This window comes from Dermochelys coriacea, chromosome 10 (genome assembly GCF_009764565.3).
Source record: "Dermochelys coriacea isolate rDerCor1 chromosome 10, rDerCor1.pri.v4, whole genome shotgun sequence".
Lineage (NCBI taxonomy): Eukaryota > Metazoa > Chordata > Testudines > Dermochelyidae > Dermochelys > Dermochelys coriacea.
Window position 1 is genome coordinate 52,534,491 of NC_050077.1, and position 508,197 is coordinate 53,042,687.

At 41.8% G+C, this 508,197-nt stretch overlaps 2 protein-coding genes and 1 long non-coding RNA gene across 8 annotated transcripts; 2 read left to right on the forward strand and 1 right to left on the reverse strand.

Moving 5' to 3' along the window:
• Nucleotides 1-55,756: 55,756 nt before the first annotated feature.
• Nucleotides 55,757-407,883, reverse strand: TLN2 (talin 2). Of its 4 annotated transcripts, none has more exons than XM_038419194.2 (59): nucleotides 407,685-407,883; nucleotides 337,198-337,296; nucleotides 272,893-272,978; nucleotides 228,726-228,897; nucleotides 223,475-223,572; nucleotides 222,374-222,503; nucleotides 220,687-220,839; nucleotides 218,907-219,049; nucleotides 216,484-216,611; nucleotides 211,627-211,690; nucleotides 209,043-209,147; nucleotides 206,057-206,212; nucleotides 204,577-204,678; nucleotides 198,927-199,003; nucleotides 190,460-190,640; nucleotides 188,022-188,135; nucleotides 186,989-187,097; nucleotides 185,884-186,092; nucleotides 184,333-184,431; nucleotides 182,162-182,329; nucleotides 179,811-180,105; nucleotides 174,599-174,765; nucleotides 173,367-173,495; nucleotides 170,816-170,929; nucleotides 167,845-167,958; nucleotides 161,273-161,407; nucleotides 160,785-160,913; nucleotides 159,683-159,785; nucleotides 156,637-156,845; nucleotides 155,332-155,451; nucleotides 153,633-153,830; nucleotides 151,411-151,550; nucleotides 146,946-147,039; nucleotides 142,039-142,128; nucleotides 140,788-140,910; nucleotides 139,060-139,203; nucleotides 138,689-138,850; nucleotides 136,299-136,439; nucleotides 134,247-134,428; nucleotides 132,153-132,285; nucleotides 130,302-130,403; nucleotides 122,933-123,103; nucleotides 115,010-115,156; nucleotides 111,247-111,348; nucleotides 108,950-109,069; nucleotides 105,816-105,962; nucleotides 103,908-104,074; nucleotides 100,934-101,117; nucleotides 98,537-98,662; nucleotides 96,017-96,133; nucleotides 90,886-91,071; nucleotides 84,204-84,311; nucleotides 80,199-80,304; nucleotides 78,345-78,469; nucleotides 69,367-69,492; nucleotides 65,716-65,778; nucleotides 65,452-65,634; nucleotides 61,089-61,214; nucleotides 55,757-58,617 (listed from the first exon to the last, which is right to left on the reverse strand). In XM_038419194.2, the coding sequence occupies exons 4-59, from the start codon at nucleotides 228,859-228,861 to the stop codon at nucleotides 58,489-58,491; spliced, it is 7,629 nt and encodes a 2,542-aa protein (XP_038275122.1). In that variant the 5' UTR covers nucleotides 228,862-228,897; nucleotides 272,893-272,978; nucleotides 337,198-337,296; nucleotides 407,685-407,883; the 3' UTR covers nucleotides 55,757-58,488. The 4 variants fall into 4 exon arrangements, with proteins under 4 accessions (XP_038275122.1, XP_038275123.1, XP_038275126.1 ...); XM_038419195.2 differs by lacking the exon at nucleotides 407,685-407,883 and adding an exon at nucleotides 406,211-406,341; XM_038419198.2 differs by lacking the exon at nucleotides 272,893-272,978.
• Nucleotides 407,884-461,921: 54,038 nt separating this feature from the next.
• On the forward strand, nucleotides 461,922-466,668 carry LOC119862592 (C2 calcium-dependent domain-containing protein 4C-like). 3 transcript variants are annotated; one of them, XM_038419561.2, is made up of 2 exons: nucleotides 461,922-462,024; nucleotides 465,246-466,668. In XM_038419561.2, exon 2 carries the CDS (start codon nucleotides 465,300-465,302, stop codon nucleotides 466,599-466,601), a length of 1,302 nt encoding a protein of 433 aa, XP_038275489.1. In that variant the 5' UTR covers nucleotides 461,922-462,024; nucleotides 465,246-465,299; the 3' UTR covers nucleotides 466,602-466,668. The 3 variants fall into 3 exon arrangements, with proteins under 3 accessions (XP_038275489.1, XP_038275491.1, XP_038275490.1); XM_038419563.2 differs by having other exon boundaries at nucleotides 461,981-462,009; XM_038419562.2 differs by lacking the exon at nucleotides 461,922-462,024 and adding an exon at nucleotides 464,704-464,915.
• A 24,276-nt stretch (nucleotides 466,669-490,944) lies between these two features.
• Nucleotides 490,945-502,460, forward strand: LOC122456094. Its single transcript, XR_006274756.1, has 4 exons — nucleotides 490,945-491,083; nucleotides 491,759-491,947; nucleotides 500,716-501,306; nucleotides 501,547-502,460. It is a non-coding gene; the product is annotated as an uncharacterized LOC122456094 (long non-coding RNA).
• Nucleotides 502,461-508,197: the final 5,737 nt, after the last annotated feature.

Sequence of the window (508,197 nt, forward strand, 5' to 3'; positions counted from 1 at the left end):
CCTACACCATGCTCCAATTTACTGATTATTCAACCCAGATCAAATTGGGTTGTTTAACCCCCAAAAAATTGAATAACCAAAGCCTAAAAAGGTACTGAAAGGAAATGAATGAATCTTCTCAGGAAATAAAATGTCAGGGTAATTACTTTTAATCTGTAAAAGGCTGAGCTATCTGAAAGGCAAGTGGGGAGATCATAGCTTCATAAGAGAACATTTTCTTCTGAGAGAGATATAAAGTTTACGGATACTAGTGCTTTTGTTTGAGAGAAGCGCTGCAAATCAACTAAGGTTTGGCATAGCGGGGCAAGTGCTCTCTCTCATTTTGTCCCCCATTTAGAAGCAGACTCAAGCATCCGAGAAACACTCTCGGCAACACTTGGCGAGGCAGAACAAATCAAAATGGATAGATGTTATGGTGGCAGGAATGGGCAGCGGGTATCATAGGCTGGGGGAGGCTGTGCTTCCCCAGACAGTCAGGAATGGCCCCACTCTCACTCTACTCACAGGCCCTGTCCTGCCAGGTCCCCTGTCCCTGTGTCATGGCCCCGGCTAGGGCTGGCACTGGGACCGCGATGCCCACCTGGTGTTCTGGGGCTGTGGCCGAGCTGCCTGCCCTCCTGGCGCTCTGCGGCTGGGGCTGTGCCGCCCACCTTTCCAGCGCTCTGGGGCCGTGGCTGCACTGCCCACCCTCCCGGTGCTGCACTGCCCGCCCTCCCGGTGCTGGGGGTGCTAGCCTGTGGTGGGGGCTGGCAGCTGGGGCATGGGGAGGCTCTGGGCTCAAGTGGGGGGCAGCATGGAGGAGGTGGGGCTGGGAGCTTGCCTCCCCCAGCCGGCAGTTCACATGCTGCCCATGGTGGCCGGAATACCTCTGTGTGTGCCCAGCCCAGCCCAGCCCTTCCTTCAGGGGTATTTTGCCTGCCTCTTCCCCAAATGAGAAATAGCTAGCTGTGATTTCAGCAGCTGCAAGAGCTGGGAGCAGATTCTTTCAAAGCTGCTAATCTGGAAATGGAAAGCATAGCAAATTGAAAAGAGACTCAGGGGAGAGACTGGTTGCCTCCATATTGGAGGAACTGTGCCATACAAAAGGATATCTTGTTGCTGGTGTGTTAGACTTCATGATTCAGATGTGATTATACGACAAGATACATGTAACGCTTTAACTGTAAAATGGTCACCTCTGTACCATGTTACCCCATCCAGCATTACACTAGCACATGGTCCTCAAAAGAAGCAGAACCAACACCCTTCCAGGGACTTTTAATTCCATTGTAAATTACACAATCTCCTGTTGCACATCCTCTATCATGTACAATATCACACTGCAGCTTCCCTTCCCAGCCCTATCCCACTGGCTAATGGTATATGCTCTTGGGCATGATGAACAAAGTAAAATTGTTAAAGTAATAGTGCCTCATTGTGTCCTTGTGCTTCCCCAGCTGTCTGTCTCTTTCCTGTTGTTGTTTCTTGTCTCATACTTTGATTGTAAGCTCTTTGGGGCAGGGGCTGTCTTTTCTGTTCTGTTTATACAGCATCTAAGGCAGTGGTCCCCAAACTTTTTACGTCATGGCCCCCTCCTCATGTAACAGTCTGTACCCTCGGGGCCAGGAGCAGGGGGCCAGAGCTCTGACTGGAGCTGCAACAGAGGCCAGAGCCACAGCCAGAGGCTGCACTGGGTTTGGAGCTGGGAGTCAAAGCTGAGGCCCTGGCTGGGGGTGGAGCTGGGGATGGAGTGGGACTGGATAGTACTCTCCCACTACCCTCCCTGCCTGGGGACTGGCCTGGGCCCTGCTGCGCCCCTCAAACTTTCCTCCATACCCCGTGCCCCACAGTTTGGGGATCACTGATCTAAGGTAATGAGGTCCTAGTCCATGGCCCCAATATAAATAATCAATACTCTCAAACAAACAAAAAGAAAAAAAGAACTGCCAAAGTTAATGGCTTTAGCAACAACTCAGGGCCCTACTAAACAAAGAGAATAGACTTGCCTCTGCAACTTCAGGTTTAATTTGCCAGACTCTTATCATAATATGAATAATTGCGTATTTCCTCACCAAAAGAAGATATACGTGTTATCCACTTGGTGATAGGCTTAGAATGAGGCTACGTCATAGAGGGTTAAAGGTTATGCTAATAGATATACGTTATGGGCTACCTGCATGCAGAAACAAGTAAGTTAATAGTGGCACACCTTAAGAAAAGCCTGCTCTTGCTGGGAATCATTGATTTACTATGATGCAACTAGGATTTCCAACTGTTTTAGTCCTAGTTTTATGGTCCCCATGAGAATTCATAACATGATTATACAAAAAAATAAATAAAGCCAGGATTCATATCAACTTGTTCCTTTTACTTTTGCAAGTCAAGATGGCTACAAATGACTCTTGCAACATTCTCAGGATCCAGGAAGAAATGGTCCTTCACAGCAGATGATCTCTCAATGGGAGGCTTTCCAGGAGTATGGAAGTTAGGGCTTGTCTGCAATAATTCTCCATGTGGACATGCTAATTCCAGAATAAGATTTTTTTCTGTTTTAGTTTAGTCCACTTTGGAAGTGGTTTAAGGAAACGTGGTATTTGGGTCCTGTGGAATGTAGTTATATTCTGCTTTATGGGATTTCACCCCAACACTTGGCAGTTGAAATTCATTTCACATCCCACTGGACCAGAACACACAGACCGTATCATCTGTAACCATGTCAGCATTTGGAGTTGTTTGGCACAGTTTGGGTTTTTCATTTGTCCTCAATGAGCTTTGCAATGCAGCATTGACATGGTTTGGGTTTAGGCTGTAGCCTTTTAGATTGTATTTTAAAGTTCTCTTTGATGTGGAGCATATTTTGCTTATTATATTTTAACAGCATCTTGTAATTTTAAGCAGAGTACTCTTTTGATTTGTCCAACTGTTTCCTTTGTATTTTGAGCTGTACTTGGTCTAACTGAGCTCGTTGTGGTATGGACAGAGAAAACACAAGCCTATGCTTGTTAGAAATTAAAGGCACTATTGTGATAAGGGATGTATGCTTCTTTTCCTCCCTCGTACTCTTTTTGCAAATTACTTATAACTTGTATTTGGCCTATAAATTGGCTCAGTCCCTGACTCAACCTGGAGCCAGTCCAAACGCAGTGATTACAAGCAGGGTAATTTTGGAAAGTTTGAATGCAGATGCATCTAACTTTGTCTCACTTTTTGGACATATTAGGTAGTTGCAGGGGAATTCTAAGTTTCCCACTTTGGCATTAAATAAGACTAGTCTTGAGTTTAGAGCCCTCGAGACACCTGTAAAGATGATCACGCTAAGGAAACAGGACATCTGTCATTCCCCATCCAGAGGAGAGCCTGTTCCCTATTATTACTCCTCTTTTCTTGCCCCTGCGTTAGTGCCGTTGCTGGCTGGGTGGTTCCTCTCTGATACTAAGGCCTTCCTCAGGCTGGCTCCATGATGCTACCCACAGGGCGAGAGCGATGTGGCCCCTTGGCACTGTCCCCAGCCACTGTGTCATAGTGTTGCTGCTCTACCCAGGGGTTTGAGAGAATTGCTTCTCAGGGCCTGCAGCAATAACCCCTGCTGTGGGTTACTGAAAGGAGCCATCAAAAGTAAAACAAGGGTCTCATCTGTAGCTCCAAATTCCCACAACCACCCGTTGAAAAAAATGGGACTTTGGTCACTTTACAGAAACATAGTACACACCAAGGCTCCTCATTTAAAGAAAATAGGGACATCCCTAGAAGTAAATTGGCTATGGTGCTGGCACCATATTGCTCTTCCTCTGAAAAAGAGTCCCACCCTAACAGTGATATTGAATACAACAGTGCATGCAACATATTTCACAATGAAGTTGTTGTAACTGTTTAGTGACAGAATGCCTCCAGTGTTCCCAATGCATCACACCATGTGCTGTGGCACTGTCATACATTAAAGAGAATAGGGACTTAGTTGTCAACTGATTTTTCCTCTTTCATCATGTGTGTAGGTAGAGAGTTGTTGCACAAGTGAATGAAAATGACCAAAGAGCAGTGGTATGAAGTGTACAGTCACAGACTGGGCGAGTTACATAACACAACTCTATGCAGTTTTTAAAGAGGAAAAAAATAAAACAGGTCTAGATCCTCTGAACATAGTAAAAGTATCAATAGATGTCAATTAGTGGGAGGTAGGAGTGAAGTAGGGGGATGGCTGTTCATTCAGGCCACAGGACCCTTGTTCTTTTAATTTGGTAATTTGTAAAATCAGATATGTCCCCCACACACCCTCTCTCTCTGCAAACCCTCAAACAGTATCAAATCCCCAGCTTGTCTTCAGTAAACTGACCTCAAACCGTTATGCTGCCTGCTATGGTATTTTACCCCTTAATGCTGTGGCTTCTGAAGCCATACATGGGGCAACTTGATAGCAACAAGGAGCAGTTCAACAACAGGTTGAGCAAGTGCAGAATGACTATTGAGTGTGCATTTGGCTGTTTAAAAGCCCACTGGTGATGCCTGTATGGGAAGCTGGACATGGCCGAAGACAATATTCCTATGCTTATAGCTGCATGCTGTACGCTCCATAATATTTGTGAAGGGAGGGGTGAACGCTTCACACAGGGCTGGACTGCAGAGGCTCAGTGCCTGGAGGCTTTGAGTTTGAACAGCCAGAGACCAGAGTTATTAGAGGGGCACAGCAAGGGGCCAAAGGATCAGGGATGCCTTGAGTCAGCAATTTGAAGCTGAAAGCCACTAATATTTGTTGTTATGCTCGGGATTGCAGTGCTTGTAATGCTAGGAGGTGATTGGTACACATGATGCAAGAAGGGGGCTTAACATAATTGTATGTTGCTTTGCAGTGCTCTTTTTGATTTCACTTAATAGAATAAAGAGTGCTTTCAGACCAACACAATTCTTTTATTAAAAAGCAACAACCAGAGGAAAGAGTCAAAGGAAAAAATTCATCAGCAGGGAGGGGGATGGGAGGGTCTCAAGAGGAGGAAGGGTCCCGGAATAGCTACAGATTTGTGTCTGTCCAGGGATCATCCCCAATTTCTCCTTTGGAGTTCAGTGCAGCGGGTGCTGTATTTCAGCAGGGCCAAACTGCAGAGGGATGGGGGTTGAGTGCAGTGGGTAGTGGGAGTCCTGGACTGTGAGGAGGGAGGAGAGGAATGCTGCGGGTAGAGAGTGGAGCCAGGAGGTTGATAAGAATGTGTTGGCAGTGTGTGTGTGGGGGGGCACGTGGGAAAGAGCTTTGTGACAGCGACTGCAGGGGAGGGTGGGCGCGGAGCTACTTGGTTTGAAGAATTAGTATCACCTGGAGCATCTCCACTTGGTGCGCCATAATGTTTAAGAGCTGCTCCATGATGTCATTCTGGTGTGCCACATTCTCCTTTTGGTTCCTCTTCTCGCTGTCCCGCCACTCCTTCAATTCCTGTTTCTCAGCGGAGGAGTGCATCGTAACCTCACGGAGAAAGTCCTCCTTAGTTCTTCTTGGCCACTTTCTAATTCTGTGCAGCCGTTCTGCCGCCGATAACGAAGAGGGAGGCTGTGCTCTCAAGGTCATCTCTGTGAAGTTTAAATGCAATATTTTACAGAAGCAGTATTATTTGCAACACAGTCAACACTGATTAAGTGCTTTAAAACACAGCCAGTACTCACACACCTGTCACTAACTGGCTGACCCAGGCAAGCACATGAGCCATAAGACCCCCAAAATGTTGAGTAGCCACAGGGGCAGGGTAAATCACTCTTCACGGACCCTGCTGTACACTGGGCACGTGGCTCTTGGGGAGAGCCAGAACTGGAGGGGAAGAGGGGGACTGATAATCATTCTTGTCCCCACACTTTCCACAGGTGATGATCATTGTGGAAGATATCTCGCTGCTGAGGATGAGCAGGGAATCAAGGGAGGGTCTTCTCCAAGCCTGCAGCTTTTGCCCTGGCCCCTATGCGGCTTGCCTATGTGCAGCAATGGTCCCCCCCCCCTCACATGACAGCACAGTGGCATGGGAAAGTTAACAATAATGGGGAAACAAACAAAGCAGCTCTGCCGAGGAACCTGCGGCAGCGGATTGCACAGCATCTCCACAAGAGTTTCCTGGAGATCTCTGAGGGAGATTCCCATGAAGTGAGGGAGTCAATCAACAGCCTGTTCCGCCGCTCAGACTAGGCATGCGGGGGATGACAAGCCTGCTCTCTGCAACCCTCCTTCCCCCAACAACTCACTTCAGCAATTCCCAAAATCAGATCCACTTACTAGGGGCCTCCTCTCCTCTTTGCGCTTCACCAAGATCCAACTGCTGTGACTGGTGACGCTCTTTACCTCAGGGAAACACCCTACACCCCCAGGTTCATCTTTATAAAATGGTTGTGTGGTATCTAATGCAAAGTTTGTCATGTTGGGGGTCTTCGGAAGGCTCATGATGCACTGAGCGTGGTTGTTACAGTGACATTACAGAGAGAACAGAGAGGCAGTTTACACGTCATCAGGGCAGGAATGGGACAAATGCAGCCCAGCCTCACAGGAACAATGGACACTGGCTCATGCAGCAACAAAAGAATTTGTTAGACTCCCTTCCTTTGGTTAGTTTGAAACTGTGATGAGGTAATGCTCACCTGACTCTGGAGGTAAAGTAAAGAGGAAAGAAAGGACATGATAAAAGGGAGAGACATTTTGCCATGCTCTCTCTCTTCCTCCTACAGCTGCAGACACCACCACCACCAACGCCACGCGACTGAAGAGCTGATCAAAGGGGAGAGCCTGGCTGAAGAGCAGCCAGCCTGTGGTGAGAAGCGTCTAAGTTTATAAGCAGGGCGGTCTTTATCCATATGCAAAGTACGCAGCTGCATAGGGCACCAGGAAATTTGGGGCACCAAATTTCCTGGTGCCCTGCGCAGCTGCATGCTGTTCCAGCCCCTGCTTGGCCTCTTCCCACCCCGCTCTGCTCCAGTCCTACCTCTTCCCATCCCTGCTCCATCCCTTCCCCAAAGCCCCCGCCCCTGCTCTGCCCCTTCCTGCTCCACCCAGCCCCTTCCCTGCCTCTTCCTGGCCCTGCTCTGCCTTAGCCCCACCCTGCCCCCACTCTCCTGAGGAGTGGAGCAGGGCCAGGCCTGCATTCACTGGTGGCAGGAAGTGCAGCGGCCCGGCCCCAGCTGTGCCGCCGGTGAGTGCTGTGGGGTGGTTCCCCCTGTTCTGCAAGCCAGCCCCCCCCATGGGAGGGCTGCGTAGGGCCCCAGAGTAGCTAGGGTCAGCTCTTTTTGTAAGGACATTGAAAGTGTTAAGATCAGCTTAGAATGCGTTTTGCTATTATTTCATTTGACCAAATCTGACTTGTTATGCTTTGACTTATAATCACTTAAATCTACCTTTATAGTTAATAAATCTGTTTGTTTATTCTACCTGAAGCAGTGCATTTGGTTTGCAGCATGTCAGAAACTCCCCTTGGGAGAACAAGGCTGGTACATATTGTGACGGGGCAAGGCCAGATGGCTATGGAAGAGTAGTCCTTTTGGGATCCGGGAAGTGGGCGGGCAAAGCCCGTCCACTGCTAAAGGATCCCCCCCAGCCAGAAGGGGGATTCACAGGACCTAGATTCCAAATAATTCCGGGGGACAACTAATGAAATAACAGGGACAGGAGTGTGGTCAAAGGGTCAAACGAAAGGAACCAGACGGGGACACTGAGCAGAGAACCCCGGACAACGTCCACTGCTCCTCAAAGGCGTCAAGGGAGTCAGAGGATGCCACCCAGAGGAACTCTGCCCAGATACGTGAACAGACCGAGGTTCGGAAATAGGCCCCACAGTCACAGGAGACTCCATCGGCCAACCTCCTCACTCTGGTTTTATAGATGGCCATTTTAGCTAGGGCTAGGAGGAGGTTGACCAGGAGATCCTGTGACTTTGTGGGGCCACGGATAGGGAGTGCATAGATAAGAAGGTGAGGGGAAAAGTGCAACCAAAAGCGTAATAAAATATTGATGAGGAGCCAGAATAGGAGCTGCAGCCTGGCACACTCCAGGTATGTGTGTGCCAGGGTTTCTCTCATGCCGCAAAAGGGGCAGGTGTCTGGGATTGAGGTGAACCGCGCCAAGTACATGCCCATGCTCACGGCTCCGTGAAGGAGCCGCCAACTGACATCCCTGGCGGGCCTCGGGACTAAGGTGGAATATAGGCTGGCCCACCGGGGCTCCTCACCCTTCAAAGGTGGCAGGAGGTCCTGCCATTTTGTATCGGGGCGGAACACGAGGGTGAAGGTTTGAAGGGTGTGGAGCACGAGCGTGTATAGATGTTTTCTTGGCGCAGTTTGAAAGCAGACCGGCTGCATCTCGTGCATTACAGTGAAAGGGTGAGGGGGTCAGTTGGGTCCACGGGGCAGGGGTCCAATTAAAAGGTCCAGCGGGCCTGGGGTAGGGGGTGGGCGGGGCGTGCCCTCGTGCAGGACCCGGTCGAGATAAACCCGAGCAGCGGGTGGCAAAGCGGCCTTCACCTGCTGAAGTATGTGCCGGGGAGTACAAGGTCTGGAGAGCCCCATGCACTGAGCGAGCATCAGGGGATCCAGCCAGTCTCCCCGGTCATAGTCCAGGAGGTCTCCGACTCTTGTGACTTCTGCCAGGACCAACCTCTGGCGCACCAAGCGGGACTCTGCCACCTGCACACGGAACTGGGAGTTGTGTAGCAGGGGCTCCATGAGGAGATCTGCCCCCTCGGTGGCCGCCACAGACCTGGTCGTTGAAAAGAGTTTCCAGGTCCGGAGGAGGTCCTGGTAGAGGACCGGCAGCCCGGAGAGGTCTCGCGGAAGACCTCTCGGATGGAGATAAAGGAGCTGCTGGTCGTATGAGAGCCCTCGGAAACAGCACAGGAAGGCGTGCGCCAGTATGCTCCATGCCGGACTACCTGCACCATAAAGGAGCCTCTGCAGGGCCTGGAGGTGGAAGACATGGACCTGAGTAAGCGGACATTTCAGGCTCTGCCCTCCCTCCTCCAGGGGTAGATGGAGAACCCCAGCAGGAACCCAGTGCAGTCCTGACCAAAAGAACTTCAGAATCAATGTTCGGAGGTTGGCCAGGAAACCCGAGGCTGGGACCAGGCTGTTGAGCCGGTACCAGAGCATGGACAGGACTAGTTGATTAAGTACCAGCGCTCTCCCTTGAAGGGAGAGGCACCAGGCACAAACTGGGGTCCAAAACCAAATGCTTGCAGAGTGTTCAGGAGATATCCGTGATCCACCCTGTTGAATGCTTTCTCCTGATCCAAGGACAGGAGAGCGAACGACAGACCATCCCTACACCTGAGTTCCAAAAGGTCCCGGACCAGATATAGGTTGTCGAAGATGCTGCAGCCTGGGACGGTGTAGGTCTGGTCTGGGTGGACCACGTCCAAGCCGCAGCGAGATTGCTTTTACCACGACTTTGTAGTCCGTGCTGAGGAGCGAGACGGGACGCCAATTTCGTAAATCGCGGCGGTCCCCCTTCTTCGGCAAAAAGGCGAGCATGGCTCGCATGCACGAAAGAGGGAGGAACCTGCTCTGCAAAGACTTGGCCCAGACGGTGACTAGGTCTGGGCCGAGGACGTCCCAGAACACATGGTAGAACTCCACGGTCAGCCCGTCCATGCCCGGAGATATATTGGTGGGCATGCGAAGGAGGGCTTCCGAGAACTCGGCCAGAGTGAGAGGCAGCTCTAGCCGGTCTCAGTCGCCCGCACTGACCATCGGGAGCTCCTCCCAGAGCACTCTGCAAGCGTTAGGATCGGTCGGATCCGGGGAGAAAAGGCTTGCGTAGAAGGCTCTTGCCCTCCCACACATCTCCACTGGATCCGTGAGGGGGGTGCCATCTTCTGCCAGTAGGCAGATGACATGTTTTTTAGCCCCCCCCCCTTTTTCTCCAGGGCGTAGAAGAAGCGGGAGCTGCGATCCATCTCCCGAAGGAGACGGATGCGGGATCGAACAAAGGCACCCCGGGCCCGATGGTCCTCCCGCTTCTCCCGGCACGCTCCACAGAGGGGTGGATTCTCAGGGCTGGCGGCCAGACACCTCTCCAGCTCTAAGACCTCCCGTTCCAACTGCTCTATCGCCACATCCCTCTGTCGGCTGGCGCCCCTGGTGTAGTCACAGCAGAAGAGCCGGGCGCGCACCTTCCCTAGGTCCCACCACTGCCGTGCCGAGGGAAAGGCACGCCGCTGCCCTCGCCAGGCCAGCCAGAACTCCCAGAAGGACACCACGAAGCACGCATCCTCCAGCAAGCTGTTGTTAAAATGCCAATAGGCCGGCCCTGGCCTCTCCGCGCAGAGGGAGGCTGTCACGGTGGCTAAATGATGGTCAGAAAATGGGGCCGGCCAGATGCTGGAGGAGTGGGCTCGTGAAAGCTGAAAGCGTGATAAATAAATGCGGTCCAACCGGGAGTGGCGCAACCGATGGGCCTCCACCCGGACAAAGGTGAACATGGAAGTGTCATCTGGGTGGTGGTCACATCAGACCTCCACCAGGGAGTGTTGTTCGACTATCTCCTGGAGGACGGTGGCGGCCGGGCTCTGCTCGGTCCCCGAGCGGTCCCGCTCCTCAAGGGTGATGTTAAAGTCCCCTCCCAGGACCAGGCACTCATGAGGATCCAAGGTGCCAAGGAAGGCGGACGCCTGCTGATAGAATTGCAGCCGCTCCGGACTCGCTGCTGGGGCATAGATGTTGACGAGGTTGACTACAAGCCCCTCCATGAAGACCCGGATGTGTAGCAGGCGGCCTGGCACAGCCTCGGCGACCCCCAGCACCTCGGGCCGTAGGTCGGAGGAGAACAGGGTCGCCACTCCAGCCGTACGAACTGTGAGATGGCTAAAGTAGACCCTGTCCCCCCAATCCAGCCGCCAGCTGTCTTCGGCGGTCGGATCCATATGGAATATTCAGGAAAACCACAGAGTACCCCCCCCCCGAAGGAAGGAGAGCACCTGGGACCTGTGGAGACCCATCCTACAGCCTACAGTGTTCAATGTTGCGATGGTAAGAGGTGCCATGAGGAGGGCTGGGGGGGATCTGAGGGCAGCTGCTCCAGGTCAATTAAGACACCTGGGGCCAATTAAGAACTTTCCAGAAGGCAGGGAGAAGGCTAGGTTGATGGGACACCTGAAGCCAATCAGGGGCTGGCTGAAACTAGTTAAAAGTCTCCCAGTTAGTTAGGCAGGTGTGCATGTCTGGAGCTGTGGGAGGAAGTTGTGCTGTGTACTACTCAGCCTCTCCAACACCATATGAGACACAAGGAAGGCGGCCCTGAGGTAAGGGTGAAGTAGATCTTGAGGAAGTGAGGGCTGCTGTGGGAGAAGTAGCCCAGGGAATTGTACATGTCATGTTTCTAAAAGGTCAGCTACCATAGCTGATACTATTAGGGTCCCTGGGCTGGAGCCCGGAGTAGAGGGTGGGCCTGGGCTCCCCCCCGACCTTTGCCCCCTGATTAATCACTGAGACTGAAAGACAACAGATACTGTGCAAGGAAGGGTAACTTCTCCTCACCTCCCTTTCTGGCTTATGATGAAAATGGCTCAGTAGACTGTGACCCTTGTCTCTAGAGAAAGAAGGGTTATGTGGAGGGTTACAGTGAACCTCTGAGGCTAGCGAAATCCGCCAGGAAATGAGGGACCCAGGGAGGCAAGGACAGAGCTTTGTCACAATGTCAATTTCTTTGTTAAACTGAGAATTTATACAAGCTTGAGTGTCCAGTGGGCATAACTGGACACTGCAGGATGGAGGTTCCCAGGATTGTTTCTGGGACCAGACATATTGGCTAGAGTCATTCGCTTGCAAGTAGCTGGGAGCAGCTTGCATGCCGGAGGCTGTGCATGAACCGCTCAGGAGCCAGGGGTTCTCACAGCAGAGCAGGGTAAGGCTGGCTCCCAGAGTCAAGGATTGGAGTGGCCTAGCAGATCACTGGTCCAGACAACACCAGAGGGGAATGTCACACTGGCTAGGCTCCTCTGGGGTAGAAAAGAGCTCCTGGCTGCATATATCTCTGCCTCTGAGTCCGCCCCCCATCCCTGTCCAAGATTTCCTCCTCCTGGCTTGGTGCACTCTCGACTGGCAATGAAACCAACGAAATATCCACAGGGGACTTCGCAGTGGAGGTGGGGTCACCACCGAGTATCACGTCCAGCTCTTCGTAGAGCCGGCAGCTTGTGGGAGCTGCACCGGAGCAGCGGTTTGCCTCCTGCGCCTTGTGGTAGACGTTCCGCAGCTCCTTTGCTTTGACCCTGCGCTGCAGTGTGTCCCGATCATGGCCCCTTTCTGTCATGCATCATGAAATCTGTCCGTAGGTATCATAACTCCTACATCTGGAGCACAGCTAAGACAGGACAGCCTCCTCTCCCCCAGTGCCGATGAGGTCCAACAGCTCAGCATTGCTCCACGCGGGGAATCGCCTGGTGCGTGGAGCAGGCCTGGCCACCTGGAAACATGCGCTGAGACCACTGCACGCATCACTGGGCAAACAAGAAGGGGACTTTCAAATTTGCAAAGGCATGTACGGGGTGGGGCTGATGGTTGGTCACATGAGGGCAGGGCAGTAGAGGTCAAACCGATGACTAGAGAGGCGAGAACAGGCATTTTGGGACACCTCCCGGAGGCCAATCGTAGTGCTGTAATTGCCATGGTGTCTACACTGGCACAGTGGCACTGTAGCTCCAATACAGAAAGCTGTATGCCTCGTCAGGGTAGTTTTTTTTAAGCACTGCATCTGCATAGTTTCTGACCACTAAGTGGCTTGGCAGTGTGTACATCTCAGGAGTTACAGCACAGAAAGCTGCTTTACTGCACGGAAACTTGGCAGTGTAGACAGGGCCTAAGTTTCCCAACATTTGAGATCCAGGGTTTTTGCTCAGGTCCATCTCTAGTTGCAGGGTTTTAGGACTATGGTTCATATTTAGTTGGAGGCCTCTAGCCATTCATACTGGCAAAATCCTGCAGCTGAAGAAATCAAATCCTATCGAGCTTCAAGGCTCTCCCAAAATAAATCCTGGGTAAGGAGCTGAGACCCAGTTTAGAAAGGCACTTAGTGCTGACTCAGAAATAGTTCTTCCTCTCTGTTACATTTCAAAGATAAGCGCAGACACACTAAGCAAGAAGGTACTGCATCATACAGTGCAAAACTGAAAGGGCCTGAGCATAGCTCAAGTTATATCAGTAGATAAAGAATAAATTTAAGAGCCAGATCTAGCAACATACTCTGTGCTTAATGATCACCACATGCTGTCTGTACAACACGCTCATTTATCTGCATCATAACAGGTTTCAGAGTAGCAGTCGTGTTAGTCTGTATTCTCAAAAAGAAAAGGAGTACTTGTGGCACCTTAGAGACTAACAAATTTATTTGAGCATAAGCTTTCGTGAGCTACAGCTCACTTCATCGGATCACAAGTACTCCTTTTCATTTATCTGCATCATGACCATCATCCCAAAGCACCGGGGAAACTGATATACTAATAGGCATTCTATAACACTGCATAACAATCAGAAGAAACAGGGATGTAAAGAATAATACTGTATCTAGCTGAAATTGTGGAGGAGATTTTGTAGGGAGAATATAAATTATTTAAGTTGAAATTTGGCCACAGAGCTAAATTAATCCCCCTATATATTAATTCATACTGTATGCTTATAGGGACCGATCCAATGCCCAACTGAAGTCAATAGCAGTGTTTCCAGTGATTTAAATTGGCTTTGGATTAGGTCCATCGGGAATGTAACCCACGTGGATACATTTCTCTCCAATATTCTGAAACTTCCCAATGCACCTTGTATTATAAATTCCTGTATTATAACAGGAGCAGAGATTGAGCTGCAAAATTCAGATACAGCCCTTGAACCCTCAACGTTTGGAAGGTGTTTTGGATTTCAGGTTTTTTGATTGGGTCATGAGAGAGGTAAGGAAGCTGCAAAATATGGCTCCAGAAGAACATCTCCATTGCCAACTGGAATTCCGAGGGAATGAGGGATGGTATTTGGACCTGGGCTTAATTTAGATGAAGCTCTTGTTTCAGCGCTGTTCTGTTGCAAGAAATGTACCTTGAAGAATCAAACTGAGGGTAACACTTTTGATAAAATTACAGTGAAGTGAAACATAAGATGACTCAGTATAGTTCAGCTGCGATATTTAGATAGTCAGAATGGGGACTCCCATCTGACTAATCTGCCAAGAGCAAGCAGTTGCTCAGAATCCAAATCAGATCCATTCATTGGCTTGGCATGATGTCCCTGCTGAGGTTGGTTTCTCTCTCTCTCACACATACTCAGCTTTGTTTTATCTGATGTATGAGATTTGGTAAGTTGTCTCATATTTTAATTACCTGATTTCCTTATTGGAGAGAAGCATTAGATGAGCACAGATCCAAATTTAGCTCTTTCCATTGCAGAAGGGAAAGAACACGTGTTTCACATGCAGCACACAATGGATACCTACAGTTTGTAATGTGTGTGAGCAACCACTTTCCCCAACCCGCTCTGTAAACATAAGTCTGCAAAGTCTATGCAAAGTCCAAACTTACCCTCCTCCCAGGAATTTGGCTTTAGTAACAAAGGAAAACAATAAGAAGAGAACAAAAGTTAGCTCAGATGTTCTCCCAGGCTCCGTTGCTCCTAGGTCTCCTCCTTTAGGACTACTCAGCCCACACCCTAGATCATCTACTTCTGGAGAGCCACTCCCATCTCCCTTATACATGACTAATGAACCATCTAGCCTCAGTGAGTCAATAGAATACACTTAACCCTTCCTCAGCAAGATCATCACCTGTTAACAGGGTGGAATATCTCAGGTAGACACTGTTGCCCTGTTACAACATAATATATTTGCATCGGGGAATGCCATAAAGGAATAGCATGTGAGAAGCTCTGCATATAGGACAAGTCCTACTCTGTCTCCTCAGTTGAAGAGCGCCTTGCTTGAAGTGAAACCAAGGGAGGTTTTATTGCATAAGGAGTGGGGAAGATCTGGGGCATCCATACAGTGGTCATGCATCTCCAAGCAGCTCCTGGGATGCCATGATGCATTGGGAGTTTGTACTGGAAGTAGGCCAAGGTATCTGCTACAATGCAATCTACCAGCCAGATGTACATGCGTGGGGTGCAACTAACACAAAAATGACTCCAATCCCAAGGCAGCCTGTGGGTGGTGGGGAAGGATCCCCGACAGCAATCCCAAGGACACAGTTTAGCTGCTCAGGCTGTGCACTGGGGATGGCATGTGGGGTAAGATGGTTTCATAAAAACCCATCCCATGTCGTCACCCTTGCATTGTTAACAGAGCAGAGGAGAACAGCTGTGAAATCTGAGAAGGGAGGAGCTGCATTCAGACTTTGCTCCCTTTCCCAACTCCCTACATTCTCTCACCAATTGGCTCCCAGCCTGCTTACTAATAAGGGCCACACACTTCATCTCAATAACAGGCCTGGCACCCACTGTTGTATTTAAACATCAGAGTACAGGATGGGCATCAGCTTTCAGCTCAGCTGGATCACAACTGCAGCATTCTGTGTGGTGTCCCAGAGCCATGCACTGTGGGACTAATTGTTTCTCCACACTTTTCTCCTGACAAGTTACATCAAGTTACAAATATAAATTATTACATTTGTTTAGAGGACAATTTTATGGAACCTCAAATTCACTCTGTACCAGGAGGCCTGGTAGCGAAGGCTTTCCAGAGCAGGACTTGGCTTCCTCAGGAGAAATAAAAGCGTACAAGGAGCTCTGTTAGGAGATTTCGAAGCAATGCAGACTAGTTTGGGGAGAATCTTTAAACATTTTGAAAGCTGCTGTTGCTACATAGAAAAACCTGGAGCAATAATTTACTGATCACCAACTTATGTGAGGTCTGGGTGGCTCAGGGGGTTAGGGCCTTGTAATGGACCATCCCATATTTCTCTCTTAGGTCACTGGTTCCAATCCACCTCAGGATGGTATTGACCATTTGATATCCATTCAGGGGCTAACCGAAATGAATTGGCATCTCTCTCACTGTTTCTTAATGAACAGCCACCCAGATAACAAAACATCAGGAGTGAAGGAGCAGGAAAACTGAAATATCTGCTCAACCACAAAGGAACTGACTCCAGAGAAGGGTTAGCTGCATTAGTGGGGTAGCATGGGGGAAGTCTGCACTGTCACCTTTTTTGCTAATGGAAATATAGAAGATCTTTTACGGCTGTCAACCCAGCTTCTCTCCAAAAGGCTATACATATACTTAACTACTTAAAAGAGACAAAAACAATGGAATAGAAGTGAGGTGCCAGCCTCAGCTAGACATCCAGGGGAGAGCCAGGCTTAGCAGTCTCACAGCTGGTTATCAGGATCCCGCTGGCTTTCTCTCTAATGTAAATTTCTGACTCATCTACAAAGCACACATATGGATTACTGTACAGAACAGCACCCTCTGGTGGGACAAAGCAAGTTAGCACCACCTCTCTCTCGACTTTCTTTTTTTGATTAGGGAAAACACACTTGACTAAACCAAGCCCTAATTAAAAAGCGACTGGGAATGTGAGGTACCATAGAAAAACCTAGGCAGCACGGGTCACAAAAAGCAGGGGAAAGAGAGGAGTCAGACACACCTGATTACAGATATAAATGAGAAAAGAAATGCAATGCTGCCACCAAAGCTCACTCCCAGCACCAACAGTGAGACAATGTGGATGAGGCAATATCTATTATTGGCCCAACTTCTGTTGGTGAGAGAGACATGCTTTTGTGCTTACACAGAGCTTGTCTTCATGCACGCGCATACAAACTCTCCCTGTCCCTCGCAGCTGCAAAGACCATACAATCTTAGCACATAATGGAGGCTACTAAGAGGATCAATTCATTAAGATATTTGAGGTGCTAAAATGCCAGGGTGATGGGAACCATCAAATATCTGGAGAGAAAGGTGCCTAAACACCAGGTGCAGCTCAAGACTGTCTTGGCTACAACACTTTCCAATTTAAGTAGCCAGGACACAGAATTATCCCCAGGGTACAGCTAGGAGAACCAAGGCAGAGAGATTGTGCCCTATACTTAGAAAACACATTATTTAAATTCTTTGTTCCCTGTGAGATCATGGCGAATGTATTAGCATTGTGCGGTGCTGTTATAGGATATTAGGTATGGCCAGGCTAGCTCATACTGAACAGGTTTGTTGCTATCATAGATTTCATATGGTTTCCCTGACCAGAGTGGACTACTGAGAACCATGCTGCAGGGCTTGGGTATACAATAAAATCAATTAGACAAGTGAGTTGTTATAACCTTTCTGGATGAGACTTGAGCAACAATTATGAGATACCCAGAGAGGTAAGCCAGGTTATAATGTAATTAGGTCAGACCCAGACATGTTACATAACATGGCCAAAGGTACCTTGCTGGGTTGCCGCAATGGCCCCATGACAGAGTATATTTTGCAGACCATAGACAGGTCCATAAATTACCTGGGGAGGGTAAACGAATACTCTAGTCCAGAGCACAATTGTAATAATTGTATGCTTTTTAACTACAAAAAACAACTATTATCCATAATAGCTCTAGGTGTGCCCATGTTAATCTGTCTAGAAGCGCTCTTAGGGAGGAACTCCTCCCTTATGCACATTAGTTTGTTTAAACAGATGCATCAACTTTGGTATTAAGCTAGTGTGCGAGCCCAAAAAGCCCTGCACTGTATAGGTTTGTATAATGGAACTACCATGGAAACAGAGGGCAAAGTTCTCCTTCTTTACCCACAGCACACATTGGAGCAGAGTTTTTCCTTGGGTCTGGGCAAACAAAGAAAAAAGTTTAACCCTTGTCCCCACAACCTGTGCAGAAGAAAATCTCTCTATTGCAGCTATGTAATTACACAACAGATATTCTCCTGCAAACGTAGGTTAAACATAAAGTTTCAGCACCTGCATATAGTATTTTTCCTTTGTATATGATGTTTTATGAACAATTTGATGAAACCAGAGTGACCTCCTCTCCCCCCACCCCCTTTGTTAAGGTTGCAGGCCCATATCAGTAATGTGAGTGTATATAAAACCTTTAAAAAATGTTAGAGTAACAAATTCAGACACTAGAAACTCAGATAATGAAGTGTTAATGGTATATTTCTCAAGAAAGGTGTACAAATTATCTTAATTTTCCCCCTAGAAATGTCAGCCTACCTTTTTCTCTATTTTATCAGCAGAATACTGAAAGAACAGCAGTTTAATAATCTGCTCCATGAAGACATGACTCCAGTTCTACAACATAAGGCTTTGGCATCACACAACCTTTTACTGTCAGAACTCCAACAGCATGAATTAAGATATAGCATAGGAGCCATGTGCAGATACAAAATTTGTATCCACGTCCATCCACAATCTGCAAACATGGTCTGTGGATATAAAACAGGTATCTGCAGATTTGCAGGGCTCTATATATCAGGTATGCTTATGGAGGCATACTAGCTCTGTTTCTAATGGTATTTGGACAACTGGATGCCATACAGAACCACGGGGTCCAATTTTGAGAGATGTTGAATATCCCTGTTCCGAGAGCGCTCTATAGAAATATCTGCTTACACCTGAAAAGTTAATAGATAAAGTGACAGCAGATGACTCTTAAGACTATGCAGGATTGGTCCTGGGCTTTGTAGACCCAGTACCATTTTTTGTCGTGCTTTGCCAAGTGTTTCTTATGTGCCACAATTAACACAGTGTGTGTGTCATGAGATCAGGCCCACAGTGAAGGTCAGTGAAGAATTTTTCAGAGGTGAGGTCTGAGGCTTTGTTTGAAAGGTGCAACTTTAACTCTGCAATGCCTGACTGACTGATCTTTGGTTTTTTACTTAAATGGACGTTCTTAGAAGACACTCAGACCCCAATCTGAGCCTGTGACCTTAAGGAAGGTTTTTTTGTGAGGCAGTTTCCTCAGTTAAATTGTACCACTCCTATCCTTAGGAGAGGAGCCAGTTTCCTGTGGACCTTATGGGGTGTACAGGAGTAGGGCTCCACATGGGTAAATACATCAGACTCCTGGTGAGTCTTGTGAGGCTTGTCAGGGACCCCACAATCCCTACAAGATTTAGGAAGCTTATTGGTGCCCCCAATCTCTGTCCCCTGCCTCATGCTTGTGGGTCCTCTGCAAATCCTAGGAACTTGGGTGATTATTTAGGGGAATGCAGTTATAGGGGACACTGGTTGGGGGAAGGGGTTGCAAAGAGCAGAGAAGGCTGGCAGGGAGCTTAAGCAGTGCAAAGCTACAGGAGATGACTGGGGGGAAACCAGTCCTTCCCTGCCTTCTGCTGCAGCTGAACCTCTTGCAATTCACACCAGTGGAATTCCCCTCTGACAGGTGGCTTGCTGGTGCAGCAATGAGAGAAATGTTAGGGTTCCACCCCCCACCGTGTCCTCCTGTGCCCGAGCAGCTCGTGTGTGACCCCCAAACAATCACATCCTGTTTGGAGGGTATGGGCAGAGAAGCTCTGTGAAGGGAAATAGCAGAAAGAGGCTGGGGGAGGGAGGGAGGGTGAGAACACAGGGGTGGGCATCGAGCTGGAAACATACAGGCTGCCTGGATCAGAGATGCCCTGGTGAATGCTGATGCTTCCTTGCCTTCTCCACCTGGCACATCTTCCTTGGTTCAGCAAAGTCCTGCTGTTGCAAGCCAGGGGCCCTGAAGTATGAGGAGGAGGGCAATGAGTGACCAATAGGCTTGGTGGAGATGACGGGAGTGGAGGAAAAGGAAATCCACCCTTCCCATCTACAGAAGAGCAGAGTCACCAGAGCAGGCCCAGAGACAACCCCCAGACCCAAGCTTTGTGATGGAGAAATTATTTTCTTGCCTTTGATGAGCCCTGTCCCCAGCAGTCAGCTTGTGGAGACAGGGCTCAGAGAATAAAGAAAAGGGCTGGAGACTTGAAAATTGAGGTCTCCAGTCAATCAAAAATAGGTGCTGTACTCTAGAACCCAAGTAGAGGAGTTTGGGAAATCAAGTTGTCTCTCTTCCCTGCACTTTCTGCTCTTTGCTACAAATAGATTAATAAAGTTGGAAAACTATTTATCTTAGGTTTCAAAGTAGGAGCTGTGTTAGTCTGTATTCGCAAAAAGAAAAAGAGTGCGTGTGGCACCTTAGAGACTAACAAATTTATTTGAGCATAAGCTTTCGTGAGCTACAGATCACTTCATGAATGCATCCTTTGAAGTGAGCTGTAGCTCACGAAAGCTTATGCTCATATAAATTTGTTAGCCTCTAAGGTGCCACAAGTACTCCTTTTATATAACTTAGGTGAACAAATCTCCATTTGGGAGGGAAAATCAAGGGTAGCATGTTCAATTCTCTTTAAGTTTACTGAAAAAATTCTCCTTCAGCTCCAGATCTGAAATGCCACCTTTGAGGAGGATACATCATCAGTGGATTTTAGAGGAAGTCCTAAATTCAGGCTTCCAAAGGAAACTCAGCTGCAACTTTACCTATGGAGCGAGTCCTATCATTCCCAAATTACTGGAGTTAGCCTCTCAATTTGCTCACAGAAACTTCTTTATAGTGATTAAAATCTAGATTCTATGGAACTACCATTTTCCTTTTGCACCATGACTGAGTTGCACAGATCCAATATTTCTTACACACTGGAGTCTGTAGCATGCTTGAGTTATGCTTCTTGCTTGGGTTTCTTTGGTCTAATATGGGTAGGTAAGAAAGGAGTCTGTGAATGCTGAAAACATTTTCCAGAGCTCTCCTTGTAAGACTTCAAATTTAATTCTCAGGGCTGGGCAGAAGTCCAGGGTATTGAATCCACAGAGGTTGAGTAAGTTACAGAGAGAAATTAAACAGCACTTCTGTAGCTTCCACTGGCTCTGTGAGTGCCTTCACACTGAGTGTGCCTTGTTCCTGAAGCTGTTTAGAAGGGTCAGATGCAATTTCCACTATAAATCTAATTATGCAGAGAATGAATAACTCAAATATTTTCAATGGTGTCTATTACAAACTTAGCATACAAGCAACACGACAGATTGATTTTTTTTGTCCTGAGAAGTGGGTGAAATTGTGTTAAACACACTACGCCCTTTCAAAGAATTTTTTTTAAACCTTCAAAAATAAGACTTAATTATAAAGCTGACAGTTTTCTACTGTTCTATTCCTCACTAAGAAAACAAGAGAGCTAAGTTCTCTGTGTACCGAGCAGCTTTGCCTTTAAGCTCATTGTGATGTCAGCCTACAACAACAGTTCATTGCTTATTTCCACAAATTTCATGTGCAAATGGTGAACGTCTTAATTATTTCAGTTTACTTGCATGACAGCAGTTGGGACACCCTAGGCTTCTCATCCTAATTAATCAGCTGTCCTGATTAAGGAAAGAGACATTGAAGACAATTAAAATGAATAAAACAGTGCACTGAGAATAAAGTCTAAAATTAAATCTGGTCTAGCAGATCAGGCACTGGCCTGGGAGTCAGCAGATCTAGCTTCTATTCCTGGCACTACCACATGTGGACATGCTGTGTGACTGGGCAGCCTCCATTCCCCCTCCCACCCTTTGTCTGTCTTGTCTTTTTCGACTAAGGTCTTCAGGGTAGACCAGTCTCTCACTATGTGTTTGTATAGCACCTAGAACAATAAGGCCCCAATTCCTACTGGGTCCCTTAGGAGCTATTGCAGTTCTAATAGGAATTTTATTTGGCAACTTCTGTATTGGAAGACTGGAATGGAGACCCCCCACCCTGATTTAACACCTGGTTTGGCAGTGGCTGCTTCTATCCCCATGAGCTCTCCACTCTTCACTAAATTTCCATCTCGTTTCACTTTGGAGTGAGACAGGTAGTTGGTGTATGAGGAGGCGCTAGCTGAGGAGAGGTAAAGCAAAAGTCAGAAAAGGGGGTGGGGGTCTGCACAAACAGCCTGGAAATGGTGAGGATCACTGGGGCTCAAGGATGGAGTCCTGAGCAGGAAGCATGAGCTGAGGAGAGTCAAGTGGAGAATGCGTCTTGGGGAGTCAGGCTGGAGAGATAGGTAGCTTATGAGGAGTGGTTGGAAGGAGAATGCTATGGGACCATAGGGAAGGGCCAGGTGAAGCCAAAAGTGTGTGCTGTGGGATCTAGACCAATGGGATGGGCGTACAGACAGACAGATTAGAAGGCAATGGAGGGTGGAAGTGGACAGGCCAGTAGGAAGCAGAGTGAAGTGGAGACTGAGGTGGACAGCATTGCGGTGTTATAATGGCAACCAGGTGTTATAATGCAGTGGAAATGGGGTGGGGCAGAGGAGACAAGATGGGCTCAGAGTGAACCAGGCAGGCAACCTCCAACAGCAGAGTCTGCTCCAAAGAGGGCTGCAGGCCAGTAGGAGCAGCCCAGACCACACAAATAGATGGCAGGCCCCACATTTTTAGCTGATCCATGTAATCTTAGGATTTATGTATTTTAGCACAGGATTTAGGCCACCCGTAGTCAATTTTTCCTCATAGGATCTAGGTGGGGAAGTGCTAACAAGACAGACTGTGCACTCTACCTCCTACCCCAATCTTAGTAATTTCTCACACAATAACGTCAGCGTGAGCTACCATCAGAGGGCATTTGGAAGGGAATTAAACCGAGTTACGCTCTTCCCCCCACCTCTCCCTTATATTATTAAAAGGATTAAGCTCTAATTGTCACAGTTTTATAGTAAATATTTCTGCTGGGATGCCAAAGCAACCATCCTGCACAGTGCAGCCGGCTGCACCATTACCATACAGCACTGCTTTAAAGTGAGTTTGCTAGTCACTGCTGAGGAACTACGTTTCAGTTCCAGGAAAGTGGCATCTAAGGTCACAGGAGAGTCACTGCAATACAGCAAAAAACCCTCTGAGGTTCAAATTCCGGCACGTGTAGGGAGCGTGACACACATTTGCAAGAATAGGGACAGTATGTCTTTATATGCTAACTAAATGCAGTTTCCTACAGCTGTAGGTGGGGGCCATTATCTAGTCAGAGGGAGCACAAACATGCAGACGATGGCCCATGATCTTTAGAATCCATTCGAAAATACCCACTACAGGGTTCACTTAATGGAAGATACACTTATCAAGAGGCAGAATAGGGTAAAGATCTTCAGGCCACACATTTTCTAGAGGGATCTTACATCCCATGCCTGCCAGAATTTGTGTCTCTGGCTGCAATGAACAGATGGAGTCACCAGAATGTGTAGTAGAGACTAGTTGTCTAGCTAGCCATTTGGAATCTGAAACACATAGGTTGCCCTATATTTGCATTATACCTCTCCTCCCACCCAAGACAGATGTGCTATTGCACACTTTATGATCACTAACACAGAGATTAGATGGATCTAACAGCGCGTTAAGGAAAGCAGCATTTTTTGACGGAATTCACTCTTAATGAAACAGCCAAGAGTCACACAACCCCCTGGCTAACTTTTAGAAGTAGTGATAGGAATTGGCAGGCAGCTTCTAAAGAGAAGCCACGGCATTATAAATTTCACTGCCATACTTGGGATTTCTCATTTGACTGAGGTCCTCACTTCCCCTTATGGAGAATAGGAAAATGGTTGTCTCGCACTGCCCTTCTCACATCGGGAGCATTTGAAATATCATCCCGTACTCAGGTGGGTCAAACCAAAACGGTGGAGAAAAACTCTGGAGTGTGCTTGGGAATAGTGGGGGGATGGGAAGGCAATGAAGATCTAGATCCTATATTTGTTTCTTGAACTCAAATCTACTTGAAATTTAAATTAAAAGTCCTATTTTCTTCCTGGCCTAAAAGAGGTGACTATAAAATATCTCAGTTGTTTCCGATTAACAATTTTTTTTTTAAGTGCTGTAACTAGTTATAAAAGTTTGTTGAACAGGTTACATTTGATGTTAAGCCGTCACCATTACGGGTGCTGTTTTGGGAAACCTCTGAGCACATATTCTGTAGTCTCTTGATTTAAAAAAATAAAATATAAATATTGCAAGTTAAAATGTGCCCACATTTCCTTTTCATGTTAACTTCCCTTTTAAAGGATACAAAACATTCTCAATGTAACCAGACACTGCAGAAAAATTTTAAGTTGCCTATTTCTGGTACCACAATCCCTGAGTATCTTTGAAACATAGTCCTTAGCTTACAATTCGTTTATTCTGGTTGAAGATTCATTTCCTTTATCAGATATTCTTTTAATAGAGTTTAACCTTGGCATGAATTTCCACTGAAGTGATTAATCCATTTAACAGGCACACAATGCTCAGAGAAGCATTATGTTCACTTCTATTTGGCCACTGAGTTTATTCCAACATTGTATAGGCTTTCAAGACATGGTAAAAGGTGATGTTCACTTAAAGGTGGAGAGCAAACAAAAGAGTTTGAGCACACATTTCTAGACTGAAAGCCCCCTTTGAATTTCTCGTTTCTGGGCCTGGTATTTCTTTGATGGCCAAACGGGACATTACACTTGAACAGATCCAAGCGACCAGTGGAATAGCAGCGTTTCTGAGCCCTGATGGACTGTGTTATTTCAGATAGGTTCCACAGGGTGAATGCCACACAAATAATGATGTACAGATGAGTCACAAAATGAGAGAGACTCCAGGTCAGAATGAAATTGGTTAGAGAAAGAAGGAAGTCTCAATTCAAGCTCAAAGAAAAAACATTTAGCTACAAGATGCAAAGTCTAAGCCACCAACAGAGATTGGCTTTAAGAAGAGCTGGCAGTTAAAAAACAGCAAATCCATGTGGGGCATTAGAGATGATCAAAGTAGGCCTCTAACTAAATAGGATCTGGGTAGAATGTTATTGGGACTGCTTCACAACAACAGAAGCTAAGACAGTTTGGCTGCAAGCCCAGAGGCACGCCCCTACACTGTAGCATGGGCTGAATGGGCATGTCTGACTACTCAGTATTGACTATTCAGCGGATGCTACGCAGGTCTAACTGAGGCCTCCTTGAAATAATTGCTCCATTCAAAGACTCTCACCCCTACAGCCTCCCCACAAAAAAACTTCACATCTGGTTGCCATGAAACTCTGCTGGAAAGCTTTGAAGCATCAGGCATTCTCCCAGCCATTGGCTTGGCCTCTAGTTTGTAAAGCCCACAAGCCTTTTTTCTAATTTGTCTTTCTCCTGTAATTTTGTTTTGAAATACTAGCTTCCCCCCAAGAAAGCCATCCAGCTCTTTGCATCCAGCAACACCATGGAAACTCTTCCCTGACTCCTCCAACTATCACAAAGTGTCATTTTCAGCTTTGTTTGTTATTTAAACTGGTGTCATTCAAGATGAAAATTATTTCTATGTCAGGGTTTATACTGGAAAAAGCTAATCTTACTACAGTTTGAGATCTAGAACTACAAAATAACCAGCCATGTCTTCCCTAACTGCTGTACAAAGACATGATTTTCAATTAATCTAATGAGAAACAGATCAGAACTTCACCAGCACATTTCTAAGCCTGCAGATTCTTGATCTTATTAACATGGAGGAGGAGAGTCAATGACTCAGAGTCAAAGAACTCATTCATTTTCCTTGGCATGTGGGATACTAAACACTTGTGGCTATTTAACATCTTTGATAGCTAGTATAACCATAGACTCAGAGAACTGGAAGGGACCTCAAGAGGTCATCTAGTCCAGTCCCCTACACTTAAGGCAGGATTAAGTATTATCTAGACCATCCCTGACAGGTGTTTGTCCAACCTGCTCTTAAAAATCCCCAATGATGGAGATTTCACAACCTCCCTAAGCAATTTATTCCAGCATTTAACCACTCTGACAGCTAGAAAGTTTTTCCTAATGTCCAACCTAAACCGCCCTTGCTGCAATTTAAGCCCATTGCTTCTTGTCCTATCCTCAGAAGTTAAGAACAACACATTTTCTCCCTCCCCCTTGTAACAACCTTTTATGTACTTGAAAATGTATGTCCCCTCTCAGTCTTCTCTTCTCCAGACTAAACAAACCCATTTTTTTCAATCTTCCCTCATAGGTCATGTTTACTAAACCTTTAATCATTTTTGTTGCTCTTCTCTGGACTTTCTCCAGTTTGTCCACATCTTTCCTGAAACATGGTGCCCAGAACTGGACACAATACTCCTGTTGAGGCCTAATCAGCACAGAGTAGAGCAGAAGAATTACTTCTCGGGTCTTACAATACTCCTGCTAATACATCCCAGAATGATGTTTGCTTTTTTTGCAACAGTGTTACACTGTTGACTCATATTTAGCTTGTGATCTCTATGACCCCTAGATTCCTTTCCACAGTACTCCTTCCTAGGCAGTCATTTCCCATTTTGTGTGTTTGAAACTGATTGTTCCTTCCTAAGTGGAATACTTTGCATTTGTCCTTATTGAGTTTCATCCTATTTACTTCAGACCATGTCTCCAGTTTGTCCAGATCATTTTGAATTTTAATCCTATCCTCCAAAGCACTTGATGGTACATACGCAGAGCCCGTATACTTCCCTCCAGGGCTGAAGGCTCTCAGGGCACCATACATTCAGAGCATGCAAACCATGGGATCAGCAGGGGTGCAGAATGGACAGGTGGCAGGGCATGATATGAAGAATCCCAGAGATCCTAGCCAGTAGAATGGAAAACTCTCCTTCCAGGCTGTTTGCATCACTTCATCTGCCATTATGACAGGCCCAATATCCAGGGTTCTATTGCGTGCCAGCACCTAACCATACTCTAGGGCTACTGAAGGAAGTTGTAGAAAACACACTGGAGTTAATGCTGACCTTGGCATCTTTAACTTCTGCAGGCATTTCCTGTGGGATTGGTTGCAGTTGTGGGTTTGGGAAGCAGGCTACCTGTGGTAGCTCCTCGCATCCACCCTGGCCTCTGCCAACTTTTGCTGCACAGCTTTTATTTTGCAGAAGGGGATAGGGGAAGATGGCTAAACAGGGATTGAAGCATCCCACCATCATCTCCCTCTATGTGGCCCTATAGCTCTCTCCCCACTCTGTGCCACAGACAATGGGAGATGGGGATAGTGGATAGATGATGGAGCACACAAGCAGTGGGATTTTCCCTAGAAGCCGAGAGGGCACTGTTTGTTTCCTTGGATGTGGAGCCATCCGATATTGCCACCTCCTGGAGCAAACGCCACGCTTCTTGGTATTATTTACAGGAACATTTCCACACAACATTTGACATTTTTATTAACCCTTGCAGTACTGAGCCATGCTTGTCCTGAATGAAAGGCACTATGAACTCTTCCTCTAATCTTTAGATCCGTGTCTCCTACCCTAATGCACTTCAAGCTTCCCCCATCTTCTTACTTGCTCCCCACAACACTGCATCACTGTGATAGCACATGAGAACCAAAAAGTGAGAGCAGTTATGGAGAAGAGTCAACCTGACATGCCAAAAAAGTCCCAATTGATACAATTTCTTTCAAAGAATCTTAGATATCTTTGCTAAAATTAGTTTATCTGTGTAGTATGACAATGTACCTTCAACAAAAAGAGTATGGCTGCAGTATATTTAGCTGGCCTCACTTCCCCGTACCCACAACAATAAAGCTGCTGTAACAACGTCACTTTGGGCCACATTCTCCGTTGGTGTCAACTGGCACAGCTCGTTTGTCTTCAGTGGAAGTACACTGATTTACACCAGCTGGGGATCTGACCCAACACACCGAAAATGTGGTAGATGCAAAATATATTGATGAGTATGATGTTTCAGTGCTATTCTTCTGTTGTGAAGTTGTAGAGGAACACTCACAGTTGTTAGATGGCAATGCTATCACAGCCATATCAATAATGCCCCTTCAGGGCATGCAGTCTGACTTCTCCTTTGTGCACAAAAGCCATTTCACGTTTATTGCCTGCTTGGGTGGTTTTAAGTCACTTGAACCGTGACTTCTTGCTTGATGGCACCACCTGGGGTTTGCAATAGCCATGCCCTGAGTGTGCTGTACTGACTAGCATCTTTATAGCTGAGCTACACTATTTCGTTACCAGACCTTTTTTATGAACAGCCTCTGACTCAGTAATACTCCTTGGTCAGCCTCTGTTTTTCATTGACCTGTAAATTAGCAGGGAAAATAAAATATGATAAGTTGAGGTTAAAATACCATGACACAGTGCACAGATTTACTAAGGAATAAACAAAGGCTAGAGCTTGCCTTTTATAGACGCACACCTCTCTGTGCCAGAGTCATATAATCTGCTCCTGCCAAAGCTTCATGACATACTCAGCATTTATGAGCCTGTGGCATCACCACCTCAATTAAATTTCAGAACAAAAAACCAACAAAAAACCGCCACATCATTTTAAGTACCATACTAGGAGAGATTTTCCATGACAAGAGAGCTACCATACAGGGACCCACCGTGAAAGAACACAGTGATATTAAATGCAGAGGCTCTGCCACCCACCCAAGACAGGCGAATATTTATTATTTTCAGACACGTTTGAACTAGAACACCAGACATGAATGTGCCCAGAAGTTTTTTTGGGGGGAAATACTGATCTATGGGGATGGCGCAACTCTCTATAATACAGCAACTACAATCTCAGATCCAAAAACTGCCTGAGCTTTGTGAATGTTTGGATCTGGATCAGGCCTGTGAAACAATCAACCATTTCTGGTTATTTACACAGCCCCACAAGTGAGTGTACTCAACATGCTGTATCATATACATGGCTGGGTACCTGCTCCATACTGCTAAAGGCTCAATCCTGCCAACATTCACTACCAGACATCATGCTGACTACAAGTAGTGAATCTCAGTGGGATTGCAGTAGCAAGCGCAACATTCAGTGGTGAGTGTTGGCTGCTGGCATGAGACTTTAGTCACACAAGCTGGACACAGAAGACTCTACTCCAGATAGAGAGAGAAACCCACCGTTAGTGTAATAAATCATAATTCCCCGGAACACTCATATCTAAAGATCCAAGATAACTGGCTTTTCAATTGCCTTTGGGTTGAGAAGCACTTTTCCCCTCTGCATTAGTTGTAATAGCCTCTTAACAGCTTGGAATGAACTTTCCCCATCTATAGGTTTTACCCAATAGAGCCAATTGGCAACCCTTCCTTTTCCTGCCTCCTATTGCCACTGTGTTTTAGATGTAGATGAAGTTGAAGCTGTGGTTTTAGTTTAACCGTTTCCACTTTATCACGTACAATATAAATGTTGCCAATCCCTTGAGCTGCCTGAATTTTTGAGCGAAGGGACAGGATTCTCAGGAGATGCAAGTAACTTTACTTTCAAATATTTTTCCAGCTGTCCACGCAGTCTTTGGGGTCGCCACATCCTACTGCCCAAGAGAATTGAGGTTTGGCCAGTCAGGAAGGCAAGTGGCAACAGGGTCTGGCTGCCAGTGAGTTGGCACATTTCTTTGAGTACTTCTCAGTGCACCTTAGAATTAGTGATTAAACAGAAGCCATTAGTCTGGGGTTACTGTAAAGTTGCATCAGGTTTGACTCAGCAGCTCACCAGGCAACAGCCCTATACCCTATGCCAGCATGTCTCAACCTTTCCAGACTACTGTACCCCTTTTTAGGAGTCTGATTTGTATTGCGTATCCCCAGCTTCACCTCACTTATAAACTACGTACCTACAAAACCATACACCACAGGGTCACAGCACACTATTACTGAAAAATTGCTTACTTTCTCATTTTACCGTATAATTATAAAATAAATCAACTGGAATATATTGTACTTACATTTCAGTGTATAGTATATAGAGCAGTATAAACAAGTCATTGTCTGTATGACATTTTAGTTTGTACTGCCTTTGCTAGGGATTTTTATGTAGCCTCTTGTAAAGCTAGGCAAATATCGAGATGAGCTGACGTACCCTTTGGAAGACTCTGCGTACCCGCAGGGGTATGCATACCACTGGTTGAGAACTGCCTTATGCCTTATCATTTCAAAACACACTACCTACCCTGCAGTGAGGGTGCCTGCAAAATTACATAGAAAATGATCACTGGATAACTTCTACTGCAAAGCTAGTGGAGAGACCACACAAAGGGTGCAGAAGTACTAAAAATAATTCCTCTCTCGGTATTTCTTATTTAACTTATCAATAAAGGTTAAGTGAATTGTAAAACACCAACATATCCTAGAACACTGAAGACTCTAGTAATCAAAAACACAATTTTAAGATATGCAGGCCACATTTTTTAACCTAAAAATCTTAGAGACTCTCCTGTTAAAGGTGAACTGAGAAATGTTAAATATATTTACTCCCCCAAATCAGTAACCCAATACTGGCCCAAACCTATCATTACTGATGGATGGACTTTCTGTAATTGACTTCAATGAATGTCCGTTCCAGCCTGCGAGTAACGACCAGTCAAAGCCAGCACGTGTTGTCTGAACTCTAACCATATCCCAGGGCAGTGCACAGTCAGACTGGACACAAGCTCCACATTCAGCACCTCAGGCTGTGCCCAGGCATGTGCAGACTTCAACCAAACACAATTCCATTTTAGCAGGTTATTTGAAAGTTAATTTTTCTGTTATTTACTCCCAAGCTGACATCCCAAATGCCTATTGAACACTGATCTTGTGGTAGCCCCTAGATCGGGGTGGGCAAACTACGGCCCACGGGCCGCATCTGGCCCACCAGACGTTTTAATCCAGCCCTCGAGCTCCAGCTGGGGAGTGGGGTCTGGGGCTTGCCCCACTCAGGTGCTCCAGCCAGGGAGCAGGGTCATGGGCTGCTTCATGCATCTACCAGAAACAGTGGCAGGGCCCTGCTCCGGCTCCTACGCAGAGGGGCAGCCAGGGGGCTCCACTTGCATGCTGCCCTCAACCCAAGCGCCACCCCCACAGCTCCTATTGGCTTGGAACTGCGGCCAATGGGAGCTGCAGGGGTGGTGCTTGCAGACAGGGGAGTGCGCAAGGCCGCAGCTCAGTGTAGGAGCTGGAGGAGACATGGCCGCTGCTTCTGGGAGCCGCTTGAGGTAAGTGCCACCCAGAGCCTACACCGTTGAGCCTCTCCCAGTGCCCCAACTCCCTGCCCCAGCTGATCCCCCTCTCGCCCTCTGAATCCCTCGGTCCCAGCCGGGAGCACCCTCCTACACCCCAAACTCCTCATCCCAGCCCCACCCCAGAGCCTACACCCCCAGCCAGAGCCCTCATCCCTCCACTCCTCCACCACAGCTCGGAGCCCCCTCCCACACTTTGAACTCCTCATTTCTGGCCCCACCTCAGAGCCCACACCTCCAACCAGAGTCCTCACCCTCTCCCGCATCCCCACCTCAATTTCATGACCATTCATGGCCCACCATACAATTTCTATTCCCAGATGTGGCCCTCAGGCCAAAAAGTTTGCCCACCCCTGCCCTAGATTCTCCAATCAGAAATTCGGCCTGTGATGAAGTGGGACTGTTCTTAATGTTTCCTCTGAATACTGTAGGGGTGCCTCAGTTTTCCCTAGGCATTTCTTAAGTCTCTAGGTGGTGGGATAAGGGGGTGTAATTGTTGCAGAGCAAAGGGCCAGTGTACATAAATGGCGAGACACTGTCTCCTGGCAACTGATGGCCTGGGTCCTTCCCCCCTGCAAGGTGATAGCTAAAGGGTTGGAGAACAAAGGAATCAGGTGACCTCCTGGCCCGGGAAAGGGACAAAGCCCAGAGGAGGAGGGGCTGAAGGGGAAGTCAGTTGGGGCTGGCTGGGGACAAGGAGTGAAGTGCAGATGTGGTTGTCTGGCTCACTGCCCCCCAAAATGGACCCGGCTGAGGGGTCCTGTTCTCTGTACCTACAAGCTCTGTTTTAGACCGTGTTCCTGTCATCTAATAAACCTCTGTTTTACTGGCTGGCTAAGAGTCGCGTCTGACTGCGGAGTTGGGGTGCAGGACCCTCTGGCTTCTCCAGGACCCCGCCTGGGTGGACTCGCTGTGGGAAGCGCACGGTGGGGCAGGGGATGCTGAATGCTCCAAGGTCAGATCCAGGAAGGTGGAAGCCATGTGAGCTTCTTGCCCTGGAAACAGTCTGCTCACAGAGAGAAGACTTCACCAGAGTCCTGCCTGGCTTCGTAGGGAGCAGTTCCTGAGCATCGCCCAGGGACTCCGTGACACAGCCCCATTGTGCTAGGCACTGTAAGAACTTACAATCTAGGTATAGGACACAACACAGCCAGACAGGGGGAACACAAGGCAACAGTGACAGTTAGAATGTGTAATAAGCACTAGTCATAGCACACTGGGTGCCTGGCAAAGAACCTCCCTCCTAAGCAGTTCCAGAGCCATCAGCTCTTGCAGGGGAGAAGAGAATCAGACTTTAAGTAAGCAAGGGAGGGACTGCTCTTCAGATGCGGTGCTACCCAGTGCATTTGTAGAGCCACATTCTGCATGTGTGTAGAATGCATCTCCATCTGAGGCAAACAGAAATTACCTGTGCACATCCAAGGGCCAGAATTTGGCCGGTAGCACTGAAGTCTTCATGTGAAACTTGTTATTGAACTAGGACCTTGAGCAGTTTTTATTTCCCCACTCAAAATTCCCCTTTAGGTTTCCAAACCAGGTGCTTACGAGACCCAAGGATCAATACAGTGGGCCAGATCTTCAACTGATGTAAACTGGCATAACTCCATTCAAGTCAATTTGCCTTCAATGGAGCTGCATCCATGTATACCAGCTGAGGAGCTGCCCAAGTCCCTTTAACACAAAGGCCATTGGTCCGATTTGGAAAGTTATATTCCCCACAAATTAGTGGCATTGGTATGAAAAACCCAACCAAGTGTCCACACAGGTTATGCCCCAGAACTTACCATCCCCAGCACGCGCACACAGAAGTACGTAACCCATTCTCCTCCGTATTTTTTCTTCAGCGTAATGAATAGATTTTCCAGAGCTGGAGAGGAGGAGTGGTTTGGCCTGGAAGCTGGTCCTGTGTTATCCAAATCCCCGAAGCTGGGGAGTACTGCACGTGTTGTATTCAAAGAGGAAGCATGAATACAAACAAACAATTGTCCGCTATATTTACACCAAGTGGATCAGGTTGCTGGCCTCCACAGTAACAAACAAGAAGTATTTGACACCAGCTAATGCCAGACAAAGTGTATTGCTGATATCTGAATGGTCATCATGCCTCCAACAACAACAGCTGCCTCAACTTACCCCATTGCATTCTCCGTCCAATTAACTTTTTAACCTTCATCCCAAGTTGCATAAGGGCTCTAGAGAGCTTAGCAAGAGATTAGGTTTAAATACCTTGTTATTTTTATCATCATTCTGCTAGTGTATCTTCCCACTACAACAGCTAGGATGGTCTTTGTAAGGAAAAGCTCAATAACTTTATCTGGAATACAATGGACCCAAACTTCAAATTTTGTGTCTGTTTTTGTGTGTGCAAATAATGGCACTCCTGAATGATGTTTGGTCCATTTAATAGTCATTCAAGTACTATGCCCCTGATTGTGCCCTCACATCAGGTGGTTACACACCAAAGCATTATTCAAATGCTCCTAATATGTACCTGCCGTTATCTCTGGGTGTAAAAACATAGGCACCAAATTGGAGGCTGAGCTGAGGTCCTTCAGAAAGCAAGGGTCAACTTGTTAAACAGAAGGACATGCTACCACCCTTCAGCGGCCATGTTTCACTCAGGTTCCTCCACTGTGGAGCATTACATATGGAGTAATAACAGATTTGATTTGTACAGCACCTCTGCAAAGTTATCAGTCTAAGGGGCATGGATGGGTCCCATTGCTGGATTATCCGAATGCCTCACAATCTTTCATGTGTTTATCCCAAACTGCTTCATGAGGTAGGGAAGAGCTATATTCCATTTTACAGAGGGGAACTGAGGTATGAGACTTAGTGATTTGCCCAAGGTCACACAAGAAGTCTGTGGCAGAGCAGGGAATTGAACCTGGGTCTTCCAAATCCCAAGTGCACACCCTAACCATTGACCCATCCTTGCTATAAGGATCCCAATTCTATCACCATTCAAAATGGTGAGAATTTTGACACTGACTTCAACTGCAACAGCACAAGTCTCTGAGAAAAGGCAAAAAAAGTCTTCAGTGTTCCCAGAAATCAGTGCTAGAAAGTGGATATGTTTTTTTGTTTTGGTGATTCTAAATACTCTCCGGCACCATGCCAAATGCATGTCATTGTATGACATGAATTGCATGGGAGGATTTATTGCTGTATTGAGGTCATGTACAGTACTTCGATAGGACGTTATTCAGAACAGGCTCTCCAGGCTGGGAAAACCTAAAGAAATGCAATCTTTCTCCTCCAACCAGGGGGCCTTGAAAACACTTGGGGTTAACATTCTTGACAGAGAACACATTATACAATCCGGATTAATAAAACAATAATTTACCCTTCATCAGTGCCTTCCATTCATGCTAACATGCTTCACAAATCAGTATTTATGAGAGAGAAGAACTACTTCAAGTGGCTGTGTGTCAAAAATGGGTGAAGGAGCAACACTACCCAGTAGTTTAGGAAAGGAAGTGAAGACTGCCACCTTCAGTTGAAACGGCTGTGGGAATTTATAATGTGATTACTCAGAGTGGAGTTTGGCTACAAGACTGAGACCGAGTACCATGACTGCTGTAGTTACTACCAGTGGGCAGGATCTCAATTTTATGCATCATCCAAAGAGTGAGCACCTCCAACACTACAGGATCTTCCACATCCTGTGATGGCACCATTTTCCCCCTTAACAAGGTTTTCGGGACATGGCCTTCTACCTTCTCTTTGGAGAGCATCTATGCAGCATGGCCACTACTGGAAATCACTGTACCTTGAGCAGTGCCACCTGCTGAATCACTGGGGTGATACACTTCAGAATTCATGTTGTAACAGTTATTTACTGCCTGTTGCTTTTGCCTCTCCCTCTCTTGCCAGTAGCTGCCAGCTAAGCATTGCATTTGCAAGCTGGAAAGGAGACTTGGTGGGAATGAGTGTTTTCCTGTGGATGGGACCCTGCTATTGTAATTTGCATGGTCTGACTGAAGTGACACAGACAGAGGCATCCTCCTTTCTTCTCCAGAGATAGTAAAGAGCCATTCCTGCCCCTTCAGCTATGAGCAACATCCAGATCTCCCACATCAAGCACATCCACCATTGCAGATGCCCTCCACATGTGTGTGAAAGCCCCGCAGGTGACCATGCAGAGCTGTACAGCTGCTACACAGAGTGAGGCAGCATGTTCTGGGTAGACTGCTATCCCAGACTGTTTATTGCTGTTTATCATCCAGGTGGCTGTGCATTGCCCTTGGCTTGGGAGCTGCCTGGATGGTATCTGAGATTTCTGTGCTGGTGCAAGGCTGGCACTGGGAATTTTCCATCACCCTTTTTGTTTCCAGTCAGATTTGCATCAAGGCTGAACCAGTCAGATGCCTTAAAAAAAATCACAGCACAAAGCATTACAGCAAATGCCCATCAGACTCCCCACTGCATGTAAGCGTATTTCCCAGTTGACAGGTTAAAAAAAACTGTAGGCAGGCAATCCATGGATCCCTTCTGGGTGATGGGGGACTGTCAGGTAACTCGGTATAGGAAGAGGTATTAATACATTCCAGTGGTCACTGCTGTGCTGAACTCAGATAAAGCAATATGGAGGAGCCTTGTTGGTGATTCATTAGTGGAGCTAAATGGACCCAAGAGAATTTGGTTCCTGGAGATGACACAAACTTGGTACCGTTGGGTCCAATTGTAAGATTTTTCAATGTGCCAATCCAGACCTTCATCTGGGACACTTGACTTCTCCTCAGGCACCTTCCACTCCCAGGCCTACACCTTCCCCAGGGCCTGGAGAAACCATCTTCATCTTATGGAGGAAGCTCCAACAGCCTGAACGCTCCTCTCCAGCTGTGATCTGGGGCCCAGAATCTCCATGGAGACCCAGCTGGCCACTCCCCACCATTGGCTAGCCAGGAGGGGGATCTGTGGTGAGTGCCTCCTCAGTTTGGTCAGCGTGTTCTGAAGGCAGGAAACACCTGCTTCCTGCAGAACAGAAAGGGCAAGGAACCTCATTAACCTCTTACGCTGACTGGCTGTTAGAGAGGGACAAAGAACCACACTCTGACACGGAGGTTACAGAAATCCTCTGCTCACTCAGAGATAGTACTGCTCCCAAAGTGTGGCATACCAAGGAAGGAAACTACATTAATTTCCCACACTCTTTCACCCTAAAGTGCTGAAATGTGGTTGAATAGTCCCAAGAGCAGTATAAGGAGGGAATGGAGCCAAAGAATACTCACCTAATGCCACTCAGACCATGGAGGAAACCCACTGAGGGGTTTCTTCCTCCTTCCTCCGAAGGACCTGGAATTGGCCACCGAGAGTCAGGGATGGGTCTTGGATCTGATCCAGCCTGGCATTCACATCTGAGGAGGCAACCAATGGCAGTATGTCTCCCAGATGCATTGCTAGGGTGGGGGGCCTCAGAACCTGTGGGATTGGGAACAAAGCTCCAGTAAAGTTAGGACATGCTCCCCGTGAACCTCATCCTCACAGGAGCATTGAGTATGAGTTTCCCAGTCAGAACCTCATGTGGGGCCTCATAGCCCTTCCCCCTGCTCTGGTGGGAGAACAAATCGTGGACCTCCCTGATCAAAAATCTTCATACCAATACTCGTTCACACCAATAATACAGAGAAGAGATATCTCTGTAATGCTAATAGGGATCTGCGGGGAACTGCAATCATATAAGTAGTAAACAATAAACAGCTACAGAACATCTGGCTGCTATTAGTAAACCAAATATCCATTTATTTTTAAACTAAGCATCCCTTTTACAAAAAGAAAAGGAGTACTTGTGGCACCTTAGAGACTAACAAATTTATTAGAGCATAAGCTTTCGTGAGCTACAGCTCACTTCATCGGATGCATTTGGTGGAAAAAACAGAGGAGAGATTTATATACACACACACACAGAGAACATGAAACAATGGGTTTATCATACACACTGTAAGGAGAGTGATCACTTAAGATAAGCCATCACCAACAGCAGGGGGGGGGAAGGAGGAAAACCTTTCATGGTGACAAGCAGGTAGGCTAATTCCAGCAGTTAACAAGAATATCAGAGGAACAGTGGGGGGTGGGGTGGGAGGGAGAAATACCATGGGGAAATAGTTTTACTTTGTGTAATGACTCATCCATTCCCAGTCTCTATTCAAGCCTAAGTTAATTGTATCTAGTTTGCAAATTAATTCCAATTCAGCAGTCTCTCGTTGGAGTCTGTTTTTGAAGCTTTTTTGTTGAAGTATAGCCACTCTTAGGTCTGTGATCGAGTGACCAGAGAGATTGAAGTGTTCTCCAACTGGTTTTTGAATGTTATAATTCTTGACGTCTGATTTGTGTCCATTCATTCGTTTACGTAGAGACTGTCCAGTTTGGCCAATGTACATGGCAGAGGGGCATTGCTGGCACATGATGGCATATATCACATTGGTAGATGCGCAGGTGAACGAGCCTCTGATAGTGTGGCTGATATGATTAGGCCCTATGATGGTATCCCCTGAATAGATATGTGGACAGAGATATGTGTTCCTCTGATATTCTTGTTAACTGCTGGAATTAGCCTACCTGCTTGTCACCATGAAAGGTTTTCCTCCTTCCCGCCCCCTGCTGTTGGTGATGGCTTATCTTAAGTGATCACTCTCCTTACAGTGTGTATGATAAACCCATTGTTTCATGTTCTCTGTGTGTGTGTGTATATAAATCTCTCCTCTGTTTTTTCCACCAAATGCATCCGATGAAGTGAGCTGTAGCTCACGAAAGCTTATGCTCTAATAAATTTGTTAGTCTCTAAGGTGCCACAAGTACTCCTTTTCTTTTTGCGAATACAGACTAACACGGCTGCTACCCCATCCCTTTTACAGAAACACAATGAAATAACTAAGGGATCAGTTAGGAACCAAGACTCTGGGAGCTTTTCTGTGTCTCCCACCTTATTTGTTCCCCCAAAGGGTTTGTTATGGAGTAGACCCAGCAGATATATTTGGGATCTGCTTTTCCCTGCATCCTCTCCAGCAGTCATCTATCTGCCTTCTTTGTATAAAACACTCACTCCAGCATGCCTTAAAGAACCACAGAAAAAAATTATATAAAGAAACATGTGCACAAGTGAGCTCACTACATTAGATTATAAAGTAACAGCAAGTTGTGTGCTGTGCTTATGATCTACACACACATATTACCATGTGTATTTCTAATTTGTAATTGCAACAGCTGGATAGTAAGAAAGCAAATCCAGTCTGATTTCATTTTACCTTCCATTCCTACCCAGTGGAGCTGATCAAACTTTTTCAAATTTCAACAAAATCTCAAAAATCAGTAGGAAGTCAGACAAAATATGGCAATTTTTTCATGTATGTTACCATCAGCTGGCTTTACATTTTTTTAAATGTCAAAACTGACCAAAAGTTTTCAAATATCATAGTTCCATATTCCAAAAAAGGAAAGTTTTTGAAAAAACATTGTGAACTGCCTCCCCCATTATCTAGCTCTAGTACTCACACTTTCAGTTTTCCAACATTTATCATCTTCAATTTCCTCAGAAACCCACTGAACCCTTGAACTGCCAAAAGCACCTTCTAGTAGCCATTTGGAATGATATATTACTGTATGCCTTTTGAGAGACAAGGTGGAGAGGGAATATCTTTTATTGGACCAATTTCTGCTGGTGAGAGAGAGAAGCTTTCAAGCTATACAGAGCTCTTCTTCAGGGCTTGGAAAGTTACCAGAAGAACTCCATGTGGCTTGAAAGCTAGTCTCTCTCACCAACAGAAGCTGGTCCAATAAAAGATATTACCTCACCCACCCTCTCTCTCTCTCTAATATCCTGGGACCAGCACGGATACAACAACACTGCATACAAGAGTGTATGTTATTCGATTAGGCAAATTGCTCCTCTTGGAGGAACTCTCCTTTCTTAACATACAAGATTTCACAATGTGGAGATTTACTGATGAAGGGACTCTGGACACCAGGGTTAATGAGAGGATGAATGATGACAGCTTTCACTACAAAAACTGCAAAGCAATCCAGGGCCTCTGATCATTCAGAGATGAAAATGTGCCATTGTTTGCAGCAAGCTTTAAAAAGAGTTACATTAGTTGCCAGCAAATGTGAAACAAACAAGTTTTAAGCTAAATATCAAGGGAACACACTTATTACATGAGTGGGTGTGAATTTCACAGAGACTCGCGTATGTTCTTCTGAAGGCCTTTTTCTGTTTCCTTTTCAAACAGTCCTCATCTCTTTAAAGCTGTCTGACATCTTTGAAGACTGAAAACAGAGCTCCCTAATGTAAATTTAGCAGCAGCTCTGGAATGTTACCATGATGCAAATACCTCCTCTGCAACCAGACAGAGACTATGAAAAGAAATAACCTAATATGGTACTGCTTAGGGAACCAGAGTGTCTTAGATGATATATGCTGCCAGCGTAATGCAAGTTTTCAGCATTGTGCTCACTATGCAGATTACAGCAGAGAATCTTTTACATCATCTGATCACTCTGAATTTTCAATACAAAATTAGTAAGTGGGCTCTATTTGTACTGAAGTGGCTCAGAATGACTTAAAAGGTGTCAGACCGATGATCAAATGGCTGTAGAAAGTCCTATGTCAGAAAGCACCGTGAAAGGTTACCCATCTGTGTCTATGGACGTGTTAGAGAAGGTGTTCTACTTAAGGAAAAACTATGGTATAAAAAGTGAAGAAGAGAATAGAGGAGATTATTGATTGTGAACTCAGTCTACATGACTAACCTACACAAGGGTAAAAAAAAATATCAGAAATGAATTTCATTTCTCAAACTTGCAAAACTGGCACAAAAAATTTACCATCTTCAGCCTAAAGTGTATTTACTTGCCTTCATCATGGTGATGGACAATGAAAAGAACTCAGGAAAGGTTATTTCTAAAAAAAAAGGTAAAATACCCTTCAGCCAAATAGAAATGTATAAAGCGTGGTTCACAGTACCTAGGAGTTTGGATCTGTGACCCTTCTGTTAACTTATTCTGTATCTATGACTGCACCAACAGCCACTTCTCAACCAGTGCAAGGGTGTTCCGGCTGGTCAACCACAGAGGGATCTGGAAAGTGCAGAAAGAGGGAAGTCTCCGAGAAAGCAGGATAAGCGAAGCCAGATAGAATATGCAGGATCTTGTTTGCTCAGGAGACCAAGCATAAGAAAGGCTGTAGTTTCTGCTTTAGAATTGCAGTACTACAGGTCTTGCCAAGTAGCAACAGGCAAGATGATCTTGGATGTCTCTGAAAAGCAACACTATGCACACATACTATATCTACACACAAATGCAAAAAAGTAAAAGGGAATGAAAAACATCAATCTACCTAGATTAAGCCATGAGGTAGAGCAGAAAGAGGGAGTTCAGAGAAGGGCAACAAGAATGACTACAAGCATGGTGAAACTTCTGTATGAAGGGAGACCAACAACTAAGACTGGTGGGAGAGGAGGTAGCCAAGGGGAGACATGAAAAAATACAGAAATAGGAATGGTGTAGAGGAGATAAATCAAATACTTGTTGCCATCTCTCAGGTCAAAGAACAAGGAAACATTCAAGAAAGCGGAAGGGCAAGTAAATGTTAACTGATAAAAGGAAATGCTTTACAGCATGTGTAATTTACCTGTGGAAGACACTGGTTTAGTAAATGACAGAGAGGCCAATAGCTTAGCAAAAGGAAGAGGTTTAACTTGTGTGTGGATAAAGAAAACATTCAAAGTGACATTCCATAGGAGGTGAACAAATCTCAAGGGATATAAACCTCAGGCTTCAGCTCAGAAGCCAACCGCTAACTGATGGGGGTTTGGAAATCCTTTGCATAGCGGAAATTCTTCCTCATTTGTCCATTACAGAGCTTCTTGCACTTTCCTCTCCAAGCATCTGTTAATAGCTACTGCTGGAGATAAGATATTGGACTGTATAAACCACTGGTCTGATCCCACACAGCACTGTCTAATGTTCAGCAACAAAAAAATAATGGCAGATTTCTCTCTGGATCTGAAAGTGGTATGTTTTTCTCCTAAAAAATTACTCAGCCCTTATTTTTTCCCATTTCTAGAGAATAAGCTGGATTGAGGGAACAAACTGATTTCTGAAACTCCCCAGTATGGTTCAAGTGAAAATTTAGGTTTAACTGCTTTCTCTGCACAGATTCCAAGTGTGTTACGTCCTGGTCTTCTAATCCTCTATGTGCTTAGTGTGTCATATGTGAAGAATGGACTCTCTGAATTTATAACAAAGTACAGCATTAGGAAGTAGCATGCCTAGACTAAGGGCTAGCCTGCACTGGAAAAACTGGCTGGGATAGCAATAGCTGCAAATCCTCCTTGGAAAGAAACAGCTTTTACTGGCATAAGTGTGCTTTTGCTGATACAGCTTAAACCAGTTTTCCCTGAATGAAGTGAGATGCACTGGCAAAATGTTATGTTGTTATGCTGGCAAAAGCACTTTTTTTGTTGTTGCCAGCATAACAATCTACTCTAGGGCTACTGCCAGAGTAGAAAAGTTGTTAATAATAGTAAAATCACACCACTATCCAATGTAATTACACCACAGAAGACATGGCCTAAGCAAATGGCAACATTTTCACAGAGAAACAGCACTAGATATAGGCTGAAGCCTCAACTTCATTGGTGACGCTAGAGTTTTGATGAAGGCTCATCTTTAATTAACTGCTCTGCAATGGTCTTGTAAGTAGAGCTCAAGTAAACTAATGGCACTAGGATATCTATGATCATTATCTCAAGCAGATTTGTCCCCTGAGCATTCTGTCTTCTAGCGGGGCAGCAAGTTATATGGGCCCGTGGTGCCTGGGCTCCAGCAATATTTAGAGGCTGGTGGCCGGGCTCCACCAATGTTTGGGGCCGGGTCGCTCCCTCAGTCCCCCTGCTGCCCCCGAGTGTCCTCCAGCCCCACCTGCTGCCCCCGCGCGCCTCCCGTGGGCCCCAGAGCGTCCCTGCCTACAGCTCTGCTGGCTCCTGGCATCAACTGCTGCCACAGAGTCCTACTACCCCCCCATGCACTAGTGCCAGGGCAGGCTGACACTGCCCCGGCCTTCCACCTCAGACCCTTCCCTTTTCCAGCGGGACCCTCCACCAGCACAGGGCCCCCCCCCCCGCCCGCAGCCACTACTGGGCAAGGGGCAGCCCAAACCCCACTCCCAGTGTGGGGCAGCAGCAGGAGAGGAGACGCACATGTGTAGACAGCCCTGCCTCCAGCACCTACCACAGGGGAGACGAGGGGGCTTCCTGGACCTGAGAGGGGCTCTAGAGCATGTGCAGTGGCAGTGGTGCGAGGTGAGTGTGCTGCTGTGGGAGAGGGGGCCCCTCCCCCAGAGCTTGCTGCTGCCGGGGGGGGGAGAGGGCTGGGGGGAGTTCTCCTTTCTGGCCCCAGTCCCTTGGCAGCCTGCCTGCACCCTAAACTCCCCATCCCAGCCCTGCCTCACCTCAGAGCCCGCACCCCCCTGCACCCCAATCCTCGCCCTAGCCCTGAGCCCCGTCCTGCATTGTGAACCCCTCATCACCAGGCCCACCCCACAGCCCTCACCCCTGCACCCCAACCCTCTGCCTGAGTTCCTCCCACACCCCAAACCCCTCATCACCAGCCCCACCCCAGAGCCCTCACATTTTAACATTATTTAAAAAAAAAAATCTATATTGGCTTACAAGGTGGGGGGGGGGCAGGGAGGGGAGGATCAGGACTTGGACCTGTTCTGGGCACCACTAAAATTATACAAACCTGCTGCCCCTGTCTTCTAGGTGCTAAAGATAAGTTAACTCATCGTCAAAGACACTCACCTCCCTGGGAAAATGATGGAGCAAGGAGTAGATTTCAGTCACATAGCAAGACTATGTGTGAGCCTGTGACAGATTCCAGGAATCCTGACTCCTAGTCCTGTTCTTTAACCACTAGATGATGCGCCTTCTAACATACACAATGCTTGTTCGTTGTTGATTACCTGTGCAGGTAAATTACTCTGAGCAACTAGTCAAAGGACATGTTAAAATTAAAATATATTAAGAAGAGTAATTCCCTTGGCTGTGGTTACAGCCAACTCTTTGGACTAATAAAGTTGACAGAAAGATTACAATTTTGTTTACTTTTTACCATTAATGCTGTTTAATTCTGTGCTTCAACTATGAAAAGCACATTGGTCAGCTTTGCTTTTGTTTGTACTCAGTTTTAGAGAGGCAAGGTAGGTGAGGTCACGTCTTTTATTGGACCAACTTCTGTTGGTGAAAGAGACAAGCTTCCAAGCTCTTCTTCAGGTCTGGCAAAAGTACTCAGAAGGTATAGCTACATTGCAGTTAAACACCCACAGCTGCCCATATCAGCTGACTTGAGCTTGTGGGGCTTCAGCTATGGGGCTGTGTAACTGCAGTGTTCTTGTAACTGCCTGGGTTCTTGTACCACGGAGGGGGCAGAGTTCCAGAGCCATGCCACAGGTCTTTTCTTCCAGTGTAGACAGTGAATGCTCCTTCTTGGCACTAAAAGTACCTTTATGTGGTTTATCTTAATCCACTTTCGAAGAACCAGGCTGTGAAATTGACTATTTAGCTCTCACACTATAGCTAAACCACATAAAGGCACTTTTAGTGCCAAGAAGGCGCATTCACTGGGGAGCTAGTACACAATAATTGTGCTTTAAATTCACACCCTAGCTTATTTTGCAGTAGCTTCCCCCTGTAGACAAGCCCTGAGTGAAGGCTTCCATTCTTACTTGAAATTTTGTAGGATGCAACCGTAGGGACACTTTCTGCTTAGCACAAGTGACAATGAATATAAGGTTTTTTGGCATACAAAGTCAGGGCCATAAATTCTACTCAGGTTTTTGTACTTTTATTTCCCAACATTTGCTGAATTCTTCCCACTTTCCATGATTTATTTAGAAGTTTAGATTTCTTTAAGCAACACTTGTAAAAAAAAATCCAAAACAACAAAAAAGCCCCCCAATATGCAATATATTATTTTATATTAAGCTACATTTTTAAACCCATTCACCCTCATGTCTTTTGTTCTTATATGCAACCCATCAGAACAATGGACATTTTAACCAGAAATCATTTCATAAGCATTTTCAGAATCATGTAAATGAATTCTCTCTGTCTCTATGGTACCAGGTCTTTATATAATACTGCAGTCACCAGGAAAGTATTTCCAGTTTTACATTTTGCCCAATGAAAGTTACTGCACAAGAATCATAGTGTGGTAGGGTGGTAGGCTTGGTTGCAAAGAGTTAAATGGCAGTCACCCTACAGCAAGAGAAGGATCAGCTGGGGTATCAGAAGTGGGAAGTTGAATGTGGCTCTCTAGTTCACACAAGTGTTACAGAAGCACAGCCTACACTTTAAAGAGGTTCCCTGTGCGACCAGGTTACACAGTTTGCTGGAAATGTTCCAGGGGAACAAGATGGGACTGAGAATCCACCGTGAAGTCCTGCCAACAGCTGCTTTACATCTTAGCATGATCTTGTCAGCTAAGAGATGTTCAGAGACAACGAAGGGGTAAACTAGTGACTACATTACACTCTTGCTATAATGAACCCCTGGGGATCCAAGCTATTTGTTTGGTATGGCTAGGGGTTCCCTACAGCGAGAGAAACAAGGGGACAGCTCCTCCAGCCCCGGGACCACTACTGGCAGCAGAAAGTGATCCTCTGGCTCCAGGGCAGCAGCAGGGAGAGAGAGCTCCTCCGGCCCCAGCCCCACGGCAGGAGCTTACAGTGCACTCCTCCAGCCCTGGGGCCAGAGGAGCACTCTGCCCCAGTGGCAATCCTGGGGCTAGAGGAGCTCTCAACCCCGGCCCCCTCCCATGCAGCCCTGGTGCTGGAAGAGTTTTCAACCCCCCTGTGCAGCCCTGAGGCTGGAGAGGCTCTCAACCCCCCACCACAGTGGGCGGGTATAGAGGTGGGATCCAGGGACCACGTTCACTATAGCACAAGGTTTGCTATTGCTACTGTGTCTCAGCTACTTCTAGTCAACGAGTCTCTCCACACAGAACTCTTCCACTGACATCTATGGAGGGGTCTGCTGCTAACTCATTCAAACAACAGATCTTCTGAACATCTTGAAGAACTCTCAGCCTGTGGCTTCATTTTCCAGACTAAACTGAATATAATCCTAGGCATTGGCCTATGCCCTTGGGAAGCACTTCACTGAAGAGTTTATAAAAGTAGTCATTGGATCAAGGATGTTTATGTGTAAAGACGATGCAACAGCTGATTCACATGCACGAAGTACAGGGAGTTGAGCAGAGCTTCATCTGAACTGATAAAACCCGGAGTCAGCATTTAGTTTCTTCATCTGTGGAGAATAAAATTTCAAAACCAGAATGACTCCTTTAAATTCTCGCTCTTTGTGGAACTTCCTTTATATGTAAGAACGAGTGATCTTTGGCACTGTTGTCTGAGGGAGTGCTCCGCAGCAGCTCATACTTCTCTAGCAGGATTCCCTGACTGCTGCTACTGGAAGAACCAAAAGGAATTAGAAGCATTGGGGCGGTTCAGCATTCGAGAACCACCACTCCCTGTTAATCATGTGCTGCTTGCAGGTCATAAATGTGGCAGATTGCTCAGGTGAAGCTCATGTTACAGTGTCTGCATTACTATCATTACCCATACCAGGTAGATTAAAGCTAACGGGAGTGTACCTACCCATAATCACACCTTCGTTTGCAGTATAGACATACCCTTAGGCTATGTCTAACCTACCAGCTAAGGATGTGATTTCTCCCTGCTTACATACACAGCTCGATGGGAGCGTGTGAGAGGCTAGATAGCTGCGTGGCTGTGGTACCATCGGCAGGAGCAATGGATGCACAGTTTGGCTGTGCTGAGCACAGACCGGCCTGGAAAGAGTGGGTATGTATGTGGCACAGCTGTGCTGCTGCTGCTTCTACCTGTGCAACTTTGGCTATGCTGCTATTTATACTCACGCTAGCTCTGAAGCCCAGGGAGGAGGTGGGCTTCATACCCGGAGCCCAAACATCGATGCAGCTATTTTTAGTGCAATCATGAGCCCTGCAAGCCTGAGTCTGTGGACCTGGGTTCTGGGACTCTCTGCTGTAGGTTCCTGCTTGCCATGTAGACATACTTTTAGTTTCCATTTGTTACACAGCTCTAGTTCCTCTCCTCCTCTTCACTTTAGACATTGGGGCAAAAGCAGCACATGTTCCCTGACAATCCGGCGGCTGTGTAGTACAGCAGTACTAGAATCTCTTTGCTTTTCAGCATGAGCCTTAGGAATAAGGGTTGGCTGAGGATGCTGAATAACTGGGTTTGTGATTAAATGTGCTTTTTGAAACTCAGTAGTCTAAAGCAGACTACTTCAGGGACAGAATCACCATGTGTTCACATCCACCTCCGCAACAGCTGATTTACAGTCATGTTGATTTACAATCCTCTCAAGTGAATTCACGTTAACTGTGCTTACATTGGATGAAAATTCCCATCCCTCTGTCATTGCTGAAACTTTAAGAATAGCAAATTCTAAAACCAGAGGAAACATTTAAGAAATTTGCTCCCATGTAGTGAACCAAACAAATACCAGACATTTTTTGGACGTCTGTTATTGTAGACGTCCTAGGCATGAGTTATTTCTCCTGAGTTATTCAACTGTGAAAGTTCTAAGAAATGAAGTCATAGTTTTCAACACACTTTGGTTACCATCTGTTTCTCTTCGCTCTCTAAAAGTGGCCTTGTGTATATGAAAAATGAGAAAGTCTCCACAACCTTTACCCACTTGTCTGTAAGATCAAAGGCCTTGTGCAATGAAAGCTTATCTCATTTGAAACATAACCCCTTTCTCTATAATTCAGCACGTAACTCCTCCTTCACCACCACTTTTGTGTCATTTTAGCCCCAAGTTCCCACTGCAACACCCATGGAATTATGATACAAGACCAGACCATGAGGCTCCTATGTTACTCAAGCATTCAGCTCAGTTGCAAATGTTTACGTTGTACATACTCACTGTTTGATTCTGATAGTCCACTGCCCAGTTCTTTCTTGGAAGTAAAGTCCTGAAATGCATCTGTAAATTTGCATGTTTAGCTAGCTGGAACTATTTAATCTTCTTTATATGTTAAGAAATGTTTAGGCAGTTAATAAGTAGCCTGAAATTCCTTTGGATTGTGGCTTGTTCTAGAATTTGCTGGCTATATGGGAATCCAAGCCACAGCACTGGGTTCAATCTATTTACAATCTAAACAGACAAGGCAGACACAGATTGGGGGACAGGGTATAAACACATAAGTAGCAAGTTGAATGGGCTCCAATCCCTTCTGGAATCAGTCTACTGGCATCTGAGTATGTTTCCAGTGATACAGCACTTGTTGTACCTTGCTATGGCAGAAACAGATGGTTTCAGACCTAGAAGCAGAATAAAGACGGTGTCCTGCACTGGCTATTTCTACTAAGGTAAAAGCTTAAGAGCTCCTCTTTGCATCTAGCCTGTACCACCTTCTTTTCAGGTGGTGAGGATTTAGCCAAACCAAATGAAGAGTGATCTCCTGTGACATATGAGAATAAAAAATTAACTTTGGTAATGAGTGACTCCATAGTAAGAACCATCAACATACCCTCATGGAATATGCAGTAAGATTTGCACCTTCTGAAAGATACCAGAGACCATTTCAAAACAAGGAGGAAAGAGAGACCAAGCAGCTTTCTTTATGGTTCAAATAGATGGGTTGTGGGAGTTCGAGGTAGCGAAGATACTTTTGACACCTGGTTAGAACAGACTGCTGCCCTAAGGAGTATTGATACCATTGTGTGATCACTGGAGACTTTTGAGAGTTGGCTCCTAAACCAAAGGACAAGCAGTCCAGTAAGAAAGTCAGCAGAGCTGGATACCTGGTTTCCTGCGTCAGATCTTCCTATCTTGGCATTATGAAGATTTTTGTCCATGTTTTTCCTATATGAAAATATGTCCTCTGTAATACAAGAAGCAATGAGATATGTCACTGCTCCAGCTGGTCAAAATGGTCACAGAAACTTTTTTAATTTAACTAAATTTCCTCCAAGACAAAAAGAAACACAGATTCAAAGAAGTTTTGGGAAACCATTTGTGCTGTGTTTAAAAGCAAAGGCTCTTCTAATTCATGTGTTTGAGACCTATTTCACACGTTGCTGAGACTAGTTCAAGCACACCTCAATATACTGAGTATGTTAATGAGGAAAAGATTTAAGATATGTAGATGTGACTATTCAGTGACAGCAATAGTTCTATTTACGTACCATACACACAGGTGGGCCAAATTATGCTCCCAATGGGAAGTTAGCATGAGTAAAGCGAGCAGGACATGGGGCTGACCCTGCTTCCACTGAGTTCATTGATTTCCAGTGCAGTGATCAGGATTTGACTGCAATTTGTAACAGATGCAGTTCCTGTATTTGTGGATAAAATGTAAACATAAAATCTGCTGCTTCTCCTCTCTCCGACAGACACAGACTCACATACATTTTTGGATCCCTGCACCTGAACATTTATCAGTAGCTCGAAAGCCTTCCAAACACATACACACTTTCAAAGGAAGAAAGCTGACCAAAGGCAGATAAACCCAGAGAAATGGAGGTTCCACCAAAAACATAAATAAATGATACTGAACACTGAGCTGAACTTCCAAAACCCACACAAGGCGAATGTTCACCCTTGGGCTTGAAGTGATTTATTTTTTAAGCCCAGTTTGTTTCCAGTGCTTCTCTGCTTTAGGTCATACCTTGAATGTTCCCACAAAGACTGGATTTCTTGGACACACTGAGTGCCAAATCCTGCAGTCCTTAGTTGTTATTTAGACAATACGTTTTTGCAATAAGGGCTGAAGGCTTTGGCTGAAGGTTAAACATTTAGTATCCACTCAAGCATTATACCGACAGGTCAGAGTTGGGATGAGATGACTAAATGCCACCTATTTCATACAACTCACAACCTATGCAGAAAATGAAAAAGGCCAAAACAAACCCTTTGATTAGCCACAGAGAAACTGTCCCAGCATCTTTTTTAAAACTTAATATCATGGCAATTCCATTACTTTCTAAAAACTGTAAAGAGAAACACTGAAACCAGGCAAAATGCACATTCTTATATAGCCGCAAGGAAAAAATGAATCAGAGCAGGCAGACAGCAAGAGTCACTAGGATGGCAGTAAATGTCTAAATCTTACATAGCTACCAAAGATTAAAGGCACTTGTGGATAAACTTTAAAACTGGTATTGTGGTTAAAACAGCCGTGCCAAAGGGCTCAATGCCTCAGAATTCTTGAAATTAAGTTTTGAATACTGCCTTGGTAAAGTCGGAGGCTGATCAAAATAAGCTGCAAGAGCTTTCTCAAAAAGGATTAGAGCAGCCACTTCCCTTGCAGTGGACTTGGAGTCTAAGAAAAATGCAGAGTTGGTGTCTATTGTGAAAACTAAAAGTGAGGCCTGAATCCAGTGACTTAACAGGACTTCACATGAAACAAGGCAAAACCAAAATAGCAAGCAAGAGATAGATTCTTGCAGATTAAAATCAATTTCTGGAAGACAGGATGTTTGTTTAAAGTTTGCAGTGAAAGATGGAGTTATTCTTGGCACCGATCTCAATCGCTGTTTAAGTCCTTTGCTATACAAGTTACAGGGAAAGAATGCATTTGATTTCTGTGTATCTGACAGAGGATGGAAACATTATGTAACACTGAGTAAGGCAGATCAGTGAGTGAACTAAATAATATTATAGATATTAAGTATCCACTGGATATTCCACTACCAGTCTATTTCATTCCCACAGTGTAGGAGCAACAGTAAACATTTCCTTCCAAGAACCCCTGCTCAGTGACCTTGGACACATCACTTTCTCTCTCTCTCTCTCTCTCTTCTCCACCTGTAAAATGGGGATACTGATATTGTACTTATATCTCCTTTGTAAAGTCCTTTGAGATCAATGGCTGAAACGTGCTATATAAGAGCCAGGTATCATTTTTAATACTTGAGCACACTAAGATGATCTAGAGGATATTTATTCAATGGAAAAGGTTACCTTGACAAGTATGATAAAAAGAAGAATGCTCTGGGCCTGACTCTACATGCCTTGAGTACCTGACACACCCAATTAACAGGAATTGGGGTGCACAACATTCATAAATGCCATCACTCTGTTCCTCTCCTATTAGCCTGTTTGACAAATCACTTAAGCATGTGCTAACCTTTAAACATATGGTTAAATCCTTCTGAAGTTAATAGACTTAAGCATGTGCAGAAGTTCTTTGCTGAATCTGGGCCTAAAAACATTTTATATTTCATGAGTAGTTTTAGTAATGGTATTAACTGACAGTCAATTGTTAGCAAGTTTAATGTAAAATACAAGATCATCAAATATGAATATATTACTGCATGCATTCATATGTCCATCACCATGGAACCTGGGCACTCTCTTCATGGCTTAAATTGGGTCATTAATATTTCAATTTACACAAATAAATATTTAGACCAATAAAGTGCAACATACATCTCCAAGGCAATTACAAGTGAAATATCATTAATAATGAAATTTAATGATGAAATATACCTTTAAGTGATTCATATTTTAATTAGTCAGTGACACCTTACTGAATACCTACAGTGAGCATAAGGACTTCAGGACCCTGCTAATCCATATTTCTAGAAAATGAAGTAAATCCTGGTAATCATTTCAAAATAAAAGGATTATATTAATGCTTTAGGACCACTGGATGTTGCATCTGAGCTGGAAATGTAACTTTTAGCCAACAACATCAAAGCCAGCACTTGGGTTGGGGATCAAAAATTAAATAAATACCTAACAATATGGAAGAGCCTTCTCACTGTACTAAAGCAATATTAATGGTTTTTCTCATGCTTTGAAATACTGAATCATATTACTACTAAAGTTAAGATAACACACTGTACTGTGGTGAGCAAACATGAAAGAATCTTCATCTCTTCCAGGTTTTTTGGGCTTTCTTCTTTTTTTTTTTCCTGGGCTTTTTGTTGGCTGCATGTTGCACAGTGTTTTAAATCAAGGGATTCTGACTCAGAAGCAACATAAGGGATGGGTAAAGTCCTAAAATAATCCCTTTTTTATTGGGATGAACTTCAGTTTTAACACATGTGGATTAGTAGCATGCTCAGCAGTCACTAAGCCAAAAGTGGCCAATTTTAAAATAACCCAGTGTTTTGAAAGGGCTTGCACAAGTTTAAGATTTAGTGAACAATTCAGCTGAGGATGCCTAAGGATGAACAGAATCCAGCTCCCTCTCCAGGGATGGTGCTGGGGGGCAGGGAAGGCTTGCAGGGCTATAGCCACTTCAAAATTTGCCTTAGTCCGCTCGTAGCTACCCCTCCCAGAGTAAAGGTCAAATGTTATGCAGAAGTAAGGTGGCAATGCCAGACCATGCCACCCTTACTTTTCTACTGCTGCTGGCGGTGGTTTTGCTTTCAGAGCTGGGCAGCCACAGGGTGGTGGCTGCTGGCCAGGCACCCAGCTTTAAAGATAGCCCTGCCACCAGCTGCAGCATGAAAGTAAGAGTGGCATGGTCTGCCATTGCCACCTTACTTCTGCAGTTCTCTCCAGCTCTGAAGGCAACATTGCTGCCAGCAGCAGTGGAGAAGTAAGCATTTAAGTGCGTATTGTTGAAAAAAATAAATAAGTATGTGTGCCTACAAGATGTATAGTGCAGCCCCTCCCCCCAGTTATCTGTCTAACCCACCTCAGCACTCCTGCTGAGAAGAGGCGGGTGCTGCTCCTGTCCCTCTGCCATAGCTGTGAAGAAATAAGAGGAGGAAAAAGCAAGCAAAGAAAAGTAATGAAACAAATTTAAGTCAAGAGAGTAGTAGAAGCATGACTAAGGACACAGTTTAGCCTTCGGAACCTTTAGTTACAGGTGATGAAGCTTAAGGAATGAGCCTTTCTTGACTCTAAGACCAGGCTGAGTTTGCAGGGTTGGCATTTGGAAATGTGCTTTTTTTACATTTAAATCAAAGCTGTTTTAACGGGGATATCAGGAAGAGACAGTGAACACCAAGATACTTTTGAGTCATTTTTTTAAAACACATGTTAAAAGTAACTTTGCCTACAGCATGGCCAGTGCTTCCCACCCCTCTCTGTAACACTGATCTGACCAACCGCTAAAAGATGCATTTCCTAAACCCTTCTCCCTCAATGGAGCAAACAAGGGAAGGAAGAGAGATTACCTACTAGCACTAGTACTATGGGCACATGTGGAGATAGACCACCATGATAACCAGAGCTTATTGCTAGTATCTGCAGCCATGACAACTTCAGTACTGATGTCAAGGACACCAGTGTAAAGATGGTCACAGCCAAGGAAAACAGCAAGCTTGCATTTAGAGTAGGAAGAGTCGTTACAATAAACAGTTCCACTGTTTACAGCTACACACTTTGCATGCAGAGTTGCATCCAGGATGTGGTGGTACCATTATCATATAAAATTTGACATAGAAAAGTCCGGGTGAAATGGAAGCAGCATTATAGATAAGAACCAAAAAATAAAGACCTCCAAACGTGCTCCGACTATTGGCAGATGATTCTGTTGTGTACCACAGCTGTACATAGATAACACTTGCTTCCTTCAAAAGGGTGCTGAAGGCTCATTAGTGTCTGAGTGGATCCAGCATAGCTTTAAATAAGCTACTTCCCTTCCCCCACATCTTTCACAAACTGCTAATGATGTCACGTAGCTTGGATTCAGGGCAATATGAACCTTTCCATGCCAAATCCGTGGGAAGGGATGTGAAGTAGGTCAAGCCACATAAACACGCAAGCATGCAAAAGAAAGGTGGTCATTCCTTCAAAAGTTTATTTTTGGTGAATACAAAAAAATACCTTTTTGTGGCCAGATAAACATCATACATACAGTGTAACAGCCAGGCTAACCCCCTTCATGCTTTTCTGTGTGGTTAAAACTCTAGGAGAAAGTTGAGCTACAGAACATGAGCTCACACCCCAAACTCCAGCATGACTTGCAAACATACCACGATAAAACTGTCTCACTCAGAAGGTTCTTCAGCTGCAATCATATTCATAAAGTTAGTAAATTTCAGTAAGAAAAAAATCCATAGTGGTTTGATTTTTTAAAGCAACAAAGACAGCCCTAATTACTTACAACTCAATATATTACTCTATTGATGGACAGGAATTCTCTCTAGGCAAAGTAATTATCTTTCATATACCATGTTGTCACATGCAAATGAAATAAGGGACATGAAAAAAGTATCATATCATCCTTGTCATTTTTATATTAAAAGATACTTGGTTGCCTTACAAGGCAAGTTAGAACAGAACTTTGCCATGGAGGTGTTAGGCTTTTAAGACATGCACGGTAAAGTTTGTCAGCTCTCTGCTATAGGTGAATAGGACATGTAATCCTGTTGGCCAATGCCCAGTTTAGAACGATTTTGTTGTTGTTTAAAGACAGAGATCCACTTTAATTTCTCTTTTCAGAGTAAGAGCCGTGTTAGTCTATATTCGTAAAAAGAAAAGGAGTACTTGTCGCACCATAGAGACCAACAAATTTATTTGAGCATAAGCTTTCGTGAGCTACAGCTCTGATGCATCTGATGAAGTGAGCTGTAGCTCACGAAAACTTATGCTCAAATAAATTTGTTAGTCTCTAAGGTGCCACAAGTACTCCTTTTCTTTTTTTAAATTTCTCTGTTTCAGAAAAGTTGTAGCAAAGCTTTCCTATGCTGCTTTTCCCCATTTATTACCAGTTGTATTCTTGCTCTGATTAGTATTATTAAGGATGCACGATAGAGAAAAATCTCTACTCTAGCCACCGTGCTACCATTCCACATCTCTGCTAGGTGTAGTGAAGTTCAGCAGTCCACTAACTTCATCTCTTTTGAGATTTTGCTTAATGTAGAATATTGTATCAACAACCATTAGCACCTAACCGGTCGGATTTCACTGCAGCATTAGTTAATATGGTAAGTCCAGCAAAAATGGTTACCTTACAGTTATCAGTAGCAGACTGGTAACATATATTACCTAAAAAAAAAGGTATTAACTTTGTAGATGCTATGCAAGTTCTATGGGAGTGTTGACTATCAGAATTATTTAGTGTTACCAGCAATGTCGTAACATTGCTGGTAACAGGCACTAACAAACACACCCCCTTTTGAGCAGTGTATTTCTCTTTATATTACTGCAAATACAGAAAAGTGAGTTCCAGAATTCATATTGACTAGGGATGATGAGCCAAGTCCACTGAACTCTTCCCCATTTCTAAACAAGCTCAAAGAAACCAACAGTACATAAAGTTTAACTTTCCCCAACTTTAAGTGTAAGATAGGGCAGGAGCTTTTAATATACATAATAAGGCACAAAAAGCTCCAGGAGTAATGATCAAAAGAAGAATGGATTAGCCATGACACAAAACATAAGATGTATTCCTTGATGGCCTTGTCATCAGCATGTTCTGGGGCCTGGTCTGAGTGTTTTTTTAGTAACGTGAGGCTAGAAAAACCTCTATTTCCTAGGTAAATTTAAAAGACCATTTATGCTGAAATTCTGATAGATTCTGTCATAGAAGCTAGTCTGAAGATGCAGGAGATCAAAGGCAATTGGACAAAAGGAAGCAAGAACTCAGTCTTCAATTTTTGGTTTTAAAAAACTCTCCCCCATCCCTCACTTTGCGGTTGCTGGCCTAGAAAAAAGAAAAGTTTAGACAAACTATAAAAGCGTTCCCTCCAATTCCAACTTATCTTCTGGACCTTTGTGTAAAGCCTCCCTAGAATATTTGTACATTCAGAACTTTGAGACATTTTGCTTTTAATTTCCAGACATTTCTTAAAGCGAGTTGCACATCATGAAGATGGACAAGATATTACATAACTTGTTTGCTATTTCAAAACCTAAAACCCAGAAGAAGGAAGAAATAGGAAGAAAATAGGTCTAATTACTAACCAATCCTCATCCCTGCCTGAGATTTTCTGTTGCAACTCTCCATGCCAAATAACTGCACTGCATTAATTACAAACACCACAGATGTTCTAACTTTGATTTCAGTGTTACTACAAGTCCCACAGATGAGAAGAAAGTGAAATGGACTTCAGATGAGTCTGTGGAATCTAGCGGTCTCCCAGATAGAAATCCAAAAAATCAAGCTGAAAATCACTGCAGCTAGTCTGCTGGATATCCCACGTTTGTCTATATGGAAAGTTACTGAATGGCAAGCCAGCGTGCATCTACAGTGCACTAGCTTGCTGTGCAATAATATCTGAATGTCCCAGAGTGCACTCTAGCAGTATTCAAAGGCAATGTTACTGTGCCGCAAACTATTGTGCTGTAGGTTCACACCTTGGCTTGCAGCCCAGTAACCTTCTGTGTAGGTCGGGGTTCTCAACCTTTTTCTTTGAGCCGCCCCCCCAACATGCTATAAAAACTCCATGGCCCATCTGTGACACAACAGCTGGTTTTCTGCATATAAAAGCTAGGGCCAGCATTAGGGGGTACCAAGCAGGACAACTGCCCGAGGAAGCAACATTGCTCAGGGGCTCCGGCTTTCTGCCCTGGGCCCCAGGGAGTCTCACCCTGGCCTTGCTCAGTGAACCCCTGAAACCTGCTTGCGGACCCCCGGGGGCCTCGGACCACTGGCTGCGAACTACTGGTGAAGATAAGTCCCCAGTCTGATTGCAATTCCTCTGTTGATCTTAAGTCTAAGATACGTCGTCACTACCCGCCGGTCTAAACATGATAAATCGATCCCCGAGCGTTCTCCCATTGACTCCTGTACTCCACCGCCATGAGGCACGCAGGCGGAGTCGACGGGGGAGTGGCAGCAGTTGACTCACTGTGGTGAAGACACCACGTTAAGTCGATCTAAGTACATCGACTTCAGCTACGTTATTCATATAGCTGAAGTTGCGTAAATTAGATCGATTCCCACCCCACCCCCCCGCAGTGTAGACCAGGGCTAAGGAAAAAAAAAAGTCTGACCAATACAGTGTCTCAACTAAGAGCACTAAATCAAGAAATAATCATCCGTCAAGTATAAGTACTGAAATTAGTTTCCCTCACAACTTTGACAAGAGGATGATTTGAACATAAAAATTACTATTAGCTTGAAAAAATCCTAGCAGTACGACTTCAGTATACAATTTAATTTTACTGGGGTTTTGGCTTATTCTTTTCCTAAAACAGGGAAACACCATTCTCATACAGGGAAACACCATGTCTGCATAATTAAAATGCTGTGTTATTGTGCTACAGTTATCACAATGAAGCACTGGTACATTATTAGTGAAAACATCACGTTACTTGGAGTACTTTAAATTACAGTAAGTGAAATAAAAGCAATATATAGTATCAGAAAGAATCTGCAAGACATAGACCACAACTCCCCCTCCCCCCAATCTTTAAAAAAGTGACAGGAATGTTGATACTCTCCAGGTAAGCAAAAGAAAAAGCTACAAACTGAAAGCCTGATATACTGAATAAGCAAAAGCAGCAGAAAGCTCTGATAAGACCATGTGTATTTAGATCCTACAAAAATAAGCTGTGTTTCAGCCTTCCAGATTACTTAAAAATCTTAAATGAAGGACTTGTTTTTTCTAAATAATTTTTTATATAGATATTTTGTGCCACTGCTCACTGGACTCACTGCACAAACTCATGGTGACAATCTAACCAATACAGCTACTCCTGGGGTTGTAAAGCCTAGACTGGAATCTCTCTCTGGTGGCAGTTGCATACTGAGAGGCTACACACTGCTTTCAGGCTCATTTTACCTGGTCTACACAGTTAGGGCAGAGGCTCATTTTGGACACACTTACACAAATCCATATTTGCTCCTATCAAAAGGATTCTACTCAGGGCTTGCCAATTGCTCTCTCATCATTTACTGAGAATCCACAATTCCGCTGAGTCGGAAATACTTCAGCATCAGAGAAGAGACGCTAAAAAATTTGTACATTTTAATATTTATTTTCTATGGATTTTTGTGATATATTTACACTAGTGTGACAAAATTTCCGATGGGTATAATATATGCAAGTAACTTAAATGAGAAGTTATCAATATCTAAATTGGTAACCTAACACAAGAGTCTTCTGAGTCTATGTGACAAGTACTTCTGCAACAAGGGCAATTAAGTGGGTAGGTATCTAACACAACTGGCTCAGTTGGAAGTAGTGGTAGGTATCTAAAATGGCAGCATGGCTTTCAGAAGAAGTGGAGCAACAACATTCTTTGACCCAAATGGACTTTATATTATTTGCTCAGAGGGCTTGTGCAGGGATGGGCATATGCTGGAGAACCACGGTTAAGAAAGACCTTGTTTCTGTAGTTGGTCTAATAGGTGGCTTTTGCTAGTTCTGGTTTCTGCATTGTTTTTAAATCAGACATTATAAAATGCACCATTGACTCTACCCATCTTGGAAACGTGTCATGTTATATCTGTAGTCCACACTGTGGGTTTATGCCACGTCAGAGATTGAGAAAATTACAGTACCTTTTGAAACTCAAGACATAAGTACAATTTCTGCTATCCTTTCTCCGCAATGTAGTTCCTTAGAGAGGGCATTTTGATCAATGCAAATTAGGAAAATATCAACTTCCAAGCATCCATACTTCAGACTTGGAGATGTTCTTTTATATTTCGGAAAAGGGCCCTTTCTAAAACAGCTATTAGTTTCTTCAAAAAAACCAAACACACAAAAAACAACCAAAAAACAACCCATCTAGATTTCAAAACAAAACAATTAGAAATAAAATCCTTATGAGAATAGTAAGAGTTCTGGTAGTCTTTTGTAGTACTAAGAATGTCTCTACTTCAGCTAGCATACATTCTAGCAGAAATCCCACAGTTTGAGCCAGGTAAGATATTCTAAAGGAACTATTCAGTCCAATGTTAATTGAGTTTTTGTGGATGTTTCCTATTGTAAAAAGTAGTCGCACATTGAGAGGTATATAATTGAAAAACATTTTCCTTCATAAACCTGGTACTAAGACCGTGACAAGATTTCCATTTCTTGGTTTATTTGAACAATGAAAAGAATGGATACTGCCATGTTTTGCAGGCCAGGGAACTGTGAATCTAAATACTGTACAAGCAGAAGCTGGTGCAGGAACTAATAAAACTAGTGCAAACAGGTACAAAGAAGATCCCTCCAATCCTGGGGTGAACCAGCTTCACTGAAAGAGGACAAAATCTCTAGAACCCATGCTCAGGTGCCTTTTCCTCTCAAATAAATATTCACCTCAATCTTGGTCTTCTTTTTGGAGGAAAAAAAATCCACTGGCTCCATAGTGATAGATAGCTATGATAAACGGTTTTCCTATTAATATTAACAAAGTCTTACAACAGGTCAAGGAACAATAAATAGATCAAGCTTAAAGTAATGACGTAATACTGATTTTATAACCTTCTGGAAAAAGTGAGGCATTCTCTCCTGAGATACAGTGAGTCAGGGAAGGAAGGAACAGGAATGGTGGACTTAACACTGTACCATCTGTTTGATGAGCACGGACCTTAGCTGAACAGATGAGAAAGAACAAATGTTTATTGCCCTCTGCTCACCTAAAGCTATTACAGGCAATTTGTTTAGGTAAGTGCTTGGCATATCAGAATGCTGTCAGGTTAGTTCTCTCTGTACTGTCCCCCTTGAGCTCATTTCATTAAAAAAAATCTCAGCAGTTTAGCCCTCATCTTCTCTCAGTTCTGTGGGGAGAAATTTATACTGCTGCTGGCGGATCTGAGCCAGTTTTTTCCTTGCCTCTTCCAGCTCTCTTTCCTTCTTCAGCATTTCCTCCTGGGCTGCAATGATCTAGAGAAAAAGAGAAAGAATAGTGGAGAAGAAGGTTAAAGACGGAGAAAAAAAAAAAAGGCGAGGATCTTAGTCCCTTTCACAAGGGGATTTGTGATCAGTGCACAACAGTTCTAAGACGTATTCCTGCAAAGCGCTTAACACACTGTCCCCAATCCAGGAAAGCATTTAAGCATGTGAAGAATCCCATTGATTTCAACAGGACTTGTGGGCTGAAGTGCTTAAGCAAAGTAAGCTGTCATGGGATAAGAGGGAAGGTCCTCTCATGGATCAGTAATTAGTTAAAAGATAGAAAACAAAGGGTAGGAATAAATGGTTAGTTTTCAGAATGGAGAGAAATAAATAGTGGTGTCCCCAGAGGTCTGTACTTGGACGAGTGCTGTTCAACATATTCATAAATAATCTAGAAAAAGGGGTAAACAGTGAGGTGGAAAAGTTTGCAGATGATAGAAAACTACTCAAGATAGTTAAGTCCAAAGCAGACTGCAAAGAAGTACAAAGGGATCTCACAAAACTGCGTGACGGGGCAACAAAATGGCAGATGAAATTCAATGTTGATAGACACAAAGTAAAGCACATATAAAATGATGGGGTCTAAATTAGCTGTTACCACTCATGAAAGAGATCTTGGAGTCAGTGTGGATAGTTCTCTGAAAACATCCACTCAGTGTGCAGTGGCAGTCACAAAAGCAAACAGAATGTTGGGTATCATTAGGAAGGTGATAGATAATAAGACAGAAAATATCCTATTGCCTCTATATAAATCCACGGTACACCCACATCTTGAATATTGCATGCAGAAGTGGTCACTCCATCTAAAAAAAAAATATTGGAATTGCAAAAGGTACAGAAAAGAGCAACAAAAATGATAAAAGGTATGGAACAGCTTCCATATGAGGAGAGAGATTAATAAGACTTTTTAGCTTGGAAAAGAGACAACTAAGGGGGGAGGATATGATAAGAGTTCTATAAAATCATGACTGGAGTGGAGAAAGTAAATAAGGAAGTGTTATTTACTTCTCCTCATAACACAAGAACTAAGGGGCACTACATTAAATTAATAGGCAGCAGGTTTAAAAAAAAACAAAAGGAAGTATTTCTTCACATAACACACAGTCAACCTGTGGACTTCTTTGCCAGAGGATATTGTGACGGCCAAAAGTATAACAGCGTTCAAAAAAGAACTGGATAAATTTATGGAGGATAGGTCCATCAATGACTATTAGCCAGGTTGGGCAGGGATGGTGTTCCTAGCCTCTGTTTGTCAGAAGCTGGGAATGGGTGACAGGGGATGGACCACTTGATGATTACCTGCCCTGTTCATTCCCTCTGAAGCACATGGCATTGACCACTGTTGGAAGACAGTCCAAAGTTCCATCTACCCAGTATCCTGACCCAGTATGGTCGTTCTTATGTTCTTAAGTGCTTTGCTAGTCCAGGCCAGCATGCCCAGTCCCTTGCAGGATCAAGCCACTAAAATGCATTGTTAGCTCCCATCCCTCCTCTTCAGTGGTCCCAGAGTGCAGGAAAAGAGGGCTGCCAGCATATTCCACCATCCCTCTACGATGGTCTATTGGACCACTATACAGGCCCACCAATCAGATGCATCTCAGAATAAACTAGCTGTAAAACAGTGGTAGGTGGAAACAGGATGAGGCGAGTTGGAAATATCAATCTGGGCTGTTTCTATTTTACTAACTATTGTACCTTTCCCTATTTTAAAATCTCCTCTGCTCTTTTGGTGTCTGTTGGATCCACAGTAACAAAGGGGACACTGACCTTGAACTTATCCTGCAAACATTTCATAATGTAATACACTGAGCAACATTAATAACTGAACATTCACAGTCCCACGTACCTGCAAGAGTTTCCTATACCTAGGAGTAACACAGGAGATATTACTGTGCTGTGAAATACTCAGGAATGGCAAGTTCCCATATTTTTAATAGCAGCCACTGTAGAAGCAGCTTTTCATTATTTTTTTAATAAGTGACAATTCTAGAAATTGATTGAAATAGTTTTTGAAGTTATTTTAGTCCTGTGTATTTGTTAAAGCCATAATAATGAAGTAAAAATAATTCTCCACACCACAACCTTATTACAAGATTATCTGCACACAAACAATTATGTAATTGAGATTTCAGAAGATTTAAAGCAGGTCTAGGAGCATCGGGAAAGAACCATTAGCATAAGTAGCAGGAAATCTTCACTTTAACAACAGGGAGGGATACATAAAGATATTATACAGTGGCAACAACTACCATGACAACTATCCAACACACAGCGTAGGACAAACACAGAGTATTGCCTATTCTCTGTATGCATTATTTGTCCATTACAGAAATATACTGAGGCAAGTTATTTACAATGAAGTTTCACGCATTACTGCATGAATCTATTACTGTGTTACATAAGACAATATTTTTGGGACACAAATTTTTCCTATTGTTGCTCTGGATGTTCACACCAACCTGAGCAATGCCGCCCACAAACTTGGTTTTGACCACCACATCGTCGTCATCCGCTTTCCTAAATGCTGCTTTCTGGGCTGCCCTGACAAGATTGTCAGATGCTCGTTTAACAGCATTCCCCGCAGCCTAGAGAGGAGATAAAAGGAATTTAGTAGCAAAAAACATGAAGGCACACTGTATATGTAATGTGGGCTCCTTCTGGGCACTGAACTCCAGAGGCAGGACACTTGTTTTCCTCACCACACACCAAATGTGCTTTTACCATCAGTGCTATAAGGTGAACATGAACTTGGATAATTTTGTAGGTCTCTGACCCAATTTGGGGCTCTATGTACAACTTATGAATTGCAGTTGATTTTATTGAAAATGTTGTATCACTGAATGCCTCCATGGATGTGGAGTCAACCATTTGCTACAACGGCTGGTGTCAAGTGCCACCCAGACCACAATGCTGAGCCCCAGACAAGTCAGATACCTGGTGCCTAATTACTTGACTTGGCAGGCATTGGAGATGGTGGCCTATGGCTCCTCTTGTCTCTGGAGTGGTACTTCTTCCCAACCCTCTGAGATCATCGATGGCAGGATGGAGGCAGATGACTGGGGTCTCTTGGTCAAGGTAACGAGGGAGCTCGGGGTGGAATCTCAACTTGATGGGGAGCTCACGGAGAGGGAGTGACCAGAAGATGGAGGTCTAGCCACAGCCTTCCTTTCAGCATTCATGGGAACAATTTTAGGGGGACCAAGGGCCTCTCTAGCTTTCTGAATCAGCTTCGGCAAGGAACAACATATGGATCGCTACTCAGGAATATTTCCCTCTCCGAAACAAGAGTTGCACTTGGAGTACCTATTGTTAAGTGGCACTGAAGCCTCCCATGAGGGGCAGGTTTTGAACCCTGGGGATTTCAATTTTGCCACATTGGTAGAGCCCCTGTACATGGTTGAAGGTCTGGCTGTACACTAAATATCTGACTAAAGCAGGTTTTTTTTGTTTGTGCCCACTGGCATAAAGACACTAGCTATTAATTAATAATACCAATAACTAATGCACACTAATGCTAGCACAGCGTACAGAGAATCAGACAGTCACTGCAGGGGTTCCATCTTGCTGCCCAGGGTGATAAGAAGGAATGGAGGGACTGTTGGACCTGCTTCACACGGTATGCCCTCATCTTGGGTGCAGGCATGGCTCCAACGGACACTGCTAGCCAAAAATAATCCAATCTAGCATGCACGGGGCACATGTGCAGCAAGAGAGGAATTCATGTGGACAATCTGTCAAAGAAGAATTAGATGATTCACATGCATTTTCATTTCCCCAGACTCTGACTACAGCTCCTTCCAAAACAGTGTTCACATGGAACGTAGGTCAAACAACTTCTCCACAAGCTTGTCGGTCTGTATGGGTGTCAAAGAGGAAACCAGGACATTCCAACTTCCATATCCACCCTACTGATTAAGGCTCCATGGAAACTTGGATGCTATTGGCAGAGCCAGCAGAGGAATACAGGTGCTTGCCAAACACATCAACACAAATATGTGACGTGCACGAACCCAATAGTTCTGCTACAGTAAAGGGCATTACTTCCAAGTGGAAAGTGCTGTTTCCACCTTCAAACCTCTTCCATAGCTTGGTGGAGAAACTACTCAAAGCCTGTGTCTGAATACATAAAAAGAAACACTTTTCCATGGCTCTTGGGCCTGCCTCCTTGAGCCTCGCGCTTAACTGTATTCTATGTCCATTTAATAAAATTTGCTTAGGGTAACCCAATGCCCTGATTTTCCTGGATGGGCAGGAAGAACATAATACTAGAATTCGGTCCCCTTTTTTAGCCATTATTCTACATTTAGGAGTTCCTCCAGCCCCATCTTGGCACTCAGATACTAATGTGTGGATGCATTAGAAAGAGAATGGTTCTCCAGTTACTAACACATGACCACAACTGTGACAAACCCATCCAACAAGAGTCCCTCATCAACTGCCAAAACTACCTCTGTTTTACCTGCCTCCTGGCAGGGATAATATTACAAAACCATTATTTTCTATTTAAACCACCACAGAACCCTAAATTTGCCTCAAGGTTTGACCATAATTAAAATCACGGTTCTATTTTGAAAAATGACTGAAAATAGACTCCTCTTGCTCAGATATCTGTACTCAGTCATAATTGCTGATTTTAGTAACAAATAAGTGTACTGGTTTTTATTCCCACAAAACTTAGAACCAGAACCCAACTGTTAGAACACAGACTGAGACTACATGGCTAGAAGTCAGTAAAACCTGCAGTAAAATCCAAGTTCATACTGAACGGTCCCTTGAAATGGGTGTTAACCACTTGTGCTTATCTGTTCCACCTTGTATTTAGCTGTGACTCTGAATACGTTTCCCAGATTGGAAGAAGAGCTCTGTGTAAAATCAAAAGCTTCTCTCTCTCACACCAACAGAAGTTGGTCCAATAAAAGACATTACCTGCCCTGCCTTGTCTTTCTAATATCCTGGGACTGACAAAGCTACCACACCACTGCATACAGTAAAAGCTGCAGTCATTTCTAAACTAAGCATATTGCAATTGTAAACCTTGAGACAACAAGCTTAATACCCAGAGTGCAGTATTAACGCAGCCATCTTTCAGATAAACTCTGCTCCAAAGGAGACAATCCACATGAAATCAAATCAGTTTTTACAAAAAATGAATTGCCAGTTCTGGTCCTAACCCAGAATCTGTTGTTTCTCTGCCAATGTTTGTGGTCTTACAACAATTTTCTTATTTTAAAACGTTCTCTCCTCTGTTGCTGTCTGTTAGATCCGCATGGCCGTATTAATGACAATTAATGACCCTGAACACTTGCATGACAATGCCCCTCACAGTGGATTTTCCAACTCCAAAATGATTTCCCACTGACCAGCAGCAATCTGGCATTTCAAGTTTCCATCGTGTCATCACCACTCGCTTCTCCACTGTCAGTGAAGCTCTTATTCTGGTATCACTGCACTTGAGGGCTTGGCACACAGATCCAGGAACACGGCCTTCTGCTTCTGGAAGTTTTGCAGCCACTGCTCATCATCCCAAGCCTGCATTATGATGTGATCCCACCAGTTGCTAATAGTTTCTAGGGCCCAGCAGTGCCACTCCCCCTTCTGCAACAGTTCCATGACCACCACCAACCACCCTGAAATGGGGTCTCACTACATCCCACAACAATCTATCCTCCAAGAATCTGTCATGTTCCATGCTGATTTGGTTCTTCTTATGGCTTTACAAATACCAGAGGATCATGTGTCCTGAGCTTGCAACACTTACCACAACAGTTAAGAGCTGTGCAGGCTCCATGATTCCATCAGAGATGGCAGACAGCCAGGAGAGCTGCGCAGGCTTGTGGGACGTTTAAGAGGTGTGAAAATTATAGGATATAGATGACATTATGGGATAAGCCAGTTGCATGCTTGGAAGTTGACCCCTTGCAACCCTGTAAGACTTGATTCTGTCCCAACAAATATCGTCAAAACCTCCCAAACGACAGTGCGCTGGGTGGTGACGGGTTATACAGTGGAATTCCTATCTAGGGTGCTCGATGCTGTGCATTGGCACAAGCACTCCTGCTGAGTATATCCAAAACTGACGCAAAGAGCCAAGTATACACATGGACAAGTGATATACTCACTGCAGTGGCTTGATGCCGACGAAATGTGTGTCAACCAAAGTTTGTAGTGTAGCTATGGTCTTAGTGATGTACTTAGTTTAAACATGAGTAGTCTCACAGAAATCTGGTAAGCACGTGCATGAATGTTTGCAACTGAACATACACTGAAAACAGAAAAGCCAACTAGACACAAAGCGATGTCAAGAAACACCCAGTAAACAGACTGAAAAGATCATTTCCCCCAATATCTTTCAGTTATAGTAAACTGAAGTGTTACTTCTGACATTAACAAGTACAATGTTTTCTAACAGCAGTTTCATTTTGGGTGCATTACTAACAGGCAGGGTGGCATTCTCTCTGTTTTTGATTCTGAGACAGTGAGCATTAGTAGAGTTCCCTCTGATCACTATCTCCTCCCTCAGCTGGTGCGAGGTGCAGACTACTTCACATTTCTATCTTTCTAAAAGTTCAACCATCTCGAAGGTAATGGCTACAATGATCACAGAATGAACTCCAGATGCTGATTAACAATGGCAACATGCAGCATGGCAGCCTTGAACTTAACACAACATATTTCACTACCAGAGAAGATAAAACCCAGCCATGATTTATTCAGGCAATTTCCTGAAGCTACTGGCTGAATTCTGGATTTGTTGAAAAGGCATGACGGTGACTGTTGCATAGCTCCGAGATGGATTTTTACATTGTTTATGAACACTGTTACCTGTAGTCTTCTCATGGCCTCAGAGTCTTGATCAGCCTTCACTTTGCAAGCCACAAGTAACTGTGCTGTAGAAGCCGCAACTTGTTTGGCAGATGAGATGAGTTTCTCCTCGCTAGCATGACCTTGTACCGAGGCATTAGCTGCCTCACACAGATTGCTGGTTGCAGCTGCCACCATTCGGGCCTAGGAGTCAATAACTAAAGTTACTCAGCGTTCTAGTTTCTCAGAGACTTTCAAGAGAAAGAAAAAATTGAAATTACTCACAGCGGAAATAAGTCCCTGAGACCACTGTCCATCATCCACTGCATTTGCTAGGATAGCTCCAACCTGGAAGAACCGTTCAGACACTTGCTTAGAGTGAAATATAAAATGCAATTGCCTTGCCTTGATTTGCATTTAAAGACCATAACCATCTGAAAAGGAAACTTTATGTACACCTTCCCCTTCCCCCCAATTTAATCTCAGCACACGCTATCTAATGATGACAGAAAAAAATTTCTGACTTACATTCCTATGCTAATATAAGTCAGTGGTTCCCAGACTCTGGCATGTATCTCTGTACTAGCCAAGGTTTTCTGACTAGTACTCTAGCCGCTCCTGCTCCCATCATAAAAATGGGCCTTTTATGGCTGTTGATCCCCTGCCATTACCTGGCTCTTGTTCATTCAGGGACACTCTAACCTACATTGTTACTTGAGCTGCTCCAGTCTTGCTGTAAGTTTAGAGAAACCAATAAAGGGCAATGACTGGTACAGCTGAGGATTTGCCTGGTCAAGGCTTGCCAGAAGAGGCTGGGAAATTCTAGTAAGTTGAAAGGATTTGTTCCTGTCTATAACGCTCATTCCTGATAGTCAAGCTATTGTTCAAGGCTACTGATTTTTCAGTAGAGTTATGCTATATTCCTTCAATATGTTCAAGCTGCCACTGAATAGAAAAACAAAGTTCCTTCGAATTCCCACGCTCCTGCCCGATGTTTGATTACCAATTCAAGGTAGCAAATACCTTTTTCTATGTGTTCATACAGCACTTAGTACTATTGTCTTCTGATCCCAGTACTCCCAACCCCATGTGTTCAGAAATCATGAGTCAGGGCCCTCCAAAATTGTGAGATTAAAGAAAAAAAAAAGTTTGGTGTCTTTTCAATTATCTTCTGGTTTTTGAGCTGTTAAGGTTCACATTTTCCAACTTTTCTCCTCAACCACGAAGGCCGCAAAATTGTTGAATTTCTTTAAAAAATGAAAACCAAAATTCTCATATAATTGCATGACTTCAGAGGTGGAGGTTAAAGAAAAACACCAAAATTTGCAATACTTTTGATACAGCTGGAACATCCTGAGTGGGGTTTTTTAGGGTAATAACAAAACATTAATAATGTTGCTATAAGAGAAAAGTTCAGTTTTACAATAAAATGCTTGAGACCTATGGGTTTTTCAGGTTTCAAAGTTTTCTTGCACCACCTTCCCTAGCAAAAGCATCTAAAGTTCAGCAGAGATCTACCAGTCTGGACACTAGTGCCTGGGGAATGAGAAAAAGTGAAGTAGATCAGATCTGACTTCATAAAACGTTACCTTTATTCCAAAACCTGAAATAGCTGCCTAATGTCAAACTAATGCCATTACAACAATTTCAAATGAGAAGGCAGAACAAACTGGAAAGAAGAAAGTTTAACAAACCTTTTTGCTGAAACATTTCATTGACTTTTCTGCAAAACATTTTTACAGCCTTGACTGACTGCTACTGGGAATTTATATAGGACAATATTGTGTCTGGTCCACATGGTTGAATGAAGGGGTAAGAATTCCCTTCCTCTCTTCCCCACACTGCCAGTGAGGGGAATGGCCTGTTAGCTGTAACCAATGGAGCTATTTGCTGCTTGCCATTGATGTGATAGGCGGGTAGTAGATTGAACCTTGGCTCCCTCACCAGGCATCAGCCATCTCTTCTGACACGTGTAAAAGGGTGCAAAGTATGCTGCACTGCTTAAGGGACTGATACCAGACTGCAACCTCTACGTGCAGACAGGGGAGATTTGGGAAGCATTCTGTCTGCTCATTTCAAAGGCCATTATGCTGTAAATCTGGCTAGCAAGTGTCTGCTGTAGACAGGAATTGGAAGACACCCACGGTACCAATTAACTCACGATTGATAATTAGGAAACAGGTACCAGGTGTGTGTCTTGAATTCATTATCTCAGAGGAATCTTTATTATTGTTCATTTACTTGTGAATGGTTCTCTGCCTAATGAAAGGATCTGTTTTAAACCACTCCAAGTTAACTCCAGTTGAGCCTGAGCAGCAAAATTTGGATCCTTCCTGAAGCTCTTCCAAAGTATGTGAGTGTTCAGAGTGAGGGTTTAGGTTCGGCTCTGCCCTTAAGGGGCACCGCACCACTTGCTGGATTAGTTGATCTGGAGAAGGCAGTGCTCATGCCAGCAGGCAACCACTGTTGATAAAAGGCACTGACTGAAAATTCCTAGTCTTAAAGAATTAGTGTGTTAGTATGGGAGAGAGGGGACTAAGAAGTCTTCCATCAAACCGGGAAGAACAGGTTTGCTAATACGGCACTACATTTGACTAATGTGCTCAATCAGAATGGAAAGCTATGGTTTTCCTGGAATGAAGGAATAAAAGTGTTTTTAGCAATTTCTCTCAGCTCTGCTGGAACAAGGCACAACTGCTGCTTGCTTCCATCTCAAAAAGACATGAGGAGAAAGATGCAACTGTTCCCTCTGACAAGAAGACTAAATTGACAGATATTTAGGACTTATACCAGGATATATTCTCTTTCTCTTCCGGGGTGGTGGTGGTGAGTAAAGCAAAGGATGCTGTACATCGTAATGTAACTAAATTTGAACAAGTTCTGTCACAAAGGCAAACAATGCAATAATCTAAGGGTACATCTACACTATCCGCCTGATCGATGGTAGCGATCGATCTATCGGGGATTGATTTATCGCGTCTAGTGTAGACACAATAAATCGATCCCCAATCGCTCTGCCGTTGACTCCTGTACTCCACTGTGGCGAGAGGCGGAAGTGGAGTCGACGGGGGAGTGGCAGCAGTTGACCCCGCGCCGTGAGGACGCGAGGTAAATCGACCTAAGATACGTTGACTTCAGCTACGCTATTCTCGTAGCTGAAGTTGAGTATCTTAGGTCGATCTCCCCCCCCCCCACCCAGTGTAGACCAGGTGTAAGTGGAGCCATAAGGCAGGGTCTAATTCTCATTTGCTTGACTATTTTTGCTGCCAGTTTTCAATAACTATCTATTTAATAAGCATTTTAAATAAGTTCTATAGTTTTGAACAGTTACAACACGACAGTTCCAGAACAACTGCTTTGTGATCACGATGGAACCAAACACAAGTTCTCTAGGAAGCCCAGCTGAATAAGACAGAAGAAGAAGAAATGGAAGTGAAATGGAATAAAAAGCACTCAATGCTAACAAGGCAAATGGACGTAGAGCCATTTTGTAAGCACTTTAGTTGTCCTAGCAATAGCTGTAAGTGCATCCATTTGCACTTGCCTAATTTGTGTTCATACAGTGGCTCTAACTGAATCATTCAACACACTGAAAGGCACAATTAGTGATGCCCTCTGCTAATCTGGACCAGAATGTTATTGTTTACTATTCCGTTTCTTTTTAAATCCCAAAACGTACTATGGGACCATACATCATGAGCCTGGATCATTGCCCTTCATGAACAAGAAACAGCTGAGACATTTGAAAGCCAAATATCTAATTACATTTGCTATGTTTAAACAGACTTTTCAACCAACCCCGGCCAGGGCACGCAATCCGATAGATTTATATTTTTATTAGTCAATCCAGAGTGCCTTCCATACATAGAAAATTAAGAAGTGACAGGCTTTACAACGTAAAATACTTCCACTGTGTTGAATGTCCTGTTCACCCACCTTTCCCTGTGCCACCAGCTCCCTCTGGGCTGCCGAGGCTGACTTGACTAGGGCACTGGTAGCAGCTGCAATGGATTTAGCTGCTTCCAGGATCTGTTCTTCAAAATCCAGAGTCTCGTCGGCTTGCTATAACCAAAACAGAACACTGTCACACACAATTCAGAACAGAATGGTTTCTCTTCAGTTTCCAGGACACCTTTTCTTTGGATTCTGTAATCCAGCTCTAGACAGAGACAAAAGAATCAAAAATGCCTTATTTACATTCTACAAAGCACTTTCCTGGGGCCTAAATTAAGAGACAACAGTATTAACTATTGGATACAAACACAAATATTAACTTGAAAGTAATGTTCCCCATGTGGCCAACCTTGTGCAAAATTTAAAGTGACAGATTTTATTTAAATACCACACACAAGATATTTCAGTGCATGCCACTGAGTTTCTGGTTTCCACTAAAAGCATTAAAAACTCTTTTCAAAAATACAGGTAAAATGCAGTAGCCTGAAATGGAATTCTCATTTTCCCTCGCAATATTATCTTTGTAGTATTCTAACGTGGTTTGTTTGCTGAGATTATTAGAGTTTGTTAAACAAAGCATATAGTTACTTAGTAAATATAATAAAGGGAATGCATAAAAGCGTTAAAAAAAACTACAACTCTAATGTTATCATTATGTTTCTTTGTTCATCTGTAATGAAAAGCACAACATAACTATCAAGTAAGCCCATTAATTAAATTGCTTTTTGTAAGCTGCATCACTGATCAAAGCAGTCTAGTCCAGTCCTCTTGGAGTTACAAAATGTTGAAGGTCTGTCTGAAACCATTCAAACACCTAAACCAATGTTGTAACAAGCATGTACTGAACAGGAAGATTAACGGCTCCTAATAATATTTTTCATGAGATGAAAGAAACGATTGCTCTGCAAATGTCAGTTTCCTAAAGGTGGGCTTAACATGAATAAAGTAAAACAAACAAAAAGCTTTAAGCCATTTAAATCTGCACAGGAACGTTATATCTATCTACTCCTGTGTTGTGTCCATGCTGCCAGCAAGGATGGAGTGTGTCTGTTGCACGTAATGTGGCTGCAATAGCCTGCGCAGGTTAATATGGAGAAGCTGCTTCGCCCATGTGTCAACCTCCCCCATCTACTCCTAGCTTAGGTATGTTTATTACTTTCAGAACAATTACAAGCATGGTTATAAGTGTGCGTGTATTATTTGTTGGTTTGCTTTGATTTTTACTTTGACTGTGACCATGAACCAATGATATATTAAATGGCACCAAAAGCAGAATGATCAGCGAGGGCATTAGGGCATAAGTATGATGCATTCCCTAACAGTACTCCTTAAGAGAGATGGGTCTTTTCCCACAATTCACGCAAGTACAGCTTTCTCATATCACTACCACAAACTCTTTTAACTGAGGCTAAGCTGTGTTTTGAGATAAAATGCATAATGTTCAGATTCTTCTCATATTTTTGGTAACTTAGCAGGGTGTGGGAAAGTAACCGAAACAATGGACATGTTTATTACTTGTCCTTTACACACACTGATGCGACTTGACTATTCAAATAAAAAAGTGAGTTAACATCTGATGAAACAGAACTTTCCACATGTAATGTATGATTAGATCAATGGCCATGACAGCTAAAGGCATTTGTCACTAGCATTGGTTTTAATGACAAGAAATTACATCTCCTGTCAAAAGGTTAATATCTTCCCCCATGAATCTTATTTTTGGTGGTACCTACTCCACTCTTGTGGCTGAACCTCTCTTATGTTGTATTGAATTGAGATTTAAAAATATTGGTTGGAGGGACCCTGTCTTCCTAAGTGTTTGAAAAGCACCACATACATCTATGGTACCAAAGACTGAACACTACACTTATTATCACATTTTACTCCACCATTCAGAACAACTTAATACTTGGTGGCCTTCAGGTGGTTTGTTTTTGGGTGGAGCATATCAGACATACAGCACTTTCAGGATTAATCTGGAGATCTTTCCTTCAGAGAAAGTATGACAAGAACTGTGAATATGAAAAACCCAAAATACTCCTAAATTGCAGTGCCTAAACATTTAAAATTTGTTGACCATTTTAATTGTGTGCCAAATCCCACTTGAAAGCTGCACAGAGCTGAAAGCCATGATGTGGATAGTTTATTCAAATTTTCAGAGGTGTTCAGCATTCAAAATTGGGGACAGATTTTCAAATGGGCACAGCAGCCACCAGCACGTAGGTGCTGCATCCATTTGAAATACTGAGTACTTCATTGAGGGGTCTAAATGAGAGCAGAGTCTTTTTGAAAATATGGTCATTCCTGCATTTCTCCCAATTTGCCTTTACAGAAGGAAAAGGTATTTTTAATATCAGCCCCTTGTTTCTATAAATGTTTCTAAATCAAGGGGCTAAAAAGTGCAGTGATTTTCATGCTCTAGCTCATCTGTAAAGACCTAACTTGATGTATTGGTGAAAATCACAAACAAAATTCACTTTTGTGAGGTGCTCTCATTCTAGTTCTCTGTGGGACACTACAAAACCACCAGACATATTCCGGGGGAGTTAGGAGCCACAAGGGGCTCAGAAGTGAAGTAACTGGAGCACTGCAGATACAATAAGAAATATTTTGGGAAGCTGATATACAGAAGCATGCACATCCCCTGCCCGTTCAATACCCAATCAAAAGCCAATTGGATTCTCCTGTTACTTTCATGGGCATTAATTCATGTCTCACAGCTTAAAAAACAAGCCATAGGGTGTTTGATTCTACAACATTTCATATAACTTCTACCATGTGAATAAAACAGAAAGTCACAAAATCCTGGAAATGAAAACGCAGCATCCAAGGAAGTCAAGGCACCTTTGAGGAAATATGGCATCCTAAATGAAAACTATTTAGCATCAACTTCTGCCGTGTAATGATAACATTGGATGGCACCTTAAAGGACAAGATAAAAGAATAAGAGCTGCCTACTAAATGCAGAATATTTGCCTCTGCTAATTAGGAACAGCACACGTGTACATCTGTACAAAAGGGTTATGATAAGGAATTGCCATGTTATGAAACAAGTCATCTTAGCAGATGGATTTTTGGCCATGTTTGTAATGCAATACCACCACAACTACAGTATCTAAACACTAACTAACGTGGCCTATAATTTATGCAACAGGCTCAAATGTTAATCGCTTACTTTGACCACTAACACAAGGCCACAATTTGTAGCCCAGAGGGACTATATTTAGCTCAGTTGGTATCATTTTTTAAAAATACACTTAGGTAAATTTGGCTCTCTTGAAGTGAAAATCTAGTATCACATAAAAAAACCGCCCAAGCTTCATGGGAGCAGACAGTGGACAAGTTGCAGCACATATTTCTGCCAATGCGCTGCAACACTGCTATTTCCAGTTCTGGGCCTCTATAGAGAATACAATGCCAACTTCACCCACATATCTCGTGGTTTGGGGACAAGGGCCAAAGTCCACTGTAGAGAAAGTAGAGACCAGCAATTCCATCTTGATTACAACTGAAATCCGAATTCAAATACCAAGTAGAAGAAGGTTAGTACACAGCTCCATCTACCTTTTGCTTTTGCCTCTCTGATGTGTCACAGTACAGTTTTCATTCACTGATTTTTAAGAAAAATACTGTCTCGAGCTGGAATTATGGAGTCTGTTTCCAAAACAGTGAAAGCGTTCATGAGCTGAGAGCTATTTTACTTCTTTATATCAATAGTAGTATCTGCACTATTCTTTAAATGGCCGTGCTATAATGAAGTTAACTCTAATTTTTCTACTGAATCAGCAAACAATTCACCAACTATTTTTATGATGGATTTTATTTATTCACACAGCCTAATAAAATGTTCACTGACATGGCTTTACTATATGGATATCTATATCAGGGCTAGAAAGCTTTTCAATTAGCCCTTAACTACTGAATTAGAAATACCTCTACAACATGAAACACCTTCTCAAAATATTCTACAAGTTTCCAGAGAACCAACCCCAGATGGGGAAGAAAAGTACCTGTATGGGATTAATTCAGCATAGCATGATGTGCTCAGTGTTGTACATATAAACACAATGTAAAAATGACTAGTTGAAAAAGAATTGCAGGGAAATCACATCTCTCATCAATGAGAAAACTATGGTGCAGCTACTAAGGTGCTGATACTAGGGGCAGGCATAAGACCTATCATGGGAATGCATAGCTAAGCACTAGAGCTGGCTGGAAAACAGGTTTTTCCCTCTGCAGAAAGTTTCTATGAAAACGAATTTTCTTGTTTTTACTCACGTTTTCAGCAGAAAATCTTGACTTTTTCAAAAAACTAAACAGCAAATTTTCAATTATCTGAATACTTTCCAGTTTTCTGTTTTCCAGCTAGAAGTCAACCATTTTCTATGGAAAGCAGATGCTTGCCAGGGTAAATTTGCTTTTGTCGAAAATCACTCTCAATGGAAACTTTTGACCACACCTATGCAGCACCTCCACATAACCAGAGGGGAACTGATCTTACTCTGCTATTTTCTTCAACAGGTCCACTCTGTCCATTCCTTCCCATTATTTTTGTCCTTGACACACAAGTAAAAAGTGGGCACACAGAGGGCTTGAGACACCGCTAAGTGCAGAGGACAAGTACTGCTTAGTCATGCTTGTGGGCATGCTTATCCACTCCTCATGCTGGTCTTGGAGCACAACTAGCTTGCACATCCTGCTGGGCACAACGAAAGGTCCATACTTGTTTTCATCTACATCCTAGCAGTGTGGTTTGAAGGGTATACCTCAAAATGAGAGGTCCAAACTTTTCACTACATATACACTCAAAGACTGAGCAGCACAAGAAGTACTACAGGAGGAGTCACTGTCCAATGTCATTTGGCTACTCTTTGTCATAAATTGTTTTTGTTCATTTTCATCAATATTGCTCTCAAATTATGCAGTTCTCAGAATGTATGAACATGAAACCAGACTTCCTGATATATGTGACACAAAATTCTACTGTTTATATCTTTAGTCCCTTGAGATGGCAATTTGGGTCACTTTAAAAACCAAGCTCACGAGACTTAATAATGTTTAAAAAAAATCAAAGTCAACATCTATTTGCACAAACTTAGCTAATAAGAGTCATCATATGCTTTGATGATTCTGTGATCTGCAGGTAGGTGAAGGGAGAGAGTCTGCCACATGAGATCACAAAAAATACATACAAATTACTGGGCCAACTACGAAATGGTGCAGGACAAAACACTGTCACAAAAAGGTGACAAAAATACCATGCTGTTATTTTTTAAAGAGTTAGATACAGATATTTTTGTATTTCCTTACTTTTAACCAGTTTCCTACACGTCCTTCCAATGTAATGGACAGCATGAATAGGTCCAGAATCAGTAGAAAAATGATTGAACCACCATTAACTTGTTGCCAAAGACATGAAAGACAAACCACGTTTCTTCTGAAGTGCCTCTCAGCTTCAATTTAATAAAGAGACAGCAACAAGGGTAAGTTACTGCACACAGCCAGGTAAACACAAGAGACCACTCCTATGAGATTCTGTACTTGCATGGCTGCTGCCCATTATAAATGAACCTATGCAACTTACACATCTCCCCAAGAACAACCCTATTAAAAAGAGCACTTCACAGTATATGTTTTTAAAAAAATCAGATTAGAATGAGAGTCTGCAGGAAAGTCTTCTAAATCTGCTTGTGATTTAAAGTATTCCTTCATATTGCCTTATACTACTTTATAAACCCCCGGAGACAGGGCAGGACACTATAGGAATATGTTTGATATATAGTTGGATTAAATAACAACCTAATATATCAAACATATCACACAGAGCCCTGCAGAAAAGGCATCCAGGTTTGATTCATCTTGGGGGAGGGGGGGAAGAGACACTGCTGAAGGCTAACAGCAGGGAACTGTTATCGACTGCTAAAGACGCAACCCCTTGCCTTGCGTTTGAAGGCATAAGCCTGCACGGAGGCATGAAGAGTGCACCAACAGGAATATAATGCACGTACAGCAATGGTCTCTGGTGATGTACCTAAGCCACAACATCGTCTTCCTATAACTATTTCTGCCATTGTAAGAGTTAATGAAACATGTCATTTTTAATTCCATAAAATAAATACAGAGACCACTTTATCTTTTCCCTTTTTTAACTTGCTCTTTTGGGTAGTTATTTTGTACCAGGTGGTATCTTTACAGATCAAGGACCATATTATATTAGAACAGGCAATATAAGGCCCCAAAGCAGAAGATATTCAACCCACCAAAAAAGACACCACAATCAGTGTAAATGCATAACTGTGTTGTAAAGGACATATCACCCGCTATAATCTGTTCTATATAATGAACAGAAAAGTTTGTACAGCTCAGCAGACCATTTTCCCCATTGAACACCACAATTAAAATCCAAGACAGTTTGTATTACACCTGAAGGAGGAAAAGATAAGGAAGGTCTTCCTCAAAATACCTTTAGATACACAATCTCAGAAACAAGACAAGTACTAAAACATCATCTGGACATTGTACTAGTAGTCAGAGCATTTAAGCTTTTGAACAGTGAGAGACTGTATCTGCTCTGTAGCCAAGCTGTTGTGTTTAATTCAGAAAGAACATACATTATGCAATAAAACATGGACAGGAGTTCCTTAACAGAGAATTCTCTGAGAAAGGAATGATTTTCCTGAAGTGGAAAGTTGCTGCCCCACTCTAGGCTTCTTAATTTTATTAAGAAAGCAATGGGAGGTATGTGGTGCAGAGATGTAATGGGGTGGGGGCCACAACAAAAAGATAAGGGAAATAGAATAAAATACAGAGATGGAACAAACCTAGTGCAGCTCAATTATAAAATTAGAACAAGTGTTAGCTTTATTGTTTCATTTCTATTATATTAATAAACTGGAACATAGACAGAGATCAAATAGTAAGGATTAAAACAAACAAGCAAAAAACCCCACAAAACCCCAAGAATTTTGGAAGGGATCCAGATCCTCAGACTTCAGGGTATAAATCCACCTCTAATTAAGAGGGGTGAGGAAGAAACTTTCCCTGCAGGCCAGAGCCTATTACAGGCTCTCCAGCAACTTTTTTTCTGAAACTAATCGCTACCGCCAGATGCAGGCTACTGGGCTAGATGGACTGTTGGTCTGATCCAATATAGCAGTTTTTATGTTTCTGTATTTGGTGGACTGTGTATAAGAGAACAGGTGTCGTCTAATTACTAATTTAGATTTGAGATTACTAATTACAAATTTAGAGATTTGAGTGACAGAGATGCCTTGTTGATAACGAAGTTTAAGATTGAAACATCTAAGAGTGAGCTACCTAAAACTTTCTTCCCCCTACAGGCAGTATCTCCTGATCTGTTTTGAAACACATTGATGGGCCGGAAATAGGAAGCGCATTTTGATGCTGTTCTTTGCTCTGTGGATAAACAGAGGGCTTGAAATATCCAGTGGGGTCATTCCAGTACCTTTCACTTGCATTACAGTAAATGTTTGTGAAAGATAAACTGAATTAAGAGCAATGGAAGAAAAGTTTTATTCCAATGCTCAAATTAACATGTTAAATGAGGAGCAGGTGTAGGATTTGTATTCATTTTTAAATGACAATGGCCACTGGACTGGTTTAGATGTTAGCAGGAGAATGGTTTTAAGGTTACTGGGCAACTCAGATATTCTGTTGTGTAGTGGTTGTGTAGAAAAGGTGTTAGACTTTTCCAGTCTCAATCTTCTGCTTTATTTAATCTCATTACAAGCAACTTTCTTTCTTCACAAAAAATGAATGTACCAATTACAAAACCCATAGAACAAAAAAAAAAAAAAAAAAAGCATTGCTCTTTTGTGGACTTCATTCTCCCCACTGAAAGAAAAATTCCTCAAGCAGTGGGCATCACCACAGCCCATCTTGTGAGGCTATTAAAAACTGTCTTAATCTTATGTTCCTGAATGACAGAAAATACCACAATCCCCTGACAACAACGGTCTGACACTGAATGACCTTTAGAACCTGCTTGCTTGGAAAGACTCCTCATCTGCTTAGAACAAAGTCGGGTAACTCTGAAGCTACTGAGAAAAGGACATGACCATGGCATTGCTTTCTGAAGTTAATGGCAGGTCTTATTTTTATTAAAAGAGGCCCAGTCCTATGTCTCATGGAGATTTATTTCAAAACTTGTCAGGGGCTCTACACTGTGGAGTGAAGTGATTCTGTGTCATGCCCCCACTCCCTGAACTGTGCAGGTACACTAACTACTTCAGGTTATAATAATTGCCATGTAATTCCTCTGACACATGCAAGCAGTTAATTCCATTTTACTTAAAAATATTCTCATGGACATATCTGAAACACACAAAAATATGAGACTACATAAGCATTCATATGGCACCCTCATTTATACATTTCCCTTTATAGAATTAAGAGAAAATAAGCACAGAAGAATCAGTTTATATTTTAAACAAAGAGTTTAAAAGGAGACACCTGTTTGCTACAAATCAAATACTGTGTGTTGATCTGATAAGATCTTTTGGCCACAACCTCCCATAGTAAATGCACACACATAGAAGAGTGAGTGAGCGGGGCTCAAAAGCCTCTGAAACTGAGGAACAAGAATGATCTTTCACATGAGAAAAGATTTTTTGGACAGAGAAAAGTGAGTGAACAAACAATAACTATCTTGCAACTTGAAAAAGCTTTTTCTAAGAACTCCCTTTCCTTCCCCTCCATATCCAAATCTATTACTTGCATGCCCACCACTTGAAAGAGCCACCAAATATCTTTTGACTTTGTGGTAAGTCACACCTAGCTTGTCTGAAAAGTGTAGCTTCTACTGTAACCAGCTGAGGACAATGTAGGGATTGATTGTTCCAACCATCACCTTGATCTACAGCAATCAGCTCCTCACAATACCAGTTATTTGCATTTCTGCGGCATTAACTTTAAAAATAACATGGAAGATGGACACTCACCTTTGGCTTGGCTCGTGGTTTCAACTGCTCTAACTTCTTTGCTGCAGCCTCAATTGAAGCTGCAGCCCCCAATAGCTCTGTCTCAGCAATGACTGTCGGGTCCTCTGGATCCACCCACTCCGTGCCTGAAATTAACAGAGGAGAAGACAATAACTTCAATAGCATTGTTAATGCCTTTTGACCAAGCTGATTCCCTGTCACACCTCAAAACTATGTGCGAAATATACAGTGTGTGTATAATATGGAGACCTCATTTCAATACCATTAATGGCATAAAATACTATAATTTAAGTCAGTGACTGCAAAAACACAAGTCAGAATGGAAAGAGCACTTAGCCGTTACGTTCTATTATGAAAGTGGCTTGATTAAGAACTTCTGTAAGAAAAGTAACTCTAAATTGCTCCTTGAAAGTCCATGTCTACACTGGGTGCTGAACTATTTATCAGCCAACCAGGTTTAATCGTAGTTGTTACTTAGAAAGATTCTCTTGTGCTTTCCTTGACCAAGGCAGACAGACGCATAGTCTGAGAACTGTGACAAAAAGAGCACAGAGGATGTATTAGACTATTCAGGAGATCATGGTCTGACTAATAGTTCTCAGTAAAGTCCCCATCTACAGCAGCTAGGGAGACAGGGCTCGCGCCCATCCACGGAAAACATGAGAGTGAACAGTGCTGTTTTAATCCCAGTGCCAATAAGACCAATAAGCAAGTTTCTCCTACACATACAAGGCTGAACATTTTTTTGGACAGGAAAGATCTTTCAGATCCTTTCTGTCAATATCTCCTAGGCTTTTTGTGTACACATCAATATATATATTATATACACTGGACTTTAAAAACCTTAAAGGGCCTCACCACATGATGGGACAGGCTGACCATTATGCACTAGTACCCTCAAAGGGGAAGACTACCTGTCATAGAGAAACAAAGATTTCACCTATAGAGCTGTATTGGTGGGGTCACGCACCGTGGAACTATTCTGGGCATTCTACACCTTTGTTAATCCCAGCAGCCTGAGCTTGGTTACAGGAATAGAGTCTCACAGTGAATGCCGTTCTCACTTTCAGGTAACATTGTAAATAAGAAGCAGGCAGTAGTATCTCCCGTAAATATAAACAAACTTTTTTGTTTTAGCAACTGGCTGAACAAGAAGTAGGACTGAGTGGACTTGTAGGCTCTAAAGTTTTACACTGATTTCTTTTTGAATGCAGTTATGCACCCCCCCCAAAAAATAAAAAAAATCTGCATTTGTAAGTTACACTTTTGCAATAAAGAGATTGCACTACTGTACTTGTATGAGGTGAATTGAAAATTAGTATTACTTATGTTTATCATTTTTACAGTGCAAATAATAATAATAAAATATAATATTAAATTGGCACTGTACACTTTGTATTCTGTGTTGTAATAGAAATCAATATATTTGAAAATGTAGAAAAACATCCAAAATATTTAATAAATTTCAATTGGTATTCTATTGTTTAACAGTGTAATTCATCGTGATTAATTTTTTTAATTGATTCATTTTTTGAGTTAATTGCGTGAGTTAACTGTGATTAATCAACAGCCCTAGTGCAAACTATACTTAAAAACTATTGTGCAGGTTCTCTTGCTGTGGAAAATGGGGCTGGTGACCCATATCAAATCCATTCCTGGGGGAGAGCAGCCAATAACAATATTTTTTGCAATTAAGTTGCACTAGGGCAAGTGGAGATGGGCAAGGGAATCACAAAGTTTTTAAATATCAAAAACTAACTACGAAAATAACATCCAGGTAAATATTTAACGTCCCTTGTCATTTCTGGAACGTGAACCACTTCGTGTATTAACTAAGTGGGTTGTCAGACCTACCTTTCATTGCTTCTGCTGTCTGGATAAGCTCTGTCACAGCACCAGCAACCCGCTTTGACAAGGCAGCCAACGGATGCTTCAGTTCTGGGGTTGGCTTCTGAAGAATCTATAAAAAGATAAAAATTAATTAGAAATTAGAGACTAAGGTTTCACAGAACATACACACCGCAAGTTCCCAATAAATTAGATGAAGTCCTAATGCTATGCTAGGGGAAAAAAAACAAAATTTGAGTCTACAGAAAAATGCCCACAATTCAGAAGCAAAACTAAAATAAAGACTCCAAGCAGACTGGCTGCGAGATTGTGTAAGGCATCTAGCCCATACTAGGAAAGCAAAGCTGCCTATCATTGTGAAAGTGTTCCACAGGGCTGTTTCTGGAAGTACTCAATATTTGACACATGATCTCACGTGTCAATCTATTAATGAAGAACATTTAACCAAATTAAAATGCAAGCCAAGTGCTTCGTGTGGCATTTTCATTTTGGAGACAAATGTAAACTACATGGATAAACAGGGTACAAAACTATATGTTTTACACTACCAGCATTGTCACTGTTTCTTCCAACTATCCTTATTATAAATTAAGATTTCACAACAAACTATTTCTCCACAACAAAATATTTGTCCACAGATTGTACGTACTTTGGGGGCAAAGACCATGTTTTCTTTATCATCTGTAAAGTGCTTAATACACTTTTGGGTGTTGCAATCAAGTTAATTTTTGAGGGAGATGAGGAGTGGTCCCAAGAATTACATGGCTTTAATTTTGGGCATCCCCATGTAGATGGAGTCATTTTTAAAACTTAGTGTCATTCACAAACACTAGTGAAGTTTGACAGAGCAATTCTTCCCTGTCTCTCAGTGCCAAAATATATCAGAAATTTCAAATATAGTTTTCAATAATTCTAGAAGAATTCGGCTTTCCTTCCAAGCTCACCGTTCTTCTATTGCTGGTGAACTCTGCAGTAAAAGGACCAACATACAAGGAGAAATTGATGGTGCATTTCCTCATTCATTACTGTGCCAGAAGATGCTAAAGAAACCTAGGTGCTAGGTTTTAACCGTCACATGAATCCCTGAGTTTCACAGAGCCTAAGGCTGAAGAGCCCCGTTTCCATAGTAAATATAAGTACCTGAATCCTCAATAGCCAAGCAATCTGCTGCCATATTAACAAAATGAATACCTTTTGCAACAATGAGTGCTGTAACCAGGGCCCTGTCTGAGACTCCTTCAACCCAGCATACAGTACTATTGTGCTTTTCAGAGCTAACCTTCCCACACAGCTAAAATTTCCAAAAATACATGCAGTGTGATCATGACTGCAGCAAAGCACCACGTTTTCTACTGCAGAAACAGTTTGTCACATCAGTACTACCCTTGACAATGGCAACAAAGTGGCAATTAAATGAGTGGGTATAAGTGCATGAACTCTGATGTTTTCCAGTTACCTTTCTGTAAGTGTGTTTAGAACTCGTGAGAGGTGCTGGTGACTGAAGTCCTATATTTACCCAAAGCAGAGATACAGAATGGACATAGAGCAAAAGCGTCTCACATGTTGATCTGCCAGTGCGTCTCAACCCTGACCTGCAGGAGCTATCTGAAGGTAGGAGAGGATAGTTCCATCTTTTACCCTCTTCCTGAGTGTGCCTCTCTGGACACTGACTCATACTCAAATGTGCACATGTCCATTGGGAAATGGGGTACGATCACACAAATCACTTCACACAGGTCACCTAACAACCCTTTTGACTACAAGATTGAGATGTTTATCCCCTAGATAATTTCATAATCCACAAGAATGTCACAGCCATATTGCTTGCATTTGAGCCCTCAAGTCAGTAACATGCACTTTACACGTCACAGTCCCAGCACAGAGTGAGTTTTTGGCATGTGGATTCCTGGTTATTACGCTTACTAAACCTTAAACCTTTAGAGGATGGTATTTTGAAGGGCTCTGACTGCCAAACATCATGCTCCTTGGTCTCTCTCAATGTCAACAGACTCACTCAAGCAATCTTGTCCACAGCCATCAGGCTCAACAAGACATTATTAGCACTCATATCAACAACTGTCAATAAGACGAATGAGCTGAAAGGTCTGATGCCAACCAATCTTATTGCTATAGATCATAAACTAATGCACCAGGTCAGCATACTAAACCAGACAGAGAGATTAAGAAGTGTACGGACTCTAGCTGACCTGAAAGTTGCCTTGCCATCACCTTCTGAATAACTGTGTCTAGACTTGCTAACTATCATCCTATGTCAAGAAAATTATTCAATTAAAAAAACTGGCTGAGTAAGCCAATTCTATGCTACAGCTCCAACCAGTTAGAATTTTGGGGAAACTGCCCCAAGGTAGAGGTTAATGTATTGGATAGAGTGAAGCTGGACATTCTCACTGGAAAATGACTGATGCAGTGGTCCTTCTGTACTTGCTACTAAGCAACATCCAGCACAATTGTATTTACAGTTCTGGGGTGCAACCAACTTTTTAACAAAGAATACACTGTGAACTTAAGCAGCCTTAAAGCAGTTGGTGACATCATCTTATCCATCTTTATTTCTACATAAACTTTATGCTCACTAATTTTGGCTGTGTGTGCATGGACTTGTAACCTAAACCCAGTCTACACATGGCTCGAGTCAGCTGGCATTTTTGGGTAAGTTTCCCCAGTGTACTCAGGCCTTGTAAGTGAAGCTACTAGAAGTAAGAAAGGCTGCTCTGCTAAGAAAATGGAATAGATGGGAGAAGTGAAAGGCAAAAGATGAAGGAGTAGGATCAAGCAAAATCTGATTAGTCTTTTGCTCTGTTAAATGACAGGTTTCAGAGTAGCAGCCGTGTTAGTCTGTATCCGCAAAAAGAAAAGGAGGACTTGTGGCACCTTAGAGACTAACAAATGTATTTGAGCATAAGCTATCTCTAAGGTGCCACAAGTCCTCCTTTTCTTTTTGCTCTGTTAAGATGCATAATGTTGAGTCAGAAACTGCAATGTTCAATAAACTGGATAAAACATGACAAATTTCCCAAAGTACAACTGTACTAAAAATACACAAGACTTCTAAATGCAAATTATTCCCTGCTGGGCAAGTTCTAGTAATGAGATCTAACAAATCTAATTTTTCTTACATTATCTTCCTTGCTAGTGGACAAGTGTTAATATAATCAGGCCTCTATTTTTTTTTTTTTTTTTTTTTACTTTATCCGTATTCCTACACACAGTCGTTAATTTAACTTAACTAGATGCACTAAAATCTCTGCCTTGCAATGTATTTCTATCCAGGAGGCCTACGTCCCACACCAGCCACTAAAAAGTAGCTTCTCAGAGGAAGTGCACATGATGACTGCAGCTGCAAGTCAACTTGAGAAAGTTGGATATTTTATTAAACCTTTGTTCTGTCACACCCCATGCTTCAATGTGTGTGGAATGCCCATGTTGAAACAATGTTACCAGATAAGTGTTCAGATTCCTGAAAAGCGTACACTGTTCAGTATTCACAGCTTCAGAGTGCAGCGAGTTAGTCATAAGACTTTAAGTGAAAAAACTGATAGAACTGGGGAGTTTTTAGGTGGGCCTTGGGGATGGCCTTGGACAGCCATTTCCTTTGCTTACCTCAGGATAGGGTCAGGCAAGCATGTGAATGTAGTGCTCCCCCAGTGATTTTCACAACATCGGTGTTTTGGGTGATTGGTGTGTGTTCTACTACTTCAGGTTAAGAGAGAGACCCACTGGAGAACACCAACGTATGATTTTAAAGGGGCCCATTTTTAGATGCGGTGATGCCTTCACTGACTCATGATAAAGTAAACTCCAGAAGAGAACTCTATGCAAACACTTCCAGATTCCCTTCTCTCTTTTTTCAGAAAGTGTTGAGCTATTTTAACCATTTGTTCAGGAACTTGCAGCAAGCAAATAAAAAGTTAACCTTGGTAATGATTATGAAAAGGGCTCAGTGGGATTATTTGTTCTTGGCAAAAGATGTGCCTATAGGCTCCTTCTTACCAGGAGGACATGTTCTAGGAGTTCCAAGTATCCCAGGGTACATTCTGTTCCAAATCGCAGCGCTCTCGCTCTAACATCTTCACTCACGTCTGGGTGATAGGAAGCTTGCTAAGGAGACAAAGCAATATTAACACTCAAAAACTACAAAGCAGAGGTTGTGGAGAGGAGCAGACATATGGATGGAGACTATATAAATGGCATAAAAAGGCCAGAAAAAAGCAATTTCCCATAGTTTGTAAATAACATCCAATCCAGCAAGTCACCACTGTTGTAAAGGTGTAGCTTAACTGGCCTGCCAAAGCAGCAGAGCCTCAGCTGTGAAAATGGATTTATGAAGAAGTTTCCTTCTAATACCATATTCTTCACTCTGGGGATGCAACAGCTCACTCTTTCTTAACTTTCTTCTTTAGACATGGTCAGCATCAGATACACATCCTGCCATCAGCCCAAACAAAACAGCTGTCTCAGAAAAGGTCCAAAGGAGAAAGGCAGCAAGTTGGTTGTTTTTTTAGGTATAACTGTAACAGATTCTGGGAATGGACTGAGCTGGTAGCTTGGGGGGGATGTGTACTACAGTTTCATACAAGCAGTGATGCTAATAAAAAGGAAGATGGCGCCTCTATATTCCTACTGACACATAGAAATAGGAAAGAAAATGAAAGAAGTCTGAGCAATAGTTTCTCCATCCACAAATACATACAGCATTACAGATTTTAGAACCACAACCCCCCTTAAAATGGGGGAGCATGTTTAAACTTGCTATTCATTTTTAAAAATAGGCCTTAAAATGCTTATTTTCGGGCAGTTTTATTGAACTCACCTGCCCACTTTTGCTAATATGCTTCTACCAATTTCTTTTTGTCTTCTCACATTTGCAATTGGGACTAGAATTAATTTGGTTGTTTGTACATTTTGATCAGTTCTTTCTTTCCTTAATATCATAATTGATGATGTCACATTAGACTCAGTTGGTTAATGGGCTCCCCCTACTGGCTAGTTGAAGAGCAGGTGAGCATCAACCATTTCAACCTACATTAAAGACACTGTTGGCTCCCTACTTTGTAAATAGAACAGTAGTTTTTTGGAGTTTGTTTTGGGGTTTTATTTTTTTTTGGCATATTTAAGGCTGGGTGACTATTCTACTGGAGAGAATTAACAAATTTAGAAAGGTCCAGAAACTCCTTGAAGTCCAACAGAGACCTTACAGCACACATTTAATTTACCTTGTACATACTTCAACAGTATGGTGACGGATGCTACAAAACCTCTTAGATACCAAGCATTTCTTCAAACTTCTACCAGAGATAAGCCCAAGTATTCCTATTAACCATAGGGTACACAATTGACTGAGACAACACAATATTTTTGGAAGAAACACTGAACATATCAAAACATCTTTAAGGCCTATTCTGCCTCCCACTGAAGTCTATGAAAAAACTATTTACTTCCCTGGGAACAGAATCAGGCCCTAGTTCTTATATCAAGAATACATATTCAAAAGGTTCTTCAACCAGCAGCAAACTAACAAAGAGCTTATTCATTCATTTACATCAGAATGTTTTCCTGCAATATAAATTAAATTGAATTTCCTCAGATAGTCTCTTGGACAGAATGTATGTACATTATATAAATTCATATCCTCGTCTGTGAAATAGTGTTAAATCAGAAATTTGTTTTAGTTACTTCCTATGTGACATATTGTATTATACCAAGACACACTTCATCTTGTAGAATAGTTTGGAAGGACGGATTTCTTTCTGCTTTAAGTGGAGAAAGTGGCTTAGGTTAGTTTTTAAAGGATTTTTCCCAAACCTTCTGCCTATGGTTTGATATTCTCTTGCATTCCTGACTCTGATTAGCAAGATTGTCTTAGACACCTGGGGAATGCTAAAGTAATGACAAACAATAAGGGACAAAGCTTCAAAAATACTGTATCACAACTCTGGTTTTTCTCCTCAGGTCAAAAGATTTAGTTATCCTCTATTGCTTCTGTGAATTTCTACTGCCAATTTTCCCTGCTGCAATTGGCAACACACGCTCTCAAGAAACACTGTGTTTCATTATTATTAATTATTTTTATATCACAGAAGCGTCTAGGGTTTTCCAAGTGAGATTGAGACCACAGTCCACAAGGCATCTCTCTCGCACACCCATCTTCTGTCTCACAGAACTAAGAATCTACACAAACAAGACAATGGATGGGAGGAGGGATCATTATTATCCTTGTTGTGCAGGTGGGGAACTGTAGCACAGAAATATGGACTTTCCCAAGGTGATACAGGAATTCCGCTTTGCATCTGCAAACTGAACCCAAGATCCAGGCAGGCATCTTGCTTGCCAGTCCACGACCCCATCTCTGCTCTTTCATCTCTTTTCTCTCCTGTTTTTGATACTTCTGTTGATACTTCTGTGAGTCCTCTTCACACTCAGTTCCTCTTTGCTATCATGCCCCATTCTCTCTTCAAGTGCTTCTAGCATTATGGGTTAGCAGTATGTGTACAATGCTAACATTCTAAGTACTGACATACCCCATATGATAGAAGATGCGTAATCTTTAACTGCAACTCTATAACTAAGACGACCATCTCTCTGCCCTAGATAGTTCTCATATCCTTCTATTTTTTCTACAAGAGTCACCAGTAAGAAAGTAAAAAAATCAGTATTTCCAGTAGTTAATGCAGAGTTATTACTTTACACACATGGTATAAAGATGAAATCTGTTTTTATCTTTGGGTCTGATCCAACCTTGGGTACTTTTGGTTAAGTGTCTCCACCAAGTTTAATAGAACCCACCGGATGAGTTCCTGAGATTGCATTGTAACCAATATATTTTTTTCCAAATGGTAACTATTGATAAATGCTCACTTACAGACTCTCAGACTTTAAGGCCACAATGAACCATCATGATCTAGTCTGGCCTTCTGCATGTTGCAGACCACAGAACCCCAGTGGCAGTGTATTATTTACATATTGCACAATTACTGTAGACTTGTTTAAATATCCCAGAGCTGAACCCCTCTACTTCAGGGAAGTTGCAGTGAAATTTAATGTACATTTATATTCTTGACAGAGAAGCACAAAGTGTACCGTACATAACAATTCATGCTATATTTTATTCACACACATGCATTTTGGTGGGTTTCATTCCATGTAGTGGTACATAATATGTGTCATTATTAGCTTATTATTTGACAATATTAGTCCTATCAAAACATTTAGAAGATTGGATTGCTGCGTATTTGATGAGAAACCCCTATTTTGACAAATATCACAAAAAGATCAAGTTTTGAGGTGTCATGCTGCCTTGATGGTATAGCAAAGAAAGTCAGGTGCTCCCTATTCACCATCTTAGAATACAAGAGAAGTGGCTATTCAGATTTATCATGGAATTTTTTTTAATACCCCAGAAAACATTATATTGCCTCAATATAAATCCATGGTATGCCCACATCTTGAATACTGCGTGCAGATGTGGTTGAGCCATCTCAAAAAAGATATACTGGAAATGGAAAAGGTTCAGAAAAGGGCAACAAAAATGATTAGGGGTATGGAACGGCTTCCAGATGAGGCGTGATTAATAAGACTGGAACAGTTCAGCTTGGAAAAAGGACGACTAAGGGGGGATGTGATAGAGGTCTATAAAATCATGACCGGTGTGGAGAAAGTGAATAAGAAAGTGTTATTTACTCCTTCTCGTAACACAAGGACGAGGGGTCACCAAATGAAATTAATAGGCAACAGGTTTAAAACAAACAAAAGGAAGTATTTTTTCACACAGCGCACAGTCAACCTGTGGAACTCCTGGTCAGAGGATGCTGTGAAGGCCAAGACTATAACAAGGTTCAAAAAAAGAACTAGATAAATTCATGGAGGAGACGTCTATGAATGGCTATTAGTCATGATGGGCAAGGATGGTGTCCCTAGCCTCTGTTTGCCAGAAGGTGGGAATGGGTGACAGGGGATGGATCACTTGATGATTACCTGTCCTGTTCATTCCTCCTGGGGCACCTGGCATTGACCACTGGGGAAGACAGGACACTGGGCTAGATGGACCTTTGATCTGACCCAGTATGGCTGTTCTTATGTTCAAAAAGAGATAAGACGACTTTGTACAATAGATCTGATACTGCTTCATACAGCTTGATTCCATCTATTACCAAAGTAAGTATATTATTGGATAAAAACACACTAGCATAAGTGCAAAAAATAGAAGGGCTAGCTTCTCTATCAGCCATTTGAAATTGCTGTCTAACATTAACTGATATAGCTCTGGCTAAGGGGATGTGGTACACATAATTAAGTTATTTAACAAACTTAAGACTGTGCAGTGTAGTTGTAGCCATGAACAAGAGAAGCTTTCAAGCCACACAGAGTTCTTCTTTAGGTCTGGGAAAGATACTTTCAGAGTCACAGCTAATGAAAGGTGGAATAGATTGTTTAGCATAAGGAGTTAGCACATATTCTAAGGGACCATTCAAGGTAGAGTGGCCCTTGACTCACCTCACCAACCTTGTCACACTTAAGACAGACAGATGTTTTGACAAATTTTGGGTCAAATGTTTTAAATAATGCCTATGATTAGTCTTCTAGACTTTCCACCTCTCTCCAGTGTTTTCAGAGACTTGTTTCTCCTTGCCTAATAATCTTTTCCAGCTCCAAGGACATAAGGAGGCCAAAACCAAATCCACTGGGCTAAGCGGAGGGCAAGCTTTTATCCTCATTGTTCTGAACCATACTATTTCTGATTTTAGCTTCAGGCTGCCTTCCAGCTGTTATTCCTACTTCGCTGCTTTCAAGATGGTGCTCTGTGGCACATAGCCAGCTTTCTGAGATTAATAATGTCATCTGCAAGCAACAACAATGGTGACTTCAAGGATCGGTACTTGCTACTCATGTGATAACAATTTACCACACTTACCATGTTAACCTGGTAGGCCCTAGCCCAAAGAATGACTACCATACCCAACAAGCTCTCAGGTAGACTGCTTTTCAATCTGTCCTTTCACATAAGTAAAATCGTTCTCAGCTGTTTTTATTCTTTAGATTGTTTTGTAAAGGCAATTCTCTCATGGATACTCAGCCCCTTATCAACATCCCAGTTCCCCCACTGCTTGGTCTCTAAATGGTTTATTCTGCAGGCCTGTGGCCATCTATGAACCAGAGCAGGAGAGGTACCAAATTAAATTATAGCAATGATAGGAGGGAAAGTGAAAACAAAAGGAAACAATTAATTTGAAAGTATACAAAAACATACACCTAAAATGCAGAATATTAGGCTGCAAAAATATAATTTAAATATGAAGAACTGTAATCCAGAGAATCTGCAGAGTGAAATGCAGTTTTTTCTCCATATGAATATGCACCTACGCTAGCCAGGTCATAAAGTTACAAAGAATATTTAACTAATATGCTTCAGAGTGTTAATTGATCCTATATCACTGCACAACTGCACCTGAGAGCGTTTTCACCTTCCCTTGAAGCATCATGTACTGGACTTCGACAGAAGCATGATACGAGACTGAATGATACAAGTGGTGGTGTGGTGGTGACTTCTGGGTTCCAGCACAAAACTATAGCTATACTTTCAAGTATCTGTATTTACTTGGTGGGTAGTGGGCAGGGAAAGGGAGAGAGGAGATCTAAGCTTGAAGCAAGCAGAGTGTTCAGAAACAGATGTACTCTGCTAAATACATACAAGAACCATCAAGGTCAAAATGACATAAGGATTTCAATTGACAATATATAAATAAATCATGTTCAAAATCACATTGCATCATGCTTAAGTGCAGAATCATTATTTTAAAAACAAAATTAAACCCTGTCCTATCCTTACATCCAGTCATAATGGAGCTAAAAAGTGATGTGGGGACGTACGCAGGGAAAGATTTGACTAAATTTTGAACTCCACACCCGCCGAACTGCCCAAGCCTTAATTCTTCTCTCATAGTCATTTGTACCTTGAAGAGCAAAGATGCCTAAATGATGATGATGAATAAGAGTTGTCTAATTCCACTGCTCGAAACTCAAAGAATTAACTTTGTAAAACCCCTTTCTGGTCCTGCCCCTGTTAATTACGAATAATCCCTCCCTACTTCAGCATGAAGGGAAGTGAGCCATGAGTATATTTTGCATTACTCCCTATACCATGCATGCAAACAGTTTTACAGACCCATTCTTTAAAGTTGTCTGTCTCAAAGATTCCAAAAGTTCAGCTCACAGGAGCATTACATTTAGTACAAGACAAAAGGCACACACACACTTTAAAAAGCATAGTAAGAATTCAGCAGACCAATTAGTTTGCTTAGAAAGCAAAGGAATATTGACAATATATGTGTACATTTTTTCCATTAGAGAACTGCTAACTATATTAAAATCAGGTCACCATTACATTATTTTTATGCTCTACTGTTTGTACCGAGTCTGTCTTGCAGTTTAAAAGAAACAAGAACTCAAGCAGGTTTCGTGTCAATCAAAAAAAAACCCATCCTCTCTCTCCAAAAAGAAACCAATGTGTATTAATCCATATTTCTTTTACATAGCATAGAAACCCCCTTCTTCTGGTATAGGATGTTAGTCAGACTTCATAATTCCCACAATCATTAACTTCTTAGATAAAGACAAACACAAACTAAAGTTAAGGATATAGAAACCTAAAAAATTAGGAAAGGAAATTAATCTTTACCTTACAAGCTGTTAGCATATCAGCTACTGCTTTGCGGCTCAGATTTGCTGTAGCAATCACATCCTCCTGTCTGCATGAGTTCCCAGCTGCAACAGCTTTGGCAGTTGCCATGGTGATTCCTTTCGTCATCCGGATTGATTCTTCAGGTGATGATGTCTTTTCTGGAATCTCCTTCGACTGAAACACCTGGAAGTTAAAGCAGAAGGGAGATCTAGTTGCCCTTTCAGAGTCAGACCACAGCAACACGGAGCTTGAAACAGAAATGGCAATTGAAAGCAGCCTTCAAATGGCAGGAAATCAGAAATTGAATTGGAGTACTGTACTGCAATATCACTCCTGCTCATCAGGAGTCTGGCTCTGATAAGATTTGCACATCTACACACAGCAGAGAGAAACACTAAGCTGTGGGAAGTGTGCACAAAAGGTTAACCCATTCACTTGAAATGGTTGACACCCAACCTTTGTCATTTAAACTATCTGTGTTATAGATAGATAGAAACCAATAGTTACAGCATATAGATAGCTACTCATCCTATCCATATATTCTTCCATCCTGATTATTGGACAGGCATGCAGAGATCCTCCTCCTATAGAGGCTATGCTCTAATGTGTCCCCACAGTTAGAAGCAGCAGAGAGAAAGACTGAACTGGATATATTAATAAAATTCTCAAAAATCTTTTCTGTAAAGGGTTGAAAGGGGGAGGGACAGTCCTCTGTTACAAACCTAACTATACAATTGTGTAGAGGAACTCATGTCAAGAGGAAGACATTGAATTACCTGATCCCACACACCTCATTCCTATGAATGTTGGAAGTAATTAACTGTATTAAAACATTGAAGCTAACAATAGTCAGTCAGAGCTTATTCTGGCTCCTGCTTGCCTCCTTTTCCAGTTTTATTCCTTATTAGCTTGCCATTCTTAAGCCTTACAGAACATTCCAGATACTGTACTGGGTTATTCCTGAGGGTATTCTGCACCAAAACATTAAATTCTGCCCCCCCAAAATTTAAAATTCTGCACATAGTATTTTAAAGTTCTGCAAATTTTATTTCTCAATAAATAAATGCGGCGGCTCCACCATAACAATGAGGAACACAGATCACTGACTGCACAGAGGTAGGAGATTACCCTCCCCTCCTCTGGGCATGGACTGACAGTAAAGTTGCACCCGACCCTCACACAGCACAAGGACCAGAACTTTCTCAGCAACACCCGAGGGCCCTGTCCCTCTGTGCCAAGCACACTAGATGTAGGCAGGCAGGTTCAGCCCAGCAATATCCAAGTATGGAGGGGCTTAGTGTAGGGAGATCCAGGTGTAGGGCAATAGGATTCTGTGTGGGGCAATCTGGGTACAGGCAGCTTGGTGCGGGGGTGCAGGTGCGAGGGAGACCTGGATGAACAGAGGCTTCTTGGGGGGGAGGGGAGGTTTAAGTGCAGGGTGAGGGGTGGTCTGAGTTCAGGGAGGTGAGGCTCAGCAGCAGGGAGGTCTGGGTGCAAGGGGGCTCCAGGTGCAGAAGATGAGGCATGTCAGGGTGTGGGTTCTGGATACACAGGGCGAGAGTTGGTGGGGCAATCTGAGTATGAGATGGGTCCAGAAGCACGGGGGTTGGCGAAAGGGGGAACAGCTCCCTGTACAGTGACCCCGCTCCCCCATGACTGAGTAGTGATGGGGGCAGGAAGGAGGTGTGTGCAGTGTTTCTTGCAGCCGGAGAGGCTTCTGGCAGTGGGTCTGACACAGCCCTGGATGTTCCTTGCAAGAGAAGAGGAAGTCCCGTCCTCCTCAGCCCAGCCAAGACTAGGTCACAGGTGAGTCACAGGGTAGGAGCCATTGGCTGTGACGTCCCCAGCCCCCCCCGCCCTCAGTGATTTATTACTTTGTTGGCTACTCCGGGTGCCCAAAACAATGCACCCACGCTGCTGGAGAGTGGTGCATGATGCTCTTGCAGCTTCCCTTTGCTTCCAGGTCAGAAAGTCATTTTTCTCCAGAGAAGCAAGGAAATCTGTGCATGCGCAGAATTCCCCAAGGAGTAACTGGATAAATATTACCAGTCCCACCTATTATGCAATGCTGCTCTGACAGCATTATCTACTCCTTATTAGAGTTTCCTAGTATGCCCATTGCTGTAGTAGCTAAATGCCTGAACACACATTAGGAAGCACCACTCCTTTTATCCAGGTTATCATTATTTGGCTTTCACCCCCTCACCTCCTCTCAGTGTGTGGGAGAATCTGAGGAACAAGCCCTTGCCAACTATTACAAAGACATCTCTTAATAGTACTCAAATTCAACCTGTATCAAGCCAGTTAAAGCAGTGCACATGTATATACAATATTCCCATACTGGGTAAAATCCTGGATGAAGTTTCTCCATTGACTTCATTGCGGTCAGGATTTAATCTTATTTTTAATAAATATATAGACACACCTGAGACTGCCCCAAGCAATCAGCCAAAAGATGGACTACAAGCCATCAGGAACAGTATCCCCGATAATGTCACTGCAAACCTGGTGGCTGAATTTTGTGACTTTGTCCTCACCCATAACTATTTCACATTTGGGGACAACGTATACCTTCAAATCAGCGGCACTGCTATGGGGACCCGCATGGCCCTACAGTATGCCAACATTTTTATGGCTGACTTAGAACAACACTTCCCCAACTCTCGTCCCCTAATGCCCATACTCTACTTGCACTACATTGATGACATCTTCATCATCTGGACCCATGGAAAAGAAGCCCTTGAGGAATTCCACCATGATTTCAACAATTTCCATTCCACCATCAACCTCAGCCTGGACCAGTCCACAAAAGAGATCCACTTCCTGGACACCACGGTGCTAATAAGCGATGGTCACATAAACACCACCCTATACCAGAAACCTACTGACTGTTATGCCTACCTACATGCCTCCAGCTTTCATCCAGTCCACATCACACAATCCATTGTCTACAGCCAAGCTCTATGATATAACCGCATTTGCTCCAATCCCTCAGACAAACACCTACAAGATCTCTATCAAGCATTCTTACAACTATAATACCCACCTGCTAAAGTGACGAAATAGATTGACAGAGCCAGAAGAGTACCCAGAAGTCACCTACTACAGGACAGTCCCAACAAAGAAAATAACAGAATGCCACTAGCCATTACCTTCAGCCCCCAACTAAAACCTCTCCAATGCATCATCAAGGATTTACAACCCATCCTGAAGGACGACCGATCACTCTCACAGATCTTGGGAGACAGGCCAGTCCTTGCTTACAGACAGCCCCCCAACCTGAAGCAAATACTCACCAGCAACCACACACCAAAACCACTAACCCAGGAACCTATCCTTGCAACAAAGCCCATTGCCAACTATGTCCACATATCTATTCAGGGGACACCATCATAGGGCCTAATCACATCAGCCACACTATCAGAGACTCGTTCCCTGCACATCTACCAATGTGATATATGCCATCATGTGCCAGCAATGCCCCTCTGCCATGTATATTGGTCAAACTGGACAGTCTCTATGTAAAAGAATAAATGGACACAAATCAGACGTCAAGAATTATAACATTCAAAAACCAGTCGGAGAACACTTCAATTTCTTTGGTCACTCGATTACAGACCTAAAAGTGGCAATTCTTCAACAAAAAACCTTGAAAAACAGACTCCAAGGAGAGACTGCTGAATTGGAATTAATTTGCAAACTTGATACAATTAACTTAGGCTTGAATAAAGACTGGGAGTGGATGTGTCATTACACAAAGTAAAACTATTTCCCCATGTTTATTCCCCCCACCCCCCGCTGCTGTTCCTCACACGTTCTTGTCAACTGCTGGAAATGGCCCACCCTGATTATTACTACAAAAGGTCCCCCCCCACCCCCGCTCTCTTGCTGGTAATAGCTCACCTTACTTGATCACTCGTTACACTGTGTATGGTAACACCCGTTGTTTCATGTTCTCTGTGTATATAAATCTCCCCACTGTATTTTCCACTGCATGCATCCGATGAAGTGAGCTGTAGCTCACGAAAGCTTACGCTCAAATAAATTTGTTAGTCTCTAAGGTGCCACAAGTACTCCTTTTCTTTTTGCGGATATAGACTGACACAGCTGCTACTCTGAAACCGATAAGTATCTGGAAAGTTTTAGATTGCAGAGTTTATTCAAAGGATTTTGATGTTTCATTTACAGTGTCACAGCTTATGTGGGGATTTAATTTTTTAAAAAATATATATATTCTGTAATTATTCTTCCTTTGTCAGGATCTGCATTTTTCACATAAAAATAAGGAAGCTAGTTAAACAGAAATTAAAAGGTGCAGTCACAAGAGTGAAATACCTGCAAGCGGCAGAAACTTTTTAAAAATACCATAATAGAGGCTCAAATTAAATGTATATCCCCATTAAAAAAACCCAACATAGTAAGAGGACCAAAAAATGTGCCACCAGGGTTAAACAACAGAGTAGAAAAAGCAGTTGGAGGCAAAAAGGCATCCTTTAAAAATTGGAAGTCAAATCCTACTGAGAAAAATAGAAAGGAACATAAAATCTGGCAAGTCAAGTGTGAAAGTATAATTGGGCAGGTCAAAAAAGAATATGAAGAGCAACGAGCAAAGGACACAAAAACTAACAGCAAAATAAAATAAAATAAAAAATTAAATAAATCAAAAGGAGGAAGCCAGCCAAACAATCAATTGAAGTATTTGAAGAAGACGAGGCCATTGCAGAGAAGCTAAATGAATTCTTTGCATTGGTCTTCACTACAGAGGATGAGAGGGAGATTCCCACACCTCAGCCATTCTTTTTAGGTGACAAATCTGAGGAGCTGTTCCAGACTGAGGTGTCAATAGAGGAAGTTTTGGAACAAATCGATAAATTAAACAGTACTAAGTCATCAGGACCAAATGGTATTCACCCAAGAGTTCTGAAGGAACTTAAATATGAAATTGTGGTATGTAACCTATCACTTAAATCAGCTTACATACCAGATGACAGAAGGATAGCTAATGTGACTCCAATTTTTAAAAAAGATTCCAGAGGCAATCCTGCCAAAACATCCTTCCAGTGAAGCCTGATTTGATTTTAAGAGTGTACTTTAGAAAGTTGCCATGTGCAATTATTCTGTTCTTTACCGTGAGCTCCTGTTTGATGCACTCAATCGTGGCCTCGAGAGCTCTTGTGCCTCGAGTGGCTTCATCTTCAACTGCTTTAACAGTCTTCAGAAGTGATGTGACATTGGTTACCATCACCTGAAACAGGGAGATGGAGAGGTGAAAATACATCATTCGCTTCTCCCACATTTGGGAGACACCCCCACATGATTCCAGGAACATCAAGCTATGAAGCCATTATTAATCCTTGCAGGGAACAACAAGCTTTAAATACAATATGGGTCAAACAGCTAAGAGTGAACTCTATAGACAGGCTTTTATTTTTGAATGATCCCTACTGAAGTTAGATTGATACAGCCAGATTCACTGTGTAGTGGGGCTTTCCTAAACATGAGTGCATGGGGTAACAACTTGCCTGTGCCTCGGCACAAAACTTTTTCAACCCCAGTGTCTCTGGGTTGCTAGAAGCCCTTTTATCCCTCTAAACTTCCTCTCAGTACACTAGTCTGTGAGTATCAGGTGAACCTGGATGCTTTTCCTAACTATTTTGAGGGCCCTGCAGATCTCTTGCAAACTGACTGATTGACTCTGCTGCTGATTTCTGGGTTTGAAAAGCCACTAAACCAAAGTAAACAAAACAAAAGTCCCAATAGCATTCAGTACCCTTCTACTTTGTGCTCCCACAGGGAAAGCATGATCTTACAAGGGCCCAGCAGTCCTTCCCTTCCTAACCCTAGTCTAGTTCCCAACCCCTCTCTCCCGGGATCCTGTTCCCTCTCTCCTCAGGACCCAAGTGATCCCTTATTAGATTCAGCCCCTCAAAGTTCCAAACAGGCAGTCTGGATGGAACGCCTCTCCAAGAGTCCTAGCGTCTGTGTCTCTGGGCACTCCTCGGCATGTCTTTATGCAATAACATACCCCATCCTGCAATTTTGCTTAACAGCACTTATGCTATAACATCACCTCTCATATAATTTCAAATAAACAGAGTCCCTTCTCCACATCTGGTATGAATTGTCTACAGAAAGATGAAAAGTCAATAGGTTTCTAACATATAGAAACTAGTGCCCTCTCCTTTGCCTCCATTACCACACAAACGCAAGACTATAACCTCAAAAAACCTTGTCAGAGACCAGGCACATTATTTACTAATTTGTGAAATGCCACTATTACCTTCTCTTGGCAGTTTCTAAAACCACAATTAAACACACAACTGCCATCATCAATTGAAAAGAAGTCAACCAGCTCCCAGGAAATCAACCCAAACCTTGATTTAACAACTTCCCCCTCAGGCAAAAGACTGAGTCAATATTGTAGCTAACCTTGCCTTATGCCCTGATGGTCAAATATTGGTTCCAAAATACAAAGTAAGCAAATAAGGAAGGACATATCTTCCCTTCAGCCTGTAGATGTACAAATGCTCTCATGACAGCACCTAAGCCCATCTCAGATCTTTGGATGGAACACAAGGAGGAAGGTAAGCTTTCAGATAACCAGGATTCAAATCACATTGAGCTCTGTAAAGCAAAGGGAACCAGCTAAGCAAGCAGATACTGTTCTGTAGTAGGTGAACTTTGCATGGTCTTTGATGAGTGCCCCCTCACAGAGTGCATCGCAGTAATCCAATCTGAGGCACTGATCACTGCAGGTCCACATTTGATGGGAAAGGGCAAAATCTCTTTGCCAAGCAAATGCGTAAAAGTCACTTTGACAACCCGATCATCTGGAAGCAGATCCAATACTGCCCAAATTTCAGCATCTCAAAGCACTTTACAAACATTAAGCCCCAAGAGCCCTGTGAAGCAAGTTTCACAAAGATCTCAGATGTGGGAAAACTGAAGCACAAAGAGGTGACACAATAAAACAGTGGCAGAAACTGTCCAAATCCTGTGCTCTGACCAATAGACACTTCCACTTACACGCACGGCCTGGGAGAAATGCAATCAAAGTACATTACATTTTATAGAAAGGCTGTTTGAGATCTCCAGACCACTTTCTAAAAGCTGAAGGTCCAAGTTAGCATCTTAACAGCTGGATGCTTATACTGTGGACTTCTCATTACTTGTTCATTACCCTTGCTATAGGATTCAAGTACACATTTTTATAAGGTAAACTTTTAGTCTCGTAGCCTGAATATATCAGGGACTTCCATCCTCCCTCCAGACACATATGCTTGCAGAGTGAAAGCGGTGCCTGACAGAAGGAATACAACTCTTTAACTAGCTGTGGTGAGATGACTAAGAAAACTGGTATTATGTTTACAGGCACTGACATGAATGATACTATCCAGCTTTCTATCAATCATCTAGTTTAAGTTAGTAGAATACAGATGAAACAGAAGGAAAATAAGAGACTGAAGTGAACCAGAATTCACTGCCACCAGTCTTTCGGATTCTAGCAACAAAGTGATGCTAGCTGTTTCTTTAAATAAACATCAAAGCAAACAGCAGGGAATAAGCAAAGGAATGTTTTCTACTTTCATAACAGAAGCTGAGATAACCTCTAAACTTGTCTAAAAGGGAGAGATATCGCACTACATACCTTAGCTGCACCTTTGAGCTGGTACATGGATGGATCATCTGCTGGTTTGCTAGCAGCTCCTTTTGTAGCACCAATGAGATCAGAAAGGGCCTTAGCAACATCCTTAATAGCATTGATCAGTACAACCTACAAGAATGAGAAATTTGGATGTGAGGTTAGTGCAATCATAACTCACCCCCACCCATAGATGGAAGATTTGGGCAGGCTGTACACTGTAGGAGTCTGCTAAGCACACGGCAAATGTTGGTACACAGTGTTAAGAGAGAAAAAGATACTGTATGCACAAATGCTAAAAAAACAACACGTAGTTTCCTGCATAAAATAAAGCTGTGTTTATCTGAACAGTATTTTATACTATGTTCGGAACCCGATTCAGCTACTGTCTCCTGTAATTAAATGGTTCTCTAAGGCAGGATTTCTCCCTTTCTCATCGTGTCCCAAAGAGGGGCTTATTCACCTCTGTGTTCTGTTCAGCATGGGAATAGAATGGGAGTAGTTTAAACTGGGTATGAACTTACAGCTTGATCCTCCCTTAGAGAATGACCCCATTTACTATGACATCAGCTACTATTCTGACAGACGTAAGCAGATCAAACATACTTAGTATGCCCTGTACATAAGGGAAACACTCCATTTCAGAGAAAAGGAAGTTTTATGTAGCCTAGTCTCCTAAGAGCCCCCAAGGAACTAAATGATGAATGACTTGCCTGAGGTCTGAGTCAGCAGCAGTCAAATTGAAGTAAATTTCCTCCCAAACCAAGTACAGGGGAAAAAAAGTCTATTATGCCCCTCTCCATGAGCACATTAATTATTTCCAAGAAACATCGGAATAACTCTCTCCCCCAGAATCTTTTCCCCACCTCTCTTCTCATCTGCTGAGTGGTTAGATACCTTCAACTTTTTGCTTTGGTTTAATGATATCAGCACAATTGTACCTTTTTCAAAGCAAAAACATGCATGGAAAATGGGACAGCGCCGGGGGGAAAAAAAAAAAGATATAAGGATCTATTACGTCTCAGTAACGGATAGGAAATAAAATGTTTAGCACTGCCTCGGTTCAGCCTGTTTGCAGTTTATTACAATCTATGGCCAAGTTAGAATCTTCGCTTTCTTGTAAAAACTTACTCAAGCTTTGGTAACTCAGAACCTCTTTGATCAGCAACGAGGAAAAGACAAGACCCTAAAGACCTAATGTAGATTGGTGCAGCTCTCGCTTCTCTATCTGGCTTTGTTATACAACAACAATGGCAACACATATACACACTTTTCATGTTTCTGTGGCTTCAGCAGCCTGAGTAAAATGAGCTTTTAACTTATATGGAAAAGTTATATTTTGTATTTTCATACCTTGTGCAGAAGCTATTGAAAATGTCTTACCTTAAGACACACACTATACTTAAAACTATAATTTGAACTCCTTCCTCCACCCCCAGTATGGATTATCACACCACACATACAAGTTGTACAAATAAATAATTGCTAGTGCCATGTGGTTTTTACTGGCAAACCGGTATCGTCAGCCTTTACTTGAAGACAAAGTCAGAAAGTGCAATAAATACTTAAAATTCCTCAGTGTTGATAGTTGGAAATATGAAGTTATCAAAAAATGGCTCCTGAAGCAAACATTTTCAGTTTCAAAAATATTCCCCCCACAGAGGAATGCTCTGGAAGTTGACACTAGAACAAAGATCACATGTGAGGTCAAAGAGGAGAGTGACACACACATTTTTTCCAGTGCTTCAAACAATCATACATTTTCAAATTAATTTACTAACACAGACACATCTACAGTGCACACACCCGCTCACATTTCACTAGGATTCAAACAACAATTAAATGTTTAATTGAATCGACTTTGAAGAATTAAATGACTTAAAAGAGTAAAATAATCCAGACATATCTGTGAAGTTATAGAATACTGTTCATACCATACTAACAACAACAGGTGTTTAGCTTGGTCTTAAACTAAGTAAAAAGCTTTCTTGCCGTGAAATCAATTGAACTATGGGATAGTCTCCCAAGGGAAGCCCCATGATGAGCCATTTAAAAACAAGGCATTGGAGAATATGCTTGCAAAAAAAAAAAAAAATTCCAAAACTGGTGGAGGAGGGACTAGACACACTATACCAGGTCTTGTCCATTTTTGCAGCATTATTTTTCGAAGAAGGGAGGTGCCTGATTAAACTGCAAATCATTCAAGAGAGGCAATGCAAGGTTTGTGCTATTTGTGGGTAAAATTTTCATAAGTGCCTAACTGACTTGGAAGCCTCAGTTCCACTGAAAGAAACTTTTAAAAAAATTACACTGTACCTCCAGAGTTCTCACTTCTGTGATATTCTCCATGTCTTTATACACTACAAACATTGGTCTATTTTCTGCTCCTGCAGCCCCTCCTACCTGTGTTTCAGGCTCATCTGATCCCAAACTGGCTGCTCCCAGTTTTACCACCTCTGCCAGTTGTGTGATGGTGGTAGCAGATGACTGAGCTGCTTGGGCTAGTTTATCCTGATTTGAGGCAGCCCCAGAGACGAGCAATTTTGTATCTTCAACTAAAGCTTTTGCTGTTTTCAGGATATTTTCCCTGGGGAAAAAAGGGAAGCAGGAGAGGGGAAAGAGAGAAGAGAAAAAAAAAACACACAGCTATTCAACACTATCCTGACTAACAGAAAAAGTGCTACGTAGACAAAGGGCTCTATGTAGGTCAGCATACCAGTGTCTACTAGTGACAATCCTAGCTACAATGCCAAAGTCAGGTTGCAATTCCCACTTAGAACAGATGCAGTACGTTTCAGGTTGTCAACACACCAGACTCAGGATGACTCAATGAAATGACTTCCTCTTGAAAGGAAATGAGATATGGGAATAGGGAGAGGGAGGGAGCACTGGAGCCTAATGTGGAGAGATTAAGCCAAGCCATGGTGTAACTACCAGTTGTCAAACCTCCACCAGCATGTTCTGTGGAAAAGAAAATAATGATTTGTGGGGGAGGATGAGAAAGGGAGAAGCTGCAGGAAACAGGACTGATTCATATCTTTTTTTCCCCTTCTTCACATAAACTCTTCAGGCAGACAAATCTAAAACATTTCAATCCCCTGTCCCCATATTCTGGGGAAAGAACAGACCATCCAGTCAACTATTGTGAGTACTGAACTTCAGAAAAAAGGTTAGAAAACAAAAGTGAAGGGTTGAGAGTTGCCAGGCCCACAGCCTTTATGCTTTAGTGAATATAAAAAGAGTAAGCCTAGAAATAAACAAAACGTGCACAAAACGCAGCAACTGGAATTCTCAGGACTGCTAGACACAGTGGAGGGAAAAATGTGTAACGTCTTTAAACAAGGATTTGAAAGTGTGATGTTAGCACATTAGCAATGTATGGTAACACACATTAAAAATCTGGTCTAGACAAGGCACACTGCAATGCACAACTGGTTGAGTTTACGTAGAGGTGCTCGTCTAGGATTTATCTTGACCAGTTTAACATATATTCAAGGCAAACATATGCTAACATCACACCTTTAAACTCTAATTTAAACAAGGCCTGTGGTAAGATAACTCATGAGAGCATACGAGTTGGAAAGTACGTTTCTTTTTATAGAAATGGAGCAATCTTCAATTATGTTGGAAGTGCACAGTATTAAATCCATATATTCAGAGTTTGGAAAAATCTGCTCTTACATAGCAGCTGTTTCATGCATACTCTCTTACTCCAATTACTCATTTAGGTAAAAGGAAATCAAAATGATTATCCAGCTTTACTGAAAAAGGATCAATTGCTGCACTTCCCACAGCAATTAAAGATTATAAAACACAGACACAATGCAAAAAGCAGGTAATACCTTTGAATTCAAAGAAACAGCAGATAGCAATTTGTTCACTTTAAAGAAAGTTTTAATTAGAATTGAATTATGTTTTATAATGCAATATACAAAACATACTGAGTTTTTAACTCTCTGGACCCTGTTTGAGCTCTTTGCTTATCTCTCTCCTTCTCAAACAAGATTGCTATTTTTAACCGCAAAAGTAAGTTTTGAGGTACAATATTAAGATTTACTGTAAGAAGGAGAAACTGTTCAACAACTGTACATGGACACCACACTTTTGCTTTGTGGGGTAGGGGGCACCCCAACCTGTGTTTATACATACACACTTTGCATAATCCATTTAAGACACTGCATAAAGGCTTTCCCTTCCCTTAGCAAATGGTCTAAAAGGACATACATAACCTCTAGACATCCTTTCAAAGAAATGACAGGTTAGGTAACAAAATAAGAAATGTGGAACGAAATTACTGCTAATCATCACTGCTCGGCCTTTTTGTCTTTTTTTGCATTCCAATCTTGCATTTCAACATTCAGCTCTTTGAAGCAGGACCTTGTCTTCACACTTGTCACACAGCATTTAACAAACTTATTATTTGATTATAAAAATGAATCACAACTCAGTGTACAAAGCTGTAATAATTTGGGCTGCATTGCACTTTTCATACTCCCAAAGACACTGGCACAGTACTGAGTTAAATGCTGGCAGTATAGGCCAATTGTGCTGTTAAGCAACAGCCCCCAGTCTTGACCACTAGAACCAGGTTTTTAATATGTGGGAATAATGGCCTGGATGCTCCAAATCTCTCATTCTATATCAGCTGCTATCAGAAGGAAACCTGTGCCATCATCTCACCAAATAGGGTGACCAGACAGCAAGTGTGAAGAATCGGGATGGGGGTGGGGGGTAGTAGGCGCCTATATAAAACAAAGCCCCAAATATCGGGACTGTCCCTATAAAATCAGGACATCTGGTCACCCTATCACCAAATGACAACATGATTGACACTCCAGCATCTCTTCCATTAATAATCTCCATCATCAGCAGTGGGCAAGTGCATTTAGTAACCCATGAAGAAAAAGCCATGAAGTAAAAAACAAGTCTTGCAAAAAACATCAGAAAGCTATTTCTCTTTGAATTCATGGACAGTTAATTATTCATACTAGGATCACAGTGTAACAATCAGTAAGAATGAAATATAGAAATGGATTTATTAAAAAATTTGGATAAAACTGATCTTTGAGGTTTTTTTTTTTGAAACAGTTGAGAATGATCCAGCTGTTACTTAAAATTTTCTCTCCCACATAAATGGGCAAAATGAAATTTGCTTTTACTATACAGGCTACTGTATCTAGCTTTTGAAACGCGGACCCCAACCCTTTCCTATTTCTCTCTCACTCCTCTGCTCATCTGGCTTCATTATTAGGGGTTTGAAAAGGCAGGAAAAACTGTATCTCCACCCCCTCGTTTGCCATTAGCAGGACATTTATCTATTGCCCCTGCCCCCTTGTTACAGCCAGCCCCCTCCACCAGCTTTTTCGGTATCACTGACCTGTGATCCGCAAATGATTCATTGTTCTCAGCATTAAGGGTTCCAGCTGTAGCAAACATGATAGTTGTGTCCAGATCTGCAATTATCCCCGACACAGCACTAGCTGCAGTGATACAAGCCTGAGTACCTTTGTTTCCTGCTTGAAGGGCAGACAGAACTAAGGAAACCTGGAACACGAAAATAAAAAAAGAGGGTTACAGTAAAACAAAGCATAATGAACTGATTTCTGAGTTAAACCAACTCCTGTGATGAAAATCAACAGGTGCAATTCATTTTGTGATCTCATTTCACAATCTACAATAAACCTCTCCCTTTCCCTTCCCCTGCCTGCTCTATCTGCACATTAGCAGGTTTGATTAGTTTTTCCACAGAAGGAAGCTTGCTATTGGCATTTGTCTTTCACAGTAGGAAAAGGCTGTCTCCTGATCTAGCAGGATATACAATAAATGAGCAGATCACAGAGGCCTTAACTGCATCTGCTCTGCATATAAATAATGACACTCTGCAATCAATAGTGTAAGCACTCATCTTCCATAATATCTAAATGAAAGGAAAAACTTTCCCCAGCTACAATAAATAAGAATTCCAATTATACTACAGTACTCTGCACAGTCAATAAAGGAGCTTGGTGCATTTATTTCAGTGTCACAATTACTTTTCAGCAATCTACGATGCTACCCAGTAACATGATCACAAGGATGACTGAAGCTCTTGGCAACTCAACTTTGTCACACAGCTTGTTTAAAAGACAAATCTCTGCTGTCCCACACTACACAGCTCTTCCCACTCTTCTGCTTCAGTGATATAGTGATCTCCCCATCCCTGATTCAGAATAAAGAACCCAACCCTAAATGCTGGCTCAATGAACAAGTCCCCTTGTGAGACTATGCCAAGAAGTTAAGAGGTGCAGTAGTTACTCCATTTCCCCTTAGGGAGTATTCATTTAATAGCAGTACTACAGCCACCCTCCCAAAACAGATCACAACATCAAAATGATATTTACGTCAAACTACAGTGTGTCTTTCAAATAGAGAAGCACAGTTTGCATCTTCAGTTAGTTATTCTGGCCTAGCAACATGGCAGACACTGAGAATTTGGGCTCCCAAGAGTGGATGTAAAAAGAAAAGGAGTACTTGTGGTACCTTAGAGACTAACAAATTTATTAGAGCATAAGCTTTCGTGAGCTACAGCTCACTTCATCGGATGAGCTTATGCTCTAATAAATTTGTTAGTCTCTAAGGTGCCACAAGTACTCCTTTTCTTTTTGCGAATACAGACCAACATGGCTGCTACTCTGAAAAGAGTGGATGTGTAAGTGCTGCAATACCAAATCACTTGTTTGGAATATCTATATATCAGATCCACTGAAATTAAGCTACTGCTGGGAAGGAAAGCGACAGTCAAGTGAACAAGTGACACACAGTAACAGGAGAAAGATGGTGGGGGAGGGGATGAACTTTGGCCAAGGGCTATAGGGCAAACAGCACCTCATGCCAAATGTCACTGGCTCTTGAATTTTAACACTCTGCTAACAGCCACCTACTGCTAGCTACACAGTGTTCACAGTGTATCTGCCTCAAAATGATGAAATCTGAGAAAACCCTATCATAATTTAAGTAAAGTATAACACGATCCAATAGCTGGAAATTGAAGCTAGACAAATTCAGACTAGAAATTAGGCATATATTTTTAACGGTGAGTGTAAATAACCATTGGAACAATTTAACCAAGGGCAATTGAGAATTCTCCATCACCGACAACTGTTAAATCAAGAATGTGTGTGTTTTTTTTTTAAACAAGATCTGCTCTAGGAATTATTTTGGGGAAGTTCTATGACTTCTGATATGCAAGAGGTAAGACTAGATGATCACAACGATCCCTTCTGTGAAACAACAAGGGACATCTTACCTTTTCAGTGACAGCACGAGCACATTCTATCAACTCCCTCTTGGTGTAGCTGTCCGTAGGGCAAATCTGTAGAGCTCCAGCTTTCTGTACTAGAAAGATACATCCATGACCAAGATCCTGTACCCGAGTCCTGATCTGGAATCCTATCTAGATAGGCAACAAATTGTGGTGAAGGGGAGATAGGAGACAAAGAAGGTGCTTAGAATGTTGAGGCTTTGAATAAATGGAAACATTGTAAAACTTGCACAATTTTTGTTGCAAATATTTGTCCACCAGTACAGTTCCTGCTAAAATCAGAAATAAGGGCCAGATTTTGACATCTCTTATTCATGCTAAGTCGCATCTTAATCCACAAGTGGTCCCCTCGACTTCAATGGGACTACTCATGGAGGAGGAATACTATTTGACCTGAGCTAGGGGATCAAAATCTGGACATGTCTTATGTGATTAGCACAGGGAATTTACCCAGATCTAATTTAGGCATTTCTAAAAGATAGTAGAAACATCACAAAAATGTGTACGTCTCCGTGCGGCAATATTTCTTTGCCCAAGATATAAAGCAAAAATGAACTGCTTGTTCTCAGGGTGAGCTGACCTCAAGGCATACAGGCTCCTCCTCAACTCTGATCAAACTAGGTTGAGGAGTATATAAGCATAGTTCCGAGTACCTCAGTTTCATTCACAGATGAATCTAGCACAAGTTCTTGGCTATTCATTTATTCTCCAATACTTAGCACATCCCTATAAAATAGCCAAACCTATATTTACCTCTAAATGCATCACTATTTCAGATTTACTATTAATCTTGAAATGGAGTCCAGCCGTGTGGTCTGAGAAACACGAACCAATGCTAGTTTTAGTACTGCTACATATGTTTACATATAATTGTGTGTGTATTTTGGTTAATATGTAAGTAGGAATTGCAGCTATTAGTTTCAATAATGAAATTATTTCTACTTAAAGCTGAAATTAATGTGCACTATTTTAATAAACAAATGTTAATTATGTCTAACAATACCCTTGATGAATATAAGTCATTGATTTTGACTTAGCTATTCAGCACCAAGAATATTTAAAAAAAACCTCAAGTGAACTGTCAGTGGGGAGGTGTAATAAATAAGTCAAAAGCTGTTTGAAGGTATTTTGTCTTGATAATCTGATACTGTAACTGGCCAATGGAGCTAAACACCAACGGCCTAAGAATCAATAGGGGAAAAAGCAGTCATATTCACTGATTCAAAGATTTTTAATCATGCCCTGAGTACCATACACATGATGGAGAAAGAGGACAATGACCATTCCCTTCCTTCTATTATCTCTCTGACTCTCTCTCTCAGTGCAGTATGATATATGTCAGCGGTTCTCAAATGGTGGGTTGGGACCCCATTTTAATGGGGTTGCCAGGGCTGGCTTAGACTTGCTGGAGCCTGGGTCCAAAGCTGAAGCCCGAGCCCCGCCATCTGGGGTTGAAGACAAAGTCAGAGAGCTTCAGCTCTCGATGGCAGGGTTCAGGTTACAGGCCCCCTGCCTGCAGCTGAAGCCCTTGGGCTTGGGCTTTGGTCCCCCTGGCCTGGGATGATGGGGCTTGGGCTTTGGCCTCACTACCCGGGGTGGTGGGGCTCAAGCTTTGGTACTCCCTCCTGGGGTCCTGTAGTAATTTTTGTTGTCAGAAAAGGGGTCGCAGTGCAATGAAGTTTGAGAATCCCTGGTATATGTGAAACGGTTTGAGGAGAGGAGAAAAAAGTATGTTATGTGATTCATCAAATCATGAGACTGGGGGAAATGATCTGTAGTGAATAACTAGAGAAATGTCTCCAATTTTCTGTTTCCAGGTTGCCTGCAAGCAGTTGGAAACTTTCCAGTTATTCTGGAGAACAGTTCTTGTCTGTGGAGTGTTGCAAACAATTTGTTTCAAATATTTGATGATCGACGTTGAGTTGCTGTTCATGCTTGATTGGATGTTTCTGTCCTCTGATTTGGTGAGTAACTCCTATAATCTGGCTTGTAGTGTGAACACACACACTTTTAGAAATTAAAAGCTTAATTTCTTTGGCCTCTAATATTTGCTAATTTGTAACATTCCTAACAGAAAATTAGTGCCTGAGATATTTCATAAAAAGTGAGATAAAAAGGGATAAGAACAGTAGAAACAAACTTGTTTAAAAACTTAAATATTAGTAGAAAAAGTTTTGCTATATTTCGCAGCTCTAATTCACATACACTTTGGATGAGCAATGCTGCAACAGAATGCATGTTAGAGCCTACATGTATATATATGTATACAGTATTGTTCCAGCTGCGTCTGTATTGTAAATAAATATCTAACTACAGATGTTTTCCATAGGTGGTCAAATGCCACAGTAGTGAAAGTGGCGCAAAATGGGTAATGGCAAACAGTAGCTGACTTATGATTCAACTGTGATGAAAACGAAGATGGCAATATTTTGGACTTTATGCCAACAAGATGGAATATAACCATTTTCTATTAGTTCCTCCTTCCCTTCAGAGAAAATAATAGCATTAAAGCTTTTATCTGGTTGTGTGTGCTGTATGCTTGAATCGACTCTTTTTTAAAAGGTATTGATAGAGCACTAAAACAGATAGGCCCAAACCTGAAATCTGACAGAAGAGAGAGAGGTTTGAGTACAAATCTTCAGATCTGAAACTGCACCTTTGGTTCTGATCCAAACCATGGAACGGGGCCTATAAGGCAATGTTAGGCCCATGTGGAATCCTTCTGAAAATCCCACCCAATGTATCTTACTACCCAGTATTTCCAGTATCAATGGGACAAAGACTGTGTCTTCCTACACGTTGGACAAACAGATGGTTGACAAGACTGAAGTACAGTAAACAGAATTTTCCTGTCTGGGAAAATATTTACTGTATTCATTTTAAATGATCTCAGAAATGTTTCAGAGAAAACACCCCTACTACCAGAAGGTTGTAGTCCTATTTTCTATTTGACTGCACAAGAGAAGACTCAGACTTGGGGATAACTGTAGCTGCATTATAGCAACAGGGTGGACTACTGTCTTTGGTTACTGTACCCCCCCCCCACATTAAAGTGCAAGAGAATACTTAATGTTGACACCACTGTGCATTCAGAGTTTAGAGGTCTAAAAACTGCAGACCTCCTCTGGTTCAGCTGTGGCTGCTGCCATTCGGCCCTGGAGAGCCAAATGCCCATAGTCATTGGTCATTTGTGATGCAAGTCCTCCCAACTCCTCCGGGTTAGTAACCGACTTAGTCATCTGAAAAAAGAAAACAAGCAATAAAACAACGACAGGCATAAAACCAGCTTGTTAATACTCCACACTGCCTAGAAGCACACAAGTATGTTTTTGCAGCACCAGTGAATGGGTACCTCCTGCTGTTTTAGCAATTCAGTTTCCAGCTAGAATTCTATGAGCCAAAAAGACAAGCAAACATGCTTTATTAGAACCACAGTAACTAGACACCCACAGAACACGAAGTAACTGAGGAGCAGTTAGAAATGGAAATATACTCCTCAGTACAGTAAATGACTGCAGAAGTACTCTACTCTCAGCTTAGTAGGTGAATTTGGGGAGGGGTAGAGAGGGGCGAAGAGTGCTTCACACTGCACAACAGCAGCCTCTCTATTTGGCACTGATGGGCTAAGCAACCCACTCTCTTCTAGACCCTCCTCAGCCCACTGATGGTCACCATGATGTGGAGTGGAAGGATCTTAAGTGCATCCTAAGACTCACAGAACGTGAAAGACCTCTGGGGCAAGAAGGAAATGGCTGGAAATGTACAAAATGAAGAGTTTCTGATTTGGGAGCACAAAAAGTGAAACTTTCCCTGGAATATTTGCCAACTCTGTGAAGGTGACATTATTCCATTTCTGCTTGTGAAAACAGGTGAAAAGGAGTGATATTCCAGCCATCGGATAAACCATAAACTGGCCTTAGACAAATTCCTAATGTGCACAGAGAAGAGCTAACTGCTATCTGTTGAAATGACAACTTACTACAGTACCTGCAAAGATTCTCTCTCTCTCATTTTTTTGGCAAAACCAATTTTTTTTTTGCACAGCAAGGTAGGGTGGTTTTTTTTGTAGTGTGCAATAATGTTATCCTTATATTTAAAAAAGGTAGCGTATTTACTAATGGATGAACACCGTTTATTATATTAACCATTACTATGACTCATCAGAATCAAGAAAGGACCTAATTAGCCAAAGATCCCTCCCTACTTCATTTAATGCCCAACTGAATCACAGCACCAGGAATTCTGTGAGAGAAAACAAGAATTTGACCATTGCTCATTTCATGAATTTAACAATTATCTTGCAAGGTTTAATTTTAATTAAGAGATAAAGTTAAAGAATAATTAAGTATCACACCCCAAAGGGCTAATGTAGGCAAGAAACTTATGACAGGACAAGATTCCAATGATTTGAAGGGTTGATTAAAGCTCTTTCAACACACACCTTCATTTGTTTCTCATATCTCATAAGCCTCAAGAGAAGTACTTGAAATCACATTCCACTAATATATACATCTCATGCCAAAGAATCACTGTTAACAAAGACTTCCCAATTCGATGGCTTTTCTCATTACAGTAGGAGGAATATAGCCTCTTTTAAATTGTAAAACTGGCTAGAAAAGGTCTATTTAAAACCAGCTGTGGAGTGTTAACAGACTGCTTCATGATCAAATTAACGAAATGAATCGGTTGGTCTTAGTTCAGCCTCTAGTGGTAAGAAATCCTGAGCTGTAAAATGTTCTGGCACAGTCAAACCATTGTTTCAAGACAGGCTCAAGTAACAGACCAGCTCAAGTATTATTCTCTTGATGGGGATATAAATCATATCAACGTCTACAACAGTCTAAATCATTTAGGCCCAAAACAGATCAATAATGACATGGTGGACAGAGTTTTGTACTACTGCTATCCCTAACTTCATTCTCTCCCCAGTAATCAGCATAACTTTCTTTTTGCTTCACTTTATTTGTTCCTGAATGCTATATTTCTATCCCATGCCCTCCACCCTCTTCATCATGGAGGCATCTCTTTTGGTTACTGTCAATTTTTAGCACAGGCCTGATAAGGTGTTCTCTACTGTTTTCATAGCTTGTTCTTTTGGGCAGCAAGGTACAGAGAATAGCGTATACTCTTTAAAGGCCCGTACTTTGAGTTAGCCAGAGAGAGATCCAACAGAATGACTCTGCTGGTAGTGCACTCCTGTCCATCATGCTATCAGGTTCCAATGAAGAAGTCCAGGAAATGGTGTCAACACCCTTATTTGCCTACCCACAAAACAGATCAACTGGAAGTCAATGTCACAAAGAAGAGGCTCCAGTTGGAATTGGTTCAGATGAACACTACAGCGGTTTGAATTTCTTATGCATACTCAGCAGTTGTTACCCAGCTATTTTATAGAACACTTCCTAGTTTCTCTTACCATTTCCTGTGCTGTTACAGCAATGGCTTTAGAATATTTCACTACAGTAGTTTGATAATCAACAAATGTTCCCTTTGGATCTGGAGGTGTGCCCTCATCCAGCTGTGGAGAGAGGGGAAAACATGAAAGCAATGACAGGCATGCAGGGGACACATATTACTAAACCTTTCAGTCTAGTACTGCAATTGTACAACACAGAGTTAAATAAAAAATGAGCTCAGATGTACAGTAAAGCTTCGTAGCTTATATCACTAATTTCATGTCATTTGTATAGAATATGCAGTTTAGTGCCCACATATTCAACTAGTTCTGACTTTCTTCCCAAGTTCACTTTTTCTTTTAGTTTCCCTGACCCGCAGCCCATTAGATCTAAAAATGATTGTACGATGATCACAAGACAGATCTTTCACCTGAATAGTCTCTCATAAAACTTTCCATTCTGCATATCACTCAGCTACCAAAATGCCAGAGACTGAGTAAAATTAAACAAGAAACCCTGTATAAATAAATTGTTTAATTTTTTTTTTTTTTTTTTTTTTTTAGCAAGAGATGATGGAAAATGTACTTGCTTAATAGGTTAAACTTCTCCATACCTTCCTTTTGAGACAAGCATACTCCCAACTTACTAGTTACGTTTTTCTCACAAACCTTGCTAATTATCTTAGGAAAAGACTTTTCAGATGTGGCCTCCTCCACTGTGTTCCTCAAGTTCATCTCATTTTCCCCGCCATGAACCAGACTAACTCGTTTTAGAAGACAACATGACAGAAAATAGCATCCAGAATTTATAGGACTACTATACGCATTTCTGCCACAAAAGGTAGTTCCCCAGACAAGAAAATAAAGATTACAGTTTTGAGACACTCCCCTTCAAGGGAAGATAATTGCTAACCCATCCTTCTGATTTCTCTTCCTAGAAAGACCCACATACTCGGTTGCTATGCAACAGCTTTCTACTTGTTATTTTGTGTTAAAATTGGCAAACTCCTCTACATATGGATATGCAACCGGAGTGTCATTTAAGAAAAACTGAGGGCAGGGAGAGGGAGATGTTTTATCATAAAGAACATTATATGGGATATTATATCCTGAAAAGTTGAATGTGTGTGAGTGAGCATGCAAGATGTGAAAATCATAATGGAGGACATAGACTGATGAAAAGCCTGGCTGAGGGGAAGGAAAATAACTGCCCATTTTTCTCCATAGCGAATGACCACCGATATATTAGTTAGGTTTTGTTTTCTCTTTGACCTTCATGTATTTCATTCAAGTGTAAGCTTCAATTCTTTGAGGTTGGTTCAAAATGAACAAGCGAATGAGGAATCTGAACAAAGCGTTAATCATTGATCAAGTTCCGAGGGACGTTACTCCTAATCTCAAAATTCTGAAATGGCAGAGTTTTGTACCAACAACGTTTACCACATTCAACCTGACCTCAGAACCGAATCCTAGTTGTGAAGAGTCTTCCAATAGGAGAAAAACATATTAAGTTTGGGATGGGTGGGGGGAGGGTAAGGAACAATGTTCATGAGAGAAGACTTGATACAAACCCTGGCAGACAGAAAGGAAATTCTTAGTACATAGAGATAAAAATGGTCAAAGCAAAAACTGAAAATTACAGGCTGCAAACATCATTTAAAGCAGATGCCGTCTAACATACTCTCCTGTATGCGATTAAATCAAGCAGCCCAGCACTATGTCTCCAGCCAACTGAAGCACTGGGATACCATACCATGAACCAGTACACAGAGATATCTGAAAACAGTTATTTCCTCTTTAGAGCATGCTTTCTTTTTAATTTGAATATCAGAAATGTTTCTATCACCTGTCATTTCAGAAACTTGTTATGTATATTGTTATCTTTATCAAATAAGATAAAACAAGACCTAGTCTAAGTCTAAGAAGGGAGAGTCACTTAATGAGGAAAAAACCCTATATTGTAATGCTAAACCAATACTACTCCAGTGCTCATTTAACAAATCAGTTTAACCCATTTCCAAGACCAAATAATTTAAATTTCTAATTTTTGATTGTTTTCTTAAATACTGGCACACCACTCAATGCAATAGGTCTCCAAAATAATCCTACCCAACCAGTGCGAACAAAAGGGCATGATTTTGTGTCTATTGAAAGTGCAAGTTCCATCATGTGCATCAGTGCTATTTTGCAATTAATGCTAATAATCTCCTAGTTTTATAGTTTCATACAGTAGGTTTTGTTGTGATTGCTGGACCTACAAAGTCACCCTAACCTCAACTGTAAAAAGCATTTGAAAGTCTGCAAGATGTTACAAGAACCACGAAAAACAGGTCATGTTGTTTACAATACTGAATGTTTTAAACTGGTGCAAGAGAATGAAACAGAGAAACTGGGTTAGTCTAAACAAAAAAGGCCATGTGGCTATAATCCAAGGACTGCTGAAATTATACCTGTTAAAAACAGATGATGTGGAGCTGGAAGTTAATGTAACAAAACGAGTGAGACAGACATTAGTCCTAATTGGTGGACAAAATAATGAGGTGGATGAACTATGCTGCCCACTTTTCCCCTTTTTGAGTTATTAAAAAGAGTCTGAAAAAAACAAAACAAAAAAACACTCTCTCTCTCATCCGCATCCCAGCTCATCTTGTCACATTGCATCTTCCCTGTTTCCCAGACAGAAGGAACAAACTAGACTGATAGACTTTCTTCCACAAGGAAGGCCAGCTGGCCTTGCTCTTTTTTAAGTAACTTTGTCTTCACCTATGAGTGTTGAAAGTCATCATATTATCAGGACATCCAGTCCTCAGCCCACCTGGGGGGGAATATCTATTTACTAGCACTGCAAAGCCACGTAGGATCCTGTATTGCATTCCCTTGTTGTGTTATCTTCTGTACCAATATTTTGTTCCTCCTATTCTATCTCACTCTCCTGGCTTTGCATCAAATCCTGAAGTCAATCTTATTACATTCAACCAAACCTGTCTTGTCTAAAAAGAAAGGCTGCAACCAAATGATGGCCCTAACTAGACTGTAACTAACCAGGGTCCAAGCAGTAGGTGTCATGGTTGACTTGCCGGCCAAAGCATCCACTCGTAACTAATCAGTGTTCCAGAAACATCAGCCAAAGCCTATTTCACCCATCTTTTCTATCCTGTCACTCCTTCACCTTGTATCTGTCTGTCTGTTAAGAACAGGACAAGTGACTGCTCTTCAGATCAGGACTGAGAATAAAATTAACCTTTTCCTTTCCATCAAAGAATCTTTTCCTTTTCGTCTCGGAAAATAAGAGACACTGATATTTTGACTGCAAAAGGAGAGAGAGGCTTTGGTAAGGTCTGATTAAGTTTGTTTGCATAATCACTCAAGCACAGTTTCAATGCAAATGCTTGTTTTCATTTCTTGTTCTTTCTGGTGTTTAATCAATAAACTTTCAATTTGAATGAATGCTTTTTGAGTGTTTGCCAAGTAACTGAGTAAAAAGCAAGGACTTTGTTTAAAAACCATGCCCAACCCACCTCTTACTGTTTGCAGGATAGTGAAAGAGTTTAGAAACTCTTCAGGCCTTTATGATCAATATCAATACAACAGGTTCCATCAGCACAGAAAGCTGAACTGACTTAGCACTGGCCATTTAAGGAACATTTAGCATACGGCTCTCTGAACTACTTCAGTGATACAATGGAACATATATTAAATATTAAGCAATTGTTGCCATTATCATCTAGAATAACCATTACTTTCCTTCCATGTAATTTGGGGTTACTACATACCCAATACTCACCTTGCTCATGGCCTCAGCTATTGAGTCTACCATACCTCCAACCATGCCCACTTCACTGGCAGCTTCATTCAATGTAACCATTATATCATCCACTGCCTCCTTCATCAGCTGAGCAGCCTCTGTGATTGCATCATGAGTGTGAGATGCCTGTATAGGGGAGAGTAAGAGAAGAGAGATAATATTAAAGACTCATCTCTGCAGGAGTAGTCATTTGTTCTGCAAGTAATGCTTATTATGGCAACACCTCGTGGCAGTTTTAACCTCTTTGAAAATCTCATTTCAAGCTAAACAGGGACTGATTCATGATACATGATACTGAAGAGACTGATTCATGATACATATCAATCTCACATGAATGAGAATGCTTCTTTAAACAAGACCATGCCTCATTCACTCAATATACCCCAAATTCAGAGTAGTTTAAAAAAAGAACAAGCCCTTTTCCGTGACAACAGATTAAGGAAAATGATCACCATGTAAATGCAGTGGAAATAAAACTAAAAGAAAGGCAACAGATCATTCCAGTTTTAAACCGGTTCAGAAAAGGCCTTGTCATAAATGGTAGCTGTATGGCTCAAATGTGGTTAATCTTTACCAATTATGTACCTGAGAAAAGCAATGGAAGCCATTTAGCAGGGATAATTTTAAATAACATTTAGGACATTGAAAACTGCATTGCTAAGGTTCCTGCCAGAAAGGCAGTAGGGCACCTAGTCTTTCAATATAGCCTGTTTATGCCACATGACTTGAAAATTAGATTAAAGCATAAGCAGAAAGGAAGAACATTTTGCACATACTGGGTTTGGAACGCGTCCCACACATGTGCAATTAACAAAGCACTAGGTAGGAACTAAGACTCTTGAGAGATTCTTCCATAGTCATCTTTCTTGACACAGGTAATTATTCCAGAGTTCTGTAATCAAACACCCTCTCTCATATGATTAGGGTCTACATAAACAAGCTCATTTGCTATTCAATAGAACCATATAATCAGTAAAAACTAAAAATCCAGGTAGAAACACATTTTTGTTTTTACACAAAGAACTTAAGAAAACAAGAGAAAATATGGAGAGGAGAACACGCTTTCCTTTAATGTGGGCATTTCTAAATTTCATTTTTCTATAGCATCTCCTGCCCAGAACAGGATTACATGTGTGATGCACTCTATATGATTTTATAAAAATATGCTAATGAGTATGAATACAGTGTAACTGGAATATGCTTCATGAAAAAGGTCTTTTGTATGGTATCATTACAAAGCTTATAATATACTGAGTGTGGTCATCCTATTTGTATAAATGTATCACTCTTGTATCTGAAACTAGAAATATGAAATATAACTCAGACCCTTTTGTAATTATGCAAAGTGTGGGCCATTAATGGTGGTTGGGAATCTTGATGGCTCCCATCAGCCAGGACAATTGACTGTGGATGGCTGTTTTCAGGCAGGCCCTCCTGTGAGTCAGACTGGCAGGAATGAAGGCTTGAAGTCTCACAGGAAATGTGACCATGTCACCTGGTACTGAAATCCATCTTAAACCTGGTGCTTTTCCACTGGGGATGGGGACGGCAGGGGGTGGGGTGGGGGGGACCAAACCAGAGAGACAAAGGATTCCTGCCTTGTGCCAAAGCCATATAAGGGGGTGGAACAGAACAAAGGAGGAGCCATCATGAGAAATCCCTTAGCTACCACCTGAGCTGGAATAAGGGCTGTACCAGGGGAAAGGACTGTGCCCCGACTAGGAAGGTGTCTAGTCTGTGAAAGAAACTTATTGAAACACCTCTAAGGGTGAGGTTCTATCTGTATTCTGTTTGATTAGACATAGACTTGTGTGTTCTATTTTATTTTGCTTGGTAATTCACTTTGTTCTGTCTGTTACTACTTGGAACCACTTAAATCCTACTTTCTGTATTTAATAAAATCACTTTTTACTTATTAATTAACCCAGTGTATGTATTAATACTTGGGGGGGACAAACAGCTGTGCATCTCTCTCTATCAGTGCTATAGAAGGTGAACAATATACAGGGTAAAACGGATTTATTTAGGGTTTGGACCCCATTGGGAGTTGGGCGTCTGAGTGTTGAAGACAGGAACACTCCTGTAAGCTGCTTTCAGTTAAGCCCACAGCTGTTAGGGGATGTGGTTCAGACCTGGGTCTGGGTTTGCAGCAGGCTAGCGGGTCTGGCTCAAACCAGGCAGGGCATTGAAGTCCTAAGCTGACAGGGCAGGAAAGCAGGGGCAGAAATAGACTTGGCACATCAGGTGGCAACTCCCCAAAGGATTTCTGTGATCCAACCCGTCACAACATGCTTTTCAGTCACTTATAAATTGAAGAGAACAGGAAGTTTTAAGGCAAGATTTAAACAATGGAAGTGACTCTGGGTCAGAGAGAAAGAAAGAGCGAGCGCAACACACACAAAATCTTTTACCAAGGAGAAGTTCAGTGTGAGTTTAAGTTATAGCCAGGAGTTGATAGAATGAAGACAGCCACGATAAGACTAAGCCTTAAGTTAACAACAAGGTGACATAGAAGGATAAAAGAAATATAGAGGAGAGCTGAGGATAAGGTCTGGAGCACACCCCACAATCCCTGGAAGTTGTAAAGCTTCAACCAAAGGTGAAAGACAAGCAGTTAAAAGGGGAGGTTTCAAATGAAGAGAGGGAGGGAAGGGGACAAAAATGATTCCTTGCTCAAGGTACCCAAGGTTTATAGTATTGGCCAAACTGAGGTCAAGTAGAGTTGATGAAGAGGACCCAATACACTTTAAATTTTTTTGGTTCAAAACCCTGTAGGTAATAATCAGGGCAGGGCAGGCAGCTTTCTCGTCCAAAAGAAACATTTCAGAAAAATTCCTTACTAAGCTCATTCTTCAACACTGTTGGATCATCAACTACTTTGACAAATTTGACTGACAAATTAAGAAAATGAGAGCAATTTACTATTAGGTTTAAGAAGAGTATGTTATAACAAAAAGAAAAGGAGTACCCGTGGCACCTTAGAGACTAACAAATTTATTAGAGCATAAGCTTTCGTGAGCTACAGCTCACTTCATCGGATGCATTTGGTGGAAAAAGCAGAGGAGAGATTTATATACACACACACACACACACACACAGAGAACATGAAACAATGGGTTTATCATACACACTGTAAGGAGAGTGATCACTTAAGATAAGCCATCACCAGCAGCAGGGGGGGGGAAAGGAGGAAAACCTTTCATGGTGACAAGCAAGGTAGGCTAATTCCAGCAGTTAACAAGAATATCAGAGGAACAGTGGGGGGTGGGATGGGAGGGAGAAATACCATGGGGAAATGGTTTTACTTTGTGTAATGACTCATCCATTCCCAGTCTCTATTCAAGCCTAAGTTAATTGTATCCAGTTTGCAAATTAAGGTACCCGCATGGCCCCACAGTATGCCAACATTTTTATGGCTGACTTAGAACAACGCTTCCTCAGCTCTCGTCCCCTAATGCACCTACTCTATTTGCGCTACATTGATGACATCTTCATCATCTGGACCCATGGAAAAGAAGCTCTTGAGGAATTCCACCATGATTTCAACAATTTCCATCCCACCATCAACCTCAGCCTGGACCAGTCCACACAAGAGATCCACTTCCTGGACACTACGGTGCTAATAAGCGATGGTCACATAAACACCACCCTATATCGGAAACCTACTGACCGCTATTCCTACCTACATGCCTCTAGCTTTCATCCAGATCATACCACTTGATCCATTGTCTACAGCCAAGCGCTACGATATAACCGCATTTGCTCCAACCCCTCAGACAGAGACAAACACCTACAAGATCTCTATCATGCATTCCTACAACTACAATACCCACCTGCTGAAGTGAAGAAACAGATTGACAGAGCCAGAAGAGTACCCAGAAGTCACCTACTACAGGACAGGCCCAACAAAGAAAACAGAACGCCACTAGCCATCACCTTCAGCCCCCAACTAAAACCTCTCCAACGCATCATCAAGGATCTACAACCTATCCTGAAGGACGACCCATCACTCTCACAGATCTTGGGAGACAGACCAGTCTTTGCTTACAGACAGCCCCCCAATCTGAAGCAAATACTCACCAGCAACCACACACCACACAACAGAACCACTAACCCAGGAACCTATCCTTGCAACAAAGCCCGTTGCCAACTCTGTCCACATATCTATTCAGGGGATACCATCATAGAGCCTAATCACATCAGCCACACTATCAGAGGCTCGTTCACCTGCGCATCTACCAATGTGATATATGCCATCATGTGCCAGCAATGCCCCTCTGCCATGTACATTGGCCAAACTGGACAGTCTCTACGTAAAAGAATGAATGGACACAAATCAGACGTCAAGAATTATAACATTCAAAAACCAGTTGGAGAACACTTCAATCTCTCTGGTCACTCGATCACAGACCTAAGAGTGGCTATCCTTCAACAAAAAAGCTTCAAAAACAGACTCCAAGGAGAGACTGCTGAATTGGAATTAATTTGCAAACTGGATACAATTAATTTAGGCTTGAATAGAGACTGGGAATGGATGAGTCATTACACAAAGTAAAACTATTTCCCCATGGTATTTCTCCCTCCCACCCCACCCCCCACTATTCCTCTGATATTCTTGTTAACCGCTGGAATTAGCCTACCTTGCTTGTCACCATGAAAGGTTTTCCTCCTTTCCCCCCCCCTGCTGCTGGTGATGGCTTATCTTAAGTGATCACTCTCCTTACAGTGTGTATGATAAACCCATTGTTTCATGTTCTCTCTGTGTGTGTGTGTGTGTGTGTGTGTATAAATCTCTCCTCTGCTTTTTCCACCAAATGCATCCGATGAAGTGAGCTGTAGCTCACGAAAGCTTATGCTCTAATAAATTTGTTAGTCTCTAAGGTGCCACGGGTACTCCTTTTCTTTTTGCGAATACAGACTAACACGGCTGCTACTCTGAAATATGTTATAACAGTTCGGCATGTTTTAGAAACAGTATTAACTGGGTTGAATGTGCTTTGGACCAGATTATTCTTAGAACTTAAAAAAAGACTCAAAATTTGAAGTACAAAAAAGGGACTACACCTCCTTTGACCAGCTCCATTTAATACAGTATATCAGATGAGTAATTCTCACAACCTATTGCTATTATAAACAGCTTAATGTATATGCTTGTGATGAGGCATAGCAATATGCCTGTTGATCTACTGCTAATACAGGGACCAAAAGGAATGAGTTAGTCTTTCTTGGCCCTGAAATTCTTTCAGCTGAATCCACATTAATTTTTTTCTCCAGTTTGAGATATTTTCCAGAGAGACCTGTACACCTTGAATTTTCAACTCTCCATAGGCTATTACCCCAGCCCAAATACACGAGCTGAAGCTGGCAGAAATACCAATACCTTCTTACAAATCACGCATAAATGAATTGTGCTCTCAACTCCTGGGAAAGCTAATGGCACTGGGTAAAAATGTTTAAAGGGAAAATATAGCCCCCCACCCCTTTCCCCCAAACAGCCCACAAATAATGAAGCGATTTCTTTTACATAAGGGGAATAAGGTGACAAAGTTTGATTTCTGAACGCAAGCAACATAGCTCAGATGATTTAGTTAAGTCCAGTGAGGAGCTTCATGCATATTGTAGTTCATCCTTCATCCTCCATCATTTCCCTTTGCATTTTTGCTGGTATCATCTTCCTTCCTGTGCTTCGGTTATTTTTAGGCAAACCTTCAGTGACAGATACAACATCTAGATATTGTGCACACTGAAGAGATTAAGTATCTTGTAGGGATACAAAACAATTAAGAATATATAAAATTTAAAGCTGAAAGCTCTGCTTGGTTTGAATGAATCATCAGGCAGCAGTTCTTTATTACATTTGTTCCTCCTCTGTATTTCATTTCAGCGACACAACGAGCTTCAGAAAAGATTTCCTTGTCAGGCATCTTCAGAACAGATGGAACCATCTTTGTTCACTCTACTCTACAAATGTAAACTGAGCAGCCAAGCGCAAGCAGCAGAAAAGGTAAACAATGGCTGCATTGATCAGAAGTCTTTTCCAGGCTACACAATAGACTTGCGTGTATGTGGCAAAGTGAAGTATAAAAGCCTATGTATGCAAGTATTGGCTCACCTGGTGGCACTGCATTGGATATACTCAAGCTAATGCAGTATTTTTTTAAGCATTAAGTTCTAAATTAACTCTTGCAGGCGTCATTAAATATCAGCCCTGATGTTCTTTGGTATTGCGAACAATTGAGGATACAGCGTTTGTATTTGCCTGTCATCTCTGCCCTATATCCTAGATCTGTGATACTGCATTATTTTATGTCAATAATAATGCCCAATTCATTAATCAAGAAGAAGTGGAGGAGGTGAATGAAGGAAGTCAGTGTTTACTGAACAAGATGAGGTAATAGGCAATCAGAGCAAACCCTGAAGAAGAAACAAGGCAACAGCCAAATATGCTCTCTACCACATTTTAAAACACACTCTGGGATTTAGATAACATAAGTTGAAACATACAATCACCATCCGATTTATTTAAATACCATAGAGGTGTTGCACTTTTTTTTTTTTTTTTTTTGAAGTACTATGAACAATTCAGACTGCATGAATGTGTGAGTGAGTACAGATGGGACAAAAGTGTTAGGATTAAACTGTGCAACTGCAGGTGCTCTGAAAGAAGAGCTGGTAGCAGACAAACTTACAACGTAATTTTCAGGAACCAATTGTGTCGTAAGTCCGAGGACTGCCTGTACACTAAAGAGTATTTTACTGACTATTCAAAGGGATGGGCTGAACTGACCCTGTCAGGATTCGAAGATTTGATTAAGTGTTCCAAACCTGATACTTGTATCTCCAAGCCATCCCTTCTCTCTGCCCTGTTAATCACAGAAGCACCTTCACACAGCATGCATGGACTCTTTTGTTCAGGGATCTTGTTAAGGAATAAGATTTTTAAAATTATATTTTCAACCAAATATATATATGAGCGGGGGGAGGGGGGGGGGAGGAAGGGAAGTATACAGTAAAATTTGTGTCCATCCTGTTTGTTAGCTGCTGTAAATCAGTAGTGACATGCTGTACCATTACTAACTCCAACACTGGAAAACTGGAGGCATTTTTTAGTTCATATATTGAGCAAGCACTATTATATTCTAATCACCTCTAAATTAAATGGACATTATATTTGGCTCTGTTACTATGTATTCTTTATTTCCTGATCCTTAAAAAAGTACTTAGGGTTTTTTTCAGATACTTGGGGAGCCATTTTGTAAATCAACTTATTCCTTTTCTTCTACCAAAAGCATAAATGAGGCAAAATCTTTAAGTTATTCATCAGTTCAGCTAACATCTAATGGGTGAGACTTATTTCCTATACATTTTTCTAGAGGTCTTAATATACTGTTATATTACAACAGCTTTGCAAAACTGTCAAATATTTGGAAACCAAGCACAAAATTCTATTTTCCTGTCCTTTACCATGACAATTATGGCGGTAATTAAATAAATTAATGAAAAAGTTAAAGCAGGCTAGTATACACTAAAGATGAATGCTTAATGTATATACAAGCATTTTTCTATATCATACGGAACTAAAACTTTGTGTGCATGCTTAGAACATTATTCATAATACTTCACACAGCAGTCAGAATATAGTTTGCCCCTAGTAATCTTAGCTTGCTGCTATTTTTCACAATTGAAAGGAAAACAACAAAGACTTAAATCCTTAGGAAAACAACAAACTTGCAGAAGGGCTTATCTGTGAGTTACTATTATGAGAAAATAAAATATCTGATAATTAACATACTATCCTATTGTCCACTGCTACTTTCTAAATTCCACTCTAACACTGCAGGATTCATTTCAGATGACTGTTTCTAATGACCGCTCCCATTTCATTACACACATGTACTATACCTTGGGATTTCCTCCTCCTTCTTTGGCTGCATACAGCATTTGGAGGGCAGATTCTGCTAGTGTCTTTGTCTGGTCCAGGACAGTCATCTGTTGCTGATGATCTAGCATCTTGGATGCCACACCAACTGCAGCTAAAATCAGGGGTTCAAAGTAACTCGCCAGTTGAGTAACCTAAGACAACAGAGATGATGAAAAGCTTGTAATCCAGTTTCTGAGAGGACACAACACCCCTCTCTAATTAACATCAAGGAAATCTTTAGCTGTTTTTTTTAGCATAATTTGAACACACCTTCATAATGCTTCAGATTTGCATGAAATATAGTCATTCTCTCTCTTCTTCAGCTGTGAAGGCTGCAATATAGCAATGCTTCCCTCTCACATGTTCTCAACTTTGTGTGTGAGACTCTGACATCAGATCCTATTGTTTTCAAAACTGACATGAAAGTCAGACAGTACTTAAGGACATAAACGAAGACAGTCTCCTCCACCACATGGGGAAGGATCTGTAATTAAAAGCTGGAATTTCTCATCTTTGGTTACAGACAACAGAAAACAGAGTAGAATGGTATTGCACCTGGAATTTCAGAAGAGATTTATTTGATCTCAGATAGACAGTCTGTATTTTTGAACCTTTCAGACAGTTACTGGCTCTATGAAGGAAATTTCTCTGAAAGCCTCATTTAAGTCTTATCCTGAAAAAGAAAGACCTGAATGATTCAGAAACATTTTTTAAGATGCTATATTTTGCTGAAGGGCTAATATTGCTTCAGGATATAGTCTGCTATTCTATCACGAATAAGCAGGTCCGTAAGGAAGTGAAGTGGCCACATCACACGCTTATACTCTTAAGATAAGTGAGCGTCAATAGATTCAAGCACATAACAAGTATAGAAACAGAGGTGGTTCTTATAAACAACATTTAAATGGAAGAATAAACAGTTTCTCAATTGACTAACAAAAAACAGTTTGACAGAAGTTGTCCAATACAAGTTAAATGGAATCAATACCTTGTATATATTTCATTGCAGTACCTCAAGGCCAGTTCCACTGGTGACTTACACTGAGTTAGTTTATTCTGGTTTGACTTTTTTCCTGTACTGAGAGGTTCTTCAAAACCTCATGTAGTCTCATCCTTTCCCCAAGTTACTCAACTAATTCACTGCTGTGCTGCTGAAGACCTTCCACTACCAGCTGAGACACAACTCACCCAAAGGAAATGAGATTTTACTATGTAAAATCTACAACATAAAATGAAAATTTGACAATGCACCTCTCATTTTGTGAATCATCTAGGGGTTCTTAAACTGGGGGTCATGACCCCTAAGGGGTCATGAAATTATTATGTGGGGGTCACAAGTTGTCAGTCTCCACCCCCAAATGCTGCTTTGCCTCCAGCATTTATAATAATGTTAAATATTTTAAAAAAGTGTTTTAAACGTATAAGGGGGTCACACTCAGAGGCTTGCTATGTGAAAGAGATCACCAATGCAAAAGTTTAAGAACCAATACAACATGAAGGGTCTTGGTTCCACTCTAGAAGTAATCAAGAAGGAGCAGGCTTTAAATCTCCTAAAAGATTAAAATATTCTGAGGCCAGACTGCCCTTCTCTGTAACAGAGGTTTTAGGACTTCCCTAAATTAAATCCTGTTGAGATAGAATCCATCTTTTAGAAAAATATCTTATCTTGATTTAAAAATTGCCTCTTATGGAGAATCTATCACAGCTGTTGGCAAGGAAGCCAGTTCAACTTTGGACCTGCTTACTTCAAGGTAAGATATCACAACACATAAATAGCAATCCATCGCGCACTGCTGAAACAGCATGTAGAATATAGCGCACAGTTCTGCATAGCACAGAAGTGGAAAGACATTAAAAGTGAAAGAACTTCTCTGAAAATCTATAAAAATGCTTAATTTTCTGCATTGACTGGCTTAAGAGGAAAAATCAGTAGTACATAAAAACATAATGTAGCTAAAAAGATGTTTATGTCTAATTCAGAAAAACATTGACTAAATGGATAATGGTCAACTAATATTTGAAGTCTGGAAACATCCAAGTAATTCCTCTTCCTTATTTTGGTTACAAAACCATAAACAAGAAACAGAATGACATTAAGGAAAGGTAGGCCGAATATCAAGAGAGACTTTCTAAATGTGAGGTCTATTAAACGGTGGCAAAGTCTTCCAAAGGAAACAGTGGAAACCATATCACTTAATTCATTTAAAACAGTGGACATTCCCACATAGAGAATAGCGGGTTTATTTGGTATATAAAGAACCACCATGCATGGGCAAGAGGATGGAGATGACTATTTAATATCACACATCTTTTCCATCTAGAGCAGTGATGCTCAGACTGTGGCTCTCTAATGTGTCTCCTGAGACTCTTTGGAGAACATGATATCAAAATGCTGTGATTTAATTATTAACCAATCCAAGTGATTAACCAATGAGGATGCTTTTACTATCTTATTAACCAACTGTAGTTGATAAAATAATAATAGTTGGTCAGTCATTTTGCTTTATATATCTCTAAAAACCTAAATATTTCCCTGATCAGACTGTTTAAATATGAATATATAATACTGTAGTAAATGAAACAATGAATTTATTCTGTTGCGGCTCTTTTGGATAATGCTGATTGCTCCTTTAGCTCCTGAACCACTGAAGTCTGAGTATCACTGATTTAGAGTTTGAGATACTATGAGCCAAAGACAACACTGATCTAAGCACAGTATACAAAGTTGCTAGAAACCAAGGCAATATCAAATGCCTCAGTTATTTGATGATTATCCAAAACTAAATAGACACAAATAGACATCAAGTGTTCAGAAAATCTAGCACATGTAGACAAAAATAAAAGAAATAATTCTTTGCTTCTGTCTTTCACATGTTAAATATGTTGACACAGAAAGATTACATTTATTGTTCTCAAAAGTAAAAGTATTTCAGAATATGGTAATAAATAATTTCCGAGAAACTGCTAAAACCCAATACATATAACTTTATTAGGTAGCAATGGTGGGTTTTTTATATTTAATATGCTAAACTAAAGCCCCAAGAGGAACAAATGTGTGTACACTACAATGCACATTTATTATAGTAGGTATAGCACAACCTGTGTCTGAGCCAGTGTTTTCCCCAGGAATTTAAATCGGGGGGGTTGAACTTACTGGGGGGAGAGAGGGAGGGCCGATGAGAAGTGAGACTGTGAGGGTGAAGGCGGGCCATATGGCACCATAGTAAAAACTGAAAAATGTTTCATGACCATTTTATTAGATTTGACCTATGTTTTAAAATCATCACACAAATTAAAGTTGGCTACTCAAGCACTATGAAGCACTACATCTACATCCTTCTTGGTTTCTTGTTATAATTTTGCACAACTCTGTTAATTAACTTCTTGAATGCAATGCGTTCATCTTTGGTGGCTTCTCATGTGATCAGTACTTCCATTCCTTCAATTGATATGCTCATTAGTTCATTCACATGATCAGGCAGAAGGCGACTTCTTTCAAAACACAAAATTCTATTCGATGATGAAGAAGAACGCCCATCTGTAGCTGTTGTGACTGGGAGTAGCAAGAGATGAATTGCTACTTCTTTCATCCCAGGAAAGATAACACAAAGATCGGGTCGAGCCACTAGTGATGATAAAGAAGTTGAAGTCAAATTTTCATTCATTCATCATATGATATTCCACTCTGTGTTCAAATTCTCTATTCTGTCCTGAGCACACGGCAGCCCCATTGCTAGTAGTGCCTCACTCCACTCAACAGTCGATGTTTTATAGGACAGGGATCTGTAAAAGCTATGTAGAGATTGAGTAGAATCTAGAAGTTGCTGTTGTAGATTTTTAAGAAATCAAGTCTGTATACTTTTTCAGTTGTCTTAAACACTTCTTGTCCTCTTCACTTAAGGATTCAATATAAATGCCTTTATTAGTCAACTTCTGGATTGAAGTCTTTGCTTCTTCCAGTACTTTTTCAATGACAGGTTTCAGAGTAGCAGCCGTGTTAGTCTGTATTCGCAAAAAGAAAAGGAGTACCCGTGGCACCTTAGAGACTAACAAATTTAATTTGTAGCTCACGAAAGCTTATGCTCTAATAAATTTGTTAGTCTCTAAGGTGCCACGGGTACTCCTTTTCTTTTTACTTTTTCAATGGATTTCTATTGCTGGACAAAGATCTACTTCTGTTGTAGCAGATGCCTGATTGGCATTGTTTAATGACCCAAGTGGTTTCAACAGTAGACTTACAAGAGAGAGAATGGCAATAATCTTCTCTGAACGTAGTAGCAAAAGTAATCCACCAGCTTCACTACTTAGATCCATCCCATCTTGGTAGATACTTTCCAAATCCAGTAATAATGGCTGGAGTAATTTTAAGACAACAGCCAAGAGAAAGCCAGAGGGTTTCCCAGGTTGGACTAATTTGAACCTCAGTCCCAGTGTATCTTCTATATTTTCCAAGATATTCAGTCTTTTTGGACTCTTGCTGAAAAAAGAATATAACAAAGACATTAAATTTGTAGCTTTTTAAATGTCTTTTGAAGAGTCTGCAGCTCGTACTAGCGCTAGTTGGAGTATATGGCATCTGCAGTGTGTATAGGACTTTTCTATACACACATACATACATAGGACTTTTATATACACTCTTCTCTGAGCAAAGCTTGTACTCCACCATGTCTTCCAGAGAAGTCTGCAGCTCCGTCAAATGCACAAGCAGCCATCTGTTTGGGGTCCAAATGACAAGCATTTAACTCTTCTAAGATATGGGTTGTCATAGATGCAGCTGATGTGTCTTCAGTAACTTGAACATCTAGAAATGCAACTACTGGCCTACCACGGACATCAAGATAACGTACACAATGACTTAATACTTGATGCCCATTTGCATCAGTGCATTGATCAGCCATGTATGTAAATTTTTTGAATGTGGTGTGAGAGAGTTCTTCACTTTTTCAACTGTTGAGTCTTTCTCTGTTGCACTACATGCTTCTAGCCAGTCAGTTGAGTTTCTTGCAGAAAGATAGTGAGCATTTATTGGTTTTGTTTGGAACCAGTGTTCAACTTCAGGATGAACAAGTGACAATGCATTTAACATTGGCCTTCAGTTTGTAGTGTGTGGTATCTCTTGCTTAAATAGAAAGTATGATGCCACACCCATGTTTGTTCGCATGAACTGTGTTGTGTCTCCAGCATTCTTAACAGCCTCATTAACACTCACTGGTGTTGTCCTGGGTCAGTGGAGACTCAGAGTTCAAAGGTGCTTTCACACGAGTTCACCTCCCAGGTGGGGGGGCAAGAAGGCACCTTGCTTGTTCCTCTAGCTGCTCACTGTTCGCTCTAGCCACCGTTGTTCATTGCGCCACTGTTCACTCCATTGATCTGTTGCCAATGGCCCTGAGCCGTCACCTTCTGCTGCCACCTGCCACTGTGACCTCTGCAAGTTGGTCTCTTGAGGTTCCACCCAGCTCTCAGTGATTTCAGCTGAGCTCTCAGTGAGGGAACCTCCCTGCTAGTGCAGATTGGGCTGTCTCTTTCACAGAAACACTGTCCCATAGCAGGTCTAAGCACTTAGACCTGATTATCAGTGATTTCAGCTGTTGTGGTCACTTAACAAAAGACTATCTATGGAGCCTAATCAGCTCTGTCTTTAAACAGTGGAGAGGGGCAGGTCAAATAGTACTTGCGACTCAGGCAGACCATCAAGCAAAACATCTGTTCTCTCGATACCCTCAATCAGCAGAGGCTAAGTATAGTTCTACTGCCCTTTACTCATACAATAAGAACACCAACATTTCATTCCCCCCTCCACGCCCCCCGCATTCAAGTGATTTGTAACCCAACCCCAGCCAAAATCTATCACTTGGGCAACACAGCTCTGTTTGCTGGATACCTAGGTAGATTAGGTGTGAATATAAATACCATCTCGTCCTGAAGCCTTTCCCCCCAGCCCATCACTAGCTGTCAGGGAGAGCTCATTTAGACTTTGCGTACAAATCATAATTTGAAATTATTAGGTTGGCCAACATTACTGAAATGAATGCACTGACATGGTCATAAAAAACAACAGCTGTATAAGAAAGCTAGTCTATGTTCATACTTTTCTAATGTATTATACTTTTTCAGATACACACATTTTATCATACCCTTTATATGCTTTTAAAGTGTGTATAAATGTTTCAATTTCAATTCAAATTTCCAAACAATCACTACATTGGCAACACTGCATGCAACTAGTTCACAAAACAGGGAAGGGGGTGTTGGGGAAATTCAGGAGTGGTGTAGGGAAATCCCTGGTCCGAGCCTCTCCATAATCTTTCCGTTTTGAAGACAACATTCAGTAGCAAATCTTCACTCGAACTGCAGGCCTGAGCCATGCTTCTTTTACAGTTAAATACATTTGGCAATTTTTAAATTGATACAAGTTGTATTGGCCTTTCAGTAACTCACCCATGACTAGACTTCTAAAGGAAAATTTGGCAGGCCACCAGGAATTTAAAAGGGGTAAGCTACTGAAGCTTGAAAATCAGCTGCACAACATGTTCTTTTTACATCTTAGGTTTTTTATAACGTACATCTATACTGATATTTTAACACTGATTAGCACTGTTGAGCTTTTATTAGTTATGTCAAAGACCCATTTAACTCTTCCTCCCCTCACTGTAGATTGACATACCACCTTTTAATGATTCCACCAGCCAAGTACCTGCCAAGAAGCTGCAGATTTCATACATTAATCTAAAAATAAATATTTTTGCAATTAAGCAAGTATTAATGCAATAGACTGAGGTCTTCAACACGTAATTAGACATTTTTAATAAGTCCTAAAACACCTAGTTATATGCTAAACAGGAAAAGCACTCAATACCCACAGTGTTAGGGATATAAAGAAGCAGACTTTTTAAAAAGCATCAATAAAATCCAAGATGAAAAGGTGGAAAAGGACATTTGTTTATGAAAGTTACTTGAAAAAAAAAAGCACTTAAACTTATAAAAACCCTAAAAATACAGAATTAACTCCAAAGATCAGTCCTCAATTCATCCTCATGGGGCCAAAAATTGAAGCTATCATGGTCCTGTATCTAAGCAGCCCGAGGACAGTGAGCAATCTTGCATGTCCTGTACTTTGCAATAATTAGGCAAATAGGTTCAAACATTTTTTGCCTCTGATTTAAATATTCTGCCTTCAGGAATCCAAGATCTTTCCCCTACCCCCATTTCCATGTACATTTTTAGTGTAACGTGAATAAGCTTGCAACACACCGTAGCATCTACCATTGTCTCATTACTGACACACAGACAATTCCATATACTCTAAGGAATCAGGCCTTTAGAAATTACAATAAATACAGGACCAAGTACCTTGTGTCCCAGCTGAGCTGCCTCTCCCCGAGCTGCTGTTGCTATGGGATCAATAAGGTGACCAATTTCCTGAACAACTGATGTCAACTGCTCCTGTAAAGCCTAACAAAAAGAGACATTGTCAGTTCTTTCCACAGCAATTCATTCACTGAGCCACACCATTTCACAAGATACCCTCATGCCAGCTGAACTGCAAAGAACTCTGTCAAACCACATTCAACGGTATAAAGAGCAGATGCAAACTAGTAAGTTTTATTTACATGCTTGTCCATTTCTCCACATTTATCTTCCCCTCTTGCAGGGTGCCCTGACAGAGGCTGTTTGCTGCACATAATCATGAGGCACAGCGAAAAAAAGGCTCCTTCCAGCTCTGGCTTGCAATGCCTGTTCCTCCATTCGCTTCTAGCTCCAGTGGTAACATGACAAGTGATGCTATTGTTGCCTCTGATTTAATGACATTAGACTGCTCAGAAAAATCACCAGGACCGCTGAGCTAAACATGAATCAGCACTTTCAAGGCAGTTAAAACAAAAACAGTGCAGCAAAAAGAGGAAAGTTTTAATTGTGGATTCCATATACACTGATATGAAAGGGAACGGAAAAAATAAGTAATCTCCAAGTAGGAGATATGGACTGATCTCCAAAATACGGTAGCGGAGACATAAGGATAAAGAAGGGCAGGTATTAGAAATGCCAATACTAGAACTATTTCCCTCTAGTTCAAAGGCAGTTAATGCCTTTGTTGCCAGGATTTAGCTCATCCTGCAAAAAAATAAGAAATAAAACACCATCTTTATGATTTGCTTTATTTAATATTGCTTTAAATGAGACTTGGTAGCTTGATAGTGCTTATTAAAACTTCCAGCACTATTAGCAAGGTGCAAAACAGGATGGACATTTTTAACAAGAGGAAAGAGGAATTAAGTTGTTTTTTTTAAAAAAAAACAAACCACTTTTGTGGTAACTTAATACACTTTTATTTCTTATGAGTCTCTCCAGTAAGATAAGTTTTAGTGGTGTATCTAGCATTGCTGCTTAGCTTGAAAATAAACAACCACTAGCATGTGCAAATGCAAGAGGGCAAATTTGAGAGAGAAGAATTTCATACCAATTTCATTAAAATTGGAAGAAAATGTAAAGCTGTTTTGCGTAGGAGACAGGGATGGTGATAACATTTACTATTAATGAAGAAACTTTACTTAAAATATGAAGTTTGTCACTCAAGAGTGCTCACTACATGCTACGAGTAATTGTTAGTAGCTTTTCTCTCATGAATAAATTGAACCCTTGCAATGTGGAATGCTTAGCTTGGGAGTGTGCTGTCTGCCGTCCAATTTACTGAAGCAGTTGATCAATGTATGATATCTTAGTATTAAGGCACAAAAGCAAATATGCAAAAATAATGTCCCTGAGGCCTACTCTGATGAGCTGCTAAATCGCATCTAGTCATCCGCTCTTAACAAAACACGCGTTGCATCTGCATTTCTGGTTCCTTTGCTTTCCCCCCCCCCCCCCCGTCTTATAATCTTATATTACAATGTAAGCAAGTTCCATTCCCCAATAGGTAAACAGCAATGGCATCCCAAATTTTATTTTGCCTCACTACCTTCCCTATCATAAAGCCCTATTAACACCACCATTAAACACCCCAGATTAGGCAAGAAATAAGTCTCCCTATGAACAAATCTGTGAATTTGCCATTAGAGCCTTCTAATGGGAAAATTTCTCCCCTGAGGGCAGTCTGTGCTGCCACTACACAGTTCCTAGTTCCAGTTTCCTTCTAATATGAAGGAAAGCAAAAGACAAGTAGGAGTGCTTAATTTTACTCAGTTACAGTGCAGTCTGCCTTACCTCAACTGAGATGTCATCCCTTGTGGCCAAGTTCTGACTGACTGCTGCAAGGGAAGCCTGCTCAATATCTCTAATACATCTATTGATTCCATCAATGGAGTAATCACATTCTCTCTGGCCCGGGGCTTTGTCCCTGAAACAAAAAGAAGATATGGTAATTCAAGGTTGAAGGAGGTCCTCATTCAGGAATTCACACACAAATGTATTTCATTAATAGACAATATATGAGGTAAGTGGAGCAGTAAGGAAGAAAACTAGGTTTGTTGTACCAATAAGGGTTTCAGAGTAGCAGCCGTGTTAGTCTGTATTCGCAAAAAGAAAAGGAGTACTTGTGGCACCTTAGAGACTAACAAATTTATTAGAGCATAAGCTTTCGTGAGCTACAGCTCACTTCATCGGATGCATTTCGATGAAGTGAGCTGTAGCTCACGAAAGCTTATGCTCTAATAAATTTGTTAGTCTCTAAGGTGCCACAAGTACTCCTTTTCTTTTTGCCAATAAGGGTTTGATACACATAAATAGCTGAAAGAAGAGGAGTACTTGTAGCACCTTAGAGAAAAGTACTCCTATTCTTTTTGCAAATGCAGACTAACACGGCTGCTACTCTGAAACCTGTCAAAATAGCTGAGATATTCCAGATGTTTTGTGGCATGTAAGCTCTAGGGATTTGGCAAGAAAAGGGAGCCTTTAATGAAGCAGAACCAGGATACTCTCCCAGGTGAATAAGTAGCTGCACTAGCCACCTCAGGAAAGAGCCCTCCTAAGGTGGCCATGGCAGAGGACTTGAATAAGCAGGACTTAAGGAGCAACTGAGACAGATGAACAAAGCCTCCCATCCTCTGTTGAAGGCAGAGGAGAAATCAGCCAATAGCTCCATGAAGAACTCCGTGGGTATTAGCTAAGTTTTACTCTCAAATGCAAATACATTTTAATGGAAATTAATCTGTGGGGACTTTAATCTAGACTGGCAGTTTGTGGTTGAAGTATAAAATCATGAAAGGACAATATTACCTTAGATGCTAATACACAGCCACCAACATACAGTTTATTCACTCAGTACCCAGTTCCACTAAGAGTTAGAATACATAACGTAATCCCTCTTTTCAAGTGTGTTTAAGTTTGCATACAAAAGAGATTTAGTGCTTCTTGTAAAATTAAGGCACACGTGAGCACATACATGCAAGAATAATCTTATAAAGTAAACAGGAAAAAAACTGTAGTAGAGAACAACATTCAAATATCAGAAGGGTAGCTGTGTTAGTCTGGATCTGTAAAAGCGGCAAAGAGTCCTGTGGCACCTTATAGACTAACAGACGTATAGGAGCATAAGCTTTCCTGAGTGAATACCCATTTCGTTGGATGCATGCCACCTACGAAAAGCTTATGCTCCAATATGTCTGTTAGTCTACAAGGTATCACAGGACTCTTTGCCGCTTTAAGAACACTCAAGTTACTTTGGTCCTGGTATAGCTAAGCACTTCAGAATGTGCTTTGCTGAATCAGATCCCTAGACATCCCATTTGATTTGCCTCAAAATTTTTGTCAATTTGTAGGGAATGTCTTCCATGTTCTGAATACTGCTAAGTGTGTTTTAAATACATTCCAATTTACATAGGCCCTACCATATTTTCTGCTCTATTTGCTTTAAACTCAATAAAAGGAGGAACTTGGCAAAACCCCCACTTTCCAGAGCTGTGCAATCATCAATGATGATTGCGCATAAAGTATAAATAGAGAGACCTTGTGCACCATAGAATTCAATCAATATTTGTCAATCAGACAAAAGCACAAGCTGTTAAGGAATTAAATTTCACTTTCAAACTTTGAAGAATGAATAAAACAATGGAGGGCAATAGAGAAAAAATAACTCTCTTACCACAGCTCCCTCTGTCCCTTCAACTATCCATGACTTACTATTCAGCTATATAGGATAAGCAAATGGTGTTCAAATCCCTTTAAATGGTTTTCATTGATAAAATGACAATGGTAGCATGGGCCATTAGGTACCACCATTTCATTCTACATACTGGATAAGGTGCTGGAGCATTACGGCATGAGAGTGGAAGATAAAAAAAGTTATGACAGAAAACACACCTAATGGAAGTGATCAGACTCTTAATTGAATCTGAAACTGTGTGCGAATGCCCAGCAAGTATAGACCAGGTAGGTGGGTCTTTTGGATTGATGGCCAGCGAACGAGCAGTTTTGATCAATAAAGCTGAGCTCTCCAACATCGTCTTGGCGGAAATCAGAATTGGCTCCTGTGCTCGAGATCCCTGTGATCAAAAGAGCAGCAAGACACATGCGCAAGGAACAGAATTAGAATCTTCTTCAAAATGAGTGGCAAACACTTGGACTCGCCTGCATTCTAACAAAGACATGTATTGAGGGAGGACTGAACGTAACACTGAACTATTCATCTCTCCCACACTAACAGGAAATGCAGAACATTTGTAAGTCACCCTTGGAACTTGTCAATTTATTTTGCTCCTGAAGAACTAGTTCTATTTAGGGCATGTGTAGATCATCAAGATCTGCACCATCATGTAATATTAGACGGGGAGAAGTCACTGCAGTAAATTCACTGTAGAAAGCAAAAAAATCTGGCTAATTTTCTCTTTGCTGTAATTAAGGAGACCGCTTTCAGATTAGCAAAGGGATACATTCAAGTGAAAAGAGAAGCCCATGACTCCTGCCAAATGGAGAACTGGTGGGTATAATTTAGCAACATGATAGCCAGTTGCAACAATTATGAGATATAGGCAAACATGCCTTCTCAGAGGATTAGTTGAATATGGACTAAAATATTGTAACTGGGTTACAATATTTGTACCTAATATCCTGATTGGATGCCAGCAAGCTAGAAACACCAACTACAACAGGCCTGGAGGGGGCAGGCCCCAAGCCTACATTAAGTCCCACAACATGTGGATCCGGACAGACATAATTACTGAATCCTCTGCTTCTGCTGTCTCCAGTCCTGCCAGTCTCCAGGCCACTGAAAGCAGGAAACAGTTTGCAAATCAACTCTGAACATGTCTGCAATGCTATATAAGCTCTCTTACAATGGGATTTTACATAGTTTTGAACAAGCTTTAGTCTCCCAAAATGTTAAATGGTTTTGTTTTGTGAAACATAACTCCCCACAAAAAGCTACTTCTTGTCAGCACAAATTCCCACCACTTGATCCAGACGCAGGACAACTGTCACGTAAGCCATTCAGTGCATCCTAGTGATAATTTCATTTTAAATTGTAATGCTGGCTTTGAAACCTGGCAGATTTATGACTTCCCCAGATGGCGAGAAGTATCTGACACAACGTGCAAGTCATTAGTACCACATTACATGCTAGCAACAAGAGATAAAAGTTGTTATCGCAGCATCACAAGGCTTGTCATGCTTGTACGAAATTCAAGGTCATTGATTAACTGAAAGAGAGCACTGCCTGCAAGAGGTCCATACGAAGGAACTCAAGGAATGCAGCCTGGCAGATGAGATCAGCCCTTCAGCGAGGGCAGAGGTTTCAACCAGGAATGAGCTTTTGTCGCAGGGTATCAGTTGTACAGGGAATGTGGGAAAAACTATGTTTCACGTATCTGTGCTGCAAGCAATTCTCAAAGGAAAAGAAGGAATCTTGAACACAGGACTGGCCAAGTAAGAAAAATAAAGGATTATTCACTCCTTTGGTTGACAGTGCATCATTTGTTACTTTAAATCAGTGGTTCTCAAACTTTTGTACTGGTGATCCCTTTCACATAGCAAGCCTCTGTGTGTGACCCCCTCTTATAAATTAAAAACACTTAATATATTTAACACCATTAGAAATGCTGGATGCAAAGCGGGGCTTCGGTTGGAGGCTGACACTCACGACCCCGCCCCGTGTAATAACCCCGCAACCCCCTGAGGGGTACCGACCCCCAGTTTTAAATCCACATAAATTTTGTTCCTGCTTTGGGATCATAAACCCTGATCCTGCAATGAGTTCTGCTTGCCCACCTGGAACTCAATGTAGGATCAAGTTCTTCAAAGGTTTTCCTGGTTACAAAAGTTTAACTCTACATTTTAACTTTGATAATAAAGCTATCTTGAGGGCAGGAGAGCACCTCACATGGTTACTTTGTGATACAAATACAACTCACTACCTACCTCCATGCTGATCTGGGCTGGTATACTGACAAACTCTGGATTGGAAGCAAATGCTGTCAGATTTTCCACAGCTTCAATCAAAGGTGCAGTCGCAATTCTACACTTATTGCGGTTATCTTCAGAGAAATCACCATCCAGGGCCTGGCAAAGAACATGGCAATTAGTCTCTGGCATGCAAGAGCCCATTTGTAAAGGCTCAGCAGGGTCATATACAGAAGGAAGATGGTTTAATTCACTGTAACTTTCAAAACATTTATAACATTTGAGATTTGCAAAGAGATTTGAAAGTTCCTCCAGACACAAGACTGATCTTAACACTTTAGAAAAAAGAAGTAAAATTTAATACAGTATGTTTCTTCACTTATTCATATGATTATTGACCCCAAGCCCAAAGCAGCTGTGCTGCTACAAAGAACAGGAAAAAAGCTTAAAATAATTGCACTCTGATGACTTCCCATAAATCATGTTTTAATACCTCAAGTCCACAGAGATGGAAGTTGCTAACAAGTTGATTCTTTTCTTGGAAACTAAAACCTCTAAACCAGACATTCGTCTTCATAGCTGTTATTGACTCATTCTCACATAAGTGAACTCATCTCCTTCATAATCTCGCAGGAAACAGCTCAACATGAAAGCAGCTTCAGTGTAAAATCATAACAAAATCAAGTCCTCTGAATATAGTTGTTTTATAAGAAGTTTAGCAGCAGGCCATCTCATGGCTTACTGAAAGATTCAGATCCATGATTCCGATGTTTCTCACAAGAAGAGAAACCGCTTCCTACTGGAACTCAGGGAGGTATTTAGAAAAAAAATGGTTGACATTTAACAAAAGCTAAATATTATTTTTAGCTTGTATATTTCAATTCTGAAACAAGTTAGTCTCTCTCAATTCTGAGTGTTATTTCTGATACACAAGCAGAGTCCCTGAGATGGTCTCACCAACCTCAAACCCTGGATTCCAGACAACTAACAGCGAGAATTGCAGAGGTCACCTGTTTCATATGCAGCAAGAACATTTAAGCCTGGTCTACACTTGAAAGTTGTACAAGTATTACTATGCCACTTAGGGTATGATGTTTTACTGATATACAAGCCCAAGTGTACACATCGATATGATAAGCATAGCTGATATGCTCTAGGAATTATTTTGACCTGCGCTATATAGGATGTCAAACTAAATGATCACAAAGGTCCTTTCTGGCCTTAAAATCTATTAATTTAGTCTCTCCTCTTATTAAGGTTGCCCAACCCCTCCCATTACAAGACCCTGATTTTAGTTGCTTATAACTTTGCCAAACTTTAACTGTTTGGGATGAAACTTTCCATCCTTGTAGCAAGTCCATCCTGTTCTTTCATGTAAAAAATACCAAAAAACTAGGGAATTACACATTCAAAACTAATGTTAAAAGAACATTTTGTTAAGGTTACGAAGGCAAGCACTCGAAGGTTAAGAGCTGCAAGAATAAAGGTGCCTGTGCAACCTTAGTCAGTCTCCCATGTGCTTATACACCATGATACAGTCTTTAATTCCACAATCACGCACAATTTTTTCTAGTCTCTTGCCTGTTCACAGGATGGACCTGCTCTGAGGATCTATCACAGCTGTGTAGCAAAGGAAAATGTTGTCTATAGGACCCCTGCTTTATTTGCTGGGTGTTGTGAAGATAAATGTATGTCATCCGAGTGTGAAACACTCGGATATTACAGTGATGAGCACTGCAGAAAAGCCCCTGAACACATTAATAATTCTATCTTCAAAGCAGTGGTTTAATAATGTACAGTAAATAAGGCATGGGCCACACATTGAATGGGGAGGATAAAACAATACTGAACAGCTGCTCATTAAGTGAGCACCATCCATTCTATGTACTCAATGAGGCAAGAGTCCTGTGGAAAAAATGGTATGTGATCATGTAATTAAAGAGTGTATCACAATGCATATGCACAAGGGGTCAAATTAAGGTTGCATTTTGGGTGCTTGACTTTGCAACTGTAGTAATCTTTTTAACAGTGTGTGTGTGTGTGTGTGTAATAGCAGTATAGCTTATATCCCTTCCCATATGGGAACAGCTCTATGTTATACAGCCCCTTTATGTCAGTAGAGCAATTCATAACTCTTTATACAGTTTCTTTACAATTGCATCCACACTAAGGAGGCTTGTGCCACTTGAACGATACCAGTACAGTTAAAGTGTTACAGCTTTCCAGGTTACACAAGGTGCGTCTGTACAGTATCTAGCATAATGGGGTTCTGGTCCATGATGGGAGCCCCTAATGAATGACAATATTTTAAAAAGTGTACTGCAAAGAGAAAGAAGATACTGTTAACCAGATCTTCTGTTTCAGCAGAGCAGAGGAGAAATGAAAGCATAACAAAAGAAAACATGTACCTTGATAGTTTTCACCAGGTTGGCAGTGCTGTTTGCGACCTCCTTAGCAGATTGCACAAAATGTCTCTTGGCAACGGGGTTGGCTGTCTTCGATGAAGCAATACGACAAGCGTTACACAAAGCAGAAGTATGCTTGGCCACTATTGTGGCAGCTGATAAAACCTGAAAAAACAGATGGCACAAAAAAGGTGAAGAACCAGGCAAAGGAAAGAGGTAGTAATGACATTCTAATTCTGAACAAACAGCGATTCAAACCCTTTCTGTGTTCACAAACTGACTATTTCCCCTCACCAACCATCCATATAAAGAAAACAGATGGCTCCTAATGAAACTCAGAAAAGGTCTCATTACAATCCTCTGGAAAGAGTTACCTGTGATGGGCTACTTGCTGGATCCACCAGATTCTGACATGCCATCTGGATTGCCTGATTGGCCCTGGCAAACTGGATAGGATCGACAAGCCCCTGGTGACCAGCCTGACTGTTGGGATCTGAGATGCCAACCAGGTAAGCGGCCTAGAAAGGGAGCAAGATTAAATTAAAAGCAAATGTGAAGATTATGCTAAACCCATTCCAACTGTTTAATGAGCCAGCCAAATGTTTATTGACCAGGGTGGTCGGGCTGTAGTTAGAAGTCGTATAGTAAAGCTGCTATTAATAAATGCCTAGCAACAAGTCTGTAGGAGGATGTAAAAGCTGGCATGTCTGTAATATGATTTGTGAAATCTCATTAGCCTAAACAAAACTACTCAGCAAAATCCAAAGGGTAAAGATACTTCATTATCCAATAAGCATCGAAGGAGAACTGATTTATCCCTAGGGCAGTCAGGTAAGAACTCTGATGCTGACTGTTCAAGGTAACTTTCATCCACCCAGAGCAGCCAGATTTTGAGGGGCCCAGTATTTTGGTCAGGTATGAATAGAAAATTAAAGACTACAGTTGCCCACACATCACCTTTTCACACCTTGAAGAAAAAACTATCCTCTTCAATGTACAACAAAGCGTAAAGTTACACGTTTAGTCACAGCACAAAAGAGATGCTTTGTTTCTAGAGCTGACCGTAGGGCCCATCCAGCTGCAGGCCACACCCCGAAAGGACACATAATGGTCAGTGATAATCTCAGTTTTTATTTAAACAATAATTCTACACTTCTTACCACAGAGATCAGGATTTATTTATATAGTCAAAGCTATGTTTGGAGGTTTCTTTCTGATTTCCCTTACAGATAGGACTAACTGCAGGGCCCAGGAAGCTCACAGTCACAGATTAATTATATTTTTGTGTGTGGGGAGGGGAGGGGGGAGAGGACGGCAGAGTTATTTGCAGCTGCATAGGATGGTCCCTCAGAGTTGGCTCGTCCACTGAGAAGGCAATATAGCTTTTGGTCACCAGGGGGAGCAGCTCAGTAACTTGGGACTCAGGCTGGTTTGAAGTATGCAATTTTGGCAGAGTGATCCAATAACAATAATACACCTCTGAATGTTGCAACATTTTAAGCTTCTTAGATACTGAGAAAATATCCAGACAGGTGTAATGGGTCTAAAACATACATTTACCATAATCTCTTTTCCTGTGCTAAAAGGGAACGAGATTATGTATAGTTTGAAGACGTGGGCTGATTATTAAAAATGACCCACAGAACGCTTTTTTTGTGATTAGCTTAAGGCACAAAGCTCAAGTTACCCAGCTTCGAAGTAACTCAGGCTTGGCTGGGCTTCCTTCTACTAAATTAGTTCTGAGGGGGCAAGATCTTGGGGACTGTGCATAGAACTGGGAGGTACAAACACACAAATTCATGGCATGGCTCTGACACTGACTTCCTCTATAAACTTGGGAAACTCATTTAACCTCCCTGCCGCATTCTCCCTCCATACAAAACAGGCATAATATTGCTTCCCTCACCTCACAAGTGTGCTATGATGCTGTATTACTTAATGTCTGTCCTACTCTTCCAAGATGAAAAATACTGAACAATGCAAATATTTTGATTCTTTGGCCAACAGGAATGAAAGCTCAAATATTTACACACACAAGATACAGCAATACAGAAACAAACAGATTCATATTTGTTTTACAGGCTTCATGAACAAGTGGTTACCTGGGCTGCAGCCTCTGTGAGACCACAAAGAGCCTTGGAAGCAACTCCAACACATTCTCCAAAGACCAGCAAATCCCCAGTCTTGGCATTCTGGGAAATGCCTGCCATTGACTCTCCAAGGACCTTAACAATTGAAAATAAGGTAAATTATTCCCCCAATATACTTCACTCTACACAGCAGCGTTTTCCAAGTTTTCCTGGACTGCACACAGGAGCAGAGGCAACTATTCAGCACAGCCTCTTTGCCTGACCCAAAAAGCTTGCTGAAACTTAGTGGAAAAAGTACTTGCAGCTTGGCATACAGGAAATGTCCCAACATCGGAATGCCTATAAAATTTTAGTGTTTGTCCCACCGAAGCCTATCTTGCTCGGTTTTTTTTTAGCTTGCAATGCCTTTGGTATAGCAGCAAAGCAAACTAATTCCATGCTCCAGCTCACGAAAACTTATGCTCAAATAAATTTGTTAGTCTCTAAAGTGCCACAAGTACTCCTTTTCTTTATGCTCCAGTGCATTAGGCATCCTCCTTTTCTTTTAGATTATGAAGATTTTGGGATTATTCCAATGCATCACACTCTGAAAAGGTCAAAATGAAGATGCACTTAAACTTTCAGGGGAGGATTTCCAGAGTGTGGTAAGATTTTCACTGTAAAATACCTTTATGGTGAGGTAGTGGTAACTTTTAACACTTAAAGAATTGATTAACCACTATAGAGTAGACACAGTGAAAAACTAATTTCAGTTTGAATCACAGTTGGGACTAAGGTTTATTCCAATAGGCAAAGCTAGTCAATTAACACAAGCTTTTTGGGGGGGGCTGGTGGGGGGAAATGAAGTTTTAAAACTAAAAAAAGGTGTTTCCCATAGATTATGATTTTTTCTAGTTTAAACACAGGACATAAAATAGCTAAAAATAATCCACATTTTACAGTACTTGCTGGTATCCTAAAGTATTTGGATTGCTAGTGAGTTAGGTCTCAGACAACATCACAAGGCAATCACATGACATTAATGCTATCAGCACAATAGGTCTTTAGATAAACAAACAATCCAAACAGCAGCATAAAGATTGCTCACAAGAGTCTCAAATGGAGTTTTACCAGAGAATTTCATGAAGTTAGAGCACAAAAATTTTTCCTAGAAGCAGACTGAAGCAAACCTTCTTTTTCCAATGTATTTTATTAGCATGCAAACCCCTCCATTGATTAGAAATTGTTTAACACATACTCTACTGCCGCGTGTAACAGAATTACCTTGGAGTTTTCCATAACACCTTCAATACAATCAAAATATGAGAGGTCGCTTACAGGTTCATTGGGGTTATCCAGCATTCCCTTAACTGTCTGAAAGAAAGGAGAGCAGCTTCAGTTACTACAGTAGCTATAACACGGATCTGAGCCAGACAAATACACCACCACAATAATTAAACCAGTGGACACATCTGCACATCCTAGTTTCTTTATCTCCAGGCCAAGAAATATGATTCCCAGGCACTGCAATATGTAGATATTTTAGTAGCTGACTATTTGTAAACTTTCCTCTGTGTTATCGTAACACAAACCGGCAAACCCCCTTTCGAACTCAGAGCCTTCCTGGGAATAAAAACATTGATTCAAGAAGCTGCCACCTCTTGTTACCTGCTGTGTGGAGACACAAAGAGTCACCTGGCTAAATGTAAGTGCACCATCTGCTTGCATTTTGTTCCCCTGCCAACAGAACCTCCCAGCACCATTCCCTCTGTCAAATGCTCTCGGAAAATACTGATGTGACAAGTAGAATTAAGTAAGAGTTGCCCTTCTCCTGGGGTTAACCCACACCTTGAGAGTACTGCACAGAGGTATCCAAGGGAGAAGCTACTTCATATATTGTAAACAGGAATCAATATATTTGGACAAAACTATTCTCACAATATTAAAAAAAAATCCAACGGGCAAGTCTTCTCTTTTGCTTAAATTGTTTTTTTAAGCCGATTTTCATGCTTACAGTCAAAATGGAAGCTGAATAGCAGCCTGATGAGCTATTTTTATGGTCTTTCCAACATGAGTGAAATCAGGAAGTATAGGAAGTTAGTAAGGGGCTACAGCTGAAAGATTTGCTGCATGATTTTCTTCAGCAAAGGAAATCTGAGCAAAAATTTAAATGTTAGATCTTTTATCAGAGCTTAACTTTTAACTCTAAAGCAATTTTTTGAACTTGAGCCGTGCTTCGTATGCTGTCTTATAACAGCCTAAAAGTTACGGTCAAGATCATTTCCTTTAAGCGCTTTACCGTCAGTTATCTTATTGTATGAAAAAGGCAGCATTAACAAGAGATCTCTTCCGCTAACAGTTCTGCTGTTGCTTCCTGCTCCCCTCTTTCTCTATCCCCTAGAGTACTTTAATACCCTGCTTCACCTCTCCATAGCAATTTACTGAGCAGCAGTGAGCAAATCATGTTCTATCCACATATTCACTGCTCCAGAGACTGGACCTGTAAGACTTCCTGGACAGATGACAGGAAAGAGCAAAAAAACAGAACAGCAGATTGACAGTTAAAAAGCAACTGCTGCTGCTAAAAACCCTCCTGTCTGTTCCTTATCCTGAAGTCTAGGAGTGACTCGCCACATCCATCTGCCTAGAGAGAGTTAAACAAAGTCTCCATACTCCTGGGAAAGCACAAAGTCTGTGCAGCTTTGCTTGATCGGATCCACAGGGCAGGCCCAGGGTATGTGGACACTATACTTAAGTCACTGATGAAACACTCGAGTTATACTAACGCTATACTTCCCAGTTATTGTAGGGAGCTCAGGAGGCAAGTAGGAGAAATTGGTGAGGGAGGGAAAAAGGCAGGTGATGGGGAAACACCCTTATAGCTTAACCATAATAAAAATGAAATGGGTAGCACCTATTGATGTTGATGGGCACTCCTATAAGCTTCTTATAGGTTTACCTAGGTCTGGCTTCAGACCCTGCTGCTGCCTGTTTCCCCTTCTGCCCAAGTTCATCTGACTTCACACTGCAGGGGTTTTCCCTCTATCAGTCTCCTTTTCAAGAGTCTGGGTTATTAACAAAGTTCAAAACACCACGAATCTTCCACCAAGCTTTCCTCAGACAAAATTAGTCATTTCAGTAGGTAACTGGCTTCAGCATCCACCTAGCTTTTCCCATAGGCTCAAGTCTTTGCAGCCCTTTATCAGAGCTTCCCCTTTCTTATAGCTCTCCCACCAGGCCCACAGACATTGGCAACTCTCCTAGCTGAGGATTCCCTCCCAGCAGGCTCCTGCTCCTTACAGGTCTCTGGAGAGGTGTCACCTGTCTTCTCAACATGGTTCCATTTTACATGGAAGAAGCTACAGGTAGTCAATCTCATTTCTAGTTTGACTTTTATATTAATATGGGCAAGTCTCACAGAAATGAACAATTAATAGTAATGAACAAAGACAGGAATAGCAAGAGAGCAAGCACTGTGCAAGCTTTTATCCAAAGCTATGCTAATATTTGCTATTTGTGTCCAGGGACTCTGATCAGAGCTTGCCAGTCACATCAACCTGTGTGCTAGCAGGTCTGAGACCTCATTTGTTCACTCAGTGCTTAATCCCTTTCTGCTCTACTATTGCTTTTTCCTCCAGTTAAATCCCATCTCTTGCCACTCCTCCTTTGGGATCAAAGAATCAAGGAAGAGCTGTGTAATCAGCCTATAAGTTTTTCCATTGACTTTCTCCTTGGCCTGTGTTATTAAAAATATCACTCTTCACTGATATTTTCATACACTGGTCATGCAGTAAATCAAGGAGAAAAGTTGACTTTAAGCACAACTGTACTGTACACAGGTGATTTGAAATTTAAAAGCAAAAGAAAGAAGTGTTTTGTTTAGTGGTAAAAATGCCAGGGCAATGTCCTTGGACTTTTACTGCTGAGAGTTCTTACAAATACTCACTGAAACTGTTACTGTTATTAAAAGTGCGACAACTCCATATCTCCACTCCCACACCTACTATAACACACTTAGCACTGGTTGCATTTCAGCTTGAATTCATCATCGTGACAACCTTCTCCCTCCCTTTTCCCCCAACAAAAATCAAAGCATTTTGATGCTTGTTGCCAACCCAAAATACACAAAATCATTGGATTTGAGATTTCCCAATAACTCTGTTAATATGCCTTTTCTAAATAATATAATTAATAAAGAGAAGAAACAAAGCACAGCACCATAACATTTCTGATTTAGAGACTCGTTCTCTTTGCCCCTCTGAACAAGACACATCCACAGATGAAAACTGAGGATCTCTCCTGACAGTAGCTCTGAACTGTGGTAAAGTCACATGCTGTAGCTTGAAACAATTTCTACAAGTACACTGTAACAAACTGAGACTACACTGTGTTGTACCCACTTTTATTCAGGCCAAATTTGGTTTTAAGTGTTAGTATCATCCCACTCATACCTCCTTTCCTTACAAGATCCTAAACCATTTGGCTTTTGGGATCATGACCTCTTCTACAATCATTAAGAAGCCCTTGCTTCTAACAGAACTGGTGGCATCTAAGGCATCTAACTAATTTATTTGTTCCTTTTAGCCTGAAGAAGGAATGATGGAAAAAATGTAGGCATAAAGTTAAAGCCTCAACATGGTAAGGCAGTTATCAGCATTACAAACACAGCCAGAAAGCCACATCACACTGCTGATCACATCAGCTCTGCACAAGAAGAGCCCATGTCATGGTGAGGGAATTCTTAAAGTACCAAGAAAAAACACTTCCCACGGCCCTTTCATTTTTTGTCTTGAATCACTACAAAAACAGCATGTGTGCATGTGTAGGAACAATGTAATATGCAGTGTAGTTTCAGCCTTGTCGGTATCAGGATATTAGAGAGACCTGGTGGGTGAAGTAATATCTGTTATTGGACTGTGATGACTAAGTTAACAAGGCCAACTGACAACTCTCCTAGCCCACCTACTGTAAAGAACTCAAAGATCCCCCACCCAAACCACAACTTACCTACGAACTTAAAGACATCATCAAATCCTTCCCCAAACAACTCCAAGATAAACTCTACAAACTCAACCCCCACAAACTACCCCGGGGACCTTCCACAAGTGTCCAAAGATACGCACACAAGAAAACCCTGGCAGACCAATCATATCTGCCCATGGCACTTTTACTCAAGGAATATTGGGATTCATAGAAGCCATCCTCAAACCATTCACCACACAAAGGGCCAGCTTCCTTCCGGACACACCTGATTTCCTCCACAAACTCCGGAATATTAACATCCTCCCTCAGAACTACACACACTGTATCACCCTGACTACACTGACATAAGCCCTACACCTCTTGTGCAGGTGGAGTTATTATGTCAGTGTAGTAGGGCACTTACATCAGCGGGAGCAAGGACGTAGTGTAGACACTGACACACTTAGGTTGACATAAACTGCCTAAATAACTTAACACCAATTTAGCTTAGCTTCACACGCTATTGCCTAGCATTTTGGAGCAGGTGCTGATTGGTTTGATATTAACATAGGCACCTGGCCTTTCAACAAGAGCAAACTAACTATCCACTACAGAGTCAATTTACAGAGGTATTGTCACAACACTCATGTAGCAGATACAGTGTGTGTACTAGAACATGCAATGTTGAAAGACATTCAGCTAGACTGAGATAAAGAAAATATGAGGAATTAGAAGTCTAGAGGAATATAAAAACCATGATCTACTTTTCTTAGATGTGACTTTCAGAATCATTGATATCCAATTACACAGAGCCACAGCAGAAAAGCTAAGATGTCACGGCTTCCTTCAGGGTACTATCAGCCATCTCAGTGAAAGATTTCTAACTGTAAACCCTTCTTCTCATCTCCTCTGTCCTTGTGTGTGCACCCTCCAAATTGCTGCAGTGGAAACTGGTATCTTGATAGTCCTATATACGGCTGCTCTGTCATATGGAGTAAAATGTAAACTCCCTTTCACCAACTCAGTAGAAGTTGTGCTAAGTTTGTCTCCACTAGAAAGCTCTTTGCCTATCTCATATACAATTAGAGGGAAAAAAATTCTGCCACAGATATCAAGTCGGGGAGACTATGACACAGCGGCTACTCAGACAGGGAAACAAAAATGTAAAGCCTGACTGACACCTTCACCACAGGAAGGTTCACCCCATGAGACCACAAGCTTGAGAATACCTCCAGTTCTCTGAGAGCATTGTCACACTCCTTCTGCCCAGGCGCCTGTTGGGTACACAGAGTGATGAGCTGGTTAATACTCTCCGTCACAGCTCTAAGGAGGGGGGAAAAAAGAAAAAAAAAAGATTTTGAAAACTGACCAACTTCCATTATTTCCAATTTTGTCTTATTCATCCATACACTATGAAAAGCAGTTTCAAGCCCAAATGTTCTTCATATCTCTCACCGCTGGTACTTTTGGAGTGAGTGAGCAATACCGTATTTGGTGGGGAGAACACAATACTAACCCCTGCTGAGAAAAACATAGTGAAAGAGGCTCCTATTGAAACTGATCGACAGTAATCCTCACCTCAAACATAAGCCCCCTGTCCAAATCATTTGTCATTTAGCACATAGGCAATAGGTGGGATCTTCCTGTCATGATGGCAAGTTTCTAAGACATTTGCACAGTTTTGGTTCATAAAGGAAATCTGATGCATAATAAATGTAAATTATTTGACAGTTTATTTTATTCTGGATCTAATGTTATGGTGCAATTTCAAAATTAAGCCTGGCCACACAACCACTATGCTTGGAAATGTCAGGAAACAGCAGCACCTAAAACCCACTTCCTAGCAAGCCAGTCTGTAGCACTGTTGTGTTCACAATACAACAAAAATTATTAAAAAACACAACCACCCAACATCTCTCCTCAAATAAAAAACAGAACTGTAGCAACTGTGTTGCCCAGAAACCTCATGGGGAAGTCTATGATTCATAGATACTAAGGTCAGAAGGGACCATTCTGATCATCTAGTCCGACCTCCTGCACAGCGCAGGCCACAGAATCTCACCCACCCACTCCTATGAAAAACCTCACCCATGTCTGAGCTATTGAAGTCCTTAAATCATGGTTCAAAGACTTCAAGGAGCAGAGAAGCCTCCCTCAAGGTCAACCATGCCCCATGCTACAGAGGAAGGCGAAAAACCTCCAGGGCCTCTCCAATCTGCCCTGGAGGAAAATTCCTTCCCGACCCCAAATATGGCAATCAGCTAAACCCTGAGCATATGGGCAAGATTCACCAGCCAGATACCCAGGAAAGAATTTTCTATAGTAACTCAGATCCCATCCATCTAATATCCCATCTCAGGGGATTTGGCCTATTTACCCTGAATATTTAAAGATCAATTACTTACCAAAATCCCATTATCCCATCATACCATCTCCTCCATAAACTTATCGAGTAGAATCTTAAAGCCAGATAGATCTTTTGCCCCCACTGCTTCCCTTGGAAGGCTATTCCAAAACTTCACTCCTCTGATGGTTAAAAACCTTCGTCTGATTTCAAGTCTAAACTTCCTGGTGGCCAGTTTATACCCATTTGTTCTTGTGTCCACATTGGTGCTGAGCTTAAATAATTCCTCTCCCTCTCCTATATTTATCCCTCTGATATATTTATAGAGAGCAATCATATCTCCCCTCAACCTTCTTTTAGTTAGGCTAAACAAGCCAAGCTCCTTAAGTCTCCTTTCATAAGACAAGTTTTCCATTCCTCGGATCATCCTAGTAGCCCTTCTCTGTACCTGCTCCAGTTTATGGCTTGGGCCCTCAACCTGACTACCACTCGGTAAAACCAAATGAGGGTGGAACTAAATTTTTCAACCATTTCAAATACCACACAAGCCCTGGTTTAGACAGAGTGTACTTTAGAGGATGTTGTGTTTGGTTGCTTGTTGATCAGACTCTCAGCATTATAGACACTAATAAAAATGTGTGTTTTGAAAACCATCTTTTTTATTAAAGACAAGAATGCTGCTAACAATACCTGATCACACAGACTACATCAGATGCAATTAAAAATATTTTAAATCACATGAACCTAACCTACACCTCACTGCCTCATGCCTTCGAAGTTAATCTTCTGTGGAATATGAAAATTCAACTGAAAAGATTCTGCAGATACAGGAGCAGTGGGTGGGGAGAGTGGGAGGGTCTAAGACACAAGCAAAATGAAAAATATGTCAGCAAATGCCATGGTTTGTTCCATGCTATTTTTTTTTCCAACTTGAATATTCATTTAACACAGTTTGTGTGTGTGAAACAGAGATATGTACGTGTCTCTCCATTGCTTTCTTCTGGCACTCAGACATGACATGATACATGTGCACAACTAACAAAACTGTAGAGGAAAACTAGCAGAGACAGACTAAAGAATGGCTTTGTGAATATCACAGAGGGAGAGAGAAGTTAGTATAATTGTAAGCTAAGGAATTTTATGTTTTAGAGCAATCCCGAATCTGACAGTCATGTGTATTTTGCATTTTTCCAGTTTTGTTTTGTCTTGAGTTTGACGCTCAGTATAGAAACTAGTGAAGGTGTCATCAGCCCTTGAACAGATTTCACAACATGGCCCACACCATTCAGAGGAGCAACCCTTTGTTTTGTACAGTAGCTATACACAGCAAAGATTTCTACAATATTGGTGATGCTTAACACCATGTGGAAAAATACAATGGCTGCCATTTGATGATCTGCTGCAACACAAGAGAGATGGGTAGCAGTAACTTAATTTAATAATGTGGACCATGTTGTCATAGACAGTGCGACATGTACAATGCTATACTCTTAGCCAAAATTGTACAACAGCCTAGTGGAAACTGCAGCAATTGCTTAAATGGATGATGAGAGGAAATTGTTTTAAAGCAGCTTAGAAATTTTGGTCCAAGGAGGAAATCCTGGACCAACTTTGAGCCGGTTTTCCTGTGCCACCCGCAGTACACAGATCACAAGTTGAGAACCAATGACTGGCATTGCACCATGAGTATTGTCAGTCTGGTGAGCAAAGCATAGCACAAAGTACTGTATATATATTAGCACTGCAGAACAGGTCCAATACGACAATTGGAATTGCTGATCATTCTCACCCCCTTCTTATTACACACAGGCTGCATGTCAAAAGTGGCAGTCTATGGAACTTGGGCACTGTGACGAGATGCATCACATTCATCTCGAGGCTGAGCAATTTTCATCTGTGACCTACAAAAATAGCTCTTGGGCTTGGACTCTGTTCTGTCTATGGACACTTTTTCACTTGTTTCCCAATACATTCTTTTCTGCTATGAAAGGAACATGATACTCACAAATGGAGTCCAAGCTTCACCTTGGAAATCACTTTTATTTAATGTCTAGGTTTCAAAATGTCAGTTTCTTCCCAATCCCTTAATATTTCCCTTCTGAAGACTAGTTTAATCTCCCCACCCCCCACTTTCAGCAATCCAAAGTGAAAATAATTTATCCAGATCTGGAAATTTTTCTAATGACTTAAAAAACTAAAACAAAAAAACCCCATGAAAATGATTTAAGAATGTGAAAGACAACCAGCTGTACAACTACTAATACTTGTGTTCTCTGATCAAAACATGGACGGTAAGGAGAGGGCAGAGATTTCACTTTGAACAGACTATACAGTCTATTAAATTCTCGATTTCTGTAATGGATTATGCAGAGTTCTTGTGCAACTTAAATTCAGGGAAACAAGCTCCTATGTAATGTCATGAAGATAAATGCAGATACCAGCGGCAGTGAAAGGGATTTACATTCCACATAGTTTTTACAGAATTCTTCTCATTATGCTGTGAGTTGCAACAAAGTCACCAACTTCTGCTCGATGAAATTACAGTGCCAGGTATTTTCCCTTCCTCTTGATTTCCTTGTAGGCAAGGGTTATAGAATAGTGCTCTCCCACTTACCAAGTAGAGACATCCAGGGTAAGTTAAGTCATCTAATGGTATTGTGTGCACTTCCTTTGATAAAAGCAACTTGGGAAAAAAAGATAACATGGTGAGAGCACCCGGTAGTGGTACTGCAGCAGACCATTAACCAGATTTTTGGGCAGCTCTGACAGCAGACTTGCAAAAGGTCTATACATTCCATCTCCTTGACTGGGGAGCGGGAGTGGACTTTTAAAAGACAGGATCAACAGCAACGCCCAAATGAGATGAAAACTCCAAAAATAAAAAGCTGGTGCTTAGCCAAAAAATAAAAGCAAGATCTCTCCCTGAACCCACTGAGCCATTTATAACCACAACATATGCAAGGACATTGCTTAGTAAGAGTTTTCTTTGAAAGCCTTGCCAACAGCAGGCATATAGCAACATCCTCATCATCTGTATGTGTGAGAGCAGGGAAGGAGGTAGACAGGACTGACAAAGAACAAGCATTAGAAATAGTCCTCTGAAAAAAAAAGACCAGATCTTCATCTGCTGTAAGTCAGCGTGGCTCTGACTTCAATAGAGCTATACTGATTTATATGAATCCAGTGTAAGCAAGCTTCCTCTGATTTCAGTTTCACTTAAGCTGCAGCATGGAACATCCTATATGCTTAACCAAGAGCACCAGAAGGATAAGCTAACAAATAATACATATGGCAAAGGAAAACAATTAAACACCGTCTTAGGAAAATGAAAGCAGGTGATATGCTTGTACCTTGCAGCTGCAGCTAGGAGATTCTTGGCATTGGGAGCTCCCGGATCAACTGAGAGAGACTTGGCAGCCAACAGTAGCTTGCTGGAAGCCATAGAGATGTTCTTGAGGTTCCCTATTACTTGAATCTGGTCCTCTTTAGTCTGGAAAACCACATCAGCATAACATTACATACACAGTTTGCATCAGCTAGAGAGACAGATAAAACTTTAAGCAATACATTTTGGAATTCAATTGAATTATCCATCTAAAACCAATGACATGCATGGGACGACATTCCAGCATTCACTAAGTATCGCCTCTGCTTGCCCAGATAGGTGCCTCTAGCTCCTTTCATACAGCAGAAAAAAAAACCCGTATACAAGGAGTTTGATTTCCAACAGTAAGAGCATTCACAGAGAAGTGGAAGGAAATTTAACTACTTGCTGAACAATGCTTTTGTTGTCAAGTCTCTTGTATGTCTCTGCCTGGCACAACTGACCCACATTGTTCAGTCAATGGGTACGGACTATATTCCAGCACCTTCTGTGTCATTTACAAGCACTCTTATTTACACCTTTACTGGATTAATGGCTTAAGCAAACAGAAATTTTGCAAAGAGACCTTCACAAACATTTAATTGTAAGGGTGCTCTTTATGAAGAAGCAATCGTTTCTGGAAAACTAAATCTACCATGTAGCTTTATTTGATAAATAGTTTGAATTTGACATCACAACATTACTTTCAGGGAATGACTAAGAAATAATTTTACAAACATGAAGTTAGAAAATAGTATTTCAGGATTACAGTATGTGACAAACAGTAGTGGTTAGATTTCTTGTTAATGATTTATGCAATAAAATTAGCCTTTCCATGTTAGAAATATTTGCAAACTGGTTGTATTTTACCTGGTTTATGTGAACCGGGTTTGAGTCTATATACGTGAACTGCTTTCACAGGTCACCAAGTCATATAATACTGTTTCTGTTCCGACTGAATGACTATTTACAGACAAAAAGCATCCTTTTTTGTTTATACATTAGATGAAAACAATCAGTTATTCATGGATATTGTGTGATCGAGGCAAACCTTTCTAAAGGGCCACAAGATCATTGCTGGTAGAATATCTCTTGCAAATAGGCATTTGCACTAAAATTTACATTTTTAACTTCAGTGAACTGCCTTGTGACTAAAGGCCTCCCACACTAGTGTTTGTGAGTAAGTGATTAAGAGCTGACCAGCATCAGCACAGCATAAACTGATGGATTTTGTTTGCAAGAATATTCAGGGTTGCTTTTTGCTATATTAGCCCAGCTCTAGCCACAGAGCATTAGGTTTAAGGGACACTAGGTCAGCACAAGACCCAAAGTGTGACTTTAATAAATATAGTGATGTTGAAGAGCATAGATTTATAGCACTGGAGCCTGCAATTCAATCAGTTACCTGCAAAATAGGTAAAAACCAAGATGGTAGCAGGGCAAGTTGACTCATTCTATACCCCACTCATTCTATACCCTACTCAATTTATTAAAGCCACACTTCGGGTATTGTGCAGACCTAGTGTCCCTTAAACTACATTTTTCTTCTGGGGGAACAGGGGTGAAAGAATTCCTTTGTTTCCATGTCCATTCAGTCCCTGGGCTTCCACCTTGCAAAACTACACAATGCTGTCACACACATTGCACTTTACCAACCTTCTCCACAGGCTGGCTCCAGTCTTCAGCAGATCCATGAATGTGATGTAAAGTATATGCTCTGATGTCACACTGAATGGAGATGCCCAATTCAGATTATAGGGGTTTTACTGTGTGCTGAGTCCCTTTCATACTCTGATTCTTTTGGGCACTGGGCACTCAAGCTCTAGAGCTGCTTAAGTTTAACTAACTTAAACTCCTATTACACTCCCGGGTAATTGCACCACAATAGAAAGTGGTCCTTTACAAAGCTACTGACCATTAGAAAAGGCAATGGATTACTCTATCTTCAGCTATACAGATCACAAATCAATTACCACAAGGCTCACACTACATGGATGAGCATGAAATCATAGTTTCAACAAGCACCAGGAACAGATACACCCATCTATTGTGCACAATATGCAAACCCCACCATGCTTTTGTCACTTCTGAATGACATCTGACTCTTCCGTAACATCCACTGCCTCCATATAGGTTTAGGCTAGCACACTTTAACACCCCTATGTGCCCAGTGTAATACAGCTACCCACTACAGTCATCAAAACTCACTTGTGCTTGACCAGCCATTTCAATACCAGCATCAAGGAACTCATCGAAGTCATCACTGAACTTTCCGGAAGCTGCAGCCAACTCTCCGCTTTGGCCCCGGGTAGCATGAACCACTTCCCCTGCCGATTGGTTCAGGTCGGCTGCAGCCTGGTTTAGTTCACTTTGGGCTTCTTGGAAAGATTTAGAACTTGGAGGCAGCTTCAAGAGAAGAAGAGATGTGTCTTAGTGACCACAGAGACCAGTCATTCAGACTAGCCCTTAATTGCGCAGTTCAACAATTCAAAACATTCAAGTAATGAAAGTGTGATCTTTGAATCTGACAATAATACTCTGCATAGATTCCATCGACAAAAGGGACCACTATGATCATCCAGCTTGACATCCAGTACCTGGATTGTTAGGATTTCTTTTATTTCAGAGATGGGCCCGAATCATAATCCTGTGCAACCACCATTATGCTGGCTGGGCTGACTGCAGGTACTAAACTCTAAACGTCTTGCTCCAAAGTGCAGGACTCTACCAGTTGAGCTCAAAGTAGGCAGTCCATTAGCCAGGAGGAAAAGCAGCTATCTTCAGGCTCAGTCACAGAAGGGAACAGACCCTCGTCAGTGTTACTCCCAGATCCAGCAGCCCCTAAAACTTCAGGATTGTTCAATATTGTTCTGATTTTGGGGGATCAAATCCATTTCTGCTTTAGATATTGGTGAGTTAGGGTCAAGTAATTGATCCCCATCTCAGAGGCGACATGGAAATACTCTGATTTGTCCTTTCATTCTAAAATACTAGCAGTTGTAAACTAGGCACAAACTTTGGAGGCTCCAGTATTCCAAGGCATTATCCACTCGCCAAAGAAGCTTCACAGAATGGATTTACAGTAACTGTACTGAAGAAGAGCTCTGGGTAAGCTCAGAAGCTTCTCTCTTCCACCAACAGAAGTTGGTCCAATAAAAGATATTACCTCTCCCACCTTATCTCTAATATCCTGGGACCAACACGGCTACAACACTGAATATTACAGTAACTGTGTTAGTATTAAATTGATCCTAATTGTGTGTGAGGCCTGAATTGACTATTGCATTCATGAAAGTACTTGATTGATTGTACCTGAAAGCGCAATCCTCCATTAACCTGTGGAACTAGTAGTGGAAGAATAAACTTGACTAAACTACACAACACGCATATGCCCCGGGCAAGTTACAACTTTTGTCAGCTATTAATGACATTCAGGGAGGGAAATAGGAACATGACTTGTCATTTCATTTAAACAGATTCACCACAGATTTTTAGAAGGGATGCAACAGAAAAATAGTGACATTCTGATACAAAGTATCAGAAGGGAATATCCCCAGGTTGCAGGGATCATGGTCCTTACACTGACTCAAAAGGATCACTTCTAGGAAGAAAACAAATTGTATGTTTCAAGTGTCCACATCCATTCAAACATTGGTCCCTCTGCTGAGACTAAAACAAAGGAGCAAATGTTAACTTAGGCAGTGTTAACAATCTTTACAAGTCATAAACACAGAGACATCCCCAAAATCAACAGAAAAGCAGTTCAGGATAAAAAATGGCTACTATACAAGACTGACTTGTAATCTAGAATACACTGGCTATTCAAGAATTTAAAGAATTTAAAATGTGAGGAACCCAACCCAGATTTTTACTTCTGAAACACCATTTAACATCTAAGGTTTCTCACCGAATCAACAAGCAATTTCTTGCTGGATTCTCCAATGTTCTTCAAGGCCACATCAACATCCTTTTGTCCAGGCAGACAATTCACGCAGTTATTTAATGAGTGAGACACTGCTTTGGCCACCTGGAAATATACATATAGGCACAGGCAAAACAAAGAAGAAATCCCAATGAGGAATAAGGTCCTATATCACAATAAAATCTAGCTAAAAGGCAGTGTGTTTTGGAATGTCTAAATCCTAATCCTGGTTTAACAATGACTCCTCCTCTAAGGCGAGTCACTTAACCTCTTTTTCTCAGTTTCCCCATCTACAGGGGAAACTAGCCAACTAACCGGGTACTAGTTACAGAAAAGCTTTAAGTATTATTGTTCACACAGGCCTGCAGCAAGGTCACTTATGAGGAAAGGAGCAAATGGGGCAGTTTGCCCTGGGCACCCTTTTTCAGAGTGCCCCAAACCAAACGGCATTGCAACCTGGTGTGCAGGGTTGCAGTGCCACACAGGTTTAGCCTGGGAGACACTGAGATCCCACATGCTGAGTTGCAACGCCACTCACTGAAATCCTACCCCGCCCCAATGGGGGGGCTGCTGGGCCAAACCTAAGTGGATTTCCGACCCTTCATGACAGGTCATGACACCGAGGTGTGGAGCCAGGGCCAGCACTGTGGGACAGGAGTCAAGCTGCTGCAGTGGGGTGAGAATGGTGCAGGATCACTCTCCACCCACCCACCCCTTGCCACCCTGCAGTAATATTTCGGAAGGGTGGAGGGCCTCACTTTCAGATATTTCCCCAGATTCCCAGAAACCTCTGTGCAGCCCTGGCCTCAAGGCACTATTACTTAAAACATGTCTCTCACATTTTGATTTAAAAATAGTCAAACTCCCTCAATCAACAGAAAAAGGACCTTTTGTTCCGATAACACAACATGAGATCCAGTAATGCTGGATCCAGAAACAAGACTTGTTTAGAAAAACAGATGCATTACAAACACTGAAAGTTGACTCAGGACCCTTCATTTGCGAACATCAAATTTAATTACTTTTTCTACTTCACTACCAAGAGTATACTGCCCGAATAAGGCATGGGTTAAAGGCCTTATTCACATGCAGTAAGGTACAGCAGGCACATCACTGCGTCTCTTAAAAAGAAGCCTTTGTAAAGAGAATTACATTAACTGCCTGTCTCCCAGAGGTGCCTAGAATATTACATTCCAGCACTGGCTATATTATTAGTGCCTTAAGCTAAACATTCTGAAGTCACTCTGCACTTTTTGTACAGCAGGTGCACTAGGCCAGGTTGCAACTTACCTGAGCTAACCTCTGCTGACTTTCTGCATCCCCAGGTGCAACCAGAGCCTGTTTTGCTTCCTGAATAAGCATAGCAGAGCCTTCCATGACGTCCCTTGCAGAATCTAACATTGCATGCGCTGCCATTGGGTCAGTGGTGGATGCTGAAACGCCTCGTGCTGCCTGAGCCAAAGTCTTCAGAGCTTGAGCTGTCTCCCTGGCAGCAACCCCTAAATTCAGATTTCATGAAATACTCGGTTAGTATCCTCTAAGGCGCAATCTGTATTCTTTTATGGCAGCTGAATTGCAAGGTAATGACCCCCCTTCTGCAGAACATTGCAAACATTTTAAAATTAGAGTGTTTCAGATGTGAACATGTTTGAGAAATGCCCACAGCAAAGCCATAAAATCAATATTGTACCCACAAGAGCATATTTCAGGGTGGTTCTGAATCACCAAACATCTTTTCTTATGGAGTGAGAAGAAAAATTTAACAGTTTCAAGTTACTTCCAATTTATCTCGTGAAAAAGTACAAGTCTTAGCTACCAGCGATAAGTTCAAAAAAAGACGAAATGACTGAGGAGTCTAAATCCTATTGGCTTTCAAGGAGACTTAGGGCCCTGAGAGTCTAAGTCTCTGTGGAAAATGGGACTTTGGCTTTTGAAATTTTCACCAGCGCTGGACAGGGCACAAGCTGAAATTCAAGTATAAAAGCTACATAGAGGCTTACAAGGAGTAAGCAGCACAGTAGCGTAACTTAGTTTCATCATGCAGACGGTCATATTGCAGACCTATGAAAACTGGCTTGTGTAGCCTGTCTGACCTAGACTCTCAATATGTTCACAGTCATGTTGCCAAGACCAGTGACCATGGAAGGAGTGGAAGAATGTAGCTATCTTGTGTTTAAGTCAGCCCTTATCGAAATGCTACACGGTACCCTGAAGTCTTAAATGATCTTTATTAGCCCCCAGAGTAATAGACGTAAAATCATTGTCTACACAGCAATGAACTGCATAACAACGTGCTCCATTTATGTAGGTGTCTTTTTCAGTTATAGCACAGAGGTTAACTATGTCATTCCTACAACAAAAATACTACGAAAAGGTTCCCATTCGCTGCACCAGCCTGCTTTGTTACATCACTTGCTTTCCAATCTATAAATATTTAGACACTTACACAGCTGGGATGTAGTTTCACAACCTAATGAATACAAATTACATGACTACCAATTTAACGTTAACATGCTCAGTTCTACAATTGCAGAAGTAAATAAGGGTTAATTCTATGCAGTGATAGGGTTTGCTACTATTTCTAGTTTCTATCCATCTCTTCAGTGACCTGCAATACAAATTTTGCCTTTGCCTATTTCTTACTTATGAGCCACAAATAACTCCTTAACTCTTCCCAGAAAAATCCTCTTTTCTTCTACATTAGAAGCATCAGGTTCTGAATTCTTTTTTCTTTCACTGTTTACTTCGTACTGGAATGGGAGTCAGGAGCACTGCCTTCTAATCCCAGATTATCCACCCACCTGTTTTATGACCATGTGTGAGTCACTTCACCTTTCTATGGCACCATTCCCCTTCCCATAATTATTCTGATTTGTTCATTTAACCTTTGACCTCCTCAGGGCAGAGACTTTCACAGCACACAGATCAATAACAAGGTCCTGATCACACTGAGCCTAAGAGGCAGCTACTGTCAGTCCCAATAAAAGGGAGAATGACGAAGATGAGTTTTAATATTTATGGCTCCAACCTGGTCCTTTAAAGATCATGCCCAAGTCCTCCAGGAGGCAAGTCAATACCTGAAATGTCTAATATAACAGCCATGCAGATTGATAAAAGGGGGGAGTCATCCTCACGTATCATAAAGCAACAATAAAAAAATGCCTGATTGTTCAGTCTTCATTTGGGGGCAGTGAGTTTCAGTCAAACAAAACAAGGGACACTTGCAAATGAACTGAAGGACAAATATGAACTGCAGTGGCTGTGCCACCAGTGGAATATAAAATTAGGTTTAACACTACCCAAGTGCTATGCAGTAAACAACAAAACACCCCCCACCAAACACCTCAGCATTTGTTCAAGCACAAAAAGATCCTCATATTACCAAAGTTGGTATTAGATAGAAAGTACAGGAACAGATACTGAAAAGTACTTTCAGCTATATAGGAATGCATTACCGGATAGCATTTTCTAACCTAACAGCTATCTCATTGCTTGATTTTAAAAGAGCTATTAGATTTCAGCTTCAAGTGTCAAGACTTTTGAATTTTGATTGGACATCTGACACTGACTACTGTATAACTATGTAATAAAAATGTGTGCCCTCTTAATCCAATTATATCCAGTTCAAATGAAAGCAACTGACATCTGTGTAGTCTTGATCCACTTACATCAAATGAAAAAATAATTGCCATAATGCTTATCAGTAAAATTTAAAAAATATCCCACTGCAGCATTAACATCTACTTAAAGAATTTTAAGGACTAATATTTCACATCCATTTAAATGTATGCATCTTTTTCCAAAACAGAAATGTTAATACTTTTTAGAAACAGACCTTTCAGTCCCTAAAATAATGCACACAAAACGTGAGTTGGAGTAACTGTGGAAAACCACATATGGAAAGATTGTGCGTCCATGTCGTCCACTGGCTTTATCCCTTACTATGCAAATCCGATGCATGAATTAGAGATGCTAACTTCATGATACACGTAAATTCAGAACATGCAGTAAGGGGTGCAACATTTTAACCAACACATCTTGGGTGTGTTTTGGACCACAGAACATAAAAAACCCAAGTGCTTTCACCTATTCAATACACACATGGCTGCATTTTCAGCTTAATTGGGTTCTCACAACACTAACCTCTAAAACACATGGTGTTTAATTGTACATTGAAGAGCTATCTCCTCCACAAAAAAAGATTTGGATTGCACTTTTTTAATTAACAGAAGCCCCAACCTATATTGAATATACACAGATAGACAGCAGCCTCCGCAACCTGATATCTCCTTTTATAAAATGTCTTATTTTCGTTCACCATTTCCAGTAACAGTACCTGTGTAGTGCTCATTGCCTTGAGCAGCGCAAGTCAACAGCTGGGCCATTGATGAACCAACAGCTTTGGAAGTACTGCCAAGGTCCTGCGCACATTTTTCCAGCTGTGAAAATATTCAAGAGGTAACAGTCTTTGTTTAAACTGAATTAAAATAAATTCTCCTTCCAAGAGCAATGGAAAGATTTCCTATCCCCTACCTCCCAACTAGCATCCACCTCAGCTACTGAAACCTACACCTTGCTGCCCTGCATTAGTGAGTCTCAGACCCTAAATAGCATATTTTCATTGTACAAGTTGAATAAAATGAAGGTAGAAATAGCATGCACAATGAGAAGGAAATTTTAGTTCTGATAATTAGCAATATAAGTAATGACATTTGTTTTTTTAAGAACATATTTTGCTCTCTAAGCTTAATTGGGTTAATCTCTCCAAGGTAAAAAAACAAACGAACAAACTTAAAAACAAGAAATGAGCTCATGTATTTTTCATTACAATGCACTGGCTAAACAAAGGAAAGAAAGACCTTAAAAATCTTTCTTACAGCATCCTTAAAAGCTGAATTTTTTTTCCTCAGTACTCTAGGGAAGAAGGCCCTGTCTCCAATAGTTATTTCAGTCAGAGGATAGGCTTCTTACTGGCATAAAGATGTTTCATGGTGTCAGAGGTGCTGGAACAAATTGTATAGTGGGGGTGCTCAGAGCTATTGAACCAAACTGTAAACCCTGTATATGATGGAAACAACTTCAAGCCAAGGTCTGCAGCAGCACTCCCAGCACGTGTTGGGGATAGGCTGACCAGATAGCAAGTGTCAAAAATCAGGATAGGAGGTGGGGGGGGGGGGGGAGGGAATAGGTGCTTATGTGAAAAAAAGACCCAAAAATCAGGACCGTCCCTATAAAATTGGGACATCTGGTCACCCTAGTTGGGGATGGATTTTGGAAGAATATCTATGTAAAATGCCATTGGAATGAGTATCAGCCAATCATGTGACTCCTTTTACCAATGATACCTTAAAACTGAATTTTAACAACAGCTCTCTCAAGTTATGGGACAGAATTCTTAAATGAGGACCAGGCTAAGCCTCTGCTGCCCCACCATTTACCGTTTCTCCTGGGAGTGGTTTTAACTGTCCATCTACAGCGGCCATCTTTGCATCTTGCAGTTCATTTCTGAGTGTTTGGACTGTGTTCAAAGCAGAGTCAATTTCCATAGGGCCACATGCTTCATGAGCCTATCCAGAAAATAGACAAACAGAAACGGTTAGTATCATTAAGCAACTGTCCTACCACCAAAAATGGGAATTCATATCTCTCATCTTGGCATGTTGTACATCTTGGATACAAAACTACTGCACAACATACTTAGCTTGCCAACAAAGAAATTCATTGTCCAGAGCCACAAAGGGAAGTGAGACATATTTAGCACCGTTCAATTTCATTTTACGTGATTAACTCACAATCAATAGAGTTAAAAGAAAAGCAATGAATACAGACTTCCAAATGACATTTCCCACTGCACACAAGCTTTTACAAAATCAGGTGTTGTAAGCCACAGTTAACCTCTAACTGCTCAAAAGGGATATTGACCCACCTTTTGGGAGGCAGTTCTTAGCTCAGCTAAGCTCGTTGCAAGGTTCTTGGCACACTGACTTAGCTGCATTGCTGCGGCTTGGTCACTTACAGTAGGTACTGCAGCTTTGGCTGACGCCACCATCTTACTTCCAGGCTATTTAGAGATTAGAGAAGAATGTGTTGTGATTCATCAGCTCACGCCTATGACCTTGTATAAATGCTTCAACTATGAAACTAGGTCTAGAACTGACAAAACAGGTCACTACGTTTTTCCATTACCATTGTTTAGGCTAGCAGCCACCTAAATAGGAACACTGACGAATAGGACCACTGCAAATGCATCCAATTTTACCTATGCTTTGTCCCTATCCAATCCCGATTTGTGTATTCACACGCTGTGCCTTGTCATAATCCTGAGCAGTGGGATCTCTGCAGCAGACACGTCTTTGCTTTATTTATTTGTACAATGCCTAGCTCAATGCCTGACTGGAGCCTCTAAGTGGCTCCTGTAATATAAACAAATAAATAAATAAAATAAAAGAAAATAAAATAAAATAAATGGGAGTTTAAATATTTAAACAGAACAGTTTACCATTTTGTACATGTTTACACAGACATGCATGGACAATATACATGGTACATTTGTAATTTCTTGCAACATTTCTGAAGATTTAATGTTTTTCTTCTCAATATTAGTAAACAGAAAAAAAATCAGTCAAGTAATAATCCAGCACAGGATCTGTGGATAACACATCTTGCTTACCTTCCAATACTGTACTATGTCATCTCCATGGTCTCCAATACTTAAACAGACGAGGAGAGTAGTCCTAGTGACTTCAATGGGACCACATGGGAGAGCAACCCTGACAGGGTGCTCCAATGCTGCAGGGAGTACCTTAATGACAAATTAGGCAGAACAGAAAGGGGTAATTGCCCTAATTAAATCATGGCAGGTCAGGTGAGGCTGATTAGGTCTGGCGCTAATCAGGCCAAGCACAGAAAATAACAGCTCCTGAGCTTGACTGGAGGCAGTTTTAACACAGGAAGCTGGTGGACTCGACTTGTCGTTTTGGGCTTTGTGCTTTGGAATGTCTTCAGGGAGGAAAAATAAAATGCGTCTCTCTCAAAAGAGAAAAGCACCTGTAATTTTTGCTTTTATGCAAGCCAGACCACAGCTCGAGACAGTCCTGTGACAGCAACATAAGTAGAATTAGGGTATGTCTACACTACAAAATTAGGTTGAATTTATTGAAGTCGGTTTTGTAGAAAGGGTTTTCATACAGTCGAATGTGTGTGTCTCCACACAAATGCTCTAAGTGCATGTAGTCGGCGGAGTGTGTCCACAGTACCAAGGCAACCGTCGACTTCCGGAGCGTTGCACTGTGGGTAGCTATCCCACAGTTCCCGCAGTCTCCACCACCCATTTGAATTCTGGGTAGAAATCCCAGTGCCTGATGGGGCTAAAACATTGTCGCGGGTGGTTCTGGGTACGTATCATCAGGCCCCTGTTCCCTCCCTCACTCCGTGAAAGCAAGGGCAGACAATCGTTTTGCGTCTTTTTTCTTGAGTTACCTATGCAGACGCCATACCACAGCAAGCATGGAGCCCACTCAGCTAACCGTCACCGTATGTCTCCTGGGTGCTGGCAGACGTGGTATTGCATTGCTATACAGCAGCAGTTTATTGCCTTTTGGCAGCAGACAGTGCAGTATGACTGGTAGCTGTTGTTGACGTAGTCCTGGGTGCTCTTTTAACCGGGCGCCTGGGCAAACGTGGGAGTGACTCAGCCAGGTCATTTCCCTTGTTTCGTCTCATGGAGATTGAGTCTTACCGGCAGTGCACTGTCTTTTAATCTGCAGCTAGTAGAAGACGATGGCCAGTAGTCATACTGCACCGTCTTCTGCCGAGCACCCAGGAGGTGTCGATGGTTAGCGATCGTATTGCACAGACTGCTGCCAGCAAGATGTATAAAGTGGCTCAAAACAAGAAATAGACCAGATTTGTTTTATATTCATTTTCTCCTTCCTCCCTCTGTGAAATCAATGGCCTGCTAAAACCCAGTTTTGAGTTCTATCCTTGAGGGGGCTATTCAATTTTTCACAAAGCCACCTCCTTTGTTGATTTTAATTCATGTAAGCCAACCCTGTAAGCCATGTCATCAGTCGCCCCTCCCTCCGTCAGGGCAACGGCAGACAATCGTTCCGCGCCTTTTTTCTGTGTAGACATCATACCATGGCAAGCATGTAGCCCGCTCTGATCACTTTGGCAATTAGGCGCACATTAAACACCACATGCATTATCCAGCGGTATATGCAGCACCAGAACTTGGCAAAGCGAAACCGGGCGAGTAGGCGACATCAGCGCAGTGAGGAGAGTGATGAGGACATGGACACAGACTTCTCTCAAAGCACTGGCCCTGCCAATGTAGGCATCATGGTGCTAATGGTGCAGGGTCATGCGGTGGAATGTCGATTCTGGGCCCGGGAAACAAGCACAGTCTGGTAGGACTGCATAGTGTTGCAGGTCTGGGACGATTCCCAGTGGCTGCGAAAGTTTCGTATGCGTAAGGGCACTTTCATGGAACTTTGTGACTTGCTTTTCCCTGCCCTGAGGCGCAAGAATACCAAGATGAGAGCAGCACTCACAGTTGAGAAGTGAGTGGCAATAGCCCTGTGGAAGCTTGTAACGCTAGACAGCTACCGGTCAGTCGGGAATCAATTTGGAGTGGGCAAATCTACTGTGGGGGCTGCTGTGATGCAAGTAGCCAACACAATCAAAGATCTGCTGATATCAAGGGTAGTGACCCTGGGAAATGTGCAGGTCATAGTGGATGGCTTTGCTGCAATGGGATTCCCTAATTGTGGTGGGGCCATAGATGGAACTCATATCCCTATCTTGGCACCGGAGCACCAAGCCGGCGAGTACATAAACCGCAAGGGGTACTTTTCAATAGTGCTGCAAGCACTGGTGGATCACAAGGGACATTTCACCAACATCAACTTGGGATGGCCGGGAAAGGTACATGACGCTCGCATCTTCAGAAACTCTGGTCTGTTTCAACAGCTGCAGGAAGGGACTTTCTTCCCAGACCAGAAAATAACCGTTGGGGATGTTGAAATGCCTATAGTTATCCTTGGGGACCCAGCCTACCCCTTAATGCCATGGCTCATGAAGCCATACCCAGGCAGTCTGGACAGTAGTCAGGAGCTGTTCAACTACAGGCTGAGCAAGTGCAGAATGGTGGTAGAATGTGCATTTGGACGTTTAAAAGCATGCTGGCGCAGTTTACTGACTCAGTTAGACCTCAGCAAAACCAATATTCCCACTGTTATGACTGCTTGCTATGCGCTCCACAATATCTGTGAGAGTAAGGGGGAGACATTTATGGCGGGGTGGGAGGTTGAGGCAAATCGCCTGGCTGCTGGTTATGCACAGCCAGACACCAGGGTGGTTAGAAGAGCACAGGAGGGTGCGGTGCGCATCAGAGAAGCTTTGAAAACCAGTTTCATGACTGGCCAGGCTACAGTGTGAAAGTTCAGTTAGGTTCTCCTTGATGAAACCCCCCGCCCCTTGGTTCACTCTACTTCCCTGTAAGCTAACCACCCTCCCCTCCTCCCTTCGATCACCGTTTCAAAGGCAATAAAATCATTGTTGCTTCACATTCATGCATTCTTTATTAATTCATCACACAAATAAGGGGATAACTACCAAGGTAGCCCAGGAGGGGTGGTGGAGGAGGGAAGGACAAGGCCACACAGCACTTTAGAAGTTTAAAACTTATTGAATGCCAGCCTTCTGTTGCTTGGGCAATCCTCTGGGGTGGAGTGGCTGGCTGGCCAGAGGCCCCCCCACCGTGTTCTTGGGCGTCTGGGTGAGGAGGCTATGGAACTTGGGGAGGAGGGCGGTTGGTTACACAGGGGCTGTAGCAGCCGTCTGTGCTCTTCCTGCCTTTCCTGCAGCTCAACCTACGCTGGAGCATATTAGTTTGATCCTCCAGCAGCCTCAGCATTGAATCCTGCCTCCTCTCATCACGCTGCCGCCACCTTTCAGCTTCAGCCCACCACCGCTCCTCCCGGTCATTTTGTGCTTTCCTGCACTCTGACATCGTCTGGCATTCGTCTGTGCTCTGTCAGTGTGGGAGGACAGCATGAGCTCAGAGAACATTTCATTGCGAGTGCGGTTTTTTTGCCTTGTAATCTTCGCTACCCTCTGGGAAGGAGAAGATCCTGTGATCCTTGAAATGCATGCAGCTGGTGGAGAAAAAAAAAAAGGAACAGTGGTATTGAAAAAGACTACTGTATAGAACAATGGGTACACTCTTTCACGGTAAACCTTGCTGTTAACATTACATACATAGCACATGTGCTTTTGTTACAAGGTCGCATTTTGCCTCCCAGCCAGCGTGTGGCTAGCCCCTCCCTCTCCCCCCTCCCTGTGGCTAACAGCGGGGAACATTTCTGTTCAGCCACAGGCAAAGCCCAGCAGGAACAGGCACCTCTAAACGTCCCCTTAAGAAAAGCACCTTATTTCAACCAGGTGACCATGAATGATATCACTCTCCTGAGGATAACACAGAGAGATAAAGAATGGATGTTGTTTGAACGCCAGCAAACATACACTGCAATGCTTTGTTCTACAATGATTCCCGAGTACGTGCTACTGGCCTGGAGTCGTAAAGTGTCCTACCATGGTGGATCGAATAAGTCTGCCCGCCCCAGAAACCTTTTGCAAAGGCTTTGGGAGTATATCCAGGAGAGCCACGAATGCCAGGGCAAATTAATCGTTAAACATGCTGGCTTTTAAACCATGTATAGTATTTTAAAAGGTACACTCACCAGAGGTCCCTTCTCCGCCTGGCGGGTCCGGGAGGCAGCACTGGGCGGGTTCGGGGGGTATTGGCTCCAGGTCCAGGGTGAGAAACAGTTCCTGGCTGTCGGGAAAACTGATTTCTCTGCTTGCTTGTTGTGAGCTATCTCATTATCATCATCATCATCCTCGTCCCCAAAACCTACTTCCGTGTTGCCTCCATCTCCATTGAAGGAGTCAAACAACACGGCTGGGGTAGTGGTGGCTGAACCCCCTAAAATGGCATGCAGCTCAACATAGAAGCGGCATGTTTTGGGCTTTGACCCGGAGCGGCCGTTCGCCTCTCTGGTTTTCTGGTAGGCTTGCCTCAGCTCCTTAAGTTTCACGCGGCACTGCTTCGGGTTCCTGTTATGGCCTCTGTCCTTCATGCCCTGGGAGATTTTGACAAATGTTTTGGCATTTCGAAAACTGGAACATAGTTCTGATAGCACGGATTCCTCTCCCCATACAGCGATCAGATCCCGTACCTCCCGTTCAGTCCATGCTGCAGCTCTTTTGCGATTCTGGGACTCCATCATTGTCACCTCTGCTGATGAGCTCTGCATGGTCGCCTACAGCTTGCCATGTTGGCCAAACAGGAAAGTGAAATTCAAAAATTCGCAGGCCTTTTCCTGTCTACCTGACCAGTGCATCTGAGTTGAGAGTGCTGTCCAGAGCGGTCACAATGGAGCACTGTGGGATAGCTCCCGGAGGCCAATACCATCTAATTGCATCCACAGTACCCCAAATTTGACCCAGCAAGGCCGATTTCAGCGCTAATCCCCTTGTCGGGGGTGGAGTAAGGAAATCGATTTTAAGAGCCCTTTAACTTGAAAAAAAGGGCTTCGTCGTGTGGATGGGTGCAGGGTTAAATTGATTTAACGCTGCTAAATTTGACCTCAACTCCTAGTGTAGACCAGGGCTTAGATTTAATGCCTTATTTCACTTTTAATACCCCACCAAGAGTAGTGGCCACTGACAAGATTCACTTCTTCTCCATAAAACAGAAGGGAGTGCCTGGCAAATCTGAAAAATTTATAGTGCACATTAATGCTAAAATTTCAGTATACAGAGCTTTCTGATGTTATTTTAACTGCCAATAATAGTTCCAACATTTATCTTGAAGCAACAGCTGGCCCTTTGTTATTAACACCCTTTATCTTTTGTTCTGTGTGTGGAAAGAAGCATAGACTATTGCTCATCACCTGGGTTCTCCTCAAAATCGTGGTCACGTTAGATCACCTCTGTGTCTCAGAAAGCCACCTGAAAAGCAGGGGAGATACTTCCCCCTCCTCATAAAGGGCTTGAGAACTCCAGATGAACCACAGTGGCTGAATCTAAACTAAGGAACTGTACAATGATGGTACTTCCAACTCCAGCAGAATGTGTAATAACTCTAGTTTAGGCAAGGTTCCAGACACTCATGGCATTTTCACTGCCTTGCCAACTGAGCCTCCTTTTCAGTAGCCAGTCTCAGCACAAAGTGTATCACATTTTCACACTTTCAAGGAAAGCTGAACAGACAGTAGCCTGTGCTACCTGTGGCTCAAACTTGGGGGCAGTTGTGGCATTACCTACTGCCCCAGTGACAAACTAAGTTCTCGTCACCACAATCAATGACTTAACATAGAGTTCTCAATGTGACATACAATTTTCTGACTCCACAAAGTGAAGATGACAATTCAAGACCCACAAGGTGCTCTTCAGGGAAAAAAAAATCTATTGCATTTCTTTGATTCAGTTTACCTGAAGGAAGTTCTGGCTGGAATTTATCAGAGCAAGCTGAGCACTGAGGTCTTCTGCCTGGGCCTGGCTTCCCCTCACACCCTGCACCAGCTGAGGAATGTGGTCAGCAACATTCTGTCAGCAACAAAGCAGAAAGTTTTAATTGTTAAATTTAAAAAAAACTCATTCAGTACTAAAGAAACCTATGGAAGGGACCTATAGAATTTAATAGGGATGATACCAATATGATTCTGTAGACGATAGTTAGGGTTCCACAGAACTTAATAAATCGGAGATTGACTGTTTAGGAGAGTTCCTACAGTATTTGGAGAACTTGACTCTTCCTATAGAATTCTATAAGTTAGTTTATAAAGGAAGGTTAAGACTTTTCTGTAATAAAAAATGGTTTAGCAGAGATGTTTTCACTGACTCAGGAATGTTTTATTCTGGACATTAAAACTACTGTTGTACATTCTAAATTGCTTAGGTGTATAGATCTTTAAAGCACTCCTCTTGCTTCAAGAAAACTTTAACTCTCTCCTTTGGTACTCAGCTTACTTTTATCTGACTTCCAATAAGATGTTTATAGTATGGTTGTAATGTTCTGAAAATGCATATTGTTAAAAATGTATTCTCACCCCTATTCAAATGTCAACTCATGTTCACATGATTTATCCACAATACAGTCTCCAAAAATGTTTTCCTGAAGTTCCTACTCTACTTCAGAAAAAAACTTCAAAAGAGAATTTTATCTGCTGTATAATAGATCAATGTCAAAGCTAAACTTGAATGAACAGCAGTCAACACATAGGACAAACTGCCTTTTGCATTTCTATTGAAAAAAATATCAACTACCTATCGGACAACTTTCATATGCCCCGCCCTTTGAGATATATTCAAGCTACTTCTTTTATTTACCAAATTTTCAAAAACTGTAACGTGGAAGGTAACATACTTAACAGCCAATTGCTAAGTGTTAATGTCTTTTTCTGGGATCTTTGGCTTCAAAATGTATGTCTATTATAGTGGCTGTGTTCCTGACTTCTGCATAGCTTCTCTCAGTAGAAGAATAGGCTCTTTTGCACTCCACTTTATTACTTATTTCTCTAGAGACCTTGAAGCAACATTATTCACAAGCACAAATTAGTCTGTCAGCTATAGCTAAACCACAAAAGAACAGTCTCTTGTCAAGTGATTTACTCTGCGCTCTGGCTTACAATCAGGAAAATGTAAGGGCGTCTCCCTGTGCTTACCTCTGGCATGTCTCAGCTCTGTGCTCTCAGCAACTTACTTGTCACTGAAGCTGGAACCCCATAACCCAACACTATGGTCTAATTAGGGCACAGACTACATGCAGGTTGACCAAGTGAACCTGGGTCACAGTATCAAGCTGCTATCCATGTTGTCTTGGTACACTAGGGAAGGATTTAATGTCATTACACCACAAGCCACTAGCCTTGCTTTATAGTGTGTTAAAGTAGAGCACTCAAATATTTCACTAGTAGCAGTCACCCCAGTCTAGTTTCATTACTCTTCATCGTTTCCATATCATCTCTGGTGAACGTGGTGCTTTACACATGTGTAGAAGGTCAGTCCCTGCTCAAGTTGATTACCATCTAAATTAGACAAGTCAGGTCCATGGACCAAGGAAAGGGAAGGAAACAGTAAAAATAAATAGGAAGGAAAGTACTGCTCATGGGCAGCTGCACTCTGCACTGCGACACGACCTCCTTACCTGCATTGGAGCACCCCCGGAGCACACAGACACATACATTCCCTTCCCACCTGTACAAAATTCACTGGATACCAACTCTGACCATAAAGACCAGTCTGCCAGTTGGCTTACATGACGCCATGCAACCACTTATCTGGCATGAACTTAAATCTCTTGTAATGCACAGCAGAAAAGCACAAGTTGACAGCCAGAAGCGATAATTCCTCATATTCATGAGATCTGTGTAAGAATTTCCACCCCACAGTACACCACACAAACCTCTCCTGAACAGCCTTCAGGGAGGCGATGTTCAGGTATTGTGATTAGAAGCCACACTCAGTTCAAGAAGCATGACACAGATACCAGTTACTTATAGGGTCGAAGATCTTTACTTCTGCTGTGTCAAGTGATGCTGGGGGCACAGCTAACAAACACTAGCCACTGAATATGAGTGTTACACCTAATTCGACTGGTCACTACCAAAGGGACAATGTCTCCTATTTCCCTAGGCAGGATCAATTAAGACCTTAAACAAAAAAGAGGTAAGGCCCAATTATGTTGCAGTAGGCTTTGTATCTGTCCTCTGAGTACTACACTACTTTAAAGCAATGCTCCATAGACAGCTCTGGAAAAGCAGACAGACTCTGAAGGCAGTTCACCATGGGGTGGTTCCTATACAGTGAACTGGCTGTGAAGGCTTCCTGTCACTTCACTACACTTTCAGTGCATAATTGCAAGGCAAGCACTAAGTAATCCAGTTTATAACCAAATCTAACATCTCTCTGCCTGAAGTACTCTACATGTAGGGTATTGCTGATTTATCTGAAGCATACATCCCAAGAAATATGCCACATTTGCAGCAGGTTTGCATTTTGGAGATACTTGCAAAAATATTCACATCCGCCCATCCTCTGTAATAGGTACTGCCTAAACATTTGTAAAAGGCATCTACCTTAGACAAGGCACACTGCTGTCTTGCACACATTCTAAAACATTTCCCTGATTTTAACAGATAACTAACAACAAAACAGTGGACAACAAAACAGGGGAAAAGCATTCTTAGAAGTATATGCAGTGTTATATTTGGTACAGCGACAGAACAAGAATCAAATGCTTTGGAGTCAGACTGACACAGGCCACTTAAGAATTTCTGTCCACAGGCACAAAGTGATTAAATCAAGGGAGGTGAATTTCAGTTTCCAAAGTTACCTGTGTTAAGAGGGACACCCACTACAGATCATCTGCCAAGTGACTGCTTCCTCTATTAGGAAATCTTACCTTGCAGCTCTGGACGAGTTGCTGGTGGGCTACTGTGTTCTTGTTGGAAACGGCTGCATTCTGAGAAGCTGCAATTGTCTGAGTGGCAGCAGCTGCTGCCTGTTTAGCTGCAAACTTTAAAGTGGGGGAAAAACAGTTAGAAGGCTGAACTGGTATAAGCTTGGGTAATGTAGAGAACACAACAGACAAACTAGGTATTATTGCATCTGTTAGTCTTTCATCACAAAAAAATTAGGAATACCGAAGAGCTATTGTTAAAATAGCCTACAGCATAATGACAGGCTGCTGAATGAGATGTGAAGACCCACAGCAATCTAAAGCAGGGGTTCTCAACCTTTTTCTTTCTGAGGTCCCCACGACATGCTAAAAAAATCTCCATGGCCCACCTGTGCCATAGCTGTTTTTCTCCATATAAAAGCAAGGGCCAGTTAGTAAGCAGGGCAATTGCCATGGGCCTCATTGCACAGGGGCGACCGCAAAGCTAAATTGCTCAGGCTTTGGTTACAGCCCTGAGTGGCGGGGCTTGGGGACCCGGGCTTTCAGCCCCATGCTGTGGGGCTTCAGCTTTCTGTCCTGGGTCCCAGCAAATCTAATGCTGGTTCTGCTTGGTGGAGCCCCTGAAACTTTTTGTAGCCCCCTAGGGGGCCCCAGATCCCTGATCTAAAGCATTAGGAATAAAGTACAGCTGTTTATGTGGATTCAGAAATTCTTTCAAAGGAGCCTCTCCCCTCATCTGTAGCGTTTTAATTAAGACGCAGGTTGAAGTAGTAAGAGTTTCATCTGTTATGTGCAGAAAGTCAACTGCAAGCATTTTGAATTCAACATGGAACTGCAATATGCAAAACACATCAAGGAAACTAGTAATACAAACTGGATTTATATTCCAAAGAAGAACTTGGCACCAAGTTTAAAAACAATGTAGACACATTCGCAAACTAGCTCTCTAGTTTAACCTAAAGTGATGTGTCACTGACATCTTGATTGCTCAATACTCTACTAAATGCTATAGTCGGTTGGCAATAATGAATTGCACCACCACAGAAGAGACCATGCCTATGGAGTGGAACAACTTGCACGGGTTTAGCTCTAGGGATATACAGGTCAATAAAAGGAAAGGAGGGTAAATAGAGCAGTCCACATTGCTACATTAGCAGTCCAAAGAGCAGAATCATGGACCTTGAAAAGCATTCCTCATGGGAGCAAAGGACCAGTTCTACTTGGGACTCCTCAAGGCCAAAAAGGTAAGACACTAAGGTGATCGTATGTGGAAGACATGAAGGGACGAGTTTGCTTGGGTCTAAAAATATAGAGGAAGAACCTGATATCAAATACTAAGAAATCTTATTACTGGTCTCTCTTTACACACCTATCTACCAAAAAATAAAATTCCACCTCTTGCCAAATACATTCCAATATGAACATTATTCTTAACACCATTCCCTAATTAACACACCTAATAATACATCCATCCTTGAACATGAGCTTGTTAGTTCATCTAAACTATTACTGGCACAGATTACTCATATAGGGGAAAGTAGTAAGATATTTCTACAGCAAAAAAAAAAAACCCCTTTATTTTCTAAAATGTTTCTTATAATGTAGCTAAAAAGTTCACTGTAATGCGTCACTGCTTAAATTACTCAAGACTATCTTGTTTTACACTGACATAGTAGTTTTAATACAATACACATCCAGATGAAGATTATCTACTCAGATCTTCCTGTTGGTCTTGTCTTAATCTGCTCGAATCATTTTCAGACTATTGTAAAATCACAGTTGAAAACCAGTAACTAAGAGGGTTTCCCCCTGCCACCTCCAAGTCTTTTGTACATTTAATTTGCAATTGTGAAGGTCAGACTTCTCTAGAAGATTAAAGTAGGCTGAATTTTATCTCCACAGTACAACAAATTGCCTTTTTCCCTTTGCTGCACCTCTGGCTATTATGTATTGCTTCCAACTTCATTTCTGCTCCTTTGCTTCTTTGGGTGGCTTTAGAGTTTAGTTGTGATGCAATCACATGTGTTTTGGGGGCAGTTTAAGCGAAGTGCTGTTGCACATTCTTGTTACAAATCTCAAATAATATTTGGTAAAAAACACAAATCACATGACTACAGAAGATTATTTAAATGGAAATGAAACAGTGAGCACTCTACTGTATTTACCCTGAAGATCATACCACCAAAGTCCTGTTGAACAAAATGGCTGAATGAATATAGCAGTCTCATAATAACAAAAATCCCTCCAGCCTGTTTGTTACTATTACTAAACTATTGCAAGTTGTTAAAACATTTAATATGCAAACTAGTTAATTCACACTATGCTCAGTCTGGATACAGACTAACACGGCTGCTACTCTGAAATCAGACTGGAATGCAACTTTCAACTATGGAGTGCCCCATATTAGCTGTGTTTAGGTCCATTTCTTTTGGGGAATTTGACATTTTTTGTCAAAAGTCTGCATTTATAATTGTTGGAATGTGCTACACAGATACGGGTTTGCATAATTAAAAGAAATGGAAAATAATAGAAACAAGAGAGTTTGGTTACAAACCTCTAATCTGTTGACAATTTTCTTCTTGATGGCATTCTGAGCAGCTGCATTTGTAGCAACCCGTAGTCCCTCTGCTGCTTCCCTCAGTCTCTGCTGCTGGTCTTCATTTTCAGGATTTGCTGCAGCCCCCTGCACAGGAGTTGCGAGTAAAATACAAATCTTCAAAAAATGTCCTTGTCTACATATTAAAATATAAGAGGAATTTAAATCCCATTATCCTCTCTCTGATCAACCTGTTTTCTATGGATTAACGTCACTAAGATGAATTAGAGAAGAAAGTTTCAACGATCATCATGATTTCAGATAGAAATCAGTTGTAGGTGCAGGTTACTGCTTAACATGTTAAATATGGTGAAGAAGGCAGTCAGACTTTCAGTACACAGTCCAGCATATTAAACCACATACCTCCATTACTCCTCACACAGAGTCAATGTAAAATATTTTTCTTCAGTGCAATATTTACTTATACTGGGCAGCTACATGTTAAAACTCCAAATATAGTTGGAAACTACTATTCTATAAATGGTGTATTATCTGTGCACGAACAACGTCCAGTATTTATATAATCACAAAAAGAAAAGGAGTATTTGTGGCACCTTAGAGACTAACAAATTTATTTGAGCATAAGCTTTCATGAGCTACAGCTCACTTCACTGGATGCTGTAGCTCACGAAAGCTTATGCTCAAATAAATTTGTTAGTCTCTAAGGTGCCACAAGTACTCCTTTTCTTTTTGCGAATACAGACTAACATGGCTGCTAATCTGAAACCTGTCATTATAAAATCACAGGATTTAAAGTTTACTTTTTAATTCACAATTTTACAAGATTTTTGGTAGTTATAATCTGATCATCAGAAGGTTGAATTAGGACTCAAGTTTGACATGTTAGTTTTCCCCTTTTTAAGGTTTGAGGAAGTATTAACAAGTCAAGGACATACATATCTATCAGATCAATAAAGTCACCAAAAGCATATGGAAAGGATTTTGGAATCCAAAGGAATGGATCAACTAATATGCATACTTCTACTGGACTTTAAGTTAAAGTTCCCAATGGAAGTTGTCAAATGCAACCCAAACATTCATAGGCTAACCAATTGTTTCTGCTTTATAACAATTCCTATTTACAACCTAGTAACTATACATAATGTCTCATGTTTGTGCACAGTTATGAAGAATTAAGTTAATATTCAGTGCCTTTCAGGTTCTTCAGTTCACCATTTCCGGGTAGGTACCTTTGCCGCTTCAACCATGCGGGCTGTAGAATCTGCCAAAAGTTTAGCCGCAGCTAGAAGCTTTTTAGAGTTGTCCATGTCAATTTCAGCCTCAGCGTCTGACCTCATAGCATTGACAAGATCCGAAGTAGCTTGAGCAAGTACCCTGGCCTGCCGCACCATTTCACCTACAATATTAACAAGTTAAGTTTTGAATTTCTTCACCTTTATCTAAATTTCAGTTTCAAAAATCCCCTACCTAAGACTAAAATAAAATTAGATTTTCTGAAATCCTCGTTTGAATTAAAATTACAAGTAGATACTTCATTGCTCAAAAGCTTTAAACACAAAGTTTTGGAGGTAGACGACAACACAACTGATCATGGGAAACTGGTAACATTTGACTTGCACGAAATGCAGTAGGATGAACATGCATAGCACTATGCTTAATACTAATTATACACCTAATTCTACCTACATGCCTTAGATGAAGTCTTGGCCCCATAGAAGTCAATGGAAGTTTTGCCACTGACTTCAATAGGGTGAATATTTCACCCCTTCACTACAATACTACTGATTTGTTTTCTCATAGGTGAGAAACCATAGGTTCCTTCTTCTTGCTTCTTCCTCAAATGCATCTCAAGAAGCCGATTTTACTGAACTGTACAGAATAATTAAACACTTCTGGCAGAAGTGACTCAGTACCAATTCATCAGTATCAGTGTTAGGGTTTTTAACTTTAAAATAGGCATTAAAGTGATATTACCACAAAGAGTTTACGCATCACTCATGGTCAAGCACAGAGGTCGAATGGAGATGTTTGTTTCTGAAGTGGATGCAGAGCATTTTTAGAACACACTTACTTTATTAAAATAACTGGTACTACACCAAACTCAAAAGCAAAGTGAATCCATTGAAGCTTCTGGATTAACTCTTTGGCTCCCTTCTTTTCCCAAAGGTTAACCAAAGGCAGCAGATGCTTAAACACAACAGTAGGCTTTTGAGCTAAGAAGTCTCAACAGTATATGTTCCAAAGTAGTTTTGACAAGCAAAAAAAATTCCAAAGCTTCCCATACTGCCAGGGGTTTTTCAAATGCTGTAGGAAGTTAACAACGGTGTTTATAAGGAAGTGCCTTCTTAGCACACTCCTCCAGTCCAGAACAGAATATGAATAAAAGTAACAGATTTCACTGCACCTTTATAGCTATCTTCTGACGTGTAATTTTTGCACTTAAAGACCCATAGTTACCAGGAATAAAGGGTAACCCAGCAAGAGGATACTCACACATTTAGCACAATCAGTAAAATGATTTCTTGGTAAACAAGGTGAAAGCAAACAAACATTTTAATATTGCTAAACGTAAATGTATACATCTTAGGAACAAAGAACATAGGCCATTCTTACAGGATGGGGGACTCTACCCTGGGAACCTCTGAAAAAGATTTCGGGTTGTAGATGATAATCAGCTAACATGAATTCCCAGTGTGATGTTGTGGCCAAAATAGCTATTGTGATCCTAGGATGCATAAATAGGGGTACCTCAGGTAGGACCAGAACGGTTATTTTACCTCTATATTTGGCACCAGCGCAACTACTACTAAAATACTGTGTTCAGCTCTAGTGCCCACAATTCAAGAAGAGGGTTCAGAGAAGACCCACAAGAATGATTAAAGGATTAGAAAACATGCTTAAAATGACAGACTCAAGGAGCCCAATCTATTTAACTTAACACAGGGAAGGTTAAAGGGTAACTGCATTACAGTACGTACATGGGGAACAAATATTTAGTAATGGGTTCTTAAATCTAACAGAGAAAGCTATAACACAATCCAAAGGCTGAAAGTTGAAGAGAAATTCAAATGGAAATAAAGCGTAAATGTTTAATGTTGAGACAAATTAACCACTGGAACAATGCAACAAGGGTGGTGGTAGATTCTCCATCATAGACAATATTTAAATTAAAGTAAAAGATACGGCTCTAGGAATTATTATGGGGAGTTCTATAATACCCTGATCTGGGGTATTAACTGTCCCACTAGTATCCCAGAGAAGGGGAGTGGAGAGGGAGGGACCCGGGCCCACCCTGGGGCCCTAGGGATAGCGACAAACCACTTGAACTAGCAATTCCTTCCCCTGGAGTACTTCCCTCTCTGGCCTTTCAGCTTGTGGGGCTTCCTGCCCTCTCTCTGCTTGGGCCAGGTTTCTCCCAACCCCTTTTGTCTGTGGAGTCCCTCTGCTCTGCACAAGCCGGTTCTCCTTTAGCTAGGGTCTTGGTCTTCTGGCCCGCCACAGCACTTCTCCAAACTCTCCTCTGCTTCCCTCCAAAACTGCTCTCCTTCAAACTGCTCTCTGCTCCAACACCAAACCACTCTGCTTCAACTTCTCCAACTGTCTGATTGAAGCAGGGGGTTTTTATCAGGTGACTGGCTTCAGGTGCTCTAATTGGCTTCAGGTGCTCTAATTAATTTATAGCAACAGGGAATAAGGCTCATCATCCTAGGGCTTACATATCTCCCCTCGACCACCCTCCTGCTGCCCTCTGGCCCCATGCTGTATCACAATATGTAGTAAACAGGGTCCTTGGGACAGCAAGAGAGGGTAAATCAGTTCCTCAAAGACAAAGGACAAGCCAATGACTCGAGTCAGTTGTCATCAAGGTTAATTGGCAAATCACCTGTCAAGTGGCCATTCTTTGACAATGAAGGGGAGCAGGAACAGATCCATCTGCATTTTAGGGAACCCCTTTCACTATGAAATGTCTGTTTCCTCAGCAGCTGGAGGGAACTTTACCTCGGGATGACCCTCAGGAAAATGCATTTCAAATGCACTATGAAAGTGAGGGGCAAAAACACCCCAGGTGTTATCTTTCTTTCTCTCTCTCTCTCTTTCCCTCCCTCTCTCTCTCTTTTTACCTAAGATCACAAAGAAACCAGTCCTTTGACTTTCAGGGAGGTCCTGACCTGAGAATTCGGTCAGCAATGCTGCTGGGAACCTGCGGAAACGATTTTACCCTGAACCAAATCTACCTTAAATTTAGTTTTAGTTACTAGAAAGTGTTTTATATTTATTTCTCTTTTAACCATTTCTGACTTTAATGAAAAGAAAAGGAGTACTTGTGGCACCTTAGAGACTCATCAAATTTATTAGAGCATAAGCTTTCGTGAGCTACAGGAAGTGAGCTGTAGCTCACGAAAGCTTATGCTCTAATAAATTTGTTAGTCTCTAAGGTGCCACAAGTACTCCTTTTCTTTTTGCGAATACAGACTAACACGGCTGCTACTCTGAAACCTGTGACTTTAATGAGTTATACTTGTATTCTCTTCAATCTCTCAGTAGTAAAATAAATTTTTTTTAATAAAAAACTAACCCAGTGTTGTGTTTAAACTGAAGCGTTTGGGTAAATCAATAGAAGTAGCAAACTGCTGAATACTGATCCTTTACAGGGGCAACAGACCTATAATATCTGAAGTGCCTAGGATAGGGCTAGATAGTGCAGAAGACATGTATTGGGGAAAATTCAGAACCAGAAGTGTTTTAGGGACATCCTACAACTAGTAACCCAGGCTGGTAGAAGCCAGGGTGTGACTGGAGTGTTGCTGACAGGCTGCTGGGGTCAGAGCTGTTGGACTAGGGCTGCAGCTATACGCAGACACTCAGGGTGTGACCTGTGTGCAGTTTGGTTGTTTGTGAATGGCCCAGACTGGGAGTGACAACAGCAAATCATCATGAGGCACCCTAGGCTGCAGGGCAGGTGGTGACACAGTCCCTCACTGGTCTGGATTGTACCCTTGAATGTGACAAGCATCACATGCATGTATGGCTGTGAACTGTATATAAACACTATCCAAAGTAACCTTATCCAAGGTTTCTGTAATCTTCTTTGCTAGGAGTCAAGACATCACATAATATATGGTTTACATGTGGCACACAGATAGTTCACACAACATATATACATGCAGGACAGCATATTAGTTAAGCCATAATTTTGAGTGTCTTATTCTCTTGATGTCCCTGAGTAAAAGGTTTAGGATACTGTACTACAGTTTCCATTTTGAGGGTGAGGGATGGGTTAATTAATGATATTTTTAATTTGCTCTGTATCTGCTTGGCAATACCTTACTCTGCAGCAATTTCTCACCAAAATCATCATCTTAGTGCTAAAAATAGCACAGAGAATTTGCCAAACCAATCTCATCTCCTTATGTCCTAGCCCAAACATAGCACAATTGAAAAGAGAGTCAATTTAAAGCTCAAACATCTGACAAATTTCCTCTCCTATATTTACTCATACCAAAGATGACTATAATGGGGAGTTGTTCCACATTGCACAGGTAAAAGCTCTGAGTATATTTCATTTCTGTGTTACCCTATTAGAGTGAGTTTCCTGTGTTTGGGTGAATATATAGTAAAAGCAGTAAAACATTTAAAAACAGGATAATGTGACAACGAACCCACAACCATTGGAAGGGGATACCAGAGGAATTTTTAACAAAAAAAAAATATTTCAAGGAGTTTCAGTTAATTGACTAGACTTCAAGTAGATGGTGTTCCTATAATTACATCATAACCATTCATAATGCTCATTAGTTAGAATAGTTTGGTCTCAACATTTCACATTTCTGTAATGGAGTTGTACATCAAGCTCATCAAACATTAGGCCCCTGGTTGGTTTGGCTCCAACAGCCATGTTCTTTAAACAAAGAGCTTAAAGGTTCAAAAGCTACACTATAAAAGCCAAGCCCATAATGGAAACAAAATTCTTGCCTGCTAAGTCTAGTCAGGTAAATAAATCTTTAGGGAGCTAATTACTGGCAAACAATAAAATAGCTGATTGAGCACTTTAACAGGCAGTCTTCACATTTAGAGATACAAAACTGCTATAACATTCTCATGACGTGAAGCAGTGCAACACAACCAGCAAGACATGAGACATCATATACACGGCATCCCTGATTTTCCAGGCACGATATTAGTTGTGTTAGCAGAGCTCTATAAGCATCCGTTATATAATTTAAAAGACTCAACCTCACCTGCCCACCGCACACTTACAGGTGCTTTAATGATATAATATTGTGGTTAGAATGACTGCTCACGGGAGCACAAGCCTTTGGGCACCACAAGAGATAAGGATTTCTGACTTGCATTACTTGAAATGGGTATACGTCGGAGTGAATTTGAGTCAGACAGAAGTAATATCCCCGTAAGAGAGAGTATGAAGATAAAGCAGCTCACCAGCATCCCCCATCGAACTGAAGATACTTTCAGTGACACACATAATGGTATCCGTTGCCTGGTCATAGCGTCCAATGGGCTCTCCCCTGCTTGCAAACTGACGGACGTGCTGCAAGAGGTCATTCAGGGCCTGGCTGACTACACTGGCTGCTGCACTGACCTGCTTCAGCAGCTCAGAGTCATCTGTGGCAGCCTGACAGGCTCTGACACAATTCTCCACTGAACGATCCACCAGTTTTCCAGCCTCGATCAGCTGTTCCTGGCATACGGGAGAGCTGATAGTGGGGCTCACAACCTACATTGAGAGAAAACACGGTGTTCAGAAAAGATTTAATAGGCCAGAAGTTATCAGCCCACTGCTAAAAGATAACACATCCTTCTCCTTAGCATTCAGAAAACAGCTTATTCACCTACTAACAGTTGCCATACCATAGCATGAAGTACTGCAGTTATCTACTACTATAAGAAAAGAGATTAGTAATGTACATCATACAACAGCACAGTAATGGTTGGTAATTACCACTGGATGATTACCACTGGAGGCTATCAAAGAGTTAAAAATGTCCTTGCACTTTTAAGTTAAGACTTTTCTGGATTACGGAACAAATGGAGAAATACATGAAGTTGGTTCTGAATGGCAGGTATGGGGCAGATTCTGGCAAGATAGCTTCAGTCATTTCACACAGCTCTGTATCCTAGAATTTCACTTGAAGAAAGCTTATCATAGAGACTGTGATCCTTTACTGAAGTTTAATTAAAGTTGGTATTGCAAAGCCTTCCACTGTCAGCCAATATTTTGCTAAAGCCAAAAATAACTCCTGGAAAAACAGATAAGAAAATTGCATGTCTGAAAGCACTAACTACCAAGCTGAGCGATCCATGAATGTGCTCTAATGATGCAATAGATTCAGTTCACATCAATCAGGTATGTCAAGTAAGTTACAGGCAAAGGAAAGAAGTCAGATAGGTGTTTTTCCACAAAAGAAAAAAATGACACTGACTGCCTTGTGCCATCCTGTGGAAATTTAAAAGCAGTCAGAACATCACATCCAGTTAATGATCTTACATATTCATTATACAAAGCCCGGCAGCCACAGCAATAAAGTAGAAAATACGGAAAATTGAATACTGCAAATTGACTATTAATTTAATTATAATCCTCTTGGGTGTTCTACAATATTTAAACGCTCATTTTCCAACAGCAATTAACCCTAAGAAAGCCAAACCCACAGATCACAAATATTTTGTACTTTCATGTGCTAAAGCTTTAAAGTTTCAAAATGAAAACAGAAAAGGAGTACTTGTGGCACCTTAGAGACTAACAAATTTATTTGAGCATAAGCTTTCGTGAGCTATAGTTCACTTTGCATCCGATGAAGTGAGCTGTAGCTCACAAAAGCTTATGCTCAAATAAATCTGTTAGTCTCTAAGGTGCCACAAGTATTCCTTTTCTTTTTGCGAATACAGACTAACACACCTGCTACTCTAAAAAATGAAAACTGTAACATTTCTCCAAACAGAGCCACATGGAACACAGTGATTCTATTTGAGATTTTGCTCTATGTGGATCGGAGCTCCTTTGTATTTTTCTTAGGCCAACTCTCAATACTCAGGCAAAACTGATGGGTCTCTCTTTGTTCCCATCAAAAACTGTGAAATGATGCAGAAGCACATAAATCTGAACACAAACCTTTTCTGCAAACTTGGCTTGAATTTCAGTTATGATGAAAATAATGCAATTGAACGTGTGCTGGGGCTTATAGGTTTTATTAAACATTTCACACAACTCCACAGCAAGCTGTGTTTCTCAGAGTAATATTTTCAGCATTTTTATCAATATTAGCAATACAGCAGGCCATATCAGTTATCTACGGACCTTCCTCTGGAATAGTATGGCAGCACTTCATATTCTAAAGGCTGCCCTTTGATGTTCTTGTTGTAATCTAACAAGAAGCCAAACTATAAACACATTAATTAGCAATTGTTTAATAATGATATACTAGAGAAACTGTCTAGTCTGGGCTGGCCCAAAGGGGAAACAAAAGAAGGAAGGACATGCTTCATTAAATAATCACTACCCCTGGACGGCCAAGTTGCGAAATGCTCACAGCAGCAGCAATTGACACCGGCTAGAGCAGGCAACTGAGAAACAAGGCACTATCCAAGGTGTCTTGGGGACAGAACCCTAAATATCTCTGCATAGTTTTATGTTTTCATAGGAGCTCTAACTCCAGGATATTCAAGGATAACGGATTAAAACATATCAACAATACACCCAGGGAAGACTGTGAATGAGTGTGTAACATACTGAAACAACGCATTGCCCCTTTCACGAACACCATTAGTCTTACCTTGGCACATGCCACAAGCTGAGAGGTGGATAGTGCACATTGCGTAGCAGCAGCAATAACCCTGTTCTGCAGAACCATATCCTCAGCAACTTGAGCCACATTCTTAGCCTTCAACACCAACATGGCAGCAGCATTTGCAACAGCTTTGGCAAGACTCATCAGAACATCCTGGCAAAACAAAGGATAAAACTTGACCTAAGCTGTCAGAAATACTCACTAGCGTCTATATTTTGGATTCTTTAAAATTAAACTAGAATATTCTGATTTTAAGAAGACTCAAAGCATCTACAAAGGGGAAGTTATGGTAGATTCCCAGTGAAACATTGCTATGTATTATCCAGAAATGTTCTTTGTTACACATGGCCTGCTTACAGGGTTGAAATGCTTTGGGCAAACAGGTTACTAAGCTGAGTGAATCAATCACCTTTTGGGAAGGGGCAGAACTACACACTTTGGATTTGTGATAGCCAAATGCAAGATATTGGAGTACAATTTAGAGCTGTAATCTTAGTGTAGACATGTGGGACTACATCACTGTAAGAACATGTGACGTTAGTTACTAGATATGCACACTCAAAACCTGAGTTGATCTCACTGGGTAACTGGTGATCTACAACCATATGTTTTACTTGAGGTCAAGTTGAAGATTTCAGATCTCAAAATGATAACTAACAGGCATCTGACACTGCATATTCAATACAAAGTATGCACTGTATAGAAAAGCAAAAGAAAATCACACTGCAACCTTAATTTATAAACAGGTGCAAACAGTGTGGCTGGCGGCTATCCATTTGCTAGTACAGTTTTCTTTTACACTATAAAATAATGGCTCCAAGCTGTAACTCCTCAGAGGCCCCAGCTCCAGATTATGTTTTCTTCTTGAAGACAAATACATTTGGTTGTTGGAAGCTGTATAAGTGGTTTAATGCTTGTATTGCTATTATTCAAATACACAACTCATTTAAAATTCTGCTTCCAATGTGCTTCAATTATTTTTGATACAACAGAGCCAAATTTATTATTTATAAATAAATAAAATAACCCTACTATTTTGTTAAGCAGCATGCCTTCTTGGACATTACATCAGTAGTTTTTCAATGCAATTTTAATTATGTTAACTAAATGCAATAGGTACTCAAGGAGAGTAGATGAAGTGAGCTGTAGCTCACGAAAGCTTATGCTCAAATAAATTTGTTAGTCTCTAAGCTGCCACAAGTACTCCTTTTCTTTTTTGCGAATACAGACTAACACGGCTGCTACTCTGAAAGGAGAGTACGTCACCCTGCTGTATCAATGCACTGGCAAACAACAAAACTGCTGTCTAAAGGTCCAAAAATATTGGATTTATACAATCATAATGGTTCTACCACTCACTGAAAGCATACTGTATAAGCAAATAGTACTAAAATGGTCTGAACTGCATGTGACAGAAAACAGTGTGTATTTTGTGCACTGGATTTTTACTGTGGGTCAGGATAAAATCATTTAAGTCTACTAAAATTGGCAAGTTATAGGAATTAAAAAAAAAAAATCTGAAAGGACTAGAAGGCCAGGTAAAGGGCTCCCTAATACTGATTGAAAAGTCTAGGCTCTTCCATAAAACAATTAAGGATGCATGGGGCTGTGATAGATATTGGACTATGAATACAACATTACTGAAACACATGGACAGCTTTATTGTTCGAATAAGTGTTTAAATTGGCTATTAAGTTCTGTTGAGATATGTCTCACATACAGTATACTCTATCTGCTGTTGTAAATTACTTCTTTTTGGTTCTAAGGCAAACCTGTTCTTGACACCAAGAAAAACAATCAGGGCATATTTCTTATCAAGCATTTAACAACCATGGTTCTAAATTATTAATGGATGAATGGAGTATTAATCCACATAGGAAACATGCTGTGCTAATTGATAATATTCATCTTCTTAAGCTGAATGAAAGAGAAAAGTGTTGAGAGAAATAAAACAAAACTAAATTTTTAAACCTATTAAAGATTTGGACCAGTTCAAATTTTGGACATAATTACAGACATCTTTTCACCTAATCAAAGTGAAATACAAAAGACTTGCATACAGACGTAGGATAACATTACTGTGAACCTTACATACAGCAGCAAGCTCCACTGTGGAATTGCATGGTACTGGCAGTGAGCAACTCATATGATCTTACCTGAAATCTTTCATCAGTTTCATTCTCTCCTATCTGTCTCAGGAGCTCCCCACTGGCTTGCCCAATGCTTCCAGCTGCAGTTAAAACTGTTTGGCGAGGCTACAAAACAGGTTAATGAAAGCATAAACATTTTTCTTTAACTTCATAATTCTCTCAAGACACCTTTGTTAGCCCCTTTACTGTATACAGGGTAATGCCACTGAACTCTCTACTCAAGATACCTCTTGGAGTATTCTTACTTTTCCGTATTCCTACTTAATTTATCCTGCAGCATCTTAATGACACATGTATCAATATGTTGCTGAGTGTGAGAAGAAATCTGATCAGCTTTAATACACATCATAGCAGCTGAATGAAAGGTATGTGTTGGACAGCTTTTATTGCAATCTGCTTGGAAGTGGTCACAGATTTCTGGTTTTGCCTTAAAATTGCAAAGATCCAGGGCAAATGGATAGCAGCCACAAACTCAGGCCAGATTGTCTGAAATATTAAATTCTGTCTTGCTCAGTACAATTTCCTATTTCCATAAATTTTGATGGAGACTGTAGTTTAATTCTCCTTTTACCTGTTGCTACATGCGACCCTGATATTAAAGACAAAAAAAAATCAGATACCAGCCCCACTTACTTCCTAAGTAACTTGTAACTGAGTTTTTATAGCATTTGAGAGAAAAGAAAAAAATGGTAACACTTTTTTCAACATTTCCAATAAAAATACAGAATGGAATATTATTGTGTCTTCAGATTGCCTCAATTTAAAAAGTAATAAATCAAAACCGCCTCCCCCACCAAAAAAAAATCCTCCCACAAATAGGGAATGAATAAAGGAGGTGGCAGCAGGCTTCTGTCAAATAAAGAATATACAGATAAAGATTTTTAGGGTTGAATCAATTTCCCCATCTCTGCTGTTAGAGCTCACTTTACGAAGTTGCCCCCCAACCACTCAAATATGCCCCTTATGACTGGCTAGCATCTTAATGGGGCTGTTTGCAGTTGGCACTGTGCCACAGTGCAGAATCAAAGCCAGCGACTTGATTTTTCAATACTAGCCAGATAGCAGTGAGTCAGTAGCCACCCGAAGGCTTTGCAAACAACTTGTGAAAATCTACTTCTTATAAATAGCATTATAAATACATGTGTCACTTGACAACGGATAATGCATACAACATCAAACACTGAACCTGGCCATTTACAATACAAGAGCATGACTGGATACAAAAGTGTGGATACAATACAGTGAAACAGCTGGCTGATATATGAAAGAGGAAACAGATGGGTGAATATTAACCAGGAGGCTCTTCTAGGATCAAGGTGCTGCACTTAAAGGCATGAAGTCAGAGGTATGTGGAGGACACAAAGAAAGCAGTCAGGAGAAGTACTTGGGGATTATAGGGGAAACAGTGGCAGGAGAGGGATGGGAAGACACACAGCCTGGAAAGAGCCATTCTGGTTAATTGGATAAATGCTTTATACCCAAACACTTTAATTGAGGGTAATGCATTTCAGCCAAGGAGAGCATGTGAAAGCTCACTGCGTGTGTGCTTATTCTCACCTCTCCTGAGGTGGGCTGCACCGCTTTCAGCAGGTCCGAGACAGCACCCGCCAGAGTCCGAGCAGCTTTCAGGAGGTCCTCCCCACTTCCAACTTCATCGTCCATTAGGGCAGCAAGCAGTTTCACACCCTTGGACATCTCAGTCAGGTTAGAAGAGATGGTTGTAATTGCACATCCCACAGCCGTGTAATCAGTGTCAACCGGGTCACCTGTATAAGTGAAGGGAATGATAAGTGCAGAAGCAAGGAGTACAGCACAAGCTGGTTTCTGGTCAGATAATTAGAAGTAAAATTGAAGGGGATAAAGAAGACTTGACTAGATAATTCAGGCATCATTTTGAAAATTTAGCATCTACTATCAACTGTTCTTGCCCATATATACAACATATGTACGTTCTAATGGAATTTTTTCTCTTCATGACTGTCCAGGTAAGCAAAACATCCACAATTTCTGTTACCTCTCCCATATTCACTATATGGAGGGACCCAAAGAAATGCAGTATTGAACACTAGTTGCCTTTACACATCTTATACCTAACTTGCAATACAGAGAAAAACTGAAAAACGATGCAAGACACAGGACCAGACAGACCAGAGCAAGCCATTTGTCTACACAACTAAATATCCTGCCTCTAGAAGTGGCCAATAAATGATACTTCAGAACACCCATATAAAAATATTACTCTCATTTCATAGAATAGAATACCATGGTTGGAAGGGACCTCAGGAGGTCATCTAGTCCAACCCACTGCTCAAAGTAGGACCAATCCCCAATTTTTGCCCCAGATCCCAAAATGGCCCCCTCAAGGATTGAACTCACAATCCTGGGTTTATCAGGCCAATGCTCAAACCACTGAGCTATCCCTCCCCCCATTTACCTGAAGCGAGTAAAATATTAGGTTTTATCTTCATCAGGGAAGCGTTAATGGATTCTGTGCAAACATTGGTTAAAAAAAAGACAATAAGGTCTGTTTCAGTCATAAAGGCCATTTGTGTATTTGGAGGAAAATATATTCCTGCACATCTCCTGGGCAGCCTCCACTTGTTGAAAAGAGGTTGGTACATACACAACAGCAGCCTGGCAAAGTCCAATCCCTGTAATTTACCTGCTGTGAGGTTAACAACAGAGGCAGTTCCTGCAGTGATAGCATCAACCTGAGAGTGAATTTCATGTTTTGATTCATCAACTTTGTTCTGAACCCATACCCTCGATGCCTAGAAAGAAACATCATCAGAGTATTAAGGACTGCAATGCCATGCTGCAAGTGAAATAAACTCAAGATGGGTAATGGGTAAAGTTCTTTACAGGCCCTTGATTCTTTCAGAAGCCTTTTAAATGAAGCAGATGGCATCAGCTAAGCTATTAGGCTGAAATAACTGTAAGTTCTTCCTTACAGTAACTGCTAGATCATAGGTTGACAGCTCTGATTTCTGGGTAAATGCCATAAATACGGTGTCAAAATGGTGCACAGGGAAGGACACAGAACGTCATCTGGTTCATCATGGCGATTCACCAATTTTTTTGCCTCTACTCCACCCCAAAATTGGATCCAAAGTGGTGTTCCAGAGCTGACAGGCTCCATATCCCATGAACAAATATAGCTAAGAAGCCACATAAGACTATTTAAACAGACAGGCTTGAGCCAAAAATTTCTAGAACCAAAAATAGGTGAGGAACCTTGAGATGTATCTGACAGGATTACATCCATCCTTCTTTAGGGTCATGAGCTATCTGTATACAAGCTGTGCCTTCTTCAGTATCTTGGTTTTGCTTTACAGCCACTCCTTCAATTTCTCCCCTCAGGAGCTATTACTACAACAGTCCAAGTGGCAGTTTGCCCCTGATTTACTGACTCAAGTTTTCCCCAGTCACATGCGTGTAGACCCATTAAAGTAAATGTGATTGCAAAGGTGTGCAGGAAGGGACAACTGGGTCCACGCTGTATAGCCTCAGAAGGTTAATATGAGTCAAACAGAACAAGATATTCTTACAGATTCCTTTAAGTAAACAAGGATTTTCATCTTATTTATAAAGCTGTTGAGATATCTATCTACATCCAGGGACAACGAATAAGCTCTGATGTAAATAACTCAAGCTGTTTAGATGAATCCCTATAGGGATCACATGAATTAACTCACCATATCTTGTCCTAGAGGTGGTAGGTTATCAACTTCACTGAGGTCGGACTGTGCCTGCTGAACAGCGTGCATACTCGTATTAATAGTCCCCATCAAGGCCTGCTGTGCTGAGGTCTGTGAAATAGACAAGGAAAATTCATGTCTGCCAAGCTGCAAATGATGATTCAGGTGGATCTGAAATGTTTTCTACTATACACTAAGTAAATGAGATTAAATCGTTAGACTTGTGTAAATGGGGAATTTTATTTTGATTGTTCTGTTTCTAGCCCCAGTCTCCTCCTAGGCCATACAGAAAGAATGCTTGTGCTGGTCTGAATGGTATGGGTTTGCCAGAGAGCCTGAATGGGCAGGTTGGTTTCTAAGCATCACACTAGCGCTCTAGAGAGGACAGTAAAAAAAAAAAAAAAAAAAGCAAGTAATGCACATCACTGTCAATGTTAACAGGTCCAATTGCCAGATCCAAGACAGCACTTATTCACTAGCTCCCTATCTCCTCACTGCCTTTGATTCCCATCTTTACTTAATACATACAGTTTCATGGTTCCTTAGTGGGTAAGCCATGGCAGCTCAGAAATTTCCAGAATTAATGGACCATGTTAGTAGCACCTGGCTCTCAGATGCACATCTTTGGGCCCAAACCAGGAAGAGGAATCCTGAGAAAAGATGGGAAAGGAAGCGACAGCCAAATCCAGTCAGCCTCCCAAAGTACTTGTCTGCTCTATTTCAAACTTGTACAACTTTGAGAAACTTGATCAGCTCCCATGCACGAGATGAAAACCGGATGAGCTTTAAGGAGGAGGAAGCTTTTCAGTACAGTAACTCTTTGCTATTAATTGAGAACACGAACTCCCCCCAAACTGCAGCAATGTCACAGGAGCTGCAAAATCCTAGAAACTTCACATAGGAAGACCAAGTTTTTGCTGATAGGACTGACCTGTCTACAGTGCACCTGGTTTCTGGAACAATTTATGTGCTTTCCACATTGCACATAAAACTATTATTAGAAAAGGCATTCATGCTCCATGCCACATTTTCACAGAGCAACTCAGGGATTTCTCTACTTTCAGACAGAGGGGATAGTTTTTGCTATTACTATGTTAATTTCCATAAATCTTTCATAAACGGAGCTAAGGGGAAGCTAATATTAGAACACAAAGTGCAGAGAAGAAACTTACAAGCAAACATAAAAACTGAAGCATGCTGACCAGTAACATTTGAGCCAACAGGGGTAATACAGGTTTAACCAGGGGTGCATCCTCATTGATTTCCATTGCTATGGTTTTAGTCCGAGTCTGAATTTATCTTCCTAGTCCCGCCAAGACTGGCGGAAACAGCTGAATATCATGTTTTAAGATTTTTATTATCTAACAATGCAAAACGATCACTCAGACATTTCTCTGATTCAGCCTCAAGGCTGTTTAAAATATTTTGCTATTCTCAGTTATATGTATTGTAAAAAAACAGGATTTTTCACAATCAGCAAGTCCACTATTCATGTAAAAAAGTACCACTGTCTTCTTGTCATGAGTTCTATAAATGTGAACATGAGTTTTGAATTTACTTCCATGTTAGCATCATCAGCTTCCTGGAATTTGATACTCTATTAGCTTCATCAGGAGTCATTCTAAAATCAAACTGACATCTATGTGATATGGCTGCTGCAGAGTTGAAGGCTTTGAAGTGCTGTGGGATGAGTATGTATTGTTATATGCATTACCTACTGATGAGTTAATTAATATTTTTCTGAATTATGCTACTGTGATATTATGAAAAGCTGCCCTATATTTAGGGTATCTAAAGCATATGTATAGGCCTTCTTTAATAGAGCCTTTAAAATTAAATAAATGGTCTTATTCAATATATGTTTAAAAACTAGTAGACACAAAGGGTAACTTTTACAGTTACAGTTGTATGGAGAAAATAAAATTATATTAAAATGACTGTTTAATAAAGTAAGCTTAATATTCAAATCCAGTGGCAGCACTAAAAAAATCAACAGTATATACTCGGAGCTATCAACAGACTTCATAGGAATATACAAAGTAGAAAGCGATGCCTAGAGAAGTGATTTTTTTAGAACACTGTAAATAGATACATATTGTATTTTTCATACAATACCGCTTGCCCTTAACAATATTTAGCCTTCCTACCCTCTTTCCCAGCCCATGTCAAACAGGTTTATAATTACTTTAAGAAAAGTTTTAAAGCAAAAAGGGAGGAGTAAAAAGCTGGACTACGACTATGTTACTTTGGGTGTTTCAAGGAAATTGAAAGTGTGCAGTTTAATAGGAGAGTCAGCCAAACAGTGCAGTAAAACAACACAGACAGCTCACAACCCTTATCTAATAACAGGGTGTGCACACATATTTCAAACCACTCACAGCACAGGCTACACGGGCTGGTTTCCAAGGACATTATAAAACAAACAGGTTGCTCACCAGGGGAGGCATGTGGCCTCTGTGCATTTGCCCAATCATGACTTGTTGCTGGGGAGAAGGCATGCTGCCAATATTGAAAGTCTCTGGGCCACTGGAGCCTGAACGCATCACAGCGGGCAATGCCACCGAGCCATGTTCTACCTTCCCAGTTCGGTTGAACTGCTGCTGCAAGATGGTAGATCTGAAAAGGGAATGCACATTAGAATACAGCAGCAAACAGCGAGCAGTTAACAGCAGAGTTTCTGTGGGAGTTTGGCCTGAGAGAAGAGTGGTGATTTTGTGTTCTGTTCAGAACAGAGCAAAAAATCACTACTGGAGAGATTTGTTCTAGGTATGAGGCTTGATTCGGTGCTTGCTGATATCCCTTAACAAGGGGCTGGTGCTGACATAGTTTGGCTAGGTTAAAAAGCTAGTCACTAGCGAACACTGGAGCAGCGAACAGCTAGCAGCAGCTTCCGTGGGAGGGAGCTAGGGGGAGGGTCCTCCAATTACTTTTTTTCCCCCCTAGGAATAGGGTCTAAGAAAATAACGCAATGATGGCTACTGAGGCAACACGAGAAGCAACCCGAGGAGGAGAGGAGAGAACGAAGATGATGGGATGCAGAAGCTGCTGATGCACATAATCTTTGAGGGGGTATCTGATGGAAATTACTTATACCTGATGGAACTCATGGCAGAGAAGTTCAATGATTAGATATACAGCTGGAGACAATAAGGAAATGCAGACACGGATCTGAAAGCATAATGCAGGAGAGGAGAAAGGAGGTGGTACAGACAACTCAAGATTCGAAGACACCTGCTGAACAAAAGGACCTGGAGGGTGACCCATGGAAGAATATGACCATGAAGGACAAAGCAGAGGAAGAGATCGGCTAGTGGTGGTGAAACTGAATTTGCTGCACTGGAGAATGAGGAGAAGAAACAGGCAGAAGATGGGGTGGCAAGGAAGAAAAAAAGATGAGACAGTCTCTACAGCACAGTTGAAGAGATCACAGAGATTGCCAGGGACCAGAGCCTAAGGCAAAATGAGGGTGATGTACAGGGGATTGCGAGAGAGAACGTAAAACAAATTCATCCCAACACCAGGAAGAGGTGGTCTATGTGACTGGGGACTCTATACTCAGAAGAATCGACAGATCAGATCTAGAGAACTGAAGAGAGTACTGTCTCCCAGGATCGAGGGCACGGAATGTGGACATGAGGCTGAAGAGGATACTGACAGAAGTGGGGGGGAAATCCACTGATTGTGCTGCATGTCAGGATGAATGACACTGCTGGATTCCCATTGGAATGGATCAAGGATGACTACATGTGGCTGGGAAAGACACTTTGAGAAGTGGAAGCTCAGGTGATTTTCAGCAGAATGTACTTCCAGTCCCTAGAGAAGGTGGCAAAGGCGTGATAAGATAATGCAGATCAACAGATGGCTCAAGGACTGGTGCTAGGAGGAAGATTTTGGGATGATTGAACATTGGGAGGCATTCACAGAAAGAAGAATCTTCTCGACTGATGGACTCCACTTGAATATCTGGTGTATTAATCTTCTGGGATCAAGATGGGCATGACTGATAAGATGAGTTTTTAACGAGGAGATGAGGGGAAAAGATTGGGAGAGACTCATGAAATTTCCACCCCCGGCTTCAACACACAGTAGGAGGAATACGAGTTAAATAAAGACAGAGTAAGGGATAACAGAACACCACAAAATGAGAAAACTGGGTTATGTCTGAGGGAAACAACTGAAAGGCTTTTACATGAATGCAAGGAATCCAGACAATAAAATGGAGAAACCAGAACTACAGGTGCAAGAGGTCAAACCAGATATTATAGGGAATATTATACATAGTGGAATAGTACTCATACCTGGAATACAGGTATTGTAGGTTATATATTGTTAAGGGAGAGAAAAATAAAGATAAAGTTGGGGGTAGCATAGATAATTGAAACAGTAAATTGTAAAGAATTATGAAGTGATATTATGGATAACACAGCATTTCTTTGGGTCAAAATCACTTTGGGAAAGGATTGTAAAAGAGGTTCTGCTGAGGCAGTGTTAAGGTCTGCTATAGACTCCCAGGGTCAGACGAGGATATGGATAGTGATCTCTAATATTATTACAGAGATAAGTAATTTTGGGAGTTGGGTCATAATGTGAGGCTAACTTCCCAGATACAGATTGGAGAACAAATGCTACTTCTACTGTTAGGGCCCAGTTATTTCCAGTTGTTTCTTCATCAAATCATCACTGAACCAACAAGAAGTGATCTGCAGAAGTTGTTTTTTACCCACGAAAGCTTATGCCCAAATAAATCTGTTAGTCTTTTAGGTGCCACCGGACTCCTTGTTGCTTTTGTGGATACAGACTAACACGGCTACCCCCTGATACTTAACAAGAGGTGATGTAATTTTAGATTTTGTTTTAGTAAGTAGTGAGGACATCACAAAAAAGCTGGTCATAAGAAATAACCTTGGATTGAATGATCATAAATTGATTCTGTTTATATTAAATGAAAAGATAATCCAAATCCGGTAATTAACCATGGCTTTTGATTTCTAAAGGGCAGGCTTTGTGATATTAGGGAATTAGTTATAATTTTTACTTGTTCATAAGCTAAATATTTTTGGTAAAAAAGTGACGCATCAAAGAGCGGGGGTCGGCTTATAAACGGGTCTACACCAAAATTTCATTATTTAAAACTCTACGGAATCATTGAATTGAGTATCAAATACACCTTCGTTTTATTTACCTTGAGTGTCTGCAGGCATGGAGCCTCTCAGTTCCCTGTGGCTGAGGTTCACTGTTCCCAGCCAATGGGAGCTGCGCGCCACTTCCTAGGCACCCATTGGCTGTGAATGGCAAACCGCGGCCATTGGGAGCTGAGGGGCTCCATGCCTGTGAACGCTCCAGGTAAACAAAATGTCCAGGCCTGCTAGCAGCTTACCCTAACGGGCCAGGAACCGAAGTTTGCCAACCCCTGAAATATAGGGTCGGCTTATGAAAGGGTCATACAGTTTTTGCTATTTTTACCTATCCATCTTGGGGGGGTGGGAGGGGTCGGCTTATAAATGAACGGGCCAATGAACAAGTATATATGGTAAATAAGTCAGCTGGACTGAAGAGCTCAAGGACTTACATGGAGAGATGACTTGGAAATTCTTCAAATCAACTATACAAAACCTATCTGAAATTCACATGCCAAGAAAAGGAAAAAACTTGTAGAGAAAGGCTCCAGACCCAGCTGGAAGAATAACCACCTCACAAAGGTTTTTATGAGTAAGCAGAGAGCTTATTGGGCAGCGGTGGACAATCTGCAGTCCATGGGCTGCACGCAGTCCATCAGGGTAATCTGCTGGTGGACCGGGAAACAGTTTGTTTACATTGACAGTCCGCAGGCACGGCTGCCCGCAGCTCCCATTGACCGGGATAGGCGAACTGCGGCCACTCGGAGTTGCAGGCGGCCTGTGGACAGTTAATGTAAACAAATTGTTTCGCAGCCCACCAGCAGATTACACTGACGGGCCATGTGCGGCCCAGGGGCCACAAATTATCCACCACTGCTGTAAGGAATGGAAAAAAGGGTTGATTAGCAAAGAAAGCTACATCATGGAAGTTAGAAAAAGTAGGAGTAAAGGGAGAACTGCTAAAAGTCAAGATGAAATAGCTCTTGCCAAGGAAATTAAAATAAAGATTTTTTTAGTTATATAAATAACAAATGGAAGATGTGTTGTGATCAGCGCAATCTATATGAGGGTTGAAGGACCAATCGATCAAGGTGACAAATAACAAGAGACGAAGGAAGAATGAGGTTGGGCTGCTATGCAGTGGAGATTATCTTTAATCTCATTATTGCCCAAAAATTAAATGAATACTTGGCTTCAGTTTTCAAAACAATGATAATATGAAACATGTGCATAAAGGCAGTACATCTGATGGAAATTAGTGTCTAGAAAGGGAAATCATCACATCTGAGGTGGAAGAATAAATTTAAAGGGCTTAATGTGCTCAAATCGGGGAGCCCGGATAGTTTCCATTCCAGACTACTGAAAGAACTGACACATGATATTGCTAGTAGAGTAGCAAGGATTTTTAATAAATCTATCCATTCGGGGGTAATACCATATGACTGGAGAATAGCTAACCTCACACCTATATTTAAAAAAGGGAGCAAAAATAATCCAGACCACACAGACTTGTCAGTCTGACCTCAGTAGTATGCAAAGTTTTAGAGGAAGTTGTGAGAGAAAGAATAATTAAATTCATAGAGATGAATTGTAAAGGGGATGTAATGCAACATGCATTTACCAGACTAACCTGATTTCCTTTTTTGAGAAAATAACTGATTTTTAGATAAGAGAAGTGCAGTAGGTCTAATATACTTGGACTTCAGTAAAGCTTGTTTAGCCTAACTAAAAGAAGGTTGAGGGGAGATATGATTGCTCTCTATAAATATATCAGAGGGATAAATACAGGAGAGGGAGAGGAATTATTTAAGCTCAGCACCAATGTGGACACAAGAACAAATGGGTATAAACTGGCCACCAGGAAGTTTAGACTTGAAATCAGACGAAGGTTTTTAACCATCAGAGGAGTGAAGTTTTGGAATAACCTTCCAAGGGAAGCAGTGGGAGCAAAAGATCTATCTGGTTTTAAGATTCTACTTGATAAGTTTATGGAGGAGATGGTATGATGGGATAATGGGATTTTGGTAAGTAATTGATCTTTAAATATTCAGGGTAAATAGGCCAAATCCCCTGAGATGGGATATTAGATGGATGGGATCTGAGTTACTATAGAAAATTCTTTCCTGGGTATCTGGCTGGTGAATCTTGCCCATATGCTCAGGGTTTAGCTGATTGCCATATTTGGGGTTGGGAAGGAATTTTCCTCCAGGGCAGATTGGAGAGGCCCTGGAGGTTTTTCGCCTTCCTCTGTAGCATGGGGCATGGTTGACCTTGAGGGAGGCTTCTCTGCTCCTTGAAGTCTTTGAACCATGATTTAAGGACTTCAATAGCTCAGACATAGGTTAGGTTTTTCATAGGAGTGGGTGGGTGAGATTCTGTGGCCTGCGCTGTGCAGGTCAGACTAGATGATCAGAATGGTCCCTTCTGACCTTAGTATCTATGAATCTATGAATAAAGCATTGGACATAGTACCACATGGGAAATTATTAGCTATATTAGGGACGATATGGATCAGTCCTAGCATGTAAGGTGGGTAAGGAATTGGCTAAAGAGAAGGCAATGTGTTGTGCTGAAAGGTGAATGATCAAACTGTAGAGCGGTAACTTCTGTGGTTCCTCAAGGATCAGTCTTGGGACAAATCTTATTCAATATTTTTAAAAATGACCTTGGCACAAAAAGTAGGAGTGTGCTAATGAAATGGGCTGATGATACCAATTTGGGAAGCTTCATCCATACAGAGGAGGATCAGAATATTATACAGGAAGATTTGGATGACCCGAAGACTGGAGTAACAGACACAGGAGAAAATTCAATAGTATAAAGGGTAAGGTCTAAGAAGGGTCACCTAGGGTCTAAGAAGAAGAATTTTTGCTACAAGCTGAGGGCTCATCAATTGGCGCGACAGAGGAGGAAAGAGACCTGTGTATGTGTGGATCAGCCACAGGATGACCACTAGCCACCAATGTGATGCAGCTGTGAAAGAGATAAATGTGATCTTACAATGTATTACGCAACACATTTCCAGTACAGACAGAAAAGTATCAATGCTGTTATAAAAGGCACTGGTAAGATCTCATCTGGAATACTGTGTACAATTCTGGTCACCCATGTTCAAGAAAGATGAATTTAAACTGGATGCAGAGAAGAGCTACTAGGATGATTAGGGAATTGAGGGCCTCTTGAAAACTGGAAGAGCTGGGCCTGCGTAGTCTCGCAAAAAGAAGGCTGAGAATGGATGTGATTATTCTGTGACCATATTGGGGGTAAATACCAGGAAGGGTGAAGAGCTATGTAAGCAAAAGGAGGAAGTTGACACAAGAACAAATGGATATAAACTGGCCATAAACAAATTCAACCTGGAAACTAGAAGAATATTTCTAACCATCAGAAGTGTGAGGTTCTGGAACAGCCTCTCAATATGAGTTGTGGGTCAAACAACTGAATTAGCTGGACAAATTTATGAGCGCAGTTGTATGATGAGGTTGCTTGTGACTTCCGATATGTCTTATGTTCCTAAAACTCATGCTTCAGGGTTTCAGCTGTCACCTGCATGAGGTCAAGAAAGGATATCCCCCTCAATGTATTTTGGATGGGTTACCCCCGGCCCTTCCATTTCCTACCTCTGATGCATCAGAGATGGCCACAGCTGGAGATGGGACAGTGGCAAGGACTCTTAGATGGCACCGAGAATTCTCTCTCTCAGGTGTTAATCTGGTTGGTTCTTGTTCACGTGCTTAGGATTTAACTGATAGCCATATGCGAGGCTGGGAAGGAATTTTCCCTAGCTCAGATTAGCAATGACCTTGGTGAGAGGTGCAGGGGGGTTTCGCCTCTCTCTGCAGTGGATGAGTGGAGTCACTTACTGGGATTAACTGGGTGCATCTCGTGTAATAATTTTCCTGCCATTGCAGAGACCTTGAGCACTGATGCCCCTTGGTCCCGCCTATTCTCTGCCTATGGGCACGTGATAATCTAATATCCCGTGGGTCTCATTTACTTTGGTCTAATTTCCATTGTTGGGTTTAGCGTGTGGTGTTGATGGTCAGTGATATACACAAGGCCACACTAGATGATACAGTGGTCCCTTCTGGCCTTAAATTCTGTGACTCTATGAGCTCCTGTAAACTAATTCCTGGCTGCATCCTTCCCTTTCAGTTTCTAAGCAAGGGTGTTTAAATTGGGTGAACTGCTTAAATTCTAGTCAATGTGTTCTTTCATCCAACCATTTTAGAAATTATTTGTATTACCAAAGACATACTCATACAGCAGGACCCCATTGTGCTAGGTGCTTAAAGTATAAGTTTGCTACATCTTCAGTGTCTGACAAACCAGGTATCAGTAATGCTGCTACCTGAACAGGTGGTGAAGGAAGAATGGAATGTGTGACCTGGCTTTATTTTATCGTTATGACCTCACCAAGGAAAAAAGCGGAGACTGGGGGCTGTGTCACTGCAAGAAGTTTTGCTTCAACTATGCCAAAGTAGGACTAACAACTATACATTTCTGGAGATACATTTTCCAAGCACTCCTTAGAGTTGGAATAAAATGTGTACCCCTTCTTCCAAACTGTATGCATTTACATTCTGATAGTAATTTAGCAGTCTATCAAATAATGGGATAAGACCAAGACTACAATATGTTATCATTAACTATGGGCATGATCACGTTGCCAGATGTTACTACTCATATTAAGTATAGTCTAAGCTCCAACAGTTGGAGGCATTGGCATAATTTTTGATTTAAAGAGCAACAACATGCTTGGAAAAAAATTAGTGTAATTTCGGTTACAGATGAACATTGTCCATGCATATCCATTTGTTACAAGTTTTGAGCTTCTAAACACAGCATTGACACGACAGGATACATTCTGGAAGCCATTTGGAACGGGAAGTGCAAAAAGGAAACACGTGAAAACATGTGCACTATGCGAAAGCTAAAAATTCACGTAAGGCCACATAAAAGATCTCACCAATTCATTTCCTGTAAGCCATGTGTGTAACATAAATCACACTCAGACCTTCACACATTGCACAGATACTAACCTCCTGTCCCTTGGAGTGCAAAGAAGAGGCTTAAGTTAGGCCTCAGTATAGCTCACAGTGTGCTGAAACTGTTTCTGTTAATTAACAGTAAAGAGCCAACTGAATATTCCTTTTCAAGTGAACCAACAGCATCAGGACTCTACACGTGACTCTTTTCAGTCACCTAGTATAATCCACTCTCCCCCCACAATGAAATCCCAGACCCCACTTAATTTGTGCTGCACTGTGAGACGAAGCCCCCCACCTTGTCTTTAGCAGCATCTGAAAGATTAATGATTTTTTCCATATTAAACAAAACTCTGCTAATGACAGTTACAGAACAACACTGCATGCAAAACCTAATTAAAGCCATCCATTTAGCAAATGTAAGCTATCAAAAGCAAGTACATATTCACAAACCGAACACACAACCTTCCACTAATTCAATTTTTACAACTCTGCATACAGATTGCTACTGAGTTAGTCTCAGTTCTGTAGTTTGTGGTTCAAATCACCACTACTGTGCATACTTCACACCAAATAATAGTCTTAGGACAAAACGGAAGACTTCACAACAAAAGCTTAACTCCTGCAGAAGGGGAAGGAGACAGAGCTGTTTTCTGTTAAATTACCCTTCAGTTAAGTAATTTTTCTAAGGACAGAAATATATTAAACCATATTTGGGATCAAAGAAAACAACTACCCACTGCTTACTAAACGTTTCACTCTTACGGAAAGCCATTTTTCCCATGGCACAAACTCACTTCTTCGGCGACACAGATTCTTCCAACATTGTTGATTCCTCATCACCTTCAAGCCCAAATCTATCTTTACTTTGTTTCTGAAAAAAAAAGCAAACAAATACTTATATGGCATTTCTATTTCATTTCATTTCTTGAACTCATCTACCTTTATTTTGTCACTATTTTACACATATTGTGTCAAGTCATCTGCATGCTCTCTCTCTCTCTCGCGCTCTCTCTAGTGCTGCACCATGATGTTTTGGTACTCATATGTGAGCGGGCACTCTGCGATAAGTTACATCTCCACGTCGTGGGAGCAATAGAGAGGAGAAAGGTCACAAGGAACTTCAGCATCCAGAGCATTTGGATAGGGCAAAACAATCTGGGTGTCAGCACCAGTGGACTTAAGGTGCATAAGGGGAGAAGACGAATATGGATAGTAGTACTAGCAGGCCTTGTTTCTGAATAAGACGAAGCACTCGCCCCTCCCAGAAATCAGCACCACCTACTACATAGTATGTTTCATAGAGGCTTAATACCACCAAGCTCAGATGGACAGTGGTGCCTCCTACCAACTCCCTCAATGTGACTCAGCTGCACAGGTACCCTCCATGCAGCAGTAAATGGGAAGCCTCAACAGTACAGATAGCTCACAGGAATTGGTGCATACGACTCTGCTACAAGGTATCTTGTATCCAAAAGCGCCCATATGTGAACCAATATATGATTAATGGACACAAATGACCCCCACAAGAAAAGTAACATGACAAGTGCCAGATTCATTTCTTTATGGTTATTTTCTAGAAACTTAGTTTCAGAAATGTTCATTTCTGATGTGAATTATTTACAATAACGTAAGGGAGGTCAAGTGGAGTTAAATTAGGGTGTGAATTGAGATATTCCTCATAAGCAAGTGACCACAGAGAGGCGTGGTACGTTGTGGAAGAAATGCTGTGTCAGAAATGGATTGCTACAACAGTCTTAGCCTTGTAACAGTCATTATACTGAGGCAAAAAGAAAAGAGATAGCAGAAGTCTCTGGAGATAGTTTAATGGGAACCCTTTTCTTTATCCATGAACAAACCCTGTTTCATTTCAGTTTGAGTTTAGGTGTGGGCTGAAACAGGCCGTTCATTTTTAGAGCCAAGACTCTTTGAAACTGCAACTTTCTTACTTTGCTATTAGTGTAAGGGACATGGAAAAAAAAATAGGAGCACCTCAAGTTGCTGGGTTTCCAATCATCTACCATTGACAAGATGCAGGGACAAAATTTCTTTTCAGGCCCTCACTGTGACATCAGACCCAGGGATATGCTACAACAAGGGGAAGTTGTAGTAGAAAAATCTACAGCAAAATAGGTCATTAAAGAATTGACATTACAAGATTTCTATATGACTGTAGGTGAGAAACAGATAGGGCAGAGAGAGAACTCGGGCTTGACAACTAGAAACTGTATGTTTCTCATTCGAGTCATGACACAGAATGGGAGTTAGTTTGCTAACCTATTCCTATTTCACTCATTTAAAAACTGGTTGTGTGAGCAAATTTTAAAGACGAAATCAAAGGATTGGTTTGGGAGTGGAAATCTGCACATCTGTACACTCTCTGTATATACAGAGAACTGCTCTAGCTTCGAACTCTACTTGTAAAACTTAGAGCAGTTCGAAAAGACAGTTACCTTTTTCCGTAACTGGTGTTCTTCGAAACGTGTTGCTCATGTCCATTCAACTTAGGTGTGTGCGTTCGCTACATGCATCAGTGCCAGAAGTTTTTCCCTCAGCAGTATCTGTAGGGGACCGGCTCCAGCACCCCTTGGAGTGGCGCATACATGCCGCAGTATATAGGGCACCACTGGCCTCCTCCACCCTCATTTCCTTCTTGCCAGAAACTCCGACAGTGGGGAAAGAGGGCAGGTCATCGAATGGACATGAGCAACACAGTGTGCCAGGCGGGAATCTTTCAGGCCATGGAGTTTATTGTCCAGCTTTCTCCGAACAGGGCGTGCTCTTCGAAAGGGAGGTCTTGTATTGACTGCTGAGCTGCCGGGGAAAGACCAGAGAGAAGCAGCCAAGAAAGCCCTACGCACGAGATGGCCAATGCCATGATACGGGCAGTGGTGTCCGCTGCTGCCTGGAGAGTTGCTCTGGCTGCAGTAGAGCCCTTATCCAGGATCGCCTGGAACTCCTTCCTTGAGGCCTCAGAAAGGGTGCTCTTGAACTTGGTCATGGCCTGAGACATATTAAACTCATAGCAGCTTAGGAGGACCTGATGGTTGGCCACCTGCAACTGTACAATGAATAAACTTTACACCCGAACAAGTCTAGTCTCCTTGAGTCTTTATTCTTATGGGTAGCCCCAGTTGACCCTCTCTCTCCCTGTGGTTGATGGACTCTACCACTATGGAATTGGGAGTATGGTGGGTATAAAGATACTTGTGACCCTTGGATGCCACAAAGTACTTGCACTCGGCCCTCTTGGAGATAGGAGGCAAGGAGGGATTTGCCAGAGGGCATTTGTAATTTCTGTGACCCCCCTCATATAGGGGCAAGGCTACCCTGGCTGGGGATTTGGGACAGAGAACATCAAAGAGAGAATCTGTGGGCTCCTCTAACTCCTCCGCCTGAAAGCCCAGGTTGGCGGCAACCCTCTTTAACAGCTCCTGATGCTCCTTCGCATCTTCCTGGGGAACTGGTGGAGGGGACCCCACTATAACCTCGTCTGACAATGACGAGGAAGAAGCCGGTACCAGTGGGTCCTCTGCAACCAGAGGTAGTCCAGCAGCTTGCTCACCCACTTCCTCCTGTGTCTGCGGGGTGCCCGCAGCCAAGGCGTCTTGAACAGGACGGGGGTGGTAGCCGCTCTCTCCAAAGGTCCAAATACTGAGCAGGCTGTCTGGGAGGGCTGAATGAACCCCCATGGGTTCCAGGGGTACCACTGTGCTGGCCACGGAGTTTGAAGCCATGGGGCTGGCTGTGGTGCCATCGATGTAATCTGCACTGTAGGTATCAGAGCTTGTCCCACAGCTAGGGAACTTCACTCTGAAACCGAGCTAGAGCCCGAGCAGTTGCTCCCCTGCGACCAAGGCAGGGCTGAATGGTGGCTCTGTCCCAATCAGTACTGGTCACTCCTCCTGGAGTTGGATCTGGTGGGCCTCGGCTGGCTATCTACGTCTCACACTTGATGAGTGGGATTGGGAACCAGAGTGGGTTTGGTGTCGTAAAAACGTAGCCGCACATGGTGACACTGCCCTGGGAGAATCAGTGATGGTCTGGAGAACGGTACCATCGGTCCCTCAACCTGTCCCTGCAGCGGTACCGGTACTGCGGAGATTCCGGGTACCGACTCCAAAACTCTTGCCGGGGGGGGGCGTGCATCCAGAGATCTGCGCCTGGTGACCAGCGAGCTGCGCCTCAAGCCTCTCTGCCCTTGTCCAAGGTCCGGAGACTGGATGAGGTTGCGAAGCTTCTGCCTGTCACGGTCAGAAGCGTTTCGGCTGCGAGAGGGCAACCACTGGCGGGACATCCCCACGACGGGGACTGGTGCCGTAGAGGTGGAGACTGTGGTGGTCCAAACACATGTCTACCCCATGGCAGGAAACAGAGTGGGCAGCACTGGGAGGGACATAATGTCTTGCGCAGCTTGCAGGGCCTCCGGCGTGGACAGCACCCGGAACTGATGAGGACCTCGGCTACTATCCAGGGTAGCTGGTGGGGAGCGGCTGGGCTACACTGCTCAACCTGACCTGTGGCCCGAGACCCCAAAGGGGGTGAAGAGGTGCCCAAGCCAGGACTTTGGTCCACCTAGACTTGTCCTTTGTGAGAAGCTGGAGACTTTCCTCTCCCCGTCTTGCTGGGCTTCTTGGCTGGAGCGATGGAAGGGGACCGATGCCGGATCGCAGATGGTACCGGCAGGGTGCTGCACTCCGAGGTTACGGTGCTCAGTGCCAAATCAGAGAGCTGCTCCGGCATTGGGGTAAGGATAGACTCCATAAGGAGCGCTCTCAAGCATATGTCTCACTCCTCCTTCATCCTGGGCTTGAAGGACTTGCAGATTCTGCACTTGTCACTAATGTGTCCTTTGCCTAAGCACCGTAAATAACTGTTATGTGGATTGCTAATGGGCATGGGCCTTTTACAACGATAACAGGGCTTAAAGCCTGGGGACCGGGGCATGCCCCATCCTGAGGCGAAGTCCCATTTGGGACCTAGTAAGTCTCTAACAAATACAGAAAGTAAAACTAGAGGGAAACTATATACAATAATATACAAGAGGTAAATGAGTTTGAACGAATGAGAAGCAACAGTGCTAGCTGAAGCAGCATCAGTTCCATGCACCATCACTGTCGGCAAGAAGGAACTGAGGGTGAAGGGGGCCGTGGCATTTGCACCCCATTCCCAGGGGGCGCCAGAGCCAGTCTCCTACGGATACTGCTGAGGGAAAGACCTCCGGCACCAGTGCATGTGGCAAGCACACATACCTAAGTTGAATGGACATGAGCAATCACTCGAAGAAGAATGCAAGTTTCTACTTGAACTAAAATTTGAACATATTTAGTGCTCATTAAATTTGGAACTGATGATGCTGGCTTGAGCCAGTCTTAGAAAAAGAGTTGTGATGAATACTGGCAATCCACCCCAGCCCCAAATTGAAACACCCCTGATATTCTAGGCCTGGAGTTCCCCTAAACAAAAATCCTCAATCCTACTGAAATTTCCAATTGTCTGTCATTTCTCTGGCATGAACATATATTTATAATGGATTATGTTGTAGTTTGGTCTAATCCTAATAAGATTTGTCAACAGCAAACACACAGTAGTATTTAAGATGCCACAGGTTTCCCACAGAAAGTGCTTTGAACACAACTAGTAATCATGTGGCATTTGTTGGCAAATGTTAACTTTGGTAACTACTATAATTATATAATTTATTCTCTACAGTTAAGGAGAAAGCTTTAGGCCATTATTCTCTTGATATAGAGAATATGACATGTAGCTGCTTTCCAGAAGAGTATCCACTTAAATGCCCAAGCATGCTGAGTTAAGTCTCATAACCCAGTCCCTCAATACGGCTAATAGTTTCAGTATTACTTCCATAAACACTTCTTATAGTAATTAAACTGAACTATTTTCTAGGAGTTCTTGCTACAAGCGAGTCGCAGCAAAGAAAAATTATACCTAGTTAGTTTCACAAAAGAAAGCGAACTACTGCTATCAGAAAAGGAGTATTTGTGGCACCTCAGAGACTAACAAATTTATTAGAGCATAAGCTTTCGTGAGCTACAGCTCACTTCATCAGCTCTCTAATTTGGCACCGAGCACCGTGACCTCGGAGTGCAGCACCCTGCCGGTACCATCTGCGATCCAGCATCGGTCCCCTTCCATAGCTCCAGCCAAGAAGCCCAGCAAGACGGGGAGAGGAAAGTCTCCAGCTTCTCACAAAGGACAAGTCTAGGTGGACCAATACATCCGATGAAGTGAGCTGTAGCTCACGAAAGCTTATGCTCTAATAAATTTGTTAGTCTCTAAGGTGCCACAAGTACTCCTTTTCTTTTTGCGAATACAGACTAACATGGCTGCTACTCTGAATACTGCTATCAGGTAACCTATCTTTTGTGAGTGAGACATTGCATTTACTAATTTTACTGTACTTTTACTGACATCCTTAAGTTTTACCTTCTTCAATATGATATCAATGTAACCTGCAATTAGCTGAGAGATCTGTTCTCCTTCAGTGGTTTGTACTGAGTAGTAACTTTCTTGATATTCACCAAAGTCCTGAGGGAAAAAAAAGTACAAGCAGCTCACCCTTGGGAATGGAATTTAAATAAATGAACATCAACTGTATTCAGATGACCAAAATTAGAGATAAGGAAATACATTTTTAACTTTATTTTGCTTTTAATCCAACAAACTCATATCTACCACGTAAGGATCAGGGTCTACACCAAAGCCAAAACCCAGCTGAAAAAAGCAGCTGAAATTTCCTTTTACCTTTGATGTCTTCTTATAGCTAATGGCTGTAACAGCAGATAAAACCATTCCAAGGCTCCACAATAAACTATGTCAGGGAAAAAAGGCTCTTTTGATTGGATCCATTTCATACATTTATTGATTTTAAGGCCAGAATGGATCATTAAATCACATACTCTGACCTCCTACGTGTAACAGGCCACAGAATTTCACCCTATACCCTTGCACTATACCTATTAACTTGTGTGTGACTAAACCTTTTCTTCCAGAAAGGCATCATCCAGTCTTGATCTGAAGACTTCAAGAGACAGAAAATCTACCACATTCCTTGGCAGTTTGGTACAATGATTTCTTACCCTTACTTACAAATGTGTGCCTTATTTCTAATTTAATCTTGTCTGAATCAAGTTCCAGCCATTGGTTCTCAATACGTCTTTCTCCACTAGACCAGTGGTTCTCAACCAGGCCTGGGGCACAGAGCAGAAAGTCAAAGCCACACTGCATGGGGCTGAAGCTTGGGGCTCTGTGCCCCGCCACCTGGGATGGAAGCTGAAGCCTGAGCAATGTATCTTCACAGGGCCCCCTGTGGCATGGGGCCCCAAGCAATTGCCCTGCTTGCTACCCCCTAATGGCAGCTTTTATATTCAGAAAACCAGTTGTTGTGCCACAGGCGGGCTGGAGAGTTTTTAATAGCATGTTGGGGGGGATTCAGAAAGAAAAAGGTTAAGAACCCCTGCACTAACTGAAGAGCCTCCAGCATCTTCTCTCCAGGAAGGTACTTACACACCATTATCAAGTCATTTCTCAATCATCTTTTTGATAAGCTAAACAAATTGAGCTCTTTAAGTCTCTCACCGTAAGGCATTTTCTTTAGCCCTATTTAGTTTCACAGCCTGTCTGTCACTTTTATACTGCCCTCTGAAAACCTTGATTATTCACAACCAAAATTAGCAGATGTCAGGCAGATAGATGGCTCTTTAAAACAGTGCTTTGGATAATCAGGGTGGGGTTATGTACTTGGGGTTATGTACTTGTTGGCCATAAGAAAATTGGCCCAGTTGTTTCTTCAGGACTAAATTAAACTAAACCTTATAGGGCCAATCAATTTAGTACATCAGTCCACGTTCCTTTCCCCATGACAGACACAACCCTCCTTCTCTGTAACAACATACAGAAAGAGTACCAGAGTGAAGCTTTTTGGAGAGGCTGCCCAGCGCTTCACAGTCGTCAGTGGCCATTCCTGCAACACCTCCTTGGTCTTTTCATCCACACGCATCACTGAGTCTTTGGTGATGCCCAGCAAACGAGGAACCAGCTTGTTTTTGCCTTTCATTTTTTCCTGTAGTGGAAGTATCAGGGATTAGTTTTCATTTACCAACTGGCATATGTCAGAGGGGAAAGAAGGAAGTAGAGTGGGAATGACAGTGACTGGTTACACTTACATAAAGTAAAAACTTGATGTACTCCAGAGGACAATTCAAAGGCCCAAACTTAGTTTCTCTGGACATGGCAAGTGCATTGATTAATTTAATGTTGACACACTGCTAGAAGTGTTTTTTCATTCATTTTCAAAACACTGTATTGTATTCAAAGCCTCAATCGTTAAGCCTTTTTTTCATCTTACCTACAACATGGTTAAATTAAATGCCAAGAGGGACTCAGTCCAGTTATCCTCTAAAAGACACACAGCTCTGAACACACACCAGAATTAAGTGGTAGGATACACATCTCCAGTGACTTTTAGACTATGGTTTCATTCTTGTGTAGTCATTTACACTGGTGTGATGTGACTATCACTGCCACTGTGGTTTGGTAGCAACTTGCATCCACTTTTACTGATTGAAGTGACTATCCAAGCTACAGAACAATGGAGCGTCACATTCTATAGTTATTGTTTGATTTTTCATTACAACTTCCTTCTAGGTGGTCCACATCTATCCTACTTTGCTTCCTAGATGCAGATACTGCACTTAGCATAACTTGGAAAGAGATGCGAGTCAACAGATTTCACACCAAAATTCTACTCATGTTCAAAGCTTTACTCCGGTCTTGAGAATCTGTCTTCACCCTTAATCTGGTACAGCTTGAAGACATTAAACTGCCACTGACCTTCACTGTGCAATTCAGTACAAGTAACAGCTTGTGATGGGGAGAAGAAACCTTCCTTCAAATAAAAAAGGCATTTTACAGTCCAAATCTTTGAAAGTTATTTTCAACTACCCTGGTGGTAGTATTTCTGTACGCTAGCTTTCTAATTTAAAAATTAGATTGAAAACAGCTCACATCACAGTTCAATGACAAGTGGCACCTTAAAGACTAACAGATTTATTTGGGCATAAGCTTTTGTGCTTAAAAAAACCCACTTCTTCAGTTGCATTTGAAGAAATGGGGCTTTTTACCCATGAAAGCTTATGCCCAAATACATCTGTTAGTCTTTAAGGTGCCATCAGACTCCTCGTTGTTGTCCATAGAGCAAGGACCAGATACCAATTTACCGTGCAACAAAAAAAATCTATCATGAAACGCAAATGAGTCCATATGTTCTGCTCCCCCTGAATTTATGTCGTGGGCTACAGAGAATCAGCTCCTATTTATGTCCTACGTCCTTTGTTCAGTATCAGACCTGGGCTTCAAATTATTCCACGTTCCTCTCACACACTTCTTTCAGACTGAAGTTCTATGCCATAGTTACAGAATGATTCAGTCACTATTTGCTTCAAGCTACAAGTAAAAATCATGGAGTCAAACACACATCCATGAAAATGCAAGGGTAAGTATTTCTATCTTCAGCCTAATGATCCAGTTAGTCATCGCTGAAAAAATCGGACTAAATTCTCAACTTGATTGCTTGTTGTAAATATGCATGCTTGTATAGTTTTAATATTTCAGTTACTGAAAATTGCAGATATTTTCATGATAGCTTCTAACATACAACTTCATGATTAGCTGATGAAACCAGTGTGAAACCACCACTAGCTTATTGTGCTTTCTAAATAATTCCAGAATTTTTTCTTTTAAAATTAATGCCCAAATTAAATTTCATTACTTACGATCCTGAAGAACCACTTAGTTCTTCATTCATAAATCATTATATTGGAAGCCACTTAATTCACTTGCAAAATAATTTAATGCACTGGACAGTAATGAAGTATTTAGGTTTTTGCAAGAAAAGAAAACAAATTTAGGAAAATGGAATAAATACATACAGAGAACAAAATCAAATAAGCATGTAATAGGTATCCCTGGGAAGATGCCAAATGCACACCATATATTCTCTCCAGTGGATAAAATTAATACTGGCCTATGATGTCTGAAAACAACAGCCTCAGATATGAGATTCTACTTTAATAGGTCTCCATAAAAAGGTGCCTAATACGACAGTGTCACTTCTACTTAAAGGAGCAAAAGCTAATTAATGATGTCACACTTTTAGAAAGTTATCATCCATTACACTTTCAGCAGAGCACCTGAATGTTCCATCAGCTTCAGTGGAATTTGTGGGTGCTCAGCACTTCAGAAAATCAGGTCACTTGATGGATTTAGGATCCTAATTTGGGAACGAAGGATGGAAAATCTAGACTGCAGTTCTCTTCTTACCTGGACCACCTTATTGAGAGAACACTGATCAAGCAATGATTCAAGTCTTGTTTAACAGCAGTAAAACAATTCTATATCTGCCAAGTCATGATTTAGTCATCTTCTCCCAATTATAATATTATTGTGACTTTAAATGCAGAAAATTCAAGTCCTTAAGCTGATGGCTGTATGAAGTGTAAGATAAAATAACTGCACAGTTGAGAATATGGTTCTTGTAAAATGCAGAGATTTCAATATGCATATTCAGGTAAACCCCCAAGCTGGGAAAAGCAGACTTGTGGTGTTTTTCTAAATGTTTTGATGAGAAAATATTTTAGTAGGTCAATTAAAACAAGTCAAAGCCTGAGAAAGGCTGCCTTTGACCCTGCCAACTGAATCTAGCATAATGGGGCCAATTGAATCTAGCATAACGGTGCTCTGATGCTACCACAATCCAATTCAGTGAGCTCTCTTTTTAGTGGAAAAGGCAGTCCTATAGGCTTAAACCTTGGATATGCAAACTTTGCTTTCAGAAAGTGGTCTGGGGTAATACATAATCAAGTACATCTGTTGCCAGCATAATCTCAACTTACCTTAACAAGAAAGAAGGATACTCCATATGTCCTGAGGGAGCGTGCTAGCTTAACATACTTCACTTTGGCTTCAATTTCAGTCATCTCTCCACAATTCTTGTGTTCCTAGAACAAGAGCTCAGTTTTACTTTGTATAACTTAAACTGAATAGAAATAATGCCCACTGGAAACTATGAAAGGAACTGAAAGTGATGTGTGCCAGCTTTTAACTGAGCGGGGCTGCTTTTTAATTGTGAAACTAATTAAATCAAAATATTGCTGGGCAGAAATGTTAGCAAAGTTATATATTCAAATTTTCTGACACAAACAATTACGGAACAAGCTGCCCAAAGGGCAAGTTTCTGCCTAATCATCATCAGTTATGTTTATCCCTCAAATCATGGAAGTTTAATATCCCTTCAAAAAATGTTCGGACCTTACATAAAGCCACTCTGGAGATTCCCAGCATACACACAAATGACCAATCTTTGAAAAAATCTTGCTATACTTAGCCCATGATAGGCTGTGAAATTCAAAGCCACATGATAGTTGTGCAACACAGCACTTCCTTCTATTAGTTATAAACTTGACACCTGTCATTTTCATTGATCTACCTTTACTATACTATCCATTATTTTGTATATCACCTTTTTTTTTTTCCACTCCTCTCTAAGGTAAAGAGGCCCAATCATTTCTCTCTTTACAGGGTTCTTCCACCTCCATAATCATTTTGATATTTGCCTCTGAATCCCTCTCTCTCTGTTGTATCCTTTTTGAGATATTGCCATTAGAGATGAATATAACTTTAATGTTAGCTGGTCCGCTTTATCCAGTACTTTGTTGACATGCTCAAGGAGTTCCAATATTGAGTTCCATACAGAAGCCAAACTGGTTCATCCCAATGATGATATGATCCTCTAGGTTTTGAATTCTTTTTTAAACTATCATTTAAATCAAGTAACTTGATATTGAAGGAAGGCTTACTGGTCTATTACTACCCTATTACTGTCACTGTTACTCCTCTAGAGCTTCTTGGCCCAGTCCCTTTGCTCAACCAATCCTAATCTCCCCCACTCCTCTTTCTCTTGGCCCTCTCCCTTTCAGCTCCTCACCCCAGCCCGTCTCACAATCCATCCCCTGCTCCCAGCCTCTGCCTTCCCTTAACTTAATATATTCCCTTTGTGCCTTGCCCACACCTTCTGTTATCTCCTTCTGCCTTTCCATGAGCCCGTTTCCTTCTCTCCTTTGTCCTCTTCTATTCTGACCGTGTGCCAGCAGAGGGAGAATCAGGGACATAGGGAACTGCCTCCCTGTTCTCTGATCTGGTGACCAGCACCACAATGGCCCATGGTAGCTGGAAGGAGCCACTGTATCCCCAAGATGGAGCACCGTCAGTTGGCATTGTTGGGACTGTGTATGTATAGACCAGTTGGCACACACAGGAACTCGCAGAGGCTGGAGCACACTCAGTGCAGATGGATTATTTGGATAATTTAGCTGCCAAACTCACTCCAATAAGCCTCTTGAAAACATTTAAAAAGATATTCTTCTGAAGCCTATAACTTGGTCAAATTGGGACTGCTTGTCACAGGGATGGCAAATGACACAACCCTAACAACAAGAAAACCCCCTGCCAAATTTCAAGTCCATCCTCCTAAGTATGTAGGTGCTACAGCGTCTCAACAAATCTGTTGCAACAATTATTTTTAACACTGACAAAACAATGTATTTCCCCCTAATCTCATCTTGCTGAGCCATTTTTGCTGAAATATTGCAAAAAAAATTCAGTCAGTGGCTGACATCCAGCCTGGAAAAGGGTTGGGCAACCACAACTATAGGTGGCAGTAGTAATTCCACCTATAACAAATTCATGAGTTAAGAATTCATTGACTGGGAGTGTGAGGGATAAAGAGGATAGCACTTGACAAACTTTAGCAGTGCATAATTAAAATTATGTTCCATGCTGAGATCATGTCACTGCCATTTTCTTTCATGATGTGAATAACCATATATCAGCCGCTAACTTCAGAATTTTCCAAACTAGATAAAATTGCTCATATACTTATATGTTGCCAAGTTTATATATTAATCAACACTGACACATCAGTGCAAGATCCTATAAAACATTTCCCGCAGTTTTAGCATGTTGTGTATTTGATCATTTCAGTCATTTCCAATTTGATCCTTCCCAGCCACCTCTCTGAATTCAAGCATTTGCCAACAGAATTCTGTCGTACACAATGCCGGAAGCTCACACTTGAGCTATGAAGGCATGAGAAGTTCTATGGATAAAATTAAACTGACCTCCTTAAGTGTGCTTCTATTTCAGTGCCAATGCACATCTTCATGGTTCAACATAATTGAGAAAAAGGTCTAAGGAACTTTGAACATATACTGAAAAGAGAATAACCTTCAACAACAACAACAAAAGGATAATAAATCTTCCAATGGAAAAAAAGAGAGGTTGTCAGCATCTTTACACTTGAGTTAGTGAGAATATATTATGTAAGCAGAGGACATGCACAGACTACAGAGCTGTGAAAACAAACTCTTATTACACTTACAGAAGACAAGAAACTATTACATTTTTCAGTTTCATAATTACCTGAAATATTTTCTTTTCAGCTCCTCTTTGTTTGATGTATTCTTTAGGCAGGAATTCTTTCAGACTGGAAAAAAAATACTACAGTTAAACAATGGCTTTGCTTCCCGTTACCTCTTTGCCAACAATACGCTCCTTTGGTTCCTAAAACAGGCATAAAATACCATATGATGAAAGAAGACCATGACTGACTAAATATCAGAGGTGAGGTTAAGGAGATGAACTGGCATTAAAAATAGCCATTTCAGCTACATCCTTATGTGATGATAATTCATATTTTTCTGGCCGACAAAGTAAATAACTGGGATTCTTTCCTTCACTAAACCTTCTGATATATTTCAACAATTTGAAATATTGCTCAAAAGAGTTCATATACAGATGTTAAACACTGATTTTATTTAACTTTAGGGAAAGAAATCAAAGTACAAGCCAACTATACATCTGCAGTTCAGTCACTACCTCTGCTTTCTAGTAGCACTACAATTTATTAATGTGTGCACTAGTACCTATTTCTCCCCATCTCTCCAGAAGTGTTGGAAGAATAAAATTTTATCCACAAAAGCAGTTAAGTGGATGCTTAATATCAGTAGCATCCCGAAAACAAAAGTAACAAATAACCAGTGTTAATTTCTGTGGCACTTAAGGTCTCGAAACATGAAGTGAATTAAATTGTTCAGTCCCCAAGGTGGAATTTAGCTTTAAAAGGCTCTCAAATCACAAAAATCTCAGCCCACTTGGAGCAGATGTCAGTCTAAGGGCAGCCACTGAACACGATTCTTCAGAGGTATCTCCTTCCTTTTACGCACTCCTCTTCCCATTCTCACTCCAGGGCCTCAGTTACACACAAGAAAGTGAAGTGGCAAATCACCCAGTAAGCGCCAAGCAATTATTATTATTTGCTACCAGTCATTTAAATTAGTCTTTGGGATCATTATCTTGTAGGGCTTTGTATTTATAGTGCACTACACAAGTAGTGATATCATGGATGGAAAGAAGGACTTATTGTAATACTAGCTATGTCTACACTGCAATGCAAGTCCAGGGTTCAAACGCAGACTCCAGCCAAACCCCACCTTCCATCTACACACAAATTATGCTAACCAGGACTCAGACCCAGAATACCAAGACCCCAAGGGGATTGAGGGTCTGAACCTGAGTCAAGCTGGGACCCAGTGTTCAAGCCATACCGCTTTGCAGTGTAGACACAGCCCCATTGTACTCGTGCTCTGGGAGTCTGCCAAATGTATCCCACAATGCCATGGGCTGACTTTCTTTGTCCTCTGGACAGTCAACTTTGGCGGAGAGTCAAATTTTCCTAAACTGCACCACAAAGGGCTAGAGTGGATTCATTTTAGGAAGGTCATTAATGGTCTGGATGATGGGATGGATTTCACCCTCAGCAAGTTCACGGATGACAGTAAGCTGTGGGGGGGAGAGGTAGATACACTGGAGGGTAGGGATAGGTTCCAGAGTGACCTAGACAAATTGGAGGATTAACTAGGCCAAAAGGAATCTGATGAGGTTCAACAAGGACAAGTGCAGAGTCCTGCATTTAGGACGGAAGAATCCCATGCACTGCTACAGGCTGGGGTCCGACTGGTTAAGCAGCAGTTCTGCAGAAAAGGACCTGGGAATTACAAGGGACGAGAAGCTGGATATGAGTCAACAGTGTGCCCTCGTTGCCAAGAAGGCTAACGGCATATTGGGCTGCATCAGTAGGAGCATTGCCAGCAGGTTGAGGGAAGTGATTATTCCTCACTATTTGGCACTGGTGAGGCCACATCTGGAGTACTGCGTCCAGTTTTGGCCCCCCAGGACAGAAAGAATGTGGACAAATTGGAGAGAGTCCAGCAGAGGGCAACAAAAAGGATTAGGGGGCTAGGGCACATCACCTATGAGGAAAAGCTGAGGGCTTATTTAGTTTGCAGAAGAGACAAGTGAGGGGGGATTTGATAGCAGTCTTAAACTACCTAAAGAGGGTTCCAAAGAGGATGGAGCTAGGCTATTTTTAGTGGTGGCAGATGGTCTCCAGTTGCAGTGGGAAAGGTCTAAGTTGGATATTAGGAAACACTATTTCACTAGGAGAGTAGTGAAGCACAGGAATGGGTTACCTAAGGAGGTGGTGGAATCTCCATCCTTTAGAGGTTTTTAAGACCCCCCTTGACAAAGCCCCGTCTGGGATGATTTAGTTGGGGTTGGTCCTGCTTTGAGCAGTGGGTTGGGCAAGATGACCTCCCAAGGTCTTTTCCAACCCTAATATTCTATGATTCTAAGTCTGGCATATTGGTGGTGGGACCAATGCATAATGCAGCATAGATGCTGGAGCTGCAAGTTTGGCCTCAGAGTTCAACAATTCTTAACCCAGGGTTGCAAATGAGCGAAGGGGCTCACGCCCTAAATTAACAAACCCAGGGTCTACTGACTCAAGTTCTACTAACCCTGGGCTTACACTGCAGTATAGATATATCCACTGTTTAAAATTATTTTAATCCTACTTCTGAAGAAAATACGTATTTGTTCATCTATGCTGTGACACTATAATTGAATCTTACTTAGCAGTTCGTTTAATTGTGCTCACAAAACCACCTAAATATCACACTCCTAGTACAGTGAAATCTCTTTAATTGCTTGTCTGTTGAACTATTCATTCTGTCCAACATCCAATAGCAAGCAGCATTTAAGTAATTTAGTCCTCTACAAGTTTTGCTCTATCACTTGCTTAAAATATTAAACACATGCTGCCAAAGTTTGATATTTGTCATGAGAATCAAGAACATTTTTCTAATGTTCATTAAGAAAGAAAACATCACAAAGGGGTAGTTATTGCTTGTTACAAAATAGCTTGGATTAAAGGAGCTATGTGATTGGTTACTGGTTTTGCTTGGAGACCAGAAATCTGGGTGGGCAGTTTAGCTACTTAATACTCCTCTTTTATTTGCATACCAATGAAAAAAGGCTTCTTTAAGACCTCTCGAATAGCTATTTTCTCAAATTTAAAAGCACAGCCTGCCTGAGTAGGTACCATGCAAAACTTAAATATTTCTTCATCCAGCTATTTAAGATTTGATCAACCAGGAACTTTCACAGTTAATACTAATGGATATTTATTTTGGCATATTCTGTAAGGAAATTCCAACAACCAGTATCTAAGTGTTAATAAAATGCAGGCAATAATCTTTATTTGCCAAGAGTCATTTATCAATGACAAAAAAGGATAATATTAAGGAGCTTTCCCTATAAACATACTGTATGTTTTGGAAACTAAACCAATCTGTTTTGGAAAAATGCTGAAAAGTAATCAACCCTATTTGCTTTATTTGTTTTTGTATAAGCAGATGGAATCTCTTGTAGAAGCCTGTTCTGTATTGAGGTCACATTGTTTAGTCAATGAACACTGCTCAACCGTATTTCAGTTGAGTTGTAATGTGCAACTTACATGCAACTTAAACTCTCAGACTTAGATTAAACATATCAATACATTTCAACAGAAAAAATAAGAACACCTGGAAAAGCTGATCAAGGAACATAAACTGAATTTTACAAAAAGGCTAATGAAAGGTACATGCAAGAATTGGCATGCGCCTGCTCAATGGATATATACTGTTTCAATCAGCGTCACGTAAAATGCCTCACTAGTCTGACTGAATTATGGCTTTTTAAAATAAAATCATTTCTAAGAAAAAACCCTAGAGACAACAGGCTCTTTTTAAGTTGAGCTGTATGTGTATTTCACTAGAGGAAAACTCTCCTCTCTCTCCTAAGATATGAAATTCAATTATTTATATATTGTTTGTCAAAGATAGAATTATACAATCCTAGAAACACAGGATGGGTGCAGGGACCTTGAGAGGTCATCAAGTTCAGCCCACTGTGCTGAGGCAGGACCAAGTAAACCTAGTCCTTATACTGCAATGGATTTTGTAGTTTAATGAGTTACGTATGTCTGCCACAGCCTGCACAGTGGAAATCTACATTCTGCAGTTTGTGTCCAACACACAGAGAGCTGCTGGGTATGACAATTTTTTTATTCTTTGGAATTAAGCAGGAAAGACTAAACCTGAAAAGGTTATCAGCAGCTGAACTCTGTTGACATAGCACAGCAGTCTGAGAGAAGTTAAATGAGCTCTAATATGGGAAACCCTGCTGTGATGAGAAAACTAATTTCTTAAAATAATAATTTTAAAAAAAAAGGAATAATGTCTTTAAAAAGAAACAACTGCGGTGAAGACTAGATCCAGGTGTCATAACCTTCGCTTAGTATTATCTTAGCGCTTCTACAGCATCCCACTATATCACATCAGGAGGGGAATATACAGACAATGGTCAAACCCTGAAGAAATCAAGATACTGTTATGTAATTGTTACGCAACCAGTCTCAGTAAAAACTAATGAGGACCAGGAATAAATTCAGTCTATTACATACAGTGTTTTCTGAGACATCAGTAGCTCTTTAAGTAAAAAGTCATCGACCAATCAGTAGTGAGACTAAACACAGATGGTACACAGGAAGTCTGATTAATCAAATTAATTGGAAGTGAAGGATATTTGCTTCTGTGATTTGTCTGCATAACTGAGCATCATGTAACAGTCGCTTTAGGGAACTGTTACAATAACTAAGAGTTCTCGACAATCAAAGTTGAAGCATTGTATGTTCCAAAGCACACCATCATTTTTAAGAGATTCTCTTGAATACCTTAAATTAAATATAAAGCTCACTGAGGTCACGATTTAAGAAACGGCACTGACTGATCATCAAGGATCAGTCTAAGAGGACAGAAACACAGAACACACCCACTGTTTTATACATTGCTGCATGGACAGAATGACACACAGATTTAGAAATTAGCAAAAATGGTTTACTCTAAAAATCCAGGTTTGTGTTTGTGCTCTACATGAGGTCCAAACTGGATTTGTGCTTGAAAGCCTCCAAACTCACAAGCCTTCTCGAAGGAGACTGGATGGGAGCCATTCAGAATGTCATCTCGAGCCTATAAAGGTAAGTAGAGACATGTCAGGCACATCAGAAGCAGTTACAGTGTCTTTGAAATTCCTGAACAGCCAGAACACAAGCCAAGAATCAAGCAGCAAGCAAGGAAATCCTGTCGGAATGCATCTATTATTCCATTGTGGATATGTTTGTAACTAACAAAATAAACGAAGGGCCAGGTTCCTCTGGTGTAAATCTGCACAGTTCCACTGAGGCCAAGAGAGCTGCCTCAGTTTGCAAAACTGAACCTCTTGCCTAAATACTTCATGTGATTCATATACAATATACCATACTGTAATAGAAAGGAAAGTTATCTACATAATTAACATGGAAAATAGTGATTACAGATGTATGAACCATGATGGATGACCGCCACCTGAATTTTCCTTTCTTGTCATGTGTGTAAATTTAGTGATTGCAAAAGATACTGAAATGTCAAAACTGTTTCTCGGACCCCTTAGATATAGTCTATCTAAATGGACCCCAGGTTGAAAACCACTGGTCTGAGGTAACATCAACTGGTAGAGTCACCATCTCTCTCATTAGGAAAGGTTCTGATGATGGGGAAAGAGCAAAGACATTCTCTGGTGCAGTGTAAGTCTCTGACTTCCTTGGAGGGTGAGGGATCTGAGCCACTTGTACTGAACTGGTCAGAAGAGGGAGACTTCATGTTGCTACCATTGGTGGCGGCAGCTTTGATTGCACTGGTACTGACGGACCCAGAGACTTTGATGGTACTGGTGGAATGGGTGTCACTGAAACGGGGCTTGGTACCAAAGAAGCCCTTCCTTTATGGATGTTAGAGTCCTGGCCCTGGGACTTTCCATGTCCCAAGTCCTTAGAGGTTGAAAGAGTAGGTCTATTTAGTTGCATTAAAACTACAAACTGTGGAAATAACTATATGCAAAAAGCACAAAGGCAATGTTTAATATTTAAAGAACGAAGAACCCAAAGGAGAGCTCCGAACACTGGAGGTTCCAACCCAGGCCATGAGGTGGTAAGAAAGAACTAGAGACACAGTTGGCCTGCTCCACCTTTTCTCTCCTTGGTTGGAGGCACAAGGAGAGCAGAGGCACATGCACAGACCAAAATTCTCCAACTCCAGGGGCATGGACAACATGTGTATCCCCGAAATGAAATACAGACAGGGACCCACCCTTGAAGAACTTTTCTCTCTCTCAGCCTGAACAGTCATCTGATGTCAAACCTTCAGTAATCATGGACCTGTACCAGATTGAGGAGGACTGACCTATTACTTAATCTCCATACCACATAATTAATTCCCAAGAAGTTATTTTTTTACACATTTGCTTAAGGTGCACATTTAGGATGTTTGGAAAAAACTTGTACTTGAACTCTAGTGTTAAACTATTGTGTTCATACTATTGATGTATTACAACAATATGTTTTGTTAGAACCAACTTGTCTATTTTAGACAACATTTTTATAAGTTAGCAGTAAAACAAATAGAATTTAAAAGCAGGGGTGCTTTAAGTATTTAGCTAACTATTCCCTCTGCAGAGTTTACCCATCTGGCTCATATATTTTTTGCCTTTTTCTGGTAGCCCCAATGCCCCTGTGAAAGCCAAAGAGAATTCAGCTTTAAGACATGGCAATTAAGAGAACTTTAATGATTATGAAAATTAAGGGCAAACAAATGGAAACCCACTTTTAAAATGAGAGCAGGTGCTCTGGCCTCTTCCCCAAACAATACATAAATGCATCTCCCATCTCAATATGGTCAGTTGAGTCATTATAAACAAGGCCATCGAAAATGGGAAAAGTGGTTCTAACTTGCACACCAAGACACAAAATAACTCCAAATGCCATTTTTACGATGGCCTACACATCCAATTTGCTCATTTTAACAGTAAATCATTTTTTAAGCTGCCAACATCTCAACCAGTCTGGAAAAGTCAAGGAGCGTTTTTTCAGAATTATCCATCATTAATATTTTTCCTGAGGCAGTCTGCCCTCAGTTAACAGACAAACCCATAGTCTTCAAATGCTGCAACTCCCCTCTTCACACAATTGTGTGTGGGGTTGCAAAAGATAAGCGAGAAAAAAATTTGGTCCTGCAAGCCAGACATCAAGACCTACTCCCAACTCCAGAAATGAGGCTCATGAAAGAGATATAGAACTTCCCTAAGTTCCAATTCAAATACAGGGATGGGATGGTAAAGAAATAAGAACATGAGACAGCTAAATACACAAGCAATTACAGTATTAGCTATAACAATATCACACAGAATTCCTCAGTAGGATGGAAGAGGTTTCTCTGCTATACATACTATACCTGAACATAAAGCAAGTTCAGCTGAACAGGATCTCTTGAATCTACATTCTGGTCTGAATAAAAGAATTTTCGCCTCAGCAGTAGTGTTTCATTTTCATCAACTCCTTGTTCTCTGAATGTTCGACTATGATCTAGCCAGTTTACTGGAACAGAAACACAACCCCCTTATAATATCACAAATTTATATTTTATCTTGCAAAAATTACCCTAAACCACGAGTTCTCAACCTTTTTCTTTCTGAGGTCTCCCCCGCAATGTGCTATAAAAACTCCATGGCTCACTTGTGCCACAAGAGGTTTTCTGCATATAAAAACCAGGGCCAGCGTTAAAGGGTAGTAAGTAGGGCAACTGCCTAGGGCCCCACGCCACAGGGGGCTCTGCAAAGCTAAGTTGCTCGGCTTCTGTTTCAGCCCCAGGTGGCGGGGCTCAGGGTCCCGGGTTTCAGCCGCATGCAGAAGGACTTCAGCTTTCTGACCTGTGCCACAGTGAGTCTAACACTGGTCCTGCTTGTCGGACACCCTGAAACCTGCTCGTGGCCCCCAGGAGGCCCCAGGCCTCTGGTTGTGAGCCACTGCCTTAAACCAGGATGCAAAGTGTGCTCTACATACGCATTTACATACATTGAATTCATGTGTGTTCTGCCTGTCTGAGACAATATTTGCACTTGAAACTACAGTAATGCATGATACAGAAATACAAGTTAGCTAGATGAAATGTGCACAGTGCTAAAGTGATAAGATTCTGTGAGGTTCTGTAAATTTTCTTTCAAGCTAAACAGATGTATCGTGGAATGAGCGCCCATCATATGAATGAATCTGCTCCACTTCTCAGTTGATGCTATGGAGGTTGCAATTGATATTACAGTCCAAAATATCAGCAAATGAATAATGCCAATTTTAGTTAGATTTCAGCGGGAATTTGTTGTAGCATAATTTATTAAAATTACTGGAAGCAAATGCAAAGACAGTTGTAGCTTACACATGAGTTTCACTTGTCTTCCAAGCAGTGGGATAAAACTGAATCAACTATGGGCATACAAATACGTTTTGTCCCTAGAGCTTCCTATTCTTAATTTCACATTGTTTTAAAACATTGGCCTGTGATTCAAACAACAGGGGCAAAAACACATGCCAAAAATGAGGAACTTAAGGTCAGAGCCTTTACGCAAGATGGAATGCAGATAGTGTGCCACTTAAAAACTGTTTTGCTTTGCTGTATTGTGAGCACTCTACACTGATGACTAGTCAAAGACATGTAACAAGGCAAGCAATGTTTTGCTTTCTTGGAATATATCCTTTAGATTTTACATACAGACAGAGGCAAAACAACATTTCATTGACTTCCAGGGCAAGGGCAATGAATCAGAAGAATGAGATGGCATAAGTAGTTGAACAAATAACCTTCCTCAGCAGAATGTAGCGAGACCACTGTGGGACTGAAATCCCTCCACCAACAACAGAAATCACTACGACTGGATCTTGAACTAGTTTTCAACATACATAATAACAACTGTCCTCCTGTGGCGAACAGCTTTTCAACTGGATTTAAAAAAAGCACTGCAGCAATAAGACACCACAGGCACATAAAGTATCTGATACTCCGCCTAGTCATATAACATTTTCCTGGATTTGTAAATGAAAGGTTAAGTGCAGCAGATAATCTCATGAGAAATGTCCCCAAACCAGTATCTACCTTCTGGGTTCTTCTCTTCCCCCCTACATGATGGTTCTCCAGAAACACACCCAACTAGTCAAACAGCCTCTTGAGTTACAGTACTCACAATCATCATCTGTATGAAGCTTCGCCTTCAACTTCTCCATTTTTCTTTCATCTCGTAACAACGTCCTGTCTTTCTTAAGTGTACCTGTGCCCTCTTCCTTTTTCTCCTCAATGCTCTCCTGAATTACGGAGTACTCTTCATAATTGGTTATTCCTACAAGTGTGAACACAGGATAAGCATGCAACTCCAGCAGCCAATACATGAAAATGTAACGTATACTAGGACAGCAGGAAAAGGTTTATTCTAAATATTGATTAAAATATTAGTATAGTATATTTGAAGTTAATATCTAAATACATTCCAGACCAGGTGCTAAAAGGTATTATTATATGAATTTATTGAGTATGGTACGTAGTCAATCTTTCCAACAAAAATTGGCACTAAAAGCACAACATCCCTCTATCAGACTCAGAAAATTATCCTTCAAAAAACTATACACTCTGTGCATGTAGAGTTGATTCAGTATTTATCTTTTATCAGTCTCAAGAAAGTTGCTTTCTTAAATTTTAAAACTCCTGAGAAAGGTAACCAGGTCAAACTCTAGTGGATTTTGAGCAGAATAAAATTCCAGAATTTGAGGCCATGTGATGGAGAATTCTGGGTCGTGGACTCCTGCAATTTCTTCCTTAAGTACGGGCAGAGAAAATGTGGCAGAGCACTGGGAAAGAAAGCCTCTGAAACACTGGGATTCTAGGCAACTTTAGGGCTTTACAGATGTTAATCCTCGCTATAAATTTCACATGAAACTGTGCCGAGAGCCTGCATAGAGCACTTAGCACATGTTTAAGTTGCTCTCATTTCTTTGTCTTGCTTGTGTTTTCCAGTATTTGTTAAGCACTGACAATGTGAGTTGTGCTATATAGGTCAGAAAGAGTCTAAGATGACTAAGGAGCCATACTGTAAACCAGCTGCTCTGAGCATGACCATGTGGCTTCCATGGTCAACTCCAAACAGAACACAATATCACAGTGAAGTCTAGAAGTGACAATAATATGGGTCCCCTTGGCTAGGCATGTTTGCGAAATGGGCAGGTGAAAACGCAAGAAGGCATTCAAGGTCACCAAGCTATTGCTTTACATCACCTGGAGAAATGACCTACTTTTTCACTGACCACTAAATGGTAGCAGTTTTTCAATGTGCAATTCATATTTAAACTTAGTACTCAATTCAAACCAGAATTAAGGCACTAGCATAAACCAGTCCTGTATGTCATTAGTGATCACATTAATATAAATAGAAACTTTAGCCACTCAATAAGATAGAAGAGTAAATTCTATCTCGGCTTAAACATTAGTTAGGCACAAAGCTAGTTTTATTTCACCACCTCACAGAAGGAAACTGTCTGTGGAAGAAATAAATACTGAAATATTTAGAACATTACGTGTCAAAAAACTTAAGTGCCTCTGACTGGTAAGTGCTATCTGGTAGCAAAACATTTAAGGTGTAAATCCCTACTGAGTCACACAGGAAGGCAGATGCAACCACTTTATAGAATGGGAAAAAAGCCATTCTGAGTATTTTAATGCAGTGTAACTGATGCTGAACACTACCTATTTTCAAACAGGCATAACAAGGCTGATGTTGATAAATCGCTGTATCTAACATGCACAGAATCCTGAAACCCAAAGTAAAAAACATAGGGGGAAAAAATCATATTCCCTTAGAGATTCAGACCAAGAAATCTCACCTATCCTGCTGCAAATGGTAACCAGCAATTCACCGACAGTTTTAGAATCATCCACCATAACTGTTTTCACTGCCCCATCCAGCATTCGTATTTTCTGAGGTCTCTGTTTCTTTTTGTACTCCAAAATATCCTAGGGAATAAACCACACAAAGAATTACGCAGCTTCAGAACCATTCCAAGCCAGTAAACCACTGAAATCTGGAGCAGACTGAAGTTTTAATTTGACAAATACAAAAACATTATTTTTTAAGAACTATTTAGACAAACTTTAAAAGTTTGTTGCCTGCATCAGGGGCTAGTTCTGGCATTGACAGTCAACATTGCTTTAGTTTAAAAAATGTGTAAGTGACACTACTAAACCCTATTCTTCAGGGCTTCAATAACCTGCTGCAGAGTTTTCATGCCAGAGCGGCATGAAGGGGATCTAAAAGCCCTGGCTACTCCCAGAGAATTTCCCCAGTACAAATACTATGAAAGACCAGCCATAATGGTGCTGAGGACCCCTCACAAGCCCTGGCATACAGGACATATTGAGGTGGAGCTAGGGTCAGGAAGAGTGTGTCAGGGGTAGGGTTGCAGCACTGCGGAAGTTCGGGCCAGCTGTTAGTTAGGCCCCACAGGTTGTCCAAGTTACACCTGTGGTCTCTATGGCCCCTAGAGCAGCCCATGATTGGGTAGGCATAAAGGTGGCTTAAAGGTGCTAGTTCTGCACTGCACCTCTCAAAGGCTCGGCACAGAATCTCACCCAGGAATTCAAATCCTATTAAAAATATCAATTCACTTCTGCTTCCCACTCACACGTAACAAAGTAAGGAGAATGCCTTCTTTGGAACGAAAAGGCTAAACCACTTCTTGGTACCTTACCAATCTATACGTTTGGATGCAAATTGACCAATATTTGTGTCTTACTCGGAAAATTAGTGTGTATTTTTCATTCTTTTAGCTGGGTATTCTGTTCTACCGTGGTTGCCAAATCTGACGCTTGTAGGATAACAAGTGGTTTGTCCTTGCATCCAAATGTTTTTAAAGGACTAAAGTTCTTTGTACTGTATGACTGTCTCTAAATCTGTTGGTGAAAAAAATGACAGAATTTTGCCTTACCCCGCTTCGCAGCATATAATAATCCAGTGTTCTTCCAGCTTCCAACCAAATACCTTTCCGAGGATCTTCATCTGACAAGAATAGTCCATAGTCAGAGGCTGAGGAACAAAACAGAAAAGGCACTATTACTGTGGTAAAACAAACAAAGAAAAACAATATGGTGACCAGAATTCAAGTTCAAGCTTCTGTCAATTTACCCTCCACTCTTAACGAGTGTTTGGCAGAAGTATAGTTACTCCAGTTAAAGAAAATGTAGCTTAGACTGAAGAGGGCAGAATTTTAAAGATAGGCTTTACTCTAGACTGAAGTGGATGGTTCATCAAGCAAACCTCATCCTGCATGTGTAAACACATAGTTATAATTAATTATACTTGAATAAGATACTTTTATAACAATCAAAAATGCAGAAGAGTTCAGATTTAGGCTAACAGAGTTTTCAGTCACTTCATACTACAAACCAACAGTTCAACTTTAAAACATGCAACTCTCTTTCTGTCCTAAATAGCACTACTCACATTGTCAGTGCTTAACAAATACTGGAAAACACAAGCAAGACAAAGAAATGAGAGCAACTTAAACATGTGCTAAGTGCTCTACACAGGCTCTCGGCACAGTTTCATGTGAAATTTATAGCGAGGATTAACATCTGTAAAGCCCTAAAGTTGCCTAGAATCCCAATGTTTCAAAGGCTTTCTTTCCCAGTGCTCTGCCACATTTTCTCTGCCCGTACTTAAGGAAGAAATTGCAGGAGTCCACGACCCAGAATTCTCCATCACATGGCCTCAAATTCTGGAACTTTATTCTGCTCAAAATCCACTAGAGCTTGACCTGGCTACCTTTCTCAGGAGTTTTAAAATTTAAGAAAGCAACTTTGATGAAAGTGTTTCACTGAATAAACTAAGAATCCACAAAAACATCTAATTCAATTGATAGTACTTTCCTGGCAATTTCAACTATGTGAAGTTATTCCTCTTTTGTATCTGTCATAACAGTGTCTGTGAGTATGCTGCACATACTTTGGACTAAACACTTCACAATCTCTTTAATGATACATGTTAAAAGCAATAATGTAGAGTCAGGTCTGTACAGACTACCAGCCATTAGAAGGGCAACAAAATAAAGACCATAGTTTCTGCCAATAAAGCCTATAGAGGTTTATCTTCTTGTTGAATAAAATGGTTAAACACCTAAAGATAGTGATTTTTATACAAACTGCTTTGAGCCAGCTTTCAAAGAAAAATTCTGCTTGCGTTTTTAATAGATGCTGTGTAACCTGTCTCAAATTACAATTTATGAAGAAATAAGCTTCTCAGAGGAATTTAGCCTAAAAATATGGAGTTTTAATGGAGAAATCTTTCCCAAAGCTCCTGAAAGTAAAAAACACACCAGAAAGTTCCTTACATATATTAATTTAAGAAGCTAATCACTGGAAAGCAAACCCATACACACAGTGATGATTTGGAAACATAAATTCAGCATACAGTCAACTACATCAAATCATTCCACAAATTGTGCATCTAATATAGCTCCAAATGTTCATTCCTCTCAGTTCAATCATGGACAAGCAATGACCTTTGCACAGTACATATTTATCGTACAGAAAAATAGCATATTGTGTTTATTGCATTCTGGTGCTGGTGTGACAGTGAAAAGCCAACCAGTCTGTATCACTTGGTGTAATTATGTAGTATCCCAAACTAACCTGTCATGACAGTCTACACTATAATGCTCACCACTTTTACAAAATTATGATAATCCTTGTACAAAGTACGTCTTGCGAGGTATCCTTGGAGAAGTCACAGTCTACTGAATATTACTGCCCTGTTTAATATGTGTGCATCAGCACTGTAGATGGAGTTATGAGATTTGCCATGTGTTTGTTACTGAAACATGCTGTAAGTCTGGGGAATGCCCACAGACTCACTCTTTAGAAATAACAAAGGACTGGCACATCATCCCCAGAAACACCTCAAGTTGCAGGTATACAGAAGGTGCAAGCAAGGATTTGCAATTCATATGAAGGACTGAGTGCAGCTCATATAGGTAATGGATAGAGCTCTACACAGATACAAATTTTTTTATCTGCATCAAATCTGTAGTCCCCAAATGATCTGCAGATACCCGCAGGACTTTAGATATAAAATTTGTATCCTCATCCAATCCGCGATTTGCAAAAATGAGCTGCGGATATCCACAGATTTGCAGGGCTCTAGCAATGGGGCATCCGGATCCCATGAAACAGCAAAGACTTTATCAGTAAAAAATGGTCAGGATATAAAAAGGGCCTGGCCAACTCTCTCCTCCTGCACCTCTACTGAAACAAGATTGCTTGAAGGACTTGGAACTGGGAAAAATTAGTCCCAGCCTGGGAAGGGACCCCAGCCTGTGTACTAAGAACTGTGAACTGCCTGCAACATTGCGAGTGGTGAGAAAAGCTGATTGTTTCAAATTTAGTCTTGGTAAAGTTCAGGAAACAGCTTGCGGTTTTTTCCTTTTATTTCTTTTTGTAACCAATTCTCATCTTCTGTGTCTACATCACTTTTAATCACTTAAAATCTATCTGTAGTTAATAAACTTATTTTAATGTTTTAATCCAGTGTGCTTTTGGCAGAAGGGCTTGGGGAATCTACTCAGGTAACAAAGGCTGGTGGCATAATCATTTTCTTTGTTAAAATGATGGACTTTATGCACTTGTATTGCCCAGTAAGTAACTGAGCTGTACAAGTTGGTACATTTCTGGGGTGCAAGGCTGCAACTAGGGATATGCAGGTGTCGCTTGACATGTACTTCAAGAGTGGCTGGGCATAGCACTCTGGTATTTGTCTGGCGGTGACTTGCATGCTAGAGGCTGGCATGAGTGGGCAGAGTTGACGCTCACACAGCCAAGGAGTGCATAGCATATACCACACTGGAGAATTAATGGGGCACAGCTGTCCTATGATCCGGATTGTACCCTGGGGAATGTCAAACTTGTCAGTTAGCTTCATCAGCAAAAGAGGTATAATACAGTAGCTCAGTAATTATATTTCCACTTAGCAGTGTCATTCACACACTTATTGCAATGCAGTTGTATGTTTTTAAAAACCATCTAAACAAGAGAAAAACTGTAGTTAGATGAGTTCCCTTCCTCTTGCACCTGACCTTTAAAAGATATGCAGCCCTAAATATCTATTGTTTTCAACAGAAGTTGAGTACATTCAGCACCGTACAAGACTGGACTAATAAAATGCCTTTTCTTATATCCATATATAAGGCCCTGCTAAAACACTCCTCTTCAAGGGAGAAAATATTTCTGTACTGAAAACATACCACTATTCTTGTGATAATTAGACTACCTAGAGAAACAACAGTATTTTAGTAACAACTGCTTCAAAATGTATAACAGAAATAATAGCTCTAAAGTAGGAGAGGTATATGTGATCAACAGGTTCATTATTTTTTATTTATTTTCTCACTTAGGGGTCTTAGTGACAGGCCAGGACCCCATTCCTGAGTGTAAGGGCTTACATTCTATACAGACAATATAAACAGCACAAAGCTAGAGGATTGTGATAAACCTGAAACGGTTCAGCAAATACTTCGTGTAGCCTGATAAGAGTGAACGTATGTACTACACAGTAGCTTGAAAGGGTTCTACTGCTGAATCAGGCACAGTAGAAAAGTTATCAACAGAATGAGGACCTTGAGGAGCAAATGAGAAACTATGTTACATATTCTCTGACTAATAATGTTATAAATGTTATTAGCAAAACAAACAAGATCACAAACACTGTAATATAGCAAAGGAGATAGTGCCAATACAAAATGGTCAGCACTCGCATATCCATAGTGAGGAATCCCAGAACTGGTGAGGCAATCGACATATTGTCATCAGGCCAGCACATTCCAACATTTCCTATGGTCATCAGACGGGTCTTAGCTTTTATAGTGGGTTATGCTAGCGCCAATCATGTCTCATACATATTAACAATGGTTTCAACCTTCTTTCCTTATAGGTACCTTCTCACCTCTATACTTAGGGTCCCTACCTTCAATAGGTGAATTAGTCACTTATGTTATACTTATTAGCATTTACGTCAATTTGTTGCCATGATACACCTGTGGTTAATTCATGTATATTTTGGTCAAATTCAGAATCCTTTTAAACTTTCCCTAAAATTACTTCTGAGGCATCTTAATTCACCTGTTCCCAACACTTGTACTACTCTTGTTTATTTTAATACTTATCTTGTGACACAAAGACGAACTATCAGTTAATTACAATGTACCTAATAACCACCTATCATTACTACCATTTTATATCAAATTATCTAGGGTTTGGTTATGCTAAACTAAATGTCATACAGGCCTCAGGCCTGGAGGTCCTTGTGTTACAGGTACAATACCTCTGCATTATTTCTAAATAGCTCTTACAACATGGCTGGCTAAAGGCCTTTCTGTGTCCACACCACAGTTCTCAACTGAATTTGTAACCAGATAGCAGCATGGTTTCACTCAGCACAATTTGTATCTTCACGTGGCATGTTTAACCTAGGTTAGTAACTATGGGAGCCAACATTGTTTTGCCCGTTGTAGACCTAGGCTGGCACATAGTTGTCCTTTTTTTAACCATTTCAGCACTTTTCTTTGCTGTGCACAGGGCCCTCCAATCATGCTTGTGTAGTCTGTTTGGCCCAGTATCCTCCTCAGCTCTAAGTGCATTGTGTCCCGTTTCCTGCTAAAGTCACTGACTGCGCATGCTCCAGGCAGTCTCACTCCCCAGACTGCCCTGTTACCAGCATAGCTTGACAACGTGGTAGATGTGGCTGTGCAAACATGACAGGGAAAGCTGCTCTGTGGACACAACCTGCATCTGAGAGAGCTGGTCGGGAAGTGAAAGCTTTGCTGATGAAAATTTTCATCAAAAACCTAAAAACTGAGCCTTCTGGTTTTTGGCAGCCAAAAAAAGTTCATTTTATGAAAATCTGAAAGTTTCACAAAAAAGAGTTGTTTGTTCAAATCCATTTTTCATTAAAAAAGTAAATGAGACAGTTGACCCACTCTAATTGTAACCAGTTATAGATTTACACTTGTGGTTTTAAGACCTTGAAACAAAGGGATTTTTAAAACAATTGGTATTCAACCAAGAACATTAAAGTGCAGAGAGAATAGAACACCTTTCAAGTAGAACGAATTGCTGAAGTGCATTTTTTTTCTTCTTTAAACAAACCTGGGGGGGAGGGGGAAGGGGGATATAGATTTACAGACTAACCTTGCCCTGTTTGAGCCTCAGGCACTCGCTCACGAATAACTCTACATGCATCATACACTGCTGTGGATGGTTCAAATTGCATCGTCTTCACCACATTGCACTGGCGGACGCAGATCTTCAAGGACAGGGCCACCATGGTGCCAGATCACTTGTGGGAACCCACTAAAAATACCTGAAAAAGTAGTAATAGAATGAGCCCTCTGCATTTTGTAATTAATGTTTTCACACTTCCATCTTTCAATTAATTTAAAAGGAATATTGAAATGAAGTGCATACAAATTAAATAAATTCAAGTATCAATTCTGTAGAAACTCTCACTAACATATCACATCTAGGAGATATTCAAATGAGACTTTTGCTGGCATGTTTTAAAGTCACTTTAAGACAAGTATATACATAATTTTACAGATCTAACATATTGTCTTAGGCATGTCAAATACCACACCAGCTGACAATACCCCTTTCTTGGGCATCCATCCAACAGCACATCCTTTAGTACTGACTGAATAGTGGTTTCATGATTTTAACTGAATTACTTCATGAGTTTTGAACACTTCAGTACTATACATTCATATTAAAAGCCTTACTTTAAGGAACAGTGCATGCTTAAATCAAAACAAATATTAACATGTTCTCTTGTCAAAGCTACATATGGATCCAAAGCAAAGTTCTTAATTATTTTCACACACTCCTAGATTTTAAGGCCAGAAGAGACTGATCATCTAGTTTGACTTTTTCTATAACATTGGCCATAGGGCTTCCTGTAATTAATTCCTGCTTCAAGTCCAGTAGCTGTGGCTGAACTAAGGCAAATATCTTCTAAAAAAGCATCCAATCTTGATTTTAATATTTCCGGCGATGGAGAATCCACCAGAACCTCTTGTTTAGTTCTTCTACTGGTTGAAGAACTAAACATGCTCACTGTTAAAATGTTTCACCTTATTTATTTTCTTAATTCCTCTAGTTTCAGCTTCCACATGTGCTGTTTTCACAGGAACTGGCTCTGGCTTATAAAAATTAACACTCAAAATCTTACAGCCCTCTTCCCTGGGCTCAATTAGTAACAGTTTGCAATAGGTTCCTGCATCTGTATAGTCCCCCAGCCCCCAGGTTAGACAATCTCTAAACAGAGACAGTCTCTGAAGGTCTCCTCTCCCAGAGAGCTGCCTGGGATCTCTGGAGAACTCTACCCTGTACTCCTTTAGCCACGGACGAAGTTAGTTACAGGATTTCCTACTGTGGCTGGTCATGTGACTGCCACCTAACACCACAGATCCCTAGTTCTGTCAAGTAACTACATTTCCCAGCATACCTGGATTTAGATGAGCCAGACCTCTCAACAGGGCTGACTGGCCTGGTTCTTCTACCCTAAAGGGGTGAACCACCTTAAGAACAAAAGAACGGACATATTGGGTCACACCAAAGGTCCATCTTTCCCAGTATCCTAACTTCCAACAGTGGCAAATGCCAGGTGCCCCAAAGGGAATGAACAGAACAGGTAATCATCAAGTGGATCCATGCCCTGTTGCCCATTCCCAGCTTCTGGCAAATAGATGCTAGGGACACCATCCCTGCCCATCCTGGCTAATAGCCATTGATGGACCTATCCATGAATTTATCTAGTTCTTTTTTAAACCCTGTTATAGTCGTGGCCTTCACAACCTACTCTTGCAAAGAGGAATACTAAACCAAGACTACTTCCTCTTGCAAAGGAAATCTTTAATAAAAGGCGAAAAATTTACATACTAAACAAAGAGAAAGTTCAAATGAGCATGCATCTTCAGAAAGTTTGACACCCTGCAGTTATCACATCATGAATACCACCACAATTGGGCTCCACTTTAAGGCTCATTGCTGTAACACACTTACTTCTCAGATCTGCATCCTTTTATCTAGTTTCAGAAAATGAAGGCTCGGCCCTAAAATTAGGGTCCATGTAAATACAAGAACTGAACTATCTGATTTTTTTAAAATAACCTTTCCAGACTGAACACTCTTAGTAAACTGAATAGGACTGGTGAATCTGCTTTTAAGGAACTTCTAAATGCAGTCCCTGATTTGGAGAACAGTTTTGGTTTGTAAGGGAGGGGGAATACGATGGGGGAAGTTTAACCATTGCTCTTCAATATTAAGAGTCAAAAATACTCAATTGAGAGTGCTTTCTGATAAACATAAGATACTGAAGTTGCAAAAAGTTAGTACTGGTTTTAATACAGAACAATTCCCTTTATAAGTTTCTCTAAAACTTACAGAAGTACAAACTTCAGCCCAATACTAGAACAGACTAATAAAATCTGAAAAAAATAGATCTAAGAATGAAAGCATGTCCTGTGGCTTAGTGGTCGAAGCATGAAGGGGCATACAAATGTTTAGCATATCTGGCACATAAATACCTTACAGTACGAGCTACAACAGTACCATGTGAACGCTTGTTCTCACTTTCAGGCTACATTGTAAATAAGAAGTGGGCAGCATTATCTCCCATAAACATAAACCAACTTGGTGGTCTTAGCAATTGGCTGAACAGGAAGTAGGACTGAGTGGACTTGTAGGTTCTAAAGTTTTACTTTGTTTCGGTTTTGAGTGCAGTTATGTAAAAAAAATTCTAGATTTTTAAGTTGCACTTTCACAATAAAGCACTACAGTACTTGCATGAGATGAATTGAAAAATATTTATTTTTTTTTACAGTGCAAATATTTGTAATAAAAATAATATAAAAAGTGAGCTCTGTACACTGTATTCTATGTTGTAATTGAAATCAATATATTTGAAAATGTAGAAAATATCCAAAAATATTTAATAAATGGCATTCTATTATTGTTTAACAGTGCAATTAATCACAATTAATTTTTTTAATCATTGGACAGCCCTAATATTCCTAGAAATTAGGAATGAGGGATACCATTTGGTTTTTACTGTTCTGAAAAGTTTCTCCACAAAGATTCTCATAGACCGTAAGGGGAGAAGGGATCGTTGTGAGATGCAAGAGAAACAGAAAGTTTAAACTGTTTGCCAAAGTTTAGTGCAGGAACAAGCCTTTACACAATTCCTTTTACAAATGCTGTGATATGCAACACCTTTATTTCATGAGTCCAAGAGAAAATTTCCATCTGTAGTTTAAAATGGAAAGCCTGTAGCAATGAACATTCTGAGTTCTGATTTCAAGTTAATCGCTAGGATCCAGTAGACTTGACAGAGAAAATTAATATCTAAGTGTTATTTAACCTGCTTTAATATTAGCAGAATAAAACCACCATTCAGCTTCACTAAATTCCACCAGAAATATTGCTTGGTATAGTCAATGGGAAGAGGAAATACAAGAAATGCTTGGTCTGTAACACAGATGTTAACCACCAGCTGTATTAAACAAGGCAATAGAAGTTCCAGCTCAGGGATTTAGTTCAAGATTAATACTTGTTGCTTTTCACTACCTCACGCTCCATGTTTGGGCCATATGACAATTTTCAAACAGACCTTCTATAAGAAAGACAACTCATTACAGCTAATGTATAATCTTTATCCAGATACAACAGTTTTGCATGAAGCTGAGTCTCTGGTGAGCCTCTTTCTGTAGTGAAGAATGTTGTATAAATGCCTTAATAAGAGCACATAGAAATCCAACTCAATATCGTGAATTGTTCGCTTCGTTACATAGGGGAAAGCTCCTGCTCAAGAAAGAAATGTTGCTTTAACCATATCAAAATTAACATCAGAATGCAAGAATTATGCCTACTATAGTAAAGTTAGTGTTGAAGGTCTGAGCAAGACACAAAACATATTTCAACAATGTTTAAATATTTCTTTTCCAACTGCAAGCTCTTCAGGGCAGGGCCTCTGTATAGCACCTAGCACAATGGGGCCTCAATCTATATTTGACCCTTTTGAGGGTTACAATTCTACAAATAACCATAGTCATTTGTCATGCTTGGGCAACAAAATGGCAGATGAAACTCAATGTTGATAAATGTAAAATAATGCACATTGGAAAACATAATCCCAACTATACATATAAAATGATGGGGTCTAAATTTTACCACTAAATGTTACCACTCAAGAGAGAGATCATGGTGTCATCACGGGTAGTTCTCAGTAAACCGCTTAGTGTGCAGTGGCAGTCAAAAAAGTTAATAATGTTAGCAACCATTAGGAAAGGGATCAATAAAGATCAGAAAATATCATAATCCCACTATAGAAAGCAATAGTACACCCATACCTTGAATACTATGTCCAGTTCTGGTTTATTCTGATTTATCCTGCTGAGCTATTATGCAGTCTCTCACTTATTTCTCCATTTCCTTTCCCCACATTCAACTTCACTGAAAGCACATTCATTGTGGGTTGTAACCCACAAAAAAGATATATTAGAACTGGAGAAGGTCCACAGAAGGGCAACAAAAATTATTAGGGGTATGGAACAGCTTCCATATGATGCGAGATTAAAAAGATTCAGCTTGGAATAGAGACAACTAAGAGGAGATATGATAGAGGTCTATAAAATCACAAATGGTGTGGAGAAAGTGAATAAGGAATTGTTATTTATCCCTTCATACAACACAAGAATTATGTTAGTAGACAGCAAGTTTAAAACAAACAAAAGGAAGTACTTCTTCACATAATACAGAGTCAACCTGTGGAACTCATTACTAGATGATGTTGTTAAGGTCAAAAGTACAACTGGGTTAAAAAAAGAAGTAGGTATGTTCATGGAGGATCAGTCCATCAATGGCTGTTAAGACAAGATGGTCAGAGGTGCAACCCCATGCTTTCGGTGTCCTTAAGCCTCTGACTGCCAGATGATGGGACTGGACAACAGGGGATGGATAAGTTGATAACTGCCCTGGTTCTTTTCATTCCCTCTGAAGCATCTGGCATTGGCCAGTATCTGAAGATAGGTTAAAGGGCTAGCTGGGCCATCAGTCTGACTTTGTATAGCCATTTTTGTGTCTGTAATTCGCAAATCAGCCAGTAGTGACTTGGAAAATGGAGTTTAAATGCCGAGGTGTGTATATGAAGAACTATCATCCTCTCGCTTCAGAAAGTTACTAAAGTGAAGCAAATTAGAAACCTAAATCCACCACAGTGGTGTCGAAGCACTGTGCATCAATTAAATGCAGCACTAAGAATTTTAGATAGCAAAATCTTTTAGCCTCCCTTGTTCCCAGTGAGCAACTTTCTGGTGAGAAGAGACCATAACTGTTCCTCTACTTTACCTCTTACTTTCTCACCAGTTAGCTGTTGTTTCTGGGAAGATGCCACTACAGGAGAAAGTCTTATGAAGGAGATGGGTCTCATATTTAGGGTATATCTATGTTGGAACTGGATGGTGCAATTCCCCACTCGAGAAGACATACTCCTAGTGTGCCATAAAGAGAAGTTTAGCCATGGCAACATGAGCAGTGGAGGGGTTAGCAGCCATGAGTACATATACAGTCTCAGACAAGATCGTACTTGGAGAATGGGGAGAGGGACAGCCCCACCTTTTGCTTATGCTGCTGCTGCTACACTTGTATTTTAGCATACTAGTTCAATCAGAACTAGTACAGGATGTCTCCTTGAGCTGGAATTCACACCTTCCAACCACACTGTAGACATACTCTTAGTCACCAATGCGAACAGGGACTGATTCAGTATTGACCTCCTCTGCTGAGTCATTACATCATACAGCTGGGGTGCAACTACTGAAAATGTTTAACCACTCACTATACACGAGAGTATCTTTCACCAGACCTTTCTCAGATTTTGTGTAAGGGACTCTCCAAACATCTGTTCCCGGCCAGGTTTAATGTAATTTTATTTCCTTAGTTTGGGGCTCTTTTTAAAATGCCATTTTATATTAAAATTAAACAATAGAAATGATTTTCAAACAGATAAATCATAAAACACTGGAAACACCCATACATTATTTGCTTCAACAATCTCTAAATGTTATAGCTTTTCACTTCAGGTGACCAGGATAACATGAAAGTTTATTTTTGTATTAGGAAATATATACAAATCAACTGAATCCAAGATGCAGCTAGCGCCGTTCAGTCACACTCCGATTACTGGGAGTTATATTTGCCCTCCAAGGTGTTGAAATAGCAGTACTATCCTCATTTATTATCTACACATTTGTAAAAGTCTTACTTCATAACACCATTTAAGTGAAATTTACACCAATTACACAGAACTCTTTTTTGCTTTTTTAAAAATTTGTTTTAACACCTTCATGAATAAATTAACCTCTCTATTTCTCTCCTGTGTAAATTCTGGAATTGTTTTTATTGTTGCAATTTCAGTGTTTTGCATATACTTTAGTGAAGGGTTCATTTAGATTTCTTAGGAGTCATGTTGTTCTCTTCCCAAAATACCCTTCAACACTAAGGTAAGGTCCAATGAATTAAAAAAAAAACCCCTACAATTTCTACATAATTTCATCTCATCCATGGCAAGAGTTTGTTCAATCTGAGGTTAGGTGAACAGAAGAGAGCTAATTAGTCAGTAGAAAATTTAGATATTTTTTTATTCTATATACAGATTTTTTTTTCCCCAACTGGGAACAGACAACAATGGACCATAAAAAAGCAACATGATGCAAAATCAGAATACTATTTAGCTCCCTCCATATCATTCTTGCACCTCGGAAAGGACAAGAAAAAGAAGCAAGTATTTGTTTACATTATGAAACAATTCTTACAATCATTACTAAGACAGTCTTCTTTCTGCATCACCAACAGCCATAACTCTGTTACAGATAAGTTACGATGGGCCAGTGTTTAGAACAAGACGTATGTTCAAGGAAAGATTTGAAACTCTAACACTTTTTCTTCATCAAAAAGTTGTACTGAAATTCCTTGAGAAAAAATGTACATTTCTTTTCACCTCTTTAAAATGAGTTTTTCAGTGAACTACTCCGAATGTCAAATGTAACAGATAAATATAAATACAGATAGTGTTATTTCATTTTCCCTGAAATGTAAGAAGGTTTTTTAACACCTTTATTGATTTACTTTTGTGATACATAACAAGCCAGGAAAAAGCATAAAGGTAACCAGAAGGCAAGCCATAGGATCATAAACAAAATAAATACAGAACCAAACATATTCATAAAATAACCTTGAGATGCATCCCCAGAGTAAAAGGAAGATATCCAGTGTCAATGCAAGTCAGTCCTCTATTTCTATGGAAGATTCAATTAAAATTGCTTTCCCTCTTGGTATCAATCCAAAACACTTATGGATGTGAAGCAGCTCCAGAATCAGCTAAAATCCTACATAATCCCAGTGCTAAGTAATGCCTTCATATGCTCCTACATCTTCTACCATGTCTCCCAGTGATAGCTGTCCCAAATTCTCTGTGCTGCAGCAGTGATAAGCAAGTAATGCATTGTAGGGCTTTCAATGCCTTTCTTCTTCCACAGTTATTAGCACCCTCCTGCTAAAGGGACTTGGAAATAATTAGGGTCAAACATTTGGGAGGAACCCACAAAAAAGTGATTCATCCCATCCCCAGTACAGTAAAGTGTTACAGGTGATTCGTAAATGACATGTGGAACATGCCATGAATTATACTACTTAGCATTTGTATTGTCATGGCATCTACAGGCCACAGCTTCATTGTGCTAGGCACTGCACAACTTAGCGACTATACTTGACTAAAACAAGTTTAGATTCCAGAGAAACACAATATACTCATATTCAGAATTGTATCTGAACTGGTATTAAGGCATTACAGCAAACTATAGCTTAAATGTCGAACATGTCATCTGACAGACTGCCTGTGACCATCACTTTTATAACAATTCAAGTTTATAAAAATCCTGCAAAGCTGAAATGCTTTCTACAGGGACAGTCATAATGTGACCCCCCAGAACAACTGCCTACAAATAATATATCAAGGGCAAAATGCAATTTTTAGGTTCCTATTGGGTCACCACCACACCCAAAAAATGAACCTGTGCAAAGAGTGTCCAGTCCAGAGAGACTATATTCTCTCCTCACTTCTTTCCATGTGTTTGTAGAAAAAGCATTTAACTACTTAATATTTACAAGCCCTGGCAAGTCTCATACACTCTCTACAGTATTCACAGAAGATACTATGTATATCAAACTACCATTTCAAGTTCACATTGTTATCTCGGCAGTAATGTGGATATCTGCATAGTTGTTCAGGTGCCCTGGCAGTCAATATATTGGAGCAATCAACCCAATATAGCATCTTCAGAGAATATTTGTGAACTCCTTTTAAAACAGCCAGGCTGGCATGACATAAGATATTTCACAGGGTTAAATTCTCCATCTTCAAATATGTTTCTCAAGCTTGCGTTACTTAACTAACCTCTGCACTTTGAGCAATTAGCTGTTCCAATTTGGTCAAAACACAGCAACTGACAACACAATTTTTAAAATGGCCTGGTTGCCAATTACTTCAACCAATGTGAAAACTGAGTTAATAGAAACACCAACCAAGTCAACTGCAGCCTCAAGTGCCACTAACCTACTTCATAAAATTAGCTTTTAACAGTTCTGTAGTCAAACCATTTATCCATCCAATATGGTAAATCATAGATTTTTTTCCTATCATCATCTTTCGGATCACTTTTTTGCATTGGAATAGACATGTTCTGCAGGCATCTTAGCACAAGAGTAAATGATCTTTCTCCTCTGCTCAAACATTACTTGCTAGAATGTAATTCTGTTTCAGATAACTTTGCTTTATTAATAGAATATGGAACAGATGTGTACTGCCCTTTCCATGTTTCCACTAAGCCTTCCGTAAGCACACACACAATGCATACTTCCTTAGACAACCTGCTTCCAACTGTCTACATGGAGACCTCACACAGTAGTTATTGGTACAGCCAATGGACGCTTACCAAAAATGGCAGTTTACAAGCCTGACTAGCCATACTGAAACAAGTTCACTAGAGAAGCAAATACTAAAGGGCTTCTCTCCCCAAATAATATGTTTCTGAAATAGCACAAACTGACAAAATAAGTCAGAATTAGGACTGGGCCAAACTATCTCTTATGGTAAACTCCATTAAATTACTCTAAGGCTGTGCTCAGCCTATCATGTTCGCCCCGTGCTCTGGAGAGCTGTTCTATTGGGTTTGATCCAGATGTTTTATGTTGCAGGGCAATTGTTATTACAATTTCAACACTAAGTTAACAGAAAATATGAGCATTTTAGAAACTGTCTTTTCTTGATATTATTTGGTTAGGAACATTGCCTCACTTTCCATTTTACATCCCCAACTTAATATTTTGAAGTGAATATGTAATCTGATGTAACTGAACTTCTAATCTAGGTACATGTATAATAGTCAGTGCTCTATCAAATCAGGACTAAAAACATATCCAATGGAAGTACAGTAGCGACTAACACCATTTTGTTTTAATGTAAAGTTCTTTTATGATTTAGCAGGGTCTGCTCCCAGGAGATATTTCTTAACTGGTTCATCTAAGCATCTAGTCAACACAAAGATAGGTCATGAGACTGCCACAGTCTAAAAGTCTGCATGCATGCATGCCAGTATGGTCAAAAGCAAAATACTTTCATACTAGATTAACTTTGTAACAAGAGCCAATTGGTCAAGAGTTCTGCATTCCTCTAATTTTTAAGCACAGGGCACCAGCAAAACAGGGCACATGACATTCATTACTGTTCGTGGGAGACAAAAACTTAATTCTGTTGCAACATCTTGAAGATTTGCTCCCAGACTGGTGCCTCAGAACATTCCCTTAAGCAAATGAACAAAAGAACCTGTCAGTATCACAAGCTACATTTTGAACAGAATCAAACTATTATAGATGAAAATCTGTGTATTGTGAAAGGAGACTTTAGAACAAAAACAGTGTGTAAAGCACATCTTTACCCTGCGACAATTGATTGAAAAAAGGCTTGTTCGCCAGAGATTAGTCCTGAATTGTGCAGAGTTCACCAAAACTTCTGACTGTATTGACGGCAAGTCACTATGGAAAAATCTTACAAAAATATGGGCTTCCTAAAAAGATAGTTTTCACTGACTAAGATGCTGAATGAAGGTTCAAAAAGTGGAAAGACTGACTGGTTTGATATCATCACTGGAGTGCAACAGAGACACGTCTCATCGCATCTCCTCTTCTGCATTGTGATTATGTGATGCGAAAAGCAAAATCAAAGGAAGATACATGAATTACGTGGAGTAGAAAAACACTTTGGGGTCTTGATTTTGCTGATGACATTGTTCTGCTGGCACACAATGATGCTATGAAAAAGACCATGACCAATGTCAAACGTGAGGCTGCCCAAGTAAGTTAAATCAGCCAAAAGGAAATGGAAGTTATGATCATTGAAAGAGGAGTCAGCAATGACGGTGCATATGTAATTGAGTGTGAAGAATAAGGCATGGTTAACAAATTTGTACATCTTGGAAGCACAATTATTGCTAATGGTCAACTTCATAAGGATAGAGAAACAAGAACTGGGAAGGCAAGTGGAGCCTTTTTGAGATTAACAAATGACTGGAAAATATAAGGAGATTCACACAAGAACCAAGACAAAAAGTAATACACTGCCATTTTGATAACCACACTGCTCTACATTTCTGAAACTTGGTAAATGCTGTAAATGCTAGAAACCCCCAACAGGAAAAATGCATTCCAGCAGAGATGCTTGAGAAAAATACTTGGTGTCTGCTGGTGGGATAAAGAAACCAACACTCCTTACAGAGACAATGATTCGAGAAAAAAGGCTGAAGTGTTTTGGACACATTGTAGGGATGCCAACAAAAAACAAACAAAAAACCTGTATTCCTAGAACAAGCCTTTGACTGGATACCACTTCACAGAAGACAGAGAAAAGGAGGACAACAAGTGATGTAAAAGAAAATCATCGAGATAGATGTCACTGTCAGAAACCGCCTACAATGAAGCAAGAAATGTGGCATTAGACAGAGGTGAAAAGACAGGGTGGCTTCTTGTCTCACTAGGCACAAAAACTACTACTACTAATAAATAATACATACCCTATGCCTCAGTCCTCTGAAATTTAGAATACAACCATGGGAAGCTGCAGATTGCATTTAAATATACATTAAACTACTTAATCATCCTTAGAAAGTTTAATTTACAAACATAGAAGAGAGTTTTATGCCTTCTGACACTACCTTTTGCCTAGCCACTGAGCTATTTCTTTTCTGTACTGGTGCTGCCCACTGTGATCTAAACAGCAGCGTCAAGAGCTGCCAGGCCTTTGAGTCTTCACTCTGGTACAATTTACTCAAGCAATGAACAACACTGACATCAACTGTCTGCCTGCTGACTTAGGAAGACAACACAGCACCAGTTCACATCACTTCTGTGTTTGGAAGTTTCCCCGCAGCCATCTTAAAGGCTGGATTATCTTCATGAAAGTCTGAGTTTATGGAAAATTAATGAGTGGCACTTGCCAAGCAATCTCATGTGTGTGCCTGTATATTCCAAGACCCGTTAAACAAAATTAGATTTCAAATCTTCAGGAAATTGAACAAATAATTCACTGTATTTATATGGTAAAGTACACAGTCTTAGACCAAACGAATTTGAAGCAAGCAGTAAAAAATTCTGAAAAAACAAAATTTGGATTGGAAATGCCAAGTCAATCTTCATTTAGAAGTGCTACTGTTACACTTATCTTCCACCAAATAAATACATGGCTGTTGATACACATATTCTAGTCTTTGTAAAACAACTTTCATTTTATTAGCTATGATATTCAGGGAGAAAGTATCCTCCAACTCAACTGTACAAAAGCAGATAATGACTGAGTCTAGTTAAGGAAATATTACTTGAGACCTAGAGTGGTTTGTAGGACATGCAGTTTACTAGTAACTCAGCAATAGTTATATGCAAATGTACAATGTGACTTAAAGATATATTCAGCTGTGCAAGTTCATACAAAGTCCAAAGGAACGAGTTCTACCACAGTTTTCTAAAAAGAACTCCTAGTTGAGCAGGCTTCACTTGTCATGAGGGGGCCAATTATTATGAATCAACTGAAAGCAGAGTCTGGAAATCAAGAGTCACTCTATTCATGAGAGACCACTGAACATCTTCTTTCGAAGTTATTCCAACTCAATAGTTTCAAGATGCAGAAAAACCCTTTTAAGAGGAACTTAATGAAGATACTGACAATGTGCACGATTTCATTAAGCAGTACCTGAGAACAAAGGTGGAGTGTTTGAGGGGCGGGGAGGGATTGAAAACAGAAAAGTCTGCTTGAAAGGATAAGGTATCACTAGTGCAAGTTCTGCAACTCACTTAGGACAGACTGCTGCAATGTAGTCTTTCAGAGATCTATTTCTGATTTTAGTTAACTTAAGAGTAGACATGTAAATTAAATAGGTCAAATAAATAACAAACACGTTCTTCTCCATGAAGCGATCAAAATGCTATGAAATTGTTCCTTTGGAAAAATTAGATTTATATATTTTATTCACATATAATCTATTCAAGCTCTACCCTGTGAAGCCCAAGATTTGTACAGTAGTCAAGAGGAAGCAGACACAAGGCTGCTTTGGCATGTACCAATATGGCTTTTGGTTCCCATGGTGTCAAAGAAACCATAATAATTACATTACCGGATACATACATTTTGGTCCTTGCTATTCACGAATTTCAGAAATGAAACACGCAGGTAACGTGTGAATTGAAACAAGCACCATTACCAGCACAACTGACGAGCATCACTTCACACTTGTGCATACAGTTTGTGAGGCACTCACTCTTGTTTTCGGCAACATACTTCCTGCTGTACACACTTTAGCAGAATGTGACTCTGTCTCATCCCTATTTGGTATTGGGGGGAAAAAAATCATCTGTGTTTAATATTGTCAAAACAAAGGGAGCTTACCACTTCAGTGATCTTGCCAAATTGGGGGAAGAGTTCCTTAATTTCGATAGCAAGGAAGTTTGTACCAGTGCAGTAATACCAGAGCAAGAAAGGAAAGGAGTCCCACGGAGCCCTGAATTAGTCGTGCCTCAATCTAGTCATCAAAAAGGACAAGTCACTGGCCAAACTCCCACCATGTGAGGAGATTTTTAAAGAGCATGTCAAAAGAGCATCTTGGCAAACAAAGATTTGGATGTCTTTGCACAAAGGTAAATTACATATTGGATTACCATTGAAACAGGAATGGAAAAACGTGGATGATGATGATGAATAGTTCAAAGGCCCAATGACATTTGAATTTCCACAAGACCTTATTAGTGCTGCACAACTAACTGTCTGTATTCAGAACAATATTCCCTGCACAGAGCTGTGTGCATGCCAAGGCACTGAAGACTGTTGTTACCCATCTACTTTTGACAGAGATTATAATGAAGAACAAGAGATGACTATAAAAAGAAAAGGAGTACTTGTGGCACCTTAGAGACTAACAAATTTATTAGAGCATAAGCTGTAGCTCACAAAAGCTTATGCTCTAATAAATTTGTTAGTCTCTAAGGTGCCACAAATACTCTTTTTCTTTTTGCGAATACAGACTAACACGGCTGCTACTCTGAAAAGAGATAACTATGTAGACTAGAAACGTACCAGAGTTATTACATTTAAATGATGCCTCTACAATTTATTATAGATTTTATTTGACCCTTTAAACTGCTGTTGTGATGCTTTAAGGTCACAGAGAACTCCAATTTTATGTCTCAAAATAATACATAGTAATTAAATTAACAGAAACAAATGCAAATATTTCAAAGCGTTCATGGTGTCATTGTTTATCCCAGTTTTTATGGTAACGGCACTACTTGACAGCTGTACATCATACATCATCTTAAAGTCGACATATTAAGCTTTGAAAATGACATGTGAGTGTTATGACAAAACTCCGAGCCTGTATTGGTGGGTCTCACGCTTCCAGGCGGATTCAGTGGCCTCAGAAGCTCGCCAAGGCCCTCAGTATGACCTCCCTTTCTCAGTATAACGGCAAAGGTCACAGCTTATTGAGCTACTTTCATCACAGGCCAGTATGGGAGGTGGGAAGGTGGAATACCCACAGTCTCTGTTGCTCCTTAGAGCTCAGTAGGTTTAGTATGGCCTCCTGCCTGGACCAAAGTCTGCTTCCCCTCTCAGGGGGATCTCTGTAGAGCATGGGGGGAAGTGGGGAACCTGTGCCGACCCTCTACTTCGGATTCCAGGCAGGGACCCTAACGGTAGCAGCTGTTGGCGGTTTTTCCCTTCACCACTGACGCTGCGTTGATTCCCTGGGCCACTTCCCCATGGTCCCCTTTTCCTAGCTTCACCCTTACCTCAGGATTCAGCAATGCTTCCTCTCCTCCAGCTCCTTTCACCTGGGCTTCTCTGGAGAGAACTAGAAAGGAGAGCTTTTAAGCAGTATGAGTGGGACCTTAATTGGTTCCAGCTATCTCCGTTAGCCTAACAGCTTTTAACTGACCCTTTGCCAGTTAACTGAGGTCAGGTGACAGCATTAGCCTAATGACCGTAACTGGTTAAATTGGCGTCAGGTGTCTTGATTGGCCTGGAGTAGCCTTTGTTTGGATATCCAGGGAACAGGGACCTACTCATTCTGAGGCCGATATACCTGTTTGTGCAAAGCTCTGTTAAATAAACTAAACTGAATTAAAAAAAAAAAAAAGCGCTACCCTCTCATATCCTTCTGGTCTGAGTCCGTCACAACGTATAGAAAGAGTACATTAAGCTTACCAAATTGGTGGTATCGGCCGCTTGCCTATTACTGACATGAGCTGACATGAGCTGCAATAAATGTTAACTTCAATACCTAAATGTCAACGTAGGAAACTGAACCGATAAAATATCGTGTATAACATTTAAAGCATCAAATGCTTATTATTAATATGCTATTAGTATTAAAATCCTTATATAGTTGCTCAACACCACAAAGACTATTGTCTGGCTTCTCATACACTTTCTAACACCATCTAATGCTCAGTCATGATTTTCTTTAATCTTGAATTATTGTTCAATGGTTTCTTGAATGGCCCCTCTTATATTTACCTCTGCAATTAATCCAAGCCCTTTTGGGTTTTTTTGTCACAGCTGCACACCCCTTAATTATCTTAACTTCTTTTATCTCTCTGCAGTTTCACAGGATGAAGTCAAAAATATATTGTGCTTCTTTGTAATTCATCATAATAATGTTACTGTGGGTCAATCACTTCTTTGACCCTTATAGCTCTAATAATTACGTATAACATTGCTGCATCCGATGAAGTGAGCTGTAGCTCATGAAAGCTTATGCTCTAATAAATTTGTTAGTCTCTAAAGTGCCACAAGTACTCCTTTTCTTTTTGCGAATACAGACTAACACGGCTGCTACTCTGAAACCTGTCAATATTTTTCCTGACACTGATTTTGCTTTCATTTGTTACGCTCAATCGATATTGGAAGCATAAATCCATAGAAGGTAGGCTAAAGCTGTGCTGTTTAATTAGCATAAAGCAATCAGGCACATTTTACCAAGTGTCCTCCAGTACAGATGGACCTGGATGAAATGACTTTCCAAGTCAGGAATATCTTTGCTTTAATCTGCAGTGTGAAAATTTCTGGATAAGCGGTCGAGATTCACACAAAGACTCTAGTGCAGTGATTCTCAAACTTTTGTACTGGTGACTCTTTTCACATAGTAAGTCTCTGAGTGCGACCCCCCCCCCCCTTATAATTGAAAAACACTTTTTATATATTGAACACCATTATAAATGCTGGATGCAAAACGGGGTTTGGGATGGAGGCTGACAGCTTGCGACCTCCCCATGTAATAACCTCACAACCCCCTGAGGGGTCCCGACCCCCAGTTTGAAAACCCCTGCTCTAGTTCATTAGACAAGTAGACATTGTAGCTTCCAGTCTGGAGTACTCTTTCTACTGGATGTAAGGGATTACTTCAGTTAACTGTATAATAATTGCTGAGATAGGCTGTTTAAACCTTTTTGTGTTAGCCTAGAGGTGGTTATGTATTCATTTTCAGATCAATGAAACCTGATACATACTCCAAATGCAACACATCATGGTGTAGACTGAACAGAGTATTGCTTGAGACCTCATGAGTTGTCTTGCACTATGTAACACTGGCTGGCTCTGAATACCTGGTGAGCATATCTAATTCTGGATGACAGTGCTGATGATAATGATCAACACTGCCTCTATTCTGTGATTTCAGTATCTCATGGATTTTGTTTTACTTAATATCCATATGGGCTGATAGTTGAACTTCCATAGTGAATAAAGCAGCTGTTGATAAAACTTTACCTATAGGAAACCCAGAAAAGTCATTAGTTGGTTCAATATCAGAGTAGGTGGATATGAATAGTGTGCATACAAGTTATTGCTATGCAATTACACATGGTCTAGAAAAGAGAAGAAGAAAACCTGTTGGTGGTATCAATCAATATTGCATATTAAGATTAATATTTTCAAAGAATGTTAAAGGCCAATCTTAGTCATATGCAAGAAATTCATACTTGAATTAATCTAAGCATTTGTACTATAAATATAACTGTGCTGTCACTGCATCTGAAGACTAAGAGTATGTCTACACTACCCGCCGGATCGGTGGGCAGCGATCGATCCAGTGGGAATCAATTTATCACATCTAACCTAGACGCGATAAATCGAACCCCAAGCGCTTTCCCGTCAACTCCTGTACTCCATTTCCGCAAGAGGCGTAGGCAGAGTTGACAGAGGGAGCGGCAGCAGTCAATTCACCATGGTGAAGACACCAAGTTAAGTCGATCTAAGTATGTCGACTTCAGCTACATTATTCACGTAGCTGAAGTTGCATAACTTAGATCAATTCCCCCCAGCGCCTGGGTAGACCAGGGCTAAGATACCCTGATATGGCTCTGAATAGGCAGAGGACATAACAGCATAAAGTAGGACTTCAGAATACACTGGGGATATATATAATAATTTTAAATAGGAAGGAAAACATTTAAGAATACTTGGAATGCACTGAATGAACCCATTAGGTCATATTGTAGGTGTTTTGAAGCATGATGATATTAACAACATAAGAAAGGCCATATTGCCACAGACCAAAAGGTCCATTTAACCCCAGTCTCCTGTCTTCCAACAGTAGCCAATGCCAGACACTTCAGAAGCAATGAACAGAACAAGCAATCATCGAGGGATCCATCCCATCGTCCACTCCCAACTTCTGGCAATCAGAGGCTACGGACACCAAGAGCATGGAGTTGCATCCCTGACCATCTTGGCTAATAACCATTCATGGTCCTATCCTCCATGAACTTATCTAATTATTTTTGGATCCCGATATAATTTTGGCCTTCACAACATCCTCTGGCAATGAGTTCCACAGGTGACTGTGCGTTATGAGAAGAAGTATTTCCCTCTTTATTTGTTCTAAACCTGATGCCTATTAATTTCATTGAGTGACCCCTGGTTCTTGTGTTATGAGAAAGGGTAAATAACACTTCCTTATTCACTTTCTCCACTCCATTCATGATTTTTAGAACTTTTTCAAGCTGAACAGTCCCAGTCTTTTAAAATCTTTCCTCAAACAGAAGCTGTTCCATACCCTTATTCATTTTCGTTCCTCTTCTCTGTACTTTTCCCAATTCTCATACAACTTTTTTGATATGGGGCAACCAGAACTGCACACAGAATTCAAGGTGTGGGCGTAGTGTGGGTTTACATAGTGGCATTATGATATTTTCTATTTTATCATCTATTCCTTTCCTAGTGGTTCCTAACATAGTTAGCTTTTTCAACTGCTGCTGCACATTGAGCGGATGTTTTCATAGAACAGTACACAATGACTCCAAGATCTTTCTTGAGTGTTAACAGCTAATTTAGATCCCATAATTTTGTATTATAGTTGGGGTTGTGTTTTCCAATGTACATGTATCCAGATTGAATTTCATCTGCCATTTTATTACCCAGTCACCCAGTTTTGTGAGATCCCTTTGCAACTCTTCACAGTCTGCTTTGGACTTAACTATCTTGATCAATTTTGTATTGTCTGCAAATTTTGCCACCCGTTTACCCCTTTTTCCAGATCCTACACTATCAGGTGCATTTTTAACTATATAGTCATGGAGAATTTTAAAGTGACTGCTTGTTGGATATCAAACTTAGAAACTTTTTCCACAGAGACACAGGGTGTCTACCAATCACCTCAAATTTCCTATGTCCAACATTAGACCTGTTTGGCACTATCTTTCTGCAGTTTTCACAGAGTTACTGTTGTCATACCTGTCAAAGATTCCCATTGCAGACTTAGTTTTGACAAATCCTTTTAGGACGTGCCTCAAGTACTCAGCAGCCAATTCACAGTCTATGCAGAATTTTTCTCCAGCCATCATTTGTATGACAGCCATAGGATCTCTGATGTACACTAGGGTTCCTTTGTTGCATGCTCTTAGCTTAGGGATTCCTTCAGCTTGAGCTTCATGCTGATGCACTAACTCAGCTTCATCTGTTTTTCTCATTGTTCCATCAGCATGGAAGAGGGATATAGGCATAGGTCCAATTCGGTGATTAAAGACAATTGCCATTGAAACATCATCTCTGCATCTTGCTAAGGACAGGGCAAGGCGGAAAACAATTTCTGGACTGATAGCTGCTATGACTGTCCCTCCCTTGCCAGAGTGAAATTTGGTCTTCTTGGCCATGTCTGCAAAAGTACTGATACCAGATGTCTTGACTGGCCTGAAGAAGCTACATGTCCCATTAGAATAACAGCACACCTCAGAAATCTCTCCATTTGTTCTCTCTCAAAACCTGCTATTTCCAGTAGAGACGCTTGTACATCTGATGTTACATACAGTTCAGTAAATCTGTTGATGAGCACCTCTGGATGGGATTCAGGGTCAAATGGGGTTGACATAGCTGGTAACAGCTGTAACATGTTCTTCATACCTCTTCAGTGCAGAGGCAAGGGCTTGTTTGTGGATTTTGTCTTCACTACTTCTTGTTAGGACACTTTTTCCTCTCATAACTTTTGCATATTCATATTCATTGCACATTCATCTTTAACGCTAATACTGATCTGTGCTTAAGTGTCATCACTGAATTAAAAAGCTAGTTTCTAGAATATTTCAAAGGCTAGTACTGCATGCGTACGCAATTACAAATCAAAACCTTCTAAGAGGCAGACTAGATGCTACAATGTATGTACAAAGGCTTACAAATGTAGAAGCCATTAAACTAGGAATTCATGTACATTTATATCTACCTACTATGCAGTACAAACTACAGGCACACAATCTCCTGCTACTGATACACAACCTTCAATGAGAGACTGAGCTGGTCAGCAAATTTTAACTGAAATTATAAAAACAAACCCAAAAAAACTATGCTAATCACTTGTGAGATGCTTTGACAAGTAAGAAAAAGTGATGTGAAAACATTTCATGTTAATATATTGCAAAATGCTGACATTCACCATTTTTGACACCTACTAAACAGCTTCATTATTTCTGAAAACATAAAAACCCCAAAAAAACTTGCTCGTGCAAAGGCAATAAAAATCTTTTATACATTGTTGTTTGGTAGCTTTGACCTATAAACACCACATTAAGGTGTTGAAATTAACAGTAAAAACTGTAGTCAGTCACATTGCAGTGTTCCTGGAACTGTGCAAAAAATAACACTCTCTCATTACGGGTACCATTGTTTCACCCCGTCTACAGGCTTATGGCACCACTTGATAGTTCTACATAATACTTCATCTAAATGTACATAAAATAAGCTTTCAAATGATATATGATTTGTATGTGTGTTCGCGTGTGTTTGTCACATGCACTGGTGCCCAGAATAGAGGAGACCCTCTTCAAAAGCTCCTGGTAAGCCTTGGTATTATCTTGCGGAACTGGGTGAGGGGGACCTGTAATCGCTTCTTCCAGCGATGAGGAGGACGAAGCCAGCGCCAAGGGATCCAGCTGGCTGCTCCCCATGTCCTCATGGTCTTGGGGGGGGGGTTTCCCCTGTGGGGCCTCCACCTCTGCAGGAGGACAGGATGCTGCAGCCGATGGCCTATCTGAGGCCCCTGCCACCAATCAGGCAACCTGGGAAGCCTGGGTAAACCCCCATGGATTCCAGGGGTACCACAAGGCCAGTCATTGGCCTGGAGGCCATGGGGTCGTTTGCGGTGCCAATGATGTTGATGGTACCACTGGTGCCAGGGCCTGTCCTGCTACCAGGGACTCCTGATCAGCACCGGATTCATAAACAAAACAGATGCTGCAGAGTGACCATGACCAGCTGGCTTGGCAACCCTCCTCACCGCAGTGCCACCTGTTGTACCTTGATGCCATCCTCTCCAAATGGGACAAGTTCCTCCTGCGGGACCCCAGGGATTTTCGGCATTTGGCAGATCAGTGTCGGTAGACCAGCAATCTACGCCTCACACTGCTTGACCTGCACCAGGAGTTGAAGCGAGCCGGTCATCAATAGAATCTCCCCAACCAATGGGATTTGCATCTCGGCAATGGGTGCATTCGAGTGGGTGGCCCATGACCCCGTTTGGTCGCAGGACCAGTGCTGAAACGTCGGAGACCCAGTGGATCAGTTTCAATGCTCATGGTGGGGAGGTGGCGGGGGGAGGGGCATGCCTCCACAGGTCTGCACCAGGTTACCGGCGAGCCGCACCTCGAATTCCGCTGTCGGTGCCTATGGTCCAGAGATCGAAGAGGGCTTCTCTAATCCTGCCTCCCAAAGTCCGAGGTAGGACGGCTCCGTGCGGGCAAGTGCTCGCAGGATGTCCCCCGTGATGGGGAGCGGCGCTGCTAATGCAGAGACACTCGGAACAGTTCCAAGGCAGATTTACCCCGGGCTTGGGTACCGCCAGAGCCGGTGTAGGTAGCACCGGTAGTATAAGGATCGCCTGCAGGCCTCAAGCATAGACAGGACTTGGAATTGACAGAGGCCTTCATCACTGTCCAGTGTGGCAGGCATAGTACTGGAGGAGCTCAACATTCGCTGGGGTCCAACTCCTTGATGGAGATGTTGAGCCATCCAGCATGGGTCTTGGCTCTCCTCCGGCCCTCTCCATTCCCTCTGAGGAAGTGGGAGATAGTCCCCTCACGGGCCTCTTAGTCTTCTTAGCCGGGGTTGGGGAGGCGGATCAGTGCCGGCTCGTAGAACTCCATTCTGAAGTTGAAGTGCTCGGGGCCGAGTCAGACCTCTGCTCTAGTGCCAGGGTCAGCGCTGACTCCATCAGGAGTGCCGAGACGGATGTCTCTCTCCTTTTTTGTTCTGGGTTTGAACAACTCACAGATGCGACACTTGTCGCTTGTGTGTCCTTCTCCTAGATACTTTAAATAGCTAACGTGTGGGTCTCTGATGGGCATGGGCAGCTTACAACAATCGCATGGTTTAAATCCTGCGGACCAGGACATGCCCCATCCCTAGACTGAGTCCCGGCCAGGACCAACTAACTAGAACGAATACTAAGGGTAAATACTAAACTATCTACGACTATTTTACAACAAAACGTTTGTGAGACACACTGAACTAAGTGAACGTTAGCCAAAGCAGTCGAAATTCCAGCACCGTCACTAATGGCGAGAAGGAACTAAGGGTGGGGGGAGCCGGAGGCGCCCCTTATACCACGCCATGCGGGCGCCACTCCAGAAGGTGCCAGAGCCAGTCCCCTATGGATACTGCTAAAAGAAAAACTTCTGTCACTGGTGCATGTGGCGAGCACACACACCTAATATAGACTGGACATGAGCAAGCACTGGAAGAACTACCAGATTAGTCATCCTTAAACTAATGGCCAAGTTAGCAATGCTTCTTTAATGGAATTCGTTGGAAGTAAGAGACTTTACTATTGGATTCTTATTATGAACCCCCCAAACATGGTTATTTGAGTGGGGTGGAAACTATGGTCATCTTAAATGCTCCCCATGTCTCAACTTCTTTTTGAGAATATCTGGGACATAATTTTGGTAAAGTACCAGACATATATTGTTTCTGCACTGACCACTTGAAAAAACATTTCAAAGGAAAACTATGATCACGCTGACTCACCGCGATGCCATTTAGTTATTCCACCTATGCAAATCATACTGACGAGGCCTCAGATATGAGTCATGACAAGGAGTATTTAGAAAAGCACCACATCTCAATGCATTGGAAATAGTTTACCCAAGGAGGCACTTCCAACAGAAGTCTTGAAAACATATTATATTTTGAATGACCTAAGCAAAAATCAAGTGCTCCTAGACTAAAAAAAAATTTAGATTTATTGGACTGCCATGATTCACTAATAGATGGTCTGTTGCAATAATTATATTAGCCATTTTTTTAGAATAGCAAGATAGACAAGCACAGCCATCTTTGACCCAGCTGGGTCAGACTTTTCAGTAATTGACTAATCTCTGGTCTGGTACAGAATAAATGCAGTGCTTACAGTAGTCTGAAAAAATGAGGGTGAAGTCTATTATCATTTCCTATAGAAATGAAAGCAACGTCACATATGCATGTCTCCTTCAGCCCTGCCCCAATCAATTCTGCCCCATATCTGTTCTGTCCCCCCATCCTCCATCAACCAGAAGTAGACTATTGATCAGGAAATGAAGCACAGATACACTACATAATTTGTCCAGAGTTATACAGGGAAACCTGTGATGCAGCAAGGACTTGAATCCAGGTCTCCAAAGTTCCAGTCTATCCACTTCCCCCTAATAAAAGTTCCTATTCTAAGTTAAAAGCTTGGATATGTCCTGGGGATACACTACGCGGCCCTTGAACTTAAAACAGAACTCTTTAGAACGTGTAACCAGAGCTGTATGTCCCTTTCCTTGTCTCTTAAAAAAAAAAAAAAAAAAAAAAGCCTTCATGAACTGGTCTTTGAATCATTTTTACACAGCAGGCAGTGGTAGTGCTGCTGGTATTGAAGTTCTAGATACCAGATAGTATCTGGTATATTACTTCATTTTTTGAAGTTGAAGCCAGCAATAACCTTATCCTATTCTTTTGATTAATGGAATCAAGGTCGCAATGGCCTCAAAAGCAGGGCATGCTCCTTTAAGGAGAAAGTAGATTGCTTACTGACTTGTGACAAAACAAGAAAAAGGCACTCAAATCAAAATCAGCATTGCACCCATGCAACTAAAAACCTGTTCCTTAACCCGTCTAGTTACATCTTTATATCTTTCCTGGGTTTCAAGATTGATGAAGGGAGATGACAGAGCCTTCGATACAGACCCAAAGAGGAATAACTACTGTGATACAGCATGGCCAGAGGGCAGCAGGAGAGCATTAGAAGGGAGCCTTATTCCCTGTAGAGGGAAGAAAGCTTGCTATAGATTAATTAAAGCACCTAAAGCCAATTAAAGCACCTGAAGCCAGTCACCTGATAAAACCCCCCTGCTTCAATTAGACAAGGGAAGGAGTTGAAGCAGAGTGGATTGGTGTTAGAGCAGAGAGCAGTTTGGAGGAAAGTAGAGGAGAGTTTGGAGAAGTGCTGGGGTGCACTAAGAAGACCAAGACCCTAGGTAAAGGTACACTTGGTTTGTGCAGAGGGAGAGCAGGAAACCCCACAAGCTGAAGGGCAGGAGAGGGAAATAGCCCAGAGAAAGGAACCGTTAGTTCAAGCAGTTTACCGCTATCCCTAGCGCCCCTGGGCTGGGACCCAGAGTAGAAGGCGGGCCCGGGTCCCTCCCTCTCCACTCCCCTCCTCTAGGACACTAGTTGGGAAATTAATACCCCAGTTGAAGGGTGACAAACACCCTGAACCCTCCCCAAGAAGAGAAAGCGCGAGACCCATCAAAGTAGTGCCGTCAATTTGCCGCACTACCAACTTCTCTCATTAGGTGGAGATTCAGCTGCCACAAGATTCAGAAAGGTTTCAGAGTAGCAGCCGTGTTAGTCTGTATTCGCAAAAAGAAAAGGAGTACTTGTGGCACCTTAGAGACTAACAAGTTTATAAGAGCATAAGCTTTCGTGAGCTACAGCTCACTTCATCGGATGCATTTGGTGGAAAAAACAGAGGAGAGATTTATATACACACACACAGAGAACATGAAACAATGGGTTTATCATACACACTGTAAGGAGAGTGATCACTTAAGATAAGCCATCACCAGCAGCAGTGGGGGGAAAGGAGGAAAACCTTTCATGGTGACAAGCAAGGTAGGCTAATTCCAGCAGTTAACAAGAATATCAGAGGAACAGTGGAGGGTGGGGTGGGAGGGAGAAATACCATGGGGAAATAGTTTTACTTTGTGTAATGACTCATCCATTCCCAGTCTCTATTCAAGCCTAAGTTAATTGTATCCAGTTTGCAAATTAATTCCAATTCAGCAGTCTCTCGTTGGAGTCTGTTTTTGAAGCTTTTTTGTTGAAGGATAGCCACTCTTAGGTCTGTGATCGAGTGACCAGAGAGATTGAAGTGTTCTCCAACTGGTTTTTGAACGTTATAATTCTTGACGTCTGATTTGTGTCCATTCATTCTTTTACGTAGAGACTGTCCAGTTTGGCCAATGTACATGGCAGAGGGGCATTGCTGGCACATGATGGCATATATCACATTGGTAGATGCGCAGGTGAACGAGCCTCTGATAGCGTGGCTGATGTGATTAGGCCCTATGATGGTATCCCCTGAATAGATATGGGGACAGAGTTGGCAACGGGCTTTGTTGCAAGGATAGGTTCCTGGGTTAGTGGTTCTGTTGTGTGGTGTGTGGTTGCTGGTGAGTATTTGCTTCAGAATGGGGGGGCTGTCTGTAAGCAAGGACTGGTCTGTCTCCCAAGATCTGTGAGAGTGATGGGTCGCCCTTCAGGATAGGTAGTAGATCCTTGATGATGCGTTGGAGAGGTTTTAGTTGGGGGCTGAAGGTGATGGCTAGTGGCGTTCTGTTGTTTTCTTTGTTGGGCCTGTCCTGTAGTAGGTGACTTCTGGGTACTCTTCTGGCTCTGTCAATCTGTTTCTTCACTTCAGCAGGTGGGTATTGTAGTTGTAGGAATGCATGATAGAGATCTTGTAGGTGTTTGTCTCTGTCTGAGGGGTTGGAGCAAATGCGGTTATATCGTAGCGCTTGGCTATAGACAATGGATCGAGTGGTATGATCTGGATGAAAGCTAGAGGCATGTAGGTAGGAATAGCGATCAGTAGGTTTTCGATATAGGGTGGTGTTTATGTGACCATCGCTTATTAGCACCGTAGTGTCCAGGAAGTGGATCTCTTGTGTGGACTGGTCCAGGCTGAGGTTGATGGTGGGATGGAAATTGTTGAAATCATGGTGGAATAACCAGAAAGGGACAGTGTACTGCATGACTAATCGAAAACATCAGACGACATTTGGGGAATAGAGACAAGGCAACAATGCAGATGTTACAACGTAAGTATTTGCAACTTGAGGTAGTCCAAGATAATGCATCCAGCATGTCTAACCAACTATTTTAAATATGTATACTTACATTTTCACCTATTTTTAGTTACAGTTACTGCAACTGGCTTTATGCTGCTTGCCAGTGTTATCTGCTACATGTTATGTTGACATACCAAGATACAGCTAAAAGCTCACCAAGCCTAAAAAGTAATTTTTCCCACAGAGTCCTCAGGAGACTTCTCCCTGTCAGGGATGGCTAAAGTACACAAACAACCCAGAAACACACTGTTCCCTGTAAAATGTATTAAAAATGTGGTTGTAAGAGCACTTTTTCCACCAAGAATAATAAACCAAACAGAATGACTTCTGCAATTATCAAGAAGCCAGGGCACTTGCACTGCAAAACTAGAGTTTTCAGGGGAAAAGGAAAGATTTTTAGATACTTCGCATTATATTTTTAACACCCCAATTTCATAAAATGATTCCTTGGGAGTTCAAAACAGAATTCCTGTTTCTTTCCTCCACAACTAAGACCTGAAGCTCAGAGCGAAGGGTGGGGCTGATGGCTGCAGCAACCCAACAGAACCCTGTATTCCCTGCTTTGTGCTGTTGCCTGCTGTCTTCTGTGCTGCAAGATCAGAAATTCTTGGTGGCAACCCGATGCAGTGAAGTCTCTATGTAGTTCTCGCCCACCCAGGAATCCCCCTATAACTACAGGTAGTGCAGTACATCAGCCACATTATGCAGCTATGACATTACTGACAGGGCTTAACCCCAATTGTACCCAATGGCCAGCCACGCCAGTATAACCAATATTTGCTGCAGTGTTGATGTTGAAAATTGGGTTTGGGGGTTTTCCAGGATATATCCCCTATGAAAACTGTCAGTTGGTAAAGCAATTGTTTAAGAAAAATAAAATGCATCTCAAGGACAAGCTGTGCGTAAGAGCCAGATTCTGCTTCACACCATGGCTTGTAGGTGCATTGCCCAGTAAGTGCTCAGAGAGAAAAGACTCGATCTTTTTTGAGAACAGCATCTTACTGGACTAAGCAGCAAAGAGTCCTGTGGCACCTTTTCCACTTCATGCATCCGACGAAGTGGGTATTCACCCATGAAAGCTTATGCCAATACGTCTGTAAGTCTATAAGGTGCCACAGGACTCTCTGCTACTTTTACAGATCCAGACTAACTCAGCTACCCCTCTGATACGTTACTGGACTAATACGACCTGTTTCAGATTATTGGAGAATGGCTCCATAGGCTCCAGTCATGCAACATCCACTGGGTACATTTGCTTTGGGACTGGGGAAGAAATCCATAAAATTTTGCTAAATATGTTATACACATACCTAAGTTAAAAAAAAGTCACTTAAAGCCTTACAAAAGTCTTTCCAAATACTTAGTATTACTGAGATATGAGAGTGATTTCCTGTACCACAGACTCCCAAAAGGGAAATTATACAAATTTTAATGGTGACTATTGTATGCAGTGCAAGTAAAAAAAATAAATAAATAAAATCAATTAGTTTTGGGGACTAAATTCCAGACCACATCAATTCCAGTCTAATAGGTGAAATTTTCTAAGCAACGTATGCCATTTAGCCAAACATCTCCCATTGGTTTTTAAATGCACAGTAAGTAGCTATATCCTCTATACAAGCTTGAAAGAGCTCAGCCATTACCACTATACTTCAGTTCATGGAGCATTTCCAAAGTGGAGGCATCAACCTACATACTTCCGGGGAAGTCTATACTCTTCTACACAATTTAAGTCAATTTTGAGAACAATTCATTTCTTCCCTGCTAAAGCAGCTGAATAGCATCAAAGTGGAGTTATTTTTAATAACAATTTGATAAAAAAAGGCTCAATTCTTATGCTGGTGGGGGAGTATCAAGACTGTATAAATGTATAATTTAAACTAAGTGATTTAATGACTCACTTTATGTCACAAGGATATTGCATTTCTTTATGACCAATAAAACTACAGACTTACCCAAAAAAATGGCAGTAGGTGTTTCAGTCCACTGAACACAAAATGAAACATATGACAATAAAGGTAATATCTGAACCTACAGAAGTCCAATATACTTTTCCAGAAGATTCTGGTCTAGCATCTCAGCTTGCACTTTTAAATAATCAAACAATTTGAATCTAGCGAGAGCTGTAATATAGGAATTATGATCTCTCACTACAAATTTACAGCACACACATTTCTGGAATGGAAGCCAGTGACACACTCCATACTAAAAGCATAGGGAGCACAGGATCAAGTCTTGGCTCAGTTATGTTAATGCAACCCCACTGAGGCTGCACCAGTGTAAGAATAGAATTTGGAACAAAGCTTTATTTTTACAAAGCAGATGCGTATCCACTTCATCATTTAAAAATATGGTCACATCCAATTGAAAATAAATCCGTCTGCTCACAGGTTCACTTTTCAGCATTACTTTTTATCTATGGATTCTGAAACTCAGTTCATTGTATGCAGTAGCTCTACTAATCAAGATTATCCAACTGCATATTTTGACTCTACACCTGAAGTGTCAAAATAAGTGGGTCTCATTTCTGAAGTGCTGCATTTATTTTAGCTTTCCTGTATTGTATCACTATCTGCCATATTCAGAACACATGGAGATCTATGATTTTTGTTGTCTAGGCACCCATGAAGACATCCACTAACAGTTACGGTGTCATGGGAGGTAAGAGAAGTTGGGGGATCAGGTGAGGCAGGTTTGGAAGTAGGGGTGGGACAGGTGGAGTAGGAGTGGGACAGTGGGAATGGGAATGAGAGGTGGGTGGCAGGGGGAATGGAGGAGAAATGGGGCAAGGGCACATGTTAGCCCCATATTCTCCTCTCCTGTGTATGCCCAGATTTGAGGGGCTCTGGACCCACTAGGAGCCTCTCTCTTTGCCTTCCTTATATGAGCTGGGATATGGAGGACCTTGTCCCTCTATAGTTGTCGGAGCCCCCTCACTGCACACAATGTGTATGCTAGGCTCTGGGGAGCCCGTGACCATCTATACGGTTGGCAGAGTAAAGATGCGTGTTGATGGGTTGTATTGGGGCACTGCTGAACGAGGGCAAGTTAAAGTTGCCTGGGCAACCTTAACTGTGCATTTCTAGTTTTCAGAAGTTTGAGTTCTGCTCAAATAATCATTCTGCAAGGCAATGATATGCCACCAACCAACCTTACCTCTGTGTTAACATACTGTGACAAAGTTCGTCCTCTGCCTTGATGGGTCCTGTGCTTATTGGAGGATTTGCTCGCCTCAGAGATTCACGGCAGCCCTCAGTTTAGTCACTTTTGCTAGTGGCTCAAACCTGCCGTTCACTTAGCTAACCTCATCACTGGCCAGCATGGGGAAAAAGAAGAAGAAGAATCCCCGCAATCTCTGCTGGTCCACCTAGTGGGTCAGTGGACAGGCCAGGGACCTTCCCCTCTGGTGGGACCTACAGTCCAGGTCAACTCCTCCTGTATCCAATAGGGAGTTGGGGGTTTGGGGGGAAACCCGAGCCCACCCTGTACTCTGAGTTCCAGCCCAGGGCCCTGTGGATCACAGCTGTCTACAGTGTTTCGTGTAACACTTGTGTGACAGCTACAACTCCCTGGACTACTTCCCCATGGCCTCCTCCCAACACCTTCTGTATCCTCACCACAGGACCTTCCTCCTAATGCCAGATAGCGTTTGTATTCCTCAGTCCTCCAGCAGCATGCCCTTTCACTCTCAACTCCTTGCACACCCCTCACTGACTGAAGTGAGGTCCTTTTTAAACCAGGTGCCCTGATTAGCCTGCCTGCCATAACTGATTCTAGAAAGTTCTTAATTGGCTCCAGGTGTCCTAATTAGCCTGTCTGCCTTAATTGGTTCCAGCAAGTTCCTGATTGTTCTGGAACTGTCCCCATTTCCTTACCCAGGGAAAAGGGACCTGCTTAACCTGGGGCTAATATATCTGCCTTCTATCACTGTCCTGTAGCCATCTGGCCCGACCCTGTCACAATACCTTTTTGCTGTTGGATAAAGATTTTATGTTTACCCTACACAGAGTTGAGCATACTGCATTCAATACTGAATTTGTAAAGGCATATATTTTAGACCTATTAAAAACATGACCACTACAGACTTGCCAAGTAGAAGTAGACTCAAGATAGAAGACTTTTTGGGAAAAGGATAAATAGGATCTCTCTCAGAGGGAAAACAGTGGTCCCTAAAATGATTGCTATAGGAGGATTCTAATAGCTATGTCTACACAAGCCTTTGTTCAGGAGATGTGAATGTGAATGGTAAGGAACCACCTAGATTCATTCTTGCAAGGGAGAAAAAGAAGACAACACATTTGGGGATGGTTTAGGGGTGTAACTTACATAACTGAAGTGTACTACACCATTTTAATTCTTTAGTGAGAATATAGCTTCAAATGCAACCAGCTCCCACTTTAGCCAAACTTATAATTATTTCATTCATACTTCCATCCGCCTTCTGCTCTATCTCTGCAACGCTCTAGTCTCTACCCAAATTACCACTACAATACATAACACACTGCACCAGGTGTGCTTCCCCACACTCATCATGTAGGAATTAACGTAGGTCAGATGGGCCAACTAACCTATTAGGCTGCAGGCTGGGGGATATTTAAAATGAGAGGAGATCCCTAATTAACGGAAGCTCACCAGTGGAGACACAGGAAGGGCTTCTATAAAACCAGGGAGCTGGGAGCAGAAAGGGATCTGCAGGGAGAAGAGCTGCCATCACTCCCCTTAGAATAAGGGAGAGAAAGGGGCTTTGGACCCAAGAGGAAGGGTTCGTCTAGCAGACTCAGGAGAAAGGGCTTTAGATAAGGTGGAGGATGCTAGCCTGGGATAAGTAAGGTCGGAAATAATCCTGGCGAAAGGCAAGAAGGATTGGGGTAGTACAAAAACTTTGGCTACCAGACTTTGACTGGCTCCTGGACTGGAACCCAGAGTAGAGGGCAGGCCTGGGTTCCCCTACCAGCCACTGAATGAGTGGCAGAAGCTGTAGAGTGACCTTGAAGTCTGTCTGGGACCGTTCTGGGTTAGGGAGTGACTAACCCAGGGCAGTGGACTTAAAGCCTGCCCAGTTGCTGTGGAGGACTTCAATAGGACTCCGGAGGAGAACTATTGTGATTCAGCCAGAGGACTAAGCCAGGAAGGTGAGGCACTGCAGCTCCGAGGCGCAATAGAGGGGCCACAGAGCGAGACGATGGGCAGAGGAACTGCAAGAAGAGGATGTCAGGCTGAAAGGGCCAGAGCAGTCAGCAGGCAACGACCCTAGCGGTAAATAGTGAAACCCATCTCTCTCTCTCTCTCTCTCTCTCACACACACACACACACACACACACACACAAACTTCTGTAGTAGTTCCCACGTCACTGTATTAACTTTAGGAACAACGTAACACACCTAAGGAAGTACTTGCATGTTCATGGAGACCACAATAATAATATCTTTGGTGATTCAGACTCAATTTATAATCCTGACCCAGAACATGCATTCCTTGTCTACAAGGTGTTCAGGGAGCTCTAAGATGTTTGTATTGTGTTGTTGTAGCCATGTTTCCCAGGATATTAGAGAGACACAAGGTGGGGGAAATAATATTTTCTTGGACTAATTTCTTGGTTGGTGAAAGAGACAAGCTTGTGAGCTACACAGAGCTCTTCTTCTGTTGTGGCAGGCAAAATAGTAATATACACAACAATGTATTCAACCATGGCTCCCAGTAGGTAACAAAACAGCAGCTGACTAAATATGCATTCACAAAAGTGTTCTCATTAGTCTCTAATAGGAAAAGATCACTCAAAAACACAATGCAAATTTGAATAGTTGCCAAAAAAATGTTTTCCTATTTGAAAGCAGTACCAGCTGTTTAAGATGTATCATGAATGCAGCTGCTGATCACTGCATGCAATACCTAGAATGCCAATAGATTTTCACATGCTGCTGCAGCAAGCTTAATCAAGTTCAATGTATGCTCCCTTTCACATAACCATGTTAGCAGCTGCATGGGGGATTATATTCTTTAACCATTTAATACACGCTCAAACAGGAATTTAGAGACTAAATGCAAGGTATTGTCATGATTTTAATTCTCAGGATTCTCCATTCCCAGCCATGAAACAGTATGTGCATTCTAATTACTAGGAATATTTAGGTTTCAGAGGAGCAACCGTGTTAGTCTGTGTCCGCAAAAAGAACAGGAGTACTTGTGGCACCTTAGAGACTAACAAATTTATTTTATGCTCAAATAAATTTGTTAATCTCTAAAGTACCATAAGTACTCCTGTTCTTTTTTTAGGAATATTTAGCTTCTCTAAAGAAATCCTTTTTTGAAAAATGGGATAGTAGGAAATTGTTAGCTAGGATTAAGATATATGAGGATGGGATGAGGAAGGTGGGGCTGTGGATTCATTACCTGGGGAAAAATTCAGACTGGGAAACTTTATGGGGTGAAGGAGCACTTGTGGATGCTGGAGTGTTCAGTAATCGGCAACGGTTAGGGTACCGACGGAAGTAGGAAACTTCAGCAGCTGGGTGACTGGGTAGATCAGTCACTGGGTGCACAGTTGAGTCAACTCTTCAGTGCAGTTTATGGAGAATGAATTACTTGTGTTGGGTGTTACAGTTCTTCTGAATTTTAAATAAATACAACCCCCCCACACATCATTCAAGATACAAGTACTTCCATTATAGTGGCAAATGCAGAGAAGAGAACACTTGTCCCTTGTGCAGATTTAAATAACTTCACAGGATGTGTCAACAGCTCCCCTCTTTAGTACACAGCAACAATAAAAGGCCTCCTACAAAAAAAAAATCAACACACCACAAACACTTGGGATTAGTAACTTTATAAGACATTAATTAAGGGTGTTATACTAATCAACTTCTATCACATATAACATACAACTTTTAATTGTCAAATGCAAGAACTACACCTGGTAAACAAAACTTAGACTCTGGATTTATTTCACAAAGACTGAGCATCTTTGCAAGTGATCGTGCCCATGAAATGGAGACTCCATCAGTACAATACAAAACTGCAGTATTTAGAGCAGTGGTTCTCAACCTCTTCAATACTTGGACTGCCCCAAAATCTCCTCTATCTCATCCATGTCCTCCTCCCATTTAACATTATGAGAAGAGCAGGGTGGTTAAAACCAACATGAGTTTGCAGTCCCGAAATCGATCCCTCGTGTCATATTCTGACCCAGAATGTATTCCGCCTCTGGAGAGAAGCATGCAGAGCAAAACCATGCTGGTGGGGGAGGCACTCTGCAAAGGCAGCATCACAAGGAAAAAACACTGCCTCTTCTGAGCTCAAATACTCAATTCAGAATTTGGCCATGAACAAGCCAACACACTTTGGCATGCAAGAGGAGCTCTTGAAGATGAAAGGAAAAGTCAAGACTTGCCTATGCAAGCTGGACTAAAGAACTCGTAGGGGAGACAGCTAGGTGAGAAAAGTGCCCGGTGGAAGCATGTGACTACAAAATCCAGGCAGAGGAAAAGACCAGCTAGTGAAGGAGAAAGAGCTCAGGAACAGGTGTGCTAAGTTGGAAAATGAAAAAGGGGCACACCAGACTGTAACTGAAGGAGGGAGGGCAAGGAAGAAGAGAAGAGCAGCTAGTCCTGTAAGAAAAAGGGAAGAGCCAATGGAGATACCCAGAGTTCAGAGCCCAGGAGGAAACAGGGTGACTTGCAGAAGATTGCAAGAGATAATAAAGGACAAGAGGACTTGCAGCTAGAAAGAACAGGAGAAAAACCAGAGATATCGCAAGTCAGATGGTTGTGGTCCCCGTGAAGTCTGTTTGGGAGGGGGGTTTCACTAAACACAGGTTGAAAACCAGATTCAACAGCACTGCAGAAATCACAATGGATGTTAAATAGGGACTGCTACCATTATGGTAAAGAGAGAATTACACACACTTGTTTTGTTGTGCTACAGTTCAATTAGATAATTAGTTTAGTGCATTGACACTTCCTGCCTGCTGAAAGGAGGTAAAATCTATCACTTCATTGAATGCGCTCACAGGGAGACTCCAGCAGCAACAGTCCTGAGAAGCTTCAGCAAACATTAACCCACCCTTCTCTTATGTTGTTGCCTGGGTCCATTACATACTTGCATTTCTTTTCCTTATCAAAGCTTATTTCCATGCGTCACAGATCCACAGGGTCTGTTCTATGCTCCAGTCCCTTCAGAGTGACCCCTATAGTGTGCTGGGCCCAAGGGACCTACACAGGGGCAGGAGGTAAGCCCAGGCTCAGACTCAAGATCAAACCCCTCTGTCTATAGAAAAGTTCGGTGTAACGTAGGCCAGGGCCCTGTCTCCAGGGATCCCTCAGGAGTGGAGGGTTCGAGCTTGAATCCCGTGGATGCTTGGACCCAAACGCCATTGTTTTGCAGTGTGGACACAACTTGGGCCCCAGTCCCCCAACACTTGGGCTCTGAGAGTCTGCCAACACTGTTTCTCAGTGCCATGGGACATCATCCTTTGTCCTTTCTAGCCCAAGAATGGCCAATCAACTTGCAGGAAATGGAAGAAACCTCCTAGATTACGTAGAGCTGCTCGGCATTTAACCCTTCCATTCTGTCCTGGTCACTGGACTACAAGCAGAATGAACTTTCTCCTGCATTTGTAATGGCCACCAACATGAAGTCCTTGGCCAAGTTCTCTGTGAGTTAGTCAAAGGAGCACACCCTGATTTTAGTTAATTTCTGGTGAGAGGAGAGCAAACGGTTCAACCTGAGCAAGAGTTCCAGGAATGACCAGGCGTACCAACTAATAGCAAAGAAGCTGGCAGTGCCAGGGATTCACCGGACCAGTAACCAGTGCAGGGAGTGGATTAGGAGGCTCAGGATCAACTACCGGAAAGTCAGGGATGAGACCAGCACATCTGAGTACTCACCATCTTCCTGCCTGTTTTATGAGGAGTTTGACTGGGAGCTGGGTACTGCGCTGAGCACAGAGCCACCAGCACTTCATGACAGCCTGGTGAGCCAGGAGAGCGACCTTCTATCCCTGAAACCAGGATAGGAGTGGAGGAGAGCCAGCAAGTGCTGGAACAGACAGACAAAGTGACCTGTGCTCACACTGGTTCCCAAGGAGGCTTTGCCACCAAAGCAGCTGCAGCACTTTCTGGGTCTCTACTCAGAGGTAGCGGGGGCTGGAGCTGTCACCCCTTCCAACTGTGGATCAGGCCGTCAGTCCCCCCTGCTCAGGCTTTAGCCCCCGCAGAGATTAGTCTCCCTCCCACCGGTTATTTTTAGTAAAAGTCACAGACAGGTCACAGGTTTCTGTGAATTTTTGTTTATTGCCCATAACCTGTCTGTGAATTTTACTAAAAATAACAGGGACAAAATCTTAACTTTACTTGTGGACAAAAATTAATTACAATTGGTGATATTAACAAAAATCTCCCTCTGCCTTTTACTAATGCAATTAATAAAAGGAGTGCATGAACTGTTTTAATTTTCAGAGTATATTTATTTATAATTTATTATTAAATATTGTGCTAAATGCAATCCTAGGCATATGAAGATTGAAGAACTGTATTCATTTGACATTACACAACCTAAGCTGAGACTAGAATTCTTATATATAAATGAGATCACTTGACCCACTTTTTAAAGAGTTTTGCGTCCCTATCCACAGTAATCTGCAATGACATTTAGAAGTTCCTACAAAAACATTCCACCATATGAAAAATGCATTTTCTCTTATGCCATTTTACTTTATTTGCTTATACAAACTCTCATCATTTCCCAAAGATTTACCTTACAGCCACTGCTCAAGGCCAAAAGGAAGTCAAATTATGTTTTCTTATAACTTTTTATCCATCTTAAGTCTAGCTAATAACCACTATATTCTACTCATTCGTATTTTACTTTAAAAAATGCCAAGTAGATGTCCTCAGGGTTTCAAAATGAATTGACATCACACCTTAATGATGTAGGATATGCACTTGACTCAAAAAAGAGAAAATGAGATTAAAAAAGTTAAAACCAGGCAGCACAGAAAGAACAAACAAGCTGTTACAAATGATAAAGTGTCCACTGCTGGCAGAAATCTTGATTCATTCGGGTTCCCCACTTGTTATGAGATGTGTCACTTTCAGGGTCTTATTTCAAGTCCCCCAACTCATAGCAGCTGCTGCAACTATCAGTAGTGAGATGTTAACCAAGATTGGAAGTTGTATCTCTGGACTTAATACAGTGGGTACAACAGAGAGGCTAGGGCCCTGCAACCCAATACAACTCAACCTGACAAGACCTGCATACTATACAGATGTAAACACAAGGGCTTTAGTCTCCAAATTAGTGGCTTCTGTACCAATTCAGACACACTTTAAAGTATCTTTTAAAACAGGGGTTCTCAAACTTCATTGCACTGCGACCCACTTCCGACAATGAAAATTACAACATGACTCTAATGTCCTGTACTATTCTAGAGTCTGGAATCAGAGCCGATGTTAGGGGGCAGTAAGCCGGGCAATCGCCTGTGGCCCCATTCCACAGGGGGCTGAGTGAAGCTAAGTTGCTCATGTGTTGGCTTCAGCCCTGAGCAGCAGGGCTTGCGCTTCAGCTTCTGCCCCCGGCAGCAAGGAGTCTAATACCAGCCCTGGCGACACCGTTAAAAGAAACTTGGACCCACAGTTTGAGAACTGCTGTTTTAAAAAAATCTTTGCTATTTGCACCAGTTCTGGATTATTTGAGGTTTACAAAAAAATGTAGCAGGCCACTCGGGGGCCCTTCTAGTTAGTGCTCACTGATGTCATGGGAGAGGTTTTATTCTCAGGTCAAATTTCTTACTCCCTAGGTCAGTAGAGACTAGGAGGCCTGAGAGGGAAGTATGCTCATGACCTGATGACAAGTGTCGGATCCAGGAGGGGAAAACAACTGGACACCTCAGGCTTGGGTCAGTTATCCTCTCTCCCTGTCCGTGGGGTCAGTGTGGCTGCATGTCCCACTCCTGCCAGATGCTGCCACCTTGCTGTGTTATACGTGCTGCCTAGCGAATGTGCAGAGGAGTTCAGCCCCTCATGCTGCAGTGCACACGCCGCACAGCAGGGAGCAGCGGCTGGAAGAAGCAGTTCAGGCGTGCAAGTGCACACAGCTGTCCTGTTGACCCCATGGACCTAAAAATTAGGCCCACACAGACGTCTAGGATAGGGTACAGAACTGAGACTCAAGAGACGTGTTATGCCATGGATCCGCTGTGTGACCGTGTGTAAGACAATTCACCTCTCAGACTCAGTTTCCCCTTCCACCCTCTGCCTGATTTGTCTATTTAGCTAGCCCTATTCCCCACAGAGCTGACCATCTCTGTGCATTTGTACACTGTTTTTCACAGTGAGACCCTCATCTCTGTTGAGGGTGTCTAGGCACTACTGTATTAAATTAATAATGCCAAAAAAATCACACAACCATCTGCTGCATCCCAAAAATGTAAAAAATAGTAACTAATTAAAAGAGTAGAACTGTTGAATGGAAAAGACTCATGAAAATTCAGTTGTGCTGTTAACAGTGGTACAGAAGACAAGTCAGGGATATAGATGAGATTTTATAGTTGCCTCTCAAATGATCTGGAAAATATTATTTTACCAGTTGATTCATTTCCGCTGAATAGCAGGCATGTCAAGCTGTCCCAACAGGCTGGTGTATATTACCCTAAAGCAAACCAGGGCTTGTTTCAGAGTCATCTATCTTCAGGGAAATTCATTCGCCTCTCACCTGAACAGCTTCTTCCAAAGCTGATTTAGCAATTCAGAAAGCAACCATTCAACAGCCACCTCCTTACTTCCCTGTTTTGCTCTCCTGTCTCTTTCAGTGCAATAGTACAGGTCAGCAGATTTTTATACTTGCCTCCCACTTGAGTGTTTCATTCCAGGGAATAGAAAATAAACAGGCAAGATTAAGTTATCCATCTTGAAGTGACCACACCGCAAGTTCAATACTTGCAATACACGGTACTGCCTCTTACCCATTCAGCAAGCAAGCAAGGCTTTAAAACCATTAGTCATTAGGGGAAAAGCACTTAGTTGTACAAAGATCAGTATGAGTCAATGACCAATAAATAAATAAATAAATAAATGGAATATCCTACTTGAACTTTTGAGGGAGGTTGGATGTAGAAACAAAATATAAGGGAGCAACATCAGGATTCTGTGAAATGAAAGTGCCAGTTCTTAACTCCTTACTGATGCAAAACTCCACCTGAGTGTAATAGTGGCAGCTGAAAAAGGACTTCATGTTTGAGCACAGGATTTGCTTTTGAAGTAAATTCAGGGGAACTATACATAATAATTTCAGGCATAACAGCACAGGTACTGGTTCTGTAATGAAACTATCACCACACAGAATATCGTTTCCACTAGGAGGAGGACATTAATTGATTAAACAACCTTAGAAATGACAGATGTAATGGCTCAGATGTGGACCCAAATTAGTAAGATGTGATTGCATTTAAAGGCTTCATTTTAAAAAATAGGTCATATTTTAATGTGTTAATCTCTTAAGAACTCGTTTGTCCTTCGAATCGATGCTTTGTGATGTGGAATGGATAAATGAAGGGACATCTCCAGATTTAAGCCATTTAGGCATGTTGATTACGTCCCAAGAATGGTAATATTTTAAATTTAACCACCTAATCCCACTTCTTTTTCAGGTACTGCCTTACTCGTATCAGTACTAAGTGTGTTTGCTGTTCTGTTGTATGATTCCCAAAGTGATACTCTCTTGACTGGTAGCTAAATTCATAAGTTTTCAGGAACTTTATTTTAAAGATAGCCATTCCACTGCCAGACAGTCCAACCTGAAGGGACAAGATGACAAATCAGCTTTTGAGTTCAGCAAGGCTTGTTACTTCCAAAGACAGCCTTTCAGTCCTACAGCTGAATTATTTCTGAAACCACAAAGAACCTATGATGGTATACATAAACTATTATAATGACGCACGCACTGCCTCTCTTCATTCCTTGAATGGAGATGGGGGAGTTTCTTATGGTTAAGTCAAGAATACTCCTGCAACAGCGCCTGTTCTGTCTGATTGCTACTGTAGTTACCAATCCAGAGATGACAGAGAAAGGTGACTCGGTACTGGTGGGAAGACATGGAGCAGTTTGCTTGGCCATATTTGTAACAGCACTTCCAATGCTAACCCTGGTGACACTAATACTCAGAATAACTACGTTGCGTGATCCATTCGTAGAATTCTTATTTACTTTCAACCAAACCAGCTGAATGCTTCGCAGTTTCAGATTCCGCTTTCCTTGCAGACTGCCTGTGCAACCGAAGGGCTTTGAAATTTACCTTTCTACAACACGATGAGTTTTCAGTGATCGTGGTTTCACTCAATGGAAGAAATCGCTAATCTCCATCTATTACTTCAAATTGGACATGATGGTGATTTCTCTGCTATTACTAGCACATACTGTTATCCCATTGCACCTATAGGACCATTCAGGCTCATTTTTTGATTAAGTTTATTCTTTCAGTTTAGCAGCATCCATATATCTGGAAGCAAAAATAATTCAAAAAAGTTCCCTATTCAGACTAATATCTGCTGTGATCAGCCCTCTAACTGGAGCTTTAAAAAACATTTTATTTCACACACCAGACAAATCATTACACTCAAACTTAATCCTGAGAACTGCCAGTGAACCAAGTTTCTACCTGAAGTTATCATTTTATTCATATCTTATGCAGCATCACTCAAGTAAAGTGATAAATTACCATCCTTCCTAATGCAGTACCTGTACTTCCTGCTTCCACCCACAGGAAAAAAAAAAAAAAAGATTAACCTTATTCCATCTCTCTTCTGACAGTTCAGATGGCTGACTTAAATAAATGACTAGATGAATATGGCTTCAGCCATCAAATGTAACATTATTTACACAAATGCTTCAATATTGCATACATCCAATTTGGGGGGCAGGGGAGGAAGGTGAACAGTTTTTATAGCATGCTGGGAGAGCATCAAAAAGAAAAAGGTTGATAACCTCTACTCCACATCATAGAATACTCCTGAATATTGAAAAACAAGCTCAGGATGTGGAGCCTAAGTTTAAAATGCAACCGTTTTCCCTGTCCTCTTGGATGCATTTTTTCCTAAACTAGAAGAGCAAAACAGGAAATCAAAATGCTCCATGATTTTATTCTGAGTACCACTTACTCTACAGGTTTCAGAGTAGCAGCCGTGTTAGTCTGTATTCGCAAAAAGAAAAGGAGTACTTGTGGCACCTTAGAGACTAACAAATTTACAAATAAATTTTTTAGTCTCTAAAGTGCCACAAGTACTCCTTTTCTACTTACTCTACAGTTCACTTATACATACAGCCAGCAGCACTTGCTGTTACTGTCAGAAAAGAGAAATCTGTGTGTACTTTGAGTGATTCACTTATAAATCAGACAAACAAGAACAAACTACAAATATCTCCTGGAGGATTTTCTTATGGTTAAGACAAGAATACTCCTGTAACAGCACCTGTTCTCACTGATTGCTACAGTAGTTACCAATCCAGCTCAGCTAGTTGTATAGACAGACTTAGATTCATAGATACTAAGGTCAGAAGGGACCATTCTGATCATCTAGTCCGACCTCCTGCACAGCGCAGGCCACAGAATCTCACCCACCCACTCCTATGAAAAACCTCACCTATGTCTGAGCTATTGAAGTCCTTAAATCATGGTTCAAAGACTTCAAGGAGCAGAGAAGCCTCCCTCAAGTCAATCATGCCCCATGCTACAGAGGAAGGCGAAAAACCTCCAGGGCCTCTCCAATCTGCCCTGGAGGAAAATTCCTTCCCGACCCCAAATATGGCAATCAGCTAAACCCTGAGCATATGGGCAAGATTCACCAGTCAGATACTACAGAAAATCATGTTATCATGTTGACAAAATCATGTTATCCCATCATACCATCTCCCCCATAAACTTATCAAGTTTAAGCTTGAAGCCAGATAGGTCTTTTGCCCCCACTGCTTCTCTTGGAAGGCTATTCCAGAACTTCACTCCTCTGATGGTTAGAAACCTTAGTCTAATTTCCAGTCTAAACTTCCCGATTGCCAGTTTATATCCATTTGTTCTTGTGTCCACATTGGTACTGAGCTTAAATAATTTCTCCCCCTCTCTGGTATTTATCCCTCTGATATATTTATAGAGAGCAATCATACCTCCCCTCAGTCCTCTTTTGGTTAGGCTAACCAAGTCAAGCTCCTTGAGTCTCCTTTCATAAGACAGGTTTTCCATTCAACGGATCATCCTAATAGCCCTTCTCTGTACCTGTTCCAGTTTGAATTCATCCTTTTTAAACATCTAAATTAAGAGATGATTTAATCAACTTCTAAAATGAAAATGGACTAGATTTTTATCCATGTTATTTGATATTTTTAAGTTAAAGGATCCATAGACTAATGCAACCAGAAAATGGTCCTCAGCCATTTAAGAATTATTATAAGGCTATTTTCCAGCAGGCTTAGCACAGATAATAAGGATGTTCTAGAACAGTTAGTGTTAGCTTTACATTCATCTGAGTTACATACTCACATTTCTACCTTTTTTCAGAAGCCAGTGGAAATATCAGTTACCAACAATAAATTAAACAATGGCTGGAGGTGTACAGATGTTGACACAGCTGCTCCTACATTCACGAGAGACCTGAGTCTCAACTCAACATTTGAGTACCTCATCTGTAATTCCACTTTAGGGTACCTTTTCTGCTGTGGATAATAAGCACTAGCAACTTTAGTATCCCTATTCTGCTTGATTTAACAAGTAACTTGCATTCTTATTCTGCCAAACCTAGTCAGGCTGATCTGTTCTGTTCGGCAGTGTGCATCAGAAAGAGCAAGTGTTGTAAATAAAGGAAAGGGGTACAAATATGTAGCACTGAAAATAAGGCAACACAAACAACTGTGATTAGGTGAAATGCAGAAAGAAAGTCTGCTGGAAATACTGCAAAATCTTGCATTTTCAGCAGGCCTTTTCACAAAGACTTTCACTAGACTATGCTCCCTTTCCACAGGCAAAAGCACCAACCAACCAATCATCAAAGAAAATCAATATTAAATAAAGTTACGACAATTTTAAAAAGCACCTGCTTTTATCCCACCCTGGGAGAAGTCCCTTAGTCTTCATGACATCCACTAGAGACTTGGCTACTGCTATCAATTTTACAGAAAAGGTGCTCAGATACTACAGTGATGGACGGCAGGAAAAAACAAAGATGGTTAACAGACTAGACCAGTGGTTCTCAAACTTTTGTATTGGTGACCCCTTTCATACAGCAAACCTATGAGTGTGACCCCCGCTTATATATTAAAAACACTTTTTGAATATATATATTTAACACCATTATAAATGCTAGAGGCGAAGCAGGGTTTGGGGGTGGAGGCTGACAGCTCACGACCCCCCCATGTAATAACCTCATGACCCCTGTACTAGACTATGAGGAGCAATGGCTCCAAGCATGGCAGTGTTCGCTCAATTAAGGGACCTTTTAGAGAGAATTTTATGAGCTTGGAAGACTTCAGCTGGCCACATAACTTTGTGATATACCTTTAGACTCATGGGCTCCATAGCTACAGTCCTTCCTCTACCATGTACACATTTTTAATTGTGGACCAACACTTGTTTTTAGAAGGCTTCAAAAATTGTACAATTTATAAAAGGAATGTTTTATACCAAATGTGTACCAGGAACTTCACAAAACAAGCAGCCCAAGATCCTGCCCTGAGGAGCTTACAATCTAGAATTTAGGTATCATATATGTGGGAAGAAGCAAACAATTAATAGGTGCCAATGAAGGACATAGGAAGATCATGTGGTGGTGCTGTCTTCATTAAGTGATCCAAATTCTCATCTTATTCCTGAATACACAAGAATCCAAAGCACACATGATTAGCACGTAAACTGTGGATTCAAAGCAGGATGTCCACCCAGCCCTGTCACCTCCTGGCAAACATCTTCAAGTTGTTTCAACTCCCAAGTTGCCTGACCACTTCAGAGAATGACAAAGTGAACTGAAGTGACAAGTACAGCTGTAGTCATTTGTGTCCTTTACACGTAGGAACATGTCATTTTACACACATGGCTGCCATTAAAAAAACAGAAAGATTGTTCTGAGCAGGCCAAAGTGAGAGAGTCATGAGTGTACACAAGGCCTCAAAAGTCTCTGGATTCAAACAGCCTTTTCCACCAGATGAAGTTTGTCTGCTCATGATTTCCCTTATTCCTTTTGTCACTTTTCTTCCAACGTCTACTAATATGGACCCCACCTAGTCATCTTCCGACTTACAGTAACTCCTCACTTAACGCGTCCCGGTTAACGTTGTTATGTTGCTGATCAATTACGGAACATGCTCGTTTAAAGTTGCACAATGCTCCCTTATAACATTGTTTGGCAGCCACCTGCTTCGTCCACTGCTTGCAGGAAGAGCAGCCCGCTGGAGCTAGCTGGTGGGGGCTCGGAATCAGGGTGGGCTGGCAGCCCCCATCAGCTCCCCTAAGTTCCCTGTGCAGCAGCCGCCCAGCAGGCTATCAATTGCCAGGCAGTTCAGTTGTCCCTCACCCCACTGCCTTGCAGCTGCTCCCGCCCTCTGCCTTGGAGCTGCTCCCAGGAGCTTCCTGCTTGCTGTGCAGGGTGGGGGGGAAAGAGGGTTGCTAATATCAGGGTGTCCCCCTCCCCCTCGCTCCTGTACCTTATCTTCACAGAGCAGGGGTCGGGGGGGCGGGGGTAAGAGGGTTCAGGAGGGAGGGAGCTTGCTGGCAGCAGCTGCTGTCTCCACTTGCTGATCTACTTAAAAAGGCAGTGTACTTAGAGTGGAGTCAACATACTTAAAGGGGCAATGCGCATCTTTCTCTCTCACACTCACACTTTGTGAGTGTGTCTCTGTCTCTCTCACTCACACATGGTATATGTGTCTGGCTCACACACACGACTCCCTCCTCCCCTCTCCCCAGCACTTGGGAAAGTGGAGGGAGTCATGCGCTCCATTGGGATAGCGTGGGTTCATCTTCACGTTCTGTTTCCACAGGGAATGTTTGCAGCCACTGCCATGCTGTGTCTCCTCCCTCCATTTGTGCTGCCTTGTAGAGCATGAGGCTCCATTAACAACAATGTGTTAACCCTTGAGGGCTCAGCCTATTGCTAGTTAATCATTTGGTAGTAAGGCGTTCCCTGGGAAATATCCCACCCTCTGACTCCACCAACTCAACCAAGCTTCACAATCATCATCGCTGTGTACAGTATTAAATTGTTTGTTTAAAACTTATACTCTGTGTGTGTGTATGTATAGTCTTTTGTCTGGTGAAAAAAATTTCCCTGGAACCTAACCCCCCGCATTTACATTAATTCTTATGGGGAAATTGGATTCGCTTAACATCGTTTCGCTTAAAGTAGCATTTTTCAGGAACATAACTACATGTTAAGTGAGGAGTTACTGTGTTTGTTCCCATGTCAAGTTAAGATCTAGTCCTTCATCCCACTGCTTGGAGAAACTATTTGCTGGATGTTTATACCCCTATGCTCCTTTTGGAGACGGTTAAAAATAGCGAGGGACTTGTATGGCCAGTGTAGTCTTCACTAATTAGACTACTCTGGCTTCTATTCACTTAATGTTTATTTGAAGCCCTCAAAGCTCAGTACTTACTCTTACTCTTCAGTTTGATTTCTCTTTTATAACATATCCAGAACTTTGAGCAGTTCATACATTTTTCTAAAGAAAGTACTATGGTGATTAAAGCATCTGGGCAGAAGATAAACAGAAAAGATTCTTTAGATGTATTTAAGTAAGTTTTATATCACTAGAGCTCCCACTGAAGTTAAACCACCATTAGCCATTCAAATTTACAAGTAAAAGTAAAGAGAAATCTTACCTCAAAATTTAAGTTCATTTAATTAAAAAAAACCAAGGTTGGTGAAAGTGTTGCTTGACCATAGGGAATATTTCTAGTCACCAGATCTGTAACATCAGGAAATAAACAAATTACTTTCTTATTCACTATCCATTCAATTCTAGTCCTCAAGTGCCTCATTGCAGCACACTGGGAAGGAAGCAACTCAAGAAAGTACGAGTTTCCTTTTTCTCCATGAGAGTCAGAAATTTGCAGTGCTAATAAGAAGAGCTGCTCAGATACAATTTTAAGAGAATGAAATTAAATGTAGGTCTGTACATCACACATTCAGACTGACATTTAAAAGCTGGTGTTCAAAGAGACATGACCCAAGTGCAGCTCAGTACCTTGCTACAACTTATTAATATTGGTTTGAAACAATATTGTTTTTAATATTAATACAATATTAATATAATGGTTTGAAACATAAGACAAAGCCTTTAAAAAAGACTGAAAAAGTGAATCGAATGACTTCTGTTTCTAATTTTAACAAAAAAAACCACGGCAACATACAGATTTCAATCTCATCTGCACAGGACAAAAAACACGTCACTGAGCCTAAACATAAAAGTGAGTTATAAGTTTAAACTTAAACATCTTTTCTTTGAAGAGCCATGAGAAGAGCAATACCTTTTCTTTGAACACCAGCAAAAATTACAGCTTTGTGTTCTTTGCTGTGGCAACCTCTCCAAGCGTTATGAAAGACAAGCAGAAGCAAGCCTGAACTGTACTGCTACATACATCAAAGCCCTCAGACATTCAATGTGAGCAGATTGTATTTTTTAAAATATGTATATTTCTTGATTCTTTTCTTTAGTATCCATCCCAAGTTCTTGGCACTTTACAGCAACTGAAATATATACAAAGTCACGTTACTGCACTCTGTTCCATATTTTGACCATCTACGTTTCAGTTTGGTCTACATTTCTTTTTAGAAACTAGAAAGTTGTACTAGTAAAGCTAACTGCATCTATTTTATGGGGATTAAACTACTTTATATTGGTTAAGAAAGTGATCAGTACCAGTATAGCTCTTCCTGTATGGGAAGGGAAATAAACTATAATAGTGTAAGACAGCTTTATGCCTGCCTAACTGCACCCGCATTAAGGACTGTACCAGTATAAATTATAACTGTATCCGTAAAAAAAAAAAAAAAATCCCATTCCTAACCAACATAATTAGACCAGTGTAACTTTCAAGTGTAGATCAGGCCTATCGTAAAGCAATTAGAACATTCAACTAAACGGAGTCAAATAAAAGCAGCCATCCTGTGCCCTGTGGACTGCTCGTTTAAATTCAGTTTCTTTCTAAGGATAAAGTCATCTTTAACACACACAATTTTGTATACATAATACATTCCCTTAGGAGGCTTGCGTACAAAGAATTTAGTTGGACACAGAAATTGCATAGGTGTTATTATAAACATGTGTTCATTTTACAACACCCGAAAGCCCCAGTCAGTATAGGCCCCGATTGTGCTAGGTCCCTACTTTCAAGAGCTCACCATCTACTTTTTACAATTATATTTGTAGAAGTTATCTGATACTATTCAAGAGTAAAGGTGTTAGCTCACAATTGCACCAAACTGCATTCAAATGTCATGAGTCTTCTATGTTAGATACAACTGATCAGCTATCTGAGGTAACATTAAGTGTTACAATTTGTACCAATTTGAAAATTTCTAAAAGGTGTCAGTTATTTGACTTTAAATATTAGTGTCCAGTTACCTGCATCTCACTACACCAACACTGTATTTCATGTTCACTGATACCAGCATTTTAAATTCTTTGTTAAGAAGGGGCATAGTCTTGGGGCCCTGTTGGATCTCCAACTTCTTACATTATCGTGCAATAATCAAGAGTGTTTTCACCTTAAGTTGGCGACTTAGTTACTGTAAGCCTGGTCTTTGCCACATCTACATAGAAAACTACTTGCATGAAGAGTAAATTATATTTGGAGACCACTGAAACCTCAGCTACTGCACAAGGTGGCAGCCCCCCACTCGGTGTTGCTTCTTGCTAGTAGTATATGATACTTGATATCCATATCTACCAAACGTTTTCCTAGTTCAGTGTAAGATGCTGGTTTTGACCCAAGTGGTTTGGAAACTGGCCACCTTGGAGATTACCCCTCAATTTCTGTGATGCTCAAGCAAAGGCAACTCTGGCACTCTAAAAATCATGATGTAACTGGTGAGAACATGGTGGCGTAATGTTCAGTGAGAAGTTCCTGACTTAAACTTCCTCTGACAAAGCCAGCGTGTTGTCCTTCAGATCACTTTGATCTACTCAGATCGACTCAGACAAGCTTTATCCAGATATATGGTAACAAAGAACATTTACATTCTAGGAAACTGAGATTTAGTACACACTGTACAAGTTTTGTGTTTGGGTTTTGGGGGTTTTCTTTTGCTTTCACCAATGTTATATTTTAATTGCTTTCACCAATGTTATATTTTAACATTAATCTGAGTATTAGGCAGCTGTGGAAAGACCTTTGTGTGTTTATTTTTCAACAAGATTTGTTGCCACTATGATAGCATTTACTTTTCTCTTCTTCTCAAAGTGATCATTAGAGCTAACCAGAGTCTAAAAATGTATAATTATTGTTTGTTCATCCTATTGTCCTCATTTCCTGAAACGCAGCCAGAAAAGGAAACTGAACTGCCTAAAGCTTGCTCAGCAAATTATCTGCCCTGAATCCCTGACGGGTCTACAATGTGAATCTACATAAAGTCTAATCTCTTTTTATTGGAAAAAACATGAGTGCACACTACATAGACCCAGATTCACCTACAACGTATAACAGGACCTTCTGACTGACTTTTACACCGACACTTATTTTTAGCTAAACTGTAGTTTGATCACTGCAATATCTGATAGTACAAAATTATTCATCTGAGTATTGGTGATCTGAGTCCAATGAAAAAAGAAACACCCTCTGCAGTAAAAAGTTAAGTTGTCTGATATTCCTGGGTCAATACTCTTGCAGGAGTCTATATAAAACATACTGTACACTCGAGGTGGATGACTCATCTGTGGTTATAAAACCATTTCCCAACAATTTCACATCATGAGTCTCAAAAGCAAGATGGCTAACTGCAATAGTCTTAACGAAATTATGATTGCAGATTCTCTCTCTCACTTATACTTATACTTATATATGTTTTTGAATTTTGGAAGATTATTCTGCCAAACTATTTCCCTTGAGTTCATGGACATTTTTCCTATTTATATGATGCTGTGGAAAAGCAGAATAGTCTAGCTAACCAAACATGAACTGCAATTCAGATACTCCTAAATTTTAATTCTGCCTGTGCCACCAGTTTGCTGTATGGTCTTACCTATGTCACTAAATCTGTATCTCAGCTTTCCCCTGCTATGAAATGGGAATAATACTTCCCCACTTACACAGAGTACTGTGAAGTTTAATTAGCTACCAGGACTTCAGAATTGTTTAGTTTCCTTACTAACAGGGCCATGTACACAAGGCTCTGCAGCCACTCAAACGGCTGTATAAACAGTCAACAAGATGTCATACAAACCGAGATGACTATTTGTGCCTCAGCCTGCCTCTTGAAAAGCACTGCAGGAGAGGAGGCTACATAACTGACTACGAGTGGGGGAATTCAGGGCACGAAGCAGCATGAGGATCACAAGTGGCCTGCACGCAAATCTTGGGATGCTCGAGAAAGTGGCTGCCAAGGGTGTACTAAATGCAAGAGCAGAGCTCCACTTTCAGAGCAGTTGGGATTTTTCCCAACTGCTCAACTCCTTAGCCCTGCAACAAAGGAACCATGTCCCTTTATGGCTTTGGACTTAGATGGTAGCTACATAATGCACCAGGCTCTTCCTGCTGCCTATAAGACAGTTCATCTCTTTCCACAATGCCCCTGCCCCCTCATTTCATTTGATTATTTACATTTGATGCTTTTGATCATACAACATTCTCAGAACACTGCATACACAAACACCCTAGTTAAAATGCCCTTCACAATTATGAACCTTGCGCTATAGAAAACCCGGTCCCTGGATCCCACCTCGAGCCCTGCTGGTGTAGAGGGGCCCTAGAGCTCCCTGCAGCCCCAGGGACAAGAGAGCTGTCCGCCCTGGGTGCGGAGGAACTGAGGGAGCTGTCAGCTCGCACTGCAGGGCTTGAGGTGTCAGCCACCTCCCCTGCCCCGTTCAGAGCTCATTCATTATAATGAACCCCGACTATAACTAACAAATGGCTTGGATTCCCAGGGGTTCATTACAGCAGTGATGTACTGTAATTCCATTACATTCTTCTGCATCATTTGGTGTGGGGAGGCTTAACACATATTTATGTCTGATGTGCAATGGGCTGTTAATCGTATTACCATCTTTGCAAGGCAAGAGGAATGATATCACCCATAATTAAGAACCGTACCTACCAGTGTGGCCAAGCATGCAACAGGTCGCACGGAAGGCAAAGTGGTGACAACAAGCATCTACAAATAACCAAGAAAAGGAGCTACTGACATTTCTATACAGCAATTGCATGGAAGCAATAGCCATGGAACAAGCCAGTACTGAAAGCAATTAAGAGCAGCGTGAGTATAGACAACAGTACTGGTAAAATCTAACTACCACATAAGAAATTTCCTTTTTGGTTTAGTGCTTTATATCTGTGTCAGGAAAGATGGAAACTGCATCTTTACAGAAGTTTAGTTAAAGATGTACAAATGAATCACAGAAAAATATTTATATACTGAGCAAATTACTTAGCCTCTACCACAGTTCTCCCATTTTTATAGAAGGGAGGTAATTTAAGGTTTGTTAAGCAATTTGAGACCCTTTGATAACACGTTCCATATAAAGAAATACTATTTTATTAGAAACTTAAGTTAGTTGAGACGGTTATCTGAAAATGCAGATGGGACTTGTTAGCGGTTCACACCACCACGAGGCAGCAAGTAAAACAAATGAAGAAATACTGTGTCAGAAAATGCCGAAAGAGAATGTGTGCAAGCTGCAGCTAGCTATCCCTTAGTTGAGTGCTTTTTAAAACAAAAGGAAACAAAAAAACCTGAATGGTTACTGGAAGTATGCACACATTGCTGAAAGTCATGCAAACTTACTTATTAAGCAAAGAAGTAAATAAAAGGAATTGAGTAGCCTTTTTCTGTAAGGGGATCAAAATGTGAACTTTTCATACAGCAAAAATTCACTAGTATTTATCATATGGAACTCTCTCAGAAACAATACTCTAATTAAAATAATGACTTGGCTCTATAACAGAGTTGGATAAAAATGGCTTCCCAAACCAGCAAAAAGAAAAGGAGTACTTGTGGCACCTTAGAGACTAACAAATTTATTAGAGCATAAGCTTTCGTGAGCTACAGCTCACTTCATCGGGCTGGCACGTGATGGCATATATCACATTGGTAGATGCGCAGGTGAACGAGCCTCTGATAGTGTGGCTGATGGCCCCACAGTATGCCAACATTTTTATGGCTGACTTAGAACAACGCTTCCTCAGCTCTCTTCCCCTAATGCCCCTACTCTATTTGTGCTACATTGATGACATCTTCATCATCTGGACCCATGGAAAAGAAGCTCTTGAGGAATTCCACCATGATTTCAACAATTTCCATCCCACCATCAACCTCAGCCTGGACCAGTCCACACAAGAGATCCACTTCCTGGACACTACGGTGCTAATAAGCGATGGTCACATAAACACCACCCTATATCGGAAACCTACTGACCGATATTCCTACCTACATGCCTCTAGCTTTCATCCAGATCATACCACTCGATCCATTGTCTACAGCCAAGCGCTACGATATAATCGCATTTGCTCCAACCCCTCAGACAGAGACAAACACCTACAAGATCTCTATCATGCATTCCTACAACTACAATACCCACCTGCTGAAGTGAAGAAACAGATTGACAGAGCCAGAAGAGTACCCAGAAGTCACCTACTACAGGACAGGCCCAACAAAGAAAACAACAGAACGCCACTAGCCATCACCTTCAGCCCCCAACTAAAACCTCTCCAACGCATCATCAAGGATCTACAACCTATCCTGAAGGACGACCCATCACTCTCACAGATCTTGGGAGACAGACCAGTCTTTGCTTACAGACAGCCCCCCAATCTGAAGCAAATACTCACCAGCAACCACACACCACACAACAGAACCACTAACCCAGGAACCTATCCTTGCAACAAAGCCCGTTGCCAACTCTGTCCACATATCTATTCAGGGGATACCATCATAGGGCCTAATCACATCAGCCACACTATCAGAGGCTCGTTCACCTGTGCATCTACCAATGTGATATATGCCATCATGTGCCAGCAATGCCCCTCTGCCATGTACATTGGCCAAACTGGACAGTCTCTACGTAAAAGAATGAATGGACACAAATCAGACGTCAAGAATTATAACATTCAAAGACCAGTTGGAGAACACTTCAATCTCTCTGGTCACTTGATCACAGACCTAAGAGTGGCTATCCTTCAACAAAAAAGCTTCAAAAACAGACTCCAAGGAGAGACTGCTGAATTGGAATTAATTTGCAAACTGGATACAATTAACTTAGGCTTGAATAGAGACTGGGAATGGATGAGTCATTACACAAAGTAAAACCATTTCCCCATGGTATTTCTCCCTCCCATCCCACCCCCCACTGTTCCTCTGATATTCTTGTTAACTGCTGGAATTAGCCTACCTTGCTTGTCACCATGAAAGGTTTTCCTCCTTTCTCCCCCCTGCTGCTGGTGATGGCTTATCTTAAGTGATCACTCTCCTTACAGTGTGTATGATAACCCATTGTTTCATGTTCTCTGTGTGTGTATATCAATCTCCCCTTTGTATTTTCCACCAAATGCATCCGATGAAGTGAGCTGTAGCTCACGAAAGCTTATGCTCTAATAAATTTGTTAGTCTCTAAGGTGCCACAAGTACTCCTTTTCTTTTTGCGAATACAGACTAACACGGCTGCTACTCTCAAACCAGCAAGTATGCCTCCTTGTATAAGAGGATGAACTAGAGCTATCAGCTTTGAAACTTGGGCCAGATTCTGATTTTACTCACACCAGTGTAAATCCACACTGTTTACTTCTGAGTTAACTTCTGATTTACACTGGTGTGTAAGTGAAGGAGCACTGAAAATACATCTAATTGCTTCTCCCTTCCTTCAGAGCAAATCTGCTAAACCAATGTACATTACACTCGCATAGCTGGGAGTCAGTGTTATGTAATGATGCAGCTCTCCTGATATCAGCATCAACTCCTTACCAGAAGAACATTCCAGAACTTCAGCACCCACATCTGGATGAGAAAAGACACTTATATGGACTTACTCAGAAACCAGAATTGTTCACATCTCACAAATAGTTGTCACAAACCTTAGCATGCCGTGATCTTGGAGAGACTTAAATCCTAAGAGTTTCCAAATGGTTTTCATTTGGATAACGGTTCATTGCCAAAAGCCATTAAGATAAAGCTTTAAATATTTTATATAAAATGTTCCTCTAAGGTGCTATAGCAACACTTAGCATGAAACATCAAGCAATCACACCAAAACATTTACTGTACTACTCTTGCTTAATAGGCAAAACACTGATTAAATTATGAGAGTCCAACCTCATTTATGCCTGAAGCTACATTTCAATTACAGTGATTTGGGGGGCTGTGGGGGGGGGAGCAGTACTAGGTGTTGTACTGTGCTCTGAAACCAGTAAGATGTTCTAGTTATAGGAATTGAACAAAATAATACTGTGGAAAAAAACAAAAATGGCAAATTCTAATTGAACTCCGTCACACGGAGCACCTCAAAGACCCAAATGTTTTGGCATTTTGCTTGTTTGGGACCAAAATAGCATTTTTCTTACTATATCGTCCAGGAAGGATGTTGTGGGATGTATGGACAGGGAGAGAGAAGGAAGATTTTCTCCCAAATATCGGACAATCCACAGATGCTAAATGCAATTCATCTTCTTGCAACCAAGTTGAAATGCTGCATATGCTCCTTTGAAACTTAGTGCTTCCTTAATCACCTTTAATTCATTTGAAATGCCACTCTGCAAGGCATTGTAGGGCTTGTCTGCTATGCATGAGAAGAAAGCTCATTTCATTGAGCAAAATCCAGTTCAGAAAACAATGAATCAACAACACTGCGTATCAGTGACTGACTGTACATGGGCCTACCACCTGCTCCCCCTTGTCACATCTACTACTTTACTTGTGCTATAAGGAAGCTGCTTTTATCATTTCAATTTAGATTCCCCCAAAGACCTTGGATAACCTGCTACCCAGTTCTGTTGTACATCCTGAACAATATTAGACCATGACCTGGGCATTAAACTGTTATTGAGAGATACATTTTCTTGGGTGAACAGTGAAGTTCAATCTGTGAACAAGATTATAAGATTTGCTTATTTAGCCTGATCTTAGACTAGTCATTCATATTGCAATGCATAATTTTTCAGTCGCTTTCATTACAAAAGGCGGGGAGGGGGATGTCGTCTTAATTATTTTCTTTTCTTCATCTTCCTTTCTCTATCAGCAGATGAAGAAAACCTTTTTGTCTCAATGGCACATGTAAGGGATGAAGAGTTCACAGGTCAAAGAAATCTTGAATTTCAAGATCAGTAATAGCTAAAGCAAGCTTGAATAATCTATGAAACCAAATGATCCATTGCTCAAGGACATTGCACCAACCATTTCAGGAAAGTAGTCGGGACAGGTAGAGAAGATCTCAAGAGAAATCAACAACTTCTCTCTTCAGTTTCTTCTCAGTCCAAATGGTTATGAACTCCCAATGCTCTAAAAATTATGTCTACACTACCCGCTGGATCAGCTGGCAGCAATTGATCCAGCGGGGATCGATTTATTGCGTGTATCTAGACACAATAAATCGATCCCTGAGCGACTCCTGTACTCCACCGCAGCGAGAGGCGCAGGCAGAGTCGACAGGGGAGCAGCAGCATCGACTCACCGCGGTGAAGACACCATGGTAAGTAGATCTAAGTACGTCGAATTCAGCTATATTAGTCACGTAGATGAAGCTACGCAACTTAGATTGATCCCGCCCCCCAGTGTAGACCAGGGCTTAATGTCCAACAACTAGCTTCAGCATCTGAGAGTCAATGCATGCCTGCAGTATTACCAATCCCAAAGTGTTTAAAGAGCATGAGCCATTCCCCTCCCCACCCCTAAAAAAAATAAATCACATTTTGGGTTTTTTATTTGCCTTCTGGTTCTTGGAATCTTACAGGTATATTCATGTCACAATTTCAAGCTTTTCTCCACAACCACGAAGACGATTAAAAAAAAGGTTAATGAAAATGAATATTTTCATATATTCACACAACTGCAGGAGCTGACGCTTTAAGGAAAATACCATTATGAGTTCAGTGGTAGAATCCTTCGAGTTGGCAACAACCTTTGATTGGCATAACAGAACTTGATGAAGTTGAGCATGGATACCTAGGTGGCTGCTTTTTGAATTTCCACAGCTACCTCTACTATTTTTTGCTTATGAAAGGAGGACCAAACAAATGGAATGAATGCTCTGCAAGTCTGTTTGGATCTTCCTTCGGAGCACTAAAACAACCTTATTTTCCAGGTTTGTGGTTTCTGTTTTTTTCCAACTGGAGAATGCTGGACATATTTTAAATTAGGACCTAGTTGCAAGATCAACCTTTCCCAAGTCAACTGTTTGCCACAGTACATTAAAAGGTCTGACATGCAGCCCATGTGGTCTGTCCTCTTAAGAATTCCCTGGGCTTCCAATAACCAGGGAACACTACCCCCCCTCAGCCCTATTTTAGTCTTTCACTCTCAATGCATGCACAGTGGTGCCTCCCCTAGCACACATCAATCACCCTAGGTCCACTTTCAATTTTAATTACTCCATATTTTTTGCCTTCGCTCTGGGACAACCCCACCCATTCCAAAGTGCATCTTGTGATGAGACAGGAGCCAAAAATAGAGCGTATCTATTCTCCGAGCAGGAACAAGAGTGGCTTCACCTCCGCTTCTCTGCTTAAGAACAGTATGTCCAGCTACAAAATATGGCCAAAGAAAGCAAAAAACCAAAAGCAGCATCTGGGACATGTGATAGTGCCAGTGTGTTTAATTGGCCTGGTTTCTTCATAGCAACAGCAACTAGACAAAGTTTTGTAGCTTTTTTCAGTTCCTTGCTCCAAAAAATGCAACTCTCCAAATCTGAATCCTTCCCATGACTTCAGACACCACTCAGGCCCAAACAAGGCTCTACTATCCTTTCGGCAGAATGGCTACCTTGTTCTGTTTTTATAACTTACATGTTTTGAATGGCTACCTTGTTCTGTTTTTATAACTTACATGTTTTGAAATCAATAGGTTGTTGGCCTATCGCTCAAGCCCCAACTTGGGGGGACCAGCGCACTATTTTTCATCTAGTACCTACCCTTTGGCCTGGGCGGCCCTACCAGAAGCTAAAACTCCCCATGGCACAGCTTTGAGGATCACTGGAGCACATAAATCTTCCACCGTGTCAAGATGCAGTCCCCAGGGAAGGAAATAATGCAATAACTGAAATAAATTAATTAATGTATTTTTAAAACCGTATGACAGGAATCCCACAAGGAAAGAGTAAAATATTCTCCAAGAGGGTGTATGTCAATAGGTTGAGTCTGAAATTTCCACATCTGCACTCCAAAGATGTGAGAAAGTGATATGTATTTCACAGTATAGAATCAACTAGGACACTAGAAGAGCTCATTCCACTATATTTTCAAAGGAATGTGTGTGATTTGATACCTACATTAGCCTTAATCAGCTCTCCCTAGTCAGTACAAGAGATATGCTGACCTTAAGATCACTAGTTAAGTACTGAATTTACTTTGATTATTAAGTATCTGTCTTGTCTTTTCATTTTTTCATAATTTATCCTAGAGAAACTTTTATGAAGGAATCCTAGAACACAAATATTCTCCCACTCTCGGACTGCTCAAGTACTGGAATTAAGTTTCTGAATAAAGCAGAGGTTGGCTCTCTAACTCCCATCAGGACTCTCATATTAACTTCAAACAGCACAGTACATGGGCATATTGAAAACTGGCTCTGGTTTTGTCCAGAAGAAATGCAGAGTCATGTTTCATGTAGAGTTCAGTCAATTTAAAAAAAAAAAAAAAAAAAAAAGTAAAAAAAGATTTACTAGAATTTCAGCCAGCCTTATTTTAAATAATTTATTAAGGCTGTGGTTGCTGCAAATATTCCTGTACAGTCTCTCTTGGCAAGTTCTTTGAAACACATTTGTCCTGAATGGTATGTCATCCTGGCATCAAAATGAATGCCTTTCCTTTGATGACACAAAGTAAGTTAGACGAATTCAAAGGAGTGATCTGAAGGAGAATGTAGTCATGCTTTACTGCCCTTCTGATAAGTCAGGCAGGCACTGGGAAGTGCCAAGTGTCAAATCCATCTACTGCTCTGTCACTATGCAAATGGTATGGACCCTCTGAAAACTGCTACAGATAGAAAGAATCCAGCGAGGGCCGAGTACTAGCCATTGTTAATTGTTGGACTTGCCATCTCTAATACAAGGAGTTAACTACAGTCCAATCATCATCATTTGTTCTTCATTTAATGAATGTATAGTGGCTCTAAATTTAAGCACAGGACATATATATTTATACTTCTGGTTTTAAAAGCCTAATTTTCACTAACATGCATGGTAGTACAACAAAGCCAGGTAACGCTGGAGTGAAATAATAGAGTTTCCATATCAGAGAGCCATATGCATAAGCTATAATCCGTCTGTTCCTGATTTGGAAACTATCTTTCATTTCCAACTGGACAATCTGGAAGCAATTTAAAAAAAACACAAATAAGGTATTGAACATAGTTTTCCTGGGAATGGAAGGGCAGAAGAACTTTCTTCGAATAGTTTCAGTACTTCTCTACTGAAAGCATAACCCCTAAACACTAAGCAGGACACTCGTGCTGTAACGAACTGATCTCCCACTCTCAAGTCAAATCCCTTGCAACTCAGCAGCACCACAGACTTTGAATACTCTCAAGCAAGTTGTCAGACTTGTGTCAAGATTAATCAGGTTCATTAACCCTTTATGATGACATATGATATGGAGCAGATCAGCTAGCTGGTAACTTTTCCCAAATATGCTTAAGGGATGCATGACCCAGCCCTGGATTCTATGCAGAACACCCAGTCTCAGCAAGGTCTTTAGAAAGTAAATTAGGTTCAGTTTTTAAATTTACAGTGCCTGCTTGTATCAGCTTGGAGCATTTCCAAAGCAATATTAAAGGAAACAAAACACACGGAGGTATAGCAAGATCTTAACAGCTCTAAACATTCCTTGAGATTTTTCACTGAGCACTGCATTGACTATTGCTCTCTTGACTACTACAGTCTCTAAAACCGTGAGTGAAGTCTGATTTCCAACGCGACACAAAAGGTGGCTCCCAGCACTTACAGTCATAGGCCTGCAAGTCATACTTTAAATATTGTCATGACCACCGGACAAAGGGCAACATAGACCTCTTTAGTTTTCAAGTGCATCTGTTAGGTGACAGATGCGGCTTCCTGCACCTCACTCTGGATAGAACTGTGTGTTCCAGACGCAAACTCCACCTAGATTCCCAATCATGTTACTAACACAAGACTTGATTTTAGCAATTGTAACAGGCTCCCCTCAGGAACTTGTGACAGTATAAGCATCTTCAAAACAAAGCATTATTTATTCATTCCTCCAAAATGCAAAGCACATAGAGTAGAGGATAACCAACAGAAAGTCCATGGTTCCAAGGGTCTGCCTGACACCTCAAATTATCCTTGACAGAATTTATAAACTCTCCTCAGCCCAGCGAACTCCATCTCTGGCAGGGAGAAGCTGCCTGTCCTGCTTCAGAAGGCTCCGTCTCAGTCAGTCAGCTTTCACTGACACGCTTGGTAGCCTCTGGCCACACACTGAAACCCTCCCTCCTCTTCCGAGCATTTTTGCGGTTTAGGATCTGCTTTGATCCCGGGCTCAGCTTTGGGAAGAGTACGCCATTCTAACATAGCTGGACCTAGACAGGGGTATTATACAGCTGTTAGCTCCCCTCACACCACTACGTCAAGGAACCTTATCTTTGCTATTTTCCATTTTCTTTGATTTAAACTCCTGGCTTTCGGGCAGGTTAATATCAAACAGCTAACCTGAGGGGCAAGGTATTTATATGAAATACTACAAAGAACTCCCTCTTTCTCTACAAGGTTCTGTTTAATGCAGATATCTTGTGCCAGTGTAGTCAATAAGTTAAATACAGGAGCTTCTATCTTCTCATTACTATTAACATCTATGAGCTTCTCCCCCCTGCCCTGAACATCCTACCAAATAGTGTGGAGCTGTAATAAGAAAGCTACATAAACCTCGAGGTTTATTGAGCCCCCAGCAATGTAGGCACTTAATCCTTTAAAAAAGGATGTGTGTTAGTATCCGAAAAAGAGTATCCCAATCTACCACAGATAAAACTGTCCTTTGTTCCCATACCCCATTCAATCAATTCCCTCAAGGAAAGCTAGAGAACAAGTTCACCTTTGTGTGCCCTAAAGGTCAGTACCTGAGCTCTGTTTGGCCAAAGGAAAATCAATTGCTATAGTCATGGAAGACTTCGTTAACTTGACTGGGCTGCTCCCTCGGGCACCCTAGACAATTACAACTACTGCAATGCCACACAATTAGTGGTTGTCCTATCCCATACCTTTCCTTAATCTGCAAGGAACAAAATTTACCATGATCAAAACAAACCAAACTGTTTGACTAACAGCATGGTTGACTCAGCTCCAGATAGAAATTAAGCTCTCACCAGACCAACATCTGGTATACTAAAACACACCTGGATTTTTGATCAGAATTCAAAAGGCAGAGTATGAAGTTAGGTTAGGAAAGTTGTTTGTGGGACTGTTTGCCAGGAGGACAGTATCACAAACACACTGATAACTATGTATTTTCGGGCGTATTCCTGCCTGAAGCGTTCATCAGCTATCTTGAAAATTGTTTCCAGGTTTGATAAATATCTGACAAACATGCAGGTTGGTGAGCAATAACAGCACAAATATACAAAGTAATGTCAGTCACATATTTATAAGCAATCCATAGGATGAAATATGTCTTCATGAATTACTGTCAGATTTCTAGAAAACAAATCATTAAATATCAAAGTGTTTGCAGACAATTCTAACCAGAAATAGATTCACTGGATAAGTGTTTCAGAGTAGCAGCCATGTTAGTCTGTATTCGCAAAAAGAAAAGGAGTACTGGTGGCACCTTAGAGACTAACCAATTTATTAGAGCATAAGCTTTCGTGAGCTACAGCTCATGAAGTGAGCTGTAGCTCACGAAAGCTTATGCTCTAATAAATTGGTTAGTCTCTAAGGTGCCACCAGTACTCCTTTTCTTTTTACTGGATAAGTGGTTTCAAACTAGTAGTTCACTTAGATCTACATGTAACTATGTTTGAATAGGTTTGGAAACAGTACCATTGTGTGAGAATTTATGGCTTTACACAGTGCTGAGGGAGTTTACATGGCAAGATAGTTTCTTTCCATGATTCTAGTGGCAGGAAGGCATTGAAACATACAGAAGGAGATCAAGAGCGCAAATTACTTCTGCAACTGAGTTTAGCATTCAAGTGATAGTTGTCATGTTTCCAAGCAAAAGACTAGCAATGTTTATGTTCTGAAGAGTAAACGCTTTACGCTATTGCCACCTTTCTGTGGCTGGATAAAAACTGCTTAAAAAAGCACTATACACTTCAAAACTCATGTCAATCCATGCACTATTCTTGTGTACTGACTTTAGCCAGTTCAGATTATGTAGTCATTTGAAAGGTTATACATTTGAACACTTGCCGGAGGTGTTTCATCCCCGATGTTCATATAAATCCATGTAATTTGAGAAATATCTTCCAAGATGCTTGAGTTTAGGAATTAGAACGAGCATCTACTGGACTCAAGCTGGCAGAAAAACTGAAAGCATTAATATCCTTACTCTATAGAGCTTTACAGTTAGTATTGCAGGCTTATTTCATAATAACATGGAAGACTAACCAAGCGACCAAGATGCTACGATCACTAGTAACCAGTTAAGAGAACAAGGATTAATGGTGGGACAAGCAACACTGAAATACTCTCTCAAGTTTTTGGCTAAATCAAAAGGTGAAGCTCTGTTAAAGGACTGACACTGCACATGCATATATGGTACACATAAACTCAGTGGTTATAAAACTCTACGCAGAACAGCTGTCAGAGTAGAGCTTCTCTTTCACAATTAAGTAGCATGGGAATCAGGGCTACTGGGTTAGTCTAGTTTCAGACACTGTTGCACTGCTTGCTGTCAAGCACTGCATTGTCAAATTGGATTCATCTTAATTCTAACACATGGATTCTGAAAAGCTTTACCTACTTGTTCTGCACACTAGCACTCCGTTTCTTGGTCTGTAGATTTCTGGGGAGCACCTGTTATTGGACGGGTCAACTCACAGGCCAGTAAGACAAACTTAGAGGACAGACTTAGCGTCCTACGGCCCTTCTAATTTTGAGGTTCAGTGCTGAAAGGCAAGACAGAGTTTTGAGGAGTTTCTTCAGTTCCAGTTTATTACATTTCATGCTCTCACTGAGTGAGCTACTTTTTCCAACAAAGAAAAGCTATCACCGTACCACTAACCATCTCCTCCCAACTACAAACAATATGTAGCAATGTTAGTAGCCACAGACACAGGAACACATGCTTCCATCTCTAGTAATCTGTAGAGTGAACGTATCTGGACATGCTGTGTTACTGGATACGAGCTACTTGTAACTACCCGGGACCATGTAATAAACATGATTTGTACTGGCTACATAGCTGTACCGGGCATAAAAGTGAATGGCAATATCTCTTCACAGCACATTTGCTTTATTCCCAACCATTGTGAAGTGTTTCTTTGAGCTGCATGTTGAGAAAGGAGCAGTTTATTTGTTATTAAACTAACATGATATCTCAAGGTGTGAAAGTTATCTATAAATCTCGAGCCACCATCACTTGATTCAAACACTTCTTGGCAGTTTGTAACATTCCACTATTTTCCATGATACCTTCCAACGGTTCACATTCACCTTTTCCACTGAACAAAGTTAGTCAAAATCAAAACAAGTAGTAAGTTGGTATTATACCATAACAAGGCAAATTTTAGTTGCACAAGTTCACTTGATTTATTGTACAGCCAGAAAAAAAATAAAAAGGAAGAAGTACTGAACAACACTATTGGGATTTTCATTTGAACAAAAGTAAAATCCTAGGTGTTTTTTCCTGTGTGGCAGGTTTTATTATTATCATCATCATCATCATTCAAGTTAATACAAACTAGAGCTGTTTTTCATTTTATATTTTGTCAGCCGCCACAAATTCCAAGCATTAAAAATGATTAAAGTAGTGCCATAAACCTCCTTCCTTGGTCCTCAGCTTATTCAGGACAGGTTATATTTTCTATGAGTGTGCATGCACTTTAAATAAGCTTAGAACAGAGTGGGACTCAAGTGACCTTTTAAAATTTCAGGAAACATTGTGGGTTATATTTAAAGACATTTTCACCTGTCCAAAGTTAATAAGATTCCACAATCAATATGAATACAATTAGAGTTTTAATGATAGTTCTTAAAATTAAATTAGAAGCCCCAGAAACAAAAAACAGACCACAGTAATATCAGTTTAGCTTTAGGACTACAATCAGACAAGGACAAACATTTAAGAAAGCACTGCTGACACTGAATCATTATTCATGATTTTAGACTATCACATATAGAAGAAGCAAGTGTTCAGGAATAAAATACTCCAGACTTTTAGTCAGGGAACCTGAAAACCAAACCCAGAGGTTGATTTGGCTTCACCCTTGCAATCCCAGTGTCAACTGAAGCTACGCCAAAGCCCTAACAAGACCAACTGAGCTCATTTAAATACGAAGCATTTACAGAGTTCTATAAAGTATAAATAATTTAAAGTCAACTCCTGTACACTAGTCAAATGAACACCGTATTTTGCAATGCATTGTCCTTGCTTTTTGTTTGCTTAAATTAATTGAGACTGCGTCTCCGTACACTTGAACATTCTCACTCTGCTCTGCAACATACTTAAGAGAAGCAGAAGCATCAGAAACACTCAGTGCTACTATTTTGTTTCTTCCACAGCTTAACACATACATTTCCTCGGCTAAGAAGATTCCCCATTGACTACTTATCAAGGCTTATGTATATATTGCATGAGTTAAACATCCCATGCAGAGCAACCATTTCAAACTACAGAAACTCTGTGAAGACTCAGGAACAGAGTATGCAGCCAGCAACAGTTATTGACCCATTTTATAAGGTCTCCGGTGTGACCCTACTGCTAACAAATTCATTTCTCAAGTCAGTCTTATTTCTACCCGCATGAAAAAGGCAATACTAAAAATCCCCAAGACACATTTAACTGCAACAGACCTGCCTTCATAATGTATTAAGGGAAAACATGTAGCAACCCCCAATAAAAATGACTGAAGGAAATGTCTTGTTTTGTTCTTTACTGTGCCAAATGCTTTCACATGTTAAACTATTCCCGGGTAAAAATACAAGAACAGAATATTAGGTTTTTCACAGTACTTTTCGGTGCCATAAGAGGAATTAGTTAATGGACCGGTCTCAGCAATCATCATCAGTCCTCCTGGATAGGCCAGTACTGATCATCTGCTGAACTAAGTTAATTTGTGTCAAAAAGTAAGGTAAATATTGGGACAGTCTAAGGACAGCTACTGACCGTGCTGATCTCATTTAAGCCAACATTCAAATTTAGGTGCCTTAAAATTAAGCATATAAAAAAGTCCTCTTAGGGGTTAAGTTGTGAAAATTTGGCTTGAATTCATTTTCCCTTCTCACCTATATCAAATGTATTCGAAGACTTCTACAGAAATAGACTTTAAATGGTATTTTGATTTGATTAATTTGAAAAAACAGTAATATTGCGCAGAAACAACACTATTTATACAGTATTGTAGTATATGCTCCACTGAATATCATGGCTTACAGATTCACACTACAGTAAGTTAACACAAGTTATTTTCAACTTTGGATCTCATTTCCTACCTTTGTTACTTTGTAACAATACAGTTAAAAAGCTCTTGCACTGAAACCTTAACCTGACCACTTTCAACAAGGGAGATTAAGAGTATTTTTAGTCTTCCATTGAATCTCAAATTTCTACTACAGGAAGATTACATCCCTAACAAGCAAGTGTCCGTTAAGTAAGCACTGCTGTGTAACAGTGGAGAACGGGATGACCAACCTGTGGCTCCGGAGCCACATGCGGCTCTTCAGAAATTAATATAGGCACCGACTCTGGGGCTGGTGCTACAGATGTCAACTTTCCAGTGTGCCGGGGGTGTGCTCACCTCTCAAACCCCTGCCCCCACTCCAGCCCTTCCCATCCCCTCCCACACGAGTTTTATCTTCTATCATAGGATCGTTACAAGGTTTTTACAAACCTTGGAGGTAAAGGAAGAGGTTGAGTTCTGGACCATAACCCTTACTCAAATTTTTGATTCCCTGTTACCTAGCAGTAAACGCTATTAGGGTAGCTGCTTCAGATGCTGAAATATCAAAAATTTAGCCACAGATTCTAAACAGCTGTTCGATATAATGGCAACTCACCATACCAGATACAATAAAAATGCTTCATGACTGAGAAGTGCTTGTTCCAGCAACCAAGTGAGAATATAAATTACAGGTTTCCCCAAGACTGATACTATCCCTCTCCCCAAAGTAAGTTTAGTAAAGAAAAAAATCAAGCTGTAGATCACATGAAATAGTATTTTTACCAAATTGAGCATGTAGCTAATTTTCTTCCTAACACCAAAGTAAACTGCAGCTCAAATTGTGTTGTTAGAAAACTTTTTTTAAAAATTAATATGTCAATTTGGCAAATATTTTAACTGGAACTTACCTAAGAAAACAGAACTCTAACCCTTATGCAATTACTTTCAGATATAACAATGTAAGGATATTTTCAACACGGGAAAGCCTGCAGATTTCCAACAGCTCCAATTTCACTGTGACTGAAGTAAGCCTCTTTGTTCTGACCAGTCAGCAGTCAGAAGGAATTAAAGACTGCTGAACTAGTCTTCCATGAAGAGCAAGGAAAATGTAATGAACAACAACAACAAAATTTAAAAAAAAATACAGGCTCTAGGTATGTTTCCCATAGAATCCCACCTTGATATTCAAGTACTATACTAATGGGAGAAGAGTGCATAATGCTAGCAGAAACCATACTTCTTGCTCACAGTGGAGTATCTAAAGCCAGATGTGGCTTGTGGGGGGGAGGGGCAGTTATGTCATATGCTGGGTTAGACTCATTCAATTCATATGATCATGCTACTAGTAAAACCACTTACTCATTCTTATCTCCATCTCTCAAGAGGCTAAACTATCTAGAACACACCAAGCAACTTGTATTTCCTTCTAGTTCTCTGCTTACATTCAATGTTATTTACCTTAACCCCAAAAATCTAAGAGATGGGCCAAACCCTCTGTTATTTGGAAGCTGAATACAAGAACCAACAGGTTTGCATATTTTCCACCTGAAGCCACACACTCAGCTCAGTTCTCAACACTTCACTTTTCCAAGCACTGGAATAAGATTTTCAACAGTGTCTAAGTCACCTAGAATCCTAAGCTGCAGTGAATATCAAGTGACTCCAGATGCTAAAAGTCTGTGTCCTTTGGACACTTGAGCGCCTAAGTCACTTAGTTAAAATTTTCCAGTAGTTCCTATGTATTTCTTACATATACTTAAAAGGGAAGGGTACTTCTACTCTTGCCCAAGAATGATAAAAATTCCAAATAATTTTGGATAAATGAAGGTACAACCATTGAAACACGTTCTAAAATAGATATTTAAGGGAATATTTTACTTTTATTTCTATATTACAGTGGCAGCTACAGACCCAAGTAAGAATCTAGGTGTCACGGTGTTAGGTACTGCTCGAAATAGCTCTTCAGGATATGAACTGTGTAACAGTCTGACTCAAGTCAAGACACTCAATGGGGTTTATCTGTCCTGAAGAAGGAATGGGTGAGAGTGGGCCAGTGAAATGGTGGTATGCACCATGCACTATGACATAGGCCAGCAACTGCACAGCTGAATTGTTTTAAAGTCAGTTTTTGGTAGGCTGGAAAGCAGGAGCCTTTGTAACAAGCTAAGCTTATATTTACACGTCTCATTTTTAAAAGTATTATGATTAAATCTATTTCAGATAACTACCAAATTTATATAGGTACATTTAGCCAGAAATTTTTAACAGCCCTTTTCATCCAGCACCTAACTGTGCAACTCCGCTTGCTGCTCCCGATATGCCTTTTCACCTTTTTGTATTTTTGAAATGCTAGCAAGTTTAACTGATTAGTTTTCATGCAGTGCTTTGGCTTTCCCAGTGCATGCGATGTTCATCAAAATTTTTGACTTTTAAAAAGCGAGCCATGAAGCTGCATTAAAATTTTGATTCACTTGTACAAAATAATTTAGTTCTTCTGTTTAAGTACTGCAATAGATTAATTGTTCCATTTTGGTATTTTACATTAATCTAAAGCTGAAAAATAATCCTGGCCACTGAGCTGCGAAGTGACCATATGCAAATTCCTTCACCTTTCTGCACTTCTAATTTATCTCCCAGCTCACAATATAAACAGACAAGACAGATTTAAGGGCATTGATCATTTTACTATGCTTTTGTACAGTGTCTGGCACAATGGGACTGTGATCTTCGTTGGGGTAGCTAGGTGATATGGAACACACATACATAATTTACAGCTTTAGCTCTTCCTCATTAGAATACTTTACTTAAACATTTCGAGTCCAGAAAATTCAATGTTAAGGTTCCACAAAAATACATCTCTAATACCTAATATTCACACATTAATACAATGAATGGATATGTACAATTGGTACCTTATGCTACAGCTTCTGCTTAAATTTCAGAAAAAGCATCTGTAAATGCAGAAAAATGGTATCTAAGCTACAGAACACAGTGGTGAATAAGGAAAGTATGTGCAGTTAAAGGGTTCATCAGCTCTGGATTTTGGAGTGCATTGTTTAAATGTATCACTTCAAGTTTTGGTAAGTTGTTTATAAAGCTCCATAAATGTTCAAGTATTCAAACAGGAATACCATAATTGATATATCCTCCACCCAATTCTCAATCTCCATAAAGCTATTCAAAGAAACTACTCCTTGGAGAAAATAAATGAACACAAACTGGTTTAATCTTCCTGATTAAATGGCTTGACAAAGTATTCAAAAAAAAAAGTTTGATATTTATTCTAATTTGTCAAGCTATATCCAAAATGTTTACGCAATTGGCCCTTCAGCAGTACAAATAAAAATTATCTCCTGGCAGACCACACATGGAGCGTGAGGCAGTCTGGAGATACAGGGTGCCAAAACAGAGTTTTTAATAGAAAGTAAGTTGCAGCCTATCCTGTGAAGTTGCTACATCTTAAACAATCCCAGCACTATAAAGGCTGCCAAGACTTTTACAAATAAAGGTTTGCTGGGACATGAAGATAGGTGTGTTTTACTGATGTTTTGACTTATTGTCAAACTTAGACATTCTCGACAGAAAAAATTAACTTGATGTGTATTCAACATAATGCACAGGGAAAAATCAGCAAGTTCATTTTGTAGAACTAATGGATGCTAATTTACTAAGAAGCTCTAATAAGTAACAGGTTACGAAGTTGAAATACTAGTTACTAAGTTGTCAGTAGCCTAAATTATGAATTGTTTCTCAATTGAAAATTCTGTCAATGTACCTTCCTAGTCTTGCCAAGGTGTATTTCTGGACCTGCTGTCCCAATAGTGAAAATTAGTAAAAGCTTGGTGCCTCTCTGGGAATAGATGTATAGAAAGGAAGAAATAAGTTAGATGTACAGAAGATTTTATATTGTGCAAGCTTCTAAGATGTGGTGGCTTCTTGTACTCAGAGAGATCTTCACTTTCAAAGGGATATGCAAGTGTAGATGAATTTAATGGTTATCATTGCTTCTCAGTTTCCTGGACATAGTTAGCTACTTTTTGAACATAAAACTACCTCATAAAGTTCATTTTTCTTTTGGGGAGTTGGAGGGGGAGGGATTTTCCATCTCTAACTGAGTTTCTCATCTCAAATGACATTTTAAAAGAACTTGTCAGAGAAGAAATTGCTGCATTTACAAATCTGTTACTGTAACCACATGACTTCCATATCAAACCTTTCCAATTAGAACGTGTTTTTACTTCCATTATGTCTTCCTATGGACATTAATCTTTCAGGCCCAGACACTTCGATGTCATTGTAATTGCTTTACTTCATGCCCCCGAAGAACAAAGATGATGTTGTTCAGCATTCATCTGTAGGTTGAAAAACACTCACGCTGTCCCAGGAGAAAGCAGTGTCTGGAATAGCTTTATTTAATAGCAAAAAAAGATACAAAAACAAAGGCAACTAAAATTCTGCTTACACTCTTCAATGTAGTTCAAGATTAACCAACCAGAAACATTTTCTTCAGTGGAAGGACTTGAGAAGAAGTGCCCTCTGATACCTGTCTGAGCTTCCTGATGTGGCTGTGGTTTCTGGGCTGACTCAGAGCCTGTCCCCATATAGTTTTGACAGCCCCTGTTATGACTCCTCTCTCCCACCTTCCCCTAAATAGGAAGCCTCAGACTTATGTTCTTACATGCCACCTCTCTTTGTTCAGAAAGATAAGGGAGCACGTGGGATTCAAGTAATTCCTTCACCTGCACGGGTTGTTAGAACTCTTTCTTGTCACCTGACCACCTTTGGGCCCTACTGGCCTGTCTCTTACAGCCCAGGCTGAATCTGTTCTCCAGCCCCACACTCCCAGGAAAAGCGCTTCAACACCAGCTCCCACTCTTTCAGGCTCTCCTGTGGTCCCTGTAAAAGTGGCTGTTTCAGCCTCCCTTCCTCACAGCTCCTGCCTTATAATAGCCAGTATTTCAAGTCAGCCCCGGTAGCAGGTTCCTCCTCCATGCCAGCCCCAGCTACTGCTCCATTCTGAGGAAGGACGTTGACAACTCTCCTCCTCCTACCATATCAAGACACCGTCCAGGAGGCTGAACAAAAGGCTCAGTTTGTGTCTTTCCCTTTAAAGATGTGCATATCTACTCAGGGATCTCAATCACTTTGAAGGACTGGCTGCAGCAGCTTGGTGACACTACGCAATAGGAAAGATGAAGTCCCCATTCCACTGCAACTAGGTGTTTCATTCTTCGCTTCCTGTAGAAAACCGTGGTATCGATATACCCCCTGGTATAGCTAATGTATTCCACACCAGAGAGTGCAACATTTCAGCAGTAAGCGATGCAGTGGTTGTATGTTGTAATTTGTTTGGCTTGTGAAAATTCTAGAAACATTAGGAATCAAAGATTCTGCAAAAAAAATAATATATTGACTTTCCATCCTCTGAGCTAGCTCTTGATCTAAATAAAGAGGCATTTTTCCTACTCATCCCATCTTTTCATAAGAAGACCAGTATAAAACCATTGTATCCATATGGCAGAAACTCGAGTGTCTTTGAAGTGAATCATCACTTCCTTTACCAAAATCAGATAGCCTAGGAAAGCTGTTATTTCCAGGAATTGTTCAGTTGATCCCTGAAATTAACTCCTAAGATTTCACACAAACCTGAGGCCAGAATGATTGGCCTGCAATTCCCACTACATTACAGACCATAATTGGACACATTTGCCACCTTCCAATCTTTCAAAGGAGAAACGACTGTTAAGACTCAGCCGGGTTGTTTTAATACTTCTGCTAAAGCCTCGCTGGTTTTAGCCCAGAGTCTCAGGGCTTACCTACACTGGCAATTTACAGCGCTGTAACTTTCTCACTCAGGGGGGTGAAAATCACCCTCCCTGAGCGCAGCAAGTTTCAGCGCTGTAAAGCGCCAGTGTAAACAGTGCACCAGTGTAGCTGCGTTCCCAGCGCTGGTAGCTACGCCTCTTGGGGGGGGGGGGTTTATAGCACTGGGAGAGCTCTTCCCCAGCGCTGCGCTGCGACCACACAAGGCATGTTAAAGCGCTGCCGCAACACCACTTTAGTGTTGCCCGTGTAGACTAGCCCTCACTATGAACACTTTTCCTACATCTTCAGCCAGCTCTTTTGAAAAGCTCATACTCAAGTTTTAGGCAAAATCCTCTCTAAACGCGAAGATTACTGCAGAAGACGGACTATTCATATTTCCTTCTGTTTGAAACTCTTAAGAAAACCACATCCAAAAATCTTTGTAAGATAAAATCCTCCTGCCAGTGAAACACAAGTCACATATTGTGAATCTGCAGTAAAAACTAAATTTGACCCACAGGACTTAAAACTGATACTGCCACTGGACAGTTTCACGGGACCTACTTAGTATACAGAGGCAAAAGTGACATCCTTCTCCCAGGTGCAAGAACAAATACAGAGATTGGAGGAAAGAATTACAAATCAATTCTACCAAGTAGATGATAAATGAAGATGATGTTTGGATTATCAATTCTAGAAACAATGTCTCTACTATCAGAATTGCTAGGAAAAGGAATTTGCATTTAAACATCTGCAGAAGGAACACTAGTAACAACTGATTGTGAGCAAAGTCCAAAATATGAGACAAACTCTTGTCCCACCAGTTAATGCCCACAGAAGCTTCTTAATATTACTGATCACTTTCCAAATGTAAAAGTCGATAAAGAAAATCAAACTAATTTGCATGTGTGTTGAGTCTACAAATCCGTTTATGGTCATGAACTTGGATCAGAGACCACAGAAACTGAAAAATCAAAATTAACTAACTGATTACATTGTCATAAGGCTGTGTGAAGCCTTTTGTATACTGACAGAGGAAGACAGAGGGTGGATCTACCTATGAAAATTGGCCACTTGTAAAGTAGTAGTATTTGATTAGACAGGATTTACCCAACAGATGGCCAAGGTTAACTGGCCGAGTAACACTGTCCAAGTTTGCACCGGTGAACTGATGCCTTGTGCACTGAAGAGCTCCCAAAGCAGCAGAACCTAGGCTGTGTGCGTGCAAGTGAGAAATGTGTTATCTAACAAATGTGAGCATTACATGCACATTGAAGAGTTTATTCTAGGTATTTAGTGAGGCTTGGTCTACACCACAAAGTTTTGTTGGCATAGCTATGTCAATCAAGGGGGTGAAAAAACCATACCCCTTGCCGACATGGCTATGGTAGCAACCCCTCCCGCAGATGAGTGCTTCTGACAGCACAGCTAATGTCATTTGGGGAGGTGGCATTACTACTGAAAGAAATCTGTCAGCATCAGCTGCACTTACACTAGGGGGTTCTGCCAGAATATCTACATCAGTAAAGCATTTGTAGTGTACACCAGGCCACAGTTGGAATGCAAGTTCTACCAATCTATTTAAATGGTATTTAATGACCTACAGACGTGTTCCCAGCAGATTTGCACTCTTGAGTCATCACCTCACTCAATTTTATTTATCAAAAACATGGCACATCCAAACCAAAAATTCATCCTATTTCCCAGTTATCTTTTTGGTGAGCATAAGTAGGGAAATTGAATAGATTTTTTTTTTTTTTAAACACAGTTTAACCCATTCTCCCACCACCACTTACTCTGCCAGTATTAGGTAGCCAATACTTGTGCACTACCCCAAAGAACAAGACGACCACTAAAAACAACTTGTACATTATGCACAATTAATTAACCTTAGCTGAGACGCGTGGAAATGTTCCCAAAAATCAGATGTTGGTCAGCCCAGATCCCAGAAACGTGAAGTTCAAAATGGTCTTATGACCAAATGGCTAGAGTTAATTCAGAGCTACCTATTGGACTGACATATATCCCAACTACTTTCATGAATGAATGACATGCAAGTCCTCATGCAAGTGTGTGTTATTTGCTATATGGATGACAACTGGCTTTGCAGACAGACCATAAGCATTTAAAACCATTCAGGCTAAGAACATCAGGCAAAACATTCCTGCACTGGCATAACTGGGGAAAACCATATATCTGGCAAGCACATTTTTATCTTGGCAAATTTCCCTGAGGTTGTAGCTAAATAAAATTGCAAATATTTAAGGAAAGCAACCGAACTTTTCTCAGTGACAAAGGACAGAAGGAAGATCACAGTGAGCTTGAGAGCACAGCCCAAATCAAATCTTAGATTTCTTAGACGCAGCTGGGTAATTAAACTGGAGACTAAATGGAATACGACTTCGGTGTAGCTCAATGAAATAAAAGGGGCTCATGAGGGAAACCAAAGCTTTTTCAGGTGAGTGGAAGCATCTTTAGAATTTCAACTTCCTCTAAAATATGTAGGAGTTTTTAAGCTTTTCTTGTTGGATCCAGATGCACTGTAAATAGATGCCAAAATTTTAAATTTGCAAAAAGCTCCAGTACTGCTGCTGCTGCTCAGAACATCCATAAACTGACGCAGAGTGAAAGCTGAGCACTTCTCAGCATACACTGTTTCAGTGGAGAACAGCAAAACTAGGAGGGGCAGAATGGTTTCATTCTGTTGCTGAGCCAGGCACTGGGTAAGTGATTTAAAAAAAAAAAAAAAAGGTTAAAATAATTAGAGAAGCCAAAAAGCTCTTCCCTTAGAGCAGCCAGAAGAGGGTAGAAAAGACCTTTTAAGCTTTGCAGGTGTGCATGGTTGACTGGAAGCACTTTATGAGATTGGTTACAGCAATGATGTATAATCAAGAAGTTGCAGTCTGAGGGGGAAGCATTAAGAGGAGGAGGAAGACAGGAAGGGAAAGAAAGTAACAAAAGCAAGGATTATAGTAAGTAGTGTTAGTGGAAGAGTATCTGGCAAATAGTTTATTTAACTAATTTTGCCTGCATTCATCTAACTCTGTATTAACATTTGTGGTGTTCTACCAATTCTACAGCTAATCAGTCTTCAGCAACCATGAATACCAAAGGCATTTGTCAAATACACAGAGCAGAAATTTCTATTCAGCCAGCTTTCAGTTATAATAATTCAACATAAGCTGACTAAGTCACAATGAAAACCAGCACACAACTGTTTTATTCCTTTAAATTACTGGGACATGACCAGTAGCACCAGTTTTATTTGCCCTGGCTAGTAAGCTTAATCCTCAGGCTAGCAGGTGCCAAATAAGCTTCAGCTCGTGCAGACAGGGAAAAGTAAGAGTGGAAACTTCAAAGGAACCATAAAATACTTTTAAAGGGCTTTACTTCTTCTAACAAAAGGCTTCAGGTAACACTACAGTGATTATTCAGGAGAGCTACTCTACTGTAAAAACTAAACTGACCCTGTTCATGCACCTCTCAGGATCCATTTCATTAGTCTTTTAACAAGAACATACTTAACAGGCATATCCTTCCCCCTCCTGTCTTCCTCCTAAATCTTTGCAGGAGGTTTCCAAGGAAACATCAATGGAGATTCAAATCTGTTGTGAAATATTGCAAACAGGCAGTCAGAATAGAGTCCATTCTTCTAAATAGACCATTTAAATCTAATTCACATCAAGAGATACAGGTCACGTGGTCTCTTTTTCAATGGAACTGGCTATAATTTATTACAAGCATGCAAGTTGACTTGCCACTACCTATTATTATTTACGGAAAGGTTTCATGGATTATGGCATAAGGACGACCCAGCAGAAATTAGTTCATCTTACAAAACCCCATTTGACGGCATCAAATTCCTGCTACATCACATGCCAAACACTGGGATGTAGGGGAGTATAAAGTTACTGTACACTATATACACTATCAGAGCTTGCCCTTTATTTTTCTCCATACCACTCAATATTGGATGTCACCATGCAGATATAAGAAAGGCCATCATTGCTCCAAAGAGCTTATGTTCTAGAAAGAATGAGGAAAGGAGGTGAAGGGTGAAGAAAAAAACAGAACATACAAGCAAAGGAAGCACTATCATAACAGCAGAACTGACCGTGGTCATTTCTATAGAAACATCTGTATGTCCTTCTTTGGAATAATACTATTTCTTTGTCTGGCCTGACACATTGGCTTTTGAGTGCTGCAAAAGGTAACTGTGATGAACTGGAAAAAATACATCAATCCCTTGTACAGAAGCATGGGTTAATGACTCACTAGATTTGCTATATGACTTTAAATGAAGGCAAAATGGATTATAATAGTTTTAAGATAGAGTACATTACACAGTGAATACTTTGAGTAATTTTTAGTCTGGACTTGAACCACCAGCAAGTTAGTGGTAAATACCATGCTCTCTCTAGGGTGGCAGAGTTTGCAAAAGAGAAGAAATGTTCAGTATTATCCTTCCTCTCCCCTCCCCAGCTTCACTGTTAGTTAAGGCTAAACATCGTACTTAAAGCATAGTCGGTGATGTAGCTGTGCAGAACTTCAGCTGTAACATATTTAATACCATAAATAACTTGAATTTGCATTAAAGGGGAAGCAGGAAAACTTGTATGCTTTAACTCAACTGCAAATTTGAAGTGTCTCAGAGTTTTTTTTCTCAAGGAAGCTGGACGAGGAAGTGCAATACAGCAAAAGTTTATGAGATTTGCTCCTTCAGCTGAAGTATTTTAAACCCATTTAATATGTCATTCATTTCCTGGTGAAAGAAATACTGCATACAAAGTAACTACTTTGATCCACTTCCTCTGCTACCTCTATTGTTTAGAAACACATTTTTCAGCATCAGCAACATTGACATATTCGAAAATGTAGTTAGTGCTGCAGTTATTCAGGTAAGCACACAATCAAGTTTTGCTTATACATTTATTTAAATAAGGTATAGTGAATGAACACAAAAGTCTTGATTAGATGGAACTGTGCTATGGCAGTTAGTGACTACTTCTTTTTCCCCATATAGACAGCAGAAATTATGCACCGTCAAGGTCTTTTCCCCTCCCCAGTTAATAGAGTTTGCTTTTCGTCTACATTCCATTTTTCCTCCAGTTAACTAAACTAAAATAAAATGGAATCTGCTTCCTATAATCAGATTGCAGCACCACTACCAAGACTTTTTACTGAAGGTGTCTGATTTTGCAATTTTTTTTTTTTTTTTTAAAAGATGTGGCATTTATAGGTGCAGGAAGACTATGACCACAGGTGGCAAATAAAACCATTCAGTGAGTAGTTTAGAAAGCAGATCTTATTCCTATAAGACAGAGGCTTTAAAGAGTACCCCAATATCATATACCACACATGGTTAAAAGTCTGAAGAGGACATGGTCCGAGAACTGTTTCATAAGCTATATTCCCCTCAAAGTTGCTGCATATTACTGGATGCAGTTACTCAAGCCTCTGAATGATCCTTCCATGTCTCAGAACAACCTGGGGCGGGGGGGAAGAGTCCAGATGCTGGAATATGGATATTCCAAGTAGTCAGGCTGCCAGTAAATTGTTTCACATGGGAGATTTACAGACACATCCTGAAAGTTTGTTATCAGCACAGAGCATATGGACACGGTGGTTCAGGAGATCTTTAGCAACCAGATTTTCATGGGTATTTTGCTTCAATTCTATCTGCTAGGAAAGAGCAAGAACATAGCTGAATTCTTACCTTAGGCCACAGTTGCTAGTTTACAGAAGACAACTGCTGAGATTGCAACATTGTGTACCAAATAGACAAAATAGAAGGTCTCATACCAGGCATGTGCATCGCATTCTCACCCTACACTTGGACCATTAAATTAAGGCCCAAATAATGGTAGAGCAGATGCAGCCAACAAAGCCAGCTTAGAAAGAAATGACTGAAGAGAAAGATAATTCTACAGTAGCTGACTTATACCTTTTTAGGTAGTGAATGTAATTAGTCACAACTTACTACAAAAATCAAGCTGTTAACTATGTTCAAAGGGTATTAAATATGGTAGGACAAAACATACTCATTTCTCTGAAAAGGAACGATGACACTTTGCTGCCGAGTGCATTTAAAATGAAGGTAGAGCAGACACAGAACCAAGTTACCACGCAGTTTTAACAAGGTCAAAAATCTCCATCAAGAATGCCAAGTTACACATTTCACTACTGAGTTACTAATGGGAGAAACACATATATAATAAGGCCACTTCAGGAACCCCAGTGCCAAAATTACTTGGTTCCTGCACCCATATTCCCCTCTGAACATCACTGGACACAACAACATGTATGTAAGTGGTTACATGAGCAGAGCTTTCCCCTTCACTGATAACCACCGCCAATCCAGGGTATGTGTGTATGTGCAGATGGGAAGGATTCATGTTAAATCAGTACATAAAAGGTTGTTACAAGGAGGAGGGAGAAAAATTGTTGTTCTTAACCTCTGAGGATAGGACAAGAAGCAATGCAGCAAGGGCAGTTTAGGCATTAGGAAAAATGTCCTAACTCTCAGGGTGGTTAAGCACTGGAATAAATTGCCCAGAGAGGTTGTGGAATCTCTGTCATTGGAGATTTTTAAGAGCAGGTTACACAAACATGGAGTGCAAGGGACCTCTCGAGGTCTCTTCCAGTCCTATGATCCTATAAAATACAGAAATGTCTGTGAGTTGCAGAAAGAGTCAACTAAACCCTTCAGACCCTGTCCCTAAAGATTTGTTTCAGTGTTATACCTACCACTTCCTCCACAGTTCCCAACTAATTCAATTTATTACTCCCCTATTTGTGTGCCCTGCCCAAAGTCTTGTAGCCTTTTCCTTCAAACACTTCTGAAGTCCCAGCACTCAGTTATATGAGAGAACCCTGATTCACCTGAACTTGTTGCAGTAGCACTTTATTCGAAGAAATAGGATGCACTGTCCTTGCAGATGTAGGATTTCTTATAGATGAAAAATATTGCAAGGATAAAAAGATTATTCATAATGGTTTTAAGTGTAGCAACTCTGTATTCAGCAGTCAACAAATTAAGCCAATTCTCTACTCATCCCACCAATATTGCATAACAAATCCCAAGATTTATTACAGTGGGCAGAAGAAAACTCACAGTCTGCACCTATAAAACTGGGTTTCATATTCCTGAAACTACACCAGAACTTTCTCACAGAGAACAATTCACCACCTCCAATTCAAACTGGATTAAAATTTTCTCCGTCTTCTGTAGTAGAAAGAGAAGGAACACTCAGGACACTGGCTCCTTTACTTCACATTTCAATTGATAAATGTACATTGTCCATTATATTTAACCCTTACCATGAGTGAGGCAAAGAGTCACTGAACTATAGGTACTACAGTAAGGCTTTAATATTATTTTAACAACTGTGTAGAGGCTCGGGGTTTCCAGTAAGTAAGTTAACAGTGCACTGCTTTTTTAGTACTAGAAACTGATCAAAAGGAATGAAGGGCCATTTAAAATTTGTCAATAAAACAGTCTCATTTAAGCAGCTGTCTTGATTCTCACCATAAATTCCAACCATGAAACTGCACTTGTTTTAGCTAATGCATCAAAGCATTTGAGCATGCAGGGGGATTACAGAACACCAATGAACCGAGTATTGTCTTGAAATTGATGCTGTGTAAATTGGATTCAGCAGGTTTCAAGAACCGAAGGAACGCTTGGGGAACTAACATAGGGCACATACAGAAACAGGCATGATAAAACACACTGTTGGCAGTAACACCAAACTGGTTAGCTTCACAACTAGAGGCATCTTTAGTAACACAGTGCTACAAACACACAGTGGTACTTCTAGGGATTCTTAGAGGTAAGCTTACATTGGGCGCTTTAATACATTTTGGAGCCAAAAAAAGACCCTCCCCTTTGAGATACTCTTTTCCATATTCAAATCAATAGTCCCATAGCTATAACATACAACTAGAAAGTGAAAACAATTTATTATAAAGCCAATTTATTATAATAGTCCACCAAAGATTCTACTCTACATCACTAGTTTCTTGCCTTAGCCTAACACAGCCCCACAAAACACACACAGCACAATGTAACAGGATGGCTTTCCCCTTCAAGGCTGGGTCTACCCAACCCTGCATACAGAATGAGGTATACCTGAGTTTTATCAGGTGGTTTCCTGTAAGGGCAGATGACTGCAGTGAAGGGGGGAAGCTCAGAAAGCTTTGGCAGAGCATGCAGAGGAAAGGCACCTGCAGGGAAGACCATGAGACCAGGCAAGTGGTCTCAGCCAGGGAGAGACCCTTACCAAAAAGGGGAGAGACTGCAAAGCTCTCCAGGCAGGGAAGGAGGAAGAGAAACCTGGTGTTGTATGGAGTTAGGAATGGATTTTGTTGTGGAATTTTGAAGTTTATTTTATCTTAATAGACCTAGTCCCCAAGGAGGGGCATATTTGACTCTGTTTTTTTGATGCCTCTTGCAGAAAGTGCAGAGGTGCTCTACTTTAAGATACCAAAATCCAGAACCTACCTACAATTACTTTTATCACCATCATCATAGGTTCTGCCCTTCTAGTTGAACTCTCATTTCCAAAAGCCAGTACAGTCAAAAATGTCATGGTACTGCATTTGGTCACGACCTAATATCCATAGCAGGAAGCCAGCAACTCAAATTCCAGTGAGCTTTTCCCACACACTGTCCTGTAAGCAGCTTACTCTAGGCTAGTTGTGTATTTCAAATTAGAGCCACCACGTGCAAAGTGAAAGTAAACCAATTCAGATTTCCATCACTACACTTTTTGTCTGTTTCCCCTGCTTCTAAGGCTACGTACACACGACAGCTTACATCCATATAGTTGCTCGGGGGTGTGAATAAGCCATTCCCCTGAGAAGAGTAAGTTACACCCACACTGCTAGTGTGGACAATGCTATGTTGTCAGGAGAGCTTCTCCCGCTGACATAACTACTGCTGCTCGCAGAGGCTGGAGTAATTAAGTCAACGGGAGAGCTCTCTCCCCCATTGGCTTAGAGCATTCTGCAGTAGCAGTGCTATAGCGGCACACGCTGCATTGGTACAGCTGCCCCGCTGTAAGCTCTGTAGTGTAGCCATAGCTAACACAAAAAGAACACTGAACAAATCTAAACATTTTGTGATTCAATTAAAGAGCTAACAATACAATACAAAACAGACAATTATATTTCATTCCACAACATGACATTTCGGCAGTTAAAATATTTACATCTTTGATAAAAGATTCAGTGGCCCATATCTGAGGAATTATTGTAAGTCACTGCTGGTTTAGATCCTCAAAGCTAACAGCTTCTACAAAGTTAGTTAAAAGAATAGCATTAGATGGGGACTGCATTAAGAAAACACAGTGGCAATACATTGGACCCTAACAAGGAATAACCCACTTGAATGCTTCAAAAGTAAAATCTTAAATAATTAAGCTCTATAAACCTTATTCTCTTCAGTGTGATACTTCTGTAAACACATAAGTATGCTGGTGCTTCACAGGTCAAAAATCAAGTCCTATACAAAATGGTAGAAGGACATAAATGGATTACTTACTAATGAACATTTTTCCTTGAAATGTTACACTGCTGTACACAAAGTTTGTTACTCTGAGTACACTTCAAAAGGTGAAAGGAAAAAAACTGCAATAGTAATAACTAATTTCCCATTTCTTTAGCTCCTTTAGTGGATCCCAAAGCACTAAAACTACATCAACATGATAGACTGTCAAGTCTTTGAGCCAGGAAAACAAGGAGGTACTTGCTCCTATGCTCCATCTTCAAGGGTTTGTTTCTGCCCCCCCAATGACATTTAACATCAGCTTGCTTAATTAGCCCCATGGATTTCAGTGCATCTATTCACCAAGTAATGGACTGTTCAGTGTAAAGGGAAGGAAAACTGGGCACTACCTGGGGAGTTCTTGATCAGCAGCAGCAATGTGAACTCAGGTGTTAATCGTAAAATCCTTCCTTTAAGCTGAGGGTCATTGATAAAATCAAGATAAACATATGAATCATGTCTCCTTGAAAAACATGTCCCCTTGATCAAGGTCTGTTCCTGTCAATTGTACAAAACGGAGTATATATATTTTCTTAAGCTCCACAGACTTGGGTCACCTGAAGCAGGTTATAGCCAATTAAGCCAGTAAAATTGACAGTGCATTGCCTAAGCAAATCTGCATCTGAAGGACCACGCTCCATTAGGCCTGTCACATGTGGACCTCCTCCCACGTCCTACAACAATTTCTCTTGACCTGCATACTGTCTCAACTCCTCAGGCCAGCTTTCCTTGTCACACAACATCTAATTTAACAAGCAGTCAAACACTGACTGTCTGCAGTGCTGAGCCTACAAGCAGTTTAGCTACACTATTACCTTATGACAGCTACTGTCCTGGACTGGTGTCTGCTTTGCTCATCTCCCCTTGCACCTGAGAAGGGCCAGGCACGCTACATTATTGTGATACAGGGTGCCTGCTTCAGGGAAGGAGAGAGAAGAATAGAAGAGAAATGGACAAATGAGAATATTCATTGTGACAATACGTAACATGTATCTCTATTCATAACATTTTTATCTGTATCCAAAATGCTATTTATGCGCTTCACTCTTAAGTCTGTGCTAGACTGACAAGTCCCACCCTTGCTTGACAGATAACCCCTCACCCACGAGGAGACAATGGACTGATATTACTGGCTGGCTGGCACTAAGACCACATTGGTCCAGCCAGTCAAACCATCAAGGTATCATCCTCTGATGACCCACGGAGCCAGCAGGATCTGCCAGGAGAAACCCTCCTGTGGCACTAGGAAACAACACACATGGGCCCTGAAACAAACAAACAAATTCCCTCTGCAAGATGCAAGGGAGACTCGTATACAAGATAGCCAATGCAAGTGAGCTAGAAGAACAGGTGATCTGCCAACTAAGACCAGGATGGATCAAGGACCACCTCTGGTTTTTAAGAAAGTATGAGCTATCTCAGTTGCTTTCTTGTAATTGAAGAGGAAAGCCTGTATCTCTAACTTACATTTTACTGTAGTGTTAGATTAGTGGAGATGAAATATGGGTAGGGTGATCATACTTCCCTATGCTGAATACAGGACACCTGGTAAAATTACTCATTCAAGTGAGTTCAATAGCAATTAGAACTATGCAGTACAAAATGTTCAAATTAACATCAAGTTGGCTAAGCTCAATAAAAAAGAAATACTGCATAGTTGGATTATTTTTATTTATCTTCTCATCTTTAAGTCTTTAGGGTTCACAAAGGGAGGGGTGACACATATCCCCGACCCGCCCCACACACACACACACGGGGAGAGGTGACACACACACTTCCATATACCTCTCTCACACGGGGGAGCGAGGGGGGACCAACTGACCAACCCAACCCACTCCCTGCCCGTCTCTCCTGATAGCTGCCGCCGCATCTTCCCGAAGCAACACGTGACTTGGGGGCACGCAGGGTCACATGTCCCGCCCCAGATTTTTGCCAGGGGGGAAGAGATGACCTGGCCCTTGTCTTTGCAGAGCTCGTCTCTTCTTGTCCCTTCCCACCACCCCAGTCCTCTGTGGCTGGAAGTAGCTTGTCCCCTCCTGCCTGCACAGTGTCGAAAGGCAGCTAACACCTCCAGGTTGCTGCTTGCATAACCCAGGCGCCTCCTGTCCCACTCCCCAGCTACAGCATAGACAGGAAGGGGTTAAGCTTTAAAGACTCATTGTGCACCAGGGTGCAGGAAACCTACCTGCTGAGACTTCCACAAACCTGGCCAGAGAGGCAGCTCGGCAGGGGAGGGTGCGCAGGGGATAGAGCAGCCCCCTGCTTCCTGGGGGCTGGGCCCAGAGCAGGGGAAGGGGAGGGGCAAAGAGGTGCTAAGCCCCTGTGGGGGGGCAGGGAGGGGATCCTGCAAGTTTGGGGTGGGAACAGGCTGGAAATCGCTTCCTACCCCAGTCCAGAGCTTAGCGGCTTCCCCGTGCCAGCGCTATGCAGGGCTTTGGCACATGCAGGGCTCGGCTCTTCCTAGCCAGCACCTTGGCCGGAGGGTCTTGGGCTTTCCCGGGGTGCCAGCTCAGCCAGAGGCAGTGAAGGGAAAGAAGGAGCCTGCCGGCCAGGCTGTTGGTGAGCTCCAGGCTCTGCCCAGAGGCTGCTTCGCCACCCAGGTATGGAAGCAAGATGCGCCCTGCCATGGTGGATATAGAGGAGCAGCGGGCGGGGTGGGGGGGGTGAAGGGGCAAAGCATGGAGGGGACAGCGAAAGGGGAAGCACATAAAGGGCTGATTGGTGGGCAACAGAGGCGACACATTACCGACTGCTGTCTGGTGCCTGCTTGCACTCATCAATCACTGTAGCTCACAGTGCGCAGCCAGTGGGGGCCAGAAACGGGACGGGGAGCAGGGCCCTGCTGGCCAAGAGCCGGCATGCAGCACAGACTGCACTGATGGACCAGCAGAGGGAGCAGCTGGCCCCACGCGCTGCAGCTTCACCCTGCCACCAGCATTGCACACCCACCCCTAGCATTGGTAACTGGACCCACCACCACCACCACCACTCACCACTGGTGGGAAGGCAGCTGGCAAGCAGGGATTCAGCCAGCAGCAGAAGCCGCCAGTATTGATGAGAAGGAGAGAGAAAATAAGGGACAATTTGCCCTTTAAAAAAAAAAATTGGGACACCTGCGGGAGGGCTTAAATATGGGACTGTCCCTTTAAAAACAGGACCTCTGGTCACCCTAAAGATGGTTAGGTTGCTGTGGAGACCAAATGTTGATAGGCTGTTTTCCGTTTTCTATAATACTTTGCTCCAAAATCTAACTAAAAACACTTGGTTTTAAGAAAGCTGCTGTTGGTCAATATCACTGGTCAGAGGCTTCCAAGGGAGGATGAAGCAGAGGCCCAAACACAGACAGGCTTGCACGGTAATAAGTGGTTGATACACATGGGTAGTGTATGGTCTAACAGTGGAAGCACGGAGAAATTCCACCCAGAGACAAATATGGGTGTAGAGGCCTAACATGGGGGAGAAGAGGAAGGGAGGACCCACAGACGTGCAGCTAACCCCATAACTGCGACACTCACTGAAGAGGGGGATATGCTATCAGTCAGAATCCTCCTGTGCACTTGATTCCTAAGACACACAAAATACTGTCCATGTCCCCCCCCAAGAGCATACTCTATCAGTTTAGTCAAAGAAAACAAACTGGACGCTATATTGGGATATCAATCACATAAAAATACTTTGTTATTTCTCGTTTAGCAAATGTTGATGCCATGTACTTTTTGTTTTGAGTTTCCCTAATACCAAGTATTTAACAGCACTTCACGCTACAGGAGCAAACCATTGCTCACAATAGTCTGCTGGAGAAAAAATAGTCACTTCTTTAGTTTTTCAGATTTAAAAGCATAGGACTGCACGACAGAGTGCTTGCAACTCACCCAAAGCAACCAATTGAAAAGATGTTAGGGGCTTTGTGAAAGGCCTGCATCTGACCCACATAAAAAACAACCCCATCATCCGAAGGGTTTAATCCAGTTTAGTTCTGTGATGCTAATTCATTATTCTGGGCTGTCATTCTGTAATAATTGGGGGCAACGCCTTTACGCCTCTTTTTAAGCATATTTGTTAAATGGGAAATTACATCTGACCTGAAACAATTTAAGCTAGTTAATTATGACAGAAATTTACACAAGCACACAATCAGCAAAGATAATTACACCCCCTCCTCTGAATCTAACAAAGTTAGGAAAAATGTCCAATTTTACACTCTCCAGATATAATTCAAGTCTTCATAACATCTACAACAATGTCTTGGATGTGAATATAATTTGCATAAAACAGAAAACCATTTCCAGAGTGATTATACCATACCAAAAATAATTATCCTTTTGATTACCAAGTCAGACTTCGGAAGTGGTCTGAAGTGATCTACCAGGGGAATTTTGTTGTCCAATTGCTATTACACATATATCACAGTTTTACTGATGGTTTTTTATCATGCATTTTCTGACCTTAATCCCCTGCTCCAACTAAATCCTACAGAATAGTCAACAAGAACACTTAAGAAGTCCATTTCAGCTTTAACATAGCCTTTTAAAATTATTCTACAAGCGACTACAGGATGCACCAACCTGCCTTATGCCACTTATTTTCAGTTCATTCCTAATGCCAAGCCATTCTCGAGTTTGTGCTTTAAATACCGATGCATTCTGCAGAAAGGGAGACCCACATGGAAATCTAGATCTCTGGCACTAAGCAGTTAAATCTAGTTATTTACTTTTTATGTCTTAATTCTGATTGAAGCTACAAGTACTTCTATCTGAATGATGAAAAGCCAAAATCAAGTCCTGTTACCTTTAGAGTTTTGACAATTTTCAACTGCAACTGAGCTAGCCTTCTGGACAAACTGCTGTCTGTGCCATGTGGCTGTTGTAGCCTTCGTTCTAACGTGTGATAGCATCTAGAGGTCATAGGGGATCACAAACTGAATATATGCGAACAATGTGATGGAACTGCAACAAAGGCAAATATTCTGCAATGTAATAAAAGAAATGTTGCATGTAAGACTCATAATTGTTCTGCTCTACTTAGCGCTGATAAAGCCTCAGCTGCAGTATTGTGTCCTGTTTTGGGTGTTGCATTTTAAGATGTGAACAAACTGGAGAGTCGGGGTGGGGGGGCCTCAAATGTGAATCAGTTTAGAAGATACATCCTATGAAGAAAGGTTAAAAAACTGGACATGTTTAGTCTTGAGAAAAGAAAATGAGGAAGGGCCTGAATAGCTGTCTTCATATAAGTTGAGGGCTATTCTAAATAGGATGGTGATCAATTTGGTTCTCCAGGTCCACTGACAGTAGGATAAGACGTAATGGACGTAATCTGCAGCAAGGAAGATTTAGGTTACATATTGTGGGGGGGGGGGGGGAGACTTTCAAACACAAGGATAGTTAAGTTCTGGAACAGGCTTTCAAGGGAGGTTGTGAAATCCCCATCATTTTAAGTTTTTAAGAATAGGTTTGACAAAACACCCGTTAGAGATGGCTAGGTATATTGACTCCTCTCTCAGCACAGGGGGATGGACTAGACGACCTCTTGAAATCCCTTCCAGACATACATCTCTACGATCATAGAATCATAGAACCATAAAGTTAGAACAGACCACAAAGGTCATCTAATCTAACCCCCTACCAAGGTGCAGACTTTGTTATGTCTAAGCCACCCAAAACAGATAGCTATCCAGCCTCTTTTTGAAAATTTCCAGTGAAGGAGATGCCATGACTTCGGTAGGCAGTTTGTTCCATTGTCCTACTGTTCTTACAGTTAGGAAGTTTTTCCTGAGATTTAATCAAAATCTGCTATGCAGTAGTTTGAACTCATTGCCTCTCGTCCTGCCCTCTGTGGCAAGAGAATAATTTTTCTCCATCTTTTTTATGGCCGCCTTTCAAGTATTTGAAGACCACTATCATGTTCCCCCTTAATCTCCTTTTTTCTCAAACTAAACATACCCAGTTCCTTCAGCCTTTGCTCATATGGCTTGCATTCCATCTTCGTTGCTCGCCTCTGGATCCTGAGTCTGTAGTTTTATGAATAACTGACTGTTGCTAACACTGTATGGCACAATATTCTTTGTTATGATAGGGTTTTATGTTTTACACAGGGTTGCTGATGTATAACTTTTTCTTGTCTATGTAACAGCAGCACCAAACCAAAACTAATATGAATAGAGTCTATACTACTTTGCTATTGCTCTGCACAGAGAAGAAATGCCCAGTGTTAGTTTGGGTCACTATAAAAACTCAACTCAGCTGTAAGCTCAGGGGCAGGATTTTTGGAGGGTGAAAACAAAAGGGTAACAAAGGAAACATAAAAGGCATCAAAGAGGTCACACAAAATGAGGGCAGGGAGATGGAGCAGAAACGAGTAAAACAGCACTGACTTGTGTAGCATTAGAGTGAACAAGAGTATTTCAGTTGCTTTCAATGACTCCTTTCGAATTGTACTGTTTGCTGAAATTAACAAAAGCTTTTATGAAAGGTCTTAATCTCCATTAATTTGACAAATCAGTTTCTGTCCAGGCGTAAACACTGAGCAGAATAAATAGTAATGAATAATATAAACCAGACACCTTTAAAAGTAGACAGTTAGTGTCAGCTTCAAGCCTCCAGCCAAACAGTTACCATGCCTAGCATAGTCACTAGCACAGCTCACGTGGACCAAACAATCCAGAAAGGAATTACATGCAATGAAAACTTATAAGAATGTGGCAGGAGAAACTAACAAAGCTATGCAGAGCAATAGACAGAATGCTAATGTATTTGGGACACAGACAATACAGCTGACTGAAAATGACTGTGATCATTGTGTCAATATAACACAGACACATTAAATAAACCAGGAACTTATAGGGAACAGCTCTGTACATCCTACACTACAGTGTTGCTTCAGTTCCACAATTATGACTAGGGCTTTAAGCCAGGTGAGGCAAGGTAGAAGGATTGACTACACCTAAAATTAATGGCTGAATCTGTGCTGGGGATGGTTCTGAATTTTTTTTTACACCACCGGTAACATCAGTTCAGTTGAACTAGTGTCAGGAACAGGGACAGCTTTAGTTGTTGATGGGCCACCAGCTGCCAATGTCTTTCACCACAGATTCAGCTGCCAGTAAAGTTAGGTGACACCATGCCAGCCAGCTGCTACTCTGCAGCTCCCAATGTTGTCAGCCACAGCCTTCACAACAGCAGGGAACTATTTCAACAGTCTCCTGGATGTAGGCAAGTCTGGCCTGTGATAGGCTGGCCTGCAAAAGGATCAGGAGAGAGAAAAGAATGACTCTAGAGATGCAAGGCTCTTTCATTGCCCAGGTCCATACTACAAAGAAAAAAGCAACTGACGCCCTAACTCTGTAAGTGTCTACACTAAAATTTCACTCCCACCGACATAATTCGCCCACTACACCGACTTAACTCCACCTCCACAAGATATTAATGCAGATCAATTAATGCAGATCAATTCAGTTGCTTACATCAACTGTTGCTGGCTTTCAGAAGCCATCCCACAGTGCCCCACGTGGACAATTCAACTGGTGGAAGCACTGCTGGTAAGGTCAGACATCGCCGACACGAGAAGCAAAGCGTACACACGCGCAAGCAATGTAACTGCTGTGGCGGCTGTATGCTGACATTAGGTCAAACATATTTTGTAGTTTAGACAACCCCATTGTAAGTAAAATAAGCTACCACCCTTCCACGGCTTCAGTTACTGTCCTTGAGGTAATGAGACTACTAAATCCTTCCCACTTGGTGCACAGGCTGCTTCTCAACAGCCCCAATGGTCCTTTCATCCTACTCTGACTACTGCTCTACGTCCGGCCCCTTGGGTGTATGCATTTCACGCCTCTAATGAGCACGATAAAGCACAGACTCTCCCATATCTCCGAAAAAAGAAAAGGAGTATTTGTGGCACCTTAGAGACGAGCAAATTTATTAGAGCATAAGCTTTCGTGAGCTACAGCTCACTTCATCGGATGCATGATAAAAGCTTATGCTCTAATAAATTTGTTAGTCTCTAAGGTGCCACAAGGACTCCTTTTCTTTTTACAGATACAGACTAACATGGCTGCTACTCTGAAACCTCCCTTATCTCTCAAATCCAACCCAGAGGCCCATACCGTACAAGTGGCCTCCACTCCATTCTAAAGCTCTTTTTTTCTTCTCCCAGGCTCGTTTCAGACAGCCCATCTCAGGCCGCTCCTTGGCTCTCCACAGAGACTTGCAGGCACACTCAGCTTTCTCACTGTTCTGAGTCATAGAGCACTGTTTTGGTAGGCTGGTCCCTTTTCCCTAGCAGGTCCTGCTTCCAGCCAGCAGTCACATCACCCCTTAGGAACTACAGTTACTAGATAGTCAGCCCTTGCACAAGGGATCTGTTGGCACAGGTCAGCCCTTAGAAAGGGCACCATATTCTGCGAGAAAAGGATCAAGAAGGATGTTGATAAGGGTTCACAGAGGAGCCACATGAATGACTAAAGGATTAGAAAACATACCATATAGCGATAGACTTAAGGAGCTCAATCTACTTAGCTTAACAAAGAGAAGGTTAAGGCATGACTTGATCACAGTCTATAAGTAACTCCACCCCAGTGGACTGCGACCTTGATGTGGTGGAGCAGCTTGAGTGCCCCCATGATCCTGAGAGGGATGCTGTTGGGAATCTCGCACTCCTGGCTAGGTCACCCAATGCAGCAATGTCGAAGGTGAGGTTCCAGATGAACAGCAATCCAATCCCCCCTCCCCTCAAAGTCCTCAACAACATATCAGGTGGGTGAAAGCTGCAGCAGGATAAAGATCTCCAATTGTTTTTGTCTCCTTGCCATTGAATTATGATCCTCATGCTGTTAAGCACCGTGTGGATATTGGTATGCAATGTTGTCTCCACATTAAAAGAACTTACATACAGACATCTTCCATATTCAATCAACTCCCAAAGATGATCACGTTCTCACAACTGAGCCATGGCCCATAGACAAGGGGCAGGCAAAAAAAAAAAAAAAAAGCTCTTCAAGGACATCCATTCATGGGACAGTCAAATTCATGGGAAACCCAAACCCACTACCAATCAAAATGGAAAAAGACCTTGTGGCAAGGATCCTAATATTTTGAGATCTAATGGAAACAACAGGAAATGGAAAAACGGGAAAAAAAGCACTGCAGCTTGATTCAACAATCCAGATCCACCCCTTCCACTGGGAAATGTCTGTCCCAACTCTGACAAGATCTGTGGGTCCCGGATCCATCTCATTAACCATCTGAAGATCCACCAGCGATAAACGGTTATTCATTTTATGAAAGACAATCATCCTCGAACACTGAGGGATTACTGATCACCACCATATATAACTACATGGGGAACAAGTATTTGATAATGGGTTCCTCAGCTTAGCAGACAAATGTATAACATGACCCAATGGCTAGAAATTGAAGGTAGGCAAATTCAGGACAGAGATAAAGCGAAAACTTTTAACAGTGAGGGTAATTAACCAATGAAACAATTTGCCATGTTTTCTGGTAGATTCTCATCACTGGTCATTTTAAAATCAAGATGGCTATTTTTTTTTTAAATGTATGCTCTATGAATCATTTTGGAGAAGTTCTATAACCTGTTATACAGGAGGTCAGACCAGATGATGACCATGGTCCCTTCTGGCAATGACATCTATGAACTTCAGGTTGAGCATGGATTCTAGAGAGTGATGAAGTGACCCCAGTAAAAAAAATTTCCAGAAAAGTCTCTTACAGTTAAACTCTTCCCTGCAACTATGGTGAAATTAAAGCACTGATAATTTAACTGATCTTACCCTTTTGGAAATCAAGATAATCCAAAACCCTCAAGACAGATTAGTTGAGAACAGATTAACATGGAACACGTTTCAACTAGATAAACTGAGCTAACTCCAGCTTTGGTGCAAGTTGCATGTGCTTACACAAAGGTTGAATTTGGCCCACATGTACAGAAAAAACCCAGACTTCAGTGGACACTAACTCTAGAATCAAACTGTTTTCAGAATTTCTTGTGACAAACACAATACTGAGTAGAATGAAGAGATGAATCCTTTTATAATGAACCTTAATGAAGCTTTTTAATAGCTACATGACCAGTTCCAAAAAGAAATATTCCCACACAAAAGTTAAATCTTACTGATTCTCTGCATAGTTTTTGTCTGCTATTCCAGAATTTCTGTAGTTACAATAAGTGCTCAGGGTCAGTATGGACTTAAGCAAGTAAATTAAACTAAACTTTTAATAAAAAAAAAAAAAAGATATAAAATGTAGTGTTTGTATTTGGTTAACTATTTAAGTATGTCATTTGATCTCTACTAAGGTAGCAGTATGTCTGTTTCCTTTTACTTACCTTGGTTCCTTGGCATTTCTGCTAACTTCACCAAGAATATTTGATGTTAATTATTAGTCTGTGGTCCTTGATTTCATTTTATTTAGGAACACACAGGCCTAGGGGACTCTGGGATATCATTAGCAGACTCTCCAAACTCAAGCCTGGGAATCCAGGCTTCCGCTACGTAAAGTGAAGACTTGGGGCTGATCAAAACTTTTCCACCAAATCTTTCTACAGGTTTCATTTTGATTAAAAGTGAAACTCCCCACCGCTCCATAGCATCTACTGTTTGTCGAGTAACTTTTGACTGACAACCAAAACACTTAGAGTATGTCTGCACTGCACAGTGGGCTCAGATACAGGTTTAAGCCCAACCCTGCTGCCATGCACACATGAAACCTTTTGATGCATGCCAGAAACTCTTAAAGACTTGGTCCTGCAGCCTTGCCCAAGAGGTATGAGTCTAAGCCCAATTCCCACCATAGCGTGGGTCCAAGCCCACTCATTTTGCAGTGTGGACATAGCAGAAACCTGGGCTTGTGCTCATGTTTGGAGAAACAGCTAATGCTACTCCATAGTCCTGTACGCCTGTGTCTGCTAACCCTTCTATCCCAAACTTCCCACTCTATTCCCAGGAATCAGAGGCAAATCTCCTGCTTCAAATACAGCTGCTCAGCATTTAACAATGCCTTTCCATATATATTGTTCACCTGTAAACTAGTTAATTTATTGTGCATTAGCTATGGCCAGCACTAAGAAGAAGCCCTACAGCAAGTGTGGCTAGCTGGCTAGAGGAACACAGCTGAATTGTAGTAAAACTGTGGTATAAGGAGAACAAGACCCATGGCTTCAGCAAAAGCACAAGAAATCCTTTCAGCATGTGTACAAAAGTACCAGGGAGAGGCTGGTGGCATTGCCAGACCATTGACCAATGCCAGGAGCTCATCAACCATCTCAAGACACACTACTACAAAACCAGGAATAAGAACTACACCTCAGTGAACTCCCTGTCTATTACAGGAGGAATTCAATCAAGTGCTGGGAACTGTACCAAAAACAGAGCCCACAATGCTGTATCCAGGGGTGGCACACTTAAAACCCCACAATCAGAGGCACCTTCTGAGAAGAGCTTGCAGCTGCCAGATCTAGCACTCAAAATAACCCAGGTGCTGGCACTACGATCCATACTCAGAGGACCTCTTTGGGGATGATGCAGAGGAGCAGCCCACAGCTGAAGAGGCAGCAGAAGCAGAATCACAGCCAGAGCCTTGTATGTTTTGGCCCCTATAACTTTTTGCCGTTAATAAGAATGGGAAGGGTTTATGGGTTATGTCCAATTAAATTATTATTCCAAACAGGAGGTCATAGTGCACATCTGTTGAGGGCAGAAGACACGCCACTTCCCTAGCACCTCTGCCACCACATGGGATACAAAATGGATATCGAGAAATGGGGGGGCGGGGGGGGAACACAGAGTTCAAAAACAGATTTTTTTTTTACAACTTATCGTTAGAAAGATGAATTGGGGTATTAGACGTATGAACCTTACATTCTCTTTCCTGCAAGTACAGCACAGCTTAGAAATAAGCCACTCAGACTGCCAACAGCTGAAGTGTCTTGGGTTGCCTGTACTGTCAGTCCAAACGGTAGTGGAGGATGTATTTAGTCCATGGCTGCCTATATCATGAGCCCACATGGTAGCAAAGGAAATATTTAGTCTTGGGCCGCCGGTAAGGTTTGTGCAAGAATGTAGGATGCTTTAAAGAAGGCCATAATGTGTTTCCATCCTAAAAATCAGCACCTTATTGATTGTGCCATAAATTTCACCCATTGCTTGATGGTGACGCATGCAAACTTCTCATAGAATAGGAACTCAGGAAGGTTAGTTCAATTCCAGGGCAAGGCATACTGATTAGGGCAGCCTCTGTAGCTCACGAGCCTCCTCCATTCGCAGGTGTGATGGCCAGTCACCAGATGTGGAAAAATCTCCTTAGTACAGATGGATGTCTCTCCTCTGTTGGCCTGGAAGAGAGAAGCACACTTCCACTCAGACACCTCCAGCAGCACAAGGTCCTCCAGAGCTTTTCCTGCCTGAGAGGATTATAAAACCATTGCTAGTGAAAGGGATCATTTTCTTAAGAACCCCTCCACCCCCAGGAAAATATTGTGGGGGATTTATAAATGATTTTCGTTGCTTTTGGTATGTGCATCTTACCATGGCTTGAAGCACAGGTTGCAGGAGCTTCTCAACAGGGTATTTTTGTGTGACTAAAATAAAATGGTAGAAGTGTCTTTCTTTCCTCATGGCCAGGCAATAATGTGTTCTTTCATTTTCCTTGGCAGGCCCTTCCACCTCTGCTGGGCAGTGACAAGGAACCAGTAGGCTCGGAAGCGGACTCTCAACCAGCGGACAAGAAGGAAGAGTGAGGAATGAAATGCTAGACATTCTGACCAAAGCCAATGAACAGCTTCGTTATCAGAGAGAGAAGAAAGACCGAAGGTTGGGGGATGGCGGGGCTGACCAGAACATGGAGAGATTGGCGGCACAGTTCCTGGACCATGACCAGTGGCTGAGGGAGAAAGACAGAGCACAGCAGAAGGAGCTTTTTGAGAGGTTGCTCGCTCTCCTCGCCAGCAGGCTTCAGGATCTAACTCCACATGCTGAGTGCCCTCCACATAACCATGTCCTCCAGCCTGCACAGCCTTTGGACAATCCTGGGCTTGACCGGTCAATGGCTCAAGTAACAAACAGTAAGTAGAACAGTCAAATGTACCCTGGAGTGCAGTCTGGGAGCCATGGGAACCACTGTGGGCTCTAATCCCCCAACTGGGGAGGTCTCTCCCACACTACTTTGTTGAAGATAACAGGGTCTGGTGAGGCTGGCTGTATCACTGAGTTACCTGAGTGCTTTACCTAAGCCACTCAAGGACAAACATCCAATTTCCCAGCTCCCCCACCTTGCACCCTTGCTACAAATTATACAGTCTTGCATTATAAAATTATACAGTCTTGCATTGCACAGATTTGTACAATGTAAGCTCATTAATAAAGGTCACCTTCCCCTCGATGTGGGAAAGATATGCAACAGCCTTTGCTCACAGAGCTAAGATTTTCCCCAGACACTTCACTTAAAGGCACACTGGGGTTTAGATAAAACAAGTTTATTAACTACAGAAAGATAGATTTTAAATGACTGTAAGTTACAGCAAACAGATCAAAGCAGATTACCTAGCAAATAGACCAAAAAATTTCAAACTAAACCGAACATATTAGATAGATAGGGTGAGAAATTGTTAATTCAAATCCTGACTGATGATACAAGCAATTCACCAAGTTTCCATACACAGGCTAGAAATCCCTTTAGCCTGGGACTGGCACTTCCTCCCAATTCAGTCTGTTCCTCAGGTGTTTCCAGGAGTTCTCTTGTAGGGGGAGTGAGGCCAAGAAATGATGTCATACTCCACCTTATATAGCTTTTCCATATGGCAGTAACCCTCTGTTCCAAGCTAAGTTCCTAGTTCAGTTTGTGGAAAAGTAAAAATACCAAATGGAATTCAGTGTCATGCGATCTGGTCACAGCAGCCATTACTCATGGGCTGGCTGAAAGGTTCACTGGAAGGCTAAGGTCTTCCATGTTCTATTGTCTTTGCCGATGGGCCATCAGCACAGTCTAGCTTTAGCTTCTTCATTGTTGTACCTGAAAGGCTACTTATGGGTGACGCCCAGAGTAAGCACAACTGAAATACAGATAGTCATTATTCATAACTTCAGATACAAAAATGATAATGACAATGAAATGGCACACAAAATAGGATAATCATATTCAGCAAATCATAACTTTTCCACAGACACCTCACCAGACACATTTTGTACCAGATGTAGCATAATCATGTCTATCATATCATATAATTATACCACTATGAAGAAGATGGGATGCAGTGTCACACATTCCTCCACACCTGGTTCAATAGTGGCCCATGTATGCAAAATGCATACACCAGAAGGGCCAAACAGAACAAGGGAGAGAGACTGTTCCAGAAACACTGAAACTGGTATGGTGACAGTGTACGTAGTTTGACTGTTTTGCACTTTTGTTCACTTGATTTCCTAATTTGAACTGGTATTGGGTACTGTTCTTTACATCTTGATGGCAGCTGGTCTGCCTACCAGGTTTTTACGTTCTTTAGATGCATACTTTACAATAAAGTGTTCAATTTGCAAACCCAACTACCTAAGTGGGATTTATTAAATTTATTACAATGGAACTTCATTACGGTATTCCATAAGCTGTTGGTTGAAGTACACGGCCAGTTCCTAAAAATGCTAAACATTTCATTGAACAACAACATTCCTGAGCTACCCCAGTCCCAAAAATTGTAGGAGGAATGTGGCACAATTTAAGCATGTGATAACAACAATATGTCTGGTTTTTTCCATGCAAAAGTTCCAGAGCCACTGCAGGTGATTCCCGGTCCACATAATGCCATTGGTCTATGCTCATGGCTTGGCTCCAAAAACAGCAGTCTACCTATAGGGAATCTGTGGTCATTGCAACAGGCATGAGCAGCCTCAGCCAGGCAGCAGCTACCATGTCTGTACTCCTATGAGAGTTGCCTTCAATAAGACATACATCAGTGCTGAAATGTCCAGCAGCAGCTCAGAGATGCTCTCCCAAAATAGGAGTAAAAGTATAAGCAAGAGAAGTTCTTCCACCAGTGCTGTCTCCATGTTGCTGGCTCCGGTTCCAGGGAATGTGCAAAATGACTCAGAAGGATGTGTTGGTGGGCTACGGGCATTTCTGGTCAAGTGCCATGGGATGGACAGACAACTTCTCCCACAATACACATGAACTAAGCCCCAGACTACCTACAGCTCGTGAGGATACTAAGAACCCTGAAATACACCCTCAGAAGCCATAATGTCTGACTTGTGTCTGCAGAGCACAGTATGGATGCACTGGCAGGGGTATGAGGCTTGCATAGCACTCAGCACGGATGCTTGAGCTTGAGCTAGGAAAGATCAGGTGTGCAGTCATAGGCCACATGGACGTGGGTTTACTGTGCAGTGTAAACATAACCCTTAGTTTCAGAAATGCCTACTGCAGTGTCTCACAGGCATTTATAATCCAGCTAGGAAGCCTGGCCCATAGAGAACACTGGGAGCATGAGGCACCCAAACTACAACTCCCATGAGGTACCATGGCAGCATTTTCTAAATGAAGGTTACTGCTTTCAATGGGAAGTTTGGGGCTGAAAAGTTGAAAGTTTTCTGTGGGGGGAAAAAAAAAAAAAAGTCTTCTGACCAGCTCCGCAAAGGATAGTATCATTTCTCCATTTTCTGTGCTATGCACTTGTTTTCTGCACCATTATTCTGTTAGTTTTTTACTTGACCTTCAAATACAAGGATTTAAATAAATCTTCTATACTCTAGCAAGTTTTTGGAGTAGCAGCCGTGTTAGTCTGTATTCGCAAAAAGAAAAGAAAAGGAGTACTTGTGGCACCTGAGAGTCTACCAAATTTACTGGAGCATAAGCTTTCGTGAGCTACAGCATCCGATGAAGTGAGCTGTAGCTCAAAAAAGCTTATACTCAAATAAATTTGTTAGCAGGTTTTTGTATTTAATCAAAGCCAGGTACCACTGTTTTACATATCATAAGATTCAAACTATGTAATGCACAAATTGCAAGATAAATTCTATGGCTTACATCAAGCAGGAAGTCAGATTAGATCATTACAATGGTCTCTTCTGGCTTTAACCTAAAAGAAGGCTTGGATGGAGCAGAGTAATGGCTAGACAGGAAACCTGTCTAGTGGGAAGAGCAGAAGGGTCTGAGTCAGAATAGCTTAGATCTGATCCAGGTTTGGCCGCAGGCAAGTTAAAATCACTTCCACCTAACCACACATTTTCACAGAGAAGCCATCCTTGAAGCAAGCCCAAGAATTGTTTTGCATTCACTGAGACACAAATTGGAAGTTAGATCACAAACAGTCACTACCTCCACTTCCTAGTTTACCATGGTGGCTGTGAAGCATGTTGCCGTGACACCAAGTAGCTCAAGCCCAAATGAACAATTAGTCCAGGTACCAGGTGCTAGACTGGGAACTTCGTTGTGTGAAGAACACCTTCATCTTTGGTTTCTCTCCTTCTAACTTATACAGGAAGGACCCAAAACCCTACTGAGAAAAGTGATAAGGGGAGACCACGGAGTCCAGCAAGGGAGGGCAGATTTTAACAGGTAAGCAGAGTTTGATCCAATGGAAGTACATTAGGGACAATTCAAGAGTCAGATCAAAATATACTGGTATTACCAGTGCAACTTTATCACCCAATCTTTACTTCGACTTTATCTGTACAATCTGTGCATTGATTTAACAGCCCCCTCAAGCATGGGTACTCAAATCAGTTGAATAATATCCACACACAAAGCTGTACTAGTCTAACTACAACTTTGTCTAGACTAGAACTTAACAAGTGTGATCCAGTTGCTAACTTAGTTTAACTAACTCATCTAAAAAGCATAACTCCAGCAAAGACAAAGCACTTGTTATTGAATATGTGCTAACCTGGCTGAATTAGAGACCAGGCTTCCCTCTAGGTTTAGTTAGCATGATGCCACTTAATATTTAGACAAGGCTTGGTTCCACAAAAGGAGGCTAGGACTTGTTTGGGGTTTTTTTTGGTAAACTAACTGGCATAAAAACACAAATAGTGCTCAGTCCGGCCATATTGTGGCTGGTTTCCCAACTCCGCCCCCCCATCCTCCCACACACTGCTGTGCTTTATTAGTGTGTAGCATTAATACTTGAGAGACGTACAGTGGCTTCCAAGCAATGGGAGGAAAAACTTCCAGTGTGTGGCTAAATAAAGTTAGTTGCACAGCAGATGTGTAAGTAGGAGGAGACTGCTGAGAAATTCTTATATTTGGACCAGACTGAGAACAAACATTAGCACCCTACTCTTGGGAAATGGTTCTATCCACTGCGGTTCCTGGAAAAGCTTCAGCCGCTGGATGCACAAGAAACTGACAGTTCACAAGATCACACTGTAACAGTCATAACTTTTACTCTCACAATCGACAGTAGAAGGAGATAATGAAGCAAAAGGTGTCATGTTTCCACAGCCTGGCTCGGACTGCCACCAACAGTAACTTTCTAATGGAACCCTGGAGAAGCGAGACAGTGTTGTTACAAGACAGCAGGAAGGCTCTCTTTTTCCTCTATCATGGATCATTTCCCTGGTAGGTGCCAAGAGCTCCCTTATAAACTAACTTTAAGGAAGGAAAGGATTTCCTAATCAAATTGCATAAAGACTCATTAAAATAACGATCAACTATAATTACTCTGTGTCAGTGAGAGTAATTTGACAGCCATCAGATAACCACATGCCTCGCTTAACTCCAACGGAAAATGGTTTTATATATCCTTTCCTAACTGGAGGGGTGTAAGACATCTTAAATAAGCAGAGATTCAGGAAGCTGGTTATGTATTCTCCATCTGTGCAGTTCTTCAAAGAGATAACGTAATCCTCTACAGACAGCCTCACACTGAACCACTAACTAATCTAATCAACATCAACTTGGCTACAGTTCTGTAAAATAAGGACTGATATTCAGGCCCGCTTTGTGGACAAGGAGGCTTGTGATCGACACACAAATGCATATATGCAGTTGAGCACACAAATGCAATAAACTGTACAAATTGCTAGCCCAGCCATCTAAAAGGTTGTTTGCATTCACATTCATAGTACTGACATACTACTTCTGAGTAACAGCCATGCTAGTCTGTATCCGCAAAAAGAACAGGAGTACTTGGGGCACCTTAGAGACTAAGCTTTCGTGGGCTACAGCCCACTTCATCGGATGCATAGACTCGAACATATAGTAAGAAGATACACATACATACATACACACACACACACACACACACACACACACACGGTGGAAGTTGCCATACAAGCTGTGAATGAGCCCCTGATGGCGTGGCTAATAAGTTAATATGTCCACATATTTATTCAAGCAACACCATCATAAGACCAAATCACATTAGCCATGCCATCAGGGGCTCGTTCACCTGCACATCCAGTAATGTGATATATGCTATCATGTGCCAGCAATGCCCCTTGCCATGTACATTGGCCAAACCGGACAGTCTCTACACAAAAGAATAAATGGACACAAATCTGACATCAGGAATCATAACATTCAAAAACCAGTAGGAGAACACTTCAACCTCTCTGGCTGCTCAGTAACAGACTTAAAGATGGCAATTCTGCAACAGAATAGCTTCAAAAACAGACTCCAGCGAGAAACTGCTGAGCTTGAATTAATATGCATTAACTTGGGTTTGAATAGAGACTGGGAGTGGCTGGATCATTACACATTGAATTTCCCCATGTTAAGTATCCTCACACCTTCTTGTCAACTATCTAAATGGGCCATCTTGATCGTCACTACAGAAGTTTTTTTCTCCTGCTGATAATAGCTCATCTTAATTAATTAGCCTCTTACAGTTTGTATGGAAACTTCCACCTTCTGTGTGTGTGTGTGTGTGTGTGTCCCACGAAAGCTTATGCTCTAATAAATTTGTGAGTCTCTAAGGTTCCACAAGTACTCCTGTTCTTTATACTACTTCTGGTTTCATATGCAAAATCCACAGGTTTGCAATTCTGCACCTAACAGTAATTATACTGCACTGCATCTCAGTGAACCATATAGCATGCATGTCTACAGAAACAAGTTATTCAATACAAACCCACCTTCTTAAACAAACAAACAAAAAAACCACAATTCTGGACATTGGAAAGTAGAATGGATTTCACCTTTACGCTGGAATGTGACACCAGCTCACCACTTGTACAGAAGAGCAAGTTTAGATTTCAGTCGACTCTAGGACTGAAAAGCCTCTTTACAGCATTCTCCCGTAAAACCCTATGAAATGCAATCAGAACAAGTTTCAGAGTAGCAGCCGTGTTAGTCAGTATTCGCAAAAAGAAAAGGAGTACTTGTGGCACCTTAGAGACTAACAAATTTATTAGAGCATAAGCTTTCGTGTGCTACAGCTCACTTCATCGGATGCATTTGGTGGAAAAAACAGAGGAGAGATTTATATACACACACACAGAGAACATGAAACAATGGGTTTATCATACACACTGTAAGGAGAGTGATCACTTAAGATAAGCCATCACCAGCAGCAGGGGGGGGAAGGAGGAAAACCTTTCATGGTGACAAGCAAGGTAGGCTAATTCCAGCAGTTAACAAGAATATCAGAGGAACAGTGGGGGGTGAGGTGGGAGAGAGAAATACCATGGGGAAATAGTTTTACTTTGTGTAATGACTCATCCATTCCCAGTCTCTATTCAAGCCTAAGTTAATTGTATCCAGTTTGCAAATTAATTCCAATTCAGCAGTCTCTCGTTGGAGTCTGTTTTTGAAGCTTTTTTGTTGAAGGATAGCCACTCTTAGGTCTGTGATCGAGTGACCAGAGAGATTGAAGTGTTCTCCAACTGGTTTTTGAACGTTATAATTCTTGACGTCTGATTTGTGTCCATTCATTCTTTTACGTAGAGACTGTCCAGTTTGGCCAATGTACATGGCAGAGGGGCATTGCTGGCACATGATAGCATATATCACATTGGTAGATGCGCAGGTGAACGAGCCTCTGATAGTGTGGCTGATGTGATTAGGCCCTATGATGGTATCCCCTGAATAGATATGTGGACAGAGTTGGCAACGGGCTTTGTTGCAAGGATAGGTTCCTGGGTTAGTGGTTCTGTTGTGTGGTGTGTGGTTGCTGGTGAGTATTTGCTTCAGATTGGGGGGCTGTCTGTAAGCAAGGACTGGTCTGTCTCCCAAGATCTGTGAGAGTGATGGGTCGTCTTTCAGGATAGGTTGTAGATCCTTGATGATGCGTTGAAGAGGTTTTAGTTGGGGGCTGAAGGTGATGGCTAGTGGCGTTCTATTGTTTTCTTTGTTGGGCCTGTCCTGTAGTAGGTGACTTCTGGGTACTCTTCTGGCTCCGTCAATCTGTTTCTTCACTTCAGCAGGTGGGTATTGTAGTTGTAGGAATGCTTGATAGAGATCTTGTAGGTGTTTGTCTCTGTCTGAGGGGTTGGAGCAAATGCGGTTATATCGTAGCGCTTGGCTGTAGACAATGGATCGAGTGGTATGATCTGGATGAAAGCTAGAGGCATGTAGGTAGGAATAGCGGTCAGTAGGTTTCCGATATAGGGTGGTGTTTATGTGACCATCGCTTATTAGCACCGTAGTGTCCAGGAAGTGGATCTCTTGTGTGGACTGGTCCAGGCTGAGGTTGATGGTGGGATGGAAATTGTTGAAATCATGGTGGAATTCCTCAAGAGCTTCTTTTCCATGGGTCCAGATGATGAAGATGTCATCAATGTAGCGCAAATAGAGTAGGGGCATTAGGGGACGAGAGCTGAGGAAGCGTTGTTCTAAGTCTGCCATAAAAATGTTGGCATACTAGAACAAGGGCTGTGGATGATTTAACTGGGACTTGGTCCTGCTTTGAGCAGGGGGTTTGGACTAGATGACCTTCTGGGGTCCCTTCCAACCCTGATATTCTATGATTCTATGATTCTAAGGGGAGCCAAGGGGAGCTTTCTTAAAAGATTGATTAGTTTATTGTGCTACATTCTTGTGCACACAACAGCTAGAAGGAACTCAATTGCTTAAATTAGCATCTAACACTTAAAGCAGCAATTATCCAGTAGTTCACATTGACCATGTTACTTCCAAATTAACATTCAATTAACACATCCCACTAGTGCAACTCCAAGAGAGCTTCCCAGGCATTTCTACTATGGGAAAATCCATTCTATTTGGAGGCATCACTTTAAAAATATTTCAACCATCTATCAGGTAACTAAATTCACTTTGGCACATTATTGAATAAGCAGTTTAATCTCTTCCCCAAATTGAGCAACATCACTTCACCTGTGTTGACTTAATTCACATTCAACCTGATGCTAATCCTGTTGTCTACTAAAGACTATTTACTTAAAATTTGACACCAGTAAATCTAATAGTGACTCAGCCGATCATGCTAATAAAACAAACCCACTGCCAAAAAAGAAAACTTCCTGCTTTCTTGGTATATTTGTAGAAAGATTAATATCCTGTCTCAATGACTTTCCACTTGCTTTTCAAAGATAGGTTCTCAATGCTGGCTTGTCTGCTGTGCTACAGGAATCAATTTAGCTGCTGTACCACAGCCCTCTTCTCAGGTTGCACTACTATTTATGTCCAAAAAGCAATACATGTGTTAATGAAAGCAGTTCTATTAAACATGCAAGTTCTTAGGTAAAGGTCACATGGCCTAAATTAATGGCCTAAATTAATCCACAGTCACTATATAATTTAGACACTGGTGCGAGAGCACTCCAATATCTTATATGGTCTCCTTTAATGGCAAAAGGTCAATACGTATGTCTATGTTACACATAAATGTTCATTAAGATCAGAAGGTTATACCTACTAAAGGATCTGGATCCCATTATCTTGTCATGGGGATACAGCCTTTTTGGAACTGGACCAGGTAGATCAGTGGTCCTCCAACTTTTTCCTGTAATGGAACCTGTCCACACACCCCCCATCCCTCTCAGAGTGACGGCCAGGAGTGGGGCTAAATGGCTTTCGGGAGCCGGGTCCAGGAGCAGAGCCACAGCTGGGGCTGGGAGCCAAAGACCAAGGCCAGGACTGGGAGTAAGGTGAGGGGCCGAGGCCAGGGCTGCAGCTGGGAGCAGGATAGGAGCAGAAATGGGGGCAGACTGGAGCTGGGTGGTGCTCCCTCCCCGCCCCCCATGGGGGCTTGTCCAGGCCACCGCATGCCCCCAAATGTTGCTCTGCTTCCCCATTGGGGGACGTGCCCCACATTTGGGGACCACTGAAGTAGATGAAGTTATGCCAGAATCTCAACAAGTAGACTCATCTCAGTTTTCATTTAAGGCCCTTGACCATTAAAGGACAGAAAATCAATACAGAGCATACAAACAACAATATCAGAACTGAGTAATGATTCTGGATGCCTAACCTGAAAAACCTCACATGGCCTGATGTATACAAATGCTGAGCACTCACTCTAAAAATTAGCCCCTCTAATGCACCTTCAGTGGGGCACCAAAATAATTACTGCTAACTCTAGAAAACATCTGTCTTACCTGTCTTGTGGGCAGGGGATGTCATAAGTGATAGCCTTACTACATATTCAGCCCTTCAGATGGCCATAAAGGAACACTTAGCCTGAGGGCCACACAGTGGAGCTAGTAAATAGCAGCCAGCAGCACCTTTTTCGCAATATCTCTTTAAGGCATACAGTCTCCAGCAGTCAAGCCATTCAAGAGCATGGTAGCACCATCCTGGCTGCTTGTAGACAGTAACCCAACAGTTTAAACAAGCCACTACACTACTTACGAAAGCACTGTCCATGGCAACTGAAATAGCTGCCTTGCATGAAGCCAACCCACTACACTACTAGAGTTCTGGCCCAGAGCTTTGAAAAAATCAAACTCTGGGTTGAACTAAGTTTATTTTGGTGTGCAGGGGGAGAAGCATTCTCTAATTTAACTACACAGACTAATACCAACAGTATTAATACTAACAGTATTAGCAAATTCTAGTTGCAGGTATACCCAGTGGATACTGGAACGGATACACATGCACAGTAAGAACATGAACATGTTCAACCAATACTGTCTACAAAAAACATTATCAGGCCCTACATGTCAATCAGCAAACATACTTTGAGCCTCAGAAAAGAAGCTTGCAAGACTATAGAAAGGAAAAGAGAAGAAAACAAGTACTTCGGGTTAAAAACAAGGAGCACAGAGCAGTAACAGCAGGAAGTAAACTAAGTTTCTAAGAAATTGTTCCTCAGAGATCCTTATATCTATGGGTAGAGTGTCAGGAAGTCAAGTCAGATTGTCAAAGAAGTTAAATTTGACAGAATACAAGAGATGGATGAGTTGAGTGTACTGAGATGGGAAAAATACAGAAGGTTAAAACGTAACAGCCAAGTTCACAGAGTATTACCAAAATGGCTTAAGTAGTTCAGAAAGTAAGAAGACTGTCTGCTTCAACCTCTCGCCTTGTCATTCAAATGACAAAGTATCTCTTAATTGAGCATCAATCTGTTGGAATAATGCTTTAGGCCAACTCCTGATGTGTGTGTCTTCACTCCCCTTGTTCAAGCAGACTCCATCCACATGAATGAAAGTTTTGTTCAAGTGAGATCTGAACAAGGCCTTCAGTACCTAGCCCTGAAAGAGCTCTATGGTGTTTATAGCTACAACAGAAATGTTATTGGCTTTTCTGCTCAAGTTGAGGACTCTCTTGACCTTCTGGTAAAAATAAAGGTGAAAGAAATAGAAGCTTTGTCACCCTAAAACATGAGCAGAAGGCCCGGCTTGGCAATGGAATGGAAGGACAAATGAGCCGAAGGGTAGAAGATGATTACTTATAAAGTAACAACTGTCATCAAGAGCTGCTTCTACTCAGGGTTTGGGAATGGGTGCAACAGAGAGGGATGTTATGTACATAACAATAACTGGTGGGTTTATTCTGAGAGGCTGGTCTGTCTATCTGTCTCTCTCTCGTCCAGAGTTTAGTAGCTATCTATCTAATTCCATTTATATCTAATATTAATAATCTGGCACCTGAGAGCCAGGTAAGTAGTAAGGATTTGATGCAGGTCAGGATTTAACTGCCTGGCTGACCAATGTCAAAAGGCTTGCACAACCCTTACCTGCCCTATTGCTTGTCACCAAGTTTTTCCAAGAGAATGAACACCAGCTAATGTATCAACATCTATTTGAAAGCTTTTCATTAACATAGCTGGAAGGATGATATTTTGGCAGAGCACTGCTCTCATTTGATGCACATTTTTCTTCATTGCTTGTGGTCTACTGTCTTGACTAAGATATGAAGAGTATTTCAGATGAACAACAGGGAGTCCAGCTACTGACTGGGCTTTGACTTCCATTGTTACCTAACTTATAAGTGATTTCCAAATATGGCCAGTAGCGCTTCCAACTTTGCGTAGTCTTTGAGCAGCTCAAGAAGTGTATTTGTTGGCAGTGTAACAAAAGAGAATCACAGAGCCAGAGAAACGTATGGCTGGAAGGGACCTGAAGAGGTCAGCTAGTCCATCCCCGCCAGCACTGAGGCAAGACCAAGCATACCTAGACCAGGACTCGGCAACCTTTGGCACACGGTCCATTAGGTTAATCCACTGGCAGGCTGCGAGACATTTTGTTTACGTTATTTGTTTGTGACCATCTGCAGGCATAGCCCCCACCTCACAGCTCCCAGTGGCCGGGGTTCATTGTTCCTGGCCAATGGGAGCTGTGGGAAGCAACGCGGGCTGCGGGACTACTTCGTGTCCTTTCACCTCAAATCCAAGCTGCTTTAGCATTCCTGATTAATACTACACTTCATTGAGCATTTGACCAAAAAAAAATTACCTAGGCCCAAAATCAATTCTGGTCTATATTCCCTACATGGTCAAGTGAAAGGAAATTGACCATCAACTGGCTAGAAAAAGCCTATTTAAAAAATAAAAAGGAGAAGAAAGGAAGTAGTGATAGGTAACAATAAGCACTCTATTTAGAATTGGACAGCTATGAGAGAAGTTTTAGGTCCTCTTTCTTGGAACTGTAGAAAGTTAAGCAATTTGGGGGAATGGAAACTTGTTTGCATGTAAATTATTAGCACTGCATATTACTGTAATACTACAGTTTTTCTTTTTATAAAGAAGTTTTTACAGTATAGTTCAGTAAAAGTACTTTAGCTTGAATTTTGAGGCCAGGTACACTAGTCCCATCTCCTCCAAGGGCTGTCCCAGCATTCACTATGCTGATGTCACTATGAGCCCCACCGGATTACTGAGCATGCTAGGGGTGGCCAGGGACTCAACTACATCAGAAGGCCTGGCAAAGCTTCTTAAATGTTTCACCCTTTTGGGATTATAAACATCTAATAAGCCTTTTTTTTTTTTTTACCTGCAATCTCAAAGTTAGTCCAGAGTGTGCCCCTGCAAGCCAAAAAGTCAAGTAACACAATGGCACTGTTGGAGTGGGACATTAAACGTTAGTTTGTAGCCAATTTGGGTGGAGTATTCAAGGTAAGTTTCCTTCACCAATCCAGTATAGATATGTGTGGGGTTTGGTTTGGTTTGTTTGTTTTATACTACCCTCCTCCCTCTTCAATTCTTATTCATTATATTAATAACTCAAGGGAAAGGTTAAACAATTCTTGAAGGCAAGTAGATACTATTTCAGTAACTCTTTTAAACACCTGGTTTTATTTTAATCTATGTATGCACTGGGAAGAGAAAAAAAGTCAACTTCTATGCCAGCAAATTCAAAACTGGTCTGATTTTTCACTTTCCTGAAGTGAAGGTTGTCTTTTCAGACTGGGAAATTTCCAGAGTTCCCTTAAGTCTCAGGTGTTTTAAGAGTAAGAGCTTTAGTTTATGGTTTAAACTTATTTTAAGGTTCAGGATGCATAAGTTGCTTCCTATTCACACAGCAGGTAAGGATAACTGTAGACAATATAACATCCAGTTCCCAACTGAATTCAGAAACAATCTGAGTCAAATCAATGATTGATTAAATCTGAACTCATGTTGCTATGGAGATTCTAGGCATACAATTGCAGATCTATAGATCCCAAATGAAACACTCCTAGATCAGTTACAAGAGGTACTCACTAGAGATAGTGGATAGCATGGCAACTATGGATTCTATCCACAAGTGAAATCCACAGCCAAGACTTAAGGTATTAATGTGAACTATTTAACTATACAATTTAATCAGCATTTCAAACAAATACTTGATTTCCATGCGACGTTAGCAGAAAGACGCAGGAACCCTCCTTCCTTATACACAAAACTTAAGAAAAAAAATTGAAAAAAGACAACCTGAAATTGGTTAATTTTTTTCCTTGGCACTGGCAGGTAAAGTCAATATAAACAGCCATCGTTGAGACCATAAAATACCAGCATAGCAAGGAATACTTAACGCTGGCTCAAGAAAAGTCGTCTTAAGGAAATTTTTTACCCAGGCGAGTTTTTGGGTGTTGATGCTTCAAATCACCAGTCTTCAAGCACCAAATTCTGAAATGATGCAGGAAAGCAGGGTGGATAAAAATCAATAATTTTTAAAAAAAAAATTAAAAAAAAATCTGATTTTTTTAATTTAAATAGTTTTTTTTTGATAAAATGCTTTTTGAGGACAAAAAAAAACTTATCCAAAGATCGTTTTAATTAAGATACATTATAGCTCAAAGATATCTCATCATGGTACAGGGATTATAAATTCTAAATTGTATAGTATGAGACAATATATTCATGTAATGTTTTCTAAGAAAAGTTTTGTAAATGAGTTCCAATAGTTCATGGATTAGGGACCCAATCTTATGGGGTTCCACAGGCTTCTCTATAGTTTATTTAGATTAATCTTTCTATCTACTGAATAGGACTCGGTATCTTCTAGACTGAGCACTATCAGAGACGCTTAGTTTTGCAGTTCTCAAACTGTGGATTTGTGTCTCCAGAGGTAACATACTTGTTAAACAGCAAAAATGTTTTTCAATACATAAGTAATATGTAGAGGTGAAAAATAACAGACCTCAACCCTATTGTCCCTATGCAAATCTGTGTATACAGAGTCAATCCCTTACCTCTTTCTAAAAGTGCAAAGTTTCAAAAAGTTCAACGAATAGAAGATCGTTGGGTGCAGAATAGATCTGGACAAGGAGAAGAAGTCTGGAGATAAATGTGAGAAGCGAGGGACATATGCTTGTTTTGTTAAAATATTATGTTTGCTGTTGAAGAAAAAAATCCAGAGTACTTAACGTTGTTGTTTTAGTTAAATAAAACAATTTAAATGTCTGTCTGGTGATGTTCTCCTCCTAATAGAGCATGGCAAGAAAATTCTCCAAATATTAATGATTAACCTGTTGAATTGGAGATAGTTCACCTCCAATTAACTTCATAAATATCTGCTTCAATTACCTTTGGTAAATGAAATAACCAAACAATCATTCATTTTCTGATATAGCTGTAAAACTAATCTGAAAAGTTTTCAAAATAAATCACTATTTAAAAATGTATAGGGTGTACCTTCTAAAAATGAAACCTACATCTCTCTCTGAGTGGTGAAGAACATGTATTAAGGTTGTAACAACCAACAAGAATGCACTTTTATGTAGAAAACCATGATTAAATCGAGTCTTCCTGACTAGTGATTTAAATCATGATTTAAATCAAATCCACCCTGCACGAAAGCCACAGCAAGTGAAACAATGCTGATTTTATGGCTACCTGATAATTCTTATCTCCACAGACAGTCTCAAACAAACCAGTCCAAAAAAAAAAAAAAAAAAAAAAAAATCACTTACAGACATTTCTAGCACTAAATGCATTATCTGTGAAGCTCACATTAAAGCTCACATTAAAGCTTAAAAAAAGTCCAAATCCAAGGAAGTAGGAAAGTAATCCCAGTTTCAAATAAAGCAAACTGGCACAGAAATATTGAGTAACTTTCCCAAAGTGACATGACACTTTGGAAGTGCCAGTAATAGAACCCAACATCTCAGCTCCCAATCACTTGAGCCACAGTTTGGACATAATGTCTTTGACATAATATTATCTTAATCTGCAGAGTAAGAGTGTCCACACAGAGAGCTTGTGTAAAAATAGCTATTCCACTTTAAATTCACAACCTAGCTATTCTGCACTAATTTCCCTGTGAATACCCCAAGCAGGTAAATCCTAAGTATTACATACACCACAACTGCCATTTGATTGACTGCTCTTTGGAGACAGTCCTACAGTCTTTTTTTTTTTTTTTTAAATTTAAGTATTTGTTTGAAACATCTGTTTCACCACCACTACATTTTTCTGTACCTGCTGCCACTTCTCCAAGGAGTATTCATTCCCATGTAGCATGCCTACTCTTTCCAACTATTCTACAGCAACACAACACAGATTGCAGGGTGAAGCCCAAGTGCACCCCTGAGCAATTGTTCAGCAAATGCCTGTATTCTAAGCTATTTCAGGTAACAAAGATGCAGCTCAGCCTGTTAAATAAAATTGCTTTCAAGGCAAAAAACAAAACAAAACAAAAAACACCCAAATTGGAGAAAGACTAGTCGGAAAGGAATTCAGTTAAAAGAAATGTGATATGGGATCTTTTTACAAGCTACTGGTACCACACCAATTTCTCAACACAATGGACAAAAGAGAAAAATTCATCCTGTTTTTCAATCAGTATACTGCAGAGTAGAGAGAAAAGGAGTACTTGTGGCACCTTAGAGACTAACAAATTTATTAGAGCATGCTAATAAATTTGTTAGTCTCTAAGGTGCCACAAGTACTCCTTTTCTTTTTGCGAATACAGACTCACACGGCTGCTACTCTGAAACCTGCAGAGTAGAGAGGCTATTAGAGCAACAGGACTATTTCCAGTAGGGATAAGGATAGTACCATTATACAAGGCACTGGTGAGACCTCACTTAGAATACTGTGTGCAGTTCTGGTCTCCCATGTTTAAAAAGGATGAATTCAAACTGGAGCAGGTACAGAGAAGGGCTACTAGGATGATCCGAGGAATGGAAAACTTGTCTTATGAAAGGAGACTTAAGGAGCTTGGCTTGTTTAGCCTAACTAAAAGAAGGTTGAGGGGAGATATGATTGCTCTCTATAAATATATCAGAGGGATAAATACAGGAGAGGGAAAGGAATTATTTCAGCTCAGCACCAATGTGGACACAAGAACAAATGGGTATAAACTGGCCACCAGGAAGTTTAGACTTGAAATTAGATGAAGGTTTCTAACCATCAGAGGAGTGAAGTTTTGGAATAACCTTCCAAGGGAAGCAGTGGGGGCAAAAGATCTATCTGGTTTTAAAATTCTACTCAATAAGTTTATGGAGGAGATGGTATGATGGGATAATGGGATTTTGTTAAGTAATTGATCTTTAAATATTCAGGGTAAATAGGACTAATCCCCTGAGATGGGATATTAGATGGATGGGATCTGAGTTACCCAGGAAAGAAAGAATTTTCTGTAGTATCTGGCTGATGAATCTTGCCCATATGCTCAGGGTTTAGCTGATTGCCATATTTGGGGTCGGGAAGGAATTTTCCTCCAGAGCAGATTGGAGAGGCCCTGGAGGTTTTTCGCCTTCCTCTGTAGCATGGCGCATGGGTGACTGGAGGGAGGCTTCTCTGCTCCTTGAAGTCTTTAAACCATGATTTAAGGACTTCAATAGCTCAGACATAAGTGAAGTTTTTTGTAGGAGTGGGTGGGTGAGATTCTGTGGCCTGCGCTGTGCAGGAGGTCGGACTAGATGATCAGAATGGTCCCTTCTGACCGTAGTATCTATGAATCTATGAACTGATGAACAGTTAGTAGTGGAACAAGCAGAGCTAAGACAGTCCAGGACACTATTATCCAAATGTCATATCTAGTAACCAAAACCAACAGTTTATCTGCCCCAACCATGGCTTGTGGTGACTATAAAGCCATGACTGACTCAGTTTATAAAACCCAGACTTTGGAGTTAGCCACCCACAGTCCGCAACTAGGCATGTTTGTACAATCTGTGTAGCAACGGTTTTCAGCTGCAGTAATAGATTCTACTTTAAATCATAACAACATTAGAATGTTGTGATGTTCTGATGTACTAATGAATGCTGCAATTGGTTCACACACAGAGTTTCCAGGAATCAAGTTAGGGACAAACATACTACGCTAACCTAGAAAAGACACAATCATTCAAGCAATTTGGAACACTGCAATTTGGAACTAGCTGTCAGAAATTTAAAGCATTTAAGAATCTCAAACCATCTGGCATTTACAGATCACATTTTGTTTTGTATTTGTTGACAGCAAAGCCACCTAACTACATGTATGTAGCTCCAAAGCCTGTACATTTTTTTGTATTAAAAAGTACCAATACCATAACAGATACATTTATTAAGGAACACTTCCAGTCAGTGATGGAGATACCCAGTAACGAACTCTGGATTATCAGACTCAGTTGTATCATATTAGTAATTCTAAAATTAATTTATCTATTATCATGCTATATTCCCCTTCTACTACAAATTTTACTGCGTTAGGAAGTCAAGTTCTTTTTCAAGTCAAGTTAAGATCATTTAGCAAAAGGAGATTACAGTATGAGAAATATGCAGATTTTAAATGTTAAGTGGTAGAGTTTTCTGTTAACTTATTTCTTTAAGCCACGAAGATATAATAAAATGCAATTTGAAGAGTTAATATAATTTATACTATCAACATTCTTAAAGCTCAAGTACACCACTTTTGTGTAAGCACTAAGTAGTGTAAGTAACTCAGTCTGTCACCAGTGGTTTGTGTTATATCATTTGCTCTCATACCACTCACTAGAAGCACATCACCACATCTAACTAGCTCCTTCTTTAGCTTTTAAGATGTATACATTCGCCTTTGAAGATAATTATGCATACATTTCAAGAGATATACTATTGTACTTACAGATTCCTTCAAACTGATCTGGGCATTTAATGGAGCGGAAGAGACCAGCAATGCAGTCCAGGGGCAAACAAGATCTGGATGTTATCCCACAGCAGAGCACTGGTGAAATAAAAACACTGTAAGGATTCCATTTAAAGACACACAGTTTAGTAACTGGTTTCGGAGTAGCAACCACGTTAGTCTGTATCCGCAAAAAGAAAAGGAGTACTTGTGGCATCTTAGAGGCTAACAAATTTATTTCAGCATAAGCTTTCGTGAGTGATAGCTCACTTCATCAGATGCATTCAGTGGAAAATACAGTGGGGAGATTTATATACACAGAGAACATGAAACAATGGGTGTTACCATACACACTGTAAGGAGAGTTGTCAGGTAAGGTGAGCTATTACCAGCAGGAAAGTGTGTGTGGGGCGGGGGAGATGGGATATTTTGTAATGATAATCAAGGTGGGCCATTTCCAGCAGTTGACAAGAACGTATGGGGTGGGGGAGGGGGGGGAAATGAACATGGGGAAATAGTTTTACTTTATGTAATGACCCATCCACTCCCAGTCTCTATTCAAGCCTAAGTTAATTGTATCCAGTTTGCAAATTAAGCCCCCCAACCTGAAGCAAATACTCACCAGCAACCACACAACGGAACCACTAACCCAGGAACCTATCCTTGCAACAAAGCCCATTGCCAACTCTATCCACATATCTATTCAGGGGACACCATCATAGGGCCTAATCACATCAGCCACAATATCAGAGGCTCATTCACCTGCAATATCTACCAATGTGATATATGCCATCATGTGCCAGCAATGCCCCTCTGCCATGTACACTGGCCAAACTGGATAGCCTCTACATAAAAGAATAAATGGACACAAATCAGACGTCAAGAATTATAACATTCAAAAACCAGTCAGAGAACACTTCAATCTCTTTGGTCACTCGATTACAGACCTAAAAGTGGCAATTCAACAAAAAACCTTCAAAAACAGACTCCAATGAGAGAATGCTGAATTGGAATTAATTTGCAAACTGGATACAATTAACTTAGGCTTGAACAGAGACTGGGAGTGGATATGTCATTACACAAAGTAAAACTATTTCCCCATGTTTATTCATTCCCCCACCTCCCCCGCTACTGTCCCTCTCATCTTCTTGTCAACTACTGGAAATGGCCCACCTTGATCATCATTATAAAAGGTTCCCTCTCCCCCGCCCCGCTTTCCTGCTGGTAATAGCTCACCTTGCCTGATCACTCGTTACAGTGTGTATGGTAACACCCATTGTTTCATGTTCTCTGGGTATATAAATCTCCCCACTGTATTTTCCACCGAATGCATCCGATGAAGTGAGCTGTAGCTCACAAAAGCTTATGCTCAAATAAATTTGTTAGTCTCTAAGGTGCCACAAGTCTTCCTTTTCTTTTTAGTTTAGTAACTGTAAGAGAAACAACCTTACATCATGACACCATTCTTCAGAACGAAAGCAACACTAAGTTAACAAAGAAAGGCAGCATGAAATTTGACACTCAAGTGCCCCCTACATGGGTGAGTGGCAGAGTCAAGTTGGAAGCAAGCCAACATGGTCTACGCTGTAGTATTTAGTTACTACTATGTTGCTTCACTTCCATCTAAGAACCTCCAAGTATTGCAAAGCTACAACTGTTTATTCATTACTCCTGCGGGTAATCACATGCACATTGCAGGCAGATAACAGAAAAAGATTACTACTGATCATCAATTAGCAATAATAATGGTGTCACTATTTCAGTTTACCAAGATGTTACAATTTTCTACCAATCCTTAGGTGGTAATCTAAGTGAAGTATTGGGTATGGTCAGTTACTTTTCAGTCACTTAGAACTTGCTTGTGAATCTAGTTTCTTTCAAAATGCCCAAGGCATTTGTTCTCGTTAACATCGAAGTCTGTATGAAGTTCAAAAATTATAGTATTTGAGCAAGATCATAACAAAGAACCTATTTTTAAGTGTCATGTTTCATTCCCATATAACTTGGCTGAAATTTGAGGTCACTGAGCTACAAGTATAAGCAACTAAGCACATGATTATAGTGGAGCCAATGAAAGAATAAATATCTCAGCCGAGTGAAATCATACCTCCCATCCATGATCATGCTAGAATACTGGAATTTTCGCTTACTGATCAGAAAAGTCATTGTCTACAGCTTAGGTAACTTGTCTCAGACTCACAGACTTTTAAGGCCAGAAGGGACCATTGTGATAAAGTCTGACCTCCTGCACATTGAGGTTCTGTAGCCTGCAATCACTCACTCCAGTAGTTTACCCATAACCTCTAGCTAAGTTACTTAAGTTAAGGATACAGGATAGTAAAACCACACAAAGAATTGACATACACAGCAGCCAGTCTTCAAGGCAAGATTCCCAAAAATAAACAAACTAACTTGGAATGCCTGACTGAAGCAACAAAACCAGCCTAGTATTCCAATTTCTGATACAGTCTGCATGGGTATATATAGTGTTTCTTCTTCTGTTCACTGCTGGTTGATTTTCCTCTCAATAGCTACAATGAACACACTTGTACAATATTCTGTTTTGAGTCTGTTTTACAAAATTTCACACACAAAAAATTTTTATATATTATACACACACACACACACACACACACACACACACACACACATATATATGAAGTGAAGTCATTTATTTGTTGTGAAACTATAGCAGCCACCATTATTGTTCGTTTTTTAGCACTGTAGCTCATCTGTGTAGTAAGGTTGCTGTTTGATTAGATGTGCAATCATTCACATCATGAATGCTTGCCCTCTGACACAGTAAAATAACTTGGCCTAATATTGCAAAGCTAATCCAACATCAGAGCAGTTCACAAAACTAAGATAGTGATTTATGTTTGTTATGTTCATTTGTTTTCCATTGCTTTTAGAACAACTAACAGCGTTAATAGTTTAACCTTCAGTTTTAAGCCTGTATAAGTTTACGTATCACATTCAGATCAGGTGGAGGGAATTACAGTGTTGTCAACTTGCAGTTTTATTCCAAGTCTTGAAAGTTTGGCCAGAGTTAGAGTCATCCCATGACGACACAAGAAGCACTAGCCCTCTTGTAAATTTCAGCCCTGCCTAAGGGAACTCTCTCCGATTGCCCTCTCCTGGGAAAGGGCAGCCAATCATGGTTTCTGTAGGAAGCAGGTAAAGCTCTCTGCCTTAGCAGACACCATTATCTAGGAGGGAAGGGGTAACCAAAGAGCCCCACAACTCAGGGCGGATCCTGCTCTTTCCTCCCCTCTAAGTTGCTCCCTTGTACTATCCTTTTGCATTTAAGACCATGAAAGAGACTGAAAGCTTGAGCCAAGTAAAAGTAACCCATCATCAATCCTGAAACATGATTTATCAAGACACTGAACTAATGTTTGCAATTATAAACCAAGGCAATACACAGTGACCTGCAATAAAAGGATCAGCTTGAGCTCAAGTTTCCATCAATTCCTACAATATCAGATGTTAGTTTGCTCGTTATCAAAGAGATGCCCTGTACCCTTTCCAGCATTCATGATTAAGACAGTCTGGATCCTTGGATGCAACTGGATTCAGCATAATATAAATATTCAGTTTGTGCTCTATATCTTTCCTTCCTGCCATACCACCTCAATGTCTCATTGCCAGAAGTAGCCACCTTTCCTTACAAGCAATGCCACTCATTTTATCACTGGCAATCTATGATATGCCAACAGAAGGGACCCAACTTGCATAACACATATTTTATGAAAACATAACAATGGCCCATTCTCTTTTCCATTCCAAGACACTAAAATCATTGTTTTTAAATGGTCTCACAAAAGTAACCGTGTCTGGAAATCCAATGAGTAGATTACTCTAGCTAAGTTGCAAATGACAGCACTTATTTTTTGCTCAGTAGTCACAAGTTGTAACATCAGTATTATAGTAGCTGCAGAGCAACAGCCAGACGTTGGTTGCCCTATGGATTTGGGCTAAACAATTGTCACATTTGCTGTTGAGCTGCCAAGAGTTGTCCCCACTAAGATCAAGGTACAAGCCATCTGCCACTTAGTTCATGAACTTGGGCAAGTGACTGAAATTCTGTGCCATGTGTAAAAAGGAAACATTAACCTGCCTCATAAACCCATTAGGCCAGCACATGCGCTGTCCCTCCTCATGATGCACCACTAGGCCAATCAGTGTGCACAGGCCAACCCCCCTCAGTTCCTTCTCTACCACAGAGTCATTGACAAGAAGTTCAAAGTAGAGGGGAGGAGGATGGGTTGTGGAGCCATAGGGGGACACATCTCTAAGAACCATTGTTACTGCACAAAGTAACTAACTTCTTTGAGTAGTGTCCCTATAGGTGCGCCAACGTAGGTGACTCCTGAGCAGTACCCCATTGGAAGGCTAGGGCTTTGGAGTCAGCTCAGTTACAGATGACAGCACTGTGAAGGCAAAGGGGGCATCAGAGGCGGAGTCCCCAGAGATCGCATAATGTTCTGCGAAGGTGTGGACTGACACCCATGTCATCACTCTAGAGATCTGAGATAGGAGCCTTCTTGAAGGCAGCAATGGATGAGATCAACCTTGTGGAGTGTGTACAAATAGTATCTGGAGAAGTCCTATTGTGAACTTGGTAACAATGTATGATACAATTCAAGACACACTTAGAAAAATCTTTGGGCTGACATTGCTGAGCCCTTGGATCTTTCTGCAGTGGAGGCCTTCCTGAAGGAGTTCATCCTGTCCAGGTAGAAGGCGCCAGCTCTCCTTACATCTAGAAAGTGTAATAGAACCTCCCTGTGGCTTGGGATAGAAGGCTGAACAATGAATTAATTAGTTCATATGAAATGTGGTGATTATCTTAGGCATCAATTTTGGATGTGGTCTGAACATAACCTTGTCCCAAAAGAATATCGGGGGGGAGGGGAAATGTGCCCACAGAACTGCTATTTCTCCTATTGCCCCCAACGAGAAAGGGTGGGAACAAAAAAGAAAATAAGAGACAGTGCAATAACTACTACTAAAAACTAAGCTCTTTGTTACAAAAGTAAGGTAATAGTCATTAACCAACTACTAATAGCTCCATCTCTAGCCAGGAGCGGTTGAGAAGGAACAGCGCGGGGGGGGGGGGGGATCAGTTAGCCCATGTTCACTGACTTGCCTTGTGGCACAGCACAAGGAGAGAACTCATGTGCGGGCCTAACAGACACTGCTACTGAAGTTCTCCAATCAGCAGCACAGAGACGCAAGCACACCTACAGTGGAACACTCAGAGACACCACTCAAAGAAGAAACAACATAACTACGAAATGCTTTATGAGGCAAGTGCTGACATTACAAAAATAACCAGCACAAAGCAGGAGATAGAAAATACGTTTCTTGTAATAAGAAGTCTAACACTGAACTAAAGGAGGGTGTTGCCTAAAACAGATGTTTCATAGGTGAAACATCACCCAAGTGAACAACAGATGGCATAGATGCTGGAACAAGAGGTGTGGGGGGTGCTTCCACACCCCGTGGCTTGAAGTGGGTTCCATTATATACAGGGTTTATAGTTTGATTCAATGGCTCTCAGCAACCCCACTATAAAGTCTGTTTCACCACCCGATGGATGGTGTATGATGATTATGTCTAGTATAAGTTGTTGCTTACACTTATGCACTTGACTTGCTATTTAAGTGAAGCCAGTGAAGCAAGCTTAGTCAAATATATTTTCAGCCAGCCCAAGTGCTTGCACACAGTCAAAAGCTACTGCGAGCATCTGTCACTGACCAACTCGAATGAAGATTTCCAGGACTGAACTCTTGAAACTACATGATGCCTTCCACAATGGAGACCTTTCACATAGGAAACCAAGATTTCCCTAACATGACTAGTGACCATTCAGTCTTTGGATATTTGACACTTCACAGGGGTCCTGATTTGCTGACTGCAGGCAATCAACATGTTGATGAGTCAAATCTTTTTAAAGCATCTCATGCTGGGCATCCAAAAATTGAGGCCTTCCATCACTAGACACATTTGGAAAACCTTGGCTAGGGAACTTAGTGTCAAGTCAACTGCTGGGTAACAAATTCAATCAAAAGGAACCCAGGTTATGCAAAAAATAGCCTTATGCCACATGCGACAGAGCCCAAACAGGGAGAGGAGACATCCTGAATTTACTTCTTCCAGTCAATAAGCAACGGCTAAAACAGGGAAACTTGTAACTGTTACCTTTTTGTGTTACCCAGCTTTCAGCAATGGGTTCACAGACCACAGCAATGCCCAGGTTTTCAGAAACTAGTTGGAAAGTAAATTTGGAGAAGTCATCTAGTCAGCATGCGGCATTACCACCAGCGAGTTCGGTATTTGTAAGCAGTGCTTCTCACAGCAGGCCTCAATCACAATTGGGCATTAATACAATTAAAAACAATACCAGGTTCCTTAAAAGCCCCATAATAGCCCAAACTAGACTACTACTGCCAAAACACAAACCGATCACCCAAAAGTCAGTATGGAAATAAGTGACTAAAACCAAAAAAAAAAGGAGATCTGAATTCTATTCCTGGCTCTACCGACACTTTACTAGCTGACCTTCCCTCCCTTTGCCTCAGTTTCCCCTTGCATTAAAGGGGGATGGTACTAATCTCTTTGTCAAGTGTTTTGGAATCTCTGGATGAAAAGCGCTATGTAAGAGCCCGGCATTATTATTACTATTATTCAGCTGTGCTAATGGATTTAGCAACTCTGCAGTATAGGAGGACAATGTGATATCAAGCTACATTATCCCAAGATACATCACATACCTGAGAAGCAATACACTCCCTGACCCCCACATACGTTAGAGGAGATTGATTAGAATGGTGCAGTAAGCATTAAAAGAGGAAGTTTTAGGCCAACTATTAGGGAAACTTGTGGTGAGTTGAATTGCACAACCTTAGCCACCTAATTTAAGTAATGGAAGTAGCATCGGTCAAAACATTTGAGATGAGGCTCATCAATGCACTAGGAAGTGTAATTAAGTCCACTGTTATGCTCTACCAGTAGAAGGTAAGAGCCAACCCAGTTGGCATTTTCTATCTATAATTTCAAGTGGTGTGGTTCTGCAGTCCAACATCTGAGTCAACATGGACTGGTACATGAAACTGATTTCCAGCAGTTGTAGTTGGTGCAGAATGTAACTGTTTCTAAAATTATGGTCATGATCACTTGAAAGTTCAGAAGTCTGTTCCTAAGAGAAAACTTACTTGTTAAATCAAGGTGTACAAGAATTGATTTTAGAATCCGTTGCCAATGCAGACTAGAAGTGAGGCTACTTACAGAACTTGCCTGAAAAATGGTTAGAACAGTAAAACTTTTTAATAGGATTATCAATCCCATTAATGTCAAGCGCGAACCAGAAGTATGTATGGTTTTAAAGTCTTCCAATACTAGTAATTCATTTCAATGGACTACACTGCTCCCACCTACTACCACAATACCTTATGATAAAAGTCAAACAGCCAACGGCCCCATCTACTCAACAATATTTATTGTTTATTAAAAAAAGGTTCATTCTTGCCTGAGTGAATGGGATCAAGCTGTGTTAGAACCTTGTTAGGAAAGTACGTTATGGCCCTGGCCTCGGTAGATTTTTAGTGGCTGGACTTAGTAAATTCTGTAGATTAATTAAGGCCAGAAATCAAGTTTTTTAAATTATAAAAAACACCATAGGGTTTCCTATTATAATGCTAGTTTATATTTGAGATAAGACCAATATGTAATTACAATTTTAAAATGTTACTCAAAATTACATTCATTTATAGCTTACGAATAATTGAAGCTTTCACTAGAATTGTATCAGTGTGGGATCTACTCCTCCCATTCACTGAATTCTAAATCTACAAGTGTATAATTAGGCACGTAATGAATCTTTGAGCAAAGCCTAGTGAGTGGTGGAGATCTTCACAAGCGCAGATGATTTTCTGTAGGATTCAGTTACCAGTATCATTACTAGCCTGACATGAAGGACCATTGCCATAGAAATCTGACTAGTCAGATACCCCTGTCTAAACAGAAACATATTTGATGTTCTGGATTTGTGCTATGTTATGGCTGTGAATTGTCTCTGCTCGGGTCTTCACTGCAAGGCAGTGACATAAAAGATTAGGAGTGCAGGGAAAAGCAAAACTACATTTTTAGAACACGTAATAGGTTAAATGTCAAGAACACTAATAATTATCTGCAACGTTAGTTTGGTTCTCTTTGGCATGTAATGCCAGCTCAAGTGCACAGTCATTTAATAACACCCTGTGATCCATCCAAGTGTCCATGGCCTAAAAGTGAAATTCAGCTCTAATTTAAGTGAAGGAAACTCCCACCAAGTTAAATGGGACACTGCTTTGGCCAAGGTTGAGTCTGTCACAGTTCACTACAAGTTGGCCAATGCCTCAAACCTTCGAGTAGCACTGGGAGAAATGGGTACCAGGGTGAAGAAATGTTCCTCGCAGCTCACCGTCAATTAGATAAGGCACCATTTTGATAAAACTAATCAATGAGAGAAATCAGCTTACACATAGCAAGTTTACAAAATATTAAGCTAAGTCAGACTTCGTTCTTGAATATTACATGCAGACTCCATTAAAAAGTTAATGGCTTCTTTTGTCATGGGATTGTTCTTATGAGCCAGCATCAGTACAGAAAGTGCTCCTCTCCTGCTAAAATGCTTATAGTCCACTACGACAGCAGCTGATCCTACTCAAAGCTTTTAGAAGCTTGCTTCAAACAAATACCAAAAGTATTTCCTGGACAATTGGAAAGAGAGACAGCCCAGCTTCCACAAAGATAGATTACTTCTGTTATGGCACATCAGAAATCTCCATCTATTAAGTAATGTTACAATTAACACTGTCCAATGTCTGACAGAGATTGATTTAAGACTGGTTTTATTTACAATTATCCTCTTTTTGCTGGTGTGCCAGACAGATAAAGCAACACTGACTCCTCCAATATGAACTGGAAATCCCAATATAGAGGGGACTCAACTTAAGCAACTGCCTTCCATTTCAATCTGAAAATTCATTTCTATACAGTACATACTTTTAGGCAGACACCGTACTGTACTAAAGTCAGTTTTTCCTTAGTCTGATGTAGCTGGAGCACATCTGGTTTGAGTACCATCAGAACCTTAGATTTATCTTTTCTTTACGATTTAAGAAACCCCAGCTCCTCCACTTTCAGCACCATCCATTTTTATCCTATTTCCTTGGCAACCAGATGACAATGTTTTTTATATTAAGTACCCATAGTCAAAATAGAAGTCTTGGACCCTTTACCTGATACTGTCAATCCCACAACACCTGAGGCAAACACTACTGAAGCCTCATCCAGTTTTCTTTTGGAAATACTAAATAAAGCAGCACATTTGGGGCCAAATTAAGGACCCTTACTGTGGGCATGACCAGGCATATTGTTTAATGCCATGGGTAACTGATTTATGAGATCATGCCTATTCAATTGAGTTCACAGCATTGAGTCTAAGGTCACGGCCACAATCTGCAATGATGGATAAATTGGCCTTCTATAGCTCGTCTCAACTGACCTCGGAAAAAATCTCTTGTTGTTGTTATGTTTCAGAGTAGCAGCCATGTTAGTCTGTATTCGCAAAAAGAAAAGGAGTACTTGTCTCCAAGGTGCCACAAGTACTCCTTTTCTTTTTGTTGTTGTTATGTTATTGCTAAGTGTGAGCACCAGCTTGGGCTGTGAAGTTAGGCTGATAAAATATGCCCAGAGTGATGGATTTATTATATAATTGTTTTCATGCTGCACTGTCATCTAGTTTTCTGTGAAGTTAGATGTTTTACAAAGTACCTCAATAACTAGGCTAACCCACTGACAAGAGCAGAGAAAAATACAAAATGTTACATTTAATATTTCCACCTTCTACCTACCACATTTTCCTGCCCTGATGCTTTGTCAGTGTGGACATGAAGTTATATACTGGTATGCCAGTTCCACACATCTATTTGCGTTCCTCCCCCACACCACCAAAAAAAAAAAAAAAACCCACCCACTCTCACATTCTGAGTTTTGTCATCACTGTCACAGCTGCCCACACATTCATTCATGCACATAATTAATTCATGCTCAAATGCATTTCTGCATCTGTTCTATATTTAGATGGTCTTTCTAGCTAACATTTGAGTATCAAGGCAGGTGAGCATTTTAATTTAAGTGTGATTTAACGAGGGGCTATGCACTGAGCAGGACAGCGAAGTAAGCTTGTTACATGCAACTCTTTGCTGCACTTTGAGAGAGACCAGATACTCATTAACCCTACAAAAACTTGTCATTTTCTATGTCATGAAGGACAGGGTTATTTCAAGCCTGGAAAATAAGCTTCTTTTATACACCAGGACTAGCATAAATCACAGGACTTCATGTTTATCTGACTTACAGCGCAATTCATATTTTATAACGCACATTGAGAAGCTCAGCCTACTGGCACTTCTACTAGAAAAGAATCTACTTAGTGTAGAGAGACAAACAGGGGTTCTTCTGCCTCTCTGCAGGTCAGACATTCAAATCCAAAACAGACAGGTGCCTTCTACTTCCTGATGAGGTCAACAGCAAGAACTTCCAAAGCTGCAAAGACCTAGTCAAACCAACTTTGAAGCTTATTGGTCCACGATCGTTTTCTGCCTGGAAGCCTTTGGAAATGGTGTCAAGTTTCAGAGTAGCAGCCGTGTTAGTCTGTATTCGCAAAAAGAAAAGGAGTACTTGTGGCACCTTAGAGACTAACAAATTTATTTGAGCATAAGCTTTCGTGAGCTACAGCTCACATCATCGGATGCATTAGGTGGAAAATACAGAGGGGAGATTGATATACACACACAGAGAACATGAAACAATGGGTTTATCATACACACTGTAAGGAGAGTGATCACTTAAGATAAGCCATCACCAGCAGCAGGGGGGGGGGGGGAAGGAGGAAAACCTTTCATGGTGACAAGCAAGGTAGGCTATTTCCAGCAGTTAACAAGAATATCTGAGGAACAGTGGGGCTGGGGTGGGGTGGGAGAAATAACATGGGGAAATAGTTTTACTTTGTGTAATGACCCATCCACTCCCAGTCTTTATTCAAGCCTAAGTTAATTGTATCAAGTTTGCAAATTAATTCCAATTCAGCAGTCTCTCGTTGGAGTCTGTTTTTGAAGCTTTTTTGTTGAAGGATAGCCACTCTCAGGTCTGTGATCGAGTGACCAGAGAGATTGAAGTGTTCTCCAACTGGTTTTTGAATGTTATAATTCTTGACGTCTGATTTGTGTCCATTCATTCTTTTACGTAGAGACTGTCCAGTTTGACCAATGTACATGGCAGAGGAGCATTGCTGGCACATGATGGCATATATGGAAATGGTGTGTCATTTCCATGAGCTAGCATTACAGGGAGATCATTATAGCACTTTTGAAGAGCTGCTTAGCCAAACTGAACTTAAATTTCAACCCAAGTGAGACAGTTGCCTTAGAAGTTGCGTTTTTAGAAACACCACCACATTGTTTTGTCAATACTTTGAGTCACTCTGCCAAATGTAATTGACCTGCCCATGCCGCTAGAAGGTGACGTCCCCCTGCTGTACATGACTGAGGTCTGATTCACTTCACAAGCAGCAGGGAATCACCAGTAATCCACTGTTTAGGATCTGTGGACCTTCCTATGCAGAAGTTATTACCATTTACTGCTCTACTGCTAGACGGGTGCCCATTAGCAGTATTCATATAAACCAGCTTTCTTGGGCTGCTTTCCTCACTGTTCTCCAAGACAGAAAGTTCTACCCCCTGTAAGATTATACTATGGGCGTTGAGTATGAAAGTGTACATAGATCTGGGAGGTTTACCACTGAATCCATAATGCACATTTGAGGGTAGGGGAAGGTTTGGAAGTGAACAATTGATCTTCTTCTATCAAAGAATTAGCACTTTTGTAAACAGTCAAATCTCAAGCACAGTTTAAGCTTTCCCCTTTAGGACAGTTGGACTGAGATTTTCAACGATGCTTTGGGATGTGGATGACCAATTGCCAGTAGTTTTAAACAAAAACTAAAAATCAATCCCCCTAAGCAGCTTTTGAAAAGTAAAGTTTTATAGTTAGAGTGAGAAAAACTGCCCATGAACAGAACATGGATGACTTATTGCTTGAAAACATCGAGTCAAATTGCTGATGGTTATATACAAATAATTATATCCTTAACAGAGCCTGTCCGAATAGAGCAATATGACTTTAGTCACATTTCACAATTTGTTAAGATTAATAAGAGTAGAGAATATTTTGGTGGTCTGCTACATTTCAAATTAACAGCACCTTGTCAGATAATAAAACCATTACACGAGTTATAGCAGCCACTGCCCATTGGTGCCTCTAAAACTCAGTGAACTCAGATCAATCATAACTAAATCTGAGTTCTGGAGATACCATTAAAGATACCTTAGTGAAGGCTCTATAATTTAGCAATCTCACACAAGCCATTCCCTTAAGTGTTTCACTTGCGTGCCTTGTTCAGTGTAACCCACCCAACTCAGCATTTCAACTTGCCCTTGAGCACAATGCAGACAAGTACTTGGGCACAACATTCAGTGGAGCAATAGCCTAGGATTCCTGTTGCACAGAGACCATTTTGGCAACGAGCAGTTCACTGAACAAGTTTGCTTAATGTGTCTCGGAGGTTGGTCAGTGACTCATGACAGCTGAAAAACACAACGGGTATGTCCACACAGGGATTAAAAAAAACCCACAACTGGCCTGAATCAGCTGACTTGGGCTCAAAGGGCTCAGGCCGAGTGGCTAAAATGGCTGTTTAGACATTTGAGCTCAGGCTGGAGGTCCCTACAGGGTTCCAGAACTCTTTACAGAAGATAATCGGATTGTCATGGAGGCGAAAGCTCTCATGAAAGCATCAATGGCTATGCCACATAATAGGCTGCACAGAGCCATGGACTTGGAATGGCTGACGACCATGGAACATACTGGGCTGGACATGGTCCCGGGTCATGCTAGGAGGCTCTGGTTTGGAGTATTTAAGAGGGAAGCTCATGACAAATCAGGGCAGTTCTTCCTGGTTTTCTTTTATTCACCTTACTTCACCTCAAAGTTACAGATTCATCTCTTCCTGCTACCATGGAAACCATCAAGATCTTCACATTTCAGTTGTTAAGAATGGATGTACTGCTTGTGAAGCACTAGATCATCCCTGTTCCATCCGACTCAGAATCTAAAGCTCAGCCAGCAGCCTGAGAATACAACGACAGTTTTACTAGTATATCAGTGGCTCATTTTCAGGGCTGTAAGCCATTCAGTGAGGTAATGGAATCCTGAAACTATTTACTAGCATATACGCCCACTGAGGTCATAATCCTAGGCCAGTAAATTGGCAGACTAATTATTCACTCCTTTGAACCAATACAGTCTTTCCAAACAAGCTATTCATCTTTCATCTACTTTTTTCCTTTTGAATTGTCATTCATCTGGAGGCCTCCGGTGATCAATCTGACACAGCAGAATCATACCTTTCTCTGGGAGTTATGACAGTTATGCCAACCAAGCCTCTGGAGGATGTGACAGGAAAGAGAATACTATTAGTTATTTGTGTTAACACAACACCTAGAAGCCTTTGCCATGCACCAGGACCCCACCGTTCACGGCCCTGTACAAACATAACGATGGGCCCTACCCCAAAGGGCACATGATACTGGCAGCTGGATTCCAATTTCCATAGGTGGATGAGACTTAGCAGCACCATCCTGCCCATTCAACATCTGAAGAGCTGAACCTTCTGGTTCTAACCTAGCCCTTAAGGAGCAGGAAGATGACATGCCTGCAACTCAAGTAAGTGAGATGCTCCAATTTCTCCCCTAACAAAGTACTAATGCTTCACATGTCATGGGCACATCTGTTGGGCTGAAATGGCTTAAGGCTGCTCTTCCTTACCTCTTTAACTCCATGCTTGGCCTGGCCCTTACAGATCTCAGCCTAAGGTCTGTTTCATGTGGTTGAGATGAGGTGAAAGACCTTTCCCTTAGGACTCTGGGGGGCAGGACTGCTGCTGGAAATCTCCACTATGAAGCCACAGGACCAGCCCCTTAAGGGCATGTCTACACTGCAGCTGGGAGTGAGCCTCCCAGCCCAGGTAGAAAGACTTACACTTTAGAGGCTTGAGTCAACTTGTGGAACTCCTTGCCAGAGGATGTGGTGAAGGCCAAGATTATAATAGGGTTCAAAAAAGAACCAGATATATTCATGGAGGATAGGTACATCAATGGCTATTAGCCAAGATGGGCAGGGATGGTGCCCCTAGCCTCTGTTTGCCAGAAGCTGAATACAGGCGACAGCGGATGGATCACTTGATGATTACCTGTTCTGTTCATTCCCTCTGGGGCACCTGGCATTGGCCACTGTCAGAAAACAGGATACTGGGATAGATGGACCTTCGGTCGGACCCAATATGGCCGTTCTTACGTTCTTATGAGTTAACGCATTAAAAGTGGCAGTGTGGACACTGCTGCCCCAGAAGAGACTCAGCCTAGGCACCTGAGCTTAGACCCCTCCAGCCCCCAGGGCTGGGCTCAGGCTGCTAGCCCAAGCCTCCACTGGTGTGCCAATGCCGACATAGATATTGTTTAGCTTGATAGCTCAAATCCCGCTAGTGCAAGTCTATCTACCCAGGCTGGAAGGATCCCTCACAGCTGCAGTGTAGATGTACCCTAAACGACCCTAGTCTCTTCCTCTCCTCGTCACAGTGGAGGACAGGAGCATAAGGCACCAGAGCTGTTCTTGCCTCCATATCTATGCCTTCAGTAGTAAGGTGCAGGAAAGGAGAGGGAAGGGCTGCACCTCTAAATGATGACATGTAGCTGCACTACTGCTGCAAATGTCCTAATCACTCATTTTTGTTTTGCTCAACGTGGTATTTTATATGCAATTAGTGGCAGGGGTAGACCTGGGGCAGGCAGCAAGACACTAGTACAGGGCCCCTCACCTTCTGCTGCAGCCCCAGCCCACCAACTTATTTTTCTCCCTGATCCAGCAGGGGAAGGAAACGCCTGGTGGGTAGGCAGTTACAGCCAACTCTAAAAGCCAGAAGGTACAACTGCACCAAAATGCTTTCATCATTCCCCATAGCTCAGCTGGATGCACATCATCTCAGAAAAAAGAGAGATGTGTCACATTTTACAGCCCTAAATTACTTGTTTGCACACCAGTGGGCTGCCTTTGACAAGCAGTAAGTCAATAGATGGAGGGGCATTAGCAATTACTCCAAGAAAGGGCACTCAGACAGTTCTACTTGAGCTACCTTAAGAGGATTTGAGTATGGGCTTTTTTTCTCCTCTACTGTAGATGAACCAGTTGTGCTGAAGTAGTTAGTGAGGGATCCTTATAATGATTGATATCTAATGATCTGGTTTTTGATGATGCCCTAAGAGGCTGCATTGTCATATTAAAAAAAAAAAAAAAAGGGATAATGTCAAAGCAAACCATTCCATGAACTTATACCCAGGGTCGGAAAGCTGAAATGCAGAAAACAATGCTTAGTGAAACCAAATTGAGAAAAGTTAATTAGTACACTGCCTTTTTCCAAGTAATCTGAACAGAACAAAAATTAATCTCTATTTGCATACCCTGGTGTATTGAAATATGCTACACACTAATTACAGCTAATCAAGTTATTAAACACCTAACTGGGTCTTAGGAAAACATGCTACATGAAAGTTAAATTAGGTAGAAAACCATTCCCAAAAATTAACTCCATTTCCCGTAACAAACCTTAAAACAATTTCTGGCCTCAGTAATAAGTGCTAATTGTCAGGAACTTTAATTGAATTGACAAATTATCAGCCATTCTGAAATTGTGATACATGCTGCCAATTGAAAAAAATATGCAATATCAGTTAGTGATACACTCGGTATCAACTGTTGACTTGCCTAATGCAAAGATATCAGACTATTTAACTGGTACTGAAATCTTGTTGTTTTTCCTGAAACCATCACTTTCACCACAGCCCAAAGCAGAGGCCAAAATTCTGATAAGCTTTACAACTCAACACAGCCTTGTGCATCTACATTAGTCACCCAAGACTAAATGTAAACAATCAGCTGGCATCTTTGCCAGCTACCAGTGACAGTACTTCAGGTTATACACTACAAACCTAAGGTCAGAGAGCAGGGAAGCTACTCAGCATGTCAAAGCCACCATAAGTTTCAGGGGTCATAATCTCCATCAATAAAGTGCCCTATAACAAATACTTTTAGAGCAGGTAGCCTTTGTCCAAAGTGTAACTTCACTGAACACTCAGCTTCAGGCACTGTTCCCAAATTTAAAGATACTGTTGCTACTGACACATTGTTCCTTGCTGCCTTTAGGGGCTAGTTCTGTAGACTTCAATAGAACATTGTTAGTTATTCTGTTATTAACTGTTCATAGATTCATAGATACTAAGGTCAGAAGGGACCACTCTGATCATCTAGTCCGACCTCCTGCACAGCGCAGGCCACAGAATTTCACCCACCACTCCTATGAAAAACCTCACCCATGTCTGAGCTATTGAAGTCCTCAAATCATGGTTCAAAACTTCACGGAGCAGAGAAGCCTCCCTCCAGTCAACCATGCCCCATGCTACAGAGGAAGGCAAAAAAAAAAAAAACCTCCAGGGCCTCTCCAATCTGCCCTGGAGGAAAACTCCCTCCCGACCCCAAACATGGCAATCAGCCAAACCCTGAGCACATGGGCAAGATTCACCAGCCAGATACCCAGGAAAGAGTTTTCTATAGTAAATCAGATCCCATCCATCTAATATCCCATCTCACGGGATTTGGCCTATTTACCCTGAATATTTAAAGATCAATTACTTACCAAAATCCCATTATCCCATCATACCATCTCCTCCATAAACTTATCGAGTAGAATCTTAAAACCAGATAGATCTTTTGCCCCCACTGCTTCCCTTGGAAGGTTATTCCAAAACTTCACTCCTCTGATGATTAAAAACCTTCGTCTGATTTCAAGTCTAAACTTCCTGGTGGCCAGTTTATACCCATTTGTTCTTGTGTCCACATTGGTGCTGAGCTTAAATAATTCCTCTCCCTCTCCTATATTTATCCCTCTGATATATTTATAGAGAGCAATCATATCTCCCCTCAACCTTCTTTTAGTTAGGCTAAACAAGCCAAGCTCCTTAAGTCTCCTTTCATAAGACCAGTTTTCCATTCCTCGGATCATCCTAGTAGCCCTTCTCTGTACCTGCTCCAGTTTGAATTCATCCTTTTTAAACATGGGAGACCAGAACTGCACACAGTATTCTAGGTGAGGTCTCACCAGTGCCTTGTATAACGGTACTAAAACCTCCTTATCCCTACTGGAAATGCCTCTCCTGATGCATCCCAAAACCGCATTAGCTTTTTTCACAGCCATACCACATTGGCAGCTCATAGTCATCCTATGATCAACCAATACTCCAAGGTCCTTCTCCTCTTCCGTTACTTCTAATTGATGCATCCCCAACTTATAACTAAAATTCTTGTTATTAATCCCTAAATGCATAACCTTACACTTCTCACTATTAAATTTCATCCTATTACTATTACTCCAGTTTACAAGGTCATCCAGATCCTCCTGTATAATATCCCGATCCTTCTCCGAATTGGCAATACCTCCCAGCTTTGTATCATCTGCAAACTTTATTAGCACACTCCCACTTTTTGTGCCAAGGTCAGTAACAAAAAGATTAAATAAGATTGGTCCCAAAACCGACCCCTGAGGAACTCCACTGGTAACCTCCCTCCAACCTGACAGTTCACCTTTCAGTAGGACCCTTTGCAGTCTCCCCTTTAACCAATTCCTTATCCACCTTCTGATGTTCATATTGATCCCCATCTTCTCCAATTTAACTAATAATTCCCCATGTGGCACGGTATCAAATGCCTTACTGAAATCTAGGTAAATTAGATCCACTGCATTTCCTTTATCTAAAAAATCTGTTACTTTTTCAAAAAAGGAGATTAGTTTGGTTTGGCACGATCTACCTTTTGTAAAACCATGTTGTATTTTGTCCCATTTACCATTGACTTCAATGTCCTTAACTAATTTCTCCTTCAAAATTTTTTCCAGGACCTTGCATACTACAGATGTCAAACTAACTGGCCTGTTGTTACCTGGATCACTTTTTTTTCCTTTCTTAAAAATAGGAACTATATTAGCAATTCTCCAATCATTCGGTACTATTCCTGAGTTTACAGATTCATTAAAAATTCTTGCTAATGGGCTTGCAATTTCAGGTGCCAATTCCTTTAATATTCTTGGATGAAGATTATCTGGGCTCCCCGATTTAGTCCCATTAAGCTGTTTCAGTTTCGCTTCTACCTCTGATATGGTAATATCTACCTCTATATCCTCCTTCCCATTTTTCATGCTACCATTATCCCCAAGATCCTCTTTAGCCTTATTAAAGACTGAGGCAAAGTATTTGTTTAGATATTGGGCCATGCCTAGATTATCTTTAACCTCCGCTCCATCCTCAGTGTTAAGCGGCCCCACTTCTTCCTTCTTAGTTTTCTTCTTATTTATATGGCTATAGAACCTTTTACTATTGGTTTTAATTCCCTTTGCAAGGTCCAACTCTACTCGACTTTTAGCCTCTCTGACTTTATCCCTACATCTTCTGACCTCAATTAGGTAGCTTTCCTTGCTGATCCCTCCCATCTTCCACTCCCTGTATGCTTTCTGCTTCTTCATAATCACCTCTCTAAGATGCTTGCTCATCCAGCTTGGTCTACAACTCCTTCCTATGAATTTTTTCCCCTTTCTTGGGATACAGGCTTCCAATAGCTTCTGCAGTTTTGATTTAAAGTAATCCCAGGCCTCCTCTACCTTTAGATCCATAAGTTCTTCAGTCCAATCCACTTCCCTAACTAATTTCCTTAATTTTTGAAAGTCAGCCCTTTTGAAATCAAAAACCCTAGTTGCAGATTTATTTTTGTTAATCCTTCCATTTAGTTTGAACTGAATTAGCTCATGATCACTTGAGCCAAGATTGTCCCCTACAACCATTTCTTCTATGAGGTCCTCGCTACTCACCAAAATTAAATCTAAAATGGCATCCCCTCTAGTCGGTTCAGCAACTACTTGATGAAGGAATCCATCAGCTATCGCATCTAGGAAAATCTGAGCCCTATTATTATTACTAGCACTGGTCCTCCAGTCTATATCTGGGAAGTTAAAGTCTCCCATGATCACGCAGTTTCCATTAGTATTTACTTTATTAAAGACATTAAAAAGGGCTCTATCCATAACCAAATTAGATCCCGGAGGTCTATAGCACACCCCAAGCACTATCGCAGGAGAGGCTTTACTAGTTTTCTTCCCCAATGTAATTTTTGCCCTGACAGACTCTGTCTTATCCATTGCATCGCTTCTTATTTCTTTACATTCTACCTCATCATTGATATACAATGCTACTCCATCCCCTTTACCTTTGTTTCTGTCTTTCCTAAACAGCACATACCCTTCAATACCTGTAGTCCAGTCATGACTACTATTCCACCATGTTTCTGTTATCCCTATAATATCTGGTTTCACTTCCTGCACCAGTAGCTCTAGTTCCTCCATTTTGTTACCTAGACTCCTCGCATTGGTGTATAAACATCTTAATTTTTGCTGTTTGGCCTCGCTCACATTTTGTACCCTATTAGGCACAGTTATTCTACAGCCAGTATAACCTATTAGACTAGTATCCACACCGCCCTCGCTCCTTATATACATTCTCCTACCCATGGCTGTATCCTTTCTTACTTCATCTTCTTCCCTCTCAATGCTAAAATCTGGCGTGGAGATTTTCTGGACATCTCCCATCCATCTCCCCCCAATTCCTAGTTTAAAGCTCTCTTTACCAGTTGTGCCAGCCTCGATCCTAGAAGTCTATTTCCTTCCCTACTCAGATGAAGTCCATCCCGAGAGAACTGACCTCTGTCCATGAATGCCTCCCAGTGGCCATACATCCCAAAGCCCTCCTTATAGCACCACTGCCTAAGCCATCTGTTGACAGTCATAATCTTGTCACACCTTTGTTGCCCTTCTCTAGGAACAGGAAGGATCCCGCTAAAGATCACCTGAGCCTCAATTTCCTTAAGCGTCTTCCCCAGCCTAGCATAGTCTCCCTTGATACTTTCCAGCGAGAATCTGGCTGTATCATTTGTTCCCACATGAAGGATAATTAGGGGATTCTTTCCCGCTCCCTTGAGGATCCTTTTCAACCTCAGGTCTACATCCCGTATCTTAGCACCCGGAAGACAGCACACCCTTCTATTCTCAGGATCAGCTCTAGTTACAGGCCTGTCTATTCTTCTCAATAAAGAGTCCCCGATCACATAGACCTGCCTTTTCCTGGTGACAGTGCTATTCTCCAGTCTCTCCCCTGTTCCCTCTGGCTGCAAGTTCTTTCCATTCCTATTTTCCCTTACAATTCTCTTCACCCCATCCTGTATCCTCCTGGGGCTCATATTTGGTGTAGTCTCCCTTGACTCTTCCCCTTTTTCTATAGGGCTAGCCTCTCTTCTCTTCTTCCTTACCCTTCCACCTTCAACAAGTACCTGCTGAGCCCCTTCTTCATTTTCCAACTCTGCAAACCTGTTCCTAAGCTCTATTTCTCCTTCACTAGCCCGTCTTTTCCTCTGCCTGGTTCTTTGAGTCACATGTTTCCACTGACCACTTTCCTCATCCAGTCTCTCCTCAAAATTCCCCAGCCCTGGTTCCATCTGCGAGTCTGAGCTTTTCCCTTCAGATACCTCATATCTTTGCTCCATCATCTGCTCAAACCCCTTCCTAAACTCAACCAGACTTTCCACCTGCATCTCCAAACCTTGGATCTTTTCCTCCATCAGCTCTATCAGACGGCATTTCATGCAGACAAAACTCTTACCGGTTCCCCCCTCCAGGATCATGTACATACCACAGCTTCCACATCCAGTCATCCTCAATGTGTCTTTCACTGCAGGAGTCACTCCCACAGCTTCCTCTGTATCTGTCATCTCCTTCCCACCTAAATCCTGTTAATCTGGGAAACACAAGCCACACCAAAAAGACCACCCCCCCAGCAAAAACAAACCCCAAACAAGCACCACAATACAAACTCCCACTCAAACTCCCCTGTTTAGAGCTCTGTTTGCTAGCTCCTGTGCCGCTGCAGCTGTCTGTGCCGCTGCCTGACTGGCTGGCTACCTCTATAGGGCCCCTAGTCAGAAGCCCCACCCCCTCGGCAGGGCTCAGCTGCTCTCTCAGCACAAAGCCCCACCCCCTAATCAGGCTCAGCTGCTCTCCCAGCACAAAACCCCTACACACACACAAATACAAATACAAATACTAAAAATACAAAACCAAGTACAACTACCTTCTCCTCCAACAGAACTCCCACTCAAACTCCCCTGTTTAGAGCTCTGTTTGCTAGCTCCTGTGCCGCTGCAGCTGTCTGGTACCTGTTACCGTACAGGTTTATAGATTTCCGGCTCCTATAGGTCTCATCCTTATTAGATGAGGACTACATTTTCCCTACCCTTCTGCCCCTTGCTCTCCTGCAACTCTTGCCATCCGCGTCCTTGCTTCTGTTCTTTGGTACTGTAGTCATCAGAGCATAAAAGTAGCTCAGGAGGCATGAGGAATAATTGCTGGAAATATTGGGGGTAAGCAACCAAGGAAAGAGAGAAGTGGCAGAGCACAGAAGGCTGATCTGGCGTGTAGGTGTAAGAACTGGAAGCTTTTTCCTTCCAAGGGAGAATCCAAAGCAGGCAGAGATCAAGCACCTGCATAAGGGTGAAAAAGAAAAAGACTAGAAGAGGAAACTAACAGGAAGAGAGGAGGGTTAAATCACAACTTTTAGTCCAGTTCTCATTACTTCCTTTGTTCTTCCAGCCTTTCTGGCAGATCTGGCACATCTTGTTGATGGACCCGACAGGTGTAAGACGATACACAAGAGAGGTCACTGCTGCTGTGTTTGAGTCAACTGCCGAGTTTCTACTGACACAACCAGGTTAATAGCACAATTACGTTCATAGGTATGCCAGAAAGTGTCATTTCTTCTTCAAGCCCCGTGTTACCAAAAGACGATCCTGGTCTGGTCTACACTAGAAAATTAGGTCAGCGTAACTCCTTCGCTCAGGGGACGTGAAAAGAATTCTTCTATTGACCTAGCTACTGCCTCTTGGAGTACAGAGAACTACAAAAAAACCCTGTAGTTGCCATAGGGAGTGTTTACACTTAAGCACTATAGCGGAGCAATTGCACCTGTGCCACTGTAGCATTTCAAATGTAGATGAGCCCCCAGATCATTTTCTGGAAGAGAGCAGAGCTTCACCTGACACTGCACATTAGACATAGAGAGGGGAACTTTTAGCATTTAGACAAATTTCACAAAACCCATCTGGATGGATTTCTCCACAACTCCTCCCCCTCCTCCTACCTGAAAGGATAGGAAGGCCAAGGCCTTCCTTGAGTCTCAATATTGGCCCCAGAAGCATGCACTGTTTGGCAGGTGTTAAATTCAGCTCAAGCAGCCATCATCTGATTCAAAGAGCAGTTAGTACTCCCTAAAAGGCACACGATCTTCAGCACACAACATTAAAGCACAAGGGAACTGTCATTCGCTAGGGATGGCAACAAAAAAGGTACTGTGAGGGTCAATATCTACACCAGCTCCAGTTCGCCAAACAAACTGGAATCCTTGTTCAGGCATGTCTTCTGCATACATTACTTACGACAACAATTCAATCCCCAAATTATTTCTGCCTGGCTAGAAGACAGCTTAATCAAGATGATTACTATGATAAAGAAACAATGTGCTAACTAGTAAGTCCATTACCTAAGAGAGACTAATAGGGCTTATGCAGTGTTGTTGTAGCCATGTCCGTCCCAGGATACGAGAGAGACAAAGTGGGGGAAGTAATATCTTTTATTGGACCAACTTCTTTTGGTGAGAGAGACAAGCTTTCTAACTACAGAGAGCTCTTCCTCAGATCTCTCTGACAGGGCTTTTTAGGATATAGATATTCAGGTCTGTCTGTAAAGGCCTATACTCTAAGAATTTAGGTGTATTCTTATCACGTAGCTAGTTACAGAGGTACAAGAGAGAGAATCAAAATCACTGTCTGACTGTGTAAGGCCTTTTCTCACTGTGACAGTCTGAGGCCCTGTTCTTAGGCTAAGGTCTTTGGCTAAACAGCAGAGGCAGCCATAAACTGGGAAGTGAATGCTAGTCACATTGAAATAAGGTGCTATTGGGCGTTAGGAATACAATCCTGTCCTGATAATGCCTATCGCCTCCAGTGAAAGAGAAATGCCTAGAAGATGTAAAAGGAAACTTAGTTTGATAGCATCCTGTCTGGCAAGAACTCACTTATCAATAGCTGGGATGTGAAATCCTCATTTCTGTGTTTGAGTGTCCCCCTTCCCCGCTCTGACACCACAGAGCCTTACCTGTGTCCCTATTCCCATTCCCCCCACTTTGCAAAACATGATTCCAATTCCCCCCCCCATTCCCTGTTCCCATTCCACCATTCTATCATTGTAGTCCCCATTTCCCTATTGTTTAGTTGTATAATCTCTGTCTGGTTCTGTGATAGTTTCTGTCTGCTGTATAATTAATTTTGCTGGGTGTAAACTAAGTAAGGTGGTGGGATATAATTGGTTACATAATCATGTTACAATATGTTAGGATTGGTTAGTTAAATTTCAGGAAAATGATTGGGTAAGGTATAGCTAGGCAGAACTCAAGTTGTACTATATAGTCTGCAGTCAATCAGGAAGTAAGGGGGGTGGAATGGGAACAGGGAATGGGGGTGGGGAAATTGGAATCATGTTTGGCTAAGGGGGGGGAAATGGGGGTGAGGAAAAAGGAATCATGTTTTGCAAAGGAGGGGGAATGGGAATAGGGACACAGGTAAGGCTCTGTGGTGTCAGAGCGGGGAAGGGGGACACTAAGGAAGAAAACCGGAATCATGCTTGCTGGAAGTTCACCCCAATAAACATTGAATTGTTTGCACCTTTGGACTTTGGGTATCTTTGCTCTTTGTTCATGCGAGAAGGACCAGGGAAGTAAGCGGGTGAAGGAATAAGCCCCTAATAGACTCATGTCTTGTAGTGAGAGGGAGCCGTTCCACTGTAGTTGAGACCGGCTTACAATTTAAACAGTTGGTTTTTCTACGAGCCAAGTGTTTTAAAGTTTCTAAGTGCTCTACACCTCTTACTCTCATTATCCTAAAAATAGCTGAGACTCGTGGGGATCCAGGATAGGGTTAGTAGTCCACATTTAACATTGTCTGAGCAAAGGGTTTTGGAGATGCAGCCTTTTCCCCCTTTAAAAAAAATCATAAAATTGTTGATCACATTTTTAAGTCAGGGCCTCACATTATGGCTCTAGCTCTCCCCAAATAGTTACCACCCACTCAGAGTGGATCTCTGCTAAGGTCCGGCATCCCTCTGGGGAAGCAACACTTCTGAAGTTACTCAGCATACAAAGTTCATCTGCAACATGACTTGAGCCAACCTGATGAGTCAGAGTGAGTCATTTATGCATCTGCAGCAGGACAGGGGCTCTATTAGCAAACCAGATTTTTTACAGGTGGTCTTAGTCTTTAGTCACAGTAAATGGGTGGCTCAATGTGACATGCGGTGGCCATTGAACCAGAGCAGCACCCATGTAATGCAAGTTTTTGGCAGCTTTCTGAGAATGTGTTTTGTGCACATTTGTTGCTCTCTAGCAGCATGCAGGAAGGACCCCTTTGGGAAGTTCTGCTCAGGAAGCAATGCTTCTGGTTTAAGAGCAGATATTTCTGAGTGCTCCAAAATCCACATGCATAAACAGATTTTAGTTTTGAAGTACCGTCAAAGAAAACCTCATTTGAGGACAGCTGAAAGACTGAAATAAGCAGTAGCATCAGGGCAATGTAATCATACTGCATACTCCTCAACCATTTCCTGTACAATGGAACTGAGTGTGATCAAAGAAAAGCAAGTAGTTATGAATCACAATGTCTGCACGCTCAAAGAAGTTGCTGTGCATCAGGAACTAATTCTATTCTAAGGATTAGTTTAGGGGTCAACATTAACCAGTGCGTCATGAGGATGCATTAATCAAAACAGTAGCTTATGTTTATCACAAAAACTAGAGGAATGTTTTGCATTTCATCCTATGTGCACCAACCAAGCGAATGCACCTGTCTTTTCACCCCTTGAAGTTCTGTAATTTCCGTTTTAGTTTTTTGTTTTGTTTTGTTTTTTTTAAAAGGTCTGAAGCAAATTTTTAGGAATGAAAGAGCTGAATTCCCTTCAGTTCTAGTTGCTGGGGGAGGGGGTAAAATAATTTCAAGTTTAAAGGGTAAGGGTACTCCTGAGGCCCAGAACAGTTAACTTCGTCTTTTTATATCCTATTACTAGGGGAGAAATAACCAACTGCAGAAGCTCCTGCAGCAACACCAATTGCTTAAAATGGATCGCTGTCAGTTCCAGTAATTGCTCAAACATGCCACCAACTAAAGAGTTCAAGGTTGGACAGTCCTCCTGCTTTTTCCCCACTGCATTCCCAAAGGCCAGCTCTCCTGTGCCTATGAGAAAACCACCACTGTTAAGCTCAACAGGAACCAATTTTGCACTAGGCAAAGAACTGTACAAACCACCCCCCCTGTAAAGGAGATTCATCAGCAACAAGTTTACAAACAGGACATCCATGGTTAAAAAACGTTAACTGCTAAAAAATCCCAGACAAATCTTACATGCACATTTCTGGTCAAGGATAGCAAACAAAGGGAGTTCAGTGATGGGAGATGGCACCATTTCCAAAACAGTAAGAAATTCTAATGCTTGGTTGCCTTCAATATCCCCTCAACTTTAAAAAATCAGTTTCCTTGGCTTCACCTTTTCCACTAATTAAGCCATTTCCCTATGTATCTGTCTGAAATTTTTCACACGAAGCTCTTGGTTTACGCAACACTATCAGAAATCGCACTGCAGTGCAAGCAGACACGTGTAGTATCAAAGGTGGGTGCTTTATTAATAATATGGTGAAGTCAATCAGCTGTACGTTCCTGCTTGCATCCTAATACAACAGGAATGTTAATAGCTCTGGGAAACTATGCTGATTCCTTAGCTACGAACAGCAGACCAGAGAAAACATTTTCCTTCTTGGTAGTTTGTAAAGCTGCTATTAGAAAAGAGGGCTGGAAACTGCCTTTACTCAGCAATCATTGAAGGTTTAACGTAAGCAGGGGTTTACAATTTACAGAAGGCTGTCTGATATTAGCCATTTTACGGAAATCAGGTTTTGTTATAAACTAAATTTAGTGTTTCCGTTAAAAAAAAAAAAAAAAACAACAAAAAAAAAAAAGATGCTTTTCCAAAGCATAAGGAGCTTTGAAAGAGCTTCTGCAAGTTCTTCGACAACACGCACACAGGATTTTCACTAATGCAGTTTGTTAGTCACTTTCAAATTCTTTGTCACAGTCGCATTTGCAGCACGCCCATTAATGTTATGCAACACAGGTCTATGCAAGAGCAGGGACACTGCCTAGCCCACTACTTAACTAGAAAGGGATTTTGCAAGTTACACTGCACTGGAATGATAGGGAGCTTTGTCCTCACTCCATTTTTCTTGTAAGCCTTGCTCCTAATAAATGCCACGCACCCAATAATTACAGCCTACTTTATTTAGCTGGCATTCATTTGAAACAAATAGAGGCTTTGTTGACTAATTTAACATTACAAATTTTGAGCAGGGAAAGCCAATCCCACTCACACTTGTGCAAGCCAACTGGAACGCAAAAGATTGAAGATCATCCTGTATTAGTAGCTTACAGCCTCTTTCAGCGTGAACTAAGCTTTTACAAAGAGCTTTTCAAAGTGAGCTACCATCAGACCATGACTAGCACCTCAGCAAACATCTGCCTTAGCAAAGTGCACGAATACCATCAAACTTTGGTACCAGTGGCACATCTCAGTTGGATTTCATTATCCCAGTGGTCAGTAATTATTCATGAGCTGGTCTCAATGCATTTACATCTCAGTGCAAGTTTTTGAGTACTCGAAAGCTGTATGATCATCTGTTCCTCATTGTAACTCCAGATGCACCCTGAGATTTACAGGTTTGTGTAGCTTAGTTCCTCTAGCTATTTGAAACTGCATATACAACTAATATAAAACTTGTTTCTCTCTGAGGAGCATAGATTTAAGCACTCTGAAATATCATCAGGTCTCCATCTCAGAGCCAAGTAGGTCCTCCTGAAGGGTAAACGTCAGTGCCAGAGTGCTAGGTAGCGAACTTTCCAAATGACACCAGCTCCATCCATTAGATATCAAGAATGCACTCTTAAAGTGCAATACTGAGGATTCACCATTACAGGACAGTAATCAGGAATACCGACTGCTTTCTGAAAGGAGTAAGCTTAAATCTCTTTGACACAACCAAATAATGTTTTTAACTACAGGCAGGTCATTGCCCATTACCCATTTTTTTTTCCACCCAAACAGTTTAGGACATCAAAGTTTTGACTCAAGACCTACTGCATCCATCTTCTATTTATGAGAGACTAGTCCTTCCTTCCAAGGGGGAGGAAAAAGCTAGCATAAGGAGAGTGAAAGCCAAAGAGACCAGAAAGGGTATAGAGTAAGCTGATGACCAAGGCAACAATCTACTTGTTCATTAGCATTTGCATCCCAGGCTAGGGCAACATGACTCCATCACTTCTCCACCTACCTTTTAAAGCAATTTCATTTTATGTTTACCCCCATGGTGGCAAAAATCCTCAGACAGGGGAACCTAAAGTGACTAATGCAACTCCTGCTCATCAGAGTGGGAGCAGATGGTGTATGCTGTCTAACTTGAGACTAGCTCCAGCCTTTGTTCCTTAGTTCCATGTAGTTTCCCCAGCTCAGATTGAAACATGTAACACATGTTTTAGCCTAGTGGGGACAGCAGTCTCTGCAAGGCCCAACTCCCCCTCCTGTGCACCTGAGTGGGTAGCAAGTACTGACAAGCTTGTCTGTATGGTGGCCACAATAACCATAAGAGAATAGTGCGTTTGGTTCGGTATGGGTGGTGAGGCATGAAAGGGGGAAAATACTTTCTAAATTCTCTTAAAATTGAGGCTGGTGGCAAAGCTGAGGTTGAGGTAGCTAGCCCCACTGGCTGGGATACCACTGATTTGAGGATCATCTTTTCCTTCGGTGATCAGGACATGGGCCTCTACAGCAACTTCAAAGTTGTTTATCTAAAAGTTCAGGCTCCCAATCTCTGCATGCCTGAAAGTCCAAGAATGATGTGCTCCCAGGCCCCTACACCTCCCGCCTAGTTGATCTCTAGAAAGAATGGCTAGTGATTGCTGTTACACTAAACTCGAAGGCTGTAAATTAATACTAAGACCTTGGGCAAGTAAATGATCTAGTCAATCCCTGTGAAAGAATAAGGTTAGTTTCACAAACAATCCACGTGCTCTTTTCCCTGGTTTCTCTCTCTCTGCATTCTCACACTCCCAAGATGATGTCAGGATGGTTGATATAATGCTCTGCAACTAATGCTCTGCATATCCTCAACAGCTGTGGAATCCAAGATTTAAATGAAACTGGCTCTTTAGACTAAGTTAATATACTGTGACTCAAGTACCATGTACATTTATGGTGCTACCTTAGGCAAAGATTCTGCCTTAGCAGTCAAAGTAGGTGTCAGTGGTGTCAGCAAACTGAGAATCAAGATTCAAGGGGGAAGCCCAAGTGGGAAGGGAAGAGATTTAGAGAGCAATGTGGGAGAAAGCAGTCACAAAATGTGGGGAGGGGAAACCAAGAGGAGTCATGAGATGAGAGGTTTAGGTCAACATACAGCAGAGACAGAAAGAGAAGTACTGTGGGAGATGGCAAAAGTCTAAGGAATGAGCAGGCAGTTTGCAACCAGCTGTCACAGAGAGGTAGGACCAGTTGCATGGCAGAGTATGTAATGACCAAAGGGCAGAATCTATTTCTTGGGAGATGGCACTTGATACCTGAAATCGAAACTACTGAGAGATCAAAGATCCAAATTGTGGATTGGGCTTCTGCCACAAGCCCTGTGTTCAGTGGCAGTGCCAGTTCAGTTGCCCCAACAGTAGACCAAGGGTTTAATGGTGTTTCTAACAATATTGTCCCTGCTCCCCTTCTAGAGTGAATACCCACCAGCTCGCCACAGCATAGATTCAGTTATCTGCTGTACAGCTCAACTGGTGAAAGATGGGGGGTAAATTCAGAGATCTTAGACTGCAACCACATAACTGGGTCTACAGATCCTCATTCAAATACAAGCCAAACCTTGGTGTTTATCCATAAGGCAACCACAGGTGACAGCAAGACTTCTTAACAACAGATCCCTCCCAAAGTAAAAATGATAGCAAGTCAGTCATATCAGCTAAGGGACTGAATAGTGCAATGTCTGATAGATTATAACAGTGCCTCCAGAGGAATCTCCTAAACTTAAAGCTTTGCATGGGCTATGGACAAGTCTGTTCAGGTCCTAAATGGAGGTCCCCATCTTACTCAGGTCCACACTTTAAAAGTGTAGTCCAAATGCTTCCATTAGTGGCCAAGCAGGCTGCAACTTCCTCCTCTTTAAAGCAAGATGTTGCAAGCTTTCGTTCATCCTTCTGTCTTTTAAGGTGCATCACTATTGGTCAAAGAGCTGCTTACATGAGGCAAGAGTAATTAACAAGCACAGCATATATTTGGGGTAAAGTCCAAGAACCTGGGCTATGGAAAATTCAGTCTCCTGCTATTCACAACTACTCCATTAAGACGTTTCCACATATCTCATTTCGCTAACTTAACGTTTACCCGCACAGCAGAGCCTGCAGTGAAGCTCTCCACCTAACTCCCCAAAAGACACTTGGTTGGAAAAGTTACCAAGAAACAACACACCAGGACAGTTAGCTTTTCAATGCACATTCATAGGCTTTCCACCCAAAAGATGGAACTCGACCAATAGCCAAGTTAATAGGAGGAGACCTGATCATCAGGGTAACTACCTACTCATTAATTAGCGCAGAAAGATAAAAAGCTAAGACTCTTATGACCTTATGAGCATATATATTGCAGCAGCCTTCAGAAACCTCAAACCATTTAGGCCTGCACTGCATTAGACACTGCCCAAATGTGTATGACAGTCCCTGCCTTAAAGAGCTTACTGTCTAAAAAGGCAAAGAAACAGGTGGATAACACACTAGTGGGGGGAGAAGGGATAGAACAGAAACAGAGGATAAACGCAATGACTGCATGAGTTCTGACTGGATGTTGTCCCTCCCACAAGTAGGGACAGTGTGCAAAGTGACTACCAATGTACTTCAGGGAGAACCAAACCAGTTGGAGGTACAGGCTAGCATCACTGGCAATGCAAAAGTTGACTTCATGATAGTAGGATAGGACTAAATTGTGGAGGGCTTTGAAGGCGAAGTCAAGAAGTCTAGAGGCCAAATTCAACTTCTATACTAACCACGCCATCGCTGCCGTCTCCCCCAGCTGAAGCTGAGCAATCACTGGCTAATATTTTCAAAAGCACATAAGTGTCTTTGGCACCACTGAAAATTTTATTCTTTAGGGCTTGTCCACCCAGGGTTCTTGCTGATACGCTCCATGAATGGACCCTCTTATTCCAGAACAAGGAGTGCCTTGTTCTTATTTAGTTTAGCCCACTTTGGAAGTAGCAGTCCCAAAATAACTAGAATACAAGAAGTGTTTTAGTAGAATGTAGAAGCAGGCCATCCATAACATGTGAGGGGAAAACAAACTGTTCTTCCCCACTGTGGAAGACTCTCAGTTTTGTATACAAGTGTATTTTAGAACTATGTTGCATGACAGTTTTATAGCTCACATAACTATCTCCATTTACAGAACAGTCCCAACTGCCAAAACTGATGCTTCCCTTCCCAAGCGTGCTGTCCTGAATACCAAATGGAAATGGTTTTAACAAGATCTCATGTCACCTCTAGCATCTCTAGACTAAGTGACTGTCTTGCACCACAGTTACCTGACCTATGCATAAGCTGATCGTTTAACTGTCACAACTTAACCAATGAGCAACAATTTAACTGTCACAGCATGTTGATTAGCAACAAAATCCATGCAAGGATGGAAGTCAGTGGACACTACTGCATACAGGACTACCAGAAATAGAAAACCATGAAATGGGCATGGGTAGTCAGGGGAATTCCCCTCCCTCCTTCTCTTGATTTATAGCTTGAGGCAAATAAGGTCACTTTGAAGGGAAGACTCAATTCTTAAGGCAACATTTCCTTTAAGGAGGGGAAAAGGAATGAAGACTCCAGTTTTCATACAAAACCTCTGAGCCGACAACTGGAAGACTTCAGAGACAAGCAAGAAGTGTACAAAAGACAGCAAACCTTAAAGTATTTGGCACAGAACACAAAAACCAAGTTCATTATCAGTTTATGCTATAACAAACAGGGTGGCTATTTTATTGCTTTGGCTTACTTGTAACTAACATTTTGCTTGTTACACATGCCACTTTAAAAAACACACCCAAATCTTTTAAGACTTGGAATTTCAAGGCTCCCATTGCTAGGAGCTAATGGAATAGTCTTCGTTGTTTGACAGTGCCACCTGGGAGCCCGAATTATGGCACCATTGTGTTGGCACTATGATGCTACCAGACCAGGTGCCAGCTCATACCAAGGTCCTCAGTCCTCATTGAACGCTGACAGATCACAGTTGGGAACCAATCTGGCTCACCTGTGTGTTAGTATTAAAATACATATTAGAGTTACAAGAATGTGTTAAGACTTTAGGAAATTCTTGTAGGATGCTGCATGTATTAATCTTATAATATTTATATCCCAGGTTATAAGGAAATATGTGTTTGCTCTGTAACTATAAAAAAGTTTGCTAAGACTTTAAACTCTCCCTCCCCCAGTCAGGAAAAAAGCTTTAACAAGTGTGAAATACTAGTTTACCACAAGAGGAGTCATATTCTCTCCAACAAAATAGGCCTAGCAACTCCAGACAAACCATTATGGAACATCAGTGGACAAAAGACTTGACTGCTTCCCTGACACCAATGAAAAGGATACATGCATAAGCCTGTGTCCTGTGACAGCTAGATGGGGGCTGGAGGAGGGTAATAAAAATACTTGTTAAGTAGAAATTATCACTATACTGCTCGGAATTTGGAGAGGGCAACATTTCTAAGCATAAGCAAGGGATCCCCAAGCTGATTAGCTTGGGTTACCCCTAAAGGGCACAGGGAGCGTGCATATTACAGCGACATCATTTACCTTTTGAAAACTAAGACTGTAAAACTCATTTTTATGTATATAGGTTTACCTGCTTTAACCTCGTAAATAACTTACTTCTTCTTCCTAGTTAACAGACATTTTGTCAGTTTATTACAGGACTGGCTACAAGCATTGCGTTTGGTGAGAGACCTAGGGTAACCTGAAGTAAGTGACTGGTACTTTGGGACTGTGAGTAACCTGAATATTATTGTGATTTTTGGTGTATGGGACCATCTATCACAAAGGCACGCTTACCTGGAGGGAAAGATAAAACTGGAGTGCCCCAAAGGACTGTGGGACTCTATGTTAACACGGATATAGTGCTTGAGGAGTTCATACTTGATATGTAGAGGGTGAAATCTAATTACAGCACTCACAACCAGTTTGTGTCCCGGTCTATAACAGCTTCCTCTGAGGTTGGCATTCACAGTCATGAGGCACTCCAGCCAGCTTGACAAGTACCGTACAGACAAAACGGACTGTTCCTACCTTAAAATGCCTACAATTAAAGGGACAAGAATTCCCACCACACAGGTGCTCCCGAGCATGCAGAGTAAGCTGTGCAGAACAACTGTGCATGCATGTTGAAAAAACATGCTTAGCTGTTTCCCATGATACGTCAAAAATACTCTTGATGAGCAGGACTCCACATGCACACACTACCTCCCATGCTGTCAGGCAATGTTCGACCTCACAAGGTCTTTCTGATCAATGACTGAATGTTTAAATCAGAAGCTTTTGTCTTGGGGAAAAAAGCCACAATCCCACCAGTTAAGCATACTGGAAGGAAACTAAACTTACTGGTGACTCATTGTTCAAATATGTTGCTATCGTATCTGCACCGGGAAACGTTTCTCTAGATTCCAGTTATGCTACTACTTCTTTAGAAAAAATGTTGAATGGCAGCCAGTACCGTAGCTAATCATATTAGGGAGTTAGTTGCAGATCCTCCTGCGCTCAAGAGACTGTAAATCCATTTGTTGCACTGTTGGAAGGGCCATGAATTATTCATGTCCATAATAATCAGCAGAGTGTCTTAAAGACACAATGCCTTATCCTTGTTCATTTGGAGAATAAAATGGAGATGTGCTCTAGCATCATGTTTACCAATCTGTGTGGTACAAAATACAAGATTAAATTCTGCTATTCAGAGTTTCATACGGAAAGTTTCCCGTTTTCCTGCCAGCAGCACCCACAAGTGGTACAATCCCCGCTCAACAAAAAATTAAAGGTGTTTTACCTGGAGTTGGGGAGAAGACATGAAAAAAGTGGCCCTTTAGAGAAAAGTGCCTTTGCAGCTATGCAATGTATCTGTAGGATGAGATTCAAAATACAGTATTTTTTACAAGTAGAATTTGTGTTTTAGGTTCACATCACTGTGAAGAGTTACATTAATTGTTTCAATATCCTTCACTTTGCTTCACTTGCTGAGTCATCAATTTTTCAAGAAGTTGCAAGGTAATATATATGAGAACTACAACAGTCATTTATAATTCTGTATTCTGGGTAGCTGGTGTGTTTTCACCATCTGTATTAAGTTACTGCATACAAACTTAAGTTAACTTCCATTCCATTCCTCACTTGTTACTCTGCAACTCTAACATTATAAGACAGGATGTTTGTATGTCTAAATCACAACTATTAACATAAGTGAAATAATAAACAACGATTTTCTTCAAGATTCAATGCTAAAAACAGACCTGGGAATTCCACAGGTGGGCAATGATTTAGATGGCGTACCCTCTCTGAATATGGATAGGTTGATTACCTTTAGCAGAACAACTAGAATTTGTTTTATGTGTTATAGAAAAAAAAATGTATTCGTACCATGGGATCACAATGATTTACACCCCTTTAAGCACCAATGCTAACACAGGAGTTGGTATTTCAGGGTCAGCGTATTTTAAGCATAAGTTTTTTGTAAGCAATGTATTTACAGATATCATCTTTTCCCCACATCTTGCCTCTATAAAAGGGAACCATAATGAGGTGCAGAGAGATAGCTACATTTCTACTAGGAAGCTGAGAAACTATTACAATTATATTTATCACAAGGACCATGCTATCCACAGCAAAAGCTAATTAAGATTATCCTACCGTTACAAGTCCAGAGAGGTTAAGAGACTGGCAAATCAGTGAAAAGATGTGCACAGGCACCTCAATCAGTTCATGAGATGCTTTGCTTATGCAGCAGCTGGTCAGATCCTGAAGGACAGCAGCAACAATGACCACTTGCATCCACATGGTGTACATCTCTGCTGCGGGAACTCCTGCTGATGGCATGCATTTCCTGCAAGGTTTACCAGATGTGGCTGCCATCTAGCATAAAGCAGCATCTGTTTCAACAGCATCAACCCCCTCCCCCCCCGCCATCCCACTTTAAGAAGGTGGTGGTTCGGGGAAGGACCAAAGAGGACATGCTGAAGTACCGTCCCTTTCATTTAACCATCAACTCTCCTTTCGAGAGGAGAGCTTGGAACGTGTGTGTTACGGAAATCCTACTACAAGGCTCAGTGGTATTCTCTGTGGGTATTCAATGGGTTTTGTTCCAAAAGTCCAGGAATAGTTTGGGCTCTCATGGCTTTGTTTCATATAGGCTGATTAAGCCCCAGAGAACTGGCAATACTCATGAACAAAGCTTCCTCTTAGAAAGGGAAGAGCTGGTGCCTGGGGTAGGTGACAAGATACCTCACTGCCTCTTTGCTGTTACCAGGACAGTCGCCTTGAAATTCTCCTGTTCAGGATACGCTGTTCCAATGTGCTTGGTCAACTAGCAGCTACTTGGCCAAAATTCAAGGGGCCTACCTCCATTCTCACTGGCCTCCTGCCATGAATGAAGGGTGTGTTTTGGGCCACTACTCTTTGACAGAGGACCTCTCTAAACAATATGCATCACTCCTAAGCAGTTATTTATTTTTATTTTATTTTATTTTTTTTTATTTTTAATTTTATTTAGAACACTGTTCTCTCCCACTGACCCCTCAATCACAATTCAGAGTTGCAGTAGTACGAGGTTTCAATCATATCAGTACAAGTCAGTGAATGAAAATGCCCTTTTCTGAGGTATTGAGCTAATACGACTTTTAAGAAGCTAAGTCGGAAATAGCCAAATGAGACTCTAAAGCTTGTGTCCAGTGAATCAACAACATATTTTGCTTCAGATTTCAATACCACCTTTGCCACTGTTTTTCATTCAGTACACAGGAAAGACGATGTTCACTATGTGCATAACAACTCAATATCTTCATCCTCATTGTCCATGCCTCAATTACCACATACCATCCAATGCCCACACTCAGTCCATGGTTACTCATTTCCTCAGGGGCTTCTCTACAGTGATCTTAGTGCTTTTCAGCACAATGAATTTGTCTTCACAAACGGAGGTAAAGTGGTGCTCTCTTCATTTTACTAATGGGAACTAAGGGACAGACTGGCAACTAGACCTGTAGAAATTCAGAATTTATATACCACAGGAAATTCTAACATTTCTAAACTGCGTTTGCTCCAAATGGGTACAAAAGCTTGATATTTCAAACTTTCCCATGGAAAGGAAATGCTGAAACTTTTTGGGAAACCCCAAAAATGTTCTAATTTTATTTTTCCAAAATGGAACAGCCCAAAGAAGCTCCCCCACCACAAAGTGAGAAACCTCAACCTAAGACACATGGCTCGACATAAGGCTTCCGGGCTCCCAGTTGCACAGGAGGGACCATGGCAGCCCTGGAGTCCCCACCCCAGGACAGTCTGCAAGGCAGGGCTGCCATTGAGCTATGGACCTGGATGGCTCGGGGTCTCTAGCAGCCCTCTAGGCAAACTAGTAAGAAACCAAGCAGGTTTCCAACAAAAGCCTGCCTGTGTTTCAGCAGAAGTTTACAGTTTTAGTCATGTTTCAGTTCTGGTAAATCAGCGTTTTCCAACAAAAGCCATTTTGTCTAAAAATTCCCCATCAGCTCTAAATCACAACCCCTTCTGCCAAATGATGCCTCTACTTCAAACCATAGATACACTAGAGCTTCTTAATAAAAAGATGTAGCCATTTGCCTAAACTTGTTTTCTGAAACCGATGGACTCTTTTAGCCAAAAGTCAGCAAGGTAATTCAGCTGGAAGGAGACAACTGGCAAGGAAATTCACATCAAATAGTTAAAAGTTGGGCCACATTATAAGCAGCTATAGCTGGACTCTTTCATTTCATTATTAGGCAACCTCACAATAACACCAGCTCTGCTTACAAAAAGCAACAGAGCCATTCGGGAGTTAGTAGTGAAGAGAAGTGGAACAAAGTAAATTCAGATTAAAAAAAAAATGAAAGATCATTTAGTAAAACACACAGACCCTAAAATTGGGTTTAATTTCCCAACTTTGCAGAACATCTTAGCTAACTTGTGGGATCAGGCTCCCAATATTTAAACAGGTTAATGAACCCCACTGAAAGATATCGATTTATGTTTTAAACATGCAAGATATCCCCCTTAGGAAGACTCTATGCAGTAGCATTGTTTAGTGAAAGCTTATATTATAGTAAAAGAAGTGTTACAGGCAATACCTTATACCTGTCAGTAATATCAGAGCCATGGTTCCTACAGCAGCTAGGGCTGCACACTAATGAATCTGCAAAAGCCTGTGGCAGGCCATGTATCAGTAGGAAGACTGGCAGACATAAACGAAGTAGAGGAAGAGAAAAAGTGGACTGACAGGCTGCAACAGCATTTAGATCATTATAAGAATAATTGTACTGTATGCACAGTACGCTGCATTACATCTTGGACAATTTCACATTTAACAGAGTTTAAACCAGTTTTAAACAGATAGGCAGAGATGATAACAAGCAATTTCTGCACCTAGGTTCTTAGTATTGTTGAAGGATTGTCACAGGTAAGTCAAATTTTTCCTGTTCATGTCTTCTGTACATTTTTTACAGTTCTTAGTGCCTGTTGCACAGAAGGATTGCTAAAGTAGGAACATTTTTATTAAATCCCACTAGCAGAATCCTGCTTGTCAACTGATTTTGAACTCGGACATTCTGAGAGAGTTAAAATCTCAGATGAACCCAATCCCGTCCACTCTTTCACTTGGAAGAGGCAGCTCTCTCAAGTGACTCCATTAAGAAGTTTTGGAGAACAGATCACAGGTTTTTAATCAATACTTAGCATCTAGTCAGCACCTGTGCATGAGGATTTCAAAGTACTTCAGTAATTACCTTTCAACTAGTCTGTGAGATAGATGTTCAGTGTTACATATGGGTAGCCAGAGATTTTGTTTAGACTAAGGTTCTGCATTAGAAACTATAAGTTAACAGTCTAGAACAGCGTTTCTCAAACTGGGGGTCCTGATGCAAAAAGGATCAAAGCCTGTTGTGTGTGTGGGGGGGGAGGGCGAGTGTCATGGTATTGCCACCCTTACTTCTGCACTTTCTTCAGAGCTGGGCGGCCAGAGAGTGGCAGCTGCTGTCCGAGCACCCAGCTCTGAAGGCAGCACTGACGACAGCAGCAGCGCAGAAATAAGGAGCCACGGTGGTCATAACCTGAAATATTTTCAAAGGGGGTCCCAGCAAAACAAGTTTTGAGAACCCCTGTTCTAGACGTATCCACTGCCCCATATACACCAAGATGTTTTCACTATCACATTCAAAAAAAGTCACTCAACACATGCTACTTCTTTAAATCCTGATTTAGACAAAGCCAGATATTAGTAGATTTGAGACAGTCAAATCTGTAACAAGGCCAGAATACAACTTGGCAGTGCACACTGACATGTTATCTTGTTTGTATCAAGGTATTCTCAAAGCATTCCATTTGAAAACCTCTATTTGAACTCAAAGATTAAAACTTCTCTTAATCCAGACACAATGGCTCAGCACACTAAGCCACTACCCTCTGTGGCAAGGCTGAGAGTCCTGAACATTTTAGACTACATCTTCTCTGACAAAAAAGTGCATTTTTACCTCAAAATAATACACATTCACTATCACACAGTGGAGACAAGGCACCAACATTTTACTGCTACGTAAACCACAAGCTGGGGAGTACACAACTGACCTCACCTAGGTCCCTAAGTAAAATCTACAGGTGCCTTGTCTCAACTAGAATTTTACAGTGAGAACAAACGCACTTCAGTTATCTTTCTGTAAAAAAATAATAATCCCTATGTGTCTGTGAAGACAGTCTGGGTTAACAGAGGGATACATATTTGACTCCTTGCACAGGATGGGAGAAACTACCTTTGGCTAACCAGAAAGCATCCAGTTCCCAGGGAGTGCAATTCAGAACCAAGATTAATTAAGTTAAAGAACACCAGACACAACCACCTCCTAACTTGGTTGGAGACTCTAAGACCATGTCTTCACTCAGGAAAAAAAGGTGCATTTTACAAGATTAATTAACATATTAGCTCAGCTCATGCACCTCGCCACTTCAGTGTACAAATGGCTTCAGGCGGCAGGCAAGATAGGGAACAGAGAAAGCCAGGTACTTTTTGCTTACTCCAAAGACGCCAACCCTGAACACTAAGACTTCTCAGCACTTCTGCATCACAGTGAAGCTGCACTTGTGACAGTGGTAATAGTAAAGGCAACACAGTATGGATTGAGTATAAGTCTACTCAGAGGGGAAGGAGCTAATAATGGACAACATCAAGAAGGCTGAGGTGTTTACGGCCTATTTTGTTCCAGTCTTCACTAAACAGGAAATTGTAACCAGATACTTAAAACCATTAACATTACCAACAAAGGGGAAGGAACACAAGCCACAATAGGGAAAGAACAGAGTAAAGAATATTTAGATAAATCAGATATATTTATGCATGGCCTGATGAAATTCATAAGTACATAGGAAACTAGCTGAAGCAATCTCAGAACCATTAACAATTATCTTTGAGAACTCATGAAGGATGAGTGAGGTTCCGGAGGACTGAAGAGGTACCTATCCTTAAAGAAAACAAACAAACAGGATCCAGGGAGTTTTAGACCAGTCAGCCTAACTTCAATACCTGGAAATATATTGGAACAAATTACAAAACAATCAATTTGTAAGCACCTGGTGGAAAATAGGATTATAAGGAATACCCAGCATGGATTTTTCAAGAACAAATTGTGCCAAACCAACCTAATTTTCTTCTTTGACAGGGTTACTGGCCTAGTGGATAGTGCAGAAGCAGCAGATGGGATAGATCTTGACTTGAGCAAGGCTCTGGATGCAGTCCCACATGAGTCTCATAAGCAAACTAGGGAAATGTGGTCTAGATGGAATTACTATATGGTGGGTGCACAATTGGTTGAAAGACCATACTCAAAGAGTAGTTATCACTGGTTCTCTGTCAAACTGGGGAAAGCATGTCTAGTGCAGTCCTTCAGGGATCTGTCCTGAGTCCACCACTATTCAGTATTTTCATTAGTGACTTGGATAATAGAGTGGAGAGTATGTATATAACATATGCAGATGACACCAAGTTGGGAAAGTTTCAAGCACTTTGGAGAACAGGATTAGAATTCAAAGTGACCTTGAAAAAAATGGAGAATTAGCTTCAAATCAACAAGATGAAATTCACTAAAAACAAGTTCAAAATACTACACTTAGGAAGGAAAAAATCAAATGTACAACTACAAAATGGGAAATAATTAGCTAGGTGGTAGTACTGCTGAAACGGATCTCAGGCTATGGTGGATCACAAATTGAATATGAGTCAACCATGTGATTCAGTTGCAAAAAGAGGCTAATATTCTGGAATTATAAACAGGAGTCTTGTATGTAAGCAGAGGGGGTATCTGTCATGCTCCACTTGGCACGAGTGAGGCCTCAGTTGGCATACCATGTCCAATTCAGGACACCAGGCTTTCAGAAAGATGTGGATAAATTGGACAGAATCCAGAGGAGAGCAACGAAAATGATAAAAGGGTTAAAAAATGTGACCGATGAGGAAAGATTAAAATAATGGGCATGCTTAGTCTTGAGAAAAGAAGACTGAGGGAGAGGGACGTGATAACAATCTTCAAATATGTTAAGAGCTATTACAAAATGGATGGCAATCAATTGTTCTCCCTGTCCACTAAAGGAAGGACAAAAACTAACTGGCTACCTCTAGAGAAAGGGAGATTTAGCTGAGATATTCAGAATAACATTCTAAACATGAAAGGGTAGTTAAACTCTGGAACATGCCTCTAAGGGAGGCAGTGGAATCCCCATCGTTGGAGGCTTTTAAGACCAGATTGGACAAACACTTGTCAGGGATGGCCTATGTTTACTTGGTCCTGCAACTTGGCAACTGACAAGAATGACCCTCATTTGTGTGACTTCATTGAAACTCAGCACAGGGGGCTGGACTAGATGACCTCCCAACATCTCTTCAAGCCCTACATTTCTATGATTCTATTTTTAACTCTTTGTAACCAAGCTTTGTTCAACTACCACACTCTTTCCCAGTATCAAGTTTTCTGGAAGGTGTTTCATTTTGAAGTTTTCTGCACTGCCTACAGCCATGCAGACTGCATTTATATTCTAAACCCCTTTTTGGCTACACTGTTTAAGCAAGTCTGATATTTGGCAACTGTATTATTTAGGTCCAGATCATCAATTTCTGGATACACATTCCTTCTAAGGTTGCACTGAGATATAAAATTATTTAAAACAAACAAACAAAAAAATCTATCGAATGTCCTGTGTGACCCAATAACTTCATTTAGATAGACAATGAAATAAAATGCCAGTTAAATGCTTGAACAGGACTGCTCACTAGCAGATGCACTAGTTAATAAAAAGAGAGTAGCTGTTGTGCAACAAAAACCAAAAACTTAACATACTAAGACCTGGTCTATACCTAAAACTTTCATTGACACAGCTACGGCACTCAGGGGCATGAAAAATCCACACCCGCGAGTGCCATAACTATGTTGACCTAACCCACCGTGTAGTCACAGTTAGGATGATAAAGAATGCTTCAGCAGACCTAGCTACTGTCACTCAGGGAGGTGGAGGACTTATCAATGGAAAAACCCCTTCCGTCACTGTAGTCTGCATCTATGGTACAGTTATGGTACCAGTGCAGTAGCTATGCTTGTACAGTCCCTGTAGCGTACACACATCCTCAAATTTATGTTATGTGGAATGCACATTGACACTACACCCCATATTCTTCATAGTGATATTATGATGATATGATTATGACATAATTATGATACATTTTGTACAAGGGTCATGTGAGGTATAGTGGAAAAAAAGTTACGATTTGCTGAATATGATTTATCCTATTTGTATATATTTATCATTTTTGTATCAGAAGTTATAAATATTGACTATGGATCTGTATTTCAAATGGGCTTACTCTGGAAACCCCCAGCCAGCCAGCCTTTCAGGTACAACGAAGAAGAAGCCAGACAGTGCTAATGCTTCATCAACAAAGACAACCTGCTGTGAAATAGCTTAACCTTCCTGTGGACATTTTGGCCAGCCTATAAGTAATGGCTCCTATGACTCTGCATGAGCATGTGACCAAGCCACATAACTCTGGACTCTAATTTAGAGTGTCTGTATTTTTTCCACAAAACTGGTCTGGGAACTAAGTTTGAAACAAAGGGGATGCCAAAGCTATATAAGGCAGGGAATAACATCGGTTGTTCTTCACTCCCCACACAAGAGAGCTCCTAGAAACACCTGAGGAACAAAGACTGAACTGGGGGAAGCGCTTGTCCCAGACTAAAGGGATTTCTAGCCTGTGTATGGAAACCAGAGAAACCCAAGCTACAAAGCAAATGCAGCTTGTGCCTTGAGAATCTGCAAGCCTGCTTGTCTCTTCAGTCAGGGTGAGAGATTGTTAATTCCAATTTTATCCTTCTAATATGTTAAGTTTAGTCTGTGGTGTTTGTTTATTTGCTAGGTAATGTGCTTTGATCTGTTTGCTATCACTTAAAATCTATTTTTTGTAGTTAATAAACTTGTTGTTGCTTTATCTAAACCAGTGAGTTTGAATGAAGTGCTTGGAAATCTTAGCTCAAGGGGCAAAGGCTGTTGCATTTTCTCTCCACATTGAGGGGGAGGCAAATTGGATAATAAATTTATACTGGTCAGGATTTTGACCAGGGCAGGATGGTACAGTTCTGAGGTCCCAGGCTGGGAAGCTGGTAGTTATTTTGGATGTAGCCTCTCTATTGTTGGTTCATGCAGTGGCTGGTCAGTCTGCATATAACTGCAGCTGCGTGTATCCCTACATGTGTGAATGCTGGTGGAAGTCTAGGACCCGGAGCTTGTCACAGCAGCACAGTCTGAGAGGAAGCCCAGACTGGTAAGTCAGAGATCTCAGTGGTACCCCAGTTCCAGGTGGCACCCCGGAGGGAACCCATCACAACACAGATCTTGCACGATTTTCTCCATCTTATTTTTTATGCTCTCATGTTCTTGAACTTATGAATTGTTATATGGTTTATTCTCTTGAAGCTAACTCTAAATTACAGTCAAGACTTGTCACAATCCAGTATTTTACACACACTTCTGCTGACCATAATCACAGGCCCTTCTGCAGTAAGGAAAATCACAGAGTAATTTTACGTGTTTTTTTCTTTCACCTGTGCAACCCCTGAACACCAGCACAGTTCACTTCAGGGTTTACCAATCTCTGTCATTTCACTGGTCAGAATTTCCTTCATATAGGAAGGCACCACTAGACATTTTACAAGAAACATTCTGGAAAACATAAGAAAGCCATCACCCTATGTATCTACTGAAGTAGTTAATTGAAGAGTTCGCAAAAAGAAAAGGAGTACTTGTGGCACCTTAGAGACTAACAAATTTATTTGAGCATAAGCTTTCGTGAGCTACAGCTCACTTCATTGGATGCATTTGGTGGAAAAAACAGAGGAGAGATTGATATACACACACACAGAGAACATGAAACAATGGGTTTATCATACACACTGTAAGGAGAGTGATCACTTAAGATGAGCCATCACCAGCAGCAGGGAGGGGAAAGGAGGAAAACCTTTCATGGTGACAAGCAAGGTAGGCTATTTCCAGCAGTTAACAAGAAAATCTGAGGAACAGTGGGGGGTGGGGTGGGGTGGGGGGGAGAAATAACATGGGGAAATAGTTTTACTTTGTGTAATGACTCATCCATTCCCAGTCTCTATTCAAGCCTAAGTTAATTGTATCCAGTTTGCAAATTAATTCCAATTCAGCAGTCTCTCGTTGGAGTCTGTTTTTGAAGCTTTTTTGTTGAAGGACAGCCACCCTCAGGTCTGTAATCGAGTGACCGGAGAGACTGAAGTGTTCTCCAACTGGTTTTTGAATGTTATAATTCTTGGCCTCTGATTTGTGTCCATTTAATCTTTTACATAGAGACTGTTCAGTTTGACCAATGTACATAGCAGAGGGGCATTGCTGGCACATGATGGCCTATATCACATTGGTAGATACGCAGGTGAATGAGCCTCTGATAGTGTGGCTGATGTGATTAGGCCCTATGATGGTGTCCCCTGAATAGATATGTGGACAGAGCTGGCAATGGGCTTTGTTGCAAGGATAGGTTCCTGGGTTAGTGGTTCTGTTGTGTGGTTGCTGGTGAGTATTTGCTTCAGGTTCGGGGACTGTCTGTAAGCAAGGACTGGCCTGTCTCCCAAGATCTGTGAGAGTGATGGGTCGTCCTTCAGGATAGGTTGTAGATCCTTGATGATGCGTTGGAGAGGTTTTAGTTGGGGGCTGAAGGTGATGGCTAGTGGCGTTCTGTTATTTTCTTTGTTGGGCCTGTCCTGTAGTAGGTGACTTCTGGGTACTCTTCTGGCTCTGTCAATCTGTTTCTTCATTTCAGCAGATGGGTATTGTAGTTGTAGGAATGCATGATAGAGATCTTGTAGGTGTTTGTCTCTGTCTGAGGGGTTGGAGCAAATGCGGTTATATTGTAGCGCTTGGCTGTAGACAATGGATCGAGTGGTATGATCTGGATGAAAGCTAGAGGCATGTAGGTAGGAATAGCGGTCAGTAGGTTTCCGATATAGGGTGGTGTTTATGTGACCATCGCATATTAGCACCGTAGTGTCCAGGAAGTGGATCTCTTGTGTGGACTGGTCCAGGCCGAGGTTGATGGTGGGATGGAAATTGTTGAAATCCATCGAAAGCTTATGCTCAAATAAATTTGTTAGTCTCTAAGGTGCCACAAGTACTCCTTTTCTTTTTGTGAATACAGACTAACACGGCTGCTACTCTGAAACTGAAGAGTTGTTCAGCACTTAGTCTACAAACTTACCATTAAACTGTTAAATAGACTGATGGGCTCCACTGTTTTTAACTGCAAGTCAGATTATAAAGCTATAACCCCCTCGCTTTACGTTGCAATTAGAACAAACGCTGAAGCACATCCTAAAGCGTCTATCTTACTTTACGTGGTAATTAAGTTTGGCACACAGAAAAGCATAAATGGAGTACCAATGGAAAGCAAGACAGATTCGAAATCTTCCCTGAACACTCTTTGTCCTCATTAAGCTGGAGTACAGGTACTTCAAAAAGACATTGATTTTTACAAAGTCTGTCTTTGGGGTGGGGCAGTAACGACTGATTAGGCCAATAACTATAGGAAACTACACAGAGATACAAGGCAGGGTCAGTTATATCATGTACTAAAGGAGAAGTCCCAATTTGTCTCACTGGGGCTAGGAAAAGGGACCAGAGACAGTTTTAATTTTTCCTAAATTCACAGTTGTGTTGGGATAATATGCCTGAAGTCCCAAAACTCGGACTACTGTTTAACTGTCCCAACTGTAGTTCATCACAACATTTTATTGCCAAACATTTGTGTCAGCTCACTCATCAAGGATCAGAGTAGTTAGCACCACGAGCAATTCACTCCACCACCTGCGCTTAACACAATACTCATGTTTCAGTAAAACATATGAAAACCAAAAGTTGAGTCGTAAGTTCTCTGCAGCCTATTACTCTGACCCAACTTTTCGGCATCCACTTCTACAGCACATGGACACATTGCACAGTATGTTCTGTCACAAACATCAGGAGTCAATGCAAAAAGCACTGTTTATTAAATTTTCCTATTTACAACTGATATCTTAGAAGATCAAATAGTGCTACAGCAGTATTCTGGGTAATTAGTATTTTTAAGGCAGTTCACTGAAGTCATGTACATATTACAATGGCTGGGTTTATCAGCGTAGTACAAGAATCAAAATCCCTTTTCAAATTAGAATGCCATTTGTAGAATGCCTTATAATTACAGTATGCTCTTCAGGCAGAGTATCTGGGGATTGCCACAACCATGTTCCAAGTGGCCATTCCTCTTTGGAAAGTTTTATTTAAATATATTGGTTTCCTGATTCAGACCAAGCATTTGCAAATTCAGAGCAAATTCTCTTCCGCTACTTACGCTGATGTGTAGAAACTGCCTTGTATGTCTCAGTTACATAGACAGATCAGCCAGCACTTTGGATGTGTTGTTTTCTTCATGTTAAGTCCTACTTCCACTTATTTGGGGGATGTTAGTTTTGGGGGGCATGAGCTGAATAAAGCTTCAAGCTCACACCACAGATACAAACATGCCTGAAAAGTGAGTTGCTCAAATCCAAACTTGATGTTTGGACTCAGGTAATCCATTTGTTATGACAACTGTTACTTTTTTATTCCAGCATCCTGTCCTGCCTTTTACAGTGTCAATCTGTGTCCGTAGCTTCAGAGGAAGATTAAAATCGTGATCGTGCACTCAGCCAATTGTACCATATGCTATGGCAGAAAAAATTTCTCCCAAGGCTCTCAAAGTTTGATGCATGCAGTTAGAGACCTTATTATAGCATGCATAACTACCTCAATCCTGCTCATAAATATACCCAGCTTTAACATGTCTGACCTCCTGAAGTGGTGAATTCCACAGCCTGGCTACATGCTGTGTGAAGAGAAAACAGTATCAAATGACAAGAGAACATGGCATTCAACTTCCAGGCCCGCATATGTTTTCCTGGTGGCAATGGAGAAAGGATGCCAGTTAAAAAGGGCAGGGGGAAGAGGGGAGAAGGGACAAAATTAACAGCTTGCATGAGCATTTAATGCAAAAGAATAATTTTAGCATATGATTAATGGGAGATACTTGGGCAGCTTTAATGGAAACAGTAACTCTCGTCTCTAACTCACAGTAAACATCATACATACATACATACAGCCCACTACTCATTTTATTCATAAGCACTTCTATTTATCCTCAACTCTCAAGGAGTCAAGTGAATCTTAAAATTAGACTTATGTGTAGTCTTAAAAATGTGCAAAGTTTAGTTCCCCTGAATATTGATGTTAATTTAATTAATAAATTGTGTAGCAAGATTCTAAATAACTTACAGAAAATGGTAACATAAGCAGTCAATTCCTTCTAGCCACCCAGACATATCTGTCCCTCAGCTACCAGGCAGAACCAAGTGGCAGTTTGGGGGTTTTTTTTGGTATTTGTTTTTTAATAAAAAAATTCCTCTTCTACTTTAAGGTCTCTCAGTCTAGCCCCTTCTTGTTAGAGATTATTTGTGTTCATTTAACTGGGAGGTATCAAGCATACATCATGAAAATGCTAAGACTTTAGAAGACAGACCTCTCAAGCTACACTTTTAGATGCTCACTTGTGAATTGGCCCTTAAGCGTACCACTTGTGGTACTTAAGCTTTTGACACCTTGCTGGGATGGGTTTAAGTTTTGTGGGCAAAATGATTTTAAATCCACTTGTAAGGCAGGACCAGTCTCCCTCACATCCCCTCTATACACCCCTTCTTTACTTCAAAGTTTGTCTCTTTGCTTCCATTATGATTATGGTAGTGCATTTTAAGCCAGGTACTGTGTATTTCATACACCAGATAAAATGAGGATGCAATTTTTGAAAGCAGCGCGCCTAAAGCTAGATTCCTCAAAACACACTGAGATCCCTAAGAAGCCAGCCATATTTTTCCTCAGTTCTGAGCACTCAAATAGCTCTCATTGATGTCTTTCAGTTGGGAGGCACTAACAGACCTCTGAGCAGCGATACAGAGTCTCAATCTTCATTTAAATGAATCTCTAGCTGATCTGTTTGTGAAGGAAGCATTCAAAAAATATTAAGTAATTGTCACTAAAGCAGCTAGGTCAACATGACTAGGCCAAGAACCTGAACCAATAGCTCTGAAAATAGCTAACCACTCCATTCACTTCTGTGGTTAACTGAGAAGTCAATAAAAAGAAAAGGAGTACCCGTGGCACCTTAGTCTCTAAGGTGCCACGGGTACTCCTTTTCTTTTTGCGAATACAGACTAACACGACTGCTACTCTGAAACCTGAGAAGTCAATGAGGATACTTCAAAGTGTCAATATACACACACTGCTCAAACAGACTTACAGAAAGGGTCAAACTTGCTCCTGGCTGCAGTTTATTTTAGGCAGGACTAAGGTAATGCTATTTTCACTTGTGTACTTCACAAAGAGGGAGCAAAGGAAGCCAAAGAGATTTCTCCCAATCCAGGCAATTCAAAGCCACATAGCAGAGAAACTTCTGCTCTACAGCAGCTGGTGGGCATTGTGATGCAGTTATTTTCCTATCTCCCTGACATTAAAACTCTTCACTTTTGTTACTTCACTCACTTATAACCTGAGACTCACTCTGATTGTAACAAGAGTTGCCACAAAACGAGTCAAGAACAGAGGCCTGGAAAAAACACTAGCTGACATTCTGACCCAGACTTTCAGTGTTGTTTAGTGCACAATAGGATAGGTTCTAGTACAGCACTTTATGTACCACGAGTCCTCATTTTGAGGACTACAGCAGAAACAGGATCTGACATTCATCAGGTACTTGTTTTTCCATTTCAGAAGATTCCTTAATTTTTGAAGCAGACATTTGTTTTAATTGGTTTAATTATTTTTTTATTTCTACCACCACTTTGCAAAGGAGAGATGGCATTGCCTCAATGTACATTGTAATATAGCATCCAGGAAGAGGGCTGACAACGGTAAGGAATTTAACACTAAAGTTTCCCCAATATTTAATACTTAAATGAATCAGATTATCAGGTTTACGCACCGTAAATTACCGTTCAGTGCAGCAGGCAGCTACAGTCACAGTCTGCCAGTTCAAACACTGAATAAGTAGTTAAGGCTTTACATAGTACAAAAAGCTAGTTCTAGTTATTTTCATGAAATATAACCTATTTTCAGCCAGTCTGATGTTCTCCCTTAACATAACTAATCTGAATAGGAACCAGTTACTCGTTAATCCAGTCAGTATGGTCATGATAATAAAAGTAGGCTCTTAAATTCAGCAATTGTGGCTGTCGTCTTGAGCAATAACTGGATTTCACTGCAAGGCTGTCTATTTAACAAACGACACTCCTGGAAGTGCACATTGTTTTCCCTTCAAAGTTCTGCTCCAAATGACCTACTTAATTTATTTACTGTTAGTTATGACTAACAGTAACCCACATTCACCTTTTTTAAATCCAAACCAGTTTTGAATGTCAACATTTTTAAAGCATTAACCTCAGTTAACACTTGTGAGACTACTTTAATCTGGCACCATTTAAGCATCACTGAACACTCTCAAGAATTACCTCCTTTAGTTAGAGCATCCAGTACCAACTTGCCCACACACCCCATTGGCACTCCATAACCCAGAACTTCAAGGAATAATTTTAACCGTGAAAGCAAATAGCCTCCATGCTATTCGCTCCTAGGCAGCCATCAAGTGTACCAACTATTTCACTATCTAGTGGCAATTGATATGTCCACTCCAATCTAGACCAAAGTATCAGCTCTTTCGCCAAAAGCCAACTGATACAGAATTCCATTAATGTGTTACTATACAGCAGGCAGCTAAGTAAATCTCATTTTTCATAGACCGGTATTTATAATTTGCAGTATTATAGCTGCGTTGGACCCAGGGTACTAGAGAGACAAAGTGGGTGAGGCAATATCTTTTATTGGACCAACTTCTGTTGGTGAAAGAGACAAACCCGAGCTTACTCAGGTCACCTGAAGAAGTGCTGTGTGCCTCTCCCACCTTGTCTCTCCAGTACTTATAAAGAAATTTCATTCATACTGTTTTCCTCAACATTGCTGTTGATCAGCAAATGAAGTTACTATTGTTACTGTTTAGAAGTTACTTTGTTAAGTCTGAAATATGAATTATAATTTTGAAATTCAGTTGCATATAAAAGTGTACTTGAGTTAAACAATTATCACAAGCTCAAAAGACTTAACATCTGCTATTTCACAAGGAAGACCCAACTAATTTACTGTCCTGTCTTGAACCAGCAAAAAAAACCCAAAAAACAAAAACAAAAAACCCCTCACTTGCACAGCAATCTCAAATATCCTTGTTTTCTTCTGTCATGTAAAGTAACATCCACTGTCAACTTCCTGCTATTCATATCCCTTTTAAAAGTCACTTAGGGCACAGCTACAGCTGTAAGCTCTCTAACATAGCCAGTCTAAGCAGATGGGAAAGAGCTTTCCCTTTGGTTTAACTACTCCAGCCCCAGTGAGTGGCAGGAGCTCTCCTGCAAGCATAGTGCTGTCCGCACCAGTGCTTATGTCAGTTTAATTTTTGTCACTGATGGGGGTGATTTATTCCCATCCCTGAGCAACTTAAGTTATGCCGACATAAGCTGTAATGTAGACATAGCCTTAGTTCCCACAGAACAAATGCAGAACTATCTAAATATCCGTGTCCCAAAAGTTACCTTATTTCGCTTTTTTGAAGCTTGAACTCTACCAGTAAGCGGGCTCCTCTAATGCAGCAGGACACTGGTCCCTGAGCATTATCATGTATTATATCAACTGAATCAATTACATTTTAGGTAAGTCTCCAAGTGGTATCTCACTAAGCTTTCTGAACATTGTTAGGTTCTTGAACAGTGGCAAGATAGCGGTTGAAAGGAGCCTTAAGTTAAATTTGGAGTCCACTTTATTATTATTTTATGCCAATCAAATACAAAAAAGTGAAGGCCAACTCTTAACAAGCTCGCCTCGATTCTACTTTCCAATTACTTTTACTTTTATCTGAGTTTGTAGTAGCATTCAACTTCTATCTAAGCTACTTATCTGGCCATTATTACTGAGTATTTGAGCACCTAAATCTTTGATGTATTTATCCTTACAACACCACTGTGAGCTAGTGATCTACTATTATCCCCATTTTAATGATGGGGAACTGAGAAACAAAGCACATAAGTGAAGTATCCAAGGTCACAGAGGAAGCATGTCTGATCAGAGATTTGAATCTGGGTGTTAGGATATAGATATTAAGGCCTGTCTGTAAAGGCCTGTACTCTAAGAATTTTAGGTGTATTTGGCTAGTTCTAGAGGTATAAAAGAAAGAATCAAAATCACTGTCTGCCAGCGTAAGGTCCTTCTCTTACTGTGACAGTCTGAGGCCCTGTTCTTAGGCTAAGGCCTGTGGCTAAGCAGCAGAGGCAGCCATAAACTGGGAAGCGACCGGTCACCTCCTCACATTCCAAACTAGTCACACTGAAATAAGGTGCTATTGGGCCGTTAGGAATACAATCCTGTCCTGATAATGCCTATCGCCTCCAGAGAAAGGGAAGTGCCTAGAAGATGTAAAAGGAAACTTAGTTTGATAGCATCCTGTCGGGCAAGAACTCACTTATCAATAGCTGGGATGTGAAATCCTCACTTCTCTATTGTTTTGTCATTATAGTTCCCACTTTGCCATTTTTCAGAGTAGCAGCCGTGTTAGTCTGTATTCGCAAAAAGAAAAGGAGTACTTGTGGCACCTTAGAGACTAACAAATTTATTTGAGCATAAGCTTTCGTGAGCTACAGCTCACTTCATCGGATGCATTTGGTGGAAAATACAGAGGGGAGATTTAAATACACACACAGAGAACATGAAACAATAGGTTTTATCATACACACTGTAAGGAGAGTGATCACTTAGATGAGCCATCACTAGCAGCGGGGGGGGGGGGGGAGGGGAGAGGAGAAAAACCTATCATGGTAACTGCTGGAAATAGCCTACCTTACTTGTCACCATGAAAGGTCTTCCTCCTTTTCCCCCGCTGCTGCTGGTGATGGCTCATCTTAAGTGATCACTCTCCTTACAGTGTGTATGATAAAACCCATTGTTTCATGTTCTGTGTGTGTGTATATATAAATCTCCCCTCTGTATTTTCCACCAAATGCATCAGATGAAGTGAGCTGTAGTTCACGAAAGCTTATGCTCAAATAAATTTGTTAGTCTCTAAGGTGCCACAAGTACTCCTTTTCACTTTGCCATTGTCTGTCTGTATAATCTCTGTCTGGTTCTGTGATTATTACTGTCTGCTGTATAATTAATTTTGCTGGGTGTAAACTAATTAAGATGGTGGGATATAAATGGTTACATAATCATGTTACAATATGTTAGGATTGGTTAGTTAAATTTCAGGAAAATGATTGGTTAAGGTATAGCTAAGCAGAACTCAGGTTTTACTATATAGTCTGAAGTCAATCAGGAAGTGGGTGGGTGTGTGGATGGCAATAGGGAATGGGGGTGGGGAAACTGGAATCATGTTTGGCTAAGGGCAGCAATGGGAACAAGGACACAGGTATAAGACTCTGTGGTGTCAGAGCTGAAAAGGGGGACACTAAGGAAGGAAACTGGAATCATGCTTGCTGGAAGTTCACCCCAATAAACATTGAATTGTTTGCACCTTTGGACTTCAGGTATTGTTGCTCTCTGTTCATGCGAGAAGGAGCAGGGAAGTAAGTGGGTGAAGAAATAAGCCCCCTAACATCTTGGTGCCGGTGACTCGGATGCATCGCATCGGATAGGCGAGTGGCAGCCTGTAAGTCCCTCTCCCCAACAGTCCACGCAGCTACTTGGAGGGGGGTATCGCCAACTCTCATGATGGTAGTTGCAGGTTCTGGCAAGCCAGGGTAAAGGATTTTTTGGATAAATGGGTAAGGAAGAACCGGGGCCCATACCAGGTGCAGGGGTCAACCTGGGATGAGATTAAAAAGGAAATGGAGGAAGTGTTAGGGGACCCAAAGGGATGAGGGGTGGCTGAGGAGCCCACCCTCCTTGGTATATGGATAGTGGAAGAAGGTCCCTGCCCATGGGGACTGAATGCCTTCCAGGGAAAGGAGGCACTTCAGTCTGCTTGTGAGAGGTTTGAAGAAAGGGCAGCATTATGGGAAGCTGCCAGTAATCTTTCAAGTTTGGTGCTGCTTCAGCAAGGGCTGCTGAAGGGTTGTAAATTAGTTAGGGGTAGTTAAAGATGATTTGGCACAACAAGGCTTAAAGTCAAAAGCAGAGTTAACAGACTACTTTTAGAGACTGGAGCTGGGACTTGATCCTGAGGGAGTGGAGAGAAAGAAGGGGAAGAAAAAAAATTTTTTTCAAAGTGCAAAATGGCAGGGTTTGCAGAAGCAGGTAACAACCCTCACTCTTCTCCCAGAGCCAGAATGAGATCCTGGGATAAAGGTTTCCAACTGTTCCAACCCAGGGAGCCTACTCTTGGCTCAGAGCTAACTATGTCCTTTTCTTCTTTTTTCTCTGTTTACTTAATTTGCTGCTGGTAGCCTATACTTTAAACTGACCTGACAGGCTTAATTGGTTTCTTTCCACCTCTCCCCCGCCTTTCCACACTCTTTTGTTTTTCTGAAGTTTTCATGCAGGGTACTTTGTATACTTATGTGAGATGTTTTTGGTTATTTTGGACAAAGTATGACGGAGGTCTGCTGTATTCCACTGGAATTTTTGGAGTAAAAGATCCATGGGCATCCATGGAGACAAATGTTTTACTGCCTCTTTGAAAAAAGAAAACGAGTACCCGTGGCACCTTAGAGACTAACAAATTTATTAGAGCATAAGCTTTCGTGAGCTACAGCTCACTTCGTCGGATGCATTCGATGAAGTGAGCTGTAGCTCATGAAAGCTTATGCTCTAATAAATTTGTTAGTCTCTAAGGTGCCACGGGTACTCCTTTTCTTTTTGCGAATACAGACTAACACGGCTGCTACTCTGAAACCTGCCTCTTTGAACAGTCTCAAGGTAAAGACAGCACAGGTTAAGGCAGCTGTGTGGCAATAATTGTACTTGGTGGCTAAGTTGTTACAGACAAATTGAACTACCTTAAAGAACTAAATATAGGAGTAAGTGATTGAAAGAAGTGAGTGAAAAGTTACAAATAGCTTTTGCAAAAATTGATAATGCAGAGTTTGGAGGAAAGCAATCATTTGGGAGTTGGTGGAAATGGTAAAAGGTAACTGTTGTGAAAATGTTACAGGGGTAACTGTTGTGGTGTTACAAGAAGGAAGCTTTTGTTTAATGATAAAACCCAGTTATATAAATGTAACTGTATGTGCAACTCTGTGCAGTCACATTGGATGGAAGCTTGGTAATTAAATTATCCAAGGGAGTCAGGTAGAGTGGCTACTATCACCACTATGCTTCTGTCCCCAGAAGCCTTTACAGCTATTCTGAAGAAAAATGGGCCCTTTTCCCACAGAAATGGTCTATAAGGGACTGCTGCAGGCAGCAGGCAGAGAGAGAGAATCTGATCCAAATGATTTAACTATTGGGTAACGTAATCAAAAATCACTAAAGGAATGTTAGGAGTTTCTATTGGAATATAACTTGGCTGCCCATGGTTGTGTCTAGTTATACAAGATGGAAGTGTAATTGGGGTACAGTTGTGTATAAGAGTAATCACAGTGCAAGGGATGTTAGGCAAAAGAGAATTTTGTGTGTGTGCACAGTAAAAAGAAAAGGAAAAGGGGAGGAATGATGGGAACACTGAGCCTTGGGGTTGCTCTAGGGGATCAAATTGTTGCTTTGGCGGGTATGCATGAAAACTCTGTGGGCATGGGGGAGGCAGTTGCACCTTGTCTAAAATTAATATGGCTAGTATAATGTTATGGAGATTAAACTATATGGAAGGAATGTGCATTTTCCCAGGATGTGTACAGTGCTAAAATCTGAAGCTGTGTCTCAGCTATTACCTGAGAATAAACTTAAAGCTTGGTACAGCAGAGAAACTATTGCAAACATGGTCTGTTGTACAGGAGGGGAAACTGAGGTACACCACCTCATGAATTTCATAAATGACCAGAGAGTGGGGTAATTCACTAGCCTGACTATAGAACAAAATAAGGACAGCTTGGAGGTAACTCTTCTGTTTTTCCTGCAATTAGAAAGGAAATTTGTAAAAGAAAGTGGTATTATTAAGCAATAATCTGTCCCCACCATGGGGGTGGAAATTGTTTCTTTTGTTTTTCAGACACTCTACAAGCAAGCTAGCGCCAGCAGGAAAAATAACCCACAGTACCATAGATCTGTGTTTTGTGTTTGTCTGTGGTTTTTGTCTTGTTGCTAGCATTGTTGTGTTTTAATGAACAGAAAATCTCATGATGTGGGTGGGGGATGGCTTCAAAAGGCTGACCTTGGGGGGGAAATGTGTATGGGAATGCAAAACGCTCAACTAGGAGGCCAGCACCTGTTTAATAGCTACCGTGGTACCTGGAAATGGAATGGCAACTAGAGGTGGTCCCCACAAGCCCTATGAAAATAATGAGAAGGTGAGGAGCTCACTGGGAATCAATGGACCGGTGTGTAAAATAGTGTAGATCAACAGAAAATGTTTGTATGTGCCCCTCTCCGCCTACGCAAGGGGTGGACAATTGGGTGTACTGTGTATAAGGTGTTTTTCTGGGAATGTACATATTACTGGGGGCACAATTACACCAGCCCATAACTAAACTACACACATCTATTCTGCTATCTGGACTTTGGTGCACAAATGGATCTGTGAATCTTATTGCTGTGAATAATCAAACCAGGACATACTGCCTGATTCCATACCAAGTGGCCAAGCTGGTTTGGACAATATCCCATTTCTCTGTGAACATTCAATGGACTTATGATATGGACAAAAGCATGCAAAACTTGCAGGAGCAGCTCGTTACAACTACCAGCAACTGGACACATAAGAGCATGACCCTGTCGAAGGAAAAGAGGCAGTGTTTTCAGGGTATCTCGGATGTTGGACCATACTGAAGTGATCAGGACTCGGTGTTGCTGTGGATTTTGTATTGTTAACTGTACTTGTGTTACATTGCATATGGAGATAACCTATAAGTAATGTAGTAAGCCCTCCAAACCCTGCAGTGTACTAGACAACCTGGACCCAACCTTCTCGAGCCCACTATAATGGGAAGTCTAGAACACTAATTGGAATAGGTGTGGTATGCCTGTACGAGAGAAGGTGCAAGGCACTATACTACACATGGGGCAGTGGGACAAAGGGAATTACACAAGGGGCAGTGGGACAAAGGGAATATCGACACCTTCCACCTTGATGCCTGGCCCTATCAGGAAATGTGTCGCCATATGTCCTATGCTTTTCCCGGGATACCTGGGCAGGAGGATCCCAGAAAAGAAAAAGAAAAAAAGGGGTGGAGTGTTAGGATACAGATATTCAGGCCTGTCTGTAAAGGCCTGCACTCCAAGAATTTTAGGAGTATTCCTATCACTTGGCTAGTTGTAGAGGTATAAAAGAAAGAATCAAAATCACTGTCTGCCAGTGTAAGGTCCTTCTCTTACTGTGACAGTCTGAGGCCCTGTTCTTAGGCTAAGGCCTGTGGCTAAGCAGCAGAGGCAGCCATAAGCTGGGAAGCGACCGGTCACCTCCTCACATTCCAAACTAGTCACATTGAAATAAGGTGCTATTGGGCTGTTAGGAATACAATCCTGTCCTGATAATGCCTATCGCCTCCAGAGAAAGGGAAGTGCCTAGAAGATGTAAAAGGAAACTTAGTTTGATAGCATCCTGTCGGGCAAGAACTCACTTATCAATAGCTGGGATGTGAAATCCTCACTTCTGTATTGTTTTGTCATTATAGTTCCCACTTTGCCATTGTTTGTCTGTATAATCTCTGTCTGGTTCTGTGATTGTTTCTGTCTGCTGTATAATTAATTTTGCTGGGTGTAAACTAATTAAGATGGTGGGATATAATTGGTTACATAATCATGTTACAATATGTTAGGATTGGTTAGTTAAATTTCAGGAAAATGATTGGGTAAGGTATAGCTAAACGGAACTCAAGTTTTACTATATAGTCCGCAGTCAATCAGGAAGTGGGTGGGTGTGTGGGTGGGGGGATGGCAACAGGGAATAGGGGTGGGGAAATTGGAATCATGTTTTGCTAAAGGGGGAAATGGGAACAGGGAATGGGGGTGTGGAAACTGGAATCATGTTTGGCTAAGGGCAGGAATGGAAACAGGAACACAGGTGTAAGGCTCTGTAAGGTGTAAGGTTGGTGTCAGAGCTGGGAAGGAGGACACTAAGGAAGGAAACTAGAATCATGCTTGCTGGAAGTTCACCCCAATAAACATTGAATTGTTTGCACCTTTGGACTTCGGGTATTGTTGCTCTCTGTTCATGCGAGAAGGACCAGGGAAGTAAGTGGGTGAAGAAATAAGCCCCCTAACACTGGGTGTTTCAAGGCCTGAGTTAGTACCTTCACCACTGATCCACCCTTCTTGTAATTTCTGAATTCAAGGTAATTTTAGACTAGTATGTAGATTTAGAAACCTGAAGTAGCAATACTGCAGATCTTCAGTTTTACAAAGCTGTAAGGCCTTTGCTAGAGTTCGGGAGGGGGAGGGGAGTCACCACGGCATGAGATTTTGTCACTTGCCCTTTTATCCACGTCTTCCTCGTCTTTGATTTGGGGAAACTCCCCCTAACGGCTCTGAGTAACTTTCCACCCTGTGCTGTCTGCAGTCCTCCATGTTCCTCCCTCCCCCTAGCAGGCTAGAGGTTTACTTTACTACTCATGGCTCATGAATGGGAGCTACAGAAAGCTGAGCAGCACAAGAAAGAATGGCTGGTCCTTCAGCAGGTAGATAGGAGGACAGAATAAGTGCCCCACGGCACCTGTGTAGCAGGTACGCGTTTCATATACCAGTCCAAGGACTGTATCTGTTTTAAGATGGTAACTCACGGCCTCAATCAAAACCAGGGCTGCATTGTGCTGGCTGCCCTACAAACTGAAAGACAATGGTTGCTTTCCCTCAGGAGTCCCAGACAACAATCTTAAATCATTTAAGAAAGCTTATCTTTAGAGCTTCAACATCCAAGACCTAGGGCAACACTTTGTCAGACATGCTCATTAAAATCAGCATGCTGTCAGGATGTACAGGTGTTATGTAACTAAATACCATGTTCTGAAGCACGGGAGCGGCATGCAAGGTGCAAACAGAGGGAATATGAAACAAATCACTTACGATCCACTGTATTGGTGATTTTGCCGAAAGAGGTAATCGTTAAGAACTTCTAGTTAAGAAATCAGCCATATGTACAGACTCAATGACAGATTTTGACCTTTTCTTGAATGTTACCTTACACTTAAGTTAAGCATTAGTTACCTCACAAGACCACAGCTCACTTAGCATTTGTCTAGGTTGCAGTGGTGTTACATCAATAGCTAGAACCTTGAACTCTCAGCTATGAGCAAACAAAGGCCTTTTAGTTCACCTTTAAATTCCAGTATTTAAGTATGGCACTCCTCCACTCAACATGCTGCACTGTGTGCTTTAGACTTCAGAGCAAACCTTCACGTTTACTTCCAAATAAACTACTGTACCATTATACAGATGACCTTAGATCTGCCCATCAAGTTCTCAGCTACTGTTTCTATTTCACTCACTGTCCCAAGAGTTTAATTTTTAGTCACCATTTCATTTACCTGGAACAAGGAATGGAAACAAGCTTAAGTTTCCTTTTCCGGACTCAGCAGTCACCAAGATAACAAAAGATCAGGATCCTATTGTGCCAGGGGCTGTACAAATATAGAAAGAGTTCCTCTTGTTGGGGTTAGAATGAATTTTGCAAGCTGTCTGAATAGACAAAAAACAGACTAAGGATGGGAGGGGAACAAGTCAAGTGATTTTTTTTTTTTTTTTTTACTCTGCAGGTCAGTGGCAGAGCCAGAAATAGAAACTAGGTCTCACCAGTCTGAGTCCAGTGCCACAGGACTATGCTACTTTACCTAAATGCTCACGTAAGCTATGCCTTGTGCTGAAAGAACCCATCATTCACTTTATGTTGTGTATTTGAACGCTGCTTCCATTATCCTAAACTAGAAAAAATATTTTGCTTCTGAAGAAGGGACTAGTAGTGAGGAGAAGCAAAGCAAATTCATGACAGATGCGAAGACTAAAAGAAATCAAATTAAAGCCATCCCTAACTTCACCATATTGGCAGAAAGTATAGCCTACCATTAGGGATCTGAGCCTTTAATGTGGGAGAAAGGAATCCTACCATTTTACTCTAAACAACTGTATTAGTGCAACTTACACCAGTGCAACAACGCAAGACATCCACAATAATTGTGCTGTTTTGACTGCATTCACCGTGTTGACAGATCCAGCCACGTGATGTGAAAAAGGTGGAGTTATGTCATCATTTACTTGCACACGTTAAAGCAAAGCGTCAACAGTGCCTGCTAGCAAATCTACCCTGGGCCTAGGAACAGAGCATATACTACGAAGTCCACCACCCATTCTGGCGGCAGTGATAAAAGGAGGTAAGGAGCTTTATTTATTTGGTTGTTTTTGCTGTTTTGTAGCTGTCCTAACAGTTCACTCTCTTAGAACACCTCTCTCTAGGTGTAAGATCAGAGTGATCCGGGGGCCCAGCTCTAAAAGCAAGGCAATATTCCTTTGTGCCCCCTTCCCACATCCAACACTATGGAGTGCAGTGAAACATAGCCGAGTGTGAGGAGGAAATGCTACTTTGGCAATGAACGGACTTGAGCAAATAATCACATTAACCTGTGTGCCCAGGCGTGCAACAGTTGCTGAATTTTCTGTAATTCAGGTGACACCCTGTAGAACTTCTTAAAGTATCTTCATAAAAGGGTTGCGTGTTTGAGACCCCTGATCTAGTCTAAACTCCAGTATAACACAGGCCATAGAACTTCCCCCAAAAAAACGCATAGAGCATAACCTTTAGGAAAAAAATCCCATCTTGATTTATAAATTGTAAGTGATGGAGAATCTACCACCACCCTTGGTAAATTGCTCCAGTGGTTAATTACCCCTCACTCTTAAACATTTACACCTTGTTCACAGTCTGAATTTATCTAGTTTCAACTTCCAGCCATTGGATCATGTTATACCTTTCTCTACTAGACCGAAGAGCCCATTATCCAATACTTGTTCCCTAGGTAGGTACTTACAGACTGTAATCAAGTCACTGCTTAGTCTTCTTTGTTAAAATAAATAGATTGAGGTCCTTGAGTCTATCACTGTAATGTACATTTTCCAATCCATTAACCATCTTCATGGCTCTTCTGTGAACCCTCTCCTATTTTTCATTATCCTTGAATTGTGGACACCAGACTCAGACACCACATTCCAGCAGCAGATACACTAGTGCCAAATACAGAGGTAAAATAATTTCTCTACTCCTACTGAAGATTCCTCTGTTTATGCATCTAAGGATCACATCAGCCTTTCTGGCCACAGCACTGCACCAGAAGCTCACATTCAGCTGGTTATCCACCACAACCGGATGTCTTTTTCCGAGTCACTGCCAAACTGTGAAGCCAAGACCAGAAAAGTATTGCCTGGATGGTCAAGCCTGCCTACCAACTGTCTGCAAGTGATTTGGGCAGTGGGTCCATCATCTGAGAAGACAGGTCTGTTAGTTAACAGTGGTGAGGAGCATTTGGTATTGCACTGGAAAGGCCAAAAGCAATAGTACAGCTGCTGCACTGGTGTTTGTCAGATAGTGATGGGAAAGGACAGCCTAAAACAGATAAGAATGATTGTGCACCACGACAAGCTCGTGGGTACTAGAATTGAGGAAGGACACTCAAAGCTGCAATATTTAAGCGCTCTAGTGCAGAGAAGAGTTTGGAACCAATTACCTTCTCAGGGTCCTAGAAAGCAGTTTACTGGAAGCCTTAAACAAGAATGCAATACTGCCGGACCTTAAAAGCTGCACTCTAGTACATACACTACCCAGCTGCACTTAACATCCTGAGTAGTACGTTCCCAGCTGACATTTCAAGCATGCACTCTTCTACGTAAAAGAGCTCTTAAAAGCCAGAGTTGAAAAGTTTCTAACTGGAGTAAGCTTCAACAAAAGGCCATACTTACTTACTGCCTCACAGACATAGGATGGATTAGTCAGCAAGCAATGTGAAGATAACCCTCACTGTATGCAAACCAAGTACTAGGTCAGGTAGCACTCCATTTTTTCACTAGAGCTATGCTTGCTATGGAGAACCCACTTACCGAATGCACAGTTCTGAATACCTCAGTATATAGCATAGTCTTATCAGGTGAAATTCAAATGAGATGATTAGATTTCATCAAGAGGCAGAAACTTGACCTTTTTTGATTGTTACTGGAGCCACCTGAACTGAAATACTAGTCTGAGAAAAAGCAAACTGAACCATGAAGTTCAATTAAATATAGCAAGACACTAAGTATAGTCAAGCCTCAAAAACACAGAAAGAGACATGTACTGTCTAAAGTGAAGCACTTGCATTGCTTAGTTAAGACAAAATAATCACTACATCCATACAAACCTCTCTTACCTGCCTCCAGAAACAGATCCTACCAAATTTTTTTTGTTGTAAACACTCAGCCTATCTATGTGAGCCAAATATCCAGTTAGTACCGAGTTGGTTTCATAACAAAGCAGGTCTTTTAAAAAAGGTAAATAATTCTTAATTCCACTGCCTTGTCTTCCCCTCCCCCACTTTGTTCTCCATGATTTTGATTCAATAAGCCAACAGCCTATTTCACCAACACAAATGACACAAAAAGAAAAGGAGTACTTGTGGCACCTGTCTCTAAGGTGCCACAAGTACTCCTTTTCTTTTTGCAAATACAGACTAACACGGCTGCTACTCTGACAAATGACACAGAAATCCAGGTCTTTGGTGTTGAATGGTGGAAAGGAAGAATGGAATTTAAGGTTGCGTTTTCATCTTTTGAACTCAATCATCCTTGTAATTGTGTTAAGTCATGTTGGCTGTTTCACTGAAAGGTTCCATAGCTTCTAATTTTTACTGATCTTGTGCCATTCTAGTTCTATCTAGTCAAGTTTCCTTTTTACTCTAACGGTATCAAACCTGTAGCCTGTGAAGTCTCTGAAACTTCCTTAAATACATTTTTCCATTTAGCTTCACTCTACAAAGTCCTGAGCTGTACAATATGAGCACCATTTTAAGATCTAAGTCAACTTCATGTTCAGGCAGCATTTCAACTATTATGGTAACTGGACTCTCATAGAAGACAGTCTTCAAGAGTGGCACAGTATATCACTGTTAAACTGGGGCATCCATTCTCCCTCTTCAGCTGATCACGAGGGAGATGTGTACCTTCTATAGAATGATTTAGGATTGTAGAAAGCGCGCTGGACACCTGTATGTGAGAAATTAGTTTAGATTGCATCTTTCGTTTTATTCTTGTTATCAGCCTCAAGTGCCAGAGCTCCCTCTCATATTTGGATAGCATCTTCATTGAACTCTGATTCTTCATTTCAGAAGGGAACCAATAGCAGCATTAAGTAGGATTGCATTTTTCCTGTATAGATATTTGCAGCCTTTATTGAGTCAGCTCCATTGTTTGACCAGTTTGACTTTGTGAGAAAAACCATAACCTCAAAGATCTGGTCTTCCTTTAATTGCTCATTATCTAAACAAGTGGCATTGTACCTTTTTCAGTCATGTCACCAGGATGGACAAAAGATACCTCAGCACGCCACGCTCTCCATCAACAAGCAAAGCGGTACATGGCCTGACCCTACCTGGCACCACCTGTAGGGTCACACTAACAATGCATGAATTTGCAGGACTGAGCCAGATCTGGGAACATCACTACACAATGCCTGGTATGATGCCTTTAAGTGTGGACACTCGGACTGGCACAACCAGTCCTCAGTAGACTATACAAGTTTGACAATGACTTGTAGTGGTTTCAGCATAGGTATGTTTACTTCCTTAGTTTAGCCTCTCTTCCACTGCAGAAGATAGTAGTGGACCTGCCTGTTTAAGTCTGGCTAAAAGAGTACATCCAGAAGTCAGTGACACAAAGAAAGACAAAAATAACGAGGAGTCCTTGTGGCACTTTAGAGATTAACAAATTGATTTGGGCATAAACTTTCACGGGCTATAATCCACTTCATCAGATGCATGAACTGAAAAATACAGTAGGGAGTATAAATACACAGCACATGAAAGGATGGGACTTACCTTACCAAGTGGTCAGTACTAACGAGGCCAATTCAATTAAAGTGGATGTAGCCCATTCCCAACAGTTGACAAGAAGGTGTGAATATTATAAAAGTGGCCATTCTTCAACCAAAAAAAAAAAAACCTTCAAAAACACAGACTTCAAGGAGAAATTGCAGAATTAATTTGCAAAAACTTGACACCATCAAATTAGGCCTGAATAAAGACTGGGAGTGGCTGGGTCACTAAAAAAAGTAATTTTTCCTCTACTAATTTACAGACAGGCAGCTAGCCAGTCCTTGCCCTCAATGTCCCTGGTTAGAGACTATCTATGGCCTCTTCCAGAAGCGGCAACCAGTGCTCGTCCCTCCAAGTTCCACACAGGTTGCTACATTTTATCCAAAAACTGAGTATGTTTGATTTCTTGTTAGGGCCAACAGTTGCTAGAACTATGCCTTTAGCTCTTCTACATCCAGCCTTCTATTCCTGTCCAGGGGATGCAGCTTGCAATCATGGTCCTGATCACAAAACATCCCCCTTCTCTTGCAATCATGTCCTAGCTGGCCACAATCTTGATGCCTGAAAATGCCTCTTTCATCTGATTCAGTTTATCTTTAAACACTTCAGCCTAAATCAGTTTCCACAGGCCCACATACCCAACATCATTTGTCAGGAGGGATGACAAAATTCCCCTACTTTGTTATTGCAGAACCCATTAACATTGTGCGCTGGTATCTCAGGTAGCATGTCTTCATCTTCTTTTCGGTGTTCCATTCAGCATTTTTGCATCAGTGCATATTAACTGATGGCTACCTTGACAGCTGACCCACTCACCACTCCTAATTCTGACAGCTGTAAGAAACCCACCACTCATCAAGCTTGTTACTTGCTTCAGTGGCTCCACCAGGACTGACAAAACTCAACATCTGAACATCTCATGGGCAGTACCTGGGGATCATCTCTAACCTGAGCTTGCCCTCTAAGTGTCTGTTCTTAAATATGTCCTACTACTGTACTCTGGGGCAATACTGGACAAAGCTCATGTTGCCCACTCCAACTTGTTTGCTCTCTTGGTACTGTAGGGTAATGAAAGCCATAATTTTTCCTGTCTAACAAAGAAGAACATTGCCCTGTCTAACCAACTGGGCACCGAAGTCCAAACAGTTACCTCTTTGCATGGGTTTTACTCCACTTGCACTGGCCCTCTAGCGTGAGTGATTTTATTGTACTTAGCCAGCACTTGGTCCTATTTCTCCAGTTCACTATTGCGGGTTTTAAAACTTGGTGGATTACTTTGCAGCTGGCTGTGCAATCCAGCTGGAATCAAGTTGGTTTTTGGCCTTATAAATGAAGTTGCAAATACAGCAGTTAAATCGTATGTATGTTGAAAGTTCTTAGCTTGTCTTCTGAGGTTACCACTTCCTTTGCCATTGCATGTATTCTCTCTCTTGGGGTAGCTTCAGCATGGATATGAAGCAATCATTTCCCACACCTTTATGCATAGGTTGTGCATTTTCCTCCTGCCTTTAGTGTTGGCTTTCCACAATACACACTGGGTCAGGATGTCAGCATTCTCTGTTGACCTGTCATTCCTGCTAGATTCCTTTAGCCTGATCCCATGTTCTTGTTCGGCCCTACTGGCTGCTTCTTTTGATCCTTTCCTTGAGCAGTTCAATTCTCCCTTACAAACTGGAGACATTTCTTTGCCCAGGAGAAAATCAAGGCTATTATTTCCTTAGGTTCGAATGTATCTCACAAACAATCCTGGCTGACTGGAAAGTCTTATTCCAAAAATTACACGTGTGCCATACTTCAGGGCAGTAACTTAAATTGATTTTCTTCCTTCTGCTTCTTGGTTTCCTATAAAAACACTTGCCTAGCTGCAGGTTGATTCTGTCTGGGATGTCAATAGTGCAACACGTTGAATAGGTCTTCCAGCATTTCATTTATTATTCCTACAAAAAGTCTTATTTGTCTTGCCCTTTCACTCACCAATTAGACTGTATCACACTTTATTTTATTTTATTTTTTTTCCCTTTTCCTCACCCCAGGATCATCTCTGATGCAGACTCATTTCTTACCTCCACTGATACCATGCTAGGTCAACTGTTCCTATAACTAAACTAACTATTTATTAGGTCAGTTAGAACAGAATTTCCAGTAGCCAGTCCTGCCATCAGTAACCTTAAGACTAGTTAAAGTTCTCATCCCTACAGATTTAAGCCTTTTTTAGCATCAGTTTTCAAATTTATTTTATGCTCACACAACACTCAAATGTTATGTGAAACAGTTAAATTCCAGAATAGTGAAATGCCTTTCAGTCCAGAAAGACCGACTGTTTTGAGAAACAGCAGGCTTTTCTAATGATCTTTATATAAGATATGCACAATAAATATAGCCAGGCCAAACTAAGAGCCAAGAGAGATGGGGGGAAAAAAAAAGAAAAAAAAAAGATTTATATATTTTATAAAGGTGCCATGTAAGCAATTTGCAAGTAGAAATATCAGTGAGGCCTTTTTGCAGTGGGAGACAATTCTACCATGTAAAGTGCTAAGCCCATTACTCCAGTCCTGTTAACAAATCACTAAATGCTAATGACATACAGTTGGAACTAGTGCCTACTCGACAACTGACAACAATATAAGTTATCCTTGCATTGGACAAGAAGTGAAGTGACCCAGATAGTACCACTCATCATTTATTTCTTTAATTGTTATTCAAGAGGATTTAGTAGCATGAACATTTTTCCCCCTTTTCCCAAAGGTGAAAAGGTCATCTTTTTAAAACAAAGAGAAAGTCTCAACCAGGCAAAAGCTATCAGATATTAAAGCACGATACTCTTTGTCCATGTGTCCTAAGTTCTGACACTTTTTTCCCAGTTCACATGTACAGAAAGATAATGGCTTTGAATATAAAAGAGTGTAGGTTGTTTAATTTCAAGTACCAACGTGACCTCAGCTTGGCAGAAACAAGGCTGTTGCACCACAGTATTGCAAAGGTATTTTAAGATGACTATATTGTACATTAACCATCACGCAGCAAATTCAGGCACTCGATTTTTTAGTTTTATCAGGATGCTTTGGTAAAATTTTGAGAACTGAGGGGGTGGATCTCTGGAGATGGAATCCCAATTTATGGGTTTGGCTGGAAAACAATGAGAATTTACCAGCTTCCCCTTGAGTACTCAGATTAATTCAAGATCAATTCTAAAATAAGCATGTGTACACCACGCTCAGGGAAATGGTTTCCTGACACCACCATGAAGCAAGATTCCCAGCATTGGCACAGCTTTACTGAATACTCTGAAAACTAAAAAATCAATAGTCACACTTCAGCATCAAGTATTGTGGGTTACCAGTCACGGTTTCAGAGCTAGCTGCACCCTGGTCCACTCTTCTGGTCTCTGAATCTACCTCCTCAGATGATAGACTTGTTTCCTTCACCGGTCCTGGGATTGCATCTCACAATTCCCTTACATTTAGTCTGGGCCCAAGGTCATTTTAACATTTGTATCAACTATGCTGACCCAGCAGATCTGACTGGGTTAAGCTACCTGCAAGTCTTCCCATCAGGAGCTGTGATTAGTGGTTTATTCAGTGACCTTTCCCTTTCATAAATAAATACATCGTTTTATTTAAAATCAACAGTGGGAACAAAGCATGAGAGAAAGAGGTTTTTTTTTATTGTATTTAAATCCCATGCACGTCAATCTTACATAAAGGTTTACATAGGCTTAGCTGACCCCAGACACTCCAACTTCTGTGGACTTCCCCATAGCGTCTGCCTCCCTCTTCCCCCTCATCTCCAGGGACTTTTTATACACTCCTAAATTCTTGGTTCTTTTCTTCACATGGATTCCTACTCCCATGTTTACAAGCCAGACTGTTGAAACCAGCACAGTCAGAGATAAATCTTCAACCACCCAGTGACACCTGCATTGTCCTTTAATTATGGGTAAATGGGGCTATCTGATGCTATTGTTCCCTTTCCTGCTATGTGCAGGTAATGCCTATTTGATTTAACCCTTTGTAATTCTACAGCAAACATCACAACAAAAATCAAACAGTTTGAAGATGTACAGAGTATTACAGGCAACTCCCACGTCCTTCATAACCACTCATCCATTCTGTTTGCTATTTTCTACTTTATCAGCATCCAATTGTCTGCAAATATTAAGGAAGGACTCACTAGTAAATATGCAAACCAATCCTCTGACAGTGAACCTGAAGCAAGCCTTTGATGTTCTCAAGTTGGGTATAGCGTTTACACACATTTTCTTGTCTACTCTGAAAACTTTGTCTCTTCCTTTCCTAGTTTATGACTAGGTGGAGCAACAGCATCTGAAAGCCAAAGCCTTTTCTAGCCAAATACCTAGGCCAGTTTTACAAACTCAAGATGCCAAAAAACCTGGATATTTAATTGAAATTTCTGAGGGTGACCTATCACTAATATGTAGGCATTACTTTGGATACTGCATTAAGTTATATAATGCTGACAATACAGGTTGGAATAATGCACTAGTAGCAGAATGCCATGGAAATGAATGGAGCTGGATGCCTACACTGCTGTCTAGCTCTAATGACTAATTCACCACTGGCAGCTTTGGAACCTGCCCATGCCCAGCCCTCACATTTGTACAGTAAAAAACACACACATACATTATATAAACCCAGTTCTGAAAGCCATGATCACCCTTGCTTCAATGTGTCAGGACCCCTCCAGACTTGGTACCTAATAGGAGAAAAGAGCTTTCACAAGCAGAGTTTTTAAGTCACCATAAAGCTTATCCTGTTCAAGCTACGTCACACAATTTCAACAATAGCTGGAGATCTTTCAAGCCATAAAAACCTTGAGACTTGTATAGAATATAACGCAGCAATATGCTATCACAGCTGTATTTTAACTGCAGGTGATTTTTCTAATTTAAATAGAATTCAGCAGTTTGATTAGCTGGCAACTGATAAAAGAAATCCAGCTGCATAACAAATGAGCTCAGAATTTAACTACTTAATCCTTGGCAGCTTACAGTGATCACTCCAGAAGGTAAATTCATTTCCACTCCCACCTCTATTATCTTATGATCCCCTCTAGTTTAACCACCACTGCAAAAAGTCTTTAGTCACTATTACGGTGTTATGGAAACATTTCAAATAGATTCAAGTTAGAGTTTACCACATTCCATTAAATGATATCATGTAACACATGATGTTATTTTAACAGTATGCAGGTCTGCTATTCAGCAATATGCAAACGTAACCACTATAGTTAATACTATAAAGGCACTAGAAGTGCTATTGTGAGGTTCCATATTTGCTGTAAAGTTTGAGATACAAAACTTGTAAACTGAGCTAGTTTGTCTCTGCCAACCCTGCAAACTCAGCTCAGGGAGTAGAAGTCAAACAGCATTCAATTTGGATCCAGGATCCAATCCAATAATATATAATCTGATTTAAATTCCACAATTCTGCTGCTGATGCAGAGCAACAAAAGAACCCAACTTAATCCTGTAGCTTTGCAGCAATTAGTGTGTAAAAAGTCAAAAATATCACAGCACTGAACTCATGTAGGATGTAGATCACAGGAGTAATAATATTTATCCAGCTATTTTCATACAGTTGATCTAATTTGTTTTTTTAAACACACCAACTTGTCTACACTTAATTTTCATTTGCTGGAGTTAAAAGTTAGTTAACATAAATGAGTCTACACAGCAGTTATTTATTATCTCAGACAGAATCAATATGTGGAAATTTTCCATGTGCTAGATTTAGATACGATATTATGACCAATACTGGCAGTTTTCATCAGTATTGGCATACAATACACTTCCCTGCAAATGAGAATAAATTAGCATGCAGGAGATGTGGCGTTTCACATCGTACCTGCAAACAAGCTGATATTTTTTTTCCCAGTATGAGAAAGTTTTAGGAAGAGTCCCACTATGCACACTAAGGTTTTCTTTCCCTGCTCATGCAGAACCTCTTACACAGCTCTAACTAATGTTTGTTAGAAGCATACGTTCAAACTTAGAGCAGAGTCTCTGGCATGAAAGGAACATGGATGAAACTTGGCTCCCAAAGTAAGTTTGACAAAGTACATTTTTATAAGACTTGGAAAGGAAGTGAGCAATTGTTTAATTTATTGGATTTTTTTAAAATCAGTGAACGGTTATCTTGTTATTTAAAGCCAAGTATTGCAGAATTGGTTTAGTGGGAAAGACTAAGTGAAAGAGACAATAAACAAACGAATGTGACTCGTCTAGAGTTAACGAAGAGCAAAAAAAAAAAAAAAAAACCCGGAAAATGATGTTTTCCATAAGCTAATAAAAACAATGAACAATTGTTAAAATTGCAAATATCCTTTTACACCAACTGCTTGCAGAGGTCAATTTGCTGCTACGAAACTACCCTACGTTGTACTACTGGCATCCTGCAATCACAACATAACGGCATGAATATGCAGCAAGCAAACAGATGCACCGTTTAGGATCATTTCAAAGGAAAGAAAGGCACGGGAAACCCCAGCCCCACGGAAGGTGTAAATAATCCCACCTCAGCAGCACCACAAGTACAATCGATGCACTCGACCCACGCTGGGAGACCAAGTTCTTCACACCTTGTGCAGACAGATGCTCGCCCCCTGGGGCAGAACAGTCCCCGGAACTACCAGCAGCCTTTCTGCGGGCCCGATGGAAAAAGCCGCTCGTCTTTTCACACGCTGCCAGCCCATCCCCCAGGCGCCGCCAGCCTCCCACGCCCCCTTCCCCTTGAAGCTGCCCTGCCTTCCTGCCAGAGGAAGAGAGTTGGGAGAGCCCGCAGCTCTCCCCACCCGAGCGCACGGTCCATCCTCGCCCTGCGGGCCGAGCCTGCGTCTAGCCCACAATCTGCAAACTAGCCCCGCTGCCGAACCCCAGCCCATCTCAGCATAAAAGGAGGGAGAGAGAAATGATCGTCCTTGAGAGGTCGGCGCTCGCTGCCTTGTAACGGGCATGGGCAGCTCTTATCTTCAGTGCAATCTCTCACCCGCTCTGCACATCAGCCAAGCCAGGGAGCTCCTGCATCAGCCACCGCCCGCCTCCCTAGTCCAGCCGAAGTTGGCTCTTCTGGACACACGCACTGGAGGCGAGGAATAGTGGTCGCGCCCCCTCTCCCCCCTTTACTGCTGATCAATGCATGCAATGTGGGCTGGTCTAATCGAATCTCAGAGTCACAAAAATATGGCTCCCTCCCCGATGCCTGTCCACCGGCTCCCAGCCCCCACCCCACCAGACCCGGGGCCCCAGATTTAAATTACAAGACGCAGAGGATTGCTCCACACCAAGCTCGCTCCGGCTGATGCAGGAGGGAAATAAGCACAGCAGCCCCTCTTGCATCTTTTCCCCAGTCTCCTCTCGTGCTGGTCTGCACTGCTTCTTTCGCGTACAGCAGCCTGCTCCGGAGTAGGGGGGTGTGGTAGGGAAATGTAAGCGGGGCAGGGAAAGAGCCTTACTCCAGGTATAAAACTGCTTTTTTTACAGCTCCCTGGGTCTCCTCCATTCTGCAGCCAGGCTCCAGGGAGCAGGGCAGCGTTTCGGTGTGGATTAGATTGTGCTGGAATGAAGCTAGCTATCAACAAGCGTTAACACGTTCCAGTTCCAGCAGCTGGGATCTGGAAGGGTCACTCCATGCATCTGGTCTGCCTTTTGCAAAAGCCCAATCACCGGAAAAGGGATCAGGGGCGAAAGCTGAGCCGAGCCAGCCTTGAGCTTCCAGACAAGATTCCTCTGCCAGGTTCAAGAAAATTCACCCGTCTCCTTGCGAGGCTGAGTGCAATGCAATCGCTGCACGCAAAAGACAGGTGGAGGTTCATTCCCCTGCAGATCCAGCGCTCCCTTTGCACGGCCAGGCTTCGCACTGGCTTTCTGCATTCCCACTACTCAGCCCATGCGTACAGGGATTATTCCCGTGGTTAAAAAAAGAAACACGAGAAATTCCATGCAACGTGCAATATAGCAGGAGAGGGGAAAGGTTCCTCAGAGGCTCCTACCGGGACAGGCGTTACTGTTGCATTGCAAAGCGCCTAACCCCTGCAGTTCGCTTCCTTCCCCGCTTCCTTGCCTGCCAGTGCCGCCTGCTCCTGCGCTCTGCTCCTCCTCAGCCTCTTGCAGCTGCTGCTCACTCCAGGCTCGGAGCCCCCTACCCAGGGAGGGCAGGAAACGCGTCATCACTCTGGGACTGGTCTGTCTTCCTCCTCCCGACCATGCAGCCGCCTCCTCCTCCCCCTAGCTGGAGCAGGGACCCCCCCCACACACCCGCACCCCACCTTGGCACCTCGCGAGCGCAGCAGCAGCTTCTCCTCCCAGGGTAGCTGCCACAGAGACATCACCCCCCCGTTCAGTGGATTTAGGCAGCAAGGTCCCCTATCGCCCTCTCTTTTCTGCGAGTGAGGATATGGGGGCGGCTGCTGCAGAGACCCCCCCATCCCCCTCCACCCCTCTGAGAGGGGAGGAAAGGGGACCCAGATGAAAAAAATCCATTGATCCTGCTGGGGGGTGGGAAGGGGGAGGTCCCTGCTCCCAGCTGCAGTATGAACCTCTCTCCCCCCAAGAATAGGCTGCACTCTGTCCCTCCTCTGGGCAGGGCAGCTGGCACTACAGCAAGGAGCTCTGCCCCCATTGAAGATGTCCCCCTCTTCAGTCACAGCTGCCCGTGGTCCTGGGATAGTTTTCAGGAGGGAAGTAGGCCAGGGCATGGCTTCGTTTCTGGCATGTGGAAAGCCGGGGAAAATAAAGTATTCTTTAAATAGGGAAACCGATTTGTGGAGCAATTCATTTACTGTTAGAGAAAATGCAGTGTTTTCCATGTTGGCTAGACACTTGCCCTCACCTTTACTTGTATCTATACCACAATACTGTATGTAAACCCAGGTAGTGAGTACCAGACTTTTAGTCTAAGTTAAATTACTTTTCTAACACTGCAAACTCTTACAAAGTGGGGTTAAAGGGCTGAGATTGTGTTACATACTTAGATACTAGAGCAGCAGGCATGTAGGAGACCCAAGATGGAGATGGCAGGAATTCTCAAAAATTGAGGCAATGTTTCTACAGAGCTGAATTAAATTAATAGGTCCCTTTAAGCTTCCTTCCCTCCCCTGGCATTGAGGTAACTATATTTTATTCTGAAACCAAAGGGCTAAAGAGCAAGTGAACCTAAACTTGAATTTTGCAAAGAGACCCACAAGTGCAGATCCTCTCCCATACAGAGCCTCGTTGACCTGCAGCCTACATTGGTACAATTTACATTTTGTTCATCAAAATCTAAAAAATGGCAACTTAGGCACCCCTGTACCTACACTGGAGGTAGGTCACACCTCCTGTTTATTCATCACCATCTTAAACAGGAGCTTATGGGCCAAACAAAATTCTGTGCATGGATTATTTCAACATGACTAAAAATATCAACTCAAGGCAAAACAGCCATTTATATTTGGTCATATTAAGCTTTTAAACGTAGCACTATCTGGAAACTGCTGTTGTAACAAGCAAAACTAAAGGGTTTGATCTGCATTAATTCTACAGGTATAGGCCTGTTAGTGCAGGCAGAGTTGTACCAATATAAAGGTACTTTATATCAGTAAAGTGATACCCATACAGGGAGGAGAATAAGCTATACTGGTTACAGTGATATAACTGCATTCTCTGTACAGTTTATATCACTATAACTCTTTTAGTAAAAAAATTATAGCCAGAATCAAAATCATTTTGCCAGTACAAAAATTGTAGGGGCCTAAATGATCAACTGTTCTTCAGCATTGTTTGTAAACAGGAGAAAGTGTTTCTCAGTTGCATCATCCTTCAGCCGTTCTCCCAGCCAGCAGTAATTTTGAGCAGTCAAGTGAGCATTAAGCCACTAGGCCAGCATGCAGCTGGACTATAGAACAAACAAGTCCTGAAACCCTTTCAGGATTTCTACAGCAATTCATTCCCTGGTGAGCTCGTTGAAGATGATCTCATAGTTACTATACCCAACAGCAGTTATTTTGTACACCTAAGCTGCATGATTAAGGGATCTCAGTATTAACAACCGTAACAGTCATTCTGAGCTACTTAGACCACTGGCAGTAGGGGCAAAAGCATCTTGCAAATCACACTAGAAGGTGTGCTTAATTTGCTTTATTGCATTAGAATACTTTGTTTGGAGGTGTATTTGCTTTTTTATAGGTTTAAAGATATACATACCTAAATAAAAGTATGGAGTTCTGAGGCATTGTTCACATACCTTCACAGCTCCCAGTACAGGAGACACCTTGGGGGATAACCAGGGATAAGTAAGGGCATGGCCACAGACTGACCTATTCTCAACTATCGGAAAGACCATAAGCAGCCAACTGTAATTTAGAGGATCCCAGAGGATGCTTTAAATTTTGCCAGGCCAAGAAGGCTGACTAGTGCCAAAACAGGACCGTGAAAAGGTAACAAAATCAACTTTCTCCACCCACCTCCAGGCCTGTGCAGCAGAGCTAATAACTTAAGCCCAAAACATTAGATGTTGATGGCATAATGGTGAGTCTGAGCTTTCCAAAAATAGGAATTACTTATTTTTCATCATGTTTACTTATTCATGCTAGGTGCTTTACAGGTAAATAAAAGACAGAGACCCTGCCTCAAAGAGCTTACAGTTCAAGTTTTATACACAACTCAGCAAGGATACATATATAATGAGGTAACAAAATCCTAAACTTTATTCCAAACTGGGATGATATTTCCTAGATAATGTCAATGTGTAAAAGTGAGACACTTTTGGGTTTCACGTAAGCTTCACAGCCTGCAGGAATCAGCAAGTCGTACTCTACTTTTTCCCAATTCTGATTCCAGTCTATTCAGATGAATCTCCAGATTCCACAGAGACAAGGATAATCAGAAATCTTTTCCATCTTAGAGACTAGTTTTGTGAGTAGTCTGTTGTTGGTCCTCTACAGCAGCTGAAACATTCTGTCTAGTGATGAATTTACATTAGTTCACTTTATTAACATTTGCAGATGGAAATATTTCTGATGAAAAAAACTCAGAATAATTGAGATGAACCAAAAAGGTGCTTACATCACAGTTCTGAAATTATCCAACTTTCCCTTCCGTTTCATTGTGAAGACAACTTTGGCCCTTCACCTCTTTCCTATTTAGTCTCTCACTTGTCTCTTGGAATATCATTAAACTGGTTTAGTTAGCAGTAGTAACTGCTGAGTTTGAGATTTGTCTGACGACCTGCATCACATAATAATCTCTCACAATCAAATCAGACTCTAGCCACAATTACCAGCTGTGACAGCTGAGCTGACACGTTTATGGTTCGTTCTGAACGAGGGAAAAATTATGACTGCTTGGAAGAAAATCATATTTCTAGGCTTTGTTTCCATCCAGACAAAGCTTAAAAATTTTCTTTTTGCGAATACAGACTAACACGGCTGCTACTCTGAAACCTTAAAAATTGAGACATTCTATTTCAGGCATCTGGCTTTACTTTTCCTCAATCTCAGCAGTTTTACCTCATCTCTCTGCATCTTCCTCATTACCAGACCTTCAGAGGCTCAAAAGCAAATGCACTTTGGCAGATGAAGAAGTACAACAATCATACGTTTCCATGAAACAAAGTGGCGCTGACATATGACCATCAGGAATGGGAGAACAGTTTTCAGTTGCTCACCAGGTGTGTTAGTAGAGATGGGGATCCCCTTTTTTAAACTTGAGAGGCAGATGTCAGGAGATGCCCGCAGAATAATGAAATTTCTATACGAACTGTCCATAAATGCTGTCCCACTTGTTCGTGGCTCTGGGTTAATCTTTGTATTGAAAATATCAGAACTTCGATACCTAAACCATATCATGGGTGCACACCTTCAGGTGACAGCATTTCTAGTGAAACCCTTCTCCATTTTTGCTTACAGTGTCGGATGTCAGGTCAGGTACATGCTGTAAACAGTTTTCTAATCTGACAGTGCAAATGCACTTTAAATCAAGAAAAAAAAATCAATGGCTCAGAATGGGTCCATTTAAATGCAGCATAAATCAAATCTAGGTATGCAAATTAAATAGTAAAAATATGTGCATATAGATATTCCATTAGGATTGGGCACCTTTAGAAAACTGATAACTGAGAAAATAATAATCTTCTACCATTTTATACATTACAACAGGAATGCAATACCAGTTACTAAGATCCTGCAAAGGCTTTGGATGGGAAGGAAAACACTTACAAAGCTCAGGAAACATGACTCCAGCAAGGTAAATGGACTTATTAAAAGCTAGTAGAGGAACATGTTTTGGCTAAAATGTGACAGATTATTTTTATACCTGTGTAAGAAGGTTTGGAAAAGTCAAACACAGGAGCCCTAGTGGGTCAAAACTAGAGAGGTTATGTGACTTGCACAGAGTGCACAGTGAATCTGTGACAGTCACAAAGCTAGGAATAAGCCCAGAGTATCTAGCTCATGGTCTTGTGCTCTGACCACTAGACCATCTTCCTCTGGCATATATACCCTGTCTTTGGAAAGTATAGTTAAGAAAATAGTTTGTAAAGTAGCTTAAAACAACCAGATGTGGTGTTAGATTCTGAATTAGCAATTGTTGAACAAAAGAACAGGTGGTGAAGTAACATTGAATTAAAAAGTCACCACACAGAATAATTGCAAAAATTCTAGTTCCTAATTTTGTATTTAATTACGGCTCCTAAGTACTTTGGGACCCACACATGTGCACACCCTAGGGTGACCAGACAGCAAGTGTGAAAAATCAGGATGGGGTTGGGGGGTAATAGGACCCTATATAAGAAAAAGACCCCAAAATTGGGACTGTCCCTATAAAATCGGGACATCTGGTCACCCTAGCACACCCCCAGGGAGTGGCGGGGACCCACACATGTGAAACAGAGCTCATCTCTAGTTTAGGCCCATCTTTTTAAAAAAGAACTTTAGGCAGGGTTAACATACATCCGTATTTTCCCGGACAGGTCAGGCTTTTTGGTTCTTAAATTGCCGTCCGGGAGGAATTTTTAAATTTTAAAAATTCCTCCCAGGAAAATACGGACATAAGGTAACCCTGTTGGTACAAAAAATACATACTGGGGCACATCCCTTAAATCAGAACTTTTTATAGGGAACCAGTTGTTAAGATTTTGGCAGCTCATCATTGCCTTGGAACATTAACATAGTTTGGTACAGCCTGCTGTCCCTGATAATCCAATCTCTGAAAGTAGCTTGTGGATACAGAGCTGCTAGGTTTTATCAGCCATGTCACCCCCCCACCCCACACTCTCTGCCCTTTTGGGGTGATGTCCCAACACTTCCTTGAGCACTGGGGCTCTAATTGTGAGTAGCCCTGGCATTATGTGTGTAAGGGGAAGGCTCTTTGGGCACACTTCCTCATTACTCACACCCATTTCAGTCACACACTGTCTCTCAGACATTAAAAGCCATACTTTTCTCTCTCTGAATGCAAGGAAGGATCACGTTTGTGTAACGGAAGGTCAAATTTGGGCCTAAGGGTATGTCTATACTATCCGCCAGATCGGCGGGCAGCGATCGATCCAGCGGGGGTCGATTTATTGCGTCTAGTCTAGACACAATAAATCAAGCTCTGAGCGCTCTCCCATCGACTCCTGTACTCCAGCACCACGAGAGCTGCAGGCAGAGTCGATGCGGGAGCGGCAGCAGTTGACGCACCGTAGCGAAGACACCGTGGTGAGTAGGTCTAAGTACGTCGACTTCAGCTACATTATTCACGTAGCTGAAGTTGTGTAACTTAGATCAATCTCCCCCACCCCCAGTGTAGACCAGGCCTAAGTCTTCATATTGTTTACTTTTTGTGTAGTCTTATCGAAGCACCACTGCTGTGTTTCTGCTCAGTTGCCTTACTTTGTCTCTTCCACACCCCAGCACTACAAAGAACAATACACAAAGAAAATCTCACCTGTCTGTGTTACTTTGGTACATCAGTTTCTTCATTGGACTCAGATTGTTCATTCTGCTAATAATGGAAGCCTCCAATTCTTGTTGTAAAATTATTTTCAGTCTCACTTAATGTGATTACCTCTTGCTGGACACAACAGAAGTTATTCCAAAAAGGGTTGTGGCACCATTGACTCTTACTACTTAGCTTTGCATGGGAGTTTCTGGAAGAGATTCATTCATTAGAAAAATGTCTTTTTAAGGACCTAAATCCTCTAATAGTAAAGCGAAATTGCCTAAGGGGTCACCTTCCCTTCCCTCCCTCCCTCCCTCCCTCCCTATTACATTATCAGCATTTTACTGTTTAAAATCAAGCTTGGAACTGTGTAATCATCCTATGACCTCACCACTTCTCCTTCCCCAACTCTGAAGTCTGTAGTCACAAGTGACAAAAAACAGAGTTCCAGAGTATTGAATGATTTGTGTCTATGCAGGAGCAGCTGATCTTATCAACTTCTCTTAGCTCCATAGTTACATTACAGACTAAATATAGCCTTGTAGAGAAATTATATTTTCCCTTATATGATAGTTGCTGTATCTGCAGAAAGTCACTCAACCAATTTTAAATTAACTACAGAATGACTTTACAGAATGAATATACTAGGTAAAAAAACACAAACAAAGAGACACAGGTACCTCTGGAGGGAAGAAAATCAGATGCATGTGAACCAATGCCTAATTTAAAGGGAAATGGTGATTTCAAAGAGTGGAAGAATAGGATTGTGGGTCATATTTGGGACCCAGATTCAGTAATGTATAAGGCCAGGAGACTAAGAACCACGGGTCACTTTTAGAGGCACAACACCTAATAGTAATAATAGCAGTTAGGGCCTTAGGTTGATTTCACAATTGCTTATTCCAGCTCTCCTCATACACAGTATTAGCAACATCCAAAACATTTTAATATCTAAAAAGCAGAGTTTCCAATGGCATTACCATGTTATTCAGAAGGAAACTTATTTTGCTTAAGTTGATTATGAAAAACAAGGTTAATGAAAATGTCTGAGTTAAAGGCTTGGATTCAGACTGTCATAATATCCAATATGGGTTGGTGTTTCCAATTGTGATTTCCAAACATATCTTAAAATTAGTGTTTGGACCTGAGCCACAAAATGTTTTGCAGGGTTTTGAAACATGTGACAGGACTCACAGAATACATAGGAGGGATGCTCTCCACATCACTTGTATGTAACTAAGTGGTGACTCACAAGATGAACAGTAAGTTATATAGTCTTTTAATCTAATATCTTGCCCATTTTCAAAGACAGTATGCATAAAAAAAATCACATAAAATATTGCACTTTGAAAATGGGATGTAGGCTCCGAAGTCACTTAAGCAATTTGGAAAATTTTAACCAGGAAACAATGTCAAGCTTAACACCTGAATGATGAAATCCATGCTGTGCTATAGCAGCAGAGTTTTTCAGTTGCCACTCTTTTTAAGGATGCTGATAAAGTATTGGAACAATGCCATTCCTTTTAGGAAATAAAATTGGTGTTTTCCTGGCCCTTAGTTCCCCGCTATGTTACCACACATTAGCTTTGTTGCCGTTATAAAGGAAAATGCTTTTTTTTTTTTAAATTACAGCAATTCATTGTTATGGAAAACTTCACTTTTAAAATACGAGGCATTGTTAGCACCTTGTCTTCATACAAATCATTCGAATAATAAGCTCATATATTATGAGTAATAATAAGCTCTATATTATACATAATACATTTCCTTTCTGTGTTACAGTCTCCTTCAGTATTTAGCTACATCCATTTTACTGTTCAGATTTATAGATTGTTTGTTATGATTTATAACAGAACAATTGTTTTGTGCTCTGAAACAACGAAATACAGATTTGGCATATGTAAATGAATCAAACAAATGCATTGTCTGAGTCTGTGCAATACCAAAGGAAAGAATTGAAGTTGACACAAGAATATTTCCTGCTGGAGGTCTGCCAAAGAAAAATTGGCTACACTAGTAATACTCATTATTGTGATTCTCATCTTATTTGTAAGTTTAATAAAGCACTAACATCTGCTTATGATATTATCAAGACTAAGTCCATGCTGTAAGCTGTTTGTGGATAAACTATATAATTTCCTTCAAAAGCAATATTTGCACATTTTTTCACTCAGAGGCAAAAACAAACCTCCTTTTATGCAGTACAAAGCACTTCAGTCTCACTTAAACCCTAAGTTACACATGCACGGAGGTAAATTTCACCCTTAGTATGATAATGTACAGTGAGCATATACAGTAGCTTTAAAATCAGTAGGACAAGCCATTTTAAAGGTGTGTTCATTAACTGCAAATATCTGAGATCAGATCAAGCCTCCTATATATGCTGAGAGCTTCTTTGAAGGACAGTGTTATGCCTCTGGGGATCCGGATGGCTCAGGGAGTTAGTAATGGGATATGAAGCCTTTCACCACTAGGTCAAACATTGAATCCTGTCCAGGTTGGTAATTACCAAAGATTATCACCCCCTACAACTCAAGATCTGTGCACAGAGAGGACTCTCGGCTCACAGATTTCCCTTGTGGAAGGGGGCTGGGGTTTCATGCTGTACCACGTTGGGGCTCAGAGCTGGTATGGTCCTGGCCTCCAAGGATCCACTGGGATATACCAGATATGGGGTCATCCCCATGACTTCCTTCCATGGAAGGTGAACCCCTCCTCTCAGTGGAAAGATTGGGAAGGAACTCCCAAAAGGGATCCTCACAGAGATTCCCTCCTCCTGGGCTCCCTCCTGGCCATAACTGCTATCCCATGGCTGGCCTCTGGCCTCTGTGAAATTAACTGGTGGTCTCAGTTCAGCATCCTAGTGATTGGGGGTCTGTGCATGACAATAATCAGATCTGTAAATGACCGGGGAGCCAAATAATCACTGGGCAGGGAAGCTGCTTCTAGGAATAGTCAGTCCCTGTGGGGTAAGTGTGAATGGCAGGTTGGTGTGTGGGAGGCACATATAGCTCCTGCCTGTGCTACACGACAGAAGATTTGAATTTCATGGCTCTCAGGCTGCTGCCTTCCAAACTCTGATCCCTTGGCCTGCTGGGGGTATTCATGGGTGGCTTCTGCATGGAGCTGTGAGCATGGGCATATGGCCGGTGTGGTTCACGGATGTCCCCAATGCCAGCTCTTTCTGTGGCCAGAGGGAGACTCTGGCACACGTTTACCTCCAGATCACTAGGCTGCAACCCCTCTTCTAGTTCCTCCTCCTGCTTCGATTCTGGCTGCACTTTTCCCTACATCTTTTGCTTTATGCACTCCTTGTCCACTACCCAGCAAAGCCATGGTACCACCTATCAACCTTCTTGTGGCACTGGGCAAGATGACTATAGATTAGTCCCGGAGGAGGAAGCTCGATGCGGGGTTCTCTACAACTGTGGGGCCTACTTTCAGTCCCTGCTTGTTTCACATACTTAGACAAAGTTCATCTGGGCAGCACCCACTGACTCCATCGCAGAGCAGTGGCTGCAGTCCAAGGTTCTCTGCACTGTGTCCCCATTTGTTCTCTGCATTCTCAACTGATGACTTGCATTCCCCTTTCTTTGTTATCATTTGTTGTTCCTCTTGATCAATTGCTTCCTGACTCTGTAGCCCCTCCTCCCTTTGATGGGGCAGACCTTTCCTCCCTCCCCCGTGGTCTCCCCTCTGAGCTCTAGGATTTCAAATTGGCTACCATGTTCCATTTTACATAAATCAATCAATAAATACATCTTAGGACTTTGGCTCTCACCATTTTTCTTTTGGATACGTTTGTTTTCTGTACACTCTTCAGGAGGAAGCAATCCCACACTGCAACACTGAATTCCCAACATCCAGCCAGAATTTGCCAAAACAGATCTTGAGCCAGTGTGCAGCTCGGTCTCCTTTGAATGACACCCTCTCCTCCCCCCGCAAAAAAGGGACAGCCCTGATTTGAAATCCTAGAACTCATGAAAAAAAGGCCTGCCCCTTCAAGGGAGGAGAAGCCACAGATTCAGGCAGCACCCTTGGCAATTTGTTTGCACACGCATGGAGTTACAAGTTATGTCTACACAGCAGCTGGGAGCAAGCCTCCCAGCCCAAGCAGAGAGACTCACATAAGTGGGACTCAAGCTAGCATGCTAAAAATAGCAGTGTGGACCCTGCAGCTCAGGTTCTCAAGGTTGGGGGATAGGTGGGCTTGAGAGTCCGAGCCACAATCCATACTGCTGTTTTTAGTGTATTAGCTTGACACCCACTAGCGCATGTCTCTCTACCCATGCTGGAAGTCTTGCTCCCGGCCACAGAATAAACAATACCATGGAGGTCTGGCCTTGTGGTTTGAGCTTCATGCTGCAAACCAGGTGCTCCCAGCATTAATACTTCCTCTCTATGTTATCAAAAGATTTTATTAACTTTGGATGCCTCCACTTCTGGGAGCCCCCAAACAGCCTCCACACATGCTGAGCACCCATAGCTCTTTGTGACTGTGATCTTAACTGGGTTGCATCTGTTTCGCCATCTCTACAATAATATTTTATTACAATCTAATTCTCACAACACTCCTCTGAGGAAAGCTACTGCAACAAATACATAATATTTAAAATCAGTTAATAAATCACTTTGAAGATAAAAGGCACTCTATAAAAAGGTATTAAGTTCTGTGGATGGAGGGATATCTTTCATCACTGCATAGAGCTCCAGAAAAATATAGAAATTTTGTTGTTGTTTTTACCAGACAACTCTCTCACCAGGATCATCTTCTACTGATTCTTCTCTTGTTGACATACAGTATTTATCCAAAAAGATTGACAGAGCCAGAAGAGTACCCAGAAGTCACCTACTACAGCACAGGCCCAACAAAGAAAATAACAGAACGCCACTAGCCATCAGCCCCCAACTAAAACCTCTCCAATGCATCATCAAGGATCTACAACCTATCCTGAAGGACGACCCATCACTCTCACAGATCTTGGGAGACAGGCCAGTCCTTGCTTACAGACAGCCCCCCAGTCTGAAGCAAATACTCACCAGCAACCACACACCACACAACAGAACCACTAACCCAGGAACCTATGCTTGCAACAAAGCCCGTTGCCAACTCTGTCCACATATCTATTCAGGGGACACCATCATAGGGCCTAATCACATCAGCCACACTATCAGAGGCTCGTTCACCTGTGCATCTACCAATGTGATATATGCCATCATGTGCCAGCAATGCCCCTCTGCCATGTACATTGGTCAAACTGGACAGTCTCTACGTAAAAGACTGAATGGACACAAATCAGACGTCAAGAATTATAACATTCAAAAACCAGTTGGAGAACACTTCAATCTCTCTGGTCACTCGATTACAGACCTAAGAGTGGCTATCCTTCAACAAAAAAGCTTCAAAAACAGACTCCAACGAGAGACTGCTGAATTGGAATTAATTTGCAAACTGGATACAATTAACTTAGGTTTGAATAGAGACTGGGAATGGATGAGTCATTACACAAAGTAAAACTATTTCCCCATGTTATTTCTCCCCCTCACCCCACCCCCCACTGTTCCTCAGATATTCTTGTTAACTGCTGGAAATAGCCTACCTTGCTTGTCACCATGAAAGGTTTTCCTCCTTTCCCCTCCCCCCCCCGCTGCTGGTGATGGCTTATCTTAAGTGATCACTCTCCTTACAGTGTGTATGATAACCCATTGTTTCATGTTCTCTGTGTGTGTATATCAATCTCCCCTTTGTATTTTCCACCAAATGCATCCGATGAAGTGAGCTGTAGCTCACGAAAGCTTATGCTCTAATAAATTTGTTAGTCTCTAAGGTGCCACAAGTACTCCTTTTCTTTTTGCGAATACAGACTAACACGGCTGCTACTCTGAAACCAGTATTTATCCAGTATTGGTAAAACCAGTGGGCTTAGAAGTTAAGAAAGTTATTCCCCATTGGTAGTGCCAAGACTCTGAATACACTGGGGAACTATCTGAGAAATGCAAGCTGTGGATGCTCAGTTTCACTCCATAAACAAAGCAATTGCATAGAAGAAGACTATCAATTACTTAAAGGAACAAAGGAGTCATTTTACTAGGATAGATCAGTGATCCATCTAGTCTAATTCCTGCAATGAGTCTGAAGTCAGCTAATCCAACCCTCCTCCAATTGGTGAAGAACTTGCTATTATGAATATTGTCTATAATAGACCTATTTTCATAATAGTTCATGAGGGAAAATAAAACAGCCACAGCATATTTATGGATGATTTCTCAAAAACTGTGTAACAGAAGGGTAATCATGCAAGATGATTCATTCTCTAACATTGCCAAGGGAGCAGCTTCGGTGCTCTTCTGAACATATTTTGGGCATGGAAAACAGAATGGCCCAGGACAATATAGGTACCACACTTAACTTTTTAGAAGACGTTCAGATCATCTGAGTTGTTCATTATACATAGTTGTGGTGGTGCAGCCCTTTCTGCTGACTCTGTCTCTCCTCCAGCCCCCAGCTGAGCACCTCCTCCTGCTTGCTTCTATATCCCCAGCCACGTTCCCAAGCCTCATATTTTTTGCTGAATATCAGATTTATACTCGTCAGTTTATCACCAATGGGGATAACTAACTAAATCTACCCACAGCAAATGAAAAAATCACAATCTTCAGATGTGATTTACAGCACACGATTTTTATAGACAGATAAATCAAATTTGAATAATTTTGGAAAAAAGGATTTTTAAAACCTTCTCATGGCTCTTTTCCTTGTGCTGCATCTTCAGATTTAAGCTGCGTTTTCTGTAATCTCACGGATCTGCTGTGTTCTCCTGTGAAATCATCACTGAGATAAGGAAATATGTTAATATGGTTTTTTTATGTAACAGATCTGTAATTAGGGTAGGATGCCGGAAGTCTGGATTAGTAGAGAAAGAGGCAGTATGCACCCCTGGCTCTGGATATGTCTGCGCTGCAAAAAAAGACCGGCAGGTGCTGCAGCAAGTTTCAGAGCCTGGGCCAACTGATTTGGGCTCAATGGAGCTCATGCTACAGGGCTAAAAATAGCAGCATAGCCTTTTGGGCTCAGTCTCATATTCTGAGAGCCACCCCACTTGCTAGGTATCAGACCCCCGGCTCTGTCTAGCTCAATCCTTAACATCTATATTGCTATTTTTAGCCCTAGTGTAACTGTTCCTTAGTGGGTCACAACTGAGGATGTCAAATTCAGGACAGACTGCGAGAAATAGGGCAAACTGGTGGTTATTCTTTTATAAGATATACCAAACAAGCCACAGAGTAAACTCCTGTTTCACCACATTGGCTAACAAGAAAACGTAAAGGCAGTTTCCTCAGGCATTCCAGTTCTTATATCACCACCAAAAATACTGGATTCAGAGATGAGTGATGCTTTATACCCAGTCTCATAAAATAATAGGTTCTTCTGATCCCAAAGGACCAGCCACACACCCAGGTCAATATAGAACTTAGATCTTACCCAAAAATCACACTGATGCCAATCCTTTAGTATCTAAAATCTAAAGGTTTATTCATAAAACAAAGGAAAGATGAGAGTTAAAATTGGTTAAAAGGAATCCATCACATACAGTAATGGCAAAGTTCTTGGTTCAGGCTTGTAGCAGTGATGGAATAAACTGCTGGCCTAAGTCAAGTCTCTGGAGTACATCCACAGCTTGGATGGGTCATTCAGTCCATTGTTCAGAGCTTCAGTTTGTAGCAAAGTACCTCCAGATCTCTTCTAATCACCCTGGTGTCTGGCTGTGCGTAACCAGCAGCCAGGCGATTTGCCTCAACCTCCCACCCTGCCATAAACATCTCCCCCTTACTCTTACAGATATTGTGGAGCACACAGCAAGCAGTAATAACAGTGGGAATATTGGTTTCGCTGAGGTCTAACCGAGTCAGTAAACTGTGCCAGCGCGCTTTTAAACGTCCGAATGCACATTCTACCACCATTCTGCACTTGCTCAGCCTGTAGTTGAACAGCTCCTGACTACTCTCCAGGCTGCCTATGTATGGTTTCATGAGCCATGGCATTAAGGGGTAGGCTGGGTCCCCAAGTATAACTATAGGCATTTCAACATCCCCAATGGTTATTTTCTGTTCTAGAAATAAAGTCCCTTCCTGCAGCTTTTGAAACAGACCAGAGTTCCTGAAGATGCGAGCGTCATGTACCTTTCCCGGCCATCCCACGTTGATGTTGGTGAAACATCCCTTGTGATTCACCAGTGCTTGCAGCACTATTGAAAAGTACCCCTTGCAGTTTATGTACTCGCTGGCTTGGTGCTCCGATACCAAGATAGGGATATGGGTTCCATCTATGGCCCCACCACAGTTAGGGAATCCCATTGCAACAAAGCCATCCACTGTGACCTGCACATTTCCCAGGGTCACTACCTTTGATATCAGCAGATGGTTTGATTGCATTGGCTACTTGCATCACAGCAGCCCCCACAGTAGATTTGCCCACTCCAAATTGATTCCCGACTGACCGGTAGCTGTCTGGCGTTGCAAGCTTCCACAGGGCTATTGCCACTCACTTCTCAACTGTGAGGGCTGCTCTCATCTTGGTATTCTTGCACCTCAGGGCAGGGGAAAGCAAGTCACAAAGTTCCATGAAAGTGCCCTTACGCATGCGAAAGTTTCGCAGCCACTGGGAATCATCCCAGACCTGCAACACTATGCGGTCCCACCAGTCTGTGCTTGTTTCCCAGGCCCAGAATCGGCGTTCCACCGTATGAGTCTGCCCCATTAGCACCATGATGCTCACATTGCCAGGGCACGTGCTTTGAGAGAGGTCTGTGTCCATGTACTCATCACTCTTGTAACCGCAATGACGTCACCTACTCGCCCGGTTTCGCTTTGCCAGGTTCTGGTGCTGCATATACTGCTGGATAATGCGTGTGGTGTTTAATGTGCTCCTAACTGCCAAAGTGATCTGAGCGGGCTCCATGCCTGCCGTGGTATGGCGTCTGCACAGAAAAAAGGCGTGGAACGATTGTCTGCTGTTGCCCTGATGGAGGGAGGGGCGACTGACGACATGACTTACAGGGTTGGCTTATAAAGAATTAAAATCAACAAAGGGGGTGGCTTTGCGAGAAACTGAATGGCCGCCTCAAGGATAGAACTCAAAACTGGATTTAGCAGGCCGTTGATTTAACAGAGGGAGGGAGGAGAAAATGAATACAAAACAAATCTGGTCTATTACTTGTTTTGAGCCACTTCATCTATCTTTATACATCTTGCTGGCAGCAGACTGTCAGTACGACCGCCAGCCATCGTCACCTCCTGGGTGCTCGGCAGAAGACGGTGCAGTATGACTGCTGGCCATCGTCTTCTGCTGGCTGCAGATTAAGAGACAGTGCACTGCCGGTAGGACTCAATCGCCATGAGATGAAAGAAGGGAAATGACCTGGCTGAGTCACTCCCACATTTGCCCAGGCGCCCGGTTAAAAGAGCACCCAGGACTACGTCCACGATGGCTACCAGTCATACTGCACTGTCTGCTGCCAAAAGGCAATAAACTGCTGCTGTGTAGCAATGCAGTACCACGTCTGCCAGCACCCAGGAGACATATGGTGACGGTTAGCTGAGCGGGCTCCATGCTTGCCATGGTATGGCGTCTGCACAGGTAACTCAAAAAAAAAGGCGCAAAACGATTGTCTGCCCTTCCTTTCATGGAGGGAGGGAGGGAACGGGGACCTGACAATATGTACCCAGAGCCACCCGCGACAATGTTTTAGCCCCATCAGGTACTGGGATTTCTACCCAGAATTCAAATGGGCGGTGGAGACTGCGGGAACTGTGGGATAGCTACCCACAGTGCAAAGCTCCGGAAGTTGACGGTTGCCTTGGTACTGTGGACACACTCCGCCGACTACATGCACTTAGAGCATTTGTGTGGGGACACACACACTCGACTGTATAAAAACTTTTTCTATAAAACCGACTTCTATAAATTCGACCTAATTTCGTACTGTAGACATACCCTCGGTGTGGCTTGTGACTCTGGTTTAGCCCTTGGCATGGCTTCTGCCTCTGACCATTGGGATGGCTCTTGACTCTGATGCTAATCTGGGCTCCAGCCACTAGGTCACACTGCCCATGTTATGGGCCCTGAGAGTTTGCTCAGAGCCGGGGTGTGTGGCAGGAACAGGGAGCTTTATGCTAAGAGGGGCCCAATCAGCAATGCTGCTAACATACAGCTGTTCCCACTGCATCAATGAGTACAGTTCCTGTTTGCAGTTCCCTCATCTGATTTTGGGGTATGGTGGCATAGCTAAAGAAGTGTTCCCTCAGTAAGCCCACAAGTCAGGTTTGAAACCTGTGGCGCCTGACATTTATTTCTATGATCTGACAGTCCTAGAGACAGTCTTCCTCCATAGCGCTAGTCTGACACTCTCTTCACACTAACAACCATAGAGACAGCATCCCTTCACATGAGCAGTGGTAGGAGAATCTTTCCCACATTATCCTGTCAGTAAGTTGCTGAGGCTGTACTACTTAGGGACTAACAGAATGCTTCAGTTTTCTTTTGATGTCTGCTTGGTGTCTGTTGAACTTGTAGATCATAGCACTTGCCTGCGTGGTAATACCCATGTATATCACAGGAAATTCCATAAGGGCATCATCTAGCTCTCTGATCTTTGTGATGTTGCTCTCAATTCTTGAGGAAGTAGAGGGAGACCACCAGGAGACACCACTGGACAGCTTTTAGTCACTGCTGACCTGAGACCTTCCATCCAGTGAGCTAAGGATGTATCTGATTACCACTACACCCCACAACAAATACTACTTTTCTTCCTTGTCTCCCCAGGCCTTTTATTAGTTTTCAAGTGCTCATGGAAAAGATGTGTGTTTGGATGCATATAGCATATTGAGGTCAGAGGAGATCTTAAGAGTGAGCAATTTTGTGAAACCATCAGCTCTGCCATTGAAATTATGAGTTATGCTTTTGAAATCCAGCAGGAAAACCAATTATTAACATGGATCATCACCCAGCTGAGAGCTAAAATTGAACTTTTGGGTGGAACAACAAATTATCCTATTGATCAAATCAAAATGATTTATGTTTATCATTTCAATTTGCATTAATTATAATGGTGCGCAACAAAACTGCATCCAATTTCCCCATTAATATTAGTCCAGATAATAGCACATAATTTCTCTCTGGGATTCAAAGGAATCCTGATTCTCTTCAGGTACCTGCAGCTCATTTCAGAACTCTCCTTCCTTATTTTCCCCTTTGTGATTGTCTACCTTTTTTCATTTATTACTGACAGGCATTTTCTTCTCTTTGGACAAACAATGGCCAGGTACTTTAAAAAGACAGTCAGCCTTGGGTTCTTCAGTTGCAGAGGTCAGGCTTCATCTACGTTTATCTGATGATTGGAAAATAAGCCTTCATAAGAGGGTTAATAGTCAGCCCAACTTCATAAACACTGAGAGAAAGGCCAGATGGCCTTTAAGGTGGCCATGGTGAGGCTAGCCACCCACCATTACAATAGCAGGCAGGTGGAATGGTTCTTGCTTGCTCCCAAGAGGTGTAGTATGTCAGATCTTGCCCCACAGAACAGATACTGTCTGTCACTTTGAAGTGCTGATATTCCAGGGGTTACTCAGGACCATGTGCCCAATCCTGCTCCCAATGAGGCCAACAACAAAATTGCTTCCAGTGGTATGGAGCCATGCCCCATACAGGCAGCAGTGCCTAGGCACAATGGCACTGTGACAATGCAGCAAGCTCTGTCTTGTGTGTCACAGATTAGCAGTGTGTCTTAACTTTTCCCTTATTAGTTAAGTTATCATGTTTGTGATACTTAGAGGTCATTTCACAACTCTTTGGCATGTCAGCTTCAGACAGTGTTCAACTGAGCAAATAAAAATCAGCATTGCAGAAGTGCAGTGCATGTGAAGAAAGGACGACAGCTGTAAACGTGAGGTATGAAATGATTTCATATTGTAAATATTGAGTTCTGAGGGTCTACTCATGTGCTTAAAGATAAACATATCCTTAACTACCTTGCTGAATTATAGACTAAAAAGGGAAATTGTCAAATCACCTTGTTCCTCCTGCTTCTGTGACTGGTCGGTAGATCAAATATCAAAGGGTTAATAAGGAAACTCTACTGTCCTTACTTGGCAAATCCTCTCCAGTCAATAATAGCCCCACCAAACCCTCTTCCTTATAAGTTAAGCGTGTGTTGTTAAATCTACAGTGTGTGTGTTGTATCAAACCATACCATATAGCATAATTGTATCAATCCATACCGTACGACATCAAAGCAATTACTTCTGAAGATCCTAAATCCTATAATGGAGGCCAATAGTAAGTGCTCTCCCCCCAAAACGGATACTCAGGAGGGAGAGTAAATAATAATGAAATCACAACTCCAGTAAGGCTGTACAGGATTCAAAACCACAGTAAAACACGTGCAGTAAACCAGCAGCCCCAATAAGGAACCCTAAATGCCTGCGGGAAAATGCCTAGCTGCTCCCCTCCAACAATAGTCCACATCACACATGACGATATAAAGTTGCATATATTAAGAAAAAATTCACATGTTCTCACAGCTTTCACTCCAGCTTGTGAAGGCAGGTGCTGCTGCTGCAGTTGGAAAGCATATGTTAGATAAAGCTACTGGACCATCTACTAAGAGTTATGACAAAGCCATAGGTGAATCCTCAGGCTAAAGGGGAAGAACAGTCTTCATTGGCTTCTCCCAGTTAAATACAAAAACATTCAGCAGTTTTAATGGCACAAGTATAAAATAATAATTTTGCAAACTCCAATTAGGCAGGCTGGATAAATCCATATAATTTGAATTCATATTTAGCAAAAAGCCAACATGACCAATACCTGTGTGTAATTTGTATGATAATATTGGGTGGCACTATTTGTCTCTTTAGGCACTTAAATACCATTACAAATCTAGCCCTAAGTGCTTTGCTGAATTGGGGCCTTGGGCAAGAAACAACTTCAAAACCTAAGCCTGCTTAAATCTATTTTTTTTTATTATGATGCTAGAGTCATTCATAAGGACTTCAATCCCGATTATGCCTAACCTAAATTGCCAACTTTGGAACTGATGTTCAAGGGTAGATCTGGATAGAAGAAAAGATTTGCTGATGTGTACAGTGCTGAGGCTGGGTGTTTGAAGGAAGATATGCAGAATATGTGACAAATGGGACAAGGAGCTGAGGATGCTGATAGAAAATGAACCTTGGGGAGGAATACAGTTAATGTTTTACTGTTTGTAAAATATATGTTTTACCAATGAAACTTGGTCGATCAATTCACTATAAATTTAATTGCATGGCTTAGTTCCCAATAGCCAGAAAAAAATGCTATCATATTAAGGGATTTCAGTTTCATACATTAAAATGCAGGAGTGAAGAAGGCTTCGTTTCCGCCCCCCCCCCCCCATAGCAATATTCCAGACATGTCCATCAATATTAGTCTCAGAGGCGATTGCATCTAAAACTGTGCAAATAAAATGGATGTGTGATGGTCTATTGTGACGTAGACACCTGGAAGAATCTGCAGTCTGGATTCCTGTGCAGAAATTCAGATCTATTGCTAATTTGGTGGTCGAAAAGAAAGATCACGCTTCTGTGGCCAAGGGAAGAGCATTCTATCACTTAAAGCCCAGCAGTAAGATTTGGCTGGATGCATGCCACAGGAAAAACTTAATCAGATTCAGCAACAATTGGACGCATTGTAGCAACCCTTTCTGGACTATAGTGTGGAAAAATAAAAGCAATCCTTTATCAATGGGATTATTCATAGCTTTTCTTCATACCTCTCTTCCTCCATCCATTCTGAGTTGGTCTTTTCTAGGTCCCTTCACACAGTCTCCCGACAGCTGATGTGAATGCCTTCTCCTCTGCAGCTGCTGACATCTGCAACAGCCTTCCTGCGTTCTTCCAGCTCATCAGTTCTCCATCTGTTCTCAAATATCTGACCAATATGGAGCTTTTCTCCTTTGGTGGTACTGTGTAACTTTTCAATTGCTTTGCTAATCTTTATTTTTTAATTCAGTGATGGCATTTTTTAACTCTGTAAAGCATTATAGGATCCAGTTTATATTAAAAAAACCCCGGTGTTTTGAACAATCTGTTTGATTTATTTAAAATTCTAGTTTGGTAACCATATATATTTTATTTAAAAAGTACGGCAAATACAACTCAAATGTTGAGAAACCAACCACTCAAAAAAAAAATCAGGAAAAGCTGCCCTCTGGGCTCAAACCTTGAAATATGTATGGACTCTTTTTATCAAACTAGTCATCAACGAATAAATTTGATGGTATGACCAAAAATTCTACATAATTTGTGTACAGTAAGGAACAGTATGTACAGTCTTCCAACTTGGCTTGCTTTTTAACTTTTAATGACACTTACTAAACAAGCCTTCTTTGAAGAAAAAAAAGACTCTCCCCACGGTTATCAACTGTGCTGCTACTATTCATGTTATTCAATACATATCTATATCTAGAGTTAGATAAAATAAGTATGGAAATATATACTTATTTCTTCCAAAAAAGAATGCACCTGTTATTGTTTAAATATCCAAATAACTGAAAGTAACTTTTTGTAACTGAAAAAGAAAACGTTAATTACAGTATTAATAATTGCACAGAGAATATTACATATGCTTGAGATACATCATGGCCTTGGGGTTGGAGGAAGGGATAGGGAGTCAAGATTCAGAGGGAACTGTGCAACTGATTCATTGAGCCTGATATATCAATGAATTCAATGGATATTTTGTTATTGATTTTAGTGGGAGCCAGATCAGGTGGTATAGGAGTAAGGGGCCAGGTTTATAAAGATATTTAGGTGCCTAAAGATGCATATGGGCACTTAGTAGGATTTATTACTATACTTAACTCAGGGGAGTTAGATGCCCAAGTTGCTTAGATGCGTTTGTGGATCTTTCTAGGCACCCATCTGCATTTTTAGGCATCTAAGTACCTATGTAAACTTGGCCTAAGAAGCTTCACTTCTTTGCATTCAGTTTACTCATCAATACATTTGGGTAAGATGGTCTGATGACTCAACAGAAATAAACAATGATTAGTAAGCAGTTTTCAACAAGGTTGAAAGGATAAATGGGTGGAGAGATTAAGAGAAGAACTGAGTAAACAAAGGCTTCTTAACTATGCTGTGGACACCCCTCCCCCTGCCCGCCCCCACCAACCCCCAGAGTATTTCCATCCCACCCAAAGACAGCAAGTGTTGTATGCAGTGCAGTGAAGTTCACCCTTAAACCCACACTGTCTCTGAATGGAGTCTGAGACAGCAACAGTATAATCATGGCTGCCCAATGTCCTGACAAGACCCTATGATGCTGAGTCAGTATGACTAACTAACATAGCCATTCACTGAGTTCAACACCATTATAAAAACCACCAAAAAGCAGCATCACCAATGGTGACTAAGTTGTAGCTTTCCCTGTCTCTGGTCAAAGCAAGACCCAGTGAGTTGTGTCCATACTGTAGAGTTCCTGTCACACTAAGTATTCCAGTGAATTGATTTTTCTTTCATATAGACTAGTATAAATCAGGGGAGACTCCATTAAGTGAATGGTCTTACACTGGTGTAGAACAACTGTGAGTGAGAGGAGGCTCAGTCCCCAAAAAAGCCACCTTGCCATGAATGCAGCATGTTCATCAGTTAGATCAGTAAGGGCACAATATAACTGACCCTATCTTACACACCCATTTGAATGTCATACATGGCAGCTAGCTAGCTCACAGCTAGGTTTTTGAGATGATGGAATCGCCCAGGAGAAGGGGAGGATAAAGAGGGAAAGAACAGTGTGTCCTAATGCCACAAGAAAGAATAAAAATAATCCACCTCTCTAATATGGCTAATTTCTTGAGCCAACCCTACTGCTTTCACATTCCCACTCCGCTGACTGATTCACAATCACATTCTCCACCCTTCTGTAACTGGATAGCAGATTGTGGGGCTGGAATTAGAGGTACCACCTGCTGCGTGTTCTTTATTTCTTGTTCGCTCTGGAACAGCTGTTGGTCTTGGTCTTTGCCAATTCAGAGAGGAGGGAAGGAGGCAATTACAGCAGACTTTTGCTGATGTTTTGATGAAACTTCTCTAAACCTTTGGCTGTTCAGGAGCAGGGGGCACCCTCACAGAAAGGGTCTCAGGATTCCACAGGCTCCCAGGAGTAGCAGCCAGTCGAACATCAGACACTGTTCTATATTTCAGAGCTGCAAATATTCTTTAGGCCTGAGGCCACATACTCCTTTAACTTTTCCCTGATCCTTTTCAGTGAACCTTGATTGCATCAACATCTTTTCTCACTTTCCAAATAAGCAACATAATTGAAATTTGTAAAAATTCAGAGCTTTAGAATATTACAGAAGTCACATCTGGGGACCAGCAAGGAGGTGATCTGCCCGATAAAACTCATTACGGCTCTATTCCCTGGATCTCTTTTTACAGGGAAGCTAAAAGGAGTACTCACAAGGCATCACTTTCATGAAGCTTTTCACCCCACGGACTCACAGCATTTGCTTCCCTTCTTACAAGATAATCCCTCTTAAACCACAACAACTGGATTTTGCTTCTGTCCCTGCCACAGACTTTAGCCTAAATTTTCAAAAGTGCCCATTTATCTTGGGGCACTGATTTTCCAGGACTCACAACTTCATCTGAAGCCAGTTGGGACTCCTCAGCATCTCTGAAAGTCAGGCCCCAGGCACCCAGCATTAGTGGCCACTTGAGAAAACTCAGCTTTTCTGTCTGGCAGAGAGAACCCACACACAGCCAAACATTTATCAAAAAACACTAACTAAAGAACAATTTTGGCTAAGCCACCCTGAGCCACTTCCCCAGCATTCAACCAAGGAACAGACGGGACCCACCAGGCTTGTCTTCCCTAACACAAACAGATGCTCAGGAAGAGCAGGGAAGTTAGAGGAAGGCTTCATTACCTTCACTCACCCTTGTAAATGCAGATGGAAGAGTACAAATCTCAGCCAGTAAGGAATTACATAGAGAGCCCAGCATTCTTGCCTATCACATGGTTGATCAAGGGTGTGGCTCTGAGAGCCAAGAAATTCCTGCAGTGATAGCTACCTAGGGGGAATGGTGTGTGCTCTCTCCTTCCAGGCTGCTGAAAGATGGCAAGACTAGTGGCTGCTACGAAGTGTTCCAAGTTGCTTTGCTCCTATTGTTCTAATTTTTGTGTTAATAAGGCCACCCCTGAGGAACGGGACTTGATCTGAACTATAGTTTGGGACTTTACTTTCCCAGTGGATGAGTCTGCCTGCTGGATGACAATTTAATGTACTTTAATGTTTCGTTCAAAAAAAAACCTGCTCTCAACAACTCCTGCACTCCACTCTGCTGTCTGATCACTTCATTGAGGACTCGGTCGCGGATTGAAATTCCCAGAATACTTCTTTCCATCGTCCTCTCCATGAGAGACATTTCCTGCTCCTCTATCTTTGTCAGCGCCCATGTTTTGCTGCTGTACAACATTGCTAGCAATACTGTTGAGTTGAAGAGGCTAGCACGTGTTGCCTTGTTGATTTTTCCTTGGAGGACATCCTTGATAGAATTGAAGGTGCACCAACCTACTTTCTTTCTTTGCGAGAGTTCACCTTCCTAATCATGGTGCATTTTAATTTCTTGGCCCAAATAGACTTTTTGCTCAACTTCTTCTATTTGTTCTCCCTTGATTATTATTTGGACTTTTGGTAAGGTATCAGACCACATACATTTTGTTTTGAAATCATTAATTTTTCAGTCCTACTTTGCTGCTTTTTGTGTTGAGTTCTTGCTGCATTTTCTGTGGTTTGATAGTATTTTCGGCGATCAACACTATATCGTCCGTGAATCTGAGATGGTTTAACTGCTCTCCATTGATATTGATTCCACCCTTCCAATTCATCTGCCTCATTACCATTTTGAGGCAGGCTGTGAAGAGTTTTGGTGAAACCATATCTCCTTGTTTCACACCTTTCTTAATTGGGATGTGAAGGGGAGTATCAAATAAAGTTATATCTGTAATGCAGTCAGAATTTGCTTCCTTTAGTAGTTTGATATAGTTTGTGTCGATGCCCTGCTTTGCAAGAGCTTTCAACACTGCATTGATCTTTACGCTGTTGAATGCTTTTTCATAGTGAACAAAGGCAATATATAAAAGGAATTTGTATTTCCTAGAGCATTCCAATAGCTGGTTTATAGTGAAAATACGGTCCATTGTCCTGAAATTCCTTCGAAAGCCTGCCTGCTCTCTTGGCTGTTGCTCGTCCAGACTCTATGAGAGTCGCTTTGTTATTATTTTGATGAACAGCTTGTAGACATGTGAGAGCAGGCAATTGGAGACTAGTTAATTAGATTTTCATGATCGCCCTTATTGTACAGCAGAATGGTATTGGACTCCCTCTAGATAGATAGTATCTTCTGCATTTCCAAGTAATGGCTAAACCTCTGAGCAGGGGTTTACCAGAGGTCTTGACCTCCAGCTCTTATGTTGATTGTCAGACCATCTTTACCTGGGGCTTTTCCTTCCTTCATTTGGTGAACTGCATGTTGAACTTCGCTGACAAGGACTGGGAATACATGCTCGTTGATCTGTTGAAGTGTTGGTACTGGGACATTTATCTGAGACACGAACAGTTGGTGTAGAAATCTTTGCAAACTGCTTCCATCCCTGTTCTGTCAATTACTGGTTTTCCATCTCTGTTCTTCAGCGCCATTATTGTTGACATTTACAGTGTCAATTCCCTTTTGTATTTTTTGAGGCTTCTGCGATCTTCAGCCATCTTTAAGAGTCTTTCATTTCAGTACTTCTAGAAGTCCTCCTTTAGTCTTCTTCTTATCAACTTGCAGAGGAGGGAGTACTCAAGTTTTTCACCCTCATTTTGCTTCATATTCCTCTGCTTCTCTAGCAAGTTCCACGTTTCCTCCAAGATTCTTCCCTTCACTCTTTTCGGTCTTTCTTTCTCAGCTAATTTCACGCATTGCCTCAACTTATCGGTGAAGTTCTTATTATCTTCATTGCAGTTATCTATAAGACTCTTAAGTCTTCCTTGGAAATGTTCACTTTCAAGATTACCTTGTCAAATATTTTTGGCTGCTGTCTCTGATTTACCATCTGTAGCACTTTCTTCTTCACCTTTTTTGTTGAAGTTGAGCTGTGCTCTGAGCAAGTGATGGTCACTACCGGTGTTAAATGATGGTACTACTGAGTTGTCTTGTACAAAGTACCACTTATCAATCAGAATATAGTCAATCTCATTCATATTCTTCACACTGGGTATGATCCATGTCCACCTCCTCTTGGCCTTCTTCTTAAACCAGGTGTTACCAATGAATATTTCTTTCATCTCTGTGAGAGTTGCAAATTGCTCTCCTCGTGGATTTCGTTCACTGATGCCAAACCTACCAATGAACTTCTTTCCCTCTTCCAACCTTAGCATTGAAATCTCCCATCACGATCGTACATGTGGATTTTTTAGTGAGGGTTTCCTCACGCTCCTGATAGAATTCTTCCACTTTGTCATCTTCGCTTGTGCTTGTGGGAGTATTGTTCTGAATGATCTTGAGAGTGCTGTTCTTGTTCAGTTGGAGGTGTAGCACTCCCGATGCATGATAACTGAAACTTGCAGGAGATGATTTTTGAAGACCATTCCTTGTTGATGATGAAACCGATTCCTACAACAGTTCTTGCGCCTTCTCCTTTTCCCAACATGATGGTACTTTTGTCTCTTCATTTCACTTCCATGTCCTTTCTTCGGCGTGTTTCGCAGAGATCAAGGATGTCACAGGCCGTCCTTGCCTTCTCCTCCATTAGATGGTTGATTGAATTGTCTCTCATCGTTGTCCTGCAGTTATAGGTACACATTAAAAGGGCAGTCCTTTTTCTGGCCCCTGAGATTCTTAATAGCTTCTTGTCAACTCAACTCCCCACTACCATCATAGAACAGACTGAGGAGTGCACAAGGAGTTAGGGCCCGTTTATCTGTGTTGTTTTAGCCATTTCTTCATCCACTCACTGGCTATGCTGTCAGTGGCGCGTTTACCTCCTCAACTTAGCTAGCACCCAACCTCAAGAAGGACGACAGCTGTCCTCTCTGCGGGTTGGTAATCTGACACCTTAATAGCATGGTTGAACCTACTGAAGAATACACTCCGCTATCCTCGCTGTCAGACAAGCCAGGGTCACTGCTGTGCCACTTTGAGGCATTGACGTAGGATTTTGCAGCAGTCAGCTATTATACTTTTTTAAAATTGATGGTGTCACAGTTCAGGGTAACTGCACCTGTATTGTGTCACAGTTCAGGGTAACTGCACCTGTATTTCCCTCTCATGGCCCAGCAAGGCATCCACTCTAGGCTCCTGGCTCCTCAGCCATCGCCCTCCTGGGTAGACACCTGTGCCTCTCTTGCCGGAGCAGGGTTTTTCCAGACTGCAGTTTCCTGCCTACATTGATATTACCAGCAAACCATATGGCCAAAAAGACTAATTCCTGAGCTTTGCTTTCTCTTCAAAGGCTAGGAACAAGTAATGGCCAGTTGTTATGAGTTACCACCCAGCTTATTATAAGCATTATTATTCTTTATGAAAGAGAAAATGTTTCAAAAACAATAGAAGAACCTACATGCATGCTCAGAAGCTTACCAGAAATCACCTCCCCACTTGAAATCCTCAGGGCTCTGGTAAGAGTCAGGCCTTGAAACCCCACAAAAAAGGTCTGATCCTTCCCCGCCCCCCGCAGTTCATAACAGTTCTAATGCCCAACTAGTGCCCTCATTAATAGGATTAGTCTCTCTTTTACTCAACTTGGGCCTTTGATCTTGAGACTCCAGGAACAGATAATCAGCAGACAGTGGTCCTCTCCTCAGGGTGTAGCTTAACAAGGCAGGGAGTTTTTGCATAACTAGAGGTGGGAAATTTGCATTCACCTCCCCCTACTGATTCCCCAAGCAAATCACTTGACACTGTTTGTCCCAAAAGTGCATTCTTGTCTGTCACATTGTTCAATACATCCTTTGATGTTCATAACACTTCCCAGGGTTCACATCACATCTCCCTTGCTTATATACAATCCTGGCACACAATAACAGAAAATCTTTGCATTTAATACAATAGACTCCAAAGATACTTAGACTTAATTCAATAAGGTTTTTCAAGAAATTGCCATATCTGTCACATATAGGAAGAGCTATCTTCAACTAACCATGCTTAATAACTTCTTTTAGTAGGTTACATGGATAAGTGGAGATATTATTATTGTGTAAGCTGATATTAGAAATATCATAAGTTAGGGCTGTTATAGTGTCAAGCTCATTAGTGTCTATGCCATTGGTTTAACCTTCTGCACTGATATATTCTTTTTAATTAAAAGCAGCAGGAACAAGTCAATGATTTTCTGATCTTGATTGCACTGTTCTAAATAAGTGCTGATCATACAAGTATATTCATCTTTCACAGTAATGAAAAATAATGGCTGCCCTTGAGGCCAGACATGGGATTTTTCTCTGTGGCAAGTGACAGTAGCAACCCCCCAAGAATAAAGCGAGATATATGGAGAGTTGAAATCCCTGCTTCCTGGGTCTAGCCAGCTCTAGTGAACCTCTGGGGGAACTGACCCTTTGATATTCCACAGCTATTCTGGGGTGTGCACCGATCCAACAATGTTCCTCTCTCTTCTATTTAGCTATCACTCTCATCACCAGAGTATTGGAACACTTCTCAAGAAGTATTAAAAAAATAAAACAAAACCTCTCTCTCCCTCCCCCCTTTTCCAGCCTGTAGGAGAAAGAGCTTAATCAGTTTGCTCAGAAACAACCCCCTCAGTAGGGGCTATTTCTCTGAAAGGTCTTGGTCTGTAGTCTGGCAATCAGGGTGTCCAACTAATTGACCTCAATATGTTCCCAGTGTCCTAATGTGAGCTGGGTACTGTCCTAGGTTGACAGTGGGTCTGAGTATTAAATCAGCCAGGGGTCATATCGACTAGAGATAGAAGAATCTTCCTAGCGGACAGTTTTGTTCCTATTGGTTAGGGCAAGGATGGGGATGGAAAGCAAGAAGCCTGTTGAAGCCACACATTCATTTCCCCCTGTCTCTAGTCTTGGAAGGGATGAGATGTTTATCTGTAAGTGTTGACAAACGTCGATTTCACCATGTACACACAAATCGACAAAAACTATTTCCATCAATTACAGAAACTTGCAGATAAAGAAAAATGCTGCTTGAGAACTTGGAGTTTGATTTAAGGCTATTTACTTTGTATATTGTAGCATGTGATGTTGACAGTTTGTGTTTCAATGGTTATAAAGCTTTAACTTTTTGAATCTCAGCATCTACTGTCATTAAGTAGATATTGTCTGAACCTTCATAATTTCATGCAACTGAAAATTTATATCAATACAAATTGAAAAAAATCCCCCCCCACACACACAAATATTGATGTTTATTTTTAACATTAAATTTGCCAAGCCTACCTAGCTCTGAAGAAAAAGCAGCTGGTGGTAAGGGGAGAGGGATGCTCTCCCATGATGGTCTATGTTGGGTAAAAAGTACCCAATGGCACCAATAATCCTTGACCAGCACATTATCTCCAACCAGTTCTTTCCAGTGGTTGAGATGTGACTATCACCTTCCAGCTCCATCTGTTTTAATTAAGGGTGGGGGGAATGAAAACAGTATCATATAACCCCAAAGAATTGGCCATAGCATGAGTATCTCAAAAGTAAACCGAAGGGAACAAGAACAAGCATACCTTCTTGGCAAGTTGTCAGTCTCTTGCTGAGGGAAGCATCTTTTGCTCTAGCTCCTCATGTGTACAAGGTCAGAGGATAGGTTCAGACAGCTGAAATGTTTGGTTCTACCATGCTTTTGGATAGTGAGTGGCCTCAAGGGAAACGCAAGCAAAGTGCAGCCTGTTTTTATTTTATCTTTTGGCACAGAGAAGATTCCCAGCACACGGGACCATGTGTTCCACATTTCACATTCCATGCTGTGAGGGAAAAGTAGATTTAAGCATGAAACCAACTTAAGGAAAACATGAGCTACAACTGCTAGCTGGCAAATGAAGCTGTTCATAGGCATGTTCAATTACTTGAACACCTCATGACAGCTTTTAAAAAGTGCCAGAGTGCATACATTATGGTCATGTGAGCTTATTTGCTCTTTTCCCAGTGGGTATTTGTGTGTGATGGCAGTAAGAGGGTACGTTTCACATTGTTATTCTTATTTAGCATAATATTTAAACTTTCTCTACTCAGCTCTCATGGTGAGGCTGGATGTTGATCATGGCTTTGGTTTCCCTAACTTAAGAGTTATGCATAAAAAGTTTTGCATAAAAAAATGTGGCCATTCTCACACCCTCCCTGCTCACTACTGAGCAAGGCTCTTCTATACACATTCATACATTTGGCTTTTTTGCTATATTTTATGCTTATAAACCATTAGTGGCAATTATTTAACTCTTGGAGAAAAGAACATTAATAATCATTACAGCATTGTGTGCTGTGACTTTTCCTTTTGAACTAAAATCATGACTCTTGCAGTGATTCGTTTGTTTGTTTTTATGACAAAGCCATTGTGCTCTCCCATTTTTTGCCATGACAAACAGCTTGCCACAGTCCTGGTGGTGTGTCCTAGCCCCAGAGGACTTCAGGCCTGATCCAAATCCCATCAAGGTCAATAGGAGTCTTTGTGTTGCATTAAATGGGATTCGAGTCAACCCTTTGGCAGATGAAATGTGTTCCTTGCTGAATTGTCTTTCTCCATCACCCACATACACATTAGCCTTGAATCTGCAAACACTCAGGGCATGTCTACACTACAATGTGAGCCCAGGGTTTAAGCTCAGGCTCATATCTAAGCTACCCTCTGTCTACACATAAATTGCACTAGCCCAGGTCTTGGACAGAGGATCCCAGGATCCCATGGAGTGGAGACTATGAACCTGAGTCAAGCCATCATAGATGCAGCCCCACTCGACTTGTGCTCTGGAAGTCCACCAAAAGTATTCCACAATTCCACAGGCAGACTTTCTTTCTCCTCTAGACAGTCAAGTTTGGACACTCAAGTTTTCCCCACATTGTACCACGAACAAAGGGCTAGAGTGGCCACATTTTGGGAGGATGCTAGAAAGTCTGGGATGTGGGTGGTTGGACTTTGGCCTGCATAATGCAGCATAGACACTGAACCCCCAGATTGGGAGCCAGGGTTCAACAATTCTTAACCTGGGGGTACAATTGAGTTTAGATACTCAAACCCTAGGTTAACAAATTCAGGATCTGCTAACTTGAGTTCTACTAACCCTGGACTCGCATGGCCATGTAGGCATACCCTTATACACATGCGTAGTTCAGCTGAGCTCAGGGGGACTTCTGCAAAGTTACAGCTATGTGAAAGTGTTTGAAGGACCCAGCCACTGTTTCACTGCAGTTAGCACTGATGTTTTACTAGAACTCTCCCCCCCCCACCCCACGACCTCTGCCCGCCAAATCATTGCTCTTTAAAAAGCATCTTGGCATAAATACATTGGCTCAGCAGAACAATGTGAACAGTGGGGAAAGGCAGATCGAATGTTTAACCTTACTAACTTCAACTGGTCACTTTAAAAATAAAACACAAATGAACTTGAATTCCTGCTTTTGATTTTGATCATATGCAAACCCCAGGAAAGCAAGAGATCTTTGAAGAGGTCCTTAAGTACATATCAAAAACCTACTGAAAAATTCTTAACACTTTTAAAGTTGATTAAATACCTTGTCACTTTTGGCAGCTGCTTGCTGATATAAGTACTTATGGCTTGATTGCTTTCCAGACCTTTACTCATCTAAGTTACAACTTTTTGAGCATATTTAATGTACACCTGTGGGGCAAATGCTTAAATGATTTAGATGGTAGGCTTCTTACTAATAAGGACTTTCAAAATAATTTTCCTTGCAAAAAAGTGAGAGCAACATTGTACAAAACAGATTATTTCCCTGGTGGAAGGAGACTTGTGCTGCTAGAGCGCAAAAGGATCATATCTGCTTTGTGTTCATTTTCACTCCTTGTTCTCAGCTAAGAACATACAGGGCCAGATCCTGTCCTCTATTCTGCCTTCTTTGTGCTGCTCCAGTTAGGGAATACTCCTGCCAGTTGGGCATGACTGGGGTGCAGGGAACACCAAGAGGCAGTAAAAGCACAGCTGTAGTTCTAACTTGTGCAGTGCAATGGAGGAAAGGTAGTGGTAGGGAGGGCTCAAGTCCTGGCATACAGCCTGTGATGGGTTCAGTCACAGAGACCCCCTTGGGACGGTCACATGACGTGATGAAGTTACCTCTGAGCCCGTTTTCCCTGCCAGCTTGGGACTCCCAGAACCCTGCCTTGTTGAGCCAGACACGCTAGCCTGCTGCAACACAGACTCAGGTCTGGTCCACATCCCCAAAGCTGCAGACTTTAACCAAAAACTGCTCAGCAGGTCGCCTATCTCCAGCACCTAGACACCTAGCTCCCAAAGGGATCCAAGCCCCAAATAAATCCATTTTACTCTGTATAAAGCTTATACAGGGTGTAAGCATGTGGGACTCACCCCTGCGGTGCCTCCTGCTGGTGTCCTGGGAATTAGCTCTACTTCCAGCCTTGGAGCACCCTCTGCAGGCCGGTGTCCCACTTACACCGGGCCCCCATATCCCTCCCGGACCTGGTGCCCCTTGTACGCCAGGGTGATGCCCCCTGGCAGTAATCCCTCACTTGCAGGGTCTTCCCTCCCCAGGGAACCCCCACCCCCTATCCCTTCCTCCCCTCAGTCATAGGCTACTGCCAGTCACCAGCTAGCCCCCGTGCCCTGGGACAGACTGCAGTATAAGCCACTCATCACAGGCAAGGTTGGGTTAGGACCTGCTGCCTCTGTCTAACCTTGGGCTGTCCCCTGCAACCCCAGTACCTACTGGGCCTAATACTAGGCTGCAGCCTGGGGGTTTCCTGACTGGAGCTCCCTCAGCTCCTCAGGCCCTTCCCCAGCCCTGCTCCAATCTAGGTACCCTGCTTAGGTCTCTGCAGCCAGGTCCCTCCCTCTCAGAAGCTAGAGAGAGTCTCTTGAGCTTTAGTCCAGCAGCCCCTTTATAGGGTCAGCTGAGTCTGTTTGGGGCGTGGCCATAGCTGAGGCTGCCTCCCAATCAGCCCAGCCTAAGGCTTCCAGCCCCGGCCCTCTCCAAGGGCTGGCTTTTAACCTCTTTGGGCCAGGAGCGGGTGATCACCCTGCTACACAGGGTAAACTCATAAATTGTTCATCCTCTCTATCACTGATAGAGAGATATGCACAGCTGTTTGCTCCCCCAGGTATTAATCACTTACTCTGGGTTCAATAATAAACAAAAGTGATTTTATTAAGAATAAAAAGTAGGATTTAATGGGTTCAAGTAATAACAGACAAAACAAAGTAAGTCACCAAGCAAAATAAAGCAAAAACATGCAAGTTTAAGCCTAATACATTAAGAAACTGATTACAGGTAAAATCTCACCCTCAGAGATGTTCCAATAAGCTTCTTTCACAGACTAGACTCCTTTCTAGTCTGGGCCCCAATACTTTCCCTCCTAAAGTCCTTGTTAGTTTCAGCAGACATCTTAGGTGGAAACTAGGGGTTTTCTCATGACTGGCTACCCCCCTTTGTTCTCTTCCACCCCCTTTTATAGCTTTGGCACAAGGTGGGAATCTTTTGTCTCTCTGGGTCCCCACCCTTCCTTCTAAATGGAGAAGCACCAGGTTTAAGATGGATTCCAGTATCAGGTGGCATGTTCACATGTCCTGTGAGACCTCATCCTCCATTCTTCCAGGGCTGGCCTGCACCAACTCAGGTAGGTTTGCAAGTAGCCAGACCATTTACAATCAGTTGTCCTAGTCAATTGGAGCCATCAAGCTTCCAAACCACCATTAATGGCCCACACTTTGCATACTTACAATAGGACCTCAGAGTTATACTTCATATTCCTAGTTTCAGATACAAGAATGATACATTCATACAAATAGGATGAACACACTCAGTAGATTATAAGCTTTGTAATGATACTTTAAAAGAGACTTTTTGCATAAAGCATATTCCAGTTACATTATATTCACTCATAAGCATATTTCCATAAAACATTATGGATTGCAACATCACACAGCCATTTTTGACTCCCCACACTGAATGCTGCACCGAGAAAGAGAGAGAGAGTGTGTTTGTGAGTATGAGTGTGTGAGAGAGAAACCACATTTCTAGGCATGTGACAGATTATTTAAAAAATATATTACATTTGTTTACATCCCCTCCCCCCACACCATTTTAGGTTTGTTCTATAGCAGGGACAAACGATTTTTTGCAGCATAACACTGTGTCATTCCCCTCTGGTGTTATCTGGACATCATGTATTTCTCATGACTTCATATTGTGACAGGGTCAGACCAGATGGCTACAGGAGAGTAATAGAAGGCAGATATATTAGCCCCAGGTTAAGTAAGTCCCTTTTCCTGGGGTAAGGTAACAGAGAAGGTTCCAGAACAATCAGGAACCTTCTGGAGACAATTAAGACAGGCTGATCAGAACACTGCAGCCAATCAAGAAGCTGCTAGAATCAATTAAGGCAGGCTAATCAGGGCACCTCGGTTTAAAAAGGAGCTCACTTCAGTTTGTGGTGCACATGTAAGGAGCTGGGAGCAAGAGGTGCTAGGAGCTGAAAGTGAGAACGCATACTGTTGGAGAACTGAGAAGTACAAGCATTATCAGACACCAGGAGGAAGGTCCTATGGTGAGGATAAAGAAGGTGTTGGGAGGAGGCCATGGGGAAGCAGCCCAGGAGTTGTAGCTGTCGCACAGCTGTTCCAGGATGCGCTCTAGACAGCTGCATTCCACAGGGCCCTGGGCTGGAACCTGGAGTAGAAGGTGGGCCTGGGTTCCCCCCAAACCTCCCAACTCCTGGTAAGACACAGGAAGAGTTGACCTGGACCTTGGGTTCATGAAAACGGCCAAACTGAGGGCTGCTGTGATGCTCCAAGGCGAGCAAATCCGCCAATAAGCACAAGACCCACCAAGGTAGAGGAGGAACTTTGTCACAATAATGATACACATATATGGATAGAGAAATGACTTTCAGCAGATCATAACCTTTCCCCTGATACCTTACAAGGCATGCTTTATATGTGAGATCACAATTATGTGAAAATGAGGAATATGGGGGTTACAGTACACTCCCGCAAGATATAGAATGTCACAGACACCATCACCAGTAAAATTACTTCTGATCAGGTTTATTGTTGTCCCTGCACCAAACCCAGGTAGTTCCTCATGGTCATGGAAAGATAATACAAGGCTGTGTTACCTTTCTGATCCCCCTCTGTGCTTGAGATCCCCCTTTAAAGAGGGGGACAAGGTCCTCGGGACATCCTTGCTGCCATCAAGCAGGGGACTGCTTTGGATATAGAGCTAGCATGGAAAAATGGAGTCAACACATGGATGGCTCTGGCATCCCAATGGTCCCTGGGGATCTATAGGTTTTAGGAGCTGGCCATATCACTTGTTCCACAGGGTTGTCAACCCATTTGGAAAGAACTTTCACTACAGCTTGTCCACATGGGAAGTTAGTGTAAGCTAGAGTGTGAATTTACAGCACACTAGCTATTCTGCACCAACTCCCTGTGTGAACATTCTTAATCGAGTCATACAGTTTAAGGCTAGAAGGGATCACCAGATCATCTCTGACTTCCTGCATATCCCAGGCCACCAACAGCACCCAGCACCAGCACACTAAACTGAACAACTGAAGTTACACTAAGGTATTACAGCCCTCAAGAGGCTAAACTATTATATGCCCCAGGCAGAGTATAAGAGGGACTGTTGTGCACCAGTGCCCAAGGCCTCTGCAATGTCATGGAAACGATTAAATGAGATAGACCGAGATAATCCTGGCATGTGACCCACTCCCACACACTGCAGAAGAAGGTGATTCCCTCTCCCCAAGTTCTCTGCCAATCTGACCTTTTCCACTCTGAATATGGTGATCAGTTAGACCCTTGGCATGTGAGCAAGAACCAGTCAGCCACACACCTAGGAGAAAGAAAAGGAGTACTTGTGGCACCTTAGAGACTAACAAATTTATTTGAGCATAAGCTTTTGTGAGCTACAGCTCACTTCATCGGATGCATCTTTTTCTGTATTTTTTTTGCGAATACAGATTAACACAGCTGCTACTCTGACACCTAGGAGAGACAATGCTCAAGGCCACCTCAGAGCCCAGGCCCACCATGTCCATCTCTATCTCTGATGCTTCACAAGGAGACAAAAAACACAACACATTTCAAGGGTGGGAGAGGAAATCCATTCCTGACGCCTGCAGGTGACTTGCTGAAGCCCTAACACACAAGATTTTTGGAACATCAGACAAAAAACAGAATGGCACCTCAGGGAGGGGGTAGGGCTTGGCAACCATCACAAGCATACTATCCTTCCCATGAATCTGTCCATCTCTCTTAAAACTAATGAGGTAGTTTCCCTCCACAATTCCTGTTGAGAAACTGTTTCAGCCCTCTGATGATTAGAAACCTTCTAATTTCCAGCCTGAATTTGTTCCTGGACAGTTTATATCTATTTGTTTTTGTGGCTGGTAGTCTGATGGGGGGAATGGCTCCTCCCCCCTGGGTCTGTGGGTAGCCAATCCTCCCCACTCCATGGCTACATTGTCCTTTAGGTCAAATAGTTCTTCACTCTCCTGGTGTTTATCCCCCTGATGTATGTATAGAGAGTAATCATATCCCCTCCCAGCCTTCGTTTTGCTAGGCTAAACAAGCCAAGCTCTTCCAGTCTCCTCTCATAAGATAGGCCCTCCGTTGCCCTGATCATCCTCATAACTCGTCTGAACCGGTTCTAGTTTGAACTCATCTTTCTTGAGCATGGGTGACCCAAATTGTACAAGGTATTACCAGCTCCTTGTACAATGCCATCAGTACTTCTATCTCTACTGGAAATGCATCATCTGATACACCCTAGGATCACATTTGCCTTTTTCAGACCACATCACATTGGTGGCTCATAGTCATCCAGTGATTGACCAACACACACCAGTCTCTCTCCTCCTGTCATTTCCAACTGTTGAGCCTCTAGTTTATAGCAGAAATTCTTACTAGATCCACAGTGCCTGACCTTGCACATAGTACTATAAAATTTCATCGCATTTCTGTATCTCTAGTCTTCAAGATCATCCAGTTCCGCCTATATAATATTCCGGTGCTCCTTTGTATGGATGATGCCTCCCAATTTGGTATCATCAGCAAATTTCACTAGCACACTCCTACTTTTGGTGTCAAGGTCAATGTGCACTCAAAGTGCCTTCAGGTGATTTAGCTGAGTACACTTTAAAGTGTATAAAGCTAACGTACGCAAAGGCACTTTTAGTGAGCATTAAGAATATCCACATGAGTAGTTACCGTGGAGTAGCTAGCGTGCTATAATTCACACCCTAGCTTACTTTGTACTAACTTCCCATGTAAGCATGCCCTAAAGAACATCTCAAAAGATAACCTCCCACATACCACCCCTACAGATTTTCCCATGGGAGAGGTCAATTGGGCTTGGAATTATTAAAAAAAAAAGAAATCTTGTTAGCATAGCATTTTCCTAAGCTACAGATGGTTGCCTTCTTTAAAAATGGTTTCTAAAGTAAACTGTTATAGCTTATCAAAAGCTACATCTGTTTATCTTAATTAGACACTGCTGATTAGTGATACCACTTTGAAATTTATTCCACTTCAAGATGTAACTCTCCTGATTACATTTCCTCCCCATAAAGATATTCAGGCCATTTCCATAGCTGTGCTGTGTTCTTTATATAGAAAGAAGTACCAAACAAGCCTTTACCAATGTTAAGGGCACTGTTTGGTGATTAATTACATTTTTATATATGTTATGCTGGTGTAGGTGAAAATCTCCAAGCTGTTATGTTCTCAAAGGTACGGAGTCTCTTCTCACACCGAAGAGAATGTCAACTGAAGGTCAGTAGTACCCTGGTATAAAACTGGTGCAAGTGCAAAGAGAATCAGGCCCAAATACGCAACTCTGAAGTGAAGGGAGTCTGCTGCAACTTGTAACATTTCTTATTTGACAGGCAAAACAACAGCCCTAAACAGCACTGATTTTCTCTTTACCTTGCTGAGCTGGCTACCGAGATATACCTGCTGATGCAATGGGATTTATTAACAACTGTAAAAGTGGCAAAGAGTCCTGTGGCACCTTATCGACTAACAGATGTATAGGAGCACAAGCTTTCGTGAGTGAATACCCACTTCTTCAAATGCTTTCACCCACGAAAGCTTATGCTCCTATACGTCTGTTAGTCGATAAGGTGCCACAGGACTCTTCGCCACTTTTACAGATCCAGATTAACACGGCTACCCCTCTGATAATTAATTCAACTGTGTCACACAGAAGTCTTTTGCAGTGGACAACAGTAACTTGATTGGTCCTACAAACTTACGAATGTTGCATGTTCTTATGTGCCCATTATGGCTCTCTTTGTAATACATATCTACATAATAGTGTTTCTGATATATAACTTCCATAACCAGGAATCCTCAGATAAAACTGGAGGAACAGTTCTTTGCCATCCCATTTGGTAGGAGGCAAGGTAGGAACATTTTGGTGGTGTGTCCAGGGAAGGGGGGGAGTGGCCAAGCACCTCTGCACTGCCAACTGAAAAAGGCTGATCAGAGGACCCTTAGGAGCCATTGCAGATGTGTAAGTTAGACGAGCCCTCCAGGTAACTACTTTGAGATGATAATTAGAAATGAACCTAGGAACTTGCTGACATTTTTCCACCCCCAGTTACAGTGAGCTCTTACTCTTTTTACCTGGTGACATAGCTAATAAACCAAGGTTCTAACTGCAGGCAGATGTGCTAATAAAGAGTTAAAACATATTAAGCTTCGATTTAAAATGTTATTTTTATAACAAGGTAAACTGTCTCTTGTCAAATGTCCTTGGCTTGATGCTTCATTCATTCTAATGAGGCTTGTATATTTGTACTAGCAGGTTGGATTTGAGACAGAGAGCACCTTTCTATGCTTTTATGCTTCATACATCCTGTACCAGCAGGACATTATGCATCAGGACTAGAAACTCTAAGGCAGCTGAAGCACATGTTCTCAGAGAGCTAACCTTCTCTCTATTTTTAGTTTAAGGCTGTTTCTGATCTGCTCTCTTTGTGGGAAAGCTGGTCAAACAAAGACAAAAATTATTCACAACTAATTTATTTGATGGAAAATGCCATCATTTGTTGGCTAGAAGTTTTGCCATGAATAATCCAACCAGCTCTGACCTGTGGGGAACCAAGGATCCCCTGGTATAGGTTTTGTGCTTGTTTTGTAGTGCAGCACATCTTCATTCTATAATTGAAGGTCCTGGGGAGAAATGCTTCTTATTAAAACAACTATTGTTGCAAGGCTTGATGTGGCTGTGGATTTTATTGGACCAGTTAGTTTCAGCATAATATTCTAAATGAAGAAAAAGAAATTATAATAGCAAGAGTATATTCTCCAGAGACAGACCAGTTCTGTGGTTCATAGCTGCCTAGATTAACTAATAAGGGAGTTAATTCCTTATGTGCTGGAAATCAACAAGATCTTCTGGACCCTGTCACATCCCTTTTAATGGAACAGAATTAATAACATTAGAATAAATTACCATATAAGTCACTTACCCTTTGAGGACTTGCAAACAATGTCAATTTAATGCAATACTTATTTTTCTTTCAAATAGATATCCAATGTATTCTCCAAGCAGTTTTCACTCCTTCTCACTTTCAGGCTCTTGTGTGCAAGCACAATGCCACAATGTTTAGATTAGGCTTATTCATTATAAAACTGCTTCCTTTAGATTTTTTTTCCAAGTCTTATTGAAAAATAAGATCTCTATTGGTCTTCAGTTTTGTGGAAACTTATTTTCAGACTTAGTCTACATTTTGGTTTAATTTGGTCTTTTAAATTTGTTGTTTATAATACAATATACCATTAGAAGGCATTTGCACATAGAATAATGGGTATATAGATGGTGGAAATATGTTATCTGAATAAGTATACACGTCTGATTTACCTTACATGTGTAAGCATACCGCTTGTATGTGAAGGCTTCCTTATAATAGGACACACAACAAGTTACTATGAAATACACGTCTTAATACAGATAGGGACTCAGGCTCAGAAAATGCTCTTTCATTGATGCTAGTGGGACCACGATGCTTGCATAATATGCATACATGGTGTGTGCTTCACTCCTTAGACACTGAAGCAGAAATGAACAATTCTTTGTAGATAAAGTTGTGCTGCCCTATTTTTTTCCACCCTAGAGGAAAACGCAAGATGTAACTTTCAAATTTCATTAACTATGGCACATATTGCTATAAGCCAGAGTGTAGTAGCTATGCTGAGCCGTGTGAAGGACTATAGCAATTACTGCTCTCCATGCCTGATTTTCTACACAAGGCGTGCTAATCAGTTGGAGAGGATTTTAAATAGGAAATTCTTAGATTAGAGTAATTTAACTAGTCAAATGAAGGGAGACAGCACAAGGAGACCAGGCTAGATATGACCACATCCTATATATCCTGTGACAGCAGAGAAAGATGGGCATGCAACCAATATTAAAGTAATTGGTTATGCAAGGCAGGGAACCTTCGCTTCAGTCAGGAAAATTCTCCTACAGAATTTGTAGATGCCCATCTGGCATGGGATGGTTTTCTAAGGAGTCTGGCAAAATGCCCTGATTGGTGGTAGAATGGAGACCAACATCTCATTAATATGAGCTCTCCCTCCCTTCTCCACTTTCTGTGCCTGAGACTCATGAAACTTTCATTTCTCACTAATGCAGCCTCATTGATTTTTGCCACTAAAAAGTCCAGCCATAGGAGAGATGAAATTCATAGCCTTCCACAACACAGGAGAGCCCCTGTATACATCTGCTGAAGGGAAACCATGGAGATCTATTACACAGTTTGGTAATAATCCAGTTCTAGACCCTTCAACATCACCTGTAAAGCAATGCTTCCAGTTCTGGAGGGCAAGACCCCTGGGGTGGAAGCCAGACTTCTGCAGGAAAGCGGGGCAGAGAAAGGAGCACTGCCAACTGAACCTCCTTGATCCTGGATCCACTGTAACTCCCCACCCCAAAGGTTGCTCACTGGATGAAGCAGTGGCCAGCTCCTTGAAACTCACCTTCCTGTTGTGGAAGTGTCCAATGTTTGTCCGGCTCCACAGAGCCTCTCCTGGAAGCCCCTCACTCTGAGGAACAAGTAGTCTCTGGTGCATGAGGGCTTCAGCAAGGAAAACAACTAGGAGAGGGGAACCAGACACTCAAATATAAATCAATCAAGGCAGAAAGTAAAAAGGAGTGAAAAAAAAGGGGGGGAGAAATAACCAGAAAAGAAAAGGAGAGGAAAAACTAAAGACACTGCAGAGGTGCCAGTAATAGCACAAAGAAGGCTCCAACCAAATACGGTTGGGAGCTGCTGCCAGAAGGGAACTGCTATACTAATCTCCACAGTACTATAACCCCCCAAATATCAGTTTCCAAATTAGTGGTCCGATCATTTACTTTATTACTAAGACTTTAAAATAAAGCACTTTTAAATTTCATTTCCCAGGACTTGAATCCATCAGTTGAGTCATGGGCTGGAATTTCGCTGTTTTTGAAGGATGCAGGTATAGAGGAAACAGAGCTTGAACATTAGCTGTCATATTCCAAGTACATTTTATTCAAAATATTTTTGTAGTGGTGGGAGTCTGGGCATTCAGTTTTTTTCTTTCTTGCATATGGATTGTATCCGAGTAGTTAGAACACAGAAGTAGGAGTCAGCACTCCTTTTTTTCCCCTTAACTTCCTAAGTGATCTTGAGCAAGTCACTAAGGCCTACAGTTTCAAAAATGCCCACTGTTTTTTGGGGGCCTACCTCAAGACAGCCTGGGCCTGGTTTTCCATAGTGTTTTCATAGAATCGTAGAATATTAGGGTTGGAAGAGACCTCAGGAGGTCATCTAGTCCAATCCGCTGCTCAAAGCAGGACCAACACAAACTAAATCATCCCGGCCAAGGCTTTGTCAAGCTGGGCCTTAAAAAACCTATAAAGATGGAGATTTCACCACCTCCCTAGGTAACCCATTCCAGTGCTTCACCACCCTCCTAGTGAAATAGTGTTTCCGAATATCCAACCTAGTCTTCCCCCACTGCAACTTGAGACCACTGCTTCTTGTTCTGTCATCTGCCACCATTGAGAATAGCCTAGCTCCATCCCCTTTGGAACCCCCTTCAGGTAATTGAAGGCTGATATCAAATCCCCCCTCACTCTTCTCTTCTGCAGACTAAATAACCCCAGTTCCCTCAGCCTCTCCTCATAAGTCATGTGCCTGAACCTCTTAATAATTTTCATTGCCCTCTGCTGGACTATCTCCAATTTATCCACATCCCTTCTGTAGTGGGGGAACCAAAACTGGATGCAATACTACAGGTGTGGCCTTACCAGTGCCGAATAGAAGAGAATAATCACTTCCCTCGATCTGCTGGCAATGCTCCTACTAATACAGCCCAACATACCATTGGCCTTCTTGGCAACCAGGGCATACTGCTGACTCATATCCAGCTTCTCGTCCACTGTAATCCTCAGGTCCTTTTCCACAGAACTGGTGTTTAGGCAGTCAGTCCCCAGCCTGTAGTGGTGCATGGGTTTTCACCTACAACTCCAAGTGAAGTTATGGGAGCTATTACTGCTATTCACCTCCAAAGTCTGACCCATAACTGGGCACCAAAAAGTGAAGCACTCACAAGAAACAGATACTTTTGAAAAGGGTTGGCCTTAATTAACCCCTTTGATGAGGCTCCACTCCCCATGCTGATGCTTCCTGTTGGCCCTCTTGGGGATTAGCTCCCCAAGGTCAGTACATCCGCCCCCAATGGTGCCTCATCCACTGTCACATCTGCTCTCTGACCCATGTCACTCCAGGGACTGCAGCGTTCCCTTCATGACACAGTCATCTGGCCATGTTGCCATCTATGTTCCCCCCTTCCGGGGGTCTAGTACAGCCTTCCAACTGCCCAACCACTTCCTCAGTGGCAAGTGTGGGGGGACCCAGGCCCACCCACTGCTGCAGGGTCCCAGCTCAGGGACCCCCATAGATGGCCACCACATGCTGCATCTCCTCCAACTTCTCAGTACATTTTTCTGGGCCATTTCCCTGCAGTTCCAGCACCTTCTTTACCCTTATCTCAAGGCCTCAGCATGTCAGGCCTAGCAGCCAGCCAGGAACTCCTTCTCATTTCCCCAGTCCCTGCCAGCAACTGCTCTGTCCATGGTGCTAACTTCTATTCACCTGCTAGGAATCCAGTCCCCCCTCCTTGAGCCCCAGGCAGTGACTATTACCTCTGGCCATGCATCCATTTTTATGTGAGCCAGCTGGGCCCTGATTGGCTGCTCCTCGCTACCTTTCTCCTATTGACTATTTCCCGCACAGCCTCCTACGTTTCATTGCCAAAGAGTTAACAAGCCAAGTGACTTCTCTATAAGTTGATCCCTACTTTACTTATTATGGTAGTTGTTTAGCATAATATTAGTTTTATTATTTAGTGCAGCCATGTAACATACAGGTGTCGGTAAACAAATAAACAGAATATTCAGGCTCTAATTATTAACCTCTCAGAGCTGACAAGCAAATACTGAGGATTATCTTGAACTTCCCTCTCAATAATGATATCCTCCTTTCCCCCCCCGCCCCCCGCTGCTGGTGATGGCTTATCTTAAGTGATCACTCTCCTTACAGTGTGTATGATAAACCCATTGTTTCATGTTCTCTGTGTGTGTGTGTATATATAAATCTCTCCTCTGTTTTTTCCACCAAATGCATCCGATGAAGTGAGCTGTAGCTCACGAAAGCTTATGCTCTAATAAATTTGTTAGTCTCTAAGGTGCCACAAGTACTCCTTTTCTTTTTGCGAATACAGACTAACACGGCTGCTACTCTGAAACCTGTCAATATGAAATCTGATGCATTGTCCACATAATTTTAGGATAATCCTTTAATCACATGCAAAGCCTTGTTTTATAAAGGGACCATTCAGTTCAGCAAAACCAAACTCTCTGCTCACAGGACTGCAGGCTGGGATATTGCTGCTTTATTCAACTGCGTCACACCACAGCATGTGTGTTGGTGGGGTAGGGAAGGGAAAGAGTGAATTCCCATTTACAAAGCAAGAAAGTAAGGAGGGGTGGAGCCTGGATCCATCTCATAATACTCTGGATAATCTAGTTAACCCTATCATGACCACTTTATTCCACTTGCTGATTCCAAATTTAATGTTCTTTGGGTCAGCTCTGCAATGGTAGATTTTTAGACATGATCATTATGACTTATTGTTATTGCTGTTGATTTCCTAATGTTTCAGAACACTTCACAGCTATGGCATAGACATGCAGCATCACTGCAATCCAGCCATTTTAGGGGTGAAGGTTAGCAGTCCACATCACAGTGTGCAACAGCATTGAGCATGGTCACTTTGGCTAAAGTCAATGGAGGAAAATTCCTACTCTTATAAAGAATGCAATGGAGTCACCCCTTCCCCCCAAAATCCATATAGTAAACTGCATGACACCCATCTTATATAAAGGATTCAATAGTGCTGCGATTCAAGCTGTTGTTTCATAGAGTCCAGTGTGTGTGTGGGGGGGGGCGTCAATCCTTTTCTCATTTAAGTCAATGAAGTTTTGTGCCATTCACTCCAATGGGAGCAGCATCTAGTTTCGTTACATTTCCTCCATTGGTTAATACCACTGCCCCAGAGCACTTTCATTCTGTCTAGATGGTTCTGATTGGATCTTTTTTCAGGTCGATGCCCAATGGCTGTAACAGTGTTGAGAATCCTTGGGAACATGCAAAGGAGTTGTCAGGGGTTTGGCCATGTTCTTTACTCTGTCTATGAAATGTGCATGCAACATTTCCACACTGTCATGGATGGTTTGTACAACAGCCCCCCAGAATTTGTATTCCAGACCTTTTGCAGCCAAAGTTTAACAGGATATTCCTCCACCCTTCAGATATACTTGTCCTCTAATTCTAGCTGGAAATGTCGTATTTTGGGGAAAATAATTTCTTTTTAAAAATATTACAGTTGATTTGAGTTTTGTTCCATTTCCAAGGCAAAATATGGCTAATATGGAATGTGTTCTCTCAGGTCCCAGTGTCTTTGTTGTGTCTGTTTTTTGAGCTTGGGAACTAAAAGTTCCATTTTGGGAAAAATCAGTGTTCATACCTGTTGCCAATGTGCTGCAATTGATACTGGTGGCTTTTTGTGTAGTTTGACTGTGAAGCATTGAAAAATATCTAGGTCTGGTTCCAAATCTCTTAAAGTTTTGGAAGGATTTTTGTCAAAGTCCTCAGTGCTAACCATAGCATTCCCCAAACTGGTGTATCAGCCAGCCCATGTAAGGAAACCTTCAATGCCATGAATCATGTACACTACCTCCTTTCCTGTTCAACACCTGCATTCCAGTGCCTATATCAATGAGGATATACACACTGTGCCTGCCCTCCAAACCACAGCCAGGCAAGGCGCTCAAAACTGGCCAAAGAGAAGTGGTCACTTTCACACGTACTTTTGGTTGTTGTCAGACCACCATCATCTCCCTTTCCAGTTCTGCAGCAGTTTGCTATTAACATTGTACATCACAAAAACTGCTGCCTTATTTGTTTCTCCCGCAAAGTCTATTTCATGCATTTTAAAGGCTGCATCACAGGAGGAGCATTTAAGATACTTTGATTTTTTAAATCTGGTGTATGCAAGGCAATTTAGCACAATTAATTTAAAGCAACCGATTATTTGACCTGTATTTAAACTGACTTTGCAATTGTCAATAAAAAAAACCTGTAGTATATTTTCAGCATAAAACAGATAGTATATGGTACATTCCCCACTGTGCTGTTGTGAGGCTGAATTACTGTGTGGAAACACTTTGAGGTTCTGGGCTGGAAGGTCCCTCTATACATACTAAATATGTGCATGTTTTATTTTAATTGTATTTTTACCCTAGCCCTCCCAGAGAAAATTTTTGTCTGGCCAGAATAACTTGGGAGAATAAAGATACAATGTAGGGGAAGGGAAGGGCCTGTGGAAATATATGCTACATATTCCAGGGCTATAATGCAGATTAAAGGTATTTGAAATGTAATCTGTGGGATGTAAAGCTTTCATTTAAAAGAAATTGAATTTCTAGTCCCACTGATTGCAAAGCTAACCTGACAGTGACCTGATGTAGGGTTGTCTGACTGAGTCTGCAGACAGACAGGAAAGAGGTTTGTGAAATACCCTTTCAGTTCAAAACACCTTTAACTCCTAAATGGAATGACAACAGTAATACATTACACAACGTGCATGATAATATGTCAGTAGTGTAGTGTAATAAGCATTGGGCCCAGTTGTATTGATTTGCTTTTCTGCTCATCGATATCTGTTTTGTGATATACTTCCATGATTCCGACAGCTTTTAAAGTGTTCTTTCCAGGGCCCCCCCCCACCCGCATAGTGTTATGAGTCTTCCTGACAAGGTTATTGACAGACTTCAATATCTTTTGTGACCCCCTTCAGGAAAGTGCAGCAGTTTTCCTATTAAGGTCCACAGTGATCATTTTAGTGCATGTTTAGTAATGTTAGTACTCTAGGCCCTGCTGTATAAGTGGCAGCTTATCAGTAAACTTGTGAAACATAGAACATTATAATGAAGGCTGAACTGTGAACATCAGTAAAATCCAGGAAGAAAGGAAAGGCTCTTGAAAAAAATGTAAATAGATATGATAATAATAAAACAAATAATACATTAGACATGTCACAGTTCAGGGCAACTGCATCTTTATTTACTCTCAGTGGTTCAGCAAGAGCAAGAGGCAAGAGGCACTCACTCTTGGCTTCCAGCTCCCCAGCCATTCCCTTTTGGGTGAAGGCCGGTGTCTCTCTCCCTTCTGACTGGGGTAATCCAGGCTGCACGGTTCCCTGCCTTCACCGTGTATTTCTCAGCACAGTCAGATTGCCTATGGATACTGCTAGCTTTCTCTTCAGAGACTGATAACAGAATGACTGTCAACAGTTATAGGTTGCGTTGCCTAGACAAGCCTATTCTTTAAGGTAACAAGCATGGCAGAGAAAAAATCTTTAAACAATAAAAGAACCTACACATATGCTAATAAATTTACCAGATTTAACCCCGTCCCTCATATGGATTCTGGCAGGCCCAGTCCTTCCATATCTACCCTAAAGATTGGAGCCCTTTGTGGACCAGGGGTCCGGTCTGTTTGCTGGATCAAGAAGGCGTTCATGAGCTGGTTTTAAACCAGGCTACGTATCCAAAAACCCTTTCTTTGGTTGTCAGTCCCTGTAGAATTTAGTTGAAACTAGTATATGCACACACCTTTCCAGGGGGGTGGCCTGTCTGGAGATGCTACGATCTGAGTAAATTTGCCTAATCACCCCCTGCTGTTCTTCTATTTATCCTTCCCTTGGAAATACAAACAATTCCACAATACATACTTGTACACAATACACACTTGTACTTGTAAAACTATCTTAATAAGGTTTAACTTAATTCAATAAAGTTCATTCAGGATATTTCAGACAATTGTCAGTGTGTCACAAGCATACCTGTCTTATTTTTTAATAAATCAATACACTTACAACTCAAGCAACAGAACAACAAAGATTAATCTGGACCTAGGACATTATATAGAGCCCATTGGTATCCATGTCTGTAGTTCCAAATCCCAAAATGTCTTAGGCTGTGGGAAAGTCTCTGGTTTTCGGTCTGCCATGTTTGTGAACCTGGCCTGAGTGTCCATTTTCCATTGGAATTTAGGATGGTTCCAGCTTTCACTTGGAACATTTCACACAACTTTACCTGGTACATAACAATCTTTAGTTTCATTGGCAGAAGACTTATGGCAAGGTCTCATATTCCGGTGTAATAATGAGCACATTATTCCATTACTCCCTGAGTGAAGTTCACAAGGACAGTTTATTTCTATAAAGCCCTTTGTGGGTTGGGTCCTGTATATTCCAGAGATCACCTCTCTCTTTCTATCCAAACCTGAGATCAGCTGAGATACTAAACCTGAGAATTGCAAGATTTACATGTCAGATAGCAGGGCATACTCAATGGAGGACTCATGACTGGAATTTGCTTATGCCATTGTTCTGGCAGAGCCTGGATTTGTAGATATTCAATGTATTCAAATCTACTTACCCTTAAAACTATTCCCCAGTGTTTTGTGAGCTGCAGAGGCTTTCATTTTAACTGTTGACATGATATTAAATTAGATGTGTGATTGTAAATCTTTCCTAACGAGTGAGGTAAGAGTCTGATTTTTCATTCAGGTAACTTCCCTTTGGGTATTCAGTAAATGTGATTAAAATTGGCAGTCTGCTTTTTTTCTTTATTCCAGCCTTCTTCTCTTGGTAGACGTTATTATATGTCTGGAGTCCCTTGTTTCACCGGGTTACTTCCATACCAAGGCATTTGTTTCCCATGTAAAAAAGGTATCTGGACAAAACATTTCTGATAAACATCTAGAATCATAACTGTCAGCAACTAAAATATGCAGACCTTGGGGTTTGTTTTGTTTTTGCTTTTCATTTATCTTTTATGAAATCAATACTAAGTTTTCTCAACATGTGCTAGTGGTAACATAATTATACAGCTGGCATGGACAGGAAAGCAAGAGTTAGCTTAATTAGGAATCTATCTCATTAGCTGACAGCTGTCTAAATGTATACATGTGCATGTTGGAAGTGGGAATTCTGTGACTCTGGAGCAATGGACAAACAATTTCCCACTTGATGCTGTTTAAGATAAAAAAGACCTGTGATTTTTAGAAAAGACATTGCTGATTGCTGGTGCTTACCTAAACATAGAAAATATAATAAAGGCCTGATTCTTATTGACATCAAAATCACTCTTCACTGCCCTCTACTTTACTTGTGTTTTCACCTCCTTTAAGACTAGTTTACTTTGCTAGATAAGTGTAAAGTGGCCTTAGTGTAAATTAGAATCTGGCCCTAATACTGCAGCTCATATGGTGATGAGAATGAGGCATAAATGGTCCTTAATCTCTTTATAATCCAAGGGTGATTTTTTGGGAAGCTCATTAAAGAACAGCTCGTATCTCATGTGAGTTCCCCTTAAAAATGTCTAGCACCACATAGCTGCTTGCAACATACCAGCCACGTCAAAATGAGCTGTGTACATTACAAGCTTGATCCAAAGCCTATGGAAGTAAATAGGAGTCTTTACATTGGCTTTCATGGGTTTTGGATCAGCCCCTTTGCCAGATGCCCGTTTGAAAAGACTTTGAGTTGGGGAGAACCCAGGCAATATGGAAAAGCTCCTATTTCAGGAAAAGTGATCTTTTTTCTTTGGATCAGAGCCAAATTTTGAAGATTTTTGATATTCAAAACAACACTTTTTTTTTACCAGCTAAAATGCCAGACTTTGAGTACATCCTGGCTTCTCCATGAGTAACATCCGAGATCGTTTGGCAGAGGACACAGAACTCCATCAGAAGCAGCTGGTGAGCAAGAAGCTGGAACTTGCTTTACAAGGTCCTAAACGCTGCAGGGTATTTAGATACACTGAGAAGATACAACATAAAATAGAAAAACATGCAGTTGTATTTTAAAGTTTAAAATAAACATTAAAGAGTTGCTGCCTGGGCTGTGTACATTTTTAAGCTATAAAGATAAGATTTGAAACAAGATCTAGATGACACCTCTCAAAAAACCCAATCCAAGGAAGCCAGTGCACATTTTCCCATTGACTTCAATGTGCAGAGGATTAGGACCAATGTAACCATTCTACAGTTTACATGACAAACATCAGCATGAGCCTATTTGTACAAGAAACAGCATTTCTACACACCTCTCATTAAAGAATTTTGAGGTACACTGCAAACATTAATCCTCATCAATTCCCTTCCAGATAGGTAAATTTTACAGGTGGGGAAATTGAGGCATGGGGAATGTCACAGGGAGGACTGGGCTCTTTCAGAGGAAATTGGTCCAGCCCACCTGTGCCTTGTTAACAGCCTCACAATGGGGCCTGGTAGAGGGTGATTGGTCTCTGTGAAGAGCTGATCCCTATAAACAGAGAGAGGAAACAATGGCAGTGACTGCAGAAGAGCTGAAGAGAGCAGAGTACTCCTGCAGGAGACTAGTGGTGGGGGCACTCCGCATGTCCACTCCGCCCAGCAGGACCCTGTTCTGGTTCCAGCTTGTCGCCTCCTGCAGGGACCTGGGTCTCCCTCGAGTGGGAAGTCTTTGCTTTCTCTTACCTGCACAGTGCGTGAGCTGGTGCTGCCAGGAGTCGAATTCTCAGTGGACTTCCCTGCACGTCGCCAAACAGGAACTGGCTCCCCATGCACCAGGCTGCATACCATTTGGTGCACCTGCCCTTCCATTAGGATGAAGGAGCAGCTGGGCCAAATTTGAGTGTTGTTGTGACCCCTTACGCCAGGTCGCAATGTCACTCTGAAATTTGACCTGGCTGCCTCTTCCTCTGTGTGAAGATTTAGTGATCTAGTCTGGGATCACTGATTAAAAGTGGTTGCAGTGTGACCCTCCACCCCTGCCCCCAGCTGGCACTACTGTTGGAGACCCTTAACTGAGAGAAGAGGTGAGACCCAGAAAACAGAGCCAGAAGGTTGAGGGCCAGCAAGACCAGACTCAAAGAAAGATGTTCCAGCTTGGAAGCTCATGGAGTGCATACTAAAAGCAGGAATTGAGTCAAACTTTGCAGACTTCCTTTTGGGACTTGAATTTTTGTTCTGAACTTCGATGTTAATAAACCTAGGCCCTAAGAGGGGGGTTGGAACAGAGAGAAGCCTGTGTGTGGAGATTGTCAAAGAACCCTGAGGAGGGGGAACTGAGGCAGGGCACCACAGAGCCACCCCTGGCCACAAGGGGATGCTTGAGAGGCAGCTGACCCTGTTACAGGGAGGTTAGGTAATTTGCTGAAAGTCCTATAATGAGCTAAAGGCAATGCTAAAAATAGAACCCAAGAGTTCCAGCTCTCACTTCAGTGCTCTAACCGCTCGACAGCATTCACTCACTCATTAACCCTAGCATAAAGTCTTCCAGTGAAGCTACAAGAAATTCCTGGCATACTTTGAACTGGCAAGTTATAAAATCAACTATAATGCGGAATATGAAATGACAGAAGTGTGTACTTAATTTATAAAACGTAAGAACATAAGAATGGCCATACTGGGTCAAACCAATGGTCCATCTTGCCCAGTATCTTGTCTTCCGACAGTGGCCAATGGCAGATGCTACAAAGGGAATGAACAGAACAGGGTAATTATTGATTGATCCATTCCCAGTGGTCCATTCCCATATTCTGGCAGTCAGAGGCTTAAGGAAACCCTGAGCACGGGGTTGAATCACTGACCATCTTGGCTAATAGCTATTGATGGATCTATCCTCCATAAACTTATCTAATTCTTTTTTTGAAACCAGTTATACTTTTGGCCTCCACGACAGCCTCTGGCAACGAGTTCCACAGGTTGACTGTGTGTTGTGTGAAGAAGTGCTTCTTTTTGTTTGTTTTAAACCCGGGGCCTATTAATTTCATTAGGTGATCCCTGGTTCCTGTGTTATGTGACGCAGTAAATAACACTACTTCATTCACTTTCTCCACACCAGTCCCGATTTTATAGACCTCTGTCATATCCCCGTTTAGTCGTCTCTTTCCCAAGCTGAACAGTCCCAGTCTTATTAATCTCTCCTCATATGAAAGCCGTTCCAGACCCCTCATCATTTCTGTTGCCCTTTTCTGTACCTTTTCCATTTCTAATATATCTTTTTTGCCATGGGGTGACAATATTCAAGGTGTGGCTGTTCCATAGATTTATGTTGTGGCATTGTGATATTTACTGGCTTATTGCCGATCCCTTTCCTAATGCATCCTAACATTCTGTTAGCTTTTTTGACAGCAACATTGAATGAATGTTTTCAGAGAAACTTCAAGATCTCTTTCTTGAATGGTAACAGCTAAGTTAGACCCCATCACTTTATATGCATAGTTGAGATTTATTCTCTGGTACATCTGGCCACTTTGTACTGCTTGGGCAGGTCAGAATGATCAGTTTTGGGCTCTAATTGGTCAGCAGAGAATAGGGTGACCAGATAGAAAGTGTGAAAAATCAAGACGGGGGTGGGGGGTAATAGGCGCCTATATAAGAAAAAAGCCCCAAATATCAGGACTGTCCCTATAAAATTGGGATATCTGGTCACCCTAGCAGAGAAATACTAACTAAATGTGACAGGTTTCAGAGTAGCAGCCATGTTAGTCTGTATTCGCAAAAAGAAAAGGAGTACTTGTGGCACCTTAGAGACTAACAAATTTATTTGAGCATAAGCATCCGATGAAGTGAGCTGTAGCTCACAAAAGATTATGCTCAAATAAATTTGTTAGTCTCTAAGGTGCCACAAGTACTCCTTTTCTTTTAACTAAATATGGGTGCCTTTCTCAGAGTCATCACTAATTCAGTGTGCTAAGGTTTTGGCTAGTAAAATTTTTTTAAAAATTCTGTTACCACAATTGGCTCGCTGTTGTCCCATCATCAATAATCAAACTGCTGGGATTATTTCTTTTTTATTATAGATTCTGTGGGAATTAAATATATACATATTATTAGCAAAAAGCTTAGTGCAGTAAACCATTTTTGCCACTGTAACAATGACATACTTAAGGCTTATCCACGTGGAGCAACAATACACACAAGAGGTACACTAACACTACGTATTAATTGGTTTGAATAGACCCTGCCAGAAGGGACCATTGTGATCATCTAGTCTGTATAACACGGGTCATAAAACTTCTACAAAATAATTCTTAGAGCATATTCTTTAGAAAAATATCCAATCTTAATTTTAAAATTGCCAGTGATGGAGAATCCACCACAATCCTTGATAAATAGTTCCAGTGGTTAATTACCTTTACTTTTAAAAATTTACACCTTATTTCCAGTCTGAATTTATTTAGCTTCACCTTCCAGCCATTGGATCATGTTATACCTTTCTCAGCTAGATTGAAGAGCCCATTTTTAAATATTTGTCCCCCATGTAGGTACATATAGTGATAAAGTCACCTCTTAACCATCTCTTTGTCAAGCTAGATAGACTGCACTCCTTAAGTCTATCACTATAAGGCAATGTCTACACTACTGTGGTAAGTTGTCCTATGCTACACAACTACAGCTACATGAATAACGTAGCTGGAGTCGACGTACCTTAGGTTGAGTTACCACGGTGTCTACGCTGTGGGGGGTCGACGGGAAAAACTCTCCTGTTGACTACTTAACTCTTCTTGTCAGGCGGTAGAGTACAGGGGTTGACTGGAGAGCGATTTGCTGTCGATTTGACAGGGGCTTCACTCGACCCACTAGCCAGTGGATCGATCAGAGCATGGATCCCGGCTGTAGAGTAGATGTAGCCTAAGGCATATTTTCTAATTCTTTAATCATTCTTGTGGTTCTTCTCTGATCCCTCTCCAATCTATCAACACCCTTCTTGAGTTGTGGACACCAAAACTGGACATACAATTCTAGCAGTGCCAAAATACAGGGGTAAAACAACCTTTTTACTCCTACTCAAGTTTCTCCTTTTATGCATCTAAGGATCACATTCGCTCTTTTGGCCACAGTGTCCCTTAAGCCAACCAGTACCCTGGATAAAGGCCTGGTCTACACCCAGTTTTGGTACCAGTATAACTATTTTGGTTAGGGGTATAATTTTTTTTAACTAAAATAGTTATAATAGTACAAATTCTAGATGGATGCAGTTATATTAGGTGGTTTATTTTGGCATAGTTTCTCCCCCCCCACAGGAACAAGCGATACCAGTTTAAGTAAATTGACACCAATATAACTGAATCCAAACAGGGAGTGGTGGGGTTGTACCACTTTACCTTTACTGGTATAGTTAATGCCGTACAACTTTTGTGAGAGAGAAGCTCAAAATACGTTTTGGAGGAGACATGAAATTGCTTGCATAGCAAAAGTCAAATCTTAAAAGATAAACCAGTTCAGCTGCACAAGAATGGAAAATTTTCATATTTGAAAATCCAACAGGACCCAAAAAAGTACACAAATCAACCAGATAGTTTTTGGAAAAATACAACTAATTTTATTTTGAAAATATTAAGACAGTGTCTATATGTTTTAATATCCACACTGTAATTGTATTAGTATACTTTAATATATTTTGTCTAGTATTTAACTGTTAAGTTGAAATACTTTATGTGGGGGGAAAGTCATTCTTTCTACAAGTAGTTGCATAAAAAATGGAAAGGGATGAGCAACATGGAACAGATGTGATAATTCGTGATGATCTTCAAACAGTTGCCAATAGGTGGTGCCCTTTGTCAATTTATGGTAATGAATTCAGGCATAACTTTAGGTATCCTTTACCAGGAAATTTCAAAAAGAAAAGGAGTACTTGTGGCACCTTTGAGACTAACAAATTTATTAGAGCATAAGCTTTCGTGAGCTACAGCTCACTTCATCCGATGAAGTGAGCTGTAGCTCACGAAAGCTTATGCTCTAATAAATTTGTTAGTCTCTAAAGTGCCACAAGTACTCCTTTTCTTTTTGTGAATACAGACTAACACGGCTGCTACTCTGAAACAGGAAATTTCAGTGAGAGTTGAAAATGAGACTGAGCTAGATGCTTTTAATGTGAGATAACAAGGGCTAAAGGAAGTCACAACTGTATGACAGATATAAAATGAATATAGTATTGTCAACAAGCATGAAAAGTCAACTCTAAACAACATTATGGTTTCTTGATGGAGGACTGTATAGGATTTGCATGTTAAGCACCGGATCCTGCAAAGAGATGTGCACAGGCACTACCATCAGTGGGGCTAACTGTGGGCAGAGGTCCACCTACAACTGTCCGCAGAATAAGGTGCATTTTCTTTATCTGTGATGACAGATTGGAATTAAGAGTTTTTAAAATGGTAGTTCTGAAAGGCTATTAAGAACAGTGCTTAGACAAAACATTAGAGAAATGTGCATAAGGGTGTTGATTATCAGGGCACAAGCCCTAAAAAGCAGCTATGGGGTCATGGTTCTCATCTATGATACTAATCTAACCTCTCAGCTGTACAATTTTAACTAAATTCTTCCCTATCCCTAGCTAAAGATGACAAACCTGTGTGAATAGTCTAGCAGAGTATCCTAAGCAGCTCTGAATTCTTAAAGTGTCTTACAGGTGTTGAGCAAATCTGCCCCACCTGTGTTGATTGTGTCTCTTTATAAGTGGAAGAGTCAAACTACACCTTTTTCTAAGGGTCCATATTTAATTTCAGCTTTCTCAAGTAGTAGGTCAGTGTCAAGCAGGTGAGTTTGCTAAAAGAAAATTTTCAGAAAGTTTTGGCATGTTTTGTACTGTTTTGTTCACCTATATTTCTTTTCACAGGTGTATCTCAATTAAAAGCTATACAATCTCACTTTTTTGGTACACCTACCCAGTCTGAGGGAACTTGTCTTAAATTAGTTCTTAACAGTTAACTAGTACCAACCAGTGTCTGTGGGACTTCACCCTTTTATTTTTTTATTCTGGCCACGAGGAAACAACAAGTTTAAAAAAAGAACTAAAAAACAAAAGTTTTTTTTTTCTCTCTCTCTCTCTCTCTCTCTCTCTCTCCTTTTAGACTAAAAAAAGGAAGTGTTATTTTGTCCCAGGAAAAAGGCAACCCAAACCTTACCTTCTTTGTCTTGGAGCTGAGATAAAGGGGTGCTCCCAACTTGTGGTGGTCCCTTTTCAGGGATTCTAAAATGAATGTCCATAAGCCAAGAGTTGTCAAGGGCATGCTTTAATCAAAACCTTTCTGTGGATGGTTGCATTAGCATCCCACTCAACCACAAATAACTGAAATGCTGTGCTTAATCAGGCCTCACTTTCCTCTTGCTTTCTCTGTGGTAATTCTTGTATAACTCCATTTAAGACATGAAGGTAAACTAGTGTAAAAGGCATAAATGGTGGAGCATCACTCTCAGTATTTGTGTGTTTTGGGGCATCTGTGGCTGAACCTCTCATTAGAGGGAAAATATTTTTTCCCATGGGCACTGATTTGACTTTTCTCTAAGCATGTTAAAATCTAATCTAGATACAGGGATTAGATCCATTTATTTCACTTATGGAAGTTTGGAGCTGAAATAAGTTTTGTGGATCTGGGCCTAAGTGAACAGGAAGTTTGTTTGTTAGAGGATAAAACAAAATTTAAGACCAGCTACTTTCTTGTATCCCTCTAATTAGGATTACAGATTTAATCAGTATTTGGCTAGTTTCCTGCAACCTCCCCACTTAACATTGTCTTTCATCACAAGAGATATTGCTATAGGAAAACTTGCAGGAATGCATGTGGCCATAGCACCATGTAACTCAATACAGTGGCTGAAAAGGGTCATCCATCCAGATGCTTTAAGGGTCATGTGTCTTGCTTAAAGCTTACTAGCAGAGCAGAATGAATTGGTTTAATGATATCTTGCTGTTTTATGATGTGTTTAAAAATCATGAGAACTTCCTTCCACTCCCTCCCACCAAACTCCTTTTCCCTTAGCTATATCAGGAATGTCAAGTGCTTTCTTCTGGAATGAAAGTGCGTTAAGGACTTTTTGCAGCCCCCACTTCTCTAGTTCCAGGCTGCTGAATCCTTTATATATTAAAAAAAAAAAAAGAGTAGATTAAGAAAAAAGGTTGGCGTTGGCTAACCCCAGAGTCTTCCCAGCAAAGGCCCAGGTGAGCTGTTTTCACCTGAATTAAGCTGACTGAGGCTCACCCTAGCAGGGAGTTAAGTAGTGAATTCTACCAGCTAAGGTAAGAGGTTAACCTGGGTCTATACTTGAAAACCAGTTGGGGCTAGGTCAGGGTTAGCTCATGTGGTGTCTGTCCCTGGCCTAACCTCTTCCTAAGCATCACAAACCCAGAGCCTGAATAAAAATCACTTTCTCTCAGATTTCACTTGCTTTATATCCCTGCACCTGTATTCACTTGCACCCATAGTACAGGCCTGATACCAACACTTTCTGATTATATCTTCCTCTAGAATACACACTCATCTGTCTGTAGTTAAATATGAGGGGTAGTGGTAATATATAAATATATGCATTGATTTATACAGAAATGCAAGGGTTAACCATCTGAAGTTACTCTAAATTATCACAGTGTCAAGGAAATAAACATCCATGTTCTCTGCTCAAATCCAGGAAAGGTGCCAAAGTTTCTAGATAAACAGAAGCATGGAGGTGACTTGTTTCTGTTTGGTTTTGGATACTTTATTTGGAAACAGCTTATGGTATAAATAGACATTACAATAAAACAAGTGGTAATTGGAGCTGGGGGATAATGGGGAGGAATATAGGTTTATGCAGCTTATGGATTCAGCTGCAAAATGCAGTGGTTCTGGGTTAAGCTTTGTTCTGAGCATTTAGGTGAATTCAAACTCCCTTCGCTATGAAATAGTATGAATGGACCCAACCCAGGGAAATGACTGCATGATGCCTGGGGTGAAGGGAACCTACTGGGATTGACGTAGCTTGATGCACTAAAATGTAATCAAAGTTCAGCTCTTTCCAGCTGGTAAGAACCATCTCTCACACACCTGTCTTCCCCTGTACAATGAACCACATCACTGATGCCAAGGGATTTTTTTTACCCCAGGGATGAATTTGGCCCCTTCTGCTGAATGCACATGCCTCCTGCATCATGCATTAGATCTGTGTACTTGGTGCAGAGAGTCTCTGGTTTCTGAGTGAATTTGAAGTGTGTGTGTCTGTGTATATACACCAGTTTCTTCACCAGCCCTGGCAATCTGGGGGGTGAGGAGTGTAGGGTGTCTCCTTCCTTTTCTTTGATTCAGATGCACCCGCCCCCAGCAGCAGCTGTTGGCACTTGAGAACCAGGGAAAATGAGCCGGAAGACAGCATGAGGGCTGCTGGCTGCTGGGAGCTCAGCTTGGTCTGGGTGGAGCCTCTTAGCAGCTTGGAAATTAGCCAAAGGGAGGAGCTGGTTGCATCTCCCCTTCTCCCCCCATCCCCCTTCAGTGTATGATTGGGCATGAGGCTGCTGGACTCGCTTATAAAAGCGGAGCCTGCCTCTTTTTCTACCTGCTATTGAAGTGAGCTCTCCAGAGCAGCAGTAGCAGGAAGAAGGGGCTGTGCTAAACAGACACTGATGAACAGGCTGTTAGTGAACAATCTGAAATAATAAGTGGCTTAAACGTGCAAAGGTATGGGTGAGCTTGACTTATGGAGAAGCCTTATGGAATTTAATGGAGAGGAAAACTTCTACAGAGCATGGATTTGAATCTTAATTTAAGAACAGATAGCATTTAACTAACTTCTTTAGGACACTGTTTAAATTCTGTAGTAACCTATTAGTTTTATCCTTTGCTGTAAGGCTGGGTGGGAGATGTTGTTGCTATGAGAAGTGAACTTTATCTTATCCTACTAGGTTGTTAGTGGTGCAGCAGGCTAGAAAGGGACTCTGCATGCAGGCAGGGCTTTGCTTGACTGTTGCTGGTCAGAAGATGTTCATGTGCTTCTGCTTCTGTTTGCAGGTGAACTTGAGCTCTGCTGCAGGGACCTTTCCCTCTCTGTATCCAGCTGCAGTGATGTGGTTCATGGAGAAGATGAAAGCATCACCTGGAAACAGCAACCTACGGAGTCCTTCCTTCCTGGGGCTGCAGCCTGGTCAGATGGTGTCAGAGAAAGCCCAGGTTGGGGCAGCTGGTTTTCCCAACGTTTTAACCCCAGATAGGATCCCAGAGTTCTGCATCCCTCCCAGACTGACGATTTCCTCTCCATATGACCGCTGCCTGGCAGAGCCCAGTCTGCATCCTCCTGGCATTGCTGATTTTGGCCCCAGCCCATTCTTGCCACATCTCATCCAGATAGAAAGTGTTGAGGAGATTCCAGCCCTGGAGGAGGACTGCTCCAACTTGGACCCGCAATCCCAGGCAGCGCTGTCCCTGCCCCACTTCCCCAAAGCCCAGACCTCCTATGGCTTCTGCACCTTGCTGGAGAGTCCCCACACCAGGAGGAAGGAGTCCATCTTCCACAATGACCCATGCAGCAGCTCTCTATCCAGCTTGATGCTGCCTCGATCCAGAGCCAATACCTGTGCTAGCACAGGGGCTGCTTCCAGCCCCATTGCCATTAGCTCTGTCTCTGCCAGAGTACCTTCTAAGCATCCACTCCTGCACAGGCAAGCTGCAGTGGACAGTGATGCTACCTCTTCCACTGACTCGTCTCCTTTCAGCTCCCCACTGCTGAGTAGATCTCCTCCCAGATCCTGCCCATTGTTCAGAGCTCGGAGCCAAGAGGGGCTGCTTGGCAGGGCACTGAGAGCAAGGAACAAATCCAGCATGGTAAGGAACAACTCCTTATCGACAGATGAAAGCAGCTCCAATGATAACAGCCCCAATGCCACCAGGAGGTCTTCAGAGGGGCTAGTTGAGTCCTTCCGTACATGGAGCTTTAACCTGTCACATTCCACTATTTTTCCACTGGACCTTACCTGTGGCCGAGAGAGGCTTGTTGGGGAGAGCACAGTGCTACTGGACAGAGGAGGGTTGTTGAGACTGTCATCAGAGTATTGTTCAGAAAACAGAAGGCTGAGACTCCGTCTGATCAGTGCAGAGGGTTTATATGATGTGTCTGTGGAGCCTAAAAGTATAAACTGCTGCATCACCTTCTCCCTTGTGCCAGGGAAAATTCAGAAGCAGAGAAGCACTGTTATAAAAAGAAGCAGAAACCCCATCTTTAATGAGGATTTTTTCTTTGACAGTATTGCAGAACATGATTTGTACAGCTTTTCGGTGAGGATGAAAGCTAAGAATAAAGGGTGTAGCTTGAAAAGAGACTGTGTGTTAGGTGAAAGTGAACTGAGTTTAGTAAATATTTTATCTATCTAAAATGCCAAGCAAGCAGATATTTATTTTTGTATTTTAAAGTGTTTTTTAAATAAATCATTTAACACCATTCCTTTTAAAAAGCCTTCATTTGGTTTTGTCTGTTAAGTCACCTGCTCTTCCACTGACAACGATGTCAATTGTAAGTTGATCATTTTATATAGCAAAACCTTAGGTTTGTGTGGTGGTAATTTTCATGGCTGCATGGGATACTAGTGGGTAGTTGCATCCTTGCTTACTGGCTTATGGAGATAAAAACATTCTGCAGAGATTTCCTTTCTAAAGGAGAGTATTGTTTTTAAAACCAAGGGTAGGTATGAAATGTCTAGCACAAAGGTTTCCTGATCTGGGTTGGGGCTTACAAATGCTACAGTAAAACAAATAAAAACAGAACACTGCTTTTGAAAGGTAATAACTGTTCTGATCTACAGAAGGAAAACACTACCAGTTAGCTTGTCCTGGGGGCCCTTGACATGACATGCTTGACAACCAATTCTACTTTGCTATGGGGCCAGCTGGTTCCTTATTCAGGAATGAGGGAAAGAGTAAAACACAAAGCAGAGGCTAGGAACTTAACATAATAATCTTGAGAGGGTAATAAATTTAGCTCCTTTTGGAGGCAGGGCTAAGGGCCACCAGCCCTTCAGTGGGGAAAGCCCTTCAGACCTTCGGGGAAAGGGGCTTTAATGAAGACCCAAGACCCTGACCTTGGGGCCTTCCTATCTCTGCTATACCCTGGGACCACTAATGATGGCTGCTTGTTGCTCTTCCATACACATACTGCAAGGGGTGGGCCTGGGTTGGGTTGTGCAGCACACAAGGACATGTTGCAAGCAGCAGTGTTGGCTGGTAATCATTATCGTGTGAGGAAATAACCAAGGGGGCTCACAGTTATTGATACTGTAGAGATGCAACTATTGCAGCCTGTCTTTCCCTCCCCCACCACCACCCCCAACCAGCCTTTGATAGTGGTGCCTGAGGGGCAAAGCATGAGAAGAATAGAGCTGGGTTCAGGATCTGGGGTTAGGTCACAAAACGTGGGCTGAATTCCTGGTTCTGCTGTCGACTTGTGACCTTGAATGAATCAGTGCATTTGTTTGTTACTTAACTGTGAAATGGGGCTAATACTTCCCTACCACACAGTGGAGTAGAGTATAAACTCAGTGTTCCTGAGACACTCAGTAAAGTGACAGGAGGAGGCACCAATTGCTGGCCAATTGCTACCCTCTGCTCATGGAACTGAGGGAAGCAGATGGCAGTGACCAGTTAGTACAGTTGGTTTAACTGAAAACATAGCTTTGTGAACAGAGCATGGGAGTGGGTCCAGGAACTAGGCACTGGACTCCCAGGTCTGCTGCCGATTTGCTCTCTGACCTTGGTTCAGTCAGATGCTCAGTCTGTAAAATGTATATAAGATTTCATACTTGTAATGCATAAGGGAAGGGAACAGTGATGCAGGGACTGAAAAATGAGGGCCTTTTCCTATGTACTTTAAACACAATAGAATCAGGATTGCAGATGTAAGGTGCTGTTTGTGTAAAGTATTATTGCCTGAAGTCTTTCAAAAAGGTGTCGACTTCTAACAGAAACAGCTCTTCCCCTTCCTTGCCCTCTGAAGTTGAGTCTAGCAACTTTCTCCTATTTGAGAACTACAACTGACTGCAATTTGCAGTCCTATTTGAGAATGGGGCTAGTGAAGGGCTGGTTCTTCCAATGAAACCATGTTGGGCTGCATAAAGGTCTTGCAAACAGTCTTAACTGCATCTTTCTCACTTGCATGGGCTATTGATGAAAGCTAAAACTGACTAGTGTAACAGATTTCAGAGTAGCAGCTGTGTTAGTCTGTATTCACAGAGTACTTGTGGCACCTTGGAAACTAACATTTATTTGAGCATAAGCTTTTGTTAGCTACAGCTCACTTCATCAGATGTGATGTAGCTGTAGCTCACGAAAGCTTATGCTCAAATTTAGAAATCTCTAAGGTGCCACAAGTACATGAAAAAAAAAAAAGTAACAGATCTGTCATTCACATGGATATTGCTATGATCCAAAACACAGGGCCCTGGTGAAAATGGATTGGGTAGGAAAGAAGCTTGAGGGGAGAAAATGCTGAGTTCATGCACAGAAGCAGATTAAACTTGATCATGATCCCTTTGTGTTTAAACAGACAGACAAACTAGGGCTTACCAGAGTTGAGGCAAAGAACTTTTTGTCATATTACAAAAAGTAGAAGGGAAAACACTACCAGGGATGTGAGGGAGGAGTGGACAAAACAATTAAAAAGAAGCAGGCTAGGTGTGAAGAAAAGAAGCAATTTCCTTAATGTTGCCTGCATAATCAATTTTGCTTACAAACTAGCTGTTTCTCCTCACCATCATGGCTTTCAGAGTGGCAGCCGTGTTAGTCTGTATTCGCAAAAAGAAAAGGAGTCCTTGTGGTACCTTAAAGACTAACAAATTTATTTGAGCATAAGCTTTGAGCTACAGCTCACTTCAAATGCAAATGCATCCGATGAAGTGAGCTGTAGCTCACGAAAACTTATGTTCATCATAGCTTTGTAACACTACCTCTTCACCATGAAGAATTTTTCCAAAAAAAAGCTCAAAGCGCCCTCTTCAGGCTCAATGTATACAACTTCTTTGAATGCGGGGGGTTTGCTTATAAATCAAGTATGCTTGGGAATACAAAGATTGGACATGCCCCATTGTGAGGGAGTGTGACCACTTCCCTCTAAGCTGCGCACATGTGTGCGTGCACACAAATCCTAAACCCACATCTTTGCACAGAAGCACAACAATTTGCACAGAAGAAATTTTTTGCGCACACAGCCTGTCAAAAATTAGAGGGAACATTGGGTGTGACCCCACAATACTCACCGTGAAGGGATTAACAAAGGGCCTAGGCTGCAAACTTGGGGATGTTCAGGCTGAGAGGAAAGCCTTAATAAGGGGAAGCTCACAGGTGCAGGAACAGCTGAGGCTTCTATAAAGCCAGAGAGCTGGTCATAGGAAAAGGGCTGCAGTCCCTTTTCCTAGGGCAAGGGAGAGAAAGGGATTTAGACCCAAAAGGAGGGATTTGTCAAGCAGGCCCAGAGCAAAGGGGTTTTGGTTAAAAGGGGGGAAAATGGGAGCCTGGGCTAGACCAGGTTGGAAATAGCCTAAGGGAATGGCAGAAAGGTTTATTGTTGCCTGGACCTTTGCTGCTGGAGGTAAGACCCAGGACTGGAACACAGAGTAGAGGGCGGGCCTGGGTCTCCCTACCAGTCACTGAATGAGAGGTACCATCTGGGTAGTGAACTTGGAGACTGTCCAGGTCCATTTGCTCTAGCCACTGAGGCTAGTCAGGGCAGTGGGGTCCCAGGACGGCCTGGGAGGTGTGGAAGCCTGTAATCGTACACCAGAAGGGGAAGACTTTTGTGACTTAGCTAGAGAGTTAAGTCAAGAAAATGAGGTGCTACAGCTCCTGAGGGGCGACAGAGTAACACTAGGGCCTAGGGCACTGCAAGCAGAGGGAGTCTGGCTGAAAGAGCTAATCCCCAGAACTGCCAGGAACAGGCCTCCCTAGACATAAGCAGAGATCCCTGGGACACAGATCAACAGTTAAATTGGTTCAAGAGGCAAATACAAAACTTCTGCTACAAAATAAGAGCATGATCTGTTCCCAGGCAAACAGCCACTGCTCAATTTGAGACCAACAGCTACTTACAGGGGTTGTGCAAAAGAAATCTGGCCTTCGTATGCTATGGACCTATCCAGATATAAAAGAAACAGATTGAGCTTCTGTTCCTTACAGTGCAATAAACTGAGTTTCTAGATGGGTTCATAGGCTGTCCATGTTCCTTCAACATGGACTCCAGTCTGAGCTGCTAGGGGAACAATGAGCTAGTTCCAGAACGATATGGTTGAAGAAAGGAAAAAGGGAGTGGACTGAAGTAGGACTGAATAGGGTGGAAAGCAGCAGTAGAAGGAAATGGAAGCAGTAGTGGAGGAGGATGAACACAGGAGAGCTAGAGAGGAAGAGATGAGGATGGGAAGACAAGGTTGAGTGGGACTTGGATGTCAGGACTCATGAGAGAGGCAGCTGCCAGAACACTGGAGAGACAGGGATACAAATTCTGAGGATGGAGCAGACTGGACAGAAATATAGAGAGTACAAAGGGGAGTCTGACCCTAGGCAATGGGAAGTTGGAGGTAGGAAGCTAATTTGTGAAAATCTATATAGTCCACAGAGACTTTGATTTTGATGATGTTCGAATGTTGCCTGCTTTCCTGCCAGCTTGCCCATCCAGCTCCTTGGTAACCAGGATGTGGTGTTACAACAGTACACTAAAGCTTTTCAGCCTCAGGGATGCCATCTCATCTGAAAACAGGAGGGTGGGCATGATATCCCTGCCACATCTCCCTTAGGTTAGAATCTCTGAATGCAAAGTCTCTAGCAGGCCAGAGTTCAGATGACATATTGTAGGAATGGGTCCCAGTAATTCACAAACACGGCTTTGAGAGGTGTGGTATGAGTGTGAAACTGGGAGCCAGGAACACGTCTGTTCTAAGCCTGACTCTGATACTGATTTTCACAGTGTTGATAGGCACATTGCTAATTCTGGCTCAATTTCCTATCTGTAAGAGAGCACTGAAAACTGTGTAACTTAAAGCACTGCTGAGACTATCAATGCATTAAATTTTCAAGTGCTTTGGAAAAGATACTCCAGAAGTGCTGAGTATGAAGTGCTTCATTGGTGCACACCAGCCCAAAGTTGACTTTCACAGGTGAAGAAAATCAACTTAGCATAGCTGAGATTGGTATGTGGAACCAAACGACTGCTTCAGTAGTGATGATGGACCTGAAGACAATCTCAAACTCAGTTCAGTACGTCACTTGTTTTCATTAAGCTATCTCTGTTTTCAAAGGCAACTGTCCAAAAGCTCCCATGCTGAAAAGGGCATGATGCAAGCAGCTGCTGGCTTTTGAATTACTCAGTCTTAAAATGCATGTTGTGATAGGATGGAGATTAACAGAGGGCCTAGGCTGCAAAGAGGGCCTACGCTGCAAAGAGGGCCTAGGCTGTTCATTGGAGAGACCGATTTTTTTTTCCTCCCTTTTCTCTTGTCTTTTCCTGTTTCTTGTAGAACAAGTAAGTAAATGTGCCGAGAGGCAGAAAAATTGTTTCTCATTCCTGCCGTTAGTTGCTGCAGTGCTGAACTCTTGTTACTCTTCCTAAATAACTAGGAAAGGACAAGTAGTCAAATGCATGCTCCTGCGTAAAAGTCAATCTGGTTGCTAGGATAATATCTGAGTTAGCAAAACCTTGCGAGAGGCACAGAAAACAGGATGCAAAGATGAACACTCCTGTCTACACTTGTCATTTTCAATGCTAATTATACTAATTATGCAGAAGAACAATGTACGCCATGTATAACTAGGTGTGTGCCAAGGGCCTGATCGTCAGAAGTGCTGAGCCCCCACAGCATCCACAGATTGAAGTAGGGTTTATAATTGCTCAGCTTTCCTGACGTTCAGGCCAAAATGTTGTAACTATAATAACTGGCTAAACAACACAGAACGGTGTCTGCCTAAAGCCAAATAATAACTAGAGCAGTGAGTCACATTTTCTGGTGGTTTATTGCAGCAGGATGTTTTATTAAAACAAATAACAGTGGTCTTGTGTTCCTGAAATTAGCTTCATAATTAGATACTATTTACTTCCTATTACCATGCATTATGAACAAAACATTGCACACAAGACGCATCTGTAGAATTAAACAACTGTGCTAAGGTTTCAGTACAACCCCAAATTAATAACCATCTGATTAAATAGACTCTGAAACATTTTGTATAATGACTAATAAGCTGAGCTGAACATTCTGCTCACATTATTGAAGTTACGGAAGGGAGCTCTACATGCTGGTCAAGTGGAGAGCCTTCTAAAGTAAACTGGGTAGTGGCAAGATGCTGTAAAATATAGATCTGATTATAGGTATGAGATAATAGCTGCTCTAGATGCTCTGGCTGCAATTCCGAGCTCTGCAGAGGTCAGAAGGAGGGGGCAGGTTGCTGTATACCTCCTTCACGGCTCTCAGATTATGGGGCTTGGGGCCAGTGCAGGACTAGAAGAGCTGAGGGGCTGATGTAGACTTGGCTATAATATCTTCCTAGAGTGCTCCTAGGCAGAAGAGAACACTCATATTCCTCCCATCGCCCCATCAGTGGGGATGTTGTGTGGTTAGTAGGAGCTCATGCAAAGCTGTTTTGTTAGCTTTACACAACCCAGGAAAACCTTATACACAAAGGTAAATCCCCGGTATCCAAATTTACCTCCCCTTTACTCTGCTAGAAGTGGTATAGGGTCCCACAGTGTAAATTTCCTTGGTTCACTTGTCCAGCTGAAGGGAATGGGAACCAACAGTAAGATGGAGTATCTGTAACAAAATGGGGGAAGGGGTCTGGTGTTACAGGAAGTGACAAGGTGTGAGTCCACAAAGCCCCTTACCTACGTGCCATACTGGGTCACTGGCAGAACTGGCCACAACAGGGTGCAGAGCCAGTCATCCACAGATGATGTAAGGAGGGACCAGCACCTCTTAATGCAAACTTTGAGTAGCTATTTGGAGAAATGAGGGATCTGAAGCTATTTATGAGAAATCTGGCTGTGTTCTTGTATCCTCATACTGCTTCCTGCCAGATGCGTGCACATGCGATTGCCCAAACATTGCACTCCACCAGGTCTTTGAAAGAGCATTCATGCAGTTGGCATCACAGGAAATGCTTCATATTTTGAGGCTCTCTGCTGCAGTCACAGGTATGGGGGGGGCTGTGGTGTAGCCCCATTTGATCATCATGTCTTTACACCAACCAACTCCAGTGCAGAGTCGATTTAAGGCAACATCATATAGTCCAGCACTGATCTGCACTGGGTGGTAACCGCTCAACTAGCAGGAGCCAGAGTGTATAGGCTACATGGACATTTTCTACTCGTTTGCCATAACTGGATCCTTGTCTGTTTGGTGACAATGTTAGGGGTTTAATGGTGGCAAGAAAAATCTGTTCCAACTTCAGTCAACTCAGCATTGGTATTGTACAGTACAGGGGTCTCAAACTCAAATGACCATGAGGGCTACATGAGGACTAGTACATTGGCCCAAAGGCCACATCACTGACCCCTCCCCGCTGCCCCGGCCCTGCCCCCACTCCACCCCTTCAATGAGGTCTCACCCCTACCCCACCTTTTCCCCACCCCCATTCCAACCCCTTCCCTGAAATCTCTGCCTTGGTTCCTTAAATGACATAACCTAGACAATTTATTCTAAAAGATGCACTGGTTTTAAGAAACATTTTAAGGTGGCCCTTTCTGACTTAAATTGTGAATGTGTTAAGCAAGAAAACTGACTTTGTATGTATATGTTCTTGAACTACTCAAAGAGGATATTTTTCAAACTTAAAATCTCTTGATCTGAGAGAGAGTTACAGGAAAATCTGGTAATAAATATTTGAGCATAAAACCATTTGAAAAATGAAGGGTCATTGTCAAAATCAGGAGATGACACAGATTAGTCAGCAACAGAAGGAATTATCAATGCCAATACTAGGTACATTTCTGGTTCCCTAAAGAATAAGCAGGAATAGAGAATGTGAGACAAAGACCTTCACCAGGTGCGTTTGATGGTGGCTTTGTGGACGATGGCCTGGTTGTTGTACCGGAACTACACCTGCCAGTTCCTGAATTCCTCTCCCAAGACTTGGACTGTTAGATGGTTAAAGAACAATTTAAGGCTGTCCTTTGCTTTGCTTAATGCTGCAGCTACAGATAAGAGCACCTTCTGTTCCTAAAATATACATCTAACCCAATACACAGCTGCAGTTTTGTTCCTAGCCTCTTTTTAAGCTACTGAAAGCCTCCACGCCACCCCTTAAAATCTTTAAAATGACTTGCATTTTACTATTGCCCTGGCCAAAACTATAGGGCACGGTGTTCTCTGAACTTTCTATTGCCAAGTGAGCATGAGAGGCCTTGCCTCAGGGACCATGACATAGTGACATAAAAAGCCTTCAACTGCCTCAGCATGATGTGCTTGGAATTCCAGGCACTCTGGAGTTCAGAAATCACATGAGCTTGTCCAAAGGAAGAAAGGACAGCTGTGTGTCCAGCTCTGTTGCCAGGTGTCACATGGTAGTGGGGTTTTTGGCCATCTCCAAAGCTGGCAGAACATCCAGGAGTTTTATAAACTCCATCACGTTATTAAGACAGGGACATGTGTCCCTCTTGGCTCATCGTATGAAAAGAAAATAGTCCTTGTAAATAGAGCTGGTTGCAGAAGGAAAAAAAACTCAATGAAATAGCTTCATTTTTTTCAAACTCACACTTGAAAAGTTTCAAGTTTCGTGAATTACCTGTTCATTTCATTACCTACTGATCACAACCCATTCTAACATTATGTAAGAGGGGGAATGGTCCCACTATTGTGGGGAACTTTCCTGGTTTATACAACTACCCCGGTGAAATGGGCTAGCGAAAGTATCAGGGTCCTTGCTCCCACTTCCTTCACCCAGAGGCCTGCCTGACCATGAAGGCTCCCCTTCCACTCTCCTGTGTGGCAGAGTCCTCACATCTCCAACAAGGTTGGGCCCAGGATTCCTGTGGGGCTCAACCCCCAGCCTTGTTGTGGTCACTTAGGGCAGGGGCTACGGTGTTCCCACTCAGTGGTGCTCTCTGCACTGGATGCTTCCCTGACCCACTGATCATTACATACAGGTCAAAGCAAATACAATGTATTAAACAGCAATCAATTAAAAAAAAAAAAGGAAAAAATGGGAAAGGTTAAAGGAAAATACATCACAATCAGCATCTCTGGAAAGTCAGTGAAGTTCACAGCCTGTTCCTCACAAATCCCAGGTCTCATGCTCAGGCCCTGGCTGTGCTGCAGGGATGCTGCGGGTCAGACACTTGCTCTGGCAGTGGCCACATGCCCTCAAGCTTTAGGTGGCCAGACCCTTCTTCCCAGCTTTGCCCCAACCCCATTGGGGTTACGATACCCCTCTGAGTCTGGCCTGCAAGGTGTGTTGGCTGGGGGTGTCTCCCTGCGCTGGGCCCCCTGCCCAGGATCCCCCTCCTTCTCCCCAGCTGCTCACCGCACCCAGCTCCGGAGACTGCTCCAACCCCAGCTCCAGGTCCAGCTCCACCACTCTGCCTCAGCTCCAGCTCCAGCTCCAGCTCCACTCTGCCTCGGTACTGCTGTTGCTCTGCCCCCAGATCCCCGAGCTTCTTCTCTGACCCCTCTGCCTCTGGTTGCTGCAACTCTCCCAGCACAGGTCTGCTCTGTGGGCTGCTTCTGTGACTCTGCTCCCAGCTCTGACCTGCTTCCAGGGCTGCTTTTCTGGCCCCTCTGGATCTGGCACAGCTCTACTCCCCAGCTTAGCTTGGGCCCCTGCTTTCTCCTTAGCTTGGCCCCACTCTGTCTGACCCAGGCAATTCCAGCTCACACGGAGGACAGGACCCCCCCCGGCCTTATGACTCCCTGATTAGCCTGCCCACCCTGTCAATCAGGCTGACCTGGAGCATTGGCCTCTCCCCATTGTTCCTGGGGATTGTCAGTCTCAGGGTCCCGATTTCCCATCTACCCTTCTCCTTTCTTTTGGTATTGGGAGCTAGCCAACCAAAACACCCCCACTGAATTTTAGTAAGGGGACAACAGTCCCCTTACGTTCGTCCTTGCTAAAATTCTGCCACAGCCACAATATTCACACTGGTACATCTGAGCCCCATATTAACATATACCCACATCATGTCATATTAAAAACCCATTAACAATTATCAAAAGACCATATTTAACATTCTACGTCTACTTCTTCATACTGTACGTGATAATATTCATTAAAACACTACATAGAACTAACAACAATCATTTCTAAGTTTAACAGGCAGTACACCCTTAGAAATTCTCTGGGACCTTCTTAGGACAGATGGTTCACTACCCATTTTTCTATTCCCCTGTCCCCAGGTAATGCCAGGTCAATTTGAGGGATCTGGCCATTTTTGTCAGGGTTGGGGTTTGCCTCATTGGTTTCAGTCTCCTCGGGAAATGCTGCTCTATGCCTCCTATGAGCTCCGGTCAGACTAAAAGTCCAACGTTTTAGCTGGTCCCTAGTACTACTCTCTCATGACCTCCTTGTTCAGGCTGGATAGTGTAAACCAGCAGTTGGGGATTGTTGTGGGTGACCATGGTGTGGGGATTTGGCTCCCATTTGTCCTGTATTTTATTATGTCTCCAGCTACAAACTGGTATACAGTCACCAGGTCTGATGAGAACCCCACTGTACTTGCAATCATAAGTCCTTTTCCTACTTTGGGCTGTGTCTTTACTGCCCTTTCCTACTGAGCAACTTTGCTGGCTGTCTTTGGCCTGTCATGGACACCTTTGACCTCGTCATTGAAATTGGTCACCTCATCCTTAGAAAAGACTTCTTGATGCTGGCAACATCCTTAAGTTAGTCACCTGTGCAGGAATCAGCCCTTGGCATGTCGCTTGAACTGGAAGTGGCAGTCTCCCACCACATCTTTCTTGAGGAAAGGTAACTCATCCTCTCTTCTCCCTCCTTGTCACCCACAGCTCATTTCAACTCCCTCAGGCCAGTGTACCTCTGCAGTTCTGTTTTGAGGATGCAACTCCACAGCCTTCAAACTTGAGTTTAGAAGACTCACTGGTACTCTTCCTTTGATGGCATTAGTTGGTACATTGGCTGGCTGGAGTCCACTAGGTAGATTTACCCCAGGTGTAGGTTCTATAGGAGCTCAATATCTATTGGTATTTCCTGGTACCCAGCAGTGTTCATCAAGGATCTTCCCTCTCCAAGGAGGAAGAACAGTCTTCTGTTTCTGCCTACTTAAACATTTCCATTATGCCCTGCAGGGCCCAGTGAATGGATTTGTCTCTCCACTCAAGCCAGTACTCTATTCAGTACAGCATTCTTCTTAGAGTGCCCATGAGGGTTCATCCCCCATCTACTGGCAAGAGTAGCTCCTTTCAGCTCACTATTGATGTTCATCCCTAGAAACCTGGGACTCCTTCTCCCATATGGCTCCCTTCAGAGGCTGTGTCTTTCAGGATGAAGATGCATTTTCCTGGCAGTATCTGGCCCATGTAGTCTATATCTGCTTCAACGCATCCCACTACTTGCCAGTCCATTAACTGCTGTTAAACGTACAAACTGTGTGCTATGCATGGTCAGCTCCTTGTCTTTCAAATATTTTTGAAAATGTGACTCAGTAATGGTGGTGACTTCTGAGCCAGTATCTAACAAACCTCTGGTCTTCACCCCTGCTATATATACTTCAGCAGTTAGACAATCTTTAAATGCTCGCTTACAGAAGTCGCTAGATATGCTGGTACTGCCAACATTCCTTTCCACACTGTATGCAGAATGATTTTCCACCAAGGACAGGCCTAGGAATCCTTCAGCCACTGCTTGGCCTTCTACAGTAGATGGACCACTCGCTCCTGGTGCACCATTGGCTTCCTGTATCTGGGACTCTGTTCTCCTTCTCAGTGGACATTCTCAGCTAGTATGTCCTGACCTTTCACATGTGCAACAAATGTACCTTCCCAGCTTGTCCTTCAGAAGGAATCTTTGGGATCCTGGTGCCCTTGGATACTTTGGCATAATAATGGGATTTTTTTCTTTCATCAGCTCAGTCATCAGTTTCAGCATCTCCTCTGTTGGACCGCCAGTTTTTGGACAGCCTCACTTAAACTTTCCAGTGTTAACTGTGTTTGAGCCAGGGTCTTTTCCTCAGCAGTTGCATTCACTAGGCCCCCACTTCATGTATGGGGGTTAGGCTTGGCCGTCTCTTCCACAGGAACTCTCTCTTCTTCTGACCACATAATGGCAGCCTGCATGAGTTTACGGAACTTCTTACCAGGCTCTTCCTTAAACCTCCTTTTCATTTCACAGTGGAGGGAATCATCCCGGAGCCCCAGCCAATTGTTCTTTCAGAACCGTATCTGGGTCTGGAATGCCTTGAGGGTCTCGCCGCTCCACTTTGCTCATTCTCTTCTGGAGGTGATACGCGTATGCCCTGACAGTTTCACCAGGCTCCTGATTTCTCTCAGCCTGCATTCCTTTTGCTGCTATGCCCAGTGGATACACTGTCAATCTGGTAACAGCAGCTCCGGAAAAGTTGTGACATGTACCCCATCCTAAACTCTTGGGGCAAGTTGGCTGGTGGCATTTGTTCTCAACAAACAATCGGTGTAAGGTTACTGCCCACAAATACCTGCTTTTATGCTGCTAAGGAATAAGAAATACTAATGATAAACTTACCGATTCTCCTAATACAGTTGAAAGGATGTATCAGTGGGTAACAAAGTATTCAGACCTTCTACCTCAATTGCGAGGCAGCTTTCTCTAGTACTTGCCATGGGACTGAAGTTACAGAAGGGAGACTACTGTCATTGGGTATGGCTTTGCCCTTATTTCCTGGGCAGGTGTGTGTGCATTTGTTTGTAGTTGATTTAACAGCTGCCCTTTTTACACACAAAGAAGATCTGTACTTGAGCCTCATGCCTTGGGCACTGGCTATGTGCTCTAGTCTGAGTAGCTGGTGTAGGATGATGCATTGCACTCTAAGGTCCAATCCCAAAATGTAATCAGTTTTTCAGCAGCCCTAAACTGGCATTCTTGGTTGAAGCTAAATCCTGTCCCCACACCAATGTGGTTTCTGTGTACAAACAATAGACAGATAATCAAACAGGGAAACAACATTCAGTGCTACTCCCACATGCCTATGAGAAAAACATCGCTCTAGTTGTCAAGTGATTAAAAATCATGGGCTTCTAGAATTTATCCTGTTCCTTAGCCTTACTCTGTATTTCTCCCAAAACAATGAACAGTCTCCTTTCCAGACTTTTCCCTGGTACTTTTTAATAAATGGACACAGACAGGATGAGAGAACCCAACATACAGATGTCTCCTATCCACACCACCACCCATCCCCTGGATGTCAGTCTCACCCCTTTGGGGATCACTCTGTCAGTCCCTGATCCAGGGATGGAGGCTATAGCAGCATGCACAGGTGCTGCTAGGCATCTGTGCTGTCACTGCAATCAAACCATCTCTGGGCTCCTGTCTACTTGCACCCTGTAGCAGCTGGCTAAAGATCCTGATTCTGCTTCATTCTTGGATGATAGATGCCTCTTCCCAGGATATCCACTAATCACCCCAGCCTGGCACTTTCTGCTGCAGTTGCAGGGATGCTTCTCCAACAGATCCACAGAAAGGACAAATGCCTACTGGGGTAGAGAAAGCCTCCCCTCAACTAAATGGAATCACAGATGCTTGGGGGAGGGGAGAGTGCAGACAGACCCACTAGGTGGACACAGTTAGATCAAGAAGTGCTTTGTGTCTAGCCTCTACTGCTATGACTTTCAGCCAGGCTAGGCTGCCTGGGAGAGTAACTTGCCAAACGTCCACCCTTCAGCTTCTTGCCTTAGCAGCAGGCCTCATGTCACAGATCATCAGTCCTTGCTGCTGACTGAAGTGCTGCTTCCTCTCCTGAGCCTCTGTGGCTTCCTGGGCAACCATCAAAGCTTGTCAGATCACATCTGCTGCCTCCAAGGTCATTGCCATCATGATAGGAGTTGCAGTCCCAGCCTTCAGCTCTGGCTCACCCCAGCATCTAGCTGACATCATGCATTCAGACGCGTGGTCAGAGATGTTGGTCCTTTCCTTCCAAGCACCTTAAAAGCTGGTGTGGATAGGAGGGAAGGGCTGAGCCAACTACTTATGTCAGCTCTCTCGCCAGAACAAACCTATGGCATGCTGAGGGGAAAATACTGTGTCCCAGTGGCACCCACTTGGTGCTCCTTCCTGGCTATGTGTCAAGTCAGGCGAGTTCCTAGCATGTGTGCAAAGGGACCTCAGCTAGCCATGGATACCTATTTTCTTGCCAGCTGGATCAATGCCCATGTTGCTATAAGAGGAAGTGTAGCATTTGTCTGTCAACTGATAAGTTTTATAATAAATATGAAGGGAGTCATTAAATAAATAGTCTAAATAAAAGGAGAATTGCACAGAGGAGAGTAGTGGATAGAAAAATCTGTAGCTCACGCATGAGTGTGTTGTATATAAATTGTATAGCAGGAAATGAGTCAGATCATCAAATGTAATTCTTTGTTTCCACTTACTGTAATGAAATCAGAAAAGTGTAACATTATGGTGCTGATCAGGAGCCAGGCACTACCTTTTGATAAGAGAGGAGAGTTACATTGGTGCTAATGTACAACAGTCAGGAAGGTTATTAGGTTATTTCAATGCCATTTATATTATCTATAGTATAATGAACAATAGTAGCTGCAGTGATGTGAAGAGAATAAGAGTCACACACTATGTGTCACCTGGAAGTGGTGGGGTGTAGCCTATCCAGTTGTTTCATGTAATGTGAACTTGAAGAAGCTGCAGGTATTATACTGAACACATTTCCCCTCTTCCCCCAATTCTGGTTGATTTAAGCTTAAAATAAATCTCACTGTTTTAGCACTGGCTCAAAATACCCCATCAGCCCTACCTTGCTGCATGTTCTATTCTACTGCAAGGCTACTTCAGAGATTACTAGTACAGCCAAAAGGTATAGCTGTTTTAAAATGCAGATGGCCTCAGCCTAGCTGCTCGCAGTTTTAGCTAACTGCTTGCTTGTGGAACCAACTAACTTTCAACACAATATCTTACCAGATGAATCACCATTAGGATGTCACAGATTGACCTGTGCAAATAATGGATTTTTTTTGGTTCACTGGCAATTCTGAAGTGTATGGAGGGGAAATTTTGAACCAAAAAAGATTTTTTTCCAAATTTTTGGTTAATCAAATAGTCAAAAGAACTTTGTTTTGGGGTTGAATGAAACACTTAGATTAGATAACATGTTTCATTTTGATTTTGACCATTTTTAGTTTTTGATCCTTTAATTTTATTAAAGGAAACTTTGAAGGAAAAAGTTGTTTTGAACCAAAAAAAAAATTAAAATAAAATGTTTCAACATTGTCAAACAACACACATCAAATTTTTCAGAATTCTTACAGGGCTTTTTGGCTGAAACAATTCAGTGAAACTTGCACACATTTATGAAATGCTATATTTTGCTAAATCTATGTTTCTCATCAGATGAATTTTATACAGCTCTAGTCATCAAGCCTTTCAGTTACAGGCAGATAAAATGCTAAAATATTGTACAACGTACATAAGTTAGTGTACCAAACCAAAACCGAGGTTGAGCAGCTGACTTCAGCACATGGGGCACTTTGAAGCCCAAGCATGGTGAAGTCTCCTTAAAAAGCCAACCCTCCTCCTTTCCCACACACACAAAAACACAAACCCAACCTCAGGCCAACTCTAGTTCACTTTCAACATTAGCAAAATGAAAGCAACTGATGTTTAAGGGATGCTTTGTTAACACTACTTGTTGAAAGAGTGACTGTGGCAAAGCATGGCTCCGATCATTTAATTATATGATGCCTCTGACCTGACTAAAGATTAAACTTGCTTCATTCAACAAGTTTGAAGGTGATCCAAACTGACAATTAAATTAAGATATGCAGGTCAATTAGTTTGGTGTCAGTGGGCATGAGTCAAACCTCTACAGAACACTTTTTTAATTTGAAATTTGCACCATAGCATATTTGGAATTCTTCAGATATTCTTCAGCTTGGTTAAGGACAAAATACACATGCAAAACACTTTGTCTCATATGAGGTGCAACATGCAATGCTGCTGCTATGTTGAACTCACAGGCAGGACACAGGTAAGTCGTAGGACTCAAAGTTAACAAGCGCTTCCTTTTTATGTTTTTTTTCTAAACAAAACTACAATTCAAATTTTAAAAAAGAAAGACTCAATCACTAAACAGGATTTGAATTAAGACAGATCAACGACTCAGCCCTTACTTTGAGGCTGTTGTCTTGTTCTCAAATCTCCGCTTCTTTTAAATGAGTTGCTAGCCCTCAAAGTGAGCAGGGTCACTGATACAGGCATGCTGTGACTGAATGTGCAGAAAACATGAAATTAACTCTGAGGTGTAAAAGTGCCCATTCAACTCATTGGGGTGTAAACTCAAATCTCCAGTGATGATATTCTACAAATCAATGTTAAATACCTCACAGCTGATCAAAGCAAATAAAGGAAACTACTGTAGGATGAATATCAGCATACTGCTGTGAGTGATGGCTTATTTTGGGGCTGCAAGTGGATGGCACTCAATTTTTCTTGATTCTAGAGTTTGGGGATATCTGTAAAACCATCCATCATATGGCTTCCCCCATCATAGGGAGAGGAAGGTGCCTTCCTTCCTTCCCCAGCTGACTGGAAAATGCAGCATTGGCAGCTGGCTTTTTCCAGCACCACAGTTTTTGGCACTACATGTTACTTCCAGTATAAGAACTATCTAACTTGTTCTAAGAAAGTCAAGGTTAAAGCTAAATATGATTTTCATCTAAAGTACCTATAACAGACTGATGCAGTAAGTTTGCTTAACTTCCGTGTTCAAACGTACATATAAAAGTGGTATACCTTGCTGTAACCGTACATGAACTAAAGAATCTTGAGTTTCTGAACACAATGAAATAATGGGCCAAAATTTGGTTTCTGTGGGGGAAAGCTCATTGAGAAGATGAAATTAACTGTTGAGGAGATATGCAGTGGGAAACTACTGGGAGAGGGGACATGTGCAAAGAATTGCAGATCATGCCTCCTGATTCCTTGGTCACATCCTGGTAAACCTCTCTAACTCCTTCCTCATGCTCCCTCCTTAGCTTGTGATAACCAGGCTCTGTGTACTTAGAAAAGTAGTGAGGCAGTGGATGATGATCCTTTCTTCAAATGGGAAAGCAAAGTACTTAACTTAACCAAGGAAGGACTCGCCCCATTTCAGTTACTTAAGTGAAGTGCATTCATTGGCAACATTCACATTTAATTCCTGAAAAAGAGTGCTGCACCTTGTACAGCAGTGTCTAACAGTTTAGCTTTTAATGTGGTGGGCTTGTAGGGTACAGGGATGTTCTGTACTTGGGACTGTCTCAAGTAGGTACAACCTGGTGATTGAGAGATACTTTTATGAAGTCTGGAGAAGCCCTCTCAGGCAGGGATACCTTAGCAGTACTGTGAGAGGGGGCAAAATCCAGCAGGTGCAGGGAAATAATTCCCCATTTAGCTGGGAGATCAAACTTATCAGATCTCCTATGACTCTTGCTGAGAACTTCAGTCACTAAATGGATCTGCAGAGTTACATTTCAAGTTCCCAAGGTAATCATGATTTAGACAGAACACTACTAAGTATTAGATCAGTTATATGGCTAGTATGCTATTTTTCTATGTGTACATGACCAGCCGGTATCTGGAGGAATACCATAAAAATGTTTAATAAAAAGGAAAAGCTGTTTCTGTCTCACTCAGAGCCTTGGCCATTACATGAGGCTGTATGAAAAGTTGACGACAAAATGAAGCTAAGACTTGTTCTAGATATTTTTGTCAAAAAAAAAAAAAACCACCACCACTGATCATTCTAAGGAACATAGTGCAAAGAAGGTCAAAGCAGAGAAAGGAGAAAACTAATAATGGAGAATTAAGGGCATCAACCATGGCTAATCTGATTAAGTTATTGATATTTCCACTCAATGTTCATATTATAAACAAATATTATTTTAAGACTGACTACTACTCAACACATGCTTCAGGTGAGTTTAGTACTCATTGCCCTTGATAGGAGTATTCGAGCCAAATGCTACTAGCAGGTTAAATTGTAGCATGTAACAGCTATTTTCCTTTACTATTGATTTTCATCTACTTATCTTGTTTCCTTTTATTAATTTTCACCTTCCAAACACAGAAAAGGACTCTAGGGGTGTGTGTTTTGCTCACACAACACGTTGCCTATAATACTTTGAGGAAGTCTGATTGTAATTATGGTAAAACACTCTTGGCTTTCTACAATTGCTACAAATATATTTAGGGTCTGATCTTCCTCTTGTTTAAATGTAATTGCAGTCTAAGAAGAATAAGGTCAGAAGTGTTAAGTAGAAATTTAATTGTATATTCAAGCACATGATATATTGCTAAGTGCAAACATGAGGCAGTTAATACTTGAAAAAAATATAAATTTCCCTACCTAGTTAAATCTCAGTTAATATTTCTCCTCGTCTTATTAAGACAGGAAAATTATTTGGTAACTTCCTCCAGTGTAGTTGTTGCACCAATACTGCAGCTTTTGATTTTTTACAACTGAAATTGAAGATTAAAAAATATGATTTGCTTAATAAGATTGTAATGCAATTGCCTCATTTTGACTAAGAACAGAAAGAATACAGAGGCAAATGTCTGGAGGTATTACACTACAGAAAAAGTACGTCTATGTGCTATGGTCTAGAGATGACACAAAGTATAAAGATATTAAACTACATTCATAAACACTCTGAACTGACTGCATGTCAAACAGGAAAATTATTAGCAAAGATTTGGCCTAGTAGAACTAAGTGGTTTGTGCAGGGATGAGTTTAAATGCTGAGTATATTAAAATATACCTACCAAACTCAAGGCACAGGATAAAATAATGCAACACTAATTAAAATGCCTATTTGACACAAAGGTTTCATTAAAAGAAATTCCCAGGCTTCAGCATATCTATGCAAGTTGTCATAACCTATTATGTTTCCAGTAGGTGTACAGAAATGATAGGATTTTCAGAAGGCTTCAAAAGCAGTTTCCTACCCCCAATAAAAGGTTCAAGCAGTTGAGGATTGAGGGTAGGATGTAGACTCTTAAACCAATAGCAATAATTCAGCCTATGCTTGCTGTCAGAAGTGATTATAAAGTTTAACATAGTGGACAGTCATCCACTGGTGTTGAAGGAATTGGTCACTGGGGTATAATTACTAGTGTGCTAAGAGAGTCTTGGCCCCCTTCCATGAAGAGACTTGAGTCTAAATTGAGACAGCAAGTTGTTGAAAAATGAGAACCATTGATAAGTAACAGGACTTGCCTTTGTAACTAATCAACAAGTGAATTACACACCCGAGTTTTCTGCAGGTAATTTGTCCATTAACTAATTTTCCAATGGGTTTTTTGATACACCCACACCTTTAAATTCAGTATATGAAGAAGTGATAAGAACAACTCACATAGCACTTTGGCTAGTTATTTATTTACAGAAATTGCCATCATAGGCCAGATAAATTATCCTTCTAGACAAATATCATCATCATCATCATCATCATCGGCCAGTACTAGCTGAAATGGATGCAAGAAATCCTAAATGGATAACCAGGAAATCACCTTCCCATGCTGGAAACTCCATGCTAACATCTACTAAGATAGCAGAGGATGCTAGCAACATAAATGTCTGCCTTTCCCAAACTCTCTTCATCAACACTGTGTTGCAGGGAGTTGCACTCCTAGGCATGTAGTATAAAATCTTTGCTTTTATTAGTATTACCGCTTCATGGCCTCTTCTTCCTCTTTGTAAAGGGAAGCAACTGTAAAACTACCCTGACAATCTGGAGGGGTAGAGTGAGGGAGCATTCTGTTCCTGCATGAAAAACATGTAAATTATAGCTTTATATAGGAGAAAGGAGGCAGCATTTGATTTTGTTGGTAATCCATTAAAAACTGATTTTTGTACCCGTCCAGTATTTCCCTTGAGAATCATGTGCTGAATATTTAGGAAATACAAATTGATTTATACACCAAGGAACTCAAGAGGTCATTATGTATTACACTGACCAACCCTCTTGTATTGGAAGCAAATCAGAGCTTTCATGGGAAAAACCTCTTACACTGTTGTGCAGTGAGCTTAAGACAGGTCATAATTGAAGCCAAATCTTGCCAACAGTCACAAGAGAACAGGATGTGTCTCCAATTTTCTCTTAGATTGTAGAGGAAAAAAGTTTGTTGCTTCACATACACACACACACACACACACTCTGCATGGAGTGGTCTTTCTGCAGATACGAGAATATAGAACCTGTTTTAGGCATCAATACAAATGTTGTGCAATCAGGAGCCTAATGTGTGTCTAGCAACAAGGGAAGTGGATATTAACAATATATGGTAGGTGGCCTACTTTTGGCTGTGCCTGTAATAAAAGTCAGATAAAACTGGCATGCAGAGAACTTAAATTAAGGGGAATCATTTGAGCAAATAGCATCTACATTGCATATAATCACCTGATGCAGAAGCACTTGAAGAAATTTATGTGCGTGTTTTGCTCCAGTGCTGTAGCCTGCAGACATTTGTCCCTCAATTAGCTCCCAGTTAGACACAGACAAAAGGATATAATCTGACTCAAGGTAAACAAATGGTGTCACTGGTTATTAAGCTACTGTTAAAATATGGTCAAAATACAAAGTGTTGTACAACGATTCTCTTCAGTCTTTGCACATTCCCAAAAATCAAACAGAAGGGGCATCTGTACAAAATGCTTTATTCTGGAGCAGCCCCAGGAAGCTGTCATGTTGGTGTTGGTGGTGCTGCATGAAATCTTTGTAATACACTTATAGGTAAATTAGATCACATCCTAACATGAGGCCCCAAACAAAATCATGGTTTTAGTCAAAGATAATAGGGCATTCCCCTGACAGTTAAAACTTGGTTGAAATGCATTTTTGAATAACTTGAAAACATGTTCCATATTTCATACAGCTGGTAGACACGATGAACACAAGTGATAAAATCTAGCACTCAGCTTTATTTCAAAACTCGGAGCTTGCAAACTGTTTCAACAGTGGAGGTTGTTCTAAGGTAAGTGTCTGGTATCAAATAATCGTGCTGTACCCCTGCTCCTGTAAACCTGAGGGCACCTTTGCACTTATCTCTACTTGTACTAGCTGCTATCAGACATTGCCAACCTCCACTACTAAGAACAAGTAAATGAAAAACAAAATTCCTCAACAGATTCAAAGCAGATGCAGGCAGGTGAAGTACTCTTTCAGCTACATTCAAGTATTATATTTTGCTTGTTGGAGGATTTCAAACACCAGGCATTAAATAATTAATTCTTCCTAAATGATAGTGCATACATTACTCTGTAAATCACTCGTGTCAGATGCTAGTGGTAAATATTTGGACAGTGTGCAATCTAGATGCAGATAGGCAAGTGTCCACCTCAGAAACAAGGTACCAAAGGCTGAATCTGAAATTAAGAGGAGGAATAACAGGACATGAGCTAGTTTCACCTTCTCAAATCCTGATGCCTCTAAAATAGATGAGTTGGTGTCATTAATCCAGCATGTCTGCAAATTATGAAATCAGTGGATAATCTTGAAATCAACCCCCCCATATAATACAGTAAGATGGTAATTAGATGGTACTCTTAGACCAAGATGTTGTTAGGGTGTCAAATGGAGCCTTCACAGTGACCTACTAAAATATGTGAAAAGTCTGCCTTTCTTCCTCCCTGCTTCTTAGATTTCCCTATTCTCTAACTAGCGAGAAAGGAATAGCCACCCTTAAAATAAAATAACTACAACAACTTTGTTTATAAACCTTTATTCCCTTCATATTTCCTCCCTAGTCTAAACTAGATATCAGTATATCCAGTCAATACACCTTTTTTCAACCTGTAGCAAGGCAATGACTCACCGGTGCAGCACCTCCTGTTGGTCATCTTGGGAATTAGCTCTTCACCAGCTCCAGAGCACCCTTTGCAGGTCAGTGGCTTGCCTGCTGCTGGCTCTGTGTCCCTCCCAGACCCCAGTGTCCTTTACCTCAGGGTTTTGCCCCTCCCAGGGGAACCCCCCCACCCTCTAAACCCACCTTGCCTCAGTGACTACTGCCAGTCATCATCTAGCCCCTTCTCACTGCGGCAGACTGCAGTCTAATGGCCACTCATCATTGGAAACAGGTTAGGACCTGCTGCCTTTGCCTATCCACGGGCTGCCCCTCTGCAACCCCAGTACCTTTTGTAGGCCTTCAACAAGGCCTGCAGCCTGGGGGTTTACCAGGCTGGAGCTCCCTAACTCCCTTTGCTTTGCTTTGCTTTGCTTTGTTTTACCTTACCCTACCCTACCCTACCCCTCCCCTGCTTCAGGTACCTTGCTCCCAGGCAGCTAGACCTTCTCACTCCTAGAATGAGACTCCTACAGCTCCTGGCCCCAGCCCTCTTATCAGAGCCAGCTGAGCCCTAATTGAGCTGGTCACACCAGTGGTCAGCTACTCAGGTGCTTTCACTCCTTTTCCCAGCCACAGCCCTCTCCAGGGCTGCTTTTACTATTGCCTCTCTCAGGGCTGTTTTAACCCATCAGGGCCGGAGCAGGATGACCATCCCTCTACACAACCCAAATGGTTTTTATAGCACTCAGTATTCTGGCAGTGTTTGAGAACTATCAAGCATGACTTACATATAACTTTTAGTTATGAGAAGGCTATTCCATTTTAAGACATCCTTTCGGATTTTTGACTGCTTGTTTCACCATCCACTTGACAGTTCCCTTCTTTTCCAGCAGTGCCTGCTGATTTATTTTAGTACATTTCACTCTGCACCACTGCAAAATGCTAAAATATTGACAGATGAACTTCAATCTGCCACTTGCAATTCTGATTAATGATACTAATCTGTCACTGAATGATGTAGGCTAATATAGCAAAACTTCCTCCTAATGGTTGAGATTATCAACTAATTGATGGGATTTTATTAATTGTCCTAGCTATTTTAGCCCATAAAGCCAGTGGCATGTGAGTTGATGATGTGGGAGGACACAAATTGATGATGCGATTTTCATGGCTAGTGAATCTGGAACCCATAATATATTAGACTGGAAACCTGACCACAAACATATGTCCAATCTCAGTTCAAATTCAGAAATGTGAGCACAAACATGAAGGAATACTCACTGCAAAGAGTTTGTGGGCAATCTAAAGGCTGAAATGTGTTCAAATAACAATCTCATAAACTCCTATGATCAAATTTGAAGTGTCTGTTCAGAGTAGCTATGAGCAGAAAACAGGGATAAATGAAGCAGTCTCTTCCTAAGAGCTTTCCTAGCTCTTCATGAGATTTACTAAGGGACTGCTAGCCAGGGTGCTGAACCTTGGAAGAAAGTGAGGTGAGTACCTGAGAGTTTTAGTTACATAATTCAGGCAATAGGTCAAACAGTGGCAATTGTCCTCCTTCTTCACGGTGTAATTTGACAAACTCAGGGGCAAATGCTTATTGAAATGTTAATGGGCAGGCTTGCTTGCATTGGATTAATGAATGAATTAAATTACTTCATTTAAAATAACCAGAAACTATTGAAGTAGAACAGAAAATAATTCAAGGGTAATGTCAATCCTGATTTCCAGAGGATTGTGAAGGATGCAAGCCAGTGCAAAATTTGATATTAAAGGTTGCCTTGGGATTAAAACCAAAATTGCTTTAGAACTCACATACAGAAATAATGCCTTTCAAGTGACTACTTTAAAGTTGAAGATGTTGAAGCAACCAGAACACCCGTTTGTTTGAAGGGAGCAGCAAAGATATGTTTTTGTGGTTAATAACAGTGCCTTTAATGACAGTATCTAAGTAAAGAAAAAGTCTTTGCCATATCACTAACCACCTAACTGCAAGTGCTGGGCACTTCCAAATGTCCCCTCTTCCTGACAATTCTCATTTTACTGCTTTAATTTTGAGTTCAACTCATTACGCTAACTTTACACCCACCTGAGTATTTCTCCAGTTAAGGGAAACTTCTTGTTACCCTGGCAATACAACTTTACATTCCCTTGACATTGTGGAGCAGCATAAAAGGTCTGTATTGAGGGCTGAGATTCAGTTCCAGTATATTGTACAAAAAGAGTTATGGTTGGTAATAGCCTATCCTTAAATCTGACTTGTTCTTATGAGCTTCAGTTTCTTGGTAATAAGTACGTATCTCCTTGCCACTGGAAATAGGTTATTTTCTGAAATAGGTTCGCTTCTTGTTCTTATGTGACACCTTGACTTTCAATAGTTGACCTGCTGAAATTCACATTGTTTTGTGAATACCTTAAGCTTGCAGGCACTCTGTTACTGCAAGCCAATGACAAGAAGGCAAGTAAACAGAAGAGTTAGCCTTAAAGGACAGAAAGTTGTCTGAAAGAGTCAGAGAAGACTAATGAACGATGGACAAACATTTGCTTTGGAATTACATGTTCTACCTTGGTGTGATGGGGTGTTAAGCCCACATCAGCCTGGAAAGGATTAACCCCTCTCTGAGCCATGTTAAGTAACCTGATAAGCCACACCTGAGGGAGAGTTAGGCTTGATAGGTGATCCCTAGTTGATGATGGAGCCCAGCTGAGAAGATACATGGGGGATGGTATAAAGTCAGGATATTTACAGCTGAAAAAGAAACCCACAATCACTCTCTGGACATTAGAGAGGGAAAGCAGAAAGCCTGGGGATCCAGGCCCCAGAAGGAAGGATTTATCAAAAAGGGTGGTAGAGCAGAAGCCTGAGAAAGGCAGCCTAGGAAAAGGCTCAGGAAAATGGCAGAAAGGTGGGATGTTGCAAAGCTTGGGTCGCTGATTAGACGGTCCCTGGGCTGGAACCCAGAGTTGAGGATGGGCCTGGATTCCCCCCACCAGCTGCTGGGGAGGTGGCACAGTCAGGGCAGTAGGTCTGAAGAATACCTGGGATTGTTTGTCCTGGGGGACTTTGATACTGTGAAAGGGGAAAACACATAGTGACCCGGATGGAAGGCCAAGCCATGAAGAGGAAGTGTGTGGAGTGAGGGAATGGGGTGTCGGACCTGCAAGGAGCTAATCCCCAGAGCACCCAGGAGGAGGCACCAACATAAGAAAAGCCACACTGGGTCAGACCAAAAGTCTGTCTAGCTTAGTATTCTGTCTTCCGAAAGTGGCCAATGCCAGGTGCCCCAGAGGAAATGAACAGAACAGGTAATCATCAAGTGATCCATTCCCTGTCGCCCATTCCCTGCTTCTGGCAAACAGAGGCTAGGGACACCATCCCTGGCCAATAGCCACTGAAGGACCTATCCTCCATGCATTTATCTAGTTCTTTTTGAACGCTGTGATAGTCTTGGCCTTCACAACAACCTCTGGCAAAGAGTTCCACAGGTTGACTGTGCATTGTGAAAAATACTTCCTTTTGTTTGTTTTAAACCCGCTGCCTCTTAATTTCATTTGGTGACCCCTAGTTCTTGTGTTATGAGTGTTGTCAGATGTCATCAGCGGTCAGGGTCACCAGTGTTGTCAGATGTCACCGGTGTGGTGCTCTGCTCTGTTCAATGATGATAACAGTCGGCTGCGTGCGTGTGTTCCCTCTGTGTGCTGCCCTGGCTCTGCAGATCGCTGACACAGCAGGCCCTGAGAGAACCCCAATGACCACAGGCTCTGATAAGGTACGAAGGCATGTGGCCAGGTTTATTGTCAAACGAAACACAGTAATAGTTTCCAGCAGACTCTACAGGACATACTATGAATATGTGCTCCCTGACAATAGATGCAACTCAGTCAGTGGCAGGACTCTCCACTGCCCCCTACACTAGACAAAGACATCCACTCAGGGATGTATTCTTATACCCAAGTACAAACAAGTTACACATCACTCCTGACGTATTGAGGTACAACCCCTCTGTGTGTTGGGGTGCTGCATCTCTCCTGGTACATGTTGCTGCGAACAAACAAGTCTATCCATCATATTATCCTTTTGACCATGTCTTTTAGGATGTGTCAGCCTGTTCTTCGTTATCTCTGTGGAATGTGTTTGTACCAGACTGTTCTGATGCCATCCTGGCCCATGTTTATCCTATTAGTGCTTGATACCCTTTAGATATGTGTATATGTCCAATTAGCAGTCTTCTTCTTGCCAAGCTTTGTGAGCAGGGCCTGCCTCTGGCTCACAGCTTAACTTTGCTTTATGTTAGCAAAGTCTTGACCATTCCTTTGGTTCAGGCCTCATACCAGGCCTCTGATACCAAGGGTTTATGTTTCAGGGCCTCAGCTTACTATAATGAGAAGGAGTAAATAACACTTCCTTATTTACTTTCTCCACACGAGTCATTATTTTATAGACCTCAATCATATCCTTCCCCCTTAGTTGTCTCTTTTCCAAGCTGAAAAGTCCCAGTTTTATTAATCTATCTTATACGGCAGACGTTCCATACCCGTAATAATTTTTGTTGCCCTTTTCTGAACCTTTTCCAAGTCCAATATATCTTTTTTTGAGATGGGGCGACCGCATCTGCATGCAGTATTCAAGATGTGCATGCAGTATTCAACATGTGGAGTACCATGGATTTATATAGAGGCGATATCATATTTTCTGTCTTATTATCTATCCCTTTCTTAATGATTCCCAACATTCTGTTTGCTTTTTTGACTGCCGCTGCACATTGAGGGGATGTTTTCAGAGAACTATCCACAATGACTCCAAGATCTCTTTCTTGAGTGGTAACAGCTAATTTAGGCCCCATCATTTTATATCTATACTTGGGATTATGTTTTCCAGTGTGCAGTACTTTGCATTTATCAACTTTGAATTTCATCTGCCATTTTGTTGCCCAGTCACCCAGTTTTGAGACATCGTTTTGTAGCTCTTCGCAGTCTGCCTAGGACTTAACTATCTTGAGTAGTTTTGTATCCTTTGCAAATTTTGCCACTTCACTGTTTATCCCTTTTTCCAGATCATTTATGAATATGTTAAATAGGACTGGGCCCAGTACAGACCCCTGGGGAACACCACTATTTACCTCTCTCCATTCTGAAAACTGACCATTTATTCCTACCCTTATTTCCTATCTTGTAACCATGAGAGAACCTTTCCTCTTATCCCATGACTGCTTACTTTGCTTAAGAGCCTTTGGTGAGGGATTTGTCAAAGGCTTTCTGAAAATCTAAATACACTCTATTCACTGGATCCCTCTTGTCCACATGCTTTTTGACCCACTCAAAGAATTCTAGTAGATTGGTGAGGCATGATTTCCCTTTACAAAAAACATGTTGACTATTCCCCAACAAATTATGTTCATCTGTGTGTCTGACAATTTTGTTCTTTACAGTAGTTTCAACCAGTTTGCCCAGTATTGAAGTCAGGCTTACCAGCCTGTAATTGCCAGGGTCTTCTCTGGAGCCCTTTTAAAAAAATGGCATCACATTAGCTATCCTCCAGTCATTTGGTACAGAAACTGCTTTAAATGATAGGTTACAGACAACAGTTAGTAGTCCTGCAATTTCACATTTGATTTCCTTCAGAACTCTTGGGTGAATACCATCTGGTCGTGGTGACTTATTACTGTTTAGTTTCTCAATTTGTTCCAAAACCTCCTCTAATGATACCTCAATCTGGGACAGTTCCTCAGATTTGTTATCTAAAAAGAATGGCTCGGTTTTACAAATCTCCCTCACATCCTCAGCCGTGAAGACTGATGAAAAGCATTCATTTAGTTTCTTCGCAATGGCCTTATCGTCCTTGAGTGCTCCTTTAGCATCTTCTTTAGCACCCACTGGTTGTTCAGCAGGCTTCCTGTTTCTTATATATTTAAAAAAAATTTTGCAATTACTTTTTGAGTCTTTGGCTAGCTGTTCTTCAAATTCTTTTTTGGCCTTCCTAATTATATTTTTACACTTCATTTGCCTTTCTATTTTCCTCATTAGGATTTAACTTCCACGTTTTAAAGGATGCCTTTTTACCTGTCACTGCTTCTTTTACTTTGTTATTTAGCCACAGTGGCTCTTTTTTGGTTCTCTTACTATGTTTTTTAATTTGGGGTATACATTTAAGTTGAGTCTCCATTATGGTGTCTTTAAAAAGTTTCCATGTAGCTTGCGGGGATTTTACTTTTGGTGCTGTACTTTTTAATTTCTGTTTAATTAACCTCCTCATTTTTGTGTAGTTCCCCTTCTGAAATTAAATGCTACAGTGTTGGGCCTCTGTGGTGTTTTCCCTGCCACAGGAATGTTAAATTTAATTATATTATGGTCACTATTACCAAGCGGTCCAGCCATATTCAGCTCTTGGACCTGATCCTGTGCTTTACTTAGGACTAAATCAAGAATTGCCTCTCCTCTTGTGGATTCCAGGACTAGCTGCTCGAAGAAGCAGTCATTTAAGGTGTCAAGAAACTTTATCTCTGCGTCCCTTCCCTAGATGACATGTATCCAGTCAATATGGGGATAGTTGAAATCCCCCTTTATTACTGAGTTTTTTATTTTAGTAGCCTCTCTAATCTCCCTGAGCATTTCACAGTCACTATCACCATCCTGGTCAGGTGGTCTGTAATATATCCCTACTGCTATATTCTTATTATTCAAGCATTGAATTACTATCCATAGAGATTCTATGGTACAGTTTGGTTCATTTAAGATTTTTACTTCATTTGATTCTACGCTTTCTTTCACATATAGTGCCACTCTCGCACTAGCACAACCTGTTCTGTCCTTCCAACATATTTTGTACCCTGGTATTACTGTGTCCCATTGATTATCCTCATTCCACCAAGTTTCTGTGTTGCCTATAATATCAATAATCATGAGTGAACCCTGTGGCACTTGATCAGTGATTACACAGGGCTTTATGCTGTTATATGTTAAAACCAGTGAGCATGCAGTTTGGTGTATCAAATAAAATGTAGTGCTAATAACAGCTACACCTCACATGCCAGATACTGGTGTCTACCATGCCCAGGTCAGTCAGTCCAGCATCTTCTACGGTTGCTTTTTTGACATGCTGTTGAATTTGCTTGAACCTGACCCTTAATTTTGGAAGTTCAGCATGCTGTTTGAACTGACCGGGATTCTAAAAGTTGTCTGAGGAAGCTGGGTAATGGACAGTTATGTTTTTGGTGATGGTAGGTGATTCTGGTTTTGGCACCTAGGAAAGAAGGCATTAGGTATTGAGGCTACATCCTCTGTAGTTACAGAAAAGGGGAAAGGGCAGAGACACCACTTCACACCCCAGCAAAGTTAGCTTGCACCCGGCGGTGAAAGTAACTTAAAGGACTTACTGGTACTCCAGAGTCCTGAGCAGGGGGGGCGTGGCCTTGACCGGAAGAGGCGGGACCTTTAAATACCTGGGCCCTTTAAATCAAGATTTAAAGGCCCCAGGGCACTGGCCACCGCTACCGCATGGAGCTCTGGGCCCTATAAATCACCACCGGAGCAGAGCCGCCACTTCCCTGGGGCTCCGGCAGCTGGGCTCAGGGGTGCTTTAAAGGGCCCAGGGCTCCAGCCACTGTGGGGAGCCCCAGGGCTCCAGCAGTGAGGCTTGGGTGGATCTTTAAAGGGGCCACTGTTGGAGCCCCTGGGGTAGCAAAGGCAGGGCTCCGGCGGCGCTTTAAAGGGCCTGGGGGCCCAGACACTGCGGTGAGCCCTGAGCCCTTTAAAGCACCAGTCTGGGGAAGCTGGTCTGGTCTGGCTCTTGCTGGTACACCATACCGGACCGTAATGGCTTACTTTCACCTCTGCCTGCACCACTAACTTTTTGGTATGAATTAAGCCAGTAAGTGTCTAAAAATAAATTAAAAAGCTGGCGGTTTGCTTTTCTCATTTAAGGTTATCAGCAGGTTCTCATTGTTGGGTTTTGTCCTAAAATACTGCTGTTGGAGAATGATCATTAGAGTGTAGTATTACATGACAATATCAAATGATTGGTGGGTTCTCAAGTAAGGCTAGCAGCATGTTTGCAAACACTCTACTTCCTGGACAGATGATATGAAGCTGTTTTAGAGTATGTGCTCATGTGGCATACCCATGAGTTGTTAAGATTATTCTGAAATATATAGAGTAATTGGTGTTGTGCATTTTAAGTACTGCAGCACAGAGCAGTGGTGACAAATCTCTATAGAACTTTCTAGTAGGCCATTCCATCTAATAATGGGTGCTTTTAAAGTTTTACTCAAAGTACTTAAACAGTGAATAATTTTGGATACCTAGTATCCAACCTGCTGCTTTATTTACATTTAAATTAACAAGATGATGGGCAATGTTGGTCCATAAAATGAGATGCCAGTTGGCTCTAGCTTCTGTTTTATTTTCTTGGATACCATATAATTCTTACCTAGGAGATGGCTTTGAAAGGTGAACAAGAGTTTCTATAATTAATTATTGGATGGATCACTCGCTACAGAAACAGAACATGAAAGGGAAAGGGTCATAAAAACGTTCCAATCATCATCAAAGCTAAAATCTCTTCCATTCACTGATGAGAACATTTGATGAGTGTTTTGATCAAATCTTAAACATCAGCAAAAATGCTTTCAGATGTGTAAATTATACACTATTACTATAAAATAAGAAGAGCTGGTCACATTTAAAGGGAAAGTGTGGTAGTGACGGAGGAACCGCTGAATTAATTATCAGCTCATGTTTATTTTAAATGAGTACTTGGACAAGGGTGACTTAGTCAAAACTTTTGATATTGCCCTACACATCTTGTGATCTATGAAACTGAAGATGATATTGTAATAAACAATCTTAAGAGACCTCAGCAGTGTTTAAGGTAAAGTAACTTCCCAAATGCATGGAATGTGTAATAGTGAAGTGTGATTTAGCTTTTAATACAATTGATATGAGTGTGAGGTCACTGAGGTGCATGAGTGCAAGCTGGGGTACACGCTGCTTTTGGATATCAGTCAGAGATGGAAATAAAAGCTTCATAGAGTGTTGGAGTGAGTTATTGACAGTGCTGGAGACAATATGAAGGTATAAAATGAAACACAAGTCTTTCCCCTTAAGCTCATATTTCCCTTCTTCCAAGTTTTTGGGGAGATGGGATATGTTCTGCTACAACCTTAATTGTCATTAAAGGTAGTATTTGTCTGATATGGAGCTCAGTCGTACAAGGAATTCAATCTGGAGGTTGTAGTGAACATAATAAATGGGATGTGTGGCCAAGTTACGGAAATAACTTAGTCATTTGAATGACTTTTTAGCCCGTTTAGTGTTTAAACTTTGTAAGGCTTTTTTTATGCCAGACACTGGCAATCCACATTGTACTCAATTCATAAACCTAAATTTCAAAGCATTGTGTAGTCTGGCTTGAATTAACTACTGGTGTTAATGGCAGTTGCAGGTAAAATCCCTGCGTACTGCTTTGGAAACTTTGGAGAAACTGCTCAGTTTTGAAACTTAGCTTTCCCCCGGCCAATCTAAATGCTGAAGTCCTTTGCTAATAGCCTTTCAGTCACCTATACAAAATATCTAAGCTCTTTAATTCATGCTTCATAATACTTGAAAGAGAAATGACTGTTTTTCATAATCACATCATACACTAGAGAAAGTTTCAGTTTGTGTCTACCTGCAGCTGACTTTTACCTTCTGTTCTTGAAACTGCATTTTCTTTTTTTTTAAACTATGTCTTTATTTAGGAAGTTAATTTTAACAGGCTTACAAATCCTGTCAGTATCAGAGACAATACAAAACAATCCATGCAACTGTGAGCTTTTGTTTAGAGAAATATTATGTAATAATATAATAATCAGATCTGTCTATTTAACAGGATATTAGCATGTTACAGAATGAGCATTTTTACGCTACCCATATGTCATTTCTAGTGATTTTATTAGTGATTTATTTTATTTGAAAAACCATGTGTCTACTAAAGTTAACGTTGAAAAAAAAATTGGACAGGTGTACTGTTTATTTTGCAGGGGATGGTACTTTGTCTGCATATTGAATAAATGGTTGCTAAATGTCTAAATATCTATCTGTCCTCTTTCTATTTTGTGGGTACATAATTGGTGGGTTAATTTTTCCTTAACAACCACCTCCCATAATTTCTGATCCATTCCTCTAGAGTCTAGAGTTGGACTATATTTTTTTTCCAACGAGGCTATCAGTAGATTAGTAGATAAGAGTTTAATTCTTCATTTCCTTTTGTGTGATTGTTTCAGTTAGGAAGCCCCGAGTGGATTTCGAAAGGAACATTTGTGAATAAATATCCAATAACTTGTGATACAACTTGTAACTTGGTTACAAATTGCATCCCAGTACTCTTGAGTGACTGGACATGTCTACCATATGTACCTAAAATCTTCTCTACCACCACAGGTTTTCTAACATTTATCCCCATTCAATCTATATTTTTAACCTGACTGGTGTCAGGTACCACTGAAATAGTATCTTAAAGAAATTGTCTTTTATTGTGCTACCGACCAAGGCCATTTGTCCTCTTTTCCTGATCAAACCCCATTCCTCTGAGGTCTATCCAGGTCTTGTTCCTAGCATATCATATATGGACACTCTTTTGTTAGGAAAGTTGTCTGCAAAGAATTTTATAAACTAGTTATTTTTGTTCCTAATTGACCAGATGCTGTCACTTCTATTACAGTTAGCTATCTGTTTAAAACAGTTTTTCTAGAAAGCTGGGAAACATAAGGCCTAAACTGAAAGTACTAGTACCATGGGAGAGTGGAAAATAAAAGCTGCATAGGTAAGGTCTATGCCCATATCTCTGCTGAATCATGACATGAATATTTTAGCACAAAAACTAGCTAGCTGATTGGAGTCCATGATCTCGATGTTGCTCAAACTGAATTAATTAAGGATACACTTATGTCAGATAATATTTGAAGTCTAGTTGGAATCATCCAAAATGCCAGATCAAAAAAATCCATCAATTTCTTGTTTTCCCTTGGTGCAGAGAGAGGTTTTGATAGACTAGAGTGGAACTTTTCATTTCATGTCCTGTCCCATATGGGCAGTGGCCCTTTCACAGGTTGGCCTGCTCTCCAGCACTCTCTGCAGGGCCAAGCATGGTGCTGCAAGCACTCCCTGCCCTTGGACACAAGATGTGGCTGCTGACTCAGAGCAGAGTGGTCTACGCTGTAAGTTTGGCCACATCAGCCTCTAAGCAGCTAACTAAGGATAACAAAACTCAGAATTTGGCTGTCTGCACCTTTAAACAAATAAAGCTCACAGGCAAGAGCTTAGTTGCAGTACTTGAGGGCAAGACCCTGACCTGGCCTTGGGTTTCTGGTCTAGTACTGAGGAGCTCCTCCTCTGTCCCAGACTCACCCCACACTGCCCATAAGAAGAAGAGGAGAAGCCTTCTTAACCAGACCTGCTGGCTTCTGACTGGTCAGTGTCTTCTGGCCCTTCTAGACCTCTGACGGACTAAGTCTTGCTGGTAGCCTGGACTGAGTGGTTTGTCCTTGAGCAGAGGGGAGTCAGGGTGCTGAAACCTCCTGCAGTCGACAGAGAAGGCCTGATAGTCCCCATCACATGGTCCCAGTTCCTTAAATGGGTAACTGTTCTCTGCACCAGTCCAAAAGCAAGTGTGTTAGTTAATGGAGTTAAGTGTCCACTGTTTGAATTACCCAGAGGGGCTAGGCAAGGATGTCCATTGTCTCGTTCACTTTTTGCATTTGCCATGGAGCCTTGTGCAGGGAGGATAGGAACGATAAATCTATCACAGGAATAAAACTTGCAGGAACACATCAGAAAATAGCTTTATATGCAGATGAAGTAATATGATTTTTTTTATCAAAACTACGTTTTCTATATATACTTGCAATCCCTTTCCTTGGATTCACACATCTGTCTGTTAACAGCTTTCTCTCATGTTGACAATGCTGCTTTGAATATCTGAATCTCGCTTGTTAAGGTATGATAAGCAAAATATTTTGGAGAGGCAAGAAACTTACAAATAAGCTGTTCAAGTCATTTCTTGACATAATGTTTAACTAGCTGTGCATAATGTGGGGTTTAGCTTCATTCACCAGGTTTAGATGAACAGTAATAGCTCTGTCCGCCTAAATCTGCAGGGCTCAAAGACCAGCAAAAGAGCTACATTGTCTGATAAAAACATTTCTCTATTAAGGCAGGATGCATTAGTAAATAATTCATTTCCTGTCTGCACTTAGTAACCATTACTGTCTAAACAGGATATAATAGGTGTCGTAACAAGAGAGGATATAAAATGCTGACGTGTGCATAACAGGAAATATTTTATTTTTTTAACTGACTGGAACAATGGTTAAAACAATGACTAAAATTGTACTGCATGTCCTTGTTTTCATTTTCTCTTGTTTACCTTCTTGATTGCTGTTGCATTAGGGTGGCAAGTTTATCTTTGTGCTGATGGTTCTGTTTATGCACCTGCCTGTCACTTAGAATCTGAAGTAATGCCCTGAGAAACAACCCTTCCAAAAAAAATCTCCTTTTGATCTAGAGTTTCTCTTGGACCTGGAGTAAGACCTGTCAAATGGCTACAATTTTTGAGATGGCTGTAATTAAGTCCCAGGGGGAGAGAGGGAAAAGGTTTGCTTTTCTTCAGCACTTGGCCGGACTCAGCTCCTGCCTTCAACTATTCCACTGCAAAACCCAAAATGATAGCAGTTCAAAAGGAGATTAAGAGTATCTCAAAAACTTGTATACAGAGGATACTCTGAGAAACCTCAATGTAAAACAGTTTACTGTATATACGTCTGTACTACCATGTAGCACAAGTGAAGACTGGAAAGTGACTCTTGCCATGCAGTGAGACTACAGAAGAAAAATTGGGAAATACATCATTGAGAGCTGACCAATGAGCTAAACAGGCCTAGAACTGCCACATAACTAGTCTTGAATTGACTTGTAGGACCACCCTTGTAAGATACATATTTACTTAAGTCACTGATCCCAGCTGAGTTAATGAGGGTGGGGTGAGGGGAGTAATTATTCCATCCAAGGAGTTAGCCCAATGATGAGACATTTGAGATAATGTTAAAGAGGAAAAGTTGTCATGGATGAGACAGCTGAAGTCTCAGAATTAAACTAGGTTTCAGAGTAGCAGCCGTGTTAGTCTGTATTCGCAAAAAGAAAAGGAGTACTTGTGGCACCTTAGAGACTAACCAATTTATTAGAGCATAAGCTTTCGTGAGCTACAGCTCACTTCATCGGATGCATTTGGTGGTGCATTTTTTCCACCAAATGCATCCAATGAAGTGAGCTGTAGCTCATGAAAGCTTATGCTCTAATAAATTTGTTAGTCTCTAAGGTGCCACAAGAATTAAACTAGTAACTGATAAATGCTCTAGGTCTCCTGAGTACGAAGAAGTAGACTGTGAAATTGTTCAAATAACATAAAAAACAATAGCCATTAATAGGAGGTTTTAACTTCTTAGGTATAGATGGGATTACAAAGGGGGTGGGAGGAGATAAAATGCTTGGAAACAAGATTATGAATCAGTCAGTGACTTGTCACTAGCTGGAAAAGACTCTTTTCTAACAAGAGAGATCTCTTAATGGAAGAGCCAGGATTCATCAGTGTTAATGTTAAAACTGTGTCAGAATACATGGAAACCACTGAATTATCACTTGGTATGATGAACTGGGAATATGTCTGTACAACATGTGAATTATGTGCGAGATTATGAATCCTACATGTCTGTTAGGCTGCAAACTCCATTCCGAATGTGTACCCTTTTCCCTTCTCTATTGTCTATTCCAAAGGCTGATGGCAAAAGAATAACAATAGAGTGTGGATGACTCTTCAGTATCCGATCACTGAAAATCTAATTAGTCTGAACAAAAGACTGGTCCCTGCCTGGAAGAACTGATTTAGCAGCGGAGGTCACATTGGCAACAAAACCACCCAGCTGGGATTTGTGCTCATGTGAGGAAGTTGGCAAGGTGTCACCTGACACAGATGGGCTGAAGGTTTTGAAAGGGTAGAGGTTGGTCTGCTCAGGGGCCATTTTCTCCAGTTTATGTTGAGGGTGGGAGACCAATTAGTATGGAACAGCCTGCATGAGGAGGGGATACCTTGCCTGCCTGTCGTCCTGGACCAGATGGTTCCCCCAGGACTCACAAGAAAATGGTGAGCTAGGAAGTGAGGGACATTGTTTTTATGAGTTTTATTGTTCTGTATCATCTGTACTCCGTTGTGCTTTACATGATTAAATATAAAAAAAGCATAATGATGTTAGACTGTGCAAGGGTGTGTGTGTGTGTGTGTGTGTGTGTGTGTGTGTTTGTGGACTACTTCACAACCTGCTGCATGCCCCTGAGATAGTTAAACTGTAAACTTGAAGCTTCACACCTTTTGGGGTGGAGTTCTGGGACAGGGGTGTATTCAGACTACTGGAATCTGGAGAGAGTCCAGCCCCTGTTCCAATCTTAGGAATCCCCAGGCGCACTCCCAGAGGACAGATCTTCCATCTGGCACACCCTCTGACTGTTGGAATTGCTGCCTAGATGCCCACCCCTTCTGAGGGCAGCACTGACCCTTTAGACTCGCCAATAGCTGCATTAACGCCTTCCTAAACTTTCTCCCACCCAAAAGATGCGAAGCTTTTGGTCACACAAAACTGTAAAACATCCTAAACACTGTGTCCCACTTCCAGCTTGCCATTCTCTTTCATAGCAGCTGCGTTTTAAAAATAACCCATGGCTCCCTGTTTTTGATTTCCTCATTAGAGATATACAAAAAGAAAAGGAGTACCCGTGGCACCTTAGAGACTAACAAATTTATTAGAGCATAAGCTTTCGTGAGCTACAGCTCACTTCATCGGATGCATTAGAGATATGATACCTTTCTGGAACAAACAAACTTACTAACAAGGTTTAGAAAATAAGAGGTAGAGTCTGTCCATGGCACAAGTACTGCACACGAATCCAAGAGGGTGCTAGATAGGCTCTAATAAAGAGACGGTCTCATCACCACAACCTAAACTAGTGGTAAGGAAATGTGACTTACTTCCTGAGTTGTTAACGAGGACTTAATGAAGCATATGGTGTTTTCCACAATTGCTGAACCTTCTTGTTTACAAGCACCAGTAAATGTCATCCTGCATATTAGATCCTGACAAACAACACAAAAATCTCCTTAGTGCACGTGAGTGGAAAACATACAGCAGAGCTGTAAGCAAACACCCACTGGGTACATGGCCATCCTATTAACAATTCATGTCACTTACTACTGAATCAACATTAGATGTCCAGATATTGTAACTATTAGTTTAACTTAGTAATATTTAGAAATTACACAGGAAAAATTGTAAGTAAGCTAACTAACCTTCTCAAGTCAAGCACTAAAAAGGTAAGAAATGCCAGATTTATAGTTGGCCATGTCACCTTCATTCGGTTCCCTTGTGCATCCAAACTGTAGACAGAAGGGGGCAGGGAAAGGAAGTATGTGATCATGTAATTAAAAATCACAAGGAGGTAAAATTAAGATGGTTTCAGCAACAGCAAGTCTGGCATTTCCTAACTGTTGAGTGCCTGCCTTTTAACATGGCTTATGTATATCATTTCCTAGGATTTTGAAGGACAAAAATAAGCTAGTCTGTAAAAATGTTCCAGAAATCTCCCCATCATGTATCAACCACAGGGTTTGAACGCTGAGCCTTCAGGAGCACAGATGTCTACCATTTGAGCTAAAACACTAATGACGTTACCGGGCAGCAGGAGGGAGTTGGGACTTCTGCCACTCTGTGCTGGGTCCTGGGGATGGCTGTGGGGAACCCAGTGCTCACGCTCCCTTCCAGCAATGGGATATGCTCTTGCCCCATGTAGTGTCCCAGCATGTTTGTGTGCGGGGGTTAGGGTGGAATATGGGATCCTGAAGCCTTGTGCTAGTTCAGGTGCAGGGTTTGTCAAAGGGAATCACAAGATCTTTCTCCCTGCCCTCTCCAGTTACAGCTACTGTGGCTTCTCCTAGGTATTCCCAGAGTGGCCTCTATTGTTGCTTTGATGGAAACATGGAAGGGGCTCTTCATAATATTCAGTGATTTTGGCAGGCTGCCAAAAATTTTCTGAGCAACCCAAGTGAGAGAGGGGAAATAGTTAGGTTTCAACCCTTTATCACCAGGTTAAATTGCAAAGGCATTTCATGGGAAAAAGACAGTAAACACTTCTATAGCTAGAGGGGTTTCCCTCTGTTAAATATCAAAGGCTTGTTGCAAACTATGGTGGTGTTACTGCTTCCCCAAAAGACCCAAGGATTGGCTCCCCTTCAGCTCACCAAGTGGGCTGAAAGGGAGCCAGGAAACCCAACTGAGCCAGGAGTCCTGGAGCCAGCACTCCCAGGGCTTCTTAGTTCCTCCTCCAGCCCTTGTCTTGGAGTTTCTAAAACAGAATACTGTGGGGTTTCAATTCTGCAAAGAATCTTGAGGTTTTGGGGTTTGTCCTGATTTGGGATGAAAAATGTTTTTGAAAACTAAATATCTGTGGAACTAAAATTTGATTTCCTGGACAGCTCGAGCCAAATGGTGCATGATCCCATGAAACAAACAAAAAAGTGTCCATGCATGAAAAGTTATGCATCTTAAAGTAAGTGGTGCTGGCTCTATATATCTGGATTTAAAAACCTGGCCCAAGGTGTTAGTACTACTAAGAGCTCCAGTTTAAACAGCTGATGATAGGCTGATTATTGTCTTAGTTCAGAGCTCAAGATTTCAACAGAAGTTAAACAAGTAGCTTGAGAGTGGTGAAAGATGAGCTGCAGAGCCCTCCCTTTATACTTCCTGCCCCGCCCTGGCCGGGGGGATGGTGTGGGTGTGGCTCTGCCCATCAGGGTGAGTGTTGTGATCTCTCGCTCTTGAGTCCAGAAGGAGGCCACTCTGCCTCACTACAGTAACAAAGGAACAGCTGCTACTGGCATCCTGAAGCCTCTCAGTTCTATATGCCGCTAGCATGTTTACTGCAACGGTGACGGCTGAACTTATTGCGGAGGGGCCTGGGAAAGCATCTTATTGAAGAGGAAGCAATAAGGCTGCCATCCCTAGAAACCTTCAGGAGAGGATTGCAGAGTACTTCCATGAAAGTTTTAATCTAGGTCTCTCTCAGGAGGAAGAAAGGACATCCCTATGTGCACAAAACAAACTGCTCCATGTGCCAGACCCCTCACCTGCCTAACCCAATAGGGAACAAAAAGCAGATACCAACTCTACCTCTGTTTGTACCTCTAACTCTTCTCGTATGAGTAAAACAATGAAAAGTCTATTCTGTGTCTTGTTAACTTGAGAGTGGGCCAGGCACGGTCTTTAAATTTAAACATTGTAAGGGTAATGCATGCACATGCTTACCCAGGGTCCCTTCCCCTTCATGCTTGGCTGGCATGACGAGTTAGACTGGGGTGGAGTCTCAAACAGGTACCCACTGCTTCTTCCTCTTCCTTCTCCTCCCTCCCACACTGTTCACAGCATGGATCTCCAGCTCAGCCTCCTTTGAGGGGTCCATAGTGGTTTGTGGGGTGCTGGTGAGGTCTCCCCCAAGTATGACTTGCAGCTCATTGTAAAAGCATTGGTCTATGGCTCAGCATCAGATCGATTATTGGTCTCCCTGGCCTTATGGTAGGTCTGTGGCAGTTCCTTTGCTTTCAGGGAGCACTGCTGCTGATCCCTTCATATCACTTTGCCTACATCCCATGTGTAATCTTTTCATAAATGTCTATGTTTCTATAGCTGGTCCATAGCTGTGCTTGCACAGCATCTTCTCCCCACAGGCCCAGGAGATCCAATAGCTCTTGTCTACTCCAGGCAGGAGTGCATCTAGTGTGAAGAGCCAGCATGGTTGGTTCAGCAGTTGCATGCAAGAGGGGAGAATTACAAGGTGTAGTCACCAATCATGAAAAGACATTTCAAAACTATGCAGGGTGTTGTTAAGGAGGGGATGACTTTGGATCTCTGTGACCCCCAGGTAGTACAGTTAACAATTGTGATCAGAGTGGTCAATGTTGGGCATTGTGGGACAGCTGCTGGAGGACCATGAGGGTCAACACAGGTCAGACCATGTGTACATGCCATTTGGGGAGGTGGTTTTACCACCCCACTGTAACAGGGCACTTAGATTGCCCAGAGACAAATTTGAGCGTAGACCTCTGCACAAATAGGTCAATACATTGACCTAACTTTATAGTGTAGACCAGGCCTCAATCTGTAATTCAATGTGTTTGTGGGGGAAATTGCAGAGCTTTCATTTCACATAAACAGATTTCTGAATCATTAAAGTGCATGCTGAGCATGTTTATTATACGTGGCAATTCCTTTCAAAACACACATGTTTAAACAGATGGCTCATGTTGACTATTTAATACGGTTCCTACAATTAAGTTAAATCTCAATGAAGTAGACATTGACTGATATTCTATTGACATCAAAGCAGGTATTTTGCATGTTCATCTTATGAATTTTCATATGCAAAGCTGCCACTGTGGCTTTATTGAAATGTCAACTGAGATAAACCGAGGTGTAACTGAAGAGGCTAGATAAGGTATCTGGCATTTCATTAATTTGTTTTTTACTACAATTTACTAGCAATCACACATTCATGCTGTTTTAGTAGTGAAAGAAAAAGACAGGTGCGAATGTATTTGAGCTAATTTCTATAAATGAACATAGTGAATGGGTGAAACCTTGCCCTCCCTCTCTGTGTGTATGGAGAACTCTAAGTGACTCAGACTCGCTTGTTTCCATGGCACAGAGAGGGCAGGTTGTGGTAGCATGCTCTATGCACTGGTAGCAGAGAGGTAGCATGCTTTGTGCACCGTATAGCAGTCTCTGCCTCCTTAGCTGGTGGCTTTGGAGGGCAGGGGAATGGCTACTGAATACTTCACCATATGGATAGCTTGGTTCTCTTTCTGAAAAAACAAAGACCTGGGCACTACAAATTTAGCTTTTACTTACTATGCAGCAACTTTGCCTTTTATTTCCCAGGTAACTTTACATCACTTTGTGTACAGTTGCTCAGATTAATAGTTAGCAATCTTATTTGCTGGAAAAAATAAGGGGTTTTATTTGTTTTAGTTTATTTAACTATTATACAGCTTACAATCGGAAGGTGCTTATAGGTCATATGAACAGAAAAAGAAGACAACTTTCTATATCACACTCTAAAACAGGGTGCTTCTCAGAGTCTAATGCCAACAATTGAGGAATCCACAACACGTAAGCTGGTGAAAACCTGGCTGCATATCTTGGGCCCTCTATGTTTCCCTGGGGGGAAAAACCCTGGAGTGTCTCAGAATTCTGCCCAAGAACCCTATGTTTGGGGTTGTAGTCTCTAGATTAGCCTCATTTTTTCCAATGGCTCAGTTAGGAGAGCGTATAATGCAATACCTACCATGCATATTTAAAACATGACAAGTCTGTTATCTCTTATTTCTCACATTTCCTTTATATATTCAGTCCTTCATGGCATGCTTCTCCTGAAGCATGTTTCAAAGGCTCCTCTTTACTTCCCTACCTGGTTTGTCACAACATTGTGAGAAAACTTCCAAATGAAAGGACACTTTTCATATACAGTTGGCATAAGTATTTTTCAAATGTCCTTCCTTGTTGAGGACAAAATCTCTAACCAAGATATATCTGCTTGGGTTGGGAGTAGCTTTTCCATGGCACAAAGCTTGTGGAATGGTGAGGTCTGACTTGTGTCCAATGTGGCAGGAAGTATGACAACAATTCTTGGACGATCTCCAGCCATTATCATGTAATGTTGTTATCCAGCATCTGAAAGAAAAGCAGAAAAAGGCTCCTTTTGGTTCTGATCCAGGGCCAGAATGAAAAGATTGTGTGAAGGTTGTTATATTAGAGCTTCCGGTTTGAGTGACAATAGGACAAACATCAAAATGTACGAAAGATGAACAAGGACTGAAACCTGATATACATGAGCTGCAAAACATCTAGTTCCCCCTTCTGTCTAGTGACTGCTGGAAATTACACCTGTGAAA

Coding starts and splice junctions, on each gene's coding strand:
- TLN2 (XM_038419198.2), bottom strand. CDS start 228,861: ATGGTGGCCCTGTCCTTGAAGATCTGCGTCCGCCAGTGCAATGTGGTG. Junction 136,440..138,688: donor ACCTGGTGAAAACTATCAAG/GTACATGTTTTC, acceptor GTTCTTTGCCAG/GCCCTGGATGGTGATTTCTC. Junction 132,286..134,246: donor AGTCTGATCACTTCCATTAG/GTGTGTTTTCTG, acceptor TTTTTGTTTCAG/GGACAAAGCCCCGGGCCAGA.
- LOC119862592 (XM_038419561.2), top strand. CDS start 465,300: ATGTGGTTCATGGAGAAGATGAAAGCATCACCTGGAAACAGCAACCTA.